The sequence below is a fragment of the Elephas maximus genome, chromosome 22 (assembly GCF_024166365.1).
Source record: "Elephas maximus indicus isolate mEleMax1 chromosome 22, mEleMax1 primary haplotype, whole genome shotgun sequence".
Classification (NCBI taxonomy): Eukaryota; Metazoa; Chordata; class Mammalia; order Proboscidea; family Elephantidae; genus Elephas; species Elephas maximus.
Window position 1 is genome coordinate 72,617,651 of NC_064840.1, and position 576,716 is coordinate 73,194,366.

The window sequence follows — 576,716 nt, forward strand, 5'->3', positions numbered from 1 at the left end:
CTGCATCAATCCATTTTATTGAAGGTCTTCCTCTCCTTTGCTGACCTTCTACTTTACCAAGCATGATGTCCGTCTTCAGAGACTGGTCCCTCCTGATAACATATCCAAAGTATGTGAGACGAAGTCTGGGCATCCTTGCCTCTAAGGAATATTCTGGCTGTACTTCTTCCAAGACAGATTTGTTCATTCTTCTGGCAGTCCATATTCTTTGCCAATACCATAATTCAAAGGCATCAATTCTTCTTTGGTATTCCTTAGCCACTGTCCAGTTTTCCCATGCATATAAGGCGATTGAAAGTACCATGGCTTGGGTCAGGCACACTTTAGTCCTCAAAGTGACATCCTCGCTTTTCAGCACATTAAAGAAGTCTTTTGCAGCAGCTTTGCCCAATGCAATGCTTAGTTTGATTTCTTACCTCCTGCTTCCGTGGGTGTTGACTGTGGATCCAAGTAAAATGAAATCCTTGACAACTTTAATCTTTTCTCAGTTTATCACGATGTTGCTTATTGGTCCATCTCTGAGGATTTTTGTTCTCTTTATGTGCAATTCCTACTGAAGGCTATAGTTTTTGATCTTCATCAGCAAGTGCTTCAAGCCTTCCTCACTTTCAGCAAGCTAGGTTGTGTCATGTACATATTGCAGGTTGTCAATAAGTCTTCCTCCACTCCTGATGCCACATTCTTCTTCTTATTGTCCAGCTTCTTGGATCATTCGCTCAGCATACAGATTGAATAAGCATGGTGAAAGGACAGAGCCCTGACACACACCTTTCCTGATTTTAAACCATGACTGCATAGTATTCCTTTGTTCTATTTCCATGACTGCTTCTTGGTCTATGTACAGGTTCTGCTTGATCACAATTAAGTGTTCAGGAAGTCTCATTCTTCAATATATTATCTATAATTTGTTATGACCCACACAGTTGAATGCCTTTGCATAAAAAAAAAAAAAAAAACAATAAAATACAGGTAAACATCTTTCTGGTTTTCTCTGCTTTTACCAAGATCCATCTGACGCCAGCAATGTTATCTCTTGTTCGACGTCCTCTTCTGGATCTGGATTGAAGTTCCAGCAGTTCTTTGTTGTTACAGTGCTGCAACTGTTTGAAAATATGGCCTTGGATTTGGAAACGATGTCGGAGATCACATGATAGGATTTTGAAAGACTAAGGGTTTATTCATGGCAAGTGCCATTTTTCAACATAAACAGAGATTATACATTTGGACCCCCAAATATGGAATACATAGGAATCAAATTGACTACATCTGTGGAAGAAGACAATGGAGAATCTCAATATCATCGGTCAGAATAAGGCCAGGGGCTGACTTCAGAGCAGAACATCAATTGCTCTTATGCAAGTTCAAGTTGAAGCTTAGAAAATTAAAACAAGTCCATGAGTGCCAAAGTACAAACTTGAATATATCCCACTTGAATTTAGAGACCATCTCAAGAATAGATTTGACACATTGAACACTAATGACAGAAGACCAGATGAGTTGTGGGATGACATCAAGGACATCATACATGAAGAAAGCAAAAGGCTGTTAAAAATTTTAGCAGGGACCAAAATGGATGCCAGAAGAGACGCTGAAAGTAGAGTAACTAAAGCAAACGGAAGAAATGGTGAAGTAAAAGAACTGAACTAAGGATTTCAAAGGGCGGCTTGAGAAGACAAAGTAAAGTATTATAATGAAATGTGCAAAGAGCTGGAGATACAAAACCAAAAAGGAAGAACACACTCGGCATTTCTGAAGATGAAAGAACTGAAGACAAAATTAAAGCCTCCAGTTGCAATATTGAAGGATTCTATGGGGAAAAAAGTAAACGATGCAGGAAGCATCAAAAGATGGAAGGAATACATAGTCACTGTACCAAAAAGAATTGGTCGACATTTAACCATTTTAGGAAGTACCATATGATCAAGAACCAATGGTATTCAAGGAAGAATTCCAAGCTGTGCTGAAGGCATTGGCAAAAAACGAGGCTCCAGGAATTGATAGAATACCAGCTGAGATGTTTCAACAAAGAGATGCAGTGCTGTAAGTGCTCACTCATCTATGCCAAGAAATTTGGAATACAGCAACCTGGCCAACTGGGTGGAAGAGATCCTTATTTGTGCCCAATCCAAAAAAAGGGAGGTAATCCAACAGAATGCAAATACGTATTATATATACATGTATATGTATATACATGATAAATATAGTTAAATAAATATGTTACTTTTTAGTAAGCTATAGTGTTTAATATGATAAATGTTGGAAAACTTTGAAAAAGGATGGAGCATGTTGAGAAATATAATGAAGAATTCTTCACGCAAAAACGCTAGGAATCTGTGTTGAAGAAATACCTTTGTGTTAGAGTTGTTGCTGACTGACTCTTTGGTCCAGTCATTATAATACTTTAGGGATAATCGTGATTGTTGGAATGGCCATGGCTATAAGGATCCTTAGCTCACAGCAAGCTAAGAAAGTTTTGAGTTATTAGGCACTCTTTCAGATTAACTCTTCTGTATCTCTAATTTGAAGATGTACAAATACTCTTACAGCAGAGAAAATACGTCATCCTACTCCAGTTTGAGAAACCTAGAAGCTGGGCGTAGGTTGGGGGACACGCAGTTTCAGCCTCGTGGCTGGTAGATGTTGAGTGAATGTTAACTGATCTGAAATGTAGCCAGTTAGATATTTTTAAAACATCTACCATATACAGATATATTTAAAGAGGCTTATTATATATGAAGGAAATCCTGTTGGTGTAGTGGTTAAGTGCTATGGCTGCCAACCAAAAGGTCAGCAGTTCGAATCCACCAGGCATTCCTTGGAAACCCTGTGGGGCAGTTCTACTCTGTCCTATAGGGTCACTGTGAGTCGGAACTGACTCGATGGCAATGGGATTTTTTATTAATATTATTATTATATATGGAAGAGAGAGACAGAGACTAGACTGCTTGGAAATATTCTTACCAGGTGCTGTTGACTCATGGCAACCCATGTGTGTCAGAGTAGAACTATGCCCCACAGGGTTTTCAATGGCTGACTTTTCAGACATAAATCCCCAGGTCTTTCTTCCAAGGCACCACTAAGTGGGCTCAAATCTCCAACCATCTGGTTAGCAGGCAAAAACTAACAATTTACACCACACAAGGACTCCAGAAATATTTTTAGGCCTTTGAAATAAAATTTGCTAAGAAGACCATCACCCGAAGACTGCACTATCCAATACAGCAGCCATTAGCCACATGCGGCTATTTAAATTAAAATTAATAAAAATTAAAGAAAATGAAACATCCAGCTCTTCCTTCACAGTAGCCACAATTCAGATACTCAACGGCCACATCGGCTGGTGGCTACCACACTAGCAGAACCATAGAACTTTTCCATTATCACAGAATGTTCTATTGGACTGTACTGCTCTGGAATTTCTTGAGTTCCTTCACAAATACTATGTAGCTACTTGATATGTTTAAGCCTTCCTGCCTCTTGAAACGTTTTCACCTATAAAATGGGGCTAATAGGCCCTGCTTCAAAAGACTGCTATGACAGTTAAATAAGGTGTCAGCTGTATGCAAAGCGTTCATTCCAGTGCCTGGTACATTATAGAGCTTCACACAAGCTAGCTCAACAAGTTCATTCCGACCTGGGCAAAGGACATTTGTATTTCAAAAGTATCTGAAACCTAAAAAGGCTTTTGGAAACAATTTCCCTGGGGATCACGCTGTCTTCAGGGGAACAAATCACTTAGCATGGTTGATGAGAGCCACTCTCAGAGTCAGAAGTAAGCATTTCCTTACCACAACACTTTGTGTTTTAACAGGGAAGAAGAAAGGAGTGAACCCCGCCCCTGTGTGGCAACATTTATAGCCCTGAATCCATTTTTTTTTTTGGTCCAATGTGATGAAAAATCTCCCCAAAAAGGTGTTTATCCTATAGGTGTCTGCACAGTGTTGGGTCCACACAGGCAAATCGACTACTTTCATGGGAACTGTGTCTACACAGCAAGAGTAATTATTTAGGGTTACAGCTGCCAAGGAGCTCTGGTGGCACAGCAGTTAAGAGCAAGGGCTGCTAACCAAAAGGTTGGCAGTTCGAATCTATCGCCCCCTCCTTGGAAACCCTATGATTTAGCAAACTCCCTGTCTGCAAAGGACTGTGGTCCCCCGCGAGCATGGGCCCAAACGCATTGCAAATGTTCAGACTTACCTGAACTTCCTCAGCTACAGGCTCTTTGAGGTCTTTTATAATTTGCATTCTTTAGGCAAGTGGAATTTAAATTACTTGGGCAAATTCCATTCTGATGGAACACAAAGTTGACAGGGATACCATGATCTCATTGTTTAGGATTTCTGCATTATAATCATTAATGTATGCTTCGACCAGGCAGGTGAGGTAAAGATTTGGACTAAATTCCGTGACTGTTCCCTTACCTCGGAATAGCCCTTGCTTCTCAAGGCACCGCCATGAATAAATAACACAGTAGCCATTTCATGACAGTCTTGTGTGGTGGGAAGGGCGTATTAGGGATTGCAGGGTCTTGCCCTGGGCTGTAAGGTGAGATGCCGGTAAGTAAACCTTCCTCTTCTCCTGAACTTCACAGGAACTAGGGTTTCGTGCAATCTCTGCCTGTCTGGCTGTTTTGTGCTTATAAATGGGGACAATGTATGTCTACTTCCACGTGTCACGAGTCAGAATTGACGGCGACTGGATTATTTTTCCATGTTACACAGATTGGAGTAAGGGAAGGCCTTGACTGTGCATTCCAGATCATATATTTTATTTGCTAGACAGAAATCAAATTCTTCCAAACATGAACCTGAAACAAAACTTCTGCTTCATCTTGATCTTGACTGATTTCTCTGAAGTCATCTCAGTAATGAGGTGACAGAAAACTTTAATTTCTCTGGGACTCTGACAAACGTGGCGATTGTGTTATGGCCCTTCATTTTCCTAAGCTTCCTGATTCGGATGCTCCGGCTAGAGTGGACTGGCTCTTGCTTCAAGAAATTTGCCTTCCTGATTAGGGAAAGATGAGCAAAGGGATGGTGGTCTCAGGCAGTGGACCTGAGCTGAAAATCTCAGCTCCAGTTCTTAAAGGTCCAGGGACCTTAATCTGTCACTAACTCTGTAAGCCATATCCTTACCATAGAATACCTATACTTTGTGGGGTGAGTGTGAGGTTTAAGTAAGTGTAGATAAAGCAGTCAAAAATGACATAAAGACACATGAAAATAAAATCTTCATACCTCTATAAACTTATGCACATGTACGCATGTGCACGTGTGTGCATACACACAAACACACACACACACCCCTAACTGGTGATGTTGGGAAGCACCAATTTTGGGCTGATGGTCTAACATTATCCTCCTTAATTTTTCTTTAGATTTTACTTTTCAAAAACTCACTTGTCTCCATCTGCCTTGAAAAGAATGTCTTAAAGAAGCATTTAATTGTTAGAATTGTCCAAGTTGCTCCATCTACAAATTGGTAAGCAGGGCCCTTTGAGCGTAACAATTACCCTGAGCCCTTGTTTGCTTACCATCTCGGGTAATCCCCCTGGGTGGATGGACAGCAGCCTGTCTCACTACACTGCACTGTAACTTCTGCTGTGATATCAAGTCCCTGCCTGGAGTGTGAATTCTGTGAGGGCAAGATGATACCGGTACGTTCAGTACTGAGCACCAAAAAACCAAAAACCAAACCTGTTGCCATGGAGTCCATTCCATTCCAACTTATAGCGACCCTATAGGACAGAGCTGCCCCCATAGGGTTTCCAAGGAGCGCCTGGTGGATTCGAACTGCTGACCTTTTGGTTAGTAGCCATAGCTTTTAACCACTACACTTCCAGAGTTTCCATACTGAGCAGTGTGGGGTAAACAATAGGCACTCAACGGACTAAAGGAATAAACAAAAGGGTGGTGGGAAAAATGCAATGCAAATCTAGAGAAGGCGCCAGAGACCTTTGACCCCATCCCGGTAACGTTTGGTAATCTATTAGTAACCGACGATTTCAGAACTGTTTAAATGGCTACAGCATGTCAGGCTGATGTTTTGGTCTTTATTTTATACAGCTCTGCAGAAAATGGGTCTGAAGGCAGAGTCAAAAAAAAAAAAAAAAAGCTTTTGGAGTATGTGTGGCTTCTTAAAAAATTATAATTGGGTTGGGCTTTGTATTCGCTTCTGATAATCCCCAGTGTAAACATCTGACAAAATAAAACCTCGGCTAAGATGGACATCACATTGCATCTGAGAAACGAGACCGGTTAAAATTCCCCCACAAGGAACTCTAACCTGGAGTCAGCACCCCAGTATCTGTAGTCCCATCTTCACCAGTGTAAATTTTAAGATCCCATTAGGTTTAACCATGTTCCATCCTTATAAGCTCAAAGTGGGCTGTGACGAGCCAAAGCAAAGGTTAAGACAGGTGGCATTACATTTAGCAAATCATACATTTATTAGGTGCCTACAAGTACAAAACACTGCAAACTGCTGAAGGGAAACATAAAGATGCGTAGATAAGTCCTGCCCTCAGGGAGCTTACAATCTAGGCCGTTAATCACGTGAGTAAGCTGTGGCAACACTGCATTTGGAGAGTTTAGCAGAGTTCTTTAAAATGCTCACATCATCTGAATTCTTCTCTAGTCAAATATGTAAGGAATCCCTTCAACAGGAAAGCCAAACAGTGGGAAAGCGACCTTTTGTGGAATTAATCAGTGACCTTGGCTTTGTTTATGAGCATCTTTCTGTTGCTTATTCTTGTAACTTTCTCAGCGTTGCTGGATTTTTGTTTGGAGAGAGTCACCACGCTTCCTGAACCCGTCACCAGGCTTTCCTGTTTGTTAGTGAGTGGCTCAGCGGCAGTCGGCCTTGCAGTGATTTGCAGTCCAATTTCTCCTTTGGTAAATTTCTATCTGGATTTTGTTTGCTACCAAAACCATGTGCTGTGCAATCTGTGGTTTGAAGGGTGGAAGTGAGATGCAGTATAAAGGAAAGCAGGCCAGACTTTTCCCTTATTTTAAACATTTAATAGTGCACTTACTGGTTATATTCTGTACAGATATAGAGCAAGTTATAAACCTCTTCCTTTTATTTTCTTTTCACTTAAACTGTATTCATGTAAAGTGTATTTACAATAGAAAAAAAAAAAAGCCTTGAGGTACAAAACCCAAAAGAATATCTGAGGTATAAATACAAGTATATTTTAAATAATAACCTTTATCATGCTTTATCTATGTTTGAGAGCACAGGGGACCTGTGCAGACATTCCTTAACAGCATGGTATATACAGCCTACAATCTTACAAATCTGAAAGCCATTAAAACTGAATATACAAGCATATCTTCACGTGGAACACTGATAGCCAAAATACTCAAATTTTAAAACTCAACTCTGCTCTCCTGCAAATTCTTCAAAGAACCTTTGAAATAACACTGACAATGGTAACTAAATTATAACAAAATAAAAATCCTTCTTACAGCTCTCACTCACACATTACTCACTTATGATCCACACAAAATAAATTTATTAATACTGTCTCTCGAGTCATTTTACCATTACAGTAAAACCTGTATAAAGACCACCCTTCCAAAACACTGCGCTGTCTTTTATTTTTTTTTACTCTGATGATTATTTCCCATTACCATGACCACATATTCCAAGGGTATTACAAAGGAAAAGAAATACAGGAAATACTAGGCAAAAATAGGTCCTCGAACCAGAAAACGTTATTTGCTGATAAGGACAAACCCAGTTAATAAACGTGTGCAGTTTTCAGAAATACTGTTAACAAATCAAAAAAGAGAGAGAGAGAGAGAACTTTTGTGGTTGGGTTAAATTCACATCGGTTCCTGTTTTTAAGAGTTTCTGTTATAAATATGAAAATGCAAATAATTCTAACAGGTATAAAGTTTTGATGCTTGATTCAGGACTAAATGTTAGAGTGTTCAGTTTTCACATTCAGCCTAAAAAAAAAAACTGTATTGTGGAGCCGGTAAGGGGGTGTGGTGATGGTGGTGGGGGCGGGCGGGGGGCGTGTTCTTCCCCGAAGTAACCTATACTGGTTAAAAACCATCATCACCATTTGTAATCAGGTCCAAAAACTAACTGCATCTGAAATGGGATGTAAGAGTAAGTCTACGATAATTACCTTGAAGGTAAAGAAGAGGTTGGCGAAGGAGAAGGAAAATGCTTAATTGCTCAGAAAAAAAAAAGTAAATGAACAAGAGTGGGTTGGGTCTCCTTTCTGGATGGATCTATGGGTAGTCAGAGATTCCAGGTTAAACTAAACCTGACGTGCCGACATCCTTCTGGGAGGCATCTCAGTGTGCCAGACACTGGGTTCCAACTGACACGTCTACGCCACTCAGCCAGCACCAAACACACATCCACACGCTCGTCTGTGCAAACCTTTCTTTGCTCATCTCAGTGAGGACACACATCAGAGTACCAACTGTTCCAGTGGGTACACGTGTCCCTCCGCACACTGCCAATAAAGGACAGAGGTGCACACACACCAAAGACCACAAGACGATGAAGCATCTGCGTCACCTTCCATAACCTATTTAAGAGTTTTGCTTCTCAGAAGCAATCTGAATAAGATTACAAATACTTTTTTTTTGCACAGTCTTACATATTCCAGTCAAGGTCTATGAGACAGACCTTAAACCAACAGGAAGCAGCTTTAAAAATGTATCAAATCGCTTTAGTCTTAATTCTTGCAGTCCAATTTGTAGTTTTCTGTTTCAGGATTGGAGGGAGACCCCATACATCCGAGGACTGGCAAGGGCTCTAGAAACAAATGCCCGGGAGGTGGACCCAGTTGCTCCGCTTCAGTAATCACCTAGACTTGGTGTCTTTGGTCTCAGTGTTCTGGCTGCTGAAAGAGTCTCGGATCTTTACAACTTCGGCTGCACACAAATGTCCAAAAGATTTTGTGTACCACTCTGGCATATGGCCCCTGGAGGAAACAGGAAAAGCAGAATGACTCAGTTCGATAGCACTCAAATAAGCAGAAGGGAGCTCTTGATACCCTTCTGTTTCTCAATCAGCAAAATTTCTTGCTGTATATATTACTGCAAGGTAATCTCCTGGTATTTCCGTTAAACCTCTGGGACCAGAATTTCTTGAGGGACAACAAAACTAGCAAAGACCTACAGCGAGACTGCTGAGGGAAAGCTTTGGCATATATAACAAAGCAGGTCACATGGATACTTTAAGGGCGGCTGTCAAAATTTAAATAAGAATTTATTTAATATGACAGTCCCTTAAATTTTTTTTTTTTTTTAGGAAAAGGAGCTTTCAGAGGTTCTTTTCTTTGTCTGTATTGCTTCATTTCACTAATTTTCTGATCTAAATATACATTCATCTATGGGAAAGGGTATAAAGAACAAAAAAAAAACTAAGCCCGTTGGCTGTCAAGTCAATTCCAACTCATAGCAACCCTACAGGACAGAGTAGAACTGCCCCATAGGGTTTCCAAGGAGTGGCTGGGTAGATTGGAACTACCCACCTTTGGGTTAGCAGCCAAGCTCTTAGCCACTATGCCACCAGGGCTCTGGCAAAAAGTATTTAAAAAAAAAAAACCCACTGCCGTCAAATCAATTCTGACTCATAGCAACTCTATGGGACACAGTAGAACTGCCCCATAGGGTTTCCAGGGAGCGCCTAATGGATTTGAACCGCTGCTCTTTTGGTTAGCAGCCACAGCACTTAACCACTACGCCACCAGGGTTTCCCTGGCAAAGGGTATAGGCCAAATAATTAAAAGTGCATGTCATATGATTCAAACACCTTTGAGGATAAAACATCAGCTTGCTAGTTTAAATTAATAAAACTGATCATTTCCTGTGCCTTAAAGCTCTTAGCAGAACCCCCATACCCTCATTACTTCAGTACATTTTCGAGGGATAGAAATTAGGAAGTGGTACACCCAAAAGACCAAGAAACACGAAGGCGCTAGTTTCCAAGTGCCTCTCTTTGTGAAGTAACCAAGACACAGTGATGTACTTGTATCCAAGTCAGCCATTCTTTGCAGCAAAGTGTGAGTCCTCACCACCCTCACCTATGCCCAGGAATCAGAATCAGAAGATACCTTAAGTCAGCTCTGTACATGTAGGTGAGTTTGGATTTTCCTGACCCGCAGGGTTCCATCAGATACCTGGACAGGAGCACGTTAACTCTCACACCCACCACGGGTGCCCGGTCGTGATCCACGGAGGTGAGTAAAAGGGCACACGCTCCCTTGGGTAAATTCGTCCTCCAAGTTCTGTAGAGACAAAACCAGAGAGAGAGAAAAAAAAAAATGGGATTGCCTGGAAGCTGGGTTTTAAAACGTGGTCTCACGATTAGAGGAGGTAGCTGAGGGGCCAGCATCGGTGGGTATCTAGTGTGCCCCAGCCCTGGGTAAGTGGCACCCTCCTGAACAGCTGTCCCGGGAGTAACTCTGTACAGAGATGCTCTGCGGTGGGCATATATGCACAGTCGCTTCTTTGAAAGAGAACCAGCTGAGTGTGTAACTGGAAAAAAATTCTTACATTTAATGAATAGATCAGAACATGGATGTCCACGTGAGCACTGCTCTGCGTGAAAAGCTCTTGGCTTATTCTAACGATGTTACATTCCCTCAAAAATTTTTGGAATTCCTCTTCCCATAATGTCTTCAGGGAATTTATGAATTGCATATAAATCAGTCTTGACCACATCTCACTTGGGACTCAAATGTTATTTCCTGGCTTATTCGTCCACTAGATTGGGGTCCAAATGACGATAAGCTGCTTCTAACAAGAAAATCTATCCTAAATGGGGCAAAAATCTGAATGTGCTTCTCTCTCTTAGCTCCACGCCAAAAGAGTTCAAACCATCTTCAGGGATGAAGAGACCAACTGCTGGAATAAAGCTCACTTTTCCCGTATTTGTAAGGGATCGACATTTTTCTGGAAGCATGTATCCTATTGAAATAGTTTTATCACGTTGTAAGAATCAGCTAACATAGGCCTGCTTATGATACATGGTCACTCCTGCCACAGCGATCAATTTGGGAGCTCTTACCTCAGGACAACGTAGTCCCGGGCAGGATGGGGTGCCATGCTATTCTGGACGTACTGGTAAATTTCTGTTTGGCTGTCCAGGATTTCAATCACCTTTGAATCCAACAGGTCTACATCCCAAAGGTGTTGCTCCTTAAGTAAACGGTTTAAGATTTCCTCAGGCGTGGCAGGGACTTCGATGGTTGACCTCCAAAGCCTCAGAGGGGGCCCTTCACTCACCTGAAAAGAGAATGTGTTTTTCAACGCTAAGAAAATTCATACACACCTGAACTTTAAAGTAAAAATGTTAGCTGGATATATGGTCATATGTTTACTACTACTACTTAGAACTGGTTATTACAACTATGACCAGTTGACGTCAAGTCGACTCTGAGTCATGGTGACTCCGTGTGTGTCAGAGTAGAGCTGTGCTCCATGGGGTTTTTTTTCCCACGGGGTTTTTAATGTCTGCTTTTCCAAAAGCATACCGTCCAGCATTTCTTCTGAGGTGCTTCTGAGTGGACTCGAACCTTCAACCTTTTGGTTAGCGGCCGAGCACATTAACTGTTTGGACCACCCAGGGACTCCCAGTCCTATGTTTGCAGGCTGGTAATTATCTACAGCTTTCCTAGGCTGCTGTCCCCAGGAACACTCAAGAACAGATAAGAAAGTGAAAAGAACAGCTGGTGTTACCTCTGGTTAAAACTGTTACATTTGTTTCTCTGGGACCCACATCACAGTCAGTGTAAAAAAGGGAGGTCATTTCCCTTTATTAGCTCCCCAGAGTCTGCGTGACCAAATAGTCTGCTCTCATTTTTATTTACACTCAAGGAGGCGGAGACAGGACCCGCAAATACCTCCATACAAGATGCTATCCCTGTCATCAAGGGCTTTCAGTCCTAACCAGTTAATTTTCCACAAGTCCATCCTCCCTCATTAAAGGGCCAAGGGTTTTCGACTGAGACTAGGGAAGAGTATAGGGGGATTCTGACCAAGTTATGGAAAAGTTTAAGTTGTCAAAAAATGTCCCAAAGCCCCATACTATTAGTAAAACAGTCCAGAGAATTCTAGTGTCCTTCACAGTGTTGGCACAAGGGCCTTGTCTCTGAAGAAGCCAAGTGCTGACCACTGGAACACCACTGGCTAAGAGCAGGGAGGAAACGTACCTTCTTGTAAGACAGCTCGGCTTGCTCAGAAGTAGAGTAGCTGACCCAGCCTTTGAACTTCTCTTTGACCTCTTTAAACAGGCTGTCTACACAGTCCTGGAGGAAGTGCTGGTAGTCCGTAGACTCGGCACTGCTTAGGCGTCCCAATGCTTCCAGAGTGAGGGGCTTCAGTTCTTGTTCGGTATAGGAATTCCGACATCGGCTCATCTCCTCAGGTACCTGTGAGGAACAGGAGACAAGAAAGGAGCTCAGCCCACCTGTACCCATGCGCACTGCCCAGCTGCAGAAGTAGCAGGACAGAAACAACGGACTGGATTCTGAAGGCAACGCAGACTGTCCAGCCCTTCCGTTTCCAACAGATGGCGGCTGTCCCTACCAGCCTCCTGTGGCATCATGAAGAGAGAAATAGGCTGCCTTCATAAAGGTGTCTACAGAGTTATTCTCGGGTAAGGTATGATTCCCCTTTGAGAAGTTTCACTGGGAGCCTAAGTAACTAAAATAGGGCTCACGTTGATCTGGGAAGGTTTCTCTGACACAGAATTTTAGTTTCAGTTACCTTGTTGTTTTTTAAGTCAAGGGGTATGAACATTAAACACATTACATTCTAATTAGTTCAAGGAGAGGCTGGTGGATTCGAACTGCCAACCTTTTTGGTTGGCAGACTGAGCTCTTAACCACTTCACCACCAGGACTCCAATTTATAGAAAGATGACACTTTCTGGTTATGTATGTCATCTCCAGCCGCGGAAAAGATCTTTTTCTAACAGGCAAGCAGCTATGGAGCCTGAGATGTTGTCTCTGTTCACATTACCCTCTTAACAAAGGGGCCAAGCCTCCCCACTCCTCACCTGGAAAAGCTTCTTGCATTCTGCAATCATATGGGCCAGCCCGTGAGTGGCAGCTAGGTTCTCGTTCAAATCTTTCTGATCTGGTTTGCCCGAACTTTGTTTTCTTTGCATTACCCTAGGCAGAAGGATAAGGGGTAGGGGAAAAGATTGAAATAGCTATATATTTTCAATCAGTGTGCCTTTCAGAAATAAACATTTCACTGGAGCCTATGTGTTAAACGGTTCAAGACAGCTTTACTTTGGTCACCAGAGTTTCTCGGGGTTTTATGAAGCACTGACACACACACAAACGTTAAGGAGACAGTTCTCAATGAAATCCAGGCTATTTAAAACCATTAAACAGGTTTGTATTTTAAATAGGACAGCTTTCGAGGTCTATGTATTTGGGGTAGGGAGGAAGGAAGAAGGATTCTGGGGAGCGTGTGGGTGGGGGTCACTGGAAGTTGGGGTAAATACTCTAACAATTCTTTCCCGTTTAAGTAAACAGGAGCTCTTCCCAAAGGTGAGGATAACTCTATTGTATCCTAGGGGTTTTGCCTTAATCTTATCTGACCTCTCTCTTCCACTCATTCTAGCTCTCTATCCCATTCAAGCTGGAATGTCCCAGTAAACTTTCAGATCCAGTTAAAAGGATATTTAAGCACTGTGTGGCTTTCAGAAGCAAAGCTAACTTCCACTAGCCCACCTAGGCCTCAAGCCTCTAAGGAATACTTTCAAGTTCCTCTGGGCAGCTAGACAGATTCAGCACGTAGGGGTTAAGTCCAGTTAGTGACCCCTTTTTCATGCAAACCCCGGAGCGTTGTTAGCTGTTGCTGAGTTGACTCTTGACTCATGGCACCCCCATGCAAAACGGGAGGAAATGCTGCCTGGCCCTGCAGATGAGACAGCTGTGATCCACGGGGCTTTCACTGGCAGATTTTTTTTTCGGAAATCCATCACCAGGCCTGTCTCCCTAGTCCCTCTTAGTCTGGAAGCTCCGCTGAAGCCTGTCAGCATCGTAGCAACATACAAGTCTCCATTGACAAAATGGCTGTGCATGTTGGGCACTGGCCGGGAATAGAACCTGGGTCTCTCTCATGGAGGAAGAGAATTCTACCAGTCCATCACCACTGCCCCCACACCCAGGTAAAAACAAAACCCAACTTGTTGCTGCCGAGCCGATTCTGACTCATAGTGACCCTACAAGACAGAGTAGAACTGCCCCGTAGGGTTTCCAAGGAGCGCCTGGTAGATTCAAACTGCCAACCTTTTAGTTAGCAGCCCTAGCTCTTAACCACTACACCACCAGGGTTTCTGGACAGCACAAGTGCTTAGTAAATATCAGCCTTCGTTATTTTTCAGATAACAATGGCTTCTTCCACAGCACACTTTCATCTTGTGTTTATGTGTTTTAGGCAGAAATTTTGCAAACAATTGCGTTAGGCCAGGTCCTGAATAGGAAGCTTTGAGGCTCAATGTTACCCTTAGTTCTTTTAGACCTGGCTGTATTACCTTTCCACTGCCAGCACCGACCCAGAAGATCGGCTTGACTGGCTTGACCATATGGAGGCCAAAGTGACAGGAATCTTATTCTCCATTCTAGTTTCCTAGGTCAGTAAGCTGCAAAATGCTTTGTGGCAGAAAGTATGATGACAATATTAGACCTGCCTCAGTGGGTACCGAAGGGCACAAGAGTCAACATTTGCCATTCCAAAGTGTGACTCCAAATGTCTCTCACAAGTGGGCTGTTAACTAGATTGTCTGGAGTCACACCTCCAGGGCTGAGAGAGAAGGAGAGAGAAGTCCAGAAGGGGTGGTATGCTGGGAACGAAGGCAGTCTAACTCATTCAGGAAGAGTGGTAATAATCCTACAAGAATATGGTGCTAGCCCTAGAGGGAAACGCAGACCGCCTCCTGTCAGCTGGACATCGTGCACACCTCATCTGACCCATACCTTGGCGAAGAATTCTCTCTCTTCAGGGTGTTGAGGTGGAAGAGGGAAGGCGCTAAGCACACAGCGAGGTTGGTCGGCGTCATCTGGTTTTCTTTTACAGCAGCTGTGACATCGCTCAAGAAATAAAGCAGCGTCTGTAGAACCTCCCGGTTCTCGTCCGGTAGGAGCATAATGGCAGCCTTGATGGCCTGGAGGCGCTGGTCCTTGGGTACATCTGCACAAGACCAGCATTTCCCCATCAACTCAGTGATTTTCCACCAACATCACAAGAAAGAGTCCCAAAGCAAATAGCTGCTTCAAAACCTCAGCCCAGCACTGAACGAGCACTTGCAGAAAGTGTACTAGAAGTTAATACAAAGGAAGTTATGGATCGCCACCAACGTTACTACCCTCAGGTATTTCCTGCTGTGTGGAGGAGTGAAGGATTTTAAACACCCCCAATGCCAAGAGACTCCTAAAGCCATCTCAGAGTTCAGTTCATGCCTGCTCTTTTATTTACAGCAGTTTTTTTCTCTTCTACGCACTTTTTTGAATATCCCCGGTTTACCATTCTCAGCTATTGAAAACATTATAAACTTGTTTGTTTGGCTTCAAGAGAAAGTCTTATCTAAGATCTGTACAAGAGGGTAAGAACTGAGAGATCTCTTAGCCTTGACGAGAACATGTCCGGTTTCTGGGGACTTTGATACTTTTAACTGATCTGCTCATTACTGAGATGGGAAAAGTTAAGTTGCTAAAATACTCAGTCGATTTAAATAACGGGCACATTTACTACTAATTTCTTAAATTTTAGAAGGCATACTGAGAGGCTATCATAAAAAGACATTCTTGAGAAATGACCCCATAAAGTAATACATATATAGGAAAGCCTGAACCTAGCCTTCAGGGCTCCTTTCCTAGGCAAATTTTCAAAAAGCATGTGGTGGAAAAAATCCAGTCACTCAAAAGCAGTCCATTGGACAAACTGATTAAACAGTTCCATGGTTACAATACATAACAAATACCTTGGCGGGGAAAATTTGACCTGTGTTTTCATAAAATGTGAAAGGATGAAACAAATAATGAAATAATCCAGAGCAGCTCCATTTCTCATAAAATAAAGTCCCACACGCCAGTTCTAAAGACCATCCGAGCTCTGAGAGAAGCTGCTTTTAAAAAGCACGTTGCTGTAATACCAATCAGAGCCAAGAAAATCACAAGGGTCTAAACGTTATAATCCTGATCTGGACCATTACTTTAGACAACTGTTTGCTTTAAGCTTTATTTAAAAGTGAGACGGGCATGGGTATTGTTTTCCCAAGTATTTCTGGGAGACGCTGAGATGAATAACAGAAAAAGATTACTTATTCATTTTATAGCAACATAAACGACAGAGACACCTGTCAGGTTTAAACGCAGCAGCCCTGGGAGAGAGCTGAGCAGTAACTGGAAGTTCCACAGACAAGGTGGAGGGAGGCAGATCTGGGTGCCTGTTTTTTTAAAACACCTTAGGTAACACTGTTCTAAAAGTGAATCAAAGAACTAGCTCCTGGATCCGAATGAATATAAGCATGTACAACTGCTTAAGTAGAGGCTGATGAGGGAAATTTATTTTTGCATTATTCAGTAAGGATAAAGAAAGCTATTCCACAAGCAAGGAGGTTCCAAAGAAGAAATCGATGATGTATGTTTCCAAGCGGTCACCAAGATGAGAAAAAAGAATGCCATCGCAGGAAGCTACCAGCTTCAGTTGGTCCCACTTTTCCCCAAAGCCACCAATTTCAAAATCAAAGAACTCTTACACTGGTAGATCTGCAGGAAGGTTTCCGAGAGTTTGTTGGTCATTAGTGGCTCAGGAAGGTCCCGAAAATACTGCTTCAACATGTCTGCCACGTCATATGCAGACTGTCCTTCATAGCTGACACAATCCATGGCGCTTTCATTCATCTGGCGAAGAGCCTGAATCCGGGATTTGACCCCTGATTTTCTGAAGAGCCCAACCTGTTTGGAAGAAAAACATGGAGTGTTAGGACGGAAGCAGCACTGTCGCTATGCAATCAGATAAAGCAGCAGACACGTGCGCTCCCACAACTCAGCAGGACCCGCAGGCAGGCAGGTGTGTGCACGCACCTGGTCCAAACAATGGTTACGGAGGTAGCGCATGGCTTGCTGAATACTCTGTGGCAGGGGCTGTCCTGTGCGCTGCACGTTGACCGTTAGAGGGACACCGAACACACTCCGGTCCTTGTAGTCTGGAACCTTGATCCTTTTCATGAACTTGGGCACAGCCCTATTTAAAAGAATGGGGAGGGGGAGAAATACGTTCACTTGTCTGTGTACACTTGTCCATCTCTGTAGGTAAAGCCTACAAACTCTAGATACACACTGATACGGTGACTATTTAAATCCATATTAAATAAAATTTCAAATCAGAAATGGGTAATGATGACGATTGCAAAAATGATGAACGTAATCAGTGCCACTGAACTGTACATGTAAAAAATGCTGAACTGGTAATTGTTTTGTTATATATATGTTCACCACAGGAAAGCAATTTTTTTAAAAAACTACAAATTTAATTGTTCAGTTGCACCAGCCACATTTCAAGTGCTTATTAGCCATCTGTGGCTTAAAAAAAAAAAAAGTTACTAGCCATCTGTGGCTAGTAACTACCATATTGCACTGTACAAATATAGGACCTTTCTACCATCACAGGCAGTTCTATTGGGCAATGCTGGTCTAGAGGTGGGGCTGTGAGGCCCAGTCACCTTCTCTCAGTTGGGGATTTTCTTTCCACTGTTAACCCTGAAAACTGGGGACTATATTCTTAAGAGAGCCCTTGGGCTTCCTTACAAAATGGCGGTAGAGGGAGAAACAAGCAGAAAAGAGCACGCAATACCCTAATTAGTTGCTTCATGATAAAGTCTGATAAATGAGTTCCCATTTGTCATGAAAAAGGACAAGAATCATTTTTAAGTTCCTGAAGAAATTCAAAGCATCTAGTATAAAAAGGATCAGGTGATACTGGATGAGAAAACAGCCAATAACAGGACGAGAGTCTAATATAATGAGAACCAAACTCCGGAGCTCAACGGTGGGGGTCAAGCTGAATGACCCGAAGTCAAAATAAATTCTCCTGCTGATGACCCCAGAGAATATAACATCTTTAGGTTTCTGAGGGAAGACAGAAAAGGGAACAATGGGGGTTTTGTGAAACCACGCCAGTTCTCTGGAGTCCTGAAACCAGGTCCACCCCCAGCCATATAGGCAACAGCAGGAAACCCATGTCATGCATTTAAAGCTGTCAGGCAGAAATCTCAGCTCTACAAATGACCTATCTGAATGAGACAAAGAAGGGCAAGGCCAAACAGGAAAAGGACTTTGTGTAGAATTTTTCCCTACGCCATGGATCCCACAATGCGAGGCTTTTACGTTGGGTTTTGACTCCCTGGAAAAGCTGACCAGAACTTAAGATGTATTATGGACTTTCAGATTCTTGAGGGTTTAGTGGGAAGGGGGGAGGGGCAGCTCCAAAACGAGAATCTAAAATATGCAGTTTTAAATAGCCGGCAGGGAAAATATGACTCTGAAGCACAGAGGAACCCTGGAGAAGACAGACCACTAGGACTCTGGAGTGCTTACCAACAGCCACAACACATTACTGTTTATAGCTCCAGGAAAGGTAACGCTGAAGAGCAGAGTCAAATTTGTATTTCCATACTGTTCAGTATATGGGATCACAGCTATAAGTGTGCATAATACTCGCTTTGTCAGGGAGAAAAGCCCCTCAGCGGAATGTGGACAGAACGCATTACCATCTCCACTGAGAATCTGAAGCATGTGGGGACAAACTGGTCAATACTTATTTCTGTCATTCAGAACAAACAACTTCTGTATTTAGCAAGGCTCATATAATAACTGTCTTTGAACAGGAGGTGCTTTGATGCTGAAGTGAAAGTCACCAGGAGTCCTGAGGAAAGGAGGAGCTGGAGAAAGAAAAGAACAGCTACGTCGTTGCTTTGCCTACTCTCTCGAGCAACCTTGGTTTGCTGCGGATGCGGCTGACAAAATGGGCTGCATCTCCATTTTCATAAAAAGCAGCAGTTGTCCAGCTGTGTCACTAACAGGTTAGTGAAAAGATTTCAGGATATCACCCTGACACTGGAAAATTTACTGAGGTGTCAATCTGGAGACATTTCTTTACTTTACACTGATATTAGAAAAATTAAGATCTGTACATGTTCGGTCTTATCCGTGGCCCACGCAGCCTAGCAGTCGACACCTTACGTTATACAAACCAAAGGCTGTATCGTGATTTCCAAAAGTAATTATGAACAATTAATCCAATCCATTTCATCCTTATTTATATTTTAGTCTATGGTATCTTTGAGTAATGAAGTCCTTACATTTATTACTCACTGTTTGAAAGCCTTTGCTGAAAAAAAAAAAAAAAAATCTCAACTCCAGCGCAGGTAGATTTTTGATAGGTGCTGGAAATATTCACATAAAAAAAGATTTACAAAAACATACATGAATGGAGTCATGAGGCTAGGGGCTGTATGTCCAGCATTTCAAAGGTGGTCTCATAACATCTTATTATCTAAACAATGTTGTTCTTTCCTTCCTTCCATAAATATTATCTGACATCGTACATACCTCTCCCTATAGTGGGCTATTCTATCGCTAGGGATGGAAAAGTAATGCATTCTGACCCCACTAAAGGGCCATTTGTCACTCAGAGAGCTGAAAAACTCAGCCAACTAACCCTGCTGACAATTCCCTAAAGCTATACTGGCTTAAACAGAAAAACACAGCCTCAAGAATGCAGACTGGGTGCATTCAAATGACAGACTCAAGATATTAATAAATGATTTGTTTTTAGGTACCATCGTCTAGTCAGTTCCAACTCATAGTGACCCATGTAACACGGAACGAAACACTGCCCCGTCCTGGCATCCTCCCACTTGCTCTTATTTTTGAGCCGATCGTTGAAATCACCGTGTCACTCCATCTCGATGAGGATCTTACTTTTTTTCACTGACCGTCTACTTTACCAAGCATGATGTCCTTCTCCAGGGACTGGTCCCCTCTGATAACATGTCCAAAGTATGTGAGATGTAGTCTCACCAGCCTCACTTCTAAGAAGCATTCCGGCTGTACTTCTTCCAAGACAGGTTTGTCCGTTATTCTGGCAGTGCATGGTATATTTAATATTCTTCGCCAATGCCATAATTCAAAGCCATCAATTCTTCTTGAGTCTTCCTTATTCATTGTTCAGCTTTTCCATGCATATGAAGTGACTGAAAATACCATGGCCTGAGTCAGGTCCACTTTAGTCCTCAAAGTGACACCTTTGCTTTGTAACACTTTAAAGAGGTCTTTTGCAGCAGATTTGTCCAACGCAGTATGTCATCTGATTTCTTGACTGCTGCTTCCATCGGTACTGATAGTGGATAAAAGTAAAATGAAATCCTTAACTATTTCAGTATTTTCTCTGTGTATCATGATGTTACTTATTGGTCCAGTTGTGAGGACTTTTGTTTTATGTTGAGGTGTAATCCATACTGAAGGCTGTAGTTTTTGATCGTCATCAGTAAGTGCTTCAAGTCCTCCTCACCTTCAACAAGCAAGGTTGTGTCATTTGCTTATCATAGGTTGTTAATGAATCTTTCTTCAATCTTGACACCAGGTTCTTCTTCATATAGTACAGCTTCTCTGATTATTTGCTTAGCACACAGACTGAATAAATACGGTGAAATGATACAACCCTGATGCACACCTTTCCTGATTTTAAATCACACAGTATCCCCTTGTTCTATTTGAACAACTGCCTCTTGGTCTATGTACAGGAGCACAATTAAATGTTCTGGAATTCCCATTCTTCCCAATGTTATCCATAATTTACTATGATCCACACAGTCGAATGCTTTTGCATAGTCGATAAAAAGACAGATAAACAACTTTCTGGTATTCTCTGATTTCAGACAAGATCCATTTGACATCAGCCATGATATCCCTTGTTCCACATCCTCTTCTGAACCTGGCTTGAATTTCTGGCAGTTCCCTGTTGATACTGCTGCAACAGTTCTTAAGATCTCTTCAGCAAAATTTTACTTGCATGTAATATTAATGAAATTGTTCAATAATTTCCACATTCTGCTGGATCACCTTTCTTTGGAATGGGCTCAAGTATGGATCTCTTCCAGTCAGTTGGCCAGGTAGCTGTCTTCCAAATTTCTTGGCATAGACGAGTGAGCACTGCATTTATTTGTTTAAACATCTTCATTGGTATTCCCTCAATTCCTGGAGCCTCATTTTCCAGCAATGCCTTCAGTGAAGCTTGGACTTCTCCCTTCAATATTATCCGTTTTTGCACATACACCACCTCCTGAAATGGTTGAACACTGACCAGTTCTTTTTGGTACAGCGACTGTGTATATTCCTTCCATCTGCTTTTAATGCTTCCTCTGTCATTCAATATTTTTCCCATAGAGTCTTTCAATATTGCAACTTGAGGCTTGAATTTTCTCTTCAGTTCTTTCTGCTTGAGAAATGTCGAGAAAGTTCTTCCCCTTTCGGTTTTCTAGCTTCAGGTCTTTGTACATTTTATTATAATACTTTGTCTTCTTGAGCCATGTGAAATCTTTAGTCAGTTCTTTTTACGTCATTTCTTCCATTTGCTTTAGCTACTCTACGTTCAAGAGCAAGTTTCAGAAATCTCTTCTGACTTCCGTTTTGGTCTTTTCTTTTTAATGACCTTTTGCTTTCTTTATGCATGATGTCCTTGATGTTATCCCACAATTTATATGGTCTTTGGTCATTAGTGTTCAATGTGTCAAATCTATTCCTGAGATGGTCTCTAAATTCAGGCAGGATATACTCAAGGTTGTACTTTGGCTCTTATGGACTTGTTTTGATTTTTTTCAGCTTAACTTGAACTTGCATAAGAGCAATTGATGGTCCATTCCACAGTCGGCCCCTGGCCTTGTTCCGACTGATGATACCGAGCTTCTCCACTGTCTGCTTCCACAGGTGTAGTTGATGTGATGATTCCTGTGTGTTCCATCTGGAGAGGTCCCTGTGTACAGTCTCTGTTTATGTTGTTAAAAAACGGTATTTGCAATGAAGAAGTTGTTGATCTTGCAAAATTCTATCATGCGATCTCCTGCGTCGTTTCTATCTCCAAGGCCATATTTTCCAACTACCAGTCCCTGTTCTTTGTTTCCAGCTTTCTCATGTCAACCACCAGTAATTTTCCATGCATTTGGATTCCATGTTTGATCAATTTCCAGACTGCAAAAGCTGGTAAAAATCTTGAATTTCTTCATCTTTGGCGTTAGTGGTTGGTACATATATTTGAATAATAGTAGTATTAACTGTTCTTCCTTATAGGCATATGGATATTATCTTATTATTGACAGCGTTGCTCTTCAGGACAGATCTTGAAATGTTCTTTTTGACGATGAATGCAACGCCACTCCTCTTCAAGCTCTCATTTCCAGCATGGTAGACCATATGATTGTATAATTCAAAATGACAAATACCAGTCCATTTCCGCTCACTGGTGCCTAGGATATTGATCTTTATGCATTCCATTTCATTTTTGAGGACTTGCAATTTTCCTAGATTCATACTTTGTAGATTCCATATTCTGATTATTAACAGATCTTCGCAGCTGTTTCTTCTCATTTTGAGTCGTGCCACATCAGCAAAAGGTCTAATCCACTTTGAGGAGGCAGCTCTCCCCAAGGAGTACTCTGAGTGCCTTCCAGCATGAGGCGCCGTTATCACACAACGTTCATGAGGTTTCCACTGGCTAATTTTTCCTTTTCCCAGAAGCAGACCACCAGGTCCTTCTTCCTAGTCTTAGTCTGGAAGCTCCTCTGAAACCTCTTCACAATGGGTGACCTTGCTGGTATTTGAAATAACAGTGGCATAGCTTCCGCATCACAGCAACATGCAAGCCACCAGAGTATAACAAACGGACAGATGTACGGTGGTAATAAAGGAGAGAACTGATACACGCTCAGTGTTGAGACAGCCTCAAGGAGCAGACCAAAACATTAATTTCAATCACAGCACATCCAGCAGTTTAAACTCTTACCAGCTGAAACCGTGCTTGTTGGAAGGTGTATACTTCTCCAGCAGGGCTGTCAACTTTAAGAGCGAGTATTTCTGCAGCAGGTTCATCTGCACCACAGACTGGCAGTTAATCTGCAGCGAGACAGAGTTTAGGCTTGGCCGGTGAGAGCTCTGGAAACTGTGCCACCTCAGTCTGTGCCTGTGAGAGAAGCGCAGGGGAACGCACGTGAGTACAAAGGCTTCTTAAGCGGCAGACGCAAAACTAGCAACGGGGAGCTCGCTGACATCTTACTCTACCAATGGGAGGGCTCAGCTTCCATTCCGTCCTTTTTGAGTGTTAGGATTTCCTGGCCTGACACCTTCCTTAGGAACTTAAACAGTTATAAAGGCCATGCTTAATCCCATTTACTCCTATAGACCAAGTGGAAGCTGTCCCCTTCTGGCTCCCCTTCCCAATCTGGAGGGAGAGGAAAAGCTCTTACCTGTTGGACCTTGTCAGGGAAGCCCCGACCCCAGAGTCTCTCCTTTCAGGGATGTCGGAGGGCTCCTCAGGCTCGTTCAGGGAGTTGCCTGTGCTGTCCAGGTCACTGGGTGTGGTGCGGTCATTGTCCACGTCCAGGTGGATCTGTTTTGGAGAGGACGGGCAAGGAGAGACCGAGTCCAGGGCGGAGTCGGAATCTCCCTCATCTGAAAACTTCTCGGACCACTGGTTGACTATCCTCTGCATGCCCTTCACGTGGTAGAGGATGTCATCCAGCTCGGGGAAGAGGTCCTCGTTTTCCAGATCGGCCAGGTCACCTGAACTAGAGTAGAGGATGGAGCCTGGCACGTTGTCATAGACACTCAGACGGCTGCTCATGGAGCTGGAGGAATTGCGTCTCTTCAGTTCCTTGGGGCTGTCGCTGCTGTTTTCCCTTCTTAGGCTGATATGGCCGGTGCCGTGGAAGCTCCCCGTCCGCCAGTTCACAGAGGTGCTGCTCCCTGACGGGGAGAAATGGCCGTTGGAGAGGGCCTTGGGGAACGTGCCCGGCTTATGATCCTCTGGGATGTAGAACACGGTGTCCTCCGGGTAGCTCTCGTGGTTTTTGAAGTTCTGTTCCATGACGTTGTTAAATGTGGACTGACTGAAAGGATCAAAGCCCTCTAAGTACATGCCGACTCGCTTATTGTAGGCACTGAGGCTCCGGGTCCTGGTGACAGGGCTGGGGGTGCTGACAGCGCTGCTGGTCTCAGACTGGCTGCTGCTACTGCTGGTCTGTGTGGAGTTGGAAACGCTCCTCTTTCGTACCATGGGGACGTTGATGTGATTGCCGTTGAGGGCGGAGATCTCCACGCAGTTCAGCTGCTTCAGCTTCTCCTCGTTCACACCCTCTTGGAGAATGGGCCCGCTGATGATCAGCCCCAGCTTCGAAGGCGCTTTGTGCTTGCTGTGGTGGGAGCCCCTGAGCTTCAGGCTCTCCATCCTTTTCAGCAGGCTGCGCGTCTTGGACTTGGCGCTTTTCTCATGGCCTTTCATGCCGAAGCTGAAGCTGGACAGTTCCTTGGGAGTGGGCAGGCTGCAGAAGGAGTCATCACGGCCAACAAAGTGGCTGGAGGGGCAGACACGAATGACGGAGTGAGTCCGGGGTGTCGTCATGTCTGCGCTTTGGGGGGCGCAGGTGGGGAGGCTGGCGGTACTGCTGAGGCTGTACATGGAAGAGCCCTCCTGGCGCTCGCTGAGCTCCGTCAGCACGCTCTCGTGGCTTGCAGAGCTCTCTAGGTGGGAATTGTCTGGAGACCCGGGCCCTGGGGCCTGCTTTGAAGAAGAGACATCAAACTCTTCCAGCCGGGACCACCTCTTGCTGTCCCTCTGGAAAGTCCATTTGCCGCTTATTGCACAAGGCTCGTCCTCATCGGAATCCTCACTCTGCAAAGACAGAATGGAGCCATTCAGACACTGAGGCCAGCAGACAGCAGGAGGAAGACACGTGCACCAGGCCAGACGGCCAGGAGACGGCTCCAAACACACCCCCATGCTGATACTCCCCTGACTTCTTCATTATTTTTTTAATAACGAAGATTATTTGAGGAATCTAACAGGAAAACGCCTGACCGTGTGTTGCAAGCTAAATAAGCGTTATTTTATGGCAACACTGGGATCCATAGAATACTCTTTAATTGCTCACAGAGGAAGCCTCTGAGATGAGTGAAAATTCCAGGCATGCAAAGTATTTTGAACTGGAGTCAGCGACGGGTAAGACTCCCTCTGGACTGCCTCCAATTTTGCTGTCTTGATGGTGTTTATAGTCCCTTTTGCAATTAAAAGGGTAGTTTTCAAACACCAGGAAGAGTGCTAACTTAAAACTCTAACTACCGTAAAAGTTTACAAGATTTCTTAGCAGATTAATGGAGATACTGAACAAGGAAAGCCGTCACTTCGTTTCAGTTCCATATTTTTCAGCCTCTTACCTGTTCTTTTTCTTCCCCTCCCCCATTAGACACCAGGGCTACTGCTAACTGCACAACTGTCCTGTGAAGTTTCAACCTCGGACCTGCTCCAGGCCATTTAACGAGCCTTCTCAAAAACCCAGTCCTGACAGCATATAACATTTGAAAACTAAGTAGCATCTTTGCTGGTGACGCCTGATTCACGTGCAGGACACAGGGTTAAGCTATAACACGAACCACCGCATCTCACCCTTTTAGGCGGGGTATCAAAAGCAAAGTTCGGTATGATACATGTCTTTCCCACTGGTGTGGAAAATATCATATGACCCCAGTTTCACAGGACAATGAGTAGAGAGCATGAAAAGCTGACTTGGAGACTCTTGTACACAGCTCACTGGGTGCTGAGGTTCCAGTTCATTTATTTAAAAGATTTAACTCCCCGAGAAGGCCACTTGCTGCAGGTCAGGGGCTCTGGGATAATTAAAATTTGTTCTCTGAACAGTCAGAAAAATCTTCTTCCACCAACCTTAAATTCCTGTTTACTCTAATTTGTGGCACACACTCCTGGCACTCCACCCGCCTCTTCTCCTAACACCTCATAAAAGGTCCTCGCATTACATACATCGGAGAAAACAGCAGCCGATTCAGTTGTGTGCGTGATTCAGTTGTGTGCGCGATTCAGTTGTGTGCCACCCGTTTTGACTAGAATGTGTGGGATTCCTGGCCCTCCCCCCTTCCTTCCTCAATTGCTTTCCTCCCTCCTAACCTCTTATTATTCTTCAATATCCCACAAGTCAAGCTTTTGCTTTCATATCTACAGCTTTGAAACATAGTTGTTACTGCTATATATGGGAAGACAGACTAGTTCAAAGAATTTTAGCTTTATTTTCTGTAGGAAGCCATCCCCTGGGACTCCTTAAGCTCGTTCCTTTAATATGTGCTAGGCATTGAGTTAATTAGATAAAGTAAGAGATCATTTGTTCTGATCAAAAACAATGGGTAAAACATAATTCATTGGTTGGCTGCGGCTATGGGTTTCAACTATCCAGGGCTACGCAGTCTTTAGTAATCTTCACTTCATTACAACATTAAAAATGCAGATATTGAGGAAGAAGCAAGTAAGTGTTTGAGAAATAAAACCTATGGCAAAGCACATAATCTGGTTTTTGGTTTTCCTCCCATCCTACTATACATTTTATACTTACTCTCTTCCGATGAGGACTAATTTCTAGCTTCATCACCGCACATTTGTTTAAAGTATTCAGACGTCTATGAGGCAAAGGAATAACATTAGCAAAGATGGAAAATCAATGATGGATCAATATTTTTTTCAAACAACTGACACTGTTTAATGACTTTCTTCGAACCCATTAAAATGTTTAATTTGGAAAAATATCGGAAACTTCTTGAAATAATAGGCAGTGATGTCTCCTTTCATAGAAATAGAAACAGAGGCAAGGAACCAACTAGAGTTGTTGGCAAAATAAATAGTATATTCTATCTCCAATCCATATTCAAAAAAGAAGTGTTTTTAGTTGTCTCTGATGAATAAGAATCTCAGATAGCCTGTTTAAAAATGTTGTGAGTTCTTACACAGAAAGCAAATTTGAGCTTTCTTTAATACTTAATTCTTTTTATAACTTCCTGTACGGAAGGAGTAATTTCTGCTATAGTTACAGCCATAAAGCAAATGACTGTTTTTAAAATGGGTACTTTGTAGCTTCAAGGATCAAAAGCTTACAGACTTTAAAAATAAGTATTTCAGATCAAATTCTTCTTTAGAATTTTAACTTTTAATACCCTTTTTTTTTTTTTTTTACCCCTGTCAAATGGTAATGTCAATTTAAAATTAAGCAAAAAATTCTGTTTCATTGGAAATGAAATACATAAACAAACACATCCTCACCGGGAAATAAAGGACATAGCTTAAAGAGACACTCTTCAAATACGCCAGAGTAAACAGTAGATAAAAATGGGACAGACAGCTCTTCAGGGCCCAATTCTTTCTAACATTTTTCAGATGGTCATCACTTACTCTTCCTCAAATGAACCTTTCCCACATCTGCTTGCTGTCTTGTGTCATGGCTCTACTCACAAGTTTTCCAGTTGTTTCTTAAAACTGAATTCTTACATTTCCATAGGATAAGAGCATTGAATTCACAGAAATTCAAACCCACTGTAAGACTGCCCTTCAAGGCTTTATCTTCTTGATCCAGTTCTTGCAACTTGTCTAACAACTTTGATGCACCAAGACAGAGAACATTTTCGCCTGCCTGATAAGGCTGCCTTTGATTGCATAGCTAATGTGGTAGAGCCTGTTTACGGAATAAACAAAGACAACCAGAGCATCTATGCTCTGAAAAATTTTCTCTGTTGATGGGGAAAAGGGTGGAGGAATAAATAACTAAGAAAAAGCCCAGAGGCTTTAAAATGAGTGGCTATAATGTCCCTCTCTAAGGGACATCGATTACTTAAATGACTTGTACTCACAGTGTTTCAGGTTCTCGAATGTTTTCAAGATTTAAAGACTCTGGAATCCTTAGTCTTAGGTGTGGATTTCATTAATCAAACCTGAAATCAAATACCCACTTGACTTCGTTTGGGTTTTCATGGTTGAGCAGTGTTTACAACCAAATGTACCAGGCATGGAGGTCTGTGGGGGGTGCAAGAGGGGTTTATTTTGCACTCTAGCTTTGAGAGGAATGAAAAAAGGCCCAGGAGGCCAGTTTTATAAAGGCCAACATTATCTTTGTATGCTGGTAGCACCAAGCTGATGGCATTATAATTGTGAAATACAGAAGTTACTTCTTGGGGTTTCTGTGGCATTCATTTGTCCCCCAGGATCTCCAAGGACTGCTGACCTATGTCACCTAATCTACTTACAGAGAGATGGTGCCAACATTAAATAACAGTACCAGCTAGAACAGACTGGGTGTTCGCTCTAGGAAGTTTACAACCGTATCTCAGCTTCATCCTTACAACAATTCTTTTATAAACCAATTGCTGTCCAGTTGATTCCAACTCATGGCAACCCTGTGTGTGTCAGAGTAAAACTGTGCTCCATAGGGTTTTCAGGAAGTATATTTACAGGCCTTTCTTCTATGGTACATCTGGGTGGACTCTAACTGCCAACTTTTTGGTTAGCAGCTGAGCGCATTCAGGGACTCCTTGATGTTGCCACTTACCCTCATTTTATACATGAGGAAATGGGATGGGTGTAGAGAGATCACAAATATTGCCTACGCCACTTAACTAAAAAATGGCAGCCCTCGTGCTCAAAAAGATTATCTTCTGTATTCATTTTTAAAATAAATTAATGATCGTAATAAATTAAAAAAAGAAAAAACCCATTGCCATCAAGTCGATTCCAACTCATAGTGACTCTATAGGACAGAGGAGAACTACCCCACAGGGTTCCCAAGGAGTGGCTGATGGATCTGAACTACAGACCTTTTGGTTAGCGGCCGAGCTCTTAACCACTGCACCACCAAAGCAAAAAACAAACCCACTGGCATCAAGTTGATTCAGATTCATAGTAGAACTGTCCCACAGAGTTTCCAAGGAACGCCTGGTGGATTCAAACTACCAACTTTCTGGTTAGCAGGTGTAGCTCTTAACCACTACGCCACTAGGGTTTCTACTGCGTTACCGGGGGGCTTATCTCCTAAGCATGATTTCTGAAATGAGTGGCTGGAACTCTGGTATGGTAATCCATCTGCATGGACTCCCTGGTCATTCGCACCCCACTGAAGGCCAGGCGCAGCATAGCTGGAATGTGTCAATCTTATCTGCTGGGCAACTTGTATCCTACTCTGCAGAGGGAGGGAGCACAAGGGCCATCAAGGGTTCAAGAGCTTTTCAGCATGGTGCTACAAGCTCCCCAATAAAAGCACAGCAAAATGAAAACAAGGCAAAGGAGAAGAGCAAGAAAGGAAAAGGAATGATTTTCCAAGTAAAACCTGACAAATAAAAATTATTCCAATTCTTAAAGATATTTTCTTGGAATCTGTGCAGTTTCCTTTGAAAAATGCCTTGCGTCCCTTTTAACAGAATAGAAACGGTAACCAAGTTAAAATCTACTATCAGATAAGCTGCCTTCATACCTTAGGCATTTCAAGGGCTGTTTTACAATGAAGCTTCGCTGTGAAGATAACCGCGTGGTTATCTATTTTTCATTATAGGGTACCACCTTATGTACAAAACTCTTCAGTAGAGAACTGCCCCACAGGGTTTCCAAGGCCGTAATCTTAATGGAAGCAGACCGCCACATTTTTCTGCTGTGGAGCAACTGGTGGGTTTGCACTGAGCTAGGTTAGCAGGTAAGCGTTTTAACCACTGCACCACCAGGGTTCCAGGGAATGTTTATAGGACGAGTCAATTTTATAGGAGGAGTCAATTTTAACTCCAAAGGTAAATAAGATGGAATATTTGTCAGCAGTTACAGAAAGGCGAAGAACCTTGCATAAGAGGTAATTACCTGAGCTATTTCTAGTAGATAACACACAGTTCATAATATTATCCGATAACCACATGATTTAAGGCAAGCTTTTTTTTAATAACCCCTGCAGTTTAATATTGACTATAACTATCTTGTAACCTTGGCCTTGTCATTACCTGTACCTACCTGATGCTGTCGAGTCAATCCAACTCATAGCGACACTGAAGGGCAGAGTAGAACTGCCCCATTGGGTTTCCAAGGAGCACCTGGTAGATTGGAATTGCCAACCTTTTCATTAACAGCTAAGCTCTTAACCACTACGCCACCAGTGTTTCCAGCCCTTGTCACTGCGGTTGGCTTAAAACGCAAAACTGGGACAAAAGCCAGTCTCTCCAAGGAAATGAATACACAAAACTTCTTACAAGAGTGAGTGTCAGGATGCCACGTTAGCGATCTAAACTGACCCAAAAAACCTAGCAGTCTCATAGCTGTAACCTTTGGTCATTAGCAAGCTGTATACTTAAGATGGAAACCCTGGTGGTGTAGTAGTTAAGAGCTGTGGCTGCAAAAGGTCTGCAGTTTGAATCCACCAGGCGCTCCTTGGAAACTCTATGGGCCAGTTCTCCTCTGTCTTAAAGGGTAGCTATGAGTTGGAATCGACTCGACGGTAGTGGGTGTTTTTTTCTTTTTTGGTTTATACTTAAGACAGTATCAACGTCATTGTCAAAAAAGCAGGTCTGCTGGCCTCCTGCCCTAACGAGAGAATGGTTAAGAAAGATCAGCAACTATGAGATTTCTGACCAGATCTGCGAATGCTAATAGGCACATGACTGTTTATAATAAATCTTTCATTGAACAGAACGCTAATGTGTAAGAAGGAGCACTCAGAACATGGGTGCATAAAATGTGGTCCAAGACAATGGGGGTAAGGCGGTAGGTCAGGATTATTTCGTAAAGCTTTTAAACTGAGTTTCTGTAATTGCATTACTATATATATTTAAAATCAGTTGTTCAAAATATTTCAACAAGGCAGAAGACAGAAGCCTACGAAGTCTGTCAGCCCGGAGAGAACCTATTTGCCGGCCCTTAATTCCACAGGCTGAGAAAGTGTTTGGCATAGGCTGGTCCAGCAAATGAGGTGAATCTCTGTCAGTAAAACAAGGATCCCAAGTACTTGTAAAGCATGTCAAAGGCAAGTGCTAGAAACACACTATACACGTCTGCCACGTTTTTCTTTGAAACACCGGTTTACGCCTCTCAGAAGGGGTATTGTTTTCCATGAAGAGTACACTGATGTGAGCATGTGGGTAAGGGGCATTCCTTGGGTTTTCTGCTATGAATAAATTGATGACTGTTACTGTGAATTCTGAAGAATTAAAGAAAAAAAAGAAAACCCAACACCAAGCTCTTTGACATCCATTAGTCTGTTTTCTTCTCACAATGAACCCATGAGACGCTGTTCTATGTATAAGAGAAAACTATCACAACCAACCTGAGAGACGTTATTCTATGTATAAGAGAAAACTATCACAACCAACCTGAGAGACGTTATTCTATGTATAAGAGAAAACTATCACAACCAACCTGAGAGACGTTATTCTATGTATAAGAGAAAACTGAAGTCCAATCAGAACATGCTGCTGAGTCCAAAAAATATCAAAATCCAGTTTCTCTGAGGTTTTTCTTTTAAAGAAAGATCTAGGAGCACAGACTTATGCTAGTCAAAGGAGGCGGCTTCTCGAACTGTACTCTGAGGCAGCGCACACCACTGGTCTCTCCTACAGGTCAACTTTGCAAAGCTACGATGCTCTTCCGAACAGGGAAACTAGTTAAGTTTCAAACTGGTATTTCAAAAAGAAAAAAAAAGAAGTATTCAAGAATTTAACCATGATACACTTTGGGCTGAAATGCTACAGTAATACTTTTATGACCCAGGAATTCCTCAGCCATTGCTGGCTGTCCAGACGGCCTGCTCGCTAAGTAGTTTAAAATGTGTGAAATGGATGATTTGATGCAAGGCTTAAATATTTCCTAAGATGCATCTTGGGAGTGACCTCATTTATATGGCTTATCACCAATGATGGATTGAAAATAAAGTAATTTGGCCCCACAGCTAAGCATGGAAACATTTAAAAAATGTCTGGGGTAGTTCATACTCCAGAAGCTGATTTCTTCCCCTCTGAAACAGCAGCAGCGGCATTTCTTAATTCCACATGACATAGCGATGCTATGACACACTGCAGCACAGGACTTGGAACGAAGTCGCTTTCAGAAATTGTACATGCATCTTAGATATCTCTAAGCAGACATGGCATTGGACATGAAAAGTGACAGTCTTTCTGTGGTTAATATGGCTTTTTTTTTTTTTCTTTCTAGAACCATGAGAACAAGTCTGCTCCATACACTCACCATTCTACCTATCTTTCCTTAGGAGCCCTGGGGGCTCAGCAGTTAAGAGCCTGGCTGCTAACCAAAAGGTTGGCAGTTCAAATCCACCAGCCACTCCTTGGAAACTCTATGGGGCAGTTCTACTTTGTCTTAGAGGATCGCTACGAGTCTGAATCAACTCGATGGCAACAGGTCTGGGTTCAGTTTTATCTTTCCTTAAAACTACTGCTTAAGTTAGCTGCCTCCAACAATACTGTATTACATAAAAAAGACAAAAAACATTACTTTTGCAGAGCTACCGCTGCTTTCTTTGCCTACAAATAATAAAGAAATACTGGGTATTATTCTACCTTAACGACTTTTTTTCTTTCAAGTTATACATCGAAATTAAAATTTATTTTAATTTTACAATCAAATCGATAAGGGAATTTCGTCAGTGCATATTCTTCCCCCACAATTTCGCTTTTATTGCTTTTAAGTTTTGAGAACAATGACAAATAGGAATAACTTAAAAGGAATAAAAATGTCACCAGGACTTTGAAAGGGCTATCAGTATTCCGACATGGTCTGCCACGCATTTGATTAGTTCTACGTCACTAAAATCTGCAAGCTGAGGACGCGCCTCTGCCTGACGACCCATGAGCTCAAACAGCGGAGATTTCTGACAGCTTTACTCACATTTCACATCAGTGCTCGTTTACTGCTTGTCTCCTGTATGTTGAGGCTGGGCTGAGTTGTCTTACAACCATCTTTAATGCTGTTACTATTTTGTACCTGGGGAAACGGAAGAACCTCACAGAAGCTCTTCTGGAACTGAAACAGTGGTCCTGACTCCTCAGTAATACCATTACGCCCACCTCCCATTTATTCTTCTGGATGTCCTCTTTCCACTCAGTGTTAACAGCTTTGGCTACAGCTCTTAGAGCACCTGTCTGAGCAATCATATGGTATCAAGAATGCAACGGTACTATTTGCGTACAGGAGTCTCGGGTGGCACAAATGGTCACACGCTCAGTTGATAGCTGGAAGGCTGGTGGTTCAAACTCACCCAGAGGCACCTCAGAAGACAGGCCTAGGGATCTGCTTCCAAAAGGCCTCAGCCTTGAAAGCCTCATGGAGCAGTTCGACTCTGCACAAATGGGGTCGCCATGAGCAGCATCAACTAACAACATCCATCTGAATACCTTTTAGGACAGTGTAGGTGTTATTTTTAGTGGCAATATTAAATAACAGGATTTTACTTTTTTTTAATTTAAAAGCCTTTGATTTATACTGAAGTAAATCACCATATCCATTTTGCTCATCAAAGACCTGACATAATTAGTTAGAGCAAAAGGAAAACAAAAGCCCATTTCAGTGACAAGTCCTGCCTTCTTAAAACGCACGTACACACACACATTTTATTTCATTTACCTGCATAAAGCCTCAATGGCATCTCTGTCCAAAAAATCATGCTCTCTCTTGACCGAGGTAATATCAATAGGAAACAGGAGATCTATTAAAAAAAAAAAAAAAATTATTGAGCACCTAAGTTCTTGCCAAACTAACTCAGTTTAGCAGAAAAAGAAAACAACAAAAAATTCCAGTGTAACTTGTTGGGTACCTACCATGTACAAGATACTTCCTTCCCTATCAAGTGTCATGGGAGAATAAAAAAGGGTAAGACATTCAGCATCAGTGGCCTAAAGACGCTTATGATTCCAAGTGTCTGGAGCCTTAAATACTGTTTCTTGTCCAAGACAAGTGGTTCGAAGTACTGTTCCACCTTTAAAAACACCAGCAGGCAACAGACCCCCAGCTACAAATTATAATTTAAGCCAGAATAAATACCAAAAGGATGCCCTCTTTTAATGTGGCTGTTTTGGCTATTTTTTTTTTTTTTTTCCCCGTGTGTGTCTTTGCCTACGTGTGATCAGGATCATTGAAAAACTGAGCCAAGGGAACACCAAGAGGACAATGGCCAGAGGTAGTAAACAGAATCTAATCTATTTGCATACTATCAAGAGCTAAAGAGAATTCAAGATATACTATTTTAAATATGAACACTTCCATATGGCTTCTCAGGAGCTAATACAACTCAGCCAGAAACAAAGGGCTGGCTATAAAGTCCCTGTAGAACAACAGAACCCAAAACTCTTAATTTGCAGCAAAGCTTACTTACTATGAGAATACTGAAGTGTACCAGAACTGAGAAGCAGAAAGGGTAAAAGTCAACTCAATGGAAGAATCCTTCTCTCTACCGCTTAAAGAGATCCCCCTAGATAAACACACCCCTGAAGAGCAGGGAGGGGGAGGCCTGCAGCAGACCCTGGAAATTTACAACAGGTCTGAAACAGCCCCTAGATAAAGGCACCTTACCACCCTTTGGAGTTTCAGCTATTAGGGTAAATAAGGGCCTTCCCAGTAAAATGTTTACACACCGTTGTGGGTTAGAGTGCCTCTGTGGAACTCCGTGGCTCAGGAACGGATGAAATAAATGAGCACAGTAGGTCGCCAGGACAACCATGATCTAATAAAAAAAATCCCTCGTGCCTCCAAAATGGCTAATGCTGCATGCTGGTACAGACAGGGTCATCAGTACTCATTGATAATGTATGTTCTAGTTCTCGGGCTGACTAGGGGGTCTGCGACTCTGGCTTACGTTTTTATGGTTTATGATTTACAGAGTGGTAGGGGGTTACTTATTCCTAGTAACCTACTTTCCAGAGGGGCTATTCAAAGTACCTTTTTAAAAATTCTGAAAACTATCATAGTGAGTGTTAATGGATAGTCTATATTCTTTTTTCTGAAAGCTAGGGTTGGACTGCTGATAGTATTCCCTGTATGCGATAGCATAGGCAGACCAGGGAACCAGCTATTAGTCCAAAGACTCACGAAGAAGTATATAAAATGTAGTGTTGCGGGATTATATCTCCATTCGTTAATTCCTAGACCAAGTCTCCCGTAGACAAATGATTAGTGGCACAGTGACAGAAGCAACATAAGAGGAGGCTCACAGTTATTGTCAACTATTAGCAACCAGGAGCAAGACAGACTGACTGTAAAGCTGCCTGAAGGTTGTGATGTCATATTTCACTCTGAGTAAACACCAGGAACTCTATGTATTAAATAATAGATTTAACAATATTAAAAACCCACAAGACCCGTTAAGTGTATATGAGGCGGCAACTGTATTATTTTAGTAAATCCTAGCTTAGGGTACCCAGAGCTGTATTTGGATGACTTTCCTGATCCAATTTAACGTCAAAATTCTGTAAACTGGAAAGAAAGAAAAAAAAAAAAATTTCGGTAGGGGCTAAATGCAAGTGAAGAATGAAAGAATTACATGGATAAATTTCTCTTATTTGCCTAGACTCTCTCCTGAAAGGACTGGCTTTTAAAAGATGACAGTTTACTGATACAGCTAGGATTTAAACTCCCAGCTTGGATTTAAGAGCAGGAAGTAAAAATTGCCAAGTACCAAAAATAAACCTAAACAGGAAGACAAGGAATGTGTGGGTTGGTGTGTTTGTGCAAGTGTGTGTGTACTCATCCTGTGTGTGGTGGCAGGATGAACGTGAGAAATGATAGTCCAGACCAATACACGGTATACCTCAAAAGCAGGCTTACGCTTCAAATGACTTGTAAATGAAAAAAAAAAAAAAAAAATAGTGTAGGCTTACGCTTCGAATGACTTGTAAATGATGGGACCCCAAAATGGAACCTGTGAGAATGCAGTCTGCATCCCAGGGTTTGGGAAGAAGTAAGACAGACTGGAACTGGGTCTTAGCAAACACATCACGGGGAAGTGTCTCTTGGCAGCAAATCAACCCCCAGAATGGACATAATTGGAGGAAATTTAATTCTAAACAGGAGAACAAAAGGACTGCCAAGTTACGGCCACTGTAAATGCAATTATGTTTCTCATCTCCAGTAGAGCTGTGAATTGAAAACCCAGTAGAGGACTGGTCCTCCCACCCACCTCCAGAGCCCTACTGAAAGACAGACACTCTGAATGTTCACAGGTCAAAAAGTCTCCCTAAGGGATGGAGAGATAAGCAACTCCACCATAACAGGCATCCAGATTAACCAACTACCTTTTAGGAAAAATAGGAAAGAAATCGCAGCTACTTTCTGAAGTGGAGGATCAGGACAGTATTTTACATAGCGTAATAATAACATAATTCAGAATTCATCTTCATGGAAAAACATCACACAATCAGTCTGGGCTACAAGGAGGAAATTAGATAATGAATTAACTTAGCTGGGAGAGCTAGGGACATAAAAATGATCTCTGTGGTCTCAGTCTGATTCGGTTCTCATGAGTACCACACACCAACCCCAGATCCCTCTTCAAGGCAACCTGCTGATCATGTCTAGCACCTCCAAGCTTGCAAAGTATATCCACTCTTATCATGGGCTCAGGGAATTCTGCTCCTGTATGAAAAAGGCTGCTGGTGACCACTGAAAGGCTCCAGCTGAGAGCCTATCCCTATTGTTCCAGGAGGCAGCCCGCTTCTCACCACCCTAGAAAGGTATCAGGGCAAAAGAAACATCACTAAATTGCTATTTATTGTGAGATGAGGTGGACGTCCTTGGCGAAAAGACGTGACATCTCTTCAACTGGATCTTTTGGGGATTTTGTGATATGATAACGCAATGTTCCCCAGTATCTCCTCCCTTCTTAAGTGATGAAAAAGGTGAATTATTAACACGTAAATCCATCAAAATTATGTTTGTTTTTTGCAATGTTGGTAACCCCTTGAAGGTACTCTTTGAGGTCCAGACTATGTTTTATTTTTATAAAATACGCAGCATCTCTCATGGCGATGGGCATTCATGTCGGTGCAGAATAAACACTGGGGCTTGTTGGTTAGCTGAATGAATGAATAAACGAAGGGATGGATGAACGAATGAGAGACGACTAGTGTTCCCACCTCAGTGCAATTAAGGAAACAAAGAACACTCAAGTTGGAAGAGGCTCTGGAGGTCATCTCATCTCTTCTCAATTTAGAAATCACTATTCACCCTGGTGGCGTAGTGGTTAAGAGCTAAGGCAGCTAACCTAAAGTGGGCAGTTCGAATCCACCAGGCACTCCTTGGAAACCCTATGGGGCAGTTCTACTCTGTCCTATAGGGTCGCTATGAGTCAGAATCGACTCAACAGCAATGGGTTTGGTTTTTTGGTTTCACTATTCACCAGAGCCCTGGTGGCAAAGTGGTTAAGAGCTCAGCTGCTAACCAAAAGTTTGGCAGTTCAAATCCACCAGCCACTTCTTGGAAATCCTGTGGGGCAGTTCTAATCTGTCCTGTAGGGTCGCTATAAGTCAGAATCCACTTGACAGTAACAGGTTTGGTTTTTTTTTTTTTTTCCCCACTATTCACACAACCTCTGCTTGAAAGTTACCTATAAAAGACACTTCATTAGTTCACAGCTGTCATTATTTTAAAACCATTTCTTACAGAGTATGATATGACTCTACCAATATTCTTTGCACACTGGTCTTGGTGATTCTGTCTTTTCAGCACTGGGCATGAAGACTATCTTTAAGGCAATATCCCACCAACTGTGTGAAAACAGCTATCACAGCCCTACTAAATTGGGGGGGGGGGGGGCGCGGGGAGGGAACATTCCATCTTTTCAACTGTTCCCTATAAGTTGTGCACAGATCTCATATTTTTGTCAGTGTTTCTTTAAAACCAGTGTTTTACAAATAAAACTCCCACCCCATTTCAATGAACTGGAGAGTGCACTCAAATTGTTTTGTTACAATCCAAATAAGTTAAAATGTACAGCCAGCACTAAGATGTTGTGGTAGGCAGCTTCTAAAATGCCCCACCGCAAACAGAATACAGCAAAAGTGATGGGATATCACTCTCAAGATTAAGTTACAAGAGAAGACGGCTCTGGCTGGACTTCTCTTGCCATCTCTCTTCTCTCTCTGGGGAAGCAAACTGCTATGCTGTGAGTTAGCCCTAAGGAAGAACTGATGACTATGACTAACATCCAGTGAGGGCCAGACCCTGAAAACAGCCGTGTGAGTGAGCTTGAAAGTGGGGCCCATCCAAAGAAAACTACAAGACATTACAACAAGAAACCAAAAAAGCCCAACATAAGTGGAAAAACATACCTTGCTCATGGATAGGAAGACTCAACATTGTAAAATGTCTATTCTACTGAAAGTGATATATAGATACGATGCAATTCGGATCCAAATTCCAACGACATTTTTTAATGAGGTAGAGAAACACATCACCAACTTCATACGGAAGGGAAAGAGGCCCCGGATAAGTAAAGCATTACTGAAAAAGAAGAACAAAGTGGGAGGCCTCACACTACCTGATTTTAGAACCTATTATACCACCACAGTAGTCAAAACAGCCTGGTACTGGTACAACAGATACATGGACCAATGGAACAGAATTGAGAATCCAGACATAAATCCATCCACATATGAGCAGCTGATATTTGACAAAGGCCCAAAGTCAGTTAAATGGGGAAAAGACAGTCTCTTTAACAAATGGTGCTGGCATAACTGGATATCCATCTGCAAAAAAATGAAACAAGACCCATATCTCACACCATCCACAAAAACTAATTTAAAATGGTTCAAAGTCCTAAATATAAAACCTAAAATGATAAAGGTCATAGAAGAAAAAATAGGGACAACTCTAGGAAACCTGATACATGGCATAAACAGTGTACAAAACACTACTAACAATGCAGAAGAGAAACTAGATAACTGCGAGCTCCTAGAAATCAAACACCTATGCTCATCCAAAGACTTCACCAAAAGAGCAAAAAGATGACCTATGACATTTCTGATCAGCATCTGATCTCTAAAATCTACATGATACTGCAAAAACTCAACTACAAAAAGGCAAATAACCCAATTAAAGAATGGGCAAAGGATATGAACAGGCACCTCACTAAAGAAGACATTCACGCAGCTAACGGATACGTGAGGAAATGCTCACAATCATTAGCCATTAGAGAAATGCAAATCAAAACTACAATGAGATTCCATCTCACTCCAACAAGGCTAGCATTAATCCAAAAAAACACAAAAGAATAAATGTTGGAGAGGTTATGGAGAGACTGGAACACTTATACACTGCTGGTGGGAATGTAAAATGATACAACCACTTTAGAAACTGATTTGGCGTTTCCTTAAAAAGCTAGAACTACCATATGATCCAGCAATCCTACTCCTTGGAATATATCCTAGAGAAAAAAGAGCCTTTACATGAACAGATATATGCCGCAAATTTTATGCTGAGGAAGAAGGTTGTAGAATGAGGGGAAAAGGGAAGGGAATGAGCAGACCCTGTAAAATTCACATTTGCAAAAGAGTGGTTTTGTGACATCAATAAAGTGGACACTTGAGTTCCCTATATGAATAATTGTCCAGTTATATGATTAGCCAGTTATGGTCAACATAAAATTCACAGCAGAGCGGCAGAGCCCAGGAGAGCCTGGCAGAGCTATCACCCCTTCTCCTTCTATTCCCATTTCTCTTTAACAGGCACTGTTTGTTAAAAAAAAAAAATTTTTTTATTTGTAGGAATAAACAGTCACGTCTATTCCAAAGGCTTTCTCTTTTTATACAATTCACTGAAATCAAAACAACAAAGTCTTGTTTCATTAACTGGGACATGGAAACAACTTTCTAAATAACTGTTAAAATGGTTACCTGTTAAATTTTTTTATTGTAGAATTAGACCACCGCTTAAAAATCAATGTGCCTGAATTTTTCTTCACATACACCATGGCCTCAGGGGGATTGTCTCCCTTCCCTCTGTGAACCCTGGCAAGAGAAAAGAAGTGGGGGACAGGGGGAGGATGTGCCTGAGACTACAGCTAACCCTGCAGCCCATGACAGTCCACCCACCCCACCCTACACAGAACACACTCTATCCATACGTGGTAGCCAGAGGTACCAAGAATGAGTGAGGCCGGAGGCGCTCTTTACCTCCAGTCTCAACCTCCAAGTGATTCCCAGGACACTGATGAGAAAATGAAGTAGAAGAACCTAGATCCTGACTTTTTTTTTTTTTTAAGAAAGGTCCATTTTTCTCTATTAAAAATTAAATGCCACAGAAAAAAATTCATCAAGAGACAGGTAGGTGCGTGTTGGGAAGATGGCGGCATGAGGAGGTCTAAGATCCCCAACCATCCCCACGTGAACTCCAAGAAAAACAACTAGAAGTCTGTACTCAGCCCCATAAGAGCTCTGAAAAGGTGGACAAGTAACAATAATAGAGAGCCACGAAATGAAACAAGGTTGAATGAATCTCAAGGAAAGGACAATAACTTTTTCCACTGCCTCCATCCTTCCTCTCTGGGTGAAACCCTAGTCAATGGATGGCTCTCCTGTGTATTAGGAAGAGCCTTGATCTCTGGCTCCAAAGTAAATAGGTCAGATCTTGATAGCAGACTGGTCAGGGTGTATATACTGACCAGTCTAGAAGTGGCCTGAAAGACCGAACCCTCAGTCTTGCTGGAATATAGAAGATGGAAAGGTAAGAAATGTCTGAAGCCTATGCCAGCCTCAGAGTTTCTTGTAGAATTTTGGTGTTATTAGAAGCAACATGTATATGAGGAAATTAAGGAAGCTAATTCTTTGTAAAATTCCAATGTTCCAGCATCAACAAAAATATCACAAGGCATACACACACACACACAACTGAAAATGATGGCCCAGTCAAGAGGACAAGATAAAAGGAGAGTAATGGTCCCTATGGAAATCTGGATAATTAACAGATTGAAGGAATATAATACAGCAATATTAAACCAGCACAAAGAACTAAAGGAAAACACCAACAAAGATCTAAAGGGACTTGGGAAAATGACACATGAACAAAACAAGAATACCAATAGAGACAATCCAACCAAATCCACTGTGACCGAATCAATCTCATCTCAAAGTGAACCTATCAATAGATATAGACACTGTAAGAAAAAACCAAACAGAAACACTGAAGCTGAAATGAAATAAAAAAATAAAAATAAATGAAATAAAAATCTTGTTGGAAGGACTAACGGCAGATTTGAGCTGGCAGAAGAAAGAATCAGTGACCTAGAGGTTGAGGTAACAAAAACAGAGGGTCTGAGGAGCAACAACAGTGAGCTCAAGACAGCTGAGCATAGCCTAGTGGAAATTTGATCAGGGAAATTGAAGCAAAATCAGTAAGTCATCACTTTATATCCATTTTATTGGCAAACATTGAAAAGTCTGACAATATCAAGTGTTTTGAGCATGTGGATAGTCAGGATATTCATATGTTACTGGTAGGAATAAAAATTGTTACGAGCACCTTTGAAGTATGCATTATAAAAATGAACATACACATTTTCTATAACCCAGTAATTCCTCTCCTAATTATATGTTATAAGTATATATTATAGACTAAGTCATGTAATATGTATTACATGTTATAAGATAAATTATTGCATATGTACCATAAGAGGGTAGGTGCCAGAATGTTTGTAACAACACAGATTGTAATAGAAAAATCTAGAAAAAGCCAAAATGCCCTTCAATCAGAGTGTGGATGAATAAACTGTGGAGAATTAAATGAACTACAGAGACACAGTATAGAAGAATCTTAACAACGTAACATTAAATGAAAAAATGAAATCCCAAAAGATTACATACAGTATATAATATTCTTTTTATAAAGGTAAAAAGGACTAAAACACACACATACACACACATAGATATATATATATATATATTTAAGGAACATATATATACTTTTTAGGAATATGCAATAAAATTATACAAAAAAGGAAAGTTAAAAAAAGATAAAGAGGAGTCAGGATGATGGTTACTTTGGGGAGGAGATGGCAGAAGGACAGAATGGGAGACCACAAGGTGTGTCATTATCAAGGTTGGAGCTACTGTTTGTTTGGTGGGGTCACAGGTACTTAGTATAATAAGTTTTTAAAAAAGAAATATTTAGTTAAATACATAAGATGTCTAAAATAAGTATGTAATAGATTAGCCAAAGGTTACAATTATACCAATAAAATAAAACAACAAAAAACAAAACAACGGTGTTTTCAGCTCACCTTCATAAAGCTGTGCATACTGAGGGAAACCCGTTGCCCGTAGCCAATCACAAGCTTCCTTGGCTTCAATTTCTAGAATAAAACAGAAAAAAAAGACAAAATCATTAGCCCTGAGTATCTCAGCAAGCTTCCCTTTCTTTAATAAATTTTGATTTTATTATACAGGAACCCTGGTGGCTCAGTGGTTAAGAGCTTGGCTGCTAACCAAAAGGTCAGCAGTTCGAATCTACCAGCTGCTCTTGGAAACCCTATGGGGCCATTCTACTTTGTCTTATAGGGTTGCTATGAGTCGGAATTGACTCAACAGCAATAAGTTTTTTTTTTTGTTGTAGAAGCAAAGCATGCCATCTGTAGAAAGTACAGATAAGAAAAAAAAAACTTTTAACTCAAAATGATTTATATTTTTGTGCATTTTCTCGATCTTTTTTTTCTATGCATATAATTATATACTTTTTTTCCTTAAAAAAACAAATGAAAAACAACAACAAAAAAAATGGGGTCCTAGCAGTTAAGTATTTTGTATGGCTTTGTATGGCTTTGGTTACAAATGATTATGAAAATAAGGTTTACAAATAATGAGAGTTAAAATGAGAGAGTTGAAGGGGGTTAAATAACTCATTTGAAGCCTGGTTAGCCTAACTTGGTTTGCTTTTCACTAAAACAAAAGGCCACCAAGTATATCTGACACCCAGAACAGAACTCAAGTGAGAAAGTAACAGCCCTTCTGATTCCCAACATGATACAAACAGAACCCCCAGATGCTGGGGTGATGTGCCTTTCGGTACATGGGTTATTAATACAGTAGTAGTGAGGCCCAGACGTCAAGGAAGAGGGCATTAAGTCAATAAATTCCACAATCTTGGCAGGCTGAAATGCATAATAAGCCTTCTGCTACCCTGTGGTTTAACATCTTGTAGGTAGTATTTATAAACAGAAAGGCCAAGAGCAACTGACACACTGTGGAAAAACTCACTCGAGCACAGATTTACAATCCTGTTAAAACGAACTCACAGTGGAGAGCTTGGGCACATTAATTATTTCTCTGCTGGCACAAAGAATATTCCGTTCAACTCTTCTTCCCACCTTCCTCAGGCCATGAGTCCTTGGTTATGTAAGGCTTTTCACTCATTTATAAATGTCTCAACATTGCTTAATTTATTCCAGGTTCTAATCTTCATTAAGCGTCTCCTCTGAGCCAGATAGGAAGCCCATTGCCAACACCGGGAGAAGTACAGACATCTTACTTTTTGCCTAGTAGCTTTAGGGTTGAAAGTATTTTCACAGTACCACTTCACCATGAGTTCCTCGGCCTTTACAGAAAGGTAACTAAGGCTTCAATTCATTAAAGCAGGTTAAACTCTTGCGCTTAAAACCAAACCAAACCAGTGGCTGTTGAGTCAATTCCGACTCATAGAAAAACCACCTATTATCTTCTGAAGAGTTTATTAATATGCAAACTAAAACAATTATGAGTGAGGAGTGGAAATAAACAGTATGGAAAGGTTTATTTTCACGAATCTTTTTAGGGTAACAATGAAAGTAGCATTATTAAAGACAAGATTTAGGGTTGACCTGGGGGTGAAGGATAAAGGGACTTAATGTGGAAAATCTACAATCTTAACAGTAAATAAAGGGGTATATAGAATTGCTGGATGTAAGCTGAGTTTGCATTTTTCCCATGTATTTTCCCAAGGCATTTGCCATCCACACCTTGTCTCAGAGAGAAATTAAGGAAGCTTTAGATAAAATGATAACACACATTTTTTAGAAAACTATATTGCTGGAAAGCCATATAAAAGCTCAACATTATACCTCAAAGAATGGGGACATTATTTGTCTCTATCTCCCCAATGAAAGAAAAATGACCAAATGTTTGTTTTTTTAAAAAATGTTTTAAGTAACTTCTAAATAGACGAAAGGAGTTATTTTCCTTGAATATACTGTTTTTTTTTTTTTTTTTTAGCCACTGAAAAACGGAAAGTTAAAAAGAAAACGTGCTTGGTTTCTTAATATTTTACTTAACCAGTGGCTGTTGTTGTTAGCTGCATTCGGGTCGGTCCCCGACTCACAGCGACGCCATGTGTTACAGGGTGGAACTGCTCCATGGGACGATCTTGGCTAGTAATCAGAAATGTTTAATGTCTACCATTTCTGACTAGATTCAGACATGACACTAGGTCAGCACACATACAAAAGGGTTAATTAAACACAATTCATCAGACATTTGCCACCTACTTAGAGCGTGTTGTTTCGGAATTTCTGAATTAATATGATTTTACGCCAAGAGGCACGAAAGATTTAAGATGTTATTTTTCTGAAAAACCTTTTCATTTATGTCTATAATACCTGATAAACTCTAAAGTATTACATATTATTACTCATATGTGATTTCAGGGACACACAGAGACCTATCGTCTAGGTATCTTCTTATTGTCCATATTTCACCACTAAGCAAATAAAACGCCTTAAAATAACCAAAAACGATCTAAAAACTTGTCCAAATAGTCACTCTTCTTAGGATTACTTGGTTGCAAAGAACTGACGCAAACAGTTGAGGGTTTGTTTCCTTAGCAGATAATCTAATTAAAGGCTTACAATGGCTGTAAAAAGTAGTACTTTCAAGAACTGCAGAGATATAGTAATTTTACCCTTTCTCTGCCTTTCTTTTAGATTTGAAGCCATGGGAAATGGAAAGACATATATTTATTTTACATAAGAATTTTTTTCACTCATGAAAACTTAAGCAGCATAACAAATGAGAAGTCAATTCTGTGTTTCAATAAAAATCAGAACCAGAAATCTGTGAAAAAGTTGTCACTGATTTTTTTTGTTAAACGGTGTGCTTGCTAGCCTCACTCTGACACCTTTCCAATCATCAACAGACCAAGAGAACATGCCAGCAATCCAATATAACCAAAAACCAAACCAAATCCACTGCCGTCAAGTTGGTTCCGACTCATAACGACTCTACAGGACAGAACAGAACGGCCCTACAGGGTTTCCAAGGGGTGGCTGGTGGATTCAAACGGCTGAAGTTTTGGTTAGCAGTCGAGCTCTTAACCACTGTGCCCGAAACATCAATATTTTAATTTCATTTCATATGGAACAAACCTATGTCTACATCCAAGCCAGGTAGGGAACACTTTCTAGTTGCCACCTGATTCCTGCCATTACTTTCTCTCTTATCTCTTAACTAAAACTCCAGGTCTCCACCTTTACCCCTCTGCATCAGCCAGCCCTGGCTCATCACAGTTCCTAAGCACAGCTTTGATCTTGTCTCTACCTCAAGCTTCACTGGAACTCCACTGCCTAGAAAGTCAAGCCTGAGCACCTCTGTGTGGTTTCCAGACCATGCACAAGCAGCCAACCAACCTCACTTTTCAGCTCCCTTCACTCCCTGTACCTCCCAGCCAAAGTAAACCTGGTGCACATCTTCTCCTCACCCTGGGATGCCGTGACTTCTTTATGCCTGAAACGCCCTCCCACCAGCTCCAGTCAATTTTCACTCACCCTTCAAGGTCCAGCCCAACGCTGCCTCCAGTGTGCTGTCTTCCCATATGTCTTCTCAGCAATTCTATATGGCCAACTTCTACTGAATGCTTAATATCTGCAAGGCCTGTTGAAGCACTTGGAAACCCTGGTGGCCCAGTGGTTAAAAAGTTGTCTGCTAACCAAAAGGTTGGCAGTTCGAATCCCCCGTGCACTCCTTGGAAACCCTAGAAGGCAGTTCTACTCTGTCCTGTAGGGTCACTATGAGTCAGAATCAGTTCGACCAGACCACGGCAATGGGTTTATTGTTTGTCTAAGCACTTGTTGCATTAGTCCATTTACTCTTCATATTGATCCTAAAATGCCGTTAGTATTATCATCCCAATATACACAGATAAGGCAACAGGTGAAGTAACCCCCTCTCCTTAAAACAAGCTCTTTACATTCAAATTCCACAGGGTAGGAGGGAACCAAGACTTACAGAGATTAGCAAGACTGGGTTCTTTCCTAGGAAACCCTGGTGGTGTAGTGGTTAAGTGCTACTAACCAAAAGGTCGGCAGTTCGAATCCGCCAGGAGGTCCTTGGAAACTATGTGGCAGTTCTACTCTGTCCTATAGGGTCGCTGTGAGTCGGAATTGACTCGATGGCAGTGGGTTTTGGGTTCTTTCCTTAAGACACATGTAAAATTGAACAAGAGTTTAAAATATAAAGAAAGCCCTGTACATTACTCCAGTCCCTCTAACACCTCCCTCATACTCATTTTTAGAGGTCTCCAATTGGCTCAAAGGGATTTTTCCTTTAGTATTTTTTATACGTGTGAGTACCCATACCCACTGCCATCAAGTTGGTTCAGGCTCACAGTGACCCTGTAGGACAGAGCAGAACTGCCCCATGGGGTTTCCAAGGCTGTGATCTTTACGGAAGTAGAATGCCCCATCTTTCTCCCTCGGAACCGCTGGTGGGTTCGAACTGCTGACCTTTTGGAGCACAACCAAGTGCTTTAACCACTGCGCCACCAGGGCTCCTTTATGTGTGGGTGGTGGCGTGAAAACTATGAGGACAATTAAAAAAAAAACATTCCCCAGCAGGCAAAAATGCCATTAGAAACTAAAAATACAATAAAAATACAAAGAAACTTTTATTCCTGGGTTTTCTCTGAGCAAACAACAGGCAAACGTGTTGAGGAGGAAACAGGAAATTTTTATTGGAAGCTGCTTTAGTCCTCAGCTGTTCCACAAAGCAGTTGTGTACCGTTAAATGAATGAGGTCCCGGGGATCCTTTTGTGTATGGCTGGGAACTATTAGGCCATATTTGCACATTTCCTGGTGTGATGGGATGACTCGATCTTCCCCTTACCCCTCAACAGTAAGTTAAACAGAAATTCGCAACCTGTCATCATTCTGGCAAACTCGCTGATCTCAGCCAGTTGAGCAAAAGTCACTGAGCCTCAACAGGGTGTGACTCCTTCCTTCTTGGGTTTGTTCTTTCATCACAGTGGGCCCTCTCGGACTCCTTCCCTTCTTTGAGGGACAGGCCGTCAAAAATCAGAATTCAAGTCAATTGCAAGGAGTTAGAGGAAATTAGGAAAATTCAAGCGCTTTCCAGGTCCTGTGGGTCTCAGAAGTATGGCCGACTTGTGGGCAAAGATGGAAAAGTGGATGCTTTCACAGCTAAAGAGCCACATTCGCTGTGTGAAGGCAGGTGGGGTTTCTGAGCTAAGCCAGAACTCCCCTTTGGTCACGTGGATTCCTTCAGATGTAAGGCCGACTCTGCTTACCAATCTCTTGACTACTTCAAAGCGGTCAAATGTCCCGGACTGCCGGTGCAGCTGGACAGGCTCGCGGCTCTCTGATAACTGCACGTCTTTTTCCTGGCGGGTGTGTATCTCAGGGCAGGTCCCGTGGAGAGGCGCACGGAGGCCTCAAAGACTTGTAGCTAGGGGACATCAATCTCAAAGGCTCTGGATTCTGCTTGTAGATGGAAATCGCCTTGGGGTGCTTCCTAAAAGACCAATGACTAACTCCCTCCAAGATATTCTGATTTACTCAGCCTGGGGGGTGGCGGTGGGGTGGAGGTCTGGTCTTTGCATTTTTTAAAAAGCTCCCTAAGTAAATTTAAGGGTAGCCAGGATTGAAAACCCTGGGGGAGCCCTGGTGGCACAGTGGTTAAGAGCTCAGCTGCTAACCAAAAGGTTGGCAGTTTGAATCCACCAGCCACTTCTTGGAAACCCTTTGGGGCAGTTCTGCTCTATCCTATAGGGCCGCTATGAGTTGGAACCGGCTGGAAGGCAATGAGGTTTTTTTTTTTTTAGGATTGAGAACCACTGAGCCAGGTCACATTTCTTTGTATTCCCCTGTCCTGGACTCTTTCTGCCTTGGATTAGCCAAGCAGTCTCCCAAACTGAACTGATTTAAGCCTTGCCCTTCCCGACCCCAAAGAAATCTACCCTAGTCCAAAGGGTCCCTGAGTCCCTAGGCCAGTTTTAATGACGCGTTGGCTTCATTACATCACTCCTTGCTTATAACTCTTTAGTGGTTCTCCCCCACCCTTCAGATACAACCCAAACCCACAGCACGGCCCACAACCTTCATAATCTGGCCGGTGCGTAAGCGTTTAGGTGTTGCAATGTCAAGTTTAGCTTCAGTCTTACTGGGCTACTGAAGAGCTGCCAGGATACATCACCCTCCCTCATACCTCAGTCCCTTAACCTGTGTTCTCTCCTCTGCTTCAGACAAACCCCCCCTTCCCTCCACCTCCTTCTCCTCTCTAGTGAGCCTTTCTGCCCCCGCCTTCCCTAGTCTGGGTGAGGTGCACCCACTATGAGGCTTTGGGGAGCAATGGCTGTGTCTTAATTGAGAGGCTACTTCTGCACACCGGAGGCATGCAAATATTTGTTGAAAGAAGGAAGGATCCGTTAATATTTTCCATTCTTCAAAGGCAGGCTAAGAAATACGACCTGAATTGTTTTTGCTTTTAAACACGCACAGCTGCTCAAGACAGGTTTTACCTATATGTAACATGAATTCCTAGTAGGGCTAAGTCAGACAGCAAAACGTACACATTTACTAATGTTATCTACCACTATCCGCCTGTCAGTCTGTCCTGCTGTGGTGGCTGGCATGTTGCTACAATTCTGGTAGCTAGGCCACCCGTGTTTCTAACACCAGCAGGGTCACCCATGGTGGACAGGCTTCAGTGGAACTTCCAAACTGACAGACTAGGAAGTAAAGCCTGGTGATCTACTTCCAAAAATTAGCCAATGGAAACCCTATAGATCACAACAGAATACTGCCCGATACAGTGCTGGAAGAGCCCCCTAGGTTGGAAGGCAACAGTGGACTCCAGCATGGCAGGGATCATGAGCACGACCGCAGGACCAGGCCCCATTTCATCCCGTTGTACTGGGGACTGCCAGGAGCCTGAGCCCACAGGAATCAACGTCATCAATGTTATCTAGTGACAGCTAAGACTCTGACCAGCAACTCAGAGCATTCCTACCCCCAGGTGCCTACAAACATTCTAAGCATCTGCTGTGCATATTCTGAAAGAAACCAGGTATGGAAGGGTCCTCACCCTTCTAGGAGATAAGACCGGTGAACACAAACTCCGTTTTTATGGCCCTTTGCTAACAGCAGCTGATCCAAATTCATTTTTTGGTATATTCTAGCACCAAAACCAAAAAACCAAACCCACTGCTGTCCAGTTGATTCCGACTCATGGCGGCCTCACGTGTCACAGGACAGAATTACTCCATAAAATTCTCTTGGCAGTAACCTTTAAAGATTGCCAGGCCTTTCTTCTGTGACTCCACTTGGGTGAGTTTGAACCACTGACGTTTTGGCTGGCAGTTGAGTACAAACTGTTTGCACCACGTGGGACCTTTATTCTAGTACCAAGCCCAAGCCCATTACCAACAAGTTGATTCCTACTCATAAAGACCCTATAGGGCAAAGTAGAACTACCCCAGAGAGTTTCCAAGGACCACCTGGTGGATTCTAACTGCCAACCCTCTAGTTAGCAGCCATAGCATTTAACCACTACAGCACTAGGGTTTCTTATTCTAGTGCAGTCAGCTTAACTTCCCCATGAAGAGACAGACATTTAGGTGAAGCAAGTCATCCTTCATTTTTCCTTTCACTTAATATTTGTTTCTTGAACACCTATTAGGTGTGCTACCAGCTAGGCTCAGGGACAATCAAAGACACTTCATATACAGGTTCCTCTCCTGAATTGGAAGGCAAATGATTAAAACAAACAAAAAACACACAGTTGAGCCCATGGGTGTCTGACATCCTCTACTTAGGAATGAATTAGCTTAAACCCATGGCTATCGGATCGATTCCAATTCATAGCAACCCGATAGGACAGAGTAGAACTACCCCATGAGGTTTCCAAGGAGCAGCTTGGTGGATTCAAACCGCCGACCTTTTGGTTAGCAGCCATATCTCTTAACCATTGCGTGACTAGGGCTCCTGGGATGAATTAGCTTACCCAGGACTATTTTAAGGTCCACATGTTCGCTAGGTCCCAAGTGACCCTGTACAGGCAAACACCAGTGAATCCCCATTTCATCTGAAGAGAGCCAAAGTTCCAACAATGGCCCCTCCTACGCCAACCACTGTGTGCTCACTTCTCCAGCCGCACTGCCTCCTCCCAGTACCCCATCCCATCCCCCCTTCCAGCTGTACTTCTTCTTCACGGCACTAAACCCCTTGTTAACATACCATATAATTAGTTATTATGTTTACTGTCTGTCTTGCCCTCTGACAAAGGGCAGTCTTGGTCTGTTTTACCTGCTGATATATCCCCAGCACCTAGAAAAATACGTGGCACATAGTAGGTGCTCAATAAATAAATATTACACACTTATTTATGCAAAAATAAATCACGGACAGGATTTTTATTCTACTGAAGTGGTTTTCTAATTTTTCAGACCAGGGTCCACAGTAAGAAATACATTTTACATGGTAACCTGGTATACACATACACGTGTATCTATAAATATAAAAATACGTACATAAATACAAGTTCACATACACACACGCATAGATGTATGAATGGACACCCTCGTGGCGCAGTGGTTAAGTGCTACCGCTGCTAACCAAAAGGTCAGCAGTTTGAATCCACCAGGTGCTCCCTGGAAACTATGGGGCAGCTCTACTCTGTCCTATAGGGTTGCTATGAGTCGGACTTGACTTGGGTTTGGTTTTGTACGTATAAATATACATAAAACTGAAACAAATTTCACAGAACAACACTACAAGTGTAAGTGTATGTTTTTCTATTCTATTTTTTTTAATGCTATTTGTTACCTACCCAAGTGACCAGTTTGAAAATACACTATTCGCACACATAGATGCATAACTTTGTCTTAAAAAAAGAAAGGAAGTAAACTAAGAGTTCCTGACGATAGGAACCCCTGTTAGAACAAGGGAGAATGTGGAGTGATGTAGGAAAGCCATGGATGGATTCAGAAGCAGGACAGGACAGACAGGTAGAGACGCCAAACACTATTTGAGCAGGGGTCACAGTCTTGCATGTAAGACTGGGTGTGGGAGAGGGGATTCCCAGGAAAGGGGCAGAACCACCTAAGTGGCCACCTGGGCAAACAGTCCTAGGGCAAAGGAAGGAGGGCGCTAAGAAGCAGAAGACAGGAGCCATCATTCCCGTTTTTAAGAAGCGGAAGTCTGAGGGAGGGAAGGTTCTTTTTTTCCCCTTCCTTTCCTGCTTGAGGATTAGCAGCAGATACGCTGCTTTCCAGTAAAGACTATTCCTAGAAATAAAATTAAAAGGAGAAAAAAAAAAAAAAAGCCCCACTCTTCTCTGTGATGTGATGACAACTTAATAAAAGGTTTTGCCTTGAAAGAAGGAAAGCCTGAGAGACACACCGTGCAAGCCTAAACCTGGGATTATGCACACCAAGTGGCACTTTCCAAGAGAGAAATTAAATCAGTTGAAATCCCCTTTGGGAGCCCTGGCGGCACAGTAGCTAAGGGCTCAGGCTGCTAACTAAAAGGTGGGCAGTTCGAATCTACCAGTGGAAACCCTGTGGGGCAGTTCTACTCTGTCCTGTAGGGTCTCTATGAGTTGAAGTCAGCTCGGCGGCAGTGGGTTTGGGTTTCTGGTTTCGGGGGGAATCATCTAGTACAAGAGATTCCAAAGGACTGTTTTTAACACACAAACCAAGAAAAGCCGAGCAGTTCACATCACAACACGTGTTATCCCTGCAAAGGTGACAGCCCTGTATTAATTTGAGCCTATGAGATATGGCTTTATCAGGAACTCTATGCTTGTGCTAATCCAGTTATTTCTGGTAGCAGAAATGTCTCTCAGTTTAATTAAAAAAAAAAAAAAGGCACTTACTACAGAGGTAGAACTGAAATGAAAATAAACTATGAAGCAAACGGATACTGCATCACATGTATTTCATTTCAATCTGGGACAGGATGAAAAACAAACAAAAATTTTAGCTTGCATTAAAAAAAACTTTATTAATATTCTAAGCCAAATATTCATACATATCAAGCCATGTACAGCTAAAAAAAAAAAAAATGACTTGGATTAGCTCTTAAAATACTAGGTCTATTAAAGTGATAATTCCATAGATTATGAAGACAATTTCAAGAAAGAAAATTATCTAAATAACATACTTTTAAGGGCCTTTATTTTTCTCAACCTCAAGTTTTTGCAAAATGAAGTGAATGTTTTACCATAATACAAATCCATTTCCTTTTTAATTTACTATTAAGTCAAAACACCTGGTTACAAACCCAAAGTAACTATCAGAGTCTGGTATACATATTAATTCTTTCTTTTACATATGTTAGCAAAGCTTATCCTACAAAGGCCTGCACCCCCAACCTTTGCTTTCGAAGCTAAGCTTCACAGTGCTATTCCATAAAAAAAAAAAATAGGAAAAGCAAAATCCCTACAAACTGTAGAGCTAAAAAAACCCTTAAAGTGAAGAGAATGGCAAGGGATTCTCAACAAACTGCTCACCCATATTTTAGTCGATTCTGACAGCGAGAAAAAAGAAAATCGAGAAAGCAATGAAACGTCAAATTGCTGTATCAAAGACCAATGAAAATAAAAACATGGAAGATACTGGTTAAGCGTATAAGCTGCCTCTAACCACTTCTCTGTTTAACCTCAAACAGGAAACACTGCTTAATTTGACTTTCTCCGTTTTGTGCCCAAAAGTTTAAGAAAAAATAAGATCAACTGTCCTCTAGGTGAGTGAAAGAGTTCTTTTCATTGAATTTGCTTTTGACACCAGCCCCCAAACACACACCCAATCTAATGGTCAAAATTTGATTCAGGTACATATATTTAATTTAGGAACATTTCTAGTTTCATAACTGAAGCATTTTCCTTACAAACACATTAAGGTCCTCATTTTTATTGCTATCTCCATTTGGTTTACACATGTTGGCTGAAAGGGATCTGAAGTTCCATTCAACTCACATATGGCCTTGGCCTAGCCATTGAATTTCCTCAAATCTCAGCCGCCTCTCATTAGGGAAGAGGCAATGTTTTTCCAGGCTGTCTTTGCATCGTTCTGGAATTTCCCATGAAATGATGAACAGAAGCACAGAGATTACTCAAAATCCACTTTCTATACTACTATATAGTCTGATGGCATAATGGTTAGGAGCTACAACTGCTAACCAAGAGGTCGGCAGCTCAAATCCACCAGGCGTTCCTTGGAAATCCTGTGGGGCAGTTCTACCCTGTCCTATATGGTCACTATGAGTCAGAATTGACTCGACGGCAATGGGTTCGGTTTTGGTTTTTTATATAGTCTGAAAAAAGGAATTACATGAGACTGGGTCCTTTATGGGCTCGTTGCTTCTCCAGACGCAGGAGATGAAGGTGAAGTTTAGAATTTCAGCATCTTCTGTCTTCTGTCACCTGAGTGCAGCAAAGGGCAGAGCTGTAGTGCAACCTAGCACATGGGCCATAAGGCCATTGTGCCCCCCAGGTCTCTTCCTTTACAGCTTTCTAAGTTCTGTGAGCCTGGGAAATGTTACAAGCTCAGGGTGTGGAAAACTTTTGTCCCTCAGACATCCTCTAGAGACTCCTGCGGGAGAAGGAAGGCGCCTTTCTGACAGGCTCCAGGAAGCGGCCTCCAGTCCTCTCCACAGGACTTTCAAAGGTGGAGCAGGGGGAGAGAACAAAATGTGGATGGGAGGTGTCAAAGGCATCTGAGGACTCTGTCTTCACTGACCTCAGCCCGCAATTAGGTCTGGATTTTTCTCCAGGTGGGGGAGGGCGCAGACATGAAAAGGGCCATACTTTCCACTAGGAAGCTAAGTGCAGTAGCATAATGGAAAACAACGATGACTGATGATGAGAAAATGATTCCCACCACATTTTGGCCTGACTTTGGCAAGGTATCATATTTGGTGCCCAGAAACTTTATTTCTGCATCGGCGGTCATTTTCAAGATTCCTTTTAAATGTTTTCAGCAACATCTGGGAGAGAATTTTCTCTTAGAAATATTACTTGAAAATACTTTCACCAAAGAAAATGTTATCTGGTATAGTCACCACAGGCTAGGCTTTCAGAAAAGGTTATCCACACGCACCCCTTCCCCAAATATTAATGAGAGCCCAAATCTCCATTCACTAAGCCCCCAAGAAGCAGACACAGGAACCACTAATTTGTGAATCCTGGGCTCTACTGTTATAGCTCCCTACTTGTGGGCGCAGGCCCCTCAGAAACTGAAAAGAAATGGCAAGTCTCTATACAGACCCCAAATATTGTTTCCTAAACTGAACCAACCCCTGCCAAATACATCTCCAGAAGTCGGATTTTATAGCCAGGCACACCTTGTTGAAATTCTGGTCCTGCCAGGCCAAGTATTTAGCTCCCCTGAGCCTCAGATTCCTCTTCCATCAAATGGGAGCCCTGGTGGCACAGTGGTTAAAGGCTACGGCTGCTAACCAACAGTTGGCAATTCGAATCCACCAGCCGCTCCTTGGACACCCTATGGGGAAGTTCTACTCTGTCTTACAGGGTCGCTGAGTCGGCATTGAAGGCGATGGGTTTCGTTTGGTTTTCGTTTTGTGGGGTTGGTGTGAGGATTAAGTGTGGCAGTGAATGTAAACTGCACAATCAATTTTAGCTTCTATGATATTATTAAAATCCTGTCAAATGTCTGCGGATTTTTTAGTAAATATAAAAAGGCAGTATCCAGACCAGAAAAGATGATTACTTGTGAGAGACCATATAAATTTATGGAGTAAATAGCCAAGGCTTTCTTCAATTATGATGGCAAGGACGGATAGAATATCTACTGGAAAAAATGTTAAGACAGAGCAAACCTAATTAAAGCACCCCAGCAGGCCTCCCTTCCCTTTATCATTGATCATGATAATTCTTAACCATAACACACGGCCCACAAAAGGAAAAGTGCACAGGGACAGGAAGAGCTCTTCCCAGCTGGGACTCTTATCCCTTTTACATTAACTAGATTTTTGACTAATTTGAGGTTGAAAGAGAACATCAATGACTGTACTCATACCAGTAATCCATTCCTGTAAAACAAATTTTAACCCTACTGCACCCTGTCTTTCTTAAAAGAGAAAGAGCCCCCAAATCTCCACATTCACTGGTCAAGGAAATCGGAACGGCGCCCTTCTGGACAGTGTTTGGATATTGACACTGTAATTCACCTTGACCACCACACCACAGGGAAAATTTTTTATGTTAATTGCAGTATAGAGCGTACCTTTGCATTCTGCCCCACAACTCCCAACTACATATCTTGGGGGGTAGATCTTGATAAAATGAGTAGTCAGAGAACCTGAGAGGCATGATTCACCTGACAAATGAAACAAATCTTCTCGCCTCCCTGGACCCTAAAACTCATGTAATTCTAATTACCAAACTGTACAGATGTTGAAGATCATCTTTTCACCCCAACTCTGCTCCGTAATCTCCAGAACAGGCCTGGCATGTTGTGAGCTTGTCAGTCAGACTGTGGGGCCAAATAGTGCCATAAAGTTCCAGAGCACTGAGAATTCAGTCCCTAGTGACTTGGCAATATCCAGGGAGGAAGGGGAAACATCTGAAGTTATTTTTACTTTTTTTAAGTTTTCTGGCTGTAGAGGGTGAATGCCAGGGTGGGTCAAGTATTGTCTGGAGCCCTTCAGGGTCTTTTTTTCCTTTTTTTGCATGGCCTCATTTCCTCCTTCCTGTTGCTAGGAAGTAGAGTTAAGCATGAGAAACTCGTGTTTACAATACTGGACCATCCTGTCCAGCACAAGGCTCTCTTCAAAAAAGTCCCATTCACTTCACCCACTGTACTTCTGGTTCAAATCATTCTTCCCTGAGATATTTTCAAATTGCGTATTTACCCACCTACCTAACTCGTAAAAATACCATGCTCATCTAAACATTGCATCACCGTTTAAAGTCTCCGTGCGGACACTAAGGGAAACCCACGTACTTATTTTTGTACTTGAAATCACCTCTTGGAATCTCACCAAGCCTCTGACTGGAAGGTACACCTCACTGGAGCCTCTCCTGTCCTCTTTAAGCCCCATATAAGTTCTGTGAATAAAAAAATTTAAGTACTGTGTACCTTTTCAACTGACTTCACGGCAACTTATTTAATCATAATGTCTATTAATTTGGTATATTTTCCAGAAGCACCCAAACATCTCTTTTAACGTAGAAACCCCTCAGACTTTGGCTTTTGCTCTTTGAACTACAGTACAGAACGTGCGCGCGCGCACACACACACACAGACAGACATACAGAGTCTTTAGGCTGAAAGGCAGTCTGCCTCTTATCTTTTCTCCAGAATCAGTGTATTAAAACTTCAATTAGCAATAGTTAAATGCTTAACCATTTAACCCTTTCACTCTTTCAGGAGCAAGTGGTGTTTCTCATAAGATCTCCAAATGGCAAGTTAAGAAACACCTAAGCCAATTACCCACACCCCTTTTCTCACCCACTCTAAGGGAAGATTTAAATTGGAGGCTCCTCATTCTGTTTTTGTGGAGTTGGGAATACAACTCAGTCAGTCCCCCCTTCTCGAACTTCCAGCTTGTTGGGTGTAAGGTGTCACCTAACTTGAATTAAAATCAATTTTTGTCGAAGGAAAACGTTTAAAAACATCTGGGAGAGAAAGTCAATCTGCTCTGCGTCAGTCTAAGCTCTCCGGACAGTAGTGCTAATGAAAAAAATCTGCACTCAGGCTTAGGCTCCACTGTAAATCTGGTATGCCACAATAAAATTTAATATATGCGATCGCCAACATTTTCTCAGAAAATGTCTCGAAATAACGTCTCAACACACATCTGCTATCCATTTGACACTCGTTCCTCTGGGCTCTAGTTGGACTGGGGTCTGCTGACTTAGGGCACCCCTCAGACCATCTGCTGCAGCCTGCGAGGCAAGATGGCACTGGGTGCCTCCATTAATTCCACACTTTCCATCTGCAAATGGTCTCTGCCGAGGACCAGCCCACCGGCCAGATGGATGCTGAGTGGGTCAACCTCGGGGAGCTGCTGATAGATTTGCATGCTGCGCTCTGCAGTCTGCCGGGCTATTATATTCCCTCATCCCTTCAGCAAACAGAATTTTTTTTTTTGGCAGGGGAGGGGGGAAGAGGAGTAATTTGAGACTCGGTATTCTGACTTCTCCAGAGCTGTGATTTTTCTATCCAAATGCGTCATGCGTGCCACCCTCATGAATCTTTCTGTAATGGATGGCTGTGCGGAGGCTGAATTCCACTACTTCACCCACGGTGGCTGAACTAACCTCTGAATATGAGAATGAGCCTACTCGCTAACTATACTGGATTGGAGGGGAGAGGAGCAAGAGGGAACGTGCCCTTCCCCACAACGCAGACCAGTGATCACACACAGGGGTTTCCTTCTACAGAAATTAGTATAAACTGAGTGCCTCAGTGCCAGACACCGTGCTAAGCACTTAACAGGCATTAGCTCATTTGATCTTCACAGTCTCCCCACGCAGTAAACACAGCTATGACCCCTATGTTGCAGAAGGAGAGAGAGGCACAGAGAGGTTGTGTCACTTGCCCAGGCTCGCCCAGTTAGCCAACTGTAGATCCCAGCTTAAGACCCCCCAGCCTCACCCACTGTCCGCCCTACTTCCCCTGGCACCCGGGGCTGTGAGCAGAAGGGCGCAGAGAGTCAGAAAGTGACGCGCTGCGGGTGGTTTGCTGCTGCTGGCGGGGGGGGGGGGGTGCCTTCGGAAGGATCAAAGGCTCTGCCCATGACGTCGGAGGTGGGGACAGGGACCCAGAATGGGGCAGCGTTCCAAGAGGCCGTCGCCGCGGTAGGAAAAAAGTCGGGTCTGGCGGCGTGCTTCCTTCCTTTCGCCGGCCCAAGGACCCGCACTGCAAGCTCCTCCTCTGGAGCCAAGGGCGTGGACTTCTCCACCCGGCCTTTCAGGAAACCTGCTTAAAAGCCCCAGCGCAGGAAGGCAAACTGCAGCCTTTCTAGAAGGAACCACTCACGTGCAAGCCAGGGGCTTGCTTCAAGCACGCTCCACGGACTAAAACACAAAATCAAAACCCAACCCGTCGCCACGAGTCTATTCCGACTCATAGAGACCCTACAGGATAGGGTAGAACTGCCCCAAAGGGTTTCCAAGGAGCGGCTGGTGGATTCGAACTGCAGACCTTTTGGGTTGCAGCTGAGCTCTTAACCACTGCGCCACTAGGGCCCCCCTCCAGCGTCTGGCAGTCACCAAATCGAAACTTTCCTGGCTGAATTATTTTCCACAGTTTAAAATATTTGAACAATGCAGACCAGTGATCTGCACTGAAATTAAAACAAGCTTTTCATGCATTTACTTCCAAGCCGTCTTTAAGAACATTTCCACGTGCCACTACAGTCTGTCGCTGTTACTACACTCTAAATGTCACAAGATGACAAACTCTCAGGAAGTCAACGCTGACTTCACGGTGAAGGACAGAGCGAGCGCAGAGCCAGGAGCGGTGGCCGGAGGAAACGCACGTAGCCAGGCTGCTCGCGCGCCGCCGACGCGCGGAGACCATGGGAGTCAGAGGCCACCGCCCGGGGTTTAGAATGAGAACAGCAGGCCACCGGCGGGGGCTGGGAGGGCTGGAAGCCACCCGGTCCCGGCGCCGCAGGGGAAAGTCTACATGGGCGCCACTTCTTTAGGCGCAGCCGCCCCGGACCCCGCAAACTTCGACCCCGCCAGGCGCGCCCGGGGATTAAAGCCCACCCCCCACCCAACCGCCTCTGTTTCCCTCCCTGCTCCCCCACCCCAAGAAACTCGGGCCACTCGGTCCCGAGCTTCCTCAGAAAGCGTTTCAAAAGCACAGAACGACAGGCACCGACTTGACAAGGCGGGGTGACAATTCCTCCGCGGCGGGTCCCCTCCGCAGCTGGCTCCCGCTGCTGGCCCGATGGCAAGGCACAGGTCTAGCTTACGTGTTAAGATCATGGTGTCCGGCTTCTCTCTGCACATCAAGTGCGGCGGAGTGGGGCAGGCGATCAGGGGGAAGTCGAGGCACCCCGAAGCAGGTCGGCACCGGGGACGCGCGCCCTCGCGGTCCTCAGCGCATCCTTGCTCGTCGGTCTGTCCCCCTCGCCAAGACCCCAAAAAGAAGGCAAAATTTTCCAGAGACCGAAAAGGGAGAATGCTCAGGGAGCTGGGAGGCAGTCCCGGGGGCGACTTCTCCAGCTGCCGCGCAGCTCCGCCATGGCCCGGGCTCCGGCGAAGCGGCCGCGCACCACTGGCTCCAGCGCTCTGCCTCCCGCGCGCCCCATCGGCCGCGCCCTCCGCAGGGCCCGCCCCCGAGGGGAGAGGCCAGGCCTCCCAGCACCACCTCCTCCTAGGGTCGGGGTCCCCGGCCGAGCCCTAGGCGCCCTCCGGCCCCGCCCCGCTCCCCGGCCCCGCCCCGCGCCCCTGCTCCGCCCCGCGCCTCCTGCCCCAGGGCTGGAATTTTTTTCCCCAGGCTTCCACGTCTGCAGCGGGAAGCGTCTGAAAGTCTCCAATTCCAGGCACCTCGGGGGCAGAAGCAAAGCTGCACCCAGGAGGCTTTACTTGCCGGGGAATTCCCGGCTGGACACTGGGACACCGCGCACTTGCTCTCTTTTTCTTGGTAGCTCTGCTCTGCGTGCTTTTATAATCCTCTAGGGTGTTTTGGGGGGTGGGAGCCTTACAGCTTCGCAGGGCAGAGAGGAAGCGGGAAGGAAGGGATGAATCTGTAAAACAGGGAGAAGAGTACCTGTCCCTGGGACAGGCATTCATTATTCATTGCTAAGGCCCTCAGAGGTACGAAAAGAATGTAGGTGGGTAACAAACACTGGTGTAGAGAGGGATTGAGTTTTTTACCCAGTCGGGACTGAGAATCTACGATGCGTGCAGGCGTAGGGGTGTTCTCAAACGTTGGCCCTAGGGCCACAATCCAGTGCCATTCCTGAAATTGTTATGAGCCCGACCCCAGACCTTGGAATTGGCATCTGTGAGAATGAGAATTAACATTTTTTACAGCCTTCACGGGTGATTGAGGCACGCTGTTGTTTGAGGGCTCCGCCCTTCTGTCAGAGGCTTTGTGTTGTTGTGAGGCGGAGCACGTTTCAGCGGAACTTCCAGATTGACAGCCTAGGAAGAAAGGCCTGGCGGCAGCCTCCAAAAATAAGCCAATGAAAAGCCTATGGATCACACGGATCCGATCGGCAATTGATAGGGGGATGCAGAAATACCCAGCAGCGTTTCCTCCTGTTGTGCACGGGATTGCCATGAGTCCAGCTGAGTGAAAGGCAGCTAACAGCAAATATAACAGGGAGTCCCACTTTTAAAGATTACGGTGGAATACAATCACAGTAAGGTTTTAAAAAGCCCAGACTGGGTTCCATACAAATTTACTTTGGGCTAATCGAAATTTTCTGCTTATTATCTCAGGGCAGAGTAAACTATTGACATAAATCAGGGCTTTGAACCGGTTCACTCTGGTTAGAACCCCTGCTGAGAATCTGCATTTCTAACAAGTTCCTAGGCCATACTGATGGTGCTGGTTAGAGACCAATTCTGAGAACCACTAGTAGAGCAGTGGTTCCCAAAATTTATTATACATAAGAATCACCTGGGGATCTTGTTAAACTGTAGATTCTGAATCAGTATATCTCGGGTGGGAATGAACCGGTTCGAAGCCCTTACCTAAACCCATCCATTCATCAGATACGTAGAGAACATTCACTGTGTGCCAAGTACTTCTAGCCTCCGGGAATACTGGAGTGCACAAAAGAGACAAACACCCCTTCCCTTGCGGGCGAGACCTACAATAAACAAAATAAATAAGTGAAATATATATAGTATCCTAGATGAAGATATACAAAGATGAGGAGAAGATATGGGAGCTGGGGGGGCAGTTTATTTTTAAATACAACTGTGAGGATTTAGTCTCTCTTTTTCTTTTAATAGTTTCTACCACCTGTCAGTTTGCCATACTGTGGTGGCTCTCGTGGTGGTCTGGTGCTGAAAGCTATGCCACCGGTATCGCAAATACCAGTACGGTCATGCACGGTGGACAGTTTGCAGTGGCGCTTCCAGGCTAAGACAGACTAGGAAAAAGGGTCTGGGGATCTGCTTCCGAAAATTAGCCAATGAAAGCCTTCTGGACAACAACAGAACACTGTCCAATATAGTCCAGTGTTGCTAGAAGATGAGCCCGTCAAGTTGGAAGACACTCTAAATATGACTGGGGAAGAGCTGCCTCCTCAGAGTGGTAACCTGAATGACATGGATGCAGTAAAGCTCTCTGGATATTCTTTTGCTGATGTGGCCTGACTCAAAATGAGAAGTAAAATTGGAGTTGTCAAAAATGAAATAGAGCACTTGAAGATCAAGATCCTAGGCATCAGTGACCTGAAATGGACTGGTATTTGCCATTTTGAATCTGACAATCATATGGTCTACTATGCCAGGAATGACACATTGAAGAGGAATGGCATTGCATTCATCATCAGACAGAACATTTCAAGAGCTATCCTGAAGCACCATGCTGTAAGGGACAGGTTAATATCCATAAGCCTACAAAGAAGATCAGCTAATATGACTGTTATTCAAATTTACACATCAACGATGAATGCCAAAGAGGAAGAGATTAAAGATCTTTTATGCATGGCTGAAGGTCTGAAGTGGATCAAACATGCAATCAAGATGCATTGATGATTACTGGTGATTGGAATGTGAAAGCTGAAAACCAAAAAGAAGGATCAGTAGTTGGAAATTTTGGCCTCGGGAATAGGAACGATGACAGAGATCACTTACCAGCTATGTGATGAACATGTCATTTAGCCTCTCAAAACTTCAGTTTCTTTATCTTTAAAAAGGAGATTGTAACAGTGCATACTTCAAAGTTTTTTATTTTAATCAAGATTAAATAAGATAATTCACTGAAGTGTTTAGCACATAAAAAGTACTCTGTAATGTTAGCCCTTTTAATTACTTATTATAAAGTGGGCACATCCAACAGGAATGCACAATTCCTATTTAAATAATCATCCAGGAAAAGATGAAAACAAAACAAACATGACCTTGACTTTAACCTTTGCGAATCTGAGGAGGCTTTACAAACTGGGAGAAGAATGGAAGGAGTGGAGAAGTCATTAAGAATGTCAACAAACTGTGGTGCTTTACCAGATGAAAGAGGGTCCCCAGGACAGCTCAGAGTCCTTCATCTCCATTTAACCTTCAACTCATGACCTGAGGTTTCATTTGTCACAGGCACATGACATTGGACTGGGTTTGCTGGCTGATCAGCCCTCAGTGGGACCTGGGTAATGGAACACTGGTCTCTGTGAGGCATGAAGTAGCCCCGCAATGTAACCCATGCTCCCACCAGCCCTCTAAAGGCTCTGAAATCCCTCCAATACACGGAATAAAAAGCTAGCACACATTACACCAGGTTTTGTTGTGGTTGTTTTTAGTTATTCCATCTCAACAGCAGATTAAAAAAAAAAATTTTTGATACAGAGAAGTTTGGGGACCAGGTTCTTGGAAGCTGTTCCCAGGGGTCTCCACATCCTTCTGTGTTTGGATGTTTTCACATTCAACTCTCATATTACCGAAGAAAAATCGCATAGCTAACTCCTAAGCTGCATGACAAAAACAAAACAAAAAAAACTCATTGTCCTTGAGTTGATTCCAACTCATAGCAACCCTACAGGACAGAGTAGAAACGCCCCATAAGGTTTCCAAGGAGTGGCTGGTAGGTTCGAACTGCCGACCTTTTGGTTAGCAGCCACAACTCTTAACCACTGTGCCACCAGGGCTCGTCATGATGAAAGGCTGAGTGAATAAGAGGGCTACTCCCCTTGGCTACTACTCTGCTTGTAATGATTGATATTGTTATCTATTGAATTGTGTGCCCCTCAAGTATGAGTGGGAATCCTAACCCCTATACCTATGGACATGTTCTCAGGAGGGATCAGTCCCTGGAGAAGGACATCATTTTTGGCAGAGTACAGGGTCAGCAGAAAAGAGGAAGACCCTCAACAAGGTGGACTGACACAGTGGCTGCAACAATGAGCTCAAGCATAACAACGATTGTAGGGATGGCTCAGAACCGGGCAGTGTTTCGTTCCGTTGTGCATAGGGTTGCTATGAGTCGGAACCGACTCGATGGCACCTAACAACAACAGCATACCTATGGATGTAATCCTGTTTGGAAATAGAGTCTTTTTATGTTAATCAGGCCATATCACAGAAGTGTCTAGTCTGTTTACAGGGAAGAGTCAGGCCACATGAGGACTGCCAAGGAGCCGAGGAATTCCAGGGCCACAGAAGCTGAAAGAGTCCAGGATCTTCCCCCAGAGCCAACAGAGAGCTTTCCTCTAGAGGTAACACCCTGAATTTGGACTTCTAGCCTCCTGAAGTGTAAAAAAATAAATATCTCTTCTTTAAAGACACCCACTTGTGGTATTTCTGTTACAGCAACACTAAGAAACTAAGACAGTCAACCAAAAAAAACTGCTGCGGAGTTGATTCCAACTCATGGTGACCCATGTGTATCAGAGTCACATTGTACTCTATAGGGTTTTCGGGAAGTAGATTGCCAGGCCTTTCTTCTGAGGTGCCTCTGTATAAATTTGAACCTCCTGCCTGCACCATCCATTTTTCCCACTATAACGTTTCAAAAGACTCAGGTGTTGACAGGCAGTCAGACAGGTAATACAGGTAAGTAAGGTAAGCCACAGTGGGATAGTGAGAACTAAGGAGCCCAAGACCCCTCTAAGAGGGCAGCTGCCACTCAGGCTGAGTTGATTGTTGGCACTCATTAATGCAGTAGCTCGAATGTTCTCGCTTTAAAATTTTTTCAAAAGCCCTTGGATTTCTGGATTTGTACACCAAATCTCCCAATTTTTAAAGGCTGGCAACTAATTCAGAAAAATCCAGACTCATTCCGAATAATTCCATCTTCAGGCTGGATTTAGCCCTGGGACACCTCTGCTCTAGTGATGTGAGCCAAACAATCTCTTAGGAAATTCATTTTTCTCCCCCAGGAACTAAAAGACTCCTCTGGTTTTGGAAAATGTCGTAATATAATTTGTGTTCAAGGGATCATGGTGAAATTAGTGGGGGAAATAATTCTTATTTGCAATGCTCAGAGGAAATAAATCAAAGAATAGAAAGCTTTGAAAGTACATTTTAAATAGTATTAAATTTAGGAAGATAACTATATTAGAAATTTTATTAGAAAATTCATTAATTTCTAAGTGTCGGTGACTCAAATCTGACTTCTTAGCCCACCCCTCTTCCCTAACTGGTATTTAACCCTTTCAAAACTGTTTAAAACACAAATGTTGGATATATTCAGAAACCATATTTCCAATAAGAATTTAATAACCAATATATATACATATATAAAACCTAGACAACTTAAAAAAGACAAATAACTCAGTCATAAAGTGGGCAAAGGAGTTGGACACTTATCCAAAGAGGGCATTCAAATGGCCACCAAACACATGAAAAGATGCTCAATGTCATTAGTCATCAGAAAGCTATTTCATTACCACAAGAACGGATAAGATTTAAAAAAAGAAAAAGAAAGAAAATAACAAATGTTGGTCAGGATTTGGGGAAACTGGAACTCTTAACCGTTGCTGGTAGGACTGCAAAATGGTACAGCCATTGTGGAAAACTTTGTGGCAGTTCCTCAAAAAAATAAAAATAGGACTGCCATATGACCCAGCAATTCCACTCCTAGGTATATACCCAAAAGACTTGAAAACAAAGAGTCAAACAGACACTTACCAATGTTCACTGCAGCACTATTCACCATAGTCAAAAGGTAGAAATAACCTAAATGTCCATTGTCATGGAATGAATTGTGTCCCCCCCAAAATATGTGTCAACTTGGTTAGGCCATGATTCCCAGTATTCTGTGGTTGTCCTCCATTTTGTGATTGTAATTTTATGTTAAAGAGGACTAGGGTGGGATTGTAACACCATCCTTCCCCAGGTTACACCCCTGATCCAAAGAAAAGGGAGTTTCCCTGGGGTGTGACCTGCACTACCTATTATCTCTTGAGAGATAAAAGGAAAGGGAAGCAAGGAGAGAGTGGAAAACTCATACCACCAAGAAAGCAGCACCAGGAGCAGAGTGCACCCTTTGGACCTGGGATCCTAGCACCTGAGAAGCTCCTCGACCATGGAAAGATTGAAGAAAAGGACCTTCCTCCAGAGCCAACAGAGAGAGAAGCCTTCCCCTGGAGCTGTCACTCTGAATTTTGACTTTTAGCCTACTTTACTGTGAGAACATAAATTTCTCTTTGTTAAAGTCATCCGCTTGTGGTATTTCTGTTTTGGCAGCACTAGATGACTAAGACACCCATCAACAGATGAACGGATAAACAAAATGTGGTACATTTTGTGGTACATTCCACTGGCTGAGTTGGGATACTACTCAGCCAGTGGAAGAAATGAAGTCTTGGTATATGCTATAATACAGATGGAGCTTGAAGACATGTTGAGTGCAGTAAGTCAATCACAAAAGGGCAAATATTGTATGACCTCGCTTATATAAAAAGACAGGAAAAGGCAAATGTACAGAGTCCGAAGTGTATTAGTGGTTACCAGGGTAGGAAGGAAGAGCAAAAGGAGGTTGTCGGCTAGGGAATACTGAGTTTTGGTTTACGGTGATGAAAAAATTACATAGATTAAGGATAGGGTTGCACAGCTGATTAATGTAATTGCTGTCAATAAGTTGTACACCAGTAAAAAGTTGAGCTGGCAAAAGGTGTGTGATAGATATATTTACTATAATGGCAAAAAATAAAAATAAAAAGAGTAGCTGCCATGTACAATGAAACACCTCATGGGATTTGTTCCTTGGTTTGGAGGTTTAGGATCATGGTTTCATGGGACATCCCAGTTAATTGGCCTAATAATATGTTCGGTCTTTCTGTTCTACCTCCCAGTTAGATGTGTAGTGTCTGGGGTCTTAAAAGCTTACAAGCCACCACCCAAAGCTCAATGATTGGTCTCTATTTGCCTGGGGCAATAGAGGAAGAAAGAGAGTCAGGAATAGAAGGAGGAAATGGATGTGTGGCTAACTGCCCCCATGAACACTGCCTCCTTTGCCATGAGACCAGAAGAACCGGATGATGCGTGGGTACCATTATTAAACAGTTTGATCAAAAATTCTATAGAGGAATCCTGATCAAAAGGGGCAAAATGTAGAACAGAACTTCAGGTTCTCAAGGAGTCCAGTCTTTATATAGCCATGCAGGCTGGATAAACCCCTGAAACTATTGCCCTGAGATAATATTTAAACTTTAAATAAAAAATATCCCCTGAAGTCTTCTTAAAACCAACCAGTAGTTTAGACTAACTAGTAAAGAATGTCTGCCTTGAGCATTATGCTGTTTTAAGATCTATTTATATGGGATCAGGAAGCCCTGGTGGCACAGTGGTTAAGAGCTATGGCTGCTAACCAAAAGGTCGACAGTTTGAATCCACCAGGTGCTCCTTGGAAACTCTATGGGGCAGTTCTACTCTGTCCTATAGGGTTGCGATGAGTCGGAATCGACTCAATGGCAGTGGGTTTGGTTTTTGGTTTTCATATGGGATCATAGTGACAACAGCAACTCGAAAGATTAGATGGCAACCTTACGGGCCGTGAGTTTATATAAATGCGGGAGGAAAAACTCAGAAGAGGTGGGTAAGAATGGCTGCACAACTTGAAGAATATAATCCAAGTCTCTGAATTGCACACATAGAAAATACTGAATTCGTATATGCTTTGCTGTGTATATTAACAACAACAACCAAAATAAATTATATATTTCAAAAACTCAAATGCTGGAGTGCAGGATGGGAAAAGACGAGACGAAGGGATGGCTAAGGCAGTAAAATACATTCACCACCTTTTAATTCAACCTAGAGTAGCTTTCCTGTTCAATCATATATTTTTCAATATGACTTTTGAACAGTTGAAATTCAAAATATCAGGAGGGTTAATCTACTGTCCCCGAGATATTTTTAGAGACAGGAGGATGTCCCTTGTAATAATGAAGCCGCATAAATGTGATACAACTCTATTGTCTCATAATCACTCAAAACCCAAATTTGAATCAGCCTAGCACAGTGCTTTCATCATTAGGCAAATATTTATAAAACCCTAGAAAAGGCATTAGGGAGCCCTGGTGGCACAGTGGTTAAGCTCTCCACTGCTACATACCAGCTGCTTCACAAGAGACAGAAGTGGCAGTCTGCTTCCATAAAGATTTATAGCCTTAAAAACTCTATGGGACAGTTCTACTCTGTCCTATAGGGTCTCTATGTGTTGGAATTGACTCAACAGCAGTGGGTTTGGTTTGGGTTTTAGAAAAGGCATTGTGCTGGATAAAACAAAAGAACATGAAGAGGGGGCATGAGGGGGCATGAAGGAGAGAGCTCTTAGGCCCTAAGTAGGGATGGGACAAAGACTATAGCCTTCAGTATGGATTATACTTCACAACTGGACCAATGAGCAACATCATGGTAAACGGAGAAAAGATTGAAGTTGTCAAGCATTTCATTTTACTTGGATCCACAATGAATGCCCACAGAAGCAGCAGTCAAGAAATCAAAGGGAATATTGCCCTGGGCAAATCTGCTGCAAAAGTGTCGAAAAGCAAAGATGTTACCTTGAGGACTAAGGTGTGCCTGACCCAAGCCATGGTATTTTCAATCACCTCATATGCATAAGAAAGTTGGACAATGAATCAAGAAGACTGAGGAAGAATTGATGCCTTTGAATTGTGGTGTTGGCAAAGATTATTGAATACACTATGGACTGCCAGAAGAACGGAACAATCTGTATTGGAAGAAGTACAGCCAGAATACTTCTTGGAAACTAGGATGGTGAGATTTTGTCTCAGGTACTTTGGGCATGTTATCAGAAGGGCCCAGTCCCTGGAGAATGACATCATGCTTGGCAAAGTAGAGGGTCAACGAAAAAGAGGAAGACCCTCAACGAGATGGATTAACACAGTGGTTGCAATGATGGGCTTGAATACAGCAATGATTGTGAAGATGGCCCAGGACAGGACGGTGTTTCGTTCCATTGTAAATGGGGTCACCATGAGTCGGAATCAACTCAAGGGCACCTAACAACAAGGGATAGATACAGTTCTGTAATGGAGTTCATTGGGGTGTTTGAACATCCTGACTTCTCAATCCTGATTTGACAAATCAATGGGCATGCTTTCCTAGGATGATTACAATTTTTATGAATTTCCTTTTAAAGTTTATTTCATTTAAAGGCTCAGATGTTGATTAGCCCAAGGCCTCTCTGCTAACATTGGCAGAGAAGTAAGCCCAGGAGTGCTGGTACCTCCTAGCCCTGTGTTTCTCCCATTTCATCTTCAAAGATGACCTTTTTGCTTCTTTCATGTTGCCTCTGACTACAAAAATTGAGCAAGCAAAAAGTAAAAAATGCAATAATTTTTGACTCCATGGAAACAACTTTCCTTGACTCAACCAATTAATTTTTTTTTAATGAATTTATACTTAAGGTGAAAATTTGCAGAGCAGATTAGCTTCCCACTTGATAGTTTGTACATAAAGTGTTCCATGACATTGCTTTCATTCCCAAAATATATTCACACTCTCCCCATTTCCGACCTAGGTTTCCCATTTCCTTTAGTCCTGGTTTCCTACTCCTTCCTGCTCTCTCATCTTTGCTTTTGGGCAAATGTTGCCCTTTTGATCTCACATAAGTGATTGTTCTAAGGAGCACGTTCCTCTTGGGTGTTATTGTTTCTTTTACGGGCTTGTCTATGGTTTGGCTGAAAGGTGGTCTCTAGGAATGGCTTCAGTTCCAGTTCAGAAGGGTGTCTTAGGGCCATAGTCTCTGGGGTTCTTCCAGTCTCTGTCAGACCAGTGAGTCTGATCTTTTTTTGAATTTGATTTTTTGTTCTACAGTTTTTTTTCCAATCTGTTCGGGACCCCTGCTGTGATCCCAGTCAGAGTGGTTGGTAGTGGTGCCCAGGCACCATCTAGTTCTTCTGATGAATCAACTAAATTACATGGCATGTTTGGTTTTTGTCTACTCTGCCACTATCCTTAGATTTAATAGATATTCTTTGAGTTTGTTGCTAATTTGATAAGTAAATAATGATTTCTCATTATTAAGTCTACATTTGTTTAAATACTAAACTGATTGAATGGCTTTTCATGTTTATTAACCAGCTGTATTTTGTTGTTGTTATTTACAAATTGTCTATTTTAATCCTACAACTATTTTCTGTTGTCCTTTTCTTACTGATTTATAAGTATTATTTATGTATTAGGGATATTAACCATTTGTCATTTATTATAAAAATATTTTTTGCTAGTTTTTTATCTGCCTTTTAAGTTTGCTACTTATTATATTAAAAAATTAACAGACCAGATTTACTGGTCTGACAGAGACTGGAGAAAGCCTGAGAATATGATCCCCGGATACCCTTTTAACTCAGTACTGAAGTTACTCGTGAGGTTCACCCTTCAGTCAAAGATTAGACAGGCCCATAAAACAAAATGAGACTAAGTGGGCACACCAGCCCAGGGACAAGGATGAGAAGGCAGTAGGGGACACGAAAGCTGGTAATGGGGAACCCAAGGTCGAGAAGGGAAGAATGTTGACACATTGTAGGATTGGCAACCAATGTCAAAAGCCAATATGTATATTAATCGTTTAATAAGAAGCAAATTTGCTCTGTAAATCTTCATCTAAAGCACAATAAAAAAAAATTAAACTGTAAACAAAATTCAAAGGTCTTATTTATTTGTTATTTTCAGTTCTTAACTAGGAGTTTACTTGAATTGCTGTCTCTGTATGGTTTAAAGCCATAATGTGAAGACACACAATTAATTCACAAAACAAGGCTGTTTAAGGTGTGGAATTTTTTGCTTTATTTTTAGTTATAGGTTTCATTATATATTCAAAAAAAAATTTAAGCTGTCTTATTCTGTTTTGTTTTTTTCTCCCCTAGTTTTTATCACATTAGATGCTTGCACAGAGTGAGACTTACATAGCGAACTGCTTCGAAGAGGCTAGCAGGGTTGGGGAATAAGTTGGATACCCAGGGGCATGGAGTTTTTCAGAAACTTTATGACTTTCAAATTTTTGATATGTGCAAAATGTGTATGAATGCATATAGACTAATTTAAAGAGTCTTGGAATATTTATAAGCTTTTCAGAAACGCAGTAGGATGCTAAGATGCCGTTTTTAAGCTTTCGCCTTATAGGTAAAAAACCATTTTTAATTTGGTTTCTACCACTATGGTTAAAACAGCTATTTGTTTGGTTCTCCCTACACTTTCAAATCACATTCAGATACGAGTCTAAAGCATCTGCCCAAATAAGATTGTCCACCACCCTTGAGAAAATCTGAGTGGGATCACTCCTAAGTTTGTTTTCACTAAGGAGATGTTTTGTAGTACATGTTGTAATATGTTGCTATTTCTTCATTGTGGATCCAGCAAAAAAATAAAGGTACTATGGGTGGGTTTGGACACTTGCCTAAAAAATAATAAAAAGTTCCCTTTCTTTAGCTGGTAACTAGGGCATGCAGTCCATTAGAGTATTCTTTCTGGAAACCCCTACACAGCTCCAGATCGTTAACTTTCTTTAATAGTCAACAGGAGAATGGAACTGCACTACATCTTCAAGCTTGGCTTTTCATGCATGACTAACTCAGTCAATTATCTCTCATTGATTCGGTTGAATTAAGCTGTGTTTTGGGGAACTGCAAGGCAACAAATTGTAAGTTTTTAAGTTTTTAGAAGTAGAGCTGGCCAAAAAAAAAGTAGACCTGGCAACAACAAGAATCATGAACTGTGAAAGACTGAGTTTGAAGGCTTATCAGGTATTCTATTATTGAACAGTTATTGGTATAAAAGATGATCACTGTCATCTTTTTGGTGGGTTGACAAACAAGCATAGAAAAGGTAAAAACAAAACAAAAAATTAGATAAGCCCTCTGAAATTTCACGACTGAGTGCTCCAGATGACTGAATGAGAGAAATAGATCTGTGGTGGTCCTTAAGTACAGGCATGACTAAAAGAAAGGGATCCAATGCACATCGAGTTGTTGACTTGGTCACAGGTTCAATCAGTAGACTTGAGCTGCTTGCATGATAATAACCCTTATTCCTCGGTGTATTACATGGCAACAAGCAAAAGGTTTTAAGTGGAAAATAGAACATAGTTTGGAGGTAGGATTATTGTTATGGGAGCCCTGATGGCACGGTGGTTAAGAGTTTGGCTGCTAACCAAAAAGGTCAGCAGTTCGAATCCACCAGGTGCTCCTTGAAAACCCTATGGGGCAGTTCTACTCTGTCCTATTGGGTCACTATGGGTCGGAATCGACTTGATGCCAACAGGTTCAGTATTATTGTTACAGATAAGGAATTTGACTCAGATAGGTTTCATGTCTTGCTTGATTTCACATTGCTAATGAATGAGGAAGCCAGAGGTTGAATCTAGTTTCTCTGCACCCAAGATCACAACCAGGACTTCAGAGTCAAGTGCTGGTTTTGACCTGGTTCCAGAAAACTATGAGACCGTGGAGCACCATTTTAGGTCTTCCTTTTCCTTGAATATAAAATGAAAGAGTTGGACTAGATGTTCTCTTGGGTTCCTTCAGCAATATGATCATTCAAGAGGCTCTAGGTTACAGTTTTTTTTCTGAGAAAAGTGTGACACTGAATTTATATTCACATTCACTTCCTCGTCCAGGGCTCTAAACACATCTGACATTCAAATGCTACTAATTAAAAAAAAAAAAAAAATCAGTAGAAATGAAAAAGCATCTGCTTTGTAGGCCACTAATCAAAGCACAGAGTTGTGGCCCCACTAAACGTGCTGCTGCACAAAGGAGAATGAAGAACACCAAAGACACAAGGAAAATATGAGCCCAAGAGACAGAAAGTGCCATATAAGCTAGAGACCCTATCAGCCTGAGACCGGAAAGAACTAGATGGTGCCCAGCTACCACCAATGACTACCCTGACAGGGAACATAACAGAGAAACCATGATGGAGCAGGAGAAAAGTGGGGCGCAGATCTCAAATTCTAGTAAAAAGACCAGACTTCGTGGTCTGTCTGAGACTGGAGGGACCCCAGAGGTCATGGCCCCTGGACTCTCTGTTAGCCCAAAACTAAAACCATTCTCAAAGCCAAGTCTTCAGACAAAGATTAGACTGGACTATAAGACATAAAATGATACCGATGAGGAGTGTGGTTCTTAACTCAAGTAGACACATGAGACTACGTGGGCAGCTCCTGTCTGGAGGGGAGATGAGAAGGCAGAGGGGGACAGGAGCTGGTTGAATGGACACGAGAAATACAGGGTGGAGAGGAGTGTGCTGTCACATTATAGCAAGAGCAACTAGGGTCACATAACAATGTGTATATAAGTTTTTGTATGAGAAACTGACTTGAATTGTAAACTTTCACTTAAAGCACCATAAAAAAAAGAAAAAGAAAAAAAAAAAAAGACCTGCTGCTGCAGATCCCAGGACTGAACCTGCTATTATAGGACGCTTCTCTCCAGAGCACCAGTTTCTCACATCTCCTCAATCTACACCAGAACCACGTTTCTGAGAAATCCGCAAGCTAAGGTTGGCACCTTCTTGGACAACCCACATTTACTATCACTGAGGCCTCACATGGTGTGTGCTGTGCTCCCTATACTTTCTACATCAAACTCAGACCACACGGTTGGGTCTTCACCCAAATGACCTTCTTAAAAATGGTCCTTGTTTTCCTTTTTTCCCTGTGTCGCTGCTCTAATCTGCCAATCGTATTTTAATTTCAATCCCTCCCATCCAGATGTTTTTAAATGGTAGTTTCCATCTCTACTTGTATGATTTCTTTCATACTTTTCACTAATAGCAGCTTTCCAGATTTAATGGGCATAACCTCTCTTCTAAATTTATTCCTGCTTCCAAGAAACCTAGCCTAGTCATTAGAAAAGAATATCCAGCCACCATCCCGAAATATTACTAATGTAACACTTTGGACCCAAGACTTTCCTTGCAGAGACACAAACTGTTTTAAAACAACTACCAAACTAATAAAAGGGTGACCGTAAGTGTGCTGGCTGCCTTGTTTTCCTAGACTGCAGTCTGCTACACCTGAGCCATTATTTAATCTGTCTGGTATGTTATAATACTCTACATTTGCATAGTTATCGTCATTGTAATTTAACCTGGTCTATTTCTGTTCTCACCTTAGAACCTTCACACTTCACAACCACCCCCCCGCCGCCTACACGAATTATGGTCATATATGCATGCAATTTTATATTTGTTGAGCATATCATCATAATGTAAATGCCACCTGGCCAACTGACTGGAAGAGATTCACATTTGTGCTGATTCCAAAGAAAGGCGATCCAGCAGAATGTGAAAATTATTGAACGATATTATTAATAGCACATGAAAGTAAAATTTTGCTGAAGATCATTCAAAAGTGGTTGTACCAGTACATCAACAGGGAACTGCCAGAAATTCAAGCCGGATTCAGATGAGGATGTGGAATGAGGTGTGTCATTGCTGATGTCAGATGGATCCTGGCTGAAAGCAGAGAATACCAGAAAGATGTTTACCTGTGTTTTACTGACTATGCAAAGGCATTCGACTGTGTGGATCATAACAAATTATGGATAACATTGAGAAGAATGGGAATTCCAGAGCACTTAATTGTACTCATGTGGAACTCGTACATAGACCAAGAGGCAGTCATTGGATCATAATACGGGGATACTGCATGGTTTAAAATCAAGAAAGGTTGTGTCAGGGTTGTATCCTTTCACCGTACTTATTCAATCTGTATGCTGAATAAAAAATCCAAGAAGCTGGACTCTATGACTCAAGATTGGAGGAAGACTCATTAACAACCTGCATTATGGAGAAGACACAACTTTGCTTGCTCTAAGTGAGAAGGGCTTGAAGCACTTACTGATGAAAATCAAGGACTACAGCCATCAGTATCGATTATACCTCAACATAAAGAAAACAAAAATCCTCACAACTGGACCAAGAAGTAACATCATAATAAACAGAGGAAATATTGAAGTTGTCAAGGATTTCATTTTACTTGGATCCACAATCAACACCTATGGAAGCAGCAGTCAAGAAATCAAAAGATGCACTGCATTTGGCAAATCTGTTGCAAAAACCTCTTTAAAGTGTTAAAAAGCAAAGATGTCACTTTAAGGACTAAGGTGCACCTGACCCAAGCCATGGAGTTTTCAATTGCCTCATATGGGTGCTAAAGCTGGACAACAAATAAAGGCTGAAGAAGAACTGATGCGTTTGAATTGTGGCGTTGGAGACGAATATTGAATATGCCATGTACTGCCAGAAGAATGAACAAACGTGTCTTACAAGAAGTACAACCAGAATGTTCCTTAGAAGCAAGGATGGCAAGACTTCTTCTAACATACTTTGGACATGTTCTCAGGAGGAATCAGCCCCTGGAGAAAGACATCAGGCTTGGTAAAGTAGAGGGTCAGTGAAAAAGAGGAAGACCCTCAAGGAGATGGATTGACACAGTGGCTGCAACTATGGGCTCAAGCATAACGACGATTGTGAGGATGGGGCAGGACCAGTCGAACTATCTGACTCAACTTCTTTTCTTGCTCCCTAGCGCTTTCGTTGAGGTAATACCCGGCTCACTGTCTGTTATGAAGACGTAATATCCGTCCTCTCCTCGTCTGTTCTTCACCTCAGTCTACACAGTCTCATCTGGGCCTCTCCTGGATCTGCACCATCGTGTTTCATTCTGAGTCAAAACCAACTCGACGGCACCTAACAACGACAACAGCTAAGCAGAACCTGTAGGGAGAAAATTAAACAACTAAATCCCATGGGTTGAGTGTGTGTGTATGTATGTGAGAGAGAGACAGAGACAGAGAGAGAGACAGACAGACACAAATGGGACACAGACATGCTGGTATTTCTTCACTGGTGACATTTAAGAGCTTAAGATAATTTTCTTCTAAAGACCTAACCTGGAGCTTTTAGGCTCCATGCTCTCACTTCTCATTCCTTCAGGTGTTTCCTGGACAGAAACCACCTAGTTAGCCAGTAATGATGTGAATAATACTTTTATGATATTGTTGTTGTTGTTGTGTACTGTCAAGTTGATTTTTTCGACTCACAGCAACCCCATGTGACAGAGTAGAACTGCTCCATAGGGTTTTCTAGGCTGTAATCTTTATGGAAGCAGATCGACAGGTCTTTCTTCTACGGAGATGCCGGGTGGCTTTGAACACACCAACCCTTCAGTTAGTAGCCAAGTGTGATTGGAAATCTCCCGACAGAATTAAAATACAGAAGGACAGTCTCAATCCTGGTACCCTGATATAACTTAGCAAACGTTCAAAGCCACTCCGCACGCACTTCCTAGTTCCTGGTTCCTATCTTTTTCCTGGCTTCTTGGTCACATACAAAGCCTACTCTTTCACTTAATTTCCCTGGAATTCCAAACGTACAGTGACTCAACTGCCTCATTATATTCTCAGCAGTAATCATCTCATTTTCCACTCCCTGAACTTGATCTGAAACAAGTCTCTTTCTTTCCTAGAGATAAACTATCTGACTCAACTTCTTTTCTTGCTCCCTAGCGCTTTTGTTGAGGCAATACCCGGCTCACTGTCTATTATAAAGATGTAATATCTGTCCTCTCTTCATCTATTCTTCACCTCAGTCTACACAGTCTCATCTGGGCCTCTCCCTGGCTCTTGGGGTGCGCATTGGGATCGTTACTCTTCCCAGTCAATGTGGACGACATCAGTATTTCTCAAGCTCTTTTATGGCTGATTGTTTTCCTCCATTTTCAGAAAAGTGAAGACATCCCATAACCTTGGCCAGCCTGACAACCAGTTGGAAAAATATCTGTGCATAGGAAGGACTGAGAGATAAAGTGAGTCCCTGCTGATGAGGGCTGGAATAAAACAGGTGGTTGTGAGATGAAGGCTCCATCGACAGTCTGAGGTCTTGGGCCTCTTGTTTGTACTTGATCTGCCAGGGCTTGCCTAAGTGAATTACTCTCAAAGTCCAAACCTGAAGCTTCATTCTACTGGTAACACAACACTTGTTTAAAGAGCTCTTCCCAAGGATATAAAAGGCATTTCCCAAGATCTGTCAGCTCTGGGCCAGTATTAAATCAGTCATTTGTCTCTGAAGGATATTGCATTGTCCATAAAACCACCACCACCCAAATGTCTTCTGTGGTCTGGGATAATTATTTGTATTTATATATATATATACGTGTGTATATATATGAATCGCTTCATATGCACGTGAAAGCTAGACGATGAACAAGAAAGACCAAAGAATTGATTGAATTATGGTATTGTTGAAGAATATTGAATATACCATGAACTGCCAGAAGAATGAATGAATCTGTCTTGGAAGAAGTACAGCCAGAATGCTCCTTGGCAGTGAGCATGGCAAGACTTCATCTCACATACTGTGAACATGTTATCAGGAGGGACCAGTCCCTGGAGAAGGACATCATGCTTGGTAAAGTAGAAGGTCAGTGAACAAGAGGAAGACCCTCAATGAGATGGACTGACACAGTGGCCGCAACAATGGGCTCAAATATTGCAACAATTTTAAGGACGGTGCAGGACTGGACAGTGTTTTGTTCTGTTGTACACAGGGTCGCTACGAGTTGGAACCAACTTGATGGCATCGAACAACATATATATATAAAATATATACATATATTCTCCCAATCCTCCTCCTAGGCACTTTTAAAAGAAACAGAAAGGAGACTATGGGTTTGGTTCAGGGGAGGCTCTATGACTTGTCTTATTACATGTATTTATTTTTAAACACATTTTTTATTAGAGAAATTTAATGAGCGTTTTAAAATCCATCTTACCTTTAATGTAACCAAGGAGCCATAACAAAGGAGAAGCCACAGAAAATAAGAACTGTAATGGCTTGCCCAGCAGGCTCAATTACCCCTTTAAAGGTGTATTTTTTCTTCTAATTACATTGGGTAGTGATTGGGAGGACCGGTAACTAATAATAAGAGTTTCATTGTCTCTCTTTTTCTTAGTCGTCAATGCTCTAATTGCCTACTACACTGCATTTAACAGGAGCTATTTTTATGGGAGCCACGATGTGTGACCCTGAGCAAGGGACTTACTGGTACAGACCCGGGATTGTGAGACACACGGCTGGTTGTAAACACAGAAGCCCAGGATGGCTTTAATATCCCCCTAGACAGAAGCATGACAGATTAGTGGGTGACTCCTTCCTTCTCTTTAAACCAGGCCTCTGGCAATAGCTTTGTCCTCAGCTCAGTCTTAGATCTTTATAAACACTTTCCTCCTGAACTTTAAAGGACCTGTGCTTTTCAGCAACAGTTTAATGCGCATGAAACAAAAACTCAGATAAAGGGTTCAAGCATAAAATCTCATTGAAGGCTTTGATTTCTCAAGATGCTTGCTGCAAATTCAGACTTTACATCTGGGGAAAAAAAAATACTGCAAAGGGGAACTTTTTCACAGGAGAGAATACCTGCTTTAAAACATGCACGAGCCTTTATGTGTGATCTTAAATCTTAATTATTTTAAGGAAATACAACTTGCTGCATTTTATGAGGAACAGAGTGTAGTCAAGGTCCGCCATTTAAGTGTCTTGGGTGAGAGATGTCTAAAGATGGAGTGGGGTAGTTAGGGTAAAAATTACGAATTCTGGGAATTGGAACCATATGATGAGAAAATATCTGGGGAAGACGAATTATAGAGGAGGGAATGTGAATCCTTATAAAAAGATCTGGGGCAGATGTCTGAAGAAAGTGACACAAAAAAGGACCCTCAGATACTTAAAAAAAAAAAATCAGACGGAAAGTTTCAGAATTTATAGATGTCAGTTCTCACTAAATTAATCTGTTGACTTAATAAAATACAATAAAACACCAACTATGTTTTATGAACAATGGTAGCTAATATATATTGTGTGATATCTGCATGTCATACACTTTCTGAGTGTTTTCCATCTATTAAATGTTTAATCATCACAGTAATCTTACAATTATTAGTATCCTCATTTTAAATCAAACCAGACACCAAACCTACCGCCTTCAAGTCAATTTCGACTCATGGTGACCCCATGTGTTACTTACGGAGTAGAACTGATCCACAGGGTTAGCCCTGGCGGTGCAGTGGTTAAGAGTTTGGCTGCAGACCAAAAGGTCGCAGTTGGAACCCACCAGCCACTGCTTGGAAACCCAATGGGGCAGTTCTGCTCTGTCCTGTAGGGTTGCTCTGAGTAGGAATCGACTCAACAGCACTGAGTTTGGTTTGTTTTTGAATCTTTACGGAAGTAGCTCGCCGGGCATTTTTCTGTGGTGCCACTGGGTGGGCTTGAACCTTCAACCTACAGGTTAGTTAAAAAAAAAACAAACTTGTTGCCATCGAATCAATTCCTACTCATAGCGACCCTATAGGACAGAGTAGAACTGCCACATGGGCTATGAGTTTAGGTTTGTAGTAAAGCGAAAATCTTTGTGCCCCTCAGTGGCCTACTTTGATTTTATAGATGAGTAATTCAGGCAGATTTTAAGCAAGTTGCCCAAGGTCACACAGCCAGTAAACACTAGAACTAAGATTCAAGCACAGGGATCCAAGCTCTGGAGTCTGTGTGTGCGCTGACGTGTTATCTGTACTTTCAAACCAATGGAGCTGTATAGTGAGTCTAGAAATCGATCCGAATAGACAGAGAAACCTGAAGAAGCATGGCTGAGTGAATGGCAGGGGTGAAGGAACAACTTACTTTTAATTCTATACCATGTTGTTCCTTTTAAATTTTCTGCATTTATTGCTTCTGAAAATTCATTATTTAAAAAAGAAAAATGAAGTGGTAGGGCTGCCTACTGTGTGTGTGCGCATGTGTGTGCGTGTATGCGTGTGCGTGTGTCTGTGTGTGTGTGCGTGTGTGCGTGTGTGTGCGTGCTCGTGTGCGTGTGATATGAGTAAATGCTAGTGGCATTCAGACATATTCTTGGAGGACTCAATCTCTGTGGGTTTACTGTGTCCCAGAAAAAAAAAAAAATGTGGCTGTCTTGTGTATATTTCTATGTGGTATTATGGATTATTCATTACTGGTAGTGTCTTACTAATTGAACTGTAATAACTTCCCCCCAGGCTACTAAATATAGTCTCTGGGTTGCTTTTGGTAGGAATTGTGTTAGAATCTGAGGGGTGCTTGGTTGGGCAGGGGTTGCTCCTTTGTAGTAGAATTCCAGCATCTCAAAAAGTTGCAAGCTTCCTTGAGCTATTGACAGAGAAAAAAAAAAAAAATTTTTTTTATTGATAGAGAGGTTATCTTAATGTCTTTAAAGACAGTCTCGTATTTTGTCCGAGGGTGTCTTAATTCTTACATAACGCCATGTTCAATTTTAGTAAGAAAACTGAGCGTGATCGTCACTGGGCCGGAATTTCCAAAGTTTGTCCTGGTCTGTAAGAAGTGTCTGGAGATGGTGGCAGAAGAGTCCAGTTCATCATCCCCAAACAGTGGTTCACAGGTCTGCGTGCTTTTCTTGACTGACATGAGTCATTCTTTTGAGTTCATTTGCAAAATTGCCTTCGTTTTACAAAACTTTCGAGGCAAAAATGACTCAGTGCGTTTGATTAGTTTCCATGGTATTTAAAATACGCTGTAAATAAAGCCTCTTTGTTTACCGAAGTTACAGGTGACTCTCAGGTCATTCTCATGGTTTTCATCCCCTTGGAAGATTGAGGCAACTATTAAAAATCAGTTCCATGATTCTTAGTTAAATATCAGTTTTTTTTTTTTTTTTAATCTGATTGTAAAATGAAACCAATGCCATATTTTCATCATGCTTACAAAATGGGCTTATGCAATTGTCTGGAATTTCTTCATCAATTATCTGCTGTCATTTGTGCCTTGGGGAATGAGTTGCTTAGAGGGACTCATCTTAAGCCTGTGAATTAGTAACGCGGGGTGACTGTTCTGACCACTGCATCCTTTTAGGCATATTTCTCCTCAGCCCTTTGCCTCTGTACTTTCTCCTTCTGCTAGTAATGTTCTGCTCTCTGCTTTAAAATTGTTTTCAAAAGTTATTCTTTATAACACAGTTACATATACTTAAACCGAAACCAAACCCATTGCCGTTGAGTCGATTCCGACTCATAGTGACCCTATAGGACGGGTAGAACTGCCCCATAGGATTTCCAAGGAGCACCTGGTGGATTTGAACTGCCAACCTTTTGATTAACAGTCGAACTCTTAACCACTGCACCACCAGGGTGTCGTATGTATACTTACTGTAGAAAGATTAGACAATACAGATGGTCAAGGAGAAAAAAAGACAGAAAAAGCCACTCATAGTTTCCTCCGCAAAAATAAACACTATTAATATTTTGATAAGTAGATAAGGGAAGCATATTATTATTCACTTTTTTTGGCAAATTAAAAAAAACTGATTAATTTAATGCATAGACATGTTAAAAAATCAAATAATATAGAATTGAATGAACTCAAAAGTGACTCTCTAGTCTATTGAGGTAACTAGTAAGGCTATTCCAAGAATTTTCTATGCCAATTACTAGCTTTTTTTTCCCACAAATTTCTATGCCTCTGTTCTCAAATCATTTTTTTTTCTTTTGATGTAGAATATACATGTTTTCACATCAATACATATAACCCGTGAAACCAAACCTGTTGCCCTTGACTCACAGTGACCCTGTAGAAGGGAGTAGAACTGCCCCACAGAGTTTCCAAGGCCATGATATTTACAAACTGATTGCCACATCTTTCTCCTGTGGGGCTGCTGCTGGGTTCGAACCACCAACATTTTGGTTAGCACCCAAGTGCTTAACCAATGCACCACCAGGGCTCCTTCAATACATATACCCACTGCTGTCATGTTGATTCTGATTCCAAGCAACTCTGTAGGACAGAGTAGAACTGTCCCATAGGGTTTCCAAGGCTGTAATCTTTGTGGAAGCAAATTGCCACATCTTTCTCCTGCAGAGCTGATGGGTTCGAACTGCCGACCTTCCACTTAGCAGCCAAGTGCTTAACCATCGCGTCACTGGGGCTCCTTTCAATTCATATAAAACCAAATACCAAAGCCATTGCTGTTGAGTTGTTTCCGACTCATAGCGACCCTACAGGGCAGAGAACTGCCCCAAATGGTTTCCAAGGAGTGGCTGGTGGATTCCAACCGCTGACCTTTTGGTTAGCTGTTGAGCTCTTAACCACTGTGCCACCAGGGCTCCAAGATGTGGCTACTGTATTCAAAAGTAGTCATCTCTAAAATACAGTACTACTGTTTTGGAAAGGTGGTTTTGATCAATTACACCAACTCTAACTCCCAAACTGTGTCCCAGGGCTACCTCCTACCATGGATATGATAGCCAAAAGGGCAACCCGAAGCGTCCGAGTTACACTTACACAAAGGATATTGAGTACATAGTTTTTTTTTGTGTTCTGAATTTCTTCCTGCTGTGTCAAATGATTACAAGGTTATGAGGTTAGGGTGTGCTAGAGCACCAGATGCATTTTATATTTGAGCTCTAACTTTGCCTTACATTGTTCTGCCATGTGAGAATGCCCTAAGGAAAACTCTTATTTTCCTTCCCACCAATGCCCAGAAAAACTCATCAAATATTTTCTCCTGGAAATTCTTGAGTCACTGGTGGGCTATGTATTAACACATTTCCTATCCTTTGCTTCCAAGGCTTAATCATAGTTATTGGTGAGGAGGCGGAAAGGGTAGCTTCCTACATTTATAAACTCCAGATAAATGATGATGGAAAGTTCAAATGTCCCTGCATTGGATCTTACCGAGGAAAATGTTATCTCAAAGTCAGAGAGTTTAGCCAGAAAGGCGTGCTCAGAGCATCCCAACAAAGAAATGACTATGACAAGGTCTACCCAGGAGCAACCTTACACCTCAGCCCCTTTGAAACTGGAAACTTCGCTGAGGTCAAAGCTTATTTCCAGAAAATACATTTGGGATAGAAAGAATAGCTGCCTTTTATAGCTTCTGTGAGAGAATTTTTTTTTTTTTCAGGTATGAAGGTTAGACTCAAGCACCAGGATTAACGGCAGTGACTGTAACCTGGTTCTAGACAGGAAGTGTGAACAATTGTGTGAACGGTGTTCACGCACAACCTTCAGGCTGATTTACCAGGAGCTCTTTGCAACTTGTCACACATGTGGCACCAACCTTGTGAACTTAATTACCTGAGACATAAGAGGCAGCCTGCCTCTTTCTCTGCATCGCAACGTAGAAATCAAAACCAGTTATGCAGAGAAACTATTTTTTTTCCCCCTTTTGGTACAAACAATGATGTCTGAGACACTCTAAGTCACTAAGAACTCAAAGAATTTTTGATGGCAAAAGAAAAAAAAAGTCTTACATGTAATTTGAGGAGGCGGGGTTAGAGAAAGTGCAAAAGTAGAGAGTGAAACGGAGCCATGAAGGAATGGGGGAAAGAAGGGAATTTGCCACAGAGAAGACCTGTGTTTTTGCAGGACAGCCTGCTAGTAGTCAGCTGCAGAGGGAACAATCAGAACTAGCAGAGCAATAAAAAAGGAGGGGGTGGTGACTAAAGGTAATTTAGCATTTGAAAAATAACAAAGCATTGGTAATCACCAGGTAGATATTTATTGGCTTCCAAATGATAGGCTAACTGAGCAGAGATCTAAGCCAACCGAAGGAAGAAGGGTCAGACTGCCTGTCCCTTCAAAAAATAATAAATATCCGGGGGTCCTCGTCTAAAGGCGGATTCTTCAAAAATGCTGTCTTGGGCTGTAGGATTCAAAGGCCCACCATTGTGACTATACTAATACTCTGTCCACATGTAAATCTGTGGAGCTCCTCTGGTGTATTTGTCAAACTCTGAAGAGGAGCTTAGCTTTTATAATCATTACTACACTCAGATGATAATTACATTGCTTTTCCTTTTTCACCAGACGAATTTACGTTTTTTCCCTCTCAATTTTTATTTACCACACAAGATATTTATAATAAAAATAAAGCACATTTTAAAAGAGAAAACCTCTCATACCAATTCAGTTTACTCACTAGTTTACAGTAGAATTCTTTGAAACTAGATATCATGGGAATATTTCAGGGTTGGGAACTTGTGCATATAAACCAGCTGTGCTTTGTTTAACATCTCAGAGCCTTCAAATATTTCACTGAAAGAAACTCGAGATATCTTTTTTTTTTTTATAGATGCCAAGAGGTCACCTTTTTATTGGCTTATCTGTATGTCATATAAAAAGTCCCTAATATCTTTAACTATAGTAGTTTTCTAGGGTCCCTGCTCAATCTCCCCATGTCATCAAGAGGGGTTAATTGCGAGCCTAACTCTTGTTAAGCACAGCACTTATTTATGCGACAGTCACATTTAGTCAAACTTGTTCTTATTTCTATTAAAAGGAATGCAATCAACAGTTGAAAAGCAATACTTTACAATGTATTTGTTCTTCATGGACTAACCGGGTTACATTTCAATAAGCAGGAAAAACAAAACAAAACAAAACAAAACCCCAAACCCATTCCCGTTGATTCCTAGTCATAGCGACCCTATAGGACAGAGTAGAACTGCCCCATAGGGTTTCCAAGGATCGCCTGGTGGAATTGAACTGCTGACCTTTCGGTTAGCAGCCGTAGCACGTAGGTAACCACTATGCCAGCAGAGTTTCCATTTAATAAGCAGAGCAATTTAAAAAAAGCAAAAGGAGGGGGTGTGTCTAAAGGTAATTTAGCAGTTGAAAAATAACACATTTAGAAACAGTTGTGCTAAGATAATTTGTGTATCTGGGGAACAGTCACAGTTACTCAACTGTACTTTTACCCTAACTTCTTTGTTCTCAGCGAAGGCAAAGGCAAAAGTTGTAGTTCAGACAGGGGTGCTGAGGTTCTGGGACAGATACCAGAAACAACAACAACATAAAAACCCAAACCTGTTGCCACTGAGTCCATTCTGACTCATGGCGGCCGCATGTGTTACAGAGGCGAACTGCCCACAAGGTTTTCTTGGCTGTAATCTTTACAAAGCAGACTGCCAGCCCTTTCTTCTGCAACACCACCAGGGGCTTGAACTGCCAACCTTTAGGTTAGTAGCCAAGAGTAAACTGTTTGCATCACCCAGGTCCTCGGACAGATAAGAAAGGGGAAATGCATCCCATAATATCTGGCTGTTCTTACCCAGGCCAAAGAGTATCTCGGTGAAATCAAGAAACATCTACTTTCCTTCGGCTGTAGCTGGGCTTCACTTGCCATTCCTTCTCCATGTCATTTCTGCACTTTTTCTTGCTAGAGTCACTTTAACAAGGAATTTCTCTCTTTCCTTCATTATTATTACTCAGTTGCCATGATTCTGACACCTCTGCCTCATACAGGGAGGTTGTTTGGCTCCATTTTAAGAGAGAGTGACATAAATCTAGAGTCACCTAGTGCATCCAGGGAGAAAGATGGTTAACATTGAAGAGTTTTAATTCCAGACCTGGCATGATGGCCCTGAACCCCTGTCTTGAAAGGTACCACTTGTGAGAACCAGAGCTGTATTCATATAAACAGCTGCAGAATCTAGCAAGGAAATTTATGTAATTAGCGAAGCAGGCAGAGAGAGAAGTTTTGGCTGCAGATTCAAATTCCACTTCATGATTCCAAGGTGGAAAGTGTTTTGTTATCTACCCACGTGGGACTGATTTCCCTCTTAGGCCTCTAAATCAAATACCAGTACCGTGGCAGGAACCCAAGAAACTGTAAGAGATTGAGGCAGAAAATTCTCGTGCGTCCACTCCCCGAGGTTCAGGGTGCCTGCCTGACCACAGGGATCCTGAGTGAAACAAAAGCTCGACCAGCAGAGAGGGGCATTTTATACAAGCCCCCTCACTAGGCATGGTGCTAGCCACCCTGGGGCCCCAGGACTGGGTTACTCAGAAGGACTCCAGGCCACTGCGCTTTGTCAAAGGGTAGGGAAACAGACATACATTCTTTTTAGTCTTCTCAAGGGTGAAGAAGGGACCTAAAAGTTGGCTGTCCTTTCTCTGTGCCCTAACTTGATGCCTAAAATCCTCTCCCTGGCTTCAGGCACCGTCTCACTCAACACCCCCTCTTTGATTTATTTATTGTGCACCTCAATTATAAACCCAGACGGGACTTTCCCCTCCCCACTCTCCCACTCCCCATCATCCAATAACTTTTCTGGGTGAGCTGGCGCCAGGCCTATAGGACAGATTCCACACACATCCACTGTCTCTCCAGACGGCTCTCAGCACAACCTCTGCCTCCACCAGGGGGCTCGGGGTGGGTTAAAAGGTGCCTGGTCCTTGTAAGGCTCTTACAATTGTTAAAGTGAGCCTGAAGGGCAAACGGCAGGGAGAAAGGAAGGAAAGGAGGGAGGGAAGAAGGTGGAAACCTAAGCAAAAAAAAAAAAAAAAGTCGGGGGAATCTGAAACACTGTAGCTCTAGCTTTAAGCCATAAACCTTTGAGTCATAAAGAGTGACTCTGATGACTGGACCGAACGCTGTTTGACTCAGAGTGTTCCAGGACCTGTCGCAGCTTGATTTAGAACCCTGAAGTGTTTCTCATCATCCGCAGCACGTGGGTTCCAGGGCTGCTGCCCTCTTGGATTTGGCAGCTAGAATACTGGGCAATCCTGTTTCCATGTCCCCTCACCTCAGAGGCCAGGGGCTTGGGATGTTTGCCCTGCTTCCTCCCTCTCAGCCTCTCTCCTTCTTGCCTGGCACCAGTTAAACCTCCAGGATGACTTGGTTTTGAGACCACAGAAAGCTTAATGCGTGCTAACTCTCTGTTAAGAGAGGGCGTTTGTTAAGGAGGGGAGAGGAGGATGTGATGACCCTTAACATCCTTGACAATTTTTATCAAAATTCTGTGTGGTAGAGGGGGCGGTGACAGGGATGGATTTGGGGAGGTGGGGTGGGAAAGATGTGCCTAAAACATATTACCCTATATTTAACCTAATCTTATCTAATCACTTTCATCACCCAAAAGCTACCACCTATTTGTACATGGTGGAAGGCAATGGTAGAATTCTCACCTTCCAACCAGAGACCTGGGTTTGATTCCTGGTCAGTGCACCTCATGTATAGCCACCACCTGTCTCTCAGTGGAGGCTTGCATGTTGCTATGAATCTGAACAGGCTTCAGTGGAGCTTCCAGACTAACACAGAGTAGGAAAAAAGGCCGGGTGATCTACTTCTGAAAACCAGCCAATGAAAACCTTATGGATGACAACAGTCTGGTCTGCAACTGATCATGGGGATGGTGGTGCTGGACCGGGCGGTGTTTCATTCTGTTGTGCGTGGGGTCTCCATGAGTCTGGGGTCAACTCAGCGGCAGCTAACAACAACAACAACATGGGCCTAAAGTAGAGCTGAAACCTAGATGCATACATTTATTGACAACACACTAGCGTAATAGCAGCAACGACAAGAAAGCTAAAAATTCTGCCCAGTTTTCAATGGAGTTAAAGGATGGCGGCAATCTATTGGCATAATCTGGGCTTCCCCCCACCCCCAAATAACCAACCTCCCGCCCCAAATGATGATTCAAAAGTAACCCACCCTCCCTGCCGCTGCCGCTGCCTCTTCTGGTGGGAGATTCACTGCTTTGGGTGCCTCTGTTGTTCACGGAAACCTATCACTTCATCTGGAAACCCTGGTGGCATAGTGGTTAAGTGCTACAGCTGCTAACCAAAAGGTTGGCAGTTTGAATCCACCAGGTCTTCCTTGGGAACTCTATGGGGCAGTTCCACTCTGTCCTATAGGGTCGCTATGAGTTGGAATTGACTTGATGGCAACAGGTTTGGTTTCGGTTTTGGATCACCTCGATTAGCGAGAACACTGCCTGTTGAATCTCTCTTCTGAGATGCTACAGAACAGCACTTCTTAATCCTGCAGACTGTGGACCCAAGTCAGGAGCCTTGAGCTTCTTATAAAAGGTCCGTAAGTCATATTTGTAGTATTTGTGGACTGAAGGAACAAAATATCTCACTCAGACATATCCAAAACCAAAAGCCATTGCCATCGAGTTGATGCTGACTCATAGCGACCCTACTGGGCAGAGTAGAACTGCCCCACAGGGTTTCCAAAGAGTGGCTGGTAGATTTGAACTCTAGACCTTTTGGTTAACAGCCTGAGATCTTAATCACTGCGCCACTCTGATATATACTACTTATCAATATATAGGTAGATGCTCTTGTGGTAATAAAATACAAATTAATTTCAATGTGTATTAAAATTATAGCAGCTTTCTGTACCATATATTTCAATTAACAGAGAATTTTTTTTTTTTTTTAACTTCAATAAAATATTTACAGCTGAAAGATTGGGCTAACATTCTGGATAGTTGCCCCAATATAGAGACTTTTGGTAAAACAGATACTGCAGTGAGTGTGATTGGAGCAGCTTTACTACTTAATAGAAACATCTTAAGGAGGAGTTCAGGAAGAGATAAACAAGTGTACACCCTGGCAAAGGAACTGAAACAAATTTGGGACTTGAGGAACATCAAAGCAAAAGCAGTTATTGTCTTGGCAACTGAATGGCAAGGCTACATTTTTAAACAACTGTGGTCTGAGGATTCTTAGATACTTATCAAACTGGCAGGAGGTCTGTTTCAAAGTCATTGTCGTGGTCTGCACTTGCGTGTGAGGTTGACATCACGGAGCCTCCCTAACCAGGACTTTGACGAGTCTGTACAGGCCCATTCCCACATGCACAGGAAGGCTGAAGAACAGCCAGGGAACCTGTGATTTTAGCCTCGACCCCAGGTATATGTTATCTGGCTAGCGTCCGTTCTCTCACAACACAACCGCACTTCCTCAATGTAAGTTAGAACTGCTGTTGTTAGGTGCTGTCGAGTTGGTTCCTACGGTCCGACCCTGTGTACGATAGGAGGAAACTGAACAGAATTTGAAGCAGAAGTCAAGTTAAAACTGCAGTGTAAAAAAAAAATTCATTCATACCATTATAGCATATTTTCCCTGCCGCTGCATTCAATCAGTCTTTGTTATAGATTGGTGATTTGGTGATGACAGCTGGGTGAAAGAAACAAGTCACTTAGTGTTCACCACTGTCTCCAAGACCTCCCAGGAAGCACCCAGGACCAGGAAATGATTGTGAAAACAGGGGAGAAGCTCTGCTCTGGGGTGCTGCAGATATTATGGTGGAGTACTAAAAGCTCCTCTAAATCTCATTTGAGGAATTAACTCAGCTGGATCAACTAAGAGCCTGGAGTAGCCAGTCGGGAGGACTCTGGGCCTTGTGTGTAGGGTGGGGGGTGGTGGAGGGAACAGCAGTGGTCTTGTGGATTGTCGGGGATGGGACTGTAGGAAGACGAAGGAGGAAACGTGTTTACGGCTTCTGGAACAAGATGTTTAAAGCTACTCAGGAAGCAGTCTGGGAAGAAGGAGCTGGCAAGGATCAAGAAGGATGTAGCTGGTGCTGATGGTACAACGCAGTGATTATAGTTATCCAGTCAAGGCAACAGGGCTGGTGTTGGACAAGGTGGCCTGATCTCTTCCCTGCCTTCCTAGAGCCTCTCTGTGACATCCCACTTCCCGATGTTCTGCTCGATTTTAACCAGGTTTCATCTACATGAGAATGTCAACTGGAGACCATCAGTGGGCAACTTGCCCTGGAAACTTCAGCCGTCTAGAGGTAGCCAGGCACTCCTATTCATACTTCCACATCAGGAGGAAAACCTTTCTTTTCATAAGTATGTTCTAACCAAGAGACTCCTCTCTTCAGAGCTCTCACATGCTCTACAGAGAAGCTGTCAATTGGTTGGACAGGACTAACTTGTCAGCTTGAAGAATTAGGTGTAATAGCCTGTAAGCTATATTTAGTGAAAAAGGAGGTATGGTGGTTATTAAAGGAAATCTGAATCAGCAGGGATTGCATGTCTGGATTCTCCACTTCCTGGTGGTTTTCGCTGTGTTTTGTGGGCATGACGGCACGTGCATCTGATAGCCCTGGACATCAGTAAAGGGGAGCACCATCAGAGCAGGTTATGTTATAGAATAGACACAGAACTGCCTCTGAGATTGGTTTTCGGTTCGTTTCTCTTGATACTAGGATTGCCAGATAGAAAACACGATGCCTAGTGACATCTGAATTTTAGGTAAACAATCAAGACTTGTTAGCATAAGTAAGTGTCATGCAATATGTGGGGCATATTTCTACCAAAAAGAATCCAGTATTTATTTGAAATTCAAATGTCACTGGGCATCCTATAATTTTATTTGCTAGATTGAGTAACCTTACTTTATATTATAGTCTTAATGGGGGTCTCCGTGCTAAATTAAAAAAAAAAAAAAGTAAATGAAAGAAAGGTAAGTGGCCTAATTCAGAAAAGGAATAAGTAGGTAAAGAATTTGAAGTGGCTTGGGGATGGTGTACTGAAAGGGAGCTGGTAGATTAAGTAGTATGGAGACTAAGAGGCAGTATTTCCAGGGACATTCTGACCCCTTCACAAAGCGCCCCTGTCGTGAAGTTTCCACAGCTGGTGGGTGGTCTCCACTTGGTTGTTCTGTTGGAACCTCTAACCCTACATTGTTAGCTGTGAAGGCAGACACATCACTGGGATTTGTTGGCCGTGGCTTTTTGAGATAGAAAGATTTGTCCAGGATCCGTGAAACCTTAAACAGCTCCACTACAGTTATGTTTCCTGAAGAAACTATCCAAGGCAGTTGAAGTTCCAGTGCAAACATTAGCCCCCAAACCTTCACGTATTCCCCTACTCTGGTATAGCGGGCTGACGACACATGAGCCGCAGTGATTCTCTTTTCCACTCTGTCTTGTGGCCTAGACTAGAACTCGGGTGAGTGACCCCCTTGGGCCCATTTCCCTAAGCAACATGCACCCTTTTATTGGGTTTCTGGGTCTTATCACTCAGATGACTAGAAAAGTCCAGAAAGGTAAACCAAGGAAAAAGTGTTTGTTCAATACAGATCCATTAATATTACTGTTTTTGGGGTAGTGGTACCAGCATGGTAATATATAACTATGATTCCACAAGAGCCCTGGTGGCACAGTGGTGGTAAGAGCTTGGCTGCCAACCAAAAAGTCAGCAGTTTGAATCCACCAGCCACTCCTTGGGAATCCTGCGGGGCAGCTCTGCTCTGTCCTATAGGGTCACTATATGTCAGAATCAACTCAATAGCAGTGGGTTTATGACTCCATAAGAAGGCGTGCTGGTGGAGCAGTGATTACATGCTCTGCTGCTAACCAAAATGTCGGTGGTTTCAACCAGGGCTTTGAACCAGTTATTCCTGGTTCAGTCATGGCCGAGGAAGAGACATGGGGATAGCCCTGAATTTTAAACATTTGAGTGAACCAGAACCATAACAAGAATGGGAAAAATTATGGGTCTAAGCCCTGCTAGAAACTTGATCACCCTCTTAAAAGCACAGCAACCAAATCTCTTGCCCGTCGGATTTTTGGCAGAATTGGAAACAGTGGTGCCCCACTCTAAGATGGTAGCTGACTACATTGCTTTGAATGTGTGTTGCACTCCTCAGTCTCAGCAATAATCCAATCTCGCACATCAGGCCCCTGAAAGGGCTCACGACCCCTCTCCCAAGTCTCCCATTCCAAGGCTTTGACCTATAATTTTTTTCTATTCTGGTTATGGTTCCTGATTACCCAAATCAAAAAAATTTAGGATCTGCTCTGGTTTTGCTTCATTGACCATGACTGAACCTGTTTGAAGCCCTGGTTTGAACCTACCAGCCGCTCTGTGGGAGAAAGATGTGGCAGCCTGTTTCTGTAACGATTTACAGCCTTGGAAACCCTATGGGGCAGTTCTTCTCTGTCCTATAGGGTTGCTATGAGTCAGAATCCACTTGATGGCAACAGTCTGGGTTTGGATTATGACTCCATAATGAGCACTGTAGGTTCAATGCTTGGCTGCTAACCAAAAGGTTGGCAGTTCAAACCTACCTAGTAGCTTCATGGAAGAAAGACCTGGTGATCACGGCCAAGGAAACTATGGGCCAGCTCTGCTCTGTCTGTCACATGGGGTTGCTATGAGCTGAAGTGGACTCAATGGCACCCAGCAACATCGATGCCATTGCATCAGGGCCTTAGAAGCATGTGTGTATGAAGAAGGGGGAGGTTACGGAGAGGGAGAAGGTGGGAAATGAGAAGAAGTTGAGTCTTCGTATTTTAAACTGTATTTCCAAAAAACAGATTCCGAACTAAACTCACTATGTTTCCTTTCAATATTTTCTCAGTGGTGCAATATCCAAGTCACAGAGGCTCAGATCCCTGGCATCATTTCTGACCACTTATTCCTCCTTTATGTTATTCTCTTCCATTATAGCTGATGAGTTATTAAGACCAGCAGATTCTACCTCTGCAGGGCATCCCCCATTGCCCTTGCCACCGCCCTAACTCAGGCCATCATTGCTTTTCATCAGGACCATGGACCACCAACTAGTCTGCTCTAGTCTAATTTCTCAGCTCTTTAGTCGTCTGATTTAAACCAATTAAATAAACTGCCTTACTTAAGTTGCTTATTTTTTTTTTTTGTCCAAACACCTTTGATTATGTCAGTGGTTTTTTAAAATCCTTTGAAGACTCCCCATCGCATACCAAGTCCAGCTATGTGAGAGAAAGGCTGCAGAAGCTGGGAGTCAGGTGGGCTCCAACAGGTGAGTCTAGAGAGGCCACTGGGAATTTGATGTCTTGTGGTCCTCGGGAATACCACTATCTTAGCCATTTAGTGCTGCTATAACAGAAATACCACAAGTGGATGGCTTTAACAAAGAGAAATTTATTCTCTCAGTCTAGTAGGCTAGAAGTTTGAATTCAGGGCACTGGCTCCAGGGGAAGGCTTTCTCTCTGTCGGCTCCAGAGGAAGGTCCTTGTCATCAGCCTTCTCTTGGCCTGGGAGCATCTCAGCACAGGAACCTCAGGTCCAAAGGATGTGCTCTGCTCCCAGGGCTGCTTTCTTGGTGGTATGAGGTCCCCCTGTCTCTCTGCTCGCTTCTCTCTTGTATATTTCAAAAGAGATTGGCTTAAGGCATTACCTACTCTTGCAGACCTCATCAATATAACTGCAGCTAATCCATCTTATTACCTTATAGTGATAGGATTTACAACATACAGGAAAATCACATAAAATAGTGGACAATCACACAATACTGAGAATCGTAGCCCAGCTAAGTTGACAGATATTTTGGAGGGACACAATTCAATCCATGACAACGATATTTGTCAGAGCTGGCAGGACAACACATGGGCTTCCTGAGCCATGAGCCCACTTCCAAGTGATGCAAACGAAGAAAGAGGAGTTAGAGAAATTCTGTCCAGTTCATCTCCTCTCAAAGGAAAACAAAACCCAGAAAGCTGGTTGACTTCTGAATGAACAGGAGAAAGGCTCCAAGTGGGCTGAGCCACATAACTAGAGGAAATGGACAAAAGGCCTTTTCTAGCGGAAGGAGTCTGTGTACATCTAGTGTAAACACTTGCAAGGAGGTAATTCAGAAAATGGTTCCAAAGGGAGGTAAAAGGTAAAAGGGACAACAGCTAACTAAAGCAGACTTTGCTAAGCCTCCTTTTGTCTTAACATTTCCTACGTTCCTAAGTCTAATTGGTCAAGACTATTTCTAAAAGATTGAGAGGGAATTTAATCCTTATATCGGGGATTTGGGGCTCTTTAGTAAGTGACTCTGATTACACAGACTTACATACCTTATGTGTGTGACCTGGACCATAGCTCCTGTTGGATTTAGCTGAGGTCCTTATTTCCCTGAGGATTACAGATTAAAACTGAATGGCTTCTCAGTGCGGAAAGTTGGGTATTTTATCTAATGGATCCCAAAGCTGTTATTTGTGGTCTGATGGAAGATGCCCGAAATCAGAATACAGATCCTAAGGGAAGTGCAGCTTTTCACGAGATCCTAGCTGTAAGTCACCACAGAAGCTCTGAAAATAAATTTCTAATCTCGAGGACCACTGAAACAGTGACTTAACTCTAAGAGAAGTCCCACAAAGCAACATTTATACAATCCTACCAATGGCATCAGATGCATGGATTATTTTAGCCTCAGGTAACTCCTACTGAGAACTCTACCTTATGTTCGTCACTGCACTAAACCATGATTTAAAACAAAAATAAAAACTAAATGTATTATTTTTAGGCCATTTACTCAAATAATTTGGTTTTCCATGACTGACAATATACACTGAATACCATTTACTTATGTGGCATTGGTGGTTCCGCAGTAGAATTCTTGACTCCCATGTGGGACACCGGGGTTCGATTCCCGGCCAACGCACCACTTGTCTGTTAGTGGAGGTTTGCATGTTGCTATAATGCTGAACAGATTTCAGTGGAATTAACAGCCTGAGACAGACTAGGAAGAAAGGCCTGGTCATCTACTTGCAAAAATAAGCCAATGAAAATTCCACAGATCACAACTGTTCATGGGCATGGCACAGGACTGGGCAGCATTTCTTTTCATTGTTCGTGGGGTCGTCATGAGTCGAGGGTCGACTGGGCGGCAGCTAACAACAACCATCTACTTAGTCCATTTAGAGTATCCTTTTGTTTTTTAAAAATAACAAATCAACTTTTCTCTTCATTTTCTATGCTTTAAGGGAAACTCAGCTTTGAAAATAAAGGATTGGGCTAGAAGTTGTCTCAGGTCACCTCCGCCTAGGCCATACTGACAACATGTCTAACGAGCCCCATGCTGTGCTTGCCCTTCCTTTTCTTATTTCCTTCTCTTTCGAACGAGGCCTCTTCAAAGACATGAAAACGTGACTTTAAGTTTGCCCAAATGATACAAAGCAGTACAGCTGGTCTTCGGATTGGAGTTTCCTCTCAATCAAGACATTTATTAATTTGAGTATTAGCCACCTTTCCAAAATTCGAATGTAAGAAGGTCCAGACCTGGACGTACTTCAATTCATGGCAAAGGCAGGTGTCAGAGAAGAACGTCTAACAGGGCATTTCAAATATCTTTACTCCCACCAGCCACTTGAGGCTATTTCCATTGTTCCCATTGTGAAAACAAATGAGCCAAGGCCCAGAGATGGATTTTTATGCTTTGGATACCTAGATGAATGGTCAGGATACTGTTGCCAATCAGGAAAGGGAGTGGAAAGGAACAGGCAGAGGAACCTCAAAGGAAAGGGCAAGACACAGTATCTTTTGTCTTTTGTTCTGAGATGGAAATAAACTGTCTCCAGCCCTGATAAGTTTCCTTTTGATCTTCCTCTTGGAACAAGTAGAGATAAACAACTGACTGTTTTACACTGGCTTCTGAAATTCAAAGTGAAGTCCACACCAAACCAATTATCAGTGGGCATTATTTCTGTCAGTGATCTTCTTGTTATTGTATCTATGTGCTTGGCTAAAGCCTGAATTTCCCCACAGCAATCAGGAAACGGACTGGATGACTGCTGCTGGGTGTTTCCTGGTGGTGACCCCCATGGTTATGACGGTTTGATGGCAGAGTCTAATTTACAGCCGTACTGTCAGAAGGAGCACATACTCCTCTCTGCACTGCAGAAGAGGTCATGGGTATAGGAAATGGGATTTAGAATTTTCCGTGGAGTTTATTATTAGCTCAGAAACAGTCCATCAGCATATAGCTTCATCTTCACCACGTTATAACAGGTCAGAAGGAAATGTGATGTTTAGTACTTGGAAAATTGGGGGCTTTACTACCTGATAACTCAAGATCAGAACCTACTCAACACTACCCATTTTTAAGTTTTTATTGGGTCATTTGTTTCTCACAGATAAATCAACTATGACCCATGGGAGATACTATTTTTAGAATGTTTAATTTTTAATACGTAAGAGCTTTCTAGCAAGAAGCAGTGGAATGTAATACTCCCCTCCCCCTCTCCTTTGGAGTTTGGATATCTGGGGTTTAAATCTTGGTTCTCTCATTTAATTATCTATGAGAACTTAGGCAAATTACTTAGTCTCTCAAACCTCAGTGTTTTTATAAAATGGAGAAATAATTCCTATCTTGCAGAGTTTTGCTGCTTTTAAAAATACATATAATATATATGTATATATTATTTATATATGTATATATATATAGACATATACTTACACATACCCACCTCCATGTATATAAAAAAACCCATATATTGCCTGGTTCCTAGTAAAAAGTCAATAAAGAACAGCTCTTTTTACTAAAAAACCCACCACCAGTCGGGGCCAGTGTGCCTGGGCTCCATTCTATACTTGGGCTCTAGAACTTGCTTTGTGCTTTGGGCAGGTCTTAATCTGTGGAACTTCTGTTACCCCAGCTGATAAATGAAAGAGCTAGTCTAAATCAGAGTTTTTTTTTAACCCGTTGGTTTTATTACCTTTCATCAAGTGCTCAAAGGGATTAAGAACACAAAGGAATAGTTCATTACTTAGATCCCTTAAGCTATAAAATTCTATGATTTAGTTTTAAAAAACCTGATTTCAAATTTATTTAGCAATTTTAATTTCTGTTCCCTGTTATTAGAAGATGCTATGTTAGAGAAAGTTATTGATCTATACTGAAATATTTTAGAAAGAAAGTATATTACGATGGATGCATTTCTGTGTGTTGTTTAACATTTGAAGAACAAAACAGTCCTTGTATGAGAGACACCCAATACAAGGAATGCCTCATTTAAACTCAGTCACAGTCACTGAGAAGAAAATTGATGACACTGTCTTCATAATAGTTGGAAATCTATAGAAGTGAATTGAAAGTAAGATATAAATAGGCGTGCATTATGGATTCTGGGAGAACACGTTCAGAATGTTTTTGTTCAGTACAGAAAATGCGAGTTAACTGTTTTGCAGACATCAAATGCCACAGGACAGACAATCAGTGTCCGGTGAGAAAATGCATCTGGTGAGAAACAGGAGAGAGGTGGTCCAGTCATGGGCTTTTAACCCTGGATCTTAACCTAAAGGTCCAACCTTTCATGCACCAACATCCACAGTTGACGACTTTGTGGCTTAGGGCTCCTAAAGCTCTGAAATTCTGTGACTTAGGAAATAAAGCTCATTTCATGTCTACTGAGTATATTAATTTCAATCTCATTTACTGGTTATTAGAATGTGCTGTGGGGAGCCATCTCAGAAGCTGTTAAAGTAGGGGGAGTGGTAGGCTAAAAAATGGTCCTTCAAAAGATATCTAAGCCCTAGTCCCTGGAACCTGTAAATGTTACCTTATAATGGCAGAAAGGACTTCTGAGAGGCAATTCAGTTTAGGATCTTGAAATGGAGAGACTATCTTGGATTATCTGATAGAGACAGCTAGACGCTGTGGAGCCGACCCTGACTCATGGCTACCTTACGTACAACAGAATGAAATGTTGCTCGGTCCTGTGTCACCCTCATCATCGTCTGCAAGTTCAAGTCCATCACTGTGGCTGTTGTGCCAGTCCATTTCACTGAGGGCCTCCCTCGTCCTCGCTGGCCCTCTACTTCACCAAAGATGACGTTCTCCTTCAGCAATCGATTTTTCCTGGTGACGTGTCCAAAGAAAGCAATGTTCTCTTGGGATCTGTAAGGTTTGCACTGGCTAATTTTCAGCAGCAGATCACCAGGCCTTTCTTCCTGGTCTGCCTTAGTCTGGAATTTTCACTGAAGCCAATCCACATGGATGACCCTGCTGGTATTCGAAATACCAGTTGCATAGCTTCCAGCAACACAGCAACACACAAGTTGACAGACGAGTGGTGGTGGATTATCTGAATGGGCCTTGAATGCAAACACGTATATCCACATAAGACAGAGGCAGAGGGAGATTTGACGCAGAAGAAGGAGACACTGTGAGCATAGAGGCAGAGATTGGAGTGATGTGTCCAGAAGCCACGGAAAACTAACAGCACCAGAGTCTGGGAGACGCCAAGAATGGATTCTCCCTTAGAGCCCTCGGAGGGAGTGTAGCCCTGTCAACACCTGGATTTCAGCCCAGTGATGTTGATTTTAGAATTCTAGCCTCCAGAACTGTGACAGAATAAACTCCTGTAGTTTGAAGCCACCAAGTTTGTGGTAATTTGTTACAGCAGGCCTAGGAAACTATACAGGAGAAAGTAAATTGCTAAGCCTATGAAAGATGTGGAAATTCTTCTGTGGTGTAAGACAGGAAAGCAAGGGCTCTCCCCCTCCACTGTCCTGGAGGACCAATTACCAATTTGAGATGGGGGCAAGAAAGAAATACGGAGTTGCTACTAAGTTATTGCTTTCTCCCAATTAAATGTCAAGGGTTCTCATTAAGAACTAAGTGAAACTTTTAGGAATGAAGCAATTTATGCCATTTAGGATGCATTCAATTCATACGATTTTTCAAAAAAAAAAAAAAAATTCCTAATAAATGTGAAGTCAGTAGTGACCTAAAAGAGTTCATTGAGATTCCATAGGGCCTCACTTCCTCATCAAAAAAGCAGTTTATATAGAAGAGAAAGCAGAATTCTACTTAAGGTCTAACATATCCATTGCTGTTGAGTTGATTCTGACTCATGACAAGCCCACATATTTCAGAGTAGAATTGTGCTCCACAAGGCTTTCAATGGCTGTAATTTTATGCCAAAGTACATGAGTGGTGCAAGACATTTGCACTCAACTACTAACCTAATGGTTGGGGGTTTGAATCCACCCAGTGGCACCATGGAAGAAAGGCCTGGCAATCTGCTTCTGTAAAGATTACAGCCAAGAAAACCCTATGGAGCAGTTCTACTCTGTAACACATGGGGCCTCCATGAGCAGAAATTAACTTGACAGCAACAGGTTTGGTTTTTTGGCCAATCTTATGGAAGCAGATCGCCAGACTTTTCTTCCGTGGCACCACCAGGTGGATTTGAACTGCCAACCTTTTGACTAGTAGCTGAGTGCAAACTGTGCCACCCGGGGACCTTAACAGGGCCTCTAATCAAGGCCTTGCAAAGGGTACAGTGAGACTACTTTGACAAGGGCTCAAATCCCTCGAGGGAAGACAGTGTTTCCAGTGTAGCTGATATGTCAGGTAGGGCTTGTTCAGGAGGAAGGGGAGAAGGAGTCTGCGTCTAAAGCAATTCGAAATGAATCCTATTGCTGCAGATACAAGAATGCGTATCCTTGGGAGAGTGCGTACTTCCCACGATAAGGCAGAGCTCAGAATTAGCTGATGGGCTCAGCACTAAGTCCAAGATCAGTAAGTCTACATGGGATCACTCCGAAAACAGTTGATCATAATAACAACGATCCACTAAGACTACATGCGATCACCCCTGTAAACAGTTGTTGATAATAACAACCCACTAAGTCTACACACGATCACCCCCGTAAACAGTTGACCATAATAACAATGACCCACAAGAACAATAATTTTGCTGCATCCTTATGGTGCCATTCTTTGACAATAATGCAATTTTTATAGACATTATCTTGGGATAGCTATTTTGTAACTAATTTGTAGAGTCTGGGGAATTAAAACGGTGATTAGTGATTTTAAGAGTTAAGTTCCTAGCCTTGTAAGGGTGCTTTCGCAAATATTTCAGTAATATACTTTCATCCTTACTAACAGTCCCCTTGACAAGGTGTGGCCAGTGGGATCCTCAATGCCAAAGTCACTGCTAGGAAAACTTTCCAATAAGAGAAACCAAGGAAAGGAAATCAAAACTTTGTTCAGTACCTAGCATGTTCCAATATAATGCTGAGGTTTTTTACACGTTGTAGTTCATTTATCACGGGAGAAAGATGTGGCAATCTGCTTCCGTGAAGATTTACAGCCTTGGAAACCCTATGGGGCAGTTCTACTCTGTCCTAATGAGTTGCTCTGAGTTAGAACACACTTGATGGCAATGGGTTGGTTTAGTTCATTTATGCCTCACATTTAACTCTTTCCTGTGAATTTCAGTATTTCAGGAGGTGTTTTTGTAGGGTTAGATGAGGCCATCGACACAAGGAATTTAGAGCAGCAGTCTAAACTGCACACAGCAACGACTCAATAAATGTTACCATTGTTGTAATTCATTTTACATATGAGGCCATGTAGATTCAGGTTTATTTTATAAATGGCCCCACTTCACACAGCCAGGAAGTGGCAGAATAGCGATTTGAACTTCCCAGACTTGAGTTAGTTAGGAATATGTCAACTTCTGCCATTAGATTTGTACCCTTGTTTCTATTTTTAATATCAGAAAATGGAAGCTCTATCCCTCAGGAACTTAACTGCTCTAAGTGGAGTTCATTAAATTCCATTTCAAAAGGAACACAGGAACCAGCTCCCAGAATCTTCCTGAGCCTGCAAGCTTCATTTGAACAAACTCCAGTTTACCCCCACCCTGTGTTCCTGGTCTCTTGTTAATTTCTGCTTTTTCTCCAGCGTTCTCAAACTGCTGCTCCTCTATTTCAGGTCCACACTAGGCAACAGGTATGCATTAAACCCCTGTACCCCCCTGTCGTTGAGTTGATTCCAACTCATAGCAACCCTGTAGGACAGGGTAGAACTACCCCATTGGGGTTTCTAAGCAGCAGCTGGTGGGTTCGAACAGCTGACCTTTTGGTTAGCAGCCTAATACTTAACCACTGTGCCACCAGGGCTCCTGAGAAAGTCATTAAGCTGTACAGAACGTTTTCTTCTCTCTTCATGTTTAATGCTAACTGACAGTGTGTTTCTTCCCAGCACAGTTACGATGATTGCTTTGAAATGTCTTGAACTCTGAGGAAACACACACATTTTTGAAATCAAATATCTTTGAAAGGTGCTTTCTGGAATTTTCTTGCACATGTTGAAGTGACCAGCATTTAAGCCCTGTGTGTGAAGTTCCTGTCATAGGGCTGGCTTCTTGCAAACCCGTGGAGAAAAGAAAGCCTCCTTCTTGACAACCCAGTTCTCCTCAGAGCTCCCGCGGGAGGGGAAGTTGAGCTTTTCCTGTATTTTCCTTTTTCAGACTAATCTCACTTAACTTTTAAGTGAGATAACGTTACTCAACGTCTAGTGCTTCCAAAGAAACCAAATACTATTTCTCTTCCTCTCTCTCTCTTTGTTTTCTTCTTTTTTTCAGCTACCGGATTAAGGATGAAATGACTTGGTGTGTTGAACTTTAAGCGTATATGGCATTACAGATTTGGAATGACTAGAAACTTAGAACACATTTTATTAATTTAACTGGCCCACGTCTCTACCAAATAAAAAATCAAAAATAAAGTCCATTTTTTCCACCTTGAACATCGCAGACAAATGTGTAGACGCTCATCTTCCATGTTTAACCATCCACCCACATTCTCATTTCCTTCTTTTTTCTTTTTTAAACACACATTTTTAAAAATTTTTATTGTGCTTTAAGTGAAAGTTTACAAACCAAGTCAGTCTCTCATACAAAAACGTATATACACCTTGCTATACACTCCTAGTGGCTCTCCCTCTAATGAGACAGCACACTCCTTGCCCCCACTCTTTCTCTTCGTGTCCATTTGGCCAGCTTCTGACGCCCCTCTGCTCTCTCATCTCCTCTCCAGACAGGAGCTGCCCGCATAGTCTCACGTGTCTACTCGATCCAAGGAGCTCACTCTTCACCAGTATCAGTTTCTATCCCTTAGTCCAGTCCAATCCGTCTGAAGAGTTGGCTCTGGGAATGGTTCCTGTCTTGGGCTAACAGAAGGTCTGGGGACCATGACCTCTGGGGTTCTTCTAGTCTCAGTCGGACCATTAAGTCTGGTCTTTTTACAAGAATTTGGGGTCTGTTCTTCTCCTGCTCCCTCAAGGGTTCTCTGTTGTGTTCCCTGTCAGGGTAGTCATTGGTTGTAGCCGGGCACCATCTAGTTCTTCTGGCCTCAGGCTGATGTAGCCTGGTTTATGTGGCCCTTTCTGTCTCTTGGGCTCGTAATTACCTTGCGTCCTTGGTGTTCTTCATTCTCCTTTGCTCCAGGTGGGTTGAGACCAATTGATGCATCTTAGATGGTCGCTTGCTAGCGTTTAAGATCCCAGACTCCACTCTCCAAAGTGGAATGCAGAATGTTTTCTTAATAGATTTTATTATGCCAATTGACTTAGATGTCCCCTGAAACCATGGTCCCCAAACCCCTGTCCCTGCTACGCTGGCCTTCGAAGTGTTCAGTTTATTCAGGAAGCTTCTTCACTTTTGGTTTAGTCCAGTTGTGCTGACCTCGCCTGTATTGTGTGTTGTTTTTCCCTTCACCTAAAATAGTTCTTATCTACTATCTAGTTAGTGAAAACCCCTCTCCCTCCCTCCCTCCCCCCTCTCATAACTATCAAAGAGTATTTTCTTCTCTTAAACACATCTTTTTAAGATCAACATATTTTTGAAGTAATTATAGACTCACGAGAAGTTGCAAAAACAGATCAGTGGAGTCCTGTGATCCCATCACTCAGTTTCTCCCAGTGTGGCATCTTACGTAACTACAGAGCATTATCAAAACCATGAGCTTGGTCCGCGCGGTATAACTTACTTGACTAGACACTTCAGTCAGATGTCACCAGTTTTTGCACCTACTCATTTTTTTATTTTTTAATTTCTTTGTGGGTAATTCTATGACATTTTATCACGTGGATGGATGCATGTAACCACCACCACAGTCGAGATACAGACTACTCAGTCACCACAGAACTACCTCGTGCTGCTCTTTTGTAGCCGTGCCTCCCCACCCTCCCTAACCCTGCGCCTGCTCTCCCTTCCTCACCTCTATAACTCTATCATTTAGAGAAAAAAAAAAAAAATTTTTTTTTTTTTAGAGAAGGTTAGGTAAATGGGGTCCAGTATGTACCACTTCTTCCCTGTGGTAAATGGGGGGCCCATTTATCCACTTTTCAGACTCGAATCTCGAAAAATCAATCTGTATAGGATCTTCTTTTGCTCAATCGTATCTCTAGATTCATGATTTCTGGATGCAAATTTTCTCATTTTATTTCATAAAAATAAAATTATATTGTAATTAGGTCAGGACATGATTTGGTTTTACGACTTCTAAAGTATAGTTTTCATATGCTCTCCATTTTCTCTAGAAAAAAAAAAATGAACCAGGTAGTTGTTTGGAATTGCTGAGAGAGGGATGAAAACTGCCTCCCACAGGGACTTACAGAAAAGATGACTGCCTCAGGCAGATCATGCCTCCCCACCCCGTATCTGTCCATGTCCTAATCCCAGGAACCAGTGAAAATGTTGGGTTCCAAGGCAATGGGGGATTCCTGTCGCAGAGGGAGGTAAGGTTGTTGAGCAGGTGACAGCTTCTCAGATCATTTGCTCGATCTACAGACTGAGTAAGTCTGGCGAAAGGATACAACCCGACCCACACCCTTCTTGACTTTAACCCATGCAGTAGCCCCTCGTTCTGTTCAAACGACTGCCTCTTGGTCTATGTACAGGTTTCACAAAAGCACAATTAAGTGTTCTGAAATTCCCATTCTTCACAATGTTATTTATAATTTGTTATGATCCACACAGTCGAATGCCTTTGTATAGTCCTTAAAACACAGGTAAACATCTTTCTGGTATTCTCTGCTTTCAGCCAAGATCCATCTGACATCAGCAATGATGTTCCTCGTTCCACGTCCTCTTCTGAATCAGGCTTGAATTTCTGGCAGTTCCCCATCGATGTACTGCAGCAACCGATTTTTAATTATCTTCAGCAAAAGTTTACTTATGTATGATTTTAATGATATTGTTGGCTAATTTCTGCATTCTGTTGGATCATTTTTCTTTGGAATGGGCATAAATATGGATTTCTTCCAGTCAGTTGGCCAGGGAGCTATCTTCCAAATTTCTTGGCATAGATGACTGAGCACTTCCAGCACTGCATCCATTTGTTGAAACTTCTCAATTGGTAGTCCGTCAATTCCTAGAGCCTTTTTTTTTTTTTTTTTTCCAGTGTCTTCAATGCACTTTGGACTTCGTCCTTCAATACCATCAGTTCTTGATCATATGCTACCTCCTGAAATGGTTGAACATCAACCAATTCTTTTTGGTACAGTTACTCTGTGTATTCCTTTCATCTTCTTTTCATGCTTCCTGCATCATTCAATATTTTGCCCATAGAATCCTTCAATATTGCACTTCCAGGTTTGACTTTTTTCTTCAGTTCTTTCAGCTTAAGAAATGCTGAGCGTGTTCTTCCCTCTTGGTTTTGTAACTCCATGTCTTTGCACATTATCTTCTCTAGCTGCCCTTTGAAATTTTCTGGTCAGCTCTTTTACTTCATCATTTCTTCCGTTTGCGTTAGCTGCTCTATGTTCAAGAGCAAGTTTCAGTCTCTTCCGACATCCTTTTTTTTTTTTTCTTTCTTTTTAATGATCTTTTTGCTTTCTTCATGTCTGATGTCCTTGATGTCATCTCACAACTCATCTGGTCTTTGGTTATTAGTGTTCAATATGTCAAATCTATTTTTTAGCTGGTCTCTAAGTTCAGGTGGGATATACCCAAGGTCGTACTTTGGCTCTCGTGGACTTGTTTTAATTTTGAACCTGAACTTGTATATGAGCAAATAATGGGCTACTCCACAGTTGGCCCCTGGCCTTGTTCTGATGGATGATACTGAGCTTCTCCATCGTCTCTCTCCACAGATTTGATTTCTGTGCATTCCAACTGTAGAGGCCCACTGTAGTCACTGTTTGTGGCTGAAAAAAGGTATTTCCAATGAAGAGTCATTCTCTAGCCACACTCCCCTCAAATTCCCGAGTAAGAGACGTAGTAACACACTGAAGTTGTAGAGGATTATTCATACTTATATTTCAAAGCAATCACTCAAGTGGAATTTGAAGAAAGTAATGCACAGTCATAACGAGAACTGTAAATGAAATCATGTTGTTGTAGTCATTAGTTTTCATCAATTCTGACTCATGTCGATCCCATGTGGTAGTCTAGAGCAAACGATGCCAATGGTCCTATTCATTTTGTTATTTAAATTTCAGACACTGTTCCAATCATTAGTGTAATGGGGAGAATTTTTTAATTCTTGGACTGGAAATCATGTGTAAACCAGCACTATTCCTGGACAGAATGGAAAATGCAGAATCGGCCTAGAACTACTCCAATTTAATATCTGTAGAGTAGATATATATAGTGAAATTCACCTATATCTCCTCTAATTTTATTCTCAATATTCTCTGGAAATTTGAGTTAGTCACCAAAAAAAAAAAAAAAAGGTCCTGACATTTAAACCAAGATTACAGATGATAGAAAATATTTAAGATTAAGATGATAGAATATAAATTTATTCTTACTTATTTTAGTGGATCTAATATATCTTTTTGTTTTTGTTTAATATATCTTAGTTGAATTAAAATAATTATCTATTTCAATAAAACAGTTCTGGGTCAATTAGACACCCATATGGGGAAAAATATCTTGACCTTGCCTTTATATCATAGATAATAAAAATCAATTCCATGAATTACAGGTCTAGATGTGAAATGTAGCATTTAGAGCAAAAGTAGAATGGTTGACCTCATGGCCTTGGATCAGGGTAGGCAAAGACTTTATAAGCAACCCAGAAAAGCACTAATCTTCAAAGAAAAAAACAAAAATTGTTCTAAATTAAAAACTTTGTTCATCAAAGACACCATTCAGAGAGTTGGAGAAGATCTTCATGACACATGTACCTGAGATAGGTTTTGTAACCAAAACACCAAACCCACTGCCATCAGGTCGATTCTGACTCATAGCAACTCCATAGGATAGGGTAGAACTGCCTCAAAGGGCTGCCAAAGCTGTAATCCTTCAGGAAGCAGACTGCCACATCTTTCTCCCGAGTTGTGGGTGGTGGGTTCAAACTGCTGATCTCTTTGGTTAGCAGTTGAGCACTTAATGACTGTGCCACCAAGGCTCCTTAGAATATGTAAAGAACTCCTAAAAGTCTATAAGAAAAATACAGACAATGCAATAGAAAAAATGGGCAGAAGACTTTCAAGGACACTTTACAAATATATGAGAGGGGCTCAATATCACGAATTATCAGGAAAATGCAAATTTAAACCACACTGAGATACCTCTACATATCCACCAGAATGTCTAAAATGAAACAGATGGAAAATACCAGTGTTGGTGATACTATGAAGTGAATGGAACTTTCATAAACTGCTGGTGGGGTAAATTAGTAGTACAACTACTTTGGAAAACTGGTAGTATCTACCAACTTCTGCAGAGTTGGTAATGTTTTATTTCTTGATGTGGGCTCTGATTAAATGGGTTAAATGTATTCAATTTAAAAAAAAATTATTAAGGATATATATATACTTATAGATGCATTTTCTGTATTATGTTATACTTGAATCAAGAATTAACAAAAAAGTAATTACTTAACATACATGCTTGGTATGCCTATCTGGTTTTATTCTCTTTAAAACATAAATACATCATTACCTTTGTGGCACTGGATCTGCTGCTGATTTCTGAGTATTGGGAGCCCTGGTGGTGCAGTGGTTAAGCATTCCACTGTTAACCAAAAGGTTGACAGTTTGAATCTACCAGCCCCTCCTTCGAAACCCTACAGGGCAGTTCTGTTCTGTCCTATGTGATTGCTATGAGTTGGAACTGATTTGACGGCAGCGGGTTTGCTTTTTGGTTTTTACTGACTATTGACAGCAGCCTTGAGTTTGTATGTAAACCTTGAGTTTGTCATGGATTCATATATATATTCTAAGTAATCCAGATACTTATCAAACATGGACTGTGTTTGCAGACATGCTTTTACTCCCTTAATTCGTATTTCAAGTTTCTCACTTAAAGGATATCCCCTCCCCAAAGATGACCCATTCTGTCAAGTCTAGTTGAACTAATCCTTACTTGCTCTGCACACCCATGGTATTCTTGGTGCTTCTGGTATAGCATTTATATATTTTTTTTCACATAGTTGTTTACGTGTGTATCTTCGTATTTCAAGTTTCTCACTTAAAGGATATCCCCTCCCCAAAGATGACCCATTCTGTTAAGTCTAGTTGAACTAATCCTTACTTGCTCTGCACACCCATGGTATTCTTGGTGCTTCTGGTATAGCATTTATATATATTTTTTCACATAGTTGTTTATGTGTGTATCTAATTTCACTAGATTATTAGTGCCCTGAATGCAGCACCATTTTTGTGTCATACAGCAGAATAGCTTATTTATGAAATAAGTGTTAGCTGAATTGTCTTTAGTACTCTAAGTTCATATCCTTCTTAAGCCACCAAAAAAGAAAAGAAAGAAACCCATTGCCACTGAGTTGATTCCAACTCATAGCGACCCTATAGGAGTGGGTAAAACTGCCCCATAGGGTTGCCAAGGAGCGGCTGGTGGATTTGGACTGCCCCCCTTTTGGTTAGCAGCCTGAGCTCTTAACCACTGTGCCACCAGGGCTCCTTTTTCAGCCAGACTTTGTTAAAAATAGAACTTAAGTGTAATCTTCAGATGCATTGCTTTATATTTTTAAATAAGATTTATAATAAAACTTCAGCAAAATACCAATCATACAGGCAAACGAGGTACCTCAGATTCCTTTATAAATGGGTCCTGGAGGGAAGGAGTCGAGGAGAGTTTGCTTTGCCTGTGCTGGTCGTGATCCTGACACTCCGCTCAAGAAATGCACACAGCCATGCTATGAATCAACAATTCTGATTACGGACCCCTGCTACCACTGACATTTGCTCTAGGCACAGCCAGGCATGTCACAAATTTATGACTTCTTTGTGAATATGCCAAAAGCCACTTAAGCAGGAGAGGCAGCAGACTTTGACATACGTTCGTTTCTTCCCTCACAGGCAGTGTTCCCAACCTTCTTGTGAGTTCTTTAATTTGCATGAAACATCATGCTTTCATATGGCACGAGTACAAAAATTTAAGCAGTTTTAGTCAGAGAAGAGATGAATCATATGAATTAAAGATAAGGAATTGGTATGAAAAATGCTTCAGCAGAACGCACTTTAATTGAGAATTTTCTCGAGGTTTTTGTAATTGTTCAAACAACAGTAAGAAGTATTTATATAAATACTTATCTATTCATTACCCATCCATCCATCCACCCCCCCACCCATCCATCCATCCATCTTTATTTCTAAATAATGACCTCATCATAGGAAAGTCCATTTAATTATCTTGGATATAGGGAACCAAGAGAAGCACTTTAAAAATCTTTAACTAACAATTCTTTTTACCTCTTCCCCTTCCCTTTTTGAACAATCTGTCTCTACAGAATTCTTTAATGATAAATGAGTGTTAGATGCAAGGTTTTAACTATAACTTCTCGAATAAAATAACTTCCACATGCTTTAATTTTACAGAGGAAGCATAGTTTGCACTAAATTTGAAAATTCTTCTTCAATGACTACTAAAGATTAACTAACCAAATAAATGCTTTACTGTTTTTCCAAATATGCAATCATGTGCCTGACTTTTAAACTGATATTCAACACAATGAGACTGTAAAAGTTGATGTGGCTTTCAGAATTCAAACAGAAGTTACCTTTGATTTTCAAGGCTTTCCTTTTAGTAGGCATAGTATGTATTCTATAGTATAGGGTTCCAGAAATTTCCAACAGGGTGTTAATATTAAGTTCATTATTTAAACTCCTGGGATTTCCCTTTAAATTGGGTAAAGGTCTCTATCCTACACAACCGTCGTGAGGCCGACAGCCTCGGTATCTTGGAGATACTGAGTAAAGTCTAACTATTATAATTATGAACCCCAAACTAAGCAATTTGGGGGTCCATTGAACAACAGACCATGAGTAAAAAGAACACAATTTTGAGAATAACTTTTACTAAGTAGTATTATGTTGGATTTACAAGGTTCCTAAGGTGAGTTTTGTAGGACTGGTCACTGAATCAACTTAATTATATATAAACATGTGCTATAGTGTCTTTTCACCAGACTGTGATGGCTTGCATGCTGCTAGGATACTGGGAGCTATGGTGCCATCAGTATTTCAGATACTAGCAGGGACAGCCATGGTGGACAGGTTTCAGTGGAGCTTCCAGATTAAGACATACTAGGAAGAAATGCCTGGTGATCTGCTTCCAATAATTACCCAGTCAAAACCCTGTGAATCACAACAGATTACTGTCTGATACAGTGCTAAGGGACTCAAAACCCAGACTGACAGCAACAATGGACTCGATCGTGAAAACGGCACAGGACTGGGCAATGTTTCATTCTGTTGTACATGGAGTAGCCATGAGTCGGAGCTGACTTGATGGCAATAACAATTAACAACAACAAAAACATAGCTTCTTTATTCATTGTACAAACATCTCAGTTCTTAACAGATCAATACTGTCCTATGTCGACCAATTTCCCAGTAAGAATCCTACTGAAACCAAAACAACCTCATGAAATTAATTTTCTGAAAACAGAGCATCTGCTTTTAAAGATGGAAAATGTAGAGTTTCCCCATATGGGTAAATGCAAACTCTTACTATTAGACATCAAATGCAGATGAGAAATAAATTTTATTTTCTCACTTGAAATTTCTACTTTCATTCACCGATTCCACAATTCAGCTCCTGAGAACGAACACTCTTTGCTTGCTGCTGAGACATACATTTGTTTCCAAATTTATTAGCAATAAGTTCTCATCTTTGCTGAAACATATATCTACTAATATCTGGTGTGGAATTTCATAGCAGTACAAATAATTTATGGGAACAAGAAATTTTAAAAGGTAAGATGTAAGTCAAAATGGTTTTTCATAAGAAGTGGAGCAGAGAGAGTGAGATACTACAGTAGAAAACACTTCAGTAGGTTGACCTTCGACTCACTTATGCATTTATCTAAGCATAAACAAACAAACCCTAGATCCTACCCCCCTCACGTGCTCAAAGACTCCGACAATTCTCACCTCTATCTTCTGAATCACCAAATTTTCTCATTCTCCTAAATCATTTCCATCAGCATAAAAATCCCCTCTTGAACTCATTTCTCCCTTCAGCTATTTCAATCCATTTACTTGTCTCCCTTTACTGTGAAACTCCTTGAAATGCTTGCCTGCACTCATGGTCTGCAATTTCACTCCTTCTATTCTCTCCGGAACTCACTCCAATTGCGTTGTAACTTCTACCACTTCACCAAATTGCTCATGTTGAGGTCACCACTGACTTATCAAATTCAATGGTTAGTTCTCAAGTCTTATCTTCTGGACCTATCAGCATCAAGTTATTCACATAAATTGATAAGTTAATCACTCTCTATCCTCCTTGAAAAAATTTTTTCTCTTGGATTCCAGAGCGCCGCATTCTCTAATTTTCCTCTGACCTCACTGACCACTCATTTCAGTCTCTAGCTGGCTTCTACTGTCTCCTGACTTTTGATGTTAGAGTGCTCAAAGGCTCAGACCTTTAACATCTCTAATGAAACTCCCCCCCCTTTTTTTTTTACTAGTAATCTCATTAGGTCTCATGGTCTTAATATCATCTCTATGCTAATAACTCCCAACACTATATGTCTAGTCCAGACATCGCCTGTGAATTCTAGATCTAATTCCCCAATTACATTTCCACTTGAAAGTCTAAGAGGTATTTAAAACTTGATGGCTGAACCTATGCTGAACTCCTGATCTTGCCCTCAAAACCTGCCTCTCCCTCAGTCTTCTTGGTTCCTGAAAACTCCATTTTTTAAAAAATATTTTTTAATCACCCTTGACTTCTTTCTTTCTCTCATGTCCCACACCCTATCTATCAGCAGATCTCATTAGCTCAACCTTTAAAATATACCCAGAACTGGATCCCTTCTTACTACTTCCATTGCTATCAATTTGGTCCAAGCCAGTATCATCTCTTGTCTGGGTTATTCCAATAGCTTCCTAGTTTTCTCGCTTCCACACTTACCCCTCTTAAATCTATTATAGATGTAGAAGTCAGAGTGATCTCCTTAGAACTTAAGTCAGATAATATCACACCTCTGCTAACTTCCACTGGTTTACTGTCTCACTCAAGTAAAAATCAAAGTCCTTATGATATCTTGCCAGGTTCTCCCCTCTGTTTCCTCTATGATATTTTCTCTCCCCCTCCTCTTCCCTTGCTGACTCCTGCTCCCGTATTGGACTCCATGTTCCTTAAAAGGGAGTCTGGAAAAAGCGAAAACCTGAGGCTTACTCCCACTTCAAGATCTTTGCACTTACAGTTTCCTCTGCTTGCAAAACTCTTTCTTAGAGAGCCACATGGCTGCTGTCTAACCCCCTTCAAGTCTTTAATTCAACGTCACCCTCCCAGAGCAGGCTTCCCCAGCTACTTTATTTCATATGTCACTCACATATCCTTCTCCTCACCACTCCTGCACTTCCATCCCCCTTCTATGCTTAATTTTTTTTCCAGAGCATTTATTACCTACCAACATAATATATAATTTGTTTTCTCTAACAGCATCTGGCACATAGTAGGTGCTCAATAAATATTTGTTGAATCAACGATTCTCTTTAATCCTTCTGCTTAAGTCACTAGAATATAAAAATAAGTTCCTTCAGGACAGGGTCCACATCATATTCATCTTTTTATCCTCAGAGTCTAATACGGTATCTGGCAAATAGTAACAAAACCTAACCCCTTGTCATCGAATCAATTCCAACTCATAGCAACCCTATAGGACAGTGTAGAGCTGTCCTATAGGTTTCCAAGGAACCACTGGTAGATTTGAGCTGCCAAATAGTTTAAAAAACCAAAAAAACCAAACCCATGGCCATCGAGTCGATTCTGACTCATAGTGAGCCTACAGGACAGAGGAGAACTACCCCATGGAGTTTCCAGGGGGCACCAGCTAGATTTGAACTGCTGACCTTTTGGCACTTAACCACTATGCCACCAGGGTTTCCAATCGTAGGTGGGCATTAATACTTGTTGAAGCAAATGGTGAAGAAAAACACACTCTGTGATTCTTCCATTATTGCATTCTAAGCCGAGGAAAAGGACTATAGAGGCCTACACAGACAATAATAGAAAAGAGACCAGGAAAGTTATTTAACAGATAACGATATTAATTTTTTCTGTTATATATACTTGGGGAAATGAGTTAAGGCTAGGGAGATTCTAGATCTTTTACTCTCAAGAGAGTAGGAATAAAAAAATCAAAATTATCTGGGAATATTTGAGGCAGTCAACATCGCGGCCCTCGCAGGGGACTGCTTATTTTACAGTTGTGGAATATTTATTATGTGCTAGGCTTTTTGGTGCAGTTTCCTGTGGTTGTTCATGAGTGTTTTTGTGGCCCCTCAGCCCCCTAACCCAGCCTGAATACTTGAGTTTCTCTCTATGCAGCCACTGTCTTGTAAAAGAAGTGGAGTCAGACAAGTTAATAATATTCTTTTCTTTCTCCCGCCTTCCCTCCACCTTCTTAATGGAAAAATACTCATAAAAATGGAATAGTTGCTTTGGAAGTTTAGGTTGCTATATAGTATCAGGACAATTATTTTAAGCAGGTCCATGCAACAGAAGCAGTTTTAAATGACTAAGCCAGGTTTTAAAATGACTTCTCTGGTAGTAAAATTCTAAGACAAAGGAAAGGCATAGTAAGCAGGAAATTAAGACTAGTGGTCACCTCTGGGAGATGGCAAGGGTTTTCTAAGGTATTGGAGAACTTTTAATTTCTTAAGATGAAGGGTGAGCACAAAGGCCACTTGAATATTTTTATATATTCTATATTTCTATAACCATATGAAATACCTCCTAACAATAATAATCCCTGCTCTTCTTGAACAAGCCTCTTCTCAAACAATTATTTAAAGGTCTTTAACGTTTATTAGACTCACCCTAGTCATTTCAATAACATAAAAATAGCTGCCCATGATGAAGTAATTGCAAGCATTTCAGCTGTGTCTGTACAAAGGTTTTACGGTAAGGTCATTCAACAATACAGGCTAAAATAGCCTCTTCCTGTTAAGGTTATATACAGACTCATTTTGTTTGTTTGTTTATAAATCATTTGTTTTAAACTCCAAATGTTCTTCTCAGCACCAATACCTTTGGGATTCCAGCCAAGAAAGGAAAAGTCTACTTGACTCAAAGCACTCTAGTGACGACACTCAGGCCCTAACCCCCAGATGTACCTATTATTAAATAAAAATGCATTCCGATCTGAATTAGGATTGCAGGACACAGGGAATAGGGTGCTTGGCCTTTAATTCTCTACAAAGCTCTAGGTTTCAGCAGTGGGGGAGAGAAGCACTGGGCCTGGGATGGCCATGTGAGGACAGTCTGGAGCTGCCTATCTGATAGAAATGTGATATAACCACATTTGTAATATAGGGCTTGGAATCGACTTGACGGCAATGGGTTTGGTTTGGTTAGCAGTCGTGAAAAGAAGCCGTTGAAATTAATTTTAATTAAAAAAAAAAACAAAACCCAGGGCCATCGAGTCGATTTCAACTCTTAGTGACCCTATAGGACAGAGTAGAACTGCCCCATAGAGTTTCCAGGGAGCGCCTGGCGGATTCAAACTGCCGACCCTTTGGTTAGCAGCTGTAGCGCTTAACCACTACGCCACCACCAAGGTTTCTATTTTATTTAACCCAGTGTTATGGATTGAATTGTATCCCCACAAAAATTTGTGCTGCAATCCTATCCCGATACACAGGGGTGGATTATCCAATAAACTGGGTAAGCAAGGGCTTACTTGTGCTTACTTACCTACTCTGCAGTAACAATTTCACACAGGTTTCAGCACATCAAAGATTCTGCTTTGAGGTATGGCTGGCATCTGTCTCTTTCCCAACCCCACAACACCTTCCTACAGAATCAAAGTCTCCTTTCACATTTACAATCCCTGACAGGGATGGATGACCTAGTAAGCAAGGTAAGCACAGGCTTACTTGTGCTTACTTACTAATCTGTAGTGAACAATCTCACGTGGGTTTCACTTTGATGGGGTGTGGTGAAACTTATGTGAAACTGTTCACTACAGATTAGTAAGTAAGCACAAGTAAGCCGATGCTTACCTTGCTTATTGGCTAATCCATCCACACCTATATCTATGGAAAGGAGCCCTGGTGGCACAGAGAGTTAAGTGTTCGGCTATTAACTGAAAGGTTGGTGTTCAAATTCACCCAGCTGCTATATGGGAGAAAGACACTGAGATCCACTCCCACAAAGATTATAGCCAAGGAAACCCTATGGGGGCAGATCTACTTTATCACATGGGGTCTCTATGAATAAGAATTGATACCATGGCACCCAATAACAACAACATACCTATGGATGTAATCTAATGTAATCACCCCCCATCATGCAATGTAATGTAGTGCAGTCAATCAGTCGAGGTCATACCAGTGTAGGGTGGATCCTAAACCTAATTACTTCTGAGTTCTATAAAGAGCAGCGTAGACGCAGAGACAGACAAGATCCCACACTGGGGAAGACATGCCTTGTGAAGACCGGCAAGAACCAAGGAACGCCTGGGGCTACCAATAAGGAAGATATCTACATGGCTGAGACCCTGATTTGGACACTTAGCCTTCAGAACTGATCATGAGAAAAGAAATTTCTGTTCTTCAAAGCCACCCGGTTGTGGGATTTCTGTTACAGAAGCATCAGGAAACCAAGACCGGTATATCCAAAATATCATCATTTCAATATGCAATTACTGAGGTATTTTACATTCTTTTTTCTCATAGTAAGTCTTTGAAAACTGGTGTATATTATTGAGTACCATTCTTAATGATACACACCAACACTTATTGACTATTGTACTTAATCCCACCCAAGTTTTCACTAGCCACATTTCAATTGCTCGTTAACTACGTATAGCTGTGCCTACCCTATTGGACAGTGCAGGTCTGGGGGATGCACTTGCTAGGGTGAGTTAGGGGCTGGGGTCCTGCTTCCCCTTCTACTGCCACCACCTAGTCCTGCTGAGATTTCTCTCCTCCTTGGTATCAATACCACAGAGTAAAATCTGTCAGCAGGCAGTATCATCCCTTTCCTGTGGACCTTATAATCATATGCCCCTTTCACAGTGTGCAAAAAGTTGTAGTGCTTGCAGAAACAATGAATTGCGCTAATAGGATCCATCTCCTTTGACCGCTTTAGGGAAACACAGAAGTCATACACAGGTGGCCAGTCGTGAATCTGGAGGTACACGAAAAGCTAACCTAAGATTCTATTGCATTTCGAGAAGAACCAGGACTTAAAAGATCAGAACCTGGGGTTGGGGATCAGGAGAAGGCTTCATATTACAGGTGGAGTCGAAGTGGGGTGGGGGGAGCGAGTGGAAAGATGCTTCAGGGTAAAAACGCAGGCAGGGTTGGGATGATGTCAAACTCATTCCGAGCTGAAGATGAAGGTCGTAAGTGTGGAGGGAAGTTGCAGGAGTGGTCTCAGTGGCAATCCCTCCTTCCACCCTTCGCTAAGATTTACCCTTAAACAATCACTGGCCTTGGAAACTTTGGGAGTGTGATAATTGGTGAGCTAGTTCTATACAATAGTAGGATGTTGGGGAATTGGGTAGAGGGGATAGGAAGTAAGGTAGAAAAGTAGAAATGGTTGATTCTGTACAATCTTCATGAGCAAATTCAAAATTAGGTAAGAAGGGAAGTGTCATGGATTGAATTGTGTCCCCAACAAATATCTGTCAACTTGACTAGGTCGTGATTCCCTTGTATGACTGTCTACCATTTTATCTTCTGACGTAATTTCCTCGTGTGTTGTAAATGCTATCACTACAATGTAATAAGATGGATTAGTGGCAGTTACACCGATGAGGTGTACAAGATTAGGCACTGTCTTAAGCTGATCTATTTTGAGATATAAAAGGGAGAAGCAAGCAGAGAGACATGGGGACCTCATACCACCAAGAAAGCAATGCCGGGAGCAGACCGTGTCCTGAGTTTCCTTTGCTGAGATGCTCCCAGGCCAAGGGAAGATTGATGACAAGGACCTTCCTCCAGAGCCAACAGAGAGAGAAAGCCTTCCCCTGGAACTGATGCCCTGAATTCAGACTTCTAGCCTCCTGGACTGTGAGAGAATAAACTTCTCTTTGTTAAAGCCATCCACTTGTGGTATTTCTGTTACAGCAGCACTAGATGACTAAGACAGAAAGGAAATTTCAAGTGACAGTGGAAAAGGCAGGGGAATTCCTGAGTCCTCTTGGTGGCCGTGTGATTTATAAGAAGGCAAGGACAAACAGAATCACTTGCATTACTATTTAGATTCTCACTGACAGGAAGAGTAGGAGGACAAAGTTAAACTACGTGCCGAGTGGGGTAGATTGAAGAGGCTGTTTTAAGATGCCATGGGAACTCAGATGTTCATGGGAAGCTTCCAAGTGTAAGCCCAGACAATGAATCAGAATGCCGAATCCACCCCCGTTTTCTTTAATTCCGCACCACTTGATTTATTGGACAAACCACAGCAGTGAGGGCCAAAGACTTGGATCAAATCCTTCCTTTACCATCGACAGGTTCTGTGTGACGTTGGGTCACATCATTCTCCTCTCTGGCCTCAGTTTCTTCATCTGTAAAATAAAGCATTTCAAAGTGATGACCCCTATAAGTCCTATCTGCCTTCAAATGTGTATGACCCTGACTTATTCCTACTCTTCCCTGTTAGAACACTAATACAGGGACACTGGCATTGTTATCCCTGTATATCAGAGTAGATCCAGTTTTTGTAAAGCCGGACGCTTAAGCAATCTGGAATGCCCGCTTTAAAAAGACGGACAAGACAATATTACTAATACAAAATTAGGCATGAATATTAGAATGAGAAAAGAAATCACAGGAAATTACTGAAGGTTTGAAGATCTCTTTTGGCAACTTAGCAGACAAGCTTACACAGGAATATTTTCTGATTTCAACTTGGCTTTTTCTACCCCCTTCTTGAACACCACACCCCCTGGCACTCTCAGAAGCCCATCTAAGTTAGATACTCTAAAGTACAAATTCCGTTAACTTCTTCATAAGTCTCTCTCTCTTATGGACTTGGTCCTTTCATGCGTCTATCCCTTCGTTCGATACTACACCCCTTCTCTCTGCCTGTTCCAACCCAACTCAGCTCAGGTCTTTTCTCCTTCTTCAAGTCTTCCTAGTGGACAGACCCTTCAAGCTCAGAACACACCAACGCTAATTGACTATCTTTCATTTGGTTAAGTGGATATGTATTTCCTTGTGATAGCGCTTGTGTTATCATGATGTGGTTTTATTTTAATTTTTCAAAGGCCATAAATTTTCTCCCTCATTAGGTGAGTCTTCTGAAGACTATCAGGGACAATAAGTTATATCGAATTGGGACTTTAGAAAAAGTTCCTGAATGAATTTTTTTTTTTTTGAGAGGAGGCCCATATAGGATTGTGGGTGGTTAAAAAAAAAAAGTCTTAAAAAATTATATTTACAAATATAATGATAATAGAATCCACCATACTGATTGTCATGGATTGAATTGTTTCCCTCCAAAAACGTGTGTATCAATTTGGCTGGGCCACGATTCCCGGTATTGTGTGATTTTCTTATATGCTGTAAATCCTGCCTCTATGATGTTAATGAGGGAGGATGGGCCGCAGTTGTGTTAGTGAAGCAGGACTCAATCTACAAGATTGGATTGTGTCTTGAGGCAATCTCTTGAGATACGAAAGAAAGAAGTGAGCAGAGAGACAGGGGGACCTCATACCACCAAGAAAGCAGTGCTGGGAGCAGAGTGCATCCTTTGGATCCAGGGTCCCTGTGCAAAGAAGTGTCTAGTCTGGGGGAAGATTGATGAGAAGACTGACAGAGAGCGAATGCCTTCCCCTGGAGCTGACACACTGAATTTGGACTTTAGTCTACTTTAATGTGGGAAAATAAACTTCTCTTTGTTAAAGCCATGCACTTGTGGTATTTCTGTTATAGCAGCACTAGGTGGCTAAGACACTGACTGAGAGTTTGGTGCTATATCTGCAATATAGTTTAAATCCCCTACTCCCTCCTACTTCTTTCTACCAACTCAGTGGTTCAGAGGCATTTGTCTTTGTCTCTGTTGTGGCAACTGAATCCTGATTGTTGCCTTCTATTTTTCCACTGCTTACACAAGGATATCTTCCAAAAAGTTTGGCCAGAACTGAAGGAAGTAAGTACACTGAAGGGTGGAAGGATGATTCAACCTCTTTGAGGGCTTAATTCTTGGTATTCTCCTGAAATTGCTGAAAAGAGTGCCAACCAGTTGTAATTACCAAGGTGCTCCCTGGGAAGTGGAAACCTGCCAGCGCTCACTGGATTTTAACCAACAATCCATTTCAGTAAGTCATTGAAGGAAATGAGCATCTATTTTGGTCAGTTATAGGGCATATTTGCTGCCCGTAAGTATCTGCATATATGGTTGATGCAGAGTTTCTGCATTTTTTTTCAGACTTAAATGCATGCTAATATAATACATATAATAGGGTTGCTATGAGTCGGAATCGACTCAACGGCAGTGGGTAGTGGGTGGGGTTTTAATATAATACAGTAGTTCAGTAAAGAGTTGATGACAGAGAACGGCCAGCACTTGGTCTCAGCATAACAGTAAACTTCTCAGCTGACAAGAATCTGCATTAGTTACCCACAGACAAACGCATACTTCATCTTCCAGTAAGAAAACATACCTGTGTTCAAAATATTAATTAAATGCCGTATTTTTCCAGTGAATGAAGGCCCTCGAGGGGGGACATCCATCACCGTCCTCAGGAAAGTGAGAGAACTGCTTTTGCAATCAGAACAGCTTCCATGGCCCTCGTGCCAATGGCTGTGTAGAAGGATCAGAGGCTTCCTTGGAGTCGAGTGGGCAGCCATGAATCGTCCCTTACTCTCTGCATGTATCGTTGCTGATCGCCTTGGAATATTATATGAAAATAATACCTTGCATTTGTGTAAAGAATGCTTCTGACGGTGTTAGATGCTCCCAGAGTAAAAGCAGACCCTGGTGAGCAGTGTACCCTAGGACTAGATATTCTCCAAAAATGTTTGCAAATGCTGTTTTGAGTCCGAGTTGACACTACCTGATTTGGAAAGCTGTCACAGGCGGAGGCCGGCAGTGCTGGCAAAAGCACAGGACTCCATTTTTTCAGATTAAAAAAAACCAACTAATTATTAACTCTTTCATAGTCAACTAGGAGGACTACTGGGGTCCCAAATTGTTTCCTTTTGTTATGAATAAGAAAGCAAACCCAGGAAAACTAACCTCTGTTTTAAAATATGCTACCCATACACTGAGGATACAGAGCATGGTTTTCCCTTTAATATTTCCTCTTAACTACTTGTCCAAAGCTGATTCTTTAACATCCTATCAAATGGGAAGGAAAAGCTGGGACCTCCAAGTCTTCGGTGCTAATCCAAAGCTTATCACCAATTAGCCATGTGGCTTTGGAGCTCTACAGATGCCCTGGGATATCCACTGAAGTTGACAAACATATTTGTCAGGAATTGGAGATGGCAACCATTTGGTTGCAAGATCAAAAGCAGATGAGTCGTCTCAACTGGACATGTTCTTACAGGTAGCAACAGTTCGTGTTTTGTATTAAAAATTATGCTTATATATGCCTTCCACATAAAACAGTGGGAAGAGGACATTATTCTAAGTATTTATGGATGATATAACTGAGGGTAAGGAGCCCTGGTGGTGCAGTGGTTAAGCACTTGGCTGCCAACCAAAAGGTCTGTGGCTTGAGCCCACCAGCCACTCTGAGGGAGAAAGATGTGACAGTCTGTTTCCATAAAGATTACAGCCTTGGAAACTCTAAGCGGCAGTCCTACTCTCTCCTACAGGGTCACGATGAGTCCAAATCCACTTCACAGCAATAGGTTTTTGGGTTTTATAACTGAGGTTAAGGAGACCTGGTGGCACGGTGGTTAAGTGTTCAGCTGCTAACCAAAAAGTTGGTGATTGAACACACCCAGTGACTCCTTGGGAGAAGGAGCTGTTGATCGGCTTCTGTAAATATTACAGCCAAGAAAATCCCATGGAGAAGTTCTACTCTGTCAAATGGAGTGGCTGTGAGTTGAAAATCAACTCGACAGCACCTAACAACAATATAATTGAGGTTAGGGAAATGGGTGAAGACACTGGTAGTTTAGAGGCAGAATTTTTGTCTTCTATGAGCAAGACCTGGGTTAGATTCCTAGCCAATGCACCTCGGGCACAGCCACCGCCCATCTCTCAGGGATGGCTTGCACGTTGCTGTAACGCTGAACAGGTTTCAGCAGAGCTTCCAGACTAAAATGGAGTAGAAAAAAAGGCTTGGAGATCTACTTCTAAAAATAAGCCAATAAAAAATCTACAGGTCACAACTGTCCCATCCCTAGCCGATCATGGAGCTGGCATAGGTCCAGGCAGCGTTTCTTCCCATTGTGCTTGGGGTTGCCTTGAGTCAGAAGCCAACTCATAGATAGCTAATAGCAACAACAGGGAAATGGGTAAAAACACAGAACCAGTTAAGTTTTAGTGCTGAGTTGGAAACTAGGTCTTCTGTCTCAAACTTCTATGCTTTTCCTACTTTGCCGTGCCACCTTTTCACAGCGTGCTATGCTCAATTCACTCAATATTATAGTCTCACCAGTGTTCTAATTTATTAAAACTATGATAATGACATATTAAAAAAAAATAACACTGATTCTAGCAGCCCACATTTATAAGTGCTTACAAAATGCCAGGCAATGTTTTAAGAGGTTTAAACAACAACAACAACAACAAAAAACCCACTGCCATCGAGTCAATTCTGACTCACAGCAACCCTATAAGACAGAGTAGAAATGCCCCATAGAGTTTCCAAGGAGCACCTAGTGGATTTAAACTGCCAACCTTTTGGTTAGCTGCCAAAACTCTTAACCACTACACCACCAGGGTTTCCCTAAGAGGTTTACATGTATTAATTCATTTGATCCACACAATAATCATATAAGGTTAAGTACTATTATTCTCCTTATTTCACGGATAAGGAAACTAAGATGCAGAATGGTTAAATGCCTTGTTCAAAGTCACCCAGGTAAAGATGGTAAAACTGAGACTCATACCCAGGCGGCTGGCTTTGGAACTCACATTCATCATGAAAGTGACTAACACTGCTCACTGACATGAACATTGCCTGCAGGGCTGGTTTCAATCCTGATACTATGGGAGAATGGGTTGGCTCATGGTCTTCATTTATAGCCTCAGCTTTAATTATGGAGCACAAAAGACAGATTGGATTGATTGAGATACCTGAGTACATTGGATGTCACGTGGATAGTCATTATAAAAGAGGTATAGCTTTTATTTTTGGATTTTTCTTTTCCCTTCCTACCTTTCAAATAATAATACAGACTGGCAATTGAAAAAAAAAAAGGAAAGAAAAAATAAGAAGCCTAACACACAATTTCTGATTGGTTTGGGACTGCTTTCAAGGCTGTGGGAATACACTGAGTTGCATTTTCAGGGTGTTCCAAACAGCCGTTCTATTTTGAAACAACTGTGAGATGAAAAAAGCAAGACTGTAAAATGAGTGTGTCACGCTGGTTTTAACAATTTTTTTTTTACGTGAAGAATGATAAAAAATGAGACAAAAATGTTCAAATCCATCACAGCTTGCATTATATAGACCACCTGAGTATAAAATCCAAAATAAAACAAAATAAAAGCATGAATAAAAACAAATACCTCATAAATACTTTATGGCCTCTGATAAGGATCAATTAAGAACTTTGTGGCAAAGAGTAAATTTAAAAAGGCAATATTTAATAACTACAAGAATCATAAGATACAGGTGAGACTATTTCAAAGAAGAAAAGCTCCTAGTTTTTAATATATTAGAATAAAATACACAGTCATTGCGCTAGTTATTTAAATACTGTCCTAGTTTAATGATTAATCAAAAAAGCAACTTATGCTGCTGAGATTTTTGAGTCTCCAAAAGACATGTTTTATATCAGTAGATCCCCAGTGTAGTTCTTAGACGTTCTTGTTTATATTTTTACGATGCTAAACTCCTTATCCTGGATAATTTCTCTAAAATAAATCTCGAATGTTGTATATGAAGTTTTTATTCCTGGACACTTAGACCAAATGATCTGGGTCTTCATTCTCCAGATTTCTTAAATCACCTTCTTTTGTCCCTTCGGATTTCTTAGCCTGCCTGTCTCCTTTGCTTCTTGATAGCTTCCTCATCTTTTTCGTTCGTCCTCATTCATTCATTCAATGTTTATTTCACTTCCCACATCATAGTTTTACTCATGCCAAAACTGAAGCTTCTTCCTTTTAACACATGACATTCCCTCTCTTTTTCAAGAAGCCTTGACATTTTAGTTTTAGAGTTAGTCTATCACGACAAACTAATATTAGAAAAGTGAGACTCTCTCCTATGCCTCTTCTGAGCACTCCCCTCACACTCTTTACCCCTCTTTGTCCCTTGCTTAAATCAAAATAGTGCTGACTTCCTAGCGTTTAGGTTGTGTTCACTTACATCCTGTTGAATTACTAGTTTCTGTGTTTTCTATTCCAGGTTGTGAGATACTAGAGGGAACTCAGCATCGAATGTCAATAACCACTATGCTTAATTTAAAAAGAAATTTTATTTTTGATGACTTTATTTTCAAACACTGACCCGGACTACTCAGACAAAACAATGAATAGGGAATTTCACAAGGAAATTAGAAACAGGGAAGGGAAATCAGATGTTACAAAAGGTGTCTAGATTCTTTCCATAGGTTTTGGAATTACACTGGGGATAAATATTTCTAACCCTGGGCAATTCTCAAAAGTGAAATGAAGATTGAGTTTTCCGTAAAAAAGGAAGAAGCTGGAAAAACCTGAAGGAAGTGTATAATCCTGTTTAAATGATGACCCTGCTGTTCGTCTGAACAATAGTGACTCGACAGAGGGGACTGGTTTCCCATCTCTCATCTGCCCAGTTTTGCTCTAATTAATCTTTCCTCCCCTTTTGTACTTAGCTGTAAACACATGTGCCTACTTTTTAAGGCAAGTGTTCCTCAGGGTTAGAGACTGGAGAGGAAATTCCTTTTAAAATAGCTTTGAGATAGGACTCCTGTCTCTTACATGAAATAAACCTTTTGGGAAACAAAACAGAATGGATGGGAAATAACATGATAAGAAAATAGTTCTATATTTATGGTAATTTTAAATCCAATCTCTTCTGTAGAGGAATTGTTAAAAGTTTGTGCTGGCTCATTTCTCTTCCACCCCTATGACCCTGGAGTGAGACACCATTATGAGTGTTGCACATATCCACAAGCATTAGTAACTTCTTGGGTCTTTGATGTGTTTTGGGTCCACAGAATCACTGTAGCATTCCTACCCTGGGAGAGACTTTGAAGAGAGTCCTGAGGCTTGGAAGGGCAAAACTACTCAAGGGGAAAAGACCCCTGTTAAGGAAAATATTGCTGTTAAGCCAGAGCTATGTCCAAAGGTTCCATTCAGTCCAGTGATCAACAAGCATTAGGATGACTGGATCCATGCTCTGATAAGCTCTGCTAGGTATGTCCATAGACAGCAGGTGAGAGCTGTGTGGGCTGTGGGATTGGAAAAGAGAAGGGCCACATTCTGACAAGAGTAAATGTTTCGCAAAGCCCACTGACTTTCAGTTATTTGTAGGTCAAGGAAATGAGGAACCTTAGCATAGGTGGAGGTTAAACACACTATTTCTCTCGGACTTTAAAGCCTGCTTTAGCTTTCTATTGATAAGTATTGATAGGGTAAAGGTCAAATTCCAGATTTTTAAAAACTTTTTACCCAGAAGTAAATAACTGCAGATCTGGGTAATTTCAGGGTAGCTTCAACTCTTTGACCCTAAACACACATGCACACACTCACAGAGACTCACAGGTTTTAGAAGCAATAAAATATTTTATGAAGCTAAAAGTCATGGCTATTTCATTTCATTATGAGTAGGATACTTTACAAATAAAATAAGTCACTGGCAAATAAAACTTGGCACTTTAACGATCTGAAAACATACTGTCTTTTAAAAAAAGTCGCTAGATAGTTTGCCGATTTCACCAATTACTTGCCACACTCTGGCTGGAAATTCTGAACCGTTCCATTCACTTATTAACTCAGCCAGGAAAATGTTTTTTAAAAATTTATGAGAATGTTTGTGGTCAAATTCCTTCATTACCTTTACATATGACTAAGGGGAGAGAATGCTTTTCAATTGGTCACTAGTACAAGCACCTGCCTTGTATTTTGCCCTGTAGCTACAACTATGATGCTAACTAGCTTGCTTCTTAGCACCTTCTTGATCACACTGTCTGAATTCGCCAGTCTTGTAATGGGTCATTTTGGGATCACATGTTAAAACCAAATTGTTATAGACCAGATGGTATTACTGGGGAGTCATACTAGGAAAAAGAAAACAAAACTGAGCTGCAAGTTTTAGTTTCACATAGGAAAACAGAGTTCATTTCAGTCTGCACTGCAGACTAATATACAACATTTGCACACCTAAGAACAGCCAGTATTCTGAGGCAGGGCCTTAAGAGTGGGGTCTGGTATTCCAGCAAGTGTGCAAGGTGATCCACAGGGATTGGGAAAGCAAATATGATTAAATGCATACATACATATCATTTTTTCCTTTCGCTTTAGCTATTCGACCTTCAAGAGCAAATTTCAGAGACTTCTCTGACATCCATTTAGTCCTTTTCTTTCTCTCCTGTCTTTTTAATGGTCTCTTACCATTATATATATATTTTTTTGATTAATGGAGAATAAAATTAAGCTTTGTTGGACACTTGCAGCTGTTTCTTCTCATTTTCAGTTGTGCCAGAGCAGCAAATGAAGGTCCCAAAAGCTTGACTCCATCCACGTCATTAAGGTCGACTGACTGTACATTGAGGAGGCAGCTCTTCTTTTGACTGCCTTCCAACCTGGGGGCTCATCTTCCGGTGTTATATCACACAATGTTTACTGCTATTCAAAAGGTTTTCACATCATTTGTTGATGTGGCATGACTCAAAATGAGAAGAAACAGCTGCAAACATCCATTAATGATAGGAACTTGAATGTACAAAATATGAATCTAGAAAAATTGGAAATAATAAAAAATGAAATGGAACAGATAAAGATCCATATCCTAGGCATTAGTGAGCTGAAATGGACTGGTATTGGTCATTTTGAACTGGACAATCAGATGGTCTACTATGCTGGGAATGACAACGTGAAGGGGAATGGCATTGCATTCATCGTCAAAAAGAACATTTCAAGATCTCTCCTGAAGTACAACTCTGTCAGTGATAGGATAATATTCATACGACTACAAGGAAGACCAGTTAATATGACTACTATTCAAATTTATGCACCAACCACTAAGACCAAAGATGAAGAAATTCAAGATTTTTATCAACTTCTGCAGTCTGAAATTGATTGAACATGCAATCAGGATGCATTGATAATTACTGGCAATTGGTATTTGACAACTGGAAACAAAGAAGAAGGATCGTAGTTGGAAAATATGGCCTTGGTGATAGAAACGATGCCAGGGATCGCATGACTGAATTTTGCAAGACCAAAGACTTCTTCATTGCAGATACGTTTGTTCATCAACATAAACAGTGACTATACAAATGGACCTCGCCAGATGGAATACACAGGAATCAAATCGACTACATCTGTGGAAAGAGATGATGGAAAAGCTCAATATCATTAGAACAAGGCCAGGGGCCTACTGCAGATCAGACCATCAATTACTCATACGCAAGTTCAAGTTGAAACTGAAGAAAATTAGAACAAGTCCACGAGAGCCAAAAGTATGACCTTAAGTATAGCCCACCTGAATTTAGAGACCATCTCAAGAACAGATTTGACACATTGAACGCTAATGACCAAAGACCAGACAAGCTGTGGAATGACATCAAGGGCATCATACATCAAGAAAGCAAGAGGCCATTAAAAAGACAAGAGAGAAAGAAAAGGATTAAATGGATGTGAGAAAAGACTCTGAAGCTTGCTCTTAAACGTCGAGTAGCTAAAGCAAAAGGAAAAAATGATGCAGTAAAAGAGCTGAACAGATGATTTCAAAGGGCAGCTAGTGAAGACAAAGTATTATGATGACATGTACAAAGACCTGGAGATAGAAAACCAAAAGGGGAGAACATGCTCAGCATTTCTCAAGCTGAAAGAACTGAAGAAAAAATTCCAGCCTCAAGTTGCAATACTAAAGGATTCTATGGTGAAAATATTACACGATTCAGGAAGCATCAAAAGAAGATGGAAGGAATATACAGAGTCACTATACCAAAAAGAACTGGTCAGTGTTCAACCATTTCAGGAGGTAACATATGATCAGGAACCAGCGGTACTGAAGGAAGAAGTCCAAGCTGCACTGAAGGCACTGGCAAAAAACAATGCTCCAGGAATCGACAGAATACCAAATGAGATGTTAAAACAAATAGGTACAGCACTGGAAGTGCTCACTCGTCTATGCCAAGAAATTTGGAAGACAGCTACCCGGCCAACCAACTGGAAGAGGTTCATATTTATGCTTAGTCCCAAGAAAGGTAATCCAACTGAATGTGGAAATTATCAAACAATATCATTAATATCACATGCAAGCAAAATTTTGCTGAAGATCATTCAAAAGTGGCTACAGCAGTATATTGACAGGGAACTGCCAGAAATTAAAGCCGAATTTAGAAGAGGATGTGGAACCAGGGATGTCATTGCTGATGTCAGATGGATCCTGGCTGAAAGCAGAGAACAGCAGAAAGGTGTTTACCTGTGTTTTATTGACTATGCAAACGCATTCAACTGTGTGGATCCTAACAAATTATGGAGAACATTGCAGAGAACGGGAATTCTGGAACACTTGATCGTGCTCCTGAGGAATCTCCACATGGATCAAGAGGCAGTCGTTTGAACAGAACGAGGGGATACTGATTGGTTTAAAGTCAGGAAAGGTGTGCCTCAGGGTTGTATCCTTTCACCGTATCTATTCATTATCTGTATGCTGAACAGCTAATCCGAGAAGCTGAACAATATGACGAAGAACGGGGCATGAGGATTGGAGAATGACTCATTAACCACCTGGATTATGCAGATGACACAACTTTGCTTGCCAAAAGTGAAGAGGACTTGAAGCACTTACTAATGAAGATCAAGGACCACAGCCTTAGTATGGATTACACCTCACAAGTGGACCAATAAGCAACATCATGATAAATGGGGAAAAGGTTGAGGTTATCAAGGATTTCATTTTACTTGGATCCACAATCAACACCCATGGAAGCAACAGATAAGAAATCAAAAGACGCACTTCACTGGGCAAATTAGCTGCAAAAGACCTCTTTAAAATGTTGAAAAGCAAAGATGTCACCTTGAGGACTAAGGTGCACCTGACCCAAGCCATGGTGCTTTCGATCACCTCATATGCATGCAAAAGCTGGACAATGAATAAGGAAGGCAGAAGAAGAACTGATGCCTTTGAACTGTAGTGTTGGTGAAGAACATTGAATATATCATAGACTGCTAGAAGAATGAACAAATCTGTTTTGGAAGAAGTACAACCAGAATGCTCTGTAGAAGCAAGGATGGCGAGACTTCATCTCACATACTTTGGACATGTTATCAGGAAGCATCAGACCCTGGAGAAGGACTCCATGCTTGGTAAAATAGAGGGTCAGCGAAAAAGAGGAAAATCCTCAAGGAGATAATTGACACAGTGGCTGCAACAATGGGCTCAAGCACAGCAACAATTGTGAGGATGGTGAAGGACCGGGCAGTGTTTAGTCCTTTTGCGTATAGGGTCACTATGAGTCGGAACCAACTCGACAGCACCTAACAACAATATTTAATTTGGGGGGTACTGGTGGTTCAGAGATAGAATTCTTACCTTCCTTGCAGGAGACCCAAAGCAGCTATGGTGGTGCTATGGTTAAGTGCTGGGCTGCTACCTGAAAGGTTGGCAGTTGGAGCCTACCCAGCGGCTCTGCAGGAAAAAGATGTGGCAATCTGATACCATAAAGATTACAGCCTAAGAAACTGGATGGGGCAGTTCTACTATGTCACATGGGTGGCTATAAGTTGAAACTGACTCAACATTACCTACCAAGAAAAAACAACACGCAGGAGACCCAAGTTTGATTCTCAGCAAATAACACCTTATGCTGAGCCACCACCCCGCCTGTCAGTGGGGCTTCCATGTTGCTATGATGCTGAACAGGTTTTAGCAGAGCTTTCAGACTAAGAAAAACTAGGAAGAAAGGTCTGGTGAACTATATTCAAAAATCAGCCAGTGAAAATCCTATGTATCACAATGATCTGATCAGTAGCTGATCATGGAGATGACACACGACCAAGTAGCATTTGTGCATGGGGTTGTTATGAGTCAAGGGTCACTCGACAGCAGCGAACTTCAACAACAATAACATTTAATATATGGATCGATACTTGTTCTCACCTTCACTCCACATGTCACGTGTCAGTTGTTGCTAGGTGCTTGTACAGATAGTGAACACCAATACAAAACACAGAGGAAATGGTTCTAAAGGTTTGAAGAAACAAGTTTTATAACAAATTGTTCAATATAAGAGTTTTGGTATAAACAGTTGAAGTACAAATGTTTCTAACAGGTCTTGGGTTATAGTATTTGCTAAATTTTGTTTCAACGATGGAATATGAAGGATTACCTTCCCCCTTTTATTGTGAGCCACTAAAGGGAAGAAAAAGCATTGTGGTGATATTCTCAACAGTAATGAATCCTTTAATAAAAATAATATTTTGTGGAAAAACTAAGTTTAACCACAGGAAGAATCCTTTTACAGAGATAACATTGCAAAGTTTATAGAGGAGTTATTTCAGTCAAGAAGTTCAAGCCAGAAGGGCACAAATGTTACAGGATTATACTGATGTTCTAATATTTTAATTAAAAAAAATTATAAAATATAGTAAATTCTTTGCAATATTTGAGATGAATTAGGGAGTGACCACGGTGGTGCAGTGGTTAAGCGCTCGGCTGCTAACAGAAAGTCGGTGGTTTGAACCCACCAGCTGCTCCAACCCACCAGCCGCTCCTAGGGAGAAAGATGTGGCAGCCTGCTTCTGTAAAAATTTATAGCATTGGAAACCCCATGGGGCAGTTCTGCTCTGTCCTGCAGGATTGCTATGAGTTGGAATCGGGTTTGGTTTCTTTGGGTTTGATGTACGCATGCACGTCTGTGAATATCAATCTATCTATCCCTCTAGATACATCTGTAGCTGTATCTAAAAAGAGTTATCTCAAGATTTTTGAAAACCCGTGGAGTGCTAATTTCCACTACTACCTATCATTTTCCCCACAAAAAGCAGATTTGCAGAAGACAAGAAAGTCATGGTGAGATATGGATGTTGGATTGTTGGCTAAGTTCATTCACTAGCTAGATGACTTCTGCCTATTAGACTCTGTCAAAATTAAAGGTTACCTGAGATTGTATAATACGGGATTATTTATCAACATAACTGAGCCAAACCAAACAAAATCCTGCAAATGTTAAATACGGGAATTGCAAGTCTGTGGCAATAAACTAAAATCAATTTGGGACTTTAAAAAGCTAAGATCACAGTTGCCAAATTTTTGTGTTTGTGTGTGCCTGTGCGTGTGTGTGTGTGAGGGGGTGATAGGGTTTTGCTTTGCTTTAATTTCCACTTTCAGGTTTCTATAGCAAATGCCATAGGAGCAAGTTCAGGAAGAAAGCACAGATTTGTCCATCTGTCATTATTGATTGCCTGCTGATTTCTTGCCTTTATTTTCTATTTTAAAACACTAAGAAAGCACAGTATAAAGTCCTCTCCTGTTCTTTTGTGCTATGCAAATGTTTGCTCCAATTCTGGGCATTTTTTTTTTTAAATGCTGTTTTATGAAGACAAAAATATTCACTGAAGAAGATCAAACGTTACAGCACTGAAATATATCAACAAGAATTGCAGTATTTATTGGAGGCAAGACTTCAGAAGAAGAAATAAATTGGAATAAATTAAGCCTGTTAATGAATTGTAAAATTAGGATATAAAGTAAACAGAAATGACAGGATATGATCTTTGATTAAAAAAAAAAAAACCAGTGCATGTCTATATTTCAAAAAAGTTTTTGGTAAATGCATTTACCATGTTAAATCAATTTTAGAAATGCGTTCTCTGACTTTCGAAAAGAAAATTGATACTTTAGTATTTCGAGGATGATGACACTTATTAGTTATTTCATAGCTGGTGGTTCATTGGAACGACTTTAGGTTTTCCATCTTTTAGGGACTTGATAGTTGAACACTTATTTCAGCATCCTTTGAAGAAATTGTTGTTTGCCTTCATTATGCTCAGGATGAAAGCTACACACATCATTTATCATTCTTCCTACTTTAAATTCACGTTCTCCAGGCTTACATAACCTATTTGTTTTAGGATATTTTATCTGTACGAATAGAATGGAAATTTAAAATAGAGTTTTAGTTTTCTTATTCTTCCTGACTTATAACCACCAAATAAATCCCATAACAGGAGGGGGAGGAAGGAGGAAAGAGGACAGTAGTGTCTTCTTCAGGGAACTTTAAGATTAACGTTAGTCTGTTTCTGAAACTCATCGGAAGCCATTACCAACAAACAGTCGCCATGTTTCCTCTGTTATCTTACATGCAACGTAGGCAGTGATATCTACCACGATTCGGTAGGGAAAATGTCAATTTTCCTAGTCTCTTATAATTGAAATTATTTGTTAAGCATGATGAGTGTAAAATAAAATAAAAAGTACTCTGGCATTAACAAGAGAAAAGAATAAAGAAAGAAACAGAAGGAGCTAGAGAAGAAAAGAAACTCCCTAAACCAGGGAGTGGAGGCCTTCTTATAAACCTATATTCAGTCCTGGCAGAGAAAATAACCCTATGCATCGTGTATGTAAGAATTCTAGAAGGAAATTTTAGCAAAAATCACATGGTGTTTGCTGAGAAGCTAAAGCTGAGCAACAATGAATTAAATACATCATAACCAGAACTGTAACGCAGCACTGAAAATTCATTCATACCATGTATGATAGACAAGTAATTGATTTCATTTGAAACAAACTGTGGTATACATCAGTAAACACTCCACAAAGAATGTGAGTTAATATTTACAAAGACTTCTGTCCCTGGTAAACAGCAATGTAAATGGCATTCTTTATATTAAGATGACCAGCCATGTGGGCCTTCCAAGCTTCCACAGGTGTGTCTACCCTTTTCTCTTTCTCTGACCCTTGCCTAGACTAATTTTAGATCACCCTGTTAATATACAGAATGGCACAAATGTTTTGGGCTCAAATATTAAACTAGAGAGTGATGGTTCAAACCCACCTAGTGGCACCAGGAAAGGAGGCCCTGGTAGTTTGCTTTAATAAAAATTACAGCCAAGAAAATCCTATGGAGCAGTTCTACTCCGTACACATGGGCCGCCATGAATTGGAACTGACTTGAAGGGAACAGATTTGGTTTGGTTAATACACAATTCAATAGTACTTTACTTTTCTTTGGAACATTCAGTAATTGTTTTTCCCCTGTTGAACTGTAAGTTCCATGACGGTAGAGATTGAGTCTGCAGTGTTTATTGCTGTATCTCTAAAGCCTAGCACAATACTTGATATGAATGAATGAATGTATGAATTCATGTTCACTTATTTCCTTAGCTCATATCTTCTGCTTGTCCTGGCTTATGAGGTGTTCCTATATTATTTTTGGTATTCATTTTGCAAAAGAAGACTGATTTAGAAAATGATAATTATAATATTTTAATGTCAGAAAACAGAGAAAGGTGAAATGGATAAAAAATGATTACCCACTGTCTTCGTTATCTAGTGCTGCTATAGTAGAAATACCACAAGCGGATGACTTAAACAGATTTATTCTCTCACATTTTAGGAGTCTAGAAATCCAAATTCAGGGCACAAAATCCTGGAGAAGTCTTTCTCTCTCTCTCAGCTTTGGGGGGAAGGTTCTTGTCATCAATCTTCCCCTGGGTCTAGGAGTTTCTCAGCACAGGAACCCTGGGACCAAAGGATGGGCTCCAATCCCTGTGCTTGCTTTCTTGGTGGTAGCAGGTCCCTCTCCTCTCTGATGATTCTCTCTTTTATATCTCAAAAGAAATTGACTCAAGGTACAACCTAATCCTATAGATTTGAGTCCTGACTCATTAACATAACCCTCTAATCCTGCCTCATTAACATCATAGAAGTTAGGATTTACAACACACAGGAAAATCACATCAGATCACAAAATGGTAGACAACCACACAATACTGGGAATCATGGCCCAGTTAAGTTGACACACGTTTTTGGGGGACACAATTCAATCCATAACACCTGCTTATAATGATGGACTGCACAATATTATTGACAGTGCTTGTGCTTTCTAGAGTAGCTTTCTCAGAATAGTTCCAAGAACTTCAAACATGCCTTTAATCCTCATGTTATCTCTGTGATACGTGAAGTATTTTCAATATCACCATATAACAGCTTGAGAGGCAGACAGGTCTGCAAGGCAGAAGTCCAGAAATGTTTTCCATTTGACTAAATGTTTGTTCCTAGTTTTGGACTTTGTGTTTTCCATTTGACCTAATTCAAGACTACCTTACTCAAGGGCACCATTTTAATCTCTATTTGATATACCTTTCTACTGGCTTTAAAATAGGTTAAAAAGAGGGCTTATAATTTCTTTTTGAATCTTCCAGTTTCAAGAAGAGATGTTTAATATAGTGGGCATTTAAAACTAATACTAACTTGTTCCTTTCTTTAGGCTCACTCAGAGATAAAGTGAAAGACCTCAATAAAAGTTCTGGGTGATAATATCAGCATTAAAAATACCCCAGTAATGAACTCAGAAGCACTGAGAAAGCAGACTTTTCCTTAGGAATTATTATTGGCTCTATGTAGCTTAGGAAAGGAAAGGAAAGCAAGGTGACTACACACACGTGCGTGTACACACACCCAGGCTCACTACTTCTGGCCCAATAAGTTGTACACAGCACACCCCCAAGGACACTGTTCACATCTTGGATACACTTTACTTCCTGAAATAGGTAGAAATGACAACAGACACTTCTGAATTTCTAGACCAAGACTGAAGAAGAACGTCTCACCAAGTTTATCAGGACTCTTCAGAAGATTTTTTGAAAACATGTACGTTATGGAAACTTGGGAATATGTTGGAAAAATATTGGCTTTAAACCTAAGGATATGATGTTTAAGAAGTATATTTTAAAAGGACAGAATAGTAAAAAAGAAAAAAAAAAAAATCTGACAAAGTACATTGGTCTCTCCCGTGAAGCAATTGCCACTGAAGAGAAGCCCTAAAAGTATCTTTTCCCTCCTTGACGCCACTTCAGGGACGAAATTTTATTTTTTAGGAGGCTTTCCCTTGTTTGCAGTAAGGCTTGACTCTGTAAGATGATCTCAAACCAATGTTTTATGAGAATTTAGTAACTTGATGCATTTCAGAATAAATACTTTTTTTGTTTGTTTTTATTTTTCTTTATAAGAAGATATACTCTGAGTAAAGTATCCCTGGGCATCTTTTTTTCCCTCCCCTAAATAAAATTTTAAGTATCATAAAGAACGATTTGCAAGCTGATATAGAAAGGGAGGAAACGTTCACGGCTAGGTCACCCTCAGAAGCGCCAAAGAAAATGAAAACGATGCAGACGAGGATCCTTCTAACCAAGGCATCGCTGTTGTTGGGTGCCATCGGTCGATGCCGTGTGACTGAGTAGGACGGTTCCGTAGGGTTTCCTAGGTCGTTATCTTTACGGAGCTGATCACCAGGTCTTTCTCCCGTGGAGCCAGTGGGTGGGTTTGAACTGCCTACCTTTTGGTTATCAGCCTTAACCGTTGTACCACCAGGGCTCCTTCTAACCAAGGAAAGCAGCCTGAATTGATTGATTTGGTTCTCTTACATTGTCTTCACAGCTCTTTAGGGAAGGCGTTCTAGTAATTTTCAGGGCCCTGTTGGCGAACTTTCAAGAAGCTCCCCTGTTTCCTTTGTTTGGTGTTCCCCTGTAGCCCCACGTGGTGAAATACACCCTTGGCCCGTGACGCTTGTTGGTGCTTCAGGCTTCTCTTATAGGTGGTGGAAGTGGCGTGCCGTCAAGTCTTACTGAAGACCCCTTACTTCTGTAGTGGCAGAGGAGATTGGAGTGCAGTGGTTCTGCTAGGCACACACCCGCTTGGGCCATGTTTTCTTCTTCTGGAACATGGAAAGGTCACTCTTGGGGAAAAGGTGTAAGGAGACAAACTGATTGCCACTTCCGAGGGGGGAAAGTTTGATCCCTTTGTTCTTATCTTCATCCGCTTCTGACTTACTGATTCACCTCTGCTGGGCTCCAGGGGAGGTAAAAAGGAAAGGAGGAAATGCTTGATTTGAGTGCCTGTGACAATGAATGAGTGCCAATAGATGGGTCTGACTAAGACTGCTTTGATAACAGCCTTCTCTCGTGACTGAGGGTCAGATATTATTATACCAGCACCACAAAAGTCACACAACCATCACCATCCAGGACGAGTGCACCAACAACATACGCCTCATGTTCATGCATTCATTCAGTCCACCAATATTTATTGAGTACTACCGTTCCAATCCACCCAGCAGCTCTGCGGAAGGAAGACTTGGACATTTGCTTCTATAAAGGTTACAGCTAAGGAAACCCTATGGAGCAGTTCTACTCTGTAACACACGGGGTCACCATGAGTCTGGGGGCATGGGGCTGACTCAGCAGAAGCTAACAACAGCAACCGTGTGCCACCACTGTTCTAAGCAGTAGAGAGAGACGTAAACAAAAGCGTCCAACTCCCTGCTCTCACAAAGCTTACGTGCTAGTGTGCCCTACATTCCACGTTCTCTACATTCTGATGACTTACTAAAACTGTTAGGTCATTTCCCAAACGTCTTAATAAATTATTTTAATAAAAATATTAAAATGGGAAATATTCTTTCTTTAGTACCAAGTTGGGAGAATTTGAACGTAAATATTTACCTGTAGGAATAATAAGCCTCAAAGAGCTATAAAAGTACATCTCACTACCTAGGGAAGTTCTTAAAAATATTACCATTGGAGCACTGCTGAAAAAAAAAGCATAATTCCAGGAAAACCTATAACCCACTTTTTCTTAGAATTCTATATTATCTATAAAATATTAGATCTTAGAAACCACACGTTTTCCATTTGTATTCTATCTCAGCACACAGGACTAGTGGACAAGCCTGTGGAGGTATCTGCCTATTCTTTGTCCACCTCTACAAAGGGCCACAACTCATTTCCCAACATGCCCACCAGAAAAGCTGCTAGGGTTGCTGTATGCTCACCAGGATGGGCACATGCAGTCCATGTGGGAAATGATGGGGCAGGGCCTCCCCTCAGCTGTCTTTTCTCTGTTTTACTGCCTCCACCCTTTCATCCACTGATGCTGTTTCCCTTCATAGATTTCCTAGCTGATATTCCTAACTACCCTCTCTCCTAGTTCCCATCTTTCCTGCGTGCTGTGTCAAAGTGGACCCACCAAAGCACCACGTCCTCTGATTGCCTTCCTGCTCCAGATGGTCCCATTTGGCCCGGCCTCCTCTCCTTGCCTAGATTTCCAGGCTCTCACACTCTGAAGCCAGCTCATCTTGGTAGTAACCACAACAGTAAAGCCAACAACACTTAGTATTCTCAGTTATAAAATTGTTTTTACACATAGGCGCTTATTTGATACTCAGAACAAACCTAGAATAAGGCAAGGTTGTTAAAATTATTCTCCATTTGGACAGAAAGAGCCACATAAAGCAGAGACTCCATCAGCCTGAGACTGGAAGAACTAGATGGTGCCTGGCTACCACCAATGACTGTCCTGACAGGGAACACACAGAGAATCCCTGACAGAGCACGAGAAAAGTGGGACGTAGACCTCAAATTCAACTAAAAAGACTGGACTTAATGGTCTGACTGAGACTGGAGGGAACTCAGAGGTCATACATGGCCTTTGAACTTTCTGTTAGCCCAAAACTAAAACCATTCCTAAAGCCAACTCTTTAAACAAGGATTAGACTGGAGTATAAGACATAAAATGATACTGGTGAGGAGTGTGCTTCTTAGCTCAAAGAAACCCTTGAGACTATGTGGGCAGCTCCTGTCTGGAGGTGAGGTGAGAAGACAGAGGGGGACAGGAGCGAGATGAATGGACATGGGAAATACAGGGTGGAGAGAAGGAGTGTGCTGTCACATTGTAGGGAGATCAACTAGGGTCACATAACAATGTGTGTGTAAGTTTTTGTTTGTATGAGACACTGACTTGAATTATAAACTTTCACTTACAGTACAATAATAACAAAAAAAAAAATTCACCATTTGAAAGAGGGTTGTATTGAATTTCAGAAAGGTCAAGTGATTTCCAGAGATCTCAGGGCTAGAATCCAGTTCTTCTGAATTCCACATAATGTCCCTAGTCACTGCTTCTTCTCATGACACACTCCTTGCTCCACGTAGCTCAAGTCCACTTCCAGGTCCTGGCCCTGGCCACACTTCTTCCTGACTAGTAATGCTCTCATGTTCCCTGAGCTCCATCCTCTCTACGCTGCTGGGCCCGCCAGTGCTCCACAGCCTGCCCAAGGGTCCCTTCCTTCAGGAAGCCTTCTCTGAGAGCTCTAGCACAAAGCTGCCTCTTCCTTTTCCAAAACATTTCTCTTGGCATCAGTTTTGCCCAGGGCTCTCAGCCTCAGCACTATTGACATTTTGGGCTGAGTAATTCTTTATGGGTGATGGTGGGGGTTGGAGGGCTGTCCTGTGCATTGTAGGATTTTGAGCACAAAATATGGGAAACATAAAAGTGGTAAGTATCCTGAATTGGATGGGTTCCTCTCTACTTGTAGAGGTAAGATGTTCAAGGATGAAATAACTGAAATAAATAAATACATAAATAAAATGTGTCGACTAGAAGGTTTCCAGTTGAATTGTTGACTGTGGTTCTGGGGGGGCGGTGTCAGTGAGGACTTTTCGAAAAATGTGGGTTTCTGAGTACAAAAGGAAATGTAGAATCTGAATTTGCAGCAAAGAAGGATAAGGGTGGTCTGAATGAAGACGGAGGAGCCTGGTGGCACACCAGTTAAAGCGCTGAGCCACGCTAACCAAAGGTTGGCAATTTGAACCCACCAGCCGCTCCATGGGAGAAAGATGTAGCAGTCCGCTTCTTTACAGCCTTGGAAACCCTACGGGGCAGTTCTACACCATCCCATAGAGTCACTAGGAGTCGGAATGAACTCGGCAGCAATGGGTGTGGTTTGGGTAAAGATGGAGACCTGAGAAGAACGTCCTGTGGGCCGGGTAGAGTTCAGGTCATTGGTATCAGTAGTCAAGCAGGAGTCTACATCACAGAGAGCTTTATTACAGAATAAAATTGCTAAGGAAAGTCTCTTTACAGACCATAATTTTGATCCAAGCAAGAACTGTGTTTAGAGACCAAAATGCCCCTAAACTGTTAAATCTAACTGTCAATGAGTGAGCAGATAAAACAAGACCGTATATTCTCTGGGTCTTGTTATCAGGTATTATTTTCTCATTGCCCTTAAGAAGGGAGACAAAATCTTGGGATCACTCACAGTCCGCCCATTTTTGTCCAGGCCTGTTTCATAAATACTGCGTCCCTGTGGAGGAGGGCGGTGGGGTGCACCCAGCATATTATTTTCTCTGGGTCCACAGTGAATCCATACATCAGGGCTTCATGCACCAAGTGTGTGCATCGTCTTTGATTTATCCTAGCGTTAAAGCGCAACCTGAAACATGCAGAGCTTGAGGCAGGGATTGCTGATGGTTCACGTGGTGATCAATAGCTTCGGGAGGAACAACTCTGACTGCCACAGGGAGGCCCGGTGACAGCCAGTCAGGCACAGCTGAGAATGTCAACAAGACAGGCTGCAGGCTGAGTGATGAAATGCAGCCCCACAGAAGAAGGTGTCAGGTGATGGCATTTTAAACTTCATGGCGTAGCTTCTGCCGAGGGGGTAGCAGAGGTTACTCTTGAGCACGGTGAGGTGAAGGGGCTATCTTTGGAGTCTTCAGTTTGAAGCCTCTTTAAACTTGTTGGCTTTTTCTCAGGCCTAAACTAAGGTCATCACCTTTCGCAAGTTTCCCTACAAACTAAACAAACCTCAGCCTGTCCACAATGGATGTTAGAGACCATGGACCTGGACGACTGCTGCTAGCAGCACCCCCAAATGGAGACACTGAGATGGGAAGGCACCTCAAAAACTGACAACCAGGATCCACACTCAGGACCCATTCCACTCAAAGGTCTTGAGTTTCTTAATGTCAAGGAAAGCATCGCCCAGGGAGAAGTTAAATTCAGCTTCTCCTCCAGGAGCGGGCAGCAGTGGCTCAGCGGTAGAATTCTCACCTTCCGTGAAAGCGACCCTATTTGGATCCCTGGCCAGTCACCTTGTGCACGCAGCCACCAACTCCCTGGAGGCTTGTGCGTTGCTGTGATGCTGAACAGGTTTCAGCAGAGCTTTCAGACTAAGACTAGGAAGAAAGGCCTGGTGTTCTGCACTAATGAAAACTCTACGGATCACAAGGGACCAATCCGCCACCCAGCACTGTCTTGTTCTGTTGTGCATGAGGTCCTCATGAGTCGGGGGCAGACCTGACAGCGGCAAACAACAACCTCTTCTAAGAGGCAACAAAGAAAGTAGAAATTCTGATGTCTAAGAAAGCCTTCCCATTATTTTCATCAATTCATGTTTATCTGGCAAACTTTGGCGTTCATGGTATTAAGCAGTAGTCTACGTCAGAGTTTTATTACATCAATAAGTAGAGGCCCACTCTCAAAATCATGTATCTTTACTTAAATCTCTTAATCACCCACCCTTGATACTGTAAATAAAAAAAGGGATAGAGGACACCCCACATTTAAATCCCTTCAGATTATGGTAGAAAAATTAAAAACCTCAAAAGGTGGTTAGTATAGGCTATCATATATTTGGTTCTGAGCTATTATGTTAAAAGTGTTTTCAGAAAGAAAAATTACATTTGATTTATATGATTTTTTTTTAGCTCCTACTACGTGTACTACTCTGCACTAGATAATTTACATGTACTATTTCACATTACCCTTTAACAAATGTATAGCGTTACTCTCCCTGTTTTGCAAACAAAGAAATCGAGGCACAAATATTTAAGAAGGTTGCAGAAAGTCACGCAACTAGTAACTGATAGAGCTAAAAAAAATCGTATAAATATTTCACCGATGATATTTCATGTAGACTGCATATATCCTTTAAAAGGCAAGTAAGACATTATTTTTTTGATTATTATTTTTCCCTCAGACCTTGCCATCTGCCACTTCATCTGCAGTTCTCGAATTTTATCTCCCTAATTTAATTTTTGTAGGCTTAACTGTAAAATTGCAAAAATGTTTCCCAAGTCTAAGCCCTATTTGGTAATTGCAGAATTCTTGCTTCTCATCATGGTCTCTCCCCAGTTTCCACTGCTTAATTCCCAGGGACACTGCTCCTCCACTCCATCCTGTTTCTAGGTACTATTACTGACCCTTGACGAGATAGACTGACACAGTGGCTGCAACAATGGGCTCAAACATAGCAGTGATGGTGAGGATGGTGCAGCACCGGGCACCGTTTCATTCTATTGTGCATGGGGTCGCTATGAGTAGGAACCGACTCCCTGGCACCCAACAACAGCAACAACATTGTTGTTAAACGCAATCGAGTCGGCCCGTGACTCGTGGCGGCCTCATGCACAACAGGATCAGATTGCTGTGACCCATGTGGTTTTCACTGGCTGATTTTGGGAAGTAGATCACGAGGCCTTTCTTCCTAGTCTGTCTTAGTCTGGAAGCTCCTCTGAAACCTGTTTAGCATCACAGCAACACACAAGCCTGAACTGACAGAGTAGTGGCGGCTGTGCTTGAGATGCATTGGCCGGAATCAAACCCTGGTCTCCACATGGAAGGGCAAGAATTCTACCACTGAACCACTACTGCTCTCGTTTCTAGGTATTAAATCTCCTTTTTCTGGTGTAATGGGAGGAACTCAGAATTTGGAATCAAGCAAACCTGGCTGAAATTCTAGCTCTATCAGTTTACTAGTTGCGTGACTCTCTGCAAACTTCTTAAATATTTGTGCCTCAGTTTCTTTGTTTGCAAAACAGGGACAGTAACACTATACATTTTTAAAGGATAATGTGAAACATTACATGTAAATTATTTAGTGCAGCTCAGTGCATGTAGTAGGAGCTAAAAAAAATCGTTCCTTGACCCATAAGACTAAAACTGCCCAAGGCCCCTCCGCCAAGTCCACCAGCTGGCAGCTAAAATCTTGCACAGCATCTTGGCACATGGTCTAGCTATGCTTTCAGTGAAGAACACCAAATGCTTATTTTAAATGACGCCAGAATCTGTTTGTTGTGAACCTTGCTTTTTGCACTATGTCTATTTTTGATCATCCCCTTATTATTATTCTGAAATGGAACAGGTTTAAAAACTCTAGAAAAGAAAATTGACCACCAATGATATTCATTAACTATAGTAAAATGAGAAGACATGAAACCAAGCTTTAGCTTAACTTAGTGTTCTAACACAAACTATTAACATTAGTTGGTATAGAAACGTTCCTTTGTACACAATTTTGAACAGGAAACTTTAAAAAGAATTACTCGCTTGGATAACACCACTGGAATGTCAATTTCCGATAAACAACAAATACTCTGTTTTATTGGTATGTTAGCAATATGCATATACAAAAGTACAGCATTGTAATTTCAAGAATTTATTTCAGTTTTCAAGGTTTTAAAACTGGTTTCAACTACTCCAACTCTTACATTGTTTTTTAATTTTTCAGTGGTTAAAACATTTCAGTAAAAGGTGGAAAGTTCTACATTACACAGTAAAACAGCAACAAAATGAAAAGATTTCCTAAAAAATGTGAAGAATGTCTGAAACCAACGCTAATACAGGGAAAAATAGACTACGTTGAAGAAGCCGTGTCTTTTTGCATCTATTTTGCCCTGAATCGCCCTGATCAGATTATGTAATTTTTGGAATGATTATAGGCTCTAGGGGTGTATAAAATATCTGAAACACACTTCCTAGACACATCCAAACACCTTGAGGGACTAGGTTACTGGGCTGAGGGCTGGGGACCATGGTCTTGGGGACATCTAAATCAATTGGTATAACATAGTTCATAAAGAAAATGTTCTACATCCCACTTTGGTGAGTAGCGTCTGGGGTCTTAAAAGCTTGTGAGTGGCCAGCTAAGATACATCTATGGGTCCCATCACATTCAGAGCAAAGGAGAATATAGAAAACCAAAGACACAAGGAAAAGATTAGTCCAAAGGACTATCAGACGACATGAACCACAGCCTCCACCACCCTGAGCCCAGAAGAACTAGATGGTGTCTGGCTACCAGCACCGATGGCTCTGACAGGGATTACAGTAGAGGGTCCCAGACAGAGACAGAGAAAAATGTGGAACAAAATTCGAATTCACAAAAAAAGACCAGACTTCCTGCTCTGACAGAGACTGGAGGAACCCCTGAGTCTATGGCCCCTGGACACCCTGCTAACTCAGAACTGAAGCCACCCCTGAAGTCCACCTTTCAGCCAAAGACTAGACAGCCCTATAAAACAAACAATAACTCGCGTGAGGAACATGCTTCTTAGTTCAATGCGAGACCAAATGGGCAACACCTGCCCAAAAGCAAAGACGAGAACGCAGGAAGGACTGGAAAACTGGATGAATGGACAAGGGGAACCCGGGATGGAAAGTGAAAGGGGAAGAAGGCTGACACACTGCGGGGGTTGCAATCAATGTCACCAAACAATGTGTGTATACATTTTTGAATGAGAAATTAATCGGAGCTGTAAACTTTCACCTAAAGCACAATAAAATTAAAAAAAATCTGACACACAAAAGCAACTTTTTGTTGTCGTTGTTGAAAACATCTGGTATCTTTTAACTCTAAGAGGCCACTTAGATCCAGGTGAACAGGACAAAACGTACTCGTTTATCTTTTCAAGGCTATTGATATTCTTCAGGCAAATAGGATAAATTAAGTTTATTTGCTTTATAAAGTCAACCATGAAGCTTTTATGAAAATAGTGAAGACACTGTTTGTTTAAGAGACATGTAAAGTAAATCTGAGCCCATTTTCCAGAAGACCCCATTGTCTATGAACAGATTTCAGTCTTGTTGTTCAGAAGAGCTCGTCCATAAAATAAATGGCCAACCAAACCCCATACTTAGGGAATTTCTCGCTTCTTGGCTGTTGGCGGAATGTACAAATAATGGGAACAAATAATGGAGGCTCATCTGCTTAATAAGGGCTTGAGAGCTGAAGTAGTATCTGAGGGTAACAAATGCCACAGCCATGAATTTCAGAAAAGTATTCACAATTGTTTATGGTCGAGGGGAGGATTAGCCAGGTTTTGACACATGTATCACTGTCCAGCGGGCCTCAGAAATGGGGTGGGGAGCTTTAAAGGACTGGTCAAAGGGAATTCTATTTTGGGAAAGTTCTGATTTGTTTTTCCTGCACCACCCACTACCTTCCTCAAGGAACTAATTCTTCCTAAACAATATTTCCTCGCTCCCCAATATTAGCACAGGGCCATGAGGACAGCAAGGGCTAGCTCTGGGAGGTACCCACAGGAGTGAGTGCTCATAGACCTTCTCTCTTCCTACCATCTCTGCTGAAGCTACTCAGGCCTGGACCGAAGGCCAAAGCAATCATCCCAGAATAGTCTCATAAATCAAGTAGTTTAACAAGCCAAAGCCAAAAAAAAAAACAAATAGAAAAACAACTGCAGGAAGTTGGAAGCTTCCTTAGGAATTGTCTAGCTAGTTCTGAGAGATGGACTCCTGGATTCCAGGCTTAGTCATTCTTTTCTTTGCTAATTTTTCAACGAGTTTTCCTACCTTTATCAGGAAATGAAAGGCCAATCTTAAGAATTCTTGAAGAGCCCTGACACTTAACCTCAACCGATGAAAGCCTGTTGCATAGGGCGGAAACTTCTGTTCCTTCTGTACCTTCACTCGGTTTTAAGTAGGAAGCTGGTATTCCTGTGTAAAGAGGGGTGTTGTGCATGGAAAAAGAAGAAATCAGACTTCTTTGTAAGAAGTGGCTCTTGACTGAGACCATGCTTCCCCTGGATGGCTGAAGTAGACCCAGCGCGCTTTCAAAGGGCCTCGTTCTCCGGGCATTCCAACAAATGTAATCACCATATTTGCAGTTGAAGATTTCCCCAACAGGATGAGAGACCTGTCAGAGCTCAGGAAGGGGAGTCAGCGACCTGACAGGCACCTACAGCCAGGGAGGGCAGACGTCTCCTTCCCCCTGTCTTCCTGCGCAGGTCTTTCTGACTCACAGCTTGCTGGAAAAAAAAAGGGGACTAAGAATTCTGACCTAAAAGTACATCACAGCCTTAGAAGGGGAGGGGCCTGTCTCCTAGAGTCTATTTCAGTATTAAAAAACAGCAGAGATTTTCTTTTTATCCACAGTTGGAAAATACTTAAAAAAAAATAATCGTTAATTTAAATTGAACACTTTTTGAATTTATATTTTGAGGTTTCTTAGGAAATCGGAGGTACTTTCACATTCGTGTTCATATTCATCTCTCTAATCCTTGAGGTAGATCCATACAGAAATGAGTACCGCATGCGTGATAATGAATAGCACAAATATATTTGTCCAGCAATTTATTATCTATAGAGATCTGCCTTATGATCTCATTTAATACTCATAAATGCTGATTGCTGTTGTTGTTAGTTATTGTCAAGTCGATTGAGACTCCTGGCCACCTCATGTGTACAGAGTAGAACTGCTCCTTAGGGTTTTCAAGGCTGTGACTTTTTGGAAGCAGATTGCCAGGCCTGTCTTCTGAGGCACGTCTCGGTAGACTGACTAAAACTGACTTAAAAAGCAGTTATCCTTTCCTGGAGTGGAACACATGGCTGGTTTGCACCGTTGGCCTTGAATTCTGGAAACCTGAGCTTCTGTTTCCGGACCACTATGTGTTCGGCCGCTAATTGTAAGGTCGGCAGTTCGAATCTACCAGCTGTTCCTCTGAAACCCTATGGGGCATTTCTACTTTGTCCTATTGGGTCGCAGTGAATCAGAATCGATTTGATGGCAATGGGTTTGGTTTGGGTTTAGTCAGTCCCTGGGTGGCACGAGGGGTTAGGTACTCGACTGCTAGCCGAAAGGTTGGTGGTTTGAACCCACTCAGAGCCACCTTAGAAGATAGTCCTGGTGATCCGCTACCTAACGATTACAGCTTTGAAAGCCCTGTGGAGCAGTTTATACTTGGCATTCATGAGGTCAGGAGTCTGAATCAGCTCGACGGCAACTAACAAGATTGTCTTTTGGGGGCGAATGTCATCCCCTGGAGTCACAGAGATCTGGATTTCCTGAATTTTCCAGGGTCGTCTATATATACAATATTCTCTATGGTCAGACCATATGACTTCAATTTTGTTTCAGGAAACATTTCTCTCTAGGTAGGGATCAAAGGCTACTCTGATTTTCTGCCACGTATTGAACTGTGTGTCACTTAGCCTCTTGGTCATAGCTTTGGGAGCCTGAAAAATGCCTGGGCTTTGATCTGAGGGAAGATGCTGGTCTACTTGAACAGATTGTCCTGGGTGTAGACTCGACTGGTTCTGAGCTTTCCTCAGGTGGTTAGAATCAAAGGATAGCTCTTGGGTGTAGACAAAACCAGAAACACCTTGGGCTAATATTGTGTGGCAGTTAATCTCCCTGAGCAAAACATTCAGCCCACATGAGACATAGTTCATTATTATCCTGTGTGGACCATGGTGGGAGGAGGGACTGACTACTGAGCTTAATCTGACTCCCCCCCTCGCTTTAATGATATTAATCTTGTTATGATTAGCCAGCAAGAACTGCATTTTTTGTTTGTTTTTGGCCATTTCTCTCCTATTTAAAGACCTAAAGGTCATATCTCCTTTATGCCTCTCATTTCCTTTTTTAATGAATGGACTTTATTTTTTAGAGCAGTTTAAGGTTTATAGAAAAACTGAGCAGGAATTGCCCTCATTTTATTTAAGCCCTGATCCAGGTCATTACAGAGATTGTGTTGCAGAAACCTGCAAGCCTGCGAGGCCAGGATCAGGATTCTCAGTGGGCTTTCCAGATGATGAAGGAGAGGACCAGGGTGTTTGTGGCTTGCTCAGTACTGCACAGGAAGTTCCTGCCATTGCTGGTGGGTACTGTTTTCTTGAGCATATGCATCAGTGTTAGATAAAAACACCAGACACAGGCTCTGTGGTTCTTACTGAGCTCCCCAACACCAAAGCATCCTCTCGGGGGGAGAGATCTATGTGTTGCAAGATCATTAAGATAAATTGAGGTTTTTTGGTGTCTGACACCATACAGTTGTAACTATGGCCAATTTATTATTTACTTTGCTTACAGCTATTTACTTTTCAACTCACATTTTGGCATCGCAAACAAATGGATAGATTACTGAATACATTTCATTTTACACAAAAACTGGTTTGATGGCTGTTGTGTTTTATTGGATGAATCTTGGCCTGAATATGTTGGCATTTAGATAGTTGGTCCTTGGGCTGGACTTAGTCTTAACTATGACAAGGTTTTCATTAGAAAACCAAATTATTATAATATTCCACAGAGCAGTTAGGAAGATTACCAAAGCTTATACATGCCAGAGTACTTCGTAAACTGTAAATTCATATACAAATGTGAATAATTACTATTGTTGGAACAAATCGAAGTGGTCATGGTAAATTTAATTACCAAGTTCTTATTCCAATATTATTATTAGTGTTTCTTAAAAAAATTTTTTTTTAAGTTTGTATATTTGGCAAGAAGTCAAAAGGTGCCTTTCATCAGGCAAATCTGCTGCAAAAGACCTCTTCAAAGTGTTGAAGAGCAAAGATGTCACCCTGAAGACTAAGGTGCGCCTGACCCAAGCCATGGTATTTTCAATCGCCTCATATGCATGTGAAAGCTGAACAATGAATAAGGCAGACCGAAGAAGAGTTGACGCCTTTGAGTTGTGGCGTTGGTGAAGAATATTGAATGTACCATGGACTGCCAAAAGAAGGAACAAATCTGTCTTAGAAGAAGTACAACCAGAATGCTCCTTAGAAGCAAGGATGGCGAGACTGCGTCTTACAGACTTTGGACATGTTGTCAGGAGGGATCAATCCCTGGAGAAGGACATCATGCTTGGTAAAGTTCAGGGTCAGCAGAAAAGAGGAAAACCTTCAACAAGATGGATTGACACAGTGGCTGTAACAGTGGGCTCAAGCATAACAACGATTGTGAGCATGGTGCAGGACCGGGCAGTGTTTCATTCTGTGGTACACAGGGCCGCTAGGAGTCAGAACGGACTTGAGGGCACCTAACAACAACAACAATGACAACAACATATCTGGCAAGGACAGGTTTCTGAAATATGCTTTATTTTCTCTATCATGACTAGTGATCCTTTTTTAAGGAATTTTCTGTTTGTAAAAAACAGGAAAAACACAATTCCCAGGGAACATCTAAATAAAATTAAAAAGAGAGATTTTGCAAATCATATCTGACGAAAGATTTATATATAGAAAATATAAAGAACTCTTACAACTTAATAAGAGACAATCCAATTGAGAAATGGGTGAAGAATCTGAATAGACATTTCTCCAAAGAAGATGTACAAATGGCCAATAAGCATCTGAAAAGATGCTCTACGTTATTTGTCATCAGAGAAATGCAAATCAGAACCACAAGGAGGCACCATTTCGTGCCCACCTGAATAGCTATAACGTATATAAATAAAAAAAGACAACAAGTGTTGGCAAACATGTGGAGAAACTGGAATCCTCATACATTGCTGGCGGGAATGTAAATGATATAACCCCTTTTAGAAAATAAACTGATAGTTTCCCAAAAGGTTAAACCAGAGTTACCATATGATCCATAAATTCCACTCTTAGGTATGTACTCACGAGAAATGAAAACATATGTCCACACAAAAGCTTGTACGCAAATGTTCGTAGCAGCAGTATTCGTAAAGAGCCCCAAAGTGAAAACAGCCCAAATGTCCTCAAGTGAAGACTGGATAAATACAATGTGGTATATAATGTAATGGAGCCCTAGTGGCTCAGTAGTTAAGAGCTACTGCTACTAAACAAAAGGTTGGCAGTTTGAGTCTACCAGCCACTCCTTGGAGACTCTATGGGGCAGTTCTACTCTATCCTGTAGGGTTGCTATGAGTTGGAATCAGCTCGATGGCAATGGGTTTTTTGGGTTGTATCATATAATGGAATATTATTTGATAGTAAAGAAATGAAACACTGAAATATGCTGTCACATAGATGAACCCTGAAAACACGACACTGAGTGAAAGAAGCCAGTCACAAAGGACAACATATTGTATGATTTCATATACATAAAATGTTCAAAATGGGCAAACCCACAGAGACAAAAAGTACATCAGGAGTTGCCTAGCTAGGACTACGGAGGTTGGAGAAAACTGGAAGAGTATGGGGTTTCTTTTTGACGCGATGAAAATGTTTTAAAATTCCCCAACTCTGTGAAAAATACTAAAAACTATTGAATTATGCACTCTAAATGGATGAATAGTGTGGTATGTGAATTATATCTCAACAAAGTTGTAATGAGAGAGAAAGAGAGACCCACGCTTCTTTGTCTTTTTCCTGGATTCTAAATTTCACATGACATTTCCTCAGTGATATGATGACTTCGTTGCGGAGGTAGTAACCTCTCTACCTCCACAACGATGAAGAGAACGAGGCCCCTGGAAACTGATCATAAATTCTGAAAGCGTTTATTTCAAATTGGTTACCTGCCATTATCGGAAACATTCACCTCTTTGACCAGATGGATCAGTAAAATAAATTTCGTCCCACGTGGACCAAAGAAGTTAATGGCCAAAAGCTTTGATGTTGTCAAACAACTAACCAAATGACAAGTTGGATAAAAAGAAAACAGATGTACGACACCCCTGGTGGAGGCTTTGATGTCTTCTGTGGTGGCTGCTTGCTCATGAAGGACACCGGGAACTTTGGGGCTCTTTCTAATGAGCCTTTCCTACTTTATTAGTTTCACTGATTTCACACACACCAAACAGGCGGGAAACAGCACTGCTTTCTAAGAAAGGGCTTTGATGTTTTACTAATACTAGCCAATAAACCATTTCTTGAACTCCCAGCCAGTAAACAGTGATTATAGGATAACTTCATAAGTACTATGTTCGATTTCTGCCGGTGCGAACAGAGAGCAAGTAGAAAGAGTTGCAGCCAGGAGTCAAGAACACCTTGGAAGGCTTGTGCAGCAGTTGGCTCTTCCTAGTTTACTGCATTTAAAAACAAACAAACCTCAAAAGTTCTTGTCTCATGATACCATTAAATTTAAAAAGTAAATATCAAAGCACGACTAGGTTGCCGTTCAACTAAGACAGTTGTCACTACTCTCTCAGGTTTTGAGATTTGGGTTTTTGAAGGAAGATGGGCTGCCAAGAGTGCATGGAAATGCGACTTGGTTCCGGAGACACTTCCCCCACCCCCGCCCCCCGCCCTGCCCCTTTGACCAATTTTATTTTCTTTTTTAATTTAAATTTTGCAAATGTTTGAACAGGTAATGCACTCACCCAATTTAAAATTTCAAAAGACACCAAAACGCGTACTATGGAAAATGTTGTACTCCTGTCCGCCAGGTACGCTTTCTTGGAGACCCTCCATGTTATCAAATTTTTACATATTCTTTACGTGATATGGTATGCAAATTATAAGCAAATACACGTGTGTATTTTTCCCAGTTTACATAAAAGGTAGCACACACCCTGTTCCTGTAATTTACCTTTTGCTTTCTTTAGTATAACTTGAAACCTATTCCATGTTAAAACATAAAAAGTTCCCTCATTAATTTTCACAGCTGCATGGTATTCCTTTCTGAGGATGTACTATTATTTATTTAGAACAAATCCATTAAATAATTTTTTATTTAATGGATTTGCAAGTTGTTTCAAGTTTTTTGTTTTTTGCTGCAACGAATAACCTCATAAGTCATTTTGCACATGTGAAAAATTTATCGATAGGGTAAATTCACAGAGGTAGGATTGGTGGTTCTGAGGCAAATATTTCAAAAATGGATGCTTATTCTCCTTAGGACCCAGCCCCTTAATATTTTTTTTTGCCTCCAAGTTGACGATGGAAGCTTGATCCTAGCAGAATGCACACAGTAAGGACAATGTCTGCTGCAGGGTTCTGAAGAGTATGCAGGGGAATGGGTCTGAAGGGTGTTACACCAAGGATTTCATTTTACTTGGATCCACAATCAATGCCCACGGAAGAAGTGGTCAAGAAATCAAACAACGTATTCCATTGGGCAAATCTGCTTGCAACAGACCTCTTTAAAGTGTTAAAAAGCAAATATGTCACTTTGAGGATTAAAGTGCACCTGACCCAAGTCATGGTATTTTCCATCATCTTATACGCACAGGAAAGCTGGACAATGAATAAGGGAGACCCAAGAAGAACTGACACCTTTGAATTACGGTTGAGATGAAGAATATTAAAGATACCTCTTTCAAGGGTTCTGACACATATATGTTCCTGCTATATTTTTCACCCCTGGAGGTTTACTGGCACACATTTGAGCCACTTTAGAATATTCTGGTGTCATGGAGGATGCTGGTCCAACTGTCTAAAAAACAAGGAAGCTGGTCTGCACCACATTTGTGTGTTGAGAGCCATTCCTCTGAGGGGATGCTTCCTGGAAGAGAGACTGTGTGAAACTTCTTTGTCTTTTGGCTTCTGTACGATGAGATAAGGCTTACAAGTATGCTTACTATTTCCTTTGTGTTACTGGGAAGGTACAGTTGCTGGCATTCAAAAATATTCAGGTAAATGAGTTATTTAGGGGGTGAAAACACTTTGTGATGCACTTCATAGGTCATGGGACTCGTGTAGTGTGTGTGTGATGTGCCTGATGGAACATGAGACCAATATGGCCCACTTGCATTAGTCACCTCCCTGATGACATCTTTTATTAAAGTGCTTACCTCCCTGATGACATCTTTTATAAAGTGCTTGTCTCCCTGACGTTTTATGGCTCAAATGTAACTGGTAAAATGTGATGCACTTCCTGGGCTATGAGACCAACATGGCCTGCTTGCAGTTGGCACCCCAGTTTATCAAATAACAAAAAACTACCAACAACAATGGGGGCTGATTCAGCCTCCATTCTATTATGAAAAAAACATGGCTTTACCAAGTAATCCCCCCCGCCCCCGAAGATAGTAACTCATCCTTTAGAGGAATACACATGGATTGCCAGAAGAATGAACGAGTCTTGGAAGAAGTTCAGCCACGTGTTCCTTAGAAGTGAGGATGGCAAGACTTGTCTTATAGACTCCGGACGTGTTATTGGGAGGGAGCAGTCACTGGAGAAGGACATCATGCTTGGTAAAGCAGAGGGTCAGGGGAAAAAATGAAGACCCTCAACAAGATGGACTGACACAGTGGCTACAACAACGGGCTCAAGCATAACAACGATTGTGAGGCAATCGTTGGACCAGGCAGTGTTTCATCGTGTTGTGCATAGGGTCGCTATGAGTTGGAACTGACTCCATGGCACCCAACAACAACAACAACAAATGCTAGATATTTTTCCACAGAGGGAACAAATGTCTAAGTATACCTGTTGCCTCTCAGCGCGTTATCAAACATTTTAAACGTCATTGCTAATCAGAAAGGTGAAAAATGATATCTTAGCTGAATTTTTTCCCTCTGATTTCTTATTTAAAAATTTTTTCAAACCTATTGAAAAGTTGCAAGCATAGTACCACGAGCCTCACAGACGCTTCACCTAGATTCACTGATGGTTAATACTTTGCCATATTTGTTTTATCTTTTTCTCTCTGTGTTTGTGTACATATACAAAACATACATATGTATATACGTGTATGTGTGTATATATATATATATATATAGCCCTGGTGGTGCAGTGGTTAAGAGCTTGGTTACTAACCAAAAGCTTGACAGTTCAAATCTACCAGCTGCTCCCTGGAAACCCTATGGGGCAGTTCTAATCTATCCCATAGGGTGGCTGAGTCTAAGCTGACTCGACGGCACCAAACAACAACAAACATATATATATATATAACCTGTTGCTTTCGAGTTGATTCCAACTCATAGTGACCCTATACGGCAGAACAGAACTGTACCATAGGGCTTCCAAGGCTGTAATCTTCATGGAAAAAGACTGCCACATCTTTCTCCCTCATAGTCACTGGTGGGTTTGAACCGCCAACCTTTCCGTTAGCAGCTGAGTATTTAACCACTGTGCCACCAAGGCTCTCTCTCTTTATATCTAGTCCCTGGGTGGCATAAAGAGATAAGTGCTCAACCACCAGCTGAAAAGTTAGTGGTTCAAACCCATCCAGAGGCATCTGGGAAGATAGGCCTGGCAATCTGCTTCCGAAAGGTCACGTCCTTGAAAACACTGTGCAGCACAGTTCTGCTGAGCACATGGGGTCTCCATGAGCCAGAATCAACTTGATGGCAACTAACAACTTTATAAAGATATATTTGCTTGTTTCCCCATCAGTAGACTTTTGATCACAGAAATTTTCAGGAATACTTTGCCAAGAAGCATCATGCCAAAGAGTCTTAGGCATTTGCCAGTTGGGTTGTGGCACGGAGAAGGGGATGGTGGTCTCTGTGCCACAAGCATGTGTGGCTGCCTGCAGGGAGAGGAGAAGGACCTTCAGATCCTGGGCCCGTGCGTCAGCACAGGAAGAGGTGGGGCTGGTCACTGCGAGACCTGTGTGCTTGGCAGACAAGTAACCGGCCTTCAAGGTCTTTAAATTCTTAGGTTGTTTTTTTCCAAGCCCTTGATGCCTTTTAAATCCTGATAGAAGATGAAAAAAATCACATGAGGTTTTTTTATTCTTGTTAACTGACAGAGATAATTGTCATTTTATGTTTAATGTTCTGCACGTGTCATCAAAAAGCACTAACCCTGGAGTCAAAAGAATTTGACCAGGATTCTAGATTCAGCATTGACAACTGGATACATATGGGCAAATTATTTGACCTTCTTATTCTTCTGTCTTCATTTGTTAAGTGAGTGGCTTATATCTTTAGGGAATCCCTGGATGGTGCAAATGATTCACAATCTTGGCTGCTAACCTGAAAGACTGGTGGTTTGAGTCCACCTAGAGGTGCCTTGGAAGAAAGACCTGGCAATCAGCCACTGAAAATCTTACGGAGCACAGTTCTACTCTGACGTATATGGGGTCACCCTAAGTTAGAATCCACTCAATGGCAGCTGGTCATATCCTTATATATTTTGAGTTGAAAAACAATGAATCAATTATTGTTTCTTTATTTACAAAAAGAATATATATCCCTCATAGAGTATTTAGAAAGTACAGATAAGCAAAGAGTTCAAACTCTCTTTCACTTTACTGGTCTGTGATTTTTCATAATCTTGCGTGCTTCAAGTCAGAGATTGCTACAACTGATAGAAACAGCAGCAGTGACGTTGTCCAATCCTATCATTTAACAGACGAGCAGACGAAGACAAGGCTTGGCCAAGGTCACTCAGCATCCTGTATTGAGCTACCCTGAGTAGTTTCAACATGTCCTGTCCTCTAATTGTCTGCTAAAAGCATTCGTTCGTTGATCTTCACCTTGAAAGTTTTCTAAAAAGGGTGTGAACTTTGAATCGTCATTTTTTATATGTAGATTCGCTTGGTTGTATTTCCTTTACAAAAGAACTCTTGGTGGATTTTTTTTTAGGCTGTTGTTTCTAGTTGTTGATGTCTTCAGAAGACACAAGTAACTTGAGAATCCATGCAAACCAGGCACATCAAACTTGGCTTCTGTGTTTATCTTTAATTCTACCACTGTCATGATGGCCCTCCCTGGGTTCTTAGTTCTTTGGTCAAAGTGGCAGCTGTTGTAAATAAGAAGGTGGCTACTGGTGTCTGCAGCTGACATGGGGTAGGGTCAGTGGCAAAACAATCTCACGAGAGGGAAGGGCCAGGCTGGCAGAGTGGGGGAATACAGACAGTCTTTGGCTAAAGAATGCTGCAGCTGGGGCAGGAGGCAATACGGAGGGATAACTTTGAGTTCCCTTCCACACTCAAGCCAAACGCACAGAGTAAATACATGGCCATTCTTGGTTCTTTGCCATTCCAACCTGATGATTCGGCTGGAGTCGAAGAGTGAGAGGAAAGCCATGGCTGAAAGGATGCTTCCCCACAACCCACGTTCATTTCAAGTGACATTATTGTCACCCTGGCAGTTGAAAGAGATTGATAGTTAGCGTTTCTGGAATTTTAAATTCCAATACAAGTTAGTACATGCCCAAAAGATCACGTTGTATCTGATGGAGTTCTTATAAACAGGTACTTCAGCTACTTACATCATTACCTTGTTTTCTTTGGTGAGGGTTTAACTTTTTTTTTTTTAATACAAGGAAATAAACATCTATTTATGATTTGATTTTGTTTCTTTGCTGCCCCTGAAGGAGTAACAATATTTCTGGAAGAAATAATGGCTTACTGAAGGAAATGAAGTATTAAAACATATAACATTTATTCGTATATTTGACTACTGCTGAATAGATGTTATATAACTTCATTGTTTATATTTTCGTTGTTGCTTTTGTGTGCTGTTGAGTCAATTTTAACTCATAGAGACCCTACAGGACATAACAGAACTACTCTACCGGGTTTCTTGGCTGTAATCTTTGCAGGAAGGAGCCCTGGTGGCAAAGTGCTTAAAGAGCTTGGCTGCTAACTGAAAGGTTGGCAGTTTGAATCTACCGGCCGTTCTACAGGAGAAAGATGTAGCAGTCTGCTTCCGTAAAGATTGCAGCCTTGGAAACCCTATGGGACAGTTCTACTCTGTTCTATAAGGTTGCCATGAGTTGGAATTGAGTTGACGGCACATAACAATCTTTACAGGAGCAGGTGGCTAGGTCTGTTCTCCCACAGAGCAGCTGGTGGGTTCAAACCACTGTCCTTTCAGTTATCAACCAAGTGCTTATGCATTGTGCCACCAGAGCTCCTTATTTATATTGACTCCGTGTTTATATTTGTTCAGTCTTTGACCATTGGTCAGCCTCATTTCATAACAGATTCTTCTATTTTTATCTGAAAGAAATTTCAATAGACTTTCAGTATAAGTATGTTTTCTCTTTTTCTCACAGTTAAAATTTCTTCTCGCAGAATAAGATATTTTAAAGGCTGAATTTTATTCTTAATATTTAATTCCTATGGTGGTCTATATTCATTCCATAGAGGGGAATCCGTATGGCATAAGAATGTGCTCCGTGGGATTCCAAACAAAGCTTCTAAATCTCATAACCAATATGCACTTCACCCTCTGCCACATTCCTTCGGTTTCAGCAAAATATTTAAACACACGAATGAGAGTGGAACAAACTCGGCTTGTCATCTGGATGTTTTGTCAACACGTTGTTTGAATGCTTGGACACGCCTGAATTGTTCATTTTCATCCAGCTGTTTGGTATTAAATAAATACAACCTTCGTCTGCCATAAATTCTTAGAGCAAGAGAGTCTTGAACCAAGGACCTGGTTGCAGGGAGATGGATTCTGTTGGCTTCTGTGAGGCTTTCTCAGAGGCTAACATGATAACAGCAGATCCCTCAAAAGTCTCAGCCACTCACAAGCTATAACAAATAAATGTCTTCTTTTCTTTCTCCTTTTTTAAAATAATGGGGTATGTACAAGTCAGTGTGAAGCCTTGGATAATGCTGTAGTTGTTTTTTCTACAATTTATTTGTAGTGAAAAAAAAACTGATAGCATCATGCAATTAACTCTAAACCAGATATTAGTCCTGCTTTCATGAGAAGAGAAATGCAGGTTCCAATGAAACAATGAGCACGTAGCTGGTTAACGCAGGACTGGTCTATTTTAAGCCTATTTCCTGTTTACAGAAGCATCCCAGTTCACTAATCCTGACTAAAAATCCTGACTAGTGTCCTGAAATTCACTTTAATCAGTGCTTGCGTCTTGGTTGTGTAGTTAACTTGACAACACGCGTAGCCCACCAACAAAAGTTCTGTATATATAGAAATTTGAAAAAGATTAATAAGGGAGTGAACTGCTTCTTAGTAATACCATCTTAGATCAAAGAGGTTCTACCCAGGAGAACATTTATTAAGTGGCAGAGTACCTTGGCTAGGTCCCTTTTTTGAACATCTGCCTTGGGTTCCATGTACTGTATAAAGATGGAGCATGTAAGCAATGTTTGCCCAAATGAACACTGGAGAATTTCATGGATTACTTTTTATGGATACTGAATCAGATACAGCACACGAATGCTGTAAAGCTGAATTTTTGTGGGAATTGTTTTGGTACGAGATCCTGGCAAAGAAAGGAGAGATGTGACTTAAAAAACCAAAACGAAAACAACTGATCTATAAATAACACTCTTTTAAAACAAGCTAAACCAGAAAATATTTGGAGACCCTGCGTAAAGTGTGAACTCTGGGGCCTGCAGCCCTGACTAATCTTCTGTCTAGTCTCGTTCTTATTCTGCTTCTTTCAGAAAAAGGAAGAGAAGGAAAGGGACATTTCCTGAGCCTCCGCTGTGGCCTAGTCACTGCAATCAGCACTTCGTGTAAGCGCTCTCATTGAAGCCTCATCACCAGTCTGTAAATCAGAAGCTACTCTGCCTGTTTTTGACGTGAACAACAAAACTGAGATTCAGAAAAATTAAGTATCCTGCCTGTTGTGTTAGCTGCCGTCACGTCGGCCCCAACTCACGCTTACCCCATGCACAATGGGATGAAATCCTGCCCAGTCCTGTGCCATCCTCATAATCGGTGGCAGCTCGGAGCCTTGTGATCCATAGTGTCTCCACTGGTTGATTTTTGGAAGCAGATCACCAGGCCTTTCTTCCTAGTCTTAGTATGGAAGCTCCACTGAAACCAGTTCAGCATCACAGCAGCATACAAGCTTCTGCTGACAGATGCGTGGTAGCTGTGTGTGTGGTGCACTGGCCAGGAATCAAACTTGGGTCTCCCACACGGAAGGCAGGAATTTTACCACTGAACCACTATAGCTCCTGGTACCTTGCCTAAGCCAAAACCAAACCCATTGCTGTCGAGTCGATTCAACTCACAGTAGTGCCTTGCCTCGACCACACCTCTTCAACAGCCAAGATAGAATTTGAATCCAACTCTTAGTGACCCCAAAGCCTGTGCTCGTTGCCCTACGGTGTAGCTGCCTTTATAAATTTGAAGTTTCTGAAAGGTGTTTGAATCCATCAGAGACAGGCTGAAGTATAAGGCTCTGGGTAGAGGCCGTGGGCTCACCAGGCAGCCAGGCAAAGCTATCATGGATGGGCCATCACCACCGGCAAAGTCTGCAGGCGGGCTGCTCCGCCACGGCCTCAGTGGCAGAGTCAGGAGCATCATCTTCATGCTCCAGCCCCTGGGATGCTGTCCGGAAGCTCTGTGAGCTCTTTGTACTATGTAGGTAGGACACAATGCAATCATTGTACATGCCTCACTCAAAGCACCGACCACCACAGCACATTAACTTAAGAAGGTCAAGTTTAGCAAATTTACTGCAATAAAAACAGCCCGCATAAAAGCAAAGTCATTCGTGTATGTTTAACATCTGCTGCCTCATATCAGCCAGATGTTTCCCCAAAGGAAAGCCAAATTGTTTAGAGCGTGTAAACAGTTGTATAGCAGTGTGTAATGCGTTTTCTTCGTAACAGCCGATTTATTTCCGATAGCTGTATCTTGGTTATTTTTATAGTAACGGATTCTTTTCCAGTTATTTAATAATGAAAGCGTATTTGTGTTTGCTTGCATTTTTTTCTAGTATATTCAATTAGTAGTGGAAGGCTTGGAGAGAGACAATTAATAGAGTGGGTATACTTTATTTTTTCCTCCGGTATTACAGATGAAGATGAAGTACCCAATGTCTTTTGAACTATGGAGTGCTGTTGAATGGGCCAAGGGCCAAGATAAGCTTTATTGACACTTGCTACTCACAAAGTGAGACAATGGCAGCTAAGAGCTGGTGCGTTTTATTCGTTTGGAATATACAGGGAAAAATGTGGAGAGAAAGTGTGGCCTTTTCCTCAAGGCCAAAAGGCTATTTGCATATTCAAAACCCCTAACTCCGTTTCCTTTTTTCTACCCTCTCAGAATGACAAGTTGCTTCAATGTGTGATATCCGGAGCTGCACACAATTCTGGGGCGAATTTGGGTCAATTGTCTTGACCAATGGAGACAGATGAGACATTGAAGGAAAAGTCTTCCCAAACTAAAAGGTAACAAGAGTTAATCTATAGGATAACTAGGGATTCTTTTAGGTGGAAGACGACTAAATCTTCTCAGAGAAAATCAATCTTTTGGAGGATATTTCCTAAGACATGGAGCCAGGCATCTCATCAGCACTTGCCAGGGTGTGATGTGAAGTTAATTTGGACAAATTACCACATACACAAGAAACCTTTAATTCCTAACAGCTTTAAAAACATCCATTAAAGCAAAAGGGAGGAGAAAGGACCATAGGTAGCTGAGATGGGTTTTTAGAAGGATTGTTTGAAGACTAGAACCTTTGGTACAGATTATACAAAATACTAATATAAAGCGGGAAGAAGCCGTAGAGGGCAACGTGGAATTAGGGAAAAAGAAAAACCCTATAGTTAAGATACTACCCATTTTCTGAAGTTAGGACGGGGCTGAGTTTTAAAATTCCTAATCGTTTATTTATGATAAATCTAAAATATGTTCTATGGAAGGCAAAACATTTAAAGCATAAGAAATCAGGAACCTAAGTAAGGATTAGAAGAATGGGGAAGGTAGAATCTACCGCAGTTTGGGGCCATGTCGTCTGCTGTAAGATCAAGAAAGTTTCCATCTTTCTTTGGATTAGATTTTTTAAGGCTCTTTTACTTTGCCAACAGTTGTTACAGATTCTTGATTTTCTGTAAACCTCAGGGGTTGGATTTATTAGTTCAATTCTCTGTAACGATCTTAGTCTCAGCCGTCGTCTGACGTCAGTGGATGGCGTTACAGCAGCTTAACTAACGGGAGATGAGATTACAGGATTCTACTTGTTTCTCTTTGTGAACTGACATAGAAAATAGACGTGACGCTTAAGATCCCTAACCCGCTCGTTAGTCTGCCAACGATGTTATACAGAAAAGCACCTACAATCGGGTCTACGGTGAACAAACGAAAATAGCAACATATTTCAGTGTATTAAATCATGGATTTTTAGATTTTAAAAATATATATTAAAGCCCTACAATATTCTTGTTACAACTCTGAGATGGGTAAATATTTCTGTATTTGCTTTGGAGATGGATCCAAAAAAAATACATTTGGGCTATTTAAGATAAATGATGGACACGGCAATAATTATAACTTTTTATTATAAGTTTATCGAACTGTAGTCCTGGTGCCACAGTGGTTTAGTGCTCAGCTGTGAACCAAAAGGTCAGAGGTTCAAATCTATCAGCTACTTCGAAGGAGAAAGATGGGACAGTTTGCTTCCATGAAGATTAACAGCCTTGGAAATCCTATGAGGCAGCTCTATTCTGTCCTATAGGGTTGCTATGAGTCAGAATCAACTCAATGGCAACAGATATTTTTTGGGGGGGGGTGTTTATTGAAGTAAATATAATGAGATCACTATTATGAGGTCATGTCTACCTAAAAGGATTTGCTACTTGCCCGTGTATACATTTAGATGCTGGAGAAAGAAAGGCATAGCTAGACATCTAGCTTTTAGGGGTCAGGGGGAAAGAGTGGGTGTGGTCATTCTGAAAATAATTTGGCCTTTCTAAGATAAGAAATGAGGTGCAAATCATTGACTGTGTATTTATATGAATGCACAAATATATGTTATCTTTTTAGAAGAAATCTAAAATATAAATAGATACATAAACCCAAACCCCCTGCCATCGAGTCGATTCCAACACATAGCAACCCTATAAGACAGGGTAGAACTGCCCCACAGAGTTTCCAAGGAGTGCCTGGCAGATCTGAACTGCCAACCTTTTGGTTAGCAGCTGTAGCACTTAACCACTACACCACCAGGGTTTCCAGATAGATACATACTCTGTGTAATATAAAATTAACTCTATTAGCTAACTAAACTGCTTTTTTGACCATCTTTTCTCTCTATTTGTTAGACTCGAACCTCTGGCAACCAGCATGGAGCCTTTGTGTGAATGTACAGGTGTGTGGCTCAGTGAAATGTCAGCACCTTTTAGCCAATTAGGAAAACAGGCCCTTCCTCAGGGTGGATCCGCTCCCCGCCAGGGCCTGGCGATCTGAGAGCAGGCTGGCGTTTGGCCGGGAGCCCTTGAGCAGGGCAGATCCTGCCCAGCCATGGTCTTGGGTTACACATTTAGCATGTGGAACCAGCCTGATTTCCTGGAAGCTCGTAAACACCATTCCTCTCAAGTGCTGTACATGCTCCTCAGGGTGTGGTTGCAGGAGGAGATGTGCTGACCTTGAACAAGCAGATGAACTCGCACTTGTGAGCCTACTGTGTGCACTGCGTTCTAGCGGCTGATGAAGGGAATGTAGTTGTGTGAAGACAGGCCCCAGCCTTCAGAGTGCACTGTCTAGCTGGAAAGTCCAAACCAAACCAGGTGGTACGGGGTGAGTTCAAAGTCAGGCTCTGACTATGACTATACAACCATTTGGTTTTCCTGTTTTATGTAAAACGGAGATTGGGCAAGAGGATTTTGAATATCTACCTACCAAAAGGGGCCCCATAAAACTAAACCTGTTGCCATCCAGTCAGTTCTGACTCATGGCAACCCTGTGTGTGCAGCGTAGAGCTGCTCTATAGGGTTCTCAAGGCTGCAACCTTTCGAAGACAGATTACCAGGTCTTTCTTCCAAGGTGCCTCGGAGTGGATTAGAACCACCAACCATTCAGTTAGTAGTTGAGTACTTAACTGTCTGCACCACCTCAAGTGGTCATTGTGGTTGCTGTTCTGTGTAAACGTCTTCCTAAAGACTTAATTGAAAATCCAGCAGTATTTAAATTTTCAGAGAAGAGTGGGGTTAATGTCCCAGTGTGGGAGGGCTGCTTAGGCAAAGGCACACCGAGAGGACTGGCTACAGACATGTGGGGAAGAGTGAAAAGGCGAGGATAACTGAGGCAAAGGGCCCTGGCAGGCCCAAATGGCTAATGCGCTCAGCTGCTAACCAAAAGAGGTTCCAGTCCACCCTGAGGCACCTCAGAAGAAAGGTCTGGTGATCTACGTCCAAAAAATTAGCCACTGAAAACAGCTCTGAGGGACAGTGCGACTCTGACACAGGTGGAGCTGCCATGAGTTGGAACTGACTAGATGGTAGCTGGTTGATTCACAGGAATGGAGTGTTGAGGCTGGTAAGAAAAGGCAGGTGGGGTCAGCAGCCTAGGGCCTGAGCTTTGTCATCCCATCCTCTCCTCCTGATAAGCCTATAACGGCCAAATGATCGGTCAGGGATGTAGTTCGTCTCTGTGGCGACAGAGCAGTCTTTTTCGGTGTGAAATGTTTAGGCACAGAATCCAGGACCCTGGCCTGCATTATACCAGGCTCTAAGCAACCAGCTAAGCAACGAACCGGCTCAGACATACATGCGTACAGGCCTCCAAGGGAAACGGTCCCGAAACACCATCTCAGGCCTGTGGCATGTTCTCCTACTTCAGCAGAGAATCCAAGGAGGTTCAGGGAACGTTTAGTATTAGAATGGGAAGGTTCCCAGAAGAAGCGTTGTTAGAATATTGGCTCCTGTAGAAACGTAGCCCGGAGAGTAATGCACTCCCCAAACAACAAAACAATTTACAAAGTGGCTTGAAGTCAGTGGGGAGAGAAAGCAGAGTTTGGGAGGTAAGCCAAGCAGCTTGCATTTCTGCAATGCTTGTTTGGGTGCCAGCGATAAACACAAGTGTGTCCCTTCATCCTCCTGCCTTGGAGAGGCATCTGAGTGGCTGCCGCGCTCTTTAAACATAAATGATCTTAATCTTCAAATTCACAGTGGACACATGGGAACAAGATTAGGGAGACTTTTTCACTTAGCCCTTTATGGAAACTTCCAAGGGAACAAACTTCAGTCTACTGTGGAATTTTCACCTCAACTGAAACTTCTCTCGGCGTCCCAGGCATATCTCCGTGTAGTTTACCAGATTGGACTTGCTCTTTTCCCATAGTAAAAACTTGTTGCTGTTGAGTCGATTCGGACGGCTAGTGACCCTATAGGACAGAGCAGAACTGCCCCATAGGGTTTCCAAGGAAGGCTGGTAGATTCGAAACGCTGACCTTTTCGTTAGCAGCTGTAGCTCACCGTAGCTCTCACCCACTGCACCAGCCTAAACCACAGAGGCTTTAGAAAAAGCAAGAGGCTTTCAAAGATGAAGAAAGGGCCAGGCAGTGCAAAGGCACACATAAATGACATCACCTTGTCTTCCTTGAGGCGTTTTAACTTTGGCGAAGAAAACAGAGGTAACAGTCACTTGGCAGTATTTCTAGCAAACTTTGGTTAGCAAAGTTATTAATGGCCAATTTCTACTCAAATTTGAATAACATCTCCACTCTGAGTGGGGACAAACCCTAAGTGTATAAAATCAGAGACTTCCATGGAGACACGTATCACCAGCATAGAGTCTAGGTGGTTTGTTTCCACTATCAGCAGGCGTGTGGGGTTCAGGCTGCAAACTATTAAACTATGATTAATGTTTGGGTGGCATTAGGCTGTCTTTTCTAATCAAACTTAGGAGGCTGAGAAGGGAGGCAGAACAACAACATCAACAAAACCAACCCATTGCTGTCCAGTCGATTCCAATTGATAGTGACCCTATAGAACAGAGTAGAACTGCCCCATAGGGTTTCCAAGCAGCGGCTGGCAGATTTGAACTGCTGATCTTTTGGTTAGCAGCTGTAGCTCTTAACCACTTTGCCACCAGGGCTCCAAAGGTGGGAGTAGGGGGAGATGAGTGGGCAAGGAAGGCCAAAGAAGGCGCTGGGAGAAAGGGCAAAGAAATCTGTGAGGCGAGAGGGAGACAGCTGGAGAGAAAAGAAGAAAACCCAGCTGAGGTTTTCTACATCCAAGTTATTTTTGCAAGGACTCAGTGTCTATTGAGAACGATTTCACTTCAACAGGGGGCTTTGAGAGGTCCAATTGCAGACTTATAATATCCCCACGTGAGCACTCTGAACTTCTCTTCAGCTGAAATAAAAGTAAATGCTTAGAAATCACCCAAAGGTGAGAAGTGCCTTCAACTGAGAGTCAAGAAAAGGCCGTTTAAGAAGGTATTGTTATGCAAATATCCACCGTAAACACCTTTAGTAAGAACCTGTGAGAGATGGTATTGCACATGTAAACAAGTATTCCTGTGCTAGAGCCTTCAAGCTGATTCATTGTTGCTGTTGTTAGTTGTGATCCAGTCAACTCTGACCCATGGTGGCCTTATTATGTACAGCTGAAACGAATGTTGCCTGGTCCTGAGTCTCCTTACAATCGGCACTTTTGAGTCCGTCTTTGCACCACTGTGCCAATCCACCTCACCCGGGGCCTCCCTCACTCTCTGCGGCCCTCTGCTTTGCCTAATGTGATGTCCTCTTTCGGCAATTGGTCCCTCCGGATGACATGTCCCAGGCAAGCGAGTCAGACAATGTTCTGCTGTGATCCATGAGGTTTTCATTGGCTAATTTTTGGAACAAGATCGCCAGGCCTTTCTTCCTAGTCTGTCTTAGTCTTAATGCTCTGCTGAGACCTGTCCACCATCCATCTGTCAGTTTGTCTTATTGTGATGGCTTGTGTGTTGCTATGATGCTAGAAGCTATATCATGGGTATTAAACTTGATTTAGGCTATCTTTTTCTTTTTCCTCTGGTATCTGGCTTTCCAGCTCATTATAACTCGTTGCCATCAAGTCAATTCCGACTCATAGAGACCCCACAGGACAAAACAGAACTGCCCCATAGGGTTTCCAAGGAGCAGCTGGTGGATTTGAACTGCTGATGTTTTGCTTAGCAGCTGTAGTTATTAACCACTGTGCCACCAGGGCTCCAAGCTCATTATGCCTTTATTTATTTAATTCTGAATCCGGTTACATTCTAGACCACAAAAGGAACATATCCCAAGGCAAGGGTCTCTACGAATGTAGCAATGAAGTCATAAAAAAAGCTTTTTCTCCCTCCTTCCCTCCTCTAAATCCTCTAAAAGGCAAAGTAACACTGTGAAGAACAGCTTTCCGTTTCAATTGGCAGTGCCCCCAGCTGGTGAGTTATTCTTCCGTGGAGACCCTGCTGTGCTGTTAGGAAGCAAGAGGCATTAGCAGACCACTCACCATCTTTCAGGGGCCAATTAGTCAGCTTGGAATATCCAGGCCTTGAGTTCCTTCCGTTTTCTCTTTTAGCAACCTGCCTTTTGGTCATTTACCACGCTTCATTAGGAGGGGTAAAACTCAGATCTGTCCATTTGGCTCACAGTTAGGAGCACTGATGGGGGCTTTGTTGGCGGAGGCAATTGAAGCCATGGAAGACAGTTGCAGGGATTATCCATGGATTACCAAACCAAAACCAAACCCAGTGCCGTCGAGTTGATTCCGACTCATAAGATTAGGGTTACCTAAGGCAGTGGTTTCCAATTCTTTTAAGTGGGAGGATTCCTTTTACAACTTAAAAAAAAAAAAGACTTCTGCACTCCTACATGACAGGAATTGTACTGTTAGTATCTGTGGAGCAAAGAAATGTGTTTACGTGAAAGGCTTGTTCATCTTGCCTTCTTAGTCCTCCACCCTGTTCCCCCGCTAATTCCTGTGGTAAAATGGAGCATCAATATTCTGAATTCATTGTGGTTCAGACCCAAGTAAAGTAATGACATTTTTCAGAAGGAGCCTGGTATCTATCATCTGTTGTAAACTCTTTTACTGACACACAAATGCACATTGTTGGGATGTTTTGGAAAAATGAATACTAAACATCCAGGAAAAAGAAAAGGAAGAAAATTTCTCTCCACCAAAAACCTCTTTTACGGTGTTGGCAAAGTATATTGAATACACCATGGACTGCCAGAAGAACAAACAAATCTGTCTTGGAAGAAGTACAGCCAGAATGCTCCTTAGAAGCAAGAATGGAGAGACTCCATCTTACATACTTTGGACATGCTATCAGGAGGGACCAGTCCCTGGAGAAGGACATCATGCTTGCTAAAGTAGACGGTCACTGTAAAAGGGGAAGACCCTTAATGAGATGGATTGACAGAGTGGTTGCAACAATGGGCTCAAGCATAACAAGGATTGTAAGGATGGTGCAGGACTCGGCAGTGTTTTGTTTTGCTGTACATACGGTTGCTATGAGTCAGAAACAACTTGATGGTACCTAACAACAATGACCTGGATTATATAGGTATTTCAACTTGTGAAGGCTTAAATTTGGAAATAGCTTAATATTTTCTTGCAGAGTGATGAATCAATGTGTGTGTTAATCGGAAGGAATTGGACTCAACAGTCACAGGACTGAGAGTATGAATTGTATGACCCTAAACACACTCTCAGCAATGTTTTTACCTATTTAGTGAAAAAGGCCCAGAGTTAGAATTTCAGAGTACAAGTACAGGGCATGCGAACACCAGAAACAATTACAAAGACTACACAGTAATGATAGAACTTTTTTTTTTTTTTTTGGTGAGCTGTAATTCATATTTCAATGTTATTTCTCTTTGTTAACATCTTTAAAAATTGTTTTTGGTATTTGGGTGCCACCATCTCTCAAAGAATAACTCTGTCTTATTCATCATCGAGAAACTGAGGTCACTGCCAAAAAAGAGCAGGAGTGGCAATACTAATCTCAGATAAAATAGACTTTAAAACAAAATCCACCATAAAAGACAAAAAAGGGCACTATATAATGATTAAAGGCATGATCCATCATGAAGACATAACCATAATAAACATCTATGCACCCAATGACAGGGCTCCAAAATACATAAAACAAACTGTAATAGCACTGAAAAGAGAAACCGACAGTTCCACAATAATAGTAGAAGACTTCAACACACCACTGTTGGTAAAGGACAGAACATCTTGAAAGAAACTCAACAAAGATACAGAAGAGCTAAATGGCACAATCACCCAGCTTGACCTCACAGACATATATAGAGCATTCCACCCAACAGCTGCAAAGTGCATATTCTTTTCCAATGCACATGGAACCTTCTCCAGAATTGACCACGTCTTAGGCCACAGAGAAACCCTCAACAAAATCCAAAACATTGAGATAATACTAAAATCCTCTGATCACAATGCCATCAAGGTAGAAATTAACAACAGGAAGAGCAAGGGAAAAAATCGATTACATGGAAACTGAATTACACCCTGATTAAAAAACACTGGGTAATAGAAGAAATCAGAGATGGAATCAAAAAATTCTTAGAATCAAATGAGAATGAAAACACAACATGCCAAAACTTTGGGACTGAGCAAAGACAGTGCTCAGAGGTCAATTTATAGCAATAGATGCACACATCAAGAAAGAAGAAAGGGACAAAAACAAAGCATTAACTACACAACTCGAACAAACAGAAAGACAACAGGAAAAAAAAAAAAAAGCTCACAGCCACCAGAAGAAAGGACACAATAAAGATCAGAGGAGAAATAAATGAAACAGAGCATAGAAAAACAATAGAATCAACAAAACCAAAAGTTGATTTTTTGAAAGCGAGCAATGAAATCAACAAACTACTGGCCAAACTGACAAAAGAAAAACAGGAGAGGACTCAAATAACCCAAATAAGAAATGAAATGGGGGACATTACAACAGTCCCAACTGAAATAAAAAGGATCATAACAGCATATTATGAACAACTATACTCCAACAAATTTGAAAACCTAGAGGAAACAGACAAATTTCTAGAAACACACTACCTACCCAAACTAACACAAAATTATGTTGAAAACCTGAACAGACCCGTAACAAGAGAACAGATTGAAAAGGTAATAAAAAAAACTCCCAACAAAAAAAAAGCCCTGGCCTAGATGGCTTCACTGGAGAATTCTACCAACCATTCAGAGAAGAGCTTACATAGGTACTACTCAAACTATTTCAGAACATAGAAAAGGAAGTGATACTTCCGAATTCATTCTATGAAGCCAGCATAATCCTGATACCAAAACCAGGAAAAGACACCACAAAAGAAAAAAAAATTACAGACCAATATCTCTCATGAATATAGATGCAAAAATTCTCAAAATTTTAGCCAACAGGATTCAGCATCATATCAAAAAAATAATATACCATTACCAAGTAGGATTCATAGCAGGTATGCAAGGATGGCTCAGCATTAGAAAATCAATCAACATAATCCGCCACATAAATAAAAGGAAAGAAAAGAATCACATGATCTTCTTGACTGATGCAGAAAAGGCATTTGACAAAGTCCAACACCCATTCCTGATAAAAACTCTCAATAAAATAGGTGTAGAAGGGAAATTTCTCAACATAATAAAGGGCATCTATGCAAAACCAATGGCCAACATCATTCTTAATGGAGACAGGCTGAAAACATTCCCCGTGAAAACAGGAACATGACAAGGGTGCCCTTTAACACCATTCCTATTTAACATTGTGCTGGAAGTCCTAGCTAGAGCAATAAGGCAAGAAAAAGAACTAAAGAGCATCCGAATTGGTAATGAAGAAGCTAAACTGTCCCTATTTGCAGATGACATGATACTATACATATAAAACCCGAAAGACTCCATGAGAAAACTGCTGGAACTAATAGAAAGATTCAGCAAAGTAGCAAGATACATGATAAATATACAAAAATCAGGTGGATTCCTAAACACCAATAAAGAGAATAATGAAAAGGAAGGAAATCGGGAGAACAATACCATTTATAAAAAAAATAACATACTTAGGAATAAATCTAACCAGGGATGTAAAAGACCTATACAAAGAAAATTACAAAACACTACTGTCAGAAACCAAAAGAGATATACATAAATGAAAAGACATAGCATGCTCATGGATAGGTATACTCAACATTGTGAAAATGACAATTCTACCCAAAGTGATTTACAAATACAACGCAATCCAGATCCAAGTACCAACAACATTCTTTAAAGAGATGGAAAAACTTACCGTTAACTACATGGGAAGGGAAGAAGCCCTGGATAAGTAAAGCACTATTGAAGAAAAAGAAGAAAGAAAGAGGACTCGCACTACCTGACCTCAGAACCTATTATACAGCTACAGTAGTCAAAGCAGCCTGGTACTGGTACAATGACAGATACATTGACCAAGGGACCAGAATTGAGAACACAGATGTAAATCCATCCACCTATGGTCACCTGATCTCCGACAGGGGCCCCAAGTCCATCAAATGGGGGAAAAGACAGTCTTTTTAATAAATAATGCTGGCAAAACTGGAGTCCATCTGCAAAAAAATGAAACAGGACCCATAGCTCACACCATATACAAAAACAAATTAAAAAAATGGATCAAAGACCTAAATATAAAGCCAAAAACTAAAAAGTTCATAGAAGAAAAAACAGGATCAACACTAATGGCCATAATACACAGCATTAACAGGATACAAACCATAACCAATAACACACAAACTCCAGAAGATAAGCTAGACAACTGGGATCTTCTAAAAACTAAACACTTATGCTCATTGAAAGACTTCACCAAAAGAGTAAAAAGAGAACCTACAGACTGGGAAAAAAATTTTTGGCTATTACAAATCAAACAAAGGTCTAATAATTTCTAAAATCTACAAGAAAATCCAACACCTCTACAACAAAAAAGACAAATAATCCAATTAAAAATAGGCAAAGGAAATGAACAGACACTTCACCACAGAAGACATTCAAGAGGCCAACAAACGCATGAGGAAATGCTTGCGATCACTAGCCATTAGAGAAATGCAAATTAAAATCACGATGAGACACCATCTCTCCCTCACGTGACTGGTATGAATCAATAAACAGGACAGAATTGCTGGGCTAAGGGCTGTGGGGGCCATGGTCTCGGGGAACATCTAGCTCAACTGGCATAACATTTTATAAAGAAAATATTCTACATTCTACTTTGGTGAATAGCATCTCGGGTCTCAAAAACCTGTGAGTGGCCATCAAAGATACTCCACTGGCCTCATCCCTTCGGCAGCAAGAATGAAGAAAACTAAAGATACAAGGGAAAGACGAGTCCAAAGGACTAATGGACCCACATCTACCCTGGCCTCTACCAGATTGAGTCCAGTACAACAAAATCGTGCCCGGCTACCACCACTGACTGTTCTGACAGGGGTCACAGTACAGGGTCCTGGACAGAGCTGGAGAAAAATGTAGAACACAATTCTAACTCACAAAAAAAGGCCAGACTTACTGGCCTGTCAGAGACTGGAGAAACCCCGAAAGTATGGCCCCTGGACACCCTTTTCGCTCTGTAATGAAGTCACTCCTGAGGTTCACCCTTCAGCCAAAGTTTAGACACGCCCATTAAACAAAATGAGACTAAAGTGGCACACCAGCCCAATGGCAAGAACTAGAAGGCAGAAGGGGACAGGAAAGCTGGTAATAGGGAGCCCGAGGTCGAGAAAGGAGAGTGTCGACAAGTCATGGGGTTGTTAACCAATGTCATAAAACAATATATGTTCCAGCTGTTTCATGAGAAACTAGTTTGCTCCGTAAACCTTCACCTAAAGTACAGTAAGTAAAAAATTAAAAAGAAATTAAGGCCAGTAAATGTGAACTTCTTCAGGTTACTAGCTACATCTGTACCCTTGGGCACAATACAGCTGCTCTAGTCTTTCCAAATGTTCTTGGACTATATCCTCCTTTTTCCTATTTGCTGATGACTCTCAAATTGATATCTCTGGCCCTACTTTCTCCTCAAGTTTAGACTCTTATCTACACCTACCTGCTGACATGTGCACCTGGATGTCCTACAGCCACTTCACACTCAGCATTTCCGCCCTAACCTGTTTCTCTTCTGATATTCTTCCTCTCAGAGGACGCATCAGTCCTCCAAGTATCCAAGATAAGAACCTGATGGTAAGATTAGACTTGTCCCTTTTGTGCACTCTGCACATCCACTGAATTCCCACGTACTAATTATTTTACTTTCTAAGCACACTTCTCAAATCCATTGCCTTCTGTTTAGCTCAGCCTATACTTCCTTCTAGTGGTGCAGTGGTTAAGCACTCAGCTGCTAATCAAAGGTCAGGGGTTCAAATCCACCATCCACTTCATGGGAGAAAAATGGGGCAGTCTGCTTCCATAAAGATTACAGCCTTGGAAACCCCATGGGGCAGTTCTACTGTGTCCTGTAGGGTCGCTACGAGTTGGAATCGACTCGATGGCAATGGTTTTTTATACTTCCTGCTGGCCCTCATAATCTTTCCCCTGGGCTCTGGCAATGACTCTACCTAAAATAAAGTCCATGGCTTGTAGTATGGCATTCAAGATCCTTCGTGACCTTTCTCTCTACTTTCATATGCCACTCTCCACCTTCCATCTTACATTTTGGTAATACCAAACTACGTGCACCAAGCTAATGATCTTATTCCTTCTAGTGAATTCTCTTTCTCACTGTTCTTCATCTGATTGATCCTAATCAACATTCCCTGAACCTTATGAGCAGGTTAAGTGACCTCCTTCTGTGGTCATATTATTCCTCCTGCATACCCGTTTCTCATCGTCTGGGTAAATATTATATTGCAATTATCTGCTGGAACCCTGGCTAAGAGCTCAGGTTGCTAACCAAAAGGTCGGAAGTTCAAATCTATCAGCTGCTCCTTGGAAGCCCTATGGGGCATACCACTAAGCTTGTGGGTGGTGTATTAGTTTCCCAGGAGTCCCTGGGTGGCGCAAACAGTTAAGCGCTTGACTACTGGCTGAAAGGCTGGAGGTCTGAACCCACCCAGAGGCACCTCGGGAGACGGGCCTGGTGATCCGCTTCACAAAGATCACGGTTTTGAAAACCCTATGGAGCAGTTCTTCTCTGAAACACATGGGGTTGCCATGAATCGGAATCGACTCAATGGCAACTAACCACCACAAAAACATTTGTTTTCTAGGGCTGTTCGAACAGATTTTCATAAATTGGATGACTCAAAACAACACAGATTTATTCTTTCACAGTTCTGGAGGCCAGAAGTCTAAAATTAAAGTGTCTGCAGGGCCTTGCTCCCTGACGGCTCCTGGGGAGAGTACTTGCTTGTCTCTTCCAGCTTGTGGTGGCTCCGGGCCACCTTGATGTCATAACTCCAATCTCTGCCTCCATCTTCACCTGGCCTTCTCCTCTATGTCTCTGTGTGTCTTCTTTTCTGTCTCTTACGGCACTGGGTGTGGGCTGGGCATGGTTACAGAGATCGACTGCTAACTGAAAGTTTGGCAGTTCAAAACCACCAGTGGCTCCGTGGAAGAAAGATGCAGCAGTCTGCTTCCACAGAGGTTTACAGCCTTGGAAACCCTATGGGGTGGCTATGGGTCAGAATCAACTTGACAGCAGTGGGTATGAGAACACTTGCCACTGGATTTAAGGCCCACTGTAATCCAGGGTGACTTCATCTAGAGATCCTTACCTTAGTTACATCTTCAAAGACCGTTATTCCAAATAAGATCATATTCTGAGGTTCTGAGTGGACATGTCTTTTGGTGGCTGCTATTCAATCCACTGGGAGTGGTTACGCGGCAATAGTAGTGTGAACACACACCGAAGAAGCAAACCCTGCGTTAACCAACCTCCCACTGACCGTCCTCCCTGCCCGATCTCAGTTCCTCATTCTTTCACTCTACTTCCTTGGAACACCTCCCAGAAAAACTACTTGTACTCAAAGTTTTGTCTCAGGGACTTTTTTTTTTTTTTAGAGAAACTCAATGCTAAGTGAGTTCTTGCCATCATTTCAGGAATATTAGTGGCTAAGGATGATAGAGAACACCACCCCCATCACGAGAAGTTATTCAGGTGGATGTAAAACACTTTCAAATGCTTGAAATAACACTTTGGAAAGGCTGAGGAAAGGGCTAAAACTTGGAACAGGGGTAGTGGTCCTGAGAAAGTATCGTGATTACAGAAGGTGACTGAGTGGGCTTAGGGAGCCCAGTAATTCTCTTGCCTGAGACAGAGGAGATTTTTAGAGGCTGTTTCCAATGATGTCTAATAAAAAAAAAGCGAGGTTAAAGGCACATTGTCATTTATGGAATATCTTTTCATTTGGGGGAAAGAAAAGTAACTTTGATTTCAAAATCTTGAAAGCATGCCTTTTAAATATCTTAGATGTTGTATTAAAAAAAAAAAACAAACCTGTTGCCATCAAGCCAATTCCAACTTACAGCGACCCTACAGGACAGAGTAGAACTGCTTCATAGAGTTTCCAAGGAGTGCCTGGTGGATATGAACTGTCGACCTTTTGGTTAGCAGCTATAACTCTTGGCCACTGTGCCACCAGGGTTTCTGATGTCATATTAGCAGATAACAAGTTAGAAGTGAGCGCTTTATGTAAGAGAAATTAGAAATTGAGATGACAATGGCAACACCGTTAGTATAGAGTGGATTTACCAAAGCTTCAATGTATACAGTGTTTTTTCCTCTTATTGGGTAGATCTAGTCATATGGCAGCATTCTGGATTGTGTGTGTGTGTGTGTGTGTGTGTGTGTGTATGTTTACCCATGTGCACACATTTCACATCTGAAATAGAAGAAATTGGTGCTCAGTAAGCATTTGGAAATGAAGACCACCCAGAAATATTGTTGACCACAGAATGCAGAGACAGCTGTCCATTTCCATCAAGTCTCTAGCCAGATTCATAATAAAGATATGTACAGACGTATAGTAAGTCCAATGAGTTTTTTTTTCTCTTTTTTACACGACCACATTCCATCTCCCAGCACCCACCCGCATACCATTGCTTCACCATTTCTTTATCATATTTATCTGATTTTGTATTTAAATAGCTGGAGGTAGGCTAGGGGTAAAGCTGGGTCCTGAGGTCTAGCACAGTGCCCAAGACATATTTATAATCTTTGTTGAATGAATAAATCAGTGTCACATGACCAAGGCATGCCATCCTTAGATCATAAATACTGTTCATTCCTGTTTTGTTCTCAGTGCAACGCCCCACCTAGAAGTGACCCTTGATTGCAAAACCGCGATGAACAAAACCCAGACTGAGTGTCTCTTCCAAACACAGGCAGAAACAGACTCCTCTGTTAACAAGCATACCATCCAGATATCCTGTGTCCTTAACCACATGGCGAGGCACTTCACCTATTGCTCAGAAAGAAAGAAGTTGCTTTTTTACAAATACTTAATACGCAACGACTGAAAATACAGAGACAAGAGAGAAAAATATTGCTGAAATGATGGCGAGAGCTCATTATTTAGTTGGTTGCCAAGAAAAAGTCGGTTCCAGTTGTTCCATTAACAGTGAAAACATCAGGTCCTGCCAGACATTACTGTCTGCTTGTGCAATCTGGCACAGTTGTTACTAGGTCAGAATTAAAATGGCAAAGCTAGTACAGCCAGTACCTTGCCAAGCGAGATCAACCATAGAAGGTATGACACCTCTCAGAGAACAGCGCCCCATATACAATGACAGCAACAGTTCACATGTACTTAGCACTTAAACTTGCCAGACAGCTTTCTAAATGCTTTGTTTGTAGCCACACATTTCACTCTCACAACCGTCTTATGTGGTGGGTGTACTGACATCGTTCCCATTTTACAGATGAGGATACTAAGGCACAGACAGGTTAAATAGCCTGTCCATAGTTAGCCACATTGTAAATGGCCCGAGGAGTTCAAACCCCAGCAGTCTGCCTCCAAGATCCGTGTTCTTAATTGCCTGCCACATAATTAATTGCTGCTTCTCGTAACCACAGAGCTGTACATAAGCTCAATATAGAGCAAATGCCTGACTTGGAAGATATGTTGGAAATATCAAACAAGAGCAAAGAATAGGCCCACTTTATCTTCAAGGCTCACGATGATGCTAGGATAATTTTCTAACCAAACAATGTGATATTTTATTAATACTGTAGCCCCGTAGCACTATCTAAACAAATCAAATCTGTTGCCGTCGAGCTTCTGACTGAGAGCAACCCTATAGGACAGAGAAGAACTGCATAGGGTTCCAAGGAGCGGCTGGCTGGTGGGTTCAAACTGCCGACCTTTTGGTTAGCAGCCAAGCTCGTAACTACCGCGCCACTAGGGCTCCTAACACTATCTACTATCTACAGCTGCTCAAAGCTGAAAGCATCAGGACTTTCTGGTCTGCTTTCATTTTAGTGGGATGTAGTTTATAGTGACGCTAAGTAAATATGATGTAAGTGCTCAGCTGTAGTTCCGCAGTCCCTTCAGATCGTGATTCTCCCCTCTATAATTCTTAGTCCTTAAGCCAAACGTGGTACTGTTATGTTATGTACACTGTGTAATGTTTGGTATTAACATTCGGTATTGTGAACGCCAGGAGGTCAGGGACCTGCTTCCTCCTGGTCATTGCTGTGTGTCTCGCACAGGGCAGTGCCCATAGGTAATTGTGCCACCTCTTACATGGTGTTGCCCAGCACTTCCTCATTCCTGCTCCTTGCTTTCCCTATCCTCCCAGCCCTTTTCCCTGTGCCTCACTTAACTGCTAACATGCTCTCCTGTATCGCCACTGTTTTTAGCAGTTTCTTCACTTCCTGTCCTAAGAGAGACCTGGATCTCCCTAGGACACCTCTTCTCTTGCTTCCATATCCCACTGAGGAAGAGAAATTCTCTGCCTGTGGGCTGCTGTTTCTCAATCCTTATTCTCCCATCTATTTTGAAGCGGGAGCCATCAACTCTGTGTCAACTCGGTCTCTTGTTGCTCCTCCTTATCCATTGAAGATTCTGGCCCATAGTGTATGCCCTTCCCCTCCATTCCAACTCTGACAGCTTCACCAAAAAAAAAAAAAAAAAAAAATTTTTTTTTTTTCTTTTTTTACCAGGGGGTGCAAAATCCCCATAGACAACCCAGACGCACTGTAACCTTGCAATTCCAAGTCCACCACTGGACCACAACTGCACCTTTTCATCATCTATACCACTTCATTCAGAAGTCTTCAACTCTAACGCGTCGTTCTGATCTCAATCCCCTCTCCCGTCTCTCTCCCACCACCTCCTGGGCTTTACTCATTACTCTCTGACACACGCCCTCAGTTCTCTGGTATCCTGACTTCTCAGTGCCCTCAACAGGAAAACCCTCCACACTGAATTAAAGCTGCAGTCCCTTCTCTTTTCTCCTCCCTGTGATGGCCAGTTCCTGCTGGAGAAAATCTCACAGCTTTGCAAATAGAAGCCATCACCAGCTCACGCTCCCTAACTTCTGTGCATCTCTTTTACTCATTCTCTGACTTCTCCCCCTCCCTTCTCTTAAGCTTTCCCCATCCATCCCAAGCTCTGGCTCGTTTTTTAGCAGACTCTGTTGTCTCTATGGAAACCCTGGTGGTGTAGTGGTTAAGTGCTACGGCTGCTAACCAAGAGGTCGGCAGTTCAAATCTGCCAGGCGCTCCTTGGAAACTCTATGGGGCAGTTCTACTCTGTCCTATAGGGTTGCTATGAGTCGGAATAGACTCGAAGGCACTGGGTTTGGTTTTGTTTTGGTTGTCTCTATGGCACTAAGACAATTGAGACTATCAGTTATGAACTATCTCAGCTTCCCAGCCACTCCTTACCAAGTAGTCTACTGCCACGACCATCCCTGCCTCAGTTCTGTGAGTCTCCGAGGGGAGGTGGTGCCTTCCTCTTAGCCACCAATCCCCTTCATTTGTGCTTTTCACCCAGTCTTTGGAATTATTGCTTCAGCAATTTTCTCCTCCCTTTCTCAAATTTTCACCGTTTTCTTCTTTTTTCTTTTTTGCATCATCTCAGCTTAAAAAAATGCTTAAGTCTCACCCAGTGTGATTAAAAAAACAAATAACCCAAACCAAAGTAACAAAAACAATGAACAAAAATCCAAAGCATATTAAACTGAAGCCAATTCTCTCCCATCCCAAACTTCCCCGATTTACCCTTCCTTTTCCTTCTCAGGCCAATGTCTCTAAGTGACCAGCCAGCACTGCTGTCACCACTTCCTCCACACACTCGGCTACTTCTGGTTTTGCCACTTGCAGTCCACTTTCCCTGAAAATCTTTGCCTGCCTCCAGACTGGGCTAGAGGCCTTGCTCGTGGGTTGCTTTGGGACTTTGTGTGGACTTGTACCACTGTGGTCTCCGTACTCAACTGGAGGACTAGACCATGAGAACTTCCAGAGCGCGGCATGGCTCACATTCCTCGTGGCATCCCCATTGCCTGGCACAATATATGGCACAGGAGAGAAGATCAATAAATGTTTGTAGAATGAAGGTTTCACATAAAGTTCTATTAAATGGCTCTCCCCTGTTCAAACTGTATCTTTATTGCTTTGATATAAGTTAAGTATTTTTGACTTAAAGCATTGCAACTCCCAGCCGGAACAATATTGTTCCCATCTGTGTCACCAGGCTTCTGCTAAGATCTTGGCTGGTTCCTCCTAGTTCAGAGTTCTCCTTGTTGAAGTCAGTTCACCGACACATCATCTCTTCGCCCACATGCTCTCCTCCCATGACCTCTAGACTTTTGGAGGCCATATACTAGTTACAAACTAGTATGGGTAGAGGACTGGATCACTGACTTTTATCTTCCCGAGTAAATGCATTAATCCATATCACCGAAAACCAACACCTATCATCACCATAATTTCATAAAAACGAGAGCATTTTAACAACAACAAAAAAGAATAAAGCACAGCCATTTACATTGAATAAATTTAATATCGTAAAACTTTCAGTATGTTGCTCTTATTTTTTCTAATTTTGCTGCCACAAAAAAAAACCCAGTGCCGTTGAGTCGATTCTGACTCAATTTTGCTGCAGATCGTTGAAAATTTCACCCTGGATTGGCACCAATCTGTAGGGCAGGATTTGATAAACAGTTCTAGTCACTGCAGACACAAATATACAGCCACAAGGAGACAAACAAAAACTATTTTATGTATTCACAGGATTAGTTCTTATTCCTATAATGTAATAATTAAATAGTATATTATCCATTTTTTTTGCTCTTGCAGGAATCTTCTCTCTCTTTTAAGTGGCAAAATCTTGTGTGGCAAAGTCCTTCAATATGAGGACTTCTGGAAAACTTTATCCATCTATCTGTCCACTCAAAAATATTCACTGAACACCTACCAATGTGTATAGAATGTAACTACATCCTGCCAGTTGTGGTGTCACGGAAGGAAAGGTGAGCTTGAAATCATGGGGCCTGGATTTTAGCCACTCTTTTGAGCATTCGTTTCCTCATCCATAAAACAGGGATGATAACATATGTCTTTGTAATCTATTTGAAAGGATTCCATGAAGGTGAGTTATGTCTAAGGTTGTTCGAAAAGGAGGTAGAGCTCTACACAAATACAAAGCACAATAATAATTACTGACATAGGATTAGGTTAAAAATATTGAAGCATGGAAGAATTAGAGACAAAAACAATTCTCAATAATGCACATACGCCCTTTTATAAAGTTATTAAACCACTGTATCAGGGAAGTGGCATGCCTCCTGATATCAGTAAAGCCATTTAACAAAGATTTTGTGATATGGATGGGTAATGGAACAACTGGACAGAGTCATATTTTGACTAAGCAACTGGCCTTTAAGTGCACTGATTTTTAAATGGATATGGACTTGGAGAGAGATTGCTAAAATTGCCATTGATCTTGTCCTAAATGTTTTTTCTTTTTTCCAGTGACTTTTTTGATTAATAGTCTAAGTGACACCCTTATAAAGTCGATGGTGTCACAAAGTTGAAAAAAGAGCTAATATATGAAACGATAAGGTCTCAGAATTATCTCAATAGGCTGGAATGACGGGCAGGAGGAGGTGTACATAAAATGAACAAGAGTACATTTAAGTGGGATAAATGCCAGCTCTATATTTAGGCTTAAAAAAAAAGAAAAGAAATTCTGTGCTGCACAAGAGAGAAGACCTGAGAATTCTAGGTCATGTTAAAATGACTTCTTACTTGCAGGGGATCAAAAGCTTAAATGGTCTATCACTATGGTGGTGGTGAAACAAAGCAAAACAAAACAAACTTACGGCAATCAGAGACTGAGTTAATAATGTCTTAAGGCCTCGAACAAAGGAGGAAAGAACCCTACCAAGTCCTACCTTGTTCAGAGAATATGTGGAATATTTTATTTCATAAACAGGCCAATTAACAAACTAGACAGCAGCTAAGAGAGTTTATTTAGAGATCTTCAAACCTTGAGCAAGAAGAAAATGCTAAAACTATTAGGAGATGCATCCTAGTGACAAGGGGATATCTTTCTTATTTGCTTTCAAATATTTGAAGGTTTATCCTAAAGAAGGAGGAATAAGCATTTTATGTGAAGTTCCACAGAATTGTCCTATTGTGGCGTTGTGGTCTCTGACCAACCAGAAATGTCACAAGAAATGGGGTAAATAAAAGAAACCGGGTAAAAAGAGTCTCTTGATCACACAGCAATCAAGGCTCAGGATTTATTTCTAGAAAATGATATGATCTAGAACTCAAGCCAGAAAGGTATTCCAACCTATATATAGAACACATATGTTCATTGTTACAGTGCTGCGTGCAGTTTTAAATACATTATAAGGAAGCTAGAAAGGTCCACAGAAAGTCATCCGAATGATATAGGAAGATGGGGAGCTATCATATATTTCCTAAACCTTGTAATAACAGAACTGGGTTAACTTCTAGAAGCTTCTAAGAGTAGTTTCAGATTAAAACCACAGCTGAATTATAAACACCAAATAATAAAGTGTTTGGAACTCATTTGGATTCATTAGCATAAACAAACAAAATAAAAAACCCGATGCAGTCTACTGGATTTCAACTTACAGCGGCCCTATAGGACAGAGTAGAACTGCCCCATAGGGTTTCCAAGGAGGGGCTGGTGGACTCAAACTGCTGACCTTTTGGTTAGCAGCTGAGCTCTTAACCACTGCCCCCAGGGCTCTGTTAGCATAAGAGATTACCACATTTTTATACAAATAAGTTGTGCCTACTTACTACGTTTGTTTGCCAGCTGCTCCCTATCCCATGAGGTATTTTCGTCAGCACTCTATGCTAATTTTTTTTCACAGCAACATGTAAAAAAAATGGGCGTGGCAAAGCTTTGTGAAAATACCTGGGGCGGGGAGGGAGTGGTTGGCAAACAAACATAAAAGGCGCGCGTTATTTGTGTAATATATGGTTAATATGTTACAAATATGAACAATCATGTGAATATTTTAGATAAATTAATGGTCAAATATCTAAAACGGGTTTTGAAGAAACTGTTAGTGGGGATTTTCTTACCCTCTTGGCATGCAGGTCAGAGAGTAACACCAGCTTTCTCCAACTGCTCTTGGATGTTTGCTGCAATATGGGTCTACTCCAACATGGTGGGTTGTTCTTGTGTCAAGTAGTGACTCTCTTTCTCTAGAGCAATAAACCACCCCCTGATTGTCAGTTGGTCACACTGTAGTGGCTCACATGTTGCTATGATGCTAGAAGCTATGCCATTGGTATTTCAAATATGGTCAGGGTCACCCACGGTGGACAGGTTTCAGTGGAGCTTCCAGACTAAGACAGACTAGGAAGAAAGGCCTGGAGAGCCACTCTAGAAAATTATCCAATGAAAACCATATGGATCACAACAGAATAATGTCCAATATAACGCTGGAAGATGAGCCCTCTAGGTTGGAAGGTACTACACAATAGCCACGACAATGAACTCAGACACGCCAATGATGAGGAAGATGGCGCAGGCCCAGACGACATTTTGTTCTATTATACATAAGGTCACCGTGAGTCGGAGTTGACTCAGCAGCAACTAACGACAGGGCAATAAACAGTGTGCATGGATGGTGTGTGTAACTGAATTAAGATTAAAAGAAAAACAACTACAAAATTTTGAAGTGCTTACTATTGATTTCATTCCTTTTCCTGTTTCCTTCCTGCATCAAATTTAATCTGAAAAGTCTTAATAAATTATATAACCCGTATTAACTGAAAATACCAACAGAATCGGTCATCCTAGGGGTGGGCCCCTGAGTCTGTCTTCACACAGGCTGCACAGCCTGTGATGGCCTGAAAGCGGGCTTAGGAAGAGGACGAGGTCAGTTACTCCGGGTCAATGCCACAGGCTAATTTAGCTTTTCCCTGTTCTCTAACAACCTTCATATATTAAAAATTAGAGTCCTGAAAAAACAAAAACAAAGGCAACAAATACTTGGAAGTAACAAAAACATTGCTAAGATACAACATCTGGACTTCATGGCTGCAACCCTGACGTCAGTCTAACGTTGGGGTGGGTGTGCTCTTTCCTTTAATTTGCAAAATCCTTGAAATAGTCTGCCAGATATTTAGGCAGCCACACTTGGGATTATTAGGTGTATTCATTTCCTCGTAAGGAGCCCTGGTGGCGCAGTGGTTAAGTGCTTGGCTGATAACCCAAAGGTAGGTGGTTCAAACCCACCAGCTGCTCCACAGGACAAAGGTGTGGCATGCTTCTGTAAAGGTTTATAGCCTTGGAAACCCTATGGGGCAGCTCTGCTCTGTCCTGTAGCGTTGCTATGAGTGGGAATCGACTCGACAGCAATGGGTTTGGTGTGGTTTGGTTTATTTCCTCCTCACCTTGTTGCCACCTACTTGGAAATCCTGCTCCCTCTTCTTCCTGCCCCGCAAGTAAAGAAAAGAATAAAAAACACTTGGAAAAAATAGCAAGAGGGGAAACTGAATATAAAAATAACAGCTTTGGGCTTTCATTGACAAGTGGGCATAGATCAGAACACTGTTACCCATTTTAGACTGCCTTTCTTGGCTGTAACCTCTTGGAGAGATTTTCTATAGTCTCTCCATATTTCCCTACATTTTCTGGTTAATTGAAGGATGAGAGAAGCTCAGAACGCAGACAGAAGACTGTATCTTATGTTTCTTTCCATTTTTGATCATGTTATTGAATTAATGTGTAACTGAAGCCTTACACACCATTCACAGTCACACAGTTAATGAGGCTCTGCTGTGTAGGCTTGTCTTTAAAGTGATGATTAAATACTATGCCACAAAATTTCACAAGCTATCGTCTAACTCACCCTCATCTCCACTCCCCAGTTGTCACTTATCACGGGAGTCCGCTGACTGGTTTTTGTCGTTAGTTGCTGTTGAGTCGATTCTGACTCATGGCGACCCCATGCGTGCAGAGTAGAACTGCTCCGTAGGGTTTTCAAGGCTGTGACCTTTTGGAAGCAGATCGCCAGGCCTGTCTTCCAATGCACCTCTGGGTGGGTTCTAACTGCCAGCTTTTCAGCTCGTAGTCGAGGGCCTAACCATTTGTGCCACCCTGGGGCCTTCGCTAACTGGGGAAAGGTAGAAGGACCAAAGCAGTAATATAAAACAACGGATCTACGGGTGGAGGGAAAGGGATACAGATTCCTGACTCACAGAAGGAATTTCCAAAAATAGTATATATTGCTTTTTTTGTGGTTTCGTAGGTTAGAGCTGAGATATCACTGAAGGTCATTTAGCACTTAACAAAATGTTTAGCATTCATTTAACAAATACTCAGGAAGCCGAGTAAGGGCACAGGCCTTGGAAACAGGTGATCTGGACTCAAATCATGACTCCCTCACACAGGAGCCTTGTGGTATTCGAAACGTTATTAAAACATCTCTGAGTGTCAATTTTGTCTTCTGTAAAATGAGGAGAATAATACTTATTTCATTTGTACTTTTGTGAGAATTAGTGATAAGTGTATGTGAAGAGACACAACAGCAAAACGAAACAAAACCAAAACCCATTGCCATTGAGTCAATTGCAACTCATAGCACCCGGTAGGACAGAGTAGAGCTGCCTCATAGAGTTTCTGAGGAGCGCCTGGTGGATTGAAACTGCCGACCCTTTGGTCAGCAGCTGTAGCACTTAACCACTACACGACCAGGGTTTCCACAACAGTACCTGCTATATAAATAAAAAAATAATAATAATAAAATAGAGGGTAATAAATGAAATTATTACTAAAAATACTAAAGGCATAGTGAGTCCTGTCTAGGTTTTCATCCCAATATACTTAATAAGTACTCAATAGTTTATTGAATATATGAATGGATGAATTAATGAATAACGCATGAATGAAAGAGCAAAGAATGTATTCGGGGGTTAAAAACAAACAGCCTTCCACTTTAGCCAAGAGAGCTTACTACAGATTTCCTGAATTGGCCTGGCCCGGCTGCCACTGTCTCTGCTTGGTGGTGGCCTTCACCAGGAGTCATAGAGTCCACCCATCTCCTTCCATCTATCCCATTGCTGTCTAAACTTATTAATCAAGTCCCATCCCCACCAAAGTCCTTGTGATGGCCACAGCATGACTGTCTTCCATGGTCACTTTTGCAGCACTTGGCAGAATGCCAACCATGCTGGAACTGCTCAATTAGTGTTTCTTGAACGAATGAATATCGTCCGTTTCATTGTTTAGTGCTTAATGTGCCTGCCTTGACAGTTGGCCCTGTGCCCTATCCCTTTTTGCTACGACACAGCATAGTGAGGAACGAATACTTAAGCCAATAGCATGTTTGTGTTTGAAGGAAATTTAAGATAAACTAATTTAACATCATTTCTACAGATGAAGAACATGAAGATCGTATAGGATATTGGCCTGTCCAAGTCTTACAGAGCAGATTTAGCACCAGAGTGGGGAATACAAGTCAGACCTCTTGAGTCATAATTTTTCACAGCATGGATGAGTGAGTAAATGGCAAATAAACAAACCAGAAGAGGTCCTAAAGGTTTGTAAGTAACAAAATGTACGTATTATGATGCAACTCAAGTTTTCAAAATTCCCAATAACAATGTGTTGTTGTTGTCGTTAAACCAAAAAACCAAACCCAATGCCGTTGAGTCGATTCCGACTCATAGCGACCCTACATGTTAGGTGCCATCAAGTCGATCCTGACTCTTAGAGACCCCATGTGTTAATGAAACTGCCCCATAGGGTTTTCTTGTCTGTAATCTTTATGGGACCAGATTGCCAGGTGTCTCTCCCTTGGAGCTGCTGAGTGGGTTCAAACAGCCAACCTTTTGGTTAGCACCTAAGTGCTGAATCATTGTACCACCAGGACTCTTTCAGTGACGTCTTACTTTGATTAAATTATTGCGAGAACAATGGCTTTTCTTACCACTGATTTTTAAAACAGTCCAACTAGTCAAGAGGTAGGAGCAGGTTCTTTGGCCATAACTGACCTGGAGAAATAACGACTACCAGTAACTCACTGACTTGTGTCTCTGACCCTATTTATTATATGCAATCTGTACACCATCAAGAACCAAGTTCCACCCTAAATTTCTGTACTACTGCTGCAATCAAGATGCCATAGAGTAGTTGACCATGATGGTCATGATTTGTGTCACAAAATCAAGTTCTCCGACTAGAATGTTCTACCTAATCTTGTCATGCAACTCCCAGGACTGTATAAGCATATCTTAAAAAAAAAAAAAAAGAGCACAATGCTCAAAGCAGAAATTCTTTACTAGTTCAGCTAAACTATTGTTGCGTTTCAAGAAGACTTCAGGGGATAATTCTGGTTTAAGGTTTAAAGATTATCTCAAGGCACTAATTTCAGGGGTTCATCCAACCTCCGTGGCTCCAGAAAGATGGGATTCCATGAGAATTTGAAATTTTGTTCTGCATTCCCCCCTTTTGATCAGGATTTTTCTAGACAATCTTTAATCAAAATCTTCATAAGGCAGTCCCCGGGTTACAAACACCCAACTCTTACTTGCCCGTTAATGTTACGTAAATTTGTCCCCACTTTGAAACATTTGAACCTACCCCTACTTGCAACAAATTCTTCATCACAATCACCTTCACTTGCTGCACACGCAGCTTTTAAATCACTGAAAAGGGTTTGAGCCTTTTCTTGCACTAAAAAAAAAAAAAAGTGAGGCTAAATAAGAACCTTATGCATCTGTTCCCACTAACCCACAAATTCGACTTACAGACCCAGGGACGGCCCGTAATGGTAGCTGGGCACCATCCATTTTTTCCGTTCTCATGACAAAGGAGGCAGTTGTTTTGGAGACAATTAGCTGCACATTCCATTTCTTCCTCCTGTTCCTAACTCTCACTCTTCTGTTGCTCCAGGTGAATAGAGACCAATCGTACCTTGAATGGCCGCTTGCAAGCTTTTAAGACTTCTTTTAAGGAACAATGCAATGATCTAGGAGGTAGAACAGGAGCACTAAACATGTTATTAGGCCAGTTAACTGAGATGTCCCATGAAACCATGATCCTAAATCTCCAAACCAAGGAACAAAATCCCATAATCTGTTTAGTTGTACATAAGCAGCCTTAGCTGCTACTCTTCATTTTGTTGTTGTTGTAAATATATCTATCACATAACTTCTGCCAATTCAACTTTTTACTGGAGTACAACTTATTGACAGCAATTACGTTAATCAGCTGTGCAACCCTATCCTTAATGAATGCAATTTTTCCATCACAGTAAACTGTAATTCAGTGCTCCATAAGCAATAACCTCCCACTTAGATAGGATACTTAGGGGGTGATGAGTTTATGTTAACGGGGGAGGAACAACTTGGAAAAGGAGGGTGAGAATGGTTGCACAACTTGAAGAATGTAATCAGTGTTACTGAATTGTACATGTAGAAATTATTGAATTGGTGTATGTTCTGCTGTGTATATTCTCGACGACAACAAAAATAAATTACATAAAAAACGAAAAAAAGTCTGACATGTCCACTGAACAAGTAAATAGCATGATAGCTATTGGCAGGAACAATCATGTGTGTTAAAATCTACTTTATCTGCGTTAGTTACCATGAGAATATATGCTCTGGTTAAAATGCAGATTTCTGAATAATGAAATGTTTGCTGTATCCAGCATTAAAAAATATTTAGTGGAAAAGATACAAGAGAAAGATTAGTCCAATGGACTCCACCAGACTAACTCCAGTACAACGAGATGGTGCCTGGCTACCACTACTGACTGCTCTGACAGGGATCACAATAGAGGGTCCCAGACAGAGCTGGAGAAAAATGTAGAACAAAATTCTAACTCAAAAAGAAAGACCAGACTTGCTAACCTGGCAGAGACTGGAGAAACCCTGAGAGCATGGCCCCCGGACAACCTTGCAGCTCAGTAATGAGGTCACTCCTGAGGTTCACCCTTCAGCCAAAGATTGAACAGACCCATGGAACAAAACAAGACTAAAGGGGCACACCAGCCCTGGGGCAAGGACTGGAAGGCAGGAGGGAACAGGAAATCTGGTTAATAGGGAACCCAGGATTCAGAAGGGAGAGTGTTGACATGTCCTGGGGTTGTTAACCTAAGTTACAGAATGATGCATGTACGAACTCTTCAATGAGAAACTAGTCTATTCTGTAAACCTTCATCTGAAGTGCAACAAAAATATCTATACATTTAGTGGAATACCCCGATTACATTAAAAAAAAAAAATGCTGTTAACTAAATTCAGGATATAATGTTGACTTTGTTAATGTTGGCTACAGAAAAAAAGAAGAAAAAAAAAAAAAAGAGGAAGAAAGGCTGTGGGAAAGCAGAATTGTAAAGGTAGAATGTCTCCTAATCTTAACCAGCTGTCCTTGCTTGAACGCATGGCCATTTAACAGCAATCTCTTCTTCCTCTCTCTCTTTCTTTCTTCCTCTGTCTCCCTCTCTTTCTCTTTTATAATGTGTTTAGTGAGTAGCAAGCTCTGAATGGACATTACCAAAGCAATGGAAGGCCTCTTTTCAAGCTATAAAAGTGTCTGAGGAAACACAAGAGGGAAATAATCAAAAGTCAACTTGAAATAAAATATACATAAGCACTAACAACAGACGTCTCCCAGGCTTTTAAGCGGCAGGGAGCCACAATCAAGTAATTATTTCAACACAGCAAGTTCCAATTCACTTATCCTGTTTTTAGAGTAGCTACTATCTCAATGTGAATCACCCAGTGAATCAGGGGAGCAAGGGTGATAGAAACAAAACATTCCAGCACCTGAAGATAAATAGCCTAAGTGCCACACTCCAAACTCTTCAGATCTTTCAAATACTCCTCCTTCACATTTTTCTTTAGGGACTGACAAATGAAAACCCCCTGACTTCACAAAGCAGACCACAGCTTTAACTCTGAATCTCTTGAAGTAATAGCTTTAAGAGATTCAGAGAGAATTACAGGAAATGAATGACATTTTTTACTATTTGTTTACAAAAATATGCTATGAAGATAGAAGCAAATTTAGATTATGTTAGTTTTTAAAAATGGTTACTCACGTGTATCTTCATGTATAATGTCTACTCCCTGATTTTTACTGCAGCCTGTAAGGTTGAGCCCATATCCAAATGGGCTCTGTGTTAGTAGTTCTGTGACTTTTGACAAGTTCCTTAAACATCCTGAGCTTGAATTTTCTCATTTTCAGATGAAAGAAATGGTATCTGCCTCAAATGCCTGTTGTAGCACTCAACAAGTTCAATGACATATGTGAAGCATTTGAATATGGGAGATCTTAAATGAACACTCGATTCTATCTCTTCTTACTCTTTCATTTCCTATTTGTCTGGGGCTCTGTCATTTCTCACATGGGCAGGAGATGTCCTAGAGCTAGACTCTGGAACACTCAATTTTACTTTGCATGTAAGGAAACAGCTAGGAAATAAAAAGATTAAACGTTATAATTACAGAATGCCCTCTGCCACTCCAGTGGTGCCTAGCATGAAAACTTACAAATACGAAAAGCTGGCGACCATCCCCACACCATCCAGCTCAAGAAGCTACGAATGCAAAATGCCTAGAGGCACTCCAGTGCTGTAACTCAGAATGAATCATAATGATCTGAGTTTATTGCAGTTGAATATCTTAATTTTACAAATTTTACAAAAAAAAAAAAAATGTAAACAGTCATAGCTCTTGTTTTAGGAATTGGGAGGGCCCTATGCAAGTGAGGGACCCCAAAACTTTATCAGCTTCATGATCTATTTGCCTCTGGCTCTGTGCAAGTGAGGGACCCTGAAACTTCATCAGCTTCACGATTTATTTGCCTCTGGCTGTGTGGTGCAGGGAAGTAATGCTTCATTGTTATTATTATTTAATAAACACAGAAACAACTATCTATGAAAATTTCACAGTTTTACTGAACCTATCACATTTCTTTAGTTTCTTTCCCACCTCCCCTACATGGATTGGCATGTAGATTTGTTTCTTCTAAGAAAGATATGGGAATGTTGACTTACTTGAACTAGTGTGTGTCTGTGTAGCCTGAAAGGAAAAGAAAAAAAAAAAAAAAAAAGCCATGCCTGTGCACACCAGCACTGCACACAAGTACACCAGATGGCTTTTCTATTCAAGTAGATTCCTATCTACTTGAGTGAAGAAGATTAACATATAAATACCAGCACAAAATGAAGTAAATAAAAATAAGTCTATAATTAATATTTTTTGATAGGCATGTGCTATGAGACTGTTGATGAAATGGACCTTAGTGAAGACTGATACTATTCAAAAACTGAAAGGTGGGTAGGATTTGGATTAAGGGGATTATTCTACGTTTAGGTGGAACCCTGGTGGCACAGTGGTTAAGAGCTCGGCTGCTAACCAAAAGGTCATCAGTTCGAAGCTACAAGCCACTCCTTGGAAACCCTATGGAATAGTGCTACTCTGTTCTATACGGTTGCTATAGTGATGAGTCAGAAAGGACTCAATGCCAACAGGTTTGGTTTTTGGGTTGATACAGTATTTGCTTGTATATTTTAACACACAACATTAATATATGTATTTCTGCATTTGCCAGTATGTATGCTGGTGCATTTTGGTTGGTCCATTAACCGATTCAGCAAGTGTTTGTGTGTCAGACACTGTTACATGCACTAGGGATACAGAGATGTACAATACTAAGTCTCTGGCCTCAAAGAAGAACTTACATTCCAGAAGGAGAGACAGATGATAAACAAACATGTACAACATACCAGAATAAACGTATTGGAATTGGTTGATAGGAGAATGTGATTTTAATACAGTGATGTAGAATGGCCTTTAGTAGAGATATCATTTTACCAGAGACCCGAGTGAAGGGAGAGAGGTAGCCATGGGGTCATCCGGGGAAAGAATCTCTCCGGGTGAGGAAACAGCACTTCCCAAGGAACTGCAAAGAGGCCAGAGTGAATGAGACAGAGAGAGCTGGGGAAGGGTGCTAGAAGGGGAAATAGGTGAGGTAGCCAGGGACCAGCTCAGGTAAGGATTTCCTGGCCATGATAGGGAATTTATTCTAAGCGTGAAGAAAAGGTATTCAAGGGTTTTGAGTTGAGAAGTGACAGGCCCTGGTTTATGTTTAAATGTTTAAAAATATCACTCTGGTTACCATGTGCCATGGACTGAATTATGTCCCCCCCAAAAATGTGTGTATCAATTTGGCTGGGCCATGATCCCTCATATTGTGCGATTATGCTCCATTTTGTGATTGTAATTTTATGTTAAAGAGGATTACAGTGGGATTGTAACACCGCCCCTTGCCCAGGTCACATTCCTGATCCAATGTAAAGGGAATTTCCCCGGGGTGTGGCTTGCACCAGCTTTTACAAGAGATAAAAGACAAGGGAAGCAAGCAGAGAGTTGGGGACTTCATACCACCAAGAAAGCAGTGCCTGGAGCAGAGCGTGTCATTTGGACCTGAGGTTCCTGCGCTGAGATGCTCCCAGACCAAGGGAAGATTGATGACAGGACCTTCTTTCAGAGCCAACAGAGTGAGAAAGCCTTCCCCTGGAGCCGGCACCTGGAATTCGGACTTCCAGCCTACTGGAGTATGAGAGAATAAACTTCTCTTTGTTAAAGCCATCCACTTGTGGTATTTCTGTTACAGCAGCACTAGATGACTTAGACACCATGTTTGGTATATATTTATAGAAGGGCAGGGGTGAAAGTAGGGAGGCCTGCTCAGAGGCGATTGTAAGAATACAGGGGCAGGGTGACGGTAGCTTGGCCCGGGTGGCAGCAGTGAGGGTGGTGAGAAATGCTGAGATTCTGGCTGCATTTGCAGGGAGGGCTGATTTGATTGACTGATGGAAGGAATGTAGGGTATGAGAGAAGAGAGGAGTCCAAGGTGACTTGAAGAGATACCATGAATGGAGACAAAAAAGACAGGTTCTGTGGGAAAGTCAAGGGGCTCAGTGGAGCCTTGGTGACACAGTGGTTAAGAGCTCAGCTGCAAACCAAAAGGCTGGCAGTTTGAATCCACCAGTCACTCCTTAGAAATCCTATGGGGCAGTTCTACAATGCCCTATAGGGTTCACTATGAGTCAGAATCGACTCGACAGCAATGGGTTCAAGGAGCTCAATTTTGGACATGTTAAGTGCTCATGGGCAAGATGTTTAACCTTGCTGGGCTTGTTCCCTCACTTGTAAGACAAGGATAATAAAACCCACTCCATAGGGTTATGGAATGACTAAATAATAATGCAGGAAAAGCTCTGAGCAGGGCATGGAATGTTAGGTGTCTACCGAAAATTAGGCAGGAAGTTGAGGCAAAACTTTGACCTCACATTCTTTCTGAGTCTGTAAAAAACAAACAAAAAACCCTGCAGCCTGCGCTTCCTGTGCTTGTGGAGACCCTGATGGCAAAGTGGTTAAGAGCTTGGCTACTAACCAAAAAGTTGGCAGTTCAAATCCACCAGGTACTCCTTGGAAACCCTACGGGGCAGTTCTACTCTGTCTTATGAGTTGGAATAGACTCTCCGACAATGTTTTTTTTTGTGTGTGTGTGCTTCCACAATCCCTCTGTTGGGGTAAGGGTGTTAGCGTTGGGAATGGGTGTTTCTAAATATCAAATTACGGCATGTGTGCTAAAAGTAAGACTAATTTTGATGTTAATTATTTCAAGTGTGATTTAAGTAAGTAAATTAAAACAACAGAAATGATGGTTATGAGAGAGAAGTTCAAACTCAAGTTAGGAGCCTTCCAAGAAGAGATAGGAGTTTATATTTTGGAGAAGAGGGAATTTAAAGAATTGTTTGAGGGGAGCAAATTCCATGAGAAATAACAAAAGGCATTAAAATCAGAAGGAGGAAAACCAATGACCATTTGATTTTGAAGAAAACCCCTACTTGTTTCACCAAGTGTGGCTTGTGTTCCCCTGTACTTGACCTTCTCAAGAAATGACATATGGCCAACTTAGTAAAATGAGAAGAGATCTTCTAACTAAGGAAATCATTAGTTCACCAATGTTGTCAGGCAACTGTGAGGAGCTGATTGTGCTGCCATTTTTAAGGTGACATCTGAGATATTCACTAACATAATAAAGTCAATATTGGTATCGACTAATCAATACGATAAGAATAAAGACTACTAGATGGGAGATGAATGTAAGTGTAGAAGGCTCCATGTGCACATTCAGTAGTTTGAACTTCAAAGCTGAATAACCATTATTGATTACACATCTCTCTTAGTAGGTGTGGAGGCAGAGACATCGGTTTTTAACACATATGTCATTCCAAAACATAATGCTTTGCTTACGGGAGACATTTCATCAATAAAGTGTTGCACCTTGTTCATTTAATAGGGTAGAATGAAAAACACATTTTATGTTTAATTTTGCAAACAAATGCTTTTTTTCATTTGAGGATAATTTTTCCACCATTTTGAGGTTTTTGTTAGTTGCCACAGAGTTGATTCCAACTCATGGCGACTCCACGTGAGCAGAGTAGAGCTCCTCCACAGGGTTTCTAGGCTGGTCAGGCCTGTCTTCTGAGGTGCCTCTGGGTGGGTTTGAACTACCAACCTTTGGTTAGTAGTGGAGGCTTAACCATTTGCACCACTCAGAAACTCCTTACTGTTTGAGGAAAGGGCCCCTTTTTGATGACAATAAAATATTTGGTACCCTATGCCACGTTCTCCAGGGTACCCTTGGTCTTTAATGGAAGCCTGCAGGTTTTCTGTCTGTTTGTTAGGGTGAGGTATATCGTTAGGTGTCCTTGTAAATATTTCTTCATACAAGTGATCGTGAGGATGTTATCCATGAAACGCATTCTTTTTGTTTCTTCTCATCCCCGGTCTCCTTCCATTTTCTGTCCTCAGCCCCTAACCCAGCCCAGGTAAAGACCCTGATTCCGCATAAATGAACTTTCTGCTCGTTCACATCTTTAAACAGATACTTAATTGCATTTATTTTAGCCTGACCTACACAGAGAAACACCACTAAAGAGAGAAAAGTGTTATTTATTAGTTACAACCTTCATTTCAAGCTTTACTTATCTACTCTTTGCTTAGTGTTTGAATACTTTAAAAGCTAAACTCTTCTTTATCTTATACGGAGAGAAGTTTGGCTTTGTTAATATCTTGGTATCAATACCACTTATATTTTTACATTTTTTAAAAGTAAATACTCCATGACTTTTATAGCATTTGAAAATGGTCTTTTCTCTAATGGGTATTCTTATATATCACTGGTGGGAGACTAAACACATGCTGGAGAACAAGTTGGCCGTATAATACGTGCGTATCTTAGATGGCGCTATTCTATCTTTAGATGAATCACTGTGTCCTAGAGAAGCTTGTACACGTGTACAGGGGAATACGGACAATCACGTTCACAGCAGCAAATGCTTGTAACAGCGAGTAATTAGAAACAACTTAAATGCCCCTCGAAAGAAGAATGAATAAACAAATTCCGGCATATTTATATAAGAGCAGTAAAAATAAATGAACTTTATGTTTCAATGTGAGTAAATCTCAGAAATATAATTCTCAGCAAACAGAACTGCAGAAGGGTATTTAGAGTGTGATACCACTTAAAACTTTTAAATGTGGCAAACAAGAATTAATATTGTTTGGGGATATGCGAAGACTATAAGAGAAGTACCGGAACGATTAAACCAAGTTCAGGATTGAAGAATTTCAGTGGAAGTTGGGAGGAGGAGGGAGAGAAATGTGATCCAGGAAGGGTGCACAGGGGCCTTTACCAGTAATTTTAATGTTTTATTACTTAAGTCAGGTTAGTGCATGGGTATTGTTGTCTAAGTATTTAATAAAAATAATTTTGTTATTAATTAATGACATAGCTAAAGATACTTCTAGAGAAACTATTTCTGAAAAGCAAAGAACCAGTGTCAAATGTTACCTGAGCTATACCAAATCAAAAAGCAATGAGTATGTCATGAAATTAGCAGCTTAATCCACAGGAGACCCGGGACACAAATGCCCCAGTGTACAACCGCGTGACCATTAGCGGTGGCGACATCACCTTCTTTTTACCAAAGCAATTAGGACACACTCCAGTCTTCAAAGTGAGCAAGGATTACTTACTCTTTAAAAAGTTATTAAAAGCACTTGGCTTTTGACCCTTAAAGCTCAGTTCATATGGGTTTTGGCTCAGTTTTTTTCTATAGTAATAAAAGTTGTCAGATGCCATTTTCCAAGACTCCATTCAAAAACAGAGACGTCAAGTAGGCTACTGTGATTAAAAAACGTGCACTTTTACTTAGAGACAAGGGGTAGATCAAAGGATGGCCTCTGTAAAAATCAGTTAAAATATCCTAAGTTCAGACAGGGAGAAGAATACGGAACTGGGCGAAGGAAGCATGCACGCACAGGGACAAGCTGTGCATTCTGAGAGTTTCCAACTCATGGTCGAACTTTGAGTAGAAAAAGAGTCAAGAAAAAGAGGAGCTATCACAAAAGAAGTCTGAGGGTGGGGGGTGTGCGTGGGTAGGTGGTAGGGATTAATGAGGACTGAAGGCCAGGGAGGCTCACACCAAGAATACTTCATGCCGCAAAGTGGGAGTCGTGCTCAGGGTCACAGAAATCAAAACATTCTCCATGCACTGGCCTCAGGAGAATGGGAGCTCAGGATGTGTGTGGCGGCGGCTGAGAAGGCAGGCAGGCTGTTCTGATCCGTTTGTCACAGTCTTCTCAAGAGCAGCTTCGCAGGCGGCCCCTGGCCTCCCAGTTAGTGCCCTACTCAGACTACCTTTTCTTTTTCAAAAATTCAATGTTTATTTTTCCCCCTTCCCAGCCTATTAATATTTGGCTGTGATGTGCCGGCTAATCCTTGGGGTATGTGCAGGGTGGCCGGCCGGGGACGGCTGTTGTTGTCTTAAGTGGTGCAAAGGGCGTTGACAATGGATTTTTGGGCACAGCTTTGAAATCATTCTTCTGAGATTAACCCTCCACGGTTATCTTCAGTTGTGCAATGATCGCGCTGTGCCAAAGAGCTTTGGCTGGAAACGCAGTCTTGGGTTCTAAGTCATCAATTTACACAAATAATCAGCGAAGGGTGCCTTTCTGTACTTTTCTTTGTTACCCAAGCCAAAAAAATAATAACAAAATAAAATAAAGAAGGAAGGAAGGGAGGGAGGGGAGAAGGAGAGAAGCAAGCAAACAAATACTACTACACACAAGCCGTTATACATATGCTAGAAGTGTTGCTGTCGTTGGGTGCCATCAGGTCGATTCTGACTCACAGCCACTCCTTGAGCCAGAACCGAACCGCTGATAGGGTTTTCCAGGCTGTAATCTTTACAGGAGCAGGTTCACAGGTCTTTCTCTCACAGAGCCGTTGGTGGGCTCGAACCAGCAATCTTTCGGTTAGCCGCCGAGTGCGGCACTAGGGCTTCTTATATTAGAATTAAGGACTGAATAGTCTAAGTGTAAAATGCCCAGCTTCGCTCTCCTGGCCTGGACATAGGTACCATCTGCATACAAAAGACTTGAATAGGCAGTTGCTTTGTGCTGTCTTGTCACATGGGGACAACTGTGCTAATCCATCCACATTCTCCCACCTGGTGCTCAGGGCCCTGGGATTCTTTTGTGTGATAATTCCTTTATTCCCAGAATAAAGGAAAGGGCCTCAGTTTCTTTCTTTGACTCAGTGGCAAAGTGCCTCACCTGGTGCATTTCGGCCCTAAAGGGAGTCCTCTGCATAGTTCCAAGACAAGGAATAAGTCTTAGAATATTCAAATCAACCCATGTGAAGTAAAGCTTTAGAAGGTCTGGTATCATCTCATATAATGCCCACGCTGCTGTGGATTGGTTCCCTGGCCCCCTCCTCCCACCGCAGTGGTTTGCTATCTCATTTGTCCAGCCGTGAGCTACACAGGAGTCAACATGTAGACGCTAATTTCATTCGGCTTGAATTCACGAATTGAAATTCTAGCTTCTCGTAAGAGCACAGAGGAAAGATGTTTCTATCACGGTCTGAACTTGCATGTCCAAACCTGTTTTCATCGCTGAAAAACTATAGTCCAAAGACTGTCTTATCAGAGTTGAAAAACAATCTGTTTGATGGCACACTGTTATATTTGAGATGCACTTCACTTTTAAGGTTTATTTTAAATGTATTATAAAGTTGTAAAGGTGAATTAGGAATGTCCTTACTCATCTAGTTCATTTTTTTTTTTTTTTGGCCAGATGTTTATGTTGGTGAGAAACCAACGAAACTGTCTAGACCTTTAGGATACAGTAATCAAGCACGAATGGAAAACATTCAGAGGTCACACTTCAGTCTGGACCTACAACATCCTGCTATTCAAGACCAGATTGGAGATGATGGATCCTGGTAAAGGGAACCTCATTGAATGCTGAGTCAGTGATTTCAAATTAGTCTGCAAAAAGCAAATTATGCCACCAAACATCTACGAGATAAAACAACGTCTAGACACCATAAAAAGTGGTGTTTCCCCCAACCCTAAATTGTCAATAACAACCAGATGTTACACTGTGACTTCTGCACCAGTATCCTGTAAATCAGAAATCTTCAGTCGTTTATAAAGACAGGGTTCTTGAAGTGGTATGATTCTTGAGGGGTGCGTGCATGTGTGTGCATAGGTATGCATTCACCTAGATGTTCTCACACCATTAAACAGAGGCAGTGGGCAGGAGGCTATGGATGGTGCAAATGGTTAACATGCTCGGCTGCTAACCGAAAGTTTGGAATTTTATTCCACCCAGAGGCACCTCGGAAGAAAGATCGGGCAATCAACTTCTGAAAAAAAAATCAGCCATTGGAAACTCTATGGAGCGTAGTTCTACTGTGATACGTGGGGTCATCATGACTCCCCATCGACTCAACGGCAACTGGTTTAAAGATAGAGAGAAGCAGGAGAGAGAAGGGTTATATTGTGATGTCAGGAAGTTCAGAGATCACCGAGCAAGATTTCACCAAACAATAATATGCCGTCTTTGTCACGATTTCTGGGTGATTTTCATTGCCTAGAAGGCATTAATTTGGTTTTGTTAACACTGTTCTCAACTGAAATGATTTATCGATTGGAAATTCTGCTGTAGAGGATCAAAACTGACACACCTCTGTCATGACACTAAATTCAGCTCTGATACATCGTTATTGCAAACAACTGGGCAGTAGGGCCAGAATGTTGGCAAACCATAAAAATGGCCTTCTCTCTTTCCACATCCTGGCTGCCACTATGAGGCCCTCGCAGGACTTGCAATCTGGACCACATTTGAGTTATACTGAATGCAAGGGTTGGGTCAGCACTGTCCCCAAAACGTAAACTTTACTGCCGCTCAGGGCACATGGGAGTAAAATCACAGTAAGGTACTACTTTACGGTTTGTTTTTTTTTAAGTGGAGGGAGTAACCAGGTGGGTTAGTCTAGTGCTTAGCGAGGGAATGTCTTCAAATGCTGAGGGACATCCAAATAATTTACCTGGCTGAACATACCTGTGCTATGGGGAAAACTCTGAGATTTCACTCTCCAATACCTGTACTTACCTTCATACCACCTTTCCCCAGTGCGTGCATGCACACACACACACACACGTACATACACACACATGCCTTGTGCCCTCGCACCCTCATAGTGGCACAGAGGCTCTTCTTTGAAACCATTCAAAGGTTTTCATTTCCATGGGCAATAGAAGGAAAGTGATAATTATGACTTTAAAAGTTAAAGTGAGCTGTCTCAAGGAAGTTGTCACTTACAAGTAACGTCCCTTAGGGTAAGGAATGAGTGTGGCCTGACATAAAGTCATTAATTAAGTACAGAAAAACCAGTAATGACGGAACAGAGTGAATACCCCTTCGTTACAACGTACTTGGTCCTACGGTCAATTCATGCTGCAGAGAGGGAAGAGACAGACAGACAGATACACAGAGAGGGAAGAGACAGACAGACAGACACACAGAGAGGGAGAGAGACAGAACTGGCTGATTTTGATTGGTTCTGTGAGTATCTTATTGTACCTGTGCAATGGTACCTGGGGATTGTGTTTTCTGTGTAATTTACATTTTCCTGCCAAGTAAAACTTAGGCTACTCCAGTCCAGCGTTGAAGCTCTTAACTGCTGTGCCACAGGGGCCCTGTAATAGACTTAGGAAACTCTGTTTCGGGTCTGTAGCTCATGTACCCTATTTTTACACAAATAACACACGTCTTCTGCGTTTGTTTGCCAGCTGCACCCTCCCCCAGAGGTGTTTTCGTAAGCATGCTATGCTAATTTTGTTTTTTATAGCAACGCATGGAAGAAGATGGGCATGGTGGTGCTTGTGAGGGTGCCTTGTTATTTGTGTAAAAACCTGCTATTTTGAAATCTGAGAGTAATTTCAGCTATAAATTGGAATATTTAAAGTATTAACTTCCACATTTTAGTTAACTCATATTTCTAAATTAGCCAAGAACACATTTCAGACAGTGACTTTTTTAGACTTCAGCTCACTTAAACTTTGAAAATAAGTCAGCATTTCATCTTAAAGAAAACTATTTAATAATATGACCTGATAGAATTTGGAACTAACGAGTCTTCTTGTCCTATGAAGAGGAGAATGGCCAGTCCATCACGCAGGATGCAATGACCTGCCTGACCTTTCCCTGCAGAAAGGATGTCTCTTGTCCCTTGTCTCATGGAGACATCCTGATCATCTGATTGATTTAGTGAAAGACTTTCTAATTTCCAGGCCACTCTCTGCTCACCAGGGAGTCCCTGGGTGCTGCAAATTGTTAACACACTTGGCTGCTAACCAAAAGGCTGGGGGTTGAAGTCCACCTAGAGGTACCTCAGAAGACCTGGTAATCTCAAAAATCAGCCACTGAAAGCCCTGCAGAGCATAGTTCTACTCTGACACCCATGGGGTCACTGTGAGTCAGAGTCGGCTCCACAGCGACTCGTATTTCCCTGCTCTTGAGAGATTGGCCATGGAGATCTGCACAGCAGTTTAAACCGGTTTTTCTCAGCCTACACTCCTGCCCCACCCACCCACACATCCGTGCTGCCTTTCTCCATCTTCATCGTTTTGAAAGCACCACTTTTACAGTCTGTGGTATGGAAACAATAAACTGATTGAACATATTTTTAAAAGTACCATTTGCTCCTGTTTTGATACTGCCCCTTTCAAGTATGTCTTCTCTCGTCCCCCTGAGAATCAATGGTTTAAAGAACAAATCGGTGATGGGTTTCAGACACCACCCCATGGCCAAGAGACAATATCCAGTTTTTCCTAAATAAAATGGTTTCACCTTACCACTGCTGGTGCCCTCCTGACATCAGAGGCAGTATTCAGGTATCGTATTCATGGTGGGCAGGCAGGGAGGGCCTCTGTCTTGTCATTCGGTACCTAGCACAATGCTTTACATACAGTAAGTGTTCAATAAATATTTGTGAGATTAAATAATGACAATGGGCTCCTTTGGAGGTTTCTTAACTTCCTTCGTGAACACCCACTAATGGATTTTTAAGATATAACCAAACAATAAAAACTGTTACTGTTGAGTCAATCCTGACTCATAGCAACTGTCATGGATTGAATTATGTCCCCCCAAAAATGTGTGTACCAATTTGGCTGGGCCATGATTTCCAGTACTGTGTCCTTGTCCTCCATTTTGTGATTGTAATTTTATGTTAAAGAGGATTATCATGGAATTATAACACCCTTACCCAGGTCACATTCCTGATTTAATGTAAAGGGAGTTTCCCTGGGGTGTGGCGGGCACCACCTTTTATTTCTCAAGAGATAAAAAGGAAAGGGAAGTAAGCAGAGAGTTGGAGACCTCATACTATCAAGAAAGTAATGCAGGGAGCAGAGAACGTCCTTTGGACATGGGGTCCCTGCACCTGAGAAGAATCTAGTCTGGGGGAAGATTGAATAGAAGGCTGACAGAGAGAAAGCCTTCCCCTGGAGCTGACACTCTAAATTTGGACTTTTAGCCTACTTTACTGTGAGGAAATAAATTTCTCTTTGTTAAAGCCATCCACTTGTGGTATTTCTGTTACAGTAACACTAGATGACTAAGACAGCAACCCTAAAGGACAGAGTAGAACTGCCCATAGGGTTTCCAAGGATGTAATCTTTACGGAAGCAGACTGCCACATCTTTCCTCCACGGAGTGGACTGGTGGGTTTGAACGGCAACCTTTTGGTTAGTAGTCGAGTGTTTAACCACTACACCAGCCCACCCACTACACCAGCAGGGCTCCTTAATCAATGTTGTTGTTTCTCTTAAGTGCCGTCCAGTCAGTTCCAACTCATAGCGACCCTATGTACAATAGAACAGAACACTGCCTGGTCCTGCACCATCCTCACAATAGTTGTTATGCTTGAGCCCATTTTTGCAGCCACTGTGTCAATCCATCTCGTTGAGGGTCTTCATCTTTTTTGCTGACCCGGTGCTTTACCAAGCATGATGTGCTTCTCCAGTGACTGATGCCTCCTGATAACATGTCCAAAGTATGTGAGATGTAGCCTCGCCATCTTCACTTCTAAGGAGCACTCTGGCTGTACTTCTATCCAAGACAGATTTGCTCGTTCTTCTGACACTGTTCTTTGCCTACGCCATAACTCAAATGCATCAATTCTTCTTTGGTCTTCTTATTCACTGTCCAGCTTTCATGTGCATATGAGGCAACTGAAAATACCATGGCTTGGGTCAGGTGAACCTTAGTCCTTAAACAATTTCCTAACTTAAACAGGAATACAAATAATAGTACGTACCTCTCAAGATTATTTTGAAGATTAAATGAGAACATGGTTTTATAGCTCTCAGCACAGATTCTGGCACATAGTAGGCACCCAAAATGAGAGGCTGGCTAATTATCATTATTATGTTATTTGTCATTAATAATGCATTTAAATGATCATAACTACCTATCGCCAGGTGCCACGTTTAATGCATATTACAAAAAAGCACGTGCCTCATATTTAGCTGTGCCCAACAACAATGGCAGTACCAGGGCTCTGAATTTGATTATTATGGGACAGATAATTTCATCTTTTCCATGGCTAAGTCTTCATCAATAATTATAGGCAACTGCTTAAAAAATGAGTGCTCGGTAAGGGAAACAGAGTGTACAGGAGAATCGACGCAAACCTATCCGCACCACACACAAACTACTGCAGCGCACACCCTCCGGCCAGCATCATCTCTCGTCATGAATGACAGGTTACTATTAAAATAAGTGACTAGAATCAGAAATTTAAAAACAGACACAATGAGAAGTTTAACTCCAGTCTAATATCTGCTGTCCCGTCGATTCTGACTCACGATGGCCCCGTGTGTGTCAGAGCAGAACTGTGCCCCATAGGGTTTTCGATGATGGAGACTTCTGAAGCAGATCACCAAGTCTTTCTCTGGAGGCCCCACTGGGAGGACTTGAACCTCCAACCTTTCGGTTAGCAGCCGAGCACATTAACCTTTTGCACTGCCCAGGGACTCCCAATTTCAATCTATACCTCGATAAGTCCTCTGGAATAGAAACTTTCAGTGGAGCATTCTTCTAAAGCCAGTTTTGCGTGTGTGTGTGTGTGTGCTTTATTCCCTAGTTTCCAATCCTTAAGCAGGTCTATGACTAATATGCCTCTCCTTCCAAGCCTTTGGAGCCCTGGTGGTACAGTGGTTAAGTACTCATTTGCTAACTGAAAGGTCGGAGGTTCAAACCCACCAGCCACTCTGGGGGAGAAAGACGTGGCAGTCTGCTTTTATAAAGGTTGTTGCCTTGGAAACACTATGGTGCAGTTCTACTCGGTCCTACAGGGTTGCTATGAGTCGGAATCAACTTGATGACAACAGGTTTGGTTTGGGTACTAAGCCTTTGGCTTTTGGATATATCTAGTTATTGCAATTACAGTGACATTTAGCAAAATGTGTAGGTTGCTCATATATACACTTTAAATAAGGTCACTGATGCTTCGCTTTAGAAGGCAGGGAGGGGGGTGTGCTCAATATCCCTGTCAAGTGGCAGCCTTGACATTGAGCATACTTTTTCCCATACCAGAGCCGAGCCACGTGCCTGAAACATCAGGTCTGCTGGTGCTGCTGTTCTTTCCCATGTTTGGCTCCATCTATGGAGTAATTTTCAAAGCAGGTTCCAACTCGCTTGGGAAAAGGCAGATGTTGTATATCTAACCTGACAAATGCGTATGCAAGGACAGCTTCCCACATCAACACATGAAAACTGTTACTCTCAAGGCATTTCGTTTTGGCGTTCAACAAGGTCTACGCAAAAATCCCTTATTTCCATTATCTCCTTCTTTCTCTCCAGTGACACAGAACTAAATCCCACTGATTATGGAAATTTTACTTTGCCTTTTCTTTTTTGGATTGGTAGAACTGTTTTTTTTCCAAAAGGCCTAGGGACATTAGAGTGGTATGCTAAGAGGGTACAGCCTCTGAGGAAGGAAAAAGAGAAGAGGGATTATGATATCCCAAACCGATGAGTTCTTACCATATATACAGTGGCTTTTCTAGCACTCTACACAGTAGTTCATTTAGTCCTTAAGATGCTCTCATGACATAAAACCAAAAACCCAAACCTGTTGCTGTCAAGTCGATTCCTACTCATAGCAACCCCATAGGACAAAGTAGAAATGCCCCATAGGGTTTCCAAGGAGCAGCTGGTAGATCCAAACTGCCGACCTTTTGGTTAGCAGCTGGGCTTTTAACCACTGTGTCACCAGTCTCCCTGGTGACATAGGTACTATTATTATCCTCTTTATACTAGTGAGAAATAGAGTGGCTTGCCCACAGTTATCCAGTGGAAGAGTCAAACTTCAAGTCCAGGCAGTCTGATGTCACAACCAGCACTCACAGCCACTACATTATCTTGTCTCTCATCAAAGCCAGCCTTGACACCAGCACGCTCCTCTTTCTGTTGAAATAGTCATCTCTGATTTAAGAGATACCTGCTCACATCTGCCTTCCGAAACCAGCCTTCATGTGGCAATGTCTCATGAAACATCACTACTGGCTGTCTCTCAGACTCTTTAAAGTCTTCCACAGGGTTGCCTATGTTTAGAGAAGTCTTTGTTTACGGGAGGAGCCTGCATAGTTTGAAGCATACATCACTCGTGGTTAAGAAGCATTACATACGTCCTTACTTGCTAAATACGCTGTGAACCAACGAGTAAGACGCAGTTCACAAGAGTCATTGTCGGTAATTGCCCGTCCTTGGAAGTGGGCCAGGATCCTTGGTGCCCCGCTGAGTCGGGAACCAGAGCATTTCAGATCATGTCAGGCATTCATTTTACTAGTGGACTGGAAACGTGGTTAGCTGAAATGGAAAAATCTTACTTCACAAAAGACACAAGACACTGAACATTCAACAAAATATTCCAGGAGGGTCCAACCTGAGGTACCTAACTGAAGAACTTACTGTATGTCCATCGACTCTCACCTGGATTAAGATTTGTTGAAATTTTCAGCTTTTTTCTTTCTCTTAAATGTTTAGCTATGGAGGTAGTACCATGTGTCTCATACTGACTGAGGTATTTAGGTGTTTTCCTTTGTATGCCCGGACTCCCTAGTAGGGAGAACAGATTTTTTTTGGTAACTGTCATTCTCACCTTATTAACAACCTAAACCAAACCAGCTGCCTTTGAGTTGATTCCTACTCATAGTGACCCCATGGATGTCAGAGTACAACTGTGCTGCATAGGTCTTCAGGGGTTGATGTGTTGAAGATCACCAGGCCTTCCTTCCAAGGTGCCTTTGAGTGGACTCAAGCTACCAACCTTTCAGTTAGCAGGGAGCATGTTCACCATCTGGACCACCCAGGGAGTTCTCTCACCTTCTTAGATGTTGTTAAATGAAGACTATTATTTAATTTCTTTTTGGTTTATTCATTCATTCCACTGTCCAAACAGATGAAAGATACTGTACATGAGTAGTCTGGGTTTTGCCTTGCTTTCTAACCTAAATATAGGGTCGCTGTGAGTCGGAATTGACTCGACGGCAATGGTTTTTTTTTTTTTTAACCTAAATTTCAGTTTCTCATTTTTCCTTAGAGGCCATCTTATTGGTGTATCCATCCAAACTTGTTTATGGAGCTTTCTCAAACATACAACAAGGAATTCCAGCCATCTCATGTATGAGAGCCCAGCATCTCAGTCTATGAGAATTTTTTTAAATAATTTTTATTGTGCTTTAAGTGAAAATTTACAAATCAAGTCAGTCTCTCACATAAAAACTTATATACACCTTTTTACATACTCCCAATTACTCTCCCCCTAATGAGACAGCCTGCTCTCTCCCTCCACTCTCTCAATTCGTGTCCATTTCGCCAGCTGCTAACCCCCTCTACCCTCTCATCTCCCCTCCAGGCAGGAGACGCCAACATAGTCTCAAGTGTCCACCTGATCCAAGAAGCTCCCTCCTCACCAGCATCCCTCTCCAACCCATTGTCCAGTCCAGTGCATGTCTGAAGAGTTGGCTTCCAGAATGGTTCCTGTCCTGGGCCAACAGAAGGTCTGGGGGCCATGACCACTGGGGTCCTTCCAGTCTCTGTCAGACCATTAAGTCTGGTCTTTTTATGAGAATTTGGGATCTGCATCCCAGTATACAAGAATTTCTGACTCGCAGTATTTGTCAGCTACAGTAAGTATTAATCAGGGATTCTTAACCGAGGGCCCAGGTGTACAATCACCTATAGATAGAATTCAGGTCCGTGAGCCTGCACGAGGGAAAAATTGCGTTTTTATTTTCACTAAATTCTAACAGAAATTTAGCATTTCCTTTAATGATGAAGGAATCCCTGGTGGCGTAGTGGTTAAGGGCTATGGCTGAATTTGAATCCGCCAGGTGCTCCTTGGAAACTCTATGGGGCAGTTCTACTCTGTCCTATAGGGTTGCTATGAGTCGGAATCGACTCAACGGCACTGGGTTTGGTTTGTTTTTTTTTAAAATGATGAATGTAGGCAAAGTGCATGTGTGCGCACACACACACAATGGTACTAATTGTCCCTAATTGTCACCAGTAGAAACCAAACTTATCCCCATCATGTAACAGTTGCAGATAGCACGGCATGTCGTTTACACTCATGTTACTGCACAGTTATGGTAGTTTTCAAAACCACGTCCAGATCAAACATGATTGCTGTCTTACTGTCCACAAATGCTCATGTGACACTGCTGGCCAACTGCTGGGCAACTCCGCCTTGTAGTCAGTTCAGCCACCAAACAGTAAAGATGCGGGCTTACACATGAGTGGCCTAAATATCAATGTTGCTTCCCAGTACCCACTGCCTATAGGGGCTTGAAGATCAAGGATGTGAATAAGAGACCACCCCACAATGTACTGTTCTTATTCTACCCAAGCACCAACAGTCTGCACACGAGTATCTTTAAAATGTTTAATTCATACATTCTTCCCTATATTTTAAATGTATTATCCTGTTCTGTAAATCCATCTTTGTTGTATTATTACATCACAATTTCATGTTTTGAATGCGTTGATAGCTATATTTCACTATAATCCTTTATAATTCTATGTATTTGATTTATACATTTTGAAACATTATCCTGAGACATGATCCATAGGCTTCCACAGAATGCCAAAGAGTCCACGGGCACACAAAGGTTAAAAAAAAAAAAAAACCATTGCTGTGCAGTGGATTCTGACTCATAGCAACCCTACAGGACAGGGCAGAACTACCCCACAGGGCTTCCAAAGAGCAGCCGGTGGATTCAAACTGCCAACATTTTGGTTAGCAGCCAAGCTCTTAATCGCTGTGCCACCAGGGCTTCACATAAAAGGTTAAGAAGCCCTGTGTGAAAGGGTTAAGAGGCAAGTGGTCTTGAGGAATGAAATATGCCCAGGAGTTAAGATGACCATGGATCAGTGGGCACTGGAGGATGAGCTGTGCTTAGGTGGGGGCCCAGAGGGGTGTCGGTGTGATGTACAATGCAGCGAGGGAAGGGCTGTCTCCCTGTCGGTCACCCACTGCTATCCTCAAAGGGCTAATGCTCTGAAAACTCAGTGTCAGCTTCTGCTCTGAGGAAAGATGACAGAGCACCTGTGGGGCTGGGGATAATGGTCACAGAGAGGATAGGAGTAAAAGGAATCCCTGTGGATGGTGGCTGGGGCTAAAAATAAAGGGGGTAATGTTAGGACAGTCTGTTCTGTCTTTCCTTACCACCTGAAGACCTTTCCCTGGTGACAGTTCTGTATTTTGCTTATATAAGACTGTGGATCCTTAAAAATAACAGATAGGATCCTGTTTTATATACAAATGAGTTTAAGACAAGGAAAAGTAAATCATGTTTTTTGTACATGAAATGACTTGGGGTAAAACCAAAAAAAAAAAAAAAAAAACCCTTTGCCATCAAGTTGATTCCAACTCATAGCAACTCTACAGGACAGAGCAGAACTGCCTAGTAGGTTTCCAAGGCTGTAATCTTTACGGAAGCAGACTGCCACATCTTTCTTCTACAGAGAGGCTGTTGAATTCGAACCACTGACCTTTTGGTTAGTAGCCAAGCACTTAAAAGCCTGCTAAATTATCGTGTGTGTGTGTGTGTGTGTGTGTGTGTGTGTGTGTGTGTAGGCAATATCTTACAAGGAACCTTAAAACTGTGTCCCCTAATCAAACACTGGAGATCACCAAAACTTACAGTTGGGTGAAACCTTTGGAAGAAATCAAGTTTCTCAAAAATAAATCTGAGATCGTTTTTGAGAAACTTGATGAAATCTCAGATTCGTTTTTGAGAAACGTGATGAAAGTCATCATGGAGATAACGTTTCAGGTACTATTAACAGAATTACTTTCCTCCAGAGGCTTCAAAGCACGTTCTTCCTGACACAACATAAAGTGACGAGGGAGGTTTGGACTTTCTACTGCCCTCCATTCTTGCAACCAAGGGTACGACATATAATAAAGTGGTGTTTAGGTGATATATACATATATATAATAAAGTGGTGTTTAGAGAAGTGATTTTTTTGTGTGTGTGTATAGATAATTGTCATTTATTATTGAGCCTTTGTTTAGTGGGAGGGTTGAGTGTAGAGGGGAAGATTGAGGGAGGGATAGAAGTAAGTGCTCTGAGGTCTGGATGGGCACCAAATCAACCTCCATTTGACAAACATCGACTGAGCTATGAGCCATGAGCTAATATGAGCTAAGCACTGGGGAGGACATTAAAAGGACGAGGTCTCTAGTAATCAGAGTCAGTTGTCGAAGTCGTTTCTTATCACGTATAAATCAATCCAAACCAAACCTGTTGCTGTCAAGTCAATTCCAATGCACAGTGACCCTACAGGACAGAGTAGAACTGCCCCATCGTGTTTCCAAGGCTATAAATCAAGACTGCTATATCTTTCTCCCGTGGAGCAGCTGGTGGGTTTGAACCGATAACCTTTTGGTTAGCAGCTGAGCACTTTAACTACTGTGCCACTGGGGCTCCTCCTTTTCAGGTGTATTATCTGGTTTCTCCATTGTGTGCATTACCTAAGAGATTCAAATGCCTCTGAGAAGATCCATGCATCATAAGAAATTCCTTACCTCAGTGGGCCTGAAATCCCATTTGCTCCTAAAAAACCAAACCAAACCCGTTGCCATCCAATCGATTCTGATTTATGGTGACCCTATAGGACAGGGTAGAACTACACCCTAGGGTTTCCAAGGAGTGGTTGGTGGATGGAACTGCTGACCTTCTGGTTGGCAGCCGAGCACAACCCCTGCGCCACCAGGGTGCATTTCCCATTACAGCTATGGAAATGGTTTATTTTTCACCATACATAAGTAACTACTTTCTCCAAATTGTCTTTCATTAATGAGTTTACTTTTGACGCTACACTTTAACTCCGTATACACATTTAATGTACAATAGACAAAGAAGAAGAAAGGGACAGCAACTCACCAGGGGTAATCTCCTTATTCTTAGAGGTCAACACCTGCCATAAACTCTTCATTCATGAAAATGTAAGAGGAAGACTGGGACACAGGAATGTTTGGATTAGTCCTACTCCCAAATTAAAACATCAAACCACAATTAAATATTTCTGTGTTATCTTTTAGTAAGACATTATTATTGGAATCTTTCCACTTGTGACAATGGGAATGCCAAGTAAGAAAACAATGAAAGAACCGCATTTTCTCTTTTGGGTTAACTAATTACAGTTGTGGATTCTATACTCCCATATCTTATTTCTTAAACTTCCTCTGGCCAATTGCAAATTGTCCCTAGATAATACAACTACAAAATAAATGTATTGGATTTCTTTAATGTATCACATTTTATTCTAAAGCAATAATAAAATGACCAAATTTAAAAATATTTTGCTCTCTCTCCCCTGCCTTATGGTTAGACTTGACATTGATTATTTTCTCCTAGTCCTGGGCAATACTGCTTAGTTCAACAGAGAGAAAGATTAGCATGAACATTCGGAGCTAGTTCACGTCTGTGAAGGTATGTAACGAACACATTACCTTCATAATCTACCCGATCACAATCACACGCCTTAAATCTCCCCTCTTCAAGTCATGTCAAGACAATGATGTGAAAGTCAAATGAGCTTTTTCTCCAGAACACACAGCACTGAAATCCTGATTGACACTTAGAGGGCACTTCTAATATCTTAACAATTCAGGACTTCGTTCAGTATATGAAAAACAATTGGATTAAGCACAAAAGGTTAAGAAAACATAATCTTTGACCCACACATGTAGATGGCACAGGCATACAGACTTTGAGAGTCAACAAGAAGAAGGCGTAAACACTGCTGGGATGCCTTTCCCAGATCCGGAGTTTTTATTGTGAGGTGCTGTTTTGTAAGAATATTCACTAATATCTTTCCTACCCCAAACCAGTCCGTGTTACTTACTGTACCACTTCAGACACGGTCTGCCATTTGACGGCTGTCACATGAGCCGCTCTACCATGTGAATCACGGCACTGTGTCTATGTTTTATTACATTTCAAATGCCTGGCTCTGGCATACCTGACACTCTCTTGGAACTAAGAGCAGCTCCAGGCTGCCAGAGGAAATACCAGCAGCCTTTCACTGGGCAACACAGGGCACTCCACTCACACAGCCCTCCCAGGTCTCTCTCCTGCGCCGCCAGCCAGGCAAGCCCCAGGGCTGACCCTTAACAGTACGAAAGAGCTCGGCGCGTTTGCGTGCAAGTTGTTCATCGCCAGTGATTTCATGACGCTCAGAAGGACCTTGCTCATCTGTTCAAGGTTAAAAAAAAAAACCCTCATAAAACCTTATCTAGAAAATAATCAGGCCAGTAACCAGAGTCACTAAGCAAAAAAAAAAAAAAAAAAAAACACTCCAGAACATTTAATAGCAGAGAAGGGGAGAAGAAAAACATTGCCGTGACAGTGATGAACTTCACTCAGCTGATGAGTCATTAATTATCCAAGTTAATAACTGTGTGTGTATTCAATGGTTTTCTTTCGAATACCTGTCACCCCTCCCTCCGCCCCTCACCTGCCAGCCGTCTGTCTCTGGTGTTTTTCCAAATCGCATCCAGGGCTCGCGCTGTGGAGTCTCTGATGTGATCACTCAAGGACCTCCGGAGGGGTCTCAGGGGCCGCGCCATCACGTGGGCCTCGGGGTCCCCCGTGCACCAGCAATGACTTCAGCGCAGCCTCGGCGCAGCCACCATTCTGCTGTCGGCCTCCTGGAGATGTCCGTCCTGCGCTGCGGGCTGTCGTCGCTCGGCCGGGCGGCACGGCTGGTGCGCGCGGGTCCCCGAGGGGCGAGCCTGCAGCCAGCGCTGCGCGCTCAGGCTCCCGGCACTGCGGCTCGCACTGCGGCCCCGGGCCGCGCCGGCTGCAGGCGGCCTCCTGGACAGCCGCCAAGCGCGCGCGGGTGCCACATCTGGAAAGGCTTACAAATGAGCCAACGACAGGCTCGCGGGGCCAGCTTCAGTCGTGGCTATCTAGATGATTCTAGCTTCCTGTGTAATCCAATCACTTGACTTGGTACATGCTTGACTGTCCTACGAAATAACACGTCTTTTAACTGGCAACCCAGGTGATCTTGCGTCTTTGAGGAGAGACAAGGGCAGGAGGCAAAGACGCGGGGGGGTGGGAGGCGAGGAAAGGGAGTGAGCGGCGGGTAGGCTTCTCGGCAACTTTCCAGGTCAGCTGTCACTAGCATTTGCATTTGATGAACTTGTTTGTATTTCATTAATTCCTGGTTAGGCTGTTTATGAGCTAGAACGTTCATTCTCTAGTTGTGGCTGTGGGAAGGAAGACGTGACTGTAAGGAGAATCCCTCAGATAAATCTGGGTTCTCGCTGGGAAATCAATGAACGCCTGAGTTTTAAACAAAATATCAATTAGTTCCCCATATTTTTCACTCTAACTATGCCTTGGTGGTTTAATCAAATGACTCTAGGGTTTGCCTCTAAATGAGGTTCAAATGTCCCCTAAGCTTTGTGAAACATTTAGTTCCAAGCAAGTGAGCTTCATCATTATTAACTGCACATCAAAACCTCACCCCAAAAGAGTGAAAAGAAGTGCCAAGCACTGTGAAATCAAAATAAAGGCCAACTGTTTCTTTTACAAGACATGTTCTTGAGTTTCTAAAATGCCAAGTACATCCATTTCTGTGCCAATAAGTTTGGCTGATTTTCTGCTTTCTTAATGCATTATTAATCTTCTCCTTTCTCTCCATCCCCTAAACCCCATTTTATAACTTTCCGGGTTTGGCTCAGAGGTTCAACATTGGCCTAAGATGGTATCTATGGGCCAGTTTTATAAGATGACATAACGCTGTAAAAGCACTTAGTAAATTTCAAGGTGCCATGCAAATGCTAATTATTATCATGGTGTTGTTGTTAGGTGCTCTTGAGTCAGTTCGACTCATAGCGACCCTATGTACCACAGAAGAAACACTGCCCGGTCCTGTGCCATCCTCATAATTGTTGTTATGCTTCAGCCCACTGTTGCAGCCACTGTGTCAATCCACCTCGTTGGGTCTTCCCCTTTTCCGCCGACCCTCTACCAAGCATGATGTCCTTCTCTAGGGACTGATCCCTCCTGACAACATGTCCAAAGTATGTAAGATGCAGTCTCACTATCTTCGCTTCTAAGGAGCATCCTGGTTGTACTTCTCCCAAGACAGATTTGTTCGTTCTTTTGGCAGTCCATGGTATATTCAATATTCTTCGCCAACACCACAATCCATAATTGTTTTTATTCATGAAGTTGTTGCCAACTCACACCGATCCCTGGAGTCTCTAAATTTCTACAACATGCATCCTCTTTCCCATACAACTTTGATAACTTAATTAGCAAAAGCTGGTTATTAAAACAGTGAGACTGTGTTCACGAGTGTTAGTACCGTTTCTTATTAGTAACCCATGGTTCCCCAGTTCTTAAACTCACAAGTCACCCCAGCGAAGGATGTGATTCTTAATTAGATAGCCACTTCTTTGCCTTCCCATTGGGCTGGGCATAAATTAAGAGGAAATGAATACTAATTGTGAGAGTATGTAGAACGCTGTTCCTGCGACAGCCAATTCCAAGTTAAAATTCTCCATAAAAAATTTCAAAAAATTTGATTGTCTAGTACATATTTTTATTTATTATTATTATTTTTTAGTACTTGGTTCAGTGGTAGGATTCTCACCTTCTGTGCAGAAAACTGAGTTTTGATTTCCGGCCAGTGTTCCTCATGGATAGCCGCCACTCTCAGTGGAGCTTTCAGACTAAGAAAGGCCTGATGACCTACTTCTGAAAATCAGCCAGTGAAAACTCTGCAGACCACATGGATGCCATGAGTCAGGGGCCGACTCCAGAGCAGCTAGCAACTGCACCTCGTTAATTTTTTTATTGTACTTTAGATGAAAGTTTGCAGAACTAGATTCTCATTATCAGGACACACATTGTTTTGTGCCATTGATTACCAATCCCACGACACGCCAAGGCTCTCCCTTCTCAACCTGGGATTACCTGTTACCAGCTTTCCTGTTCCCTCCTGCCTTCTAGTACGTGCCCCAGGGCTGGCGTGCCCATTTCATTTCCTTTTGTTTTATGGGCCTGTCCAATCCTTGGCTGAAGGGTGAACCTCAGGAGTGACTTCAGTATTGAGCTAAAAGGGTGTCTGGTGGCCATACTCCCCGGGTTACTCCAGTCTCTGTCAGACCAGTAAGTCTGGTCTTTTTTGTGAATTAGAATTTTGTTCTACATTTTTCTCCCACTCTGCCCGTGACCCTCTACTGTGATCCCTGTCAGAGCAGTCAGTGGTGGTAGCCGGGTACCATCTAGATATACTGGACTCAGTCTGGTGGAGGCCATGGTAGACGTGGTCCATTAGTCCTTTGGACTTAATCATTCCCTTGTGTCTTTAGTTTTCTTCATTCTCCCTTGCTCCAACAGGGTGAGACTAGTATAGTATCTTAGATGGCTGCTCCGCTCACAAGCTTTTAAGACCTCAGATGCTACTCACCAAAGTAGAATGTAGAACATTTTCTCCATAAACTATGCCATGCTAATGGAGCCAGATGTTCATCAAAACCATGATTACCTGGTTAATTTTAAAGCAAAATACCCAAAGCCAGTCAGTCTCTCTTTCTCCCTTTGTGTTTCCTTCAAAGAAGTCTGAGCACATTTAAGCCTTTAAGCCAGGTTGCACAGGGCAGCTCTATTTGGATGCCTTTTGTAGAGAACAGCATAAAATACCACAGCATGAGTGATGTATATAAGCTTACAGTATGAAGGGATTCAGGTCAGCTTGATAAACATAATGGGTACCTGCCCTGAACCACACACTGTGTTAGGCATGGGGAAGCTGAGGATGAAGAAGACATCAGTTAGTATCTTTGTACCACCCAGCGACCTTTGCTCTTAGCTATTGCCCTTCAGTTTCCATAGCTGAAATCACCTGAAACTTAACTGAAGACTCTTCTTTACCCTGGGCCTAACTGGTTGTTTTGTTTGGCTATTAAGGAGCTCCATCTAGACTGTTGAGGAGGGGGAGCCCCTAAATGTTTTTGTGGTGGGTGGCTTTACTCCTTGGATTTACCGTAACCCAAATTAGGGCTGGGAACTTGACCTTTCATTTCTGAAGGCTCATGAAATCCAAGTTTCATTATGAGGACGTTTTACTCCTTATGATGAAATCACGGCCACATACCACGGGTATGGTATAAAAACCATTCTAATACACAGCTAATCTGAAAGGAATTTTTGCTTCCTTTCTTTTTTTGTAGGCTATTTGAAATGTTCCCCCACAGAAAAGTGCTTTTTAGAATCTACTATTTATAGAATACTTCCTCAAGTTGTATTTCCACAAGTTTCATACAATCACTATGGGAGGTGAGAACAGTATCTGATAATTAGCCATTGGCTTAGGTACCTTCTGACCAGGGGAAGCATTGTAAACTCTTAAGCTAGTGATTCTGGCTCAAGTAGGTACCTAACATTTCCATGTAGGAGCCCGGTCTGGCAATGTATTATAGATTTCATCTAATCTTGTCTAATTTATAAATTTTGACTTCTTACTGCAAACAAAAATTTTAATTCCATAATGTTCCTAGGCCCCATTTTCATTGATCTAACATTAAGGGCACTTTCTTTTCTAAGCCTGTGGATCATAAATCCGTGTTGGTGTTACGGCCACTTTCTGTGTGCTAATGCAACTCATTTAAGCTTTCTTTGGCGTCATCAGGACATTTAGGACTGTCCAAAGTGCTGGCAGCCTCTTTCAAAATAATGTGAATAGTGACAGGAAACGAAAAGTTTATTAAAAGTCAATGCCATGCTTAGATCCGGGTCTTTGGCACAGGAAGGAAGTTATTACAACCCCATTGGGTTAAACGCTATGAGTATCCATCTCCAGTAGCAGGACAGCAGGCTTAGTGAATGACAGTGTCCACTCCAGCATAGTAGGCCTGCAGAAAGGGCTGTAATGCCATCAGAGTGAGGGAGTTCTCCATTATGTACGGATCCAACAGCCTGTAACAGGGAGCGTTTGTAGTATGAGGCCTCTGCAACTCTGATTTCTCCAGGGAATAACGCCTAGCATGTAGGTTACACGCGGCTGATGACTATTTTCATTTTGAAATGATTAATACGATCATCTTTAGCACGTCCGCTGCAGTGCCATCACAACTCGTATTTCTTAATCTGCTTCTCCATCTGGAGCCCTAGGGATTGCACTGACTTTGGCTGGTTGAAAATTTTCTATTTGATGAACTTAGTTAAATGTTTTAGATCAAAGGGCTCAGGCCAATTATTGTTTTGTTGTTGTTGTTGTTGTTGTTGCTAGCTGCCCTCAAGTCTCTTCTGACTCTTGGTGACCTCATGTGTGCAAAGCAGAGCTGCTCCATTGGGCTTTCAAGGCTGTGAAAGTTTTGGAAGCAGACTGCCTCTGAGTGGGTTCACACCACTAACTTTTTGGATAACAGCTGAGTGCTTAACTGTTTGTGCCACCCAGAGACTCCCGATGTGGTTTATACTATCTAGGAAGGATCTACGGATGCTTGAACTCAATAGACCACAATAAAGATTTTCTTTAAAACAATCTCTAACCTGCAGGCAAATAAGATAATCCCTTTGAAGGCTGGAAGAAAATCTTCGTATCTATATCTATGTACTTTAAGTATTTCTATTTTTAATATAATGTACAAAACCAGGTGAGTATAGTAATTTATGGATATAATTTCTAAGTAAATGTATACATTAGGGATCTATGCTCAGAAAGTTTTACCGATGGGGGTGAGTGATGAGAAAAAGTTCAGAGACCATTGCTCTGTAACTACTGATGCATACCGAAATCACACTATCTTTGTTTGGGGTACAGCGTTAAATAAACACGTAAGGGGGAAGGGGGCAAATGAAACAAGAAGTGAATATTAGGAATGAGGGAAGGATTTCTTCTTGTCTGATGTCACAATACCTTCCTTCCCTTTTGACTGGTGAGTCTCAGTTGCTATCTAGGCTTTCTGAAGCAAAGCTCTCTACCTGGGCTGATAAAGTCACCTTGCCCATGAGAAGGGAGACATAATGCTAGTCCTGCTCCTTGACAGCTTTGTGACTTTGGAACAGTGTTTTTCCCACTGTTAAACGAGGAGATGGATTAAATTACTGATTCTAGTCAAATAGGTGGAGGTGGTAGTGGAGTCAGAATCATGCAGCGTTGGGGAGGAACAAAAAGGTTAAACAACTCCACTGGACCGGATGGTCTCATGCCACTTCTAAAAAATACTTTGAAAGAATCATAACTATTAGCAAATGCAATTGGCCGTTTTTGTACTTTCCTGAGGCTAATTTTAAGTTCTCTGGAACGTATTTCTCTGGAGTTGTTTATTTTGTGTTTGTCTGGGTGTACTTCTCTCTCGATTAGTATTTTTTTCTTTCCATTTTCTGCAGATGACCCTTGTTTTTTATATCAGAATTTTTGGCAAAGAGGCCGGAAATAAAAGATACCAGAGAAAGGGGAGAGGAAGCAGTGATCCTCCTAGAATTTTTTTTTTCTATGTCATTATTTAAACCTTCTTAGATGGTTACAATATTTTTAATTACTATTGAAAAATCAACAAAGATACCTCACCAATACTAACGCTAAGATATGATACATCTGCAGTCTTTATTGCCTTAGCAAGAGGACAACTAATGAAAAATTTTATATATAGTTAACAACTTGGAGGGGAAATAATTGCATTCCTTTTATTCTTCACAGTGTAAAATTCTAGTGCATTATTAAAGCAGTCCAGCATCATAGCATAGAACAACATGGATGTAATTTCTCTGCTTACTCAGATTTAGAACATATTATGACTACTCGAATGGCTCTTCAATTGTGTTTATTTCAATACATGCTAGCTATTTTATTTATCTTTACACTGACACTGGGACCAAAAATATCAACCTCTTGATAATTCTGAATTTTAAGACTTCCTTACAAGGAACAGACAAATAAAATCAAATGTTTCTTTTTATTTCATGTAAGCTCAATGCCACAAATCTCCTTAAGGCATGCCAGATGTGATTACCCTTTGGGTCATAGCAATTCTCAAATCAATCACCTCAAATAATATGCCTATACTAATAATAAAAACAAAAGCAATTTTATATAATGTCTGTATGGCACTGAATATACCATAGACTGCCAAAAGAACAAACAAATCTGTCTTAGAAGTACAGCCAGATACTCCTTAGAAGCAAGGATGGCTTCATCTCACGTACTTTGGACATGTTATCAGGAGGGATCAGTCCCTGGAGAAGGACATCATGCTTGGGAAAGTAGTGGGTCAGCAAAAAAGTGGAAGACCCTCAATGAGATGGATTGACACAGTGGCTACAACAACGGGCTCAAACATAGCAACAATTGTACGGATGGCTCAGGACCAGGTTGTGCTTTGTTGTGTTGTACACAGGGTCGCTATGAGTCAGAACTGACTTGATGGCACCAAACAACAATAACAATGTGGGCATACCCAAGAATATACATTTAAGGATCATTTAAAAGTTAACCAAACAGGAACCCAAATATTTTCCTGTGTTAATATAACCTGCCGATTATACCTGTTGCTGTTGAGTCCATTCTGACCCTATAGGTCAGAGTAGAACTGCCCCATAGAGTTTCCAAAAACTGCCTGGTGGATTCAAACTGCTGACCTTTTGGTTAGCAGCTGTAGCTCTTAACCACTACGCCACCGTGGCAAAAAATACAAAACAATATTTTTCAGAAATTGGACAATAGGCAGAACAGAATTGTCATCCCTGCAAGAAGGTAAAAAAAAAAAAAAAAATAGGTGAGCCCTATCATCATTGCCCTACGTTGCTCCTTGGAGGCAGTTTCTGGGCTGCAGGGTCAGGAGGGGAAAACCAAACAGAACCTGGAAGTCTTGCTGAGCTGAGGTGACAGAGGTCAGAGTTCAGGGAGACTAAGGCAGCTAGAATTGGCATGGCAGAGTAACAGAGAAAAGGTAAGCAGCACAGAGAGGTGGCTCTGGAGATCAGCAGGAAGGTCTCCTCAAGCCCTGGGCTAAGTACTGACCTGCCCGTGTGTGAGAGGAAGCTCTACAAGGCTGGGGGAAGAAGTGGAAGGATCACTTCTTGGAGCTCACAAAAAATTGGGATTAGTACATGCCCCACTAGCCAGAGTGAAGAAAAAAAAAAAAACCAAAACCGTCACAGTCAAGTCGGTTCCGACTCATAGCGACCCTACAGGACAGGGTAGAGCTGACCCATAGAGTTTCCAAGGTGCGCCTGGTGGATTTGAACTGCTCACCCTTTGGTTAGCAGTCATGGCACTTAACCACTGTGCCACCAGGGTTTCCAGCCAGAGTGAAGGGGCCTCATGAAATCTGGGGCCCTGGGTAGAGTCATGCCTCAGCACGGGTACCAGTGGCCATCAAGTCGACCCCAAATCACAGCAGTCCCATGAGTGTCAGAACAGAGCTGCACTCCATGGAGTTTTCAATGGCTGTTTTTATCTGAGTGGACTTGAACTTCCAACAAGAAGCTGGGCGTGTTATCCATTTGCACCAGCCAGGGACTCCTAGGTCTCAGTACCAAACCCAAACCAAACCCACTGCCGTCGAGTCGATTCCGACTCATAGCGACCCTACAGGACAGAGTAGAATTGCCCCGTAGAGTTTCCAAGGAGCACCTGACGGATTCGAACTGCTGACCTTTTGCTTAGCAGCTGTAGCACTTAACCACTACGCCACCTGGGTTTCCCAGGTCTCAGTAGTAGGGGTTAAATATGTCCCAGAATAAAGGCTTCTCTGCAACCACCAGCAGAAGAAACGGTATAATACAGATAAAAAGAGAAATTACTGAAACCGAAAATAGATAAACAAGAGAGAAAATCAATGAAACCAAAAGCTGGTTCTTTGAAAAGAATGACAAAATTGATTAATCTCTAATCAGACCAACTAGAACTAAAAGTGAGCCTAGATAGGTCATAAGGTATAAGATCAATATGTGAAATTCAATTGTATTTCTGTACACTAACAATGAATAATTGAGCAATCAAATAAAGAACATATCATTTAAAACAAGATAAAATATATGAAATACATAGAGATGTATTTAACAAAATATGTGTACAAAAACCTGTGCACTGAAAACTATAAAACATGGCTGAGAGACACGAGAGAAGATTTAAATAAGTGCAGACATATACCATATTTATACCGTATTTGAAGACTCAATATTCTTAGGATGTCAATTCTCCTCAAGTTAATCTAGAGTTAGCAGAAACCCAATCAAAATCCCAGCAGGAGTAGGTTTTTATTTTATTTTGAAGAAGCTGACAAAGTTTAAACACTAAATGGAGATGCAAAAGACCTGGAAAAGCCAAAGCAATTCTCAAAAAGAGGAGCAATGTTGGAGGAATTACACGACCTGATTTAAAGACTTACTATAACGCTATGTGGAAACCCTGGTGCGTAGTGGTTAAGTGCTATGGCTGGTAACCAAAGGGTTGGCAGTTTGAATTCGCCAGGTGCTCCTTGGAAACTCTATGGGGCAGTTCTACTCTGTCCCGTAGGGTCGCTATGAGTCGGAATCGACTCGACGGCACTGGGTTTTTTTTGGTTTATAAAGCTATGGAGCCCTGGTGGCACAGTGGTTAAGAGCTCGGCTGCTAACCAAAAAGTTGGCAGTTTGAGTCCACCAGGCGCTCCTTGGGAACCCTATGGGGCAGTTCTACTCCATCCTATAGGGTTGCTATGAGTCAGAATCAACTCAATGGCATTGGGTTTGGTTTGGGTTTTATAAAGCTACTGCAATCAAGACAGGATGGTACTGATTTAAGGATGGACACATAGAACAATGGAAGAGAATGAAGATTTCAGAAATAAATCTATACTACATAGTCAACTGATTTTCATCAAAGGTGTCAGGGTAATTCAATGGGAGGAAGGATAATCCTTTTCAACAAATTGTGTTTGGGCTATCGGATAACATATGGGAAAAAACGAACCTCTACCCTTACCTCAAGGAGCCCTGATAGCACAGTGGTTAAGCACTTGGCTGCTAACCAAAAGGTTGGTGATTTGAACCCACCAGCCACGTAGCAGCAGAAAGATGTGGCAGTCTGCTTCTGTAAAGGTTACAGCCTTGGAAACTGTACAGGGAAATTCTACTCTGTCCTATAAGTTTGCTGTGAGTAGGAATTGACTTGACATTAACGAGTTTAACGGGACCATTACCTCACGCCTTAAACAAGCATGAACTCTAAGTGGACCATAGACCTAAATGGAAGAGTCCAAACTACAAAGTTTGTAGAAGAAAACATGGGAGAAATTTTGGAGACCTTGAGTTAGACAAAGCTTTCTTAGTATCCAATAATCCTAAATCATAAGAAAGTTGATAAATTACATAAAAATTAAAATCTTTTGTTCTTTGAAAGCACTGAAAAGAAAAGGAAAAATCAAGCCACAAGTTAGGAGAAAATATTTGTAAAAATATATATCCTATACAGGGCTTGCATGCAGAATATACAACAAACTCTTAAAATTTAATAACAAAAAAGACAAATACCAGATTTTTAAAAAATGAGCAAAAGGTTTGAACGTACACTTCATAAAAGAAGATATAAAAATGGCTAGTAAGTACTTGAAAAGATGGCCAAACTCCTTAGTAATTAGAAAAGTGCAAGTTAAAACAACAGCTAGATATGAGGACATACTAAAATCAAAGAGATAATAACAAGTGTTAGCAAGGATATGGAGCAACTGGAACTCTCATACATCGCTGGTAGGTCAACCACATTGGGAAACTGCTTGGCCATTTTTTACAAAGTTAAATGTACCCTTACCAAGTAATTGCACTCCTACTAATTAACCTAAGAAAAATGAAAACATATGCCCCTACGAACACTTGTATTGCACTACTCATAACATCTTTTTCCATTTGTATAAAATTCTATGAAAGGCAAAACTGAAATGGCAGAGAACATTTCCAGAGGCTGGAGGTGAGAATGAAGTGGGATTAAGGAGCAGGTACGTGAGGGAACCTTTTGGAGTAATACTTTAAAATGATAAATTGGGGAAAATATCTGCAATATAAATAACTAGTAGAATGTACATATCTACAGTAAACAAATCACTCTACAAATCAAAAAGCAAAAAAGGGAAGAACCCAATAGAAAAATAGAGGTGGATTTTATGAAAAGCAACTCACAGCGTATATGAAAGTGATGGAATTGTGAGACAGAAGTTCAGTGTTCAAGTTTTTTATCACTGAAAATTCTGTGACAAGAGCAAAACATCAGTACTCTGAATCTCTAACCATCAGATATCCACCTTCTCAGAGAGGTAAGGAGGGGCGGTTTGCTGTCACCATTCCATCATGAGGAAGGAAACTGCTGCTTATGCGATCCTCTCTGGACTGGTGTGTGGACATTTCTATCAAGTACATGTGGGACTTGGTTTTGCTTCATATAGTGAAACAACTTGCCTAGTCCTGTGTTACTGGATCAAATTATATGAGAGAGTTTTATAAGGCACTTAGAATATCATCTAACAAAACTTTTTTGAATGGAATCATGAACAAATTATTCTATAATGAATAATTATTACTGTCAATACAATGCTGTAAGTAATGACATGTTATAAATAGCTAAAACAGTAAAAGCATTTAAAATCAGTAACTATAGGTATCATTATGCTGCATTTTTTTATAGTGGAATATATTTCCTATGTGCCTATACATTGCTTTTCCAAGGCATGTAATGGAAACTTAAAAACTACTCATTCAACAGATATACACACACCCATGTTCACTGCAGCACTGTTTACAATAGAAAAAGTTGGAAGCAACCAAGGTGCCCATCATTGGATGAATGGATAAATAAATTATGGTATATTCACACAACGGAATACTATACACCCATAAAGAAAAATGATGAATCCATGAAACATTTCATAACACGGAGAAATCTGGAAGACATGCTGAATGAAATCAGTCACTCATATTGTATAAGACCACTATTCCAAGAACTGGAGAAATAGTTTAAGCAGGGAAGAAAATATTCTTTAATGGTTATGAGAGTGGGGAGGGAGGGAGGATGGGAGAGGGCTTTTCACTAATTAGATAGTAGATAAGTTTTATTTTAGGTGGAAGGAAAGACAATACATAATACAGGAGAGGTCAACACCACTGGACTAAACCAAAAGCAGTTTCCTGAATAAACTGAACGCTTCAAAGGCCAGCGTATCAGGGGCGAGGACCATGGTTTCAGGGGACATCTAAGTCAATTGGCATAATAAAATCTATTAAGAAAACATTCTGCATCCCCCTTTGGAGAGTGGCGTATGGGGTCTTAAACCCTAGCAAGTGGTCATCTAAGATGCATCGATTGGTCTCAACCCACCTAGAGCAAAGGAGAATGAAGAACACCAAAGACACAAGGTAATTATGAGCTAAGAGACAGAAAGGACCACATAAACCAGAGACTACATCAGCCTGAGACCATAAGAACTAGATGGTGCCTTGCCACAACCTATGACGGCCCTGACAGGGGACACAACAAAGAACCCCTGAGGGAGCAGGAGAGAGGTGGGATGTAGACCCCAAATTCTCGTAAAAAGACCAGACTTAGTGGTCAGACTGGGACTAGAAGGACCCCAGAGGCCGTGGTCCCCAGACCTTCTGTTAGCCCAAGACAGGAACCATTCCCAAAGGCAACTCTTCAGACAGGGATTGGACTGGACTATGGGACAGAAAATGATACTGGTGAGGAGTGAACTTCTTCGATCAAGTAGACACATGAGATTATGTTGACATCTCCTGTCTGGAGGGAAGATGAGAGGGCAGAGGGGGCCAGAAACTACCCGAACAGACACGAGGAGAGAGGGTGGAGGGAAGAACTGTGTTATCTCATTAGAGGGAGTGCAATTAGGAGTGTATAGCAAGGTGTATGTAAATTTTTGTGTGAGAGACTGACCTGATTTGTAAACTTTCACTTAAAGCACAATAAAAAGTAATTAAAATAAACAAACAAACAAATAAATAAATAAAAGAAAATACTCATTCAAGTGAACTTGCATTTTTGCTAACATTAGCAGCAAATAATACCCAACATTCACGGTCTCTTCCTGATAAAAAGTAGGCCCCAAACCTCTTTCCAATTATTCTAAACAAGAAAAATAAAAACATGAAAAAAAAAAGAAACTGTTTTTCTTCTGACTGGCATATAAAAACCTAAAGAAGGACAAGTCAGGAAAAGGAACTAAAAAATACATTCCTTGAGAGAAGAAAAAAAAAAAACTGGAATTACGGGAGATGGAACATCACTGTTCATTTGCACAGGGTAAGCTCTCACAGAGTAGACAATCTTCAAATATGCTACAAATGCGGGCAAGGGCAGTGAAGGTCAAGTACACTCATGCCTGGGGGCAGCGGGGAGGGGAAGCCTACTATGAAGGTCAAAGGAGATTTTTTGCAACTGTCCTTTTGGATAAGAAGTCCCTGGGTGGTGCAAATGATTAATGTGCTCGGCTGCTAACTGAGAGGCTGGAGGCTTGGAATCTACCCAGAGACGCCTGGAAAGAAAGACCTGGAGCTCAACTTCTGAAAAACCAGCCATAGGAAACCTTATGGAGCATAGTTTTACTTTTTTATATCGTGGCTCCGTGAGTCACAGTTGACTCTATGGCACCCGTTCCTTTTGGATAAATCCCTTCTTTTGGTGGGAAGCGTTCTCCGTTAATAGATTTAGGAAATAAGGTGGCATTCAAAAACATCTCGTGCCTGAGGACCTTCTTTGGTCGGAGATGAGTACGCAAGTAGAGGAATAAGAATTCTGAAATTTTTCATAGTAGGATGACAGAGTGGGAGCCCTGGTGGTGCAGTGGTTAAGAGCTCGGCTGCTATCCAAAAGGTTGACAGTTCAAATCCACCAGCTGCTCCTTGGAAACCCTACGCAACAATTCTACTCTCTCCTGTAGGGCTGCTATGAGTCAGAATCAACTCAAAGGCAATGAGTTTAGTTTTGAGTTACTTTAAATCTGTTGAATATAACGCTAAAGAATTTCAGCTATTTTCTTTAATTCTTCTTGCAACTTTATTATATTTTACAATGGTACAAGTCCATGATAGGTTGGGGGAAAAAAACTGGTCACCACAAATAGTTTGGGGAACCTTGCTTTAATGTACACACAAAAAGTATGGAAAGACAGCGACTGCTTGAGTGTTTCAGCTCCTGGTATTTAAGCTTCCTTGTGTCTACAAAGAGAGAAAAAATGAAGCCTTGATTTGTGACATTTTGTACTGACTTCAGAATTAAACATTTTTTGGTATTGCCCATTTCTTGTTATTTGTTATTTACAGGGAGAAGCAACATTATTTGTTATTTACAGGGAAAAGCAACATAGTAAGCATTGTTAATGTCTTCAACTGGAAAGTGAAACAGAAATCCTCTAAAGGAAATGGTGGTTTTTTGCCTTTGGAATTTTATGCACAATGAGTAGTTCACATCTGGCACCAAGACTATAGATGGTCAATGATGCAAGGATGTTAAAACTGAAATACTCAAAGAAAAACAAGGGGCGGATGGTGGCAGGAAGTACAACAGGCCATTTTGCCATTTAAGTGTAAAATATGCTCATTCTAGAGCTTCCTTTCATATGGCTAGTGTTTAGGAAATGGTTAGCATTTCTTAGGAAGATGATTTGCTCTGATATAAGTGAGAAAATTGGAGACCTTTAGAAGCTTCTATTTTCTTTAGTTCTCTAAATTCATCTTTATCTTAATGGTATCACTTATCATTTATTATCTCCAACAGTGGTTGGGTTATAGTAAAACTCAGTGTTTAAAAGCATATCACCAAAAGCAAAAGCGTAACTCGAAATCTTCCGAATTTTTTCCAGCCTACTCGCTCAGCCCCTCAGGCTGTGAACACTTTAACCTTTATCAAGGTGACTGCAGTGGTTCTTGAATGGATAATAATTAGTATTGTACGCATTGTTTAAAAAGAAGTGTTTCTGCCTCATTTCTTTTTTTCCTTTGGTACTGAATAAAGAGTTAAGAAAAAGGATATCTAGAGCTTTGCAGGTGGGGTAATGCCATTGATTAATAAGATTTACTGTTCTTAGTGAAAATTATAATCACTATCCAAGGCCTGCTGGAATCTGGGCCCATCCCGTTTTTCCAATCTTCCCTCCTTCCAAACACAAACACCAGGCTCCAGCTGGCTGAGCTGCACAATTGCGTCACCCTGCTTTCTGCATTCCCCGTGTCCTCACTTTGCCAACAGCATTTTCCTTGCCTAGAAATGCCTCCGATCCACCTCTCCAGTTTTTCCAGGCTTTCTTTTCCCCCAGATGCTCTGTGGAGCAGGGCAGCAGTGCTCTCTCTCTAAGCCTACCAGTACCTTACCACTTAGCTGGCACTTATCTTTCTCAGCAGGCTGTCAGCATTCTTAAGGGATGTGTCCCAAAGGTCTTAGGATAAGGAAATCCTGGACAACTAAACAGGAGAGGCAGGAAAGGCTGCCTCACATATCAACATCACTGCTTCCTAGACCTTGTCCCCTTGTAACTCTGGCCCTCAACTTTCTAGCAGAGGAAGTGGGAGTGGAGGTAGGTAGGGAAGAGGATTAGATGGGCTGCCATTTGGTTGGACTTGGACTGACCTCCAAGAGATAACAGGCCCTGCTGAGGGGATGGTAAAGATTGTAGCCTTACTAAATAATTACGAATAATACTAAAACCAAACCACTTGCCATCTGGCTGATTCCTACTCATGATGACCCCGTGTGTGCAGAAGAGAAATGCTCCATAGAGTTTTCACGGCTGTGAGTTTTTGGAAGCAGATCACAGGGCTTTCTTCCAAGGCCTCTCAGGATGGGTTTGAACCAGCAATCTTTGGGTTAGTAGCCGGGTAGTTAATCATTTTCACCACCCAGAGGCTACTACTAAAAAGAGTGGTAATATTTAAATCACTTTTGAGCAATATATGTTCTTGTTGTTAGTTGCCCTCGAGTTGGCTCCATGTCATGGCGACCTTATACATGAAGGTGATTTTTCAGGTCACTTCGGCTGTTACCAGGCTTACAAAATAGCAAATTAGGGAGCCTTTTTTGTGTCAGTCGCCCATGTGCCTCTCTGAATCTCTTCTCTCCTGTGATCTCTTTCTTTTCCCTGAGATATTCATTCATCTGGCTGTTCATGGTTACCTACTTCACAGTGGTCTATGTCTTCATCACAGCCAGTTTTACAGGTGTTTAATAAAGCTTGTTGGCTATTGCAAGAGTGAATAAAGTTTAGCCTTGGTAGAGTAGGAGGGGGTGTACAGCTGTGGATGAGATTATAAATAAATTATCACTGCTGTCGAGTTGATTCCAACTCATAGGGACCTTATAGGATGGAGTAGAACTGCCTCCGTAGGGTTTCCAAGGAGCAGCTGGGGGGATTAGAACTGCCAACTTTTTGGTTAGCAGCCTGAGCTCTTAACCACTGCACCACCAGGGCCCCATATACGAACTAGACCTGGTCCAAATAAACATCTACTTATTGAACATGTGTGGTGGAGCAATATGTCATTCAGGTTCTTATCCAATAGTCTCAGCTCCCCGCCTCTTTTTCTCTCTCTACCACATGTGCATACGGAATTATTTCCATTATCTTAAAAGGCTGTTTTCTTTGGGAGGCTGGATAATGCGTATTAACATGGCAAACATTTGAAACATTACAACACAACAGAGCATCTTTGGTTACTTTGCTTGTTTAATAAACTTATCATACATATGCGTCTTTTCTCTCACCTTAACTGTGAATTCTCCGAGGGTAGGTAGTGCCTTAAATAGTTTTATTAGCCAGAGCACTACTGGGCAAAAACAGATAGTCAAAAATTATTTTTGTTGTATTCATAATAAAATACAACCTTTCGGTAGCTCTTCAGCATCATGATAATTTACCTTATGGCTTAGAATTTTATTGCCTTGAAGGGCATTTTGAAATTATATGCATGTGGAATAAATGGGAAACTTTCATGGATATTAACCAGTGATCTTCAAATTTTAGTGTGGATAAAAATTCCTTGGAGAGTATATTAACATTTAAGATTCTTAAGTTGAAGAAATTCTGATTCAGGAGTCCTGGAGGAGAGGAATGGTTTGCTCTCAACTACCAACTGCAGAAGAAAGGCCTGGCTACCTGCTTCCATAGCGAAGAAAACCCTGTGGAGCAGTTCTAGTCTGTAACACATGCAGTTGCCATGAGCTAGATTCAACCTGATGGCAATGAGTTCAGTTTTGTTTTTCTTAGGCTTGGAGGCACCCAGGAGTATGAATTTTTAAACAAGTACTCTAAAAAATCATGAGACACACTTGAACAAACACTGCATTAAAGGGTGTGTTTCTATTCCCCATTAAAAATGTCATTTTTTTCCTTGTTAATTAAAAAATATTGAGTTTTTTTTGTGTAAGACATTTAAAGATAAATCAGATATGGGTTTTATAATAGGGAAAATAAGTCTTAATTATAATAAAGGGTATAAAGAGATAAAAATCTTATGAGAAGTTCAGACATAGTACTTGGGAGTTCAAGGAAAAAATGCTGATTTCAGAGTAGTGAAGATCATGGAAGGCTGCAAGGAGGAAATAAACATGGAAATTTAGAGATGGTATGAAAGGAAATTTTAGGAAAATGTAGCAATGTTAGCAGAGACGCTGAGCTAGAAAATGCGAGATACAGAGGGCACGGGCATTCCTGTGACGGAGTCTGTGGCGCAGCTGGACAGGAAGTTGGCAGCTGGTAAAGAAGTAGGCAATTGGCTGAGTGGCTGGGGCTAGAGGCCGTGTAGATGATCTTTCCACTGAGGGGGATTCTCAGGAGAAAGTGTAGAGAGAGAAGCAAACAAAACAAAACCCACACTTACATCTTGGTAAGGTATTCAGTAAGATCAAAATTAGATAGTAAACTTTTTTTTCTTAATTATATTAAATACATCAACAAATACTACGATACAAATATGTAACTTTATTTCCACGTACTTCATGACATTAAATTCTATTATTTGAAACAAAAAGATAAGACTGTAGAGTTGAATTTTAATAATGACCAGTATTAAATCTATGAAAATAAAATCAAAGCACTGTGCCTAAGGAATTTCTAAAATACAATTCTATAGGATTTGTCAAATAACATTTACATTTGCTACTATCTATGTCACTTAGGTAGACACTTAAAATACAAATCAGGCTAAATTCTGGGAAATCACAAAATGTTATAAGGTATTCCCTTGCTCTCCTTTCCTCTTAAAAACAAAACCAAACAAAAATCCCTAAGGATTAAATAACTTTACTAAAGAAAACAAAAGCGAGGTAAGCTGAAGTCATGGGAAATGGTACAGAAAGAGCAAGAGGCTGAAAAACCTACCCCAGATGGAGCAAAGACTTTCCAGATGTGGAATTCTTTCTATGGATCAGTGCTGTTTGCTTGGCTCACTTAGGTTCTACCAGAAAAAAAAAAAGAAAGGAAAGAAAAATGCAACTAAGGGCTTCTTTCTAATTTCTGTCTGAAAATTAAACAAACCTATTTTGGTGAAAATTTGTATATTTTTCCATTATGAAAATGTCTTGATATCTGTATCCTGTCATTTTTTTTTTTTAAGCTGGCTTCCATTCTAGATGGGAATGCTTTTGGAATGTTTGAAGGTATTTTATGTGCGTCGGAAATATCTCCATTTGGAAGGACATTGCTAATGTCTCTATTCCACAGTCTTCCTGTCCGCATCAGAGGAAGGTCACGGCATTCTCTTCATGCGGGGATTAGGGGGTCACGGCTTTGTTTAGGGTTGCTATGAGTGGGAATCGACTCGACAGCAGTGGGCTTTCGGTTTGGCTCGGCTCTGTTTATGTTCTGTTGTTATGGACCATCTGCTCGAATGCCTCCTGATTAGCTGCAGAATGACAAGTGCCATCTCAAAGTTAGGGTCAAAAGTTAGACTTTGCCGACTCTTTTTTTTTTTTTTTTAAGTCCAAACATTTGGTGCTCAAAAATATTACAAAATAAACCAAGTTTTCTTGATACAATAAAAAAGTCAGTTCCCCAGTATAGTGAGTGAAATTGTGGCCCCCAAAAGATATGTTCATGTCTTAACTCCCAGAACTGATCGATATGATCTCATTTGGAAAAAGAGTCTTTGCAGATGTAATTAAGTTAAAGATCTCAAGATGAGATCATCCAGGAGTAAATGGATGGGCCCTAAATAGAATGACAAATGTCTTTACATGGGGCAGAAAGAGAAGAAGAGGAGACGACCACAGGAAGATGGAGGCAGATGGAAATAATTTAGCCACAAGCCAAGAAATGACTGGAGCCACCAGAAGCTGAAATAGGCAAGGTTTTTTTTTTTTTTTTGGCTTTTTAATTAAAAAAATTACATGTAAGTGTGGAGGTGGGGATTTTTTTATTCTAAGGCCTCCAAGCACTGTATTGCAGCTACAATGGCGAAGGCAGCAAGCGGCGTCCATCCATGTAGCACAAACATCAGCCATGTGACCCAAAAGGGGAAATCAGGCTTTTCTTATTTTATGACTTTACTAAAGTGAGCGTATTAGTTTCCTAAGGCTGCTGTAAAAAGTTATCACAAATTAGGTGACTTAAAACAACAGAAATTTATTCTCTCCAGTTTTGGAGCCTAGAAGTCTGCAATCAAGGTGTGGCAGGGACATGTTCTCTCTGTAGGCTCTAGGGAAGAATCTGTTCCATGTCTTATCTTAGCTTCTGATGTTGCCAGCAATCCTTGGCGTTTCTTGGCTTTTAGACACATCACTCCAATTTCTGCCTGTGTCGTCACATGACGTTCTCCTTGTGTGTCTCTTCTCTCTTTTTATAAGGACACTATTCATATTAGATTTAGTACCTACCCTACTCTAGTATGACTTTATTTTACCTTAACTAAATACATCTACAAAGACGCAAATTCCAAAAAAGTTCTCAATCTGAGATTCTAAGAAGGACACAAACTTTGAAGAGACACTATTCAACCTCTTACAGAGAGGTAGAAAAAGCATCAGCTATGGAGCAAGATAAAGTCATGTGCTGTGTACCTTAAAAATCAAAACCAGTAACCTTCTTATTGACTCCCACTCATGATGACCCATGTGTGTCAGAGTAGAACCATGATCCACAGGATTTTCAGTGACTGATTTTTTGGAAGTAGATCACCTCTGGGTGGACTCAAACTTTCAACCTTTCAGTTACCAGCCTAAAAAAAAAAAAATTTTTTTTTTAGCCTAGTGAGTATTAAAGATAATACAGAAAAAGAACCTAGCTTTCTTCTCAGCCATATATAGTGTGTTGTTGTTAGGAGCCGCTGAGTCGGTTCTGACTCATAGGGACTCTAAGTACAACAGAACAAAACACTGCCTGGTCCTGAACCATCATCACAAACGTTGTTATGTTTCAGCCCATCTGTTTCAGCCATTATGTCAACATATCTTGTTGAGGGTCTTCCTTTTTTCACTGACACTCCACCTTACCAGGCATGATGTCCCTCTCCAGGGTCTGGTCCCTCCTAATAATATGTCCAAAGTATGTGAGACAAAGTCTTGCCATTCTCACTTCCAAAGGACACCCTGGTTGTACTTCTTCTAAGACAGATTTACTTGTTCTTTTGGCAGTCCATGGTATATTTGATAGTCTTTGCCAACATCATAACTCAAAGTCATCAATTCTTCTTTGGTCTTCCTTATTCATTGTCCAGCTTTCGAATGCATATGAGGTGATTGAAAATATCATGGCTTGGGTCTGGCACACCTTAGTCCTCAAAGTGACATCTTTGCATTTTAACATTTTAAAGTAGGTACGCAAAAATAATAGCTATTGCTAACACATTTTGCAGTAGTATTTTTCTTTTGATAAGTAATTAAAATCAATGGTTAAGAAAAGAGACATTTTTGCCTATAAAAGAAAGGGCAGAAATTAACATTAGTGGATAGTTTAACATATTTTCTGATTTAAGAGTTTTTTTTTTTTTTTAGATTTTTATAGATGGAAACAACCTAAGTGTCCATCTACAGATGAATGGATCAACAAATTATGGTACGTACATACAATGGAATACTATGCAACAATAAAGAACAATGGTCAATCTGTGAAACATCTTACAACGTGGATGAAACTGGAGAGCATTATGCTGAGTGAAATAAGTCAGTCACAAAAGGACAAATATTGTAGGAGATCACTGTTATAAAAAACCAAGAAAACGTTTACATACAGGAAAAACAACAACAACAATCTTTGATGGTTATGAGGGAGTGGAGGGGTAGGGAGGGGAAATCACTAACTAGATTGTAGACAAGTGTTAACTTTGGTGAAGGAAAAAACAATGCACAATACAGGTGAAGTCAGCACAGCTACAGAAACTTCTAACACATCCAAACACCTTGAGGGACCGAGTTGCTGGGGCTGAGGGCTGGAGTCCACAGTCTCAGGAGACATCTATGCCAGGTGGCATAACATAGTTCAGAAAGAAAATGTTCTACATCCTACTTTGGTGAGCAGCATCCAGGGTTTTAAAAGCTTGTGAGCAGCTATCTGAGATACATCGACCGGTCCCATCATGCTTGGGGCAAAGGAGAGTGAAGAAAACCAAAGATACAAGGAAAACATTAGTCTGAAGGACAAATGGACCACATGAACCACAGCCTCCACCAGCCTGGGCCCAGAGAAGCTAGATGGTGCCTGGCTACCACCACCAACTGCTCTAACAGGGATCACAACAGAGAGTCCCGGACAGAGCTGGAGAAAATGTAGAACAAAAGTCAAATTCACAAAAAACAGACCAGACCTACTGGTCTAACAGACTGGAGGCACCTCTGAGACTATGGCCCCTGGACACCATGATAACTCAGAACTGAAGCCACTCCTGAAGTCCACCTTTCAGCCAAAGATTTGACACGCCTATAGAACGAACCATAATACACGTGAGAAACATTTCCTCAGTTCAGTCACGTATACGAGACCAAATGGGCAACACAGGCCCAAAAGCAAAGACAAGAAGACAGGAAGGGACAGGAAAACTGGATGAATGGACATGGAGAGCCCAGGGTAGAAAGGGAAAGGAAGGCATGCTGACACATTGTGAGAATTGCAACCAATGTCACAAAACAATTTATGTATATATTTTTGAATGAAAAACTGTGCTAAAACACCTAAAACACAATACATTTTTTAAAAAAGTTTTTATTTTAAAAATGTATTAAACAAGCCCCCTTTACGTGCTTAGGACTGAGGTAAGTGACTTATAAAAAGATGCTTAAAACACTATTGTGAGGTAAGGCTGGGACAAAACATTCGAAGGACAATGACAAGAAAAAAAAAAGGACTATGACGTCCATATTTGATTAAGTGTGAAAATGACCAGTAGAGACTATATATGCTGTTGTTGTATCATTTCAAAACGAATGACATTAACGTAGGCAAGCAGTGTCCCGGAAGGCTTCACAGTGAGGGTAGGACCCGGATGAGTCCTTGGGGGACAAGGGAGATGGTTTCTGGAAGGGAAACAGGAGAAGCAAAGGTCAAGTTATGGAGAAGCAAATTCAGAAGAAAAGTGAGGTTGTTACTATGGTTACAACGGAAGGCCCACGGTAGAGGAGGATGGGAGATAAGGTTGGAAAGGAAGGGTAAGGCCAGATTATGGGAAAATTTATTTATCAGCCTGAGGAGTCTTGGCATTTAACCACTACATACAGCATAGTGGTTAAAAGCATGGATTCTGATCTGAGTTGCTTGTGTTTGAACTCTGCCTTGGTCTCTTACTAGCTATGTGATCTTGGGTATCATATGACTTCTCTGAGTCCTCATCTCCATATTGTGGAAAATAGTAACACCTACCTCATAGGACTATTAAAAGGATTAAATGAGTTCTTGCTTATAAAGTGCTTAAGAAAGTGCAGGCACAGAGGAAATGCTTGTATTATTATTCACTCAGTCATTCATTCAACAAACATTAGTCAAAATCCTGCCATTAGTCTGGCATTACATAAATACAGGGAAGACGTCTGCCTTCAAGGAAATCGCATGATAGTAGGGGGAACACTTAACTTGGATAAATACATCCAAACAGACTGTAGACTTAAAAAGGTAGGAGGATCGAAGAGAGTGATCGAAGAGAGTGATTAACTGTACTGTCAACCTCCATGTTTTCTGTTTCCTCTAATTTATAGGAAAGAATTACGATTTACATTAAGGAGAGGTTTATAACTTTAGCAGCTAGGAATTACTAGAACGTGTTTTCTTGGGAAGCTCAAAATTCTAGGGAATTTTTTATTGTGGTATATATATGTACATAGAACAAAACAGTTGCCATTTCAACATTTTTTACAGGTACAGTTCAGTGACATTAATTACATCCATCATGCTGGGCAGCCATCACCATTATCTCTTTACTCATAGGAAATTTTAAAAGAAAAAAGGAAAACTCCATTATGGTGAGTGCATGAGGGTTCTGGGGGGACCATTTTGCTTAAGCAGCACTGTAAGAACTCTATGAGATCCTTTTTCTCTGATAACAGTGCTGAGGAAAGACAGGCTTCTTAAATCCATGATCCACTATTTTCCTGAACTAGCTAGGCTGGTTTCCACATAGCTTGCATGAAACAATAGATGGACACCAGCCTTTTCTTTGATATTGGTTACCTTGCTATGATTTTTAAAAACTTCTTTGGGTTTCCTACTTAGATAAACTGTCACTCAAAATCCTATCTTAGTTCTACAATAGAAATGTCAATGGATCCCTCTGGAAGAGGTAATGATCGCAAACTCTTGCATATAGAAAAACAAAGTGTTCAAAGCAATGGAGAGTCAATAAGAGAAGAAAAATAAAGTTATGCCAGCAGAATTGTAGGACCTTTCATATTCAGACAGGTCAAAAAAATACCTTGTTCCATGTAACTTCCCAAAGTAAATGTGCCTCTCCAAAGAAACCACAATCAATGTACAATTATCTTGTGGGTACATACTTGTGTATATATAGTCAGATTATTAATAAAAGTAACTGAACTGCAAACCGCGCACTGGAAATCCTATAAAGGTAAAGATTTGAAGACATCTGAGAAATGGTCAGATATTATTTTCAAACTAAATGGGAGTTCTACTGCTTTCTAAATAAAACTGAAAGGGACCTGTTTCACAAATTGTCTTTCTTCATAAAAGACTGAAGATGACAGATTAATTTTTTTCTATTGATTAAAGATCAATAGCTATCAAAATATTGAAATTGCAAAACAGGCTCATTAGCCTGGCCTGATAGTTCCATCTACCCGTTCAGATATACTGCTTACAGCCATTCTTTCTAAGGGGTAATGGGAAGAGCAAAATGTGCACCAGACTCTTTGGAGGAAGACATCTTAAGCTCTTCAAATGTCGTGAACAGTCCTGGTCACTGATAGACTGGAGATGAACTGAGTGCCTGCATGAGTTGTTGGGTATATGATTGACTCAAATCTATTTCCTGAGCACATGTTCTACGCAAGATTCCACACTAGGTATGGGATGACAAAGACGAAATGGAGGATTTCTACCTTGAAGGAGCTCACAGCATGATGCAGAAGATAATTCATGAACAAAATACATTATTTGTTGTTGTTAGGTGCCTTTGAGTCAGTTCCGACTCATAGCAACCCTATGAACAATACAACGAAACACTGCCTGACCCTGCCTCAGCCTCACAATTGTTGCTATGTTTGAGCTCATTGTTGCAGCCACTGTGTCTATCCATCTCCTTGAGGTTCTTCCTCTTTTTCACTGACGCTGTGCCTTACCAGTCATGATGTCCTTCTCCAGGGACTGATCCCTCCTGATAACATGTCCAAAGTATGTGAGACGAAGTCTTGCCATCCTCTCTTCCAAGGAGCAGTCTGGCTATAGTTCTTCCAAGACAGATTTGTTTGTTCTTCTGGCAGTCCATCGTATATTCAATATTCTTCACCAGCACCATAATTCAAAGCTTCAATTCTTCCTCCATCTTCCTTATGCGTCATCCAGCTTTTGCATGCATATGAGGTGACTGAAAATATCATGGCTTAGGTCAGGCGCACCTTAGTCCTCAAAGTGACATTTTGCTTTTCGACACTTTAAAGAGGTCTTTGTAGCAGATTTGCCCAGTGCAGTACATCGTTTGATTTCTTGACTGCTGCTTCCATGGGTGCTGATTGTGGGTAGATTCAAACAAAACAAAATCCATGACAACTAGAGTATTTTTTCCATTTATCATGATAAACTGACAGATGCATGGTGGAAAATACATCAAAAGAATGGCTAAATTCCATAGAAAGATACCAATGAAGTACTACTTTCAGCTACAGACACTTGGGAACCCGCTCCAAGTAAAGGAGGTAACATTTAAGTTGAAACTTGTTAAAAGAGAAATTATCACATGCCTGTGTGGCTTGAAATATAATTGTGAAAAAATGAAATATGTTCGATTGGTTCTGGTGATAGAGTAGATTCGTTTTACCTATTCGGTACTAGCTAAAATACCCATTAAGAAACTAAAAAACACATTTCAAAAATTATCCGCCTTGAAAAATATCCTGTGAATTCAAGGTCTTTGGCATTTAAGAATAGTTTACTTATATTTTTTCACAAATTCCTTCATACCAGAAATCTAATGTATTTCCTCTCAACGGCCCGGTCAACCACAGCCAACTTTTCATGGATTAGTTTACATTAAGTTTCAGAAAAACTGAGAGGTTATGAGCAGGCACACCCTAAATTCCTTCCTCATAAAAAAGAAGGCGAGTCAGAGACCGTAATATTAAAAAAAGTGAAGCAAGTGAGTATTTATAAGCCCTTAGTATAAAAATAATGAAATACATTTTCTGAGAGTGAAAGGGTATAAGGACTTTGGAATGTTGGCTGAAGCCCAGCTTGGCCAGACAAAGAATTTTCAGACCCTGCCGAACCCTACAAAACAGCTGGGGGTCTTCGCAGTTCCAGGAGGAGCCTCACTTAGAGTGATAAGGTTCTACATTTGGCTTTGGAAGTATCATATGTACAGTGTAAAGCATTTGCTGATTTTTAAATGATCTCATTTATTCATTCACTTGTCAAACATCAGCAACTACAGTATCGCGAGGCCTGGGAGTACAAAGCGGAATGAAAGAAAATCCTGGCCTTCAGGATGCTCACAGTCTAGTGGGAGACACAATACTAAAAGCAGTATGACTCAGAATCATGGTTCTCTGATGGGGACATAACATCGGGCAGACTCTTCCAAAGGAGGACCCTGGAATCCCTTTGGCTCTGTAGATACTGGAACTTGACTGAGAGTAGAGTAGAACACATGGGCGCTTTCTGAATCGAAACAATGATGATCAGACTGGAAAAAGGGAACTGTCTTTCTATTTCAGTGTTTTTCTTTCGTCATCTGCGTTTCTCTTTTCTATGACCGAAGGAGCCAAGAAAATGAGCCCAAAATTCTCCAAGTCTAGGCTTTGTTATTCAGTGCGTTTACAAGCTTAGAATGAAATTATGAAAACCTTGAAATTTTCCCCTCACACATCTGCCACAAAGAAGTGTTTGATTTCCACTTTCTGCCTTAATAGCCACAACGCCAAGTTTGCAAAGACTGTGGCTCTGTTATAGGCTTCTGAAAGCTGTCTTTCACAAGGGTTTCAGGGTATAATAATTCATTATCTCGATTTTTAACATTTTCTGGTTGACCAAATAACCTTGAGGCAGGAAAACAAACATTCTAAGAAAAAATGACAAAGGGACACAACCAAAGCCAGATTCTGAGTCACCTTTCTCAGAAACACCTGTTCCACATTTGTATGGGAGAGATCTTCAAACAACACCATTAACTAATTATCTGGCTGAGATACTTGGGAGTCGTGGGATAGTAGGAGAATGGAGGGAGTTGGGGGGAAAAATTAAATAAGGTTTAGAACCATGTGAACTCTAAATAAGATTGAAGCTACCACATCTTTATAATTACAATGTATTGATTAATACATATTTATAGAACACCTGCTATGTGCTATCAGCTGTTCTCATTACAGGAGACACGAAGACAGCATTCCTGACCTAGAAAAGCTCATGGCCTACGGAAGGGGACACAGCTAAGCAAGATAATAACGTCTGTAAGAAAGAGCGCATAGAGATTTTTAGGAGCACAGAAGGATCAATGATGAATTCCGCCTGGGAAATAACTTATTAAGGAGGCTATATTACTGCTGGACCTAAAAAAAAAAAGAAAGAAAGGATTTTTCAAGACAGAGAGGATAAAAACAGGCCATTTTGCCTAATGACAGTGGCCCATTTTCCATGGGCTGCCAAGTGGCCTGATAAAATGTGTGAGGAGTTCTGTGGTTTAATTTCAGAGTGAGAGATTAAATAGTGGACCCTAAATTATTACTTTTCAAATGTGCTCAGAGTCACACTTCGGTGACTAAGATACAATGCTCGTTTTCTAAGTTACATTCTTCTATTCAACAGAGAACACGTTCTACATTATAAAAGTAGATATTTTTCTCTTCCAGGAGATTAAATGAAATTATTTTCATTTAGAATGAAGAAAAACATGGCCCATATTTTTTTCTGAATAAGTCATCTACCTACCTACCTACCTGCCTACCTACCTACCAATCTCTCTACTTATCTATCTAATCTATCTACCTACCTACCTCCTACCTGCCTACTTACTTACCTATCTAATCTAACTATATAATCTATCAATATTATCTATCTACCTACCTACTTATCTACCTATCTACCTACCTACCTATCACCTCTGTTTTTAAAAGAACAGCTCAGTTCTAGGCAGAAGTGGGAAGATAAAGACGAGAGAAAGATCGAAGGGCTCTGTGGCTGGACATGGTGACCGTGGTTAAACACTTCCCCCCCGCCCCGCCCCAACAACAACAACAAAAGGAATAGAAAGAAGAAAAGATATCGGCAGCATATCGGAGAGGCTCCTAGCGGGAGATGGAAGACACACGGGCACTACAAGGGCACCTTAATAACAGGACTATTCACAAAGGTGTAAGGAACCCAATGTTCATGAGGTTTCTGCTGGCCAATGTTTTCAGAAGTAGACCGCCAGGTCATTCTTCCTGGTCTGTCTTAGTCTGGACGTTCTGCTGAAACCTGTCCACCACGGGTGGCCCTGTTGGTATTTGAAATACTGGTGGCAAAGCTTCTAGTATCACAGCAACATGCAAGCCACCACAGTGTGTCAAACTGACAGCCATGTGGTACAAAAGGCCTCTCTAAAGTGTTAAAAAGCAAAGATCTCACCGTAAGGACTAAGGTGCCCCGACCCAAGCTCTGGTGCTCACAGTCACCTGGCATGCGTGTGAAAGCTGGGCAGGTAGTAAGGAAGACCAAGGAAGGGGTGATGCCTGTGAACTGTGGTGTTAGTGACGAATGTTGGGCGGACCACGGACTGCCAGAAGAATGAACAGGTCTATCTTGGAAGAAGTACAACCAAAATGTTCACTAGAAGCAAGGATGGCAAGGCTTCGTTTCACATACTTTGGACATGTTACCAGGAAGACCAGTCCCCAGAAAAGGACATCACGCTTGTTAAAGTGGACGGTAAGTGAAAAAGAGGAAGATCCTCAACGAGATGGATTGACAGTGCCTGCAACAAGGGGCTCAAGCACAACAGTGATCGTGAGGATGGCACAAGACCAGGCAGTGGTTCGTTCTGTTGTGCATAGGGCCGCTAGGAGTTGGAACTGACGGGATGGCACCTAACAACAATGACAACAACAACAGGGAACCCAAGGAGTTCCTTGTTGGTACAGAAAGTTAATGCACCTGGTTGCTAAACGAAAGGTTGGAGGTTCATGTCCACCCAGACATGTCTCAAAGAAAGGCCCGGCAATCTACTTCCAAAAAATCAGCCACTGAAAACCCTATGGGAGTTCCTGGGTGGTACAAATGGTGAAGCACTCGACTACGAGCCAAAGGATTGTGGTTTGAACTCACCCAGAGGTGCCTCGTAAGACAAGCCCGGCGATTTGCTTCTGGAAGGGCAGAGCCTTGACAACCCTACGGAGCAGTTCTACTCCGCACATGTGGGGTCACCACGAGTTGGAATCACTCAACAGCAATCAACAAGACACTCCTCATTCCTTCTCCCACACTCACATTAAACCACATGGAGCACACTTCTGTCCTGACACACACGAGGTTGCCGTGAGTCACAGTCAACTAGACAGCAACTGGTTCAGGGAAACCAACGGTCCAACCTCTAAGCCTGATTTGCCAAGAGCCAAGAATGGTTTCAGAACCTGGAAAGGGCCCCTTGAAAAAAGTCAGTGGTGATCGCTAGTGAGGCAGCCAGGGGACATAAATGTCCCAACCTCACTGTCCCACTGCCCCCTCCCTGAGTCTTCTGCTCAGGCCCCTCATTGGTGGAATGGGGACGACAGAAAGGAAGAATGTCCATTGATTTAGTACACACGAAGCCCTGGTGGCACAGTGGTTAAGAGCTCAGCTGCTAACCAAAAGGTCAGCAGTTCGAATCCACCAGGTGCTCCTTGGAAACCTATGTGGCAGTTCTACCCTGTCCTATAGGGTTGCTATGAATCGGAATTGACTCTACGACAATGAGTTTTTTTTTTTTTTTTTTTTTTTTTCGCTCAGCATCGCAGGGCACAGAAGTAGGGTAGAGGGTAAATCTGAGGAGCAAAATGGAGGTATCCAGCACAGTAATTTATACTGCATCCAGACTATAAAGGACCAGCTATGGCAAGCAGGGAAGTCTGTTCTGTAGACAATAGGGAGACAAAAAAAACCTAAAAGCAGGATGCAACATGATCAGATTGTCTTTCTCAAAGATGAGTCTGACCACAGTGTACAGAGTGGACTGGCCTAATGACAGAGTAAGGCAGGGAAAACAGCGTTGGAAGCTGTTGTGCTAGTCGGGTGGGAAACGAAGCCCTGAATAAAAGCGGTGGAAATGGGAATGGACGAGGGGTGATGGAAGATAGTGTGGACAGGGCTGTGCGCAAAGGCTGAGGGAGGGTGGGAGCAGCAGGTTAACTCAGACATTTAGTTGAGTTGCTGGGTAGATAGGATCCGGTTACCCCTGGGACTTGGGATATGGAGTCACAGGAAAATGGGATATGGAGAATACATTTCTCAGGGGCTAATCTTTCATGAAGGAAACCTTGATTATTTAATCTTTCATGAAGGAAACCTTGATGGTGTAGTGGTTAAGTGCTATGACTGCTAACCAAAAATTCGGCAGTTCAAATCCACCAGGTACTCCTTGGAAACTCTATGGGGTAGTTCTACCCTGTTGTATAGGGTCGCTATGAGTCAGAATCCACTCGATGGCAATGGGTTTGGTTTCTTTTTTTAATCTTTTGTGATAATCGAAGTACACCTATTCACAAGAGAGAATTTTAGCCTGATAATGAACAGAATTGCTAATGAGGTGGCCAACTCTGCCTACGCTGTGATAACCTTTGTCTGGTTTATTCACAGGGCTTGTTGAGAAAGTGATCTCTTTCTTCCATGTGGACAGTGGCTTAGCTTTTAATCAGTCCTCTGAGGGTGCGTGGGAGAAGTCTTGGAGCAGACACTGGCAACAGTGACACCGTTAATGCTTACTTAGCCTGTCCGCAAAGCTGGTTATAAGCACAACTAATTATCTTAAGAACCGGCTACACCATTTTTCAGGGCCTATTTTGTGCCAAGCATTATTCCCTTGCAACAACAATGGCAGGTTCTTTATTTATGTTCTAGAAATGAGGGACATGAGGAAGTTAAGTAATGTGCTCAAGGACGCACAGATAGGAAGCAGGTGTGCTGCAGAATATAGTGCTGGTTTGGGCCCGCTCTCTAGGGGCATACAGATGCTAGAGGCATAACAGAATTGGACAAAATGACACAGAACGATGCTTGTGTGATTCTTTTTTTTTTTTTTCCTGTAGATTATCAGTTGAAACTTTTGAGCGAGATCATCCAGCAAGAGTAGGTAACAAAAGACAGAAACCTAAAGTACATCGAAGTTTAATATAGAGGAAAACTCAGCCATGGTGATAGCGAACTAAGAGCAGGAGAACCAGGAGAGAATGCTATCCTGGAAATTAAGGGAATATCTGAGGAGTGGTCAAATGCCACAAAATTGCCAAGCAGGATGCGTGTTGAAAATAGCCCATTATGGTTGGTGTTTGGGAAGTTAATGATGACTTAAATGACTGTAGTTACTAGAGGGTGTTTAAGGAGTAAATTAGAAGGGACAAAATGGATACAATAAATATCAATAATACCTTAAAGTCAATTTGCTTTTAGCAAAGCAGTATATGTGTGATTAATTCTGATATATACACACACACACATATATATCTCACACAAGCAAAATTCTACTGAAGATCATTCAAAAACAGCTGCAGCAGTATATCGACAGGGAAGTGCCAGAAATTCAGGCCGGTTTCAGAAGAGGACATGGAACCAGGGATATCATTGCTGATATCAGATGGATCCTGGCTGAAAGCAGAGAATACCAGAAGGATGTTTACCTGTGTTTTATTGATTATACAAAGGCATTTGACCGTGTGGATCATAACAAACTATGGATAACACTGCGAAGAATGGGAATTCTAGAACACTTAATTGTGCTCATGAGGAAGCTTTACATAGATCAAGAGGCAGTTGTTCAGACGGAACACGGGGATACTGATTGGTTTAAAGTCAGGAAAGGTGTGCGTCAAGGTTGTATTCTTTCACCATACCTATTCAATTTGTATGCTGAGCAAATAATACGAGAAGCTGGACTATATGAAGAAGTATGGGGCATCAGGATTGGAGGAAGACTCATTAACAACGGGCGTTATGCAGATGACACAACCTTGCTTGCTGAAAGTGAAGAGGAAGCACTTACTAATGAAGATCAAAGACCACAGCCTTCAGTATGGATTATACCTCAACATAAAGAAAACAAAAATCCTCACAACTGGACCAGTGAGCAACATCATGATAAATGGAGAAGAGATTGAAGTTGTCAAGGATTTCATTTTACTTGGATCCACAATCAACAGCCATGGAAACAGCAGTCAAGAAATCAAAAGATGCATTGCATTGGGTAAATCTGCTGCAAAGGACCTCTTCAAAGTGTTCAAGAGCAAAGATGTAACCCTGGAGACTAAGGTGCGCCTGACCCAAGCCATGGTATTTTCAATCGCATCATATGCACGTGAAAGCTGGACAATGAATAAGGAAGACTGAAGAAGAGTTGACGCCTTTGAATTGTGGTGTTGGCGAAGAATATTGAATATACCATGGACTGCCAAAAGAACGAACAAATCTATCTCAGAAGAAGTACAACCAGAATGCTCCTTAGAAGCAAGGATGGCGAGACTGTGTCTTACACGCTTTGGACATGTTGTCAGGAGGGATCAGTCCCTGGAGAAGGACATCACGCTTGGCAGAGTACAGGGTCAGCGGAAAAGAGGAAGACCCTCAATCAGGTGGATTGACACAGTGGCTGCAACAATGAGCTCAGGCATAACAACGATTGTAAGGATGGCGCAGGACCGGGCAGTGTTTTGTTCTGTTGTGCATAGGGTCGCTATGAGTCGGAACCAACTCAACGGCACCTAACAACAACAACAACAACATGGAGCCCTGGTGGCACAGTGGTTAAGAGCTCAGGCTGCTAACCAAGAAGTCAGCAGTTCGAATCCACCAGCCACTCCTTGGAAACCCTATGGGGAAGTTCTACTCTGTCTTATAGGGTTGATATGAGTCAGAACTGACTTGATGGCAATGGGTTTGGTTTTTGTTTTATATGCGTATATAATTTTTTTATATATATAGGGTCGCTATGAGTCGGAATCGACTCGACAGCAGTGGGTTTTTTGGTTTATATACATTTATATACATAATATATATACATATATATATATACCACAAAAAAAAAAAATTGGTAGGCTGTACTTCAGGTTCTAACAGTGCTTAGTTCTGATACAGAATTTCCTGAAAACAATATTTTAATTCTATTATTTTCCAGGAGGCTTTCTGAATAAGCTCGGTTAAGAAATTTTCATTTGAGAAGAGAAGGCCAGATGGGTTATTCTGAACTGGAGCTTGCATTCCTTCAGGGAAGAGATCGCTCTTGTTGATTGTGTGTGACGCTGCTGAGGAAATATTTATGGAATGGGTGAAGCCATGGGAGGCTGGGCCCAAACTGTTTTCCCTTGGAGATTTCTGTCGTCACGAGGTGGGAGACAAGCATCAGAACTGATCCCACCAGACTGTCTTTACATAGTAACAAGGATCGGAATAGAAGATGGCTGCTAAAACCACGCACAGGGAAGGCCACAACTGCAACTCACAAATTATTAAAAGAATGTACCCAACATGATCTCATTCAGAGCTTCACGAAGCCAGGCAGAGCTGCTTCCAGTCTGCTTGAATGAGAGGTCACATAGATTAAAAATAGACTTTCTTAACAAGGAACAATAGGCCACATTCACTTAGCAAGACAGAAAAAAGTGACAGCCCTTAGGGTGGGTGTGAAGCTTAATCCTATTTAAGACCTTAATTAATTAACCCCCAGAGGAGGCCTACCCTTTCCTGCCCGTTCCTCTGTTTGGGGGAAGCTGAAAAGGAGATCCTTACAGATAGGCATGAAGAGATTCCCACTGGCAGACCAAACACTCAAAATATTTTTAATATTTTAAATAGAGCTCAATGAAGTTTAGAAATACAGGAATTAGATTGCTTTGACATTATGGCCTTTTAAACCTTTTGAAATAAATCATAGTCTCCCTTGACTTGTCAAATCTTTTACCATCATTAATAAAATATTCAAACATAGCTTTGTCTTGACACATAAAGTTACTCACTTTGTTTTTTTAAACATCATTTCTTTGTATTTCCTCCTAAACGTACCAGCACTTTCTCAAGAAATCTAAACCAAAATCCATCATAGAGTAAATTTTAACTGTTCTAATGTTTTCGTGTACAGGAGACTCCAAACTCATTGCTGTTGAGTTGATTTCAACCCAAAGTGACCCTACAGGGCAGAGTAGAGCTGCCCCATAGGGCTTCCAAGGAGTGACTGGTGGATTCGAACCGCCGACCTTTTGATTAGCAGCTGCAGCTCTTAACCACTGTGCCACCAGGGCCCCAGGTTCTGCTCATTTCAGTCCATCCTGGGTGAAGCATCTCAGCTGGGATGTGGCATCCAGATACCTGAGGCCTGGGTAGGTCACGTAAACCAACGAGGGAGTCCTATTTTTTGTACATCATCTACAGAACCTCCGTGAATTGCCTCTGCCAACTCCTAATTTTGCTCAGCAGTATAGAAATGGCTCAAAGAGAGTGTAAAACAAAGCGTGACTGTTAATTTCATACAGTTTGTTGTTGTGGAGGAGAAAAAAATTCCAGAATTATGATAAAAAGTGGTGGTCAAATTATAGTTATGCTCTTTGTTTAATTAGACCATTGTTTTACTAGCAAGTTTTAAAAAATATATATTTGAGAGGCTTGATAAAATAAAGTGCATCTCTTCACCAAATAGAAGTCATCTAAACGTGAGGAAGAAGGTAACCTTTTGCCCCTCCGTTCCCTCAAGCACTGGCATTTCAAACGCTCCCCCAGCCCCCACCTCCACCCAAGAATCCACATCCTAACTTTTTCCTTGGAGTGTGAAAGAATTTACTGAAATTCTGGAACAAGATGACAACTTGCTCTGTTCCATCCTTTGTTTAAGTTGCAGCTAATCTTGGGCATTACAGGGAACTTCACAGTCCAAGATAAAGCATGACTTTCGGTAAATTTCTTCTTTGTGATGTATACGCTCATCATGAACATGTCTTTCTCACTCTTACAAGATAGTTAACACAGTCTATTTGATGTTCTGGGGCTTTGGAACTGTAATCTGAATTTGTTTAATATTTCAAGTACATTGTTAAATTGTGCAATTTTTTTCTTGAATTATCAGATGATGTCAGTTCAATATTTTCTTTCTATTCTAAAAGGTTACAAAACAGAAAGAAAGGTTACCTGTCAACATATTCAATGGAAGGAACCAGACTCAGCCTAAACACAAAGAAAAGGGTAATTCACAGAAGAATACAAACTATGAAAACTTCTGTGTGAAAACCATCTAGTGACAAAAATAAGATCACTGAAGTAGGAGGAGACCATCTCCGTTAAACGTTAACGCTTTAGTGTAGGGTACCGTGTCATCATGTTATCTTCTTGTAAGTGATATTATGAACTTTTAATATGACTCTTAAAAATCACAAATGTTCAAGAACTAAGCGATATGCTTCAAATTTGGTAACATACATTTTTAATCTCCCTGTGTCTTTCTTTTTTTTTTTTAATTACAAAGACCATATAAAACAATACGAGAAAGATAAAAAGCACATAATTCCCTCAGCTCAAGTCCAGTTTCTCGTATTTCCATGTTTCTCATCAGTTCTTATCCATTTTTGCACACTATTAAAATTTTTTTATAGTGTCATAGAACAGAGCATAGAACATATTATAATATTTTTATCCAGTGTAATTATTCACACTGTTTCATACTTAGATTTTTGATGGCATAGTATAAACTGTAGAAATCAAGATCAGCACAGGTTTTTCTAGGACTATTGAATAAGCTACTTCAGATTAAAAAACAAATCATGGTAGTTATTAACAACCGATTTCCAGAAAACATTCCCTAGTCAATAAACATCTAATTCTTTCCCTTAAGGAAAAAAAAAATGTAGTTGCAGTCATAGGGAAGGCATCCAGAAGCAGACATCTTATTCTACCACAATGTGCTGTTTACATTAGAGTCACATATTTTCCCTCAAATTTTAAGTAAAACCAATTTGTTTTTTCAGAAATTTAGCAGTGAAATTCATCCAGAGATTGATGAGATTAATATATTGCAGATGCTTAATAAAGTCTATTTTAAAATGCATTTTTATTCTGAAATATATGAGAAGGAAAATATAACCAAAATGCGAACTTACCAGCCTGTTCTTTCTCTGAAATACCTGAAATAGCCTGGAAAAAAAAAAAAAAAGCCATGATATTGTACTGTTATTAGAAAGAAACATCAAATTAACAGTATTTGAAATAAAATGAAGTGCCATAAATGAAGTAAAAATTAATAGAACCTGACAATAGAGAAATAAGGATTGTGAAGCTGTCAGTAAAGCCCCTAGATCCTTCTGTGGTAATTGTATGCCATTGTTTTCTTTTCCGAAGACAGACTCAACCCAACCTATACCCAAAAACCTGACCTGTTGCCGTTGAGTCTATTCTGACTTATTGCGACTCTATAGGACAGAGTAGAACTGCCCCATAGGGTTTTCAAGGACTGGCTGGTGGATTTGAACTGCTGACCTTTTGGTTAGCAGCCTGAGCTCTTAACCACTGTGCCACCAGGGCCCCAACATACACCCATATTACGTTAAATGATATTGTCTTTAAACAAATTGTCTTTATCAAACAAGGATAATTACATCTACTCCACAGGATTGTCGAGTGAACTAAGTTTAGTTATTAACCCTTATAAAGTATATATGAGACCCTCAGGAAAAGGTAACTGCTTGTGCTTCCCAAATTTCAGCTCTGTGAATATCATCTTCACAATTTTTACTATACACATGTACCACCTATGAGATTATATATTTAATACTTTGTGTTAAATCTAATTTAAATAAATTTCCCCTTTTCATCTGACTTGTTCTAAATAAGAAAAACAAAAAATCTGAAGGTTTAGAAGCTCAATTCCTAGGAACCAAAAAAAAAAAAAATTTTTTTTTTCTATCATTATTTAAAAATAAAGTTCTGAATTACATACTTTCAAAAGCCTTAAATCTTAACTGTCTTGTTCTACTGTTTGTAGGTATCCTAAAACAAATTGTTGTTGCTGCTGTTAGGTGCTGTCACGTTGGTTCTGACTCACAATGACACTATGTACGAAAGTACAAAACACTGCCTGGTCCTGCGCCACCCTCACAATCGTCATGCTTGAGCCCATTGTTGCAGCCACTGTATCAATCCATCTCATTGAGGGTCTTCTGTTTTGCGGAATCTCTACTTTCCTAAGCATGATGTCCTTCTCCAGGGACTGGCCCCTTCTGATAACATGTCCAAAGTAAGGAAACAAGTCTCACCAGCTTTGCTTCTAAGGAACATTCTGGCTATACTGTTCCAAGACAGATTCGTGTGTTCTTCTGGCCAACCCAGTGCCGTCGAGTCGATTCCGACTCATAGTTCTTCTGGCAGTCCGTGGTGTATTCAATATTCTTTGCAACACTTTAATTCAAATGCATCAATTCTTTCTGGTCTTCAAATTAAGGAAGTTGGATTTTTGGCTGCCATTCACTTCAGTTATTTATGCATAAAATAAAGTTAGCATGGAAGCCTTTTAGAAATCTAAATGAACTGTTTGGATTTTATGTCTTCTATGCTATCATTTCAGCAGGTGGCATATGCTCAGGAATTGATACTGAAGGAAGAAGTCCAAGCTGTGATGAAGGCGCTGGTGAGAAACAGGGCTCCAGGAACTGACGGAAAACCGACTGAGATATTTCAACAAACGAATGCTCACTCGCCTATGCCAAGAAATTTGGAAGACAGCTACCTGGCCAACCAATTAGAAGAGATCCATATTTATGCTTATTCCAAAGAAAGGTGATCCCACCAAATGCAGAAATTATCAAACGATATTGTTAATATCACACTCAAGTAAAATTTTGCTGAAGATCGTTCAAAAACGGTTGCAGCAGTATACTGACAGGGTACTGCTAGAAATTCAAGCTGGAGTCAGAAGAGGGATATCATTGCTCACGTCAGATGGATCTTGGCTGAATGCAGAGAATACCAGAAAGATGTTTACCTGTGTTTTATTGACTATGCAAAGGCATTCGACTCTGTGGATCATAACAAATGGGTAACATTGCCAAGCAAGGGATAGGGAGACTACGTCTCACATACTTCGGACATGTTATCAGGAGGGATCAGCCCCTGGAGGAGGACATCATGGTCGGTAAAGTAGAGGGTTAGTCAAAAACAGGAAGACTCTCAGTGAGGTGGATTGACACAGTGGCTGTAACCATGGGCTCAAGCATGGCAATGATTGTGGGGATGGTAGAGGACTGGGCAGTGTTTCATTCTGTTGTACATAGGGTCACTATGAGTTGAACCCGACTGGACAACACCTAACAAAAACAGTCTACGATTGTAAAGATCAGGTTGGAAATGGATGATTAAAGGATGTTCATGGAGAAAGTTCCTCAATATAAAAATAGTGAGCACTTGCTGGGCGCTTAGTATTTGCAGTGCTCAGTTTTAAGCCTATCCTTAGAACAACCCCATGAAGTGGTAGAAAGTGAAGTCACTTCAACAAGGCCACACAATCAGCAATGGGAGCCACAACCATTGGCATGCTGCCTCTGAGCTACCACCAACCAATCAGAGTGTTTTGAAACAAAGAAGAGCGAAGTTCGGAAAAGTCCCACAGTAATAATATATTGACTTAGATTATAAAAATCTGTGGAGAAGTATCGGCACAGGAAATTTAGAAATTATCTAATTAAGCTCTTTCTCTTTACAGCTAAGGCCTCGGAAACTTGGACACATGGAATGTCATTTTGAAAATCACGACCAACAACAGTGACAGAGCTTTTTCATATTTGATTCTAAAAAACCCAGACCCAGTGCCGAAGAGTCAATTCTGACTCATAGAGACCCTATAGGACAGAGTAGAACTGCCCCATACTTTCCAAGCAGCGCCTGTCAGATTTGAACTGTTGACCCTTTGGTTAGCAGCTGTAGCACTTAACCACTATGCCACTAGGTTTTCCCAATTTGATTTTGAATTTGATTTTGTTTCAAATTCAATCAATTTGAATTTGATTCTATTTGATTAGAAATAGAGCATATATAAGCAAATATTTAATAAAATTTACATATATAAGAAAATATTTAATAAAAATTATAATCAATGAGTTGGTCTATGAAGCAAAAATATATTAGCCTTCAGATAGCCAATGCCAGTACTTCAAATTCATGTAGCCAATGTCAATTACATTAGAATCTCACCACCTTCTTCACGATTCTTTAAGTAACTGCACTGCCATATAAAAATGTGGACGAAGGACAGTCAAAGTTTAATGTGCTTAGAATTTTATAATTTCTTTTTGAAAGTTAAACTAGGTAATAATCATAGCTGAATATCCCTCAGTTAACTTGTCTTTAAACTTGAGGGAGAATTGTCTCTAGAAAATAGAACTTTTGATTAAATAAATTGGTTAAATGATAAAATGAATAAATTGATTAAATTTGTGAAATCCCCCAGGGAGGAAAGACATTAAAGAAATTAGAAAATGCTGACACTTGGTTTTCAGTTAATTAAAGCTATTTGTTTACTCTTAGTTACATAAAATGTGATCCAACTGAATGCGGAAATTATTAAACAATATCATTAACAGCATACTCAAGTAAAATTTTGCTGAAGATCATTCAAAAGCAGCTGCCAGAAATTCAAGTCAGATTCAGAAGAGGATGTGGAACCAGCGATATCACCGTTGATATAAGATGGATCCTGGCCGAAAACAGAGAATAGCAGAAAGATGCTTACCTGTGTTATATTGACTATGCTAAGGCATTTGGCTATGTCGATCATAACAAATTATTGATAACATTGAGAAGCATGGGAATTCCAGAAGACTTAATTGTGCTCATGAGGAACCTATACATAGATGAAGAGGCAGTTGTTCGAACAGAACAAGGGGATACTGCATGGTTTAATTAATGATCAGAACCTGAAATGTACGAAGTATGAATATAGGAAAATTGGAAAACATCAAAAATGAAATGGAATGCATAAACATTGACATCCTAGGCATTAGTGAGCTGAAATGGACTGATATTGGCCATTTTGAATTGGGCAATCATATAGTCTACTATGCTGGGAATGACAACTCGAAGAGGAATGGTGTTGCATTCATCGTCAAAAAGAACATTTCAAGATCTCTCCTGAAGTACAACGCTGTCAGTGATAGGATAATATCCATATGCCTACAAGGAAGACCGGTTAATATGACTATTATTCAAATTTACTCACCAAGCACTGGGGCCAAAGATGAAGAAATAGAAGATTTTTATCAGCTGCTGCATTCTGACATTGATCGAACATGCAATCAAGATGCATTGATAATACTGGCAATTGGAATGCAAAAGTTGGAAACAACGAAGAAGGATTAGTAGTTGGAAAATATGGCCTTGGTGATGGAAACAATGCCAGAGATCGAATGATAGAATTCTGCAAGACCAATGACTTCTTCATTGCAAATACCTTCTTTCACAAACATAAACGGCGACTATACACATGGACCTCACCAGATGGAACACACAGAAATCAAATTGACTACATCTGTGGAAAGAGACGATGGAAAAGCTCAATATCATCAGTCAGAACAAGGCCAGGGGCCAACTGTGGAACAGACCATCAATTGCTCCTATGCAAGTTCAAGCTGAAACTGAAGAAAATCAGAGCAAGTCCACGAGAGCCAAAATTTGACCTTGAGTACATCCCACCTGAATTTAGAGACCATCTGAAGAACAGATTTGACACAGTTTTCCATAGTGGATGATAAATGGTAATGGTCAGCAGCATCACTGGTGTAGGCATTAAGAGGAGTGGGCAGATAATAATTAGGTCTACTCAAGTGGAAGTGGAATGGTTTTCTTGGGCATTAAACCTTGGGAAGGAGGCATTGGTCAGGAGATTCTTCTTGCTCCTGACTTCTGAGAAGAGGCATGACTAGATTTGGGGCCAATTTGTGTTCTGTCAAGAAGTGGTGCAAATAGTTAAGTACCTGACTATGAACTGAAAGCTTGATGGTTTGAACCCACCCAGAGGCACTTTGAAAGAAAGGTATGGTGATCTGCTTTTGAAAGATCAGCCTTGAAAATCCTATAGAGGACAGTTCAACTCTGCACACATGGGGACAACACTAAGAGGAATCGACTCAACAGCAGTTGGTCTGGTTTGTTTTGGTGAGTGTTCAATCAGAAAAGCTCTTTGAGCCCCCACTTCTTGCTGTGTTGTCTTCTGTCAAGTCACATGTCCTGAGAACCCACGGAGTTATATCTGTTCCTGGGTGTGAAAAGAAAGATTCTGTGCAAGCTGTCTGTACAACCTGGTACGGAGTTGATATTCTTCAAAGGTTTATGGAATTAAAATGTGAAATGCATATTTGGATATAAAGCGGAAGTATCATGTATTACTGTTGCTTATAGGAAAGCTCCCATAAAAAGAATATTTTTGAATTCATTAGGGGCTTTTGTTAATAGCTGCCATATGTTTCATTTCAACTGCATCCCCAGGAAGTGATTTAACATTTCTGGCCATAAAGCAATTAAATAGGATTTTCCTGCTGGCCATATGGGTTCGCTGTAACTTCATATTTTCTTCTCTCATCCCTCAATGCAACAAAGGAAAGTCTACTAATAACTTCCAAATGACAGGAAAAAAAAACTCATAGCCTTTTGTTATTCTTCCGTGGGATATTAAAATGATAGAATAACAGGCTTTTTGGTTGCTGAGGACTGCCTCTGCTCCGCTTGCCATATACTGACCCTCCAACAGCTTTCCACATTTAAAGATTTTTATTTAAGTTGGCTTGTTAAGGTGTTTCACAATTGAATTTTTTAAAAAAGTCATTAAAATTTTTTTTTTTTTTAGTAGGAAAGGCAAAAACAAGTCACCTTTTCTTAATGAGCTCTCTGAGAGCTGCAGTGGGGAGGGGGTGCTTAGACACGCGTGTGTGTCTGTTTTTGGATGTGGAACGTGGCTGGGGAAATGCTGGTTTTGACATGCTTTGGTGAAACATTGCAGACAAATGTGGAGTCCTTTGGTCTGCAGCTAGGATGGCTTAGCTGTACACCTTTATTAACTTCCACCAAGCACACAGAAGCTGCTAACATAAATAGTAACACAAGTAATAGATGTTCTGTCTGAATCCATTTTAGGACAAGGACAATGGAAATGTTCTAACTGATCCAATTCCTTCTCGATGATTTAGGTGGAAGTGGAGTATGCTTTTTCCTGTTTAATGTATTACTTTTATTAATATGCCTTTTCCCTAACTTGTATAAATTATTTTCCTCTTGGATCTTTGGAGTGGGAGCCATAGACTGCTACCACTAAGAAGTCCTCTGCATACCATAAAGGTCAACCCCTTCAAGTAATGGGAAGCTATGATATTCTGAAAGATTCCATTCCTAGGTTCAGTGAGGGAATATATTTTATCCTGCAGTATACAGCAATCACTACCATGATGCATGCCTCTCTAACGTTCTCAAACCGCATGTGTATAAATCATGTATAATGTGAAGTTAGAACCTGAAATCTCTGAATTTAGAGAGAGAAAACAGAAGTGTGTGAAGTATGTTGTCAACAGCCTCCCCGAAGCGGCTTTTCACCTGCATGCTGTGAAAAATAAAACTTAACATTTAACTAAGTCTCTGTAAGTTGGTCTTGAGACATGAGTAAGTCATAAACAACCATCCTTAATCTCTATCCTTGAAGAGATGATGCAACATCTGGCTAATCTCTGACCTTGGAGAGATTAGCACACTAGTAATATAATGTTGTTGTTGTTGTTAGGTGCCGTGTTAGAACGAAACACTGCCAGGTGCTGCGCCATCCTTTCATTTTCAACAGTAAGTGCTTCAAGTCTTCTTCACTTTCAGCAAGCAAGGTTGTTAACGAGTCTCCCTCCAATCTGAGAAGCTTGACTATATGGAGAAGAAGGCAGCATCAGGATTGGAGGAAGTAACACACTAGTCTTTGTTAAACATGACACCAGCTGGTTCTTATCACTTGAGGCCAAGGTGAGAAAATCACATAAACCTTGGATTTCAGGTCACTCAAGGAGAAAATGCAGAGGCAAATCTCTCTCTAGACTCTGACTCTCCAAAAATTGAGACCTATTCAGAGACAAAGGCTAAAACTCTGACCGTCGCCACCAGTCTTGGAGCCCAGCTACAAGGGGCCTCTGCCAACCATGAGCAGAGCCATGGTCAAGCCTTCCTCTTGAGATCACTCGTTAAAGGTAAAAGCCTGAAATCTAAAGATTTTGACTCCAATCATTAGACTAATCTTACATTGCCTTGATTCTCTGGTCCTAATCGAATGCCTCATGTTCTTACGTCCAGGCCTTGCCAAGACTCTACCTTGCAATAAACTAAATGAGTTTATGCATAATAAACGTGAGCATTTTTCTGCTTATTTTAAAATAAAACCCTATAAGACAACTACTATTTATTTTGTGTTTTTGTTTTTCCAGGAGCTACTTGTTTTTCATTTTTTCAAATATTAGAGATGTTCACATAGACGCAACTGGAATGTTTTTTAGTTGCTTTTTAAAAAAATAATGTATTCATGGAAGAATCGGTGAGAATAATTTATTCCTTTCCCTTTAAAACACTTGCTTTTGTTCCCACAAAAAATATTTTACAAAGAAATTTAAAATGAGGACTATGTCTTTAGAAATTGCAGGAAAGCATGCCTCAGTGACCAAATACCATCTTTCTCAGATGGGGCATAAGAGCCCATTCTCAGCATAAGGAGCTACAAGAAGAGTTAGAGGGTTCAGATTTTTTCGGAAGCCATGAAAGACAATACAAAAGAAAAGAAGGTGCATTGGAACATGGGTTTATTTCCATCTTTTCAATTACAGACTCGTTTGAAATTGTTCCAGCCCGCAATACTGTGAGTCAGTCAATGATTTAAATTTGCTTTCATTTGAACAAAGAAGCTCATTGAAAATCGATTGGTTATCAATTTGATATCATCTATTTCGGTTTATAAACTACTTCTTTAGCTTTGGCATTCGTAATTCTTTCATTGAAAACTTAGGCTTTTGATGGTGGAGGGGAACTTAGAGACTATTTAGTCGTGTTTCCCAAACTTTAGGTCTTCGAATATCATCGTCATGATTTTAATATACACATGTATCACCTATAAGATTATTTACTTAAAATCTTTTAAAATCAAATCTAAATAAATTTTCCCTTTTCACTTGACTTGTTTTAAATAATAAAAATAAAATGTATGAATTTAATTTTCCCTTTTCACTTGACTTGTTTTAAATAATAAAAATAAAATGTATGAATTTATAGATTTGTGTTATTGGACGTATTATTCATAATGCTCATTAAGATAAACACTAAAATTTAAAATGTTTGTATCAAATAAGGTCAGCTGATGTACCACCAGTAGTCTCTGTATAATATGCTGGGAAACACTAACCTAGGTATTTCTCTTTCATTTTACTTTTGAGAAAATTGAGACCTAGAGAGGTAAGTGTTGGGGCTTTAGCTGGCCAATTGGGGACTAGACTGGCATCTGGGTCTTGTCGTACTTTCAACTACATCATTATCTGTAAGACTGATGAAGTCAAAAAGTTCTCCAAGGTTCTAGCCCTTCTTGTGTTCATGATTCCAATTTAATTGAGTTTCGTAACAAGATAATGGAAGATAGTGGAAGTTCAGAGAGAGAAAGAATAGGTGATGTGCTGGATGAGAACTGGTTTCAAGGCACACATGTAATGTACACACCCAAGGTGAGTTACATACATCCATCATTATCTGGGAAATTATTTTTTTCCTGTTTATTTCCAAAACAATGTGCCTTATTTGGTGAAAGTTGTCAGTCATCTTGAGAAACGTTTTTTTTGGTCAAGATAGCTGACTGTAACAGACTGTATTTATAGGTCTTCAGATTGAAATTATAGCTTCATCAATATTCTGTGGTATAGAACTTCAGAGTCTCAGCTTAGAATAGCTATTTAAGCACTTGAACAAAGACAGCATTGATGGCTAAGGGACATTGGTGCTGCTCACAGGCACATCTATTGTCCACCTTTGAGCAGACGTGGGAGGACCCCTTGCTCAATAAGAATGTATATTGGGGATCTGACCATTCAATTTTTGTTTTCCTTTTTTGAAACTCTGGCATTTACTGTATCTAAAGATAGTGGCTCTCTCTTAACAAACTCTACAGAATATCTCACTCCAGACTCACTTCCCAGAGAGTTAAATGTTGAATTTAAGGGTGTCTAGCTTCTGAGAGAACTCTGATCGAGCTTATTTTTATTTGGAAATATGGCCTAAGAGAAATGATTATTACTATTCTCTTTAAGTCTTATTTTATTTTATTTTTTAAAACTCTTTCTGTAACAAACTAGATAAAAAGAAAGACCATGCTTGCACCACGTTGACTTAACTCCTCTTAGGCTTTATCAAAATTCTTAATATTTCTGTATCTCCAATAAATCTACTGTTGAAGAAACTGTTCATGACATAGTTCAAAATCCTTTCAATGTTTCCATGCAATAAATTTCTTCCAGAATTTAACAGAATTTAATGTGCCCCCATCCTTAGCCTGACTTGTTATGAAAGTTCAGTGTAAATGTTATATTCAATTAGAATAACAGTAACAACCTATATTTTGGTATAATCATTTTATCATTTATATAGCTTTATATAATTTTGAAATTATAGCAATTCCCCTTTATTTGTGTCTTTTGCTGTACATAGCTCCATTTTTGTAAAAAAAAAAAACTTTTGTAAAAAGGGTTATATATTTTAAAGCATCTGATCTTACGCTCAATCTGAGTAATTCTGAAAACAGCTGAAGCACCTGAATACGTTCATCAATTTCATCAGAAAAAATGCCTAGTCTCTTTTTTTTCTTCGATACTTGCTATGCTTATAATCTTAAATTTGTGAGTTCTTCAAAAGCATTCTTTTATTGTTTTACAAACTGATTTGTACATGGTTGAAAAAAGAAAGTTGGTATTGAGTTGATCCCAACTCATACCGACCCTATGGGCAGAGTACAACTGCCCCTTAGGGTTTCTAAGGCTATAAGACTTTATGGAAGCAGACTGCCACATCCTTCTCCCACAGGGCAGCTGGTGGGTTTAAACCACTGACCTTTTGGTTGGCAGCCGAGTGCTTTAACGACTGCGCCATCAGGGCTCCTTTCGTAGCCATTTAGAAATACTGTCTGACTATTCAAGGTAGCATTGAGCTTTTAAGTTCATAATTAAGGAGTACTTTTATAGACCTGTAAAGTCATTTTCAATAAGGATGATACTCATTTTGGGTGACTCATTCAAAGAGCAACTCAAAGTGGCTGTTTATCCTTTTTCAACAACGTTAACCAACAATTCATCTGCCCTTAAACGTTAAAGTTGCTTCATTTCATTCTTCCTAGTACCCCTCCTAATGGCTTTTTTTCATTTTGACCATTCTCTCATTTTCCTAGCTCAAGTCATAGTTTTATGCTGGTGTGAAATCTTCCTTTCCCTGTACTTATTTGGAGCCCATTTGTAATTATTTTCTGTGATATTTAGAAAAAAAAAGAAAAAAATTTTTTTTTCTCTTTTCGTTAGCTATTTCCCTTCAGTTCCTGTAAGCCCATTGTGGGGGGTACTGACCTCTGTCCTCTCCTTTAATTTGGCGTCTGTCAGTAACTGTTACTAGGTGGCCTGTCATTCACCCCCCTCAGGCATAAGCAAGTGATGCTGTTCTCCTTGGGCCCTTATACAGAGGAACAGGCCCCCAGTCCTGGACATCCCCGGGGCAGCAGGGCCTGATGGCAATGTGGAACAGGCTTCTGAGTCTGAAAATGCAGGACATTTATTTTTGCACTAGTGTGGCCTTCAGTGACCTCTGAACTGTTGGAGATACCTTGGATCGCCACTCAGGTTCATCAGAACTCTTAATGGGATTTATCACTTGTGAAATTTCCTCAAACTAAAATGATTCCATATATGATTCATAAATTATTGAAATACATATGTAATAGTGGCCAATAGACTTGGTGAAAAGTATAGATGTAAAGTTTCTGTTAATGGTTTAATAGAGAATTGCATTTCTAACTTATAAACAAAGTAACCTGGGTTATATATTTATTCGTTTTGTGTATATTCACTTGTTAGTGTATTAGAAAGCTGAGAGAGAAAGCATCTCACTTATACCTATCTTGACCAAGTTAATTACTACCAATTAAAACAAAACAAAACAAAACCCATTGCCGTCGAGTTGATTCTGACTCATAAGCTTAGATTCATATTGACTCAATGGCAGTGGGTTTGGTTTGGTTGGGATTTATGTTCGTCTGTCTTACCAAAATTCTACTAATATTCTTACAGTTTTATAACTTCCTACTTGAAAAACTTTGGCAGAACCAGGTTTCTGGCAGAAACTGAAAACATACACTAAACCAAAACAAACCAAATTCACTGCTGTGGAGTTGATCCTGACTTACAGCGACCCTATAAGACAAAGCAGAACTGCCCTACAGGGTTTCCAAGGCTGTAAATCTTTACGGAAGCAGACTGCCACATCTTTCTCCCTTGGAGTACCTAGTGGGTTCGAACCGCTGACCTTTGGATTACTAGCTGAGTGCTTTAACCACTGTGCCATCAGGGCTCCTAAATCAGAACTATAAAAATAATAGAATGAAAGCTAGTTAAATGTTATATATGAATCTCATTATGACAAACTCTAACCTTGTTCAATGAATTGGAATTTACTCTTATCACCTATCATTTCATATAAGTGGGCTCTCGGCCGGGGCCCAGAAACCTCTTGTCAGAGGAGATGGTCCTTGTAATGGAACTCATTCTAGTAAATCTGGTTTCACATACGTATCTTACACGTAATGTGACCCATAACGCCTTATTTAAACAGTGATGTCAGGATCAATTACAGTTCAGGTGCTACTAAGGACGAAGGTATAGATTTCGTCATGCTCCACAGCTCCAACGGAGCTCCCTGCTTCACATCGGAGCTTGGGCAGAACTGACCATAAGTGATTGGGAAATGAGGGAGAAAACCAGGGTAGAAGAGGACTAATAGAAACTGATTAAAAAAAAAAAAAAGTCACAGGAGATTTTTGCATTAAGTAATTACAGTAATAAGCAGTTGCTGCTCAGTTGATTCAGACCCAGGGTGACCCCACGGGTGTCAGAGTAGAACTCTGGGGGGTTTGCAGTGGCTGACTTTTCGGAACTAGGTCAGCAGACCTTTTTTCTGATGAGCTTCTGAGTAGACTTGAACTTCCAACCTTTCAGTTAGCAGCCAAGCAAATTAACCGATTGCACAAGCTAGGGACCCCAAATAATAGTTGTAATATTAATAATATAATCACAAGGGCTTTTTTTTTTTGAAGCAGAGGTTTGGTGCTTTCAAAGCTGTAAATTGTATTGATATTGAGATACTTTAAAGTGTTCTGCTCTTTAAAAATGGATGCTTAGTCAGAAGCGATATCACTACCGTTTTGAAGTACACACCCAAATCAACCCATAAAATGTATGAATATAGGAGGTGAGCTTGATGTTGAAGTCTGTTATTGTCACATGATAAATGTTTCCCAAGTCACAAAGCCATCAAGTCCAACTCAATCTCCTTTACCTGCTAGTGACCTGAATGCCCCCTTTGCTGGTCAGTTTCCATTCGGCCCTCCTCCTGATTTGCTTTCTACCCTGTCCTCTGTGCAGGGAGAGGAAGGTCCTGTGCCCTGTTGCCTGGGATAGTCCTGTTTACATGGGCCTCCTGGTCGGTTTAACATTTGTCTCAGGCTATTCTTTTTTTAATAACATTTAATTATTAATAACCTCCCCCCTCCAAAAAAAAAAAAAAAAGAACAAACCCATTGCCATTGAGTTTTTTCTGACTCATAGTGATCTTGTAGGACAGAAAAGAGCTGCCCCACAGGGTCTCAAAGGCTGTAAATCTTTATGGAAGCAGACTACCACATCCTTCTACTGAGCAGCAACTGGTGGGCTCGAACCGCCGAACTTTCAGTAAGCAGCCAAGTGTTTTAACCACTGTGTCACCAGGGCTCCATCCAAATTATTAATAAAAACAAACAAACAAAACCCAAACCGGCTGCTGTCCAGTCAATTCTGACTCATAGCAGCCCTACAGGACGGAATAGAATTGGCTCATGGAGTTTTCAGGGAGTGGCTGGTGGATTCAAACTGCTGACCTTTAAGTTAGCAGCCTGAGCTCTTAACCACTGTGCCACCAGGGCTCCTTCCTAATTATTAAGAGTTGGGCTAAAATAAGCCAGGGGGATTTTCAGCTCCAGCTTTTGCCATGGTCTTGTCTAGTCTTGCGTGAGAAACATGCCCAGAGAACAAGGTTCTCAGTAATGAACGTATGGTCAGATCTGAAAGACCATCCACGATCAACAGCCTCTCTCTTCCTGACCTTTTCCAGATGTAATAAATGAACACCTTCCTTTCAAGAACAGCATGCAGGCTGCTGGATGGTTTAACAAAGTGCACTCTGACATAAGTGGCTAGGGACAGCTAACTCCTTGTGATTCCTACGGCTCTGATGCCCTGCCAGTCACTTGGTATACCAGCCAGTTGGGCTACTGCTGCAGTCTGCAAGATGCATGGAGTCTGGTAGGAAAAGAAGGAAAATGAGGGTTGGGTGTACGTGAAATATTTGTATGTGAAATGTGTGAGAGAAACAGAGGTGGAGCAGTTCCCCCATGAAGTGCATACAGTAGTAGGAGCATTCTTGTTGCAATGCTTTTGTCATTTATTGAAAGGAGCCCTGGTGGTTCAATGGTTAAGCATTCAGCTACTAATTGAAAGGTTGATGGTTCGAACTCACCCAGCTGCTCCAAAGGAGAAAAGACCTGGTGATCTGCTCCTGTAAAGATTACAGCCTAGAAAACCCTATGGGGCACTTCTACTCTGTCACGAGGTCACTATGAGTCAGAATTGACTCGATGGCACCAACAACATAAATCAACTGTTATTTAATTGTTGGGTGGCATGTTTCTTGTTTTGCAAAAATTATATTAATTTTAACAGCCCCTTTAATTCTCAAAGTGTCCCACTTCGAATGATAATTTATACGGGAATCCTATGCGTAGGTCACATCAATAGTGTCCCATGCCCCCAGGTTTTCAGATAGGTTAGGCCAATGTGGAGCCTTAGTAGGGGATATAAGGGGGAGGGGAGTGAGGTCCAAATGTTTATTCCCCTCGGTCCCATCTGGTGTGGTTGCCTTGAACTGGCATCTCCTTTCGCTGAAGGTCATTGCTGTTTTCCAGACAGCTCACTGTGCAGGCTCTTTCCCTCTGGGTTCTGTTAACTGCTCTCTTCACTTGTCTTTTGGGTCACAAGGTAATAACAGCTCATCTGCTACTAAGCCCCTGGTTATTCCTTTTTTTTTTTTTTCCTTCTAGTTGCAGTTGTGTGTGTCAGAGTAGAACTGTACTCTATAGGGTTTTCAAAAGCTGGCTTTTTTGGAAGTAAATTTCCTGGCCTTTCTTCCAAAGCCCCTCTGGGTGGACTTGAACGTATCCCCCACACCTTTGTGAATAGTCCGTTTGTAACTAATCCTTCCTCAAAAATCCTATTTCAAGGGTTCCTTCTATTTTCTGTTGGAATTCTAATTGATACAGCTCTCAGTCTTTCTTCCATGAGTGAGCATGGGAATTCTCTCCTTTTCTTCCTCTCTCTTTCCCTACCTCTCTCCTTCAACACTCTGGGTGGGGCTATGGGACATAGAGTGTTGTAAGCTGAAAAACTGCCGAGAACCACTAATGTATCCTTAAAGTGTTAGTCCCAGAAAGTTGCATTTTGAAATGTGTCAGTGAACTCTGAGCCTTCTGTAAGGTATAACTGTGACACGGACATATTTTTGGCTTATGATGATGGTGAAAAAATTAGAATCATGTATAGGGAAGGTTAGGTAATAATAGTAAACCACATTTTTGTTTATAAATATACTTGGAAGGATAATTAATTAGCACATATGAAACCACTAGTGTCCAGATTAAATTGCTTCAGTATTAATTTTCTATAGAAAGTCTGTTAAATGTACTTTACACATAAAAATAAAGACTTTATGGACACAGCATGGTTAACTGAAATTTATATATTTTTTTCTCTAGATAAAATTTTCACTTCCTCAGTAATAAAATTTTTTACAAAATGTATTTTCAATAATATACCACGAACTTCTGGAAGAACAAACAAATCTGTCTTGGAAAAGTACAGCCAGGATGCTCCTTAGAAGTGAGGAAGGCAAAATTTCGTCTCATGTACTGTGGACACATTATCAGGAGGGACCAGTCCCTGGAGAAGGCATGCTGGTAAAGTAGAGGACCAGGAAAAAAGAGGAAGGCCCCCGAGGATATGGGTTGACACAGTGGCTGCAACAAGGGCCTCAAACATAGCAATGATTGTGAGGATGGCACAGGATGAGGCAGGGTTTCATTCTACCATACATAGGGTTGCTATGAGTCAGAACCATCTTGACGGCACCTAACAATAACAAATTGTCAAAGGCTGGGTAGAAAAGAAGAAATAGGAGGAGAAAATGCTGAATTAGGGCTCTAGGAGAAAAGATAGAGATGAAATGACCATGTTCAGGACTCTTCTGGGCAGTACCAGCAAGAGACTAATGCTCATGTCTGCTCTACGTTGTTATACGCAGGGTCTCTATGAGCCGGAACCTACCGGACAGCACCTAACAACAACAACGCTGTCAATGGCGTGTGGTGGGGACAGGGAGGGCCTGAAGAAAAGGCCACAGGAGGGGTCAAACAGGGAGAAAGTACAGAAGACAGGGAGAAGTTTGAATTAGAGCCATCACAAGAACCAAAAGACCTGCATTTACACGGGATGGCTGAAGCTGAGGAGAATGAAAAGGGAGTTAAAAAAAAGGGAAATCAGCTATGATTTGGCTAGAGTCTACGTATAATAACCAAAAGGGGCCAATGTTTCATGAACAACTGGGTGAAAAGGCAGTAACATGCTTCAAGGGCATGGGGAACAGTCAGCGTTTAGTAAGCAGTAACACGGAGCCCCTTCTTGACGCCGAGCACTTTTCTAAGTACACTGTAAATATTAACTAATATAATCCTTATAATTATTTTACCAAGTGGTCCTGTTCATATACCATTTTATGTTTGAGGAAACCGAGTCACATAGAGTCAAGGTAGCTTATTTGCCTAAGGACTCACCATTAATAAATGGCCAAACCAAGATTTGGGCCCAGGATTTAACCCAGATTAAGCTCATGTTCTTAACCTCTCTCTACCCTACACAGCCTCTCTTGGACTGTTATTACTTTTCTCTAAATACCCTCTGCTACAGATATCAATAGAAAAAATGGAGATTAGAAACTAAAGATATGGACATAGTTTTTAGTTACTAGAATAATAACCCAATTGGAATGTGGGTTTAAAGGAGTAACTGGACACTGACCATCCTTGAAATGGCTAATGGTGAGTGCCATCAATTTCAAAAGAGCAGGAATTTTAATTAACACAAAATTCAGCCCAGGACATATTTTCTTGTTCTACCTGTTGGTCTTAGGCTGGCTGCGCCTTCCCTCTCTTCGTTCTGAAGCAGACAGTACTGGCTAGGAGTACGTTTCCTGGAGTAAAAAGGGGAATCACTTCATGTTTATGACCACACTAGAAAATGTTTACACATTTTCATGAGACAGATTGAATGCCCTACAGTTTAGATTCATGTAAATGTCTCTCCAAAGAAACGCAATTGAGTCAAGCTAACTTCAAAGCTGGGTGCTAACAAGGAACACTTAAAACAGAGCCAGCTTTTGCAGACCTAAAATTTTTTTATCAGCAGTGATACTAAAGGGCCCATTTATACCTACAATGAGCATACCTTTCATCAAGTTCAAAATTTATTGGTTTAGTGACTATTTACAAAACGATTTATGGTTTTGAGTATTAAGAAAAAAAAAAAACAGTGAAAGTAATGTAGGAAGCATGTAAATAAAAGGCACCAACTGGTCCTAAAGAGTTATTGTGCATTATAATTAAAAAAAAAAAATTGCCATCAAGTCAACCTCAACTCATGGCAACCCTACGTTTGTCATAGTAGAACTGTGCTCCATAGGGTTTTCAATGGTTGATTTTTCAGAAGTAGGTTGTCCGATCTGTCTTACGAGGTGCCTCTGGGTGGGCTCCAACTGGGCACCTCAAAAGAAAGGTCTTGTAACCAACTTTCAAAAAATCGGCCACTAAAAACCCTACAGAGCACAGTGTTACTCTGACACACACGAGGTCACCATAAGTTGGAATAGGCTCCGCAGCAACCGGCACCATAACTGAGATCCCATTTTTCTTCCATTGGCAAAGAACGCCTGCGAAACATCACGTGCTCAGTGCTGACCCCACATGGCTTGCTTCCCTCCGGCCTGCTCCTTCAGTATCGCCTCCTCCCATTGTTTACTTCTGTGATTTTATTATTATCATTGAACAAAGGCTGGCTTGGGTTTTAAATGATCAAACTGATAGTATGACAAATGGATTCTAGTTCTAAGTAGCAATTAGATGATGTTTTGTTAATCTTAACTTCTTGCTGATTTCCATTTGGAAAATTTGGCCTCATTACGACTTCTGCTATCTATGTTGTTGTTGTTATTCGGTGCCACTGAGTCGATTTTGACTCATAGCAACCCCATGTGACAGAGTGGAACTGCCCCATAGGGTTTTCTAGGGTGTAATCTTTACAGGAACATATCACCAGGTCTTTCTCTCCCGGAGCTGCTATGTGAGTTCAAATTGCCAACCCTATAAAATTGGTTAAAATTTTGCCCTATTGACTCTTGCTTTTAGAAGTCAGGATCCTCTGGGGATAACTCTAACTCTTGTATTGGATGAAACTCCATCCAATTATCTGTTTTCTGTAATTAAAAAAAAAAAAAATCTTCGGTAGCTCATTTTAAAATAGAAATAGAAAAATAATGTCTCCCCCCCTCCCCGACTCCTTTTAGGGATTAGAATACAGAACTGTGCCAAACTCACAAAACTGATGTCATCCCAATTACTTAAAATGTAAAATCTAGCAGCAGGAAAGAGTAGTATAGTTCTTAAATGTTCAAGTTTAAATAACCTATGTGCTAAATCAGATACTAGTCTATAAAGGAACCAGGGAGCATGAAGTGATTCCAAAATGAGTTGCCTGCCCAGCTCAGTGCATTTTAGTGCAGAAAATTTTTCTTCTGTGACAATGTCCTTTCCTTTTTCCAATTAGCAAGTGCCTTTCTACAGGAAGTCGTGTTATATGAGCCACAAGTCAAGGTGATAATTTATACAGTTCTTAGAAAAACTGAAGGATTTCCCAAAGTTTCTATTTTTTTTTTTTTTTTTAGTAACAAACATACATTTAAAATTGGCTATTTTCAGGCTTTCCTGATAATAACTCAAACCACATCCACACGGCCCAGATGAAAGAGGTGACCTATTTTTAAGTGTCTTTTATACAATTTGAGTAAATGTGCTACATTAAGCTTACTTTTAATTCCCACAACTCTTTTCTTTAGTATTTGGGTCAAAAGTCTTTTAACAAATGGTACTTTTCTACATACTCTTCACTTTGGAACTTTAAGGACCAGAAAATTACAGATTTATTGAAGTAGGCCTGAAAAATATTTCTATGAGAATGCATTATTTATATTTGGACTTTAAACATGTGTTTTTTTTGAGGAGCTTAGTAGTTTTCCGTTTATAATAAGCAAAATTCAGAATAGGAAATAAATCAAAATTACTTTTACTGAACACTCAAATTTGTTAATCAAAACATTTAAAATATTATCCACTGGCTATTTTAACTGCTACCCATTGCTACTGAATACTCTTGATCATTTTGCTAACATAAGAAAGCAAGATAGTCTTAATTGTTCTAATTAGATATTTGGAAGCTTTTTTGCTCTACTTTTAATTACGGTGTTGATGAAGAGTATGGAATATACCGTGGACTGCCAGAAGAACAAACATCTGTCTGGGGAGAAGTACAGCCAGAACGCTCCTTAGAAGTGAGGATGTTAAGACTTTGTCTCACATTCTTTGGACATGTTATCAGGATGGACTAGTCCCTGGAGAAGGACATCATGCTTGGTAAAGTAGAGGGTCAGCAAAAAAGAGGAAGGTTCTCAAGGAGATGGATGGACTCGGTAGTTACAACAATGGGTTCAAACATAGCAACGATTGTGAAGATGGCACAGGGCCAGGCAATGTTTCATTCTGTTGTACATAAGGTTGCTATTAGTCGGAAATGACTCAATGGCACCTACCAACAACAAAACGCAAACTTATTGAGGCCAAGGACAATAACAGTTTATCTGTTCGCAGCCCGTATAAAACTTTCTTACTTTGTTGGACACAAACCATTACACTGGGTTTAGATTACAACCTTGGGATTTATATGGATCTGACATTCTAACATGTAATTAAGCTCCAAAGTAATTAAGTTGGGTATCTAGAAACCTCAGATCTATTCCTGTAGCCTTAATAAGATTAATTAAACACTTGAGGTCACAGTTTTCTCAGTTATAAAGTTCTGACTTATCATTCAAGTCTGAAATTTTAAATAATTCTTCATTTATGCTAAAATATTTGTGTTTCTCTTGGAAAAGTCTGTCAGTAAAACCTTAGCCAAATTGAAATTACATAAATTCTAGGAAGAAATAATTTCTTTACTGTATTGAGATAGCATTACCCATAGAGTTTACTGTGATGGTTTCCAAATATGTCCAGACATCCTTTGAGACTTCTTTTAAAAGGTGGAGGCTAGCTCCCCTCTCTCTGGGTTTGGGTTGGACTTATTGCCATACGTTTAATGAACAGAGTATGGCAGAAGTGGCGATATATGACTTCTGACTTTGTCATAAAAGGCACTGCAGTATTGTTTTTGCTCTCTCTTTTGGAAGCCTTGCCCTAGAGTAAGCTAGCTGCCACTTCATGAGGATGCTCAAGCAGCTCTGTGGAGAAGTCCTCATGGCAAGAAACTGAGGCCTCCTGCCAAAAGCCATGTGAGTGAACCATATTGGAAACAGCTCCTCCAGGCTTGGTCAACTCTTCAAACATGTTGACAGCATTCTCCTGAGAGCTGCTAAGCCAGAGCCACCCAACTAAGCTGCTCTGGAATTTCTGACCCACAGAACCTGTGTAAAATTACAAACGTTCACTGTTGTTTTAAGCTCTTAAATTTTGAGGTAATTTGTTTTGCAGCATAGAAAATTAATGCGTTTACCAATGTATTTAAGTGAGGAACTTATGACTATCCCTTGTACTGCAAAACCGTAAGTTAAAATCCATCATATTCCCAAAAGGAACTAGGTTTTTTAAAGCTCCTTTAAAAGACTGGTACATGTTCAAAGACATTACTTTATTCCTTATATAAATAACCAAAAATTTTCCCTGCTATAATTAAGTAGCTTTTTTTTTTTTTTAGCAGATCCCCAATGGATATAGGCAGAAAGCTGGCCTCTGTTTTTTTAACACTATTATTCTCTTTCTTTATTCTTTACAGTTAAGCATTCTGCTTGGGGGGATGGTAATAATTTATTAATCTATATTTATTGAGGTCCCCCATACATTTCAAGGACAGGGTAATACAGCATAATAAAAATTGATTTCTATCCTTGAAGAACTTGAATTTTCAATAAATATTTACGTAAACATCCACAGTCATGCCTATGGTATTCGTGACATACTTAAATATACAAAGAGATGAACTGATGCAGCAAAATAAATACCCTATTGCTATTGAGTATTTACATATACTATCTGATGTAATATATATTATCATATGTAATATATGTTATCTTCTATACTACAAGAACACATCTTCACAGTGACCCTAAAAAAAACCCAGTGCTGTAATTAAATAAGAATTTACTTGTTCATGGTATTATTTCTTTTAAAAGTAAGTATTTTTCTGATTATAAAATAAACGTACGCTCATTTTAGAGACTTTGAAAATACGGAAAGACGTTCTAATATGGTGTTAGTGTAAATCCACTCAGCAAGCTGGCTTATGAAGTAGGTGAGATGTGCCCCACGGCTGACTGAGAGAGAGCCCACCAGGAGGTACCACTGAGCACAGAGGAGATGGGCCTGGTCCTTGAGAACTCTATATTGAGTCTGACAAATCAGACTGGACTTTTTTGTATTTTCAATCTTGCATCAGAGAGACCTGGCATAATTTGTTTATGTCTTTATTCTTGGTGTTCTTTTTCAATCACACTAACAAGGAGAATCTCTAGAAATAGCACTAAAAAGCAAACTCAAGATATTTAGGAGCCTCGGTGGTGCAGTGGTTAAAGCACTCAGCTGATAACCAGAAAGAAGGTAGGAGGTTGGAACCCACCAGCCACTCGTCCAGAGAAAGATGTGGCCGCCTGTTTCCATAAAGATTACAGCCTTGGAAACCCTATGGGACAGTTCTACTCTGTCGTATATGGTTACTGTGAGTTGGAATCTACTCCATAGCAGTGGACTTGGTTTTCTGGGTTTGCTGGTGCAGTGATTCAAGTGCTTGGCCGCTAACTAAAAGGTCAGCAGTTTGAACCCACCATCTGCTCTGTGGGAGAAAGATGTGGCTGTCTGCTTCCATAAAGATTGCAGCCTTGGAAACCTTGTGGGGTGGTTCTACTCTTTCCTATGGAGTCAGAATTGACTCGATGGCAATGGGTTTGGTTTTTTTGGGTGGTCATTATTGAAGAACATATAATAGATATATGCCTCCAGGCAAGCCCTTAAAAGTGATTTCAACATAAGCTCAAATGTAATCAATATAACTTTAATCTACTTTTCTTTTTCTGTGTTTATCTGAGTAAGCCCTTAATTTCCAAACCACATTGAAACCATGTACTTTTACTTGTTAAATGAAAAATAAAGATTAAAAAAATTTTTTTTTTTACCAAAAAAACCCAAACCCACTGCTGTCGAGTTGACTCCAACTCATACCGACCCTATAGGACAGAGTAGAATTGCCCCGTAGAGTTTCCAAGGAGCACCTGGCGGATTCGAACTGTCAACCTTTTGGTTAAGAGCGGTAGCACTTAACCACTACGCCACGAGGGTTTCCATTTTTTTTTACACATCAAGCAAAATTTTTGCATATTAAGAATCTTTTTGCCTATCAAGCTGTTGCAGTCTTTACTTAATTTGAAAATTTGGGATTTAAACCAAGCAAAATGCAGTTAAAATTGTATACTCCTTAATGAATCTCAAAGGTTTTTTTTGTTTGTGAATGTGTGTGTATGTATGTACATATATGTATATGTACATATATATATATGTAAGGTGACTATAGTTAGTCTTTTTACAACCCTTTGGTGATGCTGAGTAAAGGTTATTTACCATAAGATAATCACAAGAGATTGTTTGATTTGCTTAAACAGTAAATGCTAAAAAAGGTTTTGAGTTTTTCCTAAAATGATACACGCATATAAATGAACCACAAAGCAAACAGACACAACAAAGATACTACTGCAGGTCAGGAGCATAACAAAGACATTTCCTTTTAGAATCCTGTAACTAGTAGCAATTATTTTATAAAGTAACTGGGGGCAAAGCAAACAGCAGGAGTTGATGAGTACTAGGATTTTGCCTGGTGGTGTGTTTAGAGCTCTGAGAGCTTGGAGCAGAACGGGGAGTGAGGCTAATGAGCGTTTGGCTTTCAGACCAGAGCTGGTCCCTTGAGGAGACGGTTGGATTATTTCATGTATGGTGAGGAGGGATAATGTGGTATGTAAAAAACACTTTTTTTTCTTTCTTCCCATAGTCATAGTAAATTGGAAAATACCACAACAACACTTCCCAAGCACTGGACCTGTTCTGGGACAGTAATTCTGTACACACACACACATGCGTGTGCACAGACACACACACGCATGGAAAGTCTCTGAAGACCATAGATGTTGCTCCACCATGGGGCGGGTGGTCATAAGGCCCGATTGTAAGTCAGAGACATAAAGGAAGCAGGCCGTTAGCAAACAATTCTCAGTAGACAACTGATCTATGTGAGGACAAACAGCTGTTAGAAATCTTGGGAAAATACTGTAGAGAGTTAAGAATTCAAAGAAGAAGTACCTTTGGCACTGTCACCAATGAAAGCCAGGACTGATTAGTCTGCAGGAAGAGTGGATACTAAGGGAAAATGTCTTCTTCCATCACATTTTAAAACAGGCAGTGGCCCGTATTTATTCAAAATTAAAGTAAGAAATGGCTCTGTCAACCAGTCAATAAATACCAAAGACAGTATTGCAAGGCAATGTGGAGGGTATCAAAAACGATGAAATCCAGTTCCTTGTCTCAGTGAATTTAAAATCTAGGAGACAGAAAAAGGCACCCATATGCAAATTTTCACTAACTATTCAAGAAAGAAACAGAGGTGGCATTTGACAATAAGACAGCCCAACTTTTTATTTAAGGAAGGCTTTCACTTGAAACATAAATAAGCATCACCTGACGTCACTTAAGAGTCTGAGACACGGTGTAGAAGAACATCCAAAGCCCTACGAAATAAAAGTACATGTAATGGTGGATATAATCTTGCCCCTTTCAACTCAGAAGCCATCTGCTGCTTTCCCCACCCCAACTGGAGCCAACTCATTAGTTTGGACAAACAACACTGGTCCCCAGTATATTTCCTCCATTGAGCCTGCCAAAAAAAAAAAAAAAAAAGAGCCTGGCAATTCAGGGAGTGTGTCTAAGGAATAAAAATGTAGCACTGGACTTCCATAACTGTCCCAAATCAGCTAGATCAAGGGGTTCTCAAACTGTAGTGTGCATCAGAATCACCTGCTGGGCCCTGCTCCCAGTTTTCTGATTCAGGAAGACAATAGATCTAGGGTGGGGCTCCAGAATTTATATTTTCTTCAAGTTCCCAGGTGAAGCTTCTGCTGCTGCTCCAGGGACCATACTCTGAGAATGACTGAGATAAGAGAACATGCTGGCTTAGTTCAATTAAACGCTGTGGCATATGCTGTGCTCCAAGCGATTCTGCCATCACCCAGCAGAGACAGAGAGTACTTGGAGCTAGTTGTTACATGGATCAGATACTGAGGAGTGATGCCAGGAAATAGGATCTGACCAAAAACAAAGACCACTTCCAGGCCTAAGATAGAAACTGATACACTTATGTGTCAGCACAATTACATTTTATCAGTGTTTTGTGTTCCTTCTTTTAAAAGCATAACACACATTTTCTATTTCCTGTCTCCCACTGTATTTCATCTGTCCATCCACTCACCAAATATGTACTGAGCTCCTGGTATGTATCAGGCACTGTGTCAGGTACTGGGGATGTCAGAGCTGAGCAAAACTAGACGGAGTCTCTGGCCTTATGGAGTTCACAGCATAGTGGGAAAAACAATGTTAAAAAAAATCGAATAAATGGCAATTAATTAAATGTTATGGAAAGGGCTAGATGAGAAAGTTCAGAGAGGATAACCTCTCTTAGCTTTTCTGAGGAATGGCTTTTAATCTGACATCTAAGTAAAGGACAAAAATTAACTAGGCAAAATAAGAACTGCACGTAGAAAAGTTCCAGGCTAGGAAGTCTTGGCTTATACAAGGATTCAAAAGCAGAATCCAGGCTTACAAGCTAGTGGGCACTGGGAAGGAGGGCATGAGATGATGCTACAGAACTAGGTGGTGACTAGGTGTCTCAGTTACCTAGGGCTGCTATAACAGAAGCACAAGTGAGAGGCTTTCACAAACAGAAATGTATCCTCTCACAATCTAGGAGGCTAGAAGTCCAAATTCAGGATACCATCTCCAGGGTAAGGCTTTCTCTCTCTGTCATCTCTGGGGGAAGGTCCTGGCATCAATATTCCCCTAATCTAGGAGTTTCTCAGCACAGGGACCCCAGGTTCAAAGGATGCACTCTGCTCCTGGTACTTCGCTCTTGGTGGTAGGAGGTCCCACTCCTCTCTGCTTGATTCTCTCTTTTATATCTCAGAAGAGATTGCCTCAAAATACAACCTAATCCTGTAGATTGAGTCCTGCCTCACTGACATAACTGCTTCTAATCCTGCCTCATTAACATTATACCTGTTACCCATTGCCATTGAGTCGATTCCGACTCATAGCAATCCTATACGACAGAGTAGAGCTGCTCCATGTGGTTTCCAAATAGCTTCTGGTAGATTTGAACTGCCGACCTTTTTGGCTAGCAGCCATAGTTCTTAATCGCTACACCACCAGGGCTCCCCATTAACATCATAGGGGTTAGAATTTACAACACATAGGATCACAAAATGGTGGACAACCACACGATACTGGGAATTACAGCCTAGCCAAGTTGACACATACTTTTTGGGGATGCAATGTCATTTATAACACTAGGTTATGCAAGAGCTTGTAGTTTATGTTAAGTATCTGTGATTTTATACACAGCACACTGAGCAGTCATAAATGGGCTTTACATAGGTAAGCATGTGATCCAATGTGAAGTTTTAAAAGCTCATTTTGGCTGCCCTGGGGAGAAGGTACTGAGAAGAAGCACTCTGGGAAAAACAGAAGGGCTGCTGGAGGCTGCAATTGTGCCCTGGAATAACATACCTCTGTCACTGGCTCCAGTATACAGGATAAATGGAACCCTAGTGATCCCCAGACAGGTTTCTCCAGTCATTAATCTAGGTATGGTAGGTTCTATACATATCTAGGTTCTTCTCGCCAAATCTATGGTTCAAGACACCTAGAGAAAAGAGGATTTCCAGCAATAAGGGTTTTTTTTCTTCTGAATTTCGGGCTAATCTGGCTCTTCTGTATTTTTTGCTAACTCATCCATTCTGTGACTAGAAAATATTTTCACTGCTTATGTAGAATTTCTTTTGTAAATGATATTATTATTTAATATATTTTTACCTATTATTATCTATTTATATTTCATGTCTTATTTCTCCAAGTGAACTCTATGAGCCTTAGGGACAGGGGGTATGCATATATTTCCCGTCTTTTCTTCCTCCCTACATCAGTGTGGTACTTTTCACATAGTAAGTAATGCCTCCCGAATGATACACATGGGTGTGTGAAAACCACATCTAATGCTCAGGCTTTATTTGCTGTGGACGAGCAAGGAATCTTGCTGTATTATCTAATGTTTAAAACCAAGAATTATTTTTGCCTTTGGCTGTTAAACTTATTTATGCTAAAAGGACCCCACAAAGTCTAGCTGACGTGAAGCTTTATCATGACTACGTACATCCGATTGATGAATGCCAGCAGGGCTATTCACGGCACACAGCTTTCAGCAGAGCTTCCAGACTGAGACAGAGTAGGAAGAAAGACCTGGCGATATAATTCTGAAAATTAGCCAATGACAACTTCATGGATCACAACAGAATGATGTACAACTCAGTCGTTTTGACCCCATCACCAGGGGAGGATCCACTGCTGGAGGACGACATCGTGTTTGGTGAAATAGAGGGCCAGTGAGGGCAAGGAAGGCCCTTAGTAAGACGGAGCAACACAAGAGCCACAAATACGAATTGGGACATGCTAGTGATTTGGGGAGTAATGTAGGACCAGGAAACGTTTCATTCTGTCGTACGTGTGGTCACCATGGGTAGGAATCTAACTGACAGCAACTATCCATTATCATTATTATATATTTGAAAACCCTGGTGGTTAAGTACTCTACGGCTGCTACCCAAGAGGCTGGCAGTGGGAATCCGCCAGGCGCTCCTTGGAAACTCTATGGGGCAGTTCTGTTCTGTCCTATAGGGTCACGGTGAGTCAGAATCAACTTGATGACAGTGGGTTTTTTAAAATTATATATTTTACCAAGTAATCTTGAACCTTGGACTGACCACAGAAGTCTACCTTACTAACATAGATGACACACCTGCTAGATCTGTGCCTCTTTTTCCACACTGCCTTTCTTTAGTAGAATGTTGCATATTCTCTGAGCTCTGAGCCAGTATTAATTATAGATCACTGTTTCTGAGGCCAGCACATTCAAATCTATCACCAGCTACCTTCCTCATGTTTTCTTTCCTAATCTGGGGCTTAGGGCATGGCCGGCATGTATAAAAACAAAGCCTAAGCCTTGTAGCTTTATAATAAATTTGACTTAATGAAAGGCAACACTCCCGAGAAGGTTGAGAATAAAGGACTTTCCAGCTTGAGTTCTTGTTGTTATGAGGATATATATTCCTTTATTTATTTATTGTTATGAGGATATATATTGTTTTATTAAAACAGAGGATGAACAAGGGGAAAGTGATCAATTATGCCTAATTTTGTCATGTAACTAAATCCTGGTTACTACAGAGTATCTTAAAACTCAAAATATTTATGACCCATTTCAGAAATGATGCAGATGGAAACATTCAAAAAAACAAGAAAGTGACCCCAAATCCAAAAACTCTTCCGTAAACTCTCTGAAACTCAGGATGTTCCACTTTGTGTTTATTTGTGCTTCTGAAGTCTTAAAAATCTATATTTTTGAGATTTCTAAGACTTCAGAAGCACAAATATTTTTACATATCACAAAGAATAAAACACTGATACTGGCACCAGGCCAGGCCTTGCTCCTTGTTTTAAGTGGCTTTAATGCTATCCTTTCACTGCCTTATTCCTTTTTGCTCTTCTGTTCCTTGATGAAATGTGTCAAAACGGGACCATGGGACAGTGCGTGTGACTTCTGAGGATAAAAACTCAAATCATGTTGAGTTGAATCCAGCCTCCGGAAAATGATGACAAAAGCTTTTTTTTTTCCTCTTTTTTTAAAAAGGTGAATTACCTTCAGCATTCTTAATGATCTCTAAACCTCACACAATAAAACCTTGATTGACCTGAATATTTTGAAAGGGGAACATAAATTGCATTTTCCCCTCAATACAACCTTAAATTAAAAAAAAAAAAAAGGTTCATTTCAGCCACGTTGAAACTTACTGTAAAGTGGTATTTTCCCGCCTTAGCAAACAAAGCATCAACACAACAAAATCTTCCTTTAAAGACTTGCGTTCTTGCAGTGCCTCCAACCCCTCATCATTTAGAAACTATTCCCCACCCTCCAGTCTTAAGTACAGGCTCACTGGGTAGTCCAAACAGTTAAGCGCTCCATTACTAGCTGAAAAGTTGGAGGTTCAAATCTACCCAGAGGCACCTTGGAAAACAGGCCTTGTGATTGCTTCCAAAAGGTCACAGCCTTGAAAGCCCTACGGCGCAGTTCTACACTGCACACATGGGGTCGCCGTGAGTCGGAAATGGATGTCTAATGGTGATTCTGGAATCTTCTTCTCAGAATTAAATTAAAAAAAAAAATTAGATTTCTGTGTGTGCTCCCTCAAGTCAGGGTAATGAATTAAATCACCTCTATAGTATTTCTGGGTGGTGCAAATGGTTGACGCGATCAGCTGGTAACCAAAAGGTGGGGAGTCCAGGTCCATCCGGACGTACCTCAGAAGAAAGGCCTGGCACCTACTTCCAAAAAACCACCCACTGAAAACCCTCTGAAGCACAGTCTTACTCTGACACACGTGGGGTCGTCGTGAATCAGAACTGACTTGATATCAACTGGTTGGTTTGCGACAGAATTTCTGTAGCAGTATGATTCTGGAAAAAATATTTAAGTAAAATAACTGAATTTTTTTACTTAAACAAATATTATAGTATATTTCATCATGACTTCTTATATAATTTAAAATTTTTTTTGTTGTCTTCCTCATTACTAAATGCATAAAAAAAATTCTTGCGAAATACCCTACCCACATTGTACAAATTTTCTTTGAGGTGCAGAATAAAAATTGTCTAAGAAGATTCAAACTGCTCAAAGGCGGGATTTAAAGAGGTGGTGGGAAATGGCTTTCCAACTTGTTACAAAAGTACTGAGGGTCTTAAAAGCAACTGGTCTCTATTTGCCTAGAGGAACAGAGGAAAAAGGAGAGTCAGGGACTGGAAGAGGATATGGAATGTGTGGCTAGCTGCCTCCCTGAACAACTGCCTCCTTTGACATGAGACCAGAAGAACTGGATGGTGCCTGGCTACTGTTATTGAATGCTTTGATCAAAGATTCTATAGAAGAATCCTGATCAAAAGAGGGAAAATATGAAACAGAATCTCAAATTCTCATGGAATCCAGACTTTCCAGAATCACTGAGGCTGGATGAACCCCTGAAACTAGTGCCCTGAGATAACCATTAAACCTTAAACCAGAAGTATCCCCTGCAGTCTTCTTTAAATCAAACAGTTTAGCTTAATTAGTAAAGACATTGTGCTCCTTTAAAGAACTATCTCCATGTCAAATTGACAACAGCAACTCAAAAGGTTAGATGAGAAGCTTAGGGGGCAGTGAGTTTATGTTAATGGAGGAAGAACAATTCAGAAAAGGAGGGTAAGAATGGTTGCACAACTTGAAGAATGTAATTAACGTCACTGAATTATACATGGAGAAATTGTCAAATTGGTATATTTTTGCTGTGTATATTCTCAACAACAATAAAAAAATGCAGGAGAGGCTTGCCCAACTTGTATTGTTAAAAAAAAAAGGTATCTGTCAATTTTTTCAGCCTCCATTTAAAATATGACTTTATTCAGAATACATAAAACAAAATGCACAGGACCCCAGACATAGAATTCCCAAATGGTTCAGAATGACTAACTCTTCTTTATCTAACATCAATTTGCTGGAGATCTAGAAACATGTTCAATTTTGTTAGGCTCTTCAGGAGAGTATGAAATTCATTGGACGATCTTAGCAAGCCTAGAGCGAGTCAGCCATAAAATGTTTTTCAAGGGTCTTCACTGTTTACCAGGCACTGATCTAGTACTACGGAAACAGTGATGAATATATTCAGAAATGCCCCTTCTCTCGTGAAGCTAGTTTTCCTGTAACGGAGATCAACTAAAAACATTGAAAACAAATAAGATAATTTCGTATTCAGATAAATGTTAGGAAGAAGATAAAATAAGGTCATGTGGTATAGAGTGGTGAAGACTTGGAGAGGGAGAGATGGAAGGTGGCTTATTGGAGGTAGTCAGGGAAGTCAGCACTCATGAAGGTGGCCTTTAAATTGCAACCAGAATACTAAGAAGACAACCTTGCAAGGATATGAGGGAAGGAGTGCGAAGACCAGGTGCAAAACCTTGGAATAAAAAGGAGCTTGGTGTGCTCAAAGGACAGAGAAAAGACCAAAGATACCAGAGCACAGTGAAAGAGGGGAGGTTAGGAGGGAAAGAGGTCACAGAGCAGGGCAGGGGCCAGGTCCTTAAGCCCTTGTAGGAATTGTATGCTGGTTGCAATGGGAACCAGCTGGGAAGTTTTAAGCAGAAGAGTATCTTGATCTGATTAATGCTTGGAAAGATTACTGTGTGCAGAGGATAGACTGTGGCAAGGACAAAAGGGAGGGGACCAGCGGAGACGTTGTTGTTGTGATACAGACAGGAAACAATGGCAGCTTGAACCAGGGTTGGATTCAGGAGATATTCTGTAGGTAAATGCGGTAGGACTTACTGATGGATGGATTGGATGGGTTCTGTGAGCGAAAGACAAGAATCAAGGATTGCTTCTCAATCTTTGGCCTAGGATACTGGCTGGACTGTGATACCATTTACTGAGAAAAAGAAACCTGGGCATGTGCAGAGAAGAAACCAGTTGTCCTGTTTTTGTCATGTTCATAAGCTTGAGGTGTGTATTAGACATCCAAGTGGAGATGTTCAATCGTAATAATAGCTCATTTATTGGTGCCTAGCATATGCCAGGGACTGTTCTAAACCCTTTTACTTACTAGCATATGCCAGGGACTGTTCTAAACCCTTTTACTTACTAGCATATGCCAGGGACTGTTCTAAACCCTTTTACTTATTAGCATATGCCAGGGACTGTTCTAAACCCTTTTACTTACTAGCATATGCCAGGGACTGTTCTAAACCCTTTTACTTATTAGCATATGCCAGGGACTGTTCTAAACCCTTTTACTTACTAGCATATGCCAGGGACTGTTCTAAACCCTTTTACTTACTAGCATATGCCAGGGACTGTTCTAAACCCTTTTACTTATTAGCATATGCCAGGGACTGTTCTAAACCCTTTTACTTATTAGCATATGCCAGGGACTGTTCTAAACCCTTTTACTTATTAGCATATGCCAGGGACTGTTCTAAACCCTTTTACTTATTAGCATATGCCAGGGACTGTTCTAAACCCTTTTACTTACTAGCATATGCCAGGGACTGTTCTAAACCCTTTTACTTATTAGCATATGCCAGGGACTGTTCTAAACCCTTTTACTTACTAGCATATGCCAGGGACTGTTCTAAACCCTTTTACTTACTAGCATATGCCAGGGACTGTTCTAAACCCTTTTACTTATTAGCATATGCCAGGGACTGTTCTAAACCCTTTTACTTATTAGCATATGCCAGGGACTGTTCTAAACCCTTTTACTTATTAGCATATGCCAGGGACTGTTCTCAACCCTTTTACTTATTAGCATATGCCAGGGACTGTTCTAAACCCTTTTACTTACTAGCATATGCCAGGGACTGTTCTAAACCCTTTTACTTATTAGCATATGCCAGGGACTGTTCTAAACCCTTTTACTTACTAGCATATGCCAGGGACTGTTCTAAACCCTTTTACTTATTAGCATATGCCAGGGACTGTTCTAAACCCTTTTACTTACTAGCATATGCCAGGGACTGTTCTAAACCCTTTTACTTACTAGCATATGCCAGGGACTGTTCTAAACCCTTTTACTTATTAGCATATGCCAGGGACTGTTCTAAACTCTTTTACTTATTAGCATATGCCAGGGACTGTTCTAAACCCTTTTACTTATTAGCATATGCCAGGGACTGTTCTAAACCCTTTTACTTATTAGCATATGCCAGGGACTGTTCTAAACCTTTTTACTTATTAGCATATGCCAGGGACTGTTCTCAACCCTTTTACTTAATTCTCTCAACTACAGTAGACGGTTGTTGTTGTTGTTAGGTGTTGTCAAGTCAGTTCCAACTCATAGTGACCCTACGTACACCAGAACAAAACACTGCCCAGTCCTGCACCATCCTCACAATCATTGTTATGCTTCAGCTCATTGTTGCAGCCACTGTGTCAATCCATCTCATTGAGGGTCTTCCTCTATTTTGCTGATGCTCTACTTTACCAGCTCTGGCTGGTAATTGCTATGCTGAGCTGAAGAAAGAGACATTTAGGCTCAGAGGAGAGGTCTAAGCTACAGGTACAAATTTTAGAGTCATCAACTGGAAACCATGGGACAGGATAAGATCTCCTAAAGAGAGAGAGTAAACAGGGAGGAAGAGATGACTAGAGCCAGAATCTTGGGGCCACCAACATTTAAAGGTCTTTTGAGGAAGGAAAAACAAAACAACATGAGAAATAGTAGCTAATGCAATAGAAGGAAATCAGATGATTGGATATAGAATTAGTCTATAGCTCACTAAAGTTCAAATACAAGACTTTTTTTTTTTAAGGGAATCAAATTCAGAGAATACGGAAACCAAAACCATGTGGATGCAAGATTTCCTTATGAGGAAAATAGGAATACTCGTAGAGAAAACAATGTGAGAACACAGTAGAATCTGTTATAACTGATTTTGAGCTTATTTTTCTAACATGTACACAGTCCTAATGTGAAGTTGCTGAACTATGCGATGGCATGGTGTATTATTGGAACTGAAATTAGAACTGCAGTGGTAGAAATGATAGCATATCAATATGTTTTGATATTTCCTAAATTATAATGTTTTAGAGTAGGAAAAGTAACAGTTCCAGGGGAAGCTACCTAATCCTCAGTAAATGACGGACTAGTCTTCTCTCTGTATGAGATTAGCTTGGGCTTTAGAGTTAAGTTTATGGCTATTGAGAGCTTGCAGAGATTAAGTAGACAACATGAAACAATCGCGCTGGTCTACATGGACCAGCTAGGTGTAAAATAATGCGAATCTGTTACATGGTAGAAAAGAAACTGGATGAACTGGAGTTATTAGAAGACTGGGCTTGAATATGAGCTCTGTCACTAACTATAACCTCTTGGCTCGAACCTCAACTTCTTTATCTATAAAATGAGAATAACAACAGTCTTTGCAGGGTTGTCGTGAGGTTTAATATAAAACATTTTGAAGACATGATGTACTATGCCGCCCAAATATAAACTGCTGTCATTGCTATGTGACATTAATTGGCCCTCAGGAAAGGAAAATCAGCATATTAAAACTGGTGTCAAATTTGTCAGTATTTTTAATATATATAAGATACATGAATTACTGAATAGATGTAAATGATTTACTAAGTGAAAGAGATAAAATAGAAAATATAAACAAAAAGAACTGTCTCTAGCTAAGTATGGAAGTTAACCTCCTTCCTGAAAGGGAAAATCTAGAAGTAGAATGAAGTCTTGTTCAAATATTTGATTGGCAGTACCTTTATTGTAGAACTGAAATCCAGAATATTACAAGAGCATTTAAGTTATTCATATTTTTTCTGTACTGAAATCTTGATTATGTAACACACAAAAGATGGTCTCCATGAAAGGGTATGTTGTTAGCTGCTGTCAAGTCAGCTCCCACTCGCGGCGACCCCACGGACAACAGAACAAAACACTGTCCGGTTGGAAGCGCATAGTATGTGGATATTTTTCCATAACACATGTTAGATATTGGCAATATGGTTTCTGAGTTCAAGTAAAGATATTTCTGATTCAATTAGGATTATTTTAACAATTAAATTACTCACTATCTGCCTCTTTTCAGAATAATGGCTTACCTCGTTTGTAATTAAGGATCAATTCACTCATAGTTACATAAAACAACTGGTCCAATATTTTCAAAGGTCATGATGCAGTGTAACAACAATTCTAGGAAATTTGAACTTTGTAAAATTATTTTTAGTGCCTTGATTTGATTTGATAATCATATTAAAAAAAAAAAAGTGAATTGCAGATAGATAGAAAAAAAGGGGGGGGGCAGATTCTGACGTCTGCCCACATTGTTGTTTTGTTGTGTGCCTATCAGAGAATTTAGGAACATGAGACAAGAAAATCATTTCCAAGGTAATCTATATGTTAAAATATTTATATATTTGTACCTACGGAGCACATTTTCCATCAATTTTGGTAAAATAAGACTAGAAAGAATAATGTTCCTGACATTTAACAGAAATAGATTCAGGTCTATACCAATGGATGAGTGTGCTCAAATGGTACAGTAATTGGCCTCCAAGTCACAAAAAGAAGGCCTAGGGTGTGACTTTTCTGGCCCCTGGCGATAACTTTCTAGGATATTTATAAGGACCAGATGATGCATAGTGACCCTAGAGGAGAGAGTAGAACTACCCTATAGTGTTTCCAAGAAGCGGCTGGTGGACTCGAACTGCCAACCTTGTGGTTAGCAGCCGAGCTGTTAACCATTGTGCTATCAGGACTCTGCTCAGCGCCAGGCAAATGATAAGTGCTTAGGTAATAAAGTGGTACCTTTTAGAGGCTATGTCTCTAGGAACCACATCAGACAGTAGATTTCTCTTTAGTGTTTTAGTTGTTTTGTTGATATTTGTGGGCTATTTCTAAGTCAGGCTTGGTTTCTGGCATAATGCAGGGTAGAGATGGCCTGTCTTTATTTCACTTGTTCAAATAAGGGGAGTGGATGACTCTCATCTCCAGAAAATGTTCTTCAGAACCACAGAGTATTTCTGATGTAAGTTTGTAAGTTCATTTCTACAAAGCTGAGTCTGCAAGTGGAAAGCTCGTAAACTAGGGTTCCCTAACGTTGCGTGCAAGAAAACGTACAATTTGCCTGTGGATGCTTCTTTTTTTTTCCCTAAGAAAATACGCAATAGCTTTTATCCAATCCACAAAGGGATTACAATTCTTCCCAAATTAAGAATTACTTTTTATAGAAAGTCTATAAAACCCACTGCCGTGGAGTCAATTCCCACCCACAGCGACTCTAAAGGACAGAATAGAACTGCTCCATAGGGTGTCCAAGGAGCACCTGGTAGATTTGAACTGCTGGCCTTTTGGTCAGCAGCCGTAGCTCTTAACCACTACGCCTTAAGTCTATAATAATTAAGTAGTTTATCACTGTGTTTCACTTACTGTCTAAGAGTTTGTAGTCATTCCTTCCTTTTTTCCTTCATCCATTCGTTTAACAAATACTGATTTAATGTCTAGTCTCTGGGTGGTGCAAATGGTTAAGTGCTCAACTACTAACCAAAAGGTTGTTGGTTAGACCCTTCCCAGAGGTGCCTCGGAAGAAAGGTCACAGCCTTGAAAAACCTATGGAGTGCAGCTCTTCTCTGAACCACCTGGGGTCTCCCTCCGTGAGTGGAAGTCTACCCCAATTTTTTTTTTTTTTTAATGTGCTTAGAACAGTGGGCATACCAAACCCCAAACCCATCACTGTCCAGTTGATTCCGCCTCATAGCCACGCTATAAGACAGAGAGTAGAACTGCCTCATAGGGTTTCCAAGGAGGGGCTGGTGGATTCGAACTGATGACCTTTTGGTTAGCAGCTGAGCTCTTAACCACCGGCTACTAGGCAGGCCTCCAGTGGGGATACAGCAGGAACTAAAACATATAATCGCTGCTGTAGTCATTGAACTTACATTCTTAGAGGGGAGAGACAGACTATAAGCATTCGAATAAAATATAATGTAAAATCAGGCAGCAAGGCGTGTTATGAAGGAAGATAAAGCAGACTCTGGGGAGGGGGTGGGTGGTGGGTGGGCTGTGAAGTGGTGTTAGGGTCTCAGGCAGCGACTCGGGAAGCCTCTCCGGTGAGGCAATCTCTGGGTGGAGGTCTGCAGGAAGTGCAGGAGACAGCTGTGCACGGAGTGAAGAACATTCTAGGCCCTCACTGAGGCCTGTTTTCTTCTTCAGTTTTCTAGGCTGGCTTTCCTCTTGCATACGGTCCTGCTTACTTTTTGTTGCTACTCTGTTTTTTGTTTTTCTTTCACAGGCTCAGTGGATGTAAATATCTGGCTCCAGTTTCCTCTCCCGTAAAATGAGGGTGTTCGGTGAGCTAATTCTTCAACATGTTAACATTTTGTGGTGGCTATTGTTGTTTTATTATTGTTATAGACTTCGCATGTTTCAAAGTTCTCCAAACTCAGTAACAATCTGGCTTAAACCATAACTTTTCTAACTAATTCATCCACCATAGGTTCACACAGAAGTAAAATGTAGGCCTTTGCTTTTGAAGAGCTTAGAATCCAACAGAGATAGACTTCTTGGAAACGACGTTCTACAGCTGCATCAGGTTGCTGTTCAATTACTCCTCTCCCTCGAGGTGGCTTTACCAGCACCCAAACCTGCTTGAAGGTTTACAGTTTCCTGCACTGTGGTACTGACAAAGCCATATTCATGTCAAGCTGTCACGCTATAGGGATATCCAGGGTAAATACTGCCACTTTGAGACTCCTGCTGGAGAGAAAGTCTGTGTTCAATAAGATTTCAGTAAAAACAGTGGTCTGAGGAGCAGATTTCAGCAAAGACACCGGTTTTCCTGCTGAACCAATTCCTTTAGCTTATAACCGCAACACTCTACGAAAGAAACCACCGGCAAACAATCAGCCTTAAAGAAAAGGAAAAAGAAACTCTCAAGAAATTGAAAAGCTTGACACACCCTTGTTGCTGGTGTTTGTTCCTGTGGAGTCAATTCTGACCCATAGCGACCCCTCTGTGTGCACAGTAGAACTGCTCCATAGGGTTTTCAAGGCTGTGACCTCTAGGAAGGAGATCAACAGGCCTGTCTCTTGAGGTACTTCTGGGTGGGTTAGAACCTCCAACCTTTCAGCTGGCGGTTGAACACTTAACCGTTTGCAACACCCAAGGGCTCCTTGATACATCCTGTCATATATAAAGGAACTACTGGGAATTGTTCAGTCTTTACTGCCTTTTCCAAAACTGAGACCAGACCAAGGATAAGGACCAAGTCAGTTAACCTGTAACATGGTCTCAGGAGCTTTAGCTGTGGGTGCGTGCTGTGCCTTAAGCTTACAGCAGAGGTTCTTCGACTTCAGAGTTAACCGTATAGAAATCTATGTCTGTAATAATCGAAGAGCTTGTCATTGCGATTCACTTACAGTGTACAAGTTTGTGCTCTCGTGTCAGAACCATGCGTCAGAATCACGCGAGGGCTCTTTAAAACACAGCCGCTACGTTTAAAAAAAAAAAAAAAAGGGTGGGCCTCAAAATTTTTCATGTCTAACAAGGTCTGAGGTGACGCTGATACTCCTGGACCACATTTTGAGGATTCCTTAGAGAATTCCTAGATGGTGGAGAACTGCCACTGGGCAGCTGAGGGCATCACAGCAGTTGGAATGGTGTAAGGATTCCTCGCAGAGGGCCCTGAAGCAGGGCAGGAAAGATGGTGACTCCGCTGAGCAAGATAGGCAGGCTCATAGTCCTGGTATGCAGCTGCTGGGATACAAGACTTTCTTCAAACATCGTGTGGCATTAAATCAGTGCCCCAAGGAGGAACAGGCCCTGTCAAGGGCAGCCAGACTGATGGCAACTGTATGCAAAGCGTAGAGGACTGAAAGTCATCCATCAAACTCTGATCACACTTGAACACGCCATCAGCCAAGCTGTCAGCTGAGCAGTCTTTCAATAGGGAAAATAATAACATACCTATGTTGTTCACCACTCTGTAAGCCAGGAACTATTTATTTCATCAACAGAAAAAAATTCTTTAAGTTGAAAGGTATCAGATCAAGGGGATGCACTTGGCATGTGTGAATTAAAAAAGGAGTTATTTGCTTTCACTCTGTGAATTCTAAACTAAAAACCACTTCTGATCTTGAAAAAAACCTGACCCTGATTGATGAGCTCTGACAGGATGAAAGTAAAGCCCCATCTTTTGTTCTCTGTAATAAATATGAAGAATAATGTAAAATGTAAGAGGAACCAGCTTAATCAGGAACTTATGTGAAGAAATTACTAATATTTCAGGAAAAATGTTTAAAAATACTTAGCAAACTTTGAGGAAACACTGGAAAATTCTATACGATTAGACTAGCAAGAAAAGCCAACAGTTTGGCTGAGCAAAGCATGTATCAATGACAAGACTAACCAGTTGAAGTTGTTGGACTGTTTTTTATTTGACTATGGTGAACCAAATAACACTTTTTTTGTTATTTTGACCACTTGAGAGTAATTTAATTTTGCATTTAATCTCTGTAATCTCCACTAAACCCAGTACCCTAAACTCCACTAGTGATAGTTAATGTTATGTGTCAACTTGGCTAGGCTATGAGTCTCAGTAGTTTGTCAGATGCTATGTAGTAACCACCTCCCATTTTGTGATCTGACGTGAGCAGCCAAACAGTTGGAAGGGGAGTTTCCTCGCGGGTGTGGCGTTTCCTTGGAGGTGTGGCCAGCATCCAGTATACCAACAGATATTCTGGCAAAGCGCTCTCTCTCTCACTCTCGACCCTGTGTCTGACCGCCAGTTCTTGGGACATAAGCCAGTAGAGGCCTCCTGCCTGTCACCTGACCCGAAGATTATGGATTCACCACCCCCGCAACCCTGTGAGCCAGCAGAGGTCATCAGCCTGTCCTCTGACCCATGGATTTGTGACTTGCCAGCCACCATCATTGCATGAGCTATTCCGTCATAATTGCCTATGGCATTCTCTTGTAGTAAACGTACTTCGCCTGTTTAAAAATAGAGATACCTATTGGCTATGTGTCACTCATATTTCTATAAAGATTCACCCATGCTTTCTATAACTACTTCTGCTGGGAAGGTTCAAAGAGAGGTGGATTTGTGATTACTCAGTGATCTAACTGGTTTGAGAGAGACTGGGCTGTCCACCACGATCACGCTTCTTCCAGTTTGTGGCCCCAAGCACAGCTACAACAAGTAATTATTCTGACCAGAAAGTGATGGCTCACTCCTTGAGACAGGAACATCAGGTACAGGGCTGCTGTTTTCCACAGCTCTTGGGACTGTATAATGTGGTGTTCCCTATCAGCTATAACCACTGACTGGGGACAGCATGAAAACTACATGTCTCAGTACAGCTGGAGCTAAATGTGCTCAAGTCAAAGTTACAAGACGGGGAATACATATATTGAATGTCTATTCTGCGCAAGGCATGATGCTAGGTAATTTAGCTATATAATCTTATTTGATTCTTTGCAACATATCTGTGAAGCAGATATTATGGTTCTCATTTTCTGGGTAAGAAAAGGAGGGTCAGAGATATTGAGTGACTTTGGTCAAAATCAGGCAGTTAGTAAAAAAAAGTGACATGATTTTAAGTTATATCTGATCCCAGAGCCGGTACTTTTTTCCTATACTAGATTGATTGACTCTTGGTAAAAGTTGGGTTTTCACACTGCAGAAAATAGTCTCCATGTCTTTGATTCAATTTATAGATACTCCATTTCCATTTTTCTCAGAGAGGCAACTTTTCTGGACAACGGTCTGAAAATATATCTACAGCGGGAGATTTAAGTCAATCTTGCTCATCATTTTGACATACTTAGGATCCAAATGTCATTGTATAAACTTCCAGAATGGCAGCATCAATGGCCCAAACCATCAAGATGTTTGGCTAGTACTATTTTCTCTGGAAAACTGGTGACAGTTCCTCAGAATCTTAGAATTTTTTTTTTTGTTTGATATTTTCTAAACCTGCACTATTATCCTACAAACCACTCATTTATCCAGTCCTTTCTTATTTCATGCAATACATATTGAGTACTTATTATACCAAAATACTACATTTTGTGAAAAGACAAAAACAAATTAACTACAGATCCTCCCCTTAAAGTCCTTTCCATCCAGTGGGGAAAGCTCTAATAAATCGAAATAAGTAGAAGACAGGGAATAGAATGCCAAGTGGTGTTTGATGTCTGCCACCAAGCAGTTCTTACAAAACAGTGGTACAAAGGATTACTGACCAAATAACGCACAGGTTAGCCACTATGCCTCCACAGCTACCACGATTACAATAACATGATTCTAACAACACAGGAGGCTGCCCTGCTGGGAAAGCAAGTGGGGATAAAATCCTGTGGGCAGACTTATTCATTGACTTATTTATTTTGTGGCTCAGAAATAAGGGAAAGAAAGTTATCACTACAGAAGTGGATTTCATTTTGTATGTAGTGTAAATGAAAGAAAGAACAAAACAAAAACCTGTGTGTATACATTTGGCCGATTTCTAATTATTTAACCAAATGAAAGCCAAACCAAACCCACTGCCGTGGAGTCAATTCTGACTCATAGTGACCCTGTAGGACAGAGTAGAACTGCCCCATAGAGTTTCCAAGTCTATAATCTTTAAGAAGCAGACTGCCACATCTTTCTGCCTGAGAGCGACTGGTGGATTCGAATCGCCGACCTTGTGGTTAGCAGCCGAATGCTTAACCACTCTACCACCAGGGCTCCTTAATCAAACTGGATAATAGGAAACGATGAAAGTGATTTAAACAAAAAGTTATTCTAGCTAACTGAGAAGGCAAACAGTATCATAATACTTTCCAAACAGGGAAATAGGACAGGTGCCTAGAGCTCCGCCCCACCCCACCTCTCGGGCAGTTGAGGACAGTGATGTTCAGGAAGGAAATACATTTGTCTATGTTTGATATACTTAGACAGTGGAGGAACTGGGGATAGAATTGAGAGGAGGGAACGTTTTAGGGATGGAGCTTGTAACCTTGAAAACTTGTTTCTCCCTCCTCGACGAAACCAGATTGTCATCTACTGTGAGCTGTCAGGAGTTACTACAATAACAAACTGAGAATTAAAGACAGGAGATTTTGTTCACCTAAAGTGAAAACAAAAAGTCACCATGACAGAGAAAGTAGAGGAAATGGGAGTCCTTAAAGCTTCCGTCAGAGGCTACCTTGGGGATCAGGCAGTAGACGGTGGGGATGAAGGGTCTCTTGGAAGAGATAACCCACAGATGTGGTTAATTGAGGTAAGTTAGCTGACATAAGCTTTTCATCTACATTTTCCAACTCAGCAATGATTTAGGATTAAAAGATAAAGTTTTCTTTTTTTTTTTAATCCTGGGAAAGAAGGACTCATAAATCTTCCATGGCATTGTCCAAGGTGTCATACTCATACAAATACTGTAAAAGCCATTCATACTTGTTATTTGGAATGTTTTCACCATACAACTGCCATTTCAGGCTACATAAACTAGATTTCTGCCACGACTTTAGGAAATGATGGCAAGAATCTCAGATGTGTGAAAAGCTCTTCGGAAAATATGTCCTGAATTTTGCATTTGGGGGTTATTTAGCGTTACCCTTGGAGGATGTTACACCCTGTGTCTAAAACCTGGCTGAACTGTGAATATAGATTTTTTTTTTCATGTGAAGAGCTTCACAACACTATCAAAAGGGGCTATTTCAATTAAGCTAGAGTTTTAAATCACGTTCCAAGTCTGCTGGCTGTGAGGAAAGAAGGATTGTTCACAGTCATTGTCTGAGGTTTTTCAATTAGCAGCAGGAATGAAACGTATGCCAGTCTGGATTTGCCAACAAGTTGTGGGTCAAATGTTCAATTCCAAGTCTGTTGTTTGTAGCTCTGAAATCATTTTCTCACAGACAAGAAGACCTATGTGGTAGCTGGATTGCTAAATTGGCTGACAAAATTCCTTTTAAGCCATAACGTATCCCTGAGTCATGCAAATGGTTTGCGTTGAACTACGAACCTAAAGGCTGGTGGTTCAAAGCCACACAGAGGCACCTCAAAAGACGGGCCTGGTGATCTGCTTCTGAAAGGTCACAGTCTTGAAACATCTAGGGAGCAGTTCTTCTCTGCACACTTTGGGTTGCCATGGGTTGGAATCGACTTGGGGCAACAGGTGTGGTTTACAGGTTTTTTTAGTTTTTTATTCCATGAGCCACAGGTGCCCAAGGACTCAATGGCAGAGCGCAGTCCTCTGCGGGAATGAGTTCACTGACTTTCCACGTCCAGTCCAGGATGTGCCCGGCAGGGACGAAACGGGGGTGCCGGGGTGGTCTTGCCAGTGTAAACCCCCGGTTCGTACCCTCCTTTTTATTTCTGTGACTGATTCTCTTGCTTCTCTTTCCCAGCTACAGCAGATATCTTTGACAAGATTTCTTTCTCCTCTTGGGTGCAAAGCAACAGAAACATCTAAAGGCAGGATATGTTGCGTTTGGTATTTTCTAAGTGTTTTAGGGACCAAAGGGAGAAACAAACCAGGTCGGCATTAACTGAATCTCTCCAGTGTCTCCTTCTCCTTCCCTTTATGGAAAAACAAAATCACATCTACGGAATAATGGGAATAAAGGAAGCTTTATCTGCGTTGCTGAGGAAGATCAGATACAGGCCACCCAAGCTTAAGGACCCACAAGGGCTCTGGAGCAGAGATGGCCAGCTGTCATACTTGGACTAGCAGTGTCGGGGGCGGGGTGAGAAAAGAGCAGCCTGTTTAGCTGCAGTGAGTGGTCAGTAAACTCAGAGGCTAGAGGTTAGTCCCAGATACCAGCGAGCAGATAGCAAAGGGGAAAAAGCTGTAGTATTTCTACGGCCACTTCCAGGCAGTGTGGACCACAAGCAAATCAGGCAAGATGAGTAAGCCAGTCTCTCTCCACTACAGGCAAAGGAGCATGAGAAGCTCATCTCAATATGGATAAAGTGAGTTCTGTAAGAATACAAAACAGAGGCCCCTAATCCTCCAGGGAGAGTGAAGTAAACAAAACAAAAAAAAAAAAAGAGAAGAAAACTTCCTAGAGAAGGTTTCAGTGGCAGGAATATTGTGTAAATGGGGAAGGGGAAGGACATTTCAGAAAGAGAAAAAGGGTAACTACTGGGGCAGGATTATCCAATAAGCAAGGTAAACATGGGTTTACTTGTGCTTGCTTGCTTAATTTCACGTTTCTTGAACACATCAGAGACTCTGCTTCTAGATGTGGCTGGATCTGTCTCTCTCCCAACCCCACAGCACCTTCCCACAGAATCAAAGCTTCTTTTCAAATTTACCAATTACTGATAGAGGCAGATGACCCAGTAAGGTAAGCATGGGCTTACTTGCGCTTACTTACTAATCTATAGTAAACAAGTAAGCGCAAGTAAGCCCGTGCTTACCTTGCTTATTGGATAATCTGCCCCTGGTAACCACTGCATGCTGCACAAAGCTGAATGCTCAGCCTTCTTGGGGGGAACCCAGTAAGAGGAAAGCAGATTGTCTTGGCCAGAAAAACCTGAAAGTGCTCAGGAATCAGAGGCCCCAGTTACTCTGGGAGGTGGAGATGGGCATCTGTGAATGAAAAGAGGAAGAGTGGTCCAAAACTTTATACATAGTCGTTGGATTGCCAAATCCCTGACTCCACACTGTACCACCAACCCACTGCCCCTCTGACCCTTCAGCAGGAGAGAGGTTTGCTCTGGACTTATCTGTGGAAATGCAGAATAAGTGAAAGTCTGCATACTTCCTTCTGCTCAGATCCTTGAATTTTCATAATCAGACATTGTTGTTGTCATTAGTTGCCGTCAAGTCGATTCCTACTCATGGTGACCCCATGTGTGTAGAGTAGAACTACTCCGTAGGTTTTTAAAGGCTGCAACCTTTCAGAAGCAGATCACCAGGCCTACCTTTGAGGCACTTCTGGGTGGGTTCAAACCGCCTTTTGACTGTTAGTCAAGCGCTTAACTGCTTGTGCCACCCAAGGACCTAATCAGACGTTACCTTCCCCTTTTACCTAGAAAGTTTTGGAGGATTTCTTTCAGGAGCAATCTACCAGTCCAAGAGAAAAGGATAATAGATGTCAGTATTTGAGAAACTTCTCAGTATATAATGGTTCTCAATCAGATTACTAGCTACCAGCAAACAACTCTTATAGCACCCCCTCCCAGCCCTAACGCAACGTCCAATCAACTTTTTTGTAATTTATCTTTATACAGAAATATATAGCCAAAATTCACCAGCTATACGAGGAAATCCTCTAACATAAAAGGCAAAACAAAAATAAACACACACAAAAAATAGAATTTGGAGAAAATGAAGATATGGCAAGGAGGAAAAAGAAAACCATGTTTAGCATCTATGGAGACATAAGTGATAAAAAAATGCTATAATAAGAAAAGGATACTATAGGGAAGATACATGCAGAGAACATGAATGAGCTCTTATATATTTAAAACAAAGCAGATATAATGTCTAAATAATAGGGAATATTGAAAGAGAGAATCCAGAAAGCCAAGAGGAAGAAATTATTCTTAAAAAGATAAGAATACTCTTCAAAATGAATGGTTGAGTTTTCAGATTTAAAGGAAAAATGAGTTCCCAGGGGAGGAAAAAGCCTAGAAAAGAGAAATAGACTAACATCGAGACCTGTTATTGTAAATTCTCACTAAATCAGAGATAAATACAACACAAACAAACAAACAAAAACAAAAAGATAAATAGGAGAACATAAATATTTGATGGAGAAAAAGAAAACAGATCATGTATAGGACTGAGAATCAGGGTGACATTGGGCTTCTCAAGAGGAACATTGGAAACTAGAAGGCAATAAAGTATTTCTAAAAATTCTAAGGGAAAATGACTTTCAACCTGGAATTCTACATCCAGCCAAATTATCAATCAAGTGTGAAGGTAGATTAAAAACATTTTCAGGCATGGAAATGTCTGAATAATAAATAAATAGTAATAAATAATGACTAACAAATGACCTTCCACATATCATTTCTCAGGAAGCATTGGAGAATTTCCTCCATCAAAACGAAGAAAAAAAAAGAAGGAAGATAAATGAATTCTATGAAATAGGGGATACAACACAGGAGCAGCCCAAAAGAATGACTTGGATGATGTTAAACGGAAGTCCTAGGCTGAAAGATGGGAAGAGACGTTGATACCAGAGAATCCACAGAGCAGCAGAAAAACAGAAATCTCCCTGAGAAACAACTTCAAAAGAAAACAAAAATGGGCAAAAACAAAACTGATAGGTTACTTGATTGATTACACTAACATACTGAAAGAAGTTTCACAGCTCTGGCAGCGAGTTTGGAAATAAATTAGTGAAAATAATGCAGAGAATAAGTACTTCTGTCGTTTCAAGGAGGAAGCTAAGGGAAAACAGAAAGCTGTTTTAAGTAAGGGAATACACCTACACCTCATTTATCAACTATCTCTTTAGGTGACATTTTGCACTTACAACCACAGTAAAACATCTACTACGTGACTATTTTGTGCATTAGTGACTTGTGCCTGGCAGTAACAAATGCCAGGGTGTGAGTCAAGTGTAATGCTGGCTGTGATGAATAACATTATGTGTCAACTTGGCAGTTCTGCAATGTTTCTCAGTGGTTTGGCAGTTATGTAATGATGTAATTCGGCGGTTATGTCATGATGTAGTTATCCTCCATTTTATGATCTGATGTGGTCACCCTCCGTTTTTGCATAATGCCAATTTTTGGGTAACAACCCAGTCTTTGGAACTTTACCATGTCAATAAGTAAGGAGTGGGTGTATAACTTATAATATTACAGTAGTATGTGTGTGTCTGCATGTGCATGTGTGTGTGTCATGTAGGAGACCTAAATCTTTATAGCTAAATAACTAAAAGTGAAACATTAAGAAATATTCATTAAGCATGTTATTTAGAAATGTAGAAGAAGAATCAATACAAACAGTGGAAAGATTTGAAAATGATTGCTTTGGGGAGCAGAAATCAAGAAAGGCGAGAAGAGATAGAGTAGGGGCCTGCTAAATTATTGTTACACCTATAGTCATATCATGTTGGCAATTAAAATATCAGGAAGTATTTTGATGATAAAAGTAAACAGCACAAAAAGGAAAAGGAGGCAAAATAATCTGGATTTGATGTTGTTTGGATTTGGTGAGGTTGAGAGGTAACCTGAACAGCTCCTACTTTTCTAAGTAAATGGTTGGATTAGGCAATGTGAAGCTGATTACAGGAAGGAGCAGGTAGCTGGTGGAGGGAGATATGGGGAGGAAAAAGAAGATAAATTGTGTTTCAGATATCCTGCGTTTGAGGATGGATTTGTCCTCAGGATGGCTGGATCAAAGTACATCAGGACTCTCTTCTTTGCCTCTCTTTGTTTGCTAACTTTAATCTCGGAGACCAGCTTCTCCATTCAGTGGTAGATATGGCTGTAAACATATTGGGGATTACAGAACCTAAAAAAGGAAGTCTTGTTTGACAGGTCAAAAAGTTCTGGAGCTATTATGACCCAAGCCTGGATCACATGCTCACGTCTGTGACTAGAAGGTTGAGTCTGTTACTGGGAGAAGGTGCTTAGAAGACAAAAACACTATACCTCACTCTACATTTGTTATCTTTCCCTAAAAATTGTATTCCCTCTTTCAAGGCCTACCTCCAAATGTACCCCAATGGTGTATATTATAACTACCTCAACTAGTATTCATGTAGGCTTCCTCCATAACACCCATTGCATTACCCTTTATTTGTCCCTTATCATTTATTGCCTTTAGTGGAATTTTTTTCATGTGCATATATTATATCTCCCCTCTAATATGGTTTATATGTAAATGAGCATGCTTTATGTTCGAATAATCAACTTGGAAGGTTACAGACTTTAATGATGCCATTGCTCATACCTTTTTTAGGAGGCTTTCTTTGGAATAGCTTTCAAACTTAGTACTCATTCTTTTGATATCTTCTCTTGGAATAGTTGTCCTTTTAAACATAATTATACGTTTAAACAGTCAAATCTAGTGACAGGTTTTGTGAAGTGGGTTTTTTTGAAACAGGCTTTCGATACAGATTGTTATGGATTAAATTATGTCCCCCCCAAAATGTGTGTATCAATTGGGCTAGGTCATGATTCCCGGTATTGTGTGGTTTTCCTATATGTTGTAAATCCTGCCTCTGCAATGTTAATGAGGGAAGATGGGTGGCAATTGTGTTAGTGAGGCAGGATTCAACCTACAAGATTGGATTGTGTCTTGAGGCAATTTCTTGAGATATAAAAGAGAGAAGCGAGCAGAGAGATAGGGGGACCTCAGACCACCAAGAAAGCAGCACCAGGAGCAGAGCATGTCCTTTGGACCCGGGATCCCTGTGCCTGAGAAGCAACTCATCCAAGGGAAGACTTGAAGACAAAGACCTTCCTCCAGAGCCAATAGAGAAAGCCTTCTCCTGGAGCTGACACCCTGAATTTGGACTTTTAGCCTACTTTACTGTGAGGAAATAAATTTCTTTTTTTAAAGCCATCCACCCGTGGTAGTTCTGTTGTGGCAGCACTAGATAACTAAGACACAGATATTTGATTTTGATTCAGATTTTTGAAACGAAAAAACTCAAAGACAGATTTCATGAGTACGGAGGCTGACTAGGATTAGCACTATTTTCTTCCATGGTTTGTAACTTGGCTTTGAAAGCCATTCTAAAGAAGGAGTCCAAAACTGTCTTAAATAATGAGGGTGTTTATTGATGTATGTAGTATCTACTATGTGTCAGAATTTGATACAGTGGCTGCGACAACGGAATCAAGCATAGCAATGATTGTGAGGATGGCGCAGGACTGGGCAGTGTTTCATTCTGTTGGACACAGGGTCGCTGTGAGTCGGAACCAATTCAATGGCACATAACAACAACTGCAGGAGTAATTCTAAGTACTTTATGTATATGAATTCATAATAAACCAATGAAAAAGGTACTGCTGTATTCCCCGTGTTGCAGATGAGTAGACTGAAGCATGTAGAAATCCAGAAACTAACGTCCAGATCCATGTCCTTCGCCACCAATGACAGGCTACATCATCAAGGGAAGGACGGTGTTTCCAATGTGATCACACAGAAGGGGCTGCAAGCTAAATCCTCCCACATCCTCCTGCTTTTACGCAGTCTGTTAGCTAAGAATGGTTTTTACATTCATTGATGACTGAAAAAAAAAAAATAACATCCGGATACACAACAATTACATAAAATTCAAATTTAAGTGTCCATAAATAAATTTGCACTGAAGCACAGACATGTGCACTGGTTTATGTACTGTCTGCGCTCCTTTAGTAACAGAATTAATAGTTGGGACAGGCCATATGGCAGGCAAACCCTAAAATGTTTACTATCTGACCCTTTACATAAAAAGTGTGCCAATTCTGACTTAGATAAAATTATCTAAAAAAATTATCTGGATTTCTCAAAATAAATTCCAAAGAAACCATTTTCGGAAGTCTGTATTACTGTGGTTTGACTTCTTATTTTAAATTAAATTTATTTTCCCGTCCTGAATACCATATAGCCATTCACTCGACAAGTGTTTCATTCATATATGCCAGGCACTGCTTGCAGGGAAGTTTAAAAACACAGGAATGTGTAGAGAGCAAAATACAAATCTTAGTGTCATTATTTATGGTTAGTTCTCATGCTCCCCAAAACATGCATGCAGTGCTCTGAATACCATAAATGATCAATAAGTCTGTATTAGTAATTAATTTTGTTGGACTCTACATGTAGTATGTGTTTCCCATTATGTGCTGAATGGCCCCATATGTTTAGAAATAGACAAAAGGAAATCATGTCAGGGCAGCTTTACGGTGAAAAAATCCAAAACAGTAAGTGCAAATATAAACAGGTGATGGGGCACTGTGGTTGAAGACAGGCTCTCCGGCCAGACTGTCTGCCTTCAAACTCTCCTCCCTTAATAACTGCCTGGCCGACCTACCATTGACACACCGTTATTAATTTCTTTGTGCCTATGTTGCTGCCTCTCCCAGTGGTACCAGCTGGTACCAGCTCTAGAGAGCTGATTCTTCAATATTCAGGAATTTGGTCAGACATTTGTTAAGCTGCTGGTGGCTTGAAATCGACATGGTGCAAGTACTTACAACACAGAAATTGGCAAGTGCTGTAAGTCGGGGATCTGTCTCCAGTCCCCAAGCCCATCTACCAGTAACGCACTGAGATGAACTGGTGAGGATGAGTCCATACAAGTGAACTTCTACAACAGTGCCTTGTACATAGTGAACGGGAAGCACTCAACTGGTCGGATCACCTACTCTCCCAGGCTCAGTTCCTCCATCTATAGGTTTACTTGCTTGAGATTAGGGATCTGTAAGTTTTCGAAGGAGTCCCTGCATGGTGCGAGCAGCTAATGTCCTCTACTGCTACAGAAAGGTTGGGGGTTCAAATTCACCCAGAAGTGCCTCAGAAGACAGACCTGGCAATCTGCTTCTGAAGAATCAGCCATTAAAAACCGTATGGAACACACTTCGCTCTGACACACACGGGGTCACTGTGAGTCAGAGTCAATTCAACAGTAACTGTTTTTGTTTTCTTAAGATCTCAAGGATTTTATGAACTTATAAGTTTAAGGTAAGGAACTTATAAGTTTAAAGTAAGATACTAAGCAGATAAGAACAAGGTTAAATAAATGTTTGCGCTAAATATTAACAATTGCCTTGCAATTAAAACCAAACCACACTCATTGCTGTTGGGCCGATTCCGACTCATAGTGACCCTATAGGAGAGAGTAGACCTGCCCAGTAAGGTTTACAAGGAGTGGCTGGTGGATTTGAACTGCTGACCTTTTGGTTAGCAGCCAACACTTAACCACTGCACCACCAGGGCCCCGCCTTGCAATTGCATGTGTTATTTTATCCTTCTTTTACAAGTAAAATGTTCACTTATATGTGAATAAGGGTATCAGTCCTTTGCTCCCCAAAGTTAAATAATAAATACGTAATAATAGAGATAAGTTAGATACTTAAATAAGTTCTCCAGAACTCTAATTAAAGCTGAGTAATTCTTTATTAAATCAAAATATCTGGCAATTCTCCTTTATTATTCAGTTCAAAACATGACTCATTTAGAGATATGTAGGGACAGGTAATTGTTCTTTGGGGGTAAATATTTTGTATCTACGGTCTCAATTTTCATTAATCCAATTGGGCAGTAATATGAAAATACTTATTTTAATAAAGGCACCTATTTGAAGTATCCGGCTTTTAAGAGGCTATTGACAAGACGTTGCATGATCAAAATATTCACGTGTCTTTATCTAAAATGAAGTTTATTCCTTGTTACACATTGATTGCTTAAACTTAGTGTTTTAGAGCAGTTGGGTAAAAAAAATTTTAAAACACTTTCAATTCAAGGACAAGGTCACTGTTATCCCTGCTGACTGCTCAGTAGAGCCTGTGGGTGTGGGTGTGGGGTGTGTGTGTGTGTGCGCGCGCACACACACGCACACGCACGGGCTGGTGAGGCAAGTGAATGTGCCCAGACACAGGCTCCTAGTCACGTGTACTGATCTGGAGAATGAGTAGACGGAAAAGGAAGTAATTTTTTTTTTTGGTCCATTAAGCTTCATATGTGAATTTATTTTTGACGTGTAAAAATAATTTATTAAACTAGACGTTAATATGATACATTGTGTTTTTGGAAAGAAGAATAATTAGACAGGCAATTGTGATAACTGTGATTAAGGAAGCAATAAATTAAACTTGCGGCCGGAACATTTACAATACTGTTTGCAAATGAGCATTTTAATCAGCCAAGTTATAGCTCATTCCGTGAAGAGGATAAATAAAAGCAGATATGTGCAGAATCCCACTTAAACAATCTTAGCAAGACAACAGAAAACAAAGCCTCACAATAAATGCACTTTATTTGAAAATTAACCTTTCTTGTTTTTTAAGATACTGTAAAGTCTTTAAAGTCCCAGATGATATTATTTGCCCTCTTAGTTGCTCTTGTTAACACAGATCACCTTGCCTTGAAGGGTACTGGAGGTGGCTCTGCTTTGTTAGGCGGCAACCCAGACAGTTCAGCCCGGGTGAGGCCTGCCCTGCCTCAGTTCTTGGGAGAGAATCACCCAGGGACAGGATATGGAGGTGAACATTCAGGTCACGGGCTTCAGGCCATCTAAAGAATCTTTTTTTCTCAATTACTTATGTGGCATTTCTTCTGAGTCAAAAGGAGAAACCATGTTTGAATGTATATACAATGTCTATAAAAGGTTTCGGAGCCCTAGTAGAACAGTGGTTTGGCTGCTAACCAACAGGTCAACAGTTCATGTCTACCAGTTGCTCCTTGGAAACCCTATGGGGCAGTTCTACTCTGTCCTGTGGGGTTGCTATGCGCTGGAATCAACTTGATGGCAATGAGTTTGATGTTTTTGGTTTTTCCAATCTTGACTATGACTTTCTAGGGAGGCTTCCTTGAATGTCTTCACTAGTTAGAGGGTTTTGCTACATGTCCTACCAAACCCAAAACCGACGAGTTGATTCCAACTTATAGTGACCCTACTGGGCAGAGCAGAACTGTCCTTTAGAGTTTCCAAGGAGCAGCTGGTGGACTGGAACTGCCGACTTTTGGTTAGCAGCCGAGCTCTTAACCACTGCGCCACCAGGGCAGCCTGTATTTCTCCTACCACAGCCCCCACACATGCTTGACTGTCTGCCGCTGCTTGTTTAATTGCCTTCTGGGCTGTAACCAGAGCTGAGTGAAAGCAGGGACTGAATTTAGTTTGAAATTCAGTTACACACCAAGTTCGTTAGCTCACTTCACTGTTTTGAAGGCCTCTCACCAATCCTCCATTCCCTGGTCAACCTCAGGAATGCAGGAAATGAAGTTCCCATCGACGAGTGCTGTCGTGTCAGGTGGAATAAGACATCATGAGAGGGTGGTGTGTGCATCATCACACTGTTGCACCACCAATCCATTAGGAAAGGTGAAATAAGACATCATGAGAGGGTGGTGTGCACATCATCACACTGTTGCACCACCAATCCATTAGGACAGGTGAAGTAAGACATCATGAGAGGGTGGTGTGCACATCATCACACTGTTGCACCACCAATCCACTAGGACAGGTGGAATAAGACAGCATGAGAGGGTGGTGTGCACATCATCACACTGTTTCACCATCAATCCATTAAGACAGGTGGAATAAGACAGCATGAGAGGGTGGTGTGCGCATCATCACACTGTTTCACCATCAATCCATTAAGACAGGTGGAATAAGACATCATGAGAGGGTGGTGTGCGCATCATCACACTGTTGCACCACCAATCCATTAAGACAGGTGGAATAAGACATCATGAGAGGGTGGTGTGTGCATCATCACACTGTTGCACCACCAATCCATTAGGACAGGTGAAATAAGACAGCATGAGAGGGTGGTGTGCGCATCATCACACTGTTGCACCACCAATCCATTAGGACAGGTGAAGTAAGACGGCATGAGAGGGTGGTGTGCGCATCATCACATTGTTGCACCATCAATCCATTAAGACAGGTGGAATAAGACAGCATGAGAGGGTGGTGTGCGCATCATCACACTGTTGCACCACCAATCCATTAGGACAGGTGAAGTAAGACAGCATGAGAGGGTGGTGTGCGCATCATCACACTGTTGCACCACCAATCCATTAGGACAGGTGAAATAAGACAGCATGAGAGGGTGGTGTGCACATCATCACACTGTTGCACCACCAGTCCATTAGGACAGGTGAAATAAGACAGCATGAGAGGGTGGTGTGCGCATCATCACACTGTTGCACCACCAGTCCATTAGGACAGGTGGAATAAGACAGCATGAGAGGGTGGTGTGCGCATCATCACACTGTTGCACCACCAGTCCATTAGGACAGGTGGAATAAGACAGCATGAGAGGGTGGTGTGCGCATCATCACACTGTTGCACCACCAATCCATTAGGACAGGTGAAGTAAGACAGCATGAGAGGGTGGTGTGCGCATCATCACACTGTTGCACCACCAGTCCATTAGGAACAACCTCTCATTTTCTGGAACTCAACGGTCACCATGAAGAACTCGCCACTGAAGCTGCCTAGATACTACAAGCACATTTTTATCGATTTTGATGCCTGAACTGAAACTTAAAAAATCTGTCCTCATACCCAATAAGGCTTTAAATGTTTATCATTTTAGAGTAACATTTTAAGTAATTCAACTCAAGGTCGGCATGTACAACAGAAAGCAATATTGATTATTTTTTTAATTTTATTTTTTTTTTCCAGTTAAGCATTTTTATGATGATACAAGAGAGGTTGTTTTTTCTGGAACTTGGACGAATAGCATTGACTTGGCATTATCTGTACAGAAACCGATACCATCTGGCCAGATTTTAGACAAGGCATTTCCCCTTGAACTTTAACGCAATCTTATTTAGAGTTTGAGACCTGGACGTGAACTCAGAAATCATCCAGTCTAACTCCTTCTCTTAAGCATAAGGAAATTTAGTCCCAAAGTGCCCAAATTGCCCAAATTCCTTAGCAAGATATCCAAAGCCTTTCACAATCTGCCTCAATTTACATATTAGCTAAGTTGGCCTTTCTTCCCTTACGCCGCATATTTTCACCAGGCCAGATCACTTGCCATTCACCCTTCAAGTTCCTGCTTTAAGCCTCCCCAGGTGTTTCTGCCTACAGTCCCCAAGCAGAATTGATGATTCCTTTCTCTACATCTCTTTAAAATATTTGCAAATGCTTGTATAACACTTCTCCAATCGTATCATAATTTAAGTGGTTTTAATTTACATTCTCCATTAAATTATGAGCTTCTCGAAGTCAGCAACTGGTCTCTATTTATACTCATTCACCCTGGTTCACAGCGTAAACCAACAACTGGCTGCTGTTAAGCCGATCAGACTCATGACGATCCCACGTGCAGCAGAACAGAACTCTGCTCTGTAGGGTTCTCGATGGCTGACTTTTCAGAAATAGATCACAAGGCCCTTCTTCTGAGGAGCCTCTGGGTAGCTCTGAACCACCAATCTTTTGGTGAGTAGCTGAATGCCCAACCGTCTGCCCCACCCAGGGACTTCTAACCAGCTGTTGTCGAGTTGATTCCAACTCATGGCTACCCCCACGTGTGTCAGAGCAGAGCTGTGTTCCACAGGGTTTCCAAAGCTGTGATTTTTTGGAAGTAGGTCGCTATGCCCTTCTTTTGAGGCATCTTTGGGTGGATTTGAACTGCCAAACTTTTGGTTACTGGGTGAGCTCTAACAGTGTGTACTACTCAGAGACTGTGCTCACACTAGAGAACCTAAATAAATAATTTCCAAACTTAATTTCTGAAGGTCATGTGGCTAATAAATGGCACACCAATACCAGAACCTGGGTCTGCTGACTTCCTATTCAGTGTTCTTTATAGTCCTAGACCACAGTTCATCCTTAAGATGCCAGCTTTAGAGTATCAGAGGTCTTTTGGGGCAAAGCATTCCGTAAGCATAAATCAGAGAAGCCTCAGAAAGTTCCTTCCCTGAGCTAGGGAATACACCTACATATTTGAAACTGAAAGACACTATGTTATAGAAAACCTATCATTTTTCTTATTGCCAAATTTACCCCAACTGTTCAGCACCACGTAGTCAAGTTTGACTTTTACTGTTGTGACTCTGCCTTGTGGGGGAACTATGCAAGGCCTGGGTGCTGTCACGTTGTGGGATGTTGTACAGAAAATCACTGATGACCCAAACAGATTAAAGGTCAATGAAGTTAAGCTTGGGGCAATAGTTCTCTGAACTCTGGCACATTCTTACTGGGTTACTGCTCTTTTATTGCTTTTGGCCTTTCACTTATGGTTTAGCAAGGATTGTGAAATTCTGAATAAAGTTACCAAAAGATGCGTTGATTCTTCCTCCACGGGTCAAACCCCAATTCTTTTCATCTTTAGCATTTTCTTCCTAGAGAATGACAATAGTTGAGGTATTTTTGCAATAGGTGTACTTCACTCCTATATAAATCAAGATGGATGAAAAACATCTATTTGTTGCAATGCTCCATGAATGTCCAGAATCAGTAACATTAGAAATTTTGCAATTCTCTAAACATGTAAAAATGCTTGGAAGAGGACCACCTCATTTATTAAAAATATATAAATGCCACTTAGGGTATATACCAACCTGTTCATGACTACTGGCATATATAGTTCCCACCCAATTTTTCTGCCTCTCAGATTCATTGGGAGGCTGCTTTCCCACTGATAGTGCATGGTGCTGCAAGGGAGGGGACCTTATGACTCTTTGAAACTGAAAAAACAGGCACACGCTGAAAATTACTGTTTCTACTGGGTGTTGTATGAAGTGTGTGCATTTTTTGTAGGAAAAATAGAGATTTTGAAAAAAAAAATTGGGACACATATGTCCCAGTGGACTCAGGAGAACTTTGAGAGGAGGAGGAGGATTAATGGGACAACGTATGTCCCTCTGAACTCTAAGGTTAGGCTTGTGGGAGGGGGCAAGAAAAAAAAAATCCATACTACCTACCAAAAATTCAACAACACTCAATGATTGATCATGCTTCCATTGATGAAAACAAGTGGTATCAACAAAAAATTCAAAGCAGAAAATAACTGTCTTGAGAAATTTCCAAAAATTCTCAGATAAATCTTTAAAGGTTAATCCTGCTATAATATGGTGCTTTATAACAAAACTTTTCCCCAATGACTTTAAGTTTTCCTGGATCTCCTTGTTTTAAGTCAGAAGAATCTAACTTACTAATTAACTGAAACCAATTATATCAGAGCAAGTCTCTTTTCCATTCTACACTCTTACACTCATAAAAATACAAGTATGTAGATGTTTTTATTTATAATTAAACAACCTGAGAAACTTCACTAAAGCTCTAATCTACCTCAATCTCAAACTGTCAGTTTTGTTACCTCCCAACTGTGAGATTGCAAAGGCTATGGGAAGTCTGGGTGGAAGAATGGAGGATGGCCTTTGATTCGTATTGAGTGCGGGGAGTGCTGATTATTCTGGTATTTTTCTTATATGCTTAGCAGCACGGATTATTATTCATTTGCCTCCTACATTTTCTTCTGGTCTACAGTGGGTTAAGGGCTCAGGCTACTAACCAATAGTTGGCAGTTTGAATCCACCAGCTAGTCCTTGGAAACCCTATGGGGCAGTTCTACTATGTCCTATAGCGTTGTTATGAGTTGGAATCGACTCGATGGCAATGGGTTTTATTTTTATTTTTACAATGGATGAAAGTAATGGAATAAGCACTTTTCTCTTTTAAAAAATAGATATTGAATATTTTCCCAGTTTATCTATTATAGTTCCTCTTTTCCAATGTCAAAGTGAAATGTTTCAATAGCCTTGAAAGTAGAACATAAAATCTTGGTTAATAAGAGCAAGGAAAATATACAGACAGGTAGGTAGAAAAGATTTCTATTGTTTCTCAATCCAAGCACCCAAGAAAACAATTTTCTTTTCCTTTTTTTTCCATCAATAAAATTATTAAAATTAAAACTATGTTATCCTTGTAAATGCTGGAAGGTATTCATTAGCAAAATTATTTGGTGTGAAAGCAAAACACTGTTACAAATCATCATTGTACATGGTATTTCTTCTCTCTGCTCTTCACAGAACCTAGCTCATAAGCTGATTCAGAATTCCCGGCAATTGAAGTGGCTCATTTTGTATCCTCAACCCATCAATTTGGCTTTGCTGGGTAATGTTATCCTCACGTAATGTTATACAAATCTGGGCAAATGAGTCTTACTTCAAAGACCTGGAACTCGGATTAGAAGTGAAAAAGGCCCAGTTCTGCTGGACTTGCACCTGCAGCTTTGCTTGAAGTCAGGGGGAGCCCCAATTATCGAAAGGGGTGAAGTTTGCCTTTAGCTGGTTCAGCAAAACACAGCTCATTCTAAATGAAGCACCAGAGAGGAAATCTCAGCAAAATCAGTGATGTTAAAATTTGCCTGGAACGGCAATCCCAAGACCAGTCTTGTGACATCCTGGAGTGCCGCCCATTATCTAAGGAGTTCTGCAAAATTGGTTAAGGAATTCATGAAACATATTTAACTGTTTATTTTAAGAGAGAGAGAAAAAAAAAAAAAAGGTAAAAGAAAGAGATGAACCATGCCATGGTTTCAAGACAGACACTGGAGAGCATCACAGAGTTAAGGAAGGAGAGACTATTGTAACTTTTAACAAGTTGGAAGTTATGTAAGTTCTAAAGCATTGCAACATGGACCAGAACACACGTGAAGTTAAACTGACGTTATTAAGGTCGTTATGGAATGAAGATACAGGAATGCCCAGCAAATTGCAGGTGTGTTTACACTTGACAGAGCTTGACAGGAATGGGAAGACAGTTAACTGAAAAATTTATAAACAGCTGTTACATCAGCATTTTAAAAGTGGGTAAGTCTGATTCTCCATGTGCGGGTACTTAGAAAGCATTCCCCCAGACTGGAGAGAAGAAATCTTCCTTTGCTCATCCCCACAGGAGGCAGACAACCTAGGTTCAAAGTCTAGTTCTACAGCTAACTAGCTGGGTTGCCTCGAACAGTTTATTTCATGTTTCTGAGTCCTGGTTTCCTTCTCTGTCTGTAAAATAAGGGTAATAATACCTACCTCTTTGGATTATTTTAAGGGTTAAATGAGGTAATGCACGAAAACTCTCAGCACAAGGCCCAGCACAAAGTGAACACTCAGTAGATGTTAGTTTACCTGAGGCAGTGATGTGTAAGCCCTCTGTATATCAGAATAACCTGGAGAACTTTTAAAACATACTCGTGCCAGGACCCCACTACAAACCAATTAAAATCAGACTCTGGAAGGAGGGAACATACACTGGACTGTAAAAGCACCCAGGTGATTTCTAATTAGAGCCAGGGCTTGGAACCACTGATCTAAGGTACTTAATTAGTCTAGCGTGGTTCTTGACCTTGGTTACACATTCAGATCACATGGGTGACCTAAAAATCCTGATCCCTGGGTTTCTGTTTCTGATTTAATTGGTACAGCGTTCAACTTGGGTCGAGAAATTGTTAAAATTCCCCAGTTAATTCTAACGTGCTCAAGGTGGAGAGCCACTGAGAATCAGGAAGATTCTGTGCTCTTTGGCTGGATAGTGTGATTTATTATTTTTTTTATGTAAATAGTAAAATTTTTGTGATTATACAAGTAATATATGCCTTGAAAAAGAATTACTAAATGAAGAAAACCATGAAGAAAGTAAACAAAACAAAACAAAAACCCCACAATCTTGTTACCCAATTGTAAATATTGTTGTTGCCGTTTATGTTGGCGAAAAAAGGTATTTGCAACGAATAAGTCGTTGGACTTGTAAAATTCTATCATGCAATCTCCAGCATCATTTCTATCACAAAGGCCATATTTTTCAACTACTGATCCTTCTTTATTTCCAACTTTCGCATTCCAATCACCAGTAATTATCAATGCATCCTGATTGCATGTTCGATCAGTTTCAGACTACAGAAGTTGGTAAAAATCTTTAATTTCTTCATTTTTGCCCTCAGGCTAGGTCCAACTCATAGCAACCTTACGTACAACAGAACGAAACACTGCCCGGTCCTGCGCCATACTCACAATCATTGTTATACTTGAGCCCGTTGGTGAAGCCAGTGTGTCAAGCCATCTCTTTGAGGGTCTTCTTCTTTTTCTCTGACCCTCTACTTTACCAAGCATAACCTCCTTCTCTAGGGACTAATCCCTCCTGATAACATGTCCAAAGTATGTGAGATGTAGTCTCACCATCCCTGCTTCTAAGGAGCATTCTGGCTGTACTTCCTTCAAATAGTAAACATTGTCAACATTTTAGTGTACATTATTCTTTCTATGCTAATTATCTTACATGGTTGGGCCAATATTGCTTATACAACATTATATCTTGCTTTTTTTTTAACTTTAACATTATAACACAAGCATCTTCAATGTCATTTAATACATTTCTGGTACCATTTTTAAACATATGCTACTTTCAAATGGCACCAGAAATGTATTGAATGCTGAGAATTTGCATTTCCAACAAGTTCTCAGGAAGATGTACATAAGAATCGCCTGGGGATCTTGTTAAAATGTAGACCCTAATTCAGTATATCTGGGGTAGAAATGCAAATTCTGAGTAGGGGTTTGAACTGGAACAAATGGGCTCTAAGCCCTGGCTATAAGTGAGACAAGACATGACGTAGTCAGTATTAAGGCATTAACCCAGGTAATAATCAGAATGCTAGGCCCAGCTGAGACAGCCTCCTGTGCAGTCTAGGCTCCCTCGCTTCTGCCAGTTGGTTGTAGTGTAGGAGCTTGTGTGTTGCTGTGATGCTGGAAGCTATACCACCAGGATTCAAATACAAGCAGGGTTACCCATGGTGGACAGGTTTCAGTTGAGCTTCCAGAAGAAGACAGACTAGGAAGAAGGACCCGGCAGTCTACTTCTGAAAGGAATTAGCCAGGGAGAAACTTATGAATAGCAACAGACCATTGTCTAATATAGTGCTGGAAGATGAGCCCCTCAGGTTGGAAGGCACTAAAAATATGAGTGGGGAAGGGCTGCCTCCTCAAAGTAGAGTTGACCTTAATGTCCTCGATGGAGTCAAGCTCTTGGGACCTTAACTTGATGATACAGCATGACTCAAAATGAGAAGAAAGAGCTTCAACCATCTATTAATAATTGGAACCTAGAATATACGAAGTATGAATCTAAGAAAACTGGAAATCATCAAAAATGAAATGGAAAACATAAACATTGATATCCTAGGTATTAGTGAGCTGAAATGGACTGGTATTGGGCACTTTTAATCAGACAATCATATGGTCTATGCCAAGAATGATGACTTGAAGAGGAATGGGATTGTACTGATCATCAAAAAGAACATTTCAAGATCTATCCTGAAGTACAACGCTGTCAGTGATAGGATAATATCCACAGGCCTACAAGGAAGACCAGTTAACAAGGTTATTATTCACATTTACGGACCAACCACTAAGGCCAAGGATGAAGAACATTGAAGATTTTTACCAACTTCTGCAGTCTGAAATTGATCAACCATGCAATTGGGATACATTGATAAAAGGTGATTGGAATGCAAAAGTTGGAAACAAAGAAAGATCAGTAGTGGGAAAATTTGGCCTTGGTGATAGAAACGATGCTAGAGACCAAATGACAGAATTTTGCAAGACCAACAACTTTTTCATTGCAAATACTTTTTCACCAACATAAATAGTGACTACACACGTGGACCTTACCAGATGGAATACACAGGAATCAAACTGGCTACATCTGTGGAGAGAGACAATGGAAAAGCTCAATATCATCAGTTTAACAAGGCCAGAGGCAGACTGCAGAACAGACCATCAACTGCTCATATTCAAGTTCAAGTTGAAGCTGAAGAAGATTAGAACAAGTCCACGAGAGCCAAAGAATGATCTTGAGTGCGTCCCACCTGAATTTAGAGACCACCTCAATTATAGATTTTACACACTGAACTCTGATGATGGAAGACCAGACGAGTTGTAGAATGACATCAAGGACATCATACATGAAGAAAGCAAAAGGTCATTAAAAAGACAGGAAAGAAAGAAAAGACCAAAGGGGATGTCAGAAAAGACTCTGAAACTTGCTCTTGAACATCGAACAGCTAAAGAAAAAGGAAGAAATGATGAAGTAAAAGAGCTGAACAGAAGATTTCAAAGGGCGGCTCAAGAAGACAAAGTGAAGTGTTATAACGACATGTGCAAAGACCTGGAGATAGAAAACCGAAAGTGAAGAACATGCTCGGCATTTCTCAAGCCGAAAGAACTGAAGAAAATTCAAGCCTGAAGTTGTAATATTGAAATATTCTAAAGGGAAAATATTAAATGATGCAGGAAGCATCAAAAGAAGATGGAAGAAATATACAGAGTCACTTTTGTCATTCAACCATTTCAGGAGGTAGCATATGATCAGAACTGATGGTAGTGGGGAAGCCTAAGCTTCACTGAAGGCACCGGCAAAAAGCAAGGCTCTAGGAATTGATGGAATACCAACTGAGATGCTTCAACAAATGGATGCAGCGCTGGAAGCGCTCACTCATCTATGCCAAGAAGTTTGGAAGTCGGGTCCATAGTTACGCCTATTCCAAAGGAAGGTGATCCAGCTGAGTGTGGAAATCATCAATATCAGCGGCAAGGAAAGTTTTGCTGACTATCACTCAAAAGTAGCTGCAGCAGGATATCGACAGGTAATTGCCAGAAAGTCCAGCTGGATTTGGAAGAGCACACAGAACCAGGGATACCACTGCACATGACAGGTGGGTCCCGGCTGGAAGCAGAGCACACCAGAAAGATGTTCACCTGTGTTCTATTGGCTATGCAAAGGTGCTCGACTGTGTGGATCATAACAAATCATGCATAACATTGTGAAGAATGGGAATTTCAGGACACTTAATTGTGCTCAAGAGGAACCTGTAAATAGATCAAGAGGTAGCTGACATAGATCAAGAGGTAGCCGTTTGAATAGAACAAAGGGATACTTCGTGGTTTAAAGCCAGGAAAGGTGTGTGTCAGGGTTATATTCTTTCACCATACCTATTCAGTCTGTATGCTGAGCAAATAATCTGAGAAGCTGGACCATATGAAGAACAGAGCATCAAGACTGGAGGAAGTCATTCACAGCCTGCATTATGCAGACGACACAACCTTGCTTGCTGAAAGTGAAGGCAACTTGAAGCACTTACTGATGCAGATCAAAGACCACAGCCTTCAGTATGGATTACACCTCAACATAAAAAAAAATCCTCACAACCAGACCAAAAAGCAACATCATGATAAATGGAGAAAAGTTTGAAGTTGTCAAAGATTTCATTTTACTTGGATCCACAATCAATACCTATGGGAGCATCAGTCAAGAAATCAAAAGATGCATTGCATTGGGCGAACCTGCTGCAAAAGACCTCTCAAGTGTTGAAAAGCAAAGATGTCACCTTGAAGACTAAGGTGAGCCTGACAAAAGCCCTGGCCTTTTCAATTGCCTCATATGCATATGAAAGCTCGACGATGAACATGGAAGACCTAAGAAGAACTGGGAAACCCTGGTGGTATAGTGGTTAAGTGCTACGGCTGTTACCAAAGGGTCAGCAGTTTGAATCCACCAGGCAGTCTTTGGAAACTCTACGGGGCAGTTGTACTCTGTTCTATAGGGTTGCTATGAGTCAGAATCGACTTGATGGCACTGGGTTTGGTTGTTTTTTTGTTTTGTTTTGTTTTAAGAAGAATTGATGCCTTTGAATTTTGGTGTTTGTGAAGAATATTGATTATACCATGGACTGCCAAAAAAATGAACAAACCTGTCTTGGAATAAGTACAGCCTGAATTCTCCTTTGAAGCAAGGGTGCCGAGTCTACGTTTCACATGCTTTGGAGGGATCAGTCCCTGGAGAAGGATGTCATGCTTGGTAGAGTAGAGGGTCAGTGAAAAAGAGGAAGAGCCTCAGCAAGACGGATTGACACAGTGGCTGCAACAATGGGCTTAAGCATAGCAATGATTGTGAGGATGGCACAGGACCTGGCAATGTTTCATTCTGTTGTTCGTAGGGTTGCTATGAGTTGGAACTGACTCGATGGTACCTAACAAGAACAAGAATAGTCTAGGCAGAAAGAAGTGGGAAGAACAGAGAATTTTCTAAAACCAAAGAAATAAATCCAAACTCAGGGTCAAAAAGCTGTTGGACACAACAGATGTCAACCACCAAACTTTTGGGAAAACAACAGAACTTAACCGTATTTCCACCTTAAAGGAACTACTGAGCAGTGGTCTGAGTTGAATCAACTTGGAGGCCATAAATGAGTTAGCTAAGTACACACTTATTCTATGGAGTCAGGCTACACTGTCGAGCTCAAGACAAAATCTGCAGGGAAGGTGGACTCAGTGACTTGTAGGATGCAGAAGCTTCACAATGAATGTTAAATGACTTGCAGGAAATTAACCAGGGTAACTGGGGAAAGAACCTGTGTTTTAGGGGTGTTGTAAACTCTGACTTGGAAAAATTTCCTTGACATCCTCAAAGGTGGAGGCCACAAAGTATGAAATTAGGACCCTCGACTTGGTACCATCAGATTTCTGGACACTGAGGTGAGAAGCGAAGCGCCTGACAATTTCAAGGATAAGAGGTAAATTCGGACACAGGTTAACCTCTCCCAGATGAGTCAGCTCACATCCACCTTACACTTTCTGAACATGACTATCTGTTTCTCAGAATCCATGATTAATGGTCTGTTTATCTAGTATTATTGCCAAATGTTTACATGTGGGTTAATTGTTTAAATTTTTATTGTGGTAAACATATATGTAACACATCATTTGCCTTTTCAACATTCTTCAAGTGTACAATGCGATGACATCAGTTATGTGTATCGTGTTGTTCAACCATTACAATTATCCATTTCCAAATTTTCCCACCACAGTTAACAGAAATTGTGTTCCTTAAGCTGTGAAATGTATGTTAATCTTGTTACTCTAACAAAACTATAATCAAGTGGGAGGTGTGGACGGGAGACAAGGAGCTCGCATTATGCTTGGAATAAAACTCAAACTCATCATGGTCTTCAGGCCTTGTGGGATCTAACTGCTTCTCCCCTGCATCAGCCATTGGCCCTTCTCCAGCCCTTCAGCATTGCATGTTCTTTTCTGTCTCAGTGCCTTTCCCCTGGATATGTCTTGTCCAGAAGTCTTTTCCTGGCTCCTGGCTCTTTTCATCCACTTCTCGTCATTTAAGTGTTCGGCTTCCTAGAGGGTCCTTTCCAGACTACCCTATCAAAAGATTTCTTCCTCTATATTCCTATTTTCTCTATTATAGCATTCTGTTTATTTCCTTACTATAAGGCCTTCATTTGTTTATTCAGTAATTATGTGTTAGCTTCCTGCTCTGTGCAAGGTATGGGCATGCAATGATTGGTTGCTGCCGTCATTGAGTTTATATTCTGGAAGTGGATATAAATAGTAAAAATATAATCACAGTAATAATGATAAAATTCTAACACTTGTTCACTTTGTACACTGAGCAAAAAAATCCAAGAAGCTGGACTATAAGAAGAAGAACACGGGCATCAGGATTGGAGGAAGACTCATCAACAACCTTCTGTATGCAGATGGCGCAACCTTGCTTGCTGAAAGCAAAGAGGACTTAAAGCGCTTACTGATGAAGATCAAAGACTACAGCCTTCAGTATGGATTATTCAACATAAAGAAAGCAAAAATCCTCACAGCTGGACCAATAAACAACATAATGATAAGTGGAGAAAAAACTGAAGTTGTCAAGGATTTCATTTTACTTGGATCCACAATCAAGGCCCATGGAAGCAGCAGTCAAGAAATCAAATGACAGAAAAGACAGTCTCTTTAACAAATGGTGCTGGCAAAACTGTGTGTTCATCTGCAAAAAAATGAAACGGGACCCATACTTCACACCATACACAAAAACTAAAAATGGATCAAAGACCTAAATATAAAACCAAAAACTATAAAGACCATAGAAGAAAAAAATAGGATGAAGCCAGAGGCCCAAATACACAGCATTAACAGGATAGAAAACATAACTAACAACACTCTAACTCCAGAAAGAGAAGCTAGATAACTGGCATCTTCTAAAAATTAAACGCTTGTGCTCATCAAAAGACTTCACCAAAAGAGTAAAAAGAGAACCTATAGACTAGGAAAAAATTTTTGGCTATTACAAATTCAACAAAGGTCTAACCTCTAAAATCTATGGGAAAATCCAACACCTCTGTAACAAAAAGACAAATAATCCAATTAAAAAATGGGCAAAGGAAGTGAACAGACACTTCACCAAAGAAGACATTCAAGAGGCTAACAGACAGATGAGGAAATGCTCAAGATCACTAGTCATTAGAAAAATGCAAATCAAAACCACAATGAGATACCATCTCACCCTGGCATTACTGGCACAAATGAAAAAAACAGAAAATAACAAATGTTGGAGAGACTTCGGGGAGATTGGAACTCTTATGCAGTGTTGGTGGGAACGCAAAATGGTACGACCATTTTGGAAATCAGTATGGCACTTCCCCAGAAAGCTAGAAATAGGTATACCATATGATCCAGCAATCCCACTCCTAGGAATATATCCTAGGGAAAAAAATCCCGTCACACGAATAGACATATGAACACCCATGTTCATTGCAGCGTTGTTACAATAGCAAAAAGACGGAAACAACCTAGAGGCTCATCAACAGATGAATGGATAAACAAGCTGTGGTACGTACACACAATGGAGTATTACGCAACAATAAAGAACAATGATTAATCTGCAAAGCATCTGACAACATGGAAGGCGTTATGCTGAGTGAAGTAAGTCAATCACAAAAGGACAAATACTGAATGAGACCACAACTATAAAAACTCATGAAAAGGTTTACATGTAAAAAGAAATAGTCTTTGATGGTTACGAGGAAGAGGAGGGGTGGGGATGGAGAAACACTAAATAGACAATAGATAAGTGGTAACTTTGCTGAAGGGTAAGACAGTACATAATACTGAGGAAGCCTGCACAACTTGCCCATGGGGTCGCTATGAGTAGGAACCGACTCGATGGCACCTAACAATGACAACAGTCTGTATCATTGAATAAATGAATGCTAAGCATCTTCATTTATTCTTTTAAACATCAGGCAACCATAAAAACAACGTACAATTATACTTACTTTATGGATTAACAAAACTGAGGCTCAGATAAAAAATTAGTCCAAGGTCATAAAGCTGGTGTCAGAGCTAGAAATTGAGCCTGGATCTTATTCTAAAGGTCATCACTTTTTCCATTACACAATGGTATGAGAGAAAAAGAATAAATTATTGCAAATTTCTTGCCTGTGATCCAGACTGTAAACTCTTTGGTTAAAATACTTTCATGTGTTCTTATTTGAAAAAAAAAAAGGAGAAAACAACAGCAACAACAATATTCCACAATGACAACCAAAGAATCCTAAATTTAATTTTCCACAAGCATTGCAGGGCTGGTAGAATCTAACCCCACCAAGCATGCTTGGACACCTCTCAGTATTTGGTGATTGCAAAACTGGATTTCATTTGGATCTCATTTATATCTGGCACCGAAATGATAACTTGAACAATCAAGAATAAAGTTGTATGCCTGTGTGGCATTTGCTTTACCTGGCTAAAGGAAACCAGGTACAAAGGTACACACTCCTTTAATTCTTTCTGGGCTGTAAGAAGTTTTCTAATATTTGAAAGGAATTCCTACAGTGGTTTCTTTGTTATTAACGACGTTTGAGTACTACTGGGAAGAGGGTGTGTGTGTGTGTGTGTGCGTGCGCGCGCGTTTGGATCACATTTTGCTTTTATCCCCTCCCTTTCCCTCGGGATCTCTCCTTCCAGATCTTGGATAATACAGTGTTAGACTAGCTTTAGAGACGAGGCAGGAGAGTGAAACAGAGAACAGAGTGCAAGAGAAGCGCAAGAACAACTAGTAAGGTGGTTTCTGGGCCACGTTCTCAGAGGACACACTGGACTCCACATGGAGCATCAGCCCCTCAGCCTTCTCTTCAGACTGGCTCCTCCAGGAGTCTCTCATTTTCCATCTTCCCCGGACAAAAGTCAATCATGACAGGTCTCTGGGTAATCCCATTCCGATCCTCATTTTGTCTGGTGTCCCTGAGTCCCAGCCCATCAATCTCTGAGCTCCCAGGGATTCCCTTTCTGGACTAGGGGCAGGTGAATTTTTACATTCATTACACACTATAGACTTCTTTCCAAACCTTTCAAAGCTCCATCAAAATCAAAACACATCTCCCCTAATTCAATAAAAACATGTACATTTTAAAGGAAAATTGTCTCATATTTCAAATTCATTTATCTGTAAATCCTGAAAACAATAAAAAAAACTAATTGTGGTCTCAGAAAGTCTTTTTGAGTTTATCAAGAGATATTTTCAAAGTTTTCCTCTGTCTTATATTCTGCCAAAGATTAAGCTCTTGGGATGTTTGAGACTGCATGGTAAATCTGTGCCCGTAGCCTTTCAACGCGTCCTTCAACCGGGACAGACGGCTTCTGGTTCTGATACCTAATTTACACTTAATCCCATCCGTATTCCACTGGTATAGTCCTCAGCAATCCAATTTCATTTTTCATTTCCCTTTCACAATCTCTATCCTATTGCCAGTCTTTACGCAGATCAGGAGGATGCCTTGTAGACAATCTCTGTCATTGTCATAAATTGAGAGAAAAACACTTTGAGTTAAACCAATTCCATCTGTCCTTTGGAACAGAAGGCTGCTAGGCTAGAATGCAAAATCAAATGCCCATGTGGCTTGCTTAGATCTAAGCTTATACACGAGGACCTGATCCATCCCCTCTAGTGGTGTGTGACTCCACAGCTAACTCCCTTGATGGAGGGATTACTGGCCTCAGTTCACCTCAAGGGACCATGACAGTTCCAGGGTCCTCTGGAAAGTCAAGGTGATTCTGTGCCGTGGTCCTGCCGAGGGTGTGATCAGCACCCAAACGTAAGAATCCTTTGAATACAGCAGAGGGACAGATGTCAGATGCAGAAGGTGCCATGGATCTCTTCTGAGGATCCTGGAGTCTGCCTTCGTCAATTAAGCACCTACAACACCTTCATTGTCTACCGCGGAGAGAGCAGTTGCCAGACGGTGTTTCTTCTGGGTTTCCAGACATGTGTCATTTCCACCGCAGAGTTAGTAGCACATAACTGCCTGAAGTGGGGAGACCGGAATGTGAGGCATGTCTCACCAGGGAGCTGGGTTTTTATTTAAAAAAAAAAAAAAAAAATCACTCAACTGCTAATGGAAACGTCAACCTCCCAGCCTTATTCTTAAAAATAAATAAATACAAGGAGTGCCTCATGTGAGAGGCACAGAAGGGACTGAAGATATTCATTTCCATGAAGTCACTCACAGCAGGCCTGTCTGGAAAAATGCTTTCATCTTCTGTAAAGAGGGGAAATGTAGCAGTGAGAAGGTTTAAAGACCAGGACTTTGAAGTATGGGGTGAAGTGGGAAAAGTGATCCTTCAGGCAGGTGAGTTTGGGCCAAAGCAGATTATTTTCTACACTTGAACTCCACATGAGTGGCACAGGCCATAGAATTACAGACCTGTAGAGAAGAAGCCTCCGAAGACATCTAGTCCAATGGTGTTAAAACTGGGTTCCCACAGGGCCCCCAAGGATGAAATAGCGGGGCTCCATGCTGCTTCAGCCAGAACAGCTCTGATTTTATCTGCTTTATGGACTATGGACGGAGTAACACTGCCCCATAGGGTTTCCAAGGAGTGGCTGGTAGATTCGAACTGCCAATCCTTTGGTTAGCAGCCAAGCTCTTAGCCACTAGGGCTCCTTATGGACTATAGTCTAATTAATTTAACACATATCTATTAAGCATCTACTACAGTACTCTCCTAATTGCTATGACGTGGTAGTGATCAAAATAGGCATGGCCCTTGGCCCCATGAAGCCTGTAATCTATGTACCTATGGGCGGGGGTCGGGGGGGAGCTGGTAGGAGGTGTATGTGTACTGGGGGTAGCAGGGGGGAGTTCTAAAGCTAAAATCATGAATGGTGGTCCAACATCTTCATTTTGAGGGTGAATAAATAGAAGCCCAGAGAGACGGTCTCACTACTGGTTAATCAAAGAGCTGGGAACAGAGTCCAGAGGCATTGATTTATACATCAGTACTCTTTCTCTGGATTTCCTGTGTAGCACAAATGGCTAGAGTTTAGCTACCAACTGAAAGGTTGGTGGTTTCAAACTACCCAGAGGTGCCCGGAAGAAGGACGTGGCAATCTGTTTCTGAAAGGTCACAGCCATTGAAAACCGTATGAGTGCAGTTTTACCATGAAACACATGGGGTCACCATGAGTCAGAATCAACTCTACGGCAAATTTTTTTTTTTATCTCTACTGTTTCTCCCAAGCCCAGATAAGAAGACACAGGATGAAAAATACTAGAAATCTCTTCAGCTAGAAAATCCATTGCCGTTAAGCCAATTCTGACTCATAGTAATCCTACAGGACAGAGTAGAACTGCCCCATAGGGTTTCCAAGGAGCGGCTGGTGGATCCAAACTACTGACCTTTTGTTTAGCAGCTGAGCTCTTAAGCACTGCACCACTAGGGCTCCATTCAGCTAGAGAGAGGAAGTAAACTTTTAGTCTACGAACTTTTCCTGCCCAGGTCTTATCTCCCAAGACTCAACCAAGGCTGTAAGGCTGCCCCCACCCAGGGAACGATTATGCACTGGTCCTTGTTCCTTCCAGACCAACATCTTCATTTCGCTTTGAATCAGTTGCCATCTGGCTGCAGCTCAGACCATGAGCTTTTGCATCGGTCACTCTCCATTTGTCTTAGTCACCTAGGGCTGCCATGACAGAAATACCACAAGTGGATGGCTTTAACAAAGGGAAACTGATTTTCTCACAGTCTAGTAGGTTACAAGTCCAAATTCAGGGCGTCAGCTCCAGGGGAAGGCTTTCTGTCTCTGTTGGCTCTGGAGGAAACTCCTCATCCTCAATCTTCCCCTGGTTGAGGAGCTTCTCAGATGAAGGGACCCAGTGTCCAAAGGACGCGCTCTGCTTCTGGTGCTGCTTTCTTGGTGGTACGAAGTCCCCAGCTCTCTGCTTGCTTCTCTTTCCTTTTATCTCTTGAGAGATAAAAGATGGTGCAGGCCACACCCCAGGGAAACTCCCTTTACCTTGGATCAGAGAGGTGACCCGAGCAAGGGTGGTATTACAATCTCACCTTAATCCTCTCAACATATAATTACAATCACAAAATGGAGGACAACCATACACTACTAGGAAGCATGGCCTAACCAAGTTGACACCTATTTTGGGGGGGACACAATTCAATCCATGATACCGTTCATACGCCCGGGCCCTTCCACACACTCGAGAATCTGTGAACTTGCTCAGGCTCACTTGCAGTCTTTGCTGTGTTGTGTCACTCCCTTTCTTCCTGTTTTGTGTGTGTGGGGAACATTTTCTCTGCAACTCTCCATTCCCACATTCACTTGCCAAGCCATGAACTTCGCCTCCTTCCCCTTTCTTCTCTGTCTCCCTGGAGGCGATAATACTGGATTTTGCCATGTTGAAAACTAGAAGAGAGGCTGGACAAAGTTCAGTTTGTTTTCCTTTCAAGTCCACGCTTCTGCCTGGCTTTCTCTCTCTCTTTGGAATCCTGCGCATTTCCCAGTTTCGGGTTTCTCCTTTAGTAGTCCCGCCTGCTGTGCATTCTCCTCTCCTACCCAGTCTGCCAACCTGTCAGGTCTTGCAAGGTCGTTTCTGATCAGGCTTACCAGGAGAAGGGCAATGCTTCTGACTCAGGGTGTGGAATTCTCCTTAGTCAGCTAGGAAACATGGCCAGGCAATGGCCGGCCATGACCCCGCACTGTTATTAAAGTCCCTGTGATACATTCAGCATCCTGGCCTAAAACAATAAAAAAACGAAAAAACAAACCCACTGCCGTCCAGTTGATTCCAACTCACACTGACCCCATACGGTTCCCAAGGCTGCAAATCTCTGTGGAGGCAGACCACCGTATCTTTCTATCACAGAGTCGCTGGTGGCTTTGAACCACCCACCTTTCCATCAGCAGTCAGTCGCTTTAACCACTGCACCACGAGGGCTCCTTATCCTGGCCTTAGGAACAATCTAAATGTTAGCTTACATATGTGAATTCTCATCAGGCAGCCTGATGGGAGGAAAGGGAAAAGCGATCTTCAGCTGCCACAGTGCTACTCATGGATCGTTCCTTTTGTACAACGTTGTTCATTACAGCAAACACCTGCTTGTTTGTGCTGCAGAAGCAGGGTTTGTTTTCTTTACACGGTCTAACCTGCTCTTGAACTGATTCCTACCCAAGGCCACCCCATGTGTGACCTCATTTGTGTCAGAGTAGAACCGCACTCCACAGGGTTTTCAATGGTTGATTTTTCAGAAATAGGTCAGCAGGCCTTTCTTCTGAGGCACCTCTGGGTAGACTCGAACCACCAATTTTCAGTTGGCAGCTGGGCACGTTAACCATGTGCACCATCCCTCCTTCCCATATCGTTTGAAGTCCCAAAATCAGGTTTTCTGTGATTTTTAGTTAATATGGTCTGCAGGCAAAGTGAATCAATCACTCTGTGGTCTATTTGTCCCTTTCGTGTTTGTTTGTCTTTACCTGCACTGGACTTTCGCATGAATTCTGCAGGCTTGGCCTATGTGCCAGAACCCTTGTAAAGAAGTCAGGATCCTAAAGGATTGCAAGAGATAATTCATGTTAAATTCGCAAATGAGAATGACGGGATATGGTTAGGAAAAGGGCCTTGAAAAGTTTTTTGGTTTAGGGAGGGATTTTTTTTAGAAGTATTCATACTCTCTCTTCTAGCCCAATTAAGATCAATAATTGTGTGGAGTTTGGAATACGGCTGACAGTTTTGGAACTGTTTTCTAATAGGCCTATTCAAGGACTAAATCTTTAATCCTGGCCTCAGATGACCTCTGTGTTCCAAATAGTTGTATTTATCCCAATATTGTATAACTCAAAGTCGAAAAGAAACTTATAGCTATGTTTGTTGAAATAAATGATAGAGCATTTTCAGACAGGTAAAATTTTGATTCCCACCTTAGAGTTTAGGCAAATACAACAACAAGAGGTCAGTGTTCCACAGGGATAAAGGGCCTTTAAACACTGTGCCATCTATTTCCTCAGACAGTGTATTTTCTGTCACACCAAACTCATGTTCAGGTGCTGTCCTAATATCTTTCTCCATGTGTTAGAAACATAGGTTTTAGGATAATTTATGTATTCTTTATCCTAAGTATTTAACACATTTAAAAATTATTACTAATGTCCTTAACCTGTTGTTTTTGTCTTGTGCTGTCAAATCGATTCTGACTCATGGCGACCCCATGTGTTACAGAGTAGAACTCCATAGTGTTTTTTTGGCTATACTCTTTACAGAAGCAGATTGCCAGGTCTTTCTTCTGTGGCTCTCGTTATTGTTAAATCAAATAAGAAATGTTTGGATTATTACACATGCCTCCTAACTGGTCTCCCTGATTCCCCCTCGCACTGACACCCTATTCACAGCAGCAGGAGTGACCCGTTGAAAGCCCAAGTCACATCATGTAATGTCTCTACTCAAAACCCTGCCCCTAGCTTCTCACCTCACTCAGAATAAAAGTTAAAGCTCTTTCTATGACCTACAGGGTAAACCGGCCCCTCTGGTCTCACAACCCCCTACTGATCCCCTTGCTGCTTTTCTCCACAAACCTGGGGTGCCCCTGACTCGGGTCTTTGCACTGGTCGTTCCCTGTATGGAATGCTCTTTCCCGTTTAGTCTTCTGGCTTCCTTCCAATCTTTACTCCAAAAGCTGTCAGTTTCTTAATGAGGCCCACCCGAATCACTCTCCAGAAGTCCACGCCGCACACATTCTTCCCAGCTCTCTCCTTAGAGCATATCATTATTAAACATACTACTTACTTCTCTCTAACAGAATATCAGCTCCAGAAGGGCATGGATTTTTTGGTTTATTTATTTATTGCAATCGTTACAGAGCTTGGCTGCTAACCAAAAAGTTGGCAGTTTGAATCCACCAGCAGCTCCTTGGAAACCTTATGGGGCAGTTCTACTCTGTCCTATAGGGTCACCAGGAGTTGGAATGGACTTGACGGCAACGAGGTCTTGTTTTGTTTTACTCTCAGTTTTATTCACTGCTGTAGCATGCCACAGAAGAGCTGCTCCATAAGCTTTTGCTGACCGACTGACTGACCAACAAGCTGTTGGTATTGCCTGTGGTTTTCTTTCTTTCTCTATATGCCACTTGGGGGATCATCTCATCTCATCACTGTTATCTGTGGATAATAGTGCAGATTTCTCTTCAAACCTTTACGCATGTATATTTAAACTGCTTCCCAGGCATTGCCCTTGGCTTTTTGTACTAGCAAGGACTTTTTTTCTCTCCTGCAAATAGCCTCAGCATATTGATGTACATAACTGAAAGGTCCAATTTTTAGTCTGGCTCCAGGTGTGGCTGAAAGCAGAGCTCAGTCAGTGCCACCAACGTGCTGGTTCTTGCAGCCTTCCTCAGCTCTGCTGCTCTGGACTGGCTATGCTCCGAGGTTCCCTTTCTGGGGTGGCAAGACGGCTACAGCAGCCCTAGTCTCATACCCTTGCAGTGCGAATGAGAAGGTCTCTTTTCTAGTAGCTTCTACAACATCCTCAACAGTCAAACCTTCTTGAAAATACATCCACCAGGGACTAGTGGAGGCAGATAATGGATGCATTAAAACTGACTACGAAATCATGATTCACCTCTGATTTAAGCCTATGCTTATTGGGGAACAGTCATACCTTGGTGCACTTTAAATTCCACTTGCTACTTCTTTTTAAGTTCTGTGAATGGGGGACTTCTGGTTTCTCACCTGACATGTAAAGAGCTTGGAAGTCATCACTCTTGTCCTCACAACAAAGAAAAAGCTGAACAAACTTAAAAACAACAACTCTCCTTAGATCCATCAGAGAACTGAAATCACATAGAAAATTTCTGACCCAAATATATAGATACAGACAGGCAGACACAAAGAGTCACAGCTTCCTGGGAATGAAGCCTGGGAGCAGAAGTCCGCTGCTGAAGCCAATACAGGTAGGAACACTCAAACTGTCACTGAATTGCTGCAGGTTCAGTGCAAACTAGTTTGAGAGTAAAAAACTCTGGGGGGAGGGTGGTCATAGGGACCCTCCACACTTCCGTGAGTTTCACTGAAAGGATGGGAGAAAAATTCTCTCAAGCTTCTGGTAAGGGAAGGGGAAAAGTAATCATTTTGAACTATGCCGAGGGCATTCTGTTTTCTTTAACAAGGCCTGACCTAAAGGCAAACTATTTTACCAGAGCCTAACCAATCTGCATGCTAAAAGGATGAGAAGCACTCACTGCTGACAGTCAAAGACCACAGCCTTCAGTATGGATCACACCTCAACATAAAGAAAACAAAAGCCCTCACAACTGGACCAATAAGCAACACCATGATAAAAGGAAAAAATCTTGAAGCTGTCAAGGATTTCATTTTACTTGGATCTACAATCAATGCCCATGGAAGCAGCAGTCAAGAAATCAAACAAGATATTGCATTGGGCAAATCTGCTGCAAAAGACCTCAAAGGTGCCACTTTGAGGACTGAGGTGCTCCTGATTCAAGCTGTGGTATTTTCAATTGCCTCATATGCACGCGAAACCTGGACAATGAATAAGAAAGACCAGAAGAAGAATTGTTGTGTTTGAATAATGGTATTTTCAAAGAATAGTGAATATATCATGGGCTTCCAGAAGAATGAACAAATCTGTCTTGGAAGAGGTACAGACAGAATGCTCCTTAGAAATAAGGATGGTAAGACTTCTCAGGTATTTTGGACATGTTATCAGGAGGGACTGATCCCTGGAGAAGGACCTCATGCTTGGTAAAGTAGAGGGTCAGCGAAAAAGAGGAAGAACCTCAGTGAGATGGACTGAACAGTGGCTGCAACAATGGGCTCACGAATAACAACAATTGTGAGGATGGTGCAGACCTGGGCAGTGTTTTGTTCTATTGTACATAGTTACACTATGAGTCAGAGCTGACTCTATTGGCACCTAACAACAACAACTGATTTGGGTCTACCAAAGTCCAGCCTTAACAAAGAAGCCAAGGCAATCTAATGAACAAAGGGTAGTCTTTGCAACAAATGGTGCTGGGACAAATGGACACGCACATGCTGAAAAATGAATCTAGACACTGGCCTTAAACTGTTCACAAAATTGGCTCAAAATGGAGTACAGACCTTAATGTAAAACACAAAACTATAAAACTTCTAAGGATAACATAGAAGACCATCTAGGTGGCCTCAGGTTTAGCAATGAGGTTTTAGATATGTTGTTGTTTTAGATATAACACCAAAAATATGATCCATGAAAGAAAAATTGATAAGTTGAACTTGATTAAAATTTAAAATTTCTGGTCTGTGAAAGACACAGTTAAGAGACAAACCACAGCCTGGGAAAAAGTATTTGGAAAACACATATCTGCTTAAGGACTTGCATCAAATACATGCAAAGGAACTTTTAAAACTCAACAACGAGAGCACAAGAGACTCAATTACAAGATGGGCAAAGATCTGAGCACGCGCCTCACCAAAGAAGATATACGTATGGAAAATAAGCATAGGAAAAGATGCTCATCATTATACGTCATTAGATAAGTGCAAACTAAAACAACAGTAAAATGCTGCTGTCTACTAAAAAAAAAAAAAAAAGCATGGCTAAACTCCAGGACACTGACAGCACCAGACACTGGTGAGGATGTGCAGCAACCAGGGCTCTCGTTCATTGCTGGCTACCCAGTGCTGTCAAGTCAATTCCGACTCATGGCGACCCTACAGGACAGAGTAGACCTGCCCCACAGAGTTTCCAAGGAGCGCCTGGTGGGTTTGAAGTGCCGACCTTTTGGTTAGCAGCCACAGCACTTAACCAGTACCCCACCAGGGTTTTCTAATAATTGCTAATATGGATTAAACATTTATGGAGACAACTGCAATGAACGTAAATCTTTGATTCGGTGGGTAACCCACTGGCAACCACTCTGTACACAAATGGCAGCACTGTTCTTGGGTTGGCAGCCAGCTCGCTAGCATTCCAAGGAAAGGTCCGAACACATTCTTCTCTCGTGACGTAGGAACAGTATCGTTTCTTCAGCGGCTCCGCCACAGCGCAGAAACCCCTCTCAGTGTTTGTGTTCATTACTGATGAAACGCTGATGCTTACTGGCGGGCGTTTGAATTAGCGCAAGGATAAAACAAACTCAGCTCATGAACTTTCTGCCGTATTTTGAGCAAATGCTGTGGTACCTCCCCATCTTCTCGAGTAAAAAGAAAGACACCATTAATAGAAACAGGAACGTTAACAGAAGTGCGCCAGGTGCTCCATTTTAAAGGAAACTCTCCTGTAACTCATCTTAACATTCTGCTCAGCACAAGATTTTCACTCATATAGAAAGAATCCTATGAGGTAAGCTATTAAGAAGCCAGAGAAACAAAACCTTCCAGAAGTCTATGTAATTCTAATGTATAATACATATTCTTTGGAATATCCCCAGTGAAGCCGTCAGACACCGTGATGTGGCTTTCAACATAGGTTGGCCCTGAAAACAGCAACAAAGGAGCACAGCTACAGAAAGAAGCGAAGACGGCTGTTACCAGAATCCAAGCGACAATTTTTAAGATGAGTGCAAAGAGGGGTGACTGAGTTATTAATCTTTTCCATAATCCTTGTCTTCTGAGAGAATGACCACATTCATTTGAACGGTTCTGAATACAAAAGAGCGCTGTGGAGTTTTCCCCTGAGGATAAAAGCTCCTTTATCTTTCACTTTCCCCTAAGGTTGAATATTTGAATCTTTCTGGCGACTGTCATCAGTCCTTGCCTTTTGTTAGGGGTTGCTGATGTACTCATCTTCATAGTTAAGCCAACTGTCTTAGTCCCTTTCTCCATTTCAGATGTATTTCTCCTTATCTGACCTTAGTAGACAATACCATTATTTTAAAACACATTCACGTCAGAGAAAAATTTGCCACAGAAAATATACTTTATTTAAAATATTATTTTAGCTACCCAAAATAATTGTATGTGCTACTTTTGAAGAGCACATTTACTGTGTAAATTGAAGTATAATACTGGCTTACATTAGTAGAGAATTTCCTGTGCAGCCATAACTCAGCTAAGAGATTTACATCCCCAAGCTCAAGGACTCCTCACGACGGCCTTTTAAAAGGGGATAATTTAATTACTTAATTAAGATGGAAATAGTTTAAACTGGTTTATTGTACCTACTAACAAAAGAAAAGATAAAACAGGTTTGCATTCATAGATCAAGTGTGTCCAGCTTTCTAAAATGTTAAGAATAATTTTATAAATCTGTGTTGTTTTGTGGTATGGAAATTTTAGAAGTAATTTCCAGGTTTGGGTCATTTTACCAAAAAGTAATCAGTTTCCAAGAGACTTCAAAAAAAAAAAGGAAACAAGTATGAATAAAGTACAAATTTTACGTATCCGTAAAGTGACATTTTCTGCTTAAGAGATATGTGCAGAAATGCTGTAAATGAAAGAACGATATTTAATTTATGATTTTAATATTTAAAACGTTGCCTATTGAAATAGGTCTTATCAGAATGGAAATACAATGTCTACCATTGTGTCAATTGTTATGGATTTAGATCTGCTCAATGGAGCACTCCAAACCCCAGATTTGACTTAACCCCTACGCAATAGGCTAAACATCACATTGACTTGATCTCCAATTCTTTAAATCTCCTATCTAAATTAGATATTTCAATTACTATTTTTTTGCCATGTGAAGAGAATTTTAAAAGTCAGTTATATACTTCAAAATTTGGCCACCATTCTAATTCAAAGAAGAGTATAAACTACGTATAACTCTTTATGGAGTAATATTTGGCATGGTATTGAACTTGAGTTAAAAACATAAAGGATTATATATATTCATATGTATGTCAGAATCTATGTATCTATCAATCTATCTAATCTATCTATCCACCCATCCATCTACCCATCCATCTACCCATCCGTCCGTCCATCCATCGAATCTATCTAGTCAGTACCAAGATCTCAGGGAAGAGAGATAGGATACTTGTTATAGTGACTCGTAGATTTTCTAATTTTCTCCTAATATTGTCCAAGCATGAAAATGGAAGAAATGTAAGTGGTACTCTGATTACTGCTCTGAGACAAAGCACCAAAAAGAATAAATGCTGTTCCCATGTGATCTTAGTAGTGTCTTCTATCTTAAGACAGATCTTGTAATTGTAAGGAACTGATTATAAGAGTTCTTAAGCTTACTGTCTGCATTAAAAATAAATAAAAACCATTGCCATCTAGCTGATTCCAACTCATAGCGACCCTACAAGTCAGAGTAGACCTGCTCCATAGGGTTTCCAAGGCAGTAATCTACGGAAGCAGACTGCCACATCTTTCTCCCTTGGAGCAGCTGGTGAGTTTGAACTGCCCAGCTTTTGGATAGCAGCTGAAGTACTTAACCACTGTGCCACCAGGACTCATTATTGTCTGTATACTGGCTCATATTTTCTCTTACAGAAACTATAAAAAGTGCTTTTGTATTATCCGGTACACACCATTCAACAACGCATGCGATTACTTACTTGTTTCCTGTCAATAATGGGAAAAACAGAAGAGCCCTGCAAGTGAAGGAAAGCTGAGGAGCATTTGCTAACACCATGTTCTCCTCTCTGCCTCTATGCTTCTCAGTGAGCAAATACCCCGTGCAGCTTGGTGGCTGTGAGGGAACATGGTTGGACCCAGGATTCACTCCCTTCTGTGAAAGCCAGCTCCCCTTCTTCCCCTTCTCCCAGCCTGTGACTTACCCTTTCAGTCAGACAATTTTGAATACAGGAAAGGCAATTTAGTTAGAGCAGAAAGTGAGATTTTGTTATAGCAGAGAGTTGAAACATTCAGCAATAAGGAACAGAGGTGCGTGGGAGAGCGGGAAGAATGGTTTATGCCACTGATTCATAACTAGAAAGGGGAAAGTGAGCATTTAGAGCTGTCGGTACCCTTTTCTTCTTTTTTCTGGTTCCGTCTCATAATATCGTGCCAAAACTTTGGAAAAGTAATTGCCTTCTTTTGCCTAGAGAGGTCTTATTATGCATGACTGAACCACGACCAGGCTGCTCATTTTAACCGACATTTAATCCTAGCTCTCGTTGAATAAGTCAAGTCAACGGGTATCAGTGTGTCAAGACTCTTCTTTATTTGTAAATATTGATCACTGTAGCTAGTATTACAGCTATTTTGTATGAATAATGTTTGTCAGCAGATATAAATATGATGAGAAAAAGGAAAACTAGTGGAAACCATCAATGACAAGAAGCAGCAGCTAATGGTCTTTTAGATAGTTCACACTTCCACTGGATTTTCTTGCTTTTGGCTTTGGTAGATTAAAAATGTCTCTGGCGTGGTAACTTAAGGACAAGGAGACTTGCTGGCACAACAGTTATGCGCTCGGCTGCTAACCGAAAGGTTGGTGGTTTGAATGAACACAGTGGCTCCACTGGAAAAAGACCTGGCAATCTGCTCCCGTAATGATTGCAGCCTAGAAAACCCAATGGAGCAGTTCTACTCTGATGCATGGAGTCATTATGAGTTGAAATTGACTCAACAGCACCCAACAACAACTTAAGGACAGTGTGGCTGATCGACAGTTTCTAGGGGTTGGATAAGGAATCTACTAAGTTGTGTGGTTTCAAGTCCAGGGACAACATTCTATGTATGTTTGAATTCCCATGGTCTGGCATAAGAGATTATAGGATCCCGGCTGGCATAAGCATTTTGCAATAGGCTACTAACCCAAAAGGCTGGCGGTTTGAATCTACCCAGTGACTCTGTGGAATATAAAACCCAAAAACCCAGTGTCGTTGAGTCGATTCCAACTCATAGCGACCCTACAGGACAGAGTAGAATATATAAAAAAGCCCGGTGAATTGCTTCCGTAAAGGTTACAGCCAAGAAAACCCCATGGAGCAGTACTATTCTGTAACACATGGGGTTGCCATGAGTCTGGGCCCCACTCAACAGCAGCTAACAGCAACAACACCATAGAGATTGGTACACGGTAGAAGGGCAAGTCTTTGTTCAATGAATGAAGGGAAATGAAAAAAAACTAGAAGCGTGGAAGTATTCAGGCTATGTGTTTCAATTCAAATTTAAACTACATATTCTTTAATAAGTAATTCTAAAAGAAGTTACAAATATGAATAACTCTATGACAAGACAACAGTTGTCAGTCACAGGAGACACTTTGTTGTAAGGAGGACATTTATTGAGTAAATTTTTATAAAATATTAAAAAAAAATTCTCTCAAGGTGAACCACCTTGAAAATTAAAAAATTGTAGGAATATAAATAGAAAATGTATGCAAAAATTGCTTAGTTTTACTCAGTCATAGACACAGGGATAGAATGAAGCAAAATATTTTCTATAGATGCTTTTCTTTATTTGTAATTCCATGTGAGATTTACTGCCACAGTATTACAGGTCCTGGAAACACACCCTGTAAGTTTATTAAAGTTTCTAAACAGTAATCTAAAGCTCTCCGGTTTGGGGACACAGGAGGCACAAATCTTAAATGGGTGATTCCTAGTGGCAAAAGGTGAATTCATATAAATCTAATTTGTCTGATACTGTGAGTTGCCTTTTTTGTGTGTAGAGGCTTTACGAGTGATTTTACAATTGTACCAGAAGATGGCAGCATTCTGAAAGCAAAAATGAGAAACGAGACAAATACGAAAACAAAAAGCAAGATACTGCAATTGCCATGCTTTATATTCTTTGAAGTTTTTAGAATGACACTATTTAATTAGTGTCCATCTTTTTTAAAAATCTGATCATTTTCAAGATGTAAAGTGTCTTCGTTCCAGCAAAAACAAATTAGCAATTATCAGAGCCTACCTGGACTACTGTTCTGTCAGAGAAGAAAGGCTTCTGAAATACCCCACGATTACCTAAATGTTCAACAATTTTATGTCAGTGCTGTATTACTTCTCTCTGAGACTAAAAACCATGTCTGGGAAGAACATATATGGTAACCAAACACTTCTGATCCAGGAAGAGATTAAATGTGATAGAATATTTTCCCGAAATGTCTGTGTCGGGTAGAACAGCATTTTTGGGCATCGTAAAATGCTTTGTGAACACACACACAAAGCAAAATATTTTTCTACGAAGATTATATATATGTATCTATACATATATATGTACAGACATGTGAATTACTTTATCTGTTTACTTATTTGCAGTCTTTGGAAGTCTGCATTCCCATCTTAAATCTATTTTGAATTCAGACATCTGATTACATGAATTCCTTCTGTTTGTAACAATATCGAAAGCCCTTCAGCAGGCTGAATGAGTAATAGAACTTTCCTCATATATCTAACTTACTAACAACTTTAAATTAATTTAGCTGAAATTAATTTAATTGAAGTTTAATTTAATTGCAAAGATAGCTCATACCCTTGTAATGACCCTTCTAATTTATACAAAAAATTGAATTATAGGTAATTCATTATGACAATATTCTTTAAGCCAATTAATGAGTAATGCTGTTTCCTCTGAATAACTCAGCAATAATCTAGGAAGAATTAGGAAGACTGTAATAGATGATGCTAACAGAAGTGAAAACTAAACTACTCAAGTAATTTTTGTGCTTCCTGCTTTTAAGTTACATTATGTAATTTTTACCATTTATCCAGTAATTATTTTATGGTGTGATGACAGTATTTTACCAAAAAATTCATAAATAAGAAAAATTTGTAAGAAAAATTTACATTTAATTTTCCGTTGTCTCAAAAGATCTGCCCAAAAAAAGGCAGGGCTAGCATGTCTTGTGGACCAGAGGTGCATTACCTGGTATCATTTAAGAACCTGTTTGAGGGTTGACCAGAAGGTGTAAACAGGTTTCAGTCTGAAGCTACAGTGTCCTTTTATGCTTCAGAACAGTGAAAGGAGTCAGCGACCAACAAGAATAGAGATGCAAAGCCCACATTAAGGGAATTACAGATGTGATAACCATGTCCAAGGTGACCCCAATGATCCTTGCCTCACGGTGTATGTGCCTTGGGATAATTTCCTCCCACACGGAACATGATTTGTTCATATGACCATTAGAATACAGCAGAAGTGATGGCATGTGACTTTGAAACTAGTTCATAAAGGTATTGTGGCTTCTGTCTTGGTCTCTTAGGTCAGTCACCAGCTGCTATGATGTGAAAGCATCACAGCTGCTTCATGGAGAGATCCCTGTGCAGAGGAACCACCTTGCCAGCCACATGAGGGAGCCCTAGGTAACACCTGGCTGCAACCTCATGAGACACCCTGTACCAAAACTACGAAGGAAAACCAATCCTGAATTCCTGATTCATGGAAACTGTGAATTCTAATAGATGATAATTGTTGTTTTAAGCCACTAAATTAGCGGTGACTTGCTATGCCACAGATTTTGGTACCAGGAATGGGTGCTGCTGTAACAAAAACATAGAAACTGAAAAACTGTGAGAGTGGCTTTAGGAGCAGGTGGCAGGTGAATGCTAAGAAGAATCTCGGGAGGAGTTTTATTAAACAAAATTGAAGAACATCAGCGACTGTTGGCATAAACTGGATGGCCTTTGAAGATGCTTCCAGTGAGAGTTTTTTATCTAGTGGCAGAAAGTTTAATACTACTATTGTGCGTGATAACATGGAAAACAGAAAATGTACCAAGTGAACTCAGTGAGCTAGCTGAGGAGGTTTCCAGGCTGAGTTAAGGTGCCATCTGACTTCTTGATAGTTATATAAAAATTCAAGAGGAGAGAGATAATTTAAAAGAAAGAGTATTAAACATAGAGCAACTGAGACTTGCTCAGCTCAAAAATATAATCTTTGCTTTTTCCTGGTCTCTTTGGATAGCAAATGATACTAAAATTAAAAAAGAAAAAAAAAAGGCTTTTGGACAAAGATTAAATCTAGATCACAATCAGGAAAATATAATCTAAGGATGAAACTAAGGATATGACTATAAAACCCTTTGCTAAGCCCTCAGAAATAGCTAAGGTGGTGCCTCAGACAGCTATTTAGACAAAAAGCCCTCTAAGGATTTCGAGATTGTGCCTCATAGATCTTGTCCATTAAACAACAGCGTTTCTAAGAGCCATGAAGATATTGTCCCTCAGAAGACTCAATAGGAGCTTACCTTGAAGAGACTTGTAAGTGCAGCTTTGTATAACAGAATGATTCCTAATAAGATACATAGGAGATGCATGATGTTTTTAAGCAGAATGTACCAACAAAAACACATCCAGCTTGGTTCAAGAAGTTCAGAGATAGTACAAAACCAAAAGACCCCTCTGAATTCCCAAACTACTGTAGGCAAAAAGTACGATAATAAAAATACTCAGCTGAAACACTGGCCATTTTCTAACAAAAAGAAAGAATGGCTCAAAGGTCAGAACTAAGATTCCAGAAGGAACCAGGAGAATCATTCCAGGAGGTAGCAGGTCCAATTCCTAGAAAAGAACCTTCCAGTATGTGCCCTGCTGGATTTCAGAATTTTTATTGATTCCTATGAGTCTCCTGTTTCCCTTTTATTTGAATGGGAGAGTAATGGTTATCCAGTGTCTGTCACATCTCTTAACAAGTACACTACGAGGACCCCACGTTGACTGTGTCTCTTAAGTTCACAGGTCTTTAGATCGAGAAAAACTATTCTTGAGGTGCTGTAACTGAGGAACTGTACCGAGGAAGTTTCATCTGCACCTAGATTTGATTTATATGACAAGATATTGAACTTTGTATGGATGGTATAATGGGATGAGTCTTTTGGGGTCTTTGGACGAGGTGAATGTTTTTGCATGTGAGAGACAAATCATTATGGTAACTAGCCTCCAAGATGTCCCTTAATAATTCTCATTTTTTTGTAAACATACCTTAGCATTTCTTCCCACATTGAGCCACTGGACTATGGGATTTATCTCCTACAGCTAAACTGAAATTGCTGTGGCTAGGATTAATACCTACTGCCACATTCCATAGTATATTTTACATCTTCATCTAACTTATTTTTTTCTGCTGTTTTCCACCAAATCACTTTTTCGTAAAACTTCCATCCTTGGCTTTCCATGAACACACTTTTTTCTAATTATCATTTTACCTTAAGAAAAGTCCCACCTAGTTTTTTTTCTCCTTTACATTATTTTGTTTTTCTGGGTAAATCATATGGTATTCCATAAATGGAAAATAACAACACTTTTATATTTTACTCTTCCTCCTGAGAGTCATCATTAGATAATCTAAAAGGCCAATTCCAATTCTGTTATACATTTTACTCATTTGTCCCTAAAATAATTGCAAACTGCAAAACTAAACTCATGAAACTTTCACTTCTGTCCATAGAGAATAACAGGGTTTGACCGTATCCTCCCTAAGGAAGAAATGTGTACAGTATCTGTTTTCAGATATTGAAAAAACGGGCAAGATCATTGTGAGCGATAGGGTTTTCACTGGTTGATTTTTGAAAGCAGATCACCAGGACCTTCTCCCTAGCCGTCTTAGTCTGGAAGCTCTACTGAAATCTGTTCAGCATCACAGCAACATGCAAGCACCCACTGATGGATGGGTGATGGCTGTCATGAGGCACACCGGCTGGGAATGGAAACTGGGTCTCCCTCTTGGAAGGCAAAAATTCTACCACTAAACCACCACTGCCCAGATATGCACCATGCCTTAATTAGTTTTCCCAATGTGCCCAGAATATGGTATTCTGTCTAACTGAAATGTCCTTCCCCTTTCTTCACCTGATAAATTCCTACTCATTGTGAAAGGCCACACTCCATTGTCCTTCCCTCTGAGAAACCTTACCTGAGGGCTCCCACTTTCTCTAACAGAACTAATACATGTCTTTAGTATTTAATCTTTACATTTGGCAATAACTTTACTTGGTACGTCTTCCATCTTTTCATAACCATGTGTTTGGATATCCACTTCTTGAGTCTGAGTGTGAGTCCCATGAAGGTGAAGTCATGACATGTGAACTAGAGGCTACAGAGTTACTCCTAGATTCCCTTGTCAGGGCCAGTGCACCAACTCCCCTGCTGCTAGTAGTGGTTGCCAATGGCTGCAGCTGCTTCACACATTGGAAAATGGCCTTGGTTGCATGGAACTCTCACTCAAGGTTACATTACCCTCCACGAGTAGCCTAAGGTCAATGATGGGCTGCTGCAGGGATGTAGAGGTCCAGCCCTTATGCCTCAATTTGGGACAACTATAAAGGGCTAGCTCCAGAGCTCTCTGTGAGATTAGTTGAGGTCTTGGTTATAACTGAATTGCAGTTCAACTCTGCCCTCTGCCCAATTCTGCCTTCCACACTTCCATACACGTGTATCTCCTGACACACACTCCCCACTAAAGCTACCCCAGGCAATTCTTGGTCTCGGTCTATTATTAAGAGATCTCCATGACGCCATTCTTTCCCCTCCTCCCCCGCCCCTTAAATTAAAGGCTTGACCTGTCTATATACTTTGTTAATATTTGCTAGGAAATGACTTTATATAAAAATTCTACTAATTCTGAGTTCTAAATGTTCATCTGTAAGTACACTGTTTAAAATTCTAACTTTATTCCCCAACAGAAACAAAATAAAAACAAAGAGGCAAAAATGTATCAACTAAACAAAAAGTAACAACAATAGAAAATGGAAAAAAACAATCTATAGTAAAGAGGAAACACAGTAGTTTTCATGAACATCAACTGATTTTCCTTTGAAGGAGCCTTCTAATCCAAAAGGTCATCTGGATTGCCCCAAACATTACAAAAAAAAAAATTACAGGTGAAAGAAAAAAAAATCACTAAAAAGTGGCACCAGCCACAACAACAACGTAAAGAGCAAGAACTCTTGATTAGAAAAGAAACTAGCATGTAAAATGCTCACAAAAGAGTAGAGTCTGGGGTCTTAAAAGCCCCTGAGCAGCCATCTAAGATCCTCCACTGGTCAGAGTAGAACCACCCCATAGAGCTTCCAAGGAGCGCCTGGTGGAGCTGAACTGCCAATCTTTTGGTTAGCAGACGTAGCTCTTAACCACTATACCACCAGGGTTGCCAGCCTTCATCTAAATTTCAGTAAAGAAAAAAAAAGACTCACAAAATACCTAGAATAGTCCAAAATACCCAGAACAGTCTAGAATATAGGTATTTTTCTAGTGACAGTATCTCAAGACAGCATAAGCATAAACAACTCCCTCACTTTCACATTATTGCTACCTAACTCCAAATGTTAGGAAGTGTGATTTCCAAAATACTTAGATGGCTGATATTTTTATTTTTTAATTTAGAATTATTTTCTCATTTAGATGTGGTCGATCCAGGTCAAAACTATCTCCAATCGGGCCCTAACTGTGTAACTGCTATTGAATATTCACCTGGAATCTCTGGTTACGCATTTCAGCTGACTTCATTCGACTTTAAAAAGGGAGTGCAGAGAGCATCGAATGCCAGGGACAGAATTAATTATCAGTCTGTCGGCATGAATGTAGGAAAAAATGGGAACACATCAGATATGTTAATTAGAACCTAGAGACGACATGAAATGGAGAAAGTGAGGGCTCTGTGAAAACGGCTCACTGGGTACTGCCACTGCTCAGTTCTATGAATTATACTCTTGGTTGCTGTGATGTGGCATGCTGCTGACTTGCCATTTTACATTGCCCAGAAATAACTGGAAGTTGCTATTTCTCTTGGATGGAAACATGAAATGGATTTGAGAAGTCACATCAGCCCATGGAAAAACTAAATCTTTCTCATTGTAATGATGACAGTATGCAACACTACTATTCATAGGATGGAATCTTGGGTTGCAAAGGTGATTTTTTTAAATTGTTTTTTTTCCCTTAAAGGAACTTATTAGATTCCAGCTGTTCCATCATTTTTGTGTTCTGCCTTTCCCATCTTTCTTTACTTCAGGAATCCTGCTCCAGAAACCTAATTAACCAGGGTACTACAAACTAAACACAACCAAGGCAGAAAAACAAGTTTTGCCAACTTTGAAAATTGTTTAAATGCCACGTGCTTAGAGTTTAGTATTCAGGCTCAGTATGCCTGGGTACAAGTTCCACTTATCCTTGGCAAAGTGAAATGCCTAAATTAATGTGAAAAAGGCTTATGTGAGGAGGTTATTGGGAAGATCCAATAATCCAGCCCAAACAAGACTATCATGAGTTAATGTGTAAATGGACTGGAAACAGATGTCAGTACCTTAAAACACAAGAAATTAGAAAATTTTAAACTTATTTAAATATAAAGGCAAATGGTTGAGTAAAATATGTTTGTTTTTCAAACTCCAAGGTTAATAAATTACATGTTTAATTATTGTTTTTAAATCCAGGCTATGTGAATTGAATCCTCTATGCTTTAATACCATAGAATTCAAAGAAGTATCTCATTATAGTTATAAAATGATTTCCTTTTTAGAAACATTTTTTTCTAGCTCTGTGGTAGTTCAATTTTTCTTAAAAAAGCCATAATCTTCTTTTTAAAAACTTAATCTTCTTCCTTGTAAGCAATGAAGATCTTAGTGAACACAGACAAATATTTCTTTAAAAATACACACACATTTATGCTATTGCTTCCCTGTATCAAAATGATATTGCCACGTTCACAAGCCTTACCATCAAAGGCATTTTTCTAAGAGCACTATATTTTGACTTTAATTTGTTGTAAGCTGTACTAATCCAACTTTTTGATGTTTCAGAAGAGACTAAACTTTGTTTAAAATTTCTACGTGTGTCATTTTTTTCCTTTACTAAATATTTTGTCCATGTAGGATATGAAAGCCAATAATATCCTATGTGACATTATGAAATACTACTTACATTTTAGCCAGTTTTATGTTACCTTGCACATTTTTCCCTCAGACAGTTCCCATTTATAAAAAACATGTTTTTATCCTTCCATTTTGTTTAAAATAGTGGAGAGCAGTAAAGAACATTAGCAGCCTTGGTAAAAATTCATCTGATAATGGGTGATGTAAACAGTTAATGTGCTCAGCGGCTAACTAAAAAGTTGGAAGTTTGAATCCACCCAGAGGAACCTCGGAAGAAAGGACTGGAGATCTGCTTTTGAAAAATCAGCCATTGAAAGCCCTATGAGCAAGGTTCTACTCTGACACATGTAGGGTGTCCATGAGTCAGAATCAATTTGACAGCCAGCTAGGTTTGTTTGTTTGAAGACAAAATAGAGACATTATTAAAATTCTGCACATGAATTGGGTTTTAAATGGTACTTTAAAATGACTTGATTTGGACTCCAGAGTCTACATGCATTTATACAATTTTAAGTGTTTGTGCCTATCATGATCATATGCACAAGATACGTGATTGCATTTAGACATAAAACCTGGTTTGCATTAAAACTATCATGGGAACCCCTGGTGGGTTTTTTTGTTTCTTTCTTGGATCAGTTGTATTTTTATTTTATGCTGTATAATTAAGACAAAGGCAAACGACACTTTTATAGCTGCTCAGCAGAATCAGCTTTCACATACACTTGTAGCATTGCCTAATTTATGACAAAGGGAGTGCTGCGAAATTCTCCATTAGGACATAAACCCAAACAAAGTAATTCCATCAATGCACCTGAAGGCATTTACTGCTTGTGCCAAAGATGTTAGAGTGCCAACATCAAGCCTTTCCCTGGGTAACTGACTGAACCATAAAAACTCAAATAGAGCATGTCTTTTCTTTTGCAGGAAGAGTTTGAAGAGTTTCTTGAGACTGGATAAAGTCATTTACGGTCTTTCCAAAAATACGTAAATGCTGATCTGCACACATACTTTTCAAATAAAATTTTAGGGACCCTCCGAAATCCATCTGTAGTGGTTAAGGTTGTGCATCAACTTGGCTGGGCCAAGAGTCTCAGTGGTTTGACAGTTATGTAATGTAGTTTGGCAGTTATGTAATGATGTAATTTGGCAGTTATGTAATGATGTAGTCATCCTCCATGATGTGATCAGCCAATCAGTTGTAAGGGGATATATGGATATTCTGGCAACGCTCATTTGCTTCTTCTCAATCCTGCATCCAGCTCATCATCAACTGACCTATGGTCCTCAGGACTTGATCCAGTGGTCTGTCATCTGACCTGCTGATCTTGGAATTCATCAGCCTCCATACCCCGTGAGCCAGCAGCCTGCTGTCTGACCTGCCGATCTGGCATTTAACAGGCCGTACAGCTATGAATTGGTAGAAGCCTCCATCCTGACGCCTGACCGAGGGACTTGGGAATTGCGAGCTTCTTTAACCATGTGAGCCATTTGCTTGAGATAAATCTCTCTCTCTCTCTCTCTCTCTCTGTGTGTGTGTGTGTGTGTGTATGCTTCACTGGTTTTACTTCTCTAGAGAACCCAGCTTAAGATACCACCTATGAACTCCAGGTTAAAAATTCTTTTTCTAAGCCCCTGTGGCTAATTCATCATGGATTAATGTCATACTCCTAATCAGACTGTCCCTAACATCTTCAGTAAATAATCCCCTATCAAAGCAGTATTCTACTGCCTTTCTAATTTTTACTTTTCAGCAGCCCTACATGGAAGTCCTCCTTTTATTGAAGCAACAATTAACGAGTTGATTATTGGTTGCAAAGGGTGCCCTTTAACCCTTATTCTTCTACCTTATAAGCTTTTCTCTTTTAAAAAGCTTTTTCAGATCTTTCCAAATTTCACATCTCCTATCCTGAAACATATACCACCATGCTCCACACCTGGTAACATTGAGCAAATCTGCATTGGTAGTTTCTATGTTTATCCCAAGTAATACTCTAATACAAAATTAATAAATACATCATTATAATTTGTAATACTACAAAGTTGTAATTTATATTAAATAATTATGTAATTTTTAAAATTATGTAACTATAAAGAATTTAATAATTGCTAATCTGGTTTAATTAAAAAATTGACCATATAGATAAGAATTATACAACACAGTCTTTTTGAAAAACAACATCAGGGAATGGAGCTAGATACATATATATCCATACATAAATATAAATATACTATATTATACAAGGAGACCTGGTGTCATAGTGGTTAAGAATGTATCTGCTAACCAAAAGGTAGACAGTTTGAATCCATCAGTCGCTCCTTGAAAACGCTATGGGGCAGTTCTGCTCTGTCCTATAGGGTCTGTACGAGTTGAAATTGACATGATGGCAATGGTTTCTTTTTTGGCCATATTATATAAACAAACAGATTTATAAATCTGGGGTGGATGATTTAGAGAATGATGTTAGAACCATATAACCTACACCATGCTTTGATGAGTCAGCCACTGTTCTTTTTCGTTTAGTTTTCACTTTGGGAATTCAAACATTAGTGATATTTTATTTACGATATAATAACATGTCAAACTAATTTGTATTAGCTCTAAGGCTGGGTGATTATGATGTGACTCTCTATGTAAAGCAGAGTTCATGAGCATGGAAGATATCGGTGCAGTACAAGGGCAACGTGGATTTCGCCTCTGTGAGTCCCAGTTGCCTCATATGGACTAAAGAAAGAAATAGCCTCTACCACAAAGGGCTGTTGTGAGGATTTGCTGAAACATGTCTGGTAAGTCCATAACGTAATGTAGTGTCTGCTACTTGGTTTGCATTCCGTAAATGCTTGTACTTTCTTTTTTATTGTGGTAAAATACACAGAACATAAAATTTGCCACTTTAACCATTTTCAAGTGTACAACCCAGAGGCATGAATCACACTTGTGGTGTGCAACCATCACCATTGTTTTTTTCATGCCTTTTTCATCACCCTCAAAAACGCCCTGTACCCATTTAGCAATAACTCCCCATTCCCCCCCCTCCAGTCATAGTAACCAGTAATCTACCTTCTGTCTCTATGAAATTATCTACTCCAGATATTTCATATAAATGGGGATTATACAATATTCGTCCTTTATGTCTAGCTTATTTCATTTAGCATAATGTTTTCAAGGTTTACCCATATCATATAGCATGTATCAGGACTTTATTCTTTTTCATGGCTGAATAATATTCCAGTGTGTGTATATACTACATTTTGTTAATCCATTCATCTGTTGATGTACACTTGGATTGTTTCCACATTTTGGCTGTTGTGAATAGTGCTGCAGTGGATATTGATGTTCAAGGATCTGTTTGAGTGCCTCCTTTCAAGTCTCTTGAGTGTATTCCCGGGAGTAAAATTTCTGGGTCATATGGTAGTTCTATGTTCACTAATTTAGGGACCACCAAACTGTTATCCCCAGTGGCTGCACCATTTTACATACCCACCAGCCATGAATGAGAGTTCCAATTTCTTCACATCATCACCAACACCTGTTATTATTTGTCTTTTTGATTATTCATGGTAGTGGGTGTGAAGTACTATCTCATAGTAGTTTTGATTTGCATTTCACTAATGACTAACGATGTTGAGCATCTTTTGGCCACTGGTATAGAAGCATCAATTCAAATTCTTTGCCCATTTTTAGACTGGGTTGTTTGTCTTTCTGTTGTTGTCTTTTTGTTCTTGATATTATTATTACATTGGTAGAAAATAATTTTCTCCATGATTATAACCAGGTTAAAATGTCCAAAGCTTTCCTAAAGCTCATATTCCTGTAGTCTCTGCTTTTACCAGGTTTAGCTCTAAATCCATAGAAATACCATGAATGATAATTTATCATTCTTTTTCTTATGTGCACAGTGATCAAACATATAAATTGGTGATTTCAAGAACAATGTAGATGAGATCATATCTCATTGGTTAAAAAAGGGGGGGGGGCAGGGAAATGAGCACCTGTTTTTAAATGATTTAAAATTTAATGCATTCATTAAATATAATTTCAAAAATCTTACATAGTTGTCATCCCCCTCCTTTTGTCCCCACTTCAAAACATTTACATTCTTTAGGGAGGAGAGCACTATTGACAAGGGAATGTTGGGCCAGAAGATGACTATTCCTTTCCACCACGACAGAGGGATGGAAATTACGGATTGTATGTAAGTGTCTCATTAAAGCACCACAGTATAAACGGTTGTGGCTTCTTTGGGGTCCTATTGGGATACTTTTTTCTTCAACAATGATTAGACTGACTGTGGAGCTTTTGGAATTGTCAGTCAAAACCCAAACTAAACCTGCTGCCGTCAATCGATTCCAACTCATGGCTACCCTATAGGACAGAGCAGAACTGCCACATAGGGCTTCCAAGGAGCAGTTGGTGGATTCAAACTGCCAACCTTTCGGTTAGCAGCTGAGCTCTTAATCACTGTGCCACCAAGGCTCCAAACTGTCAGCAAAAGCAGCTAAAATATCAGGTTGACGCTGGCACTGGAGTCTTTTTTTCTTTTCTTAAAGCCATCTAGGTCATCATGAATTCACCAGGCAGGAGGTAATCTCGAGGCTTTATTCTGGCCATCGTCCAGCAGCCTTTAGGCAGGATTTGTCCCATACCACTCTCGAAAAGAGCTAGCTGTCTCTGGCTGGGCATCACTGTGTCAGCCTTTGGCTCCTGCCCCTCCACAAGCTAATGATTAGCCCCCTTATCTGTCTCATCTCCGTTTTGGTAGTAATGATCACAAGGTTAGGGGCATATTCAGTCTGTGGAATTACAGCTACAGTAGTGTTGCCAGCTTGGCCCCGGAATAAGACCAATCTGTCTTTATCACCCTATGTTGTTGTTGTTAAGTGCCATCGAGCCAATTCGGACTCATAGCAATCCTAGGTACAACAGAATGAAACACTGCCTGGTCCTGCACCATCCTCAAGATCATTGCTATGCTTCAGCCCATTGTTGGTCACTGTGTCAATCCATCGCATTGAGGGTCTTCCTCTTTCTCACTAACCTTCTACTTTATTTTTTGGGTCTACTTTACCAAGCATGATGTCCTTCTCCAGGGACTGATCCCTCCTGATGACATGTCCAAAGTATGTGAGATGAAGTCTAAGCATTCTTGCTTCTGAGGTGCATTCTGGTTGGACTTCTTCCAAAACAGATTTTTTTGTTCTCTTGGCAATCCATGCGTGGTATCGTCGATATTCTTTGCCAATACCATAATTCAAAGGTGTCAATTCTTCTTTGATATTCCTTATTCGTTGCCCAGCTTTCACATGCATATGAGGCAATTGAAAATGAAGGAACAACTTAAAATGAGAAGAAACAGCTGCAAATATCCATTAATAATAGGAACACGGAATGCATGAAGTATGAATATAGGAAGATTAAAGAAATCATCAAAAATGGAACAAATAAACATTGATATTGTAGTCGTTAGTGAGCTGAAATGGACTGGTATTGGCCACTCACTCTATAGCAATTACAAATTTTGAAGGTTAAGAATTTATCCTGTTTTTAGAGTTTTCAATAAAAGAAATGGTTTGTAACTCCAGTACGCAGTACATTCCGATATGAATACCACTGCACCGCAAAGTTCCTGTAGATAGTTTAGGCTGTACTCACAGCCGCTCTGGATAGCTGTGTCCACATCAGGCCCAAATGACTGAGGGTCTCAGCATTAGTGGTCTCCTTATTAGAAGTCTCTCTATCACGAGGTGTCTAAGGTTTTTCATTTTGCAGGAGGGAGCGTAGGCTAAATTAAAAACATGTCATTCTCTTAGGGACACTCTCTGTTACTCTTACAGCAGCATGACAGAGTCTCCTGTCCCTCCAGTTACTTATCTCCAAATAAAACACTCTGTTTTACTTGTTATCTTTCTGTCACAAATGTATGATTAATAGTGATTTAATGAACACCTAAATTTATAAGTATCTTTAGGAACAACAAGAATAATAAACCTCTGACATTTTAGGGCCCAGCTTTAAAATCGTTCATATAGCAACCCTATATTAATGAACACAGGAACAACTGAAGTTATCATGGACAGAGCGATGTCCATATATTGTTCTACAAGCAAATAAAGCATTTTCTATAAAACAATACAACTACTCACGTGTTGTTTGCAGAAGTGTCTAGAATGAAAGGTATTACGAGATTGTTTCCAACGGGGAGGGGGGGAACAACAGAGTTTTGGAAAGAAATTGATGAACTTCTTGCCGTGAAGCACTGGGCCTCTCTTTCTTTCTAACCAATTGTTTGATGGCAAATAATCTGCTTTTTCACCCCTTCATTTTGTGTGAAATACATCTCAGAAATCGACTTTAATATTTCATTTTCAGCAGCATGCACACATAGCATTTATGAAAACTCTGAAGATTCATCCTTGGTGCCATTCTAATAATATATTTTAAAGAAGAAATCTTTTTGAAAAATAGGCAGTTGGATACCCAAAGACTTTCCACACAAAGGGAAAACCAAATATATGTGGTAGTTAGTCACCATTATAAATAGACTTCACAGGAGGAAATCCAATGCCGGATTAAATAATTCTGAAATGAAAGTTAACATTCTTTAAAAACGTGGCATTATGGGGCAGAGTTAGTTCATTCTTCACGAAGGTGTTCAGTAGGTGTTTTTAGAAATCCATGCTTCTACTTAATTTTAAATTTTAAATTTTAGTTTATGGTTAAAATAGTCGTTCAGCAGGATACTAGAATTTTCTGTCTTTTCACATAGCCAGGCTATGAAATATATCTGTTTAATCTCTCAAAACCAGTAAAATTACTCTTTAGTCTAATATTCCAACCCGGGAACAACCACAAAAAAACATAAAGCTGATCGTGGCCTAATAATTATTTTCAAGCTGTAGTAATTATTAAAAAAAAACCAAACCCACTGCTGTCGAGTCGATTCCGACTCATAGCAACCCTATAGGACAAAGTAGAACTGCCCCACAGAGCTTCCAAGGAGCACCTGGTGGATTCAAACTGCCGACCTCTTGGTTAGCAGCCATAGTACTTAATCACTATGCCACCAGGGTTTCCAAAGGAGTACTCAAAAGAATAACAGCACCACTTAAAAACAAAACAAAAAATTAAATGCACACACAAATTAAAACACTCCTTCTTCCCAAAACGAGTTAGTTTTTCAAGCTACTTTTTATTATTGGCCATATTCTTGTTAGCTGCTTTTGACAGTGGACTGTTTCTTACTGGGTAGTTTTCGTGGCCCGCTAGAGAATTTTACTGAATTATACTTCAGGAGCCAGAGAGAGTGGCGTGTACAGGTGTCTAACGCTACCTATGGAATTGGCCAAGATGTGTAATGCATATTTCAGTTACCTCAAAGTGGAATATTGCATTTGGAAGTCAAATTAATTGCGTAACAATGTTCACTGCTCACTGGCTAATGAGTTGTAGCACACACATGAAGTGATTGTACTTGCAGGCAATAAGTCACTTGTGAGTTGCTGGATATACACTCACAGTTTGATTTGGGGTACATGAAAAAATATTTTTCTGCTCAAGAAGTGGTTGCAGTATTTCTCAGTTGTGCCTGTGGGGTGAATATTTTGGAAAATTGATGTGGCAAATTATGAGAAATTTGAAGAAAGAGTCTGTCACTCTATGGGATTAAAATCCTGGGAGAACTGAAAGTTTTATGTTTTTCATTCAAAAGCTTTATGGTTACCATAAAAGTATGTACATATTTCTCGGTAACTATATTGGCTGTCTAGGCAGACATTGGGGTATTAAAGAAAGACTAAGCACTGCACAGACAGCTGTAAAAATTGTTACAAATTATAAGGTAATCACACATTGAAATATGTATGTTCAAAGAGAGGAACAGTGGGTGCCAATGGTAATTATTCTAAAATAAAAGATGAACACAGAGCTAACATTAGGCATATGCTCTGCAGGATACAGCAAGTCCTTAACAAGTGAATTCAAAGCGAAATACCTTTAAAAAGTGAATTAGCCTTCCTTCCTATCTTGTTCTTACATGTCAGCCCCACGCCTGCTCTTGAAGTCCAAAAACCAGTGCTCCTAGGATTCTCTATGAGTCGGAGTTGGCTTGAAGGCAATGGGTTTGTTTTTTTTTCTGGTTTTCTATCGCCCATATTGCCTTTCACTGTCTACGTGTTTGCCTCCCTTTGCTAGGCTATAAGCTGTTTTTAAAGACAGAGGATAGGTTTTATCCTCTGAGTCTTTCTTCATCTAGAGTAAGGAATGGCAGGTAGTAGGTGTTCAATGAATGTTTATTCCATCAAAAAAATGTTCTAGACATAAATAACAGAATTTAATTTCTATGTAAATATTAAAGTCTGACTTTAGAGAGCAGTTGGCATATGTGGGATTTAAATGATATGTTTTCACTCTTCTTGCGATTACAACTTAACATGTTTAAACATCAGAATATTCTCTTTTGATTTTTATTTCAGACGTGCCTTTTATTTTAAAGGCAGGCAATCAGGCAATCCAAATTTGTTTCTCTGTGCTAAGCCAACACGGGCATTTACAAATAATATGACACTGATTTTCACTGAGCTAGGAATGGTTGTTTTGGGGCTACCAGGATGTTAGGTATTTGAAGTAGCAATTACTTCCTCCCTAAATGTTATCTTTTAGAGTCAAATGCTGCTTTCCTGTTGCCTTTCAAATTTTTTACTTAAAGGAAAATATCTTTTATTCACAATGAAGACCATGTTATATTACCCCACGTGGCAAATAAGCCACTTTTCATGTGTTTTGGTAGCATCTGTAAAGTCTATGAAGCAACGTAATAATGTTAGTGGCTTGGTTTATTCGGTGCTTATTCTGCGCCAAATGTCTCATTGAGCACTTTACATGTGCTTTGTTTTTTAATGTCCACAGGAAATTTATGGTGTGTGTGTATGTGCATATATATATGGATATATATACACGCATGTATCTACATCTGTCTATGTCATGGATTTAATTGTGTCCTCCCAAAATATCTGTCAGCTTGGCTAGGTCATGATTCCCTTGTATAAGTGTACTACCATTTTATCATCTGATGTGATCTCTCTCTGTGTTGTAAATTCCATCACTATGATGTAATAAGATGGATTAGTGGCAGTTATATTGATGAGGTCTACACGATTAGATAGTGTCTTAAGCCAATCTCTTTTGAGAAATAAAAGAGAAAATCGAGCAGAGAGACATGGGGACCTCACACCACTGAGAGAGAAGTGCTGGGAGCAGAGAGGCATGGGGACCTCACACCACCGAGAGAGAAGTGCTGGGTCGAGCAGAGAGACATGGGGACCTCATACCACCAAGAGAGAAGTGCTGGGAGCAGAGTGCGTCCTTTGGGCCTGGGGTTCCTGAGCTGAGATGCTGCCAGACCAAGGGAAGACCGTTGCATCACAAGGGTGCTCCTTTGGAGCCTACAGAGAAAGAAAGCCTCCCCCTGGAGCCAGCACTCTGAATTTGGACTTCTAGCATACTGGACTGCGAGACAATAAACTTCTCTTTATTGAAGCCATCCAATTGTGGTATTTCTGTTACAGCAGCACGAGATGACTAAGACACTGTATCTACCCATCCATACATCCACCCACCTAACCCCCAACCCCGCCATCCCATCCATCCATCCACCCACCCACCCACCCATCTAGTACATTTCCCAAGGTCAAACAACTGGTAAGTGGTGTGGGCAGAATAACAATGCAGGGAGAGCCCTCTCCAGATTTTACACTCCTGACCCTTTAAAGCTCTGGGCATCCAGTCACAAAATGTAATCGTCATATTTTGGATAATTCTGGATCCATGACCTGTTTGGGTGAAGTACTCGTGTTATTATCATTTATTCAAAAAAGCATCATATATTTCTAGAGTTGTACCTAATTAGATACTATGATGTCACTGCAGCTAAGACTCTGTTTCTTCTATACTGACTGAATGAGGTATCAACTCTTACCTGACAATCACCAGCACTTACATGTCACCATTTATAACTTACCATAGCCTTGGGTTTGGTTCCAGAGGTGGTCACTGGGGTGGGAGGTGGCAGCACAGTAGACTCCGTGGTAGATGAAAAATTAATTTGTGTCTGATTTAGTGAAATGGTATCTGCTCCACTTTCAGACCCTGATTCCAGATCCTGTTTTTTAAAAAAAAAAATGCTTTGCTGTAAAGGGCATGTCAGCGGTCCTACACCAGCCCCCTTCCCTGGTACCAGCACCTTCCACCTCCCCTTCCCCTGATGCACGGTGCCAAACAGTGGCTGACAATTGACACCAACGTGCCTGCCATAATTATGCATTTTTATGCAATGAAATTGCTACTCTTCAGAGGCTCCTCTTTTAAAATAAAACAACTTGATAGTAACATACCATCTTGGTAATTTACCAGCTTCTTATGCATTGGAAAGGGCAGTAGTGTAGCCAGCTAGGGGACTGGAGTAAGAGTCAAAACACAGCCCATCGACCCCATTTGATTCATTCCTGTGTGACTGTGAGCAACTCACTTCACACCCTCAGGCAACACAGTGCTACCTAGACTTCCTCACAGGGACACTGACGGTGCCCAGTGAGAAGACAGGTCTCATTTCTCCTCACCTCGCTCTCTTCTCTGCTATTAGACCTCCATGGTGACATCACCGCATTGGCCATCAGCTGTGGAAGGCAGGGATTATTCTCTGTCATGTGTGATTTGATTTCCTCATTTGAAAATGGGTATAATAATAGTATGCTCTCACAGAGTTTCATGGGGAGTCAGTGAGCTATTATATGTGAAAGGAGCCCTGGTCTCACAGATGGTTAAGCACTTGGCTGCTAATCAAAAGGTTGGTGGTTTGAACTCACCCAATGGCTCCAGAGGAGAAAGACCCAGCAGTCTACTTTCTTAAAGATCACAACCCAGAAAACTCTTCTGGGCAGTTCTACTCTGGGCCAGAACTGACTTGACGGCACCTAACAACGACAACTGTACACAAAGTGCAGGTAATTGGCACGTAGTAATTTTTGATAAATGCTAGTCATTATTATAAATATTGTTATCATTACGATTACTATGTGTTCTTGGTACGCAGTATGTGGCCACGGAGCATCTGCTGAGTGAATGCAACCTTTCCAAGGCTGTGCATCTAATTTATCAAATGCTCTTTGTGCTGCATGTGGCCTGTGAGCACTGAGGGTTGGAGTGAGGAGAGCAGAGGGGAGGGAGCAAAGGCTAAGATCACTCACTGCCATTCTAACCTGAGACCATTATGGCTCAGATAGTTCTATGTCTATCCTTTCTACATGGTGAACTTTTTACCATGGCCCCTATGGTCAAAAGTCATATGCCCTGCACCCCGGCTCTCTAACCTTATACATGCCCTGCACCCTGACTCTCTAACCTTATACATGCCCTGCACCCTGAACCTCTAACCTTATACACACCTTGCACCCTGACTCTCTAACCGTATACACACCCTGCACCCTGACTCTCTAACCTTATACACACCCTATACCCTGACTCTCTAACCTTATATATGCCCTGCACCCTGACTCTCTAACCGTATACATGCCCTGCACCCCGGCTCTCTAACCTTATACATGCCCTGCACCCTGACTCTCTAACCTTATACACACCCTACACCCTGACTCTCTAACCTTATACACGCCCTGCACCTTGACTCTCTAACCTTATACACACCCTACACCCTGACTGTCTAACCTTATACACACCCTGCACCCTGACTCTCTAACCTTATATATGCCCTGCACCCTAACTCTCTAACCTTATACATGCCTTGCACCCTGACTCTCTAACCTTATACACACCCTACACCCTGACTCTCTAACCTTATATATGCCCTGCACCCTGACTCTCTAAACTTATACATGCCCTGCACCCTGACTCTCTAACCTTATATACACCCTACACCCTGACTCTCTAACTTTATATATGCCCTGCACCCTGACTCTCTAACTTTATATATGCCCTGCACCCTGACTCTCTAACCTTATACATGCCTTGCACCCTGACTCTCTAACCTTATACATGCCTTGCACCCTGACTCTCTAACCTTATACACGCCCTACACCCTGACTCTCTAACCTTATATATGCCCTGCACCCTGACTCTCTAACCTTATACATGCCTTGCACCCTGACTCTCTAACCTTATACACACCCTACACCCTGACTCTCTAACCTTATATATGCCCTGCACCCTGACTCTCTAACCTTATACATGCCCTGCACCTGACTCTCTAACCTTATACACAGCCTACACCCTGACTCTCTAACCTTATATATGCCCCGCACCCTGACTCTCTAACCATATACATGCCCTGCACCCCGGCTCTCTAACCTTATACATGCCCTGCACCCTGACTCTCTAACCTTATACACACCCTACACCCTGACTCTCTAACCTTATACACGCCCTGCACCTTGACTCTCTAACCTTATACACACCCTACACCCTGACTGTCTAACCTTATACACACCCTGCACCCTGACTCTCTAACCTTATATATGCCCTGCACCCTGACTCTCTAACCTTATACATGCCTTGCACCCTGACTCTCTAACCTTATACACACCCTACACCCTGACTCTCTAACCTTATATATGCCCTGCACCCTGACTCTCTAAACTTATACATGCCCTGCACCCTGACTCTCTAACCTTATATACACCCTACACCCTGACTCTCTAACTTTATATATGCCCTGCACCCTGACTCTCTAACTTTATATATGCCCTGCACCCTGACTCTCTAACCTTATACATGCCTTGCACCCTGACTCTCTAACCTTATACATGCCTTGCACCCTGACTCTCTAACCTTATACACGCCCTACACCCTGACTCTCTAACCTTATATATGCCCTGCACCCTGACTCTCTAACCTTATACATGCCTTGCACCCTGACTCTCTAACCTTATACACACCCTACACCCTGACTCTCTAACCTTATATATGCCCTGCACCCTGACTCTCTAACCTTATATATGCCCTGCTCCCCGACTCTCTAACCTTATGTTCTAATTGGCTTGTTTCTCAGTATGCTTCAGCCATACTGGATGTTTTTCAGCTCTGAAACACAAAGCTTTGCCCCAGAATCTCCTTTTGCTGACCCTTTCTTGTCATTCAGGTCTCAGCTCGCTACTAACTGTAAGGTCAACGGTTGGAACCCCCCAGCTGTTCCATGGGAGAAAGATGCAGCAATTGCTTCCTTAAAGATTACAGACTTGGAAATGCCATGGGGCAGTTCCACTCTGTCCTATGGGGTTCCTATGATTCAGAATTGACTTGAAGGCAATGGGTAAATGGGGTTAGAGAAACATCTATTGACATTTCAAGCTAAAGTAATTTCTATCCTTCAAACTCTACAGCATCTTCATGCTCTATTTTACAAACTTATTACCTTGTTTATCTACCATTACTTATATCCACCTATCATCCAACCATCCTTCATCCATCTATCTACCTACCTATCTGCCTATCTGTCTGTATCTATTAATCGCTTTCTAATCCTTGTCTGTCTTCCTCTATTAAAATCTGTGTTTCACAGGAGCAGGAATTTCACTTGTCTTGTTCACTTCTATGTCCCCAGTACCTAGAAGAGTGTCTAGTACATAGAAGATGCTCACTAAATACTGTTTTATGAAAGAACAACTGGATTAACTAATGTTAATTTCTCTCCTTCCTTTGTGCTCAAAATAGAAGTGGTTTAATAGTTTCTGCTATAAAATTATAAATCACCAGTAATGTTGGAACTGAATCTCCAATTGGAAGGGGACAACTGACATACATAATGATCTTAAGTATAGAAAATAGTTTATATGTCTGTGTGTGTAAAATACGTAACTCTAACCAAATTTATCACATCCTTAGTGATTTCAAATAAGCAGCACGTATTTTTTTTTTTTTTTTGGAGGGGTGGAAAAGATAGACAATATTTTATCTTAAGAAAAATATGACTTATTAAAATTTCAAATGAATCAACATCAAACAACCATAAATATCAAGTAATTTGTAAACACCAATGGATAGTCATAAACAGCAGGTAATTTGTAAGCCATTTATGTTTGACATTTACGTATGTCAGAAATCCTTTGCATTAATTTTGCCTTCCTATTTATGGCTAGAAGAAAAAACTTTTTCTTTTTATTTTTGGCTTGACTAGGTGACTGACAAGTTGATCTTGCATTTTCTTGCATGCTTCTGAGCTGAAATAATACCTTAAAAAAAGTACCACTGTTTTTTTATCTTTTTCAGGCAGTGCTTGACGGCCATTACTGCTCAATGCTCACTAACCCCATGTGGAAGGTATTATTCTCATCACTTGGTAGATGATGAAGCCAAGGTTTAAGGTAAGTAACTCGACCAAAGTCACACTCTGTGGCAGGGCTGGCATTAAAGCTCAGATCTGCCCGACCCTAGAGTCCAACCTCCCAATGTAATCACCACGCTATTTTGCTGGGGACCCAAAACACAAGTAAATAAGCAATGGAAACAGGGTCATGAATGTGTATGTTAGCATAAACCTGTTTTTTTTTTTTAAATCAAGATTAGTATTTTATTTTCTTTCCTCTGTTCACTCACACACATGCTTCTCTCAGGATCCTTCACATCAATTCCTTCCTTTTCTTTTTCACTGCTCCCAAACCCAAACTAAGTGGTTAACAAGCTCCGAATCATCATTACAATTGCTGCATAATAATCTCTCTGCAACTCACCGTCCCCTTCTGTAATCACCCTTGACACTGTCTTCCTACAAGGCTTCACTGGTCACTGATGCCATACGCCTTCCACTGTCCCAGGCGATGGGAAGATAAGGATCCCAGATGAGACCCCACTGTGGTAAGGAGACTGGTGTGGTGTGTGCTATAGTAGAGGTGTGTACACAGTACAATTGTGGCACAAAGGAAGGGGTGATGAGCTCCGATGGGCTAATCCTTTTCAAGAAGACACTTGCTTTAGGTTCTGAGTTTTCCTGCAGGCTGAATGGGAGAAAGGCACAAGGGCAGACCCTTGTTCAAAGTGTGTGTTGTGAGACAACATATTGCATTTATGCAACTGCTATTGGTTTGCAGCAGTGGATCTACGGGGCTGTGTGCTCACGATGGGAGATGTGCTGGGTTTCCTTTGCAGGAACCAGTACATGGAGGGCTTACATGCTATGCAAAGAAGGGGGTCAACAAGGTGATGGAGAGCCACTGGTGAATGCTGAGCAAAAAGTGACATGATCAGACTTAACATTTCAGAAGAACAATTCTGATGGGAGTATGATGGGAGTAGATCACAAAGAAGTGAGATATGAGGACATAGAATTAATAAGATACTAGCCAGGAGGTGCTCCAGAAGTCAAGTGTGATGGATTGAATGGTGTTCCCTAAAAACGAATGTCAACTCAGCTAAGCGATGATTTCCAGTTTTGTGTGATTGTCCACCATTTTGTCATCTGATGTGATTTTCCTACGTGTTGTAAATCCTAACTTCCATGATATTAAGGAGGAATGATTAAAGGCAGTTAACTTAATGAGGCAGAACTCAATCTACAAGATTAGGCTGTATCTTGAGTCAATCTCTTTTGAGATATAAAAGAGAGAAGTGAACAGAGAGAAAGGGGGACTTCATATCACCAAGAAAGTTGTGCCAAGAGCAGAGTGTGTCCCTTGGACTCAGGGTCCCTGTGCAGGGAAACTCCTAGACCCAGGTAAGATTGATGACAAGGACTTTCCTCCAGAGCTGACAGAGAGAGAAAGCCTCCCCCTGGAGCTGGCACCCTAAATTTGGACTTCTAGCCTCCTAGACAGTGAAAAAATAAATTTCTGTTTGCTAAAGCTATCCACTTCTGGTATTTCTGTTATAGCAGCACTAGATAACTAAGACACTGAGGGAGTGATAAGTCAAGAAGCAGAAGACGGTCAACAGCATTAAATGCTACAGCCAAAGACTGAGGAATTACTACTGAACTTGTCAGATAGGAGATGGTGAGTGCACTAGGAAGGCTATGGAGAAATGATGCTTCAATAGCAAAGAATTAAATCAAGGAATGAACAGTAGGTGAAGAGGAGGCTAAAGCTTGACTCTTAAAGCCCTTCTTAATGACTTAAGCCTTCATATTATTGTTGTTAGCTGCTGTCAAGTGGCCAGTGACTCATAGCAACCCCATGCATAACAGAAAAAAAAAGTTCCTGGGTCCTGCATCATCCCTATGATTGGTTGAGGATAGGACTATTGTGATCCACAGGGTTTTTACTGCCTAATTTTCAGAACTAGATGGCCAGATCTTTCTTCATTGTCTTTCTTAGTCTGGAAGGTCCCCTGAAACCTGTTCAGCATCATAGCAAAACGTGACCCTCCACTGACAGGCGGGTGGCGGCTGTGCATGAGGTGCACTGGGCAGGAATTGAACCCGGGTCTCCCACCTGGAAGAGGAGAATTCTACTGCTGAATCACCACTGCTTCGCCATTATTCCTTATACTCTTTATTCTATTTACAGTTCATTGTCACATTTTCTCCTAAGTTATCTCCAAGCAGGATCACTGTTTCATTTCTGATAAACTGCAAATTTCCCGCAGAGAGTGAGGGTGAGACACCGGGAGGTTTTCTTCTGAACTTGGGACAGTGCTCCTTGGTGGCTGATCAAGGCCATAATTATACCATAATAATCCCCTCGTCCCATGGCACGAGTATCAAAAGGCATGGAAAGAGCCTGTGGAAAAACTGATTTTGTGAGAATGTTAAAATTAACTTCTGTGTACCAAGGGACAGAAGTAAAGAGTAAGAGAAGACCTAGAAAAACAAAAAGATCAAAAAGAACTTTTGAGGGCTGAAGCATATGTCTTATTGATCTTCAGTCCACTTCGTGGTGTGAGTGAGTACACCAGGTATGGGAGAGAGGGGAAAGAAACAGGAATTAATAATTACTAAATATATACTCAGAGCCCTGGTGGTGCAGTGGTTAAGAGCTTGGCTGCTAACCAAAGGGTTGGCAGTTCCAATCCACCAGTCGCTCCTTGGAAACCTACGGGACTGTTCTACTGTGTCCTATGGGGTTGCTATGAGTTGGTATGACTCAATGGCAAAGAGTTTGGTTGGTTGTTTTTTTTTTTTTTTTGGTTTAAATATGTGCTCCATGCCAGATCTATGCAATGCATTCTACATATTTTTTTTTCATTTATTCCTTCCAAAAAATAATTAGCTAGAAAATCATTAGTTATAGAGCTGGGATTTGAACCCTGGCATGTCAGACTCCAACCTCTATAACTTTTCCATGTATTATTTTGCCCATTCCAACGATATATTGAACTGAGGGCCTTAGAAACAGATCTTTACTTACAGAATGACAATTGTTCAGCAATGCTGCATGAGTGAGTATGTGTAATATAGAATCCAGCTTTACAATTTAAATGGAGGTAGAAGATGTGGGGAGTCCCTGTGTGGTGCAAAGGGTTAACACACTCGCCTGCTAACTGAATGGTTGGAGGTTCCAGTTCAACCAGAGGTGCCCCAGGAGAAAGGCCTGACGATCTACTTCCAAAAACTCAGCCACCGAAAACCTTAGGGAGCACAGTTCCACTCTGACATACCTGGAGTCGCCATAGTAGGAATCAGTTCCACGGCAACTTGTCTGTTACTGGTTAGTAGATGTAGATGTAGTTAAATCCTAAAATCATGCCCCATCTTAATTCCTGTTTTGTTTCACCTTCACCGTTTAACAAACATCCAGGCCTAGCAGCTAAGGGTCATCTTGCTGTCTAAGACAAAGACAACACCATGGAGTTGTATTCAGCAGAAATCTGGGCTGTCTTTTCTCCTAGATACAGGATTGAGGAAAGTGGCAAGGAGATGGAGAAGGAGAGAGATTAAAAAGATAAAGAGATACTAACAATTCGAAAACCTTAGGGAGCACAGTTCCACTCTGACATACCTGGAGTCGCCATAGTAGGAATCAGTTCCACGGCAACTTGTCTGTTACTGGTTAGTAGATGTAGATGTAGTTAAATCCTAAAATCATGCCCCATCTTAATTCCTGTTTTGTTTCACCTTCACCGTTTAACAAACATCCAGGCCTAGCAGCTAAGGGTCATCTTGCTGTCTAAGACAAAGACAACACCATGGAGTTGTATTCAGCAGAAATCTGGGCTGTCTTTTCTCCTAGATACAGGATTGAGGAAAGTGGCAAGGAGATGGAGAAGGAGAGAGATTAAAAAGATAAAGAGATACTAACAATTCACAGTAAACTTTTAAGGAGGAGGAAATCCCAGGCCTAAACTAAAGACCACAGCTTTCAGTATGGATTACACCTCAACATGAAGAAAACAAAAATCCTCACAACTCGACCAATAAGCAACATCATGATAAAGAGAGAGGAGATTTGAGGTTGTCACGGATTTCATTTTACTTGGATCCACAATCAATACCCATGAAAGCAGCAGTCAAGAAATCAAAAGATGCATTGCATTGGGTAAATCTGCTGCAAAGGACCTCTTTAAAGTGTTGAAAAGCAAAAATGTCACCTTAAAGACTAAGGTGCACCTGATCCAAGCCATGGCATTTTCAATCACATCATATGCATGTGAAAGCTGGACAATGAATAAGGAAGACAGAAGAAGAGTTGGCCCCTTTAAATTGTGGTCTTGGCAAAGAATATTGAATATACCATGGACTGCCAAAAGAATGAACAAATCTGTCTTGAAAGAAGTACAATCAGCACGCTCCTTAGAAGCAAGGATGGTGAGACTTCGTCTTATACACTTTGGACATGTTATCAGGAGGGATCAGTTTCTGGAGAAGGACATTGTACTTGGTAATGTACAGGGTAAGCAGAAAAGAGGAAGACCTTCAATAGGATGGATTGACAAAGTGGCTGCAACAATGGGCTCAAGCGTAACAATGACTGTGAGCATGGCACAGGATCAGGCAGTGTTTCGTTCTGTTGTGCATAGGGTCGCTATGAGTTGGAACCGACTGGATGGTTCCTAACAATAACGACAACAAAATCAAAGGCAAAGAAGTACTAAGTACCTTCTACTGATAAATATGGGTATTCCTGGCTTTAAAAATATTGTCAAAAATGAATATGAAGCTTCTCTACATCCTCCATGGAGCCCTGGTGGCGCAGTGGCTAACAGCTCGGCTGCTAACCAAAAGGTCAGCAGTTTGAATCCATCAGCAGCTCCTTGGAAACCCTATGAGGCACTTCTACTCTTTCCTGCAGCGTTGGTGTGAGCAGGAATTGACTCGATGTCAACAGGTTTGGTTTGAGGTTTTTTTTTATATATACCCTCCACATGTAAAGAAACTGAAACTATTGCTTCATGTTGGTCTTCAGGAGATGACTTTGACTGCATTTCCTCCATTTGGTTGCCAGTTATAGTCATACTAAAACTACAGTATGTCTAAGACGCTATGGTGACACCACAGAGGGAGTGACTGATTCTGTCTAGTAAAGCTGAAGGAGAAGACTTTGGGGAATATTTGAGATGAACTCTGAAAGGGTAAAAAATTATTCAGAAGGTTTTGAAGACAATTCCATTGCTACTGGATTTCTAGGTTGAAGTATTTAATTTCCTATGTATCCATTTTTAGTTAACTTTTTGTTGTTGTTCAGGCTATCACATTCCCACCACAACCACCTGGACAAGGATGGTATAGCAGCTAAAATGACACGGCTTTGCAGCATGTGAGATTACTAACGTATACTCTCTAAGCTTTTCACAGATCTGAAAACTGTCGTGAAGAACAACTGGGTTAACATACGCAGAGCACGTAAGATAGTACCTTACATATAGTAAGTGTTAGCTCTCATTTTATTATCTTTGTTTACTTTGAAATATTCTGCCCCACAGTCCGAATATATCTTTAATAACTTCACAAATCAATGGTGGAACTATACTAATCGAAGAATTTAAAATGGGAGTTCTATTTCAGTAGATGCTCAAATCATATATACATATATAAATGATTTTCCACCTCTTTGATCTTAGGTAAACGCATATATTCTTGACTTAATGTGTTTGTTAATGAATAACACAAGTAATAAAACCAAAAAAACCAAACCTGTTGCTGTCAAGTCAATTCCGACTCATAGAGACCCTACAGGACAGAGTAGAGCTGCCCCATAGGGTTTCCAAAGAGCGCCTGGTGGATTTGAACTGCTGACCTTTTGGTTAGCAGCCGTAGCTCTTAACCACTATGCCACCTGGGTTTCCGACACAAGTTATAGATAACTTATTAACACCAATAATAGATGACTTGAAAGGGATTTGGGGCTTATGGTAATTATTAATAAACTCAACTATCACATTTGCTAGATCTGTGCAAACTAAGCCAATTAATATGAAAATAACATTAAACATGTAAAGTGTATAGTTGTTCCTGGAAGCTGCATTTTTCCAAATTTTATTTTGAGCCTAAGAATTTCGGGGGGGGGCCTCCTTTCTCATTGCTGTCCTACTCATTGTATTTCACCTAGTGAATTTTAGAGCATTCTCAAGTTTATGTCATCTATATTCTTTCTTGTAGTATGCTGGTTAGCACTCATCAATCCATCCGACTGTCCATACATCCATCTATGCAACAAATATTTACTAAATATCTTCTACATGCAGTGTAGAGTATGGAGGGTTAACGGGGCCAAAAGGTTGTTGATCGGAGTCCACCCAGTGGAACTGCAGAAGAAAGGCCTAGTGATCTACTTCTGACAAAATCAGCCACTGAAAACCCTTAGGAGCACAGTCCTACTCTGCCACGCGTGGGATCACCATGAGTTGAAATCGACTGATAGCAAATGCTTTTTGTTTCACTTACAAGTGCGAATTAAATTTACGAGACGTTGGGAATAAAATACTAAATAAGATAGACACAGTACTCACTAATGAGGTTTGTATCGCATCAGAAGACTGACAATTAGAACAACTACGGCAAAGAGGATTTGTTCAACGGGAAGGACTTCCTAGATGACCCTTCTTCCTGTCTAAATAATGATAAGTGTTTTCTTTAGAATCACGCACGTCTATGGACTCCTTGCACGACGCAGAGATTTGAATGATCTTTATAGGAAATGATCAAGGTCACATCCTGGCAGATGCTGCCATCAAAGATCTTTCCTTTTCAAGTGGGACCATATGACCTAAGGAGTATTCCTGTGGAGGGAATGGGAGGTGGGACACTCACGGGCACGTGCCGCCGCGGGTTCGTCGGCGTGTTGGATGAAGACGAGCTGGTGCTGAGCGCGTTCTCGATGTCCTGATCCAGTTGGTCCAGCTTCATTATCAGCAGCACCATGGAGTCCAGCCGCGCCCGATCTCTATCTTCTCTGGCTTCCTGAAAAATAGAACATGTTGTTACTGAATCTGAAAGGCCGTTTCTTGGAAAAAATAAAAAGTTCCCTGTTCTTCAATGGGACGAAAAAGACCCTGAATAGTAGGCAGTCTTCTATTTAAGGCGGGAAGGAAGTTCTATTCTGTATCATCAATGGGCTCTTCATTGAGAAGACGCTGACCTATTGCCAGGAAAACGTTTTACACGAATATTAAGTATGTATCTTCTAAAGCCAAGTGTAAGGAGAAAGAAGCATTGCACTAATGAGTAGATAGTACTTTCCAATTCATTATTTTGGGGAAAAATTATATATTAATCCTCTTTTTTTCAGAATATGGGACAATTCTTTAGAGTTAATACTAATAATTGTTTTAGGTTAGGAATTTAAGGGTGTGTATGAGAGAGCATTTTTGGAAGAATATTTATGAATATGGTAAAAAATGGGCAAAGGATGGAACAAGGCCGGTTTTCACTTTGTCCAGGGGCCAGTTTTCCTCCCATGGGTCCGTTTGCTTACTGCTCCTTCGAGGCATGTCATTGCTGATATTTCCTTTCAAGCATCTTTTTCTCCACCCACGTTTGAAAAAAAAAATGTATACAGCAATATACATTTTCTTAAATGATACTGATTGCTTATTTTGAATTCTCTGTAATATAGACATATTATATGGGTATACTTTTGCTTATAGTACCAGTTATTGTCAAGTCGATTCTGACTCACATTGACTTCATGTGTGTCAGAGCAGAACTGTGCTCTGTAGGGTTTCCGATGATTTTTTAGACTCAGATTGCCAGGACTTTCTTCCAAGGTGCCTCTCAGAGCAGTTGAACCTCCAACCTTTTGGTTAGCAACTTAGTGCATTAACCATTTGCAACACTCAGGGACTCCATTTTTGCTTGTATAGAGTTATTTGGGCTTGAGTATTTATTATTCTTGCTTGTTCAAATGATGTTAATTAGTATTAGAAATTGTCCGAATTCCCTGTGTTGTGCAAGCTGTCAGCTTATCAGATTGGAAAAAAGAAAAGAAAGAACCACGTGAGCCACAGTTAGGTAGGTACATTAGAAGCAAAGTCCGTTCAGGGATGTAATGGAATCAGGGCCAGCCCTTTCAAGGCTAATCATCATTTGTGGCTTTTGCTCCATCCTCCCACCTGTTTGAGATATTTATTTGGGTGCAATCAGTTTTAAAAGGACTAGCAGTGGCAGGCCCCAAAGGGGAGCCTGAGGAGGGTCAATACGAGGGTAATAGGCTTGGGGCTTCGCTGTGTGCGTGGCGTTAGTAATAGGATGAATGTACTGGCTGCCTGAACTGGGCCTTTCATCTTGTTTTTGGTATTTCCTTTTATTCCTCTAAATTTCCCAGTCACCATTTGGAGAAGCCTCCAAAAAACAGGATCTAGGGTAATGCCCGATTCATCTAATTGTGTAGGTGTCTGTATATCTTAAACGGCTAGAGCAGATTGTTAATCTCACGATGGCATTATCTTTCCAATGTCAAAATAATTGGTTTATTAGATTAAGTTGGTCAACAAATCAATTAAACTAACACTTGATAACTTATTTGAATAAGCCAAACTTACGTTTCACTCACCCAATTAGTCAAGTTAAAAGAGCTTATCCTATCTCCACAAAGATCAATTTTGAGAATAAAATAATAACTGTTGAGATATGTTAATTCCTTCTCAATAGGGTGCAGTCATTAGTACTCCTACTTCCTTCCATGGTCCCTGTTGTCTAAAATATTTAGTGAGACTGACAGACTTGGAGAACTACAGAACTTTTGTTATCAGAAAATTCTGTTGTGCTTAGTAAACCAAAGCCAAATCCATTGCCCTTGAGTCGATTCCAACTCCTCGCTACCCTGTAGAACAGAGGAGAACGCCCCACAGGGTTTCCAAGGAGGGGCTGGTGGATTCAAACTGCTGACTTTTTGGTTAGCAGCAGGGCTCTTAACCACTGTGTCATCAGGGCTGCACTACACACTTAATAGACGCCATGATATTGCAAACAAACAGACCTGAACCTTACTACACAGGTAGTCCCTGATTTAAGACAGGGTTCCATCCTGATGACTATTCTGTTGTAAATCGGTTCTGATGTAAGTCTAATGCCTGATTATTTTTTTTTAAGTTTTCATTATTATCGCCTTTTATTATCAGTATCTTTATAAATCCAGTCTTTGTCTTTGGGGGTTGGATATATTACATCTGAGAATGATAACATCATCAAATTATGCCCTGCAACATTGTATGTAGTACATATTACTAATGATAAAACACAAAAACCCAAACCCATTGCTGCCAAGTCAATTCCAACTCATAGCAACCCTATAGGACAGAACAGAACTGCCCCATATGGTTTCCAAGGAGCGCCCAGTGGATTCAAACTGCCGACTTTTTCGTTAGCAGCCACAGATCTTAACCACTGCTCCTCCAGGGTCTCCATAACTTCAAATAACTTAAAAAAGGGTCCTTGAAATATTAGAGATTATTTGCTTTAATTTCCTTCTAAATATTAAAAAAATAAAAAAATCTGATTGAATAGAAGACTCAAAATCCTTTAATGACTCCTCCAATGTGTTTGGTCATGATTTCCTTCCTTTTTAACCAGTGTGCTTGGCAAGGTGACATCCTTTGTACCTCTACATTTGCGTATAGTTTTGTGAGGTTGTCTTTAATTTCTCAGTTATAGCATCCTCCAGGATTATGGGTTTTCCACCTGGCAGGCAGAGAGTCAAGTGCTGCACTGGATACACAATGAGCTTTAAGGAATAATAATAATGAAATCAATAGCAACCAGTGGAGTAACACCTCCCTAAAGCCTTAGAAAATATATGTTGCTATGTTTCCAGCTACTAAATTAATGTTGGATAAAGCAGTCTACGCTTCGGATATCCTGAGGGTATACTGCAGAAGTCTCCAAAGCAATTCGTCTTTTCAATTAACTGGACGCTGAGCTTACGTTTTAAGAGCATTTTCAGATTCGTGGGCTGAGGACCAACCTATTTCCAAAGATCTGCCAAAAGGAATCAAACCACGCAGCCTTGCTGTACAATATTCCTTTAGAGAAAGAAGCTTATTTCTTCTCCCTTTGCCTCATGGACACGTACTTATTCACCTATTACCTGAAACCTAAAGTGTCAAGTACATAGACCGCAATCATACAAAAAAAAAAAAAAAAAGAGGCATAAAATCTCACAAAACAGGGTGACTACAAATCTAATACTTTAGGTAAATATTATTGTCGTTGCTTTTAAAGACCAGGTATTAATATTCCACAAAGTTCTAACCTTCCATATGTCCCTGGCTCAAGTCCAGCAAATTGCTCATACTTGAAAACAGAGCAGCGCATTTGCAGGTTTTGGCTAGGTTGACCTTCTACCCTGGAGACTTACTTTATGCTGGCTCTGGACTTAGCCATGAGGAGCTCCTTAACAAGTGAAGCTACCTATTAGCGAACTCCTTGGTATTTCAGTAAACTGACCCATTTAAATCAAGGCCAGGAGGCTACATTCTCCTCTTCCCATCTTCCCCTCAGTACCAGTTGTTCTGTGCCAAGACTCTAGCGCGACTGGGAGTCCCCCAGGAGGATGAAGAGTAGTTCTTACAGTTTGACTGGAGTAGAAACACAGAAAATTATACCAGCAGTTGCAATTATGGTCACTCAATATGATAACACGTTGAAATAATGCATTTATTTATTGAAGTAATGCATTTAATTTATTTTTCTTACTCTTGTTGCCTGGGTAAAGAGCCCTGGTGGTGCAGTGGCTAAGAGCTATGGCTGCTAACCAAAAGATCGGCAGTTCGAATCCACCAGCCGCTCCTTGGAAACCTTATGGGGCAGTTCTACTCTGTCCTACAGGGTCACTATGAGTCAGAACTGGCTCAGCAGTGATGGGTTTGTTGTTGTTTTTGCCTGGGTAAAGTCCAATAAAAATTGTTGATTTAAATTGAGTGCTCTTCTGGAGGATTCTTTTTTTTTTTTCCTAATAGTTGCTCCTTTATCTGTCTTCCTTGTGCTATCCATTATGTAATTTATGTCTGTAAGATTCCTTAAAATCTATTATAATTAAGTTTTTTTATATTTATATTTTTACTTAAGTCAAAATGCGTTTCTTTAAGTTATGTACTCTATCTCTTGGATACCCCATTCAACATCCAAGAATTTGGAAATACAGAAACCCAGGACTGTGGTTATCATGTCCAGTGCCCTGACTTTGCAGAGGAGGAAACAGAACCCTGAGAAGTTGTTAAGTCCAGGTTGCTCCTCCACTGGAAAAGCCCAGATTAGAGTTCTAGATGGACTAGCGACCCTGTTGTGGCCGCTTTCCACTACTCCATTTTCCTTTCTTTCCCTGGACAAATTTTACAATTTAATACCCACTTATGGCACAAGTGGGTATTAAATTAAAAGAAAAAAAAATTGAAGCCCTGGTGGCACTGTGGTTAAGAACTCAGCTGCTAACCAAAACACTGGCAGTTCGAATCCACTGGGTGCTCCTTGGAAACCCTCTGGGGCAGTTCTACTCTGTCCTACAGCGTTGGCAAAGGGTTTGGCTTTTTTTTTTTTTTAAATGTTTTATGTACTGTTCCCTAGAAGCATTCCATTCCTTATTTGCATAGCTAAATTTTTTAGAAATGTTCTGGAGTCAGATTCTGCCTTCCTCTACCTTCCAGTTCCTCCCTCCAGCACTACACAGCATAAGTGGTATAGATTCCAAGGAACAGCCTTTCAAATACTTAAAGAACTATGTTGTGCCTATTTTCTTCCTTTTCTAGGTGAATCATCCTTAGTTCCTTTAATTATTTCTCATATGGCATGTTTTCAAATCTTCACTAATCCTGTTTGTTTTTCTCAGATATGACACAATTCTGTTAATGACCCAACTGAAGGTCGGTGCCCAACATTTACTACGACTGTACTTGTTCGCTGATGCAGGGCAAAGTGGGCAAATACTTCCCCCTGTTCTGTATCTCCTCTTCCATACAGCCTAAGAAAGAAATGCTTGTTCAGAACACGAGCAGACTATTCTTCTTGTGGTAGCCACCATCTGCTTTTTTAATGAGGAGAAAAGCATTTAGTCGACTGTGAGCAGAACTGGAGTCAATGGTGCAATGAATACATGTCTCCTTTTCCCAATCTAGGAACCCTGGTGGCGCAGTGGTTAAGTATTCGGCTGCTAACCAAAAGATCAGCAGTTTGAATCCACCAGCCACTCCTTGGAAACCCTATGGGGCAGTTCTACTCTGTCCTATAGGGTCGTTATGAGTCGAAATCGACTCCACGGCAACGGGTTTTGGGTTTTTTCCCAGTATGTGCCTGGGTAGTGCTAAGCCCAGAAACATGCATTTGTCCTGAGACCGCAGCCAGCTGTTGTCAAAGCGTAGATAATGTATGTAGCTTACGTGGAGGAAATTTCCGGTGCTATCTCTAGAGGCACGGTATCTAGGTCAGTAGATACTCAGACAAATTAGGAGGGTCACTTTTTTTTTTCCAATTTGATTTGTTGTCAAAAACCTAACAGGGACAAGCCACATGGAGGTCATCAGGAAGTCTGAGAGATGCTCCTTGTTTACTCCCAGAGCTCTGTAGGCCCTAGGCGGAGGAGAAGTCACTTTGATCGTGATGGCATCTGGGGAAGATCAACAGGGTTTCCAGAGAATCATTCTCTCCAGGAAGCCTTTGAATTGGTGAAGCTGAAACAACAGGAAGTTCCACTACCCTTCTTTTCTTCCATTTGGGGAAGACAATCCCAATCGTCCCCTTTCTCCAAATGCTATAAATTGAACAGCCCAAAACACAGCAAAAACACAAAGTGCTGGGGAGGAAGGTGAAAGTTACTGGGTATATTACAGACTGGGCAAATATGAAATACAAAGAAAAGGGTACCTCCCAAGAGACACACAGGCTCTGTTTTCCTAACGCCAAGTGTTTGCAAGAGAACAAGAAAATTCAGTATAATACCCGGATGATTCCAAAGGGTGGATGTTTGGCTCAGCAAATATAGAGTGGCCTGAATACTCTGCTTGTCAATGAGTTGTGCCATCACATAGACAGTGAATGAAAGACTGGGCCAAGAATAGAACTAAGACTTCCTGATTCTTAATCCAAGGTTCTGGCCCCGACACTGTCTTCAGTTCCGTATGCATGTTACTGACTATTCTGGGATGGTAATACTCCTTGCTTAACCATAAAAGAAAGGGACCTTTTAGCAAACAAGTTGGCTCAACTTCATTCTGAATTATTTGATCTGCAGCCAGCTGGACTAGTACGAAATCTCACATTAGTGTTATACATTTCATTCGACAATAAATTCCTCATTCTGGACTTTTCTTTCTTAAAATAATATCCTGTTTAAAGAACCAAAAAGTTATTAAATCTTTTTTTCATCCCTTCAAAAGCAGAGAAGATTTTCATCTGAATTGACTGTCAGAAGCTAAAGATAATGTAATTATTCTATGACAGAATTTTTAGGCAAGTTAAATAAGTCAGCCTTAGTTTTTATTCTGCTGCCTTTCAATATAAGTCTTATGTAGACTAATAGATGGGGGCAAAAAAAAAACTATCTCCTATTTGCCGGATATATTCTGTTCAATCCCAAATTCTTTGTATGTTGTGTTTAATAATAACGTGCCAATAATATTACAATATTAGATGGTGGAGAGTGATGAATAATATCCTTGTTTAAAGTTACTACAAGGAATCTTTTAACTGAAATATAATCATTAGCTAACGATTGTGGCTTGAAGTGTTTATGCTTGCTCTCTAATTATCTCCTTTCATGGTGAAGAACACAGGTCTCTCCTTTGATAGATTTTTAAACTCCAACCAGGTTTCAAATAGAGCATTTCTTAGTTGGAACTTTTCTAAGTAGCCCACGCAGTTTCCTAAATAGTTCGAAAGGACATTTATGCAGCTGGTCCTACGAAACGCTCAGAAGTGGCAGGTGTGAACCGGGGAGAGAATTGTGTGGGCGGTGATTCCCCTCTCTTCCAGGGAAATCTTGGATGGCTTCCTCCACTGGCTTAAAAGGACCGTTTTGGGAGCTGGGACACAATTTCCACTTAAATCATTTGGTAAACATTCTAAGATGGATCTTCATGGTGAGCGCCAAAGTTGGAGATCGGCATTTAGGGTCGCTTATTTTTTTTTTTTTTTATGCCTTAAGATCACTATAGACACAAGGTCAGCCTTTCTGAGTTTATCATTTGTTCCGTGTCACCATGCCTAGGTAATATTTGCAAATTCTTGAAGATTTTTTCTTTTCCCCCCCACAATTATCAGTACACTTTGCTTGGACTCCGTTTATAAAAGAGACAGGGCTTTATCTGAAAACAGAAGAGAAACATCTATTCAGCGCTGACATTCCTAAAGCAGTTCAGATTATGATGACTTTCCTTAGGTATGCTAATGAAGAAAACGTAAGTGAAAATTCATTTCTTTTTCATAATAATATACTACTTAATTAAAAAAAAAAAAAAAAAGGTCCTGTACTGACCTGGCTTTTGCCTATTTTTCTAGTTTCAACTCTCATCACTCTCCCTGATCCTGCCCAGTGTTTCTGAAATGTCATCCACCCTGAGCGCCACCATTATAACTTCCTTAATATTTTTCTTTAATTGGACTTATCTGCTTACACTTAAAAAAAAAACCTTGATTTTTTTATATATAATTGGTATATGATATAAAAATGATAACCTGGTATTTTTCTAATACATATTGAAATACCAAATCACAAAAAAAGAAAAATTTCTATGCAATCTTAGGTAATGATTAATAAACTCTACATTCCTTTGGAAAATACTGTGCCCACAAATATGCCATGATCCCTCATTGGCAACTAGGATTGCCAGATTTAACAAATAGAAATATAGGATGCCCTGTTACATATGAATTTCAAATAATCAGGAAATAATGGATGCTTATACTCAGATATTTTTCATTGTTTATTGGAAATTCAGATGTAACTGGGCGCCTTGTATTTTATCAAAGACCACAGCCTTCAGTATGGATTACACCTCAATCTCAAGAAGATAAAAGTCCTCACAAATGGACCAATAAGCAATATCATGATAAATAGAGAAAAGATTGAAGTTGTCAAGGATTTCATTGCACTTGGATCCACAACCAACAGCCATGGAAACAGCAGTCAAGAAATCAAATGACACATTGCATTGGGTAAATCTGCTGCAAAAGACCTCTTTAAAGTGTTAAAAAGCAAAGATGTCACTTTGAGGACTAAGGTACACCAAGCCATGGTATTTTCAATTGCCTCACATGCATCTGAAAGCTGGACAATGAATAAGGAAAATCACAAGAAGAACTGACATATATGAATTATGGTGTTGGTGAAGAATATTGAATATACCATGGACTGCCGAAAGAACAAACAAGTCTGTCTTGGAAGAAGTACAGCCAGATTGCTCCTTAGAATCGAGGGTGGCAAGACTTCATCTCACTTACTTTGGACATGTTGTCAGGAGGGGCCAGTCCCTGGTGACGGACATCATGCTTGGTAAAGTAGAAGGTCAGTGAAAAAGAGGAAGAACCTCAACAAGATGGATCGATACGGTGGCTGCAACAATGAGCTCAAACATGGCACTGACTGTGAATCCATATGATTCAAGAAATATTTTTTGATAAATAACAAGGAATTATTTACTAAGTCTCAATCTTTAATACGAATAAGCATCTAGATAATATCTAGCAATCTTGAAAAGTCAAAGTTTCTACAGAAAGACAGCGTAAACAGCTAATATGGGAGTTTTCCTTTTTTCTTTTTAATTGAAGATGACTTTTCCGATGCAGTGATTAGAAAATATGTGGGCAGTAGAGTGGTTCATTGTTTGCATCCTTACAGGACTTAGTCAAAACTCAAAAACTTCTTTGTGGTATAATATTTCTTAGGGAATGGGACATTTGAAAAATAGCCTTTTTCTTCCAAAATGTTGAGGTTACTCATCCTCCAATTCCCTAAGATCATTAAGACCTGTTTATTTGCCTTTCTCTTGGAATAAGGAAACCAAACAATGCCTTCTTCTTTCTCAATATGGAAATAACTCTTAACCCAAATTTCTGCCTGGGGAATTTCTCCAGCACTATAGCATACTGAAGAGAAAATTCTCTCTCTCTCTCGCTACATATAGCAAGATATATTGTTGTTACTGTTAGGTGGTATCGAGTCAATTTTGACTTATAGTGATCCCAAGTGACAGAGTAGAACCGACACATAAGGTTATCTTGACTGAAATGTTTACGGAAGGCAGATAGCTATATATATATACACATACACACACACACACACACACACCCCAAAACCTGTTGCTATTGAGTCGATTTCGACTCATAGAGACACTATAGGACAAAGTAGAACTGCCCCATAGAGTTTCCAAGGAGTGCCTGGTGGATTCAAACTGCCAACCTTTTGGTTAGCAGCCATACCTCTTAACCATTATGCCACCAGGGTTTAGATAGATAGATAGATAGATAGATAGATTAGATAGATAGATAGATAGATAGATAGATAGATAGATAGATAGATAGATAGATAGATAGATAGATGATAGATAGACAGATAGACAGACAGACAGATAGATAGATAGATAGATAGATAGATAGATAGATAGATAGATAGATAGATAGATAGATAGATAGATAGATAGATTAGATAGATAGATAAAGTATATATAACATATACTATGGGCCCATGAAAGGGACCCATAAACTTCTATGATTTTTAATTCATTTAATTCAAATGTTCAAATGTAATAATATATGATTCTTCTTTGGAGTTGTCTGGAATGAGGTATGTATATATATATATAATATATATATCATATGAAAAATATATATACTTCCTATAATTACTAGTAATTCTTTGGCCATCAATTGTATCAGGAGAGATATGCATAAATAAAAATATGATTGAAAAGGTTTTTAAGTTAGAGGGCTTAAGGACAACATGAAAAAGCATTTTAAAATGAGTCTTGGGATTCAGGTTTTCTTAAAATACTATGTTTTTTTTTTTTTTTTAGAAAATGTATATTTAATAAGGGTTGAACCAATGAATAAAAGTAAATTTTTGTGTTTTCATAAGATAGCATTCAGACAATATGATATCATTCTTAGAAACTCAGGGTAGATGGAATAGTCCTTCGTGATAAATTCTATTATTTTCATGGCGAAATTATCAAAGAAAAGTAGGTAATGGAACTTTAGAGCTGAAGAGAATTCTAGAGATTGTGTATGGGGCACACCCTTCTCCTTTTACCAAGGGGAAAAAATTAATATTAGCAATATCAAGAAAGAGTTGGCTTTGTAGGTTTTGGCTATGGGACAGGGAGGCTGGAGGAAGGGTTAGAATTTACTCTGGAACATTGCACACCTTCACTGGGCAACCTCTAAATTAACCAGCTGAGTGAACACATACAGGAGATTCAAGACATATTTTTTGATTAATTAACAATGACTTATGTACTAAGTCCCAATAATAAGCATCTACATAATATCTAGCAACCTCAAAAAGTCAAAGTTTCTACAGAAAGATAAACAGCTAACATGGGAACTTTTCCTTTTTTTTTTTAATTGACGACAATTTTTCAGACGCACTGATTAGAATATGTGTTGACAAATGAGTGTTTTGGCCATTGTACATTGCTTCTTTTTGAATGTTTAAGTTAATCTTGAAGGAAATTTGGCTCATGTGACTTTCTTTAGTCCTTTTTTCGGGGCAGGGGCTGTGACTAAACTTTTCCCATATTTATTGAGAAACTATTAGGTTGACAACACGGTGTTGTATACAAGAGATTTAAGAATCCTCTGTTTTTTTAAGGAGCTTATACTTTATCTGGTAGACTGACATGCAACCAACCAACCAAAGCAAAATGGAAAGAGTCTAGTCCTTAGACAAAGTGTAATTAAAGCAAAGAAAAATAGATTCTGACTGGATGATATGAAGACAGCTTCAGAGAGGACAAGAATTAAACTGAGGCTTGAAAACTGAGTAAGACTGGGAAAGATGGAAGGTATGGAAAGTACGGTGTGTTGGGAACATAACAGGACTTAAGACATGCTCAAAAAGTAGGGCTGAAATTCTGGTTGAGTTCAGATGTGGTCCCAGACTCTAGACACGGCTGAGTTCTTGTACAAGGCACAATGAGAGACACATACTACACATCCCAAGGAGATGCTGAACTGAACGGAATTGCATAGGTTTCTCCTGTCCCCTAAGCTTACCATGAAGGCATTCTCGTACTTTTCTCTTCATCCACCAACTCCCCTTTTCCAGATCTTAGTTATGATATTTTTATGAGAAAAACAAAGGGATTTTTGTCAAATTATATAGAAGATATAATTTTCTTTTCTCTCTCCATCACCTACTGCCTCACAGGGTCAGATCTGGACTGCGTTCCTTGAGACATAATGTTATTGTTGTTAGTTGCTGTTGACTCAATTTCAACTCATGGCAACCCCACATGTGCAGAGTAGAACTGAGTTCCATAGGGTTTTCAAGGCTGTGACCTTTCAGAAACAGGTTGCCAGGCCTGTCTTCTGAGGAGTCTCTGGGGGGGGGGGGCGTGCGAACTGCCAACCTTTCAGCTAGCTGTCAAGTCCTTAACCATTTGTTCCACCCAGGGGCTCCCTTGAGTCAAAATATCTGCCCTTATTTGTTGGTTCTGTTTTGGTGTGTGCGTTATTCAATTTGATAAAATTCTGTTCAAGTTTAATTAAAATATTCATGAATGAAAGGTCAAATACATGAGAAAGCTTAGATTTTTTAGCAGAACTGTTATCACCAGTATTATCTGGAGCCTCGGTGGCACAGTGGTTAAGTCGGCAGTTGGAATCCACCATTTGCTCCTTGGAAGCCCTATGGGACAGTTTTACTCTGTCCTATAGCATCCTATGAGTCAGATTCAACTCAACAGCAATAAGTTTGCTTTTTTTAATAGGTTATCACCATTATTGATAAAATAATTCAAAGTGCATGTTCTTCTACTGAGGGCAAGTTAAAGGAAGGACTAAATATTTTTATTCTAAATGTCTCCTTGTGGATTAAAAGCATTGATCCACTGCCAACTTCAAAAGTCCATCCAAGGGGGAAATAAGAATTATGATCTCATTATTTTCAAGATTCTGTTATTTGGTCAGCAAAATATAATCCAAATGTGAATTTTACTATGGCTATAAAAATAGGACGTAAATTAAATAATCTCAAGAAATGTCTTTATTCCGTTTCAACAGAATTTTAAGGGGATATTTCCTTATGCTATTGAAAATAAAAACACAGGGATTCTCTTCTGGCAGACTGTTCTCACAAATTTTGTTTGGAAATTAAATTAAAACAAGACAAAACAACTCATTGTCCTCCTGGAAAAAAAATTAATAATAGTAAAAAAAAAAAAAGAAAGAAGAAGAAATCAGACGTCCATTATTTGCCTTAAGATATCCTGTGCTCTTGGTCAGAAATTAGTAATTTCATACAACTGACATACTTTGAATGAGTATTTGTAACAACCTCGACATTTAGTAACACAACGCACTAATGCACACGGGACATAAATGACTGTAGATACGATAACGCACATTCATTGCTAAATTTGGGGGGAAGGGGAGAGTGAATCCTGAGAATTCTATGAATTTTCTCACATATCATATCTCTGGAAACATTGTTTTAGAAGCCCTCTGAGTATTTAGGATCTGCTTCTCCTTCTGTGTTCCTAGAACACCATGTGCACTAGGAGGGTCAGGGGAAGAACACTGCTGTCCCCAAGGGAAATATGTAAGCACCACAGATGCGTGAGTTGAGCTGCTGTTTCCCACAAACTTCATGGCTCCTCTTGAACACAGGAAGGGAAAGAAAAATCCTTCTAAAAAATTAACCACATGTTAGCATTGAAACATTGCCAGGAACACAGACAACCCTAGAGGGTTTGTTTCAAATCAATATTGATGGAGCCGTGTGGCGGGTCAAGAGAATGGCACATCTGAATTCACAGGACTGAGTGTTTTTATTTAGACAGAGAGGAAAACTTAGAAAACAAACAACAGTGCGAATGATACTGGTGACAGCAGTCTGATATTTTAGGTTAATGGAAAGTGGGAAAGTTGGTTGGCTCTCTCCATTGGACGACTCTCATTTAATGAAATCCCTGCAGGCCGAGGGGCTGTGTTTTGGGCAGAAGGTGGAGTGGGACACTACAAAGCCCTCCTGGCAAATGAAACTGTTGAATTTTGCAGAAGTTTTTGAAGTATTGGCTCAATATCATTATTATACTTTGTCAGAGCAAAAATATGTCACATTACCATGGGCAAATTGATGGTAGTTTAATGTATATAAAGAAAAACCCAACTCTCCACCTCCCCCAAAAAAATCCTAGAAAGTATGGATCCTTTTTTAAGGAGGGACCAATCTGATGGCATAAGAATTGAATGCCTGTCCATGTTTAATATTTCACATATTTGTCTGTTAAATAACTGTCAATTTTTTTCAGAAAGAAATTGCAGCTATTATGTACATAAACATCTAATATAAAAGAGAGAAAGCAGTAGACATTCAAGAAATAAATTTTCTGAGCCTCAATATCATTTTCTAAATTACATAGAGAAGAACTGACACCTTTGAATTATGATGTTGGCAAAGAATATTGACTGTACCATGGACTGCCAAAAGAACAAACAAATCTGTCTTGGAAGAAATATGGCCAGAATGCTCCTTAGAAGCAAGGATGGTGAGACTTCGTTTCATGTACTTTGGACAGTTATCAGGAGGGACCAGTCCCTGGACAAGAACATCATGCCTGGTAAAGTAAAGGATCAGCAGAAAAGAGGAAGACCCTCAATGAGATGGACTGACACAGTGGCTGCAACAATGGGCTCAAACATAATGATTGTGAGGATGGCGCAGGATCAGGCAGTGTTTTGTTCTGTTGTACACAGGTTCGCTATGAGTAAGAACCAGCTCAACAGCACCCAACAATAACAACGTTCAGATGCAAAAGGTTTTTATTAGTGGTATTAGGAACAATTGCAGTAGTAATTAATTACCAATATTTTTGTTATCTGAATATTTACTTCTACATTTTAATTAGTGCCTTCTCTTTATAGTTCAGACCAAATCTTTTGAAACCCATTCTACATTTGAATGAAACTCTTTCTTAGTCTCTTTGCCTATGTTCCCACTCTCTGCTATCTTCTTAATGAGGATCAGAGAATATAAAGCTAGAGCGCGGACTTGAGAGACGACAACTAAGGCTTAGGAGAGGCCTAGTAGGGACAGATCAAGACAAAGTAGGAAGAAAGGTCTGGAGGTCTACTTCTGAAAATTAGCCATTGAAAACCCTACAGATTACCACAGAATATTGTCCGATATAGTGCTGGAAGATGAGTCCCCTAGGTTGGAAGGCACGCACATATGCAGTGGCACAACAATGAACTCAAACATACCAACAATCGTGAAGACAGCATAGGATGGAGCAATGTTTCAATCTGTTGTACATGACGTTGCCATAGCCAACTGGAGAACAACTAACAACAATAGCAACCCCAGCAGGGAAAACGTAGATCTACAAATTAGCTGTTCTGCTTATATCTTCATGTCTTCATACCCAGATCGGTGTTCCTTCCATTGTTCTATGCAGTTCATGTCGTATAGGGATTCTCGTATTTAGAGCACCATTGTCTAACTCTATATGTTTTTTTCTTTTCTTCTTTAAAAAGTGTCACAATTTGCTTCTTATCCTAGGATTTCCTCCAGTTCTGCAATCATTAGAACTTACCTCAGGGTCACTTACGATAAGGGCCTATTTTAAAATTCCTTGTCATATCATGGGTTTTCCTAATTTTATTCAGTGTTAGTCTATAACTTGTCCCTTCTAAGCATGAAAACCCCTGGCTTTTATCTGATGCAGGCATGGCTCCAACTCTAGTCTGTATTGGGGGTGTAGCTGACTTTTGCTTTAATTCCACACTTCCTGCACTGTTCTTTTACGACTGTACACATGCAGTGAGTAGGTGCTTGGCTTTTCCCTTGGTCTACTTCAATGGCCCCCCTCACAGCTAATGCCCCAGGCTTCCGGTTGTTTGTCAAAAATTTTACCAACTATCAATGCATTGGAGTCCTGGCTGTGCAGTGGTTAAGAACTCAGTTGCTAGCTAACTGAAAGGTCCGTAGTTCTAAATCGTCAGCTGCTCCTTGGAAATCCTATGGGACAGTTCTACTCCGTCCTCCAGGATCACGATGAGTCGCAATCCACTCAACGGCAATGGGGTTTCTTTTGGTTTTGGTTATCAATGCATTGCCCCACCACCCCAAGCGTTTTCCACATCTCTCTGTCCAGCTCCTGGCTCCCAAGGTTCTGTCCTGGCATAGATGTTCTGTTCTATCCCACGACTCCCCACACAAGGACAACAGGTCCATCTCCCAGGATCACTCATCTCTTCACTGACTTCTCTTTTCTTTGAACTTGCATCACCATCCTGGTAAGTGCCATATAATTTCAAACCACTTGTTTATTATTGAAGCCCTGGTGGCACAGTGGTTAAAGAGCTGGACTGATAACCAAAAGGTTGGCAGTTCGAGTCTGGTCCTTGGAAATCCTATGAGGCCGTTCTACTTTGTCCTGTAGGGTTGCTATGAGTCAGAATCGACTTGACAGCAACAGGTTGTTTCTAATTATACAAAACTGGATTTTCTTCAGCCATGCAAAGATTAAACAAATGTTTCGAGATCTCTTTCTGCCTCTGTTGGCTTGAACTTCATGCTGTTCTTGAGCTCACGATTCACCTCTTTTCCAGTTCCACCTGGAAATATTTTATTCATTCTCCAAGGCATAATTTACATGTCATCCTTTGTATGATTCCTTTTCCACCCATTTTTCTCTTGGAATTAATCAACCTCTTCACACTGTCCCCTGTCCCCTTGTTCTTATGTCTACTACAATCATTTTTGTCAATTCCCCAAATAAATTCTGAGTTCCTTGTACCCTTAAATTGTATGCTTTTCTTTTAAGCCTCTTATAATTTCTGCCCTTGCTAGAGACAAACTCTTAACTCCTCTATGAGACTGAAGCTCTGGGACACAGGGATAATGTCTTATACTTTTTCATCCCTCACAGCACTTAATCCGATGTTGAGCACGTGGTGGTCACTCAATGTACTGACTGCTTGGCCATCTGGCCAGAGATCCAGTAGCACAGTTCCTAAATGCTAAGTTCCTAAGGCTCTTTTTTTACAGAAAAGCAAACCATCTGTGCAAATGGCTTTTGGAAACCAGGGAAGGGCTATGATGAAAGGTTAGGACTTGGGAAACAAAGGCCTTTAGCTTTTCTTGTTAGTCTTTTATCTCAGCCATTCCTATACTTTTAGTGTGTGTGCCGGTTTAAAAGAGATAAGGTGCAAAAGAGGACCAAGGAACAGCACAAACAAAGCCATTCACTGGGTCTACAGAAGTTGTGGGATAGGAGAACACAGCACTCACAAGAGATGTTCTGTGTTCTACTTGAATCATAAATTTGTTTCAAGCATACACACGGGTCTAGATTAATGTTTGCCAAACTGGTATTCAGAGGATTTTAATAGGGATTTTTCACTAGGGATTTTACTATGTGTAGCTTGAAAAAAAAAAATTCAAATAATCAAATTTGTGAAATTTTCTACAATTTTCAGTTTTTTTTTACTATTCTTTATTGGAGCATTAAAGAATCCACGATGACATTAAAGGCTTTGAGAACTCCTGAAGTAAATGGAATTGTTTTGCTTTATTTTACCAAGCATTTCTCAAACATGTGAACTTGGGACCCTTCCATCTATTTGCTCTTCACAGAACGCAAGTTTGGGGAATGCTGACTGAAGTATTCCAGGGTGACTTGAGTTTAGAAGAGAAGATACTCCCTGGGAGATTGGGGAGTACGCTCTCTCTACCTATTGAGTCTCCGGGAGGTAAGGGATAACTTGTTCAAGACAGATTTCCTTCAGACAGGCCTTCCAAGTGGAAACGTCCTCTGAGGAGTTCCCTGGGTACTGGCCACACCTAAACACTTAATTAAATAAATTCTAGCAAAGCAGAGCTTCTCAAATTTAAATAGGTACACAAATAATTTGGAGGATTTTTTTTTTTTTTAATGCAGATTCTTTTTGAGTGGGTCTTGGGTCTGAGATTTTGAGTTTCTAACAAACTTCAAGGCAATACGGATCATGCTGGTCTTTTGAAAGCCCTTTGAGTAGTAAAGGAGTGCAATGCTAATGGGGTGCGTAAGACCTGGAAACCGCTGGGCCACCCTGGACCTCAGACCCATTATCATTCCAGGAAAAGAGCTGGTGCTTCCCAAACAAGGAACACTGGGATGATAAAACAAGGCTGGAGCCAAGGTTCTGCAATGTCATACTCCTGCCGAGTTCCGCTCTGCCTTCCCAGAGGGGTCCCAGTGTGTACCCTTGAATGTGATGGTCCATGGTGGAGCCACACACCCACGACCACTCCCGTCTCTGTGTTTTCCCCAACATGTGCCTTTCCGGAAGGCTAGTGAGGGTCCTGTCTGGTTTTGCTTCTGTTTATTTGACTGTCTGTTAGTATAAAATTTCTGAGTAGGGTCAAAGAGGAACTAGGAGGTTTAATAAACTAGGCAATAGGTTAGGAGGAAATTGCTCATATTGTCCTTCGAAACATCCTCCATATAATGAGCCAAAACCATTTTCTCTGTTTCTTCTGCCTTCTCATCATGCCTCCGGACAGGAGCTGCCCATTTAGTCTCGTGTTATCTACTTGAACTAAGAAGCACACTCTTCACAACTATCATTTTATGTCTTATAGTCCCGTCTAATCTTTGTCTGAAGAGTTGGCTTCAGGAACGGTTTTAGTTTTGGGTTATCAGGGAGTCTGGGGGCCATGTCTTCCAGGGTTCTTCCAGTCTCAGTCAGGCCATTAAGTCTAGTTAAAGACTTTGACTTTAATCCTAAAGTGAACTTTAGTGGTTTATGATAAAATGGACAAACACAACATGACAAATAAATAGAATTATAAAGATAAAGCCCACACCCCACAGTGGTTTTCAATGCGTTATTCATAGAACACCTGCATCAGATACACCTGGGGTGCTCTTTAGAAATGCAGATTACTGGTCCCTTTTAAGACCTAGCAAATCAGAGTCCACGAGTCCTGGACATTTGCAATTTCTCACAACTTGTAGATGATTTTTGTAAACTTTAATGTTTGAAAACCAATGACGTAGAGCAGTGATCTTAAATAGGAGTGCAGAAAAAGATCAACTATTGAGTTTCTATAGAATGAACCTGGCCTCTGCCCCATAACTTCTGATTCAATAGACCTAGGATGAGGTCTAGATGTCTGTAGTTTAAAAAAACAAAACAAAAACTTTCAGTAGTGATTTTGATGTGTACCTTTGGTTGAGAACCACTGATACAGTGTAAAAAAAAAAAATAGTAAAATACCAAAAGCTTAGATATACACGGTTACTAGGGTTACACATCAAGTTTAGCTTTGAGCTTCCTAGCAGTGAAAGCGAAAAAGGGAAAGTTTTATTTTATATATTTTTCTCTGTAGCCATCACATTCAGGGCATGAAGTAATATACCATAAGTTTTTAACTTATAGGAAGCACTCTTGTATTTCTTCTTGGTATCTCTTTTTTCGGGGCCTGGGGAGTGGGAGTAGAGCCTCTAACTTAAAAAAAATTCTCCTGCTCAAAAGGCACACAAAAATATTGTCAAGTATAATTCTAAGAGCACCAAAATATTTGTTTGGAAAATATGCTGAAATTTAATAAGGTATAAATGCTTTTTATTAATTATTGGGTAGAAAAACTCCGAAGATCAAATCCCGATTTGTTTTTGATACCTATTAATTCTGGTTATCCACACCATACTTAAATGCTACTTGACACTTGAATGAGCTTATAATTGGTTCTTAACTCTGAACATTAGAATCACCTGGGGAACATTTAAAATCCTGAATCCAGGCCACAAATTACATCAAAGTCTCTGGAGGCAGGACCCGGACATCAATACTGTACAAAGCTCCCCAAGTAACTCCAATGTAGATCAAAGTTCCTGCTTAGATCAATTAAAGCACGCGTAAGAGTCGTCTTGGGAAGGAAGAACATCTGGGAGAAGCTGGACATGCAAATTCCCCTCTCCTTTGCCACTGAGATTCTCATCCGACAGCTTTATCTGAAAACTTAAATTCAATTATGCTGCGAGTGGTCTTGGAGAAACAAAGACCCATGAAAGAAATCAAACAGGCTCTAAAAAGAAATCTAAAAGTAAATGATTGCACAAGAAGTAAAAATGCGATCTGGATGTCCAAGGTGGATTAATTATCCTCCTCCCTGGGTGGTGCGCATGCTTAATGCACTCAGCTGCTAACTGAAAAGTTGGAGGTTCCAGTCCATCCAGAGGTGCTTTACAAGAAAGCCCTGGAGATCTCCTTCCAAAAAGTCAGCCACTGAGAACCCTCTGGAGCACAGCTCTGCTCTACACACATGGGGTCTCCACTGATGGCCACTGCTTTTTTTTTTTTTTACCAGCAGATACGCTTATTGGTGATCTTTAATCTGTGGTGGGTGCTAGGTGATGCTGGCATTAGAGTCTAAGAAGCTCATGAGTTACTCACCCGAGCACAGCAGAAGATACACTTGAGGGCAACAGACTACAGATATACCTTAGGTTAATCTTTCGAAAAATGATTTTTGGCTTATGTTTTGAGGTAATGTTCATGGTATTCTCTTTTATCTGCTGCAATTCTGAAGGTGAAAAACAGAAGTTCTCTGGGAAACACACTTTCTCCATTGAATAAAAAATTGGAAAAACTACCCTAAACATATTGATTTATGAAATTTAGTAATTAATTTAAAACATACAAAGGGAAGGCTGCGAAGATTAAACATTATATTTCTACATAAACCCATAGAAATTCTAAATCTAAAAGCCACACGTTTATGAAACACATAATTTTATAACCACTAAATTTGTAAAATCTATTTTATTGCTACTAAATACCCAATAGTGAGTTATATCAAGGATGAATAGTTATTGAGGTAGAAAAATATTCACAACATTTTTTTAATATTTAAAAAAGTTAAAACATGGTATAGGTAGTTGATTGTTATTATACCTCGTTGCATGAAGAACATCAATAGATACAAAAAAGAGAGAGGAAATGAACATAGGGTAAGCTTAAAATCCCCAATCGCTTCTTCAATGTCAGTCAAATTCATGAGATTTTATTAGGCTATGGCATTTTTTTTTTTTTTTTTTTTTGAGGTCTATCAGTTGTCCTTCACAGAAACGCTCTTATAACTAGCTTAATTAAGAAAACTGAAAATGTACTGATGACATAAATGGGAAGTCCAAGAAGTAGGTTCATGCACAGATGCTTTCAGAAATCAAACTGTGTTATCAAAACTTCTCTGCTTTATGCTGAGCGAAATTAGTCAGAGGCAAAAGGACAAATATTGTATAAGACCACTATTATAAGATTTTGAGAAATAGTATAAACTGAGAAGAATATATACTTTTGTGGTTATGAGGGGGTGAGGGAAGGAGGGTGGGAGAGGGTTTTTTACTGATTAATTAGTAGATAAGAACTGCTTTAGGTGAAGGGAAGGACAATACTCAATACATGGAAGGTCAGCTCAACTGGACTGGACCAAAAGCAAAGAAGTTTCTGGGATAAACTGAATGCTTCAAAGGTCAGCAGAGCAAGGGCAGGGGTTTGGGGACCATGGTTTAAGGGGACTTCTAAGTCAATTGGCAAAATAATTCTATTATGAAAACATTCTGCATCCCACTTTGAAATGTGGCATCTGGGGTCTTAAATGCTAACAAGCGGCCATCTAAGATGCATCAATTGGTCTCAACCCACCTGGAGCAAAGGAGAATGAAGAACACCAAGGTCACACGATAACTAAGAGCCCAAGAGACAGAAAGGGCCACATGAACCAGAGACCTACATCATCCTGAGACCAGAAGAACTAGTTGGTGCCCGGCCACAACCGATGACTTTCCTGACAGGGAGCACAACAGAGAACCCCTGAGGGAGCAGGAGATCAGTGGGATGCAGACCCCAAATTCGCATAAAAAGACCATACTTAATGGTCTGACTGAGATTAGAGGAATCCCGGTGGTCATGGTCCCCAAACCTTCTGTTGGCCCAGGACAGGAACCATTCCCAAAGACAACTCATCAGACATGAAACGGACTGGACAGTGGGTAGGTGAGAGATGCTGATGAAGAGTGAGCTAATTATATCAAGTGGTCACTTGAGACTGTGTTGGCATCACCTATCTGGAGGGGGGATGGGAGGATAGAGAGAGTTGGAAGCTGGCAAAATTGTCACGAAAGGAGAGACTGGAAGGGCTGACTCATTAGGGGGAGAGCAAGTGGGAGTACAGAGTAAGATGTATATAAACTTATATGTGACAGTCTGACTTGATTTGTAAACGTTCACTTGAAGCTCAATAAAAGTTATTTAAAAAAAAAAAACTTCTCTGCTTGTCTCTGTGATGGCTGCATTTCCAGGTAAGCTTTCTCAATGTGACGGCAAACATGGCTGCCTGGGGTGCAAGCCTGATTATTCTTAGAAAAACAAACAGACAAAAAACTGAATTAATAACTTGTCAGGGTGATTGAGTCTGCCTGGCCAGACTGGATGAGATGATTACACATCTCTTGGGCTCTGGAGAGGAAGAGGGGGTGAGGAGCCGTGGCAAGTGGGTTTTATGATTAACAGCCTCCAAAGACCGAGTCCTGGTGAGTCCTAGTGGCTCAGTAGTAAGTGACTGGCCGCTAACCAAAAGGTTGGTGGTTCAAACCTACCAGCCAGTCTGGGGGAAAAAGATGGGCTGTCAGAACCCTATGGGGCAATTCTGCTGTGTCCTATAGGGTTCCTATGAGTAGAAATAGACTCAACGGCAATGGTTTTTTTTTTTTTTTTTTTTGGTTTAAGATCAAGTAGAGTAGACCCAGAAATAAAAAGATTCTAAGCAGACCAAAAGGAATGGCTTCCCACAATAGTCAGTAAAGAAAAATATATCCAAAGATAGCAACAATTTTCTACCAGATCTTAGAAATTCATATGTAGCCTCTTATCCCACCTCTTAAGTGTGTCCATATTTAAGTGGTGGTTTTCAGAACTGCACAGCTCTCTCAATACAGTTGCATATATATGTATTCTGCCTCCCTATCAAATCTCCTTGTTAAAAATAACAAAAATACCTATTGACTGGAAAGCATTCTTAGGTTGACATCTGAAAATGATGGAGCAAATCAAACTTAAAATCTGTCATCACACAATTTTGATAGGTTACTAAATTTGACCAAAATAAATCCACTTAAACACAAATTACTGTAGTTCATCAACTGGATAATGTTGTGTTACGTTGACAATGAGACCTGGCTAACTGTAGTCAGTTTTATCACAGATATTTATGCATATCCTTGACTATAAGCAGATGTTGATGGGAGACACCCTAAAAAATTGGCACGCCTGGGAACTGTGATCTAGTTTGGGAGCAAAACATACATCTAAGAAAAATTAATGTAAACAATTATAAAACAAAATATCAACAATCACAAAATGATATAATACATCTGATATGTGCTCATGCTAATAGAAACATTAGAATTCCCATTTTAATCACAGTTTTATAACTCAAACACACATATCAGGTTTATTTACATTCTATTAAACGTTTATTGGAGAATTATCCAATTCCTCTCACTAAGAAAGGCAGTACTCCAGTTTTATGGGTGATCTTTGCTTTATAGCATTCGGGGCTGGAGAATCTCTTCCACTTATAGGACGATACATTGGTAGTGAGTAGTATGAAGAAGTGCTTCAGTGAAAAAGCAAGCAAGGAAAAAACTTATATGTGTTATTTAATTTTGGCAGCTGGGAATATCACTAGTGACATTTGTAAGAGTATTTCCAGTAGAGTGTTGGAGTCATAACAGACTCATGTGAAATGTAAACAGGAAGTGAGAAAATTAAGACAATGACAGTAGACTGGTCTTACAAAAAGCCTGACCTAGAAGGAAAAAAGAGTTCCAGGGTAGCTGCTATAAGGTGATGTACTACTGAGGCACAAGTCTCTCATTTCTGTTCTTTTCCTTCCCCTTCCTTGCCCTTTCCTTCCCTTCCTTTCTCTCCCCTTCCTCTTTCACTTCCCCCTTCCGTTCCCTTTCCTTTCTTTTTCTTTTTAAAGATAAGAGACTTTGATCTTATTCATACGTTGAGAAGAAAGTGCCAGTTTAGAGTGAAAAGTTATTGCTAACATAGAAATTTAGGAAAATTAATGAGTAAAGCCACTGAGCAGGTAGGAGGGGATTGGATCCACAGCACAGGTGAAGGCATTAGCTCTGGGAGGGAAGCCGGATTCCCATTTCACTAAAGCTGAAATGAAGAATTCCTGAAAGGCAAGTACATTTGAGGAAGAAGATAGAAACTTGAAGAAATTTTTTGACAGATGTCTCTATTTTCTCTTTGAACAAAAAGGCAAGATTAGCTACTGAAAGTGCCTGAGGATGAGGGTTCCTAGTAAGGTTTGGGGGATGTGGTGAAAGGACTCTTTGGAATAGCCGTGAATAGCCAATAGCTATCAAGGTAGCTGCAGGTGAGGAAAAAGCCCAGATTAAGAACTACTCCTACATAGGACAATCACAAATGTCTGTCCCATACGTAAAAAAAAATACGTGGAAAATTAAAATAACCAAGTCTATTTTCTGATAGTTTAATATTTAAACCCAAAAACAAAAACAAAAACCCATTGCTGTCTAGCTGATTCTGACTCATCATGACCCTATAAGACAGAGTAGAACTGCCCCGTAAGGTTTCCAAGGAGTGGCTATGGATGCAAATGGCTGACTTTTTGGTTAGCAGCCGTAGCTCATTATAGCTCTTAACCATTGCGCCACCAGGGCTCCCAATATCTAAATGATAAATCCAATTACAAGTTTAGTGAATCCTAAACTTTTTACACAGAAACAGGAAGTAACTGATTTTCGTTTTATCTCTAAGACTAACAGACTGAAATGAGATTATACAGTTATATGCAGGCTGTTATCTTCAATTATGTATGATGTCAGGATTCTTCTGTCCTGTCAACTGTATAAGACATGCTGTGTTAACTCAAAAAAATCTCTTTCGGGAACAAATACAAGAAAAAATTGCAAAAGTGTTTCGCAGTTACCCTGTGTTTACCAGGGGAGAAAGAAAAGTGGATGTCCCTTTAGAATCAGCAATTTGATGGTGCTGGAACAAATTCAAGGGGGCCCTGGTGGCACAACTGTTAAAGTGCTCAGCTGCGAGCAGGTCAAACCCACCCAGCTGCTCTGCAGGAGAAAGACCTGGGGGTCTGCTCTAGTAAAGATCACAGCCTAGAGAACCCCACGGGGACAGTTCTGCTCCGTCACTCGGGGTTGCTATGAGTTAACAATCAACTTGCTGGCACCAAACAACGACAACAGGCAAAGAACGAACTTTAATAATTCCGTAATTCTACAAACGAGGGTGACATTGCAGATGGCCAGTGTGCCTGCTTAACCAGCAACTGAGCTGAGATAGGACGACTGCTGAGCCACTGCTCTTTTTATTAACTGACTCCATCATCTAAGACGCCGCTGCCCTTTGTTTCCAGCAGGTAGATGAAACCTGCTGCCCTAACGTCTCCTCTGACTCCGTGATCCTGCAGGACAGAGCAGACCCGCCCCACAGGGTTTCCGAGGAACAGCTGGCGGACTCCAACTGCCAACCTTTTGGTTAGCAGCCGAGCTTTTAACCACTGCACCACCAGGTCACCAAATGTATAGACAGGAAGCCAGTAATCTGAGTTTCCCCTTCTCAATCTAAATAATTTATTAGCGTTTCTTTAGAATTGTAAAAGTGTATAGGAGTGGGAGTAATTATAATGTATTTGTGCCTGTGTGTGTGTGTGTGCGTACACACGTTTGTATAAAAGAGAACGAGAGAGACAGACATACAGAAAGATGATGTGGTTGGAGAATCTGGGTGGGTGTTAGTAGATGAAATTCAATTCCCTTTCCACCATGACATTCTATTAATTCAGTTGTTATTGAATACCTTTGAAATGTAAGAAACTATCCTAAAAAAAAAAAAAATGGGGGGAAAACAAAAATACAATACCTTTAAAGATTTGGGAATTCAAGATGCAATTATTTAAACTTTAATAGAAATGTAAAGCAATATTTGATAAATAGCAAGTTGGTGTGTTGGAGTGACTTGAGGCTTGTTTAAGAAAAATAAGACTTCCTTAGGCAGGGAGGAAAACGCCAGCATTTCAGGTGACAGATGTCAGACGAGCAGAGATGGAGAGATAAAAGACAGGTATGGGGTACAAGGAAGAGGCTTTTTAAATTTGTAAAAGAGTATGCTTCAGACAGTGTCAGTTGATCTATTTCTTGAATTTACGTTTGCATTTCAGGTTGCTTGAATGCAACACATAAGCAAACTAGCATGAAATGCAAAGCAGAGAGTAAATATCCTAATTATTTCATACTTAAACACACTCCTAGGCAGCTGAAAGTTATATACACATTTTCTGATGTCGCTGTTGTCATTAGTTGCCATTGAGTCAACCCCGACTCATGGTGACTATATGTGTGCAGAGTAGAACTGCTCCAAAGGGTTTTCACGGCTGTAACCTTTAGAAGGCAGACCGTCAGGCCTGTCTCACGAGGCACTTATGAGTGGGTTCAAAAGGCCAGCCTTTTTGCTAGTGGTTGAATTAATCATTTGCACCAACCAGGAACATTTTCTGATAAACCCCTAGAATGCACCGAGTCCAAATGCGAAGGTTACCAAAATAGAGATACAGATAATGAGTTTTAGAGCTTTAGCCCAATGTTTTTATTTATAAATGAGAAAATCGAGAACTACAAAGATAGTTATTACCTTCCCCAAACTAATTAAAAGGGAGCAGGGAACTGGAACCCAAGGGTTGGCTTCCAATTACACTATTTTTCTTGTATGGTCTGAACATACATGTGACACATGTGCTCTGCAAAGATACATTAGAAAAAAAGTCCATTTCGCTCCTTGATTTTCCCTTGAAGCATTTGTCCAGCAAGTTTTGCATTTTTCCTGAAAATAAGATCATATCAAATTTTACCGTCCAGTATTCAATTACTGATCAAGACTTAATTCCTGAAATGAGAAGCTGTGCTGGTACACAAAAAGGACTAACTCTTTTTCAATCTTTTTTATTTTTACTTTTCCAGACTCTCCCATAAAACAGGTTCTTAGATTTTTTTAAGTCATTGTCTGGACAACTGGGGCCTTTACAAATTTTAAAGCTTCTTTACAAAAAAAACCCAAACCCACTGCCGTCGAGTCAATTCTGACTCATAGCGACCCTATGGGACAGAGTAGAACTGCCCCGTAGAGTTTCCAAGGAGTGTCTGGTGGAGTCGAACTGCCGACCTTTTGGTTAGCAGCTGTAGCACTTAACCACTACGCCTCCAGTGTTTCCAAAGTTCCTTTAGGAGTAATTTTTTTTTTTTAGCACAGGCCAACTGGACAATGCAGAAAACAGACAAAATAGGGAGGGAACTGTACTTTCCCAGAGCCCTTACTTTATTGCTCTATCTTCTAAAACCTCTTGCCATATAAAATGTTTGATGTTTATAGTGGTCTATTTATTTGGCATGTTGGCCAAATGCAGAGAATATTTTTTAAAAAATCATATAGACTGCTAGAAATGTGACAACATATTTGGCCACCAGATGCTTTATAACTGACTCTTGAAAAAGTAACTTTTCCTATGGCTTTGTGCTTTTGGGGGAGGGGAACAAGAGTTATATGACTCTGCTCTTATGTTCAAAGGAGGCTGAGGATTTTCTTTATAAAAGATTCCCTAAAAATCTGCATTTCTAACAATATATATTTAAATGGAAACTTGGAAGGACTAATTTTTTCATTTATGGTCACATAGTTTTGAGCTGGTCATCTCCAGAAACATACTAAATAAATTTTAGGGATTAAATATGACAGCCTGTCTAATTTGTAGCATTCTAATCTTTCTTCTCTTCTGGCATCCACCAAACTTATTTTGCTTTTTTGGATGAACTAGAAAAACTAGCTCTACAAGTATTTTTAGTTATTGAACAGCTTTGGTTTTGACATTGTCATTTATCCTAAATCATTAGAAAAACTTTCAGTCATCTCTTGAAGATTCTCTAAACACTCAGTTGGCCCACTCAACTCCTACCTTGTCCTTAGATTTGCATAGTCCCCACGTCTTTTCATGGTCTTCCTTTTGTCTGTGTCATTCTTACTGACAAGTTGAGAAATGAAGGTTCTAGCAAAGAGACTCAGTTTTCCCTTGCAGACATTAATCACGGTTAGGTGAAAACGGGATGGAGCTGAAGGAAAATGGGTTGACGTTAAGGCCGGCTCCTGGATTCTCATTGCACGTTCTGCTGGCTTTCTTTTAGGTTCACTTTGATTTCTCATAGTTCCAGAGCATGACAGTAAATATTTTGGTCAATTGAGCATCTTTTTAAAATTGAAATATGTCTTTTATTTTCTTAGTCAAAACACAGAAGTCTATCTTACATGATCTAAGCCAAGTGAATCATTTTGGCATTAAGTAATAAGGTTTCCTTTCTCGTGATTAATTCTGTTTATTTCTTTCAACAAATCACATCAACACACATGACCTCATGTAATGACTATGCCTGGGGCTTAGAAGGTCCACATGCTTACGTATAGCAAATAATATTGTTGTATTACTCTGGTAACTAGCTCCCAGGGACCACTGGATAGGTAGGTCTGCAGGGGCCTCAGAGGGTATCTTTTAGGTGAAAGTCTGGGTGCAGATGATGTGTTTAAAACCCTCCATCTATGAAATGTCCTGCCAGCAAAAACCATCAAGTCATAAATGTAGTACAAACTGATTCGAATAAGAGAATCAGGAGGCTTCCCGGGAATCTCTGAAGACCATTTCAAACTGACACAGCTCCAAAGCTGAGCTGCACCAGCTTCAGGCAAGTGGCTCCCGGATTGGTTTTAAAACTATCCAGGACACTGAATAATTTTGAGATTCTTATAACAGTCCTCAGGAAGAGTGGAATCAAGTCCTGATTTATGTTGCATGTACAGGCTGTCCTTTTTTATGGTTCCATACAATTAGCTGTCGCATGAAATGAACATTGTCCTTTAGTGTTTTTCTCTAAGGCAGAGGGTCTCAGTACTGGTTGCACATTAGGAAAACTGAAACAAACAAATGAAAACTGAAACTTAAAACCCACCCCAGGCAAATTAAATTAGAATCTTTTTGTGGGGCCCAGCACTGGTGTTTTAAAGAGCTACCCAGAAGTGAAAACCCCTGTTGTGATGCACGGCCTTTGCTGGTGATAGATGTTTAATCAGTAATAGTATCTGTGTAGTCTAATTGTCAAAATCGGCCGCAGCAGTGTATTGTCAGGGAAATGCCAGAAATTCAGGCCGGTTTCAGGAGAGGACGTGGAACCAGGGATACCATTGCTGATGTCAGATGGATCCTGGCTGAAAGCAGAGAATACCAGAAGGATGTTTACCTGTGTTTTATTGACTATGCAAAGGCATTCGACTGTGTGGACCATAATAAATTATGGATAACATTGCAAAGAACAGGAATCCCAGAACACTTAATCGTGCTCATGAGGAACCTGTACATAGATCAAGAGTCAGTCGTTCGGATGAAACAAGGGAATACTGATTGGTTGAAAGTCAGGAAAGGTGTGCGTCAGGGTTGTATTCTTTCACCATACCTATTCAATCTGTATGTTGAGCAAATAATCTGAGAAGCTGGACTAAATGAAGAAGAACGGGGCATCAGGATTTGAGGAAGACTCATTAACCACCTGCGTTATGCAGATGACACAACCTTGCTTGCTGAAAGTGAAGAGGACTTGAAGCACTTACTAATGAAGATCAAAGACCACAGCCTTCAGTATGGATTACACCTCAACATAAAGAAAATGAAAATCCTCACAACTGGACCAATGAGCAACATCATGATAAATGGAGAAAAGACTGAAGTTGTCAAGGATTTCATTTTACGTGATCCACAATCAACAGCCATGGAAGCAGCAGTCAAGAAATCCAAAGACACATTGCATTGGGTAAATCTGCCGCAAAGGACCTCTTTATAGTGTTGAAAAGCAAAGACGTCATCTTGAAGACTAAGGTACACCTGACCCAAGCCATGGTATTTTCAATAGCATCATATGCATGTGAAAGCTGGACAAGGAATAAGGAAGACAGAAGAAGAACTGACGCCTTTGAATTGTAGTGTTGCCGAAGAATATTGAATATACCATGGACTGCTGAAAGAATGAACAAATCTGTCTTGGAAGAAGCACAACCAGAATGCTCCTTAGAAGCAAGGATGGCGAGACTGCGTCTTACATACTTCGGACATGTTTTCAGGCGGGATCAGTCCCTGGAGAAGGATGTTATGCTTGGTAGAGTACAGGGTCGGGGGAGGGAGGAAGGCCCTCAACGAGGTGGACTGACACAGTGGTGCCAACAATGAGCTCAAGCAGAGCAATGATTGTAAGGGTGGCACAGGACCAGACAGTGTTTCATTCTGTCCTTCCTAAACCTGCTTCATACAGGAAATGATGTCTTTCCCTTCACAGTTCATCTTTGGTGAGGGAGATTATGATAGCTCTAAATGCAATTGTGTGGTAGAAATGATTTTTCCATCAGCCTTTCGAACTTACTGTAAGTATCCTTCCCAGTAGGAAGTATCATATAAACACGACCGTGAAGTGATCACATAAATAGTTCAGCGTTCTTCAAAGTGTGTCCCACTGAATCTTGGTCCTGTGAGATGATGATGGATACTAGGAGGGGGAATTCTCTCGGTTAAATAAATTTGGGAAATACTAGCTTTTTTTTTTTTTTACTGCTGGACTTTCAGATTATTTATATCCTCATTTACTATGTATGTTCAAGAAGGAGGTAGAGTATGTACAAGCATCTCATTCTTTTTTTTTCTTTATTGACCATAGGATTCTGTTTTGTTTTTTTTTTTTCAGAAACAGGGTTTCATATGATCCAGTTTGAGAAAAACAGAATTAAATACTTATGCCCACAAAAGTTATTTAATAATCTCTGGAGAATTCCTTGTTATTTGATTATCAGATTTCACAAAATATTACTGACACAAACTGCTTTGTCTTTTATTATTATTATTTGAAAACATTTTTTATTTTTATTTTTGTATGTTAACTAATATAAATAAATATACAACTTTGTTTCCATATAAAAACATCATATTTTCTGTCTCATCTCATGTTGATTAGCTTACACATCGCCATGGAATTTGGAGAGTGATACTGTTTTTACATATTTAAAAATTTTGAGAAAAGGTAAAGGGACCCTGTCCATTTTTTCTAACATGAAGCATCTAGTTCTCTTTTCACATAATATGGAAGCATTTCAAAATAGGTCATGGTTACTCTTTTGTGTACTGTTGAGTCAATTCATACGCAAAGTGACCCTATATGACAGAGTAGAACTGCCCCATAGGGTTTCCTAGGCTATAATCTTTATGGAAGGAGCCCTGATGGTACGATGGTTAAATACTTGGCTGCTAGCCAAAAGGTCAGTGGTTTGAAGCTACCAGTGGCTCCAGGGCAGAAAGACTTGGTGATCTGCTCCCGTAAAAATTTCAACCTAGAAAATCCTATGGGGCAGTCCCACTCTATTCTGTAGGGTCACTATGAGTCGGAATCCACTCAATGGCACACAACGACCACAACAATCCTTAGAGAAACAGATCACCAAGTCCTTTCTCCAGTGGTGGTGATGGTGAATTCGAACCTCTAACTTTTTAGTTAGTAGTCAAGCACTTAACCGTTGTACCACTAGCATTCCTTAGGTCATGGTAGTGATTTAAAAAAAAAAAGTGCAATAAGAGAATAGTGTTCATGAAATTTAAGATAAGAAAGTATAACAACGTAATTCTGTAACCAGCGGAAAGAACTAAGCTAAAAAGAAAAAGAGTAAGAAAAAAGACAGGAAGAGTAATAATTACTTCTTTTCAGCAATAATTTCCTTTTGACAACTACTTTACTAGCACTTTTATTCCTTATTAACTATCTACATATATACTTAAAAATATTTTGCAAGAACACAGCTTTATCACACTTCCTTGGAAAGTGAATTGTAATTAATCAAGATAAATGATACATTGTCAAACAGTTTAAACTTGAAATAGATCCTAGGATATTCTACCAAGCTACCGTCATGAAGAATTTCATTCATCTTCAATATATTTAAAATCCCCTATATGGACAATTGTGTCTAGTTTGAAAGCCAGAAGAAACATGGTATTCTGTGTACATTCTTTCATCCCCATTTTGGTCTATTAACAATTTGAGTTGGAACCAAAAGAGAAAATGAGGAAAATGCCAGGAGCACAGACGCCAGTTTTGTTTTCCCTGTAACAGTCATTACCCATAGAATACTTCTAGCATTTAAAAAAATAATAATAATAAAGAAGCACTATATAAAAATGTTATAATCCAACGTCCGCCATTTGTTTGTTAGACACTTAGGTCCTCCATGGTTTGTTAAATTATGAGACCCTCACATGAAATCACCCTTCATGACCAATAGAAGCTTCAAGAGCAGCTGAAGTTCGAGACTGAAAAAAAAAACTTGCTATGGAGTTGATTCCAAGCGACTCTATGAGACAGAGTAAAACTGCCCCATAGGGTTTCCAAGGAGTAGGCTGGTGGATTCAAACTGCTGACATTTTGGTTACAGCTGAGCCACCAGGGCTCAAAGTTCTACACTAGCGATTATTAAAATGAGTTCCATCAAACATTAATTTCAAAGAATACGAATAGATTTTTCATGAAAAAGTGATCCTAGGGGGTAATTAGGGAAACACTGTGTTAAACACAGGCAAATAGATCTCTTTGTTGTAATTCTTCTAACTTTTGAAATATACTTAGCATTTTTGTTGTTGTTAGGTGCCATTGAGTTGGCTCTGACTCATAGTGGACTTATGTATAACAAAACCAAACACTGCCCTGTCTTGAGCCATCCTCACAATCCTTGCTGTGTTTGAGCCCACTGCTACAGCCACTGTGTCACTCCATCTTGGTGAGGGTCTCCCTCTTATTCACTGACCCTCTACTTTGCCAAGGATGATGTCTCTCTCCAGAGGCTGGTCCCCCCTGATGATATGCCCTAGGTAAGCAAGCTGAAGTCTCACTATCCTCTCTTCTAAGGAGCATTCTGGCTTTACTTCCTCCAAGACAAATTTGTTCTTCTCACACTCCATGGTATAGTCAATGTTCTTCACCAGCACCACAATTTGAATGCATCAATTCTTCTTTGGTCTTCCTTTTTCATTGTCCAGCTTTCATATACACATGAGGTGATCGAAAATACCATGGCTTGGGTCAGGCACACTTTAGTCATCCAAGTGGCATCTTTGCTTTTTAACACTTTAAAGAGATCGTTTGAAGTGGATTTGCCTAATAGAATACATCCTTTGATTACTTGACTGCTGCTTCCATGAACGTTGATTGTTGATCCAAGAAGAACGAAATCCTTGACAACTTTAATTTCTTTATCATTTAGCACAATTTTCTTTACTGGTCCAGTTGTTAAGATTTTTATTTTCTCTATTCAAAAGGCAGATCTAGTATGTAGCATTTCTATAACATCACTTCGCTAACGAGGAGGCTATGCTCTCTCTTTAAACTAATGTTAAATGTTTGGCATTTCTCTGTATCCTTTTTACCTAGGATTTATTGATCTTATTTAGGTGCAACTTAGCCAGCAATATATGGTTCTCCGTCTTTTCATATATATATATATATACAATATACATAATCAAAAAGAATTGTTTTAGTCATATCCATGACATAAATAAATCAAATATTTTTTAAGCTCAAGACCAGATCCATAATTTAAGTTCCTCTCAAAAAGCAAAGAAAAAATACCTCAGAGTCCATAAGTTTAGCATTCTCAATCTTAAGAAGATCTTATCAAATGAGTCATAAAAACAAGTTTTCAGTTATTCATGTTCTAAGTTCAGGTGCAATCTGTATTTCCAAAGAAATGAAGAAAAATATTATGATAGAAAATTTTATGTATTATTTGTTTAGCCAAAATAACACTGAGTTTTTGATTAATGCAAGCTAAGGTATTTATCATCTCACAAATTTGTCTTGATTCAGTTATGAGACTCTGGATGATATTTTCTTTCTTCAGGGAGGGTTTGGCCTATTCCTTGGTAAGCAGCTCTAGGAGGAGCCAATCACATTATTTTGGGTAGGGACTGAGTATACTTCTGATGAGGTTGAAGTATTTGAGTTTTCTCTCTGGTTCACCCTCATTCCAAGTACATACCCCTCCAGGGGTCACTACTGAGAGCTCAAGAAATTTGCTAGACTGATTCTCTTTGGGTGGACCTGGACTTCAATGTTTTTCTCCCCAGCAGCATGTGGCTGCTGAAAACTCTTCTTGGCTTCCCACCCTCTGGTCCTGTGCAGCCTTAGAATTCACTGGTACCTTAAATGCAAGACCTCTGAGCACAGGTCCACCTCCCTGTTCCTCCCTCTCCATGGGTCGTGTCCCCTCATGTTCTACGTGCTATGGCAGCTCTGAAATCCAGTATTTGTCTCTCTTTCTAACTATGAGTTTGCTGAAAGCTCTGTCGATTCTTGCCTTTTAGCAGTAGCCCTCGGCCTGGATTCTCTGCTTCTTTTCCTTTGTCAAATGCCCTACAAGGATCAAGGAATAGTCTAAGACAAGCCTCTTACAGTGTGCAGGGCAATTTATTTGCAGTTTCCTTCTTCTGATATTTTGGAACCTAAGCTCTGCTTCAGTGCTTCTCTGATGCCTCCAACAGTAGTTTTTTGTTTTCTTGTATTTTTTCTGTATTTATTTTTCAGCATTACTATTATTTTTGGTGGGAGCATTGGTTTGCCACAACCATTTCGGCATAGCAGACATTGGAATCTCTATTTGATTTTACACTGACAGATTCTCATAGGCTTCATGAAAATTTGAGAAATTAAACTTTCCGTCACAGGGATGGAAAAAGTTGGAATGAGCTTTCTGACCATGGGATTACACAGATGTACTGATTTGGTATTTAAAAAGAACACATACATGCTGAATCCTAACATGTGGTAAAAAGGAGACTTAAAAGTGAAACAAGTATATCTTTAGGGGAAAAAAGCAAGGACAACTCTGAATCTAAGGAGAAAAAAAGCAAGACATGAAAAATATATGGAAATACAACTAGAGAATAAAATAAATAATAAAAAAGAAAACCCAAACCCTTTGCTATCGAGTTGATTCTGACTCACAGTGACCCTATAGGACAGAGTAGAACTGCCCCATAGTGTTTCCAACGAGCGGCTGGTAGATTCAAACTGCTGACCTTTTGGTTAGCTTGAGCTCTTAACCACTGTGCCACCAAAGATCCAGAGAAGAAAATAATTTGTTGGAAAATTTCCCAGACAATAATCAGATAATTGATGATTTTTCTACACCTTTCTATCAGATTAGCCACCATAAGCACTCAGTTGAATCAACACCAGTAAAAAGGGGGGATTTTTTTTTCTTTTTAAAGCATAAACTACGTTGTTTAAATTAAATGAAAGTCAAAGCCTGCCTCCAAGATGGCAAAGTGCTAAGAGACTTAATTGAGTTATGGAAGCACTGAAGTCTGACAAATGACGATGCAGGGCAAAACATTCTACATATCTTAGATGCAAAATTGGAGGAAAAATCCATTTAAGGCTATTGCTTGTTCAAGGTGAATGTGAAATATGCAAATTTAAAACATCCCTAAATTTAAAGAAATCACTAACCCATAAATTCCTTAAACGTGAAAGGACAAGAACATTCATATATGAATTCACGTATTCTCCAAACTCCACATTTGCAGGAATAAAGAAGGAAGGAAGCCGAGAGAGAAAGGAATGAGGGAGACAGAGAGAGAGAAGAATAAGAAGGAGAAACGGTTTCCTGGTTTGCTGTTATTGTAAACTCCTGGTGTCTTTCCATTTCTATCAAAAGTCAGTGAGCACTTGGCCCCAGATTGCTGTAGTCATCACATCTTTACCCAGGAAAAGAAGGCAGAATTGTTTTGGGAGAGAGGCGAGAGGGTAGATCTGTGATCTGAAGAAGGAAGCAGGAAGCTCTCGGCACCAACAAACACAAGCCTGTCCCTCAGAGGCCAAAGCACAGATAACATAGTCTAGATCTCCACAGAATTTGCAAGCCAAAAACCTGAGCAACAGCTGCAGAGCCCACACTATCTGACTTTCCATCCTAGATCTAAAGATATAAACACAGGCACGAGGTAAGGAAACACCAATCATTAAAGCTGTTACCTATAACGACCCATAAAAGCAGAACACCTGGTTAATTCCACAAAAACCTCCGTAAAGTACAGACAGAATTAGTATCTATGACACACAGTGACAATAGACTTCGCAAGGCTTCACTGTAGAGAGAGGCTCCTTTTTGGGTCGATAACATCCTACCCTGAGGTACCACAGCTTTGAAGAAAGGAAAACAAAACAAAAATACATCAGATACCTCTTTATCTTTCCAGGTTAAAATCAACCAAAACAGATGCCATCCAGTCAACTCAGACTCATGGCGACCCCAGGGGTGTCAGGGGAGAACTGTGCTCCAAGGTGTTTTCAATGGCTGATTTTTCTGAAGTAAACCTCCAAGTCTTTCTTTCGAGGTGCCTCTGGGTGGACTCAAACCTCGGACCTTTCAACTCAGTTCACGGCTGAGTGCATTAACCTTTTGCACAATCCAGGGACTCCTTTTTCAGATTAAGAAAACAAACAAAAAAAAATTTTTTCATGGAGTCGACCTTATAGGACAGAATAGAACTGCTCCACACAATTTCCAAGGAGTAGCTGGTGAATTCGAACTGCCGACCTTTTGATTAACATCCATAGCTTTTAACCACTATGCCACCAGGGCTCCTTTTCTAGGTTAATAGTTTCTTAAAAATCTGAGGAATCTTCATACTGAGCCACTGAAAACATTCTCTAGGGAGCCAAACTTAAGGATATATATATATATGACCTTCTGGGAGATTCAAAAAAATACACATTTCCAGCCTTTGTGCCCATATTTAACATACTTCATCTCTAATGAAAAGACTTAAAGAATCTCAAGAAAAGAATTAGGGAATGGTTTATGCTGTTACTTATAATATGGTTGTTTACTGAAATGGTGAGTGGTCATTAGTAAAATTCCTTATACACATGGTCATGGTCAGTATTTGAAGAACTGTGAGAAGAGATTTAGTAGCATTCCAATTACAATTAAAAAATAAAATAAACGCAAAGGATGTCTGTCTTGCATTCTAAAAATGTAAAAGGGCCTCGATGGCAAATTTAGTTCCTCAAGAATCCCTCAAGTCCTACAGTGTTCATGGACAGAACGGTAAAACGAGGCACAAGGGAAAATATGGAACATGGGCAGATGTTCCCTAACTGAGAAACCTAGAAAACGTGATGGCAGGAGTATACCTGTCCACAATATCAATGAAATTTTGATCTTGCTGAAGTGGTATCCTGAGGGAACAACTCTCAGGGATATAAAATATATCATTTATTTCAGCAATATTGGAAAAAATTTTACTCTAATGCATAATATACTACTTTTAGTATTTAAACCCATTTATTCCTCTTTCTTTGCCACTTTAAAATTGTGAGAAATGTAAAAAATGGCACTCGTTCCTTGTTTTCTTCTGGTTTCCACAAGCCCTTCCCAATGGGAAAAATCGACATTGGAGACCACGGCTAGGCATGTTATTTAGTTATGACTAAGTTTTAAATCACCATACACTGGAGGCAGAAACCTTTGGCCCTGTGGCTATTTAAAAAAAAAAAAAAAAATTAAAGAAAAATCTAGGGCTTAGTTCTCATGTCTCTTGTGGTTTTCAAATACTCCTGCAAACCTTTACTATTTCAGGGTTCTAGCATTAATGAGTATGTCTGCTGAGTCTTAACTTACTAACAAGTTGCTTCCCAAAGGTTGAGTTTTTGAATCAGAATACAGTCATTTTCCATTAAAATAAAATGATCACCCTGAATTCTACTCATCTGAAATATTGAGATGAAAAAGACATGCTGTTTTTACTAAACATTTTTTTGTGCATTCACTCTTAATATTACATAGCTCTTATGTTTTCCTAGGAAGTATGTGATTTTTGACACTAACTTTATATCTGACATTGAATCATGTCTGTTTTGCATAAATTGGTTCTGGTTCAGGTGAAGTGTGGTCATGTAGAACCAGCTTATCATACATTTTCCAATACTTTACCCTGATTGACCAGGTTTACTTAGCTTCTAAGTGGTGGAGATGGGCTGTTTGTCCAGGCTTCAGAGTTTTTGCTGTTAATTACCTCTCAATTCTATTTTAGAAAACAAACAAACAAACACTCACTAGATATTAGGTCTTTATTTCTTCTAGGTGACAAGCATTACAATAATACCTGTTTTGCTAAAATTTTGTCACTCTGTGTCTACGCAGAGGGTCCAAAAAAAACCAAACCCGGTGCCATCGAGTCGATTCTGACTCATAGCAACCCTAAAGGACAGAGTAGAACTGCCCCATAGAGTTTCCAAGGAGCGCCTGGCAGATTCAAACTGCAAACCCTTTGGTTAGCAGCCGTAGCACTTAACCACACGCCACCAGGGTTTCCACACAGAGGATAGGCTAAGGTTAAAGGTGCAAGAACACAGAGAACAATGCTTACAAAATTTGTTGCTATTCTGGAGCGGAAGGTGGTGCTGCTTTTTTGTTTTTATTTGTTTTGTTGGCTTTTTTTCTTTTTTCAGTTAGGCTAGCTAAATTGGTTATTCTGACACTTTGAGAATGCTTTTCAAACTAATGCCAAACATTAAATATGCCACTTGTAACATTTTCAGAAAACATATGTGCACAGTCTAATAGGCCCTGAAGGATCTGAGAACAGTGTGTATGTGTGCACATATGTGTATGTGTGCACATGTGTATATGTGTGCACGTGTATATATGTGTGCATGTGTGTATGTGTGTGCACATGAGTGTATATGTGTATGCACACACAGAGTATAACTAATCAAATCCTCCTTTACTATGTCCACAGTATAGTGAAATTTCTGGAAGATTCAAGGCTCATGATATTTGGCACATGGAAAACTAGATGCCAATAAATTTATTACTCTGAAGACTGCAATTTCTAAAAAAAAGGAAACAAAACTCATTTTGGAAATTTGTTGTTGTAGGTGCTGGTGACTCAGTTTCAACTCATAGCGACCATATGTTCAACAGAAGGAAACACTGCCCAATCTTGTGCCATCTTTAGAATCATCGTTATGTTTGAACCCATTGTTGCAGTCACTGTGCCAGTCCATCTTGTTGAGTGTCTTCCTCTTTTTTGCTGACCCTCTACTTTACCAAACATGATGTCCTTCTCCAGGGACTGTTCCCTCCTGATAACATGTCCAGGAGGGAACATCCTTGCTTTCAGGGATCATTCTGGCTGTACTTCTCCCAAGACAGACTTGCTCGTTCACTCTTCTGGCAGCCCATGGTATATTCAATATTCTTCACCAATATCATAATTCAAAGGCATCAATTCTTCTTCGGTCTTCCTTATTTACTGTCCGGCTTTCACATGCCTATGAGGTGACTGAAAATATCATGGGTTGGATCAGGCGGACCTTGGTCCTCAAGGTGACATCTTTGCTTTTCAACATTTTAAAGAGGTCTTTTGCAGCAGATTTGCCCAATGCAATATGTCGACTGATTTCTTGAGTGCTGCTTCCACGGCGTTGATTGTTGATCCAAGTAAAATAAAATCCTTGATAACTTCAGCATTTAAAACATATATATATATACATACATATATTTCAATTTTCTTGGAAACTACTTGCCGCCAACTTGGTTTATATCTATGATTCTGGCTGGAAGGCCCTCTTACCCAGATGACTCATGCCCCTTTGTAAGTGCTCGGTCCATGCTATGTCACTGTGGGTATCTCCTTACGCTCACATGGAAAAAATGTTGGTAATGATTCATGAAACCCTGGAACAGAGGTGTGCCCTCAAGCAATATTCTTGGGATATTCTAGGGCCAAAAGAATAGTTCCTTTCCTGGACCTCCTAAAAGGTCTTTTAGGAGTAGTGTCTATACTGTCCTTCTTAAAATAGTGTTTCTCAATAGTGCTCAGTGTTTAATTTTTCTCCTAAACTTCAGACAAATTCTATCTTGGTTTAAAACATTTTTGGTGCAGATTATGTAGCTTCTAGTATACTGCCACAAATGTAGAATGAACAGTTTTTGCAACATTTTTTTAAAATCATATACTGGGAGCTATGGAAGTTTTAAGGGACCAGAGCTTCCCTAATGGCTCTGTTCAGCCATTTGTTTTGTGACTAGGATGAACTCAGGCAACTGAGGCCAGTTTGCAGACATTGCATGGATTACTAAGGAAGCCAACTTAATGAACATCTTATACCTTACAAGCCACAAGCATTCCAGAGGTTAACCTTACAAAGCAATTAAGAAAAATCATCCCAGTATTGTGAAATGACCTAGAATCGAGATCACTGGGCTTGACAAAGACTCTTTTTATGTAGAAAGTTAAGTATACTGTTGGACTTCTGTAAATAATAGCCTTTGGTGATAGGGAGATTGGTACATAGCCCAGCGTGAATGGATTTGACAATGGAGAGGGGGAGAGGTGGCTTATGCTTTGCAAGAGGAAGATCCAGGAAAGGTCATTTTGGAATTCATAGGGCAATATTTCCATTATCAAATGAGGGGTAATTGTCTCTTTCAAAGAAGAGACTGTGTTGGAATTTGCTTTAGTTAATTTTCAAGAGGTGTAGTTGTCAAACTTTTATCTACTGTTTACTAGATCTTGGATGCAGATACAGGAGTGGATTTGGGAGTCTGACACAGCTGAATTCTGTGTTGTGCTTTCGCACGCTAGTGGCAGCTTGTGGCTTCAGAGGGACATCACAATCTGGATCAAGAACACAGTGGCGTTGTTATCGAATTAAGGAAAACTTCTCACTCTGGTGACTGCAATAACTTCGTAATACCAGATTACAGGTTTTCCCCAAAGCTGTATTATTGTGGAAGTCTCGGTAATTACATGTGTCACTGGGACTGTCAGTTTTTATGCCCTGACCCTTATAATAACTCATAACGCTTTTGAGAGCATTTGTGCATAAACTTAGGGCAACATGTATTAAAGGGCCAAGGAGAAAATCTACAGTAGCGTATTACTAAACTTAAAGGTAAGAAAACAGGAGGATTTAGTTTGAAAAGAAAATTAGAGTTTGAAAAGTAAATTTATTTTTACCTGAAACTGTATACTTTCTGAATAGTGTTTCTCTGCTTAGAATACAACTAAATGATATTTTGAGGACGTCTTATTTTAAGATTGAAAAGTTTTCACAAATGACCATGGACAATTTTTTTCTAAAAGAATTATCATTACAACAGAAACAAAGTATAGACATGGGTCAGCTCTTCTTAAGGTAACTATGAGATAAAGAAAATAGGTTGTGAATACATTTGAGAAAACAGGGGTGTAAAATGATCTGTGGGCTTCTCACATTAAATTCATTTATTGGCTATTTCTTAACCCACTTAATCAATCACTGACATTAAGTTAAAGTGAATTTAATATATAAAATAAATAAATAAATATTTCAAAATAAATATATATAGTATTTTTATAAATATATACCAAAAATTAAAACTTTTTTTTTTAAAAATAATGTTAGTTTATAGTTATTATCTACTTCTACCTATAATTTGACTGACCCCCATAATTACATCTTTTCTGGAACTTAAACTTTACACAGTGAGTGTAAAAAGGTTATTCAACTAATGTAACCCTACGTATGGCTAGGAGAGAAACTGAAGCAATTTCTACTTGATGTCAAAATATCCAGGCATCCTCATACTAGAATCGATGTTACGATTGCTATAATCAATAGAATTTTTTTTTTTTTAGCCACTTGCTGAAGTATTAGGCACAAATAACTATCATATAATCTCCAGAAGAAAATTAAGTGACTAATATAAAATATTGCTTTATTCTCCAATTTGAGCTGCTTGGATACATTTCACTCATCACAAATTGTCTTAGAATTAAAACATGTTTTCCCTGGCACCCTCACATATTGCGAAAATAATAACCACAACTTGAGAAGGCTGATCTGATTGTTATACATCTGATTGACCCAGTCCATGTTGATCTCATCTGGCAAAATCTTTAGTTTCAGGGCTAGACAAAGAGCACTGTCTTACAAGATTGGTAGTTCTGCAATTGGTGGGTTTCCCCACGGGGATATTCCAACATGGCTGCCTTTATTCAACTGCCCCCACAGCTGAGCTGACTGCAGCTTCCAAAGGATAGCTGCTGTGATATGAGTAAAATAAGGACAGAACAGTAGTAGCTTACAGTTTCTTGTTCTTTAAGCCTTCCAGAATGAGTTCATAGTCATGATCTAACTTGCTTCATACCATACCCATATCAGGTCACTTAATCTTTATTTTACAGAGGAAATGTGAAATAATGCAAGCGACTGGCCCAAGTCACAATGAGCCTCTTCGGGATTTTCCCTAGAATCAGAAGATGAAATGTTTAAAAAATGTATAATTATCTACCAAAATAAAGGGGAATGGAATGTAACTATATGCAGTAAGAAGATAACCAGATTCATTTTATTTAAAAATATTGATAAAGCAAAGAATCATTTTAGGGAGAGTCCTGCTTTGGTTTGTTATAACTATGAAAATAAGAGAAGTTCCTAAATTGTTTATTAATAGAACAAATGGCCCAAGTTATTTTACTTTTTTTTCAGGTAAAAACATCTACTGAGCTAAACTGCGCAGTTAATTCACTTGTATGGCCTAAGGAACCAGTAACTCATGGGAGATCACACCATTATTCTCAAAAGAATGTATAGAAATGCTACTAGCTTAACTAGATTTTCTTTTTACTCAACTTAACTATAATTTGGAAGTCAATAGCATTTAGCTATCACTGTAGAAATATCATGATTTCAAAATTAAATTCAATTATAAGAATGCCTTTTTCATCTACTAAAACATGCATTAGAATGTAAAAGAGACCATTTCATTCTGTTTGTTTTGACAAATAAGTATATTCTGAAGTTGTAAAAAATTATTGCCTTCTTTCTTCTTCACATCCTTTCAGAAAAAAAAAAAAATTTTTTTTTTTTTTGACAACTAAAAATGAGAACACACTACAAAACCTTCCTCAGAATGCTAAATTACTTTGTTATATATGCCAAGGTTCAAAATCCTCCTCCTGGTTAAGTGGCAAAATTAGAATGTTTTAACTGTCACTATGCTAGTATTCCTTTGAACATGGCATTTAATAAAAAGTGTGGTGAAAAGGGCAGGATTATTTTTTGGACTACGTGCAGTTTGGCTTGTTCATGTGGTTGCAAAAAAACAAATGTTTGTCCAATGAAACGCTGAGAATCATATCTCCTGGGAAACTTACACAAGGTTATAGCTTTGGGAGCAAAAAAAAAAAAAAAAAAAACTTGTAAAGCAAACCAGCATGTAATATGAGAAAGTAAAGAAGTGGCTGGGGAAAATATCTGATTCTGGTAGCTGAAAAGTCTATTAAGAGAAAAAAAATAAGTTACTGTCTTTCTAAAATACTATACTTCATATGTAAAACATATTCATAAAGGACATTGTTTTCTTAGAAAATCATGTTCACCAAGTCCCTGAGAAGGCAAACAGAAATGATCAAATTCCAGCAATATTACAGAGCAGGGAGGAGTGAGACTTGGAACAAAACAGCCTGGTGCGTACAGGGTAGTGAAAGAGGTAGAAGAGAGCTTTTTAATATATCTACCATGTGCCGTATGTGGGACAGTTTGGTGTGGGGTACTCAGGTGGTAAAGGCTATGGGGAAAAGCTGTTATTTTCATGAATTCTGGGATCTTTGTTGTTGTTCACTACTGAATTCCTATTGATAAGCACAGTGTCTAGCTCATGGTAGGCTCTCAACAAATATCTGTTAAATGATTGAACAAGTAAATAGTAACAATCTAGATTAGACAGAAGAAGTACAGCCAGAATGTTCCTTGGAAGCAAGGATGGCGAGACTGTCTCACCTACTTTGGACATATCAGGAGGGCCTAGCCCCTGGAGAAGGACATCAATCTTGGTAGAGAGTCAATGAAAAAGAGGAAGACCTGCAATGAGATGGACTGACACAGTGGCTGTAACAATGGGCTCAAACATAGCAAAGATTGTGAGGATGGTGCAGGAGGACCAGGCAGTGTTTCCTTCTGTTGTACATAGGGTCGGCATAAGTAGGAACCGACCTGAGGGCACCTAACAACAACAGATTAGACAGAAAGTGAGAGAATTGATTTGAAATCAGGACACATGGACCGTTCACCCTCAAGTCGGTAGGGAATCAAAATGACCCCTTTCTTAATAAAAGCAAACATTACAAGTCATGAAGATATGTGCCTTTAGTAAAGAAAAGGGAGGAAGTGGAATGTCCACACAGAGGCATACACCTCACTTATCTGTTAAATCAGCTGTGTCGGATCACATCACTTCTCTCTTCAAAACCTTCCACAGGCTCCCACATCATTCTGTCACAGTGATCCTCAAAACTCCCAGGGTTCCTTCCATCCCTTCACCTCTTGTATCTTATCTCCCTCAGGCTCCATCAATCAGCTCACTCTGTTGCACGCACACCAGCCTCCACAGCCCCTATCTTGGGCGTTTTGTGCTAGCCAGATCCTGGACTCTACCCACACCTGGAAAACCTGGCTCACTCCCTCATCTGTCTCAGGTATTTACTCCAGCATCGCCTCCAACAGGTCCTTTCTGGATCTCCTGAATAACATTACACCTCTGATCTCCTTTCCTGCTTTATTTTGCTCCTTAGCATGCATCACTAAACACCACACTAGTTATTTTACTTACACACCTTTTATATTCTGTCTTCCTCTTTATAAGGTAAGCTCCATGAGGGTAGGGACTTTTTTCTCTTTTGTATTTTCATTTTTGTACCCCAAGCCTTTAGAACACTGTTTGGGAGACAATATTTGTTGAGCTAATGAATGATCAAATGCATAAATTAACCAAATTAAAAAAAATTAAGGGCTATCTATCTGGCTGAACTTTATTGCCTACTTGCTGTCACTTCCAAATTTTTAAAATATACAAGTTGGTTGAAATCACAAATATTTTAAGGGCCTCTTAATATGCTTGGTTTTAAACTGTTGGGTTTTTCCATCTATAGATAGTTCCTTTATGTCATGTTCTTCTGCTGCCGCTGTCCACCCCACCCCTGTGCCTCTCTCTGTGCTCATGTTCAGCCTCACACTAAGAAGTATTTGCAGGCTAATAGTTACATGTGAAAAATTTCTGCCTTGCCTACATGGTCCTTTGAAAGCAGGAATGATGTGTTGTATCTTTCATATGAGCTTTGAAATTTTGAGATGTTCGACATTTATGGTGTTGGCGAAGAATGTTGAATATATCATGGACCACCAGAAGAATGAACAAATCTGTGTTGGAAGAAGTACAGCTAGAATGCTCATTTGGAATGCTCATTAGAAGTGAGGATTGTGCGACTTTTCATCTCACATACTTTGGACACGTTATCAGGGGGATGAGTCCCTGGAGAAGGATATCATGCTTGGTAAAGCAGAGGGTCAACAAGAAAGAGGAAGACGTTCAGTGAGATGGATTGGCACAGTGGCTGCAACAATGGGCTGAAGCATAACAATGATTGTGAGGATGGTACAGGATGGGGCAGTGTTTCATTCCTTTGTACACAGGGTCGCTATGAGTTGGAACCAACTCAGCGGCACCTAACAACAACAACAACAGATTCCCCAAATAAATATGGTCTTTGGGGCTCCCTTAGGTTTGAAAGCTAGGGTCAGCAACAAATACAGGTTCACTAACAGTGACTGAGTTTCTACCATGGTTCTAGGTGCTTTTGTAGACTGTTTCAGCTGTATATCAAGCTGCAGAAGATCCATTCAAGACAGCAAAATTAAATCTGCAGTGTTATCAATGGATTTGAACAGTTGCACAACTTATTTTATTTTGTAGTTGTCATCTTTGAAAATACTCCATTTTTACAACCCTAATTTTGACTTGGATATCTGGGTTAAATTCCAAAATTGGGTTCAAAAATCTTTGTGATACATTTTTATTTCCACTTACAACTCTTTGGCTGCACTTAGCATTGTGTGGGTGTGTCTCAGAGTGCTCTAAACTACTTTCCCTGAAGTGAGCATCATGGTCCACTCACACTGCGCCTGATAAATGCTTACTGAATGAGTGAAGACAACATTGCTTTAATCGTCACTATTTTCTCTGTCACTCTCGTTGAATTATTTAAAATTTGTTCCTGTCAATCACATGTTATTGTATATTACACAATGTGCTCTTGACAAATTATATTATAATTACAATGGCTGGCAGGCACTTAGACGCTGAACTAGGAGTGGCGAATGTAGAAGTTACATCTACTCTATAAAAAATATTAAATCAAATGAAACGTTACTTTATAACTATATCAGTCATGAGAGAAAAAAACAATTATAATATTTATGTTTAAGAGAGTAAGGAAAAGCTCACTTAATTATATAATTTGACATTATAGAGAATGCTAAGGATACTAAGAAGAAGGAAACATGAGCAGTTTTCTAGAGAAATGCCAATGTATAAACAGATACGACCATGGAAGTAAAAACAAAGTTCACATAAACCCTCTTTGGGAGTCAGGCTGTTTAATCTCGTAGTAGGAGGCAGGAGAAATGGCCCTGACTTGATGCCAAAACTAGTTCACTGATACACTTTAGCCCCACTCAGCTACCCCCAAAGACACAATCGAATTTGTTGTATGTACAGAAGGTAGGCAAATGTGAATTTTCTTAATCATTGCTCTGTTGCCCACCCATTATGGAGCAGTGTGGATAAAGCTGAAAAAGGGAATTATTTATCATGATTTTTTTCCAAAAAGACTTTATTAAAATATCAAATAGGTTCAAGGAGAGCCAACACAAACGATACCATTAGACAGTAAAGGAATCATTGAAAAGCTGCTAGAGTATCTCAGAGTTTTCAAGACAGAGATGCTGTGATGACTCATGGTTCAAGGCACTGAAGCAATTAGCGGACACCAGAAACGGGAAAAGCCCTTTTAAAAAGAGAGCAGAATGCCTTTAGGAGCTATAGAACACGAAGTCTGAATCGTCTGTGGAAATGCTACAATCAAATATTACCAGAGTTAAGAATTCTAATTCTAGCCAACGTTTTGAGCATTATCTTTATTGCCATTAGGGGTATAACTTCAATGGAGCAATTTTGGCAAGATCCAGAATTTAAAGTTGGAAGGAACTTGAATGATTATCTAATCTCACCCCTTTGCTTTATAGATAAAGGACTGAGGCCCCGGGGATAAGGTGATTTGTCAGGGTCAAACTGGGTAAGAATTAAAACATAGAACTCCTACCTCTCAGCCCCCTGCTATTTCTACTGATATGACTTCAGGAAGTTTTGATCTATTGGAGCCTTGATAAGATAGTCCATGAATTGTTCTAACATGGGGTAAACCCACTAAATAATTCTCTTGTTATTTGATATGCTAAGTTGGCATTTGAGAAAACTACAAAATAACACTTTGTTCTCTAGTACCACAGGGATCGTGCAGTATAATATATGAAAACTATCGTCTGAAATTAAATGACTACTACCATTTTGGGATCACAGATGTCACTGGCACTTCATGGGTCAGTAGCTGAAATTACTTCAGATGACCTTAAAATATGGGCTAAATCTATCATTGTAATTTTTTTCTTCAGCCAGATTTTGTGACATTTTCACTACTTCCCTACCCCGTCATGTGTAAAAAATAATGCAAACCAGGCTAACAGTTTTTCTTCATTTAGAAAAAAAGTTGTGCTTATAATTTTGGATAAAAAAATTCCAAAAATGTTTACTTGTTAATTTGGTAACTAATTTTGTACTATAACTCATTAAAAATAAATCCTCATATGATAAAATAATATTGGATGTTCTCTTATAGAATAAAATCCAGCTAGCTCACTAACCAGTTAAAAATATTAGCCTTTAATTCCGTTATATTATATATTCATCTATTTCTTTTTTCTAGCTAATGAATACTAATTCCTTCCTAACAGGATATTATTTTAAACAAACCAACAAACAATACTTTGGTTTTCTAAATGCAGTCCTTCTTATAAAAGTTCTCCAAAGGGCAGCTCTCTTCTTCTTGCTGTATCTCTAGGGAATTTCTAAACTCTGAGAAGCTCTATGTTTTTCAGACTTCTTTCTTCCCCTCCCCCTCCTTCATTCTCTCTTTTTTTCTCATTCTCTGGGACAGGAAGTTGAGGGTGTTGACCTCATCTGGAACTTTCCCAATGTCAGAAGGTGGTCCTTTCAAAAAGATTCCTTCCCCTTTTATTTTTCAGATAACTATGTCAATAAATAAGTTCTAAATGTGGTTTTCTCTCTCTCTCTCTCCATAGCTCTAAAATGACCAAGTGACTCCTCTGAGGTTCATTACTGGGCTTCTCAGTGTCTCCGTTTGAGAAACAAGTATTATCTCTTTGTTCATTGAAACTGCACTGCATTTTCCTGAAAGGGGTGGGGCGGGGGCTGGAGAGCTGAGTAACAAGCCCTGTGGACCCCAGCAGCCTGGGCTCACCCCATCAGCGTGTTAGATGCTCATCCTGGGGACCGACTTCTCTGGCACAGCCGTTTATGAAGGGTTGCTGTTATGATTTCCCGTTCCCATCCGGTCTAAATAGTGACCCCTTTGATATTTATAAAAAGGAAATGTTATGGAAAAAACTGCTTCCCGTTAATAAGCATAATAAAAGTAGAAGGATACAAATGCCACACAACATGCTCTATTAAAAGATTTTGTGCACAATTCTTTTTATAAGTTTATGAGTAGGAGGTTGGCCTGGGGAACACCCTCTCCATTCAGCCGGTATTGCTTTGTGTGTATTGTGCTTGGAATGCCACGGTGATTCTTCTCTGCCCATTCCTGAACTAACTAACCATCCTTCAGCTAAACTGAAATTACTCTTACGCTCCCGCCCTGAAACTGCCTCAGATGACTCTGCTCACCACTATAGGATTAACATCTAGGGCAGAGTTTAGAATGCACGGAGCCCTCAATTGTGAACATGAGCGACTGAATCAGAGAATGCCAGCTGGCAGTGAGGGTGCCTTACCTGACAGGTATTGTTGTATCACCGGCAGGTTTTTAACATACGCTGCTAGGTACTCATTTACTTCTGAAAGGGCTTATCTGTCTAATTGCCTCCCTGCATTTAGAGGGCTGTGTTTCTCCTCTTCATAACCAGTTGCTGTCCAGTTGATTCCAACTCATCAGACCTCAGGTGTGTCAGAGTAGCACTGTGCTCTATACGGTTTTCAATGGCTGATTTTTCAGAAGCAGATCGCTAGGTCTTTTTTTCAAAGTGCAACTGGGTGGGCTCAAACCCCTAACCTTTTGGTTATCAGGTGAGAGCGTTAATTGTTTGCATCACTACCTCCCATAAAAACCCAAACCCGTTACCACTGAGTCATTTCCGACTCATAGCGAGCCTATAGGACAGAGAGAACTGCCCCGTAGGGTTTCCACGGAGCAGCTGGCAGATTCGAACTTCCCACCCTTTGGTTAACAGCCATAGCTCTTAACCCCTGGGTCACCAGGGCATCCTGTCTCCCGTAGTGCTTTGTAAAGTGCCTTCCCTGTTCATGATAAAAGTTCATTGAATGTTGGCTGTCTACTTAGGAGGCTCCCGTAACACTGTTCCTCAAGCTTCCGGCAAGTGTTCTAGGCACTCATTTGCTCAGTCATCATAAAACAAATATTTAGAGATGATTATTCGCTAGAGTCGCAAGAGCAAATAAAAATATCTTTACCTTGGAGAGTCACCTATGATAAAGACAGAGTAAAGAAATATTTACAGCTCCAAGTAAAGAGTATCAGTCTAAAGGCACCAGAATAAAGCTGTGGGGGTACAGGGTTCTGAGAAGGGACAATAAGAAGGGATGGGGAGAGTCTTAGGGAGGTGATAGTGTGAGTCCAAATTAAGGGGCACAGGAAGAAAGACGCCCCCGCATGCTTTCCTGGCAGCATACTCCTGCTATTTGAAGGATAAAAAGGATCCCTACGTGTGAGGAATTGGTGGTGCAACGCTTAAGCAACTCGGCTGCTATCTGAAAGGTTGGTGGTTTGAACCCACCCAGCGACTCCTCAGGAGAAAGATCTGACCATATGTTCCATGGGGGAAGTTCTACTTTATCACATGGGGTCCCTATGAGTTGAAATCGCCTATACGGCACACAACAACGACGACAACACATATGAGGGATTTATGTCTGATACTAAATAAAGCAAGACATCCTTAGGTATCAGGCCGCAATGCAAATGACAAACATTAATACCAGGAGCACTAATTCTGAAGACTGATTCCTTTTATGGAGTTATGGTGGCTTCCCAGTGTGAGGGCAAAACAGGGTCCTATGGATATAAACATTTGTGTAGAAATAATATGATAATGACAAAAGTACCATGACAGTGATTTAGCATCCTAGCCCAGGTGCCACAGCGGTTAAGAGCTTGGCTGCTAACCAAATGGTCTGTAGTTCAAATCCACCAGCTGCTCCTTGGAAACCTATGCGGCAGTTCTCCGTCCTATAGGGTTGCTATGAGTAGGAACTGACTCGACAGCATTGGGTTTTGGTTTACCAGTGTGTCTTGGGAGGATTTCATCATCTATCTCTTCATATGGAAATCCTGGTGGCATAGTGGTTAAGTGCTATGGCTGCTACCCAAAAGGTTGGCGGTTCGAATCCGCTAGGCACTCCTTGGAAACTCTACGGGGCAGTTCTACTCTGTCCTACAGGGTCACAATGAGTCGGAATCGACTCCATGGCAGTGGTTTTTATCTCTTTATGTGAAAATTCAGCCCATCAGTCCACAAAGGTTTCTCAACATTGAAATCTGTGTACATTAATCTCCCTCCACCCTTGGACAAACATATCCATCCTTTCCTCTCCCTGCCCTTCCTCTTGTATCCCTGCCCTCTGGGGCATACCTCTGCCTTTAGATAAAAATCACTGTGTACTCTCTCAAACTCCATCAGACAACATTTTTGTAGAGTTTACCTTCCAGAGTTTGCCTTTTAAAAAGCAGGTTTCCCATCCTTTTTCAATTATATTTAGTGCTGATTACAAACTCTGCATAGTCCTTTAGAGGCAGGGTATCTCATACCCAGTGTCCACCCTCTGCGAAGTATTATATTCGGTCCCTTTTTTCTATAGGTTGGGCAGCAGGCTCAATGGCTTGCCTAAGATTATGCAGCTACCTAGTAGCAGAGCTGGTATAAGCCTCGTCTCTTCTACCTGAGGCCAGTGCTCTTTCTGTAACCCCACAATATCTTCCTTACACATATATATAAGTCAGGATACACAGTGTTTAAGGATGCTAGCTGACCCACACTGTGTCACCTCACAGTATCTCCCTTACACATATATATAAGCCAGGACACACAGTGTTTAAGGACACTAGCTGAGCCACACTGTGTCACCCCACAGTATCTTCCTTACACATACACACAAGACAGGACATACAGTGTTTAAGGATGCTAGCTGAGCCACACTGTGTCACCCCACAGTATCTTCCTTACACATACATACAAGACAGGACACACAGTGTTTAAGGATGCTAGCTGAGCCACACTGTGTCACCCCACAGTATCTTCCTTACACATATATAAACCAGGGCACACAGTGTTTAAGGATGCTAGCTGAGCCACACTGTGTCACCCCACAGTATCTTCCTTACACATATATACAAACCAGGACACATAGTGTTTAAGGATGCTAGCTGAGCCACACTGTGGCACCTCACAGTATCTTCCTTACACATATATAAGCCAGGACAAACAGTGTTTAAGGATGCTAGCTGAGCCACACTGTATCACCCCACAGTATCTTCCTTACACATATCTAAGCCAGGACACACAGTGTTTAAGGATGCTAGCTGAGCCACACTGTGTCACCCCACAGTATCTTCCTCACACATATATAAGCCAGGACACAAAGTGTTTAAGGATGCTAGCTGAGCCACACTGTGTCACCCCACAGTATCTTCCTTACACATATATAAACCAGGACACACAGTGCTTAAGGATGCTAGCTGAGCCACACTGTGTCACCCCACAGTATCTTCCTTACACATATATAAACCAGGACACACAGTGTTTAAGGATGCTAGCTGAGCCACACTGTGTCACCCCACAGTATCTTCCTTACACATATATAAGCCAGGACACACAGTGTTTAAGGATGCTAGCTGAGCCACACTGTGTCACCCCACAGTATCTTCCTTACACATATATAAGCCAGGACACAAAGTGTTTAAGGATGCTAGCTGAGCCACACTGTGTCACCCCACAGTATCTTCCTTACACATACATACAAGCCAGGACACAAAGTGTTTAAGGATGCTAGCTGAGCCACACTGTGTCACCCCACAGTATCTTCCTTACACATATATAAACCAGGGCACACAGTGTTTAAGGATGCTAGCTGAGCCACACTGTGTCACCCCACAGTATCTTCCTTACACATATATAAGCCAGGACACAAAGTGTTTAAGGATGCTAGCTGAGCCACACTGTGTCACCCCACAGTATCTTCCTTACACATATATAAGCCAGGACACAAAGTGTTTAAGGATGCTAGCTGAGCCACACTGTGTCACCCCACAGTATCTTCCTTACACATATATATAAGACAGGACACACAGTGTTTAAGGATGCTAGCTGAGTCACACTGTGTCACCCCACAGTATCTTCCTTACACATATATAAGCCAGGACACACAGTGCTTAAGGATGCTGGCTGAGCCACACTGTGTCACCCCACAGTATCTTCCTTACACATATATAAGCCAGGACACACAGTGTTTAAGGACGCTAGCTGAGCCACACTGTGTCACCTCACAGTATCTTCCTTACACATATCTATAAGTCAGGACACACAGTGTTTAAGGATGCTAGCTGAGCCACACTGTGTCACCCCACAGTATCTTCCATGCACATACATATAAGCCAGGACACACTGTGTTTAAGGATGCTAGCTGAGCCACACTGTGTCACCCCACAGTATCTTCCTTACACATATATAAGCCAGGACACACAGTGTTTAAGGATGCTAGCTGAGCCACACTGTGTCACCTCACAGTATCTTCCTTATACATATATACAAGACAGGACACACAGTGTTTAGGATGCTAGCTGAGCCACACTGTGTCACCTCACAGTATCTTCCTTACACATATATAAGCCAGGACACACAGTGTGTAAGGATGCTAGCTGAGCCACACTGTGTCACCCCACAGTATCTTCCTTACACATATATACAAACCAGGACACACAGTGTTTAAGGATGCTAGCTGAGCCACACTGTGTCACCCCACAGTATCTTCCTTACACATATATAAGCCAGGACACACAGTGTTAAAGGACGCTAGCAGAGCCACACTGTGTCACCTCACAGTATCTTCCTTACACATATCTATAAGTCAGGACACACAGTGTTTAAGGACGCTAGCTGAGCCACACTGTGTCACCCCACAGTATCTTCCTTACACATACATACAAGACAGGACGCACAGTGTTTAAGGATGTTAGCTGAGCCACACTGTGTCACCCCACAGTATCTTCCTTACACATACATACAAGACAGGACACACAGTGTTTAAGGATGCTAGCGGAGCCACACTGTGTCACCCCACAGTATCTTCCTTACACATATATAAACCAGGACACACAGTGTTTAAGGATGCTAGCTGAGCCACACTGTGTCACCCCACAGTATCTTCCTTACACATATATAAACCAGGACACACAGTGTTTAAGGATGCTAGCTGAGCCACACTGTGTCACCCCACAGTATCTTCCTTACACATATATAAGCCAGGACACACAGTGTTTAAGGATGCTAGCTGAGCCACACTGTGTCACCCCACAGTATCTTCCTTATACATATATATAAGACAGGACACACAGTCTTTAGGATGCTAGCTGAGCCACACTGTGTCACCTCACAGTATCTTCCTTAAACATACATACAAGCCAGGACACACAGCGTTTAAGGATGCAAGCTGAGCCACACTGTGTCACCCCACAGTATCTTCCTTACACATACATACAAGACAGGACACACAGTGTTTAAGGATGCTAGCTGAGCCACACTGTGTCACCCCACAGTATCTTCCTTACACATATATAAACCAGGGCACACAGTGTTTAAGGACGCTAGCTGAGCCACACTGTGTCACCCCACAGTATCTTCCTTACACATACATACAAGACAGGACGCACAGTGTTTAAGGATGTTAGCTGAGCCACACTGTGTCACCCCACAGTATCTTCCTTACACATACATACAAGACAGGACACACAGTGTTTAAGGATGCTAGCTGAGCCACACTGTGTCACCCCACAGTATCTTCCTTACACATATATAAACCAGGACACACAGTGTTTAAGGATGCTAGCTGAGCCACACTGTGTCACCCCACAGTATCTTCCTTACACATATATAAGCCAGGACACACAGTGTTTAAGGATGCTAGCTGAGCCACACTGTGTCACCCCACAGTATCTTCCTTATACATATATATAAGACAGGACACACAGTGTTTAGGATGCTAGCTGAGCCACACTGTGTCACCTCACAGTATCTTCCTTAAACATACATACAAGCCAGGACACACAGTGTTTAAGGACGCTAGCTGAGCCACACTGTGTCACCCCACAGTATCTTCCTTACACATATATACAAACCAGGACACATAGTGTTTAAGGATGCTAGCTGAGCCACACTGTGGCACCTCACAGTATCTTCCTTACACATATATAAGCCAGGACACACAGTGTTTAAGGATGCTAGCTGAGCCACACTGTGTCACCCCACAGTATCTTCCTTACACATATATAAGCCAGGACACACAGTGTTTAAGGATGCTAGCTGAGCCACACTGTGTCACCCCACAGTATCTTCCTTACACATATATAAGCCAGGACACACAGTGTTTAAGGATGCTAGCTGAGCCACACTGTGTCACCCCACAGTATCTTCCTTACACATATATAAACCAGGACACAAAGTGTTTAAGGACGCTAGCTGAGCCACACTGTGTCACCCCACAGTATCTTCCTTACACATATATACAAACCAGGACACATAGTGTTTAAGGATGCTAGCTGAGCCACACTGTGGCACCTCACAGTATCTTCCTTACACATATATAAGCCAGGACACACAGTGTTTAAGGATGCTAGCTGAGCCACACTGTGTCACCCCACAGTATCTTCCTTACACATATATAAGCCAGGACACACAGTGTTTAAGGATGCTAGCTGAGCCACACTGTGTCACCCCACAGTATCTTCCTTACACATATATAAGCCAGGACACACAGTGTTTAAGGATGCTAGCTGAGCCACACTGTGTCACCCCACAGTATCTTCCTTACACATATATAAGCCAGGACACACAGTGTTTAAGGATGCTAGCTGAGCCACACTGTGTCACCCCACAGTATCTTCCTTACACATATATAAACCAGGACACACAGTGTTTAAGGATGCTAGCTGAGCCACACTGTGTCACCCCACAGTATCTTCCTTACACATATATAAGCCAGGACACACAGTGTTTAAGGATGCTAGCTGAGCCACACTGTGTCACCCCACAGTATCTTCCTTACACATATATAAGCCAGGACACAAAGTGTTTAAGGATGCTAGCTGAGCCACACTGTGTCACCCCACAGTATCTTCCTTACACATATATATAAGACAGGACACACAGTGTTTAAGGATGCTAGCTGAGCCACACTGTGTCACCCCACAGTATCTTCCTTACACATATATAAGCCAGGACACACAGTGCTTAAGGATGCTGGCTGAGCCACACTGTGTCACCCCACAGTATCTTCCTTACACATATATAAGCCAGGACACACAGTGTTTAAGGACGCTAGCTGAGCCACACTGTGTCACCTCACAGTATCTTCCTTACACATATCTATAAGTCAGGACACACAGTGTTTAAGGATGCTAGCTGAGCCACACTGTGTCACCCCACAGTATCTTCCTTGCACATACATATAAGCCAGGACACACAGTGTTTAAGGATGCTAGCTGAGCCACACTGTGTCACCCCACAGTATCTTCCTTACACATACATACAAGACAGGACACACAGTGTTTAAGGATGCTAGCTGAGCCACACTGTGTCACCTCACAGTATCTTCCTTACACATATATAAGCCAGGACACACAGTGTTTAAGGATGCTAGCTGAGCCACACTGTGTCACCCCACAGTATCTTCCTTACACATATATACAAACCAGGACACACAGTGTTTAAGGATGCTAGCTGAGCCACACTGTGTCACCTCACAGTATCTTCCTTACACATATCTATAAGTCAGGACACACAGTGTTTAAGGACGCTAGCTGAGCCACCTGTGTCACCCCACAGTATCTTCCTTACACATACATACAAGACAGGACGCACAGTGTTTAAGGATGCTAGCGGAGCCACACTGTGTCACCCCACAGTATCTTCCTTATACATATATACAAGACAGGACACACAGTGTTTAAGGATGCTAGCTGAGCCACACTGTGTCACCTCACAGTATCTTCCTTACACATATATAAGCCAGGACACACAGTGTGTAAGGATGCTAGCTGAGCCACACTGTGTGTTGCTTCTGCACGTGCAGAAGCAACTATATCAGTCAGGCATGTACCTGCATGGGAAGCCACTAGCCTGTTTTACCTTAGCTTCATTGGGGAGAAAACAGCTTTAGGATCTCTCTTCTTTTTCCACCCCTCCCATGTCTGTACTGCAAAGTGAGAAGCCACAGTATAGGGGCAGATGGTGTAGAGGGAGACTGTTTTTGTTCAACTTCTACCCTATCCTAGGAGACCACAGAACTACTGCGCGAAGCCAGGAGATATACAGGCTTCATAGTTCAGCAAATACATTTTCAGCTTAGTCCACACAAATTCTATCCAGATATATTCATGAGAATTTTTTATTAAAAGCTTACCAGTTCTTTCTCTCTCATTTCATCCTGCAGTCCACAGTGACATAGGCTATATGTGACCGAGAATACCTGAAAAACCTTAAGTCCACCTGGAAAATCTCCTAATCAAGTTGGCAATCTATTCCCAACAAGAGTTTTCCTCTTCTATTGCCATTTATATTCTTAGTGACTTGTTCTTATTGCGTATGTGTCTGTTCTCGACATCAAAGTCTGACATCCTTTGGAAAGCAGAAGAAATTAACAGGGTTGTAAGTCTAAGTGACTTTGCAAAGTGTTTACATTTATTTTCTAGAACATTCTTTAGAGGAGAGCATTGATCACATGTGCTGTTAGCTTCTGTAGCCGCTTTGGAGTTCTCAACCCGAGGGGGGTATTGTGATCACTGTGATGCTTTTGTATCATTACTGCAAAGGAATACAAATAAATTCAAAGTAACTGAACTTTTTGTCATCACAGACAAGGCACATTTGACAATTCTGAAGCAAAATGTATTCTTTAAAAAACAAGCAGAGGAGTTCAGGAGATGCTTTTTAACGGGTTGGCAGCATTCAAGGAACTTCACAAAAGATCGTTATCTAGCATGGTGTGACTGAATTCGTATCAGGTTTGCCATTCTTGTGGGACTATGGTCGCTGGAAATTGGTCCTTGATTATGACTGAAAGTTTCAGATTCTACTAGCTGCTAAGAATAACTATTGGGTTAATCGTGACCTCTTTTCTATCAGGTAACAGAGATTAACAATGAAAAGAGAATGCTTTAGGAAGATGACCTGATATGGTATCAGTGAATGTCTTCAGACCTAGTTAAGGAGCAGAAGAGAACGGCTGTTGTTGCTAGTTGCCATCCAGTCAGTTCTGACTCCTGGTGGTCCCACGTGCACAGAGCAGAGCTGCTCCGTAGGGTTTTCAGGAAGTAGTTTGCTTCCTGTTTTTTGAGGGTCCTTTGGGTGCCTTTGACCGCCAACCTTTCCGCTAGTAGACAAGCACTTAGTTATAAAAAGAGAATGCTTTAGAAAGATGACCTGATACAGCATCGATGAATTTCTTCAGGCCTTGTTAAGGACCAGAAGAGAGTAATCTGATATATATTTAGATTAAGTGGATATTCACTATATGTTTTTCACATTGATTTGTTATTGATATTTGTTAATGAAAAAGCTTTAATTTGTTTACCTTTGGATTAGGCCTGTTGAGAATTATAAATTTGCTAAAGATTTCAAGTAAAGCGGACAAAGTGCTTTTTGTGCTTGACTGTCTTCGAATTGGAACTGCTCACTTCTGGTTATGAGGAAGCAGCATCGTTCAAACAGCTGTTCAAAGTTATTATTTTTGGCTGATTATTCTCTGATGAGGAAACAGGAACCTGACATTTTGTTGGATTCCCAGGACCTATGTCTTTAAAAACTGGGATTATCAACCTTCCCTAGAGACCTGTCCGTTAAGGACAAAGCATCATCTGGGGTTAGAATTGGCAGTTCTCTTTGTGGGGACTTGAAAGAGCTCAGAAGAGCCAGAAGGGAAAAATGGCTGCTAGCCTCTCTCCTTGTTTACAGCCCAAAGAAGATACATGAAACAAACAAACAAAAAGAAGAGAAAAAAAAAAAAAAGATGAAATTTAAACACAATGAAAATTTTTCCCAAAAAGTCAAGAAAGACTCAAGTTCTCGGTTAAAAGTGAATAAAAATTGCAGGACACATTGACATGGGCTGAGGAGACTCTGAAACTTGCTCTTGAACGTAGAGTAGCTAAAGCAAGAAAAAGAAATGACAAGTAAAGGAGCTGCACAGAAGGCTCGAGAAGACAAAGTGTTACACCTTCTCCTCACTTATCAACTATCTCATTATATGACATTTCACATTTACAACAACAGTAAAAAATCTACTATCCAATGATTTTGTGCATCAACGATGTACCTCTGGCCGTAAGGAATGCTGAGGTGGAAGGCAAGAGTAACACTGGCTTTGATGGTTAAGGTTATGTGTCAGCTTGGCTGGGCCGTGTTTCTCAGTGGTTTGACAGTTATATAATGACGTAACGTGGGAGTTATGTAATGATGTAGTCATCTTCCATTTTGTGATCTGATTTTTGTGATCTAATGTGGTCATCCTCCATTTTTGCATAACACCAGTTTTGCATAATGACCTGGTCTTTGGAACCTAACCATGATGATAAGTGAATGAAAGAAAGAAAAAAAAGCAAGCCATTGCTGTCGAGTCAACTCCAACTCATAGTGAACCTATAGGACAGAGTAGAACTGCCCCATCCAGTTTCCAAGGAGTGGCTGGTGAATTTGAACTGCTGACCTTTTGGTTAACAGTCAAACGCTTAACCACTGGACCACTGGGGCTCCTGATAAGTGAGGAGAGGGTGTATGACAAAATGTGCAAAGACCTGGAGTTAGAAAACCAAAAGGGAAGAACACGCTAAGCATTTCTCAAGCTGAAAAAACTGAAGAAAAAAATCAAGCCTTGAGTTGCAATCTTAAAGGATTCTATAGGCAAAAAATTGAATGATGCAGGAAGCATCAAAAGAAGATGAAAGGAATACACAGAGTCACTGTACTAAAAAAGAATTGGTCGATGTTCAACCATTTCAGAAGTAACATATGATCATGAACCGATAGTACTGAAGAAGTTCAAGCTGCACTGAAGGCATTGGCAAAAAACAAGGCTCCAGGAATTGATGGAATATCAATCGAGGTGTTTCAACAAACGGATGCAATGCTAGAAGTGATCACTTGTCTATGCCAAGAAATTTGGAGGATAACTGCCCTGGCCAAGCAGGTATTAATTCAAGATGAAAAACACTTGTGGAGATCTGCATAGGGGCTACCAACAAACATCATATGACAAGCAAATGAAATTATTCCCGACTGCCTTATAATAAGTACTATTTATTATGACTATATCAGACCTGAAGAATGAAATTACATGTTCCAAATCAATTTTTTACTTACTAATTTTCAAATATAATTTTTTGTGTTAATGCCCAAATTCAAGTGCAGATTTTATGAATTTTATTTGTTTCAAAAATTTTATTTTCGATTATTTAAATTTATTTGCTATGGTAGAATCAAATTTAAAAAGTGATGTAATTTTATATCTAGGTAAAAACCAAATGGCAACAACTAAGTGAAACACAAAAACAAAAGCTCATAGAAGATAAAAAGAAAAGGATTTGTGATCCCTAAAGACAATTCCATAATTAGCTTCCTTTTAGAAATGTAACGAATCAGAAGAGATTTCTGCTGACAGCTCAAGTTTAATGGTTGCAAATTGTTGTACAAGTACTGCTAGTGATGACATTACTAACAGCAATAGGAATAAAGCAGCATTTGTTCCAAATTCTGCATCCATTACTTGCTGTAGTCAAAAAAGTAGTAATGATGTAGAAATCGAAACTATTTTAGAATCTGAAATTGTCGCATCCGCAGTGCCCATAAATAACAGAAATACGGATCCTGCTAATAATGTGAATTATTTGATTAAAAGGGGGCCAAACTATCTGACAACATCACCATGGACCGTTTGAAAATTCGTGTTGAAAATTTCTAGATGGTAAACAAACAAGGTTCTCTAGCCAGAATATATTTCTAGGGTGCAAAACTAAAGGTGAAAATTATAAAGGGGAGTGGCTACTGTGTTCTCCATCACTCGGCTCTGTATATCATTTTGTTTGCAAACTATTCAGTCCTAAATCATTTAATTCCTGATTTGCTACAAATGGATTTAGCGATTGGTACAACTCTAATATGATTGATAAACATGAAAACAGTTCAATTCACAGAGATTGTATATTGTCAATATTTAAACCAAAGACACGGTTTTGGCTTAACTCATAAACGGGAAGCACAAATTACTGAAGAACGTCAGTACTGGAAAGCCATTTTGCAACTCGTTTCTTTGTTGCTGTCATCATAACAATCGCTGAACATAGACTATCTTTTCAAGGAAAGAATGAAGTGTTTGGGTCCCCACAAAATGAAAATTTTGGGGTTTATTTCAACTTGTTGCACAGTTTGATCCATTTTTAGCAGGTCACATCTCAAAATATGGTAACACAAGAAAGGGCAAGCCGTCATATATGTCAAAAACGATGTGTGAAGAATTAACAAACTTAGCAAGTGATAAAGCTCAGTCAACTATTTTCAGTGAAATAAGTATAGCCTGATATTTCAGTTTGTCTGTAGATTCCACTCCTTATGATCTCATACAGATCAGCTAATTGTTTTAAGATACCTATCTCCAATGATGGAAAATCTGTCCAATAATTTACCACATTTCCTAGCTTAAAAAGTCATACATGCCAGTGAAGAAATCACAGATCAGTTTCTTCACTATTTATATGAAGTTTGCAATATTGATTTTTCTAAGTGCAGAGGACAGTCTATGACAAGGCCACCAATGTGTCAGGGCGTTATAAAGGCATGCAACAGAAAATTTTAGAACATAATGAATATGCCACTTTCATACCATCTGCCGCACATTCACTTAAACACTAAAAAAAAAAACACTAACACTAGAGTATGTGTTTATGTCGGTTAGGTGGAGTAATATACTGCAGCATTTTCATCAGACAAGTCAAGCTCTCCAAGATACAGAAATATATTTAAAGACATGCATAGATCTTTACCAGTCGTTAACAGGATATTTACATAATCTAAGAGAAGACTGTGAAAATCTTGAAAACACAAAAAATACTTCCAAATACTGATTCAAGCAGTCACCATCGCAGAAGCATTAGAAGGAAACAAGTAAATGACGGAAGTGCTCCAAAAGTATCTCTGCGCATCAGAGATAAATTTCAGGTAACCACATATACACACACTACCACTGACACACTTGAACCTTGCATGAAAAGAAGGGCGAAAGTGTAAGTTGTTGTTGTTAGATGCCGTCCAGTCAGTTCCGACTCACAGAGGCCCCATGCACAACAGAACGAAATACTGCCCAGTCCTGCGCCACCCTCACAATCGTTGCTATGCTTGAACCCACTGTTGCTGCCACCGAGTTTGAAGTTCTTTCAAACAGATTTTCCTTCTTAAGCAATGTGGACGTTAAAAAAAAAAAAAAAAAAACCCAGTGCTGTCGAGTCGATTCCGACTCATAGCGACCCTATAGGGCAGAGTAGAACAGCCCCAGAGTTTCCAAGGAGCGCCCGGCAGATTCGAACTGCCAACCCTTTGGTTAGCGGCCGTAGCACTTAACCACTAGGCCACCAGGGTTTCCAATGTGGATATACCTGATGAAAAATGCATGAAGGCCTCGAAGAAATTAGCGCAGGTTTATCCCAATGGCTCAAATACAAACCTTTACGGAGAAGTACAACAACTTCATTCTTACATGAGAACTAAGTTTACAGATTTAGGACAGATAAACTTTGCTCCTGTAGGCATGTACGACTGCATAATAGAAGATAAAATGCAAAGCATATTTTTCAACGTTGAAGTTGCTTTATGCATAGTCCCAACTTTAATGGTTACAAACTGCATAATAGAATGCTCATTTTTGTCCTTAAAGAGACTCAAAAACCCTCAGAGTATGACAGTGATTCAAGAAAGACTCGATTCATTATCCTTATGTATAGAAGTAGAGATTGTTTGGCAGCTTATACAGCACACAAAGTGAAAACACATGAAGGTTCATTTATTTGTAATTTATAGTTTCTGTTGCTTTTGTAAATGGTAACTTTTAGAAATATACACTTTCTAAATTTTTGTGGGTTTACTAAACTTTTATTATTTTTAATCATTTGTCTAAATATATTTTGGGGGTTTTGAGAAGACAATTATATCATCTGCAAAAAATCCAATCCTTAGACTTTTATTCCTCCTCCTCCCAACCACACTGTGAGAATCTCCTGCACAAAGCTGAAGAGAGGGAACGATAATTGTCCCCACAAGGAATGCTGTTTGAAGCCCTGGTGGTGCAGTGGTTAAGCGTTTGGCTGCTAACAAAAAGGTTGGCAATTCGAATCCACCAGTTGCTCCTTGGAAACCCTACGGGGCAGTTCTACTGTGTCCTATAGGGCCGCTAGGAGTCAGAATCAACCAGATGGCAATGGTGGGAATACTGTTTGATACAGTTTTTTTATAGTTACCACTTTGTTAGGTTAAGATAATTCTTATCCATTCCTATTTTTCTAATTTTTCCTACTTGATTCAGCTAAGTTATATTTTTCTAGATATTTGTCCATTTCAACTAATCTTTCAAATTTATTAGCATAGTTTTTCATTATTCTTATTATCTTCTTAATCTTTATCAATGACTATGTCCCACTTTTCTTTCCTAATACTATTTCTGCCTTCTCTCTTCCTTTCTTGACTAATCTTGATAGAGGTTTGTACATTTATTTTAGAATTATAGAAGCAAGAACTCTCTTTTGTTAAATCTCCCAATTTTATATCTGCCTTTCATTCCATTGAGTTTTACTTTTATCTTATTTCCTTTCTTTAATCAGGTTCGTAACATTCTCTAACTCCTCAAGTAGAACACTTCACTTATTTTCTTTCAGCTTCCCTTCTCTTTTGTTGTGTCCCACAAGTTTAGATGTTCATTACTTATTTTTTTGTCATTTAATTATTACTATTTAAATTTCAACTGTGAATGTTTCTCTAACTCTTGAATTTTAACTGTGAATCCGTTTTACTTTCCGAGTGTACGGAACTTTTATTATTAATTTCTAACTTAACTGTCTATTATTGAACTGTGATTTGAGCATGTGGTCTCTGTGTAGGAACTTGAAATTTCTGGACACATCATAACATAGTCCGTGGCTTAAAACATCAATTTTAAAAATGTTCCATGTGTGATTGAGAAGAATGCGTGTGCTCTACTTGTTGTGTGTGGAGTTCTATATGGGTTTGAGGTCGAGTTTGGTTATTGTGTTGCTTGAGTCATGTATTTCTTTATTAATTTTTTACTTGCCCTCTCAATCATTAAAAGAGAGGATATTCCTCCACCAAAATGGCAGACTTTTCGAATTTTCTGTCCAGTTATGTTAATATTTTGTTTGTATATTTTTAGTCTATTTTATTTGTTCCATACCAGTTTAAAATTGTTATATCTTCCTGGTGAACTGAAACTTTTATCAATATGTGGTGATCTTATTTTAAGAACTTTTTTTATCTTAAATATCTTTCTTTTTTATATTTACTGGTTATCTTTATCCTTTTACTTTCAACATGTCTAAATTCTTATGTTTTACGTGTGTCTTTGTAAATAGCATTTGGCCAGGTATATTTTTTTTTCCAATAACAAATTGTCTTTTAATTCACTTATATTTATTATAGTTATTGGTATACTTGGACTTAGTTATGCTATTTAAAATTTTTAAAAAATGTTATCTCCTTTTAAAAACATATCTTGCCTTTATTAGGGTGCTGACTGACTTTTTGTTTGTATTTTTTTTTTTTTCATTCTGTTTTACTCTCTGGCATTTATATGCCCTATTTCTATTCTTCTAGTGATTACCCTTGAAATTTTGCAATGTATCGTAGTGGTTAAGAGCTACAGCTGCTAACCAAAAGGCCAGCAGTTTGAATTCACCAGTCGTTCCTTGGAAACCATATGGGGCAGTTCTATTCTGTACTATAGGATTGCTATGAGTCGTAATTGATAAATTTACATTATAAAATCTAAAGTTAAAAAAAAAAGTCTTAATTCAACCCCCACTTTCCTGAAAGGTATAAGGAGAACTAGAGCTTTTTAACTCCAATCACCCCTCTTCTGACTTACTCTTATTACAGCAGCTGGCTTCTCTGTATTTTGCAACATGTGATTGGGTTTCATTGCTTGGTCTTAATAGGTGGAAATTCTGTGGATCCACAATCAACATCCATGGAAGCAGCAGTCAAAAAATCAAACGATGCATTGCATTGAGCAAATCTGCTGCAAAAGACCTCTTTAAAGGGTTAAAAAGGACTAAGCGTGCCTGACCCAAGCCATGGTGTTTTCAATCACCTTATATACATGTGAAAGCTGGACAATAGTAAGAAGACTGAAGAAGAATTGATGCCTTTGAATTATGGTGTTGGTGAAGAATACTGAATATACCATGCCAGGAGAACGAACAAATCTGTCTTGGAAAAGTACAGCCTAGAACGCTCCTTGGAAGCAAGGATGGCAAAACTTTATCTCACATACTTTGGATATTTTATCAGGAGGGGCTGGTCCCTGGAGAAGGACATCATGCTTGGTAAAGTGGAAGGTCAGCAAAAAAGAGGAAGACCCTCAACGAGTTTTTTTAATCTACCAATTTGTACCTAATGAATAGATTTGTTATGACCATTGGATAAAACAACACATACAAAGAGGCCAGGCCTGATGCTGGTATATAGTGAGTGTTCAAACAGCAGAAACTACAGGTATTTGCAAAGAGCTACGTATTGCATAATTTTCCATATCCTAAAAGTCTTATTGAAATCTATGTTTGAATATTAAGAATAACTTAAAAAAAATTTGATAGGAAGCTGTTGGAAGGTATTATTGAAAGATGAAACCTAGATAAGTTGGCATGATTTTGGTCTCCTAATAATTGTTCAAGTTCGGTGTCCAGAGAAGTGTGATGTGCAGCTTTGCTAAAGGTCTGTGCAGATATTCAAATGGCCCAACGCTCTGGAGTTTTCCTGAAGGGAAAGCAAAACCTGAGAGAATTAATTACATAAGCACCACTAGTGTCTACCCTCCGGAACAATGGTAAAAGAGCTCTATATTGTGGGAAAACACCCTGGCAGGGAATTTTATTTTGTATAAAAAGTGGCAATTGGATTTCCCTTTATTTTTCTGCAGCTGATGTAAAGCCTGGCGTAACAATAAATCCACTTGTGCTCAGCCACCCATTCAACCACGTTGTTTTTCCTCAATGAACAAAGGAACTTCCTCTTGGGGAAGAATTTAATAAAATATTTGAATAAAATTATCCTTTGATACCACTGGAAAAGAGGAAGGCACATTTGTCTTATCTGACCACGTAAGTTTAAAAGCAATTTAGAAAAAAGCAATTTATTGCCCAAGGACCTTCGACTTTGTTTTCTTATTTTATTATTATTTAGCATAACGTGCTAGGTAACGCTTCTAACGGCCATTTAAAATGAATATTTGCCTTTCAGCAAAATCCCTGGAATGCCCCTGGCAGGGCATCTCCCCCTGCCCTCCGCCAGCCCCTCTCTGAAGCCCCCCACCCTCACGGGGGTGATAGCAGCCCAGGCTCTTCCTCAGTCAACCTCAGCCTGGGCCACAGCCACGGAGCTCCCCCACTCTGGGGACCACAAAAATCCCAGCAGTTCCTTAGCTAACACCCTCGAAAAAATTGAAGCCTGTGGAAAACCTACGCACGGAAAGTTTGTTTCTATTCCAGTTGTGCATCAGTTAAGATGGAAAATTTTTAAAGTCCACACAGATGGTAAATAAATTTCTGCTACATGAGGCAGTTCCTGGAATAAAGCAATTTTCTCAAATAACAAGTGCCAACTTATTTTTTCAGCGGGACTTATTTTTAACTTTCCCAGGGAATGGTGGAGAGACCGGAGCTGCGTCCTTCAGCTTTAGAATTTGAGTCTGCTTCCAGGGGAAGAAACTAACGCTGTTCTCACCACAGACCTGGAGATGTATGCACACACCTGCCTACCTGGAGTGAAGGAGGTGCTTGTCCTCCTTCTCGGGGGAGGGGAATGAGGGAGTGAGAAGATGGAAACTGTAGAAATACTTATGTTTTCATCTAAGGTTTACTTTTCTATAACTTACTCCATACAGTATGAAATTGACTCATATTCTTACTTAGGAATTCATTAAATATCTTTGACAAATGACCATTAATACTTACAAATTCATTACACACTGTTAGACTTGGCCTGTGTCCCCAGCAGTCTTCAGCATTAGTCTCTTAGGACATAGTTGAAACCCCTGATGCTTTGCTGGGCCATGCTTCGCTGGGGAGAACCACCCCTGGGCTGCGTTTGGCAGGGAATTCTGGATTCTTTAACAAAACTACGCCATTTGCCAAATCAGAGAAATTCAAACAAAATTTCTTCTAGTAGCAGGAATGCCTTATTTGTAAGACACAAAAATGGATTATTAAATTAGTAAGTTGTGTTATAACCACTTGTGGTTTTAATGAAGTATTACAACATAGTGCTAAGTACATAGCGCTTTAAAACTTATTAACTTTTATTTCTTTGTAAAACATTTCACTCAGCATGACAGAGGGTATCTATCAATCAACAAATAAATATTTACTGAGTGCCTGTATACTAGTCACTGTGTGGGTAAGGAAAGAAGAAAAACCTGTCTTTGCCTTAACAAGGTTTATAAATGAAGAGACAAGTATGACAGAGTTAGAGAACCATCGAGGGTCAGAGTTCAAGATGCTAAACATGAATGTGTGGGGCTGGGCTTGACTGTAGACCGGAAGTGTCAAGACCCAACGCTTAGGTGGAATCTACCTACGAATAAACCATCCATGTAGAAACACTAAGAAGCCTTAGTGAGACTGTTATAAATGTTCAGTTGCAGTGACAAGCTTTTTTTTTTTTGGAGGAGGTGACAAATTCTAGTGCCCGAGAGTAAACACTGACAAAGAGCAACCATTATGTGGACAGCAAACACAACTTACTAGCAAACAAGTATGTGGGATTAGGGGAATGAGGAGCTGGGAGAGCTGGAAGGCTTTCCTAATTCAACATCCTCCCTTGGACAGTGAGGGAATAAGCTGAGGAGGTGACAGCACCCTCTAGGTGACAGAGATGTTCGCAGAGCTGAGGTGAGAATGACATTCTTCTACCAGCTAGCTCTGAGGTCTCTCCGCTATCGCTTAAGAAATAGTAACAGAGACAGTTTTACCATTCTCTTTTTAGTCTGAATGATTTCACCTGTCTTTAATTAGTTTTCCAAGATGGCACCCGTGGTCTCTTTCATATCACAAATTCCGTTTTTGACACCACATACACAATACTTGTTAATCACTGAGGCTTTACTTTGAACCTTGTGTATCTCAAGCCATAGTATGTTCTAAGAAGCTGAGTGTCAGCCTTAGGGTTTGTATATCCCCCAGTTTTCCGCAGAGCTGGAACACACCAAAAAGTCACCCCATCTCCAGGAAAGATTTTGTGGTTACATTTTTGAAAACTTGTACATGAAAACTTGTCAGCATGGCTTATCAAGAATGAAAGAACTCTGAGGTTCCCTTTTATTTATTTTTTTTAGTTTTATTTGGTCATGAAATCTCACATATATTTATACCAAATTGTATTGTAGGTATTAAGGAATGAATATGAACATATTTAAAATGGCATTTTTTTTTTTTATAAGCAAAGAAGACCAAACTATAATTTCTGTTTTTAAAATAAAGTTTTAAATATTTATAGCTGGTTATCCTTTCTTGCCTTAAACATGTTGTATATTATGGTTGAATTTGTTTAAAACAGGCTTTTCTGAAAAGTTGTTTCCTACAATGCAGTAATCTTAATAAAAATTCATTTCTGAACATCTCGATTTTTTAAAAAATATATTTTATTGTGTTTTTGCTGAAAGTTTACATAGGAAATTAGGTTCTCATTTAACAATTTCTATACATATTCTTCAGTGACATTGGTTGTATTCGTCACAATATATTAGCATTCTCGTTTCCATTTTGGTGGTTCTGTTGCCACTAATCTAGCTTCCCTGTCCCCCTGGCTTTCTCATTTTTGGTCTAGGGTAAATATTAACCATTTGATTTCATCTAGACGATGATTTTGAGGAGCACAGTGCTCACAGGTAGTATTATTTATTTTGTAGACCAATTTGTCATTTGGCTGAAAGGTGACCTCTGGCAGTGGTTTGAGTTCCAAGTTTAAAGAGTATCTCAGGGCAGTAGTCTTGGGGGTTCATCTAATCTCTATCGGCCCAGTCAGTCTGGCCTTTTAGAAAAACTTGATTTTCAATTTTGGTTAATAGGATTTCAGCTTTCTGATTTTCAGTGCCCAGCAAAAGTCCACCTTTTCTATCAAGGTCTTTGGCTAAACAGAGTGGTTAAAATAATGAATTTCCTGTTATTCTTAGCATGTGCCCAGAAGCCATGGAGATTTTTGGACTTGCTTAGTTAATTAAAGAAAGCAAATAAAAGGCCCTATTATAAGTAACAATAGTAGAAAAATAAGGATTATGGACAGTAGTAGTTTCACAACGTAAAGAAAGACATTGCCGTAACCACAAAGTCTTTTCCAGAGAAGGGAAGGCTTTTTGGCATGTCCCAGCTCTGAGGTAAACCGGGGGATATGCAAACCCTGAGGGTGACACGCAAATCCTTGGGAGGACATACGAGGTCAAAAGTAAAGTCTCAGTGATTAACAAGTACTGTCTGTGTGGTGTCAATAACTGAATTTGTGATGTGAAAGAGACCATGGATACCATCTTGGAAAACTAATTAAAGATGGGTGAAATTATTCAGACTAAAAAGAGAATGAACTGAAACCCCCATCATTCCCTTCAACTTGGTATTTTCTAGATTTCCCACATGCTTGGACCATGATTTCATAACCAGTACTCCACTGAATCCTGAACTGAGGGTGCTAAAATTCCACAAGATAATCAGTTCTCAGGATATTTTACATTTCCCAGGGGACATGGAAAGTGAGTGGGTTGCCTCTGGGAGCAAAAAGCAGTTACAGTGATAAAGTGCGATAGGGGAAGTATATCTACTTAAAAGCATTTTACATTTTTTTTGTAGTCTAAGTAGAATGAATAAGTAACTATTTTAATACTGCCATAGATCCCTAATTAGTATCAATCATTGCATTGTGAATATCAATGATTTCAATGGCTTTCAGTGGATATCCAGCTATAACAGTTTTATTTTTTATCATGTCTTAGAGTATCACACCAATTATCCAAGGCTTAATCTTTACTTAAAAAAAAAAAAAAACCGGGTTTTCAAAATATTAGAAAAATTAAAAACGTAAGAAATATATTCTCATAATTTTGACAAAATTGTTCTATGCCTCTAAGAAGTTTAAAATTTAGTAGAGGAAATGAGGCATATGCTCAAGTATGTATTCACATCTCCAGCACAATTCTTTCTATCGTGGCTGTTATACAAACCGCTCATGTCACTTACCACCTACATGGGATGTTTCTATGAGGGAAGAGCTACCCAGACAGGCTGTGGGGACCACTGGGATGAAGTGGAGTGGTCTGGACAAGCCAGGGTGAATGGCCACCACAGTAATGGAACAGGCACCATCAGACACTAGAGTTACGGATGTTTTTCCTACACATTTTTTGAGTTCCTTGAGGAGAAAGACAGTAACCTATTTATCTTTGGAAGCGCCTTTTTTCAGGTCAAAGACTGAAGGAATTTAAAGCATAGAATTGATTCAGGAATTTTGACCTCATATAATTACTTGTTACAATGGAAATAATGCTTCTGGCAAATAAAAGAAAGTACATTTTATGTCTAAATTTCCTCATATTATTCGCTACAGTTTTCAGTTATTTTTTGTTAAAATTTTCCAAGTGATATCAGGTAAAATTAAAGATGAATAAATATATTGTGAGGTGATTAAGTGACTCAACTGGAACCAGAAGTCAGGGCAGGGAAAGGGTTGCATAACTTGTACCTCGCACTAAGACACTGCTTTAAACGCCATGCTTGTCTTCACACAATCATTTATCCCACAGAGATCTGATAAGCGCAGATTATACGCCAGGTATGTGTTAGGCACCAGGAAGAGAATGGAGAATAAGGTATGGATGGGCCTGATGACCCTGGGACAGCGGTAGTTCAGTGGTAGAAGTTTTGTCTTCCCTTCGGGACAGCCGGGTTCCCTTCTTGGCTGATGCCCCTCATGCGCGATACCACCCATCCGTCAGCAGAGGCTTGCACACTGCTGTGGTGCTGAACAGATTTCAGCAGAGCGTTCAGACTAAAAACAGACTAGGATGAAAGACCTGGCAATTTAGTCCCCCAAATCAACCAACAAAAACCCTATGGATCACAATGGCCCAATCTTGTTGTGCATGGGTGTGACTTGACAGTGTGACAGCTAACAGCAACCACAGCAATGTCCTTGCCGTCACCTTAGTTTGAAGTGTAGGCCTGTTGTTATTAGGTGCCGTTGAGTCAGTTCTGACTCATAGCGACCCCATGTACAACAGAATGAAACACTGCCCAGTCTTGTGCCATCCTCACAATACTTGTTATGCTTGAGCCCATTTGCAGCCACTGTGTCATCCCATTTTGTTGAGGATCTTCCTCTTTTTTGCTGACCCTCTATTTTACCAAGCATGATGTCCTTCTCCGAGGACTGATCTCTCCTGGTAACATGTCCAAAGTATGTGAGATGAAGTCTTGCCATCTTGCTTCTAAGGAGCGTTCTGACTGTACTTCTTCCAAGAGAGATTTGTAGGTCTAGATAAGTGAGTAGATAATTCTGACAGAGTGTGATAGATGCCATGCTAGGATACTTAAAGAGGGTTTCAGGATGCACTGAGAGGACCTAGAAGGAGCTCCAAATTTAATTTGAGGAGCTCAGAGAAGGCTTTTTGAGTGAAGCAACAGGTAAGACAAGACCTGAAGAATGACTAAAGTGAGCTAAGCAAGGGAAAGGAGGTGGGTGGGGGAGGAGGTGTCCTGGTGAGGACCTAAGGCAAGATGTGACTGTGGCGCAGTGAATTACTCAATACGGCCCTTCTGCCATAGTCTTTGTAACTCCCACAAAATGCCTGGGTAGGACTATGCAAATGAGGTGTTTGGAAACCTAATGGTCGGTTTTGCCATCCTGCTAGGCTTAAAGGGGGACACTGAGAGAGAAGGAGCTGTAATGCAGAAGACAGAGAGGGAAAGCTGTAACACCAGAGACAGTGAGATGTAGCAGCAGAGAAACAGCGGCTACAGAACCAGGAGACCGCAGGCGACAGCGCCCTGGGCTTCCTAGCCCACAGAGAGAGAAAGCTGAGCGCCCTCGGGCAGAAAGCTTGCTGGTGGAATAGCGTGTCTCCGGGCACTTGGCGGAGTTAGGTTTGTGGACCTACTGAGCTAGAACTGAGCACCTTCGGGCCGAGGCTTGTTGACGGAGTGTGGCGTCTCAGGGCACTTACTGGCAGAGCTAAAAGAGCTTTGTAATACTTGCCCAAGCAGGGCAGAGGCCAGGCCAAGGGGCTGAGTGGTCAAGGGCCAGGGAGAGACCTGTCTGCGGGCACAGCTAAGAGGCTGTCCTGATGGAAGAACTATATCCTGATGGTCCTGAACCTGAACTGTAGCCTGTTACTTCCCTAATAAACCTCATAATCATGAGTGTGGTCTGTGAGTTCTGAGTGGCCATGACCATGAATTATTGAACTCACAGAGAAGTAGAGAGTGCCACGGGAGGGATGGTTGGTGTCAAAACTGGTAAAAAGGACTGGTGAGAGGAGGTATGTCTGATCTCCACCTCACAGGCATCTTGATTGTCTTTCCCTCTTGCGAAGTTAGGGGAAGTGAGACGCTGGCCCCACCCCATTTTTATGATGAACTCAGGTAACTGGAAGAAGCTGAATGTGGCAGTAAAACGCGAGATGAGGAGTCACACAGGATGTGAGTACAGAGGCAAGCAGGGTCTACATTGTGATCTTCCCTTAGGACACTGGAATTTTGAAGAAGGAAGGGCAGTGTGGCAGATTTGCGTTGTATAAAGGTAATTGGATTTGCAATGCAGAGATTGGACTGGAGGGGGTTAGAACTGGAGGCAACAAGACCAGTTAGAATGATGTTTCAGTATTTCAAGAAGGGGATAGTGGTGGGATAAGGCAAGGGGGATAAGAAATATTTGGGATGGAGAATTATTATTTTCATCAGGATTATTTATTAATTATAGTTAAACACACAGGTGCATTTCTAGAGTTTCTGAAGTGAAGGTAGATTCCACATCTCTTAAATTTTTCTGCTGAACTTTCTGGAGTTGTGACTAGCCCACAGGTATAGATGGGACATATTACAATATGAATCTCACAGCAGTTCTCAATAAGCATCGAGAATTTCTGAAACAAGTCTTTTATGCATGGACTAATTTCCTTTAGTTCTTGAAACTATAACCAAATCAAACCCATGCAGTCGATTCCAAGTCATAGCAACCCTATAGGACAGAGTAGAAATGCGCCATAGTGTTTCCAAGGAGCAGCTGGTGGATTCGAACTGGCAAACTTTTGGTTAGCAGCTGAGCTCTTAACCACTGCTCCATCGCAACTCCAGATACTTTTAATTTGCAGGGTTTCTTCAAAGTAAATATGATTTTTTTAAATTCCTTCCTAAATGAAAGGACGGCGCTTTAGGTAGTGGATGTGGACTACAACTCACTCTTAATTATGTATACCTGTTTCGTTCTCCCCTTGGATTCAAAAGTTTCACAACACCCTTTTGTAAGAAGGTTAGGAATACAGGATGGTCTTATCAAAACGGCCACGGAACTCGGTGCAGAAAGAACTGAAGGCAGCAGCGGTGGGAGAAGGTAAATATGTCACTTTGAACATAAGCAGTCCCTCAATGCAAACAGTAGGGCCCATCAGGAAAAGCCCATCTGCTCCTTCTCACCTGTGTACCACGGTCATGACAGACAGATCTATAATGATTGGAGTGCAGAAATGAGATGGCCATGGCTTTGGAAACTCTAGGCCAGCAACCTCAGGGCGAAATGTCTGCTTACTTGCTAATAATTCTTCCAGAATCAAGTACTTACTGCTAAGTGGTTGAAATGGTAACAATTACTTGAAAATGCTGCATGAAGTATAAGTCCTCTAGATTTGAAATGTACGACAACAATAAAAATCCCAGACAAGGTTATTACTCACCTTAAGTGTGTTGGATACATCTCATTGGTATTTTAAACATGGCTTTGGGGCTGCTTTATATTCTGTTTTAATAACAGCTGTTCCTGGGTTCTATTAAAACACTTCTATTTTCTCCCTAGTAGAGACTTTTATTTACTTTTTCCCCCTTGATCCGTATTGTCTAGAAAAACGTAGTGTGGCCGTTTTTATTGTCTACCATATTCTGTTTGAATCTCTGATATGCATATTTAAAATGACTTCAACACAGGTTGATAGCAGATTGCATAAAAATGCTCCCGCTTTGACGGTACAGCTCTCCCCTTTTCTCCCACCACAAGCAATGCTGTGTGCACCAAGTCTTACCTGGACAATAGCTGCATTGCTTCCATGAAGTTGCATTGCCTACAGCCCTCTTTATAAAGGAACGCGGGAAGCACATACCTCGGGCAGCAGTTCATATGCATTGCTGACTGTATCAACTGGCGTCTGCTAAGTAATTTGGTAGGAGCCCTAGTGGTACAGTGGTTAAGGCAATCACCTGATAACTGAAAGGTCAGCATTTGGAAAACACCAGCTGCTCTGAGGGAGAAAGATGAGGCAATCAGCTTCCATAGAGATTTACAGCCTCTGGAACTCTATGGGGTCGCTGTGAGTTGGAATTGACTTGATAGCAGTGAGTTTGTTTTGTTTTTTTTTTTTGGTTTAAGTAATTTGATTCTCTTAAAAATGAGGTTTATGTGAAAGACAGAAATTAAGCTTCATAATCAACTGGCTTCATGTGAACAATACAACTATCGCCCATCAATTCTTCCTCAGGAAAATAAATTATCACAGTGGTCAGGATTTGCAATTTAGGATCAGAAAACCCACTGAGGTATTGAACATCAGAAATAGATTTAGTTCGATTTTAAGTTGCCCAGAATAGGCTGAGACATAGTTTAGCATGCTTCTTGCTTCTAGTCTAGACAGAATTATACACATAAAAGTGCAAATTTTATAAATAAGTTTTAATTTATAAAACTTAGTATTTCAGTCAGTTATTTGGTCACTAACATGTTGAAAGGAAAAATCTGCATAAAAGTTATACTGAAATCTGCAAGCTCATTTCCCTTCTCCTCTTGTCTTCCTAAATGACTGCTCCCAGTGCGGAAGATGTTTGAAATACTTTTTGGATTGTTTAAAATCTATCATGCCTCCATCCAAACACTGTGGATATCTGAGAGAAAGCACTTTGTAACTTCTAAGTGGATGGAGATAATATTTATGATAAAAGCCTGCGCTGATCACTGGCAAAGAGTCTAAAATCATTGACTTAAATGAATATTCATGCCTCAGGGAGGAGTAACTTTAATTATAAAGCCAGAAACTTGGAAATGCTGGGCAAACAAACTTCATTTTAGAAACCCCATTTTGAATTTTTAAAAATTTATTTCATATTTTTGTCAGTATGTACCTGAGATGGTAGTTAAGTTCTCAAAGCTTTTTATTTTCCTTCTTGTACAAAAATGGGCAAATGTCTGAACTAGAGGGATAAAACATTTCCTTTCATCGTTAAAAAAAAAAACCCTTAATATTAGGTTTGTGTTACTTTTCGATGTTGGCCAATTCTTTCTGATTACTTTTAAATTATAGCTCTTCCATGATAATATGCAACTCAGCATCTTCTCTGTGGTGCAGCAACTTTGCCTTGGTAACACGACATACCACTATTAACGCTCTAAATTACAGCTCCTTGGCCTTGTCAATACACTCACATTGTTCCATTTCAAGTGAAATGCAAAGCTGTTTAAAGTCTCTTCCAGCTGGAACATTCCACAAACCTATAAAAAGAAAATTCTCTGCCTTTCATCCCATATTTGTTTGTAGGATGCTGCCTACAAGAGCCAGTCAACTGAAAAATTTCTTTCTTCAGTAAACGAGTATGTGACAGACCACTAAAAATCACATTACCATCTTACAGCAAAATGAAAATGCAAGTGATGCTATTGGAGGATGTATTGGGAACAACGGCAAATACATAGTGTGAGAAATAATTCCTGGGAACGCGAGGGCTCAGCCATTGTTTCCTGACATGGGCACTGGTTTGCTCTGGTGACTCTATCTCTCACTCCCCTGGGTCCTTGTGGGTGGGATGTGGAAAATGGTTCACAGGTCCCAGAAGGTGATGTTAGCTACGGAGGCTGAGCCCACTTCGGTTTCCTTTTGCACCACCTTGGAAACGTGTGGGAGCAGGACAAGATTGGCAGTTGTCCTAACATTGGCCGTTTGGTCAATGACCTTTCACTCAGCTCCTGTCTGTTTTGTCATCTCTTCTACTCCGTTTCTGATAAAGATTATTTATTGGAGGGAGCCAAATAGCACATCTAACATTGTGCTTGATTATTACTAGAATTGAAAATGAATTATGTACCTACCATCTACTTAGTATTTTCACTCATTAAACTTATTTTAATATTTAATTATTTTAATTACCCTTAGTTTCCCTGCTACAGATTTGGATTTTATACTCTTCATAATTCTCTTAAGAAAATGTTTAATCCATTCAAAAATTCACAAATGAATTTTGTGGCATAAACTGACATTTAATTAATCTAAATAATATTTAAATGATGTTAAAAATCAAGGCTGTTATCCAGCACTGAGTTTTAACACTAATCTTTGCCACTCTGAGTCTACTGCGTAACAACAGAAGATGAAGGACATCGTCACTGATTACCGTATTTTTATGCAAACATGGAAGGCAAACGTTATTTGCATAAAAATACAGTACTGTCCTCTGAACATATTATCATCTATTGGAGAGTTCGAATGATTCACAGGGCCTATGGGTTCCCATTTCCTGTTCTTATAATTAAAGAATTTCTGTATTTATACTCAAATAAGATGAAAGCTGAATTTTTTATCCTTTGTCAGATACTTATGGAGTACATCTCGTCTGTTACTTTGTGATTAAAATTCCTTTCGGTACTTCTTCTAAGTGACCCAGAAGCATCTCAAGTGTGTGTTAGGCCACTACATGAGAAAAAACATGAGTGGAAGATAAAATACCATAATCAGAATTGAGTTTTTAAGAAGCAAGGAATTATCCTCTTGCCTTTTTCCTTCTCACGCTTTCAGTCAGTTACACTGTTAAATCGCCTTGTTACCTTTGCCTGTAAGTATGAAAAACAATTAATTCATAGCATTGCATATATGGGTCTTATCTATCAACCAGGTACTGAGAGTTAAGGGGAAGGAATATCTCATATCATCATCATCTTACAGCTGAACCATTTTGTTAGTATATTTACTGATGATGTTTTAGCTAATCAAGCTAATTTCCAAGATATTCCTTTCATTTTTCTGCTAATGAAACCAAAACAAGTTGCTGTCTAAATGATTCCAATTCATGATGACCCCATGCACGTCAGAGTAGAACTGTGCTCCACAGGGTTTTTGATGGCTGATGTTTTGGAAGCAGATTGCCAAGCCTTTCTTGCAAGGCACCTCTGGGTGGCCTGGAACCTCCAACCTATCTGTTAGCTGTTTTTCACCTTGGGACTCCATTTCATTAGTTTCTAATATTAACAGTTATTGAAATTAGTTTAACTTAATATTAAGTTTAGTTGCTTGTGGGCCCCTACTAACGTGTAAGCTCCTTTAGGTTAGTATGCATACAGGATCAGATCCTACACCACATACAGCACAGTACATGGGAAAGAGAAGGTGTTAAACAAATATTTAGTGAGTGAATGAATGTCTATTCCAGGCACTACTATATAACGATAAACAGAAGACAAAGGTGTCCATGTGGCTTGACTTTCTCAAATTTTGTTAGTCCGCCCCCTCAATTATTCCCACATAGTTCAGCTCACTCCCAGTTCTATACCTAAAACAATGCAGCAAAACAAATCATAAGAAAAATCACACTGCATTTGCTATGTGTCAGTCACTGTTTTGACAGATTTATACGTATTAGCTCATTTAATGCTCCTAACAACTGAGCAAGGATCTGCATAATACAGATGAAAAGAAGTGGGGCGCAGGGAGATGAAACCAGACATACTAGATCACACAGCTGTAAGTGACAGAAGCAGGGTGGAGACCCAGGCAGGGTGGCTTCCCAGTCCACTTGCTTAACCACTTTGTTAAATGTCTATCACTGTAGTGTAGAAAGGAGCCCTGGTGGCACAGTGCTTAAGCGCTTGGCTGCTAACTGAAAGGTAGGCGGTTCGAATCCACCAGCTCCTAAGGATTTACAGCCTTGGAAACCCTATGGGGCAGTTCTACTCTTCCTATAGGGTCACTGTGAGTCAGAATGGACTAGACGGCACTGGGTTTTGGTAGTGTGGAAGCTATGGAGGCTTACCATGGGCCACGCAGTACTCCAGAAAATTCCAACTGAAGTAGCTACTGATGCCAGCTAGATACGCTCTGTAGGACCAGGCCACGTTTCGTTCTGTTACACTTAAGGTCACGAGGAGTCGGAGGTGACTCGAGGGCACCTTACAACAATATAGTCTCTGCTAGAATCTCGTTTATTCCCAGATCTAATAATTCTGTAATTCAGCTATGCATTTGACTGTCAGCAACTCACTTCAAGTTTTGGTTACTAATTGGATTGTTCCAAGTGCTGGATACGTAGATGTTTAATCATGTTTTCCATTTCATTTAATGTTCATAACAACCTGGTGCAGTGGGAACCACTATCTCCACTTTTTAGGGACATTATCAGTCTCACAAAGGTTAAATAATATCCCAAAGTCAGTCTGTGCTCTTTCCCCCCACCACAGCTTACTCTCTTGGTTAGAAAATCAAGCTCAGGCCAAGCTATTCATTTTCAAGACCAAATAATGATGCCATTTCAATATTTTTTGTAAACCTCTGGGTTAATTTTTAATGCGTGTAAAAAGCAGTAAACCTTTTTGACATTTCACTGGCTCAAAAAAATAAATAAATAAAACATAGGACTTGAAAAGGCTCATTAACCACTTGCTTCATCCCTCTGCCAATGCAGACACAGAAGTGAAAAAAGAATAAAAGTGTACCTTCCCATCTGTTGATGTTTCCTTTGAAAATTGTCAGGTTATCTGTGAAGTCGCACTATAATTTTCTCTACCGCTAGAAAATCATCCGTGGAAGAGAGATCTTGTTGGCAGGAGGGATAGTACTTGATTTCTATGACCAAGAGCCAGAAAATGAGCAGACACCGTTGGCAGCGAAGGATCTGGTGCCCAGATAACAGAGGCAGGCCTCTGTAATGTAGGTTATGCTAGCTATCCAAACTTTTGTGGATATTGGCATCTCTTTGAGGGAGGCAGCCAAAACCTATGGTGGTTTGTTAGTATTAAAAGATTAATAAGTTGGTCCTGGTTTACAGTAACATAAATCCATGAGGAAGAAACTAAATCAGTTTCACTATTACGATAACTTTTAATACGTAACTGGCTCTGAAATAACCATTAATTATTTAAAACACCACCATAAAAGTATATTAATACTCGCTCCAATAAAAGCCGGTGTTGGGCTAATGTGAACTCATTAGTGACCTTGTTAATAACTAACGTGAATTTGTGATTTTGGTTCAAGTCACTGCTTGGATCAGAGGCTCATCACACATCATAACTAATTTATTCAATAGTTTGTGGAGCAAGAAATGTTAGATGTAATTACTCTCTTTCAGAGTATATTTTTCTGCCCTAAAGGCAACTGGCAGCAAATCGCCCTGTTTTGTGTGGCTGTCACAAGAGAAATTGAAAAGGAATTCACTATTTTATGTGACACTCTTTCAACAACATTCTTCAATCTCCCCTACTCATTTGTTTCCAATCTCTTACTCTATCATTCTTGTCATCTTCCTCCAGCCCTCCTCCCAGCTTCTTCAAAGTGACATTAACCAGAGAAGTTACAAGACTTCTAGACCGGTCATCTCCCAACTTTTTGATTATGCAAGCTGTGTGTTTTTTATTTCTAAATCATAATAAATACACCTTTGTATTAATAGACCATATACATTATATAACCAAAAAAAGGAAAACCAAACCCGTTGCTGTCAACTGGATTCCGATTCATAGTGACTCTGTAGGACAGAGTAGAACTACCCCATAGGGTTTTCAAAGAGTGGCTGGTGGATTCAAACTGCTGATCTTTTGTTTAGCAGCCAAGCTCTTAACTGTAGTTTTAAAACAAGAAAGGATAAGTGGACATTCTAATATTTTCTTCCTCTACAACCACTCTTGCCCACTCTTCTCCGGAGACGGCAGAACTACAATAACACTTGCCACTCACAGATTTATATAACTTGATGGGTTGTTTTGTGGCAAAGGGTAGTAGTACTAATCTTAAACTTGGAGGTTATTTCAGGGACCCAGATTTGCATAGTTCATTTCTCCCTCTTCTGATGCCTGTGTTAGCATGGAACTAATAGGAAGTTCGAGAGGAAATTATGATATAAAGTGTGGGATATCTGATCACTGACTTTGGTTGTATGACTTCATTTCTTCTCCATCTTCATAGCTTGGATTCTTGGCATCTGATATGGTCTATTGACAATAGATGCTTTACCATGACAGGGATAGTCATGTAAACTTATTAATGACTTTGTTAATAACTAATGTAAATTTGTAATTTGAAACAGAGTTCCAGGCTGCAGCAACAAAATTTATAAATTTTCCCTCAATGAGCTTATGTTTTAATTATCAATAGAATTACAATTTGTAGGAATAAGCAATCATCTTTGCTGAGGAGGTTGGGGAAAGCCCCAAAGAAGTAAAAAATTTGAGGATCTTGAAATATGAGCTTATCACGGCTGCACTTTTACCCTGGTGGAGACCTAGCCCATGAGGGTTGGCGCTGGTTGTCAGCGCTCCTGAGGTAAAATTCTAACAACAATAATCTACCTCCACCTGCTTTGTAATTGCTGGTGTCAAGTTCATGTTCCTCTTCTCCTTGTTAAACTCCTGCTGGCGTTGACCACAATTTTGCCCCTGGGGTGATTTTTCTTTTCACTTCAGCTTAGATTTTATATTAACTGTCATGTTGACAGCTGATTCCAGCTTACTGCATATTCACTTTTTGTCAGGTACTTGCATTTTTTCTTACAGTTTATGGGTCTCTTGGTATCCTATTTTACCCTATCCTTTCCTCCTCACCTTCCATCTCTCTCTTCCTTCTCCTGATCCTCCTTCACTTTCTCCTTTCTTTCCTTCCTCCTCCTCTCCCTCCTCCCTTCTTTCTCTCTCACTGTTATTTCATCCCTCCAGGGTTAGTCAAACAGAAGCCTTATCTGGAGCTCCAGTGGGATTCCAGGAACTCTACGCTTTACAGTCCTAATGGTGCAGTGGTTAAGAGCTATGGATGCTAACCAAAAGGTCAGCAGTTCAAATCCACCAGGAACTCCTTGGAAACCCTATGGGGCAGTTCTACTCTGTCCTATAGGGTTGCTATGAGCTGGGATTGACTCAACAGCAATGGGTTTGGTTTTATGCTTCACAAGGAACCCTGGTGGCTCAGTGGTGAAGAGCCTGAGTGCTAACTAATAAGGCTGGTAGTTCGAAACCACCAGCTGCTCCTTGGAAACCCTATGGGAGCATTCTACTCTGTCCTGTAGGGTTGCTCTGAGTTGGAATTGGCTCGATGGCAATGGGTTTGGGCTTGAGTAGCTTCACGGTGTGAGGGACTTCTCTATGTGGCTCATGATGATGTACCAATACACAGAACAGGACCTGGAATATTGAAAATGCTCAATACTTATTATTGATTGGTTTTACCAGACAATAAATCTAGTGTTATCCTTTATCATATAATTAATTTTTGTTTTTGCACTCCTAGTTGGTTTTAGGGGAATTACGTTTGTTATGAGGCAAAATATTTGAGCCCAAAATATCTGCAAATATGTTTTTGGCTTTCTAGTTGTTTATAAAGCAGAAAATCCTCAGCTTAAATGGCGTGAAATAATTTGACGATTTTCAATGGCCTAATGGAGCACAAAAAGAGGTACTCACAAAGGTACCAGCTGTACCTGGTACACAAATCCAGTTACAAATAGCGCCTAGAAGAACTGGTACAGGAATACGCTGTTCCCACTCCAACTTTTCACCTAGAGCCAACTTTTCTCTGCCAGTTCTGACCTCTGACCTGGGGAACATAGCTTAAAAACCCTATGATACAGGAAACACACTCAACTTAATCGGCCCATGTTTTCACACCAGTGTAACCCGGATGTAAAATTACACCATTGTTCTGCATTTATCTACAGAGCTGTATGGACTCACCCTGTCATCCATCCCTTCCTTCTCTGTCAACTGATACTGGGTGTCTTAGTTATCTAGCGTTGACAGAATAGAAATACCACAAGCAGGTGGCTTCAATGAACAGAAACATATTTTCTCACAGTTTAGGAGGCTAAAAGTCCAAATTCAGCGTGCTGGCTCTAGAGGAAGGCTGTCTCTTTCTCTGTGGGCTCTGGGGTAAAAGTCCGTGTCTCTTTTTAGCTTCTATTCCTAGGTTCCTTGGGGAACATGTGGCCTGTTACCTTTCCTTTCATTTGTGTTTGTTTGCCTGCTTAATCTGCTCTTACTTATCTCAAAAGAGATTGATTTAAGACACTAATACTGCCTCATTAACGTAACAAAGAAAACCTCTTCCCAGTAGGGTTACATCCACCGGTATAGGGGTTAGGATTTACAAGATGTATTTTGGGGGACACAATTCAATCCATTAACACTGTTTATTCACAAACGCTTTTTCTCTCACTAATCCCTGCTTTCATGCGACATCTCTTGCTATATTAGCTTGGTATTTGGCCCTGCTTTAAGCATATCTTTGTTTTTTACTTCTTAGACAACTTTTCTGACCTTTCATTTTCTTCCAGCCAGCCTCCTACCTTGGTTCATTTCATATTCTGCATAATTTACTATCATCTTAACGTCATCTATTGGTTGATGCTGGCTTCCCCTGCTATAAGGACCCGATAGGGGCATTCAGAAGATAGAAAGGAAAGAGAAGGCATTCCAGGTAATAGGAGTGTTTTTACCAAATTATACATATTTTTAAGATGAGGTAAGGAGAAAGAAAATTGATTTTTATCAGTCATAGCTATTTAAAGTGTACCACTTGTTCAGAGATCTAAAGTACCATATCATGTTTTGCTCCTGGCAGCTTTTCTATAAGAAATAGTATAGCATTTGATCAATATCACTTCAATATATAAAATAGTTTCCTAATATGGAAAAATATTCTACTGTGTAAAATTAAAGCACCAAGCATTCATACAGGTTGACAAATATCACAAAATATATATGTAGCCTGGTTATTCCTTTCACAACATGCCATGATGTACTGAAATGTATTTATATTAAAATATGTGGCAAAGACTTTTAATAATTGGATTTTTAACTGGTACATTGTTGCACAGATTCCCTTTCTCAGTCCCTATCACTACTTTTAAGGAGCCCTGGTGGTGCAGTGGTTAAAGTGCTGGACTGCTAACCGAAAGGTCAGTGGTTCGAAACCATGAGTAGCTCCACAGGAGATAGATGTAGCAGTCTGCTTCCTTAGAGATTTACAGCCTTGGAAACCCTATGGGGCAGTTCTGTTCTGTCCTACAGTGTTGCTATGAGTTGGAATGGACTCAACAGCAATGGGTTATCACTAGGTGTGGTCATGCAACTAAGTTCTAGCCCTCAAAATATGAGAGAAAAAGAAGTGTTGGCATCCGAGTCCGGCCTTTATACAGGACCATGGCCAACCCTGCACGCTTTCCCCTTCCCATTGACCTGAATGTGGATAAGGGCTCAGGATGGCAGGGCAGTTGGATAAAAGGGGCTTGGGATCCTGAACTGCTGATGTTAGGTGCCATCGAGCCAGTTCCCTATGTACATAGCAACCCTATGTACAACAGGACGAAACACTGCCTGGTCCTACGCCATCCTCACAATAGTTGCTATGCTTGAGCCCATTGTTGCAGCCACTGTGTCCATCTATATCGTCAAAAATCTTCCTCTTTTTCACTGACCCTCTATTTACCAACCGTGATGTCCTTCTCCAGGAACTGGTCCCTCCTGATAACACGTCAAAAGTATGTGAGACAAAGTCTCGCCATCCTCTTTTCTAAGGAGCATTCTGGCTGTACTTCTAAGACAGATTTGTTCATTCTTGGTATTTTCAGTATTCTTTGCCAACAATATAGTTCAACTGCATCAATTCTTCTTTGGTCTTCCTTATCCATTTTGCAGCTTTTGCATGCATGTGAGGTGACTGAAAATGCCATGTCCTCAAAGTGAAATCTTTGCTTTTGAACACTTTAAAGAAGTCTTTTGCAGCAGATTTGCCCAGAACAATCCTTTGAATTCTTGATTGCTGCTTCCATGGGCGTTGATTGTGGATCCAAGTAAAATGAAGTCCTCGACAACTTCAATATTTTCTCCACTTATCGTGATGCTGATTGTTGGTCCAGTTGTGAGGATTTTTACTTATACTGAGGTGCAATCCGTGCTGAAGGTTATAGTCTTTGATCTTCATTAGTAAGTGCTTCAAGTCCTCTTCATTTTCAGCAAAGTGGTGTCATCTACATATTGCAGGTTGTTAATGAGTCTTCTTCCAATCCTGATGCCATGCTCTTCTTCATACAGTCCAGCTTCTCAGATTTTTTGCACAGCATATAGATTGAATAAGTACGGTAAAAAGCTATAACCCTGATACACACCTTTCCTGACTTTAAACCACAAAGTATCCTCTTGTTCTGTCGGAACAACTGCCTCTTGGTCTATGCACAGGTTCCCCATGAATACAATGAAGTGTTCTGCGATTTCCATTCTGCACAATGTTATCCAAAATTTGTTATGACCCACACGGTCAAATACCTTTGCATAGTCAATAAAACATAGGTAAACCTCATTCTGGTATTTTCTGCTTTCAGCCAAGATCCATCTGACATCAGCAATGATATCCCTGGTTCCATGTCCTCTTCTGAATCCAACTTGAATTTCTGGCAGTTTCCTGTTGATGTACTGCTGCAACTGCTTCTGAATGATTTTTAGCAAAAGTTTACTTGCCTGTGATATTAGTGATATTTTTTCAATAATTTCCACATTCCATCGGGTTACCTTTCTTTGGAAGGGGCACAAATATAGATCTCTTCCAGTCAGTTGGCCAGGTAGCTATCTTCTAGATCGACATAGATAAGTGAGCACTTCCAGTGTTGCATCCATTTGTTGAAACATTTCAATAGGTATTCTGTCAATTCCTGGAGACTTGTTTTTTGCCAATCCCTTCAGTGCGGCCTAGACTTCTTCCTTCAATATCATCAATTCTTGATCATACGCTACCTCCTGAAATGGTTGCACATCAACCAATTCTTTTTGGTACAGTGGTTCTCTGTATTCCTTCCATCTTCTTACGATGCTTCCTGCATTGTTCAGTTTTTTGCCCATAAAATCTTTCAATACTGCAACACAAGGCTTGAATTTTTTCTTGAGTTCTTTCAGCTTGAGAAATGACGAGCATGTTCTTCCCTTTGGTTTTCTAACTCCAGGTCTTTGCACATTTTATTATAATATTTTACTTTGCCTTCTCCAGCCACCTTCTGAGATCTTCTGTTCAGCTATTTACTTCATCACTTATTCCATTGGCTTTAGCTACTCTATGTTCAAGAGCAAGTTTCAGAGTCACCTCTGACATTCATTTTGGTCTTTTCTTTCTTCTCTGTCTTTTTAATGACCTCTTCTTTCTTCATGTATTATGTCTTTGATTCATCCCCACAACTCATCTGGTCTTCAGTCATTAGTGTTAAGTGCATCAAATCTATTCTTGAGATGTATGGGTCGTACTTTGACTCTCATGGGCTTGTTTTAATTTTCTTCAGCTTCAACTTGAACTTGCATTTGAGCAATTGATAGTCTGTTCTGAAGTCAGCCCCTGACCTTATTCTGACTGACGATATTGAGCTTCTCCATTACCTCTTTCCACAGATGTAGTCGATCTGATTCCTGGCTATTCCGTCTGGTGAGGTCCATGTACGTAGTCCCCATTTATGCTGTTGAAAACAAAGTACTTCCAGTGACTTGGTCATTGGTCTTGCAAAATACTGTCATGTGATCTCCAGCATCATTTTATCACCAAGGCCTTATTTTCCAACTCTTGACCATTCTTCTTTGTTTCCACCTTCCTCATTCCAATCCCAGTAATTAGCAATGCATTTTGATTGCATGTTTGATCCATTTCAGACTGCAGAAGTTGATAAAAAAAAATCTTCAATTTTTTCATTGTTGGCATTCGTGGTTGGTGCATAAATTTGAGTAATAGTCCTATTAACAGGTCTTCCTTGTAGGCATATGGATATTATCCTATCATTGACAGGGTTGTACTTCAAGATAGATCTTGAAATGTTCTTTTTGACAATGACTACACCATTGCTCCTCTTCAATTTGTCATTCCTGGCAGAGTAGACCATATGATGATCCAACTCTGAATATAACCCACCAAACCAGTTACTGTTAAGTCCATTCCCAATAATAATGACCTCATGTGTGTCAGGGTAGAACTGTGCTCCATAGGGTTTTCAGTGGCTGATATTTCAATAGCAGATCATTAGGCCTTTCTTCCGAGGTGTCTCTGAGTGGAATAGAACCTCCAATCTTTTGGTTAGCAGTCAACTGTGTTAACTGTTTGTACCACCCAGTGACTCCTCTGAAAACACAGTGCCTTGTAATTGGTCCAGGATTGCCGACACCCAACTATTATGTATGTGTGAGAGCTTGTCTTAGTCATCTAGTGCTGGGAGAACAGAAATACTACAAGTGGATGGCTTTATTAAAGAGAAATTTTATTTCTTCACGGTAAAGTAGGCTAAAAGTCCAAATTTAGGGCGTCAGCTTCAGGGAAAGACTTTCTCTCTGTGTCGGCCTTCTCATCAATCTTCCCCCAGACTAGAAGCTTCTCTGTGCAGGGAACTTGGGTCCAAAGGACATGCTCTTCTCCTGGCACTGCCTTCTTGGTGGTATGATGTCCCCCTCTCTGCTCCATTCCCTTTCTTTTTTATCTCTTGAGAGATAAAAGGTGGTGCAGGCCACACTCCAGGGAAACTCCCCTTACACTGGATGAGAGATGTGGCCTAGGTAAGAGTGTTACAATCCCACCCTAATCCTTTTTAACATAAAATTACAATCACGAAATGGAGGACAACCACACAATACTGGGAATCATGGCCTAACCAAGTTGACAATATTTTTTTGGGAAACAATTCAATCCATGATACTGCAATTGTGTTGATTTTCTGTTATAGCAGCCAAATCTACGGGCTGACTAACACAGGGTGATAGAATACCATCCTAAATTATTTGGAATATCCAGTTTTTGTAGGAATGTAAAGTGTCTTCTCAAATTTCAGACAATTTTTGCAACATCTTTATAATTATTTTGCTCTACAATTGTTTCTTGTCTTATATGAGCAAATAAAAATATGTTAACAAATTTATGTAACTATTACAGTTATTCATTATTTGGGGAAATATTTAAATAGTCTCTAGGGAAGACTGAATTTGGGGCTGTCTTTAATTAGTAAACCACCATCAAGAACAAATGCACTAGTTCTTACAAAGTCTAACCTCAAGTCGTTCCCTACATATTTTCCATCTTCACATCTCAACTGGTTTAAAGAGACCACTTCTTAGACAGTCTCCGTCCTCCAGACTTCTCTGGAATCTGTCTCCCAGAATTGCTTTTAACCATGTCTCTTACTCCAGGGACCCACCCAGGTCCTATGAGTGCTGGTCACACACCACACGACTTTCTGGCTCATTCTCTGTCTGCCCATAATCCAGTTGGTTTTCCTTTGATTTCAAGAGCTCTATTTTTATGATATACTTTATCATATTTAGGGGAAGTTATTTGTTTAAAGGGTCATTATTTACATACACAACAAATTCAGTCCTATCCAATTGAGTCTCCCAGCAAGTACATGGGTGGCTATCCTTGATGGCCAGAAATATCATTAGAAAACAAGAGAAGATTCATCATGCAAAACAATGAATGCCTGCCAAGATTCATAGGTTTCCAGGGATGATGCTTTAAATCTAAATTACAATAATATCTCTAGAGCACAATCCCAATACATTCTGAGGATCACTCTTATTAGGTATGTAGGGTTTTGGGGGTTTTGTTTGTTTGTTTTGTTTTTCCCAAGTTTGGAACCTTGATTATATCCTGCCAAAAGAATTCCATTCTCACAAATTCAGTGAAGGATTTGGTTCACTCTCATGACTATCAGATAATGAGCTGGTTAAAATTTTCTAGCTAAAATTTTTATTAGCTTTTATTCTAGTTCACATTCCCAAGTCCTCAACTTACAGCTGTAGCCATGGCTGGCGAATAATTTTGAAAATATAGAATATAGAGAATTAAGCAAACTATTTCCAGTATCACAAACCCTGATGGTGTAGTGGTTAAGAGCTACGGCTGCTAACGAAAAGGTTGGCAGTTCGAATCCACCAGCCTCTCCTTGGAAACTCTGTGGGGCAGTTCTATTCTGTCCTATAGGGTTGCTACGAGTCTAATGCACTAAAATGACATGAAAATGTGGCTCATATGTCTCTCTCCAAAAGGACTATCTGTTTTAAACACATTCTTTGGCAATAGGACTATGGAGGTTGATTAGAGGTCTCTTGTTGATATTTTGAAAATACAAATATTTGTTTCCATTTCATAAAAGTAACAATAATAATGCATTGATAAAAGGTTGTTTTGTGCCAATCCAGAAAATTCTTCAAATAATATATCTAATATTATTTTATTTTTATACTTCTGATCATTGTATGCATTTCAACCATAATTCTATCACCTTCTATAAAAATTATTTGGGGTAAAAGGTGAAAATACCTTGTTTTTACACTTTTAACTCTGCTCCCCCAAAGAAACTACTGTTACTTTGCCTATTTTATGTCTATTTACCCAGAGTTTTCCTTATTCAAATTCAGTAATATAAAGATGTTTGTATTCTGTCTATACTATTTTTAAAGTCTATCTATCATCTATCTACCTAACTAGATATCTATCTACATAATTTGTTACATAAGGTTGTGACATGCTATACATATTGGTCTGCCACTTTCTGCCCCCAGATAACATTGTGTCATGAGCCTTCTCCAAAGTCTGAGTACATGGATCTCACTCCATCTTTTTAATGACTACATAGTATCCCATACTATGGATAAACAATAACTAAGCAAATTCTTTACTGATGGGAATTTAGGCTTTTCCATTTTGTTTTTACAGTAACATACAATAATGAACATCTTGCTATATATATATTTATGAATTAGTAGTAGTATTTCTTTTGGTCAAGTTCTAAAGTGGCTAACTGCCATAATCAAAAGCATTTTTACCACTGTCATTCAGTATCAAATAAAACAATAAAATGTCACATTTTATTCCTCGGGGTTTCCCCCACAATCATATACATATTTTTTAGAATAAATCCTAAACCTAAAATGCATTTAATCTCCTAACTGCAGGGCATTTGAGGTGAATTGTAGTGTCAAAGCAAATACCCCACCAGACAATGCCACAACACTTAAGAATGACAAAATTCTTAAACAGGAAACATAAGTTAGACTTGTAAAGGAGATACAATTACAGCTCTCAAAACGCAACCATGCTATATGACATGTACAAGACTAAATTCTTCCCAACATTCTTTAGTATTGATATAAATGTCCAAGTGGTGACCCTGTGTTTCTGGAATGTTTAATGTTTCCGTCCACAGTTGTGCAGGTTTTGTCCTATTTTAGGAGTGCTAGGGTAATACTTTCTTATGTCATTATTGCATTCCCTCCAACAGATTTGATAGAATAGATGGAAATTTTTGAGACACTAACCCAAACATTGCAATCATAACAACTTTATGGAGTAATACCATTAATATTAAAAAAAAAAAAAAAAAAAAACTTATATAAGGAAGGGAAAATTTGCCAGTAGCACAGAATTCCCCGCTGGCATGCAGTGGGAGCACACGGACTCTTGCAGTAAACCTTTGACTTCACTTAAACTAACTCATGACACATTACTGATCCAGTTTGTTAGCAAAGCCACAGTTTATAGAAAACAGGTTTCTTCACCACAGACCAAAGAGAGTTGGAGTTTCTTTTTTCTTTTTTTGTCACTGTCAATAGCCTCAGTAGAATAGAAACTTAATTTTGTGTTTTGGAGAACTGGAATTATGTATTAATTATGCAATTGGGTATGATTATGTAGTATATCAAGAGAGGGTTTAAGAAGTACATTTTAATGTTGCATAAAAGTGTCTAATCTACAGGGTTTCTTCAATGCCAGTAGCCACGTGGGGGTATTTATAGGAGAGGAAACTGTATTTAGGCTTATATCAGGATCATAGAACACTACAAAGTCACAAGAATTTTTGGGAAATCTTCAAGTTAAGACTAGCTTTGGTCAAGGGTTCACTAGTCAAACCCAGTTTCATATGGCTACATCCCAATCTTTGCTTTGCTCACTTGGAAACTCCTTGGGGTAACACGATACCTACAGGATTATTTGAAGGGGCCTTGGCATAAAAAGATAGTTTCAAGTTGTTGCTACCTTTGTGGTCAAGAGTTAAAGAAAAGTTGTTTTATGAAACAAAGACCAATAAATGAAAGAAAATCACTTATTCAACAGATACATCTATTGATGTTGCATGTGTCACCAAAAAAAAAAAAAAACCCAAAACCAAATCTGTTGCCGTCCAGTTGATTCCGACTCCATAGGACAGAATAGAACTGTCCCATACAGTTTTCAAGGAGCACCTGGTGGATTTGAACTGCCAACTGTTTGGTTAGCAGCAGTAGCTCTTAACCACTACGCCACCAGGGTTTCCAAATGTGGCACAGTGTCATTTAAAATAGGATCAGCATATTCTGGGGGACAGGGCACTGTTGCCTTTTTTTTGTATAAAGGGATTGCTTCTAACATGTGACTTATAGCATCTTTATGATAATAAGATGTGCTTTTTGAAAGAAAAAAGAAATAGGTCCAAATGAATGACAAAATAAAAAGTACCATGACCCTCTTTCTAAAAATTGGAGATCACTCTTCATGTAGGCCTAAAAAAACTAAAAAAAAAAATTATTTATTTATTTATTTATTTATGTATTTTTTAGGCCTAGAGCTGCACAATTGCGAGCAATTTGGTGGCTATTTAATTCCAACTATAGAAAGTGATACCAACTCCGTCTTCAGACATAGTTCCGGAACGTTCACAGACACAATACGTATTATTAATGAAAGAGGTGATTAACACATTTTAACTTTTATGTTTCACCAAAGAAGACGGTCTTTGAGTTATGCAGCTGCACTTCAGGGAAAAAGAAACATCTACAGATCTTTTTAATCCAAGCAAAACAACAAACAATAGAAACAAGGATATTTACAAAATGTCAAAAACCAGATAATCTGCGCAGGTCTTACCTTTCTCTTGCGGAGTCTGACCTGGTTGTCCGAGGGCTCCTGGGCGGCCAGCATCTCCCTGAAGTATGAACACTGCATACCATCTCCTGCGTTGGCCTTTAGAAGGCTTTTGTTTTGATGTTTGGAGAAACCACTCTCCTCCAGGCCGTTTTCAGCTGACATTCCACTGGGGCAGGAAGGAGGAGGCTGCAGAAGGCAGTTCCCGGAGTCTGCCTTTGATAATGGCAAATGTCTCTCTGTGCAAGGAGTAGCAGAGAACTCACTGGGTATGTTGCAGGTGTTGCTTTCATGCCCATCTTTAGGGAAGTCATATTTCCTTCGTTGCTGAGCAATTACTGCAGAATTAAGCAATTGCTTCTCGGGCACAATCTCTTTCACGTTCAAAGCATCACATGCATTTACTTGTGGTGCATCTTTTCCTTCACTTAAGCTTGTGTCATTGCAAAGCTCCGGGCTCTTCCTCACAGTGTCAACAACTCTTCTCTCCCTTCTTCCTTCTGCTGGTGCTAAAGCCTGTTCACCTGCCGTTATCCAGGAGGTATAAGAACCTTGGTTATTCTCCATGATGGGCAGGGTCTTTACTAAGGAGCCTGCTCCTTTGACACTACGTTGGTCAGACGTTTCATGCCCTTGAGTAGTTATGATCTGTTTGTCATCTGTAAGATATAAATCAGAATCAGTATCCTCATCAGAAACATGCACTAATGTTTCTGTGCTGGCCTCCAGAGCAAGAAACTGGTCTTCACCTTCGGGACTGTCGTTTGCATTCACCTCCTTTGCAACGTGACCCATCGGCCTCCCAGGGAAATCTCTCAGCTCTGATCCATAGCAGCAGTCTGGTAAAGACACACATTTCTCTTTGCGGTCCACGTGTGGAGTTGCATCTTTTTCCATACTTGCCTGCAAGCTGTCAGCTGCTAGTCCATGATGACATGCTGTGTTATACTCATCAGAATTAAATGGCGGCCCCATCCATTGGGTCACATGTTCTTCCCAGCTTCTCTTTCTGATGGCTACAGACATGTCATCGTAGTTTAATAACGGACAGAAAGATACATTCCATATGAGGCAAAACGAGATGGAACTTCGTGAAAGGTGTCTTCAAATTCACTGATCGAGGAAGAGATCGAGTTTTGTCATTTTAACACCTATTGAACAATTTAAAAATATATAGTTATTGATATATTTTTAAAGAGTCGACACATATTTTGGGAAAAGGGAACACTTAATCATTTTTATGAAAGTTTTAATTAAAAAAAAAAAAGCATTGCCTTCAAGTCAATTCTGACCCATAGTGACCATATAGGACACAGTAAAACTGCCCCACAGCTTTCCAAGGCTGTACATCTTTACGGATGTGGACTGCCCCATCTTCCTCCCATGGAGCAGCTGGTGGGTTCCAACTGCTGACCTTTCAGTTAGCAGCCGGGCACTTAACTGCTGCACCACCAGAGCTCCTTAAAGTTTTGATAAGGGACTTAATAAAGCTTAAGTTTAGTAGCTTCAATAATGCTTATAATAGTCACAACCATATATATCATTGCCTTCTTTGCATAAGAAGTGAACAAAAAATATAATAATAAAGATGTAGACTAGGTCTGTGGTATTCATGGATATCAATGTTTTTTACTTCTTTTTCCTTATGAAAGACAGTCTTTGCTTGTCCGTTTCACCAAGTGAAGATTTCAAAATATTGTCTGAAAGTCTCATTAGAATGACACTCCTTTGCTAACTCTCTTGTATAATTCTTATCGTGTTGTTGCTTTAAGGGAGAAATTTTTGAGTGTGCAGAAGTTCACTGAGCTTTTTAAGGCTATTTCTTTAAGAAGCAGTCTAAAATTAGCTGGAAAATTTTATTTAATATTTCTGGTCAAAAATCATTTGACAACATTTTTAAATGCAGTTGGATTGGTCTATTAATGGATAAAGACATAAATGCTAAGCATTTAAAAATTCATTAAGAAAATATTTGTATTGCAATACTTAATAAAAATCACTGGAAGACACTTGTTGCTCTAGCTTACGTGCTTTCCTGATTTACTTTTTTGGACACCAGTCATTACAGAAATCTATTCTCTGTTTGGTTTGAATTACATCAAAGGCCACCAGGAAACTGTTCATGCAAAACTCCAGCTACGGAGACAGCCAGCAAAACGCAGGGAGGTGTGAAAGAGCTAATATAAATCCCAAACTACCAGGATGTATTTACTCCACGGAGCACCTAACAAATGGAAGAATTCACTTTAGGTCAGGAGTCTGTCAGTTTGTCATACTATGGTGGCTTTCGTGTTGCTTTGATGTTGGAAGCTTTGCTACTGGTATTTCACATACCAGCAGGGTCACCCTTGGCGGACAGGCTTCAGTGGAGCTTCCAGACTAAGACAGATTAGGATGAAGGCAGTCTACTTCTGAAAAAACCGACCAGTGAAAACCTTAAAAATAGCAGCGCAGCGTTGTCTGATGGCAAAGTAGAGGGTCATCGACAAAGAGGACGACCCTCAACGAAATGAACTGACACAGTGGCTACAACGGAATCAAGCATAACAAGGATTGAGAGGCAGGCGCAGGACCAAGCAGTGTTTCGTTCTGTTGTACGCAGGGTCGCTACAAATTGGAATCGACTCGAAGGCACCTAGCAATAGCAGGTCATATTACATAATTCATGAATACAAAAGGATAGCACCTATCATTTACAACGACTAAGGATAGGGTTGCTATGAGTCAGAACCAGTTCGACAGCATCTAAGTACATTATTACTACTTCTACCAGCTAAGGAGCCCTAGTGGCACAATGGTTAAGTGCTCGGCTGCTAACTGAAAGTCGGCAGTTCAAATCCACCCAGCAGCTCTGTGAGAGAAAGGCCTGACAATCTGCTCCCATAAAGATTACTGCCTAGAAAACTCTATGAGGGCAGTTCTACTCTGTCCTATAGGGTCACTAGGAGTCCGAATTGACTCTATGGTACACAGCAACAATTACTACTAGCAGGCAAGCATTTACAGAGAAGTTATTGCTATGTCAGGAAGATCACAGTACAAAAGTACTTTATATACATTATCTCATTTAATCCTAACAACCTATGTGGTAGTTCCTCTAATTATCTCTAAGCTGTCGAAGCTTACCCGTTGCCATCGAGTCGATTCTGACTCATAGCGACAGAGTAGAACTGCCCCATAGGGTTTCCAAGGAGCAGCTGGTGAATTCGAACTGTGGACCTTTTGGTTAGCAGCCTGATCTCTTAGCCACTGAGCCACCAGGGCTCCACTGAAGCTTAGAGAAATGAAATAACTTGGCCAAGGATATGAGCAAGCATCAAAGTAAGCCCTGGTTCTAAGGAACTGGCTTTAGGCCAACAAACTTCATTTGTTACTAGATTCTACTTCCACGCCTCTCCTTCCCCTCACAATATTTTTTTAGTATGAATAAACTCTAAACACTTCAGGCAGGAATTCAGGTTAACCAAGAAGAAACTGTGAGCATGGTACAAGAATCGGGTCTATTCTTCAGATATTTGAGTTTTAATCTCATCGGCTTCTAAGAAATTTAGCTTGTATACTTCTGTTGGAATTTGCCCATAAAAAATTAAGTGAACAAGAAAATAATGTGCCAGGTCAGAAAGATAAACAAATTCCATGTATCTTTCCTTACTGTCTTAAATTATTTAATCTCCTAGTTAAAGGAAACAAATTGTACCAATGTAAACTCAACCTCATAAAAGCGACAGATCCAAATAGCGTCCCATAATGAAACCAAGTAACTGGGCTATAAAAGAAAAATCCCATTCAATAAGCAGACATTTCAGTGTTTACAACACACAAGAACTGTCAGCACATAACATGGATTGGCTTGTAGATTTCGGCCATGAACAAGATTAACTGCTGTGCTGGTTTGGGGGCGCTTCGATCTTTTGAAAAGGACTTCTGAGTTATTCTGATTAAGCACATGCCCAAAAGGTAAACATTCTCATCCCTGTAAAGACTGGAAAGTTAAGGAACGTACTAGAATTTTGGTACAGCAGTTTGACTAAATATCTTTCTGGATTGTATTTGGTTGCCTCTAAGGTCTGTGACCGTCTTTGAAAATGGTCAACATTCAGATTTTCCATGTTGGCATTCGCTTTGCACTCAAAAGAAAATATAAAGTCACTGAATTCCATGCATAAGTCATTATAGTGTGGGAGGCTACGGAAAGTGGAAAAAACGCATAGATGTAGGCCAGAAAATTTCTGCTTTCATGGGCAAATTTGGGTTGTAATAGGGTGGTTCTGCTTTAGATGCTTTCTTTTCTTTATTTTTATCCAGTGTAGAAAGAGCAGACTAACTCTTAAGTGCCAAGTGGTATGTCATTCCTAAAACACATTCACATTTAAGTTGAGCTTGAGTTCTCGTTTCATTTCTTTTACAGAGAAGAAATATGGTTTTCTTAACCCCTTGGAGACCAGATTACATATATGTTCTGCCTTTGAGGCCTTAAAATAATATTAATTAACTTATTTCCCTCAAGCCTGACCAGTAGGTAAGTTATTTTTTAGAATGTCAACGGAAGACAGTTTAACAAGCTCTGAGACAATCTCACTACAAAGAGAGATTTTAAGTTAGGAGATCCAACACAACATTAACTCTTTCTGGCCTCATTTCTCTTCTGGCTTCTTTGACATTTCCCAATCATTCCTGTGAATGTGCCAGCATCTTTCTTTTCAAGTCATAAAATTTCCTAATTATTATATGACGGTCATCATTACTTTTTTGAATGCTCATCCCATATCCCTGTGTTTTGGCATAGAGAGTTTTTTGTTTTTTTTTTTAATTTACCACCACCAGTTTCTTTAAGCACACTTCGTACCTAAATCTGATTTGTAAGATTTAAAGTTTAATCTGCCTCCGTGATTTAAAGTCTGAACAGAGTATTAGTAAGTGGGAGCATTAGATTATTGTCAACTGCATCTGAGTATGCTGGCCTCATTTCCTAAATCATCTGAATTGACTGAAATCCCAACCTGTAAGATAGAGAAGTCTTCATGAAAGACCTGGCTTTCCCTATGAACCTTACTTAAAATTATTATTTCAAACTACTGACCACTTATTTTTACAAATTTATTTTGCATTTCTTTTGTAATCCTTTTCATGAGGATGCATGCAGAATGAGCTCAGCCACTGAGGATTTGGACAGAGGTTTTGGAAAAGTGTAGGTCATTCCAGGGTGTTGATTTTATGAAGTGAATTTCCATGGGGAATTTCACTTCTTAAATTCATGTGCTCAAACACCACTGTATTAATATTACAAGAAACTGTGGGTTCTTATAATTATACAATGATTCTGGAAAATACTTGTGAAGTGGCCAAATTTATGTTCTGTGATATTAATGTGCTGAATGGTTAGATACAAAGTGATTCAGAACTGATGCTTTGGATTAATTTCATGACACCACACCTTAACGTAAGTATTTTATGGCATACAGTATATATTTTTAATTTAAAAAGATTGAACGTTATTATATTAAACAGCAATTAGAGACATTCTAGTTTGAGAATCACCTATTTATATCCGAAATCAAATGATCAATCTCTCCTTTGCACTTGTTTCTGGAATAAATTCACACATTCTATTTTGGTCTGCCTATTGTGCTTTTTTTTTTTTTTTTTATTGTGCTTAGGAAAAAAGAGTCTGGTAATTATCACTATTGCTGATTCTGTAGCCTGGGAATTCACGACGGAAATGAAGAAACTGTGGTTGAAATCAAGTGGGCAGGACTAAACTGATAGCAACGTTGCTGGATTAAAATCATTTTTTCAACAAACATTTATCTAGTGCCACAAATTATTAAGATGGAAAGTTTAACACAAAACAGGGTATCAACTTCTCTCTCTCTCTCCTTCTCTTAGTCACTTCCTCCCTTCCTTCCTTCTTTTCTTTAACAGTTGTAGTGATGTTGGGTATGGTGACTATATTAGGTAGGGCTTTATAGAGGAAGAGATCCCTGAATGAGAGTCTCTGTGCTAAATTTCCTGCTTCTACAACATCCAGGTCAGATGAGAATTGAGGTAGAGTGGGAGAAGTCTTTCTTTCTTTCAGGCTTCAGATTCTTACTATTCTAGAATCATTACTTGCTACTTACAATTTGAAAATTCATTTGGCACCTTTGAAGGGAACCACATTTCTCAAGAGCTTGTACTCTTTCCCATTTATCATGAAAAATTTCATTTTGGGGGTTCGACTTCTGTCTGAGAAAGCATGGGTCTGTTACCACGTGTGCTCTCTGCAGGTGAAACACATGGAGAAGCTCAATGTAATGACCACAACCACATGGATCTATCTCAGTGGCAGGTAGCTTCTGGAAAGAATAAATTAGTGAAAGACCATGGCATCTTGAGGACTAAGGATTAGGAGGGATTTAGGAAACCAATGGTACATCAGTGAATATTCCTGCATAAACCAAAGGATAGGCAGGCCCTTTCCTTCTTTTTTCTGTGTAACGTGCTTTCTCTTCTAACTCATCCACCATTCCCACCACTACTACAGCCATATTGATGTTTTTCTTGGCATTTTCATAGGTACTAGTGAGGCTGGATTTTTTTTTAACTTTTCTGTCCTATTTGAAAACAAAATCACCTCACGGCAAAGGAAATTAAAAACCTCTTACTCTAATTAATTACCTGATGATAAAACATTCTCTACAAAGGTATTTCCTAGACACTTAGAATTCAAAGGAGCCCTGGTGGTACAGCGGTTAAGTGCTTAGCTGCTAACCGAAAGGCCGGTGGTTTGAACCCACCAGCCACTCCATGGGAGAAAGATGAGGCAGTCTGCTTTTGCAAAGACTGCAACCCTGGAAACCCTATGGGGGCAATTCTACTCTGTCCTATAGGGTCACCAGAGTCCTGATGGCAAAGTGGTTAAGAGCAACGGCAAGCTTCACTGCTAAACAAAAGGTTGGCAGTTTGAATCCACCGGCCGGTCCCGAAACTTTATGGGGCATTTCTACTCTTTCCTATAGGAATCGACTCGATGGCAATGGGTTTGGTTTTTGGTTTTTATAGGGTCAGTATGTCAGAATCAACTTGACAACAATGGGTTTGGTTTGGTTTTTGGTTAGCATTAAAAGATAAGCAGATTAAAAACAAGCACAAAAACTGGAGATCGACATAGGGTTTCAAACCTTTAATTTTGCCTAATCACAACTATAAAAAATAGTTCTGTATTATCAACATTATTTCATAAGATAAAAAAACTTGTCATAAATATAGGAAAGACATTATTTCAGAAGTCTTTATAAGAAGTTATGAGGCTTACAACAAACTTTCCTAAAATACTTATGTTTTTGTTCATTTTGCCTTAGGCTCATGACAACATCTTCACGGTCAAGGTTGGCTCTGTAAGCCTATTCCTTTACAATGCTCCTAAACCCAGTAACCCAGTGCCGTCGAGTCACTTCTGACTCATAGCGACCCTATAGGACAGAACAACGTTCCTACTAATGAAATATACTCATTAAGTGTGGTCCAATTTAAGAAAGCACACAGCTTAGTTCAGGTGATTTTTTTTTTTTTTTCCTTCCAGAATTTCTCATTAAAGGAAGAGTGTGTTGATCTACATTCTGATTTCGGTATAAGCTCCTTATCTCACGGTACACATGCACTTTGGGAAGTACTGATCCCTAAGCCAGCCTACCTCTGTCCATCTTACAACTTATTTTTCCTGGTTTCTGAGTTTTTTTTTTTTTTTTTTTAATGGGAGGTCACATAATAGTATGAAGTGAAATCATATCTGGTTTTACCTGTAACGAATCTCTTTATTGAAAAAAAATAAAATTACATGATAACTGGAATATTTCAGAGAATTACAACCCATGCACTTCACATTTTTGTTACGGTATAAGAGGTGACACAGCGATTAACATCACCAAACCTCTCTCCCCGTCATCATTCAGAGTCAAAGAGGGTCAGAGAGCTTTGAAGAGAAGTAGTTTAGGAAAAATAAGAAAAAAAAAAAATCTCTAAAGATGGAAATCTGTAATAATGATACTGAATATATTTATTGATCTCTAAGGTGTGCAGACCCTAGTATTAGGCACACTTTATAGATTATCTCATTTGATTCCTACAACAATCCTTTGAGATAGAGACATTAGAGTTGCGAGAGAAAGAAAATTAAGCAAGTACAGAAACAACGTGCGAGAATTGTGATAATGAATCAAATCCAGGGTGGTAAGGATTACTCAAGAGAGTCAAGGCAGGCTTCCCTGGAAACTTAAGTTATTCTAAATGATTATAAGGAATTCATCAAGAGAAAGGAATATTCCCAGCATATCCCAAAGCCTTGAAATGAGAACGGCATGGGACTTCTGTGGAACTTAAAAGAGCTTGGTATGACTAGAGTAAAGCAACTGATGTTGTGATATAGTGACCAGATCTCTCTGCTTCTCTCTCTCAAACACACACACACACACACACACACACACACCATTATCAGTCTGGATTCTTTTGTGAGGAGAATTGGAAACTTTAAAGGTTTTTCAGTAGAAAGGTACCATGATCAAATTTTCATTTTAGAAAAATGCTTCTGCCCGGTCTCATAAAAAAGGGATGGGAAATAAAATAAGTCTAAAAGCAAATGTATCAAGTAAGAGACCGTTGCAGCAATGTGGAAAGAGATACTAACAGTTGAAATTAGATAAATGGCAGTGCGATAGAGAGACGTCCACACATCTCAGAGATATCTGGGTAACAGGATTAATAAGATTTCATGACTCAGTGAATGTTGGAGTTGAAGAAATGGAGGAGTCGAAGATAAATTCTAGGTTCTGGTTTGATTAACTGTGTGGATACTGGTATGATTTATCGAGGCAGCAAATATCTGAGCAGGAGCTTAAATGGAAGGAGATGTGGTAAGTGTATTTTGGACACGTGTATAAAGGACATGCCTTCAGAGAATCCAAACCAAGATGTCAAAAGGCAGCTGGATGGATGACTCGAAAGCTAGGAGAGTTCTGGTGGAGATGTGAAATCTGGTCATGAGCATGTAAGTGGTCAATAAACCCACTGGGGTAGATGAGGTTTACCAGAGAGATAGCAGATACCAATGAGAGGAGAGGACAAAGGATGGACCTTGAAGAAAAACAACCTTGAAGGGTGGGGAAGAGGAAGAAGAACTTGCAAAGGAGAATGGAAGTGTGATCACAGGAGTCAGCAGAGAGGGACCGCATGTGATCACAGGAGTCGGCAGAGAGAGACCGCATGTGATCACAGGGGTCGGCAGAGAGGGACCGCATGTGATCACAGGGGTCGGCAGAGAGGGACCGCATGTGATCACAGGGGTCGGCAGAGAGGGACCGCATGTGATCACAGGGGTCGGCAGAGAGGGACCGCATGTGATCACAGGGGTCGGCAGAGAGGGACCGCATGTGATCACAGGGGTCGGCAGAGAGGGACCGCATGTGATCACAGGGGTCGGCAGAGAGGGACCGCATGTGATCACAGGGGTCGGCAGAGAGGGACCGCATGTGATCACAGGGGTCGGCAGAGAGGGACCGCATGTGATCACAGGGGTCGGCAGAGAGGGACCGCATGTGATCACAGGGGTCAGCAGAGAGGGACCGCATGTGATCACAGGGGTCGGCAGAGAGGGACCGCATGTGATCACAGGGGTCGGCAGAGAGGGACCGCATGTGATCACAGGGGTCGGCAGAGAGGGACCGCATGTGATCACAGGGGTCGGCAGAGAGGGACCGCATGTGATCACAGGGGTCGGCAGAGAGGGACCGCATGTGATCACAGGGGTCGGCAGAGAGGGACCGCATGTGATCACAGGGGTCGGCAGAGAGGGACCGCATGTGATCACAGGGGTCGGCAGAGAGGGACCGCATGTGATCACAGGGGTCGGCAGAGAGGGACCGCATGTGATCACAGGGGTCGGCAGAGAGGGACCGCGGCCCGTGTGTGCGTGCAGCATCTTGAATTTGTTCGGTGTGTTTAAGGTAACAAAGTGCCCACCATGTGAAGTACTGAGGTGCTTTCTCTGCAGAAGGTTTGTTTTTTAATCAGACAAAGAGCTGTTTAATGAACAAAATAAATTAGCTATTGCAATATTTTTCCTACTGAACAATCCAACTTAATTTATATATTTGTCTGTACAAATTTGAAAGCTAAACGATAAGTGGAGTGGAGGAACTTGTTGACATCTAGAATTAGGGTTTCTTGGTCAAACTCTATGTGATGTAATGTTGATATGAAATGAATTTGTTCCTGAGATGCAATTTATGCCTTATCATCACCTGGTAGCTTAAGGCTAAGCAGATCCAGCTTTCTTAGGTGAAACATAACAGTTTGTATATACACAACACACACACATATATTTCCCTCTCCTTTCTGACAGTCCCCTGAATTCAGGGTAAAAGAAAAAGAAAAAAAAAAAAAAGTGTAAATCTGCAAAGAGAACAGGAAAGGAAATAATATCAGGCAAGATGCATCAACCACATTTTAGAAGACTGAAGTGGCAGCCAACTTGACAGAGTTGAGAAAGCTGAGACTAAGCTTTCTGGAGTGGGGAAGCCAAGGAGATGCAAAATGATAGTAGAGAATCCCAGAAAGGCTGGGAAACAGGAGCAACCAGGTAACTCAGTGTAGTAAGAAATGAGATTTGCTGAAAGTCTGTAAAGCTCTGCTCCCCAACCATTCCTCCCTAATTCTGAGAGAGGACTGGAGGTTTACGCACTGTCAAACTGCTCAAACCAGAGAGACTGGAGTTTTTAGGCTCAGAGCAGGGCAGAGTTGAATTCAAGTAAGTTAAAAATAGAGAAGATTGATGGTGGTCTTGTGAAAATCTTAGTTCAACCCTCCTCCCCATGATTAGGGTCCATAACTTCCCCAGTCAGGCCTATACCACTAGGCAGGAGGGTGGGAGGTTTTCTGGAGAAACAGACTGGCCCAGGAGAAATGATCAACAGATAATAATGTATGGACATGTCTAGATAAAACAGTAGGTTCTCCAACCAATAGCAAGGTTGCAAGAAAACCTCCTCTGTGTGCACACAGTCACACACACACTGTTTCCAGCAAGATTATATATATATATATATATATATATATATATATATATATATATATATATATATATATAATTGCCAAATAACACTAGACATTTAAGGAAATTCTGTAACATGGAAGGCAATAATCGGAACAGTGAGGAAAATTAATTAAGATGTGGATATTGCCAGGAGAGATGGTAAAGAAGAAAATATTAAGATAAAGTAGACAAACGAGGGAGAGGGAAAAACTGAAGAGATAAAAGAAGATACTACGTTTCAAACCGAAAACCAAACCCAGTGCCGTCGAGTCGATTCCAACTCATAGAGACCTTATAGGACAGAGTAGAACTGCCCCATAGAGTTTCCATGGAGCACCTGGCAGATTTGAACTGCCAACCCTTTGGTTAGCAGTCGTAGCACTTAACCACTATGCCACCAGGGTATACTACATTTAGTAAGGAAAAACAGGATGGTATTAAAAAAAGAAGCAGAAACCAAATAGGTGCATTTATAAACTTGAAAAAAAAAAACCATTATAGCAGATATTAAATAAAAACTGATAAAATATTTGGAAGATAAAGTTGAGGGTGTTTCCCAGAGAGTGAAACAAAATGACCAAGAAATGGAAAGTTGGAGAGAAAACTTTTTTTTGAAAGTAGTGACTCAATTCAGGAAGCACAAAATTCAAATAACAAACGTTTCAGAGAAAACTGAGGGGAGAACATTTTCAAGGGAAAATAAAAAATCAAAAAAACTTCCCGAACCAATGACCAAAGTCTCCAGACTGGAAGGGACAATGATATACATAGTACAAGGAATAAAAACATCACACTAAGAAATGGATATAAGTGAAATAACCTAAATGTTATCAGAGATAGAGAGAGGGAAATAAAAAAACATTAAATATTAAGTACTGGGAATAAGAAGAGTAGTAGATTTCCCAATGACAACAGTGGAAACCAGAAAACAGGGAAATATGCCTTCACAATTCTGAGGGGAAATTATTTCCACCATAAAATTATACGAAGAGCTATAATTTTTTTTTTTTTAATTCTTCTGACGAAGCTTCTGGAGGGATCGTTTCACCCAAATGAAAGAATAAAGTGAGAAAGAGATGGCAACAAAAAGCAGGAAATTCACTACTAAAGACCAGGGAAAGAAATTTCCACCATGAAATTTGTGTAGCAGGTCTACCGGGCAATCATTTCATATAAATCTTAAAGTTCTCTATAAGAGATGTCTCTAAGGAAAAAAAAAAAAAAAAGGAAACAATGTACTATATGATGTGTATGACCACACTGAAAGGAATTTTATAGTAAGGTTTGACAATTTGCTGGAAGAATGAATAGTTACATAGAAAACAGGGAAGCAGTTATTTAACTCCAGGAAATAACAAAATGTTTCATAAGAAAGGAAATGTAATCCTAGTGAACGGCCTGGCTTAGCCATGAACACTCTTATGTAGTCAAAATAATGCAAATTATAAATACTAACTTACCCAAATATTATGATACTTCTGGAGTCTAGGGTTTTGTGGCAGTGGGGTTAAGGAAGGTGGAGAGAATAGTTTAAGAGACTTAACTTCTCATTTTTTTATAGTAGGAAATTAACAGATACTGTATAAAATGGAAAAAAAAACAGTATGATCATATTGTTTAGTTACATGGAGATAAATATCAGGAGAAACAGCTAAAATAATTTTAAGTGTTATGATTCTCTGTGTTACTTGCTTGAGATGAAGGATGTTGAAAAGCATGTTAAATAATAATCTAAATTTTAATATGTCCAAAAGCAGTAATTTTAAGATTGAGTTGATACATAAAGATACCTGCAGTTCCTCTACAATGTATCTGAGGGGACTAAGCTATTCCCTTACCCCTCTCCCACTCATCAAGCATCCTCCCTCTTTTACACACACACACACACACACACACACACACCACACACCCTTCATGTCTTTAGCACAGTAAAGGTGCTAAATCAGGTATTTGCCTTGGCCCACTAATGTCGGTTTATTTCCCATAAGATTCTTGGATGATGTCTTTGGGTGGTCTCCTTTCCTCTGTTTGGGACTCCCTAAAATTCAGGAAAGGTATTTGTGGTAATCCTCTTAGAAACAGTCTATCTAAAATGGTACCTGAATTGAAGTTTATGACTGAAAATATATCTACATAGCATTAAATCAGTAAGTACATACGGAAAGAGAAACTATTGTATCATTTCCCAACTTTTGCTGCACACCTCACTCACGGTACTTTGAGAGATGGCACCATTTTGATTCATGCCCTCAAGTGTGGGTATCTGGTTTTATCCTTTGAGAGCATAGAATATATACATACATACATAACACTCCTGGTTTATTTTTATGCACCTTCACAAAGATTTTTTTTTTTTTTCACAAAGATTCTACATATTTAACAGGAGAGAAAATAAAAACATTATAGTTCCATCGCTTTGCATAACTCCATCTTTTCCCCTCTGGGTACTGCCACTTCCCATTTCTTTTCCTACTTTTCCCTGAAATGGCCATACTCACATCTGGTTTCCCTCAAGGTCCTTCTTAATTATCCACCCTGTATTATTTATACATAGATTTACTCAGTCACTGTGAGAAGGAAGAGAAGGTACAAGGAAAATAACCTCCTTCTAATTAAAAGTCGGCTACACTCTCTAAAACGCACTCCTGAAAGAATAGAGAACGCATCTGAACCAAGAGAAGGACATCTCTGGGTCAGTGAGTGACTCTTGGTGAGATGGACAGATTGGGAATCTGAACAAACTAGAGATTTGAAATCTTAACGTACCTTAGCCCACTCTTGGGGGAATCACAACTGCACATATTAATTGCCCCCAAAACACTATTGACCTCAGTTAGACAATTAGAACAGACCATCTACAATATAGACACATATGCTACAATGTTTCTATAATATAGAAACATAAGCTCTTCAGATGCAGTTCTTGGGAGTTCAGACAAGTTGAGTTGTATGCCCAGCTCATGTCAAAGGAAGTCTTCATTACAAAGAGCACATGTGGAGGCCAAAATGAAAGTCACATTCTTGATGGTACTGCCAAAGGACAAACTATCTAGCAAACGAAACTGTGCACATTTGGGCATCTTCCCATTGCCCTCCCCCGCCCCGCCCCCCCGCCCCCCAGCTCAACATTAAAACAAAGAGGAATGTTTTTCATCGCCAAACTGAAGTTACATGCAAGAAGCAGTAAGAAAGTCTAAAAAAATAGGGCATATATAATTTTTCTTAATTCCTTTTTGTAAATACACAAACAGAAAAAAGAAAACACCACTACATTTTAAAAAATATTTCTACGAGTCAAGACAGCCAACTTTTAGTAAAAGATAATTAGTGCTTTTTCTTTAAAATATTTATGCTACCCAACTCAAATTAGACAGGGCTAGAGCCTTGGTGGCACAATGGTTAAGCACTCGGCTGCTAACCAAAAGGTCTCTGCTACCAACCCACCAACTGCTCTGCAGGAGAAAAGGCTTGGTGCACTGCTTCCCGAAAGATTACAGCCTAGGAAACCCTACCGGGCAGCCCTACTCTATCACATGGGGTAACTATGAGTCGGAATCCACTTAACGGCACACAACGACAACCGGATTAGGCTATGGGAGAGAAAAATCTTTACTATCATGCAAGGCTTTAGCTCCATAAAATCTCATGCAAATTTCCTTTCTTTAGTAACTATCCAGGTCTACATCCCTCACAGATCATTATCCATCCACTTTTATATACTTTGTCAAATGCTGGAATTTACCCATTATGCCTCATTAGCTATCAGTGGAAAAAACAAACTCCTGTTAAAATTCTTTTATTGGTAAATTTCTTAACGGGGCTTAAAATATATGTCTTTAAGTTGTCTGGAAATCATCAAAAACTTAAGTAAATTACAGGAAAAAAAAATCTATAATGAACCAAGTCGGCGGAATAAGTAGTACATCACTTTTTCCAAGACACACATCCAAGTTTTCTTGATTTTTTTTGGTCTTTAGAAGAAAAATGAAGAAGTATGTACTTAACTTTAAAATGTTCTTTTAATGTTAACCTATTTTTATGTATACCTCAAAGTTTTTACTGAGCTTGGGAAATGTTTTTTCATTCTTAGCTGTCAGAGTCACAGTTTCTCCAGGAATCAGGCAGATTTGAAAATTAACTCTTGCAATCCACCAGAAGTCAGCTTATCAGAATAGAGTAGGGTCTTGCAAAATTGCAAGTTATTATTTCAGTGGTGGCCTATTTTTACCTCTAGGTTCCTGCTATTTAACGTCGCTTCCAGTAGTATCTAATTTTCTTGCAGGGAGGAGCTGAGGCACTGGCAGTGTTTAACTTACACCACCCACTTTATAGCTTAGATCAGCCAGGTCTGCAGATACCCTTAATGTTTTCTTAAGCAATCCACATGCAATTTGAGGAAATACTGGAACATTTTGTGATTTCTACTTGATATCACCAAGGCTTCTCTTGGAGTGTTTGGTTTCCACGAGGTCTCAGAAGTAACACAGTCATGGGGGACACTATTGCATCATGGATGAGGCCACATCTAAGTATCTGTGTTTCTAAATACTTGCATCTTCCTTGGGCTTCCTTGCTTTCTTTATGTATCATCTCAATCATTCTACTTTATGCAAAGCACTTTGGGCATTTAAGTCTATGTTGTATCTCAGATGAGTTCTTCAAGAAAATTGATTAATGAATGCCTTAGGCTGGGTTCTCTAGAGGAGCAAAACCAGTGAAGCGTATATATTTGTATAGAGAGATATATCTCAAGGAAATGGCTCACAAAGTTGTGGAGGCTGGCAAATCCCAAATCTATAGGTCAGACATCAGGCTGGAGGACTCTCCTGAGTCACATGGTCGTAGGGGCTGATGAACACAAAATCTGCAGGTCAGGCATCAGACTACTGATCAGATTGGAGATCAGAGGATGACGAGTCGGATGCAGGATCCAGAGCCAGCGAGCTTTGCCAGAACGTCCATACGTATATATTTTGGATGCACGCCATACCCCTAATGGAACTCCCTCTACGTCAGGTCACGAAATGGAGGATAATTACATAATACTGAGAATCATGGCCTAGCCAAGAGGACACATAGCATTATTAACCACAATGAATAATTAATCATCATATTTTTTGCTTTGATATTTCTTTTCTACAGAATCCCATATAAGCAAAGAATTGCCTTTGCACTGAACTTGTTTCAGCTGGCATTTTCCACGCAACAAAAAGTAGTTTAGGGTTAAATTTAATATTAGAAGTTTGGCTGCCCTTTTCTTAGACAGCAATCAGCGTGACTGAATTGTGGTTTTGCGTTATATATATATAAAAAAAAAGTATTTCTAGTCAACAAGGGACATAGATTATACTGTTTTATCATCAGCATGGTGAGATGTGACTTGGCTTTAAGTGGACACTTTCTATTTTTAGCTTTGTTATCGTTTCTAAGAATACTTTAACGGTAGACACGGTAATCACTAAATGTAAATAAGAGATATGGCTACATCAACACAGGTGCTCGGACAGCAAGACGACAACAGGACACTGAGCTTTCAGTCATTCCTTAAGTACAGTTTTCACTGAAATCAGGAAGAAGGTGAAATCATTGGGAATTTAGGTGGGTATCCAACTGGGGGTCAGTGCCTCTGATTTCAAGTCTAGTCTTCTGTTACTAATGTCTACAATTATAATTCTATAATTCTCTTCTGGAGATAATATCTAAAATTCTCATCTTATTTTGTCATCTACTTATGTATATTTCAGCTTATTCTTGTTCTTCTGTGTACCTATATGACAGTTAGCAGAGGCATACCTAGTGAATGGAAGGTATGGCAGGTATTGCACAGGCCCTGGGTCTGGACCGCTGAGCAGTTTCTATTAAGCAGATAGGACTGGTGGTGTGCCTACAGAAAATGGCGTCTATGGCAAGCACTGAAATTGGTCCCTGTCCAAACACCTGATGCCCTTCTTTTAGATAACTTTACCATAACAAAACAAAACAAAAACCATAGCCGTCCAGTCAATTCTGACTCATAGCAACCTGACAGGACAGAGTAGAACTGCCCCACAGGGTTTCCAAGGAGCAGCTGGTGGATTCAAACTGCCGACCTTTTGGTTAGCAGCCAAGCTGTTAATCACTGTACCAGCAGGGACCATAATATCAGCTCAAAAATACCCGTCAAGCATATTAACCCTTTAATTAATACATTACAGTGCTTGAGGAAGGCATTGCGCCTTCCTGGGTTAGTACAAACCGCTCAGTGGTGCCACACGCCCAGGGCAGGTGCAATACCCTAGATACACCACTAACAGTAAGTGCACTAGAAACTTTGTCTAACGGTAATAATAGTAAAAAAGCTCCCATTTATTAAGTATTTTTGTGGGCCAGGTTCCATATTTGTTGTTTTATATATACTGTCTCCTTTAGTAATAATACTGATAAATACTCTATGATGAAGGCACTATCATTGCTCTGATTTTATAGGGAGGAATTGAACTTCAGTAGGGCTCAGAAACTCAGCTCAGACACCAATTGGTGGGCAGGGGTTACTGTCTCTATTATTTGTATGGCAAGATGTCTGTTGAACCATTTTTCCGGTGGCTTGGGTTACTACCTATATCCTGTGTGCCTCAGTCCTCTCACCTCTGAAATGGAAATAATGCAAAAGGTGTTGAGAGGAAAAATGAGTTAATATATGTAGAGCTTTTGGGCCATGGAACATCACACACATCCAACAGATGCTCACTGATGGCATAATCACGATGATGGTTTACTGCTTTAGGTTTTGGTTGATCCTTTTAACTGCGGGCTCACAGCTGAATATGAACTGGAACTGCCCTTATTATGCCCTCACTAATTACTTCATAATGGACGAATGATCTACCCAAAACCTGGAGGACAATGATCCTTTATTCTTTCTCATTAGGTAACTGACTCAGGGTTTTTTAAACAAAGTTGTGCTTGTTAAATTGTAAACAAAAGTATTTGTACATAGAAACTCTCATTTGATGCTCAAAATTATCTGGTGATATAAATATTTTCATTTTCTTCTCCGCTTTCCCAATAAAAACCCAGAATCTCAAAGTAGCCATGGGACATGCCTCCAGTCACATAGCACCAAATGGCGAAAAGACAAATCGAGCCAGTTTTCTGACTCTGCCTGTGGTCTTCCCATACATTGCGGAAAATTCGCCTGTACTCTGCTGGCACTGGCCTCATGGAACTTTTAATTTCAAACCATTTCTGGGTGCTCATGCTTCCTTCTGGTTCCTAATGATCTTATAATGTCATCTTAAGAGTGTGTTGTTGGCCTTGGACCACTGGCCAACTCTGATGACTCTTCCCAACCTCTTATATGCCTTTCCCTTTAAACATTATTATTCTGTCATTACAGGATGTCTGGAAAACAAAAAAAAATTTAAAGTCCCACAACTCCCACATATTGCCACTCTTCAACCCTGCTTTTACCTTCCTTTCTTTCCACCCAGTCCACAGTCATTGATAACTAGCTGTTAATAATACCTGACATGCTAGGTACTTTGCTAATTGCTGGGAATAAAAAGAAACACTAACTGAATTCACTTTTTTCCTTTGCATTACTTGAAGGGCACAGCTGAAACTCTTTGTTTTTTCCATCCAGTACAAAAACTGTCTTTCCACACATGCAAGCAGGTATAACTGTCTTTTCTACTTATTACATCAATGAGCAAGCTTCATGAGCACAAGGCTGTTTATATTGCCTTTCAGCTTGTACAGGAGTCCCTGTTTAACCTTTTCAAGTTCACTCTCTACTGTCTAATCCACTGAGTCCAAAATTAGCACCCTTTTTAACTAAGGTCCCTGCTTCACTTTTATTCTGTTTAAGTTCTTCAAAAACTAAGCCCAACTATTTCTCAAAACTCCATGAACTGAGCAACAGTTTAATGACAAAACAGAAATACAAAGTCCCTCTCCCAAAGAAGTAAATGTTGGTTCTCTATATCCAGAACAAAGTCCATTCAGAGTTTGGCTTCTCTGAAAACCTGTTTGGTTCCTCTGCATGTAAAGATCCTATCATTCATTTGAGAAGGCAGGTCCAATATTCACTATTCACGCCACTTCCAAATCTAGTGGTTTTCACTGGTTCCTCATCCTCTTCGAATTCGCATGTTCAATTTTTGACATGTCTTTATTTTGCTAATAAATCCCTGATCCAGATCTAGGCCATCTTTCTCGTGAAAGCTTGCTGTGCTGTGTTAATTTCTACAAAGAGATTGTCACTGTAAGATAGTACTGACAGCGCTTCGTTCATTCTCCAAGAAACAGATAAAATAAAAACCAAAGGCAAATTTTAGATGACCCAATTTAGACTTATTTTAAGTCTATAAGACCTAACCCTCTATAAATAAGATTAAACTATGCCTAAAGTATTTGTAGCAGGCATATGGTATAAGAAGTTTTGGATAGGGCCAGAAAAATTCTCCTTTTTTGGTCTAATGGCTTTAATTAAAAATGAAATGTGTTGTCTTTTCAAGGTCCTGTAGGAATCATGCGATACACAGAGGCTTTGCTACATTAATTCCTCATTCCAGTAATGGTGACACTGGAAGTGTTGAATTGGGTATCTTTTAAGTGGTAACATCGGGAAACAGCCTCGTTCATGAATATGGGAGGAGAAAAAAAAGAAAAAAGAAAAAAGCATCATCACACACATTCCCCCTAAAGAAACAGCGTGCTTTGGAGATGGCAAACATTAGTTTTATGAGAAGGGCTATTGCCTTGGAAAGTGTAGTGTTTCAGCTTGCATAGCAGCCTATATTGTCATGGGTGAAATATGATTCAGATGAAATGCCCAACTCTCCCAAGCATTATTTAAATACTGTGACACATCCTATATTCTCCAACTACAGGACCTTGCAGAAGGCTCAGAATAGAGATACAAACCAATTACAGGATGGAAAATAAGCTGAAGAAGGGAAGGTGAGAGGAATGGGCTTATCTGACCTGGAAATATACCCTTGAGCAATCATGTGTCCATTTAGACTTTTTATATTTCCACTGAGGAAAAAACTCAAAAAACTGGAAATAAGCTGCAGCAATCACGATTTAGGTTAGATTAAAAAAAAAAGTCTGGATACATGAGGTTCTTAAACAGTTTCCAACGGGGAAAGGGCAGCAAAATCTCCTCTGAAAGTCACTGGTTGGGATGGCTTTATTATGATACCATTTGAATACAAGGATATGAATTAGTCAAACTCTCGTCTAGCCCTGTGTTTCTAAGAAACACCAGTTTAAAATTAATATAATTATTAGCACATGGAGCGATTTTCCTGGCACGAACATGAGATGTGACAGAACGATCACAAAACAAGTTATTCATTTACAGTGCTGGCTAAAGCCACAGTAAATATTTTTAAGAAAACTTGTGCATTTGAGAAAACTGTATTACTTAGTAAACTTGCTTTTTTTTTGAAACCTTGATTTTTTTGTTTCCCACGTAAGTAACACTAGTGGCAGCTTTAAACCTTTTTTTTTTGTTTTTAAGAGGCACTCCAATTTCTGTCTGCGAAGTAGCCTTTTCTCCTGGACACGCTCATACTTCATTTTGCACATTATCTGAGAGCAACACGCTGTGCTGTAGAGATGTCTGGACCATGAATTGGGGGACTGTGTTTCACTGTCCTCTCTTCACTAGCGAGTGGTATGATCTTGGACAGGTCACTTAAGAATGCCATTCCTCAGTCCCCTTGTCAGAAGCCTGAGGGCACTGTTGGAAAAGATGATCTCTTACGTTCTCTCCTTCCCCGAAATTCTCTTCAAGGATTTTATTAAGCTACACTGTAGATAAGTCAGTATATACATATATTTAACATTTATAGATACATCGATCCTTTTTCTCATGGATTGAAAGTTTCAACATGACAAATTGTTAGTGAACGGTTAAAACATATCAATATGTTATTCTAGCATAGATTTTAAGAATAAATTAACTTATCCAGTAAATGGCCACCCTGTACTATGTAAAAGCTCATCATTAAAACATTTGATTTTTTTATGACCCAGCTGTCAAAGTAGCTCTCCAACTTTCATTCAGTGTACTAACAGATGAGTTACTCTAACTGACTCGGTAATGTGCCTGAATCTTTGCTCCCTTTTACACCATTCCATGTTATGTCCAGAAAATAATGGTGTTTATTCTAAATATTTGAAGGTATAAATGTAACAATATGCTATGCATTGGTAGTCCATGCTATTTCAGTAATATAAAGTTTCTTTCCTCATATCTTGCATATTTAACCCTTTAAGGTAGATGTGGTGGCACCATAGTCCTTTAGACATGTAGTTTTATGGTTATATGAAGCATGGATGCTTGATCCATCTTTCATATGATTGTGGAGATTTCCGGCTGTCCTAAAACAGTAATAATGAACGGCATTGTCATTAAGGTTTACTTTCATCTTTCAAAAACATCCACAGAAAATACAACCTGATCAGTGAATTCAGAAAAGGAAATATATAAATTAAATAATAAGTGTGATATTTCAATTTCTGAAACTCAGATGAAATACTAGTTAGGGCAGAAATAAGTTCTGAAATTTCATGCATTTGTTACTTTTTTTTTTTAAGCTCTACACAAACAGCTTGACCTGTAGTTGAAACTGATATGCAGAGATATTGAGGAACCCAATAGTCATAATCGTAAATGCGACACAAATCAGCTGTCTTAGGAGATTCATTATTAAAGCAGTTACCCTACTAATATCTACTCTCCCTGTGGGCAAAAGACGGTTTAAAAAAAAAAAAATGGAATCTATTCACATCTCATCCCTACGTGTTAGAACATATATGCGTTACATTTTATCTCATGTGTTCGAAAAACTGCTCTTATAGCTCAATTAATAAATAAGTTAAGAATAAAAAGGGATCAAAATAAAATCTTACTTTATGGAGGAAAAGAGTAAAATCTATATGGAGGCTGTTTTAGAAATGACATTTTGCTAAAACTATTTGACTCACAGTTTTCTACTTAGTAAACATTTTTCACTTCTGATTTCATGGCTTAACTCAAAAACCTAGGAAGACACCCCTCGGGTCCAAGGTGCTAACATTTATCTCAGTCTTTCCACCTCTCCAACGATTACCTCCAAGTATAAAGACAGAGCCCAGCAGACCTTCTTACCTAGACAACGAGAAGCTGAGACGCCCAGGCAAGACACTGTTCAACACTCGGGCTATGAAAGAAGTCCGTCCCGTTAGTTTCTCCAGAATACAAGTTCACATTTCGTGGTTGAGATCATGGCTCTATTCTAAGCAGTTTTACGCAGTGTGTGATTCTAACCAAAACACCCTCCGCAGCTGGAGGGAGCCTTAGCTAAAGCAGGATTCTGTCAAGGCGTTCCTGGTGACTTCTGTCTACTCAATTCAGACTGATGTTTTGCGAAAGGGGCCTCCACAACCAGGCCCAGATTGCCTGGAAAGTATTTCCTGCCTCTGAGTAGTGTGTATGTGAGAAAGACTGCAGTTGGGGAGGGGAGCGAGAGAGAGCAGAGCCCGGCTGGGCGTTTTAGGAATTCTGATTTTACACAGAACTGAAGTGAGTTTGTCAAAGCTCTTGAGGTGATTAGCTGGAGAGTCATAAAGTCTTAGAGCTTTTTCTAGCCCACGTTGCTGATGAAAGAAAAAAAGAAAGAAAGAAAACACAGTTCTCTTCCCCAGCTACAACCTTTCCACTACATTCAATGCATATACACAGCTTAGCCAAAATACCTTTGCCAGTGCTCCTTTCAAAAGATCTTTTAAGAGAGCAAGATGAATGTAGAGTTTTAATACCGTAATTCTTCTAAATTTTAAAACCCTTTTCCCACTCCTTAAAACTTCAAAGTGCTGCTGCTCTACAGATAGCACCTGAGAAAATCTACAATTCCAAGAACCCAGTAAATCCAACGTTTTCTTCAAGATCTCTCCAATCCCAAATCGCTGTCACGAATCAAAGTGGTTGTGGGTTGTGGCATAAGCAGCTTTACCTCTAGTCAGAATCCTCCAGACTTACACAAATCCAGGGCTGGAAAGGCAGGAGACAGACTCCATCTTGATCATATTAGAATCCTGCTGACATTAAATACTTTGCGACTGCTTCCACCTAACACGACAGAGTCTCTGAATCACGTCTCTAAAGCAGCTCACGGTACCAACACCCTATGCCCGACACGATTTTTGTGAACATCATCTGTTTATCTTTTCTGCTTTCTCGTGCCTCCACTGAATGACTTCCTCCTAGCTGCTCCACGCTGGGAACTTGGACTACCATTTGGTTTTGATTAAAACCAGACAGCCAACTCCGGAGAATTTAGGGAATAAGCTAATGGAAACTGCAAGTATGGCTTTAATTAGTGCATCAATTAATAATAGATGTTAGCTCCTCTTGTAATAAAATGTCACAAATACAAAAGCAGAGGAAGCGTGAGCCGTTTCAGGGAAGAAGTCACAACCATTCTCATTCCCTTATGACCCAGCGTACTCCTTAGGCAAAGTGGAAGGAGAGCAGAGGGACATGGCCTTGGGACATCCAGTTTGTAGAGAGGTCAGTGGGGGGACTTCTTTGTTTAGACCGGAGAAGCGGAGAACAGTGTCTCTGAGTTTAATTATCTTGCTGAGTTTAAATTGCTCTGTAATTTTCCCCTTCTACTTTATTTACAATCAACAGTCTACTGTTATGTATGGCTGAAACATTTTTTTCAGGGATTGGTGATCACCAATCCAATTATTGGGTCTGTCCCTAAATTCCTAGGGATTTTCAATAATAGGAGGGACAAGGACAATTCCAGCTCAAGTATGATAAATGGGTAACACTCAAAGACAGACAAGAAACATTAAACCTATTGGCCCTAAGATCTTTCCTGCACTTCTTTGAAATTTAAGTAGCTTTCATGTTCACTTTTATTCCCAGTTGGCTCTAATTTCTGTAAATGTTGGCAGATATCTGAATAGGACTGAGCCATCTCCTCAGTACACCCTGAGAATGTTGGGTAGGTGATAACTTAAAGAAGTATGGCCTTATAGCTACTACCTCCCTTCTTAATGAATAATTAAATTCTCCCAAAATCAGTGCAGGGCACGGACAACTTTACAGATATGTTAAATGGCAAATAATAATAATGATTTATATGGCACATGAATTTGAAGGTGAGAAGTATTCAAATAAAAACATGACGGCAGAAGCAGTTTCTCAAAGCTTAGACCATAACATCACTGATCAGAAAAATGGCTGTTTAGAGTCCCTTTAACTTTCAAATGTATGCCAAGAAGGAAGTACATTCTTTCATAAATTCTTTGAAGGATTATTTATGTTCATATTCAAAGTACTTCCTCCAACACCATGCCCATTTAATCTTTGCACGCATTCCCATTTTACAGATAAAGAATTATAAATTTGTAGAAGTAATTTTCTTACGGACAAATGATGGAATGTGGCCAAGGTCAGATTGCAACTCAGGTCTTCTACGTTTTGTGCTTCTTTTCCCCCTGTAACAGTTCTGCCTCTCTTGGCTTCTGGCTTAATTGTTGTGTGAAGTTGGGAAGACGTCTTAAACTTTCTGAGTTTCAGATTCTTCTTTAACCATAGGGACAATTCTACATAACTCACAGATTAGAGACAATTAAATTCATATCCACATATATTTACATGTTTGTACTTGTTTTCCTAAGAAAAATACTAGAGTGGCGTGGAATGAGAATTGATGGAACTTCTTCCTAAAATAATTTATGTATCTCTATATTTGTCTCTGGAGCCCCGGTTGCATAGTGGTTAAGAGCTTGGCTGCTAACGAAAGCACAGCAGTTTGAATCCACAAGGTGCTCCCTGGAAACTCTATGGGGCAGTTCGACACTGTCCTATAGGGTTGCTATGAGTTGGACTCTACTCGAGGGTAACGGGTTTTTTTTTTTTTGCCTCTAGTCCTGGTGTATAGTAGGAACTCAATCAATATCAGTCGCCTGCTGATGCTGTTTAGCTAGGTTCTCCTGATGAATAGTATAACCTTTCTCCACTTACACAACTTAGCTTTGTTTCTGTTTATCCTGGTCTGAGGAAACATCAAAACCCTGTTCACATACAGTTATAAAATACCTTTTTTAGATATCCAGATACTCTTTATTAGTCAGTTTCTTTTCTCTAATCAAGGAAGATGCCATGTTTTATTCTACGCTGAGAAGGATTACTTCCTCAATCTTTAATCACTCATTTATTTTTCATCTTTCAGTTGCTTGACTCCAGACAAATCCCAGAACTTACACACTCATAAAGGCTTTACCAAATATGAGTATAAAGATAAATAATGAGATGACTTCCTTAATTCTTATCACAGTGTCAGGCACATGAAAGAGCTCCGAAGTATCTGTCCCCTTCTCCTTTTATTTGTAAATCTAAATACCTTACTCCAGCAAAGGTGTGCCTATTACTCCAAGCCCCATCGGCTAATAAAGTATGCTATCGAGGCAGTTAAGAACTTGAAAACAGAACATCCAGATAGACATCTGGCTCCAGGCTAGCATCCCATGTGACTCTGTGCAAATTTCTTAACCTCTAGAAGCTTCAGTTTTAGCCTGTGTAACTAAGTTTTTTTTTTTTTTTTGCTTTCAAAATTACAGAAGATAGTTACATAAAGCCTTAAGACTTTCTGACTAGTGCAGCGTTCAAGGTTAAAAACAGTTGCCCTTAACCTGATTCCAACTCACGGCTACCCCGTGGGTATCAAAGCAGAGCTGTGCTCCATAGGCTTTTCAAGGACTGATTTCTTCAAAAATGGATCACTGGGGTTTTCTTCCGAGGCACCTCTGAGTGAAATCAAACCTCCAGCCTTTCCGTGAGCACCCGAGAATGTGAACTGCACCACGTAGGGGTGTTTCCGCGGCGGTCAGTGTTAGGTACTATTATTTTTATCATTTAAATAATTGTACATTGTGATCCTGCTCTCTTCTGTGATATTTTTAGTATCTATTTATCTATCTAACTACCCGCCTATTGACCCCTGAGTTGAATGTATACGTGTAGAACAATTTTGCTAGTGGAGCAGTCACATGCTCTGTGGGAAGAGAAGGGACTGGCGTAAGGAAGATTCAGAGTTATTTTGAAGATCAACTGTCTTCTCACGTACCATGATCTAAGCAATAAACACTGTCTGTGATAGTCTAGGAAACCCTGGTGGCGTGGTGGTTAAGTGCTACGGCTGCTAACCGAAAGGCTGGTGGTTCTAATCCAACAGGTGCTCCTTGGAAGCTCTGCGAGGCCGTTCTACTCTGTCCTGTAGGGTTGCTAAGAGTCGGAACCAACTTGACAGCAACGGGTTTGGTTTTGGTTTATGAGAGTCTATCCAGTAATTCCTCAATTATTTTCAGGAAATCTGAATCTGGACTTCTTTAACAGAATTGTTCAATGACTTCAATGCAGTCCAATAATCCTTTGACTGCAAAGTGAGATCAATCTTTGAAAGTGATGTTTTACTCTTTCACAAATTCATCAATAATTTCAGTACCTACATTTGACATTTCCAGTCTCTTCAGTGAAGTAGGCTTCTATTCTTATTCTTTATATTTTTATGATGGGTTAGTTTCATGATAGTAATGAATTTGTAATTAATATGTAGAGAGAACAAAAGCCTTCAAAGCACTTTAGAAATGTCCACGCATGTACAGCTGGTGAAACAAATGTAGGAGGGCTTTGTCTGTGAACATTGATCATCTACAAATTCCTATTTAATGGCACTTAGCTTCTATTTTATTGGAGTTATCACATGTATGTCAAAGCAATAAAAATATAATTCATTTGACAGCATTTCTAGTAATTTTTCAGTAGCTTCAACATGAACTTTCATCCAGTAAGTTGATCTTGATAGGCACACACACAGAGGTAGAAAAAAATGACCATACAACTGTATTGTTTATAGTTAATAATCTGCTTATGTATTATTAGTCTTTCTAATCAACAGTATTAAAGTTTTGACACACCACTTTTTCTAGCCATTTAGTATTCATCTGAGAGTATTTATCAAAGGAACACAATTATGTAAGTTTGATGTTAAACTAACCAAGTTAGCAAAATTACTGAAACTCCCAAAACCAATTATACCTGTTTCTTGGATTATTATATTCCTTGCTTTGCTTCGCGGAAAATTATTACAATCCAGAAATGATTACAAAGAAAAAAAAAAACTTTGATAAATTTCCAATTGCTTTGAAAGAATATACTTAGCAAAAAGAAAAAGAAAAAAATTCTATTCGCAGAAAGTTACTTGAATATATATGACCTTAGAAGCTGATGGCTCTCGCTGCCTGTCCACAACGGCTAGGTTACTCTCAGAAACATGAAGATGACAAGTCATGCAAGGCTGGTTCCATTATCGAGAGGTCTGGGGTGCCCATCTAGTAGAGGGCTAGCTCGTATCGTACAATCATTCTGTATGAAAACTGAAGCTAACATCACCGTATGTCTCACTCCAGTCATATTTGCTAAGCTTTACCATAGTGTTCCCTGACATTCTCATATCATGGCTCGAAAATATTCCTACATCTTTAGTCAACTCAAAAAATGTTCCTCCTCACATTTGGCTTGAGCCCACACTCCGTCTGGCTTCTCCTGTAGCTTTTCAAATGGCGGCTGAATATTCTCTCCTAACCTTGTGCTCACCTGGGAAAACAGGTGAGATTGCCTATGTCCAGACTCCTCAATGCTGGGTCCAGATGCTCTCTCCTCAGTCAGATCTCCGCTCCAACCACATCCCTGCCCTTTGATGGTCATTCTGCCTGTCTCCTTAACAAGTGCTCTATCTACTATAAAGAATGGAGCAGCATTCTCAGCCTATCATCAGAAGGCCACACAGTTGGTACAAAGGCTTATATCCTTGAAAGAATGTCTGTTCCATTTCTGTTAAAATGTAAATATATATTTGTATTTTTCCCTTTAAAATGGAACCACTGGAGACCTTCAGAATACAAAAACATGCTTAGTATCCATTCACACATATACATTGTATAGTTACTGTTCTGAAGGCAATGTTGGTTCAATGATAAGAGTTCTCACCTTCTATGCAGGAGCCCTGGTGATGCAGTGGTTAAGTGCTACAGCTGCTCACCAAAAGGTGGGCAGTTCAAATCACCAGCTGCTCCTTGGAAACCCTACGGGGCAGTTCTGTCCTATAGGGTTGCTATGAGTCGGAATCGACTGGACTGTAACAGGTTTTATGCGTATGCGAGACTCATACTCAATTCCGAGCCAATGTGCCTCAGGTGCAGTCCCCACCCATCTGTCAGCGGAGCCTCCTGTGTTAAAAAGGGACTAGGAAGGAAGGCCTAGTGATCTGCTTCTAAAAATTAGCCCATGATAACTTTATGGATCACAACGGTCTGACCTGCAACCGGTCTTGGGGATGGCACAGGGCCAGCATTTTGTTCCGTTGTGCGTGGGGGTTACCGGGAGTCAGAGGCCGACTCCAGGGCAGTTAACAACACTGACCCTTGTACGTACTTGGGAGACATGGGTACACAGAACCAGACAACCAGCCAAAGAGCTCTGCCCTTGCGGAGCTCACATGGGGGCAAAGGAGAGGTATTAAACAAGAAACGGCATAAATAATTAAATTATCTACTGTATGGATAATACCGTGGACAGAAGAAAAAAGAAAGCGTGGTAAAGGGTATGGTAAGTGAGAGCTGAGGGGCAATTATATTGCAGAACTAAATAACAGATGTCAGGGAGGCATTACTGATAAGGTGCCTTTTCAGGGAAGAATTAAAAAGGTTGAGGGAGATGACCATAAAGATATTTGGGGTCAGAGAGTTTCAGGCAGGGTGAACAGGTACGACAAGTTTCTGAGGAAGAGTGTGCCTGGAATTTCCAGAAACAGCAAGGGAATCGACCTGGCTGGAATAGGACAGGGGGAGAGAAGGCCCTTAAAGAAGGGAGAGTCAGGTAGCATCTTGTAAGTACTTTGGCTTTTACTGTGGGGGAAGATGGGAGCCACTGCAAGGTGCCAAGTGGAGCAGAACACTGCCAGGATCTGATGGACATCTTAATAACAGGATTACTCTGGCTGTTGTGCTAACTAAGAATAGGCTGAAAGGCAACAAGGGCCAAAGCAGAGAGACCAGTTAGGAGGTGGCTCTAGTAATCCAGGTGAGAGATGACTATTAGTGGCTCTGATGGAGGTGATGGAAAGGGACAGATTTGAACACTTTTTTTTTTTTTTGGAGTGCCAACTGAAGAATTGAGTTTGTTATGTAAGAGGAAAAGCAGAGTCGAAAATACTTCTTGAGCAACGGAAGATGGAGTTGCCACTGACTGAAAAAAAGAAATCTGGAGGTGAAGCCATTTTGGGTGGTAGAGACCAGAACTTTAGTTTTGAATATATTACATTTGACATATAGGTTAGGCATTATAATAGAAATGCCATTTCTATTATAATAGAAATGCCAAGTAGATGGTTGTATATGTGAATCCAAGCTTAGAAGAGCAGTCTGGGCTAGAGAAGTAAATCTGGAAGTCCTCAACATACAGCTGGAGTTTACAGCACAAGACAGAATGAGATAGCAAGAGAGGAAATGTAAATAGAGAAAAGAAGGGGACAAAGAACTGGCCACTGGATTTAGCAATGTGGAGGTCACTGTTGATCGTGACAGGAACAGTTTCATGTGACTCGGACTCACAATGACTCCATGTGTGCCAGACTAGGCTCTATAGGGTTTTCAACAGCTGATTTTTCAGAAGTAGATCACCAGGCCTTTTTACCGAGGCGCCTCTCGCTGGACTTAAATGTCTAACCATTTGGTAAGTAGCTATGTCTGTTAACAGTTTGCACCACCCAAGGACTCCCAAAAGTCTGATTGATTTAAAAGAGAATTAGAGGGATAAAGATTGGAGAGAGCAAGTATAGTCAACTCTTTTGAAGAGTTTTATTGCAAAGGGAACAAACAAATGGCTATGCTCTGGGGCCAGGTGAAACATTTAAGTTGTTGTTGTCAGGTGACGTCAAGTTGGTTCTAACTCATCGCAACCATAGGTACACCAGAACGAAACACTGCCCAACCCTGTGCCATCCTCACAGTCTTTGCTGTTTGAGCCCACTGTTGCAGCCACTGTGTCAGTCCATCTCACTGGAGGTTTTCTTCTTTTTCACTGACCCTCTACTTTACCAAGCATGATGTCCTCCTCCAGGGACTGTTCCTTTTGATAACATGTCCAAAGTATGTAGGACATAGTCTCACTATCCTCCCTTGTAAGGAGCATTCTGGCTGTACTTCAGAGTGACACCCTTGGTTTTTAATACTTTAAAGAGGTCTTTTGCAGCAGATTTGCCCAATGCAATACTTTGTTTGATGTCTTGATTGTTGCTTCCATGGGTGTTGACTGTGGATCCAAGTAAAATGAAATCCTTCACAACTTCAATATTTTTGCCATTTATCACGATGTTGCTTAATGGTCCAGTTGTGAGGATATTTGTTTTCTTTATGTTGAGGTGTAAACCATAATGAAGGCTGTGGTCTTTGATCTTCATCAGTAAGTGCTTCAAGTCCTCTTCACTTTCAGCAAGCAAGGTTGTGTCATCTGCATATTACAGGTTCTTAGTGAGACTTCCTCCAGTCTTGATGCCCCGTCTTCTTCATATAGTTCAGATTCTCAGATTATTTGTTCAGCATACAGATTGAGTAAGTCTGGTGAAAGGACACAATCTTGATGCACACCTTTTCTGATTTTAAACCAGGCAGTATCCCTTTGCTCTGTTTGAATGACTGCTTCTTGGTCTATGTACAGGTTCCACATGAGCACAATTAAGTGTTCCCGAATTTCCATTCTTTGCAATGTTATCCATAATCTGTTGTGATCCACACAGTCGAATGCCTTTGCACAGTCAATAAAACACAGGTAAATATCTTCCTGGTATTCTTTGATTTCAGCCAAGATATAACTGACATGAACAATGATATCCCTTGTTCCAAGTCCTCTTCTGAATCCGGCTTAAATTTCTGGTAATGTACTGCTGCAATCGTTTTTTAATTATCTTCAGCAAAATTTTGCTTGTGTGTGATATTAGTGAAACTGTTCAACAACTCCCGCATTCTGTCCAATCACCTTTCTTTGGAATGGGTATGTGTACGGATCACGTCTTAGTCAGCCGGCCAGGCAGCTGTCTTTCAAAGTTCTTGGCATAGACAAGTGAGCCCTTGCAGGGTTGTATCAGCTTGCTGAAACATCTCAGCTGGTATTTGGTTAATTCCTGGGGCCTTGTTTTTTGTCAATGACTTCAGTGCACCTTGGACTTGATCATATGCAACCTCCTGAAATGCCTGAATGTCGACCAGTTTTTCTACAATGACTGTGTACTTCTTCCATTTTCTTTTGATGCTTCCTGCATCGTTCAATATTTCGTCCATGGAATCCTTCAATATTGCAACTAGAGGCTTGAATTTTTTCTTCATTTCTTTTAGCTTCAGAAATGCCCAGTGTTTTATTCCCTTTGCTTTTCTAACTCCAGATCTTTGTACATCTCATTATAATACTTTAACTTTGTCTTCTCGAGGCGCCCTTTGAAATCTTCTGTTTAGCTCTTTTACTTCGTCATTTCTTCCATTTGCTTCAGCTACTCTACATTCAAGAGCAAGTTTCAGAGTCTCTTCTGATATCCACATTGGTCTTTTCTTTCCTTCCTGTCTTTTGAATGACCTTTTGCCATCTTCATGTATGATGTCCTTGATGTCATTCTGCAACTCATCTGATCTTTGGTTATTAGTGTACAATTCATCAAATCTATTCATGAGAAGGTCTCTAAGTTTCAGATGGGTTATATTCAAGGGCATACTTAGACTCTCATGGACTTGGTTTAATTTGCTTCTTCTTCAACTTGAACTTGCTTTTGTGCAATTGATGGTCTGTTCTGAAGTTGGCCCCTGGGCTTGTTGTGACTGATGATATTGAGCTTTTCCATCATCTCTTCCCACAGATGTAATAGATTTGATTCCTGTGTATTCTCTCTGATGAGGTCCATGCACATAGTTGCTGTTTATGTTGTTAAAAAAAGTTGCTGTTTATTTGCAATGAACAAGTCATTGGTCTTGCAAAATTCTATCATGTTGTCTCCAGCATCATTTCTGTCACCAAGGGCATTATTTTTCAACTACCTACGGCACTGGGTTTCTGGGGTTATCCTTCTTTGTTTCCAACTTCAGCATTCCAATCACCAGTAATTATCAAAGCATCTCGATTGCATGTTTGATCAATTTCAGACTACAGAATTTGGTAAAAGTCTTCAATTTCTTCATCTTTGGCCTGAGTGGTTGGTGTGTAAATTTGAATATTTGTCTTATCAAGTAGTCTTCTTTGTAGGCATAGGCATATTATCCTATTGACAGGATAGATCTTGAAATATTCTTTTTGACAATGAATGTGAAGCCATTCATCTTCAATTTGTCATTCCCAGTAATGTAGACCATAATGATTGTCCAATTCAAAATGGCCAATACTAGTCCACTTCACTAGGAAACTTTTTTTTTTTTTAGGAGAAATAACTATGATTTTGAGATTCTTTTTAAAAAATCAATAGGGTATCTTTCCAAACGAAAAATTAAAAAGAAAATGATATACAGAAGAGAGTGGAGAAATGTTAAAGTCAAATCATGAGTCAGAGAGGGCGTTGGATCTGGCGCTCAGGAACTGACTTCAGTTAAGAACAGATGCATGTGGAAACCTCAGCAGATATTAGATGTTTTGACTCACTTGGCCACTCCGCTAATCCCACTAGTCACCTCATGGTTTTCATGGCTATTCAATTCAAAATTATTTTTTATTGTTGTTTAGTTGCATATTTTAAAATTTATACCCATAATTGACTACTTGTTAAATAGCTGAAGCATGAGGTACAATGATATTGAAATAGAAGATAATGAGAAGCATAAAAATGGTAACTATTTTGCAAACAGTCTGTGTTATTCTTTGTATTCATTCCCACCTCGTGTGTGCCTTTGAACCCAGCCAGAGGCAGCCAGGTGCAGGAGAATCTTTTTCTTCCAGTGCTCTACACCACAGTTCCTTCTCTTAAAGGTGCATAGGAAGGTACACTGTTGTTGTTGTTAGTTGCCATCAAGTCGATTCAGACTCATAGCGACGCCATGTGTGTAGAGTAGAACTGCTCCATAGGGTTTTCAAGGCTGTGACCCCTCAGAAAAAGATTGACAGGCCTGTCTTCCTAGGTGCCTCCGGGTGGGTTCCAACTGCCAGCCTTTTGGAAAGCTGTCGAGAGCTTAACCGTTTGCACAATCTTCTTCCCTTGTGTTCATCTTCAGGTAGGGTATTTTGGCTACTGTTTTCTAGCTCTGAGTCTTCTTGCCACTTCCTGCCCTCTTATTTTTCAATTCATCCCCAATTCTTCCAGATTTTTCTTTTGGCATTTCTCACATGTAATAACTTCGTAAGGTATAATTTATATCTATACACCGCACATACTTGAAATATACCATGTGATTGGTTTGCCATACGCACACAGCAGTGACACCATCACCACAGGCAGAATAACAAACATATCCATCACCTCCAAAAGTGTCCTCGTGCCTCTTCATCATCCCTCCCTTCTACTCCTCTCTGCTCTCTCCCTCAGGCAACCACTGATCTGCTGTCACTGCAGATTAGTTCACAATTTCTACAACTTCCTATAAATGTAATCATAGAATACGTATTCTTTCTCCTAGGTTTCGAGATCCATGTATGTTGTTGGGTATATCAATAGTCCATTCCATTCATCACTGAGTACTAACAAAAATGACTAAACCCATTGATGTCAAGTCGATTCCAACTCATAGCAACCCTATAGGACAGAGTAGAACTGCCCCATAGAGTTTCCAAGGAGTGCCTGGTGGATTTGAACTGCCCACTTTTTGGTTAGCAGCCGTAGTAAACCATTATTTGTTTATCCATTCACCTGTTGATGGATATTTGAGACAATACCATTAGGACAGTTATTTACCTATTACAAATAAATCTGCTCTGAACATTCATGTACAAGTCTTTGAAAGCACACGTTCTTTCTTTTCCTTGGGTAAATACCTAACAGTGAAATAGCAAGTCAGTTGGTAGACGTATTTTTTAATTTTTCAGAAACTGTCAAATTTTTTTCAAAGCATATGTATTATTTTATATATCCACCAGCAGTATTTCTGAGAATTTCTACTTAAGCAATTCTAGTAGATGTGGGGGGTCCTTGAGTAGTGCAAATAATTAAAGCACTTGGATGCTAACTGAAAGGTTGGAGGTTTGAGTCCCCCCACAGGTGCCTTGGAAGAAAGGCCTGATGTTCTCCTTCCCAAAAATCAGCCATTAAAAACCCTATAAAATACAGCTCTACTCTGAAACCCATGGGGTTGCCATGAGTCAGAATCAACTTGACAATAACCTTTTTTTAAATACATATCTAGTTGTGTCTCATTGTGCTTTTAATTTTTATGGTGACTAATAATGTTGAATATCTTTTTATGTGCTTATTTTTCATCAGTATATCTTTGGTGAAGTGTCTGTTTAAAGTTTGAGAGCCCTTTGTATATTCTGCATACAAGCCCTTTATCAGATAAGTGATTTTCAAATATTTTGTCCAACTTTATTTTCTTAACAGTGAAGAGTAAAAGTTCTTAAGTTTGATGAAAGAGAAACTATCAGTTTTCTTTTATGGACTGAGCTTCTCGATTCATTGCTAAGAAATTTTTATTCAATCTAAGATCAAAAAGATTTTCTCCAATATTTTATTCTAGAAGTTTTAGTTTTAACATTTAACTATCTATTTTGAGTTAATTTTCAATATACTAAGAGAATGGATCAAAGTTGTTCTTTGTTTTGTTTTTAATATGAATATCCAATTTTCCTAGCATCTTTTGTGGTTATTCTTTTTCCAATCAATTACCTTTTCACTGTTAAAGTAAAATCAATTGACCAAATCTGTGCGGGTCTATTTCCAGATTCTCTATTCTGTTCCATTGATCTATTTGTCTATCCTCATGCAATACCACACTGTCTTGATCATTGCAGCTTCATAATAAGTTTCAAAATTAGTTATTGTAAGAACTCCAACTTTGTTATTCTTTTGAACAGTTGATTTGGATATTCTAGGATCTTTATATTTATATATGAATATTAAAATTAGTTTGTCCATTTCTACAAAAAATTCTGTTCAGATTTTTATCAATTAGGTATTTAGATAAAAACTGGGGCAAAACTGACATCGTAATCATTTTGAGCCTGCTGTTCCATGAACATAGTATATCTCTTCTTTTACTTAGGTCTCCATTAATTTCTCTCAGCTATGTTTTGTATTTTTTAGTGCATAGGTCTTGTACATTTTGTGCCAGATTTATCTCTAAGTATTTCTTATTTTTGATGATACTGTAAACTTTTTTTTAATTTAAATTTTATTTCCAATAGTGTACTGCTGGTATATAGACATACAATTTAATGATTAGTATCTTGCAAACTGGCAAAATTCTTTTTTGCACATCCATGGAACTTTTTAAATAGAAGGTCATGTTTTATGGGAATAAAGACTGTTTTACTTCTTTTCCAATTATAACATCTTTCATTTCTTTTTTGTTGCTGGATTCCACAGTCTAGAATCTGCATTATAACATTGAATACACTGGGTGAAAGGGGACATCCTTGGCTTCCCATACATCTAATGGAAAAAAAAATTCAATCTTTTATCATTAATTACGATATTAGTTGTAAGTTTGGGGGGTTTTGTTTTTGTTTTTAATGTGTGTTTGTTTGTTTTTGATGCCCTTTATCAGGTTAAGGACAGTCCCAATTCCAGTGGTTTTCAACTGGAGGTGATTTTGTCCCCCAGGGAAGGTTGGCAACGTTTGGAGGTGTTTTTAGCCAACACAACTTGGGGACAGGGATGCTCCTGGCTGCTAAACATCCTATAATGCACATGACAAAGTTCCAGAACAAAGAACTATTCCACCCAACACGTCAAATGATGCTGAGGTGAAGATACCCTGCTCTGTGATTCACATGGCAAGACTTTTTATCAGGATAGAACATTAGAGTCTGAAAAATATTTTTTCTAAATAGAATTTTTCTTTTTAGTATTCACAAAGTTTCCCTTTTCTTATTCTGCTCATGTGGAAAATTTCATTGATTGAATTTGATTTTCTAAAATTTTGTTTAGAATTTTTGCACCTGTGTTCAAAAGGAGTGATGTCTGTTTTTCTTTCCTTGTTATCTTCATTACTGATTTCTAATTTAATTCCATTATGACCAGAGAACATACTACGTGTGATTTGATTTTTTTTTAATGTATTGAGACTTGTGTTATGACTAAAACACATACTTTGCTAAATGCATTTGAAAAGGATGTGTAATTTTTTTTTTTCCCTGTACTGTTTTTGTAGATGAGATATCTGATCAAGCTCCAGAGAAGTGAAATATTTTCAGCATGATTCTGTCTACCGGGGATGAAATAGCATCTATTACATATAAACTGGAGGCACGTTTTTAGAGAGTCTTTCGCTTCAATGGATTTCCACTGAGCAACTCATACTTTTTTGGAACAGAGATCACCTTGCTCTTGGCATTTTTAAACATTATCCAGTTCAAGTTCTATGTACCAGTGGAGTATTAATTTATTTTGAAATGAGTGTTAAATAAGTATTAGCCAAAGGTTTGACAATTGAATTCAGCCACTTTTTATGTATAAACATATCATTGCATCTGCCTGCTTGAACAACCAACAGGAAAAAAATTTTTAAATAGATTATCAGCCTCAAGTAGTGTGCTTACTGTTAGAAATGGAAGACACAATTCAAACCAAAGAGGCATAAACAATTCTTTTTCAAATGTTTGCAAAGTTTCTATGTTTTGTTCAGTATTCAATGGGACATATTCACATTTGTACAGTACCACTCCCACAATCTAATCTTATTTTCTTGGATGGAAGAACAAAGCACCAACAATGTTTTCTTTCATGAATTCCAATGACCAGGTTTCCATTAAGTAAGAAAAACGAAAATTAAAAAAACAAAAACTTTAAAATTAAACTTTTCAAGAAATTACATATCTCATGGTAAGTTGAAGGAAAATATGTTGGGCAGAAAGTAGCAAAAACTCTGCCAAAATTCAAATGTTAGAAAAATAGTTTGAAAGAGTTTGTAAAACATATGTCATGATAGGTTTCTTCTATCCTTATATTGGAAGGTTGAATTTCACTACTAAAATAATCCTATTATGAAATAAAATCCAGCAGAATTTCCTCTCCTTAGATTAGTCATTCATGGGCCAAAGTAGGGTATAAATTATAGTTGCCAAGTTCCTACATAGACAAATGAATCACAGAAACACAGTAGCTATTTTATTTGGGGCCTTGCTGAGCTGCAAGTTTTTTAATGAGTTAAAATAATATTTTGGGTCTTGAGTAGAAGGTGTGAACTATCAAAAACACAGACATTTGACTTTAAAGTTTAGGACAAAAACAACTCCACACGCAAAGTCAGTTTAAGCAACAGAACCACTGAACCTGGAGATGGAATCCCCTGGGTGCTGGTCTCTATGGCTGTTTTCTTTGGGCTCCGCAGCAGTGAAGCTAGTCTGACGGCACCGCGGCTCTTAAGAGGGTCATTCTACCACTAGGATCAAAACTTGCTTTAGCTTTTGTCTGAATAGCCACGCCAAGACGATCATTTGTTTCCTTTCTAGATGGGTAAATAGTAACAACGATACTTATTGCTAAACAATGAGAATGTTCAAGATATATAAGCGGATGGAATAAGTTAATCAGAAGGAACATTTTTCTTAAAATAAAGTGTCAAATAGTTTTGATAACATTAATCTATTTTTTTTTCAAGGGATGGTTAGAAAAATAAAACAGATCAATTAAACACAGCAAATGTTTTTGAGCACCTACTATGTGCAAACCACAGTGTTACATATTAGAGATTTCAAAGATTATCATCATAAGACCAAGACTTCAAAAAACTTGTAATCTAATAATTTTTATAAATATTTAGACATGCAAAGCACCCTGTAAGCATCTGATATTGTTTTATTTCCCATTTTTATGTCAAGGTTATTTTAACATTTCTTCCTAAATCTTTGTTAGCCTAAGCTCTGACTCAAATGTCTTTTTGTAAATGCCTTCCCAGATGGTCGAAAAATTACGCTTACTGGACTCTGTATTCTCTTAGCACTTTATTTATAGCTTCATTCAAATATGACACTTGGAAGCTTGTTTGGAGACTCTTGTAATGGAGAATAGCTACAGCTGTACCCTAAACCAAAGACTGATGTCTTACCTTTAGGGAGGCCATTTCCTGAAGCTGAAAAAAGCTTCAGGATGGGAGAAGGTGAGTAGATAAGAAAGAAATGAAGCAACTATCCTGACAGGAAGATCAGACAACTAAGTCCTAGAAATCAATGGGGATAATGGATGTCATAGCCAGGATCCTAGCTTTTCCTGTGTCGTAAATATGTATTTCTTTCCTGCATACTAAGTTGAATCATGTCTGTCTCTGCTATTGGGAGGTCAAGGCCATGTCTTACTTATAATGCTATTTATGGCTCAGGCTGCACAGTCAAGAGCTAGAGAAAGAAGGGAAGAAAGACTACCAGGAAATCACATTTGAGCATTAGTTTAATTAGATCATTTTCCTCCTAGCCTTGCACTGAAGGGACAGGAGCTTTGATTAATATGGGCAGCATGGGAGGGGAGCTGGGGAAGAAGGGGGTTAATTCAGAACATGGGGCATGTCTGTGGATAGAGAGACAGAGCAGTTTGTCTGGAATGACACTTTAGGGGTTATGGGAAACTGGGGTGTAACACGAGGGCACCCGAGGGATTAAAGGTTAGCATAGAACCTGAGAGGTGTTCTGTAACCTTACCTGGAGCTGACCAGTGTTTTCCTTTTCCTTTCCCTTCTCAGGTTTACATGCTTCCTTTAAGTCCTCTATGCTTATTTACCAACTTCCTTGTGTTGTGAGATTAAGACATCCATTTCTTAATAGAAATAGAATTATGAGATGATATGGAAAGAAAATTACTTACTGCTGTGTTTTTAAAATTCCTTGAAATGCAAACCACAAAGGAAATACCAAGTTGCTTCTTTAAGAGATGGTGGAAATTTGTAGGACAAGATACTGTTTCTGGTTTTTTGCTTTCATTCTCTGAAGACATTTCTGTGTTCTTTGGCTCTGCCTGTGTGCATGTGCGCGTGTTTCCAGATACATGTAGCAAATTCTTGAGCCAGACCACATGTCTATGAGTCAAAATTTCAGCCTGCATTTGTCTTAAACCGTGAAGCACTGGGTGTAACCTAACAGAACCTGGCAGGTTGTCTGAATAGTTCTTTCACCACTTGACCCAGAATATAGTAAATCAGATGACAGATTGTTCCAATTTTACACTAGTACCTATATTTTGGTTGATCATATGGTGTTGGGGAATAATATAGAAAATACTATGGATTGGCAGAAGAATGAACAAATCTGTCTCGGAAGAAATACAGCCAGAATGCTCCTTAGAAGCCAGGATGGCAAGACTTCGTCTCACATACTTTGGACATGTTATCAGGATGGACCAGTCCCTGAAGGACATCATGCTTGGTACAGGAGAGAGTCAGTGAAAAAGATGAAGAACCTCAACAAGATGGATTGGCACAGTGGCTGCAACAATGGGCTCAGGTATAACAACAATTGCGCCAACTCCGTGGCACCTAACAACAACACCCATATTTTAATAAGGGGAGGATGAGTGTGTTCTATCAAGATTTTGAATACAAACAAAATTTAGTTTTTAATCCAAACTATTACAGCACATAATGTTGAGTCACCAAATATAGCTTACTGATTTAAAATAAAAAGAAGTTTATGTAAGTATTTTGGCATTGTATACGTCTGGAATGTTCATTACATTGCATGTGAAGTAAAAATTGATACTAGGAACTCAGTGTCTATAAATAACAATAATACAAACAACAATGGGTATAAATTTGATGAAATTACCCCTTCCCTTTTGTCAACAAAATTCCTGGGGGAAGTCAATTTAGAAGGGGCTGAAATTTTATCCTTCTTTCTAAATAAATATCAGTGCTGTGTTCAGTGAAAAGATGAGGTCTCTCAGCTCAGCTTTCTATAACTAAGGCAAATGAAAACACATTGCATGCTTATGTTTAGAAGACTTTACTGTATAATACAAAAGAAAAAAAAAAAGCACTATTTCTACCAGTTTTTTAAAATAGATCCAGTTATAGAATTTCAGTTAGCTTAAGTAACTGGCCCAGTCACTCAGCCAGTCAGTGGAAAGACTCCTCTTCCTAGTTCAATAAATGTTTTTCTATTACCAGGACAGAAACCTAACTTTAACCTCTTGATATATATATATTTTTTTTCAATATCTTTTGTCTATGTTCTGAATTCTTTCAGGCCCAATTTGGCCCAAAAGAGGCTTCATTAAAAAGGCAGGAGGGGCTTCTTTTCCCCGCTGTCTGCTAACACATCTCTTCCCTCAGGAAACAGACAACTAAGTACCTAGCTTCATGGGACAAAATGGGAATAAGAAAATGAAAGACAAAAGAAAATACCTGGGAAAAGCTTTTTTTTTTTTTTTCTTTTTCAGAATATGATTCTGCCAAACTATTCAAAGGATGTTTTAAGGATGCCCTAGCTCTGTGTCCCTCTCCATCTGTTCCTTTCCTTCTATACTTACATAGACCTCAGCTTCTCCTAAAATAAGGAAACCATCACTCACTCCTGTTTCCAGTTGGAACCATAATGTGTACCTCTTTTTTTGTTATTAAAACTTTGGGAATTATAACACAGAATGCATTGAACGCACTAATTATCAGCCCCTCCTGTCAGTGCTGCACAGGATTGTTACTGAAATCTGACAACACCCTACGAGGTAGGATGTACCAATATGTTTCCCACTTTGGAGAGTGTGTGGGACTTCAGAGCACACACCCTTAATCACTACCTTTCCAGGTGTTGGCACTATACTCCTCTCTCTAATTCCTCACCCTGCTGACCCTCCTCTTTCTCTCTCTAAACAATGGTTCCACCATTTGTAAAGCTCCTCTTCAATTAACCTGAAGTCTTATGATGACATAAATTGAAAGGCATAAAAGTGAATAGAAGGAATAAATACTTTAAATGCCAAGTCTATCCAAATTAGATACAAAGCTGGTTAAAAAAAAAAGTTTTTGTTTTTTTTTTATGATAGTGTAACTCCAAAGCAAAAATTTGGAACTAGCCTGCTGAATAATTGTTAGATAAGCTCAGAGTATACATTAGTTGAAATGTTTTGAGCAGTTAATAAGGCTTGCATTAGAATACTAATGGATCTAAGTTGGAAATTACAAAACCACAACTAAGGAAAAAGCCAAAACACACACACACAAAAAATCTAGTCATAGAAACACTGGGAAAATGTATCAAAATATAACAGTGATTGCCTTTGAGTGATAGCATCTTGGAGCTATTTTTTTTTTTTTTTTTTGCACTCCAAATGTGTGTATTTTTAAAATTTTCCACAGCAAGCACATAATACTTGAATAATGGAAGGAAAATATACTAAAAACATTGTATAAATAGTGCATGTCAAGAAAGTAGAGATATTATCAAGTCTCAGTCAACAAATATCTCTGGAGTTTAAGGAAAACAGTGTCTTTGGATCTAAGTTTCTCTGAAGGCAGAATGGAAAGGACTAAATATTAATTACAACCCCCATGTATCAACTTGTAAGCTTTATTTATATTTTTATATCTTTGCAATGATCGTAGACAAAGTTAATCTACTTTCTTTGGGTGAGAAAGCTGAGTTTCAGAGAATTTAAGAAAACAACAGTAGGTAGTGAGGCCCAAGGATCAAAACCATGTATTTCCAAAGAGGATGCTTAAAATCTCCTCTCTTGATCCCCTGAAGCTAGTATTGCCCTGAAATAATCTTTAAGCTTTAAATTGAAACCATCCCCTGAAGCCATCTTAAAAAAAAAAAAAATCAGTGGCTGTCAGGGGTTCTGCGGAAGGAGAGGAGAGATGAATAGATCTCTCTGCAACTCAGGTGGACTCACACCAGGCACAAATTGAGGCTGCTGCTGCCCATTGTGAGCTGGCTTATAAAGAAATGGAGCAGGTTACTTCAAGAAAATGTTGACAAGGGCAAATTTTAACATTTAAAAGTTACACTATGTATTTTAATGACACTTTTCTACACAGAGGGAACTCCAGGGTATGGGTGTTGGAAAGATCCATTTGTCCCCCAAAACTACCGAAGTGGGTTATAGTGAGATTGAAATGAGGTAGTGGGGTGTAATAGGACATAAAAAAACACAAACGAAAAACTACTACACATGTAGTTACCTAAATATTAGGAATTGCCATACAAATATTAAAAACCAAGAAACTAAACCTGTTGGCATCGAGTCAATTCCGACTCATAGCGACCCTATAGGACAGAGTAGAACTGCCCCATAGGGTTTCCAAGGAACAGCTGGTGGATTTGAACTGCAGACCTTTTGGTTAGCAGTCGAGCTATTAACCACTGCATCACCAGGGCTCTGATAAAAATACTAGCAATTATTCTATAAAACACTGCACATTATTTTGAACTGTATTACTAATACTTACAAAATGTCTATTGATATTTATAACCTAGCTTATCTGATTAATGGAGTCCCTGAGTGGGACAAGTGGTTAAGCCATCTGCTACTAACCAAAGACAAGCTTGATGGTTCGAATCCACCCAGAGGTGTCTTGGAATAAAGGCCTGGTGAATGAAAACCCCTAGGAAGCACAGTTCTACTCTGAAACACGTGGAGTCACCATGACTCAAAACTGACTTGGTGGCAACTGGTTTTAAGTTTGTTGTAGACCATGATTAGTGAAAAACGAGAGGCACCCTTGATACGTAGCATGAAGGGCGGGAGGGCCTGATTCCACAGAGAGGCAAACAAAGCCAGAAGGTTCCATCATGCGGACAAGGTGAAGCTGGGAGTGAGGGCGTGTGGAAATCTAAGGATCACAAGGTTATAACCACAGAGCAGAATTGCAGAGTTCATGGCTTTGGTTTAGTGTTGTTGTGAGTGATACATAAAAGGTGTGTTTCTTTTTAGGAGTGGCTACAGTGGAGGAAGGCAGAAAGTCTTAAGGAACAAGCTCTTTCACAGTCAGTGTTTGATGCTGACACTAGCTATCTAAAGTCACACCACAGTTATTCTCGGCCCTGTGTTACACACGACCAGCGTGAGGCTCTGAGAGGTTAAGTCTCCTGCATCCTGGTACACAGCTAGTGAATACCAGAGCGGAACTTGAAACCAGGTTACGTGAACCCTGGTTCCAGGCTCCTTCCACTGCAGCAGGTGGCCTCTTGATTTCAAAAACCCTGAACAATGACTTAGGGTCACAAGCCAACGGCGATTTTTGGAAAAGGGATATTGCCTACCCACCTGACACGATGAAATAAATCAAGTATTCAAAGAATCTCCAATCTTTTTTTTAATCCTAGATCATCTGTACTTCAAAAATCATTTCAGTACATCCAAGAATCTGTCCCAAAGTTACCGCCTTTTTAAAAGGCACATCGTTATTGCATATTTTTGGATATGAGGGAATTTTATGTCAAAACTCCAAAATTATAAACATCTTTCTTGTAAAGCAGTCAATATACTACAGCAGGATCTGCGAAAACTGGGAGTCATACAATTAATAAGTTAAATATTTCTGAATCTTTAAGCTTCTATTGTAAGCATATCAAATATTTAGTCAAAAATATTCACAGTAAATTTAAAAAAATCAGCCTGTTATATATTAGCAAAATCTCAAGCTAGAGAAAGCCTCACTGGTTTTTAGATCAAGAAAATAATAGAATCAAGGAAGATAAAAGCTCTTTTCACCAACACATCAAAACTCACTTTTCGTAGTGCATTCTGCTTCTGTTACTCGTACCTTCCGCAATAAAGTGTGATCGCATGGTTATTTAGTCAGGGCCCTGGTGGCCCAGTGGTTAAGAGCTCAGGCTGCTAACCAAAAGTTCAGCAGTTCGAATCCACCAGCTGCTTAGAAACCCTGTGAGCCAGTTCTACTCTGTCCTATGGGGTCATTGTGAGTCAGAATTGACTCAAGGGCAACAGGTTTGGTTTATAGTTGTTTTTTTTTAATCAAGGAGTCCCTACATGGCACAAATGGTTAAGCAATCGACAACTAGCCAGTTGGTGGTTTGAACTCACCCAGAGGATACTTGGAAGACAGGCCTAGCAATTTGTTCCAAAAGGTCACAACCTTGAAAAACCTAAGGAGCAGTTCTACTCTGCACACGTGGGGTTGCCGTGAGTCAGAATCGACTCAATGGTGACTAACAACGACGCAACTCTTAAGCACTCTAACATATTGTAAAATAGCATGAATGGCAACACTAAATGTCATTGATTGTTCTTTCCCTTAGAGCTGATGCCCTGAATTTGTACTTCTAGTCTCCTAAATGGTGAGAAAATGAATCTCAGTTTGTTAAAGCCATCCACTTGTGGTTTTTCTTTTATATAGCAGCACTAGATAACTAAGACAAGTAGTGAGAATGTTGCCGTTAGGTGCCGCTCAGTCAGGCCTGACTCATGGCGACACTATGTACAATAGAAGGAAACACTGCCCAGTCCTGTGCCATCCTCACAATCTTTGCTATGAGCCCATTGTTGCAGCCACTGTGTCAATCCATCTCACTGAGGGTCCTCCTCTTTTCGCTGACCTTCTACTTTACCAAGCATGATGTCCTTCTCCAGGGACTGGTCCCTCCTGATAACATGTCCGAAGTATGTGAGACGAGGTCTTCCCATCCTTGCTTTGAAGGAGTGTTCTGGCTGTACTTCTTCTAAGACAGATTTGTTCATTCTTCTGGCAGTCCACGGTATATTCAATATTCTTCGCCAACACCACAATTCAAACGTGTGAATTCTTCTTCAGTCTTCCTTATTCATTGTCCAACTTTCATTTCACATGCATAAGAGGCAAATGAAAATACCACGGCCCTCAGACTGACATCTTTGCTTTTGAACACTTAAAGAAGTCTTTTGCAGCAGATTTGCCCAATCCAATGCGTTGCTAGATTTTTTGACTGCTGCTTTCAGCAGTAATAATACGGCTAATTCTTGAGAACCGAGTTCCAGGCTTGGTGATAAGCATTTTTCATAAATGACCTCATTTAAATCTCAGGAAGACCCAATGAAGCAATAATTAAAATAATTAATATTGAGCGTTCAGGATGTGCCAATTACTTTACAGGATTATCTAATTTAATTCTCACAGAACCCTGTGAGGATCTATAGGGAAATGAGCCTTCTTCAATGTTGCAAAATGGGAGCAAAGATATTACTAGGGTCGGGAGAGCATTGATGTTGCTTTCTCTCTCCAGGTGACGAAGGTGACTTGCTGACGCTGCGTCTGGTTTAAGAGCGTGGGGAACCCAAAGTTTTTAAACATTCTGTTAAATGGGAACACGTTTATTTTAGGTAAGCACTTCCAGAATGGTGACGCAAGCACTGAGTAAAGGAGAAGGGCAGCGTCTTGAGAGTCAGAGTCTCCACATCTGGTGAGACCCTACTCTTTGTGGATAGTGTCAAGAGCAGCCGCATGCCCATTAAGGACTCCGAAGGCAACAGGATATGAGGCTGAGAGAAGCCGCATCTACTCGCACTCTCTGCGGCCATTTGCATCAGAATTGTGTGTGTGTGTGTGTGTGTGTGTGTGTGTGTGTGTGTGTGTCCTTTGCCAGTTAAATCGGGGCCCACTCTAATGGTGTGCATGAGTGGTGTGTCAGTGGGTATAACCACATGTTGTCTTCATTCCAACCAACACTCCTCCTGCAACAGAGTCAGAGTAATTCACATCCCCATCTTACAGAGGAAGAAACAGGTTCAGTGCGCATGTGTACCTCACCCAAAGTCATTTAGGTAATACATGGTAGAGGCAGGTTTCAACACTTGGCCAACTGCCTCTAACTCTTACTTATAATCGCCTATTTCTTTTTTTTTTCCACAGAAATAAATTTGAAGTCATTGTGAAAAGTACAGCAGTGAACACAGTCCTTTTGAAAGGTACTTTCTAGGTCACGTGACTAAGATGACACAGAGCCAGGACAGAACAACTTCTAAGAACAGAGGACGCAAACACAAGAATCTACAAAATTTAGTGGGGCCCAAGTGGTGGTGAAATGAAGGAACCCAAATATACCCATTTCCTTTCACTGATGGATCAGTTGAAATATCCTTGGCTTTCTCTGAATAAGGGTCCCAGGACAACTTTTCTGATTTCATAAAACAAACACGAATCCTTAATTTAGACACCTAAAGGTAAATTTAAGAACATTTTTTACAGAGTAAGGTATAACTTCCATGGCTTTCATTACTATTTTGTATAAAACTCCCTACTGTTGTCAATTGAAATGTATTTGCAACAGCTCCTTTGTCAAAATGCCCGAAAAGTTGTTCCCTACCTTATCATTGCATTTTAGGCACAGCTTTGCGATAATAACTCTTATAACACAAAATCTCTATTCATCCCTAAGGCCTCTGCTCAATCGCACTGGTTATATGGCTCTCTATTCTGAAGGTCACCCACAGACATGGACCTGGCCTTCTTAAAAGGGGAAATAATGAAACTCCAAGTCAGTACAATTAAAAGAGGAGCAAGGAAAGCCTCTTGCAGTGGGTCACTTGTACATATACATTCTGAAAAGCTGAGTGCATTTTGTAGCCCATTAGGTTATAACTGAGGTCTCTTCACGAGATTATTTTAGCATAGATCCACAATGATGCCAATCTAAGAGAAAAAGTCAGCTAGGAGACTATTCAAAGGTTAGGTGGGAAATGTATCCGAAACAGAAGCGGCCCACAGAATGCCTCACTACATCCCACCCCCCACAGAGAAGTCAGAGGAACGTAAGGGCTGAGTGGCTCAGGTACTATCAGTCGCTGACTTGTTCTATTCTGACGACTTTACCTGCTTTAAGGAACCATCGTCATAAAACCGAATAATGTGATGTTACAGTCCAAGATTTGATAAGAGTTGGTTTCTTTTTATTTGGGAATAACTATGGTCAGCCTTCATGAATGTTGACACTGACTTATAATGTTAAGAATCAAAGTAGAGAATAAAGCCGATACCCATGTTTGACATTGTAGTTTGCTTTTAGTTACAGAGTTTTTAAAATTTCCTTCCCTAAAACATTCACAGCAGAGGTGTTCCATGGGATATTACCTGTTTATTCAGTATATGTGGATAAAGTACTGCTCGAACAGCCCCTCCTCACCCCAACTACATGGATAGCAAGGTTATCAACTGTACAGCATTTTTCTTTTTCCTACAAAAATTAATTTAATCTGTTTGTTTTTTTTTCTATTTTTCAATTTCTCCTTCACTTAAAATACATGCCAACTAAACACTTGCCATTTTCTTTTTCTATTTAGTTGTTTACATTCTTTTTTTACTCTTCATTGATAAATCCTTTTTCTTTGTTGTTGTTGTCAGGTCCTATCTAGTTGGTCCCAACTCATAGTGACCCCATGTACAACACAACGAAACACTGCTCGGTCCTGCACTATTCTCACAATTGTTATGCTTGAGCCTATTGTTGCAGTAATGTGTCACTCCATCTCGTTGAGGGTCTTCCTGTTTTTCACTGACCCTCTGCTTTATCAAGCATGATGTCCTTCTCCAGAGACTGGTCCATTCTGATAACATGTCCAAAGTAAGTGAGATGAAGTCTCACCATCCTCGTTTCCAAGGAGTGTTCTGGCTGTACTTCTTCTAAGACAGATTTTGTGCATGTGTTAGGAGCCAAAAGGTGATGAACTGTGCCTAGGAAGGAGGAAGCCAGAAGAAACTCTGGCGGAGATCTGTGGTGGTGCTTTATTCTTCAATCTTTGTAAAACGTTATTCTACTCTCCACACATGAGGCTGCTGTCAGTTGGGATCAACTCATCGGCAACTAACAATAACCCATCCAAAAAAACCCATTGCCATGGAGTCAATTCTGATTCATAGTGACCATGGAGGGTGAAGTAGAATTGTCCAACAGGGTTTCTAAGGTTATAATCTTTACAGAAGGCATGGTGGTTAAACCCTTGGCTGCTAACCAAAAGGTCGGTGGTTCGAACCCTTGGGAGAAAGATGTGGCTGTCTGCTTCCCTAAAGATTTACAGCCTTGGAAACCCTACGGGGCAGTTCTACTCTGAGTCAGTCTACACTGAGTCAGTATAGAGTCAATGGCAATGGGTTTGGTTTTGTTTTGGAATCTTTTTGGTAGAAGACTACCACATCTTTTTCGATAGCAGCTGGTGGATTTTAGCAACTGACCGTTCAGTTAGCAGCCCAGCGCTTTAAACTACTGAGCAACCAGGGCTCCTACTAACAACAACAGAGGTTGAAATAGATAAAGAAGGACTTTCCCCTGGAGCCATGCCCTGAATTCAAGATCTGTAGCCTCCTAAACTGTATTGGAATTGACTGGATCGCAATGGGTTTGATTTTGGTTTAAACTGTGAGAAAATAATCTTCTGTTCTTTAAAACTACCATTTTTGATAGTGCTGTTACAGTTGCATGAGATAACTAAGATATCTCCTCAGGTCAGCAAGTGGACAGCTTTTATTCTCTGTTTTTGGGGTGTGAGGTATTGGGGTGTGAGGGGGTCTGTTATAAACATTGAAAAAAATCTATAGAGTGAGTAACTTCTAAGTATTGTGGAAGGATAGGGTAGAAGAAGGGAACAAAAAATAATTCAGGTAGTGCTGTTTCAGAAAATTATTTTTCTTTTCTTGACAAAGCTAGGATAATCTATAAAACCTATTTCACTGCAGCAGTGAAGAGAAGGAAGATGTATGTATATATGTGTGTATATATTTTAATAAATGGAAGCCACAGGCATATTTTAAAAAATTGTGAAAGAGGCACAATTTGCAGAGCTGTGTGCAGCATCTAGTAGGAGTGAAGAGAGCGTCATCAATCCCGTTGTGGAGGACTTTAAACTTCCAGTAATCAAATACAACTGGAGAACGTGCTGATACTTAGTATATAAATCCTGATAAGAGAAAGTTATAATGCAATGGAAAGTATGGGATATTGAGAAACACATAGATCAGAAATAAGTGAATAAGTAGCTAGTCCAGAAACAGAGCAATGGCTAGAGAAGATACGGTTAAAATTTCCTGTGGTTATTTTCCTGGTTGCCGTTAAGCATTTCACTAATACCTTCGGAAAGTATTGCTAAGGTTAAAAATAGGTTTTAACTTAAATTAGCTGTCAGTACCTTCCACTCCAGAGTAAACGTTCAATTCTTCTTATTGTGAACTTTATGAAATTCCTGATTTAATAAACCTCTCTAGGTGGAATTGAAGTCTGGTCCCGCACTGCTGTTGAGTCAAATTTCAACTCATAGCGACCCTACAGGACAGAGTAGAACTGCCCCACAGGGTTTCCAAGTTTGTAATCTTGATGGAAGCAGACTGCCATATCTTTTGTATCGCAGAGTGGCTGGTGGGTTCAAACTGCCAACCTTTTAGTTAGCAGCTGATCGCTTAACCACCGTGCCACTGGGGCTCCTTAGAAGTCTGGTAACAAACAGAAAATCCCACTGAAAATTCAAATTTTTGAAGTGGGTAAATCAGGTAAGTACCATCCCTTGCAAAATGATATGTGGACAAACCTTAAGCTTTGGCTGTAGCACAGGTGACCTCCACAAGTATTGTTCAAAGAGCATTGTTTACATCAATCAATTCCCTATTATCACCAAAATGCTTGTTAGGTTCAATGTAGAATACTAGTTACTAGTATACTGTGGTTAGTAATAAAGGCGTTAAGAAAAAACCACCAACTAGTTAACGAGGCATCAGACGTGGTAATCACCAACCGGGGTTATTTGCTCAAATAGCAATTTACAAACATGGTTTTGAATGTAAGGCTGGCAGTTCGAATCCACCAGCTGCTCCTTGGAAACGCTATGGGGCAGCTGTATTCTGTTCTATAGGGTCAGTATGAGTTAGAATTGACTCGATGGCACGCAACAAGAACAACAGAGACACTTATCACAGAAAGAGACCAGGGCAGGATTTCAGATGATCCTCTCAGGACTCCAGCAAATGCCATGCTATTACTTTTTTGTATACTAAGAACGGAATCTTAACTGTTTAGAATTATTACAACTTTCTTTGAGAGACATGAACTGGCTATTCCGTGCTACTGACCTATCATATGAACAACTTAACAGGCTACCGCTTTATTTTTTTTTTTAATTAGCTTCACTGTGTTATAATTTATGTACAATAAAACCCACCAATTTTAAGTGTAAAATTTGGTGAGTTTTGATAAATACATACAGTTCTGTAACCACCACCAAAACCATGCTACAGAACATCTTCATGCCACAAAGTTCCCTGTGCCCTTCTCCTGAGCCCTGGCCTCTGGGAACCATTGATCTTCTTTCTGTCCCAATACTTTCACTTTTTCTAGAATTTCATATAAGTGAAATCATACAGAATATTTTCTTTTGGAACTAGCTTCTTTCATTCAGCCCAATAGTTGTGACATTCATCCAGGTCGCTGTGTGTCTCTAGACTCTGGTCTTTTTTTTACTGCTGAGTGGTATTCCACCATATGGATGTACCACAATTCACAAGTTAATCACAAATTGATGGCTATTTGGTTTCCAGTTTTTGGTTAATAAAGGTGTACAATCCTTCATGGGCAAGTCTATGTGTGGAGATATGTTTTCTTTCTTTTAGGTAAATATCTAGGAATGGAATGCCTGGGTCACATAAACCGAAACCAAACCCACTGTCATCAAATTGATTCCAACTCATAGCAACCCTATAGGATGGAACAGAACTGCCCCATAGGGTTTCCAAGGGGTGGCTGGTGGATTTGAACTGCTGACCTTTTATTTAGTAGCTGTGATGGTTAAGATTGTGTGTCAACTTGGCTGGACCACGATTCTCAGTGTTTATATGAGATTACTGCCATGATTGAATCTGCTGCGAGTAGCCAATTAGTTGAAAGGGACTTTCCTTGGGGGTATGGCCTACATCCAAATATAAGCAGATGTTCTGGCTTTTTTGCTCACTCTGGATCCTGTGGCTGTCTCCTGTTCATCTGACCTCTTGGGACTTGAGCTATCAGCTTATCTTCCGACTTTGGGATTCGACGATTTTCACAGCCTGTGAGCAAGAGCCCTGCTTTCCGATCCGCCGATTTTGGGTTCGCAGGCACCTGGTTACGTGAATCAAGAGAAGCCTCTATCCTGATCCACAGGCTTGGGACATTCCAGCCTCTACAATCATGTGAGCTGTTTCCTTGATATAAATCTCTCTCTGTCTGTATATATTTAAATGCTTTACTGGTTTTCCTTCTCTAGAGAACCCAGCCTAGGACAGCTGCTGAAGCTCTTCACGTCTGTGCCACCAGGGATCCTGGTCCTATAGTAAGTGTATATTTAATTATATGAAACCTGCCAAACTGTTTTCCAATGGGCTTTAAATGTTTTGCCTACCCAACAGCAACATCTACATCCTTGAAAACAACTGGCATGGTCAGTTTTTTTTATTTTAGTCATTATCATGGGTATGGTGTGGTACCTAACTGTGGTTTTAACTTTCATATTCCTTATAATGGTGAGTATTTTTCATTTCTACTTTATTTGCCATTCATGTATATTCTTTGGTCAAGTGTTATTCAAATCTTTTTGCCCCCTTTCTTTTTTTTTAACGTGGGTTGTGTGTTTGTTTTCTCATTATTGAGTTGTAAGATCTCTAATATATTCTGACATAAGTCCTTTATCAGTATATATTTTGCAAATATTTTCTCCCAGTCTGTGGTTTTCTTTTAATTTTCTTAAGAGTGTTGTTTGAGAGGACAATGACACTCTTAAGAAAATTAAATTTAATTATAGTAAAGCCTAATTTGCTAATTTTTTCTTTTTTGGTTTGGGATTTTTTTTTTTTTTTAATCCTAGGACTCGAGGACAACTAACAACAGTAAATATTTACTCAATCCAAGATCAATGTTGTCTCCCATGCCTCCTCTTAGAAGTTTTTGTTTTGTCTTTTAGCTTTAAATATTACATTTAGGTTACAATCCATTCAGAAATAATTATTGTATATAATGTGAGGAAAGAGCCAAGATTCTTTATTTGGCATATATCCATTTTTTCTAGTAACTTTTATTGAATTCTCCATTGAATTGCCTTTGCACCTTTGATGACATTAAATTGACCATATATGTATAAGTCTATTTCTGGACTCTCCATTCTGATCCATTTGTCTATAGGTCTGTATTTTCACCAATACCACACTGTCTTGACAATTCTAGCTTGATATTTTTTCTTCTTTTTCAAACATTGTTTTAACTGTTCTAGTCCCTTTGAATCCATACACACTTTAGAAGACATTTTATCAATTCCTTCAAAAGAAAGACTGCTTCCATTTTGACTGGAGTTGAGCTGAATCTAAAGATCAATTCGGGGAAAATATACCTCTTAACAGCATTGATCTTCTGATTGACAAACATGATTTATATCTACATTTAGCTAGATCTTTTAAAGTTTCATTCAGTAATGTTTTGTGGTTTTTAGTGTACAGGTGTTGCGTATTTTTAGTTAATTTATCTGTATTTTAAATTATTGATACTGTTGGTAGCTTCAACTGCTTTTTGCTAATATACAGAAAGACAACTGTTTTTCATATATTGATATTTTGATTTGAAACCCCATTAAATCACTTATTTAACGGGTATTGTGTGTGTGTGTGTGTGTGTGTGTGTGTGCGTGGACTTCTTAGAATTTTCTACCTAGATGTTTACATTGTCTATAAATAAACCTGTTGCCATCGACTCTATTCCAACACATAGCAACCCTATAGGACAGAGTAGAACTGTCCCCATAGAGTTTCCAAGGAGTGCCTGCTGGATTCAAACTGCCAACCTTTTGGTTAGCAGCCATAGCATTTAAACACTACACCACCAGGGTTTCCTATAAATAAAAAGAGTTTAATTTTTTTATATATTTGTCAAGTATTTTCTCATTCTATTAAAATTATATGATTTTACTTTTTTTTTCAGTTACTGTCATAAATTACATTGATTGATATGTGGGCATAAACTACTCTTGCATGTGAATAAACTCTACTTGGTAATAATTTTATAAATTAAAGAGGACAAAGCCAAGCTAGCTTGCTCTAGTAGTGATTGTCGCACCCTGTATATGATTAGTGTTTTCTAAATATTTATTTTAACATATAATCAACTCCAAAAAACTGAGTGCATATCAGAGGAAAAAAAATTTCAGTGGTTAGGCTTAGATAACATACAGCTTTGTCGTCTTTCCTGAAGTAGTACTTTCTTACAGAATTGTGATATTTTGTGTTACAAATTTCCTGAAATTCAGAAACAGATAATTCAGGCCAGTGAATGCAGTTATCAAACAGATACAAAGAGAATTTTACAATGACAAAAAAAAAAAAATTATTATTAATTATTTTATCTGTGCCTCCTGTATAATGAACCAAAAAAACCCATTGCTGTTGAGTCGATTCCGACTCATAGTGACCCTACAGGACAGAGTAGAACTGCCCCATAGGGTTTCCAAGAAGCGCCTGGTGGATTCAAACTGCCGACCTTTTGGTTAGCAGCCACAGTTCTTACCCAGTACGCCACCAGGGCTTCCTCTTGTATAATAGACGTACGTATTGTATACATGCACACATTTTTTCTTCTTTCTCTCTCTCTCTCTCTCTCACACACACACACACATGCACACAAAGACACAAAGTAACTTAATACATTGGCCAGTTAACAGACAAAGCCAATAATTTGCAATCCGGTGGCCAAAGTTCTTGGAGCAGCCAAACTAATTTTTTTTTTTTTTTAACCAATGATTTCTCTCCTGTATTCATGCCTAGTCTTAATATGAGAATGTAAAAACTTCTAATGGTGTAATTGTTGGGAACAAGCGTGGCTCTGCGGTTAATCTGTACCTAGCGGATGAACGACAGTACCACAGCATGAGAAAATGAACCCTGGTAAGATGTGGGAGACGGGAGGATCGGAGAGCCGACAGCAGGAGTGGAGAGATTACAAAAAGCAGACAAAAGAACTGAAGAGTGTAGCAGCTGGAGCTGCTCAGAGATCACATACTATTGCGCATGATTCATGCCCCTGAGGATAATCACAGGATTTCAGAAGAGTTTAATAACCTATGCTCAAGATGATGAAATGGACTTGTTCAGAATAAGTTAAGTCTGATCAGTATATTCTGTTTAACAAGGAATAGAAGTGTATGATCTGTTTTAGAAACCTGTCGATTAAAATTGCTAGAAATACTTGAACACTTTTTGGAGTAAGATTTCTTTCGGGAAATGTGCTTGGACAATATGCTTCAACATTCTCTTTGTTCGATAATGCTGCTAAATGAGGAATTTTATATACCCATGAGCAGAGGCACATTGTCAACTTCAGGGAGCGCTATCCGCATAGACTCCAAGTTCATTGGTCCCCTGGGCTTGTACAGTACTGCAGCCCTAACTACAGGGTTTGTTTGTTTTTTTCCCTGTTGTATCCCCATTACTAGAAGAGTACATGGTACATGTTGTTGTTGTTAGCTGCCTAAAATTGGCCCCCAATGCATGGCAACACCATACACAATGGAACAAAAAGCTGCCCAGTCTTGTGCCATCCTCATGATCAATAGCAGATGGGACTGGTGTGATCCATGAGGTTTTTTGTTGTTGTTGTTTTTTAATAATTTTCATTGTGCTTTAAGTGAAAGTTTACAAATCAAGTCAGTCTCTCACACAAAACCCATATACACCTTGCTACACACTCCCATTTACTCTCCCCTTAATGAGACAGCCTGCTCTCTCCCTCCACTCTCTCTTTTCATGTCCATTTCACCAGCTTCTAAACCCATCCACCCTCTCATCTCCCCTCCAGGCAGGAGATGCCAACATAGTCGCAAGTGTCCACCTGATCCAAGAAGCTCACTCCTCACCAGCATCCCTCTCCAACCCATTGTCCAGTCCAATCCATGTCTGAAGAGTTGGCTTCGGGAATGGTTCCTGTCTTGGGCCAACAGAAGGTCTGGGGGCCATGACTACCGGGGTCCTTCTAGTCTCAGTCAGACCATTAAGTCTGGTCTTATGAGAATTTGGGGTCTGCATCCCACTGCTCTCCTGCTCCCTCAGGGGTTCTCTGTTGTGTTCCCTGTCAGAGCAGTCATCGGTTGTAGCCGGGCACCATCTAGTTCTTCTGGTCTCAGGATGATGTAGTCTCCAGTTCATGTGGCCCCTCTGTCTCTTGGGCTTGTAATCGCCTTGTGTCCTTGGTGTTCTTTATTCTCCTTTGATCCAGGTGGGTTGAGACCAATCGATGCATCTTAGATGGGTGTCTGCTAGCATTTAAGACCCCAGACGCCACTCTTCAAAGTGGGATGCAGAATGTTTTCTTAATAGATTTTATTATGCCAATTGACCTAGATGTCCCCTGAAACCATGGTCCCCAGACTCCTGCCCCTGCTATGCTGGCCTTCGAAGCATTCAGTTTATTCAGGAAACTTCTTTGCTTTTAGTTTAGTCCAGTTGTGCTGACCTCGCCTGTATTGTGTGCTGTCTTTCCCTTCACCTAAAGTAGCTCTTATCTACTATCTAATTAGTGAGTGCCCCTCTCCTACTCTCCCTCCCTTTCCCCTCTCTAACCACAAAAGAATGTTTTCTTCTCAGTTTAAACTATTTCTCAAGTTCTTATAATAGTAGTCTTATACAATATTTGTCCTTTTGCAATTGACTAATTTCACTCAGCATAATGCCTTCCAGGTTCCTCCATGTCATGAAATGTTTCATAGCTTCCGCACTGTTCTTTATCGATGCGTAGTATTCCATTGTGTAAATATACCGTAATTTATTTACCCATTCATCCATTGATGGGCACCTTGGTTGCTTCCGTCATATTATAAACAGTGCTGCAATATGGGTGTGCATATATCTGTTCGTGTAAAGGCTCTTATTTCTCTAGGATATATTACAAGGAGTGGGATTACTGGATCGTATGGTAGTTCTATTTCTAGCTTTTTAAGGAAGCGCCAAATCGATTTCCAAAGTGGTTGTACCATTTTACATTCCCACCAGCAGTGTATAAGTGTTCCAATCTCTCCACAGCCTCTCCAACATTTATTATTTTGTGTTTTTTGGATTAATGCCAGCCTTGTTGCAGTGAGATGAAATCTCATTGTAGTTTTGATCTGCATTTCTCTAATGGTTAATGATTGTGAACATTTCCTCATACATCTGTTAGCTACCTGAATGTCTTCTTTAGTGAAGTGTCTATTCATATTTTTTGCCCATTTTTTAATTGGGTTGTCTTTTTGCAGTGGAGTTTTTGCAGTATCATGTAGATTTTACAGATCAGGTGCTGATCAGAAATGTCATAGCTAAAAACTTTTTCCCAGTCTGTAGGTAGTCTTTTTACTCTTTTGGTGAAGTCTTCAGATGAGCATAAGTGTTTGATTTTTAGGAGCTCCCAGTTATCCAGTTTTTCTTCGACATTCTTTATAATGTTTTGTACACTGTTTACGCCATGTATTAGGGCTCCTAATGTTGTCCCTATTTTTTCTTCCATGATCTTTATCGTTTTAGATTTTATATTTAGGTCTTTGATCCATTTTGAGTTAGTTTTTGTGCATGGAGTGAGGTATGGGTCTTGTTTCATTTTTTTGCAGATGGATATCCAGTTATGCCAGCACCATTTGTTAAAAAGACTGTCTTTTCCCCATTTAACTGTTTTGGGGCCTTTGTCAAACATCAGCTGCTCCTATGTGGATGGCTTTATGTCTGGATCCTCAATTCTGTCCCATTGGTCCATGTATCTGCTGTTGCACCAGTACCAGGCTGTTTTGACCACTGTGGCCGTATGATCCACGAGGTTTTTATGGGCTGATTTTTGGACGTGGAACACGAGGCCTTTCTTCCTAGCTCATCTTAGTCAGGAAGCTCTGCTGAAACCCGTTCAGCATCACAGCACCCCCCACTTACAGACAGGTGGTGGCTGCACACCAGGTGCGTCGGCCAGGAATCAAACCTGAGTCTACCGCATGGCACGCAAGAGGCATATTTTAGAAAAACAGACTTGTTGCCAAAGAGTCAATTCCAACTCATAGCAACCCTATCGCTATGAGATATTGACTCATAGTGACACTACAGGACAGAGTAGAACTGCCCCACGGGGTTTCCAAGGAACGGCTGGCGGATTTGAACCCCTGACCTTTTTGTCGGCAGCCATAGCTCTTAATCACTGCGCCACCAGGGCTCCAAGAGGCACATGGTAGGCACTAATTTTTTTTTTTTTAATTAAGTATGAATGAATGCTCTTGTGTTGTTGTTGTTGTTAGGTGCCATTGAGTTGGTTCTGACTCATAGGGATCCTATATACCACACACAGTCATACCAAAAAGAATTCATCTATGTTCAACCATTTCAAGAGGCAGCATATGATCTTGAACCCATGGTGCTGAGGGAGGAAGTCCAAGCTGAATATGTAACTTAACTTAAGCTGCAACATTTAGAAACAAAATATTTGAGTTTACCTAAGAACTCATAATGCATTTTAAAGGCCCTTTCATAAAATGAACAAAAATCTATGGATATCCTGTTTAAATTAGAGCAGAATATTTGATGGAGAAGCGTCAATAAAGAAAAGAGCTCCGAAAGTTTCAACGTCAGTATGTCATGGAGGAAACAGCCAGGAGAGGTTTTTCCTTACGTCACTTTCGCCTACCAGTGTTCAGCCTTTCTTTTGTGGCTGAAAGTGAGGACTAGAGTTGCTTCCTGCATTCTCAGGATCCAATCACTGTACACTGCATGGACCAAGTTTACTCTTCTCAGTCTCTGTTCTGAAAACCACGGTCTAAAGCAAACTGGCTCTGTGGTGGTGTTGGTGTTGTTGGATTCTATCCGTTTAATATACTTTGTCAGTTCTAGCTTAGTATCACGTATAGAGAACATTTAGCCACATGATGACAAGGCATTGAATTTGGAACCTAGAGAATAAAATTGTACATTTGGCTGACCCATTTATGCTAAGATAAATGATATCATATTTGGAAAAAAAATTTGCCTGACATATTTTGTTTGTCTATGAGGTTATTTTTTTTTTAAACAATTTTAGAATCATTATACTATTACTGGGTCAGAATTAATCATTAATATACCTACAATTTGGAATCCAATTTTTCCATACTTTATGATGAATTAAATGCCATGAACCTTATTAGTTTAAAAACTTAACCATTTTGCAACTTTAAATCTAATTTTTTTTAAAGCAGATTGGGATTCCAGCCAAACACACTCGTTGACACAGTCATTAGATGTGTGCACTGGCTTTCAAGACTTGTTGAAGGGAATGGGGGCGGGGATTAGGAAAATAATTTTTATGGTGTCTTGGAATTTTTATCTATTATAAAGTCAAAAATAGTTCTGAAAATCCTGTAAAGGGTAGGCTATTTATAGGACCCACAGCCAACTCGTCAGATGTAATGGTTTTCTCATATTGTTCATTAATCTTTGTTTCGGCAATAATTGCAGGCCACCATAAATTCTAAATACCCGTGGAATGTTATGGACTGAAATTATTGTGGAATTGAATGCTCAAGCATTAAAAACGGACCAAGAATTTGAGAATTTGTTTTCTTTTAATCAGTTGCAATGAAAATGTTTATGAATCCCAATGTTGAAAAACTATTTTAATATGATGGCATATTTTAGAACACTTTAAAAAAAAACATATAGAATTGAATGGCATCCTTTATAGCAGAATCAACACTGGAACTTTACAAAAATCCATATTTAGTTGCAAAGTCTTACAAGATTCTATGTAAGGTGCAAGTTGAAATCACCTTCCAGATGTCTCATTTATGGAATATGACTGGTTCATCCATGAATCACCAACCTGACATTCTGCTTCAGCACTGATGTTTCACACAAACGAAGGAAATACCAGAGTCTTCTGTTCTCTGGGGTCTTTCATTTCAGGATTCACTCATTCAGTACTGCCATGTGATAATGACAGCTGGCATCTGAAGACAGACTATGCTTCCAATAGGGTCAGCATCTTGGTAACTGGCCCTAAGCACTCTGGAATATTATACTCAGATTTAGGCTTCTTTCCATTTTTCATATTTTATTCATCAATCATGTTTTTTTTCATAACTTGGCGAGAGGCTCTAGAATGCTGTATATTGTTAAAACAATCTCACGTTTCCTGAAATAGACACTTTATGTATCTTAGAGTGAAGAAGTCTTTGGAGAAGTTATTTCTTCTTGAATCAAGTTGTGTACAAAAGACATCTTAATTATAACCACATGTTAAATACCTATGGCATATAATTCCTTAAAATGATTTTGATTAATCAACTACTTTTATTGCATATGATGGCTTCAATTAAATGATGAAGAAAACTTTGACTTTATCTGACAGAATGCTGATATAATGGAAGCATCATCTTGTGTCAACAGCAGTTTAATATGTTGGGGAACAATAGAATTTCCAAATCAGAAGTTATGATAAACAATTTAACAGATTTTTTTTTATAGTCTTCTGGAGATTCTTAATAGTAATTATGGATCTGTCTATGGCTTTAGAGACAAAGCCCAAAGCTCTCAGCATTATATGAAATGATCCTCATACAGACTTTGGCCAGAAGGGTACTTGTCATGAACTCAAGCCTTAGAGGCCTGATCATATCACAGATTACATTTAATAAATTCACTAAAGAAGAACATGGGTGCGTTATCGGTGCAGCACAACCCATAACCATAAATGTCACTCTCTCGACTAACACCCTTCAGGCCCCAGGGAAGTGCTTCTCTACATCTCTTGTTCTCTGTCATCAAAATCAAGGTGAGTACACTCATTTATGCAGTTCCTGGCACACAGCAAGAGTTCTATATATTTGTTGTTACTGTTGTTTTTGTTACTATTTCTTCACGTTAAGCTTAACCGTTCTCTCCTCAATTCCCATTACTCCACACTAGGTTCGCTAATCCTGTTATATGTTTCCATAGAGTTGTGTATTCCAATAAAGGGGGAGGGCAAGTAGACAGCTCAGTCAGCTCGCTTGTGGTGACCACCTGGGTCCACTCAAGAGTGGAAGCGGGGGAAGTGCAGCAATGAAGAGATGGACTGGGTTTGGACACGTTCCATTGTTACCTGTTGACCCAGCCCACAGGGGCTAGAGATGAGAGACAGGAAGGGCTGGCTGGTCAGAAGTAAAAGGAGTTGCTGGACTTGCTGTATAGCAAGCTCTAGATTAAATTGAAAAAATACATTAGTTTCCAGAGGGGAAATAAGAGGTGAGATTTCGAGAGAGATGCTGAGGGTCTTCAATATAGAAGTAAGGATGGAGATGATGGATAAAATGAAGGATTTTGTAAAACAAATAACTAAAGCTATATACAGTCACTATGAGTTGGAACTGACTCGATGGCAACAAGTTTGGTTTTTCGGTTTGATAAGGGATATAAAACATATTTAGGTGTATAAAAGAATGGTCGCTTGAGACATTTACTTAAATGGCCTAAAAGAGCCTTCATCTGAAAATTATAGGGAATTGTTTAATTAAGGAACTTATCCCCTATCATTTTACTTCAATTCCATTAAAGATATTAAATTGCATTACATGAACTAACATCATTTTTTTTTCCTAATGTCAATGTACTTTGTTTATATTTTCTTCAAGAAAAGAAACTCTCAGTGAAACCTGAACTAATTCCTCCTTATAAACTAGCTGCCGTTGAGTCAACTCTGACTCATGGTGACCCCGTGTGTACCAGAGAGCTGTGCTCTGGAGGGTTCTGAGCACTCGTGGCGACCCCGTGTATACCAGAGAGCTGTGCTCTGGAGGGTTCTGAGGACTCGTGGTGACCCCGTGTGTACCAGAGGGCTGTACTCTGGAGGGTTCTGAGCACTCGTGGCAACCCCGTGTGTATCAGAGAGCTGTGCTCTGGAGGGTTCTGAGCACTCGTGGTGACCCCGTGTGTATCAGAGAGCTGTGCTCTGGAGGGTTCTGAGGACCGATTTTTCAGAAACAGACGGCCAGGTCTTTCTTCTCAGTCATCTTTGGGTTCACTCGAATATACAACATTTGGTTAGCAGCCCAAATATTTGTCTTAAGAACAATATTATAATTGAAAAATTATAAAAACTGCTTCTGTAAGGATGAAGCTTGATATAAAATCTATAATGGAGATTTAGGTTGTTATTCCTATCCTTATCAGCTCCCATATGGATTTGTCATTTCTTTAATTTTAGTTGACATCATATCTTAAGTGTTCACTTCCCCTTGATAGCATCATAGAGCTATAACATCATATCAATAAACAACTTGATATCAGGTAAAACAATTTAATATTATTATTAATTTTTTACTATTACTTATAGGAATGGTCTCTCTTTTTAGAAAATACTTTTTCTGGGATCTGAAAAAAAATGTTGACATGTCTTCAGTGGAAAGGCAACTATAGTTATGAAATTTCAGTGAGACGACTCTTATTTTTTATCCTCCAAGTTTACAAAATATAAGAAACTTATTTTTTAACCTTTCCTCCTCCCATTAAATTTAGTTATGATTGGTCAACTACATCAAAATCAGGAGATGGGTCCCCAGCTACTCTACAGCTGGAAAAATCACTGGTAAAGAGCAGGAAGGAAACAAACAGCATTAAGTGGAAATTACTGTGAGTCAGGTCTTCTAAAGTCAGGTAGGAGGCAATATTTACCGTTGAGCCATCAGTCTTAGGGAGAAAACATGTGGAAGTTTGCTCCCATAAAGATTTACAGCCTTGGAAACCCTATGGAGCAGTTCTACGCTGTCCTTAAGGGTCACTGTGAGTCAGGGTCGACTCCACAGTAATGGATTTGGTTTTTGGTTTAATCAGTCTTAGAGAGTTGGAGCCCTGGTGGTGCAGTGGTTAAGAGCTCAGCTGCTAACCAAAAGGCTGGCAGTTCAAATCCACCAGCTGCTCCTTGGAAACTCTGTGGGGCAGGTCTACTGTGCCCCATAGGGTTGGAATAGACTCTACGACAAAAGGTTTGGTTTTTTTCGTTTAGTGAGTTGATAAGTCTATGAGTAATCAGAGAAAACACTGAAAGGCAGGTAAAATAATTATATGACAAGAAACTCAATACTTTTTTTTTTTTAAGTAGTCTTTTCTTTAGGAGCTCATAAAGCACTTTCGTTTGATAGTTTCAGAACACTCTATAAAGCACTAGATGAGGTAGGCAAATTTAAGTGCTTGAACACTACAACTACATTTCCACCATCTGTGCTTCCAGATTGCCGTGAAATATTCCAACGGCCAGGTTTCCATGAAATATTCCAGTGAAATCATATAGAAACATTGCCGTGTAACTAATACACATAACATAACTCATGTATGTGACACAACTCATCTAAAAAGTGGTTGATACATTAAACAGCAGAGGAATTAAAATTTTAAGCCATGTTAAAGGATGTGGTAGGAAAAAACATCTGGAAAAGAACAAGTTGGTTGAAATAGGTCTGCGTGGTTTCAGGAATAGAAGGTCATACTAATCTCCCAAAGAACTCTAAGGGTATTACTGCCAAAACAGACAAAGACAATTCAGGGATGTCATACACTCGGATTTTTAAGGATCACACGAAAAGGCCAGAGCTTAGAATCAGTCTAGCAACGTGTAATCCTCTATTTTCATCCGTTGTCTTCCGAGATGGCTATTTGACTTGTTTTAAAATAAATATGAAACATTGATATTCATTTAGGATAGTTCATTGTGCCTACTATGTGCTAGAGTCCCTGGTGGTGAAAATGGTTAACACACACATGGCTACTCATCAAAACATTGCCAGTTCGAATACAGCCAGCTGAAGTGATCTGCTTCCGTAACGATCACGGCCAAGAAAACCCTATGGAGCAGTTCTACTCTGTAACATACGGGGTCATTATGAGTAGGAACTGATTTCAACAGCCAGGTTTGGTTTTAGGCAGGTACTGAGGTTAGAGAAACAAGCACTCTATCTCCAACCATCAGACAGAGTTTAGTCTGAGAGACAACCACCCTAATACAACAGAGAGGCATTAATCCAGGCTGGATTTTTTTCATGATCTTTTTTGAGATGTTTAAAAACATTTGAACTTTAAAATTAAAGATAAGGATAACCCTTACACACACCAAATGGTGAAGAAATATCTATGGAGGCACATGATGTTTTGAAGGAAGCGCTATATAGAAACAGAAAAGAAATTAAGTAACAGAATCTTAAAATCTTATGTACATTCCTCTAGCTCTTTGTAAAGAAGCTTCAGCTATCTTAAGTTTAAATTCTGTTGAATAAATGAATTACTTAGTTAGATTGGTCACTTTGGTTATGACTTAAATCGAGCTACGTATTTCATACTTAATCATACAACTGTATAAACCTGTTGCCGTTGAGTCGGTTCCGATTCATAGCAACCCTATAGGATGGAGTAGAACTGTCCCATAGGGTTTCCAAGGAGCAGCTGGTGGATTCAAACTGCAACTGAGCTCTTAACTACTGTGCCACCAGGACTCCATACATAGCTAGAACGAATCTCAGACAACTCTGGTTCAGAGATTCTTGAAGTGAGTTTTTGGAACACTGGAACTTAGTGATACTAATAACTATTACACAAAAAGAAAAATATGTACAGTCAAATAGCCTGGAAATCAATGGATTAAATAAAGTGGGTTCTCCTGCAAGAATCCTCAGTGAATTTGTTCCACAGACATGCATCACAAAAAGACTGCCCGGTTTGCAACATTTCCCAAATTTCTTTGACCATATAAAGTTTTTCAGAGGACACTTCATGCGGTGTGTTCATTTGAAAGCTCTTTGGAAAATACTGCATCTGCCAAAATCCTTTATTTTGATATAATTAAGACTTGATGGATTAAAGTGATTTACATGAAGTCAGCTGTACTGAGCAACGACTAAGAATCTAGTTTTTGGACTTTCATTCTAGCACTCATTTTTTTCTACATTGAGGTCTTTAGTTTGTGTACACAGATCCCTGGAAGCACATAAAGATTCTCCAGGCATTTGTACACACAGATAGTTTTCAGGGAATCAAGTGCTAGAATTTTAACTTCCACATATCTGTTTCTTATCATTGATTTGCCTGAGAACAAGTCTGTGGGATGACCACGGGGGCACGATTGCTATCTCCTTTCCTACATCTCCTTCCAAAATAGCCCTTTTTCTGCTTCACAAGAGAAAGGCATATTTCTCATCCATCTGGAGTATTAATAAGGTGCATAGTTCCCAGGTGCAAAGAGGTTCAGTAAGGAACATTGAAGGTGTGGTGCCTTATTTTATTCAAGTCAAAAACCCTTGGCAAGGCAAACATACTTATCTGTTTCCCTACCTACCTGTCCAGGTATCTACCGATATACAAATTAGAATTCAAAACTGAGGTGATTGTTAAGGAAACACATTAATAGGTTTAATTGTATTAAGTCTGAAAAAAAGATGTAAGTCTGATTTGACTGGTTGATAATAAAGATTGACTTTGTCAATAAGGTTTTATGGCCAAGTGTTTCATAAATTAAACAAGCTAAATATGCATGTCCAAAGCTTTGATGAAAGTATATCTGTAACATACAATATGAAATAAAGTAGAAATGCCATCCTTCACAACCGCTTAAACTTAAAATAGAAATACCAGTTATAAAGTTCAAAATATGTGTCTGGGTACATAATTTTTTTTCAAAGTTCTGTTGGGCAGTCAAACGACTAATTGAAGACCACTGTTCTATCATGAATCAGAGGTGAGTTAATTATTAATATTTGAGAATATTAACAATGCAACAATACAAAAGCAAGCAAAATAAATGACTATAGAAAAATGGTTTTAAAGTTTTCTCATTTTTTGAAAATGTAAGAAAACATGTAATTAAAACATGTATTCTCTTCCCTCTTAAATAACAGCAACATTGACTGCCACATACTTTTGTTAAGAGAAAATCCAAAGTCTAAGTTAAGGAAAATGACCATGGAGAATGCACATGAACTATTTTTAGAGTCAAATGACATTAGATATTTTATCATGAATGTTCTTTTTATTTCGTACATTAAAGTGATTGACTTTTATAAAAAAGCAGTGTGTTTTTAAGGAATTTGGCTTATATTGGTTAACCGCAGAATCATGAAGGGCTATACTAAGAGCTTGTTACTTCAGCTTATATAACATTGGTCTCAGTAACACAATAGTTATCAACACCCACAGAAAATTAACACATTAAAACTCATTAACCACTAACGTGCCACTGATTGTTAATTAACAATGAAGTTACCTCTATAAATCATTATATTGCCAAATTAAACACACCCAAGCCAAAAAAAAAAAAAAAAAGGAAACCCTGGTGGTGTTGTGGTTAAGAGTTCAGCTGCTAACCAAAAGGTTGGCAGTTGGAATCCACCAGGTGCTCCTTGGAAACCCTGTGGGGCAGTTCTTACTCTGTCCTATAGAGTCGCTATGAGTTGACACTGACTCGATGGCAGTGGGTTTGGTTTTTAAGCCAATAAAAGGAAAAAAAAATGATGATTGATATATTGTTTATAGATAAATCATTACCTTCAAACATAGTAAAGGGTAAACATTTATATAATATTATGGCTCGTCATTCACAGATGGTTACAAAGATGATATTTCTCCCCTTCTTTCTCTCATTTTCACAAGAGCTAGGATTTTCTAACTCTTCCTAAACCCTTTGCAAATTCCTTGATCAGGTTATTGGACAGGATAGTGGCCAATCATAATAAGACTCCTGGAGAAGCAAACAACAGAAGCAACACAGTGGTGATGTGGGGAAGTATCTGTTTACATACTGAACACAGCAGGAAACGCTGAAAGCTCTAGTTAAGACTATAATTTTGGGCAGGAGATCTCCAAGATGATTTGAGTCATGGCAATGCTTCTGTGTGTGTCTACGGCTTTGTGTGTGTGCGTGTTCTTCCAACTGAACTCTTTTTGATTGGATTTTTGTACTTGTATTTTTGGTGTAATCAAGTGAGTTGAAACACCTCTAAAATAAAATTGAGTTGGAAGATTCCTTCAATGAATCCTCAATCCAATCATTGAAGAGTCTCCAGGCATTTATAAAGTCTAAGGTAACATTTTCTAATGTAGCCAAGGACTTGAAGTAGAGATGCTAGTGGAAACCATTAAGAGTCACTCAGCAAGGCATAGGAACAACAATGGTTCTTCTGATTTTCTTTTTTCTCTAAATTTTTAATTTAAAGATAAAATCATTACATATTGGTCTTTTCCTCAGAAGTTATTTTACCATATATTTGAACACTGATTTTTATTAACTTACATACTTTTTATAGTTTATCAGTAAACAGAATTTCCAGTATCTTTTTATAAAGATGACAAATATTTTGAAGATAGCAACATTTTTGTATGTGGAATTGAAATAACTAATGCATACCCATTACCCATTGCTGTTGAGTCAATTCTGACTCATAGCAACCCTACAGGGCAGAGCAGAAGTGCCCCGTAGGGTTTTCAAGGAGCGCCTTTTGGTTAGCAGCCATAGCTCTTAACCACTACGCCACCAGGGTTTCCAACTAATGCATACAGCTGGGTAAATTTCTCCAAAAGGATCTTAAAAATGCTGATTCTAGATCCCTAGCCAAATCTTCCTTAGTGAGGCTGGCAGTCTCAGAATTGGGGACCTTAACATTCCTGGGAAATGAGATTGTGAATGACAGAGAATGTCAATTATTTCATCTCTCTAACTTGCATTTTCTCCTCATCATCAGCATAATTTCTACCCCCTCCATTCTCTAATCATGAGCTAACAATCATAGATGACTCCACCAATAGCCTGGTCTCTCAGTTCCTTGAACTCCTTTCTTCCAATGAGCTTGTCCTTCATCCTATCTGAACCACTCATTCTCATAGTCATACCCTCGACTCTGTCATTACCATAATAGTAAATCAGACATATCTCAATTTCAAGCATGCTGCTGTCCCAGGACTTGACGCACTTACTGATGAACATCAAAGACTACAGCCTTCAGTATGGATTACTCAATATAAAGAAAATAAAAATCCTCACAACTGGACCAATAAGCAACATCATGACAAATAGAGAAAAGACTGACGTTTTCAAGGATTTCATTTTACTTGGATCCACAGTCAATGCCCATGGAAGCAGCAGCCAAGACATCGAACAATGTATTGCATTGTGCAAATCTGCTACAAAAGAGCACTTTAAAGTAACCAAAAGCAAAGATGTCACTTTGAGAACTAAGGTGTACCTGGCCCAACCCATAGTATCTTCAATCATGTCATATGCATGTGAAAACTACACAATAAATAAGGAAGGGCAAAGAAGAATTGATGCCTCTGAATTATGGTGTTGGCTAAGAATATACCACGGACTGCTAAAAGTATGAACAAATCTGTCTTAGAAGAAGTACAGCCAGAATGCTCCTTAGAAGCAAGGATGGTTTTTAAGACTTCGTCTCAAGTGCTTTGAACATGTTAGTAGGAGGAACAAGTTTGTGGAGAAGGACATCATGCTTGGTAAACTAGAGGGTCAGCAAAAAAGAGGAAGACCTTTAATGAGATAGACTGACAAAGTGGCTCCAACAACACGCTGAAACGTAGCAACGATTGTGAGGGTGGCTCCAGGCTGGGCAGTGGTTCATTCTTTTGCACAGAGGGTGGCTATGAGTCGGAACTGACTTGATGGCATCTAACAACAACAACTGTCCAACCACCATTTGTTCTTTTAGCTCAGTCCCTTAGATCTCCAACTCTCACATTCTCTTGACCCCACTGACATCTAAAACCCTTTATTCCTATCACTATTTGAACATCTCTTGTGGCCTTACTTCCTAGCTAAAGGCCACAGTCAATCACAGTTTCTCCTGTGTAGGCATCCTACAGGATTGCTATGAGTAGGAATCGACTTGATGGCAATGGGTTTTGGTTTTTTAGACATCCTCAATTCTCTTGTCCTTCTCTCACTTTATGGCAGCTTCATACTGTTCCCTTGGCAAAACTCCATATACTCTCACTAAATCCTGGTTAAATCTAACTCTTCGCTTAAACTGAACCTGCACAAAAGTACCTTGATGTGACTGGAGAAAAACACATCTAAGTTGACTGGTCTCACTTTAAATTCACAATCAAGAGTCTTACGTGGGTCTTTAATGTTGACAGCGTTACCATTCTCTAGTCCGTTAGCTCTCTTGCTTCACAAAATGATTATACTTTCATCTCTCGCCTCAACCTTCAGCACATTTTCTCCCCTTCTCAGTCTCAGGTGATGATCTTGCTTCTTATTTTACTGAGAAAATATATACAATTAGGAGAGAATTTCCACAACCTTTCACCACCACCCTCTACTTAGCCACCAGATTTTGCTTACGTATATGGCACCTTCCCTTTTATTACTTAGATGAACTACCCATGCTCCTTTCTGAGAAACCATTTTAATTCCCCTAGAACACAGATTTCTGGGTTCATGGAGTTGGGGTGACCCACTCAGGCTATCTGCACTTAGGTGTCCTTTTGAACCTTGGGCCTTTAAGGAACCGTTTTTCTAAAGTCACCTTCAAGTCAAACAATAGCCTAGTAAACAGTTTAGGGGAGATCGTATTGCCTTAGGCATTGGGCTCTTTTAGAGAATTATCTCTGTACAGCCAATTTCGAGGGGCAGGAATCCCAGGGACTGACTGGACAATGTATGGCATGTCCATAGTGGCTGTTTCTACAACCAACGGACCCTGGAACCCTGTCAGTGTTCTGACACTGTCTCCTGAGAAGTTAACATGGCAATGACCTGTATCGCCCATTTTCACTGTCCGCTCTTCACAGCATCTTTCTGATATTTTCTGGGTTGATGCTTCCCAATTTGAATCCTATCTACCTACAACAGATTTTTTTTTTTTCTTTTTGGTACTCACAATAAATATAGTCTGTGACACTACTTTCTGGTGTTTCTCTGCATGTTTAGGTTTTTGACATATGCAAGGCCTAGTCCTCCATGTATGCACCATATCCCTTCCTCTCTCACCTGCTCAAGGATACCATTTCTGCCATTTTCCTCCTCTCTACGACATTGTCATATCTTCCCCTTCTACTGGATTTCTCATCAGCACACCTGCACTCGCCACTGAGTCGATTCCAACTCATAGCGACCCTATAGGACAGAGTAGGACTGCCCCATAGAGTTCACAAGGAGTGGCTAGTGGATTTGAACTGCTGACCTGTTGGTTAGCAGCCGAGCTCTTAACCACTGCCCCACCAGGGCTCCCATCAGCACACAAGCATATTGTGTTTTCTCTTGTGTTAAAAATAACCCTCTCTTGACTCTAATGAAGCTATGTGTGTTTTCTGTTCCACTTCTTAGCAATGCTGTCAAGAGTTATCTACATACATGATCTCTATTTCCTCCCCTCCTATTCTTTCCAAATACTATCAGGTTTTGACCCTGTCACTTCCTCAAACTACTCCTGCCAAGTCACCAATATCCTCCACATGACTAAATCTGCAGGTTAATTCTCAGTCTTTATCTTACTCGAGAGTGTTTGTTGTGGCTGACCAATTCCTTCTCTTGTAAATACTCTCTTCACTTGGCTTCAGGACACCATCCTCTCCCTGTTGTCTTTGTAACTTCTTTGTTACTCCTTCCCAGTGTCCTTTGCTGGATCCTCCTCACATCTCTACTCACTTACATTGGAGCATCCCAGGGTTTCTTGTTTCTCTTCTCATGTATAATCACTCTTCTTGTGATCTCCTCCAGTCTCATGATTTTAAATACAATCAATATGCTCAAACCAAGAAAAACCAAACCTACTGCCGTCGAGTTGATTCCGACTCATAGCGACCCTACAGGACAGAATAGAACTGCCCTGTAGAGTTTCCAAGGAGCACCTGATGGATTCGAACTACCGACCTTTTGGTTAGCAGCCGTAGCACTTAACCACTATACCACCAGGGTTTCCCAATATGCTCATGCCTTCCAAATTTGTATCATCATCCGGGATCTGCCTCTTGGTATCCAGATGTATATCTCGAAATACCTACTCGATATCTCTACTTGGGTGTCTAAAAGACATCTCAAAGTTCAAATGTCTAAACACAGCACTTACAGTCTTCCTCTCCCAGTGCTCTTCTTGCAGTCTTTTTCTATATCCATTAATGGTAACTCAGTTGTTTCTATTTCTCACCCTTGATCTTCTCTTTCCTACATCCCATACCGCATTAGGAAAGTTTTTAAGCTCCAACATCAAAATGTCTATTTTTTACAATCTCCACTGCCGTCATGCTGTTTCAAGAACCATTATCTCTTACTTAGACTTTTACATCTGTCTTTGTACTCCCACCCTTGTTCTCCCCCACCCCCTGCCCCCAGCCCTCTAATAGAGGCCACCTACTATCAGAGATGTCCTCTCAAAATAAGTCTAGTTATGTCACTTCTCTGTTCAAAATAGTCCACTGACTGCTCATCTTACTGAGAGGAAAACCTTACAACAGCTTGCATGGCCCAGTATGACTGGGTTCTCATGAGCTCTCTGCTGTTCACTTCCTCCTCCATTACTCTGCTCTGTGAACATGCCAGGCATGCTCTCAATGGAGGACATTGCTCTTGCTGCTACATTTTTCCTCAGTAACTTCATAGCCTATTCCTTTATCTTCTCCAAGTCTTTGTTCAAATTTCACCTCTTCAAAGAGACCTTCCCTGACTACTGTATTTAAAATTACATTACTCCTCAGAACTCCCTAACATTCTTGCTTTATGTTTCTCTATATTACATACCACTGCTCAATGTAATTCAGTTATTTGTTTTATTATCGGTCTCCCCACACTAGAAGATAAGCCCCATGAAGACAGGTTTTCTTGAATGTTTTGTTCACTGCAGTATTCAGAATAAAGGAAAAAATAAAAACACCTGGGAAGAATAGGTACCAACTTCAGGATGTCGAGCACATTGATGAAGGAATGGGGTGAAATAACGCTGAGTAAAATGTCAGGCCATTTCATAAAAGGGTATGTAGGATAGGTACCCAGTAGTGGAGCCCTGATAGTACAGTGGTTAAAGAGCTCGGTTGCAAATCACATAGTCAGCAGTTCAAATCCACCAGCCGCTCCTTGGAAACCCTATGGGGCAGTTCTACTCCGTTCTAAGGGGTGCTGTGAGTCGGAACTGACTCCACGGCAACCGGCCTTTTTCTTGGTGCTTATCCTACAGCAGTGCTTCTCAGATTTCAGAGTGTGTTATGAATCACTGAGGGGTCCTGTTAAAATGCAAACCCCAGTTCAGCGCACTGGAACGGGGCTACAGTTCTGCACTTCTAACACGCCCTCTTGTGATGCCTGTGCTCCTGGTCCCAGGGTGCTGGTTGCAGGGTCCTAGAGGGTGGGTTGTCTCATTTGGCTGCACTGGAATCCTGGACGTTTAAGTCCAACCCCTAGAGGTTCAGATTTAATTGGTATTGGGTGTGGTCTGGCCACTGGTATTTTAAAAAGTGATTTTAATGTGGAGGCAAATTTGAGAATCGCTGTAGAGGGTCAAGGCCAGGTTCTTCTTTGGGACAGTGTCTCTTTGTGGATCCTCACATGATGTCCACTTGACCTACTGTTTCCATCTGACCAGCTTTTGGGCAGAAGCCACTGGACCGTTTGGGTCATAATCTTGACACATGGCATGGGCTAGCCACAGCTGGACCCCTGACAGGAGAGCTCATTCCTCAGTGAGACCTGGTTGGTCAATTGCTTCATGGGACCTGAATCACCATTATTTAAAAATTTAAAAATTAAAAAATGGTGAAGTGAGGAGAAGCAATATGCTACTTCTGAGGAGGAAGCTATCAGGGACGCAGCTGAGTTGCCAGAGCTCTTACCAGACTGTTGAATTAGTTATCTAATCATTTAATTAGTTTATTATTTTTAACATTTACTGCTGGTCTGCTACATGCAAGACACATAATTTAATAGTGAACAGACAGATATTTTCCAGCCCTGGTGGGGCTTACTGTCTATCAGTTTTGACAGACAGTAAACAACTTATTACACACTTGTGCATTTATTTATTACTGTTTTATTATGCTTTAGGTGAAAGTTTACAACACAAACCAGTTTCTCACTCAAAAATTTATACACAAATTGTTCTGTGACATTGGTTGCCATTTATTTTTAATGTGGTGGTTGCCATATGTATATTGTAGCTACTATACTAAAAAAAAAAAAAACACAGTAATAGGGGTCTGAGAGAAAGGCTTGTCTGAAGAAGTGACAGTTATCTGAGACCTGAAGGATGAGCAGTAATTAGCTAGGAGAGCTGGGCAGGAGGCAGGGGAGAGCTGCTGTTGAATTCTGAATGTTAGTCCGTTTCTCAGGGGGATGTCAGCTGCTTAAACAATTTCCTCTAGTATCCATACATGAAACCTTTAGCGACGGTGGTAATCTGAACGCGTCACTGCTTTTTGCAGTCTGAAAAATCCAACTGATGCAGTTAATGGTTTCAGACAAGACAGGGTGATGGGACTTTACACCAAGTATGAACCAGGAGGGGGGCGGTCTTCATTCTGGTTTGTGCTTCGTTCTGGTTGCAGTGTGGACAATTATTTGGAAAGAAGTTTGAGTGAAGGAAGGAAGTGACGGATGTGGGAAGATGCTGGAGGTTGGGTCATACTAGGGAATTTGAGAAGGAGCTGAAGGGAAACAGTTTGGAGAGTATTAAAAAAACAAACAAAAAAAGCTGTCGTCATTGAGTCAATTCCGACTCAAAGCAACTCCATGTGTGCTTAGGTTAATTAAAGTCCATATTTTATATAAAGCTATGGCAATCACTTTTGATTGTTCTTAAGGCCACTTTATCAAGACTTGCATTTGGATACCTCTATATATGTATATATTTTTTTTTTTATATACTGCTATATATTTTTTTTATATAGCAGTTCAGGGAACGTACAGCTTAATCAGATAACACAGCATGAGGACAATATGATAAAATATACCAAGTGGATCACATTTACCACTTCTTAGTTACATGGAGGATTAGACTGTTGCTGTCCAGTTGATTCTGGCTCACGGAGACTCTATGTGTCACAGAGTAGAACTGCTCCACAGGGTTTTCTTGGTCGTAATCTTTACAGACTCATCTTATAGGGTTGCTGTGAGTTGGAACTAACTCAGTGGCAATGGGTTTGGTTTGTTTTGGAAGTCTTTACAGAAGCAGATCCCAGGCCTTCCTTCCACAGTACCACTGGGTGGGTTTGAACTGCCAACTTTTAGATTCGTAGTTGAGTGAAAACTCTTTGCGCCACCTAGGGACCTTATTCTGAAGATCAAAAACCCATTGCCACGGAGTCGATTCCAACTCATAGTGACCCTCTAGGACAGAGGAGAACTGCTCCATAGGGTTTCCAAAGAGCAGCTGGTGGATTTGAACTGCCGACCTTTTAGTTAGCAGCCAAAGTCTTAACCGTAACACTTTGAAGATTAGGTAGCCTAAATAATTTTGGTCCATTTAATGTCATTCTCGTCATCCTGGATGAAGTTACTTGTCCCCAGTTCTTAAAATGCTAATTGTTATCACTATATTTGGCACAGTGGAAGGACCTTCAGGTTTTCATCTCCAGGTGGTCCCCAAATTACAAATTCTTGGCTTTCTGGGGGTGCAGTAATCAAAATGGGAACAATAAAGAAAAATTACAAACATAGTAGAAATTGCCTCATGACACATAACTACAATTATTTGTCCTTAAAGGGTCTAACGAGTTTGGTGCATGGAATTTAGCTACAGAAAGGACAAGCAGCAGCCTCTGCTAGCCAGAACAAAGGCTGACATTGTGAGATTTCAGTGGCATAATATACAGGCTTCAAATGTGAGTGCTGGTCAGTGTGACATAAAGGAAGTGCTTCATTGGCTATCACAGCGCATACCTCTGGGTCCCCTACCACAGGGCAGCAGGCAGCAAGGCCATGGGCACAAAGAATGGGCTATTCACTCAGGTTTCATAACCTTGCTCTGTTTCAGCCCCCTGGGTTGACAGCTTTCAAGTTAAGCATAGAAGGCTCTAAAGACATAGTCTTCCATTCTTCAGCGATACAGTTTGTTTTTGGAAAATGGCTATCTCAAATAAGGAGATAAAATACATTTAACCAGTGAGCTCCATTTCTCACATTAGCTGTCTTTCCAGAGCATGGTGATATTTTTATGATTACTTTGAACACTTGAGTAAAACAGCATTCAGAAAAATTGGCCTCGGATGAAATTATTGGCAATTTCTATGTCACCCAACCCTATGCAATCACATGAATATTCATATACAGTGAAAGCTTACTTTGTAAGTAGAAGAATTACAGTAAAATGCTTTGTAAAGATACTGAGTGGTAGAAAAATAATCCTAGATGGTGGTTTCCAGGAAAACCACTTTGAATTCCACTCTTTTTTTCCCCACCTTCCACAGCCCCTCCCTCAAGAAAAACACAAAATATATATAGGAATTCAAATCCAAATTAATGGTAACATTCATGAATTTTTTTTGTCCATTCATGAATTTGTTTTATGTATCTTCCATGCTTTGAAGAGAAATATACGTAGGTTTTGATTTATATTAATTTCCTAGATTCCAAGGTCAGTCTTTAATAATATTGTCCAAAGGCTCAGGGATCTGACCACATAAAATTGCATACTATTTTCTACTAGTGTCTACTGAGAACTAGTCTGAGTTTGAACTACTGTGAAGGGGAAATAAACAGATCAACTAATTATCTTCTGGGCCAGTGCTAGGTAACTGAGATATTATGTTAGTATCCTAGGATCTTCAAGACGAAGTAACGAAAGAGATGATATAATTCAAAGATGTATTTAAAATAATTTGTTCGGACAGATATCGCCATTTTTGTTGTTAAATATACTGGGGATATTTACTTTTAACACGGCTGAATAATTTGTGACCTGTATTTCTTTTGAACTTCAACAGATAGTCGGGGTAGAGAGAGCAGTGGAAAGCCAACTTCTTAATGCCAAAAAACACTAAATATCCTGAAATACAACAATCCAAATATCTGATGTGAACTGTGAAACATTTTAATTTTATTAATTTTCAAATGAGAACAACAGTTTCTTACTTAACACCCTCGATGTGAGCCATCGCTCTATAGGCTGACCGGCCCAGGTTCTGATAGTGTCAGAGAATACGACTTGCATTCACAAGGCCCCTACAGCCTTTATCTAAAATAAAAAAAATTTTTAAAAAGTGCTTTTTAATGAAGCACTTCTGTTACAGACCTATATCAATGCCAAAATTACTTGCTATAACCTAGCTCTACCACCACCTGTCGTCCTGGAGTTGACTCGGACTCCTGGCAACCCCACGTGTACCCGAGTAGAACTGTGCTCCACAGGGCTTTCAGTGGCTGATGTTTTGGATGTAAGTTGCCAGGCCTTTCTTCTGCAGCACCTCTGACTGGACATGAACCTCCAACCTTTCAGTTCGCAGCCATGCACGTTAGCTGTTTGTACCACTTAGGGATTCCAAGTATACCTACGAAGCAATTCATTTCCTTTATTTAACTCTTTGCTTTTTCCCCCTTAGCAAATTCACTGGCTATTTTTATACTAAAATTCCACTCCAATGGCAAATTGTCAAATTAGCCTTTCTTCTGGTTTTCGTAGAAGCACACAAAGGCAAAAAAAAAAAAAAAAAAAGTTTCCTATCTCTGATAATTTCTTTAAAAAAAATTTAAAAAAAGAAACACTGGGATTATGTTCATTTATCATAATTGTAAACAAAATTAAAAAAATACGTAGGTTAAAATTGGGACATTGGAAACGCTTGGCCTCAAACTTTGTGTCGTTAGCTTACATTACAACAATTATGTTTGCCTACAATTATTTGAAAATGATTAGATAAAACTCACATATCTAGATATTATTTTAAAATTAAAACCTACCACATTTTCAGGATTTAATTTTATTTAAGGGTAACCTTTAAAGCACAAACTCTGGTAAAGTTAGCCATGATCTGTATATGTTTAAACAGCATAGGTTGGAAATTTATTTAAAATTTTTAATTGGGAAGCTTGTTCTCCAGGAATTTATAAATTTTTTCAATATATTTTCTATCTATCATCTATCAGAATTTTGCAATAAAAAACTTTTAAAAGAAACTTTTGTGTCATGCACATAATTTTGACATCATTTTTGTAAGCTCAAAAACATTTCCAAACTATTACAAGTTCTACATATACTTTACAAACTACAGACAAATGGATAATACTCTCAATATATAAAATGCTCTTAAGTGCTTTTAAGAATTCATGTGAAAAAGAAATCCTACGGAAACATGGCTAAAGAAAATGAACAGACAGCATACACAAAAAGAAATGCAAATGGTCCTTATACATACGAAATGATGGTCAAATTCATTCATAATAAGGCAAATTCAACTTAAAATTTTACTGAGATGCCACTTCTCACCCATTAGATTAGCAAAAAGCCGTAAGTCTGAGTACATATCCCGTCGGCCAGGTTTTCAGGAACAGGTACTCTCGACCACTGCTGACATCAATGCACGATGTCCACTCCTGGAGACGGGGATTTGGGAATAAGCAGGAAAACTCCATATGCCTCTTTTCTTGGATCCAGCAGTCCCACACTAGGAATTTTCTTAAAGATATGCGTCCATAAACAAAAAGCAAATTTGTTTTCTTACAAAAGCAAAATGTCCATCAAAATACACAAATACACTATGGCACACTCCACAACAGAGACTGTGTAGCCCAAGCCGGGAATGACAAAGACCTCTATGCTGATGTAGAGTGATCTCCAGGATATATTTTTAAGAGGAAAAAAAAAAAAGGTATAACACAATGTGTAGAGTATCCTAATTTTATTGTAAGAAAACCGAATCCAAGTGTATATTGGCTTATATTTCTTAAAAGAAACTTGAAAGGATAAATCAAAAAAAATTTTTTAAATTATTTATAGGGAGCTTATTTTTATTATTATTATTTTTTTAATAGGAGAAAGAATCTAAACTGCTGCGTCTGCCCCAATTTTTTCTTTTCTTCTTTTTTTAAATCATTTGTACACTGAAGTTTATGGAGTAAAACAACCTTGAACACCATGTTCACCATGTAAGGCAAATACTATGAATAGACTTTGTTTGGATCCTGATCCAAAAACTCCAACTATGAAAAGGCATTTTTGAGACAAGAAGAGAAATTTGAACAGTGAATAATTATAACATGATAAAAAAATATTAAGGAATTATTGTGTGTTAGATATAACAGATCAAAATATGGTCATGTTTTTAAAAGGGCCTTACGTATTAGTGATATATACTGAAGTTTTTAGGGACAGAATCATATTTTGAATTTTTTAATACTCCTGTGGGGGTTAAAACATAAAGAGGGGGATGAGATAATTCAAAACCTTTAAAATGTACATACATGTTTGTCAATCAATTACAATTCCAGGAATTACCCTAAAGATATAGGTATGAATGTGCGTAAGGGTTTAGCTATAGGAATGCTTACTCCCACAAATTTTAGGAAAAAAAAAAGGAAATACCCTATGGTTAGGTAAGTTTTTATTAGTTAAATCCAATAGTGTAATTCAATTCAGCCTTTAAAATTATGTTGAAGAAGGCTTCTTATAAATTACATGGAAAAGTGTTCATATTACAAATTGATAAAAACAGTTATAAAACCATAGTTCAGTATAGGTTTTAATAAGAAAAAAATTATTCAAGGAAAAACATTAGAATGACATTAAAAAAAAAAAAAACAAACCCAGTGCCGTCGAGTAGATTCCAACTCACAGGGACCCTATAGGACAGAGTGGAACTGTCCCATAGAGTTTCCAAGGAGCGCCTGGCGGATTCGAACTGCTGACCATTTGGTTAGCAGCCGTAGGACTTAACCACCACACCACCGGGGTTTCCATAGGTATTTCTAAATGTTTATAGTGGTTACTTCTGGGAGGTCAGAAATGCAGTAACTTTTACTTAAAATCAGTATTTGTGGCTTTTCTTTATCTTTTAAAGTACTCACTTTTGCACAACAGCTATTAAAGTAAAAGGCAGCTCTCCCTAAGACAACTAATCAATTAAAAAAATATAATAAAACTGAAGACAGAAAAAAGTAATAGAAATATTTAGATATTTTTGAAATTAAAAAAGATAAAGAACAATCACTGCACTGTAAGTTGTAACCATTTTTTATCACAAGATGTACGATGCTTTACTCCATAAAAATAGTTTCTCACATGGAGATTCCTAACACATTCAATTTAGCCCCTTAGGGAAGAGCTAAATATTTCACTTTGCTTGGTTCTAAGAACCAAGCCTAGTGTTAATTGTGAAGACTATGCAAACAACAGAACATTCTTGAAGAAGCTGTCAACTTAATTTTCCCTCTTCCATGAACTAGATTCCCTCCTGGTACTTGAAGCACTTACTGATGAAGATCAAACACTGCAAACTTCAGTATGGATTATATCTCAAAGTGAAGAAAACAAAATTCCTCAAACTGGGCCAATAAGCAACATCATGATAAACAGAGAAAAGACTGAAGTTGTCAAGGATTTCATTTTACTCAAATTCGCAATCAATACCCATGGAAGCAGCAGTCAAGAAATCAAATGACATTGCATTGAACATATCTGCTGCAAATACCTCTTGAAAGTGTTAAAAAAAAAAAATGTTACCTTGCAGATTAAGGTGTGAAAGCTGGACAATGAATAAGAAAGACCAAAGAAGAATTGATGCCTTTGAATTACGGTGTTGGCGAAGAACACTGAATATACCATGGACTTCCAGAAGAATGAACAAATCTGTCTTGGAAGAAGAACCAGAATGCTTCTTAAAAGCGAGGATGAGGAGGCTTCATCTCATGTACTTTGGACATGTTATGAGGAGGAGCCAGTCCCTGGAGAACAGCATTATGGACTGACACAGTGGGCTCAAACATGGCAACAATTGTGTAGAAGCACCTGGAGAATGAAGAGTGCCCAGGGCAATCTCTAAACTTATGTGACTTCTTTCTCTCCATCTCCAGCCCCAATCAGCCTTCAACCACAGTGTAATCTGTAAAGATTATATCTGATCCTAAGAGATGTCAAAATGCTTGTGATGTCTGGAGGAAAACCTTGGCAGGGGAAATCACCCATTGAAAGAAAACTGGCAAGGGCTCTAGGCTATGCTGTTTGTGCTGGAGACTGAAAGAAAGCCAGCCAGGCTCCAGGAGGGAGTCCAGCTGGGGGCCAAGACCTAGGTAAGACATCCACCAGAGGTTTGTGTAAGGGCCATTAGTCTTGGATTTCGTCAGGATCCTGGGAAGAGACAGACTAACTGTGCCTTGGTGGAAAAGAATGAATACCCAGTCAAGAGCCACTTACACTCTGCAGTTGAGTGCAGCAAAAGGATCAGGACAAAGTTAGGGGACTCTCAAACCAAAGACAATAATGCTTTTCCCTCTGCCGAAGTGCTATCTTGGGAAGCAGGAGGAGGGAGGAAGGAGTACCTTCAATGTTGAGTTGTTGTTGTTCAGTGCCATCAAATCGGTTCTGACTCAAAGCGACCCTACATACAACAGAACAAAACACTGCCCGATCCTGAGCCTTCCTCACAATCATTGTTATGCTTGAGCCCATTGTTGCAGTCACTTTGCCAAGCCATCTTAATGAGGGTCTTCCTCTTTTTTGCTGATCCTCTACTTTACCAAGCATGATGTCCTTCTCCAGGGACTGATCCCTCCTGATAACATGTCCAAAGTATGTGAGACATAGTCCCATCATCCCTGCTTCTAAGGAGCATTGTGGTTGGCTTCTTCCAAGCAGATCTGTTCATTCTTCTGGCAGTTCATAGTATATTCAATATTCTTCACCAATGCCATAATCCAAAGGTGTCAATTCTTTGGTCTTCCTATTTATCGTCCAACTTTCACATGCATATGAGGAGACTGAAAATACCATGACTTGGGTTAGGCACATTTTAGTCCTCAGAGTGACATCTTTGCTTTTCAACACTTTAAAGAGGGCTTTTGCAGTAGAGTTGTCCAATGCAATGCATTGTTGAATTTCTCGACTGCTGGTTTCAATGGGTGTTGAATGTGGAGCCAAGTAAAATGAAATCCTTGACAACTTCAATCTTTTTTCCATTTATCATGATATGGCTTACTGGTCAGTTGTGAGGATTTTTTTTCTTTATGTTGAGGTGTAATCCACACTGAAGGCTGTGGTCTTTGATCTTCATCAGCAAGTGCTTCAAGGCCTCTTCACTTTCAGCAAACAAGGTTGTATCATCTGCATAACACAGATTATTAATGAGTCTTCCTCCAATCCTGATGCCTTGTCCTTCTTCATATATTCCAGCTTCTCAGATTATTTGCTTAGCACACAGATTAAGTATGGTGAAAGGATACAACCCTGACGAACACCTTTCCTGACTTTAAACCATGTAGTATCCTCTTGTTTTATTCAAATGACTGCCTCTTGATCTATGTACATGTTCCTCATGAGCACAATTGTGCTGGAATTCCAATTCTTCACAATGTTTTCCATTGTTATGACCCACACAGTCAAATGCCTTTGCAGCCAATAAAACACAGGTAGATATTTTTTCTGGTATTCTTTGCTTTCAGCCAGGATACATCTGACATCACTAATGATATCCCTGGTTCTGTGACCTCTTCTGAATTTGGCTTGAATTTCTGGCAGTTCTCTGTCGACGATGTACTCCTGGCAGCTGCTTTTGAATGACCTTCGGCAAAATTTTACTTGCATGTGATATTAACGATATTGTTCGATAATTTCCACATTCGGTTGAATCACCTTTCTTGGGAATAGGCATAAATACAAATCTCCTCCAGTCAGTTGGCCAGGTAGCTCTCTGTCAAATTTCTTTGCATAGACGAGTGGGCACTTCCAGTGCTGCATCCGCTTGTTCAGCCATCTCAGCTGGTATTCCATCAATTCCTGGAGCCTTGTTTTTCACCAATGCCTTCAGTGCAACTTGGAACTCTTCCTTCAGTACTATCGGTTCCTGATCATATGCTACCTCTTGAAATGGTTGGATGTTGACCAAACATCTTCATTAGGAACTTAAATTTAGCATTGACTGAATATTTGTCCAAATGAGGCTATCTTATGTGGAAATGTCTACAATATCATTAACTGGCTAGTTAATGGCTTTCCACAGCTTGGTGAGAATTTGAAAGGAAGAGTACATTACTAACGGGAAATAAAATGCAATATATTTTCTTTGCACACTTGAGTGCTGATTGGATTCTTCTGAAACAACTATTCCAAGATTCATGTATTTTAGCTTAGTGAAGAAATAGTTCCATAATTAAGTTATTGAGACACTGAGATGTTAATGCTGACATTTCTAATCAAAAATGCTTGGTGTCAATTGCTTGATTTTCCTTTCTAGATGAAATCATGTTGTATCTCTTTCTTGCAAGTTTTGATAAAATCTTCTCTCAGTACAGTGCATAGGAGTAGTTTGTATCCATTGGTACAATATAAAAGTATTTTGAGCTAAGATAGGCACTTAGTCTCAACTCTTCACTAGCTTTTATGTGTTTCAGGGATTTTTCTCACTTAAAAAAAATAGTAGTGTACCACACTTGTTCACAGTTCTCTTAACAATCTCTACAAAATATGGAATACATATTTTTGTCAGATACTGCTTACAGAATGGTCTGAAATGTTCTATTCACAAATGCATCACTAAGAATGCTCATATGCAAGGAAGACAGTAAGCAAATATTATCTTAATTTTATGTATAGGAAACAGGTAACAGGAGTATAGATTTTGGATAGAGTCACCTTTAAAATTTATTCTGTTACAGGCTTAGATTTGAAAGGTAAAGGGTACATAATTTATATGAAGAGTAATCAGTTCTATGTTTGAAATCAAACTATGACCTTCTCCATTAATCTTATTTGATAATGACAGTACTGTTATTTTACTTCCTCAGATAACACACCTATTAGAATGTTAAAACAGTCCACTAGTTCATGTTGGTTATTATAAAGCAATTGTCAATTATAGGATCCTTCCCTCCCCCCATATTTACCAGCTTCTAGGATAAAGTCATTTAGAAAAAAAAAATCAAGAGCATTTTACAACGCAACATTTTTTTTTATTTAAATAAAACAAAAGTGGGCTGGTTATCTGAAGTATTTAGTATATTAGAAGATACAAATATACTATATTTGAAAGCAGCTTCATTGCTCAATGTTTTGGGGAAAATGTCTTTAAAGCTTTTATTAAAATGAATGTGTAAATATTCAGGAACAAGGGAGTGCTTTAAAATAAAAATGAAAATCTCGGGCCCTTGAGATGCTAGGAGTTACCTGCACGACCCACAGATTACCTGATACCTCTCTGTAGAGACTATCGTTGTGTCATAAAATATTAAAATGTAATTTGGATTGAATAAATGAAGCTGGGTTCTCTTTCCTATCTTCAATATGAAGCTGGCTTACATTCAAGGAATGCTTTTTGAATATTTCAGGCTTTTGACTCTTCTCCAACATGAATCTTTTGGGAATAATGTTAAATACATCTACTTAGATAAAACCACACACACACACACACACACACACACAAAGAGCAACTGAGCCTGTTCTCTTGAAATTATCTCAGACATTTTTTACTAAGATATTCACTAAGATCTAGACTCAGACATTCATTAAGATTTATAAAAAGTTAATGTCCAGAGTTAACGTTTTATAATTTCTGAGAATACTTGTTTATTACTAGAATAGTCTACCATGCTTTTTAAAAGAGCTTGTTAAAAAAGGACAAATCATGAATACCAGCCTAATTTGGGCATTCATTAATACAAAGGATTAGAGTTCCTTCAGCTGTTACTGCTTATTCTACAAAATCCACTGGACTCGTGCGAGGTAATATTTCTGTTTCCATGGTCACTGAAGTCATGCACTCAGCAGCGATCTACTGAACACTTCCCATGTTGTAGGTACTCTCCTAGTGAGTATATGCCTTATATACTAGTCAGCAAACACTGACATGCTTTCTGCCTTCATAGTGTCTTAGTCATCTAGTGCTGCTGTAACAGAAACACCACAAGTGGGTGGCTTTAACAAACAGAAATTTATTTTCTCACAGTTTTTGAGGCTGGAAGTCCAAATTCAGGATCCTGGCTTTAGGGAAGGCTCTGGAGGAAGGTCCTTGTCTCTTCAACTTTGCTTCCTGGTTCCTTGGAGAGCTTCACTTGTCTTGGCTTCTATCTTACCCCATTCCTCCACTGCCCCCTTGTTTAATTTCTTTTATATCTCAAAAGAGATTGACTCAAGGTATACCCTATAGTAATCCTGCCTTATTAACATAACAAAGACAGCCCATTCCCAAATGGGATTATAACCACAGTCATAAAGGTTAGGATTTACAACACATATTTATAGGATCACTATGAGTTTATGAGTAGGAATGGACTGGAGGGCACTGGGTTTGGTTTATTTTTGAGGACATAATTCAATCCATAACATGGAGTTTTCTCTCCGGGGAGGCAAGAGGAGACATTACCAATTACTCATGGAACACAGCTGCAAACTATGACTAAAGGGCTGTCAACTGTATGGAGCTGTGGGGGGGGAGGGTAGGGAAAGTATGATGCTGGTCTTGAGAAAATAAACTTGGAGTACTAACTAATCATTTACAGAGTGAGTTGTGTTGGCGTGGCCATCAGAAGGAACTGCATGTACCAAATCCTTGAGGTGGGAAGCAACCCTGTGCTGGGAAAACTGCGAGGCCATGGAACACTGGAGTAGGAAAGTCTTCCACCATGAGGCTGCGGAGAGGCACGAGTCACGCCATTCAGGGGTCTTACAAGACGGTTTCAGCGTTTCCGTCTTCATCCTAAGACAAGCAGGTGCCCTCCTTGGCACGGGGCAGACCTCCTCATCCTCAGACGAGCAGGTGCCCTCCTTGGCACGGGGCAGACCTCCTCATCCTCAGACGAGCAGGTGCCCTCCTTGGCACGGGGCAGACCTCCTCATCCTAAGACGAGCAGGTGCCCTCCTTGGCACGGGGCAGACCTCCTCATCCTAAGACGAGCAGGTGCCCTCCTTGGCACGGGGCAGACCGCTGTGTTTCTGCGGCTGCCTTCCGGCCAGCGTGGCTTCGTTGTCCCTTGGCGGGGCGCACATCGTCACCGTTCCCGCCTGTCCCGCTGGCCTCGCACAGGGTACACCCGACTGGCCCCTGGGACAACGCACTCGGCAGCCCCTCTGAAGCTCCCTGGCCCACCGTCAGATGCTGTACTTAGAGTGTCACCACGGCGAGGAGGCGGGAGAGCAGACGACGACGCCAAGACGGACAGTAACCGGCACGAGGGGCGCGGGCGGAGTCGGGGCTCGGGGAGACGGGCGGGGCTGGGAGCGGGAGGAGGACGCAGCGCGCGGGTGCGGAGGGGGGGCGACGCACGGGGGCGACGCACGGCAGTGACGCACGACAGCGTCGCAACCGCGCACGACGGCCCCGCGTTGCCAGGGCAGCGGGGACCGGCGTCGCCCGGAGGACGGCCGTGAGCTGCCGGGAGCCCGACCTGTCCGCCGTGGGCTCCGCCGCGACCAGTCCGGAGTCAGCCCCGACCGCGGCCAAGGCGGCGAGGAGCGGAGCCGGTGCCCGGAAAGCCCGGGATCCGAAAGGAGCCCCGACGGCCATCGGCGCTGTGACGGCCGTCTGTCTCGGGGAGACCTGGAGTCCTCGCCGGACGGACGCGCCGGAGCCTTCAGGCTCGCTCGGTTCCTCGGGGGGCGGCCGCCCTGGCCCCGTGCATCTGGGAGCGAGCCTGAGCGTCGGGGGCAGACTGCAAGCTCGGAACGTCAAGATACACCATCTGAGTCGCCAGAACTTAACAACAATGAAGAGAAGTTTAGCAGAAGATGGATCGACCACCTCGTGGGCCGGGAAACTAACCTGAGACAGTACCAGCCGGATAGTGAACTTCAAAAAGAAACTACTCAGGGCTCAGGCAAGGAACGGAACGCCCTGCAGTCGTTCTGCAACGACAAGATAAACCTGATCCGTGGTAGAGGGAACTCTAAGGAGGGAAGGAGGAGCAGAGGTAAAAAGGTGCAGCTCAGGCCGGATGCGGGGGATCCAGAGATGGAGGCACAGAAACGGGCAGTTCCTGATGAGCTCGTGAACAGAATCTGCTTAAAAAACCTGAGGGCAACTCTAAAACAGGTGTCAGCAGCTAAGCAACACATTTCTTCACAGTGTCACCACTGTAACAGAAAAAGGGCAGAGCTCGCCCAGTCTGCCTTCCTGAAGCAGAAGACGACTTTACTGGAATCCCTTCTGCTCCAGCAGAAAATAGATGAGCACCTTCACACCACGGATTTTCTCACCTTTATTGGAGAAGCACACAAGAGCCTTCCCAGGCTGTCAGACGACCCCAGACTGATCTGGAAAAGACTGACTGAGAAAAGTCAGATCGGATGCTCTGGTTGTGAAAAGTCAGATACAGAGCAGAAGCTGTAGCAGGATGGAAACAGCACTTGTCACATTCACCTTTTTCTCTAGCACGTCTCAAGCCACTTACTCCAACCAAACAAGATAGTGTTTCCTGATGATACTGTGTACTGTAGATAACAGGTCCTGTTATGCATTTGAATAATTCCTATTTCTGTAGGCACTCCGGAAACTATCTTAAGGCTTTACTTTGTTTCCTTCACAGATTGGAGGACTAAGAACTTTCCATACAATATGTTTTTCGTATTTTAGAGGACAACTTTATAGCTGGAATAGTTAGCTTTTGCAACAGTCGAGCAGCTGATGGTAGTTTGCACTGGGGTGTTGATAGTACACATTGGGAAAAAGTATAGCGATGTATGAGATAATTAGGAGGTAATAACTGATAGTCCTTGGTGATGAAATGGATATAAGGATTTAATAAAAGGTAAATGTCAATAATGCTACCAGGTTTCTTGTGCACCTGGGTGAATGATAAATAATTTCATTAAGATAAGAGCATTGGAGACGAACATGATTGATGGCAGTGACCGTGAAAGTGATTATTTGGACATGATTAACTTTTACAGGGTTGCTATGAGTTGGAATCGATGGGACCCAACAACATGTCTGAGGTGTATGTGAGACGTCCGCATTCAGAAGCCGAGGAAACATTTGGTTATTTTTCTTTCTGTCTGGAGGAAAGCTGTAGCTTAGAGATTTGAAGTAAAGGGGCAGGAGGGATTCTTGGTTTATAGTTGGAAATTGAAGCCACAGGTGTGGTAAGCTCTTGTGGAAGTGAGTGAGTGAGAAGAGAAGTAGGGCTAGGACCAGCTCCTGAGGAATTCCAACAGTTAATGGCTGGGTGGAGGAGAAAAAGCCAGCAATGGTGGCTGAGAAGAAATGATCACAGAAAGATAAAGTAAATAATTACTGTGTAGTGTCACAGAGGAGCCCTGGTGGCACAGTGGTTAAGAGCTTGGATGCTAACCAAAAGGTCTGCAGTTTGAGTCCACTAGCCACTCCTTGGAAATCCTATAGGGCAGTTCTATTCTGTCCTGTAGGGTTGCCATAAGTCGGAATCAACTGGACTGCAGTGGGCTGGTTTTGGGCCTCTTCCTCCCCTTCTTCCTCTTTCTCTTCCTCCTTTTCCTTCATCTCACTGCCCCAAGCTTCCTGTTTTTTAACACGACCACCAGTTCCTTCCTCTTTCAGTATCTTCTGGACATGACGTCTTATTTCCATCCCATTACGGCTCTCCTTATCATCTCTGCCCTCCCATGCCTTTTCTGTCCTCTGCAGTCCATTTTCCAAACAACTGTCAGAATTATTTTTCTGATATTTTTCTGATTGAACACAAATCTCTTCAATAAATTCCCTTTATTTAAAAAACAAAAACCTTAGTGGTTTATCAGTGCTACAGAAATGGTTCAAACCAATTATTGCCACTGGGTGTTCTTTTATATCAAGCCTAAATTTAGCTTTCTAATCTCTTATTCTCCTCCCCCACAACCAAGTAGGAATCGTCGACTTGAGGGCAACAAGTATATTCAGACTGAGGAGCACTTGGGTGGCTGAAGTGATTTGTGATCAGCTGCCAACCTAAAGGTTGACTATTTGAACCTGCCCAGCAGTTCCATTGAAGAAAGACTTAGCAATCTGCTTCCATAAAGATTACAGCCAGGAAAACCATATGGAGCAGTTCTACCCTGTAACACACGGAATTGCCATGAGTCTTGCAATTCTCTCAGCTCTCTTGATCTTTTGCATATTACGGTTTACGTGTACATATTTGACTCAGAGTCTCTTAACTGCCTTTTCCAGCTTGTAGACTTGTAAACCAGCCTAAAATCTCACCTTTTTTGCACCTATCCCATATTACCTGATCAGAATTAAAGGCTGTAGCCTGTTTGTTTTTATGGCATGAATACAATTTTATATTATAGCACTGTATCTTAATTAACGTGCTTTTCACTTTTCCTTGATAGCCAGCAACTCAGGAGTGAAGAATCTTACACTATAGCCAAAGTGCTTAGCCCAGTGCCTTGCATGTGATGGTGTGCAGTGTCTCACGGATGCAAAAATAGGTGCTTCCGAACAATGAGGTTTAAAATATCTTTTGCACCAACAGAAGAAAACAGTCTGCTAGCATACTATTATCTGTCAATGTTTTGACCTGTGTAGCTGTTTTCTGTAATTTTTATCCCTTCCCGGGTTGGATTTCCTTTAAATGTGTACTTTTTTTTTTTTTCCTTAGTGGTAAATTAGGGCAAAGGTTTTTGGTGAGACATCTTTCCAGTAATATAGAGCTAATCAATACAGTATTCATTTTTAAGAATCAAATTTAAAAAAGACAGTTCTATATAATTCACATGTTCAGAAAGAAGATATGTATTTGAATTGAATTTTAAAAATGATTAATGACTTTCTGGAATTTTGAAATGAAATAAAAGTTCTTGATGCTCAAGCTTGAAAAGATTTTTTTGCCTTTGAATAAATTCAAAAGGAATAAATATCCTTACTGCAAGCTTTTCCTGGTTGCAGCCAAGAGATTTCCATTCAGCTGGAATGAAAAAGCCCATCAGATCAGCTGTTAAGAAACCACATATCTCCCCGATGCGCAAAAACATATCTGGCAACTTGGCACACAACTATTTAAATATGTAATTTGTGTAACTGGGATAAATTATGCAAATATGCAGTTCTTTAGATCACGTTTTCTCGTCTAGATTTTCCATCAAATAAAATCAGTCTCTGCATCCAGAAGGAAACCCACGCATTTAACAATAATGACTCCGTGGGGACAGAAGGAGCGATGTACCAGAATAAAAGCAACTTCAGTCCTTGGCGTCTGAATCATTTAATTCCAGTCTTAGAGCTGTTAGGAGTGTTTGGGACACCCAGCTCTGGATACCTCCAATTATAATCATGTTAGTTTATTTCACCATGATGCCTAATATAGTAACTCGGCTGAATCTGCAATAACATAGCTAAACAGGTTGCGAAGAAGTAGGGATTGCGGCTCTATGTGTGTGTGGTTTTTCCCCCAATTCAGTCTGGAATTGACAGATTAAAAAATACATACAAAAATAGTTAATCTAAGAAATAGAATATGAAAGATAGTTTCACTTCTGTTCTCAACTGATAATGCCCTTTGGAACAGAGAAATAAGATTGTTTTCCGATGTGGAGCAGACTCAAATTACATTGAAAATTGCTTCTACAAATTTTTTCAATGGCTCAAATAATCTGAAAATCTAGTTTTTAGGAACCCACTGTTCGTTGAGGTATTGACTGAGGTTTCGGGGAAAGTATGCTGTGGTCATCCCACCCGAAATTGCTTCAGATATTGAGACTCATGATGCCGCACACACACTAAGAGGGTGTGAAAAGGTTTACTAGTCTCACGGTGAGGCTTTCTGAGCAGAGCAGGGAAAGGACAGAAGACTGACTTGGCTTGTACTGTAATTAGGGAGTGGAGCTGACTTGGGGATTCCCACAGGGGCAACTTATGACCACCGTGAGTCTTCCAGAGACTCCAGGAGGCATGAGAGGAGGTGGCAGAAGCCTCTGCAGTGAAGGGTTGAATCTCTGGGGAGCCGAGTGAGTAGGGGAGCACTGATGGTAGTGCCTGTTGAAATGCAGTTTTAGGGCCTTTTATTATTTTATTATTAGCGGTCCCCATTCAACGTGGGCTGGCTTATGAGTAACAGCATAAATATTCCTAAGCAAAATTCGTCAATGATGAATACGTTTTCTAGATCCCCAAAATGGCCTAGGAAATGTTGGGCTTATTTTAACACTGTGGGTTCTAAGAGAATCAACTACTGTTTCCTGACGGTGTCAGAGATCAGAGGCCCTCAGCTTACCGAATCATTTTTAGGTGGCAGGGCAATGCTCGTACCCTTTGTGAGTATTTGTAAATTCTGATTGAGTTTGTCAAATGGATCTCCTCAGAGGAGGATATCGTTAGTGCGATGTCAAATCTGTGTTCCTGGACTAAGTCGGATGTGGTTAAGATTCTGCCTGCAAAGACTGTGTGCGGTGGTGGGGATGCTGAAGTACCCACGTGTAGCTGGGTAAAGGCATATTGTATTTTTCTGAAGATGAAGGCAAACTGTGGCTGAGAGGCTGTTGAAATAGGCAATCAATACAACATATTAGCAAAATCTGCAAAGTATTAGCAAAAACTGCAAAGTATTTACCAGTTGCTGTTTGGATGGAGTAAATCATTTTAATAACATTGGGTTTGGGGGCCTTTGTGGGGGGACCATAGCATTAAGGTTGCTATAATCCACATGAGACACCATTTATTCTTTCTAGGTTAAAGAACAGGCCAACTTGGGCTGTTAAATGGAGAAGCAGCAGGGATAATCGCCCCTTTTCTGAATGGGTCTTGTTTAATGGGTTTCAACCCTTGAAGATACTGTTTTAGCTTATATTAGGCTATATCAGCTATATTAAATACAGGAATGGGGTGTTCTAATTTGTCAAGTCCATCACGGCAAACGATTTAATTTTATTACTCATTGGGTCACAGTGTCCATGTCTTCTACAAGATATTTTAGAGCAGTGGATTCTACAGCTACAAGGAATTTAGACAAGGCAGTTATTCCAATGGCAAGGCGATTCCTACATCTTTGTTCTCTATTTTATATTCAGGAACTCACCTAAAATTATATGGCTACATTACTTAAATTCGATGGTTTTCCCAGGTGTAACTGTAGTTTGAGACCTTAAGGCCATGAAGGTTTGCCAACTGGTATATCTCATTAGATGATAAATTAATTCAGAACCCATGTTTTAGAGTTGCAAAAGGAAATCAGCACCCTCGTATCCTTTTCTTGCATAAGTAATTTCAGCAAATTTTGGATTTCCAATTGGGTCAAACTATAACCTTTCTTAGTTTTGTTTGTTTGTTTTTCTCTCCCTGTGTCTAGATTTGCTTTATTTGTTTTTTGTTTTTGTTTTTGGTGGTTACTGGATATACTTTATACAGGGTAGGAGTCCTGTCCACCCTGCTCATATTTCTAAATTTCTTCTTCTGGAGTGTCGCAAATCAGTATCATTAGGATTTGAGGGCTCCACCATGGCAATGGTTGCTTTATTTGGTTTAAGAACCCCAGGCTTATGTCAGGCTTAAATTAACCCTTTGGCACTAGTGGTACCGTGTGTGCTTTTCCCTGTAACTCTACAGATCATATTCCTTTTTTGGCAACAGCGGCACAGGCAGAAGGAGCAGCACAGGCATTTTGCTGGATGTTTTGTTTTTAGCAGAATGGACCTCAGCATGCCACATGGTAACTGCTACACATAAGCGACCTCCCAGTGTGTCAGCATATTAGGTCTCCCCTGCGCACTCTACAGAATGAGGGTCAGTGCCTGGTTGAGACACACATACAATAGTCACAGAGTAAGAAGTGTTCCCTTGAGCCCTAACATCAGTCACGGCTTATACTGGAATTGAGACACACAATTCCACCTGAAACACACAGATAGATCTCTTTCAAGACACACAACCCAGGGCCACTTCAAAGAAGGCCACAATCCCATACTCCCATATGGCAATTATGGAAACTTTTGATTTAGGTCATTAAATCTGTAACAGAAGATTGTTAGGACTTAGAAAAGGCAGCACAATGCAGCGCAGTTCAAAAAGCAAGCTTGCCAGCAGGAAGCAACACAACTGCAAGTGTAACCTTGCCAACGGGCAGCAGAATGAGTTAGCAAGCGCAAGTAAGAGTGTGAGGCTGTGGTGAGGGTTCCTACTTGCAGGTGCCATCTTTCGTGGTTTGAACTTCCCACTAGTACTAATGAAGGGAGAACCTGGGCTTTCTTATCAGCTTGCCCAGATGTGACAGAAGAGGCAGTGGTGGAGTTTGAAAGCTGTCAGCAGTCAAACACCAAAAATCAAGTCAGACTGTTTATTAAGTAGGATTTACTAATATAGCAAATCTTTTTGAGGAATTAAGACATCTGTATTCCTGTGAGACCTCATTCTGCCAGCGTCAAATTTCTTCATTCTTCACCTCTAGTTCTAGCCCGTGATTTCTCTCTGCCAGCCATACATTTTTCTCCTTAAGCTTCCTTTTGTTCAATGTTGGTGAACTTCAACTTTCTGTATATTTAAGAAATCATTTAGGAGGACAAAGCTGAACTACTTGTTTCTAAATAGGAATCTCAAAGTTGTTGTTACTTGCCATCAAAGCGGCACTGCCTCTGTAGAATCTGGCACTGTGTAGATGCTGAGGTAAAATATGGGCCACCTTTGCAAAGAGCACACGAACTTCTCACTGCTCCTCACACAGTTTCGGAATCTTTTTAGTAGAGTCAGCAGGAGCCTCTGTACCCAGGTATCTTTCATGTTGAATTCTAGACTTTTCCCCTGATCTGAGGCCAGTGCTGAGGGCTTTGCTGGATGTCACTGCTGCTAGTACCAGAGACTCCTCCTGACCAGGAGCCCAGGGAGGGTAGTATTTGCATATAACCTATGTACATCTTCCCACATATTTTAAATCATCTCTAGATGACTTGTAATACCTAATACAGTGTAAATGTTATGTAAGTAGTTGTTATGCTGTATTGTTTGGGAATAATGACAAGAAAAAAGTCCCCCCCCCGAATATTTTCCATCCACGGTTGGTTTAATCTGATGATACGGAATCCGTGGATATGGAGGGCTGACTGTACACGAATGCTATCAGCAGGTACTAAAGATAAAATAAGCTTTTTTCTCTTGGGAGAGAACATAATAACTCAGTTTTGGGTAGAGTTTTTTTTTTTTAATTTAATTTTTTTGATTTTGAGATAATTGCAATTCATGGGCAATTGTGATAAATAATACAGGAAGAGTCCATGTGTCCTTTACCTAGTTTCCCTCAATGGTAACATCTTGCAAAACTATCAGTATCACAACCAGGCTAGATATGCTGATGCAGTCAAGATATGGAAAATTTCCATCACCAGAAGGGAAGCAGCAGATAGTGTTCAAATCAGCTTCCTCACCTGGTTCAGAGCACTCTAAGGTACCAGGAATCTACCGAAACTAAGTAATATCCACACACTTCAGTTTCGGGATATAATAATACATGGCAGAATTTTTCTGGAATAGGATTCTATGCAGCGCATGGTCAATAAGGAGGTGGACATACCTGGAGGTAACCATCCTGCCCACGGAAGGAGCTCTGCTGGAGGAAACTGTTGACACCCCCAGCGCGTGCAGGCACACGGGCACCACAAGCGAGCACCAGATGCAGCTTTTACTGTGAGTGGCCGCCATACGCCTCCCTCACATTTGAAGTGAGTGACGATTCTGTCTTTGAAAGGGTGTGCTTTCATTTCAACCACAGCCAAAAAGAGAGAGATTAAGAACAGCTGGAACAGATGTCTGTTTTCACCTCCTCCATCTGGAGCTTTGTTTTTGGGTATCACAGACATTTTCCAAACAAACCTCTGTTGAACAAAATGATAAATGTGGAAGAGACATGCAGGATTCTCTTTTTGTTGGAAGAGCTTTATAGTATCCAAAGCACTGGTATATTTTTCAAACATAAAGCTAAACCTTTAAAAAATACAAATAGAGTTTTCTTTTGTCAGGTGATGTGACATATATTTTACATTTAAAATTGGACAACGTTGGTAACTCCAGTGCTGGGCCTTTGTTGAGGAAGTCTGACTTACCTGAGTAACTCCAGTGCTGGGCCTTTGTTTAGTGAGTCTGACTTACCTGAGTAACTCCAGCGCTGGGCCTTTGTTGAGTCTGACTTACCTGAGTAACTCCAGTGCTGGGCCTTTGTTTAGTGAGTCTGACTTACCTGAGTAACTCCAGCGCTGGGCCTTTGTTGAGTCTGACTTACCTGAGTAACTCCAGCGCTGGGCCTTTGTTTAGGAAGTCTGACTTACCTGAGTAACTCCAGTGCTGGGCCTTTGTTGAGGAAGTCTGACTTACCTGAGTAACTCCAGTGCTGGGCCTTTGTTGAGTCTGACTTACCTGAGAAGGCGAGACTAAGGCTTTTATTATGTGTTGACATAGGAATAGAACACTTGCTAATGTTCTTATTAGTTGCCATTGAGCTGATGCCGACTCAGAGCAAGCTCATGTGTGCAGAGTAGGGTTTTTTTTTGAAGGCTGTGACGTTTAGGAATCTAAAACAACATGCTAGCCAATCCTTCAAATTTCTGTCAGTAATTTACTCTCAGACTCATCCTTTTCCTTAAGTTTCCCCACTGAAACTTTCTCAGTTTATGCCCTGATTACCGTAAAAACTTCCTCACTCTCTCCCTGACTGCAGTATGCTCTGATTCCAGTACATCCTATACTTAAAGAACCAAACCCGTTACGGTCAAGCTGATTCTGACTCATAGGACCCTACAGGACAGAGGAGAACTGCCCCATAGGGTTTCCAAGGAGCAGCCGGTGGATTCAAACTGCTGACCTTTTGGTTAGCAGCTGTAGCTCTCACCCACTGCACCATCAGGGCCCCATAAAAAAAGGGCCCCATATCCTATAGTAATTCCAGATTAATCTTCTAAAACACTGCTTTGATAATATCACTCCTATCCTTGACCTTTATTATGTAGATTCAACAGGAGTTGAGAACACAGGTTTTCAAAGGCAGGCAGTTTTTGGTTCAAATCCCACTTCCGCCAATTACAAGTACAGTTTACCAGTGTTCACTGTCCTAGCTCAACTGATGAGTTTTGAGGGCCTGAAATTAGGTAAAAATAGAAGAAAAATGGAAAGAGATTGAGGGTAACAGAATGGACAAAATGCATTAGGCTCCTGGATCGATAACCTGAGAGAGAAGATTCAGGGAAGAGAATGAGGAGAAAAACTCATTATTTTGAGTTTCGTGCAGGATATCTAGAACCTTGGTGGTGCAATGGCAGCACAATGCTGACCAAAAGGTCAGCTGGTCTAATACACCAGCCACTTCCTTTGGAACCCTGTGGGGGCAGTTCTCTGTCCTGGAGGATAGCTATGAGTCGGAATCCACTCGACAGCAATGGGTTCGCTTTTCTTATTTTCCTTTTTTATACATATACATACACATACATATACATGTATGTATATATAGGCCCAGGGGTATAGTATATTTTAAAATTCCAATTTTAGTGGAAATAAAATTAAAGTGTTATCCATAAAAATGACAGAAAAACGTATGAAACAAAAGTTTAAATACAAATCTCGGTACCATTTACCTTGAACTTTTGGCTTACTGTAAGTTGATTCAGAAATTATGGCGGCTTGACTACCTCAGCAGCTGTTTTCCCAGACCAGATACATCGACTTGAGGTGCATGGTTAAAAGACCGTTGTTAGACCAGATATATCGACTTGGGGTACATGGTTAAGAGACTGTTGTTAGATGAGGTGAAGTACATGGGCTGGGAGAGGTCACGACCACTCTTTTGCTTTAGATTAAAACAGACAAACAAAAACAAACCTTTTGCTGTCAAGTCTATTCTGACCAATAGCTTCCTAATAGGACAGAGAAGAACTGCCCCACAGGGTTTCCAAGGAGTGGCTGGTGGATTCAAACCACTGACCTTTTGGTTAGCAGCCATAGCTCTTACCCACTGCGCCACATTAGGGAAGTTCATTTGCTTTGTGACTGGGTACATAGTTTTGGGATAAGTGAGGAGAGGGTCACCTGCCTAACCAGCTAGATTTCCACAGGGCAGTTAACAGGTGACAGATGGAGTCACATTGCCCTCACATTCCTATAAGAGAAGATATTTTTCACAGCTCTGGACCATATCCACTCAACATAAAACAGAATCTGATAACAATTACGGGCTGCTAGTGCACAGTGAGAAGTTAAATACCAAAGCCAGTTCCTGCCAAGTTTTTCTTTGTGTTTTACCCACATGATCCATATTCTTCATTAGGCTCTCCCTCATCTGTCTAAACAACAGGCTGTTGTCAATTTATGAAACTTAGCTGTTCTTATCCCAGACATGCTCATGCATGTTTATTTGAAGTTATGATAGAAAGGAGATTTTTGCATTTTGCAAAATCACAGAAAATGCTCACTGAATAACAAAAACACACAATTAACCAAATCTTTCCAAGAAAGAATGTTTGGCAAGAACCAAAATGTGAAATTCCCTCTTAGAAGAGAAAGTGATTCTCCATTTCTTCTGTGAAGATTTTTATAGAGGTTTCTGACATCTTTGGGAGATGCACTTTGTTGGCCAGCAAGTGCTCTCGGAATGTGACCTTTAGGTTCACTTGGACTTGGACTTGTGTTGCACCGATTTTTGCCCTGCAGGATATATCAGAAGCTCAGATACTAGATAATGCATAATTTTATTTAATTTGCACTTATTTTAGTGAGCTTGAGGATTTTTTAATGCTAATTAGCTATTGCAGGTTTCTTGTTTTTTGGTTTGTTCTTGTCATCCTATTTTCCAATAACTTTATGGAATGTTCCCTTTTTTTTTCCTTGTAGATTTTAGGAGCTTTCAATGTACCAGTGGTATCAGTCATCTTTGTTTCTACCTGATGTTACGTAAATATTTTTTTCAATTTTAAAGAATCTTAAATAAAATATGACTGATAAAAGGGACATAGTTAAAAATAAGGATAAAAGGACTGCATGCATTGTAATCTAAATTCTAAAAGTATACACCAGCGCTCTGAATATAGCTCTTATTTCTATTTCAAATTTCCAAATACAAATGTAACTTTTGAGATATTGAAAGATATATCTTATTTACGTTTATTACACCTTAAGAAACAGCCAGAATGCTCCTTAGAAGCAAGGATGTCAAAACCTAGTCTCACATACTTTGGACATGTTATCAGGAGGGACCAGCCCCTGAGGAAGGACACCATGCTTGGTAAAGTAGACTGTCAGTGAAAAAGAGGAAAACCCTCAATGAGATGGATTGACACAGGGGCTGCAACAATGGGCTCCAACGTAACAAGACTGTGAGGACGGCACAGGTCCGGGGAGCATTCCCTTCTGTTGTACACAGGGTCTCTAAGAGTTGGAACTGACTTGACGGCACTTAACAACAACGTTTTCTATATTGACTTCAACCTGCATATACAGTGTCAAGGAAGTTTGTGGCCTGTCAACATCTTTGAATACCTTCCCTAAAAAAAAAAAAAATTATATTTATTTATTTATTTACATTCTAGTAATTTCTTTCATGATGAGTTCTACCTTTCCAAGACAGAAGTCAGAAAACGCACATCAACTCTCTTTTGCAGCTACGGCACAAACATATCACCTAGGTTCCGAGGGAGGAAGTCACAGCAGGAGACTTGGGTTCAGAAGTCAATAGCATGGTGGTGGGCGCAGCTAGTGGTGGGGGCAATGGGGGGTATCTAGTCCTGAGCATCATCGGTGCAGGGTAGAGGTGGCTGTGGCCTTTTGCTAGAAAAGCCCTCGTGGTGTGGTTGGGCAAAGTTTTTAGCTGCTTAGTTTCAGAATTTTGCTCTCTGACCTTCTAAAAGATTCTGTGAGCTTTAAAATATTCTTTAATATAATTTTCCTAATAAAAATAGCCAGAGTGATTTGTTATTTGCAACAAAGAACTGTATCGAATAACTTCTAATTTATACTTATTTTCCCTTTCAACATTGCATTAACCTTAAATGGGTTCATGCAAACTGTTCCATTCTTTAAATACGCTTGCCCCAAGTTTTTACTCCTCTGCCTTTCACAAAATACTTAGTTTCTTTCCATTGTATCAGTATAATAAAAAAAAAATTCTGCTTTCAGTACTTACACATAAATATAAATCTGTTTATGATTTTTTTTCCAAAGCAGATATTCCCCAGGAAAAAAAAAGTCAAATAAAAATGTTTTACACTTTTGAATGTTTCACCAATATTGACAATATTGTTCTCATTATATATCCCCCAGGCAGAAATAAAATTTGTATCTTCAAGAGATTCTGAGGTTGGTGTGGGTGGAGTATAATGAAGGAATATTTATATGAGATGAGGTTAGAGAAAAAGGAAGGAATCATATCATGTAAGGTTTATTAGGATTTGGTTTTTGTTCAAAGTGTGATAACTAGTCCTAGGAAGACACTAAAAAGGGAAGTGAAATAATCTCATAGATGTTTTTAACAGATGGCTCTCATTGCCCTATTGCAAGGAGAGAGGGAGAGAGTTATTAGGAGGTTCCTGCTGGAGTCTAAGCTAAAGACGATGGTAGCTTGGACTTGGATGGTAACGGTAAAGTTAGAGAGAAGTGGAGAGATCTGGGATATATTTTGGAAGTAGAGCTGATCAAACATGCTGATATATTTACTACATACATTTGCAGCAAAGTAAATACAACGTGATAAATAGAGTTCGACTTGGACAACGTGGAGTAGATGATGGTGATATACACTGATATGGAGAAAACTAAGGACGGAGTAGATTTATGAAGTGGTGAGAGAAATACAAAGTTCTGCTTTGACCCAGTTAAGTTTAGTGGGTTCTGTTGTTATCCATAAATTTAATGTTGGACCAATAAACAACATATTAAATGAAGAAGAAATTGAAGTTGTCAAGGATTTTATTCTACTTGGATCCACAATCGACGCCCATGGAAACAGCAGTCAAGAAATCAAATGACGTACTGCATTGGGCAAATGTGTTGCAGAAGACTTCTTTAAAGTTTTAAAAAGCAGAGATGTCACTTTGAGGACTAAGGTGTGCCAGATCCAAGCCACGGTCTTTTCATTTGCCTCACAGGCATGTGAATGCTGGACAACAGAAGAGGAAGACAGAAGAATTGATGCATTCAAATTGTGTTGATGAAGAATACTAAATATACCACGGATTGCCAAAAGAACAAACAAATCAGTCTTAAAAGGAATACAACCAGAATGCTCCTTAGAAGCAAGGATAGTGAGATTCTATCTTGCTTATTTTCGACACTTCATGAGGAAAGACCACTTGCTAGAAAAGGCCATCACGTTTGATAAAGTGCCAGTGAGAAGGAAGGGAAACCTCAGTGAGATGGACTGACACATGGCCACTACACTGGACTCAGACACACCAAAATCATGAGGATGGTGCAGGACTGGGCAAGGTTTAGCTCTGTTATGCATGAGGATGCCACGACTCTGAGCCAGCTCTGTAGCAACTAACAAGTTAGTGTACTTTCTAGGTATTTTTGTGCAGATTTAAAATCAGTTATTGGATATTAATATCTTCAGTTTAGGGGTAGAGATCAGATACGGACAGAGGGCCTCACTGATATATGGGGTTGAAGGCCTTGGAATTGGGCACGTTACCTACAGAAGAGCTGTTGACCAAGAAGCCAAGAACAGGGCCCCTGAGCAATGCAGCATTTATAAGTCAAACAGCGAAAAGGGAACCAGCACGTAGGATGAAAAAGAGCAGTTCTGTGGGGGCAGACGGCTTATATTTACTGACTTTCGGAATGTCTCTCGGAAACTGTTTACGTATTTTGCTTCCTCCTCCTATTTTTTTCTACTGGGATATTTATGACTTTTTATTGAGCTGCAAGAATTTCTCATGCATCAATGATATAAACTTTGTATTTTTTTTCACTTTTATTGTTATCTTTCTGTCATTTTTGGCCAAACCTATCTATCTTTTAATGTACTATATAACTTTTTTTTTTTTTTTGCTTTAATGCTTTTGTCCGCTTAAAATCTAATAAACATGAAACTATATGTTTCTCTCTCGTTATTTTTCTGAATACTTTTTTGTTGTTGTTGTTTTGTACTTTATCTAGAGTGGATTTTGTTAACTGGGGGGATATTTGTTGAAACTATGGTGTAAGCCTTGATTAGCCATTCTGGCTGCCTAAGATTCTTCCTACTGAGCGGATGCCTCTCACGCAGAAACCTGAGCCCTACCCCTAAGAGCAGTGTTCAGCAGAGGGCACTACTGCCTGAGCCAACCACTTCTTTTTGGTGTACTTTTGTGAGCCTTAGAATTTTTTTAGTAGCCAAGCAATGCTTAATTGATGTTAACCAGGTTTGGTCACGTTAGCTTCTCAACTATTCCACTTGAATCTGTTGCTTGTAATTAATTTCAGAAATCTTATTTAGTCACTCTTGAAATAGGGTTATACACTCATGGCTTCTCAACCTCCTTCCCCTCTTTTTTCCACCAAGTTTTTTTTTTTTTTTTTTCTGATTAGGGAATTTAGCTTCAATATGTGGATAAGCTATTGAAGCTGCCGCTGAGGCTTCCCCAGCTCCTCCACCCCCCAACCAACCTTGGTTTGAATTTTGGTTCCAGAATCCTGCACACACACAGGACCCCGGCGCATGTGCAGGTCCTGAGGAGCCATGGCCCTGAACTTGACCCCAGACCTGACCATCACGGGAAAGGAAGATGTTTTCCAGCATACCACAGTGCCCAAGCCCATTTGAAAAGCTAGCAGTCCCTTCCTTTGCAATATGATTCAGAACCTGGATCTCCAAATATGGGTAGGAAGAGATCCAAGTTTCAGACTTCAGGTGCCAACCCCTACCCTCTGGAAACTGGAGAACATAACATGAGGCCCCACATTGCTCCTTGTTTGCACAAACAACAAACTTCCACTTTGTTTCCCTTGCAACTGGTGGCATGACATCCATCTTATTTTGATCCACTAATAGGACAGAGGAAACTCTGGTGGCATAGTGGTTAAGTGCTACGGCTGCTAACCAAAGGGTTGGCAGTTCAAAACCACCAGGCGCTCCTTGGAAACTCTATGGGGCAGTTCTACTCTGTCCTATAGGGTCACTATGAGTCAGAATTGACTCAATGGCAACAGGTTTGGTTTGGTTGGACTAGGACAGAACAAGAACTGGCGTTCGATTACACTATCATGTCTGGGGTAGCAAAGCCATTCACATTTTTTCTGACTCTGTACTGTGCTGCTCCCCACTTTACCCCATCCAATCCCTGTCCCAGTTGAATCCAACTTTTAATAACAGCCATCATCAATTTTGTTAGCAGCAGGCCAAGAGGAGGAGTTTGGAGAGGGTACCTGGCATCCTAATTCCAAATGCCTGGAACCCCTAGTTTCTTTATCAGCACAGCACCTCTAGGAGCATCGGAGAATTTAACTGCATCAGTTCAGTTGGGGGCAGGTGATAGGCATTAGTTCTGTCCCTCAAATATTTCTAGTTCTCCTCCTGTGCACAGGGTAAGACTGCAATTCTCTGCCCCCCAAAGCTGGGTGTGGCCATCTGTTTTGTGTTGGCCAGTGAAATGTTGAGTGGAAGTGGTTTGTGTCATTTCTGGGTGGAAGCTTCAATGTTGGCTCTCTATTCACCAATTCTGGCTCAACAACCTGCCAATTTTAGACAGTGGATGCTTTGTCAGCACAGATCCTGGAGACAGGCCAATATGTAACTTGAAAGAGAAATAAACCTTTGTTATTTTAAGTCGCTGTGGTTGGGAGCTGAAGGGGTTGTTTATTATCATAGTATAAGGGAGCATCTCTTGACTGATACAGAATTGATACCTTCAAGTGGGCTACGGTAACAGCCTAGTTTGAAAACATGTTTTACAAAACAAGATATATTATGATTAGTTACACTCAGAACTGATGCAGTAGAAATTCAACAGGAAACCCATTCTCGGAAACCTTGAGGGCTGATTGTGGAGTGTGCTCATAACCCTTACATTGTTGTGCACAGGGGAAGGCTGGAATCGTGTTAACGAAGCACAGGCCGAGAAAGTGAGAAAAAATGCTCATGTGAAGATCCCCTCACCACATGACAATAATAAAACTTGAATCAAAACAGACGGGAAACCCAAATATAAGATTATCTGATTTAAACAAACCAACAACCTCATAACCCTCTGAAGTACCGGTCTCTTTTATTAATTTTACCTGGAACAATATAAGGCCTTTCAACGTGGCATTCTAGCTCTGTGATTAGGTTAGAAAAGTTTTTAACTGTTGGTTTTCTGAAAACTACTTTGAATTATTTTTTAGAAACAGTCTAATTCCTAGGCTCTATCTCCATCTCCAGCCTCACATTTTGTAAGGTTCTCTCACATTACTTTCACCTCTTTGCCTTCCTTTTTCTGGATTCTGAGAGGGCTTCCCAAGTCTGTGCTTCCGCTTGACAAGTCTTCCCTTTGTGCCTACAACCCCCATTTAAACTGTGCATTTTAGATTTTCTTTCCTTCTAAGTCCAGTGCAGGTGCCCGATGAAGGTAAAAAGCCCTTTCGTATTTGTGGCTCCTCAGAATGTCACACCACACCTCATCTGTCGCCCCTTGGACTTGTGCCAGGGGGCAGGTGTCCCATCTGCCCCTTGTCACTACGCCTCTGGCCCAGTGTCTTTTGAAATCAATATTCTGACCACCTTTAGAATACATACTTGCAATATAGACATTGCTGCCGAAGGTTTTCAAACCAGTAAGGAGCAATTACCTAATTTGAGATTGCTTTTATTTTTTAATTTCATAGAAAGTTAACGATTTATTTCCTCATTCCTTTCAATCAATCTGAAGAATTGGGGACACTCCTTTCAGATTCAAGAGTTGATTGCCTCTCAGTCTTTGATTGCTATCTTATTGGGAGATTTCATATATTTTTGAATAGACATCTTTATTTTGAGGCCAAAAAAAAAAAAAAAATGGGATAGTCTGAATCACAGACCAATAGGTCATTTTTCTCTTCAGACTCCTAGATAATCTGAAAGGAATGACTTAAGATCATTTCTGAAATTGTAATCATTGCTGTTTTGCCACACTTCACAGCACTACACCATCACTAAGAAAGAAATTACAGAGGTCTCTCTGCCCTCTTCCCTAATCACAGGAACATTTAGTCATTTAAAATAAAAGGCAAATAAAAAAAATCACAAGGATGCTCTTTTTGAAAGACAGTAGTGTTCCAGATGTCAGGTGATAATCCCCCTGACTGTTTTATTATAAATGTGTCCATTTTTGTGAAAGTATATTAGACACGGTATCAACACCAGTGAATGCAGGGTCTTTTGGTGAACACAAATAAGACATATCTTTCAATATTTCCAAAGTTACTTTTGTATCTGGATTTTTGGATAAAAAGGAATTCAGGAAAATTCCCTACTTTCAGCATTTTCAATACACTGGAGATGAATAGCCAATGAATGTTAAAATATATCTTTGATCTTGAGGTCTTCAAAGATACTTTACCATCATTAAAGAAGCAATTCGGAAAAAAAAAAAAAACAAGAAGCATACACTGAATTTGTTGAACAGCTTTGATTCTGTTTAAAGAAACTTGCGTGAAAGACAGGCTGGTAACTACTAGAGAGACATACGTGCACATAAACATACTCTCAAGAAGGGAAAGCTTGCTCATGGTGAAAATATGTGTCCATAACACAGTGCCAAAAATTGCCTGTGGTTTATCGTATTACAATATCTTTAAGATTTTTAAATAGAACAGCACATTTTTGTTTCCTGTAAACTCAGAAATGTTTAATCAACCTAAATAAAATGCCTTCACTCAATCTTGTGAGAAACGTACAATGATTGTACCTTGGCTCACCGGCATCTTAATTTCTAAATATGACCAAAAAACCAAACCAAAGCAAAACAAACCCGTTTTCGTCAAGTCGATTCCAACTCAGAGCAACCCTACAGACAGACTAGAATTGCCCCATAGGGTTTCCAAGGAGCGGCTGGTGGATTCGAACTGCCGACCTTTTGGTTAGCAGCTGAGCTCTTAACCACTGTGCCACAAAAATTATCTAGAAAAAAATGAGGTATTAAGAAGTCTCTTCCTTTTATCATCAACTCGACGGCAGTGGGTGGGTCCTTTTATACACGCAATCGTGCAAAAGCTGCGCAATGAAAAAGAACTGATGAGTCTGAATTAATGGTGTTCACAAAAAGTACTTAACATACTGAGAACTGCCAAAAGAATGAACAAATCGGTCTTCGAAGAAATACAACCAGTATGCTCCTTAGAAGTGAGGATGATGAGGCTTTCGCTGCCTTACTTTGGACATGCCATCAGAAAGGCCAACTGCTAGAAAAAGACATCATATTTGGTAAAGCAGAGGGTTAGTGAAAACAAGGCAAGCCCTCAATGAGATGGACTGACACAATGGGCCAAACAACGGACTCAAACAGGGCAACGTTTCATTCAGTTATACACAAGGTTGTCACGAGTCGGAGCTGACACACAGGCACCTAACAACAATATGCATGTGTCTTCTAGAAACATATGAGTTTATTCATTTCCTGAATTAAATAAATTTTGATGTACTCCATTAAATGCTCCGTTCAAAATGAAAATGTTACAAATCATACGGAAAGAATTAACATGCTAAATGAATTGACTCTAATAGCATCACATTTTATAGTAAATTACTGGGTTGTTCTTTGCAGAGCAGAGGTGTTACGAACCTCTCAGATGTGTCACGCTATTTCACCACCTTGTCCTCTGGACCTAAGAGGAAGGTGGGGTTGGAGAGAGTTTAAGGAAAGAGATGTTGGCTCACAACACTGTGGAGAAACAACCTTCAGCATCTGTTGACCGACATTCTGCCACAGAGGTTCTGAGGGAACTTTCCCAACTCTGTTTCAGCATTTTAATAATCAGAGTCCCAGAGTTCTTTCTTAGATGTAATTGATAGCTTTACGGAAATGATAACATTTTAACTCCTTACCAGATTAGCAGAGACAGAGTGCTGAGATTTTCAGGAGTACTTGTGTTTGAACGAAAGCTTGTGAACTTAGAAAGGGGGCAGAAGGACAAAGGGGGATGCTCATTGGGAAAGATATGAGAATTATTCAAATGACAGTTTACTTGCTTTATGAATTTTCCGAGGAACATCCAGGCTTCTTCCGGCTTTACAACACTAAAAATGATCACATGTAACGCTTCACACAAACCATGGTTGTGCTCAGAAGTTGAAGTGCAAGAAATTCTTATGAAATACTTTTGTCATATCCAATGTCTTGGTAATATAAATCTTCAGAGAGGTTATTGTTTTAGATCATTAGACTGTTCTATAGTGTTGCATAGGAGTCAGAATCCACCTGACGGCAATGGGTTTGTCTATGGTGTAGTGATGTACCTGACGGCAATGGGTTTGTTTGTCTATGGTGTAGTGATGTACCTGACGGCAATGGGTTTGTCTGTCTACGGTGCAGTGATGTACCTGACGGCAATGGGTTTGTCTGTCTATGGTGTAGTGATGTACGCCCATGTACTCAGTGTGGGGGAGGGGTGCAGATCAGACGAATGTTTCTAGAACGCTGAACTTCAAATTCTTGTGACCTACACATGCTCTCTTCTGTTTTTTTCAATGTTCAGTTGTTTGAAGGAGATTTTGAGATAACGATGGCATCTTGGAATAACGATGCCATCTTGGTCTTCATAAAAAGTCCAACAAGGACAAGGAAAACTCACCTTTTTCCTTTCTCTATGTCAAAAGGCTATACCCTGAGCTAGATGAATGACCTAAGAAATGACTGGGGCATCTACTTTGTCTCTCTCATTTCTTACAACAATTGTAACAATTAATTCTCAAATCTTTGTTGAGACTGCTCATTTTGGCCACTTGAATGACTTTTAATATCACGTTAAAATTTGTCTAAAACACCGTCCCATTTTGGGGCTGTACTTCCAAGAATACTGGCAACATTAGATATTTTACTATTTTGAGCTAAATAAAAATAAACAACTTATATTTTACATATCTACAATAAGATAACGATGACATCGTTCTACATTGATGTGTGTGTGTGTGTGTGTGTGTGTGTGTGTGTGTGTAGCATGGAGGAAAAGCTTGGATGGGATTGCCCTGTGCACCACATTGAGAGGTTCTGGGAGCTATTATGCTGCTCAGGCTGTAGAGGATGATACCATGCTATGTGAAATGTGTATATATTTAATGACAATGCATTGATTGAAAGTCAGCATCTTGCTCTCTTGAATATCCTCATTCAAAATACATTTCATAATTACACAGGACTGAGAAAAAATAATCTTTCATAGACACATACTGATCTATTTTTAATTTGAATGTCTACATGAATATTTGAAATTATATCACACATAGATTAAGATAGTCACCAGACAACTAAAGTTAGCTGTCTTGGGAATGCAGACTTGCATAAATTATTAGGATTTAAGAAGTTTACACAGAAAAAGAAAAGATGCATTTAATTTTACTCTACCACTAACAGTGATCTGAGCATTGTCTAAATGAGCTCCATCAAGCCTCAATTTTCTCATTCAATAAGGCACATTTTCTAGAGTTTTTGGATTTTTATTTCAGATTTTTAAGTATAATTAGAACTGTTAAAATGTCAAATTAAAAAAAAATTGACGGGAGTATAAAAAAGGAAATGAAATTGAACATTTCCCCATCCTTTAGTTGATTCAGAAGCCCCGGTGGTGCAGTGGTTAAGGGCTAAGGCTGCTAACCAAGAGGTCGGCAGTTCAAATCCACCAGGCACTCCTTGGAAACTCTATGGGGCAGTCCTACACTGTCCTATATAGTCGCTAGGAGTCGGAATCGACTCAACAGTGACGAGTTTTTTTGTTTGTTTTGGTTTTAGGTGATTCAGCTCCCTGTTGTAAATAGGTGTACTCTGCTAATGGGAACCTTTGAGTGGCACCCGGTGCTGGCCATGCTGAGGGGAAGGATGCCACACCTGAGACTCCGCCCATCTCTGTCTGAGCCAGAGGAGTTCTGCGTTTGTCATTTTTAACGTTTATGTATCCAACAAATGTTTTGTTTGAAGAGATAATACCTTAGCTAAATAAGATATAAACCAGTAGCCTGTCGTCGCTGAGTCAGCTCCAACTCACAGTGATCCTGCGTGTGTCAGGCTGAGTCAGCTCCAGCTCACAGTGATCCTGCGTGTGTCAGGCTGAGTCAGCTCCAGCTCACAGTGATCCTGCGTGTGTCAGGCTGAGTCAGCTCCAGCTCACAGTGATCCTGCGTGTGTCAGGCTGAGTCAGCTCCAGCTCACAGTGATCCTGCGTGTGTCAGGCTGAGTCAGCTCCAACTCACAGTGATCCTACGTGTGTGAGAGTAGAACTGGGTTCCACAGGGTTTCCAATAACTGATTTTTCAGATGCAGATCGCCACCCTTCCTTTCAAGTCACCTCTGCATGGATTTGAAATTCCAACCTTTTGATCCTCCAGCCTTTCAGTTGGCAGCTGAGTGTGTTAACAGTTTGCACCACCCAGGGTGGTGAAGTGGTTGAGAGCTTGGCTCCTAACCAAAAGGCTGGCAGTTTGAATTCACCAGTCGCTCCTTGGAAACCCTATGAGGCAGTTCTACTCTGTCCTATAGGGTCACTAGAGTTGGAATCAACTCAACAGCAATGGGTTTGATTTCTTTTTGGGGGGTAGGGGGACTCTAATAAGGTATAAGAGTGACTAACTGAATGATTGCTAATGTACCTTTTAGAACTAGTCAATTGTTTTAGGACTGTACTATATTTTTATGAACTTAAAAATATGGTAAAATTTTCCAAAAGTAGTTATCTTTTTTACTTGTGTTTCAAACTGTAACTGATATTAACAAATTTATATTTGCATACCATCTTTTTCTTTAAAAATAACTCAATATAAAATATTATTATTGCATTATTACTTTTGTTACTTTGCTTTGACAATTATTCTCAATAAAAATATAAGGTACTGTATAGAATCCAGATTTAAAAAATGTATCTATATCTGTAGCTATGCTCTGAGAAAAATTATAGACTTGTTTCTGTTACTAAAATATGACAATTGAAAATAAGCCAACTGGACATTTAACTTGAGTACCTTCAAAAATAAGGCAAAAGGAAGTGGCAAAGTGAAATAACACAGATGAAATATAAAAATTACTAAATAGAGAACAAACGAGCATATTGATTGACAAAGTCTACTTCAAGAGAAAGATGAAAAAGAAAAACACTCCTGGTAAGTGTGATTAAGACAAAAAAGACAAGAAAAATGAAAGATATTAGAAATTATAGAGCAGATATGTTCATATAGCAGAAGAAATTAAAGGATTATAAAGATAATTATGCCAACCTGATGTGAATAATCTTGCCATTCATATAGAACAGGAAATGTCACAATAATAAATAACCAAAAATAATTTGAATAGAGGAAGAAAACCTGTATAAATTAGTATTTTTTGGAAGAATAATGCTAACGATCTATCACTAAAATAGATGCTCGGCTCAGGTGGTTCCTTCTCACGTTCTTACGTTACTCAAAATATTCTAGATGATAAAAATATGGGGAACACTCTCATTTCTCTTAGAATTTTATTACAAAATTCTAATGAAGAAGACATGAACAAAAGATAAACCAGAACATAAATATGATACAATCAGTACAATAAACTATACAAATTGTGTAAATCTACCCCGAAAAAGATAAAACACTATTAAGGGACATTGACAAAGATGTAAGTAAATGCGGTGATACACCGAGTTTATGGAGTTAAATATTCAGTATTGTAGTGATCTTGTTGGATGTTGTCAAGGCTGTTCCAACCAGTAGCGACACCACATGGCAGAGCAGAACTGCCTCACAGGATTTTCTTGTCTGCAATCTTTACGGAAGTAAATCACCAGGCCTGTCCCCCGAGGAGCAGCTGGTAGGTTTGAACTTCTAACCTTTTGTTTAGCAGCCAAGTGCTTAACCACTGCAGCACCAGGGCTTCTTATAATGATGTTAATTCTACCCAAATGGATATACAACTTTAATCCCCCCCCCCCAAAAAAACTCACCTTTTTGTGGAAACTGACAAACTGATCCTAAATAGGGAAATACAAAGTTTCTTCAATGGCCACAAGAAGTATGAAGAAAGGAAAATATTATAAAAATCTTTATATAATAAAAATTTATAGTTAAGAAAGGGAAACAAATCTCAAACTTGCTAGGTGTGTATCAGTTTGTATGAGATATGGACATATTAGACAATCTGGTTCTGGTTTAGCATCCTGTGGTCACTGTTATCAAAGAAGCCTTGCCCGAAATTGCAGCCACTGCCTAGTTTCATCACTAGGAGAAATGGAGGGCAGTGTCTCAAGAGCCCTAAGCCTTGTCTAGGCAGTACAGGGCATGCTCCCCTTCTTTTAAGAAGAATTCAGAATACAGGGAGCCTAAAATTATGTAATTCTCATCTGTACTTTTATGTATTTGCATGCAAGTAAGTGCATTATGAAGACAGATACCCATTTCTGTTAGCCTTTCATTACGTTTATCGACTTTCTCAGGGCGTGAGTTGTATAGAATTCAATGACTGAAACCATTAAGTAAGAGGGAACTAGCTAATGAATTCCTAAGGGAAATTAAGACTTAAAAATAATTAAAATTTCTCAATGAGGCTCAGTAATCAATATTTTCACCAGAAGAAATACAGTTATTCATGTTATTTGAACTCCAGAAAATTAGCTGATTGAAGAGTGTCCAAGGAAGTTTAAAAATAATTCAATATCAAAGATATCTTGAATTTCCTGTCAGTACTAAAATAATCCTCAGTCATCTTCATCCACACCAGAATGTAGTATAGACATTATTGAAACAAAGATAATGTGGCAATATAAAAATAAATCATAGCATTTCTGTACGCGATTACTTTTATTCTTAAAAGGAATTTTCTTTTGTTGCCTTTCAATAACTTGGGTAGTTGAAGAGTTTTCATTTAAAGTGAACTCACTTTAGCCATGGGATTACCGTAAGCCGCATCCAGAAATTCCTTCTCACTAATTATATTTTCATATTCAGTACATATATACATCTGTAAAGACCACCTGATCAATATTTTTACTTATTTATATTTATTTATGGCTATAGTGTAAAATCATTTAACAACCAACCTAAGTGGGTGATTACTCATTTTTATAAAATCATCATAGATATTTTCTCAATTGAATTTATATTTCATTCTTTGCTTATTCAGTACTTCCTAACAAATAACGGTTCCCTTATTTTGGGTTCCATACACTTTTTTAAATGGGTCTTTGCTTTCACCCAATCCTGAAGACATACCACAGCCCTGTATAATATTGTCGGCATATCGCGGAGTCAAGACTTCTAACAAGCTCCACCGTCCCACCATAAGTTAGCCGCACTGTAGGTCTGGCTCCTCATATTTTAGCTCCAGTCTTCAGGTTTCTGATTTGTTCTTGAGCTCAGAGTCCCATCCTCTAACACACAGATGTTCTCTTACCCTTTACTGCGTTAGTTCCTACCTGAGAAAGGTATGATTTAGAATATTCTATCCATTCATTCCCATAAGCAATAGAACTATTAAGTGTATTTTAGCCTTTGAGTCCTATTTCTCTGATGTTAGAAATAGGACAAGAATTATTTTTCAGATAAGCGTCCTATTTTTTGTTCTTGGAAACATCATTATTATAACCGTATTATTTGTAGTAAAGTACTTGTTAGGATAACCAAGCTGAAAATACCGAACTGTGATGTGAGATGGCCACTTGGCTAACTTGTTTAAGAGAGCCCAGGGAAGAGCTAGCTAATACAAAAGACAAAGGAAGCAGATAGAGGAGCCGATGGAGTGTATACTGTCTATGAAATCTGAGACATTTAGTTCTTCTTACATATAATTTCAAATTGTAGAAACTGCTGTCATATGTAAGGAAAAAAGAAACCTGCTTTGGTGATTTTGCTACTAAAGTAAGCCAGAAATAAGATTTATATTCCCTTCTGGGTTGCTTTTTCCATAAGTAGTTTTAATACGCACTTCTGTTTTTCAGAATTGACTCCATGTTATTACATTTTAAATTAAAACAAACAACATTCAGCACCAATGGCTGCCATCACGACCAGGGACACAAGCAGACACGGAGGGACTCCTGATGGAAGAACACTAGGCTGCCTCTGAAGCGCCTGGTCAGAACATAGAACCTGCATCTGAGAAACTCCCTAGAACCACTGACTGGTTTACAGAAAACAGGGCAGGCAGAGGATCATGTTGAACTACACAGTGGGGCTAACTCAGCAAAATCCAGACTGGGAAATTGTACAAGACACAGTTAAGGGAAAAAAGAGAGCTAGAAGGAGAATTGGTACATGAAAAGAAGCTTAAAAAAAACACCCAAAAACCTAATTACTACGCGTGAACCTTACTTACATCACAAATTCAATATGCTGTGAAATGACATTTATGAAATAGTGATGTAGTGGTTAAGAGTCATGGCTGCCAACCAAAAGGACGGCAGTTTGAATCCACCAGGCGCTCCTTGGGAACCCTGTGGGGCAGTTCTATTCTGTCCTATACGGTTGCTATGAGTTGAAATCAACTCAATGGCAACGGGTTCGGTTTTTTGAGGTTTTCATACACTTACTATTTATTTGATGACATTAATAAGGCAGTATTTTATTTTTTAAACTGTGGTCACAGTGTTCTAGTATTAAAAAAAAGAGAGAACTTATTTTTTAGAGATGTGTTTATGATGAAAAGATACAATGTATAAGATTTACTTCAAATAACACAGGAACTGGGGCCAAGCTAATGGGGCATGTAGGGAGCAAGAAAGAGTGTCACAGCTGTTCACTGACAGTGCTTGGTCCTGGGCTCCCTCAAATTTGTTACACTGCTCTGTCCATTCTTGCACATGTTCAAAATTTCTTATAAAATTTTTAAACATCATGGCAAAATAAAGACATTTCCAGGCCATTAAATAAGGAACCATATAAAATAAAATGAACTTTCCAAATTCTTACTGTTTCTCGTAGTTTTAGCTTTTTATAATTTCCAGTTCTGGATTCTCCTGTATTTTTAAATTTGTTCAATGAAGCTAATATTATTTTGTATTTGCCATGAGACTGATTTCCACATGTACTGATAATATAATTGAATTTTAAAGCATCAGTCTTGTTGCTAGATTAAATATTTTTTTGTTAAAACCTGTTGCCATCGAGTTGATTCCGACTCATAGCGACTCTGTAGAACAGAGTAGAACTGCCCAATAGAGTTTCCAAGGAGCGGCTGGTGGATTAGAACTGCCGACCTTTTGGTTAGCAGCCAAACTCTTAACCACTGCACCACCAGGGCTCCATTTTTATGTTAGGGTGCCAGAAATGAAGATTTCTCATGATTTCCAGGTGGCAATATCTTAGATAACACAGCTATTAATATAATAGACAGTGAACATACTAAATTCCAAGATAACTGAAGTATTTAAACAGCACATAGTTTTATTTAATAAAAATTTTCCAATAGCATTGCCATGCAAACTGGCTGACATGAGAAACACTAAAAATATGTCTGCTAATACTTCACTCGTAATCATTTGTTCTTGTGTATCGAGGCACTAGTGGAAACGGGGCTCAGGTTTTCTCACGGTCCTCACGCTGTCATTCACGTCTGCGTAATGTTTCTAACCTCATTCATTGCTCTATCAGCTTTGGTAATGTTAAAATAGCAATTACTGTACAACTCACTGATTTAAGCAGAATTTACTTAATTACTTTAAGATTTTTGTACAAATTTCTACATGATGTGGAAACAAAAGAGAAGCAGTCGAGTCACCAGAGAAGTCACAAGGTCATAATTAGGGTTTTGTAAGACTGATTTTTAGAAGTATCACCTTTTTTTTTTTGCAAATTATAACATATCAGACATAAAGTAAAGAAAATGCCCGATGAACTTTAAGGACTTATACTGAAGGGCCCTTCCACTCCACGTCATATTGGCAATTTCACTCTTCCCAGGATAAATGTGCAGGACCTTTGCCCTGTTTGAAAACAACTAGCTGAGTTAATGCAAGTGACTTTAAATTAAGGACGGCTGTGTGATTCCTTTAGGGATGAAAAAATTAGCCTGTCCATTAGCGTCATAGGTTGCTTTCAGGAAAAGCGCACTGCCTGTCCATTCAATTAACTCCCAACTTTGAAGGCAACCAATGATTTTATCTGGAACCTTATTGATTAAGTAGCCTGAATTTTTAAAAAAAGCTATTCCTTTAGACAATATAAAATACGTTTCTCTGGAATTGCTTGAGTGTATTTTCTATATTAGTTAATTGTCGGAAGATGTGATTTATTTAATAAATAATGACCACATTCTATGAAAAAGTTTATGATAAAACAGCGATAGAAGATAATTTGTTTCTACTCAACATAACTATAAACACACATATACATTATTTCCAAAACACAATGATAATCTTCTGATATCTGTACTGAGATTATTGAATAAAAGAAATGAAAAAAAAAATTCAAACCCACAATTCTTCTGCTTTAAACTGAAGAAATATTTCATTTTTCCTATGTAGCAAAAATCATATTTCCAAACAATTATATGACAGAACATTACAGTTATTGTCAAAAATCTATATTTCTGACATCAGAAGGCATCACTTATTTTTAGACAAATATAAAAAATCAATAAATGTCAAAAAGTGACACTAAGCACCTCAAGTTCTTTTTTTAATGTACATTTAATCATAGACATTTTTCTCTACTTATGGAACTTCATTTCATGAATAAAATATTATCACTACACATTCAGGAACGCTCCAAGATGCAACCCTCTCATATTATAATGCACACAGTATATCGTTACATGGTCTCATTAGGTGCTGTCAAGTGGACTACGACTCATGGCGACCCTACAGGACAGAGTGGAACTGTGCCAGAGGGCTTCCAAGGCTGCAATCTTTACAGAAGCAGACTGCCACAGCCTCCCCCAGGAGCAGCTGAGGTGCTCAAACCACTGACCTTTCAGTTAGCAGCCGAGCACTTAACCACTGTGCCACCAGGGCTCCTTACCTTGTTATGTATGATATCAAATTTAAAAGGAGTAGTAAAGAGTTTACCTGGTTAATCACATGTGGTGGTCCACAGCTGAGCAGAACAAATGGAGCCACCGGCAACGTCTCGTCCGGTGATCAAGAGTGCCTGTGGCTGCGGTTTCAAGGGGTGGGACTTGTCCTCAGTCATGAATTCTCGAGGGACCATTTCCAATCAGAGAATGCTACTGCAGACAATGAAGCCATTTTCCATTTGTTGACTCTGGTGCTGTATTTACAATCTGGTGTGGGTGTATTCAGACATCAGTGGAGGAACTGGCATATATTTTACTGAAATTTATGGTAGGAAGGATGTATTTTGAAACAAGGATTCTATGAATAAATATTAATCATTTTAATGATTCACTTCTTTCAACTTTTTCATTCTGTATTTGCTTCTTCTAATTTTTCACCTCTTGGGATGAAAATCATAAAAACCTCAAGCAGTGCCATCTTCCACCTGCTGATACAGAGATGCCCCCAATACACTATCTGTGGATAGATACGGGTAGTCCTCGTCTAACCCACTGCCCTTAAAGTTAATTCCGACTCACAGTGACTCTACAGGACAGAGTAGAACTGCTCCATAGGATTTCCAAGGCTGTAAACTTTCTCCGGCAGAGCAGCTAGTGGGTTCACAGCAGTCCAGCGCTTTAAGCACTGTGCCACCAGGGCTCCTACTCTTTGCCTGGAACATTTTAATGGCAGGAGGGAAACTCACTATTTTTGAAGCCACCTTTTTCAACTCAGGATGGTGTTACCTGTTAGCTGTCCCTTTATATCATGGTTATTTATTCATCATATTTTCTCCAATACTGTATATAAAATTCAGCATCTCACTCCTGTGTTGCAAATCAGGTAGCTTAATTAGATTATCTGTTTGAAAGTTACATTCACCGATACACTTTTTTCACTTCCCCCCAATTTGCTTTGACACGTTCCTCATCCAATTCCCCTCCCCCCGCCCCGTTTTCAGGATATATTGAGAGTCCTACAGCTTCTCACCACCTGAGCCCTACCATGCCAGCATAACTCACCAGCAGCTCATCTTCCTAACTGACTTCCCTCTATACTGCTGCCCTATAGTCTGTTCCACATACATCACTCAGGCTGATCCTATTAAAACGGAAGTCAGATCATGTCATTATTCTGATCCTCCAATATGCTCCACTCCAATAAGAAACGCTTTGCTGTGGAATCAATTCTGACTCATAGCGACCCTATAAGACAGAGAACAACTGCCTCATAGGGTTTCCAAGGAGCAGCTGGTGGATTCAAACTGCTGACCTTTTGGTTAGCAGCTGAGCTCTTAACCACTGCACCACTAGTGCTCCTACTCCAATAAGTGATCTTCAAAATCTTCCAAGAACTTCCCACCTAACTCGGAATAGGGAGCTCTGACAGCACAGTGGTTAAGCACTTGGCCGCTAATGGAAAGGTTGGCAGTTCCAACCCACCAGCCACTCCACAGGACAAAGATGTGGCAGTCTGCTTCTGTAAAGATTTAGACTTAGAAACCCTCGGTGGCAGTTCCATTCTGTCCCACAGGGTCACTATGAGTTGGAATCAACTCTGCAGCAGAGGGTGGGTTAACTGGGAATAAAATAAAAAATCCCTTACCAGGGTCTGTAATACCCTGCCTTTCACTTCAGCTCTCTGGCCTATTTCCTTCCATTACCCTTGTTTCCTGCACTCCAGGCTCATTGGCCTTCCTGCCATTCCCCAAAAGTGTCAAGGACACTCCCGCCTCGGAAACCTGGACTGTAGAGCACTCTCCTGGAATAGTCTCCCCAGATAGGAGTCTCTGCATTTAGGTCTCTGTTCACATGTCAGCTCAACTGTGAGGCCTTCCTTGACTGCCCTATATAAATAGCAAATTCACTCTTCACCACACCCCTTGCCTAGCTTTCTTCTTCTTTCTAACATTTAGTTATTTATGTTAACTGTCATCTCACCCCAATAAAAAGTCAACACCACAGGGAACCATACTTTGCTTTATTTAGAACAGGGCTTTGCAATGAGTAGACGTTACATACATCCTTTTTTCATTGTGGTAGATCTATGTGTAATAATGGTTTTTTCAATGAATGAATGATGAAGCTTTCCTTTCCTATTTCATAGAATATCTCTAGCCTGTTGAATCTAATGGAATAACCAAAGTCAAACCCAGTGCTGTCCAGTCGATTCTGACTGATAGCAACGGAGTAGAACTGTCCCAAAGTGTTTCCAAGGAGTGGCTGGTGGATTCGAACTTTTAACCTTTTGGTTAGGAGCTGAGCTCTTAACCACTGTGCCACCAGCGCTCCACTATAATAGAATACATGAGTATTATTCATTCTAATAACAGCATACGTGACTGTAAATCAGCAAAACTAGTAGATCCTAAAATCGTACAACTTGAAGATTTCTTAACATTCATCATGATATACCTTCTGTTATCAGGCTGAACTGCATTAAACTTGGACACGATTTTTTCTTGATGTCCCTGTATACCATTCGCTTGGCTTAAAAACCAAAACCAAACCTAGTGCCATCAATTCCAACTCATACCGACCCTATAGGACAGAGTAAAACTGCCCCATAGAGTTTCCAAGGAGTGCCTGGCGCATTCAAACTGCCAGCGCCCTTTGGTTAGCAGTCATCGCACTTAACAACTACACCACCAGGGTTTCCCATTACCTTTATTATAAGAAGGTATTCTCTGCATAATAACTGGATTCTTTCCTTGAATAATCTCTCAGAAGTTTCTAGAAGGCTTTGAATAGCCCTTTTCTTTTCTCCCTTAAATATGCAAAGCTTTTTCTCATATACTAATTTATTATGGGTCTTAATTTACATCTCTTTCACACACAAAAAAATTAACTCTTTATTCCTTCCAGCAAAATCTTTACATCTGTGTCAAAAGGTAAAGACTAACACGAGGTGCCAGTTTTGTAAAACGGCACACAAGGAAACGTGTCTTTAGCCCCGTTTTAAGGGAGACTCAACGTCCCAATTCCACCTCTAGCTAACTCTGATGGTGATTTCCAGAGGATGTGAGGGAAAATGGTGCACTCAACACCACTTTTCCAGGCCTTTATCAATTTGTAAAAGCTTCTGGTTCTGCTAGGTAATAGGACAAGATATGGGAAGTGGTGTGAGAACCATTACACAGCGGAACACAGAATGCATAGGGCCAGATAGCTTCAGAATGGTTGGGATGTTCAGATCTTTTATTCTGTTGTTTTTCTTTTTATTACTTAGGCATATTTATGGTTGCTGTAACTTGGTAACCCAATCAGACAGTGAATAATTCCAGAGTCCAGATTAATTTAAAACAAACTGTTCCTAAATGCTTTTGATTTGAATTTTGGCAGTATAAAATAGTAATAGTATGTGCAACTTTCTGATTTAGACTGAACTTAATGAGATCACTAAATGGCTTTAACATTTTATTCGCAATTGCATATTATTATAAGGATCTTTTAGCTCCAACCATCTATCTATATACACCTATGGATCTATTATAGATCTATTGATCTATCAATGTTCCTATTTTATTGTACTTATCCCAAACCCTCTGCCGTCGAGTCGATTCCAACTATAGCAACTTCATAGGGTTTCCAAGGCTATAAAACCTCTACGAAAGCAGACTGCCACATCTTTCCCCCGCAGAGCTGCCGGTGGGTTTGAGCTGCTGACCTTTCGGTTAGCATCTGAGTGCTTAACCACTGTACCATCAGGGCTCTTCTTGTTAACATTAAACCAAAAAAAACCAAACCCAGTGCCGTCAAGTCGATTCTGACTCATAGCGACCATAGAAATTCCTATTTCAAATCAGTTTCAAGATATTTTGGGTGACTTCTTGTCAGATTTTACTTTAAAGTTTTGTGGCTGGGCACCTAATAGAAGGAAAACTATCCGCTCCACCATTTTTGACTCATAGCGACCCTATGCACAACAGACCAAAACGCCGCCCAGTCCTGCGCCACCCTCACAATTGTTCCTATGCTTGAGCCCACTGTTGCAGCCACTGTGTCAATCCATCTCATTGAGGATCTTCTTCTTTTTTTGCTTCTTCTTCGGTCTTCCTTATTCATTGCCCAGCTTTCGCATGCATATGAAAACACCACTAGGCTCAGGTGCACTTAGTCCTCAAGGTCACACCTTTGCTTTTTAACACTTTAAAGAGGTCCTTTGCAGCAATTTGCCCAGTGCAATGAGTCTTTTGGTTTCTTGACTGCTGCTTCCATGGTTGTTGATTGTGGATCCAAGTAAAATGAAATCCTTGACAATCTCAATCTTTTCTCCATTTATCATAATGTTGCTTATTGGTCCATTTGTGAGAATTCTTGTTTTCTTTATGTTGAAGTGCAATCCATACTGAAGGCAGCAGTCTTTGATCTTCATCAGTAAGTGCTTTAAGTCCTATTCATTTTCAGCTAGCAAGGTTGTGCCATCTGCATAACACAGGTTATTAATAAGTCTTCCTCCCATCCCAATCCTCTGTTCTTCATATAATCCAGCTTCCCAGATTATTTGCTCAGCATACAGATTGAATAGGTATGGTGAAAGGATACAACCCTGATGCACACCTTTCCTGACTTTATACAGTATCCCCTTGTTATGTTGGAACGACTGCCTCTTGATCCACGTACAGATTCCTCATGAGCATAATTAAGTGTTCTGGAATTCCCATTCTCTGAAATGTTATCCATAATTTGCTATGATCCACACAGTTGGATGCCTTTGCATAGTCAATAAAACACAGGTAAACATCCTTCTGGTATTCTCTGCTTTCAGCCAGGATCCATCTGACATCAGCAATGATACCCCTGGTTCCACTTCCTCTTCTAAATCCAGCTCGAAATTCTGGGAGTTCCCTGTTGATATACTGCTGCAGCTGCTTTTGAATGATCTTCAGCAAAATTTTGCTAGCATGTGATATTAATGATATTGTTTGATAATTTCCACATTCTGTCAGACCACCTTTCTTGGGAATAGGCACAAATATGGATCTTTTCTAGTCGCTTGGCCACATAGCTATCTTCCAAATTTCTTTGCACAGACGGATGAACACTTCCAGCACTGCATCCATTTGTTGAAACATATCAATTGGTATTCCATCAATTCCTGGAGACTTGTTTTTTGCCAATGGCTTCGGTACAGCTTGGACTTCTTCCTTCAGTACCATCAGTTCCTGATCATATGTTACTTCCTGAAATTGCTGAACATCCACCAATTCTTTTTTGGTATAGTGACTACATATTCCTTCCGTCTTTTTTTGATGCTTCCTGCGTGGTTTAATATTTTCCCTTTAGAATCCTTCAGCATTACAACTCAAGGCTTGAATTTTTTCAATTCTTTCAGCTAGAGAAATGCTGAGTGTGTTCTTCCCTTTTGGTTTTCTGTCTCGAGGTCTTTGCACACGTCATTGTAATAGTTTACTTTGTCTTCTAGACCTGCCCTTTGAAATTTTCTGTTCAGCTCTTTTACTTCGTCATTTTTTCATTTTGCTTTAGCTATATGATGCCCAAGAGCAATTTTCAGAGTCTCTTCTGACACCCAGTTAGGTCTTTTCTTTGTCTCTTGTCTTTTTAATGACCTCTTGCTTTCCTTAGGTATCATGTCCTTGATGTCATTCCACAGCTCGTCTGGTCTTTGGTCATTAGTGTTCAATGCATCAAATGTATTCTTGAGATGGTCTCTAAATTCAGGTGGGATATACTCAAGTTGTACTTTGGCTCTCATTGACTTGTTCTAATTTTCTTCAGTTTCAACTTGAACTTGCATATGAGTAATTGATCGTCTGATCTGCAGTTGGCTCCTGGCTTTGTTTTGACTGATGTTATTGAGTTTGGAGACTTATCCTGTGATCTAATATGCTACTATGTTGTAAAAAATAATTGATTTAAGAAATAAAGATTTCTTAATTTTACTTCGTCGCCTTTTTACTGTAAAGATAGAAGTTAAAATGATAGCTTTCTAAAGTTTTTTATAATTACTAAGAGGAACGATGATCCTTCATGTTCGATTTGGAAAGTACTTCTCAATAACATCTGAAGTAGTGTTCATGAAATTACTATGTGGCAGGCTTTGGAAATCATTTTCTCAGATCAAATAAAAGCTTAAGACCCCATTTAAATGTTCTTCAGTAAGGGAATAAATTTGCTTATTTCTGAGTTCTGTTCTGTGCTTATATTAAATTACTGTCTAACTGGTTTCCATCCACTTTCCAGATTATCTTAATAGGAAATAACATTACTGCCTCAAGTCATTTTTCTTGATATAAATGGATTAGATACATATATTTTCTTATTGCTCTTTTAGGGAGGTTTAATCTGGCAGCAACATTTTCTATATTGAACACTGGTTAAGGAGCACTGTATCCATTAGTGGCCAAGGTATAGTTAGATTTTAATTAAATTACACTACTCTATTTTGTAGGTAGATTGTGTCTGCTGTTAGCGAAAAGGAGAAAATTAAATTCATGAAATGATCCTTTTTAATTGAAAATGGAAAACCTTCTTGCGTGGTTAGCAGCTGTCATTCTAACTTATGATGCAATATGCAGTGTGACTGAGAAGACAAATTACTTCATAATCAAGACAATGGCCCAGAGGGGACCACAGTCATTTATATACCTGCGGGAAAGCTCATCTTACATTCGCAAATGGACATTTTCTGGAGTTCTTACGTCAATCCTTTTTCTCCGAATGCTAGGAAATTAGAAATTACAATTTGTTTTTCGCAGCATCTTAATTATAAAGAGCTTTAAATACTGTAATTACGTTACTGTGTTTTGGGGTTTTCTTCATGAGAAAGAATATCACAGCATTTTTCATAGGACAGTGTTTGTTAGAAGCCTTGTGTGTCAAAAAGGATGGAATAAAGTCCATTATCCCTGTGATTTTCTCTGCCCGTCCTGGGCTAAGTCACAGGTTTGATTTTATGTGTGTGTGTACATACAGACATATATATATTATATACACCCACATGTATATTAAAAAAAAATAGTATATATATAATAGTACATACATGCTATATACATATATATGCACTATCAGACACATATATACTATTTTATATATATATATATATATATATATGAAATCAAGCCACACCAAACCCACCGCCGATGAGTCGCTTCTGACTCTCAGTGACCCCACTGGACAGAGCAGAACTCTGTAAGCCTTACAGGAGCAGCTCACCAGGTCTTTCTCCTGTGGAGTCACTGGGTGGGTTCCAACTGCCAACCAATGCTTAACCATTGCAGCACTAGGGCTCCTTTATGTAATATTAAATGCTTTGTATATAATTAAACATATTTAAATTACATTTATATATAATTATATAAAACATAATATATTTTTGTATACAGAAATATCATCTTCTACCCCAATTCCTATTTTTCAGTTGCTGAAAACCCTCTGCCTCTCTTTACGCCTTACTCTCCGGTTACGGTGGCTGTTCCTAACCCTTGTCTGTCCTCCCCAGGCATAAGGAGTCAGGTTGGGCACGGGAGGAAGGACACAACCGACAACGGCGTAGGCTTGAACGTCAGCCGTCAGAACAGAGCCGTTATCTGGGACAATCGCCTGATTCCTATTTATTGAGGTTTTGGAGGCACACGTTTAGAAAATGCTACGCTAGATGAACACATGCAAAATTTCACTTCTAAAATTAGGACAGGAACATTTTTGATTCATTTTTCTCATTTTGTTTGATCTGAAGTACTGAAAGAATAATGAAAATTAAATATGCATTTTATAGTATTCTGAGTGTAAAAACTTCTAGTGTATATATCATCTAATTTTTTCTCCCAAACAGCTCTGTGTATGTGGCATCCACACATTTATGAAACTTAAGCATTGCCATTTTTTTTTATCTGTTTACTGGAAAACTGAAGCTGAGGAAGATTAAACAATTTATCAGGGAGCCTTAAGCTGCTCTTTCTTCCCTCTGAATAGACATTCTTAATGCTTTATCCCTCATCCTCATACCCATAATATGACTGCAACATGTTCAGAAACTAAACCTATTGCCGTCAAGTTGATTCTGATCTATGGCAACCCTAGAGGACAGAGCAGAACTGCCCCATAGGATTTCCAAGGAGTGGCTGGTGGATTTGAACTGCTGACCTTTGGTTAGCAGCCAATCTCTTAATCAGTGCACCACCAGGGATCCCCTCTAGAAATCAGGTCTACATAAAAAAAGGAAGGTTTTTTAAAAGCCACCTCCAGAAAACTTGACCTGGGTCCAAACTTTCAAGTAGAAAAAACAATTACCATAATTGGTTTAAACTCGGTCCCTAGGTAGTAAAAGCCTTTTGTGATCGGATACTAACCTGAAGGTTGGCATTTTGAGCCCACCTCAGAAGGCCTGCCAACCTACTTTCATATACAACGCAGCCAAGAAAACCCTACGGAACAGCTCTCTGTCAAATGGGGTCGCTATGAGTTGGAACTGATTTGACAGCAACAGGATTGGTTTGATTTGGTTTAAACTACTCATGAGTCATTCCCTGGAGCTAGCGCCCAAAAAATCCCTTGTGGTCAAGTCCATTCTGACTCACAGCAACCCTACAGGACAGAGTACAACCCCCAAACAGGGTTTCCAAGGAGCAGCTGGTGGATTTGAGCTGCCAACCTTTTGGTTAGCAGTAAATCTCTTAACTACTGTGCCACTAGGGCTCTAATTCCTTGATACAAAAGAGCTAGCGTAGGGGTCACTTGTATCTCCAAGAATAAGGGATCTCTGCCACTGATGCATTGAGGAAAGGAGGAGGGAGGGAGGGAACTGATGCTGGATTGAAAAAAGCCAGTGTTGGGTCTGCCACGCCAGACAGGACTTCCTGTTTAGGATTTTTTCTGCAGGGAGGCAGATTACTTTTATTGGTGCGGTTTGTTCCTCCCTGACCATTGCAGCCTCCAGTCCCTCAAACAGCAGTAGCAGTAACAACCACGATACTTTACTTTTCCACTCCCTTACAGTGAGATCAATACATTTATAAGAGGTATGGAAATTTTGTGTAAATCAAAAAATAAAATATGCTTTTTCTGATAGAAATTTATCAAATGGTTGGAAAGCCAGGCAGTGTTTCTGTGGAAAATGCACCAACTTTGGAGGCAGTATTCAGATTTTAGTCCTTCCATAAACTTGTCATGGTCCCTTGGGGAATTTATGTGACCTTTTAGAGACTTGGTTTCCTCACATAAAATAGGAATAGTAATACTTCACTTGCACGGTACTGTGACAATTAAATGAGATTGCACATCTTTAGATGCCATATACCACAATTCCTGGCAATGACAGCTACCCCATAAATGGTAGCAAATATTACAATTTATGCCCTAATACAACAACGAAAACAATAGACTCAAACATATCAATAATCGTCAAGATGACACAGGACTGGGCTACACTTCCTTCTGTTATACATAAGGTCACCGTAAGTCAAACACAACTTGATGCCAACTAACAATGACATGCTCTAATATAATCCACTTTATTACTGCAAAAATCTGTTCTTAAATGTTGCTGTGTTTATACATGTTCCATCTGGAAAATGTGCGAATTTCCATTGTGATGCTCATATTAATACAGACAAGTTATCGCTTAGATGGGTTTAACAATCTGTTCTGTTTATAGGTTAACTGAACACTTGTTTGTTATTAAAAGCAAGATTTCCAAGTAACTTGCCTATGCTCTACCTTTGCATGTTCACTTAGAAAGCATCATGGAATGAAGTGTTATTTACAGTATATCCCAGTATCAGAAAATAGAGCAAAAATTGAGGAGGTAAAGATAACATCTAATCACGATATTGGTAAACAAGTTCATTTTGATGACCATGTGGTATAAGCGGAGCCCTCACTCAGTCCAGGATGGGATAAAAGCTCACTTACCCCTTTTAGAATATTAGGTGCTCAAGAAGAAAGATTTACATCAGTAGCTTAATGGATTAGTCACCATTTTTTTAATTGCCTTTTTTAGGGACCTGGGGGTAGGGCTATCAGAAGAAAGCCTAATTATGATTGAATATGAGATAAGGGAGTGGATTTTCCTGTGTTTATTTAATGGGGAGATTAATTTTTATCTAGCTGGTGACAAGTAAAACTATAGCTATTGGACTAGATTAGATATCTTAAAGCTGACTGCTTACACAGTTTTCCTTCACTTTTATAAGTAACCACACACACACAAAGAATGTGCACATTTTTTCACTTAATCCCTTAAGATAATAAATGATTGAAGACTTAAAAGCCATCTGAAGGACCACTTAAACTAATGAAATTGGCTCTATTTACCGCCACACTGAACAATAATTTAATTTACTCTATTGATGACTCTGCCGAAGATAATGCAAATAACTAATTTACTCTGCTAGATATACAAATACACTATGAAATACCCCCAACTCCAAACACAGGTTCCTCTGACAAAATACATGTCCACAGATAGCTGGCCTGAAGGGGTTTCACCAACAGAGTGAAAATTAAAGAGCAAAAACAATACAAAATGTTCAACTGAAAATGCGTCTCCACTATTACAACTATGGTGTGCACATCAAACCGAAACCAAACCCAGTGCCGTCAAGTCGATTCCGACTCTTAGCGACCCCACACGACAGAGTAGAGCTGCCCCATAGAGTTTCCAAGGAGCACCTGGCGGATTCGAACTGGCGACCCTTTGGTTAGCAGCTGTAGCACTTAACCACTATGCCACCAGAGTTTCCGTCAGTGTATAAGCTATGGTAAACCTCCAAAACCCAGCCCTGTTGCTGTTGAGTCAGCTCTGACTCACGGTCACCCCATGTGTGTCAGAGTAGAAGTGAGCTCCACAGAGTTTTCAATGGCTGTAATCTTACAGAGATAGACTGCCAGCCCTTTCTTCTGCAGCAATGCTGGATGGATTCAAACCACCAAGCTTTTGGTGAGTAGCTGAGTGCAAACTGTTTACGTAACTCAGGGACCTATAAGCGAGGTACGCAACTTCTCTAGTATAAACACCCCCAAATCTCAGTATATTCGCTCATATCACTGATGAGAGTAGGTTACTTGGCTCTCCTCCAAGCAATAATTACTCAAGAATCCAGGCCATATTCCTCTCCTGCTCCTGCGTCTCCTCCTCCTGCTGTCATGTAGTTTCAAGATGACCTTGTCACCATAAAGCTTTTACAAAGGGGGAGAGAATGAGGAGCCTTCACACTTTATACTTAACTACTTCAGCCCAGAAGTGGATATAGGTACCACTTTGTGTCATATTCCATTGGAGCAAAATAGATATATAACCTGTCCTAGATGCAAAGGAGAGGGGGTTTTGGAAATGGAGTCTCCAGTTGTTCAGCCACTCCCCAGAAAAAAACACATACTCACGTTATAAAAGGGGAACATGAAACTTTGGTGGTCAGCTAATGGTTTCTGCCACCATCATCAAACCTCCAAGCACAGCTTTCAAACAGACAGCTGAGAAGGGACAGCAGAGGAGGTTGACATGTGATGTGGGATAGCAAGAGGGGAAACACCATTGATCTAGATCCTAGAATCTACTCATGGTGTCTAAGGATACCTTCTCAGAGAACTACATACCATCGTCCTCCTTTCTTTTTCAAGCTAATATGTTTCTAAGGTTAGCAATTTTTCATTTATTGACCACAGAGAATCAGGGTCAACAAAGAGGGGCAGTATTTTGACTAAGTCCCTCGGCAAAAGTTGAGTAGAACACGTTTTAGAGAACAACTCTTCCTATGAACTTTGATTATCAACTGGAGTATGAAGAGTCAGGAGAAAGGAAAAAGTGAATTTTTTTGCCTTTTGTGTTCTAGTAGCCATTAAAAATTTTCATTATCCCCAGGTGAAACTTTCTTATTACATAATCAACAAGTTCAAAGGGGAAATTAACAGGAAGAGGGGCTCATGGTGGGTATTTTTATTTCTGCTAACATTATAAATCAGTAAAGTGGAAAAACCTTCCCACTGGGGAAAAGATTAACCTAAACATGGTGGATAAAATGAAATGAAAAAAAAAATTTAATGTATAGCTATACCTCCAAGAGCTATAAATGAAGGGATAAAATGACACTAAAGCTTCTATGCGCAAAAGAGCAGTGGACTAGGGAAAAGAAATAGAAGGTATGGCTTTTAAATAAGTAAAGAAAAAACAAGCAAACAAAAAAGAAAACCCAATTAACAAAATCAGGAAAGATAAGGGTGGAACAGAGACAGACATAAAAATTGAAGTAAGCACAACAGTAATAAATCCAAAAGTATCAATAATCTAAGTGTAAACGGACCGAATTTTTCCATGGAGATTGTTAGATTGTATACATAAGGTTCATCTATAATCTTGAGACACAGCTGAAGCTAAAGCATGAAGAAAGGGTTGATAGTGAAAAGAGAATGGTAAATCAGGTAAATATTAACCAAAAGAAAAACTGCCATGAATGTATTTTATATAAGAAAATGGCCACCAGGTCTCCTTACAGAAAGTTTGGTAGCATTAAAAACTGTACTATATATGGTTTAGGATAAATGCATTGTATCCTAAATACAGTGATAAAACAATGATAAAAACTAAATTTATGGTAGGGATAAGTCTATGATAAAAAAATGGAGGTTGGAAAATGCACTCAGGAAAAGGCACACGAGGTGCTTCTGTCCCATTGGTAGCACTGAATAGTGAGCACATATTTGTTTATAATATTACTATTTATGTCTTTTTGTATGTTAGAATGATTTCATAACTCTTACCCCCCAAAAAGGATACAGATTGTGAAATAAGCAACAAAGAAGTCTAATTAAATGCATTTGTCCATTCATTCATTCATTTATTTAGGTGAGAGGTAATCCAACCAAAACCAAACCAATTGTTGAGTCAGTTTTGTCACGGCAACCTCAAGTGTGCAGAGAAGAACTGTGCTCCATAGGGTTTTAAAGGCTGCAATCTTTCAGAAGCAGATCTCCAGACCTTTCTTCCAAGGAGCCTCTGGCGGGGGTTCAGACCACCAACCTTTTGGTTACTGAGTGCTTAACAGTTGGGAAGAAACACTCGCTCCCTGTCATCTAACTAGCTAATGACAGAATGAAGCCTAAAACCCACGTATCTGACTCCCACTCCACTACCTTAGTAGTTCATATTGCTAAGGAACATTACAGGATATAATGCTTAGCTCCTTTTTACAATTGGGAAAACTGAGCCTCAGAGAAATGTAACTGACTATCTTAGGGTTACAGAATTAGAAAACTGATCAGTGTGTTTTCTACCCTAACACAGCCAATAAAGATACTCCTTAACAAAAGTGGCTCAAACGGCTGTGATGTTTAAATCACAGAGAACATGCCTGGTTTGAAAATGTCCACTAGCTGAGTCTGATACGTTGCTTACTTCCTGCCAACGGTAAAAAACCCAGTGCCGTCGAGTCGGTGGAAGGGGCTTTAAGGTAATATGTCCACCCACAGAATTAAAGAATAACTTCACCTTCAGTTAAAAAGTGCTGTAAAAATATTTTATTGTTGTTGTCTATATGTGTGATTATATAATTTTAAAGTAGATTCCTTACATTATTGTAAGGGTGTGTGTGTGTATCTGGGGGTGTAGACTTTCTAAATTAATGGCAGAGAAGGGCATTAGCTACAAACGTTACGCTTACACAGACTTAAAAAATGTCAGGAGGGTGACAAATATTAATATAATAATCTATAATATGAGTCAAATAACTGTTCTTGTTGACAGGCACCTTGGAGTTGGCCTCAACTCGTACAGACCCCTGTGACAGAGCAGAGCTTCCCCAGAGGGTCTTCTAAGCTGTCATCTCTATGGGAGTAGATGACCAGGTCTTTCTCCCATGGGAGCCACTGGGTGGGTTCGAACTGTCAGCCTTTCGGTTAGCAGCTGCACATTTAACCATTACACCATTAGGGCTCACTATTACATAATACATAGTGTGTATATATATATATTTGTTGTTGTTGTTAGGTGCCGTCAAGTCGGTTCCGACTCATAGCGACCCTATGCGCAACAGAACGAAACACTGCCCGGTCCTGCTCCATCCTTACAATTGTTGTTATGCTTGAGCTCATTGTTGCAGCCACTGTGTCAATCCACCTCGTTGAGGGTCTTCCTCTTTTCCACTGACCCTGTACTCTGCCAAGCATGATGTCCTTCTCCAGGGACTGATCCCTCCTGACAACATGTCCAAAGTATGTAAGACGCAGTCTCGCCATCCTTGCCTCTAAGGAGCATTCTGGTTGTACTTCTTCCAAGACAGATTTGTTCATTCTTTTGGCAGTCCATGGTATAGTCAACATTCTTCGCCAACACCACAATTCAAAGGCGCCAATTCTTCTTCGGTCTTCCTTATTCATTGTCCAGCCTTCACATGCATATGATGCGATTGAAAATATCATGGTTTGGGTCAGGTGCACCTTAGCCTTCAAGGTGACGTGTTTGCCCTTCAACATTTTAAAGAGGTCCTTTGCAGCAGATTTACCCAATGAAATGCGTCTCTTGATTTCTTGACTGCTGTTTCCATAGCTGTTGATTGTGGATCCAAGTAAAATGAAATCCTTGACAACTTCAATCTTTTCTCTGTTTATCATGATGTTTCTTATTGGTCCAGTTGTGAGGATTTTTATTTCTTTATGTTGAGGTGCAATCCATACCGAAGGCTGTGGTCTTTGATCTTCATTAGTAAGTGCTTCAAGTCCTCTTCACTTTCAGCAAGCAAGGTTGTGTCATCTGCATAACCTGGGTTGTTAATGAGTCTTCCCCCAATCCTGATGCCCCATTCTTCTTCATATAGTCCAGCTTCCTGTTGTACTTGCTCAGTTTACAGATTGAATAGGTATGGTGAAAGAATACAACCCTGTCGCACACCTTTCCTGACTTTAAACCAATCAGTATCCCCTTGTTCTGTCCGAACAACTGCCTCTTGAACTATGTAAAGGTTCCTCATGAGCACAATTCAGTGTTCTGGAATTCCCATTCTCTGTCTCTCTCTCTATGTATAAATAATATTAAGTAAAAACCATTTGTAGGGGTCTGGAGTACCAAGAATGTACTGTGTGGCTCCGGAACAGGTTATCCAATATGCACGGTATGCACGGGTTTCACTGTGTTTACTTAGTAATCTGTAGCGCATAATTTCACCCAGTGAAAAACAGGCCAAATTGTGCACTACAGGTTAGTGAGTAAACATGATTAAGCCTGTACCTACTTCGTTTACTGTAAACCGGTGCGTACCGTGCTTACTGGTTAATCCGCCTCTGCCTGTGGCTTCTGGTGGGTTTAAGAAGCTCACAGGCAAAATACAGGTACAGAAGCAACTATGTAGAACTTATTTAGAATTAAAAAAAAAAAAAATTCAAACTCAACAAAATCAGAAAATCTAGCAGGATTTCTGGAATTAATAGAACAAAACATGGGAGGAAAAAAAAATCAATTTTCCCTCAGGTTCTTACTCGTCTATGGAGAAAAGCTACCTGGGCTTATTCTGGTACAGAAAGTGTGCTGTTTCCGGTTGCCACTGAGTCAACTCATGGGCACTCCACGTGCTACATTTTGTGCCATCCCCATGATTGATTTTGGATCAGACTGTTGTAACCCATAGGGTTTTTATTGGCTGATTTTTGGAAGTACATCGCCAGGACTTCCTAGCCCATTTTAGCCTGGAAGCTCAGCTACAAGTTGTCTGGCATCATAGCAACACACAGCCTACGATGACAGAGTAGGGTGGCTGCACTTGAGGTGCACTGCCCTGTAATCAAACCAGGATCTCCTGCACGGAAGACAGCAGTTCTACCACTGAGTGACCAGTGCTCCCCAGAAACAGCATACAGTGGAAAACATACACAGATCCTGCCAGGGGTCGCTGTGACATAATCTCTAATACAACACGCTGGCAAGGCTCTACTCAAAGGAAAAAGCCTGATAACTTTAGGGAAACCATCCTTGATGGTAATGTAAATACAAAGAAGAGAGTATGTAGGCAACTCTTTACATATCCACTTGAAGGTCCCTCGTTTCACTGGGCACTTGTCACAGATATTTCTAGGTCTGATGGTACAGTTAACGGAGCCCTGGAGGCACAGTGGTAAAGAAGTCTGCTGCTAACCAAAAGGTTGGCAGTTCAAATCCACCAGCTGCTCCTTAGAAATCCTGTGGAACAATTCTACTCTGTCCTACAGAGTCACTAGGAGTAGGAATCAACTCTACGGTAACAAGATTTTTTTTTTTTTTTAAATCATAGAGTTAAGGAGCCCTGGAGGTGTGGTGGTTAAGCACTGGGGGCTGCTAACTGAAAAAGTTGGCCGTTGGAACCCGTCAGCCACTGCGTGGGAGAAAGATGTGGCAGTCTGCTTCTGTAAAGATTTACAGCCTTGGAAACCCTATGGGGCAGTTCCACTTGGCCCTACAGGGTCACTCAACAGCAATGGGTTTTGACTTTTGGTTCTGGTAGAGTTGTTGGGAGTAATGGGACTGGCAACAGGAGTACCCTGTGGGAAGGGCACTCTCAGCCTTCACAGAAGCCTTAGAAAATGCTCTCAGAAAATCAAGACCTATCTTAGTTACTGTCCCCAGTCATTGAGGCCCACCCAAGAAGCAGAGGAAACCCTCATTTGGAAAACAAGCTGCTCTGTCCATTCAAGACTCAAAGGCATTATTCTCTTAGCCACGCTAAAAAGGGCAGGCGGCTTAAAAAAAAAAAAAAGGCAAAGTCTAGTCAAAGTCAGGGAATGAGTCAACCAGAAATAAACTGGAAAATTTTTAATGGCTAAATTAAGAGGCAGAGGGCCAAATTCACCCAGCTGGGCCCCAACTACAGTTACGGATAGTTTTGTTTCAAAACAACCACCCAACGCTGACTCTTTAAGTTCACTACCAACAAACGGACTCACTCCAGTAAACTCTGAATCGTATTATCAAACCTGGCAAATTGTAACCTCCATTGTAGCATTAACAAAAGAAGGGTATTTAACAAGAATGGCTGGATATTAAAACCAATTCACTATCCCTCGCTTAAAACGAATTACAAGAGATTCTTAATATTTTCGGGTAAATGTAGATGACACTTTGCTTTCTGTAATCTCAGATTCTAGGACTGGGCATGAGCCTTTATCTAGGAAATTAAAACCTGGACACACTGGACACATTCCACAATGATAACAGGTTCATGTGACCATGTGCAGTCAGCTTACAGACATGCTCCCTCAAAAGTTAATGACATTTTAAACATATACACGATAATGTAACAACAACCTATTTAACTCTCTGTTGAGATCAAACTGATGACAATATTTTGTCCTATTTCCAATGGATGTCTTTATATATAAATATACTTAAGGAAAAAAAACAAACAAGTCCTTCTCCCCATCTCTTTTTCATTCGTCTCTTCTAGCATCTGGAAATTAGTGTTTATTAACCACATATTGGCTTTATTAGCACGTGCTATTTTTTAAGTGTTTAGATTTATATTAAGGACATTATGCATTATGCCTTTTGCAAACTACTGTTTTAATTCAGAAGTGTATATATATGTATATTCTTTATATTTATCTTCATTGATTTGCCATATTGATTTATAAAATATTTTATGTAAACCGGTTATAAATGTTTTGCCATTTATATGTGTTGCAAATATCTTCTTCCAACCTGTGGTTTATATTTTCATCTTATTTATGAAGCTGTCTATTATAGGCAAGTTTTTAATGAGCTTTCTATGATTCAGCTACTCCTAGGATAAACTCAGTTGGCTTTACACAATATTTTTTATACAATGTTGATTTTGGTTTGTTAGGACAATTTACTTTCAAATTCTTATGCCTATTTTCTTCAATGAAATTGTATTTAAAATTCCCTTCCTTATACTTCTTTGTTGACTTTTATCATTAGAGCTTTTGTATTATATGTGAGGTCTATTTTCTCTTCTTTGAAATAGTTTGTATAATATCAGATAACCCGCTCCTTGAATGTTTAGTAAAACTGACCTGCACAATCGTCTGGGCCTGGTGGTTTTGTGTGTACATGCTGGAGGGTGAGGCATTAAATGAACATGAATAAACATGAATTCAACATATTTAATGAATATTGGCCTATTTATGTTGTCTATTTCTCTTTGAGTGCATATATACCACATCTACGTATGTATATATAACATGATAAACTCATACACACATATGTATGTTCTAGGGAAGTCTCCATTTTGTCAACCTTTCAGATTTCATGAACTGTAGTGTACTCTAGAAGAGACGTTCCAGGTAGAAGAACTAGCGTTTTCAAAGATAATGACGCATATGCCAGGATGAAACATTTGGAAAAATGTAGGTACAAAATTTTTTTTTCCACTGAAGCCCAGTAAGTAAATAAGTGTGTGTGTGTAGTTGTAGTAGTAACAGTTGCAGTAGTAATAATAGTAACAAAAGTAGAAGGCTTGAGGATGGAGATGTAGGCAGGAATTAAGAGTCTGAATTCATTGTACAGGGTTTGATAAAATTTAACTAGAAAATGATGTAATGGAATTTATGATTTAGAAAGGTCATTTTGGAAGCAAAGTGGAGATAAAAGGGAAGAAAGAAAAGCTATTAACAGATAATTATTGTAATTCTGATAATAAATGAAGACCTGAACTAAGGCAGTGGAGTGGAGATTTAAAGCGAGAGTGACTATTTAGAAGAGAGGATTCACAGACTGTGTGACCCAATGAAGGAAAGCAAGCCATCAAGGCTGACATCTGGAGTTCCTGTTAGGTTAGGTCAGGTCTCCTGCAAAACAGCCATCGAGGCAGAGATTTTTGTGCACGGAGTCTACACTGAGGAGTGTTCTCAGAAATAACGCTGGGAAGAGTTTGAGGAAAATAGGATTGGGTGGAGGGAGAAACTCAACTGTGATATAGTAGAGTGGAGGCCTCTGCTGATCCTATGTGGAACTCTGGACATAGGATGGCACTTCTTAGTAATCCTGAATAGAGAGGAGGAGGCTGGGCCTTTGTTTTCCATGTTTTGCAATCAATGGATGTGGGATGCCTCAGGAAGGAGAGTAACTTTGAATAAAGGAGCTTTCTTTGGCTAAACGCAGTTCCTGGGCAGTGACTCCTCAATAAGCTACTAGCATTCCTGTGTCAGCTGAAAAGATGCATGCCTTTTTCTTAAAGGGGGCTCTGGATGGCAAACTCTAGAATCCATTCTTCTTGCCTTTTGTGTTTGGGCAACGGTTTTAACATTCATTACAGCAAGGGAATTCAGGAAGAAAGAGAGATTTAAGATAAAGATGGGTTAATAAATGGAAATGTTTGGTTGAGATATCCATGGGACCTCAAATTGGAGTTGATAATGAAGCCACTGGATGTATGGGCTTTGAGCTAGCAGGCAGATCTAGAATTAGAGATTTAGGAAGCTCTGGTATGTAAGTGGTAGTTGAAGCCATACTTTTACTGAAATAATATAGATTTAGAATACCGAATACAAAGACTTGGAGAACAATATCATTTAAGTTCAAGTCAAATAAGAGCTTTTTTTAATTAGGGAAAAACAAATTCATTTATTATAAGGTTTCATCTTAATTGTATTTTAATATCACTCTTTAAAAAAACTACTCCACTTTTAACTGTGAGTTTAGAAATTAAATATTTTAGGAAGAAACGAATCCTTAATATTATAATAATGGGACACATTCATGTTAACATAAGTTCATTTTACACTATCCTCATCCTTGACTGAGTCCACTGAATTCGAAGTACTTGCAACCACCATTAATGTCATTTCCACTGCAGTTTTCATCAGTTATTATTTTCCTAAAAAGTAAGAGCTTTTAAGGAGATAGGGAAGAATAAAGCAGTATAGCAGAAGCTGAACCAAAAACAACTGAGAAAGCAAGCATGAATAATACTCTCCCTGCTTTGGAGAGCACGAGCAGCGTAAGGGAGGGGGAATATTTCTGAAGGATCTGGCATTGTGGATGCCAACCAGTGACTTCAGTGATAGCAGGTTCAACGAGTGATAAGTAGCGAAGACTGGAGGGAGGGAGGATAGAGCATGTCGTTGATAAATGAGTTGTCCTCACGGACTGTCAGGGCTAAGAGAACAGCAGTGGCTGGGGAGCTATGAAGAGATAATTGGGAGAAAAATACATGCCTCGGTTAGGGTCCTGGCAGGAAGAAGGTGGTCTGACATTAGCTATGACATCTGGTTGAAGGATGTAGCCAGTCCAAGGTGATCCTCCAGGGAGGCAAAAGGGGATTAAACACCTGGATTGGCCTCTCTTTATTCTGTTGCTGGTGCCTTCCATTCAAACTCAGTTGAAGTAAAAAAGCAAGGGATGCATACAGAGCAGAAGGAGAAGAGTGGAGTGGGGGTCTGGAGGGACAAGTAGATGACCCAGCGTAACGGAGGAACATTTTCATGCCACATAGATAGAGTGGACCTGTGTGCTTTTCCTCTTTCACATATAGAGTGAACTTTCTGCCTGCAAGTAAAACTAATGGGATCAGTCAGCTATCCAGACAACAGAAATGACGAATTAGATCTGTGAAAACCACAAATATTTCCATGACAATGAAAAATATAAACATATTTCCATTTATAATGTTAGAAAGATTCAAGGAAATGAACACCCTCTGATACATGGTAAAATAGGCCGTACAAATCGTACATTCTTACTAATATGTACACTAAGACTATGACATTAGATTATAGAAAAATAGATGATGTCAGAGTTTCAAAATTCATCAATTGCTTTTTCTTTGTCGGAAGAAACAGAAAGCAGAGAGGCTTGGAGATTTACCAGGACTGAGTCCCTTCACAGTCAACAATTGGCTCTTAAACTTGCAAAATATTTGGAGCATGTGTTTTTCTTTGCTTGTTAGTTTTCCCACACTACAGATTTTCTAGATTTTGCTAATCCAAGTGCCTGGCTCATTTCTTCCTCAGAATCTTTATGCATTTCCTCCAAGTATCAAATTCTCTGTCTAAATTAGTACACAATTTTCTTGAAAGAAGAATCAAATTAAAAAAGGAGGATAAAAACAGGTCAACACTTTCTAGGCATTATTTAAGACAAACAGTTCTAATATTGTTCATTTCTTAAAAATCATGCCAGAGTTGTACAAGAAAATTAATAAAAGTCACAAGTATTTTGAGTTGGACTTTAAAAATCACAATTAAAGTTACTTTGTTGACCTCTGGCCATTTAGGAACAAACCCAGGTTAGAATGAGAAGCATGTTAATTCTTTGAAAGGAGTTTGTTTTTCCTTCTTCCAGTCTTTGTTTTTCTAAGAAGTAAAAGTAGATAGGAAAGCCTGCGTCCTGTGGGAGAAGGAAGTAAGGACGTGGCATGTGGGCAGAGAACCCTGGGGAAGACTACTGTGTCTCTTTAGCCCTTGGCTCACTGACCGTTGCTGTGCAAGAGTCCTTCAGGAGCTACAGGTAAAGACATGGATTCTGGACCACAGGCTCGTGAGTAGAGAGGGCAGAGGTGATTGCCAAGGGACTTTTACTTTGAAATGGCTACTGAAGCTGCTCTACTGGGGATGGCTTTCTTGAGGTGGCTACTCACTCTTCGGGGGTATAATTTTGAAGTACAAAGAATTTTCTAGAAGCCTTGACTTCTGTTCTAACCTACATGTTTATGAGGAATTTCTCCAGGCAGTTATAGCCCTCACTATATGCTTAATATTGGTTTAATGAAGTATCACAGTTACAGGAAATGTTTTTGCTTACTGAGATCCACTACTTACAGGATCCAGCAACCTTTTTTCTTTTATATTTAAGGTGGCCATGAGGGCGAGCCTACTCTACAGCAAATAACAACAGCAAAAACTGTAGAATGAGTCAGTAGAGAACTCTAGGCAACAGGTATTAAATGGCTTAAATTGTCTTCCTTCTAATCAATAAAAATCAATAATGATGTAGAAAAGAACCTGAGGACATTTTTTTGAAGGAAGGTATAGTTTTTAGGTGCCGTGGAGTCAGTTCCGACTCATAGTGACCTTACTAACGACAGAACTAAACACTGCCCGGTCCTGCACCATCCTTCCAGCTGTTGCTGTGTCTCAGCCCATTGTTGCACCCACTGTGTCACTCTAGCTTGTTGAGGGTCTTCTCTCTCACATCTAAATTAGAATTTCAAGTTTGTGATAGGACCACCAATTTGACAGAGGATTTAAAAATCTGTAAATTTATAATTCATTCATTAAATTATTTATTGTGTACAATCGACACGCTAAGAAGGGTTTTGAGTCCTGGTTATAGGGAAGTGAACGAGGCAGATTTCCTGGCCTCAAAGAACTCACCATTTACTGCTTAGTAATACAACCAACGGAAATTGCACCCTTTCAGTTTTTCTTGGGAGTCCCTGGGTGGTGCAAATGTTGTTAGCTTGGTTTCTAACAATAGGTTGGAGGTTCTTCTAGTTCAATCAGAGGCCCCTTGGAAAAAAAGGCCTGGCAAGCTACTTCTACAAAATCAGCCATTTAAAATGCTGTGGAGCACAATTCTACTCTGGCATACACAGGGTTATCATGCATGACTTGGAGTCGACTCAATGGCAGCTGGTTGGTTTTTCAGTTTTTCTTGGGAAAGTCACAGCTCAAGGGTGCCCCACATGAATGCAGGCATAAGCTTGGTTCTTTACTGTATAAACAGCAGAAGTGCCTCCTGGTGAAGGGTCTGTACCGCACTGTAGGTGGAACTGCTGTAGGAAAGGTTTATCTCCACTGCTCTCACATCCCTCTTAGCGGTATTCCCTCCTCGCTTCCTTGGAAGCCTCTTCCTTGCAGACTGGAATCCACCCTGCACCATGACATCAACTTCAGTCGAAACTGTTGTTCCACCCACAGCAAAAAGACAGCACTTCTGGAGCTACTGCACTTTTAAATTCTTAAGACCAAAAACATCTTTTAAAGCCCTTCAAAATTATAAAACCCAAAGTAAGATGACTTGACCAGTGGTTTGGGCTTGATATTTTTGATTTACAGACCCTGCTTTAGTTAATCTGTCATTAAATAGCACTGAATTAGCAGGGCCTCCTCACAGTGCTCATTTTGTTTTGATGTTACTGAGTTTATAACAACAAACCAACATTCTTTACTGAACCTTTGGCAAATGACCTTAGTTTTGCAAGGGTGGTAGAACCTCCAGCCAGGTAACAAAAGGGAAGAAGTGACACTTTATTCTTATGACCAGTGACACATTCTTAGAATGAGTACCGTGATCTTCAGCATTCTATCCTCATCAGCCTTTTCCTTCCATAGCGCTTCTCTGGAAAGCTCCCTGAATGTGAGGATTTAGTAAGGGCTTTGGATAAAGAAATCTCAAGCAGGATGTCTCTCTGGCATTCCAAGTCAAGAGTATTTATCAACAGTAATTTCTATTTTTATAAATGTCTGAGATCATGTGCGTTTATAGGAAAGAGTTGTGTATTTATTAAAGAGAGGTCCTTCATGTTT

At 40.4% G+C, this 576,716-nt stretch overlaps 2 protein-coding genes and 2 long non-coding RNA genes across 16 annotated transcripts in view; 2 read left to right on the top strand and 2 right to left on the bottom strand.

The window, feature by feature from the left end:
* Nucleotides 1-6,425: 6,425 nt before the first annotated feature.
* Nucleotides 6,426-463,270, bottom strand: DLC1 (DLC1 Rho GTPase activating protein). 13 transcript variants are annotated; one of them, XM_049866100.1, is made up of 19 exons: nt 462,221-462,554; nt 440,765-441,166; nt 440,019-440,674; nt 349,422-349,571; nt 338,256-338,396; nt 241,313-241,346; nt 42,334-42,405; nt 33,693-33,774; nt 26,659-26,722; nt 23,509-24,932; nt 23,049-23,225; nt 17,075-17,234; nt 16,747-16,945; nt 14,966-15,179; nt 13,033-13,147; nt 12,185-12,403; nt 11,041-11,258; nt 10,085-10,258; nt 6,426-8,950 (listed from the first exon to the last, which is right to left on the bottom strand). In XM_049866100.1, the coding sequence occupies exons 2-19, from the start codon at nt 441,039-441,041 to the stop codon at nt 8,830-8,832; spliced, it is 4,497 nt and encodes a 1,498-aa protein (XP_049722057.1). In that variant the 5' UTR covers nt 441,042-441,166; nt 462,221-462,554; the 3' UTR covers nt 6,426-8,829. The 13 variants fall into 13 exon arrangements, 10 of the variants coding, with proteins under 10 accessions (XP_049722057.1, XP_049722056.1, XP_049722055.1 ...); XM_049866099.1 differs by lacking the exon at nt 462,221-462,554 and adding an exon at nt 463,065-463,270 and having other exon boundaries at nt 440,019-441,166; XM_049866098.1 differs by having other exon boundaries at nt 440,019-441,166.
* Nucleotides 395,332-408,737, bottom strand: LOC126065734 (uncharacterized). The gene is made up of 3 exons (XR_007514917.1): nt 405,214-408,737; nt 403,177-404,816; nt 395,332-401,910 (listed from the first exon to the last, which is right to left on the bottom strand). It is a non-coding gene; the product is annotated as an uncharacterized LOC126065734 (long non-coding RNA).
* Nucleotides 463,271-516,444: 53,174 nt separating the features above from the next.
* C22H8orf48 (chromosome 22 C8orf48 homolog) lies at nt 516,445-527,966 on the top strand. Its single transcript, XM_049865510.1, has 3 exons — nt 516,445-516,537; nt 523,998-524,550; nt 524,591-527,966. Exons 1-3 carry the CDS (start codon nt 516,445-516,447, stop codon nt 525,619-525,621), a joined length of 1,677 nt encoding a protein of 558 aa, XP_049721467.1. The 3' UTR covers nt 525,622-527,966.
* A 46,624-nt stretch (nt 527,967-574,590) lies between these two features.
* The window catches only part of LOC126065960 (uncharacterized), a 17,788-nt gene continuing 15,662 nt past the window's right edge, over nt 574,591-576,716 (top strand). Inside the window, exon 1 of the long non-coding RNA XR_007514965.1 lies at nt 574,591-574,695. This is a non-coding gene — a long non-coding RNA (uncharacterized LOC126065960). The remainder of the gene's footprint in view (nt 574,696-576,716) is intronic.

Bases quoted from the DNA above. Each gene is read 5' to 3' on its own strand.
- DLC1 (XM_049866099.1), bottom strand. From the start codon at position 441,041: ATGTCTGTAGCCATCAGAAAGAGAAGCTGGGAAGAACATGTGACCCAA. The intron at 338,397-349,421 runs GTGAGTGTCCCA...TTTAAAAAACAG, and splicing joins ACCCGCGGCGGCACGTGCCC to GATCTGGAATCAGGGTCTGA. The intron at 26,723-33,692 runs GTAAATGAAATA...TTTGCCTCATAG, and splicing joins GCCATTGAGGCTTTATGCAG to ACGTCTGAATACTTTAAACA.
- C22H8orf48 (XM_049865510.1), top strand. From the start codon at position 516,445: ATGGCTAAAGAAAATGAACAGACAGCATACACAAAAAGAAATGCAAAT. The intron at 516,538-523,997 runs GCAAATTCAACT...CTTCATCCTAAG, and splicing joins TCAAATTCATTCATAATAAG to ACAAGCAGGTGCCCTCCTTG. The intron at 524,551-524,590 runs GCGACGCACGGG...GACGCACGACAG, and splicing joins CGCGCGGGTGCGGAGGGGGG to CGTCGCAACCGCGCACGACG.